At 42.8% G+C, this 576,716-nt stretch overlaps 9 protein-coding genes, 1 long non-coding RNA gene and 1 pseudogene across 25 annotated transcripts; 7 read left to right on the top strand and 4 right to left on the bottom strand.

The window, feature by feature from the left end:
* The first annotated feature begins 15,191 nt into the window (after positions 1-15,191).
* Positions 15,192-21,978, top strand: RNF7 (ring finger protein 7). 2 transcript variants are annotated; one of them, XM_045832558.1, is made up of 3 exons: positions 15,192-15,568; positions 19,376-19,423; positions 21,056-21,978. In XM_045832558.1, the coding sequence occupies exons 1-3, from the start codon at positions 15,401-15,403 to the stop codon at positions 21,110-21,112; spliced, it is 273 nt and encodes a 90-aa protein (XP_045688514.1). In that variant the 5' UTR covers positions 15,192-15,400; the 3' UTR covers positions 21,113-21,978. The 2 variants fall into 2 exon arrangements, with proteins under 2 accessions (XP_045688514.1, XP_045688513.1); XM_045832557.1 differs by having other exon boundaries at positions 15,246-15,575.
* Positions 21,979-38,386: 16,408 nt separating this feature from the next.
* GRK7 (G protein-coupled receptor kinase 7) lies at positions 38,387-67,745 on the top strand. Its single transcript, XM_045832018.1, is given in 13 exon segments — positions 38,387-38,446; positions 38,652-38,958; positions 38,961-39,161; positions 39,164-39,233; positions 39,235-39,559; positions 40,875-40,923; positions 40,926-41,311; positions 60,699-60,867; positions 60,870-60,969; positions 66,073-66,246; positions 67,514-67,660; positions 67,662-67,707; positions 67,710-67,745. Coding segments are annotated over 13 exon segments (2,070 nt in total).
* Positions 44,296-49,068, bottom strand: LOC123814475. Its single transcript, XR_006784921.1, has 2 exons — positions 48,799-49,068; positions 44,296-45,141 (listed from the first exon to the last, which is right to left on the bottom strand). It is a non-coding gene; the product is annotated as an uncharacterized LOC123814475 (long non-coding RNA).
* Positions 50,259-51,310, top strand: LOC123814491 (secretoglobin family 1C member 2-like). The gene is made up of 2 exons (XM_045832338.1): positions 50,259-50,435; positions 51,029-51,310. Exons 1-2 carry the CDS (start codon positions 50,259-50,261, stop codon positions 51,308-51,310), a joined length of 459 nt encoding a protein of 152 aa, XP_045688294.1.
* A 40,924-nt stretch (positions 67,746-108,669) lies between the features above and the next one.
* Positions 108,670-152,882, top strand: ATP1B3 (ATPase Na+/K+ transporting subunit beta 3). Its single transcript, XM_045832520.1, has 7 exons — positions 108,670-109,062; positions 131,604-131,732; positions 136,473-136,580; positions 140,000-140,184; positions 142,429-142,482; positions 149,838-149,921; positions 152,218-152,882. The coding sequence occupies exons 1-7, from the start codon at positions 108,954-108,956 to the stop codon at positions 152,386-152,388; spliced, it is 840 nt and encodes a 279-aa protein (XP_045688476.1). The 5' UTR covers positions 108,670-108,953; the 3' UTR covers positions 152,389-152,882.
* Positions 152,883-173,489: 20,607 nt separating this feature from the next.
* TFDP2 (transcription factor Dp-2) lies at positions 173,490-336,772 on the bottom strand. Of its 13 annotated transcripts, none has more exons than XM_045832103.1 (14): positions 336,463-336,772; positions 304,030-304,105; positions 291,601-291,703; positions 281,404-281,470; positions 213,010-213,113; positions 209,102-209,223; positions 207,650-207,697; positions 194,900-195,062; positions 191,096-191,239; positions 188,138-188,206; positions 182,156-182,307; positions 178,572-178,738; positions 173,912-174,017; positions 173,490-173,690 (listed from the first exon to the last, which is right to left on the bottom strand). In XM_045832103.1, exons 3-14 carry the CDS (start codon positions 291,613-291,615, stop codon positions 173,507-173,509), a joined length of 1,341 nt encoding a protein of 446 aa, XP_045688059.1. In that variant the 5' UTR covers positions 291,616-291,703; positions 304,030-304,105; positions 336,463-336,772; the 3' UTR covers positions 173,490-173,506. The 13 variants fall into 13 exon arrangements, with proteins under 13 accessions (XP_045688059.1, XP_045688057.1, XP_045688058.1 ...); XM_045832101.1 differs by having other exon boundaries at positions 191,096-191,242; XM_045832102.1 differs by lacking the exon at positions 304,030-304,105 and having other exon boundaries at positions 191,096-191,242.
* On the top strand, positions 302,097-303,288 carry LOC123814321 (annotated as a pseudogene).
* A 24,927-nt stretch (positions 336,773-361,699) lies between the features above and the next one.
* On the bottom strand, positions 361,700-382,566 carry CHCHD4 (coiled-coil-helix-coiled-coil-helix domain containing 4). 2 transcript variants are annotated; one of them, XM_045832312.1, is made up of 3 exons: positions 382,364-382,566; positions 366,274-366,372; positions 361,700-362,830 (listed from the first exon to the last, which is right to left on the bottom strand). In XM_045832312.1, the coding sequence occupies exons 1-3, from the start codon at positions 382,383-382,385 to the stop codon at positions 362,529-362,531; spliced, it is 423 nt and encodes a 140-aa protein (XP_045688268.1). In that variant the 5' UTR covers positions 382,386-382,566; the 3' UTR covers positions 361,700-362,528. The 2 variants fall into 2 exon arrangements, with proteins under 2 accessions (XP_045688268.1, XP_045688267.1); XM_045832311.1 differs by having other exon boundaries at positions 382,355-382,566.
* Positions 382,567-382,732: 166 nt separating this feature from the next.
* TMEM43 (transmembrane protein 43) lies at positions 382,733-399,575 on the top strand. Its single transcript, XM_045832424.1, has 12 exons — positions 382,733-382,958; positions 385,222-385,371; positions 386,256-386,390; positions 387,036-387,130; positions 388,074-388,123; positions 388,403-388,472; positions 389,297-389,367; positions 390,405-390,526; positions 390,818-390,892; positions 391,469-391,570; positions 394,849-394,966; positions 397,364-399,575. The coding sequence occupies exons 1-12, from the start codon at positions 382,947-382,949 to the stop codon at positions 397,564-397,566; spliced, it is 1,203 nt and encodes a 400-aa protein (XP_045688380.1). The 5' UTR covers positions 382,733-382,946; the 3' UTR covers positions 397,567-399,575.
* A 997-nt stretch (positions 399,576-400,572) lies between these two features.
* Positions 400,573-442,779, bottom strand: XPC (XPC complex subunit, DNA damage recognition and repair factor). 2 transcript variants are annotated; one of them, XM_045832334.1, is made up of 16 exons: positions 442,587-442,778; positions 435,957-436,152; positions 433,963-434,081; positions 430,295-430,418; positions 429,147-429,231; positions 427,363-427,520; positions 426,746-426,866; positions 418,319-418,408; positions 414,385-415,278; positions 412,533-412,693; positions 409,453-409,534; positions 404,118-404,252; positions 403,868-404,037; positions 403,225-403,318; positions 402,565-402,654; positions 400,573-401,568 (listed from the first exon to the last, which is right to left on the bottom strand). In XM_045832334.1, the coding sequence occupies exons 1-16, from the start codon at positions 442,687-442,689 to the stop codon at positions 401,359-401,361; spliced, it is 2,832 nt and encodes a 943-aa protein (XP_045688290.1). In that variant the 5' UTR covers positions 442,690-442,778; the 3' UTR covers positions 400,573-401,358. The 2 variants fall into 2 exon arrangements, with proteins under 2 accessions (XP_045688290.1, XP_045688291.1); XM_045832335.1 differs by lacking the exons at positions 400,573-401,568; positions 402,565-402,654 and adding an exon at positions 402,718-403,110 and having other exon boundaries at positions 442,587-442,779.
* Positions 442,780-442,864: 85 nt separating this feature from the next.
* On the top strand, positions 442,865-464,696 carry LSM3 (LSM3 homolog, U6 small nuclear RNA and mRNA degradation associated). The gene is made up of 4 exons (XM_045832336.1): positions 442,865-442,996; positions 445,116-445,226; positions 452,091-452,186; positions 464,288-464,696. Exons 1-4 carry the CDS (start codon positions 442,976-442,978, stop codon positions 464,366-464,368), a joined length of 309 nt encoding a protein of 102 aa, XP_045688292.1. The 5' UTR covers positions 442,865-442,975; the 3' UTR covers positions 464,369-464,696.
* The last annotated feature ends 112,020 nt before the right edge of the window (positions 464,697-576,716 follow it).

The following is a 576,716-nucleotide window of genomic DNA, read 5'->3' on the forward strand; positions in this document are numbered from 1 at the left end:
TATGGCCCAGATTATGACCTTGGTACCTGTTCCATGTGCTTTTGAGAAGAATGTATATTCTGCTGTTATTGGATGGAATATTGCATAAATGTTAATTAGGTTAAGTTTATTGGCAGTATTGTTCAAATCTTCTATAGTTTTACAAACTGTCTGTTTACTTGCTCTGTGAATTATTGATAGAGGGGTAATTATGACTTTGTTTACATCTCCTTGCAGTTTAATTAGTTTTGCTTCATGTATTTTGAAGTTATTAGATGCATAAACATTTAAAATTTGACTCACGTCATCATTATGACATCCCTGGTAACATTTATCTTATCTCTGGTAATATTCCATCCTCTGAAATCTATTTTAACTAATATTACTATAGCCACTTCTGCTTCCTGTTGATTAATATTAGCATGATATATCTGTCCCTGTCCTTTCACTTTTAACCTAGCTATGTTTAAAAAAAATTTTTTTTACTTACTTTTGGACAGAAGGGAGGGGAGGGAGAAAGAGAAGGAGAGAAACATCAATGTGTGGTTGCCTCCTGCATGCCCCACACCGGGGAACCCAGCTCGAAACCCAGGGGCGCCCCAAGTGGGAATTGAACTGACGAGACCCTTTAGTTCACAGGCCAGTGCTCAATCCACTGAGCCACACCAACCAGGGCTATGTTTTTATATTCAAATTGTGTTTATTGTAGACAGCATATAGTTGAGACCCTTTTTATACATTTTGACAATTTCTGTCTTTTAATTGTTGTTTAGACTATTATATCTAATAGAATTATCAGTAGAATTGGATTTTTAATCTACCATCATGCCGTTTGCATTTTTTTAGATCTTTTTGCTCTTTTATTTATTTTTTAAATATATTTTATTGATTATGCTATTACAGTTGTCCCATTTTCTTCCCTTCACTCTCCTCTGTCCTGCACACCCCCTCCCACACACATCCCCCCCCCCCCATAGTTCATGTCCATGGGTTGTACATATAAGTTCTTTGGCTTCTACATTTCCTATACTATTCTTACCCTCCCCCTGACTATTTTCTACCCACCATCTATGCTATTTATTCTCTGTACCTTTTCCCCCTCTCTCCCCCCTCCCACTCCCCTGTTGATAACTCTCCATGTGATCTCCATGTCTGTGGTTCTATTCCTATTCTAGTTGTTTGTTTAGTTTGCTTTTGTTTTTGTTTTAGGTGTGGTTGTTAGTAACTGTGAGTTTGCTGTCATTTTACTGTACATGTTTTTTATCTTCTTTTTCTTAGATAAATCCCTTTAACATTTCATATAATAAGGGTTTGGTGGTGATGAACTCCTTTAACTTGACCTTATCTGAGAAGAACTTTATCTGCCCTTCCATTCTAAATGAATGGAAGCTTTGCTGGATAGAGCAATCTGGGATGTAGGTCCTTGCCTTTCATGACTTGGAATACTTCTTTCCATCTCCTTCTTGCCTGTAAGGTCTCTTTTGAGAAATCAGCTAACAGTCTGATTGGAACTCTTTTGTAGGTAATTGTCTCCTTTTCTCTTGCTGCTTCTAGGATTCTCTCCTTCATTTTAATCTTGGCTAATGTAATTATGATGTGCCTTGATGTGTTCCTCCTTGGGTCCAACTTTTTTGAGACTCTCTGAGCTTTCTGGACTTCCTGGAAGTCTATTTCCTTTGCCAGATTGGGGAAGTTCTCCTTTATTATTTGTTCAAATGAGTTTTCCACTTTTTTCCTCCTTCTTCTCCTTCTGGTACCCCTATAATTCAGATGTTGGAACATTTAAAGGTGTCCTGGAGGTTTCTAAGCCGCTCCTCATTTTTTGAATTCTTATTTCTTCATTCTTTTCTGGTTGGTTGTTTCTTCCTTCTGGTCCACTCCATTGACTTGAGTCCCAGTTTCCTTTCCATCACTATTGATTCCCTGTACATTTTCCTTTATTTCACTTAACATAGCCTTCATTTTTTCATCTAATTTGCGATCAAATTCAAGAAGTTCTGTGAGTATCCTGATCACTAGTGTTTTGAACTGTGCATCTGATAGGTTGGCTGGAGAGTCTTTGTTGCTTAGTTGTATTATTTCTGGAGCTTTGATCTGTTCTTTCATTTGGACCATTTTTTTGGTCTTGATGCACATGTCACATAGTAAGGAGCGGAACCTTAGGTGTTCACGGGCAGGGTAACCCACATCGCTTCATTATGATGCTGTATGTGGGGGTGGGGTCCGAGAGGGAACAATGGCACTTGCTCCACTCTGCTGGCTTTCAATCACTTCCCCCACTTCCCACAAGCAAATTGGGCCCTTCTGGTGCTGATTCCTGGGTGGGTTGGTTTGTGCACATTCTAGGACCCTGTGGGTCTCTCCAGTGAACTGTCCCATGAGGCTGGGAGTTTCTCCCACTGCTGCCGCAACTCCTCCACAGGTGTTTTCAGTCGGAGGTTTGAGGCTTTGTTTCTCCACGCTAGGGCCCTGGGTTGTGAGGTCTGTGCTGTCTGTCTTGCTCCCTAGTTGTTCCTCCCGGTTTATCTGCACAAGAATGTGGGACCACCCGCTCCACCAGTTGCCGCTGCAGTCTTGCCGGCCAGCTGCAGCCTTGTACACCCCACTCCATAATCTGGCGCTGAGTCTGCCAGCCACTGCCTTGTGCACCCCAGTTCTCCACTGCCACTTTGCCTCGAATCCTCTTCGAGTGCCTGTCTCTGCCCCTCCTACCAGCCTGGATAGTGTGTCCTTTAACTCCTTGGTTGTCGGACTTCCATACAGTTTGATTTTCTGTCAGTTCTGGTTGTTTTTGTTTTTAAATTGTTATTGTCCTTCTTTTGGTTGTGTGATGAGGCACAGTGTGTCTACCTATGCCTCCATCTTGGCCGGAAGTCCCCATTTGCTTTCTGTGTGTCTTACTTGTTCTTTGTCCCCTTTTAACTAATATTCTGCCTTTTTTAAATTAATTGAGCAATATTTATAATTCCATTTGATCTCTTTTACTAGTTCATTAGCTATACTTTTGTCTTTTTTAGTGGTTGCTATATTATTTAGACTTCTCATTTTAACTTATACAATCTACCTTCAAATAATATACTACTTGACTTATAGTAGAAGAATCTTACAGCAGGACACTTCCTTTTCTTCCCATCCTTTGTTCTGTTATTGCCATTTATTTTGACTTTTACAAATGTTATAGATCCCAAAATACATTATTACCATGATGATATTTGTTTTAAGCAGTTAACTATTTTTAAAATAAGAAGGAAATCTCTTATAGTTATTCACATATTTACCATATCTAATGGTCTTTATTTCTCTCAATACATCCAAATTTTCAACTAGTATCACTTTCCTTCCCTCTGAATGACTTACTTTATACACTTCTTATACTCTTAATCTGCTGGTGATGAATTCTGTAAGATCTTATATGTTTAAAAAGTCGTTTTTTACCCTCATTTATATATTTTTTTATAATTTTTAAATGTATTTATTTATTTTTAGACAGAGGGGAAGGGAAGGAGAAAGAGAAGGAGCGAAACATCAATGTTTGGTTGCCTCTCACATGCCACCTACTGGGGACCTGGCCTGCAACCCAGGTATGTGCCCTGACTGGGAATTGAGCTAGCAACTCTTTGGTTTGCAGGCTGGTACTCAATCCACTAAGCCACACAAGCCAGGGCTTTAACCTTCATTTTTAAAGATTATTTTTTTCTGGATATATTATAGAATTTTTGGTTGACAGATAATACATTCACTGTCTTCTGTTTGCATTGTTTCTGAAGAGAAGTCTGCTGTCACTTTTATCTTTGTTCTTTTGGATACAATTTGTCTTTTTTCTCTGGACGTCTCTAAGACTTTCTCTTTACTACTCTAGTGACCTAATCAACTTGAACTCATAAAGACAGCTTAGTGTGAGTTTAACATCCATGCTCTTTGTATAATTCACCTATTCTGGGCATTTTCAGCTTTAACCCACCTATTGGTGGTTGATGACTTCCTGATGTGACTTGTGTAGTAAGCTGCATGCTCACCTCAAGGACAGTCCCCTTCCCTATTTCCACCTTCTGCACCTCTCTGTAGGGCTGACAGGCTGGTGCCCTGAAAGTAGAAGCACCATCTTCATAATCCCACCACTCCGTGGCAAGCCCGTGTTGGGCCAGTGGTAGACCAACTTGAAGGATTATAAAACAGGCTCCAGGAGCACTTCAGGGAACAGATTTATGGCTTCTCCCTTTTTATCATTGAGGGTCCTGAATATCCACAAAAGAAGAGCTCAGTGGATGAATGTGGAGGTGAGGGACTTGTCTGAGGGCTTGCTAGCAAATATCTCCAGGGAACTGCTTAATTGAATATGTATTTGAAGTGGCATACACATACACATTTATAATGGGGTAAGATTCGGTGATAGAGATTATGGGGCACTAACCACCTGTTTATCCATTGACCCTATCCAACCTTGGTACCACATGGGTCTATCCTCACCTTCAGATTACCTAGTCTAGGGACAAGGCATGTCATTGTGTCTTTGGTTGGGATAAGGTCTTATCTAGCTCTGCTGCTTAAGTCTACCCCTAAAGCTGGTATCAGTGGCTTCTAAGAGCTTAAACCAGAGAACTGCTGGCTACCCTTCCCATGAGCTAGGCCCCCCTCTAGTCAGGATTTACCTAGCAATGGTCTCTTTGACTGACAGAACAGTACAGTTACTTAAGGCTGACCCCTGATCAGATTTGGCTTTCTGCTCTGCCACACTAAACATGACAGCAGAACTGGCTACTGGATTTGTGGGGACCCAGTGCAAATGGGAACTCACGGGCCCTTGTTCAAGTATTAAGAATTTCTAGGAGATAATAACAGAGCACTAAACCAAATGGGGAGCCCTTCTGAGCATAGGGCTTTGTGCAACTCACCGCTGGCTCCAGGTGACAGGGCATGTAAATGCCACTAGTAATGTGCGCCAGTGCTGGGGATTCTTTTCCCATGTGTTTTTTTAGTTCTGGCACTAAACACTTAAATCTTTTTGTTCTCTTTTTGAAAGTGTAAGAATTGAGAACTACTGGAGATTAAAATATAGGGTCTGGCACAAATAACACCCCTTTTTTATTACAAAATCATAAGCATGTAACTCTGTAATATAACAGTATCACACTCAAGCATACCATATGACATTTTAGGTGAAATGTTCAAATTAAAACTATAAATTATTACACCTATATTATTACACTACCAACCAGACTCAAACAGGCCTTACTTCTACCAGCCCCTGTATATCTTTGGTACATTTGCATCACATGTCATGGTTACTTTCAAGTGGACTGCCTGAGTTCACATTCCTGCTCCACGACTTATTGACAGTATCTTAGGCAAGTTAAATAACGTCTCTGCATTTGTTTCTTCATTTGTAAAAATGGGAATAAGAATAGTATCTAACTGGAGAGATCATTTTAGGGTTAAATGAGATTGTGTCCGTAACATGCTAAATATAGTGCCTAGAGTACCAGCTAGCACCTTTATACAAATTGGAAAAAGAGCCCCTCTGGGCTGATGAATTAAAAGAGGCACCACTTCTGGCCAACGAATCAGAGGACGTTATCCCCTCCAGGTCTATGTTTCAGGGCCCAGGTCTTGGCAAACAGAGCTTGGCTGGATTTCAGCCCCCCTCACACCCTTGGAAGGCCCCCTCTGTGCCAGGCACAAAGGTGTAACCATGTGGGTGGCCATGATCACATCTGATGCATAGTGAATGCTCCATAAAACTGTATCTTACACAAGGCTGTGTACAGTAGTGGTGAAAGCCACAGCCTCTGAAATCAGACCTAGATGCAGAATTGTATAGTTGTAACGTTTGTCTTCAACACTCCCCATCCTCATTCTGTGCACCTCTGCTTCCTCCTTAAAGCAAGCCTTTTCTCACCCATCTTATGTGAAGGAATTGGACACAATCAGACTATTCAGAAAGCCAAAGTTGGTCAAGTCCTGATTAGACAGACTGTTTCCTTGGGAGCAAGACCTTCAGGAGGGAGAGTCTGGCAGGATCGTTTAGCCCTGGCCTTGAATTTTGGCTGCTGAATCAGTAGAAAGTGTGTACAGGGAGCAAGAACATGGCCTTGTATTCACTACTGACCCTAACTGAAATTTCATATCCTCAGCACACGGTAAGATCTCAGAATTGTTTTATTCATGGTTACTTTAAAGAGCAGAGGCCATGGGTTAAGTTCCTTTGAATCCCTGTAATGCCAGGCACATAACATGCATTTAGTAAATATCCACTCAATATAATAGCATTGTTGGTATTGCATTTTGCAAGATGCTCTCTTAGGAACTGCTGAATTCTGTTTTTACCAAAACCTTATGAAATAGGCAGAATAGCCCTTTTCAGGCCAATTTTATAGATAAGGAAGGTGAGACCCTAAAGGGCGCGTGACCTGCTCACGATCACATGGTTGACGAGAGGTAGAAGGTGATAAGGAAGCCAGGCTTTCCCCCAGATTCTGTGTCCACTGGTGACACCAGAGATTCTCAGAGACAAGTGGGCTCCATAATCCTCAATGAAATTAGAAAAATAAAGATAGGTAGAGTGTTCATTTTTCATAGAGTTAAACTTACTTGATTTGAAGTTATCCTTTATTTCAAGATGGTGGCCTTCCTAATTTTGCATAAAAATATTTGTTCTTAAGCCCTGGCTGGCGTAGCTCAGTGGATTGAGCTCGGGCTGGGAACCAAAGTGTCCCAGGTTCGATTCCCAGCCAGGGTACATTCCTGGGTTGCAGGCCATAACCCCCAGCAACCGCACATTGATGTTTCTCTCTCTCTCTATCTCCCTCCCTTCCCTCTCTAAAAATAAATAAAATCTTAAAAAAAAGAAACTAAATTTAAAAAAAAAAAAAAATTTGTTCTTTTACAGTGTTGCTAGGTGAGAGTTGGTATATATTTGACATACTAAAACTTGCCAAACTGATCTTTGTCAATCCCTAAGTGGTTTTTTTTACATAGTTTACTGCTGTGTAAAATCTGAAAAACTGGGAAGCCTTAACAATATACTATACCATATCTTTTGAATAAATAAATAAATAAATGGAAGATTTAAGGCAACTAAAAATCCTTACCCTGCCAGCTTATGTAGAGCAGACATCCAAAGACTAGAGATTAAATTGAAAAAAAAAACCAAAACTGGATTCAGAATGTCTCCAGTTTCAAACTCAGTCAGTGCATCGTGGTTGGAAGGGGGGTGTGGAGGGTGGAGAGGAAGTAAAAAGAAAGATCATACCCTAAAATAACTGGATTGAGTTTCTCTGAGTAACCACACTTAGAACAACGCCATTTTGTTTTGTCGTTTTCTTTGGTCAGCCTGATCAAATACTGTGCCCACTTAAGGGAAATTGGCCTTGGAAACAATTCCCTGGGAGAAATGGCTGCTGCTAACACCCTTGAAGCCTTGAGAGACAGAATAACAGGTAGAGTGTTTTCAGTTTGTGTGCCCCCACCTGTCCACATCCACTCATTCCTAAATGCTGTGCTATTCACATCAGCTGGGTGACCTACAGTTCAGTTCAGTTCTGACATTATCTGCCTGGAGAGATCATCAGATCCCACACGGTAAGGGCTCAGTACCACAAGACTGTCCTCCACTTCAGATGCCAACTGCAAGTCCAGGTTGTCACCTGTGCTTTTGACTAATCGGCTGTAAATCAGGGGTTCCCATGAACCCCTTCTTGGGTTTGATTACTTTGGTAGAGCCCCTCACAGGACTCAGGAAACCAGTTTACTCACTAAATTATCACTTTATTACAAAAGACATTAGAGGATACAAATCTACAGCCACATAAAGAGATATCTAGGGTGAGATTCCAAACAAAGGAGACTCTCTCCTCATGGAGTCTGGGCCTACATGGTGGCAGGTAGAAGCATTCAGGTTCCCCAACCTGGAAGCTCTCTGAACCCTTTCCTTTTGGGTCCTTATGGAGGCTTCATTGCATAGACACGATTGCTTAAATCATTGGCCATTGGTGACTGATTTGGCCTCTATTGGGGGGTGGCACTGAAAGTTCCAACCCTCTATCCATGGTTGGTTCCTTTGGCAACCAGCACCCATCCTTAGGGGATTTCTAAAAGTCACCTCATTAATATAAACTTGTTATGAATAACAAGACACCAATTCACCTCTATGGTTCTGAAGCAGTTTTTAGGGACTGGGGACAAGGGACCAAATATTGTAACAAAACATGCTCCCATTTTTCATATTACTTAGGAAATTCCAAGGGTTTGGGGAGCTGTGAACTTCTACCTGTGACTAAGACCAAATAAATATGAGAAATATATTTTGGCCATCTGAATGACCAAATATATATTTCTTATAAATCATGATACCACAGGTCTTTATAGGAAATCAGTGGGAACTCTTGGTTTCAAGTGATACAAAATCAACTCAAACTTATTGATGTACAAAAAGAAATTTGTTGACTCATGTTACTAAAAGTCCAGGGGTAGTTCTAGCTATAGGTTCAGGTGGATTCAGGACTTCAAATAATGCTGCCTACCTCCCTCTCCTGGAAGATCTTTATCTGTGTTGATGTTATTTGTGGGCAAGTTCTTCCCACACAATGACAAGTAGGGCAGCATTAGTCGGAAAGTTTACATTCTGCTAGTTTAATCTCAAGAAAGAGTGTTTCTCCTGATTTCACTGGACCATCATGAGTCACATGCACACCTATTAACCAATCACTGTGCCAGGGAGAAGAAATACACTAAGTGGCTAGCTCTGAATTGTGTTCTCCCCTCTGAAGGGCAGGAGACTGCAAACCCAAGAGAAACTCAAGATTCTGTTCTAGAAAGAAGCTAAAATGGAAGCTGGGCAAACAAAAGCAAGAGAGATCCACTAAAGATAAAGGGCTGATGAAAGCCAGGATCAGAATTTTGCTTTCAGATGATTAATCTATAAGTAGAGTCTAGGGAGGATTTTATTGGGGAAATCTGAGGTTAGGAGGACCACTTAGAAGGCTACCACAACCATCCAGGTAAAATATAACTGGAAAAAAGAAAAGAGAGAAGTGTAAGAAGTTACTGCAGAAAAAAATTAATTGTCATGGTTTACTCACATCCAGAAGATTTAGGGAAAGGGCATTAAGTGTGAGGAAAGTTTTCCAGTTAATATAAGAATATTTCTGAAACTTAAGACCCAGTCCATCAAATGGAGTTGTGGAATATCCTACCCATTTACAATTATGTTCTTCCCCATCCCAGGTAAACCCCTGCTCTTAAAAATTACAGTCGCTCCTCAGATCTCTTCAGACACCTTCAGATCTATTGAGAAAATGGCAAAAAATCTAATACGACCGGTAAAAAGAAGAAAAAGGTACATTCTTGGATGCTTGCACCCGCTAGTCATAACCACCAGGGGGCGCTGTATAGAGCCTGCGCGCTCAGGGTAGACTGCGCCATCACAGTAGCTTTTGCCCTTCATAATATCATGATAGTTTTGGTCCTAGGTAATCGTCCCCTAAACCATCATTTTGTTCTAATGGATGATGACTGCACCAAGGGACAAGTAGTGAGAAAATAACAGTCCCCTCAGGTATTAGTACAAACTCTGCCTCGCCCACGGCCCCCCATCTCCTGGTTCCTATTAGCTCATAGCCGATCTGAAATGGTGAATTTACCTAAACTCTTTATGAAGCACGTGTTACCTCTTAGGTGGTAATGATTTACATATGCTTACTGTCTGTTGCATAGAGTTGAAATTCTTTTTTGTTTTTAAATTTATGATTTCCTGTTCATTATTTTACAGGTTAAAAAGTGAATATGGATGCCATATTTTCTTACAGATGCTATTTCCATGGCCAATCAGACATGCCTATAAAGACATGTTTGTTCTGTGATAATATTCTTCAGTGTAACCAAGCCCCTTTCAAGTTCTAAAATTTGTCAAAACTATTTTATGAAAGTTCAAAGTAGTTTTAATCCTATCATGATAATCACTTTCTAAAATGTGGATTTCACAAGTACGCCTTAGTAAAAATAGGTGGGATTCTTCTCTGGGACTTCTTCTCTTGTGCATGTGAAATTTATAAGTGGAAGAAAGTCATGATTTTTATCTAAGAAAGAATCATCTTTCCTAAGTATATCTATAGTTAGGAACAACAGGAATGTTTGGAAATAATAACCACATTCTAAAAGACGTGCCCCCTCCCAAATGGGGGTCTTACACAAATAAGGAAAATTCTAATGACTTTACCCCCAGTTAAGACCTCAGCTCCATGAGAAAGGGGAGAGGTGTGGTTGATCAGTGTATGGAAGGTAAATTCAATTAACTGGATTTTACCTGCCATGGTAATATGGTGCAGGGATAAAAAACAGGGACCTGGGAATTAGATGAATCAGAATTCTCCATGGACACCTGCTGCTTTTGACATGTGACCCTGGGCAGGTCAGTTAGCCTCTCTGTGCCTCAGTTTCCCCTTATATAAGACAGATAAGAGTAACGCCTTTCTCATTTGATAACCATTGAATGAAATGGTATATGTCAAACATTTTAAGATAATACCTGTTTCATAATACATGCTCAAAAATAAATATTACTGGATGTTATTATTATTGATGTTAAAATTGAGTGACTACTGTTCTTTCACTTTACACAGTTACACAAGAAAAAGAAAAAAAGACTTAAGATCTCTTTATTTTGAAGTTTAAAAAAATGTCATTTTTCTATGTACAAATGTAACAAGTGCTGGCAAGTTCATGGAACCAAACTAACTGTGGAAGTGGGAAGGGGTATAATACATTATGTCCACCTTTGAGGATCTCAGCATTTAGCTAGGAAGACCCTCATACATTAAAAGTAAACAAAATACAACATAAGAGCTGAAATATGACAAATCTTCTGTGTTGGGAACTGCCCTGCCTGGTATCAGAAGCTGTAACCCCTGCCAAGGCTAAGGCTGAGGGAACGACCCTGGAACCATAAGCCACCAAGGAGACAGGCTTATCTCCCTGGCAGGAGCACCGTTTTTGCTCCTTTTACTTCATCCTGCCTGGCCCCCAATGCTTGATCGGTCAGCCAATGATGGGTAAGATTCCCCAAGGGGGGAATGATCTAAGACAGGCAAGATCATGTGGGAGGCCCCCAAGGAAGGACTTTGGGGGCTACAGCAAAAGGGGGTGATGGACCCTCACCCCTTGGCTTTGACAAAGCCTGAGTCCTCATTGTCTGTGAGAAAATCTCCTAATCTCTTGGCTGCCTTACTTCCCTTCTTCCACCTAAGCCTGAAACAATGACAGGGGTTGGTGCAGCCCTGTGCTGGAAAGGGTAGGTTCCCCGGGTGATCAGGCCTAAGAAAGAATATGTAAAATCCTGTGAAAACTGCTTTGTTTAGAATGCTCTCAATTGAATGATAAGGGTCCAAGGAAGAAGTAAGTTTGTTCTTAAAGTTTTACAGCTCTCTGACCCTGATTCAAAATAGGCCCTCAGAGTTCCTTGTTACCTATTGGTTTGATCCTTACTTCCTGGCAATGATTAATGAGCTTTACCTGAATTCTTATGCAAATGAACCCAATAAAAGCCTGCTTGGGCTGGAGAATGAGCGTGCTCTCCCCTAGGGAGGGTGGCCATGGCGCTCCCCACTAGAGAGAGTGGCTGGTCCGTTTCCCCACAGGACCTGGTTGTCTCTGTGTATGTTTTTCTCGTGTTTTGACGAGCCATCTGCAGCGTTCCGTGGTCACTGCCGGTCGGTGATCACGACACTTCTGAACTTATATATACAATGTGTGAGGATGTCTGAGAAATTATTTCTGCTTAAAAAAAAGAAGCTTTTTTGAAATTTGCCACTAACATCCACAGTCGAGAGTGTAAAGTCTATATTCTTCTTTAAATGTCTTTTGGCAATATCTATCAAAATGAAAACTATACATCTTTTGACCGGGGAATTCTACTTCTGAAATTCACTTTACAGATATACTCATACATGTGCAAAGAAATATGTATAGAGATGTTTGCTATAGCACTGTTCTCAGGGAAATAAATCACAGGAAAAGTATGCAGTGGAATACTACACAGCCATTAAAAAGAATAATGTGGGTATGTAAGTTTATATGGAAAGATGTCCTAGTAGTACTATTAAACAAAAGAGCGGGCTAGAAAATAGTATATATGAAAAATTCATCTGAAATACTAAACAATGTGATATGAACCAGTAATTCCAACTCTTGGTATATATCCAAAAGAATTGAAAGCAGGGTCATGAGATATTTGTACACCCATGTTCATAACAGCAATATGCAAATGGTGGAAACAACCCAAATGGCCATCTACAAGTGAACCAATAAGCAAATTGTTAACTATTCATACAATAGAATAGTATTCAGTCTTAAAAAGGAGGGAGATTGACACATGCTACAAAATGGATAAACCTTGAGAATGTTAAGTGAAATAAGCAATCACAAAAAGAAAAATACTCTATGATTCCACTTACATGTGATAACTAGAGTAGTCACACTTGGAAACAGAACGTAGAATGGTGGTGGTCAAGAGAAGGAGGGGGAAATGGAGAGTTGTTTAGTGGTGCAGAGTTTCAGTTTTGGAAGATAAAAAAAGTTCTGGAGATTGGTTGCATAATAATGTCAATGTATCACTGAACTCTATACTTAAAAATAGTTAGGATGGTAAAATTTATGTTATATGTATTTTACCATAATTAAAAAATTTTTAAATAAGCTAATATTTTATGCCTCAGCTTGTATGTATATAGGAATTTCTGGACAGTCTATTAATAGTACTTGCTTTTTTTTCCATTGCATGCTTGTTTTATTTTAATGTTTTTATCATTTTTGAGTTGTCGATGAAAAAACTTAAAACTATTTGATAAACATGAGCAATAGCACTTTGTGGTTGCTATGTGACCTGGTACCAAAAGAATGGAAGAAACACAATTTTGTTATGATTTCCTGGTAGGACATAAATAAATGGTGGCAAAGAGTGGTCAGTGAGGACGCAAAGATAAGTGAGTTTTCCTAAGTGCAGAGGGCAATCCAGCCAGAGCAGGTAGGGGAAGTTCTGTCCAATTTTAGAAATGTTAAAATGTGAAGAAGGAAAAAAAGTTTAGGTTGTGTTTAGATGACTGAGCAAACCAATCTGACAAGGGTCTCAGGGAGAAGTGCTTGGGGATGACACTTAAAAAGTATATTGGGGCTATGTTATGTCAGGGACCAACTGGGACCTTCAGATTTTGTTCTAATGATAATTCACAGCTGTGGGACATTTTAAGCTGGACAGTGCCAGGTGGAAAAGAGGATATAGGAAAATTAAACAGCACTTTAGACTGAATACCAGTTGGACTGGGGAGGGGAGACAGGGAGGAAGTCAGGAACCAATAGTCCAGGGACAGGGTGATGAGGTTCAGGCTTGGCATGGACATGTACCGTTTCTTGTCCTTAACTATCCTCTTATCCTTTATTCTTTCATCTGAGTTTTGCTACTTTTCTCTTTCAAGCTGCCCAACTCTGACCAACTGAATGCATTCTACCCTCATCTGGTTCCAGCCTTCTTTTTTTGTAATTGGCTATCTAGTACTTATAGTCATCTCTAGTGAGATGTGTGGTTACTTACTGTGAACAGACCATGTGCTGTGTAGGGTTCATCTGAGTTTGTCTATGGGGATTTTTGCCTGGCTCATAAAGTTAATGTGGTCAGACTCATGTCTCCTGCCACTTCCACTGCTCTGCTCCAGCTGACAGCTCAGAGAGGTTTGCTTTCTTCACTCATTTCCTGGCCTCCAGGGCCTTGCAGTCTGCCCACCCCCCCACGCCCCCCCTTTCAAACCCTACTTCTTCCGTGAGGCTTTCCCTCACTGCATCAGTCCTCCGGAACATTTCTGTCCCTCAAAGCACTTAACAGGCCACTTAACACACAGCACTCATTAGCATCTACTCAAATGTGACCCTGTGTCCATATTTATATTTGTATGTATTTATGCATCCGGGTCTCCTCTGCCAGACTCCTTGAGCTTGGTCAGCCCCACCCAGTCACGATGGTGGGAGGCCCAGTATGAGGTGGGAGGCTCTGAATCTCGATGCTGACACAGCAAGCGTCCACCCCCAGATGGTGGTGGTCATCACACAACTCCTTGAGTTCTCTGGGCCTCTGCCTTCTTACCTTTTAAATGGAGATGCTGTCTGCTTTGCTTGGGAAATATAATTGTATGACCGTCAGCAAGCAATACACAAACCCTGGCTTCAAAACGCACTATCATAGTAGCAGTGTGCTCTGTCAGTTACTTCCCTGGAACTCCCTTCCCCTACATACAAAAGGAGGAGGTTAAACTAGATTTGAGCTTTCAAGGAGTGGTCCCCAGGGTTCCTGAGATCCTTTCAGAGGGCAGAACCTTTTGCGTAACAGTATACAGTTATTTCTCCCTTTTCACTCTGTACAATGTACAGTGTTTCCCTGAAGCTATGTATGTGATATCATTGCTGTAATGATCATTTGTAAAGGGTTTACTACTGTAATTTTTAAATGAATTAGTACATGTAAAAATGTTCCCTGTTTTAATTTCTTAAAAAGCAAATATAGATCCTCCACAAACAAAAGTTCTTTGAGGTCCTAATTTTTTTTGAGAGAGACATTGATTTTTTTGTTGTTATTCCACTTATTGATGCATTCATTGGCTGACTTTTGTATGTGCCTTGGCCAGGGATTGAACCCACAACCTTAGTGTATGCAGCCCAAGCTCTAACCAACTGAGATACCTGGCAAAGGCTGAAGTCCTGATAATTTTCTTATGTTTATCTTTTTATCCTCACCAGAAGACATGCTTATCGGTTTTAGAGAGGGAGGGAGAACGGCGAGAGAAACACGAGTTACCTCCTGTACCGCCCCACTAGGGACTGAACCGCGCAACATTTCCGTTTACCCAAGATGCCCAACTGAGCCACAGCAGCCAGGGCCTCATAATTTTTAAGTGTAAAGGAGTTCTGAGAACAAAATATTTGAGAATGGCTGAACCACAAGGTCCCTGCTCTTACGGAGTTTACATTTGGAACGCACATCGAATAGATATATTAACAAGGTAGTTCTGAGAGGAGTAAGCTTCATGAAGGCATAAAGCAGGACACGTGGGTACTGCATAAAAAGTGCCAGCAATCACGACAGTAACACTCAACTGCGCGGCGGCCTACATCAATCGGTCAGCGGCCTCTGAAGCTCTCAGCCTTCTAGGTTGCCCTAGCTCCACAAGTGGGTGGGGGTGGGCAGGACGGCGCCGCCGGGCGCTAACGTAAGGTGACATCACGATTCCGCGCCAGCCAATCGCGAGCGGCCCCTGTGGAAGGCAGTGCCGTGGCCGGCGGCCTGCAGGCGGCGCTGTGGCCTGCCAGGCGGTCCCGCGGAGCCGCCATAGCCGCCAGCTTTTCCCGTAGCCAACGTCTCCGTCGCCGGCCCCGCGCCGTCGCTATGGCCGACGTCGAAGACGGCGAGGAACCTTGCGCCCTGTCCTCTCACTCTGGGAGCGTAGGCTCCAAGTCGGGAGGCGACAAAATGTTCTCTCTCAAGAAGTGGAACGCGGTGGCCATGTGGAGCTGGGACGTGGAGTGCGATACGTGCGCCATCTGCAGGGTCCAGGTGATGGGTAAGCGCTGCACGCGAGGCCCCGGCCGCGGTACGGCCTCCGCTGAGCGGGCTCCGGGCTGGGGGACGCGTGGAGACTTGTAGAGACCCCTGCCCACAGGTTTGGGGGCGGGGTCGTTCTGCCTCGGAGCGAGGGAGCGGGAGGATGGGGGACAAGCCGATGCGGTGGCCGCCGCCGGGGGCCGTGGGGTCCCAGTGCGGGGGGCTGGATTCTAACCAGAGAAACAGGCGGTACACTAGAGGAATTAAGATAATTTCAGGTGGCAGTGGGTGCAACTGAAGAATATACAACTGTGGTTTGATGGGAGCTGGGAGGAACCACTTAGGTTAGTGTGGCCGGCTCCCGGCCCCATCCCTAAACGCAGATAGCAAAGAGGTCGGGGTAAAGGCCGTGGTTCAGCAGAGCGTTTTATTGGTTCTGGTCGCACACCAAAGTGATGCTGTAGTCATCTTCCACAAAAACGATACCCTCAGTCTGCTCTTAAAAGCTGCAGGGAAGGGAAGTGTGCCCGGCCATTGCATTTGCCAATTAGCTCCTGCTATCGTGCTGCTGGCTTTTAAGTCTCCGTGATTCAAAACAAATCAGGCGGCACTCACTCGGCTCGAGGGGGCACATGGTTCAAGAATACTGAAGTTTTGCGAGAATTCAATAAGGTGAGCCCTTTGCTTAGAAAAACAAAGTTTAGTCCTCTTCCTGGCCCCTGCCTGTCATAAGATGTCATTTCCTGGAAAAGAGACTGCCCGGCTCTGAGTCAGGCCTTTGGGGAGAACCCGCTTTTACAAAAAAGTCTTACTCCTTTCTACGATATTTTGAATAAAAATAGGGGCCAAGTGAAACCTTTTAGAACATCTTAATCCTGTTTTGTTTCATATGGTTTCTGTTTTAAGACCTCAGACCACCTTGGAAAACCTGTTTAAATGCGAGTTATATTTTTAAATAGGGCATTTAAAACTACTGTGAGAGCTTTTTACATGTTTCTTGAGGACAGATGAATAAAACTGAGATTTCTATAACTTGAAAACGTAGTGTCTTGCCCTGAAAAATGAGAGAATTGAAGAAAACTTCCAGAGACTCGCTCTCTCTTCTTGAGGGATGAAACTTGAAGTTTGCCAGAATCAAGAGGTTTCTCAGACTACACCTCTTTAGTATGCCCTCCTGTTTTTTTATTCTTAAGGACTTGTTTCAGAGAGGACTTACAACAATGGGGTTCACATACTTTTTATTTTTTACTTTGCAAACAACTTGATTTCAGACATGATCCACTTATTTTGCGTATTAGATTTTTAAAGTACCTAGTTTGTTGGCCTGCAATACAGTCCCCTCATCACATACGCTGCCCCTTACTTAGGTTCTAGAATCGTATTTTCCAGTTTGGGTGGCATTTTTAACGTATACAGGTGACTTCATTTTTTCTTCTTTAGCAAAACAGGCTTTGCTAAAAATTTTGTCCCCCAAATTTACATTAGTTTAAAAAGAAGAATGTTCATGAAAAGGGATTTTATTTTTCTCCCCAGAAAGAAAATTTAAACTAGTAAGGAGAAATGTAGAATTTAAAGTAATGGTTGAAATCTTGCAACAAATAAACTTTACTTGGGATATTTAAAGTAAGTCAAAGTATGGGCTATAAATGGCTACCATTCACATTGACTTTCTAATTATAGTAAAGTATTCTGCTACTGTGGATTAATGTTGCAGGTTTACAACAGCTATACTTTCAGTTCTGGAAAGTGTTCTGGACCAGACCTTTGTATTTTGTTTATGAGGTGTTAAAATCCACTTAGTGGTCAGGTGACAGCAGAAGGAAGTTTGTTTTTCAGACTTTCCCCATCCTTAACCGTAGCATCATTCTAAAAGGTGTTAAGTGTTATTGTTCTCCTTAGAAATGTGCTGTTTCAGATATTAGGAATGCCATCAAAAGAAACTTTTTCCTTGCATCAAACTTTGGGGATTTTTATCTACTTAGGTCAGTTTTTTATAATCTAAATCAAGGTTATAAGCATAATTCAGAGATTTCTAGATTCTACAAAAAGAGCCCTCATAATACCATTCCCTTAATATTTGGAATTCATCTCATACTAACTGATTTATTATGACTTACTTACTTCTTGATCCAAGATTTGCCTGTCAACCTGTTCTGATGTGATTAATGCTCTTGGTTTCCACTCTCCTCTCTTCTTTCTGAAAGGAGCAAGCGCTGCTGAGGCAGAGAAATAGTTTGGCTTGTACTGCCAGGTTCTAAAGAGCCAGAGTAACCCTTCATGGCTCTGTGTTGACTTGGACATTTAACACCACCTTTTAGGGCCTACTTTTCCTAGTACATAAAAACCGTACTCAGGACCACAAACACGTGATTCTGTGATTGTGCAGAACCAGAGGCTTATTATCTTCAGTTACATCATGACCTTTATGGTACTAAGTTGTTTCCCTGTGTCTCCCCACTCACTGTGCAGACCAGGGACCCAGACTCGGTGTCCCCAGTGCACAGCTCCTTCCACAGAGGAGATGCTCAGTAATTGTGGAATTGCAGGAAGTCTTAGAAGGCAGTGGTTGTTTTTAGTCCACACTGAAGAGGCCAGGGTAGTGTGTTTTGTTTGTTTGTTTGTTTGTTTGTTTGTTTGTTTGTTTGTTTTTTAGGTAAAAACATACAGAGAGAAGCAAATGCCTGCACATAATCCAGTGTAAGAGAGAAGCAGGCTTCAGCTCCAACATGTGTCTATTTTTACAGAATTATTTGTCTCCAGTTTATGTTAAAAACTTTTTTTCTGTTGGTTTGCACTTCCTCTTACCCAACTTTGACCGCTCTTCCAGCTAGTGAATGAATCCATTTCATTAGTCCCTGAAATAATCCATATTACTCTTTCATCAAGCAACCTAGTATACTTTAGGTTCCCATTTCTAGTATTTACTCCCAAGTAATTTATTAAAATCTTTTGCCATTGTTAGGTAAATGCTTTGGGCTCAGATTTATTTAGTAAAGGGAGCATTTTCTTGGAAGGAGAAAAAACCTAGTTTTTATAAAGTATTTTTAATTAATATTAATTTTTATATAGATTATACAGTCACATAATTCAAAAGTTTAAGACAATATACAATGAAAATTCCTTCCCGTTCAATCACCTCCCAGGTAAACTTTATTATTAGTATCTTGGATATCCTTCTAGAGTTTCTTTATGTATAAGCAAATACCAATATATATGCATGGCTTATTTAATTTTTAAATTTTATTTATTCAGTACAGCTTACATTCAACATTTATTTGTACTAGTTTCAGATGTACAGCTGCATAGTGGTTAGATAATCACATGCTTTACAAAGGGTTCCCTCCTATATTTCCAGTACCTACCTGGCATCATATATAGTTATTATAATATTGACTCTTCCCTATGTTGTACTTTATATCCCTGTGTGCATAGCTTATTTAAAAGGATAATTGAAAATGAACTACCCCTCATTTTGAGCTATGTGAGCATACCCAGTGAGCTTATAACAACTTCTGATATAGTGGAGTAAGTGTGGCATATATTTCTCTAGTGCTTGCATCCACTGTCAGGACATCTTTTCATCAGAGCTTGTAAAAATGGAGGGTCAGTAACCCTTGTAAAATTGCTCCTGGTCGTAAGTAAATAGAGTGCCTTTGACTTTATTCTTCTTTGAACAGTTATGTTCAGATGGGAAATTAATACTATGAGTCTTTTGTCTCCATCTCTAACCCTTTGGGCTTTTATTTGACTTTGAAGTGTCTGGGTTTTAAAATTGTTTTCTGAGCATCAGACTGAGAGTTGCTGTTTGTTTACTTTCAGATGCCTGTCTTAGATGTCAAGCTGAAAACAAACAAGAGGACTGTGTTGGTATGTTGTAATTCAGTTCTCTTGCTTTTTCAACTGAAGGCCTTCTCTCAGTGGGGATGTTTGAATTTGCTATTAAGATTGACTTTATCAATACACAAAAATAAACTGTAAAGCATCAATCTATTATTGATACAAAATGTGTTGATTCTCAAAAGGCCTTAATGGAATTAATCTGCAAGGTTTTTTTATTGCCTGTAATGAAGAAGAATTGGCTATATTAGTATTTCAGACATGGGCATAGTAAACATTTTGATACTCAAAAAAATGAGTAATTCTCTTCTATTAAAATTATGTAAGAGGAATTTGCCAAAATATTATGTAAATTTTGAATATGTTATAAGTCAGTTTTGGTATGGTTTCATTCTAATAAAGCATTTCAGTTTTCAGTACTCTTATGATATAATGTTTAACCTTTCAACTAACATAGGAAAAATGGTCTCTCTTGGGAATGTAGTGTATATAGAAATGTATTACATTTTCCTTATAGCCTAGGACTAAGAATTTGTCTTAGGCAAAATGTTTTAAGCAGTTCAGAGGTTTGTATATCCTAGTTCAAGCCATCACTTCCAGATTGCTATACAAAAGTGTTTTAAAACTTTCCCTGCAATGAAAGGCTAATTTTGTGGAGGGGTTGGGTGGAGGTAAGCAAAGGCAGAAAAAGCGGGACAACTATAAGAGTATGAACAATGAAAGACAACAGAAAGAAAAGAAAGGCTAACTTCGTGCCAGTGTGGTTTACATGTAGCTTCTTCTTGATGTGTGCTGTTTGATCAAATTCTCTTTATTCCTCCTAAAACATTAGAATGATTTCCCCTTGCTTTCTAGCCCCTACAGCCTGTTTTCATAAGAAGTTTTTTTTTTCTTTTCTATTCCTACGTCTTTTGTTCTGTTATCATATAGCTAAGCTGGTCAAGAAAGGGATAAATGAAGTTCACATTTGAGTTTGTAGTCCAGATTGTGGGTGATTTCCCTCCGTTTAAAAATTTTCTTTCATGTTGTTTGTTTAAAAAATATTAACATGGGAATTGTGAGGTGTAGGCCAGCTTTCTTTGATTACAAAGAGACCTTTCTTTCCAGACAGCCACTTTGAAAATTTCATTCTGTTTGTCACATAAGGAATTGCACAGCTTGTTGATGATTTAACACAGCTGAGCACCACTTCTAGGAAACAACTCAGTAGATGTACAGTGGATAATATTTAGAAGCATGTCATCTATATATAATAGTCTTCCACAAATTGAAAACATTTAAAACTCATCTTGGTAGATAAAAATTGGGAGGACATTTTTTAGGTCAGTGCATGCATGACTGAGAGTGTCTGGCACGGAAGGAAGGCTCAAGTCCTTTAATCTCCTGATTTCGGGAAGGCAGCGTATGGAGCTGTGTAGGAACTGGGGGCCACCACTTCATCCAGATTCTAGAATAGTAATGGAAAGTCCCCTAAGCACAAACTTTACATGTGTAAGTTTTTATTTCTTTATAGGTAGAAAAAATTATTTTTGACCAGTATACCATCTTTATTTGAGATTATGAGCCATGATTATTATTTATAATATAAAGTAAGGTATGTGTTTGAGCTCAGTAACTTAAATTGCAATGAGTAATGTCAAGTCATTTTATTTTTCCTTTTAGTGGTCTGGGGAGAATGTAATCATTCCTTCCACAACTGCTGCATGTCCCTGTGGGTGAAACAGAACAATCGCTGCCCTCTCTGCCAGCAAGACTGGGTAGTCCAACGAATCGGCAAATGAGAGTGGTGGAATGCCTTCCTAGTGCAGTGGTCCAGAGCCCTGGGGGGTCCCCTTATCAAGTGCCCTGCAAAGGCGAGGACACTCCAGGAACTGGTTCTTCCAACAGAAGGCGATGGATCTTTGGTCTCTGAGGACTCATCAGAGGCATGGGTTAGCATTTTGTCCGTTTTATTTTCAGAAATTCTCTACAATTAAGAAGATAATTTATTAAAAATGGTCTTTCCTGTCTCTGTGGTATGTGTCACACTGCTTCGAAGTGCTATAAAGAAGGAGAGAACTACAAATTGAATGATCTTTGTAATTTACTTATTGATATCCAGGGGGTGTGGAAGCGGTTCCCTTCAGAAGAGAACTTTTTGCATGCTTGTGGTTGATCAGTTAAAGACAATGTTACAGCAACAAATAAAGTACAGTTTAAAACCCAACTTTTATCCTTAATTTGTTCCTGATATTTATTTTAGGCAGGGAAGGGAATGGTTCATGAAATATTTATTTGATATGACAATTCTAAGTTTGGGCCAGTGAGCAGGGTAAATAAAGCTTAATCTATGGCCATAGTGAGTTTTGATTGTCTTTTAGGTTATTGGACTCATAAAAAAAAAAACCTAGATCTGCACACTCCACTGTTCACTTATTCAGTGGTAAAGGGCAGAAGTATTCTCAAGTTTTAGATTATGATGTAATTTAACAGTATTTTAGGTGGTCTGTTAATGAGCGGAAAATGTTTACCACTATAGCATTGGATCAAAAAAAGTTTATTTTATTATGCAGTGTTTTAATAAATGGTTTATTCTGTTTACTTCATTTGAATTGTCGTCATTGCGGTTTTATGTACAGCCTTAAACTTGATGTTAATAAACTGATATGTCAAATGAATGCTCCTGTTTCATTTGAAAAAAATATTTAAATGCTCTTTCATTTGGTAATAAGAACATTTTAAGTTTATTACCAGGAAACATGTTAAGTGTGAAAAAATACTTAAATCCTAATCCGACTCATTCAGCTTTAGTGGAGGTTATCTTGTAACAATTTATGGACCACAAGATCATTTTGAATTTTTCCATAAAAAAGCTGGTGCTAAGAATTAAAAATACTAAAAATCTTTACATCTTAACCATTCACTTCTGCAGTTTCAGAGTTGACCAATCTGAATCTTGAATAGGGACACATAAGAGACTGTTAAAAAAAAAGTAGAATTCTGTATATATTCATATTGGCTACTATTAATCAAATTTCTCTATAAGTTTTCCTTTTTTAATGTATTTTTTCACAACTTCCAACTGAAAAAATTTATTACATAGATATGAATACAAATATATGTGACTATTTGAATGTGCTTGTCATAGGCAATGAACTATATTAGCAGCTTTTTGGCCTTTTTACAAGGTTGTATCTATAAAAAGTGAATCAGATATTTGGCATTCAAGTGAAGAGAGAAAACATTAAAAATGTTATTTTAGTCATTGTGACAGTATGTAAATGAAATATGGAGGATGGTGGTAATACATTGCTTTTCCTCAGCAAAACTGCCGGGCCACCACCTAACAAAGCTCTCTTTCTGTTGCACGTCAGCATCTCAGGTTAGAGGAGGAGGGACAGGGACAAAGTAGCTCTATTCCCCCCACCCTGGAATGAGAACCCATCTGCACAGCCGTCCGAAAGTTTCAGCCCGAAGAACAACTGTGACATTAGGAGTTCCGACGCAAAAGTTAAGCATTGAACGGGTTTTTCTTAACATTTGGTGAAACTGTTGAATTTTATTTTACTAGTGTATTGGGAGCACATTTGTCATCTTGAACTATTTAGTTTTCCATCTGTGCAAGTTACTGTGTATTACGGCTGGCACCTGAGTAAGTTGACCCCATGGAACCAATTACTTCCTTTTCCTAAAAAATGTCCCCTTTACTATTCTGAAGTGAAATTACTGTCTCCACACATAATTAAAATGTATATAATAATTGAATTGTAATGTAGAATAGGAATGAGAGGAGGGTGATTTGTAATCATTTGCATTTCAGTATGTGAGTGCTTGGGTGTAATTACATCTGAAGACTGCGGATGTGGATCTGGATGTGTGATCACTGCCTGCAGACTGTTGTAACTCAGAAACGCGACAGTTCCATTGATGCTAAAACTTTTTTTCCCAGAAATGGTGGATCATGCATAGTAAAGTTCTGGACAAAACATTGTATAATCTTGATTTACATGTTAGTTACACGTTTGGAAACTAATGAATTTCAGAACTACACAGAAAAGTACTTTGTGCTCTGGCCGTTGTGGTTCAGTTGGAGCATCATCCTGTAAACTGAAAGGTCATGGGTTCAATTTTCAGTTAGGGCACGTGCCTAGGTTACAGGTTTGGGGCCCAGTCAGGGCACATATGAGAGGCCATCAACTGATGTTTCTCTCCCTCCCTGTCTCTGAAATCAATAAGCATGTCCTTGGTTGGGGATTAAAAAAAAATACTTCATGTTCATGCTATATAAAAAGAAATTAGGTCCTAGGTTTAGATAGTCATAAACTGATTTTTCTGCTACCTGAAAAGTCAAAAGTCACATGGGGCCCTGACTGGTGTGGCTCAGTGGGTTGGATGTCATCCTGCAAACCGAAAGGTAGCCAGTTGGGTTCCTGGCCAGGGCACACACCTGGGTTGCAGGTGGCAATGATGTTTCTCTCGCACATAGCTGTTTCCCTCCCTCTCCCTTCCCCTCTAACAAATAAAATTAACTATTCTTAAAAAGTCCAGGATGCTGAATTATGTTTCATCGTGTGAGATTGTTCTATATGTTTTAAGACATTGAACTTCCCTGGCCCCCATCCGCCAACTTGCCAGTGGTGCCATCAGTCTTCGTGCCACTCGAAGGCACATTTCCAAAACATCCCCTTTAGAATATTGGCTTCTTCGGCAGTACCAATGTAAGTGCTTGTATGGACAATTAACACACATTCTTTGTGCCACAGTCTCTAAGAAGTATCCTAACATGACATGCACAAAATAAATCCTATAAAAGGTATGAAGGGTGCAGATTTTTGAGTAGCTGTTACCCTGAAAAGAATAGTTCAGGCCCTGGCTGGTGGAGCTCAGTGGACTGAGCACCAGCCTGCGAACCAAAGTGTCACTGGTTCAATTCTCAGTCCGGGTACATGACTGGGTTGCAGGCCAGGTCCCCGGTAAGGCGCACATGAGAGGCAACCACATGTTGATGTTTCTCTCCCTTTCATCCTTCCTTCCCCTCTCTCTAAAAGTAAATAAATAAAATCTTAAAAAAGAATAGTTCAAAGAACCCAATCCTGCTGATCTATGCACTCCTCCACAGGTGAGCAGCACTTTAGTTAGTATTTAATACCTAGAACGTATGGGCTCAGTGGATGTTCTCTTGGCAGTCTCCTGGCCTGAAGGGTAAGCTCAAAATTGCTTCATTTAACTGAAGCTAATGTAGAAGTCATTAGGATCAGAAAAAAAAAATTGAAGTGTTGCTTTAGAAGTTTAACAGACATCTGATAAGAAAAAGAACTATTTTAAAAATGCTTTATTGCTTTTTTAAATTATTGCCAACGGCTGACTTCAGGAAATGTTCTGACAAGAAAGTTAGAAAAACTTTATGTTTACTTTAGTAAGCCTTTGTTTAAAAAATATTTAAAGGAAAAATATGACTAGTTTGGATGTAAGCAGAATTGGAATTAAAGTACAAATAATTTAAAATTTTAAGCTGTTTTATATTGAGCATTTGAATGATACAATCAAATGCATAAGAAATACTGGCAGGGAAGTTCCTCTGTTGCCATCTTTACATCATTCCATTCCTGTCAGGGTTTACTCCATGAAATGCGTTTTACAGGAATAGTGTCCTCTGCGCTTTGATACTCAGTGTCTGGTACTAAGGAGCCAGGATACCTGGACTCGAATCCTAGCGCCACCATTTGTTTGTGTGACCTTGAGCAGCTATTTCATCTCTCCACACCTGAGTTCCCTCATGTCCAATATAAATAATAAAGTCTGCCTTAGGAGGTCGTTTTGAGGATTGAAGACCAAATGAATTACTAATACACATGTAAAACTGCGAACAGTTTCCAGTGTATGGTTAAGTGCCACTGTTGTTATTTTATTCATTTTTGGAAGCTCCTTCAATAGAAGTGACACTTTACAAATAAGGTGTTTTTAATTATGGGCTAAAGCACTCCTAACTGTTCTTATGAATTTTGTAAGACAAAGTTCACTGTAAACATGTTAGATTGCTTGTCTCGTTGTGAGCTTCTCTGAAGGATGGTAATGTGGCTTTAATGACTTGCCTGTGAAATTTTTTTCTAATCATTTGCTCAACATAATTTTCAGATTTTCTATGAAGAAAAAAATTTGTAGACACTGAACTCTCATTTTAACTTTAGGTATTCCATCTTAATCTTAGTCAAAACATTTCATTGGATTTTACAGATTTGAATATAGAGGTGCATTTCTCAGCACTTAATTTTGGTGATATCTATATGGTTTGGAAAATATTAAAGTTTTTTTACAGCCCTCAATTTTTATCTTCATAACCTTTCAGAGCAGGAGATAGCTTTGCTGCTTTCTCTTGTCCGTGTGCTTGGTAAAACCAAGTCAGTGATTAGAATGGAACCTGCTTTCCTTATGCTGGCTGCAAGCAAGCCCTCCCTCGGGGAGGGTGGCTGTGGCATTACACAGCAGATAAGGTGGCGCTTTGGGAGTCTTTGGGAGTCGCTCAGCCCAGCTGGGAATCTTGACTCCACATTTACAACCTGTGTGATCTCATACCAGATCCTTAACTTCTTGGTGCCCATTTCCTCAACTAAAATGGAAATAACACTAGTATCTACCTCATAGAGTTACTATGAAAACTTCATGAGTTAATACATGTTAACTGCCTAGAAGAGTGCCTGAAACATAGTAAGCACTCGATAAATGTTAGCCATTATTTACAGATCACTACCGGAACAGCTAATCTCTGCCTTAATTAGGGAATGGCCTTCAAAAAGTGTATCGTTTGCAGTGGTGCTTCTTGTGAGAATCACGATGTTTTGGGGCGCCCACAACTAGTGGAGAACTGTCAATATGGGTTTTTAGGAGAGTGGTTTTAACCAACCCCCTCCCCCGGCTTTTTTAACGACCCCAACACATCTCACATGGGAAAAATACATTCCCACCAGCAACAATGAGTACCCTCACAGGGGTTCCCAAAAAGTGTGTGTATAAACTGGGCAGGCAGGAGAGTCAAGAAAAGCTGCTTAGATGAAAATCACAGTTAAAAACTATTGGAACTGCTTCAGCACAGATGAAGTGTTCTGTGGCATTTGTGTTCTATCCTAGCATCTGAAGAGCTACCTACTTTGCAAACTTATTAAAGTTACTAAAGTTACAATTAAAGTTTAAGTTATTGGAGCTTATTTTTAAAAATGCAACAAAATTATTTGTACCAAAATTTTAGTATAATAGGATAATCACAATTCTTACCAGACCACCCAGGGTGTGTCTTTATAAATAAAAGAAATGTGTAGCGTCAAACAAGCTTTGTGTGGCTGGTGTAATATAATCGTCATCAAACCCTTTTGGGGTGACTTTTAGGCTTTCATTGTTAATTAACTTTTGCTGTGCTAACTTCTGCTCTGCTTTTTCTAGTTTTATACAAATTATAACAATACAATTTATTATTTATTGCTTGCCTACTCTATATAAGGCATTGCCATAATACTAGAAAAATTTGAATACTAACACATTTTTGATCTGCAGAGAGTGCAGGCTGTGCTGGAGAATGTTAGATTTATGACAGAATGGCAAAATATAGTGTAGTGAGTTTTATAAAAGACACAGCGCTCTGGGCAGTAGGAGGACAGACCACTCTCCCGCAGCATATATAACAAATGACAACAGGACCATTTCTCATGTACATTATGAAAACCCACTTCTATTTTACTTACTGATATTTGGTGTGTATGTGCTCCATAGCATTTCTGGGGCAAGGAAGCCTTGAAATAGGCTATCCACATTGCTCCCACTCCTCGCCTGCCTACCTGGCTGTCAGTTCTGTCTCCATTCCATGTAACCTCATACCTGCCTGGTTTGTAGTCTTCTACATAAGACAAGGGGAGAAGGACTGCCCACCGGCAAAGAGATCCTCTTAAGGGAAAAAATAACATTTAAAATCATTTCTTTCTTGAAGGGTATGGATCTATACTATCCAATAGAGTCGTCACTAGCACTATATGGCTATTTACACTTTAATTTAATTAATTAAAATAGAATTTAAATTTCTGTCCCTTAGACATAGCAGCAACCTTTCAAAGCTCAGTGGTCACAGGTGGAGAGCGGCTTCCGTGTTGGCTATCACAGAATAGGATGTTTCTGTTATAAAAGGGAGTTCCGTGGGACAGTGTTGTTATTATCAATCGTCCCTTTCTAAGGCTTATTCTGTCAGAATTTAGGCATCATGGGAGCCACAGCCACATCAAATAACAGTGAACAATTGTTAATAGTTGAGAAGTTGCTGCTACACGTGCTTTCTTTTCATAAATGCCTAGAATCGGAAAGGATCATCTTATCCCTGAAATGACATCTTTGTGTTTGTATTTCTTAATATGCTGGCTTGTGATGCAAAAAAATTTAAATGGACCTTTAGCACAGGTCCTTTATGACACAAATTTGGTTGGTCCTTGTCTCAAAAATATGACATGAAAAATACCATGTTATATAGTCTGTCAGTCTACTTTTTGATGTTTTCCCCAATGCTAATTTTATACAGAGGTAACAGAGGACTTGTTCTTTATGTTTTGAAACTGAACTGACAAGCATATGGAGCCTTTCAGTAATGAAATGATTGCATCTATAATTGTCCTGAGGAATTTCAACTGTTTGGAAAGATCTAAATCTGAAACTCTTACCTATCTTATTTTGGCCATTGTTACCTCAACATCTGTACAACATTCAGCTTCCATATTCAAGAATACAGTTAGTCAACAGAGTTCTGCCCGAAGTGGCTATATTCTCAACAGGAGCTTAATTGAAGAGCTGGATGTTGGGCAGCAGGATTGCAAAGATATTTCACAAAAGGAGACATACAAACAAACAGCGTATGAAAGGGTGCCTAATAGTCCTCGTCAGAAATGCAAGTTCAAGCCACAGTGAACTACATCTACACATCCCCTAGACTAGCTCAAGTTAGAAAGCCTGGTAACACAAGTCTTGGAGAAGATGTGGAGGACCTGGAATTCTCACAGATTTCTGGTGGGAAGGAAACATGGGCCAGCCACTCTGGCAAACAGTAGGGCAGTGCTATAAAAGGTTAGATATACATCTACCCTATGGCCCAGAAATTCCAGGTATTTGCCTAAGGGAAATGAAAACACATGTCCACAAAAAGACACAGATGAATATTCAAAGCTGCTTTTTTCATATTTATAATACATCCAAACTGGAAACACCCCTAATGTCCATCAACAGAAGAATAGTGATATATTAATAGAATGTAATGCTACCCAGCAGTTAAAATATAAAAAGGAACAAACTACTGATAACTGCTATAACATGGATGAGTCTCAAAACATTATGCTGAACAAAAGAGTCCAGGAATAAAAGAGGACTTAACAATAAGATTTGGTTTATGTAAAGCTCAATAACAGGCAAAACAAATGGATAAAAATCGGAAGAACGATCCCCTCTCGGTGGGAATGTAGAGAGGCAATGGTTTCTGCGCCCTGGCCGGGGCACAGAGAGCTTTCTCGGAGACGCGGAAGTTCCACACGCTGACGCTGGGATAGCGACGGGAGCGCGCACATTTGTCAAAGCTTGTCCAGCTGTGCTCTTCCGATCTGTACAGTGTATTTTATGTAAATCTGAATTTTTTAAAAAAAGAGATGGATATTATTATGTAAGACCACAGCCAACACCACTTATACTTGCTAGTAAGTGGGAAACACAATAAAATGCATTAATGGTTTATTGACAGTTGTTCCATTTCTCTCACAGTTCAGCTTCTCAAGAAAGCACTCAAATCAAAATAATTGTGTTTCTCGTGGTGTTCTGGTCCCCTGTGGAGGTAATCTGAGAAAGCTCCTTTGGAGTTCATTAGAAGTGCTACATTTTCAAGAAGTTTACCGAAATGTAGAAGAAATAAGTAATGGAAGAGGTGACTTTTTTAAAGGGAAAATGTTATTCATTCCAACTCTCTTCTAGAACGTTTTTCAGGATTTTAAATGTACAAAAGTCTTGGAGCTGCCCTCCAATTTTAAGCAAAATTTTAGTGCCACCTGAAATTCCTCCCTGAACTCTGAACTCTGACAACACTAATTCATAACTTCTCCAACAGCAAGTCTAAATCTTAAGGATCAAAGAGGTGAACTTGGTTGGGTCCATATGCTTTTAAAAGTCCTTCACAGCACTAAGTCTATAGTGCTGGATTTCTGTTGGGCAGATGGCCCAGAACTGAGGTCTTGTGCGTACACACAGACACCCTAATAAACTTAGGAGTGCTGAAGTCCTCCCAACTCCACAGCCCTGCCGATAGATCCTCACATGGTTGTAAAGTAAAAGGAGTCCCCACCCACAGCCCTCAATCCCATCATCGAACCACAAAAATGCCCCAGATCCTCCCAGCTCAGTTCGGGCCAAGCCTCTGCCACCACTACCCACACGGACCCGGTGGGAGGGTCCCACATGCTTGGCATAAGACCTCCCACAACTCAGTGGTCCAGGAGGTCCAGGGGGAGCTCCAGCACCCTATGTGCCCACTATAGGCCAGCACCCCTCCCTGCCCCAGCACTCACCGTCTGCCCACCATCTGCTGGAGACCACTGGCCTAACCCTGCCTCTGTCTCTAGCTAGGTCAGACCACACGAGAATGGCAGGCTTCCCAGGTCACCTTGCTTTCTCTTCAGTCTAATCCCAGCTCGTTCTTTACATCTTTTACTCCCCCATCTCCTCCTCCTCCCCAACTTCGGAAACTCTTCCTCTGATGTTGACACCAACAGTATCTCTTCCATCCTCCCATTCTTTGTAAGTTCCCTTCCCTTTCTTCTCCTAACATCTGGTTCTCCCCTAGAACACTGACTGCTTTTTCTCCAACTCCTCTTCACCCCCAGACCACTGCGCCTGGCAATGGGCAAGACATTTTCATTTCTCTTCGTTCCTGTCCCCCTCTAGAAACACCCACCTCCAACTCTCATCATCAGACCACCACTCGCTACTGCCTTGTTGTGGCCCCACAGTCGCAACCATTCGCCCTGTGAAGATGCTGGCTCTGCACTCTGTCACCGCTCTTTGGGTAATTCTTGGTGATTTCGAAATTCACATGGGTCTTGGCTGGGTAGGTCAGTTGGTTAGAACATCATCACAATTCGCCAAGGTTGTGGGTTCAGTCTCCAGTCAGAGTACTTACCAGAGTCAACCAACACAAATAAATGGAAAAATGATTTTGTTTGTGTGTGTATGTGTGTCACACACAAATCAATAAATACGTTTTTAAAAAATTTAAGTATTCACATGGATGATGCTTTTAATATTCTCAGTCCCCTGGCCTCTTCTCCTCCAGTGACCATGTGCTCTGCCCCCTGCCTTGGCCACTCACTCCAGTGGTCACACCCACGAGCAAAACTCCTCAAAAGAGTAGCTTACATTGGCTGCCTTCAGTTTTCTCCTTTCATTCTCTGTGGAACTGACTCTAACCAGGTTTCATTACACCACTCCACTGAAATCGCTCTTATCAAATTCCCTAATGACCTCCAAATTGCTAAAAAAAAATTGAGTTCCAATATTTTATTGAAATAGTATGTGTCACCACTGTTGACCAAGAACACATTAACTTTGTCTCTCCCCTCCTGCCCCCTAGAACACAGCACAACACAGCAGTGATCTCCAATTTCTGTGATCATGATAACCAGCAGAAATATTTCAAGATCAACTTTGCAACTAAAAACTAGGCCTTGGAAAAACTCAGAATTAAAAGAAACATAAAGCTCTCAAACAGCATTCTGTTGTCCTCCTGAAGAATAAATGTCAGGGTGCCACTCATCTGACAATACTAGATCTTGGGTGTTTTTGTCCTTTGTGCATAGTATACCACCTCATTTAAGTACTCACTTTTATAAATAAAATCAGCGTTGTTCATCCTATTTAATGTCTCTTTTCAGCTACACACACAAACACAAAAAAAACCCCAGTGAATGAAACTATCAACACCAGTCAGCACTCTTGACTTGCAGGCAGCATCCCCCACAGCTAAGTACTCTCTTCCTTGACCCCCTGTCCTCACTTGGCCACCAGGAGATCATCCTCTGCCAGCTTTCCCTCTTCTCCTCTGCCCTTCTCACCTCTCCGACCTGGAGGGCTCAGTGCTGAGATGTCTTCTCTTACCCCCAGAGTGTCACATCCTGCCCCCAGGCTTTAAATGCCACTTATATACTGGGTGACTCCCAGTGGGTATTTCCAGCCCAGGCCCCTCCCCAGGCTCCAGCCCCACAGATCCAGCAGGCTACCTAAGAGCTGCATTCGGACGTCTCACCAGCAGTTCAAGTTGAACAGGCACAAGACTGAATTTTTGTTGATTCCCACAACCTGTTCTTCCAGAAGACTTCCAACTGAGATATGGGAAATTCATCCTTCCAGTGATTCAGGCCCCAAAACCTGGAGTCAGTCTTGTCTTTTTCTTTCTGTCATACCCAACGTTCAACTCATGAACAAACCCTCTTACCCCCTCCACTGACCTAGGCTCCAGACTGAGTTTTCTAGTTTCGCCCTAGCCCCCTTCCATCTACGGTCCTATTAAAATGCCTGCCCACAAACCAAAGTGTCGCAGGTTCGATTCCCAGTCAGGGTACATGCCTGGGTTGCAGGCCATGATCCCCAGCAACCGCACATTGATGTTTCTCTCTCTCTCTCTCTATCTCCCTCCCTTCCCTCTCTAAAAATAAATAAATAAAATCTTAAAATGCCTGCCCAATTGTAGGGGTCCTCAGCTAGGAACTTCCCATGGCACCCTAGCTCTCCCCGCTGAGCTCAGCCCTCTACTGGCAGGTGGGAATGTAGTCCCATGAGTCAGACCAGCAAAGAGATGCACGATCAAGCATAGTATTATGGGAAATAATACATCATTATTTTAGGTTGTGTAGTTTTGGGGTGGCTTACAATACCACAATTTAATATATATTTTACTTATTTTGTTTATTGACAGTCTCATCCACTAAAAGGCTAAATGATCATCTCCCTAAAGACAAGGATTTTTGCCTGTCTTATTTATTGTTACACACCCAGTGCCTAGAACAATGCCTGACATAATAGGCTCTCTCTCTGTCTCTCTCACTTGCTTTTTCTTCTTTGTGGGATGAATGAATAAACTGAAAAGATGATTGAAAGTCATGCCAAAAGAATTGTGTGGATTTTAGCATTTAATTCCAGCTTTACTAATTCCCTTTTATACATCAAGTTCATTACTTGCAATGCAATATCACGTGCGAGGTGTTTAAGTCTCACCAACTGAATCTGGTTTTCTGTAGCGTAACACAAGTCAGAGTCCAGCCTTCTGTCATGTTCCCTGCTGTGTGCAGAAATAAGGCTTTCATCACATTTGCTGTCACCAAATGGCCCTAATGTTACCACTGCTTATTAAACTTGATGGTGTTTATATACTTTAAAATATTCTTTAACATAACCCCCTTCACCCCACCAGTGCACATTTACTGATCTAATGCTGAACTTGTTTACTTTCCCTTATAATTCCCTTATTCTTCCAAATCTCAATTATTTTTATTCTTCACTGAATATGAAAAAAGGAAAATTTTTAGAAGCAGTCTTTCCAAATTTATAGCAAGCACTTAATACTTCTCCATTCCAAAATGGTCTTTTCTGTTCTACTAAAAATAATTTGGATTTTTATCCCCTTATATCTTTTCTTTCTTTTTATTTATTTTTTTATCCTCACTCAAGGGCATTTTATTTTCATTGCATTTTAGAGAGAGAGGAAGAGAAAGAGGAACATTAATGTAAGAGAGAAACATCAATTGGTTGCCTCCCACATGAGCCTGGACCAGGAATTACATCTGCCCTGTCCTGACTGGTAATCTAACTGGCAACGTTTTAGCTACGGGATAATGCTCCAACCAACTGAGCCACACCAACCAGGGCATCCTCTTCTTTCATTCTTCATTATAACCACAAGAACTTTTATAACTAATTCCAAGATTTTTCCCACACATCAAAATATATGCTTTGTGAGCTTTATTTTGCTTTGTTGTTGCCGTTGTTAGCATTGTATTTCTTGGTCTTCTCTAATAATGTTTTAGTCTTCTTCAACAAATCTCTTACTTCCCAGAAAGCTATTTAATGGATTTTAAAATTCTCATTGTGTGAACACATGCAATTAGTTTTCTTTTGTATGTCTGCCATAATTCCTCTCCAAACCGAGCCTCTGGTCAGGAAGTATTTTGTATTTTCCTCAAATATGCCAGTTACTTAATTTTCTCTTTCACCTATTGTGGCTCCTTGTTCAAGAAGCATATCTGAGTGTGTGGTCATCATTAAAACAATTAGAGTCTTGCTTAGAGAGGAGGATGTTTGTGTTATGCCAGATTATGGATCTTAAGTTTCAATATTTGTGAATTTAATTTATGATAAAAACAAGAAACATTTAATAGATCTGCAGATTCTTTTATCCCTATTAAAACATTTCTAACTCCTATGTTATGTAGCCTCCAAGTAAAATTTTTCACTGTCTATTTTTGGTATGGCTTTTGAGGGAGGTCAGGATTTCTGTTGGCAAAGGATTTTTCCTTTTGATCCACAATAATTGTTTCATTATCAATCAAAACAGAGCTGAACTAGATGCGCAGTGTTATAACTGTGACACCACACCAGCTTTATAGTTAGAACATTTGTCATTGTGATAGCAAATAAAGCATAAGAATAATTTTGAAACACAATCCCAGCTTCTTCAAATCCAGACTGGACTCTTCTGACCCACAGGGGCAGTTCCCATGGAAAAGCCTATGGCCGAAGAGTGGGACCCCAAGTTCCTAGTCCAACCCTGGCACTTTTTTTTTCTGGTGTCCATTTTCTTCTTATATAGTAAGAGCGAGGACAGTAGACACTAAAGTTACTTGCATTATATTGAACTCTAAGTCTATGACTGCTGGATAATGTTTGACGTTAAGAAGAAAATGCTTTGCAGTCTAATGTTACTGGATTTGTTTTTAAAAAGATCACCCCATCTCTGTGGAAGTTGAGTTTGAGCTAAGGAAAGACTAAAGAGAGACCATGAACACATGCTTGTGATAATTAAAAATATGCTGGCTATCATTGCTGTAGCATGTCTCTCCCATTTTCGATCTGAAACAGAAAATCCGTAAGTTTCTGGAAAATAGTGTCTTTCCCAATAATCAGGAAAGTTCTTTTCATGAAGAGATTTTAAAGACAAAAAAGAAATGCTAGAGAAGTCACAGCTCCTTTTCCAGCGCTCCCACTGGATTTTGGTGCCTACCTCTACAATGGCCCTCAGCCACGTAGTGTCGCAGTTATGACGCTGGGTGGAGTGGCCGAACAGAAACCCGGGCACCCGGGCCCTGCCCCTCGTAATGACTGGAGAGCTGCCCCTTCACCCTAAAACCCTCAGCCCGCGCTTTGAACTCCTGCCGGCTTCTCAGGAATCTTACGCACGAATTCTCACATTGTAACCTTGCCCTCTACACTAGATCCTTCCATGAGCTTTTCACCTGCCACCACTAATTCCTTCCCCCTCCCGCAGCTCCCCTCGGCTAATCTCTCCTTCTCTTCACAGCCAGGCTTCTTCTGCTGCAATGCGCACTTTTTCATCTTCCCTCCTCAACCCACTCCAGCCAGGCCCACACCCCTTGACGCTGCCAAAACTATTGTCCTCCAGGACTCGGTGATTTCCGTCTCACCCGGTCGGTCATCATTTCTTCATCCTCGTCTCCACCTCAGCAGGACTCAGTGTGGCTGGCCACTCTCTCCGTGGCCTTTGTGGCGCCCAGTTCCAGGCTTTGCCTGACTTCTCCGGCTTTTCCATTTCAGACCCCTGTGCAGGATCCTCCTCCTCTCTCTGACTGCCAAATGCTCAAGTTCCTCATGTTCTTTGTGTTTTAAATGCTGAATGACATCTGAGCGAGCATTTTAAACTTTAAAGACACACATGGCATAAATAATGCTTTAAACCACATGATGCAAAATGTCATGGAAGACCTGGGTAAAGAGCATTTTTTCCCTCTAGGTTACAAAATTAGTCATAAAAGATATGAAAATATTTTTGGTGTTTTTCCTATCATAAAAGTTGATTCTTTTAAAATAAAACATCTGCTCTTTTCACATGACAGAGTTTAATCTTTTGGAGGGACAGAATATTATCAATCATTTGGTTGCAATAGTTTGTTGTCAGAAATCTCTCATGTTGAGTAATCTGTCGTCCAACTGCACCAGACCCCACAGCTTCCCGAGCTCATGTGAATCTCTGAGTTGGCTGCTGTATGCTAGGTGGACACTGGACAGAGGAACCCAACTTCTTCCACATTGCTTAAGGCTCTCTTGCCCCCAATCTGCATTCAGAAAAGCATAATTTTGAACGAGGTTTTGGTGACCGATAGTTATCATTTAAAAGCTAATACTTTTATATCACTTCTTTGTGCCAGGCACTACTTGGCATTGACTTCCCTCAAGAACTTACTCAAGAATCAACAGTTATTATTTCTGTTTCAGTTAGTGAGGTTGGGCCTCAGAGAAGGTGAGTAACTTGCTGAAGAGCACACAGCTAGGACTTGCTAGAGACAGGATTCAGCTTTTCCAAGCAGTGTTGGAGTTAGTTCTTGTAGCCATTGGGCCACATCTCCAGTGCAAGATTTCTGGTACTTTTCCCCATTGGTTCAGGGAATCCCGAGTGTGCCCAGCTCTTGTCTGTGCTTCTAAGATAAGAATTCAGTATTGCTTTTTAATTACATTTACAATTACTGTTTCTTTAAGTTAGGATCTGAACCCTAATTGTTACCAATCACATAAAGTGTTCCATTTTAAATAGATCTCATTTTTTTTCAGATCTCATTTTAAATAGATCTCATGGGTAAAATTTAGAAAATGATGATACTCTGCTTACAATTTCTAGAAGGCAACAAATAATCATTTTATAACATCTAAATTTTGTGTTCAAATATTATCTAAATTGTGTTTTCATCAGTCAGGTAATTTTTAATTACTATGAGAATATTCTTAAGATTGTATTTATTTATTTTTAGAGAGAGAGAGAGAGAGAAAGAGAGGGAAACATCAATGTGTGATTGATTCTCATGTGCCCCCTACTGGGGATATGGCCTACAACCCGGGCATGTTCCCTGACTGGGAATCAAACTGGCAACCCTTTGACTTGCTGTCGAGCATTCAATCCACTGAGCCACACCAGCCAGGGTGAGAGTGTTTTTTCCCCCCATGGTCTGTGCTATAACTAATTAGAAAACAAACAAAAGTAAGAAAAAGTTCTTCTATAAATAATAAAGCTACGAAAAGAAGGGTTAAGTGTGTGCTGTTTAATAAAGTGCACTGGCCACATGTGGCTGCTGAGCACCTGAGATGTAGCTGGTTGGAACTGAGATGTGTGGTAAGGGCAAAATGCAGAGCAGATTCTGAAAACTTAGAACACACACAAAAAAGGCTGTGAAATATCCCTTTAGCAACATTTATATCAATTACATGTTGAAATTATAGTATTTTGCATATATTGGGTAAAATAAAATATATTATTAAAGGTAATTTCACTTATTTCTATTCACCTTTTCATGTGGCTACTAGAAAGTTTTGAATTCCATATGTGGTGTTCGATGTATCTATTGAACAGGAATATGATAAAAGAAAATATTCATGTGAGTGGAATCAAGCAGTTCATAGCACAAATATTCATCAGTGGAAAGGATACTTTTTTTCAATGACAAGGTTAAATATCTATGTGATGACAATTCTACCATTTTCTCAAAGTTCTGCTCTGTTGGACTACCACTGAATTCACAAGAACCGTCAGGCCCTGGCTGGATGGCTGGGTTGCTTGGAGCGTCATCTGAAAATGTTGCGGGTTCGATCCCCAGTCAAGTCGCACATGTAGGCAAGTGATTGGCGTTTCTCTCTCACATTGATGTTTCTCTCTCTCTCTCTCTCTCTCTCTCTCTCTCTCTCTCTCTCTCTCTCTCTCTTTCTCTCTCTCTCTCCCTTCCTCTCTAAAATCAATAAACATATCCTCGGGTGATGATTAAAAAACAGAACGCTGGGAGAAGGCATTTCCTCCTCAGGAGAATTCTCAGGCTGATTTTTTTTTTTACTGCTTGGAAATATGGACCTGGGATGACATGTCAAGAACAAAAAAAGGAGCACATTTCTTGTGTGGGTCTCAGAGCACCTGGCATGGTTCCGAGCAGTGGTCACTGTGCAGAGCACTCATCCCTACCATTGGGGTGATGGTCTCTAGCACAGCAGTGCAAAGCCAAAGGGCACCCACGAGTTCATTACATAATTCTTGGTAGCTGAGGCCAAGTGTGTATCTGCTCTGGGGGACAGTCCACAGGCTGTGCCACGCAGACCGAGGCGGTCACCACGATGTTTTGACAGAGCTTGTGCTAGAGGTTGTTTGTTTGGAAAAAGACTGACCAGCTTTTCCCCCCCTCTTCCTTCTCCTCTCTCTCTGTCTCTCTCTCTCCTCTTTTAAACACTCTGGCATAATACTGAATGACTTTGTTTTCAAGCTGTCTTAGCCTTTCTTTGTGAAGAAAAGGCCTGAGTATACTTTCCCTGTGGGACACAAGTGTTATTTTTGGAGCAGAGGTTCTTAGCCTGATCTCTGTCTAAACCAGTTTCTGTTCTCTGTGAGGTCGTGATCTGGGGTGGCTCTGAGTGGTCTTGGTGGAGATGAGCTTCCCGGCTCCAGGAGGGATCGTGGGCAAAGATGTCGGGGGGCCACCCTGAAACTTCGCTGCTCTGGGTCTCAACACAAGGTTTCTCCACATTCAAATTGTGCCCTGGGAACAGTCTCGACCACATGTGTGGAACGGTGTGCTTTTTCTTCTGGGTCACTTCATGGGACACTTGGGGATAAGGTGAGGCCCCCTTTCTAACCTGGCACTTTAGGTCACAGACTCCTAAGAACTAAGAAAGCCGCGGCTGGGCAATCTCTGCAGAGCACTCAGAGTGTGGGGCGGGGCTGCGGAAGAGCCACAGCCCACTCTGATGGCCATGACTTGGGTCCCCAAGCACCTCCTGGGACAGGTCTCCGAGTTCAGAGCATCCTTTTCGGTAAGGTGCTCGGCCCCAGGCTGCTAGGAGCCAGGAAAAAAACCTCTCCAACTTCTCCCAGTTCTTCTTCCTGACCTGTCACAGCTGGGGGTGTGCAGAGCTTGAGCCTGCTAGGAAACATGTAAAATGAGAACAGTTTAAAACTACTCTCAGCGGCACAAAGCACACTACCTTGTTCCGATGCCCTTCCTTTGGGAATTGGTAGCTGTGTGTTCAGGGAGCAGGTAGCTGTGTGTGTGGAGAAAGGCCGGGTGATGACGGGAAGCCTCTGCAGGTGTTTCAGGCTGCTGCTGCCTTGGGAACAGGAGGTGACCTGTCTTTCCCTGACCAGCTAAACACAGCTAACAAAGCTTCTTCTGAGAGAAACCTCTTTCTGCGCCCTGCCGGCCCCCCTGCCCAGTCCCAGCTGCAGGCTAGAGGTCTTTCTGTAAATCCCCTGGGAGTTACTGAACCTTGGAGCAGAAACCAGCCATCTGGCACCCCAGCCACCATGGACATGGGGGGCCTGGACACCAGATCACCAACATGGCCTACCAGCAGGTCCGGAAGACCTCAGAGTGCCACAGCATGGAGCGGCAGCGGCGCCACAGGAGCCTGATGCTGCCCAGGCAGCAAAGCGGTGCCCAGCTGCGCCAGGCGCTGCCCCTGGACTTCAACAGCCTGTGTGCGCAGCAGCTCATTGGTCACCACCTCTTCCAGGACTTCCTGGCCACGGTGTCCCATCCCAAGAGGCCTCAGCCTTCCTTGAGCAGGTACAGAGATGGTAGCTGGCGAGGAGTGTCTCCCTAGGGCAGCATGCTGCAGGTGCCAGTGGGCACTGGTGGTGCTGCCCCTCCCCTTGGACACCCACACTGCTTCCTTAGCCCAACTCTGGCCACCAGGTGCCAAGCAGCCACCAATGAGGAAGAGCAAGCGGCCCTGGTGACATTGGCCAAGGCTGAGGCCGTGTCCTTGCAGGACCAGCCCTCCTGGGATTTCCTGACCAGCCCGCTCTATGGTAAGTTTCCACAGTGGAAAGGCTTTGAGATGCAGCTGGTGACAAACAAGTTCTTCACCAAGTTTGGGGTGCTAGGAAAAGGTGGTTTTGGGGGCATCTTGGAACAGCCAGGTGAGGTATTGAAGGATACAGCATAAAAGGGTTTTGGAGGGTTTTTTTTGGCTTTTTCTTTTTTAATTCTAGGGAACTTCCTCAAAACTAATTTCAGTGCCACCTGTGGAGAATTCCCAGCTTGCTCTCACCTCTTCTTTCTCACGACCATGTGAAATAAAAGGAGAACAGCACAGGAAAGACAGACAAAATGTGGAACTGGCCAAGAATCTTTATCTTGGGGTCCAACCAGGAACCACTGAAATGCCCTGGACATTTTAGAGAATGGTAGTGATGCATGATGGGGGAGCCCCCTTTCCGCTTAAAGGTGGTAATAGAGGCAATTTGAGGAAAGCTGCAGGCACCCAAGATCGCCCTTGTCTAAGGTAAAGCTGGGAATTCACTTTGCACCACTGCTGTGCTCTGCTCTTTCTTTTTTTAAGTAGAAAAAAGGTCTTGAGGTAAAATTCACATAACATTACCATTAACCATTAACCATTTTTGAGGTAAAATCCCATAACATAAAATTAAACATTAACCATTCTAAAGTGTGCAATTCAAAAGCATTTAGTTCATTACAATGTTGTATAACCTTCACCTCTATCTAGTTACAAGATAATTCTGTCACCCTGTACCCATTAACAGGTACTCGCCATCCCCCTCCTCCTTGGCCCTGGCAACCGCCGGCCGGAGTTCTCTCTCCATGGACTCGCCTAGTCTGATGTTTCCTGTAAGCGGAGCCACATGACACGTGACCTTTTGTGTCTGGCTTCTTTCACTGGGCATAATTTTTGGAGGTTTGTTCGTGTTGTAGCATGCATCGTTCCTTTTTTAGGGCTGAATGATATGCTATTGTATGGGTGTACTACATTTCATGTACTTATTCCCCTGTGGTGGACACTTGGGTTGTTTCTACCTCCTGGCTACCGTGAACAGTACCACTGTGAGCCTCCATGCACAAGTGTGTATTTGGGTACTGATTTTCATTTCTCTCTCATGTATGTCTAGGGGTGGGATTGCTGGGTCATGTGTTTAACTTTTTGAAGAACCACCGAACTCTTTCTCATTGTGCATTCCTGCCGGCAATGCACAAGGGTTCCAATGTCTTCCTATCCTCACCAACACTTGTTATTTTCCCTTTTTTTCAGTATAGGCCACCTGGTGGGAGTGAAGTGGTACCTCACTGTGGTCCCAACTCTTTCTAGATGAATTTCTCAGAAGCCTGCCGTCTTCACTTTGGCTGATGTCCACCCCTCCACCTGCCGTCTCACCCTCCCCACCTCCTCTCTCCAGTACTTTCCACTTCCACCTCTTCCTCTCCCTTTCTTTCTCTCCTTTAAGGTATGTGCTGGCCAGCTGAAAAACACTGGCAAGATGTATGCCTGTAAGAAACTGACAAGAAGAGGCTGAAGAAGAAAAATGGTGAGGAAATGGCTCTCTCAGAAAAGGAAATCTTGGAGAGGATCAGCAGCCCTTTCACTATCTCTCCAGCCTATGCCTTTGGGAGCAAGTCCCATCTCTTCCAGGTCATGAGCCTGACGAATGGAGAAGACCTCAAGTTCCACATCTACAGCACAGGCACGTGAGTCCTGGCCATGAGCAGGGTGGCCTTCTACTCGGCCCAGGTAACCTGTGGGCTGCTGCACCTGCACTCTCTCAGCATTGTCCACCGAGACCTGAAGTCTGAGAACGTGCTTCTGAATGACATTGGCAGTTCCTGGCTGTCTGACCTGGGGCTGGCCATGCAGATCCAGGAGGGCAAGCCCATCACCCAGAAGGTAAGTGGCTCTCCACTTGCCCTAGGTTGGGGCACAGGGTCAGAGCAGAGAGGAGAGGACTGATCTAGTCCCAGGGCAAACAGACTTGAACTCAGTTCTCCTCGTTTCCATTTTCTTAAAGCCCTTATGTTGTCATCTTGCCTTAAGCGGAGTGAGGTAAGAGGATTAGCTTAACTGCTTATTTGGGGGGCTACTTAGCTCTCCTCTCAATTGGAAGTCAAGGGGAGCCTTTTTAGTGACTTGGAGGTGGTCCCTGCTGAATCAACAGTCAGGGCCTAGGTTTGTTCCACCGATGACCACTGCCTGGTGCCATGTCCCTGAGTCAATAGAGCCTTGGTTTCCTTTCTGCAAAATTAGGGGGCTGAACCCTAAAATCCCAGGATCCTTGCAGGTCAACTTTGACAGAGTAAGACAAAGAAAAAGAAGAAACCTGTAACTCTGAGCAATGTTAAATTAAATATGTCCTTGCCTGTTGAGTGTGGAATGGGGAATGTTTCACATTGGATGAAGGTGAAATTTGAAATGAAAATATGTATAAGAGAGCAAAGGTCACTGATGTTTATTTTAATCAATTTCATTCAAAGTGGCTTACAGAGAATTCCTTGTTTGAAAAGGGAGTTAATATAATTAAGCAATTTTATTAAGTCAGCAATACAAAATCTCTGGAATTCTGACAGGCCTTTACCACTGAGGTTCTGTGCATAAAGGTGCAAGATTCCCTAGGAAGACAGGGCCCAAGACACAGTCTTAAATATTCACTTAAAACTTTGTTTCTCCTGGCTGGCGTAGCTCAGTGGATTGAGCACAGGCTGCGAACCAAAGCATCGCAGGTTCGATTCCCAGTCAGGGCACATTCCTGGGTTGCAGGCCACAGCCCCCAGCAACTGCACATTGATGTTTCTCTCTCTCTTTCTCCCTACCTTCCCTCTCTAAAAATAAATAAATAAAATATTTTTAAAAATACCATTGAAATCTATAATTCATATAGAATATCATTTTTTAAAAAAATCTTTGTTTCTGCATAGCTTCCAGTTTACAAGGCAGAGAGAACAGTCAGGCAAGGAAGTAAAGAGAACCATGGCCAGTTTGGGAACTGCAGGTGATTGTACGTGGCTGTAAGGTGAGGGGCTGTGACAAGACATGTCGGGCTCAGATCCTGCAAAGTTGTTGGAACGTTTTCTTGTGGGGAACAGAGAGCCGCTGAAAGGTTTTAAGAAGGGAAATGACATGAGTCTATTTGCATGTTTAAAAGACCAATTCGAGCCTTTGCAGGTGTGGCTCAGTTGCTTGGAGCATAGTTCCGTACACCAAGGGGTTGGGTGTTCAATTCCAGGTCAGGGCACATACCTAGGTTGTCAGTTTAATTCCTGGTCAGGGTGCTTATGGGAGACAACCAATCAATGTTTCTGTTTTCTCTCTCTCCCCACTTCCTCTTTCTCTAAAATCAATAAACATATCAGGGCACAGAAGCAAATTAGGATCCTAATGTCATGGCCCAGGAAGGGTTGATGGGGGCCTGCTTAAGCCAGTAGGACTGAAGAAGTGAGAGTAAATCAGAGCTATTGGAAAGAGACCGGGCGGGACCTCAAGGACAGTGGCAGTGAGGGTCTCTAGTTCCAGTGACCAGAAGTGAGAGGCACAGAAGCTGCCAGGTTCAATTGTGATGGTATTGCACATGAGTCTCCTCTGTGACAGGCAGGTGGAGGTGTTCTGGACATTGAGACCTGCAGGTCTGGTGCTGTGGAGAAAGGTCTGGGCTCCACATAGGGACCTGACATTATCGTAGCTCAGGTAGCAGCAGGCACCACTGGCAGCCTCTGCCACAGGAGCCAGAGGAGAAGAGGACTTCCGGAAAGAGAGTGGTCAACACTGCTGAACGGGGTCCCAACACAGTCTGTGGGATTTGGCACTTAGGAAGCCACAGAGCACTTTTCAAGGTCTAGACTCAGACTGTGGAGGTTGGACTGACCTGGAAGAAGAGTGCAACACTAAGGAAGGAGGCTGGTCACTAGAGAGGGAACACAGAGGGGAGGATGGGCTTTCCAGCAGGGAGAGTGGAGCAGATATAGATGCTGAGGCAAGAATAAGGAGAGAACTTGGTGGTTCTGTGAGAAGGGAAGAGAGTGCATGATGGAGGAGAAACCAAGAAAGAAGCAGAATGGAATGGAGGCTTTCAGTAATGCTGTCTCCTAAGGGGGTGGGGAGGAGGCAGAGCGTTTGCCTTGGGACCTTGCTATGGACATGGAAATGGGAATGTCATGAACCCATGTCCGTCTATGCAAGAAAAAACTGATGTGCATTACTCCAGGGGTTTTAATTTGTATTGTCAATTATGCACAGTAGAAATGTTACTTCTGAGTGTCCCAAGTTCATGGACTGTGCTAAGGTAATATATCTCCACCTTGCTGGAGATTTAGGAGATACATAGTTTTGTCTCTCTCTCTCTCTGCTAGAAATTTTTTCTCAGTCTTCCTCCAGCTCTGATCTTGGGCCAAGAGAATGTCAAAAGCCAGTTACTTTAGTGACTCCTGTGTCCCGCTCCAGATCCTTTGGAACCTGCAGGAAACCTTCTGTGCCTCCTTGATATTATCCACTATAAAGGATGCACTTGGTAGAGAAGTTCACTGCCTTGAGACTGCTGGCCCTTTGCCTTTCCTGAATCCTTCTCTGTCCCGTGAGACCAAACTTCAGGGTTTAGACTGCTTCCCCCATCTAAGAAGTTTTAGTCCCAGTCCTCAGGCCTGCCCCCACAGCCTAGGGGACCATCAAGAGGGATGGGGTAAAAGAGAGAGCAAGATTGGAAGCCATCAAAAGACAGAAGAAAAGGAAAGCCTCCCTCCTTCACCCGTTGCCCCTCTGCATAGCGAAGGAAAACCTCTCCATTTCCTATGTACTGCAGCTCCCGCCCCTGTAACTGGGCCCCCAAGTGAAACTGAAGATGTTACACTTCACAGAAGAAATGAAAAATGACACACCTGCAGGGCTTCTGTAGCCACTAGCATCGCTTTAATGCCACAATACTGTATGGAGAATTAGGGTGAGCGTTACGACGAAGGTGTGAAGGAAAATCTCCCTGATTATACAGGTTGGATTCTGCATTGGCTCCGTGCAGTTCTCCCGGAAACGTTCAGTCATGGTGGCGTCGGAGTCTCTGCTAGATTCTCCTCTTTCAGCTCCTCGTTTAGTCTTGTGTGAGCTAGGGCTGCTTTCTGCTACATGTAACAGAATACCAGATTCTCAACCATCCAGGGCCAAGGTCTTGGTAAAAATCTCCTGGCCCTTTCCTCCTTGTCACAAGATGGCTTTTGAAACTCCAGCTATCTAGTCCACATTGCAGGATGGAAGAAAGGGGGAGAAAGAAGCAATGTCAACAGACTTCTGCTTACATTCCATTGGCCAGACCCACGCCACATGCTCACCTCCAGCTGCAAGGGAGCCTGAAAAATAGAGCTTTTCATTTTCCAGCCTCTGTTGCAGAAGATGCAGAAGGAGAGGAGGAGAGAGGTTAGGTGGTGGATGAGCTGATGGCATCTGTTACACCAACCCCCAAGGGGAAAAATATTGATAGGATCTAGGAAATGTCATTCAGCTATTTACTCACACAGGGCTTAAAACTAAAGAATACCTAGTATGCCCTGGCTGGTGTGGCTCAGCTGGTTGGAGTGCTGTCCTGCAACTGAAAACTCACTGTTTCAATTCCTGGTTATGGCACATGCCCAGGTTGCAGGCTTGATCCCCACATACAGGGGGCAGCTGATCGGTGTTTCTCTCTCAGATGGATTCTCTCCCTCTCTTCCTTCTCCTCTCTCTCAAATGAGAACAAAATAAACCTTTAAAAAAAAAGAATAACTGTTACAGTGCTGTGGTAAGCAGAATTGTAAAATTACCTCTGTGACACTTGCCCTTGTATAATTTCCTCCTCTTGAGTATGGGCAGGACCTGTGAATTAATATATCACTCCCATGATTGTATTACATTATAAGGCAAAGTGGGTTTTGAAGATGTGATTAAGGTTACTAATCAGTTGACTTTGAGTGATTCAAAAGAGAAATTATTCAGGTGGCCTCACCTAATCACATGAGTCCTTTAAACATGAGCATGGAGGTCAGAGACAGCAGAAATCAGAAACGTAAAGAAAGACAGGGCTTCAACACACCATTGCTGACTTTGAAGATGGAGAGAACCATGTGGCAATGAGCTGAGAGCTGCTCTGGCTGACAGAGAAACAAGAGAAACTGCCAGGGTCCAGCCTCGGCGGGGTCTCAGGGTCCCCGAAGGATGCACGGCTCAGGCGGAGAGACTGAAGCGAGACACCCAGTGGGGTGCCGGAGGACAGCCAGGCTTTCTGGGCCCACCTGACTCACCGAGAAAAATCAATCTTTATTTTTATAGGGGAGGTTATACAACATTCAATGCATAGTGTGATTATTAAAACAGAAATGGTTACCATAGAAATCATTTCAAAAAACACAGAAGGTTTTACAGATCAATCATGTTAAACAAAGAAATAACTGAAAAGTACAGAGGTCCCACAGATCAACCATATTAAACAAAGGTTATTTTGACCAAGAGGGTCATTAATCAGATAGCCAATGAAGCTATATGGACATAAACTTTCAGGTGCCAATTATAACTAGGTGTGTATTAAGATTTTAAGGATTGGTCTAAATTAAAAGGGTACAAGGGGTGATTTATAGGTTATATAGAAATTAGCTGTTATCCATTGCGGTTAGATTTGTCTCAGTTAGGTAACTGTTTTTTGCCTAGGTTTTCTGATTTATACATCTTGGGGGAGGGCATGTTTTGTGTTCGTTTCCATGTATTGAGATTATTATTTTCAACTAGAATTCCTTGCTTCTTTACACTCCTGTCTAGGGTATGGGAGGGGTAGTGGCTCTAATAAATTTTAAGCTTTAAAGTGGTGACTCCTTAAGAAACATTCCTAGCAACAGCTTCCTTCAGTGTTCTGGCAGTTGGTCTGCCCATAGTTTAATTTTGTCCTTAACTTCCCAGGTGGGGGACGCAGGCAGCACTAGGGTTGCTAGGGGTCTCTATTCTGTGGTCAGCAAGTCATTTAGTGCAGAATCAGAGGCATCATGCAGATTTTTTGTTATAACACACAGGTATCCAAAAATCCCACCGCCTATTGAATTGCTAGCAGGGACAAGCATGCAGGAGGAGATAGACAGGAGATCTGGCCATAGTCGCCTCTGCTGTGCAGACGCGTCTTATCTGACCTGACTGTGTCAAAGGTCAGCTGTTGGTCGGCTCCCGACAAGAAACAGGGACCCAAGTCCTAAGCGACAATGAGCTGAATTGTGCCATAACCATGTGAACTTGGAAGAGGATCCTGAGCACCAGATGAGAATGCAGCCCATCAGACATCCTGGCTTTGGCCTTGTGAGATCCTGACCAAAGAACCCCACCATGCTATGCCTAAACTTCATAGAACTGTGAGCTAATAAATGGGTATTGTTTTAAATTGCTAAGTCTGTGGTCATTTGTGTCACAACAATAGAAAACTCATACAGACCATTAATAAAGGAAGATCATTTTTTTCCCAGGGGAAAAAAATTCTGACTGCATAAAAATTAATGAAGAAGATAGCAATGTGCTGAACATTGTTAAAGGGACAGAGTTTTCCTTCCCAGCAGGGCTCCGAAGACCCTACCATCAGAACTTAGGACACAGAATTTGAAACTCTGGACGTTATTCTTCCAAGAGGGTAACTCTTCCCCAGGTAGAAGCGGGCCTCCCTGCAGGGGCACAGGTCTTCTCAGGCGACTGTGGGGACACGCACTGAAGCACTTTGGACAATGTTCTGTAAGCAAGGGGAGCCATGGAAGGTTTTTAGCAGGAAAGCAGAAGAGCAGAGTGATTCTTTAGGAAGATGACTGCGATGCTGCGTAAGATAAATTGAAGGAGAAAGAGTCTGGGGCTCGAGAGAAAGGGGGGTCCACACAGAGTCGCTGTAATGATCCGCACACAAGGTCAGGAGGGTTGAGAGAGCTCCCTGGGCTGTTACTAGCCTTGGGTCTGACACTCTGAGCCTCCTGGCTTCTCACTAGCTTCATCAACATCCGTGTCTGTACTTCCTTCTCCTAAAACATGGCTGCTCTCGGTGGAGGGGACAAGGAAGTACCAGACCCACCCCTGGAATGTGGTGACTGAAGGAGGCATTTCAGGGGAGGAAAGGCACAGGGCGACTCTGCAGGAGTCTGGAAAGACTGACACGAGAGGAGAGGCAGGGATGCCTAAGAGCACTGGCCTAGGTCCCAGCAGTGTCATTGATTCACTGTGTCTGCCATCTCAGGCAGGGCCTGGGACATGTTAAATCTCTATGAGTCCATGAGATAGTCTTTGGACTATTTGGAGGAAAAGACTTGTAAACACAAAAGATAAATATATGGACGTTACTATGATTAACTGGACTCTCAGTCATTATGGGACAAAAAAAGTTACTTAAGAAAATGAAATCAATGGTTTAGATAACTAAGAAGCCCAGAGGCTTGGCCTGCTCCCCAGGTGTCTGAGCAGTGTCCCTGGATATCGCGCTCTCTGTTTCCCAGCTCCAATCTCCTCGGTGTCGACCGCACTCTCAGGCAGGCCCTCCTCACGTACAGGCCCCCAGCGGCTCCACACCCATCCTGCCAACTGGGCAACGCTGTGGAAAGAAAGCACTTCCTCACAAACAGTTCCTTCACAATTCCCAGGGAAGACTCTCAGTGCATGGCTCATGTCATGTGCTCAACCACAGCCGAGTCCACTGGCCAGGGTGACAGCACTGCTGTTCCCAGGGAGGTTTGTGCCCTCTAAATCTTGTGAACTCATAGCACAGGAATGCGTTCTCCAAGGGAAAATCAGGATGGAAGAGAATGGGAAATGAACATCAGTAAGGCAAAAACAATGAATGCCTCTAATAACTGCTGTTACCTCAATGTTTAAAAAGTTCAAAAGTGCCCTGGCTGGCGTAGCTCAGTGGATTGAGCACGGGCTGCGAACCAGGCTTTGCAGGTTCAATTCCCAGTCAGGGCACATGCTGAGGTTGTAGGCCATGGCCCCCAGCAACCGCACATTGATGTTTCTCTCTCTCTCTCTCTCTCTCTCTCTCTCTCTCTCCCCTTCCCTCCCCTCTCTAAAAATAAATAAATAAAAATCTTTAAAAAAAAGTTCAAAAGCTTTCTGGCCTCTCAATCAAGGAGTAATGGGATCTAGATCCTTTATTTTTTTTAACCTTTTAAAAAATTTTAATCATTGTTCAAATACAGTTTTCTCCTTTTTACTCCCAATCCAGTCCCCCCCTCCCACCCTCCCCACTTCCCTCCCGGGATCTAGATCCTTTATAAAAGCTTGTATAAGGTAGGGACTAGTTTTAGCTCCATTTTACAGATGGAGAAATTGAGACTCAGAGAGGTTAAGCTACCTACCCAAAGTCACATCACTAGGATGCGATAGGGACCAATTATGTCAGATTCAAGAGCACTTACTGTTTTGACTCCACCTTGTTCAGTTTCCACACAGCACAGACGTGGCCTATGGTTTTTAACACTGTAAAGGGCTCTCCCCTGAGGAAAACTCAGACAGAATAAGAGCATTAGCGTATCTTCCTCAGTCTGGTCCGATGCAGACACCAACCACAATCCTAGCTGAACCACTGGCAGAGTTAAGTCTTCAGAAGACGAGCACCCCCACCTTCACAAGGAGCAGTGCGACTAAGTCTCAGCGCTAAGCTCCCAGACATAGGCACAATATCATCAAACGCGGTCCCAGCCACTGCCTAAATGCACTTGTAATACGTGTGATAAGCGCCCCTGCCTGTTCCCAGCTGACATCCACATGCACACAATAAAACAAATTCATATCACTTATCAGGGACTCAGGAAAATACAACAGGGAAATTGGGCTGTGAGGCTCTGCTGGGACTGTTCAGACCCACTCAGCTTCCGTGTGGATAACAGTGACCTTCAGCTTCTGTGGAACGTGAGTCCTGAGGACTGAGAACAGGAACGGGAACAAAGTTAGAATAACGTCCCGAAAGCTGGCTCGTGTGGGTTCCTCGTCCTGCCTTGAAGCCTCTGGCCAGCTCCCCATATCCAGAAGGATAGTGGGTGACAGAGGTCAGGCATTATTATATTTATTTTGAAGCCTCTATTATACTGAACACAATCTCAGAGATGTACTGAGTAAGTGATTTTTAAAAGATTGCTAAATGGGTCTCATCGGAAGTTAACACCTACACACATCACAACGGTCCTGACCCTGCTCTCAAATGCTTTTTTTAATTTTGGAATTTACTTCTGAGTGACAGTTTGAGAGCCGCACAGGAGAGGCAGGTGCTGGTCCCTTGTTGTCACACACGGGTCTCCACCCGAATCACAACCACCGTCATCATTTAGTTCCTGGTAGCTGTTGACCACTACAAAAACCTCAGGTCCTTTCTCAAAGTGTTTACCACTATTAAGGGCATTCAAAAATCTTCACAGCAGTCTTAGAATTATTTTTTTAACATTCCTTCATTGAAAAGACATTCATTCATTCACTCAATCAATCATTCAACATATATTTATTGAGCATTTCCCAGGACTGTGTTAAACATGAGGGCTAAAAATGAACATGATTTTCTGCCTACATGGAGCTTAGAGTTCAGTGAGGGAGACAGAATGCAATAATCATGCAAATGAATGTAAAATTAAATTATGATGAATGCTGGGAAGATGTGATGCCCAGGGCTCTCCGAGGAGGACTTGATTGAATGTGTGAGGATCAGAGTTATCCACAGGGAAATGCAACTTACTTGAAATTGGAAAGTAGAGAGGAATTCACCCCCCAAAGCAGTTGGTGTGGTGGCTTAGGCTAGGTTCCCTGAAAAGCAATGGACTTTGAGACATATTTACACATGGGAGATTTATTAGGGTGCAGTTCCATGAGATGCGTGCATGAGGAAGGCATGATTGAACAAAGAGAGAAGCTGACCCACAATGAGGCAGCCCTTCAGCAAGCTCTGCAATTGGGATGGCTCTCAGACTTGTCCCAAATCAAGGTGGGGTCCAGGCTTTTGTATCCCTCCGAGAGCCAGTCAGTGACCTTGGCCAGCTGCCACAATGAGGGAAACTTGCGCAAGGCAGTTAGTTCCCTGCTGCAGAGGGCAGTTCCCAGGGTGTGGCGCAGCTGTGAGCCATCAGCAGTCAATGGACCCAGCCAGGGATGGTTACATAAATTTCGGGGCTCGTGGGGAAATGAAAATGTGGGGCTCCTTATTCAGACACTAGGAAAAAGCTTTCTCCTCTCTTGCATGTTCAATCTTTCAACCAGTCATGGTTATTGTTGTTGTTGTTGTTTAATTGCTATTTAATGTCACATTCTCTCAGGCTTGGAGATACATGAGGCATGAGTGGCGACCCTCGTGGACACCCAGGGCCCCATCCCACAACTGGACCTGAGGGAACAGTCGGCCGACATCAGGCCTGCCTGCAGCCGGGTTCAGGCCCCCACTGGAGGCAGAGGGTAGCAACAGTTACTGAGCAGAGCTTGGGGTGCAGATAGCCAAGAACCCATCGCTGGGAGGCAGGAAGGTGACAGGCAGTAGGATTGTACATGTGTAAGCCGAGGCCCAAGACCTGGATGCATACTCCATTGTCTCACTAGATTTAACTTACAAAATACAAATTCAAAAATTTGTCAAGACAGCTTTCAAAACCTCTGCTCTCTGCCACACAGGGGAGCAGCACTGTCCTGCTGGTAGACCACACCTTGCTCTGCACTTGCAGGCTGGCCACAGGGGAGGACAACAGTGAGTTTTTCATGGACTTCCTACAAACACTACTGGTGGGGTCCCCAGAGGAGCTGCATGAGGAGCCCCTGAGCAAGCACAATGTCAATGCAGAGGCCAAGGTGGCTCTGACTGAGCTCAAGTCCTGCAGAGATGTCCTACAACCCGTGCTCAAGGTGGAGCTGGTTAAGCTGCTGGTCCAAGTGCTGGGCAGGCAGGATGGTGCCTAGCAGACCCCAGACATGGCTCCAGGAGGCCACAGGACCAGCTACAAAAGCAGCCATGGTCACCCCACCCCACTACCACGTGCCCATGTGTGAATTTATCCTGACATTGTTCAATCAATAAAGCCTCTTATGGTCGAACATCATTAAACCACAGCACAGGGCTTCTTCGGAGCACAGGGCCCTGTTCTACTGCACTAGCTGGCCCTGGTCCCAGCAGCTGCAGAGTGGCAGCCAAGAGCCTAAAGAGGGAACCTGGACAGAGCATGTCAGGCAATGGGAATACCCTGTGCAAAGTACCCTTTGCTTTGGAGGAAATGAAAGGAAGACAATGAAAGACACAAAACAAGAAGAAATGTGGTTCAAATGAAGCTGAAAAGGTATAGTAGGGACCACACCAAACCTGGCGTTATGGGCCACATAAAGCACTGGTTTTTGAGTAAGAGCACTGGAAAGCCTTTGGAAGGATTTAACCAAAGGGGCAACATGCTCAGAATTGTTTTGAAAAAATTAGTCCATCAGAAGTGAAAGCAGATCAGGGGGATTCAGGTGGGCTGTGGTCATTTGTCATCCAGGTGAGAGATAATGGCAGCTCAGCCCACAGAGCGGGTGGTAGAGCCAGAGTGTGTGGATAAATTGGGAAGGGACTTCAGAATGAACAGGCCTCAGTGATGGCTAGGATATGGGGTAAGAGAAAGAGGGGTGTCCAGGATGATTTATTGGGTGAGACTTCGTTGCAGGTACAGACTTCGCTGGACCCTGAGTACAACAGGGAACTAAGCAAACACAGGCCGGCCTCCACAAAGCCCCAGGACAGGGAAGAGACCCACAAGAAAAGGGCAGTGACAATGCAGTGTGGCCAGGGCTGTCCCAGTTGGGTGCGTAGGAGGGCACTGAGCCTGACGTGCGGACGTGGGTCAGGAAGGGCTTCCAGGAGGAAATGGCAACCACTTACAAGGCAAACAGAAGCTAGGCAGGCAAAGGGATCAGCATAGGTCAGTGGTCCTCAACTGAGGGCAATTTGGGCGCCCAGGGGACATGTGGCAACGTCTGGAGACAATTTTGATTGTCATGACCGGAGAGTTGCTACTGGCAACTAGTGGGTGGGGGCCAGGGGTGCTGCCAGTGTCTTACAAAGCCCAGCACAGCACCGCTGCTGGAAGGGTGATCTGGCCCCGTGTCCACGGTGCCGCAGCTGGAACCCTGGCCAAGGTAAAGTCATGAAGCGGGAGTGTGAGAGTGTGGGTTCAGTCACAGAACAGAGTGGCTCTGTAGCTGTCTAGAGTGTAGAGCCACAGGGTGTGAGGGGTGACAGTGGGCACAGTTAGAGATGCCAGACCCTGGGAGGCTGGAGGAGTCAGACAAGGGCATTTGAACTCCATGCCAAGCGTGTCGGGAGCCACTAAGGCTTTCAGGTTTGGAAGCGACAAATCAGGCTTGGAAGGACAGAGGGAGGCAAAGCAGAGGGTCTGGCAAGTGGGTGGGTCAGCACATTGCCTGATCTGTGGAGGTGAGGAGACAGCCAGGAGGTGTGCAGGTGCCCCTGGAGGGCGCTGTCGTGCAACATGATGCAGTCCAGGGACTGAAAGGTTGCTGCATCATCTAACTTGATGGAGATGCGTATTGGAACCTCAGAGCATCCATTCAGGTCAAGTGCAGCTGATGAAATATAGTCCGCAGGATCACGAGGTGGAAGGAATGTGAGTGTGCCAGTGAGTCTGCCGCTTACTATGGCTGCTGTGTACAGATGCACAGGCTGACCCCTCATGGGGGTCACCTGACCACAGGGACAGTGCAGGCTGATGGCCAGCCCATGGTCCACATGCCATGACATATAAAGTGCCTTCTTCTGAATGCCACATTGGCCGACCACAGCCATGCACGTGACCCCAGGTAAGTCATGCCTCTTCTCCGAGCTCAGATAAGACAGCCTGCTTCTCGGGCTTGATGAGAAGATTGAGAAACAAAGTAGGTAAATGCCTAGCAGAGGGCCAGCCACTTGGCAGGCAATCAGGAAATGACTGTTCTGATTATTCGACAAGCAGCCAAGTGCTCCTTCTGTCACAATCCCCACTGTTGCATTGTTTCCGCCTCACCTGACAGGCACTGCAGCTGCTCAGGGGACCTTTGTGGCCGTGTTCTGTTCTCCGGGAGGCACAGGGAGCCCGCAGGAGCCCAGGCTGCACCTGGGTAGGCAGTGGGCAAGGGTGCAGCTCACCTCCAGGCTGAGCCGAGCCGGCACACGCTGTTGTCTTGCTTGCTCATGGCCACATGGAACTTCACTTGTGGTTTTATTTTGAGCATCTTGAAGGCACCATGGAAAATATGCTTTAGGCCACTGCTGGAGGGGTTCACGGAACATGAAACCACCAAAGAACACACTCCAGTGGAAACATCACAACTACTGTATTGATCTCTGAATATGCGCCAGGCCCATCTTTCAGTCCAGTGGAGTCTCAGAGGCTTCTGGGTTTTTCTTCTTGAACAGCTGCCCCGCCCCAGACAACCGAAACCCAGGCTTGACAACCATCACCTACTGAGGCCTGTTATGCATCAGGCTTTTGGAAAGCACTCCCATGTGCCTCATCACTTTCATCTTCATCACAGTCCTATGAGGTAAGGACTGGGAGACTCAGACTGAGTAACCAGCCCCAGGTGACCTGCTAATACTTGGTAAAGCTGGGATCTGAACTACAGCAGACTGACACCAGGCTTTACAGCTCACAAAGCATTATTGCAGGGACCCCTCTTTTGGGTCCCCTGTGGGTCCCCATGTGAGTCCTCCCAGGGATGTCAGAAAGAGCAGGCAGCCACCTCTGGTGAGGCTCCTGCTCCCCAGCCAGAAAGTGGCAGTCAGTCAGAGACCCGCAGGCAGGCAAGGAGCAAAACGGGGGACCTGGTGAGCAGGCCAGCACTCTGGAGGTTGCAGCCTGGGACCAAGCACGGGGCGGGGCCTCGGAACTAAGTCCCCTGGGGTCTAGGCCGCATTCCTCTGAGGTCTGCAAAGGCCACCGCTTAAAGGCACAGAGGAGCAGCTGGGAAAGAGAACAAAGAGGCCAGGCCCCCCTCAGAGGAAGGAAGGAGCGAGCCCCAGGAAACAGCTGATAGCGCTAAGCTCAGCTTGTTTTTTTTCCTCTGCTCAACAGTTCTCCTGCCACGGCAAACAAAAGATGTACATTCTGATTCCCTCTTCTGTTTGGATTGTGCTGTCGAGTGGATCTGGTTTGTGATGAGTGAGGGGGGAGAGACATCCACGGGTGGTTTCTTGCTCCACTGGCCAGTTTGTTGGGCCTATGCCACGGGCTACAGACGCCTGGAAACACAGAGAGCTCCCTTCCTTCTCTGTGTTTCTCCCCACCTGGTCATCAAACCCAGCCTGGTCTGGCCACACCAGGGGGATGACACTGGTATTTCTTCTAATGATGGAATTTAAGGTTGCCAACTTTTCGGATTCAGTGGAAGCTGGAGATTTACTCCTGACCTTGACCTTGAAGAACATTCATGTGCATGCAGGTGCACACACATGCTTTTTTATGGATGTGTAAAACTATTAAGATGTGAACTGTGCCCTCTCAGACCCACTGAAAGGCCCTTCCCTGTTCTCATCATATCTGAGGTCACAGTCACTGCTGGGACTGCCCTGAATGCAGAATCCACCCAGCCTGGGCCCTGCCACTCCACCCCTGTGGTGCGGGAGAATGGGTGTGACAGCAGCTACAGGTCAGTGGAAACCAGCACCCAACAGCAAGAGCAATGTGGAGTGTGTCTGCACAGGTCCCAGCAGACTGGCTCTGATCCTGAATCCCCCCTTAGGGTGTCCACCTTCCTCAAAGCCTGGGCATCTGTGGTGACAGGTGGCCCTGATGGAACTAAACAATCCACATGCAATGACTGTGGTAGATGGACTTTTTGCTGCACCCAGCATGGGAGGGGGGCAGTAAGGAAGAGGGCAGCTGCTGGGACCCAGACCCTGTGAAGTCTGATGCTTGAGGCCCTGCAATGCTGGGTACGCTTTGTTTCGCCTGACCAGGTGCTGACTGTGTGAGTTTGCCAAAGAGCACTATAAAACCAAAAGCAAAACAAAATGAAGCAAAAGAAAAAAATACAAACCACACACAAAAGCCTCCACTAACAGTTCTGTTGCTGCTGACACGTGGGTGATTGCTCCAGCCCTGGCAATGGCAGTCTGGTCACAAGAACTGAAAGCAACTGTTTCGATGGCACAGAGATCGACGTGCGGGGGCCCTTTGTAATTGCAGGAGTTAAACTGAGCCAGAGAGGTCAGCCTGGTTGGCCCCTGCCCCCTGCTGCTCGGTCCATTCTCTCCTCCCACCCCACTCTGAGGAGGGAGTTCGCATGCAGAAGATAAATGGCATAAAGGCCAGGCCATTAATTTTTTCAGCTGGAGGCTGCAATGGAATTTGGGTGCTTAGACTCTGGCGTGCGCCTCTAATTCCATTATTCTCCTCTGTGAAATGCCTCCACTCTTCAAGGAGGTGGTGCCCTTCAAAATTCCACCATGACATTTTCTGTCTTTGGGGCCAAGAGGTAAATTTAGCCCTGAAAATTATTTGGAATGTATCTCAGGCTACTCGGCTGTCTCATGCTTTTTCCACTACCCCAGCAGGCTATAGTGCTATAAAGATGGAGGCTGATTCTTCATTCACTTCCTCGGTGAGGGAGCAAGCATTGTGTTCCCAGGGTACCGCCCACCCTCGCCTCCCAGCAACCTTTAGTATGGAGCAGCCCAGCCAGCCTCTGATAGGCAGAGACACAAGGAAAGAATGGAGAATTTGTTGGAAAAAGGGGAAGGAAAGCAGCTTAAGCAAGAATGGACCAAGGTGTGCACTTAGTACATGGCAAATGGGGAGAAAAAAGGAGGGGACTCTAAAGGGAGCAAATGAATCCTGATGGGGACATGGAGGGTGAGAAAAAGCCATTTCCACTGCTTCTGTAGAGGCAGTGCAATGCAGTGGGTCAAAGTGCAGGCCGGGGTGTGAGTCTGAGGTGGGTGACCTTGAACAAGATTTAACCTCTCCATGGTTCAGTTTTCTACCTTGCAAAATGGAGGATAAAATGGTCTCCACCTCATAAGATAATCATGAAGCTTAAACAAGAAATTCATGTAAATCACTTGAGAAAATACTTAGCATGTAATAAGCACTCAGTAAGGATTATCCGTTGTTATTTCCAACTGTTCTCCCAGCGTGTCTCACAGTCCTTTTTTCAGGACAAGGCAAGTTCTCTGCTTTCACCTTGCAGCTTCTGCTAAGCAGCTGATGCTTATCCAGTGTCCTGATTAGTGATTTTAGTCTTTGAAGTCACCTCTGAAATTTGCTCATGGGAAGCATGACACACGCGGAGCAAGCTCACAGTAGATGTTGTTGAGCAGAACTCATCGATTGCCCGAATCCGAAGTGTCTGAATTGCAGGTGGATATTGTTTCCAGTCTTTCTTTGAGCCCCTCCCAGCCCAGCAGAAGAGATTGAACCAGAGAGAGGACGGGTAGCAGCGTATACACCAACTGAGCGTTGAGGCCAGTGAAATACCACATACAGGGAAACAGCCTCTTCCCCACCTCGGCTCCCAGCACGAGGGTAAGCAGGCTGTCACCTCTCCACCTCTCGGGAGGGGTACTGGAGGATCTCCATAAGGAAACTGTAGTCTAACAAAAAAGGTCGATGGAGATTTCCAGGTGAGGTCCCCATTAAAATGGCCTGGCAGGGTCACCCTATGGTGAAGCCCACCCACTGACCAGCTAGCTCTCAACTTTTTAGTAGTGCACTCCTAAGTGCGAACAAATAAATAATCAAAGCTCACTTGTCATTTCAAAAACTCTCTAAAATGAATGACAATGAAAACAGAAGAAAACAGAAGAAACTTGTAGAAAATAGAAACAATGCAGAAAGTAGGAAAGACCATTTGTCAAACTTAACACCCTTTGAGATTTAAGAGAAGATATTGCATCCATGAAACAAGAACATATGCTCTAAAATAAGGAACTTTCAGAGAAAAACAACAAAGTTATATGGAAATTGAAAAAAAGATATGTTTGCAGAACAACACGCATAAATCTCAAAAACATTATCTAAAAAAAAAAGAAGTCAGACACAAAATTGTACCTAACATTCAATTCCATTCCTACAAAATCCAAGAACGGACAAAATTCGTCTTCGGAGACAGAAACGCGAAGCCTGCTGCGCGGGCCCGCAGGAAGAGAGCCGGCTGGAGAGGGGCCCGGGGTGGGGCGGGGGGCGTGGGGGGGGGGGGCCGTTCGTGGATGAAAATGGGCTGGATCTTGTTTCTGTGACGTTTGTAGGGCATACTCAATTGTCCAAGTTTGTTTCACTGAATACGACCTGTGCACATTAATTTATGTTAATTACATGTTAATAAAACATATCACACCTGCAGAAATAAATAGGTCAGTAGAAAAATTCAGCCTCTAGACCTAGCTATTACTGTGCAGGAAACACAGAGAAAAAAGAAGCAAGTTAAATGTACCACAGAGATGTAGTCAGCGAAACTCGACTGTGGCGGACTCGACAGTTTGGACAGTTTTTTCTGTTAAAAACTTGCAGGGGGCCGTAACAGACACAGGAAGGACATATCTTCACAGAGATTTAAGAGACATATCAATCAATCACATCGTATGAACCATATTTGAATGCATATTTAAACAAACTTTAGAGAGCAAATTTATAGGACAATTGGGGAAAGTGTTAACATGTCCAGATATGTGATAATATTAAAAATTTGTTATTTTTAAGTGAGATAATGGTATTTGGTTTTTGTGTTAGGTTTTTGGATTTTTTAAAGCGACCTTATCTCCCAGAGGTTCACAGTGAAATACAAATGAGACAAGGTCCAGGACATCCCGGGACCGTGGGAGTGGGCAGGGGTACAGAAGCAGCGTGTGTCACGTGTAATTTGGGTGACCGTGTATTCCAGTTTGCCTGGGACAGTCCCAGTTTACCTCTGCTGTCCGTCCCCCTGCTGATCCATTAGCCCATCATATCTTTTATGTATTTCCACACAAGCTCCTTCTCCTTTTCCCCAACCCTCAGCACCTTCACCTTGCTCACATCACGTGACCATCTTAGGTGCAAAGAACGCTGGGAGGCGGAGTACTGAGCCTTCTGGCCTCCGTAATAGCAGGATGTAAGGGAAAAGGGAGCCTGGGAATGGCCCTTTGCTGCCTTGGCTTACAAACGTTTGCTAGATTCGTCCACATCTCCCCTCCCACAGATCTGTGCATCCCACAGATCTTACATTCCAGAAATGCCAACTTTCGTAAACTTCCCTGAACACCTCACATTTTTCCTGGCTTCTTCTCTTGCATATGCCCTTTAGCGACACATTGTTCCCTCATGATTCGGCTCAGGTGTCACTCTTCAGTGAAGTACCTACACACACACACACACACACACACACACACATAACACCTTCGTGTTTCTTTACGTTCATTCCCATTATGGCATTTACCTAACTGATAAATTGAATTTGCCTTTTGCCCCGTCTGTCTCTGCCAGCCTGTTAGTTCTCCAGGGCAGGATCCAAGCCTTATAGGTCTTGGTATCCCTAGAACCCACCGCAGGGCATGGCTCCATAGTGAATGGAAGACATCTAGTTACCACCTTCACTGCTGTGGATTTGACAAACGTTTTTGCTGGGCATGCACCCAGTGAGGCGGTAAGTACCTGGGTACAAGGATGAGTGAAGGATAGCCTGGGTCTCAGAGTAGCCTGCAATAATACCCTTTAGTCTGGGCAAATGCAAAACTAGACAAGACTCCAGGATGTAAACTGGGGCTGTCCTAGGCAAACTGGAATACACTGGAATAAACTGAAATACTGTCGCCTAAATTACACATGACATATGCCACTCCCGTGAAAACAGCCATGCCATGCCATCGCATAGCCTGTCACACCCGTCACTTCCGGCATTTTCTTGCACAAGCCAAATGCTCCTCATTAGTGCTTGGGTCATTTAACTTTTTTCCTTGTTATCCATGTAAAAATTATTAGAAATTTAATGTTCCTAACTCACATAAAATACACATAAGCAATTGGGAAAAATCACATAAAGAATAGCTAAAACACTTTCCAACCTTTTTCATGTACTGAAAATGCATGTCCACAGTCAGCATGTGAAGCCTACCACGTACATGCACTTCTTCATATCAGCTCTAGACTTTGGCCTGTTGCCTTTATCGACAGGCACTGCGGGTGCTGCCAGCTCGTGATTATTGTGAACGATGGAGCTCAGAACACCCTGAAACAGGTCCCTTTTTTCTTCTGAGTCATTTCTTTCGGGTCCATACTCCACAGCTAAGGAATCTGGTTAAAGGGCAGGAACTGCTGGTGTGTCTGATTTTCTATTGCTCTAAATCTTACTGATCTCCAGGAAGTGTGGTCACTTTACAGATTACATTTTTCTTCTCACAACTCTGTCAATAATTTATATCATTGTTTTAATGTACTAATGTAAACTTGTTGTCATTTTAAGCTGTTCCTGGTTTGCATTTTTAATTTTTATTTACTGATTTGAGACAGAGAGAGAAAAATCAATTTGTTATTCACTTATGTGCCCTGACCAGGGATCAAACCTGCAACCTTAACATATCAGAGCAATGCTTTAACCAACTTAGTTACCCATTCAGCGCTCTTTATTTGAATATTTAATTGCTGTAGAAGTTACACATTATACTTTAATATACTTCAACTAAATGCAACTTAGTTTTGGGGAAAATGTAATATAATGTAAACATATACTCAATCATTACAAGTATGTTGTAGGTATTCATTAAAAATTTGTTGAATAAATGAATGGATTAAAATCACACACAGTTACAAAAGAAGACGAATACTGCATGATTCCAGTCATATAAGGTCCCTAGAGTAGTCCAATTCATAGAGACAGAAAGTAGCATGGTGGTTGCCAGGGACTAGGGAATTATTGTTTAGTGGGTACTAGAGTTTCAGTTTTGCAAGATGAAAAAAGTCCTGGAGATTCATTGCACAGTGGTATGAGTGTACTTAATTCTCTTGAACTGTACATTTAAAAATGATTAAGAATGGGTTTTGAGCCCTGGGTGGTGTAGCTCAGTGGATTGAGTGCTAGCCTGTGGACCAAAGGGTTGCCGGTTCAATTCCCAATCAAGGCACATGACTGAGTTTCGAGACAGGTCCCCAGTGGGGCCCGCACAAGAAGCAACCACACATTGATGTTTCTCTCCCACTCTTTCTCCTTCCCTCCCTCTCTCTAAAAATAAATAAGTAAAATCTTTTAAAAAAATAATGGGTTTTGGATAGACAATCAGCAACATCTCTTATACTCACTTTAGTGGGTTTTTTTTGTTTGTTTTGCTTTGTTTTTTGCTTAGGTGTTACAGGCTGGAACCAATTGTTACATGGCTCCTGAAATCCTAATGAGAAAAGTGAGTTACTCCTCTCCTGTGTACTGGTTTGCAATGAGATGCAGTATTTATGAAAATGTTGTTGGAAGAACACCATTCAAAAATTATAAGGAAAAAGTCAGCAAAGAGGATTTAAAGCAAAGAACTCTGAAGAAGTCAGATTCCAACATGGTAACTTCACAGAAGAAGCAAAAGATATTTGCAGACTCTGCTTGGCTAAGAAACCAGAGCAATGCTTAAGAAGCAGGTAAACTGCCATAAAATAGAGATGATTACTGATGTCCAGCATTGTCCACAAGGATTTGGAGAACATTTTGCATTAATGACCAAGGCTCAGGGTCAAGTAGTCGCATTATTGTCCTATTATATTTGCATATTACATGGTTAAGTATTTCTGATACTTTCAAACACTAGGAGCACTTGATATGGAACAACCTCCAAGATACATCTGAAAGTGGAAAAGTGAGATGCAAAACAGCAAACATAAAAAGGAAGAAAAAGTATATAATTTAAATAGTTGCATAGGCTGTTTTGAGCAGCATATACAAGGAATGCATAGGATTGATTGCCTCTAATAAAGGGAAATTGGGGGCTGGTGACAGGAAAGCAAACGAGGATTTTCACTATAGAATCCTGTCATCTTTTGAATTTTGAACCACGTGGATAAACTATCTATTCAAAAATTAAAGCTCAGTGGTTTGGGGTAGGTATGAGAGAAAACTGATTTATGTTTCCCTCTAATATCCATATTTCTCTCCCTCTCTGTCTCCCTCCCTTCTCCTCTCCCTGAAAATAAATAAATAAAATCCAAAAAAATGAAAGCTTAAAATAAAACAAAAGCACCAGCATTGATAGCCAAAGCTCTGGAAAATTCTTCCCCTATTAAACGTCTCTCTAAAATACCATCAACCAGTCAATAAACATTTAGTGAATACATATGATGTTTCCAGCTAAATTAATACAGTCAAAATTAGTTTTCAGGAACATCAAGTTTTATTGCTTACAATGGAATAATTAGACCAAGATATTTTAGAAGAAAAAATAAGTAATAAAACCTGCCCTATGAAAAGGCCCTTGGCAGAGAGTGACTGTTATGTAAGGAGGTGAAAACCAAAGGCTCAGAGCCACAGACAAGAATCACATCCTAGCTCTGCTACGGTTCTGCTATGTCCTAGTCCTCTTACCTCAAGCAATTGAATTGCTTTCTCCAAGTGTCAATATCCTCATATATAAAATAGGGGGTAGCGGTGGTAATAATGGTTAATCTCAGCGTTGATCTGACTAGGTCACAGTACTCTGATATTTGATCAAGCATTATTCCAGATGTTTCTGTGCAGGTATTTTTTAAGGATGACATTAACACATAAATCAGTAGGCTTTCAGTAAAGCAGATTATTCTTCATAATGTGGATGGGACTCATCTAATCAGTTGAAGGCCTTAATTTAAAAAAGAAAAAGAAGAAAGAAAGAAAAGACTGACATCTTTTGGAGAAGAGAGAATTCTCCCAGAAAACCACCTTTGGACTTGAACTGCAACTCTTCCCTGGGTCTCCAGCCTGAGAGCCTCACCTTAAAGAATTTGGACCTGATAAGCCTCCACAATTGCATGAGCCAATTTCTTAAAATAAACCCCTCTCTCTCTCTCTGTCTCTCTCATAGATACACACTACTATCAGGGAGGGGGGAAATGGATTTTCTCTGCCCTCTTAGTTCAAAATAAAGGTCTGCACATTAAACTGGCAAAGGCAGATTTTAACCCATGTACATTACAGGAGTTCACAGAAAAATGTGACTAGGAGGTGGTGAGAATTGGAGGCTTCATAGGGGAAGAGGAGGGTGGAAGGACATTTACAGGCAAACAAATGACTTCTTAGTGCTGAGGGAGGGTGGGAAGGGCACTATAGAAGAACAGTGTCTTTTGGGAACAATACATGGGCCCTTAGCCGAATAGACAGGAGATGCCATAGTTTTGTGACAATGCCTGTTTAGGTATGGTGCTGATTTCTGTCACTGGTGATTCGAGTTGCTCTTTTCTGGTTCCAGAACTCCCGAGATTCCTGGGGAGAGGATTTGTGAGTTGTGTCCTTTTGGGAGGCTCTGCTTTTATGCAGATAAGCACCTGTTGACTCTCAGATGCCCTCAGCTCAAAGTAACTTTTATGCCACGTGGTGCATCTGGCCCCCTTCAACATCCCGTCGGGCTGTTCCTCTGGAGAACCCTGGCTAATGCAGTGGGATATTAGATATAATGTATGTAAAGTTAGATACAAGGTATGTTAAGAATTGTTCTATGAATGATAGCAGTTATATGTTTCCCCTGCTCTCTGAAAGTAAGCTGAATGAAGTAAAGCAAGGAGGAAAATACCATTAGTTTATATGGAAGAATTTTTTAGCATTCCCAGAACCCCCGAAATAACCAAACAAATTGTACCAAATGCACTCAGGTCCAGTTTTATGCTAACATAACACCCCTACGAGCTCTCTACACTTTTCTGATGGACACATCTTGCTAACAGATGCACAAAATAAATGGAGACAAAGAAGAGATGCTCACAGACACAGTTCAAAGCTCTGGCAGCTTGATGCTGAGGAGCTGAGTGCAGGTCCTGGGGAAGGAGCTTGGGGGGCCACTTGCTGTTTGGGGTGCACCTGCCTCTATAACAGCTGCTACAAAACAAACACTGAACCCTATCCTGTCTTTTCGCATTTTTCATAAAAGCAAAAATCCCTTTCTGATTTCCTTTGGTTAGCAAAAACATGTACTAATATAGTGTAGATCTTTCATGAAAATGATGTGGTATAAGCCCTGGCTGGCGTAGCTCAGTGGGTTAAGCACGGGCTGGGAACCAAAGTGTCCCAGGTTCTATTCCCAGCCAGGGTACATGCCTGGGTTGCAGGCCATAACCCCCAGCAACCGCACATTGAAGTTTCTCTGTCTCTCTATCTCCCTCCCTTCCCTCTCTAAAAATAAATAAATAAAATTAAAAAAAAAAAAGAAAATGACGTGGTATAATGCAAACTGTTGAAAAGCAGGAGATACACGTATTACTGATTTGTCCTAAGGGAGTTTTCAGATAAATATTTTGACCAAACTATGAGCTTGAACATCTTAAATTGTTTGGATTGAATCTTCAAAGTCTAAAAATGTATGCAAATATGGAAGTTACAACCGTACAGTTATGTGACTGGCACCTGACATTACACCAGAACTGAGGCAGCCACATTACTCTGCATCTCCCAAGCAGTTGCCAGTGGAGACTCTAGAACAATGTGGCCTTCGCTCAAAATGCATAATATGGAGCCAAGTTTTTCCATTTTTGACCTATTTTTAAGCAGTGAAACAAATTCATTTGTAATAACTTTTAAAACATGGCAGATAACTAAACTAACAAGTATTTTGAAATTAGATGGAATTTTTCATTTATGTGACATAAAATGTGAAGCTGACTTCACAGTATAGATTCCACCATTGCTGTACTGGTACAGTCAAAGTAGACCACGTTGTAACAAGCAAGCCCCAAAGTCTACATAGCTGAAACCTGAGGGATTATTTCTCATTCACACTGTGGGTCCAGCGGCTCCCCAGGTGTCTCCCTTCTGATCAGTGACACAGAGATCCCGGCTGCCTTTGTCTCGTAGTATCATGGGAACTGGTGGCCTCCAGTTGCTGTGGCAAGAGAACCCAGGGAGCTTCGTCCTGCCTCAGCTGGGATCACACATCATTTCTGATGGCCAGAACATTCCTGGGGCCCTACCTAAGGGCAAGGGGCTGGCTAGTGTGGTCTCCCAAGTCCCCTGGAAGGAGAGAACTGGATGTGATGACCCCTGACCCTCTCTGCCATCCTGGATCTTGAGTGTGGGAAGCAACAGAAGCCACCAACAGTGGCCAAGGCAGCAGGGGGAAGGGAACAGTCCCTTCTATTTTATTTTCATTGGTTTTAAATTTATTTTTCAATTATAGGTGACGTACAGTAGTATATTAGTTTCAGGTGTACAACATGGTGATTAGACATTTATGTCACTTACAAAGTGACCCTCTGATAAGGCAGGTAGCCACCTGACACACGCACAGGTGAGCAAGCTCTCCAGGTGACTCCCCGGGGGAAGCACCGCCCACTGGGTGGGTGTGATTGAAAAATCTATCTCAGTACTTTATAAGCATACTTAGGGCCCATAAAGTGAGACGTTGACAACCTCTTTCAGGAAAACACTCCCTGAAGCACTGGATCACTGCCTGAAGCTGTTCTGTGAAGAAAAGCCTTTTTATAAAGCATATGTGTTGTGACTGTTTGGAGTACAACTGTTTATGACATCTGAGAAGAGGCCTATAGAAACCAGCTTGTTCAGGGAAAGGGAAAACCTTCCAATGTTTGTGTTTTAAATCTTCATAGTTTTTAAAAATTCATTCAAATAAGATAGCATCTGCCTAAATTTGTGGGTGTGGGTGTCCTTCAAAGCAGAGCCAGGGCCCAGACAGCACGTGACCCAGTAGAGAGGCCAAGTGCCCCTCCCCAGGGCACCAACGAGCATTTAAAGTAGATTGAAGTAGAACCTAATGAACAAAATAGAATCTAATGAACTAACAAGCAAAATAGAAACAGACTCATAGACACAGAGGACAGACTGACAGTTGTCAGAGGGGAGGGGGTTGCAGGGCTGGGTGAAAAAAGTGAAGGTATTAAGGGAGAAAAAAAAATCATAGATGCAGACAACAGTGTGGTGATTACCAGAGGGAAGGGGGTGGAGCAGGTAGAAGAAGGTAAAGGGGGATAAATGGTGATGGAAGGAGACTTGGCTTGGGATGGTGAACACACAGTACAATATAGAGATGATGTGTTATAGAATTATACACCTGAAATCTATATAATTTTATTAAACAGTGTCACCCCAATAACTTCAATTAAAAAGTAAAAATAAAACAAATTGAAAATCCCTCTCCATCTTTTGATATCACTAAATAAGATCTCCTCCTTCGCCTTTATGGGTCTGTGAGTTAATTTTGCAGAGAAGCTGAAAGCTTTTCTGAGCATCTCCTAAGGCCTCCAAATAGGGTCAGCTCTGGTGTTTTCCAATAAAAATAAAAGAACCGCTTCGGTATCCTGCAGGTTTTATTCTGACCAGTCAATGCAGCCGAACAAGAGCAAATACTGATGCATGTGTCTGACCGAGCTGCTTCTCCAACAGTTTCAGGCTCATACCCACGGTTCTTGGCAGACCAGACCGCACAGAGTGGTCCTCCTGCATGGGCAGCCTGTATCGCATCTTCACTGAACTGCATTGTAATCTCCATGTGGGGTTTAGTAACACAAGAGCCTCTGTTAATGCTCAGAAATACATTCTACTCCCACCAGCAAGAGAAGTCTTCCTGCAGCTGCCAGTTGGGCGATGACGAAAGATGCTGCCTCCATCAACAGCCTCTCCTATTTGTGCAAGAGGGGATGGGCCGACAGAGCGCTGCACAAAGCGGCCAGGGCAGGATTTGGGAGTAAAATCACCTTCATGCTATTTCTTACTGCGGAGCTGAGGTGAGAGTCACTAGCACAAAAGAGCAAGGTAATCAGCTTTGTGGTGGCCTGGACAGAGCTAAAGGAACAGAGCTTAGAAAGCCTCTTCTTCTGTTGCTAGCATCAGCGACCACAGACATTGATTGGAAAAGGGCATTGTTAATGTAAACTTCCCAGGCTGAGACAAACCAAGAAAGAGGCCAACAATTATATCACTACATCGAGTTTATTAAGGGAGCTTACATGTGAGGCATGCCTTGGGTGGTGGCAAGGTGCCACAGACATCCTCTGCACCACGTGGCGGGCAATAAGGGGTTGTATAGTACAGGGCAGGATGGATGGAGGACGGGGGCGACCCATCCAAGTTAGGGGAAAATGCCTTACATGCTTGCCTGAGTCTGGGCAAAGGTCTGTTCAAGCAACCGGCATGCCTGGGGGCCAGGGTGGGGAGTCCATCAGATTATTTCCGAGAGGATTTCAGGACGCAGTCTCTGTTCCAGCCAGGATCCAGCGGTCAGGCCACGAAATAGTCTCTCCTCCATAGATGTAAGGCATGGGCCCTGCCTGCTGGCGGCTTCTAGTTAAGGATGTTGAGGAACGGAAAGAAAGCCCTGAAAACGTCCAGCAATCCCCTGTCTTGTGTGACTAGTTTCAGAAGGGCTGCACTCAATCATCCTGACCAACAAGCCCAGGCCATCTGGGTTTATTCCAGTTAAAGCTGCTCAGACTGAGTTTAGGCCGCCCTCGTGACTCCTGGGCCAGTGCGACCATCAAGGAGGCACAAGCACCTTCCTCAGGGCACCGGGAACTCATTCCACCCATTCCTACTCTTCTGTTCTCTCTGATACACACAGGCCTCGATTTCATTCCTGGTCCACTTGGATGGAATACTAACTCTGCCCCTGTTCTGCCACGCATAAAGTCTATCTGCCTGAAACCCACTCCCCAACCTATCTGATACCTTAAAAATGGTGAATATTGCTGTGTAAATCATAGCTCAATAAACCTTCTTAACAAATATATCCTTGAAGCTTCTGTTTATCTCAGTAACCCTCCCTCCAGGGTCTGACTCCCCACACAGACCCTGGCTGATAGGCTCTAAGAGAGAACAAGCCTGCATCTTCTTTTCTTTTAGGTGATGGAGACTTGGTGGCCTTCGGAAGAAAAGAGAAACCTCGGAGTGTCTCGGGATGCAGCTCCCATCCCTGCCTTTTCAGTCAGCCGACAGTGGGAAAAGTCCCAGGAGGCCTGGATGACTTTTCTGGATGGGGCTTGGCTGGAATCACAGAACAACAACCCAGGGAGGTGTCAATGACATTGAAGATTTCTGTGAGGTTTGGGGAGTTGAATTTGATGATGAAGGTAAGAAGTTCTTCCAAAGATCTGCAGCAGGTGCTGTCCCCATAGCTCGGCAGGAAGAGATTATAGAAATGGGACTTTGAAGAATGAAATGGCCCCAACAGGCCTGCAGGTTGTGGGGAGGTAACTCATCCAAGTCTGGTGTGTGTTTGTTATTATAAGCTGTTCTCTCTACCAGACGGGCAGCGGGAGTCTCAGCTGACCTAGCCCTCCGATGTCCCTGTTAACCTAAAAATTAAAAAAAAAAAAAAAAAAAGGCCTTTCAAAGTGAGAGGCAACAAGCATTTATTCAGATCCACAAGAGAATAGCTATTTGGGAAGCACTGATTCCAGCAGAAAACCAAGCAGTGTCCCAATTAGGAGACAGAGGCAAGGGGCGTTCAGGAGAGAGGGAAGGGGAACAGTTATGTCCATAGAAGGAAGGCATTTCTACTGGTGCAGATGACACAACATGGTGATGTTAATTCTAAGTCATGTTTTTAATTTCCAGTCCAGTAGTCATAATAAGGGCTTTCTTGTTATCTTCGCAAACAGTTTTTTGGGACGTTATGTTGCCCTAGGCCCAGTCCGAAGGTTATTTTGCCCAGTTTTAACCTTCCAAGATTTGAGACACAAGGCGTGCATGGCCGTTGCTCTGGGATGGCAGCTCGGCTCCAGTGTGAAGTGGCTCCCTTTACACTGTTGCTGACGCCCTAACACACAAAGCCTGTTGGGAAGAGGACCCGTCAAGTGGGAGGGACATCTGAACCATAAAGCAATTCAAAGGACAGGCAGGCTCACCACTTTCCTCTCTCTCTCTTTTCTCCTGTCTTCCTGCCTTCCTTCCTCCCTCTTTCCCTCCCTTCCTTCCTCCCTCCCTCCCTTTCTTTTTTCATAAAGATGAGTAAAGTCTCAGTTTTCACTGAGGGCTGGAAAGGGAACACTCAGGTTTATTTTGATAAACTAAAAGCATGAGCCTTCTACTCTCATGTCCCTGAAAATTACACAAAGTCCTAGGAACAGAGAAGGGAACTTTGTGGTGTGCACAGAAAATGAGCATTTGCAATTCTTGGTAAATAATCATTTTAGTTTTTCTTTGTTTATATCCTTCCTTCCCTTTATCTTTCAGTATTTCTCCTGCTTCTGTACTTATAAAAAGGCGTTGGTACTGGAAATAAGTGTGCCTGATATTCTCCTCATAAAAAAAAGAGTGGATTGTAGCCCTGGCTGGCATAGCTCAGTAGATTGAGCTCAGGCTGTGAACCAAAGTGTCGCAAGTTCGATTCCCAGTCAGGGTACATGCCAGGGTTGCAGGCCATGACCCCCAGCAACCGCACATTGATGTTTCTCTCTCTCTCTCTTTCTCCCTCCATTCCCTCTCTAAAAATAAATAAATAAAATCTTTAAAAAAAAAGAGTGGATTGTAATAGTAGGCAATATTTCAGATTACAAAATAATTTTTAATTTATGGAAAGTCTTTTTATATTTTTGAAATGTTTTACCATTTTAATGTTGAAGTATTTTAAATGAAAATATATATGATGTCTGTGAATTATTCCGTAAATTAAGTCCTTTAAGTAACACCTACAAATTGTTTACACTTATAAGTCCATATGCTATTGGTTCCTAAACTCTGCTGAATTTTGGAATCACCCAGGGATCTTTTAAAAATACTAATGTTTTTTAAAAAAATACCTAGGTTGTGGGTTAGATCCCCTGTCAGGCATGTACAGGAGGCAAACAATCAATTCTTCTCTCATCTGTCATCTCTATCTCTCCCTCTCTCTCATACACACACACACACACACACACACACACACACAAATCAATAAAACCAAATCCTCAGGTGAGGATTAAAAAGATAAAATGAGCTTATGAGGGGGGACCTCCCCAAAATGGAATTTACTTCTCAAAAATAATGTATTTATTCTTACATGTTTAAACTTCAGTCACCTTCAAAGTACTCTCCATTTGATGCAATTCACCAATCAAGATTTTTTTCCCACTGCTCAAAAGTTTTTAAACTCATGTATTTTGAAGCCTCTTAGTGCTTCTGCCATTTTTTGTTTCCACATCAGCAAAACATTTCTCTTTAAGGGAAAAGTTTTTTCCCTTAAAAAAAGTTTTTTTCATCTAGAGAAACAAAACTAGGTCGCTTGGGGCAAAATCAAGTAAATAGGGAGGATGAGGCATGGGGGTCATGCCGTTTTTGGTCAAAAACTGGTTTACACTCAGAGAGGGGTGGGCAAGTGCACTTGTAAATCATCCATCATGAAAAAGGCAAATGTGTTGAGTCTCCAAAAAAAAAAAAATCACTGAAGCCAAATGCAGCCTCTTACAACACCGCCAGCTGGTACACTGATAGAGATAGGTTCCTAGAACACTCACCTAGGAGGGGAATTCTGTCCTACAAGGGTTCTGCCCTCCAGAAAATAATTCCATTTTGGGGGGATCCCCTCTCATATGTTTTTATAGAAAAGTTTCATAAACATAATAAAACATCAGAGGAAATGAAGATATCTATGAGTGAAATATTTAGACAAAGAAGAACCAGGGACATGTCACTTTTTAAAAAAGACTTCATTATTTGTTTGTTTATTTATTTATTTGAGAGGGGGGAAGGGAAAGAGAAACAGAGGGAGGGAAGCATCGATGTGCTGGAGACACATGGATTGCTTGCCTCTCACACGCCGCCAACTGGGGACCTGGCCGGCAGCCCAGGCCTGTGCCCTGACTGGGAATCAAACCAGGCACCTTTTAGTTCAGAGGCTGACACTCAGTCCACTGACCCACACCAGCCAGGGTGGGACAAGTCATTTTTATTCTTCCAGATAGTCAGGGATGATTTGAAATCCCTGTTTGTTTCCTAAAGGAGGAGATGGACTTGATACATTGCTGAAAAGGACTTAGAAGTGCCCTGCAAAGCAGAAGGTAGGGATACTGTTTTCAGAAGAAACAATGATGAATCATCCATTTTAAGATGGCGAATCACAAAGAGTTAAAAAATATTCTCAATTGTTTCTCTTGAATATCATCAGATTTAAGATGTTTCTCACTTAGGTGACCAGGCATGAATGTGAAATAACTCAATGATTTAAACTTTGCTTCTTAGTAATTGCATGTTTTGAAATCATAAGAGCCTGCCAGATCAGTTTCTGAAGATTATATTATATGTATCATTAGAGCAATTTAATAATAAGACCTATTTTTGTAAAGTGTTTGAACAGTAAAACATGATCAAAACTACTTAAAATGTGTAACCCTTGCTTCTTAAATGGTTGGTCTTGGCAGGAATAAGCCAAAGGAAGAAAAGCAATGCAAGGGAAAAAAACGATAGAGAAAATTTTTTTGGCCTGGAAGACTTACCAGATAAGCCTTTTGATTATCAAAAAATGTTAACACTTACTTAATTTTCTTGGGTCATCTAGGATAAATAATAACAGTTATTTAGGTTCAGTTATTCTTTCAATAAATATTGCCTGCCGTGTGCCGGGCTCCAGTTCAGTTTGGGGAGCTATGCTGGGCTTTGCCTCTGTAGGACTTCCAGATTGGAAAGTGCTTTTGTTCTCTCTCTGTCTCAGTAAAACTTTATACCTCTCTGGGTAGGGATGAAATTTGTTCTTTCCATTTTCTTCCAAATTTTCTGCACCAAACACATATTTCTTTTAACAATCAGGGGGGAAAGCATACTGATTAAAGCAAGGCAGGACCCATTGCTATTGGACCTGGGTGTGTGGGGCATGCCTGGGCTGGCTGCAGCAATAACTAGCCTCCAAGGGCCCCCCTCCTGGCCCAAACACGGCAGCTCAGGTCCTGGAGTCAGGCCAGGACCCCTGCTGTGAGCCAGCAGCATCTCTGGGGTAGGGCTGACAGTGGGTGCCTGCGGCTGGGTGAGATCAGTGGTTTCACAATCCAGACCATGAACTGGGGCTGGTTGGTGAAGTTTTCACCAAATCTCAGAGAAGTGAAAGAAAGAACAATGCAGCAAGTGTTTCATGTGCTGTTCACTTCAAAATATTTTTTCTGAATTAGTTAAAATGTCATCTTATGAAGTCACTGAATCTGGAAATCTCTGACTTGGATGACCTTGAATGGCATTCCAACTGTAGGGAAAATGATGCATCATCTAGAGGAGGATCTGCAAACGTTTTCTGGAAAAGGCCAGATAGCAAACATTTTAGACTCTGCAGATGGCAACTGTTTCTCTGCCTTTGCAGTGGGAAAGCTGCCATAGATGATGTATAAGGACTGAATATGGCTGTGTGCCAATAAAGCTTTATTTACAAAAATAGGCAGTGGGCCTGGATGCGGCCCACAAGAAGTAATTCACTGTTCCCAGTCATAAATAAAGTCTTATTATGAAACCCTGCCCCTCTCATCTGCACTGCCATCTGTCACATACATTCCTGTCACGCCCACGATTTCTGCATGTGGCAGGAGAAGCTGTCGGGGAAGGAGAGGCAGAGAGGAGAAAGGCAGGAGCCAGAAGAACCGAGGACAGCCTCGGAAGTTCACCTGCTAGGGGTGCCGGGGACACTGGGCCTTTGAGGCCATCAGTGCGAACTGGCATTCCAGGGGCACAGTGGAGGTGAGCACCATTTTGGAGTCCTGGTCAAACAACTCTCCTCCACGGTTTGCCACGGCGCAAATGCAGCATGTCCACTTAAATCGGTGGGGTTGTTTTACAACTGATTTGAGAGAGAGAAAGAGAGAAACTTCAATTCATTGTTCCACTTATTTATGCATTCACTTGTTGATTCTTGTATGTGCCCTGGCCGGGGATCGAACTCACATCCTTAGCGTATCGGGTTGATGATCTAACCAATTGAGCTACCCAGCCAGGGCCACTTAAGCTTAAATTGCAGAAAACAACAAACTAATTTTTTTCTAGTATAAGAATGTTCTAAAAGTTGCATAGGACATATTTATCCTTTAAAAAATCACCTGTTGTCTATGAGTACAGATAATCAATTTCAGAATAGTCTGTAGTCAGGATTAAAGAAGACGCAGGAACACTCCTAGCTCCATGCCTACAGAATGTGCCGTCAGAGCCGCAGCTGGGCTGCCCAAACCTGCCAGACCTGCGCTCCAGTACAGCTTCTGGGAATCTCTCCGGCAAGTCTGCACGCGGGCTCTCTCTCACCCAGGGAGCTGGCCCGGCAGTGGTGCCAGCCCCACCACCCCTGCTACCAATAATAACCACTCAATAAATGCTTCCAGTTTTGGAGTGCCTACTGTGCTCAATATGTGTGTTGGGTGCTGTGCGTAGCACTCTTCGTGTATTACACCGGATGCTCACAATCACCCTGTGAAGTGGGCAGTATAACCTGCACTGTACCGATGAAGAAAGGACAGCTCCAGGGATGAATTGACATATCAAGTACACAGTACATGCTGAGTAACCCCAGGCCTACCTGACAACTCATTTTTTTTTACCCTCACCTGATGACTTTTTTTTTTATTGCTTTTACAGAAAGAGAGAAAGGGAGAGAAACTTTGATGGGAGAAAGAAGCATCAACTGGTTGCCTCTGGTACATGCCCAGACTGGGGACCATGTGTGTCCGGACTAGGGGTCGCACATGCCGGTACCCAGACCAGGGATCAAACCCACAGCCTAGGCATGTGCCCTGACTGGAAATCAAACCACAACCATTTGGTTATAGGATGACGCTCTGACCAACTGAGCCACACCTGTGGGGTGTACCTGACAACTCTTGGCTACGAAGTTACTAGTTTCCCAGGGTTACTGGTTTCCCTCCCTACTCCCTGAAATGTCTCTACAGGCCTCAGAACAGTTAGTGGACCGAGCCCAAGGAAAACATAATTAAAATACATGTATATTTTGTAGGCCCTTAATGGACTAGCAGGCCCGGACTAGAGAGAGGTGAGTGAAGCACCTAGGGCAGAATTTTGATGACGAAATCCCTCTCAGGTAACTGCAGAGTCAAAACTTGCACAAAACAAAGCAAGTGCCTCCTTCCACTTTGTGCCCTGAGGCTTCCACGCCTCACACTAGTTCTGCTCCACAGACTAGACAGCTCAGGTGTAGCTACTCAGGAAAATCCTTTTGAAACAGCACTTCTTTATTTCTTTGCATCTTCAAAAACAACCATCTACATTCATTCATTCAACAAATATTAATTCAGGTCTACCACGTGCTGGACCTCTTAGGAGCTGGGAAGACAGCCCAAGACAGACCGCACCCACTCGGAAGGTTTGCGGAGCCCTCTGGCTAGCTATCTCTATTAACCGATATGGCTCAAAACATGTTCCTTCTTCTCTTGTCACGTTTCAGTTGGTGCCAAGGACCAATAAACACAATGCCCAGGGTTCTTTAAGAACTGAAAGTCAGTTTCCCCTCTTCCTTTCCTCTTTAAAAGAATTTCTCCCAGGTTTATGCTTTAAAATCCTTGTTCTGGAAAAGCCGTGAAATAGACCTTGTACACTCCTAGTTACATCTCCCTTAAAGTGGAAAGTTACAGGCAGGCTCAATGTCACATCCAGACTGGATCGTGTGTTGTTTTAACAAATGCCTGTGGAATGAAGGCACGAAGGCCACGCTGGCACATGTCAGAACTGGTAACGGGCAGACAATGGTGAAATAGCAGCTCCACAAACAAGCATTTGGATGCCCTCATCTGCCCTCGCTTCCCAGGAGTGGGAGCCCTCCAGCACTCGCCTCTGCTCGAGGAGTTGGGGCCCTTAACACAGCACTGCCGATGGATGCTGCAGTGCAGAGGTTTGCCCGCACACGCGGAGTTCTCGAGATCCTTGTCACTTTGCAGGTCTCTGTCAGAAACATTTCCTGTCATAGCTCAGGGTTCGGTCAACTCTAAGCCACTTAGTCTGTGGACTCTCTGGTCTCCTTGCCTGTCCCTCCCACTGTCCATTTTGGATTATGTTGTCACCCATTGTGTGTAGGGATGCAGAAAGGAAGAGAAATAAATCCATCTATTTGGTTTGGAAACAGGAATCTCAGAGGAAAGCCAAACCCCTTCCCTGAAATCTGGATTCTCTGAGAACTTCAGTGACACTCTCTCTGTGCTCACCTTCTCTCATCCCCCTTTTTTTTCATAGACATAGGTCACTCAGCTAATGAGCCCCAGATGCTACATTAAGTTGAGCATTTTAAAGTATTTTTTATTTTTTAATTACAGTTTACATTCAATATCATTCTGTATCAGCTTCAAATGAACAACATAGTGTTTAGAAAATCATTGTACTTTACAGAGTAGACCCCCAATGTTTCAAGAACTCACCTGGCCCCATACCTAGTCATTCTGATATTATTGACTAGTCATTCCAATATTATAGTATTTATTCCCTATGCTGTATTTTACATCTCTGTGACTGTTTTGCAATTATCAGTTTGTCCTTGTTAATCCCTTCACCTTTTTACCCAGCCCTCCAACCCCTTCCCCTGACAACTGTCAGTGTGTGTTGAGAATATTCCTATAACACTTGAGACACCAAAGAAGTGGGTGCCTATATTAACCCTTTCCCCTCCCTGGCACAGTGACCACCTGGCCAGTACAAGTGACCATAAGCCAGCACCACCACACCTGGGGAGAAGGAGGGACAGTGGGGAAGACCAAGAGAAAAATGCGGTTCCAGGTCAAACTTTACTTCCAATCGGACACTGTACCAAAGACCAACTCAGAGGAAATGTGTGTGTGGAAGGTATCCTGTGGAAAACAGCTCCAGAGGGAATGTGTTTGCCTAGCTCTTCCCTAGCCAAACACTAGGGAGATGGAGACTGTTGACATAATTGTGTCATGATGACGTGCCTGCACTTGGCCCCGTGGTGTGCCGGAGCCAGCTCTGCTCACCTCTCCTCTACTCCATGTTCAGGGGGCAACCTCACCCTGGTAGCTGGAATTAGGCCATAGTGGGTATATTTACATCACCAAAATCAGCAAATCCTACACATCAGGGTTTGTTTTTCTGGAGAGCAGGTGGTTAAGTATTTCTCAGCACTTCATTCACTTATCCCTGAAATACACTATGGCTGGTGAGTTGTGACTCTGCCGGGATCCTGCAGGGTCTGCCCCCAGCTTTGGTTCCTTTTGCAGGGGGTGGGCAAGGCTGCAGGAGAGAAACAGCCAAAGAGTCACAAGCCACTGCCCCTGGCAGACACTCACCAGGCAGAAAAGCTGAAAGAGCCAGGGAAAGCTGGAGGGGAGGCTGCCAACATCTAAAAGATGAGAGTAGGAGAACTCAAACGCCAGGGGCAAGCTCCAGAACCAGAACAAAAGGAGAGGAACACAAAGAGAGGAACTGGGCTGAGTGATCTGTAAGTGCACTACAGAAATTTTACAGTGTAAAATTTACATAATGTTCCAGAGCTTGAATCATCCTTCCACAGCAGGGGTTCTTTAAAAATGTGATTTGAGGGGCATGGGGAAGGTAGGAGGGGGTAAAGGAGTGATAAATGGTGATGAAGGAGAGGACTTGGGGTGGTAAACACAATGCAATACACAGATGATGTATTATAGAATTGTACCCCTGAAAGCTATATCATTTTATTAACCAATGTCACCCCAATTAAATAAATTTTTAAAAAGTGATTTGACAAAGGCCATTTCATGTTAATGGATCTGCCACCTCTTTCCTTTGCACTAACTTAAAGCAAACGTCAGTCATTCATTTGCAAAAACACAAAACACAGAGAGAAAGTTGAAAGTGTCCCCCACAGGCTCCAGAGAAAGATCTCCTTCTGATGAGAGTCTTGTCCTTCAGGCACCGACACCAACACCACCTGGGGCACCTGCCACACACCTAGGCCATAGATCCCCAAAGCTGCAAAAACGAGTGGCTGCACTGCTGGACCTCAGTGACAAGACATTGGAATTCCCTCCTGCCCCATCATTCCCCCATTATAAAAATTTTGAGATTGGGAAATCAGGTATTGGGGTGTGTTGTAGGCTGAATACTGGCCCCCCAAAATAGCCATGCCCTAATTCCTGTCAATGTTACCTTATATGGCAAAAGGACTTTGCAGATGCAATTAATTTGAGGATTTTGAGATAGGGAGGTTAACCTGCACTAAGAATCACAACCATCCTTTGAAGAGGAATTCAGGAGGAGTCGTCAGGAAAAGGCTGTGGGATGCAGGGAAGTAGATGTCATTGGGGGAGTTACCCAATGGAGACAGGGGGAGAGGCCACAAGTCAAGGAAAGGAGGAAGTCACTAGAAACTGAGAACGACAAGAACAAGGATTCTCCTGGGTCCTAGAGAAGAAACCAGCCCAGTGGGCATGCTACCTTCAGCACAATGAAATTGACTGTGGATTGCTGGCCTCCAGAGCTGTGTTAAAAAGAAACAACAGACCCAAAGTGGAGTCACTTTTCATAAGCCCCACCGAGACTTAATACCTAACCTAAGCGCAGTTTCAACATCTCCCAAGAATGGAATTTTAAACCAGTCTGAAATTTCCTTGTCAGCACTCATGAGGTGATTGATCTGCCTGACAAGACCCCTTGCCCTCCCCTAAGGAAAGATATCTTTGCCTGAAACCATCTTGCCCACCAACTTTCCACCTTCCATTTCTTACAGTTCCTCAGAGTGCTCTTCTAGTTGCTAGAAAAGAAGTCTCTCAATTTGTGAATCATTTAATAAAGCCAATTAGACTTTCAAACTTACTTGGTTGAACTTTGTTCTTTAATAGCTGTAGGAGATTAAATTTGTGTGAAGTAGGTCATTAAATAATTTGTTTAAGTAGCCATAGGAAACTAACACAAGATACCCCATATTTTTTTTTCTGGCCTTAGGAAAGTTAAGGAAACACAGAGGTGAAATTATTCTGAGAAGGAATAACTATGAATTTCACTAATGAGAAAACTATGTCTCCTGTTCCTTGACCCTGACCTTGACCCTTCCCCAGGCTTTCTACTCTTCAGGCTTTTAGGGAAGGGAGGACTTGAGAAGGAGAAAAGGGTTTTATGGTAGCCTACTCAACAGCCGTCTCCCCTTCTTCCTTGCACACAGATGCCAAATATTGCTCATGGAAGCCGCATGCCCCTGCCTAGGGGATAAGTCACCTCTGGTCTAAGCCCAGAATCCCCTTTGCCAATAATTGGTCTAGGTATGGTCATGTGACATCACCCTGGCCAATGAGAAGTAAATAGATGCGTTCTGGGATCCTTTTTAGATGCATTTTTTTGGCCTACATAAGAGAGAACCACATGAAGTAAAGTTTTTTTGCCCCCTCCTAGTTTTAATGTTTAAGTTATGTTAGAAGAAGACAATGATGCCTTCCTTCCCTTGAGACCCCAGGGACAAGCTTGGAGACAAGAGCAAACACCTGAGGAGGAAAGTGGGGAGATCGAAGGGCTGGGTTGTTGATGACATCACTAAACTGTCAAATTTACCCAGTGACCCTCCTCCCCTCAGACTTCTTAAGAAGGTAAGAGCTCATTTTAAGGCTTAAATTTTCCCTGATAGTTGAGTTTCTGGTTACTTGCTCCCAAACACATTTAAAGAATAAAAGGGTAAAGAAAAGGAGGAAAACAGAAAGCCAGAGGGATATATGTTAAGCCCTTTACAGAAGTGGACTGTTGGGTCTACAGCTGCCCGAGAGCCCCCAAAGTTAGTCCCCAAAGTACTGGATGACTGCCTGCTGGGGCGAGGGGCACCCACACATGAGTTAGATCCCTGCCCAAGCCTGTGGTGTTGGTACCATTGTGTCCCCATTTTATGTTAAGGAGGCACTAAGAAGTGAAGTCACCAGACAAAGGACACACAGGTTAAGTCAGGAAAACAATGTCTAAGACCCAAATTTAACCATAGGTTGTCAGCACATTTCTTCCTCTTAATGGTGGAAGGGAAATTTAATCTGTAGTTCCTTCCAGGCCAGGCTGGTCCACACCCAGTTTTTCAGCAGCACGTGTGTGACTGGAATCTCGCCCCTGCTGTTCTATATTTCTCTTTAATCTACTTATAGTTGGTTGTCCAAACTTGGCTCTTCAGTAGCCCTGGAAACGGCAGAAACCCACCAATTGTACATTGTGAATGCTGACTAATCAACAGCTCTTCCTGGGGTCTTCCTGTCAGAAGAAAAAAAGTCCTGGCTGCACCTAGGCTATTATTTGCTTAACACAATGAAAGCACTCACAATAGCAGCGAGGAAAGATTTAGTGGGCCTGGAAATCATGTAACCTACTAATCATGTCCAGGTCTTTTTGGAACAAACCAAGGCAGAATTTTAAAAGCGTTTGCCTCCTTGTGTCCTCCAAGGTCACAAAACATAACAAATCATACTGCCTGGGCAGGGGCAACCATGACTCAGTGGTAGGGCCGGCAACAGCTCCCTGTCCGCAGGAAGGGAACCTGCTTATAGTAAAACAGGCAGTGGACTCGCTTATAATAAGAGTCCTTCATTTCAACTTTCCCCCCTGCCAGCCCTAACCTACACTTAAAATCCGGAAGGAGAACATGCTCGTTAAAGGACAAGACAACCGCCAGCTGATTGCAATCTTATAATAATACAATTTTTTATGCCAGAAAGGAGCACCCCAGCACATGAATCATCCATCCACTACTCTTTGCTTTTGCTCAGCTCATGTTCTTAGTTCTTTCCACCCACTGCCAACCTTTTTCCCCCTGCTGGAGAACAAACCTCACTTTGAGTTAATCCCCTGTCCCTGATGCCAAATCCTGCCAGTAGTACAACCCACGTGAGGTGAGGTAAGGTATGTCTTACTGTCCTTAGCAGAAAGGAGCTGCGGTTTACAGGGTCTGTGGTGTCTGGGGTTGGGAGCTAGGGGGCAGACAGCCTGAGCACCCTTGACTTTCTCCAGGACAACAGCAGAGCCAGCTGCACAGCTTACTTGCCACAGGGTAGCTGCCAATTCACTCACTTGGGTTGGAAGCTCAGAAGACAATTTAAGAAGGGATGGTGCTTTGACCGGTGTGGCTCAGTGGATTGGGCATCATCCTGCAAAGTGAAAGGTCATTGGTTCGATTCCTGGTCAGGGCACACGCCTGAGTTGTGGTTTAGGGTGCCTATGAGAGGCAACCAATTGATGTTTCTCCCCGTCTCTTTCTCACTCCCTTGCCATCTCTCTAAAGGTGAATAAATAAGATCTTATTTTTAAAAAGGGGATCTTATGAAAGAAGAATAGAGGGTTATCCTGGACAAAGCAGCTAAATTGTATGTTCTGGTGTGCTGTCCTGGCAGATCTTAATGGCTGTGAATTAAACGTTATTTTTGTGTCAGTGTGTATAATGTCAGTCGTCAGCAACCCACCCTCGAGAGAGCCGTGCCTGTCGACGCCAGCACCTGGGTTCTTCTGTCAGGCAAGGCCCTCGGGCTGAGTCACCCCCGGGCTCTCCTCTTCCCTCTTTTCTCTCTGTCTTCACTGTCATCTCTTCACTGTCATCGCTGTGTCCGTTTCAGCCCTGCCCATTTCCTCTCGCCGAGTTCTTGAACCTGGGTCAGCCATTGTTGTACTTTTCGAAATTTTCAAAACTTTACACAACTAAATAACATTCAGAAACACCCCTCAGGTGCCATTTGAACCTCATCTGTATTCTATATGTTGTAATGAATTCAAAATAGGTGTTGAAAGTTTGACTTTAAGAAGTGCAGAGATTCTAGGTTGAATTTCGAAATAAATAAATTATCAGAATCTCTACTTATAAATGGTTGTTGATAAATTAACCAGGCTGAAAGGTAATAAAATCAGATCTGCCTGGGTTCAAATCCCACCTCTATAGTAGCTGTATGACCTTGGCCAGATTACCTAAGGTCTCCCCATCTGTGAAATGGAGGTGAGTGAAACAGCATATCCCACAAGATTGTTGTGATGATCAACCATACTTTTATAATGATTATTGATTTAATAGTAATTTATGAAAGTATCTGACACATAGTAAGCACAGAAAAAGTATTGGCTATTGATAGTTTCAGAGGAGCACAAGAGGCCAGGAGGGTGTGAATGATTTTACTAATGAAAGTCAGTTCTCTGTCTGTGAAGTTTTCCCAGAAGGTGGGCTCATTCTTGCCCCCTTAAATTTGTAATTGCCACCAGCAGATCCTGGACATCCTAGAGTTTGTGTTAATAATTCCATACGTATTAATAATAAACTCTAATTATCAAAGTTTAGCCTAACATTCATATATACACACAGCCACACACGCACGCACGCACTAGGTTTAATTGGATGTAGTAAGCATCTTCCAGGTTAGCATTCGTAGGAATTTCCCTTTATTCTCCTGTGTCCCAACCTTGGGTGTGGTCTTATCAGGACAAAAAGTAAGGTCATGATTTCCTCTTTTACCCACAGATGGAAGACAAGTTTTCCATTTTCCTTGGGGGACGCACACACAATGTTACATTTATATAATGCTGAACAATTTATAAAGAACTTTCAGCCCTGGCTGCTGTGGCTCAGTGGATTGAGTGCTGGCTTATGAACCAAGGGGTCACTGGTTCAATTCCCAGTCTAGGGCACATGCCTGGGTTGTGGGCCAAGTCCCCAGTAGAGGGTGTGTGAGAGGCAACCACACATTGATGTTTCTCTTCCTCTCTTCTCCTTCCCTACCACTCTCTAAAAATAAATAAATAAAATCCTTTTTTAAAAAATAAAAACTTTCAAACACACTCTCCCTTCATCCTTGGAATACTACTTTGAAGTAAGTGGGGCAGCTATTTTTACCTTCATTCCATGCACGTGGGCCCTGACACTTAGGGAAATTCAGTGGCTTAATTGTTCACCCATCATCCTCCTGTGATTCTATGGATTTTCACACCTCCCAGGCTGCTCTGTGCTCACTCTCCTGCTTAGCATGCCTCTCCTCTTTCTGGAGGGTCATCTCAAATCCCACCCAGACCCTGTAAGTGCCCCCTCCCCTGAGCTCCCACAATACTTCCAGGACAGGAGGCCGGGGTGGGGTGCCGTGGGCTCAGAGAAACACCCAGTTTGACTCCCTAGTCCTGCTAGCCGCGTGGCCTCAGGCAAGTCCCAACCCGATCCAGGCTCTGTGTCTTCTTGAGTAAAATGAAGAAAATATTTGTACCATTTGTTAAGTACATGTGTCAGGCACTTTGCAAGTCAACTCATTTGTTCCTCCTCACAGCCCTAGGAGGAGGGGTTGTTCTGCTCAGTGATATAGGTCTCCCAGGCTCAGACAGGTTTTGAGCCCAGGCTATCTGCCTCTAACTAATTTATTTCTAACCGATTATCCTCCACCCTTGAACTGGAATGATTCTTTGGCGATTTCCGCTGTCCTGTGTGTTTGAAAGAGCTACACACAGAAGTAGGTAAGCAGCTTTATGACTCAGTAGTTGGCTTGCTCTCCTCTCTCTGCCCTGTCATTTGGTCTTAACTGCCCTCCTCCAGAGCCTTACAGGTGCTGGCTCAGACGGCCCTCGATCACAGGTACACAGCACAGGTACAGCATGTTTGTGTTGACCAGCCAACGGTACTTTCCTCCAGAAAATGCTGACCCTTAATCTTCCTAAAAACACACAGAAATAATTTTTAAACTGTGAAAAACAATACACATGCCAAAAAATGCATACAACATAAAAATTCAAGCTCGCCCTGACCTTTGTGGCTCAGTTGGTTGGGTGTTGTAATGCAAAGCAAAAGGTTGCTGGTTCAGTTCCCAGTCAGGGCACGCGCCTACATTGTGGGCCAGGTCCCCAGACTGGGCGCATGGGAAAGGCAACCAATTGATGTTTCTCTCTCACATCGATGTTTCTTTCTCACATCAATATTTTTCTCCCTCTCTTTCTCCCTCCTGTCCCCTCTCTCTAAAAATAAATAAATAAGATATTTTTTTAAATGTAAGCTTAAGGAATTGTTATAAAGTAAAAAGCCACACAACTACCTCCCAGGTCAAGAAATAGTTCATCACCAGCACCCAGAAGCCCCCTCATGCTTCTTCCCAGTCATGACCTCCACCTTGTCTTCTAGCAGAGGTAACCACTACCCTAAATTTTATGGAAATCAGTGTCCTACTTTTCTTTATAGTGTACCTCCCAATAGGCATCCCTAAATACTATAATTATATTGTGCCTATTATTGACTTTTATATCAATGGATTCATACAACACTTATTCTTCCATATCAGGCTTCTTGTACCCGACGTCATGTTTGTGAGAGCCATCCATGTTCTATATGAGTGCAGTGTGTTCTTTTTTGCTGTTGTATAGTATTCCATACTATGACAAAGCCACAATTCACATATCCATTCTCTTGTGGATAGATATAGGGATTCTTCCGGTTTGGGACTATGAGAAAAAACAGTGTTTTGAAGACCCTGACTCCATGAATCTCCTGCACGAATCCACAGGTATATTCTGTCTCTCTACTGCCCAGAAACAATGTTTTCTCCCCGACACACACCACCCCGCCCCTCCCACTTAGTCTACTGTTTAGCTTGGAAATATCAAAACATCACAGTGCAAGCTGGGAACCAAAAGCTAATTAAGAAACAGGAGATCAAAGACTTTCTGAAGACCTCCCTTCCTTTCTGCTTCAGATCTGACTTCTGATAACAATAGCAACAATAACAACAAAAAGACATAAAAGCATGAAAAGAATTCTTATTCATTTCCTGCATGTCTTGGAAACAAATAAGGGAGAAAGTGCTCAACTTGTTGGTGTGACTGGTGAGCCTGGACCCAGGTTCTTAAAAACCTCATCAGGGTGGGGATTCTGTCACCAGAAAAGGGACGGGGACCAGAGCGGACCTGCCTGGTGTTGTAGGGTATGGGCTCTTGACTCTGTGTGGGGACGAGTTTACAACAGAATCCGGGTGATTTTGAGAGGGGAGGGGCTTAGGGTGGGAGAAGCGACAGGGGAGAACCTAGGCGGGCTGCTTTGGCTCACTGGGAGGTCAGAGAAAAGGTGGCCAGGGGGACGGGTTCGGGGAGCACATCCAGGACAAGCTGCCGCTGCCTGTTTCTCCCCTGGTTGCAAGTCTCCTGAGGACCCTTAGAGTTCAGGGGCAAGTCCACAGAGAAATAAAAGGTTTGGCTGTGCTCCAGAAAGAGCCCAGCTGGGTCTTTTGTCCTGAGGCTTTTCTCTCTCTTTTGTGGGTGGAAACTTGGGGGACATCTCAGGGGAAGGTTTTTAGCAGAATATTCGTCAGCTTTCCAGGTGTGTTATCAAAGTATTTGTTGATGTATCAAAACAAGCACATAGAAGGACCAGGTCATTTTCTGGTCAGCTTTGCCTCTATCTTGGATTTGTTTGGTTCTAATTGTTTGGGGGAGGGGGCGGTTTGTTTGTTTTTTGTTTTGTTTTGTTTTTTTATTCCCTTCATCTGTCCTCGGGTTTGGCTGGCACAGATGGCACTAATTGGGTCCCTGTCACCTGTCTTCCTGACCAAGATGATTTAAACTATTTCCTCTCTGGTTATGGAGGAGAGGTGTAAACCATTTGCTCTCAAGTGTCCTTGGGTAGGGAAGACGACACTTTGTGATTTACTAGCTGGCTGTAAATCGGTCGAATTGTTTAGCCCTATTTATCTAACCAGCTGTCTTGGTTTCCCTTTTCCCACTTGTGAAAAAGATTCCTAACATCTAACTATCCTGCTTTGGTTCCACTTCTGCACAAGGAGAGGGGAGAGCTCGGGGCTTCTGCTCCGAGCGGCGCCCAGGCCATGACCAGTTTTCAGATCATTTGCAGGAAGGACCAGGAGGCTAGCAGCAAAGGAGCCATTCCAGCTGCAGGCCATGTGAGAAGCTGGCCGGGCTGGCTGGACCGTGGGCGCTCTCCATCTACCTGACTGAGAAACAGTGGGCCTGGGTGAGCTGGAGGAGAGCCTCCTGCCCTACTTACGCTGACAGGCACCTCAGTGGGGAGGGTTTACATGACCTAATGGGCTTCTCACTGAGGAGATGAAATGTGGAGGTCTCAAAGTAGTGTACAGACGGCAGGGCTGGAGTGGAGCGAGACCACGAGGCTGGAACCATGGATTTCCCTGCTCAGCTCAGTTTCTTGGGTCTAGCTGCCAAGGTTTATTTTAAATTTCCATTGTTTCCATACGCTGGACTTAAATTGTTTCAACACTATACTGCTGGCAAGAACATAATTGGTACCATCTTTCTAGAGGGCTATTTGGTAATAAGAATCAGAAACCTGGAAACTATGTTTTTCTTTTGACCCAGCAACTCAACTTCCAGGACACCCTCCTGTAACAGGGTGCAGCCAAGAGGGGGGACCCCAAACAGGGATTTGGAATGGGGCCCAGAACTCAAGGTGTTCAGGAAATATTAGGATGTCCTCACCCTGCCCCTCCAGTCCCCCCCTAGGTGTGGGTTGGGGGAAGGGACAAATGGAGCAGGACCATTGAGAGCTGTTTTGTATAGCAACAGCTTTGCAGCTACCCTCTGGCATGGTCATTTAACATATCTATAGCCTTTAACTGGTTGCATAGATTTGTTGAATAGCTGTGGCCATGCTCTGAGCCAGGGGGATGGAAGTAACTTCCCCACTAAGACATAACTGGGGGCAGGTCCCCTGAGTTACAGCGCCTGCGCCTGCCTGGGATCTTGGAGAAGATTGGCTCCATGACCATGCCTGCCCAGACTCAGGATGGCAGCCCAGTAAAGCTGGAAGGATATGAGTGCTGGCAGGTGTAACTGATTGTAGGAGGAGTCAGAAATGGGGCTGCAGAGGAAGATTAGCAGGGGGATTTAAACCCAGATGCAGCAGCCATTTGGAGGGAGAATCACGCGGCTTTGGCAGAGTGGAGACTCCCACAGCCATTGTGCAGAGAGGACCACGCAGCTGTGGCAACAGAAAGGAGAGCCACTCGGCTTTGTCAGGGTGGGGACCCCCGCACCTTTAGAAGGGGGAACCACCACCCGGCTTTAGCAGAGGTCCTGGCGACACAGCTGATGGTGCCGGGAACTGAGGGAGGCCTACCAGCTGAGACAAATTACTGGGAAGAACTGGGGGATGCCTGAGCCTCGGACTTCTATTTCCTTTCCTGAGATACGGTACCCCAGACTAGGCAAAGGGGGGAAGGAAAGACTGTGTGTGTTTGTAGGTGTTTTAAGGGACTTTAGGATTTTGATGAAGACATTAGGTCACTACTTTAAGTTTGTACAGCATTAAGTAAATATTTCCTTTCCTTTTCACGGATTTCTGGCATTGAGAGATGTCTTTCCTCTGGCGGTGGACATAATGAACCTGGGGGTTCCTTTCGGTAATAGTATATCATCCCAGGCCCCCCTTGTTGTTCTGTAACACTCCTAAGGGGATAATCAGACAACAAACAAAAGAATACTCATCACAGTGTTGTTCACAATATGGAAAAGCTGGGGTCAAGTTGCAATGAAGAACCAGTTAAATAAGTTTCTGTACATTCTTGCAGGAATGTTATCAAAGAGTGCTTCACAGCATGGAATGATGCTTACTCATATTATAAAATAATAATTGACAGCATCATCCCCAAAGGGGGAAAAAACTGAAAGGATGTATATCTTCATAGAAAAGTATAAATGGATTCATATGTAATTACCAAATTCTTATATACTATGTGTAATATTTTCAAGTGTTTGTTTTTATTGTAAAGGGAAACACTCTCATTGAAAAAATCCAGAAGTTGTTATTCAAGGCCTGTCCTGGGTGGTAATCACTGTCGACAGTTGGATCTCTTTCCTTCAAAATCGATTTCCATTTTCAAGAGCTTTTACAATTTACCATCTATTTTTATTTACTCCGGTTTACAGCTGAAGAAACAGGCCCCAAATGGTTAAATCCAGAACACCATTACTATTTTCTGGAATACAAAATGGACATCACCATAAAGAGTAATCTCCTTGGCTGGTCCAGGCCTCTCTGAAGTGTCAGTTCTTGGGCTCTTGGGAGATTAGATTTAGAAGAGATTTCTTTTTGAGATGATGGCCTCCAACTGTTATGGGACTAAAGAGGTTTGTTTGCCTTTATGCATCAAAGCACAATAAGACATGAACAGGAGTCTGCAGCAAAGAAAGGAAGGGTTGATTTTGGGGGAGTGGTCCATGCCTGCAGACAGGCTAGCTAAGGCTCAAAGACCTGGCCCCTAGTGACCTCCAGGGAATGGGTTGTACAGGGGAAAATCATCAGTCATGGTGACTAAGGGAGGCAGGGTCACAGCCAGGGTCACGGTCTCTACTGATGGGCGGTGCTGGGGTAGGAGGTAGTAAACCAGAGCATCTGGCCCTGACGTCAGCCAGTGTGGCTTCTTCATGTGGTTTTTCTGCTTTTCTGAGTCTGAAACACAACTGAGGCCAAATGTTATCTCTATTTTGACCAAAACTCTGAAACTCTGTCTCTGGGTCAACAGACCCAAGGCTTTGTTCCTATTATTTGATGCTGCTCAGAACCTCATTTTCCTGAGGGTTTAACGATTAAGGGAGCGTCTTGCAAGGGAGCAGGGGTAGGTGAGTCAGGGGGCTGGATGAGGCCAGTTTGAATCAGAAGGAAGGAAAGGGGAAAAGGTCATATTAAAGAAATGAAGTTTCTGTGGGCCCCTCAAGGTACAGAAATATCCCTGGGCCATTTGGAGAGGGGACCCCCTCCAGCCACTTCTTGTGCATGCCCAACCACAGGGTCTCTGCTTGCCAAAGGAGCCCCCTCACTTTGTAGAGCTGAAACCTGCCCACCTACAACCTGAATTCCCAGGCCCTAGTTTTTCTTCTGAGTTCACATCCTATTGTTGAATCCTGGCAAAGCCAGCAGCACTAGGGGCAGCATTTTAAGGAGGGGATACAATTCACGATGAAGGAAGATGTTGCTAGGCCAGAGGCTGGACCAAGGGTCAGATTTGAGAGCCAGCTTCCAGGCCCCAGGGGAAGGGAGGGAGTTAGGTGGGGGACAGTTCAGAATTCGCCTGTGTGTAGGGGACAAATGAAGGTTAAATAACATGAATACCTCCTGTATGCCTGGGAGAGACCCAGGAAAGCTGGGTAAGTTAGCTGAAGCCACCACCTTAAATACCATCTGCAGCTGAAGACAGCAGGAGCCGTTGGGGCAGAGGTGCCAGTTATGGGAGGCCACTGGGAAAAGCACAGCAAACAAGGTTAAGGTTGCTAAGCAGGTTTGCACGCTGTCTTCTGCGTTGATAAGTTTCTAGAGAAAAGGTCCATCCCTTTACAGAGGGACATTTCCCTTAAAAATGTAAGGATCTTATTCCAAGGGCAACTTCTAGTTGGTGTTCAGAGCTTCTCCTACATCTACTCTTTCTTAAAATTCACCAGCCTGACATAACACTCATGCCAAGGAGACATACTTTGGGGTGACAAATCCTGATCCCCTCCAGCTCCTAGGCTACAAACCTGTACAGCACGTTACTGTAGTGAACACTGTAGCCCACTGTAACACAATGGTGTTTGTGTAACCAGCTATGCTGTGACGGCTACCATGTCACTAGGTGTTAGGAGCTTTTCGGCTCCTTCATAATCTTACAGTGCCACTGTCCTACATGCAGCCCTTCAGTGACCAAACTGTTGTCATGCAGCCCATGACCACATAGAGTCCAGGCTCCAACAGGAAGGAAGCAGAAACTGCCCAGCCTCTTCAAAACTAGGCCTGGAATTAGCATAGGCTTACTTCCGCCATCCTCTGTTGGTCCAAGCAGCAACAAGTGAGCCCAGTTAAAGGGGACTCAGACTCCACTCTCAGTGGGAGGAACAGAGTGTCTTAAACTCTGTGGGCCATCTTAAACCTGCCACTCACAGGGAGATATGTTAATGGTTATGTAGTCACACAACGGGACACAACCCCGCAATAAGAACAGTGAGCTACCCCTACTCGCAGTGAGTGACTCCCCCAGACCTAAGGCGAAGTGAAATGTCAGATACAAATAATACATTCTGCAGTATTCCACTTACTCGAAGTTTTATTTGCATAACCAATCTAGGGTAAGAGGTCAGAATGGTGGGTACCCTTAAGGGCGTACTTACTTGGATGGGGGATGGGGAGCCTCCGAGAGTGCTGGAAATGTTCTATATCCTGCTCTGGGTGGCAACAACACAGATACATACCTGTGAAAAGATTCACCAAGCAGCACCCTTACGGTAGTGTTTTAATGTATATGAAGTATACATACTTTTAAAAATCTAGAGGAAGATGCAGGAAAGAGGAGGCAGTCACTGGGAGGCTGGGGAACGGGGGTCGGAACCCAGTGCGCAGGTTGGTTGGGCTGGGAGCGCAAGGGCATGGAACTGCTCTTGTGATCTTCTCAGTGGAAGCAGGTAGCAGGTCAGATGCTGATGAAGAGGAGAGGAAGGAGAAGGGGAGGACTGATGAAAAGGAACAGTGGGAAAGAACAGTCCAGAGCGGAAATGTAGGAGGATTTGCTGCAGTGTGCAGTGCTAAACGCCCCACTGAGTTATGTAGTCAGTAATTTAAAGTGAGGCACGAGAGCGCGGCTCCCACTGCCCTGAATGCAGGCAGGGAGGTGGACTTCACTCCAGAGCCGAGTCTAGCTCGGAAAGGACAGTGGAAGGAGGCAGGCAGGAGGGAGCTGAAGAGGTATGTGAGGGAGTAAGAAGCAGAGGATGAGGTCCATGGTGAGGAGGAAAGCTGACAAAGTGTGAGAGCCACAGCATTAGAGGAAGGGAGCTGAAAATACAGCCAGTGAGGAGAGGAGGAAGATTGAGTAGGAGGTTGCAGGCGAGACAGAGCTATTGGTAACATCGTCAGAACATGGAGTGGGTGGCTAAGGCTGTGTATCGGTCAGGCTAACTGCTGAACAAACAACGCCTAAATCTTAGTGATTAGCACGCGAGGTGTACCACGTGCTCACACTACAGCCCCATGCTTGTCCATGGGGTGGGGGTGAGAGTCTGCTCCCCACAGACACTCAGGGTCCTGATGTCTCTTGAGGGACAAAAAGGCTTTTATTTGCAAGTCCACCAACAAGGAGACAGGAGGCAACACTCAGATCAGTCTTCCCCATCCAGGGTTCAGGGCAGGGTTTTTTAGTTGTTGTTGTTGTTGTTTTTTAAGATTTTATTTATTCATTTTTAGAGAGGGAAAGGGAGTGAGAAAGAGAGGGAGAGAAACATCAATGTGTGGTTGCCTCTCGCAAACCCCCCACCGGGGAACCCAGCCGGCAGCACAGACGTGTGCTGCGACCCCTTAGTTTGCAGGTCAGCACTCAGTCCACTGAGCCCCACCAGCCAAGGCCAGGATAGAGTTTTAAGGAATAGCAGTTAAGGGTTCACAAGTGTTGCTCTTGATGGGTGTATCCAAGGTTTAAACTTTGGTCCCAGGTCTTCCTAGAAGCAGCACAGGACCAGTTTGAGCTGGCTTTGCGGTTCCACTGGGCTCTCTCCACAGCAGCTCGGACTCCAGGGCCACACAGGCCAATACTGAGTGCTTGAAATGTGATTTGTGCCTAACAAACTGAAGTTAAATTTTTATTTATTCTTAATTAATTTAAAATCTTCAATGACTGGAACGAGTTTGGTATGTGCATCTGCTTTATGAAATTACACACAGGATACATATTTTTGTTGAAAACTTACCATCTGAATTGCTATGTGCTAGAAATGTAAATGACATACCAAATTTTAAAGACTTCAGGTGAAAAAATGCCCTGGCCAGTGTAGCTCAGTTGTTTGGGGCATGGCCCCGCACAATGAAAGGCTGCGGGTTTGATGCCTGGTTGGGGTGCATTGGGGAGGCAGCAGATCCATGTTTCTCTCATCGATGTTTCTCTCTCTCTCTCTCTCTCTCTTCCGTTCTCTTCTCCCTTCCTCTCTCTAAAAGCAATGAAAAAAATGTCCTTGGGTAAGGATTAAAAAAAACTAAAAAAAAAAGACAATGTGAAAAAAGAATCTATAATACCCCCTTAATCATTTTTATACTGATTACATGTTGAAATAATATTGTTGATATATTGGGTTAAAGAAAATATATTATTAAAATTAATCTCACCCGTCTCTCTTTGTGTTGTTTGAAGCCGCTATTAGAAAATGTCCAAGTACACGTGGCCCAAATTATCAAACCATTTCCGCTGGACAGCGCCATTCTAGGGCCCGGGCCCGCGGCTGCATCCTGTGCTCTCTCTCGCTGACAGATAATGAGAGAGCGAGCACAGGGCTGCACCGGCGGCTGCCATGTTCCCTTGGGTAGAACTCAGTCCTAATGTCACCCTCACTACAAAGGACAGGAACACAGTCTGCCCAGGAAGGCGAGCAAACAGATCTCGTGAGCAACAAGCTGGCCCCTGGTGCAGGTGAGTTGGAAGGGCAAGATCACTGGAGGGAGGCATTCTGAGGTGCGGTGGGCAAGGTGTTGGCAAGATTGTCCCTATGAATTTGAAATGACCATGAATTTGGAAAGAGTAACAGGAAACGCAAACCTTCAAGATCTTTAGGGTTTATAGTTGACTCAACAAAAACGAACATTTTGTAAATAGAGCCTGATAACACCTGCTTCAAAGCTAAGAGCTTCGGAGGAGAGAGGAATAACGATCTTGAAGCAGCAATCAAGAGAAGTGGGGACCCCTCCCCACCCCCAGGCCCAGTGCTCTACGGCATGTAGGGGACAGGAAAAAAGCCCCTCCTGAGAGGTTCACGGTGTGACCTTAACAATTTAGTTAACCATTCGGTTCGAAGTTTCCTTATTTTAAAAGAGAGATAATAATAATACTTACCTTATTAGTGTTGTTGTTATTAAAGAGAAAAAAAATCACTGGCCCAAAATGGCATCACTCATGCTAAAAGCCTGTGCTACCAAACCTAGGCAGATCAATGTCTGATCTAATTGCAGTTTCTACCTCTCCCAGAAATGTAATATTAATCACCCAGTCTGCAATTTTCTGGAGAAGCACCAGTAAGGTAATCTGTCGTGTTTGTGGGCCTGCTTCTTCTCCCCCCACCCCATGAAGAGAAGAGGCAATCTGTTGCATTTTAAAAAATCCTTGCTGTTCTCTTCCTCCCAAAAGAAGTTGTCTAGGTCTAAAAATAATCCTCTTTTCTTCTGTTAACAGCTCCCTTGCTCCACCCTTCTTCCTATAAAAGCCTTCCATTTTGGTAAAACACTTGGAGCATCCATCTGATTGGATCCTGCCTGACTCACGATGTGCTTAGGAAAGCCAATTTAGATCTTCAAATTTCCTCAGCTGAATTTTCTTTTTTTTTTTAACACGGTAAGCATTATGCAGAAATGACTACATAAAATGATTTCCTAGCATTGTACTACAGCTGCCCGAGGTTCTCCCATGTTTATATCTTCTTCCTTTGTGTGCTCTCTTTCCTGGTTGTGGGTGTGAGCCCACATCTGGCCTTGCCCTCAGATAAATGACAGCAATCTCTCGGTTCTCCCCTGTTCTGGAACATGCTTCACTAGCAAAAAATCACCAGTTCCCTCTAAATTTATGTTGCCATTTGGCAGAAAGGGTCAGCTTTGTTGTGAGATTCATTTAACACTGCACTATAGTATGAGAAAGGAGCCCGCCTTCTATAAATACTCTTTTATGATATTATATTCTTCTATGAATAGAATGAAAGTCTCATTTGCAAGAGGAAAAAGCTTTGTGTGTGAAGAAGGAAGTCCTGGGAAGAAGGTGTGGTTACTTTTCAGATTACAGCTGAAATTACACAGACTTTTTTCCTGTTGCTTAATAAGGACTTGAATAGAAACGGCAAAATGAGGAGAGTGTTGGGCGGTCCTCCCAAGGTCCCATTTTTTTTCACACCATTTCCACAGCAGTGTCCCGAGAATCAACAGCTTCCATTAATGTTGTCATCAGAAGATACCTAAGTAGAACCTCCTGGACATAATAATTAAATTAGTGTGACTGCTTTCCAGAGGGGATATCCCACATGTCACTTTTCAAATCTCACACCAGAAACTAAAGAGCTCTTTAGACCTGCTGCTGAAATGTCACTGCTAGGGGACAGCTGCTGGTCCAAGTTCAGCCTAGGAATGGAAGTGAGTTATTTTTCTGTTTCCACGTGACTCTGTAAGCATGGCAAGACCCAGCCTACCAGTTAGAAAGCTTTACCTTGTGCATTAATTTTTAAAAACCTCCTATCACTGACTTGGTCTGGGAGAGAGGGAATCTAACCCTTTGGGATGGTTTTGCCTGGGTTCGCCCCCCAGTCTGGCCTGCCTAGACACTGCTGAGCAGTGGGCGCCTCTGCCCAGCCTGCTGCATGCACCCCCACTGCTCCACACTAGGAAACTTGCCACACAGGCAAGTCCCAACGTCAAAAATCTGAACTGAATTCAAACATTCTAAGCATTTGCAGAACAAGGAACATTTTTTACTTGTTAATTTTTCAAAAGTTTCATGGCTACATGGTGCTTCACAGCACCTCCCCGTAAGTTCTTATCAAACCCCTGTGAGGAAGGTGTTCTTGTCCTTATTTTACAGGTGAGGGAGTTGAATCTCAAAGCGACTGGGTGTTTCCTAAGGTCACACAGTAATATGAGGGAACAGGGGCTGGGTCAAACTGCTCCTCTGATGTCAAGGTCCGTCCTCTGCCACAATGCCTACCCTCCCTGGTGATCAAAAACTAAACTAAACCAAAATGAAAGTGAGTACTACTTCTTTATCTAAGTAATTCTGTCGCAATCACTGGGACCAGCAATTCAGCATACATGGCACCCACGTCCTCTCCCAGGCAGCAGCCACAGCCACCATGGCTCCCGAGTCCTCCCAGAGATATTCCCAAATGTGTGAAATCTTTGGCTTTGCATGTCTAGTGCAAATGGAAAAAAAACTGCACACACTGCTCTGAACCTGGATTTTTCACTTAGTATTTTCTCAATGCTTCCTTTATATTAGCTATTAGAACTTACAATGGTGGCGGGGGAGGGGTATAGATTTCTGTGCCTGACCATTAAACACCTAAATGCAAGAACCTGGCCATCCTTTCCTCCTGCTTATGCTGAAACCTCATAGTCGTTCCCTATCACTTATAAAATCCCATTTAAATTTTTAGCCAGGAATTCAAGGGCCTACACAGCCCATTCCTAACCCACCATTCAACGTTTAGTTCCCTGGCAATCCTGTGTGAATCAGCCTGTTCTCTCCACTGGTGCTCTCTGCCCTCTTCCCAGACTTCAGGGCCCCCGTCCAATCCCATCTCTTCAGAGGAACACCCCCTGACCTCCACAGCTAGAAGGCATTCCTCCCTCTCAGGAATCTCAGCAGTAGTGATAGTCTGATAGCAGACACTGAGTGCCCCATCATCTTAGCTTAACCATCAATATTTGTTAACAAGCGGATTGGTAATCACTGGATGGATGAAGCTAGTTCTTTACTTCACCAACACAGTGTATGTCCTCTGGAGGGGATATGATTGATTGAAGACTGATTTTCCCTCCGGTGCTGGCTGTTTGCATTCCAGAGATCAACCTACCACTCCTAGCTCAGGAGCAGAAGCTGGTGAACAACTTGGCCATTTGGGTACATGTGATAAATAACGGTGATTCTTGGTGCCAGCCGGGTCTTGCTTTCGGAAGCTAATGGTGCCCATGGCCTTCCATTCTCAGGGCTGTTGTTCAAAGGGACAGAGCAGATCTGTCTTGTTCACAGTGACGCACTGCGCGCCTCTCTCGGGAAAATGGAGACATGCAGTTCTCATCCTGGGTATCTGTCTGATGGTTTCTCTTTGCTTTCCCTTATTTTTATTCATTTATCACGCAGTTATTTATTCATTTTTAAGTGTCCCAAATTGCCATGTTAAAGCCTCTAATTTAGATCCTTTTCAGTGTCTTGGCCTTTTAATTCTTTACCATCTAGCTATTTGGTGGGGCTTTTTGGAAGATTAATTTTGTATTTCATCTGCCTGCTTTAGTTATGTTCAATAGAAGAGTTTTTCTGAACTATTTAGTTCATCGACTTAAAATTAAAGTCATGGTATTTTTCCCTTTAAATGTCAATGAGCAGGGTGTTGCAGCTATTATGTCACTGTCTTAAATCTTAAATGTGGTGCTACTTTAAATCTTTCAAATTATTGCAATATTAAATACGGCATTAAAATAACTATAGATAAAAATGTCTCCAGAGACTGCCAAAATGTCCCTGGGGGAGCAAACTCACTCCTGGTTGACAGCTGCCGTTCTGTGGACTCACTGAGTCCAGGACTCGGGTTTCTTTGCTTCCATTTCCCTCTATGAAGGATTCTACCTGAATCAATAATTTCACTGGGGATCACATGGGAAACAATGTGAACAATGAAAACAGAAATGTAATAGTTGATTGAAACACATCGAATCTCAGAAAATCCAGACGTCCACAATGACCAGAGAAATCCAGGGAAAACTCATTGGTCACCATTGGAACCAATTCTTTCCTTTGAAAGCTGATGAAGGGAAAGAACTCCTTCCCTGCCTTTCTAGTTGCAGCTCCTTTGCAGAAACCAAATTGTTCCAGGTGAGGATGGGAAGCCCTACTTTACAGAAGGAGTCATTTTCCCTAATGTAATTACCACTTCAGACAAGGAGTGTCGATTGATGTTAAAACCTCTGTGGATGAAGTGCTGATTGCTCACATGACACCCGAGTGACAGCACTTGGGTTACTTTCTGGTCACAATAGATGAAAATGAAGCCATGTGATGAGGGGATCAGGCTGTTCCCACCTTCACCTAGTGGCCATCTATTCCATTAACATTGGATTGGTGAGATAACCAGCTACTCCATGTCTTCGCGTGTGACACAGCCTGAAGCTCACATCATCAGGTATCTCGTAGTCTAGCCACAAACGTTTAACTCGACTCCAACCAAAGGTCTGCATCTAACTTATTTATGTGAAATATATAGGAGCCACAGGGACAAACTGAACAACAACAGGGAGAGTCAAACAACCCTAAGAGGTGGTACATCCTTCAGGACAAATGGCCTGAACTCCTCAATAAATCATCATAATTAGAAAAGAAACTGTTCTAGGTCAAAAGTCTAAAATCAAAACAAATAAATGGGATGTGTGGTTCTGGATTGGTTTGTGGTTTGTACAAACCAGCTATAAAGGACATTTGGGGGCCAAATGAAGAAATTTGAATATGTAGTATGTATTAGATAATATTAAGAAATCATCATGCGTTTCGTTAGATGTAAAATGTCTTTTGGGGCTGTATGGGAGGGCATTCTTACTCTTTAGAAGTGCATACTGAAGTATTTAAGGAGGCATTAGGAGTTTCAAACAACGAAGATTTTTTTTCTGATTCATACTTTATCATCATCCCAGATCAGCTGTCACTGTCCTCGCCATCTTCAGTCTGGTCTGCTGGCTGAAGGGGCTGTCCTGTCTAGGACATTGTTGCGGGAGGAAAATAAAGACAATAGAACCACACTGTGACTTTTAAAATGTGGATATCATTCCCACTCACATTACAGTGGCTGAAGCAAGTCGCACGACCACATGTAGCATCAATGGGGGTGAGGACACATAATTCTCCCACAGGGTGGGGCAGGAGAATTATTTAGAAATCAGTGACAATGAGAACAAAGCATCTTAAACTCTGAGTCATAACAAAATTGTTTCTCAGGGAGCAAATTATAATGTTAAATCCAGATGTTTAAAAACAAGAAATGTTGAAAATAAATGAACTTAGCTTTCAACTCTAGAAACTAGACAAGAAGTAAACAAGCCAAACAATTTAGAAGGGTGGACTTAATAAAGATGAAGTAGATAATACAAAATAGAGAAACAAAAACAAGAGACTTAAATTCTGTTTTGACAAGATCAAAATGTAATAAGCCTTTGGCAAATATGGTACAGAAAAGAAAGAAAAAGAAAAACACAATAACATTTGAAGTGAAAACGAGATAAGGAGATTTAAAAAAAATTAAAGCTATGTATAACTTTATTCCAATGAGTTTAAAAATCCAGATCATGGGGAGTGACTATTTAGAAAAAAATATAAATACCAAAATTGACTCAAGAAATAGAAAGCTTGAACTTACCAATAACAACATAAGAAATAGGTAGTCAAAGATCTACCCTCAAAAAAGAAAACAAGTTCTCGTGGACCTTAAGGTTGAATACTACCAAGTCCTCAAGGAGATAAATCCCATATAATATGAAGGGTCCACAGCTTAGTAAAGGGTGGACTGCTTACCAATAGCGGATTATCACTTTTCAGCTAAAGATACCGTATGAGCACGTTCTGGGCAATGAGATGAAAGAAGAGGGAGAGAGGCATATGTGTTTTGGGAAAAGGTTTTCTTCTCCAATAAAAAGAGAGAAAGGTGTGAGGAGACTCTGCTCCTCCCTCCCAGTTTGGGGACAGGTCCCTGCAGATCTGCTGCAGTCATCTGGTGACCAGAGGGAACATACAGTTGCCCCATTGAAAATGAGCTGGGAAGAATTTGGATGCTATATGGTGCTGTTGAGTGCTGAACCAACTCTGGGACCTCCTATGTGAGAAAAATATATTCTTGTATAAAGCACTTTTCTTTGATTTTTGTTGTTGTTGTTACTAGAAGCTGAGAACACCCTAACAAAATACGTGCGCTCTATCATACTTTTACAGCATAAATACCCCAGGTGACCTCAATGGTTACAGAGCCCAGAAAGAGCTCAAGAGCTTTGTAGTCATTTTGCATGTGTTGATCTTGCATAATCCTGATACCAAAACTAGATACCTTCATAAACCATTTGTAAAGAAAATTTTTCTTTTGAATCCTGCAGCTGGGCTAATGAACTGTTTCAATGGCAAAACAGAGACAGAAACTCCTGTCTTGAACAAAAGATACTTCAAACAAATTCTTATCTGCAAAGTTGAAGCACATTTCATTTTTTTCTACCAAGATAACTTAGAGACAAAACAGAATATATCAATAGTCTTTTCCTCTTGTTTTAAAAAAGCAAGATAATTATGACAATTGTTATGACTATGACTCTTAATTCTTCAGCTTTTAATCTCTTCTAAAACCTAAAATGGGATTCTTGGCCAGATGGCTGTTACAGCAAGTTCACATTTTATTGAAACATTTTCACTGGTTATTGTCCTTACCACATTGGTAGTTAAGCTTCGTCCTGCTTGTTTATGAGGTGTTAGGTAATTATCCAGTTTACTTAGCTTGTGTACCTGTCAGCTGATGCAATTCAATGCTAGCAAGTGAATAAGTTGTTTTCAATGAGAGTCAATTCAATAAATTTAATAGCTCAGGTGGGAAATGTTCTGTGTATTAAAAATAAAAAGTTAAAGCTAAGTGAAATACATATATGCCACAAATGAAAATACTAACACTCTTACACCTGTAGCAGGTAAATGACTCCATGCCAAGGAGGGGTGAATGGATGCATAGGACTCTGACATAGGAATTTAGGACTCAAGGTCAGACAAATGTTATATATAGTTAATGGAGGGAAGAGAGGGCAATAAACAACCTCAATGAGGAACTGGGAGGGAAACACAATCACTAGGAACTCTGGAACAGAGCAAAGGTCAGCTGGGAACGTGAAGATAGGCAGACACTTGATTACAAGGAACCCGAAGCCAAGGTGAAGACAGTAGCAGGAAAGAGAAAGACCAACTCTATCCTGAGCCAGGCAGCTTCTGACCAGGGCTCTGGAGGCCTCCTGCCCACAGGCATTGTCAGGAGAGCCGGAGGCAGCACTGAGCCTGTAGGTGGGAGGCAGGGGTAGTTAGAAGCCAAGCAAAAGGTTCAAGACAAGTTCAATACACCAGACAAATGAACTGCTGCCTCAGACTCTCAACTGCCATCAAGGAAGGCTGGCAGACTAGACCACTGTGGGTAGAAGGCCCATTTATCTCCTGGGTCTAAAAGCAGTTGATTCTGGAAAACACTATGAAGACAGTAAGTACTGTGTTTAGCATGTGTAACCCTCCTTTCGATCCCCAAGTTAACTTGGGGAAATCAAAGCACATTCACTTTAGAAGGCTGGCTCATCTGAAAAGTCCAAAGTGCCTGTAAGGTATTGCCTAACTAAGCTCTCCTTACAAGGACTTGCAAAGAAACACTTCCTCCATCTTCCAAAGTAACTGAGGATCAGCTCTATTTGTAAATCTGGGGGACACAAATGGCAGTTAATCTCTGCTGGCCTTAGCCTCTTTGAGAGAATCTGCCCCTGAGGGTGGCAGGCGGTGAGTGGAAGTGCCAGCTCAGAGCCAGACTCTTGGAAGAAGAGCAAGGGGTCAAGATGGGGACTAAAGCACAGGTCTGAGTTTCCTCCTGGCTAACATGCATCGGTCTTAGAAATAAGACTCTACCTTTCTACCGTCCTGCCTTTTTCTCCCTCAACAACACCCAAAAGATTTCCACTAGACATAACGAGTCAAATCTTGGTGAGAATCAAATGGCATCTCACTCTACCATTTTGCCAAGTTGGGTCCTAAGGCCTGCTGTTGTCTTTCTTTACTTTCCAATTTAAAAAAAAATTATTTATCCTCAACCAGGGACATTTTTTCATTGCTTTTAGAGACAGAGGAAGGGAGAGAGAGAGAGGAACATTGATTGGCTGCCTTCTCATACCCAACCAGACCAGGGATAAAACCTGAAACCTGGGTATGTGCCCTGACCGGGAATCAAACCTGCAACCTTTTGTTCTATGGAACGATGTTCCAACCAACTGAACCACACCAGCTAAAGTTACTTTTCAAATTTGTCTTCCCTTTTCCATTTCCTCTTGCACCTTCCAATTTTACTTGAGGAGTGTCTACCCTCAAACAAGTTCCAGAGTCTACACTAGGAGGATCGGAGCATCCTGTTGAACGCCAAAACGTTATTCCCTCTAGAAAAGAAAATATCAGTGGATCCTCATGGCCCACAGATTTGGCAAGCCAGGAAGAGAGAGAGAGAGGGAGAGAAAGGAGAACAAGCGCTGTACTTAGCACCAGCCCACGGTACAATCACCAGGGCCTCCCTCTCGTCATGATATCCCAGATGTGAAACAACTCACTCAGTTACTTCAGAATGCTTTGTAAACAGGGCGCGCACCATCAGAGCACGGTTGAAAGTGTTTCAGTTGTGCTTGTCTCTCATTTTCTGTAGGTGTTTTCCCAAAGGCTGCTTTCTCAAAGGGAGCCTGGGGAGATGCTTAATCAGCGGTTATTACTCTTGCTGCTTCCTGCTCAGTCAGTGGAAACATCCAAAAGACATGAACAATTCCTGTTCCCTCATATATTATATAACCTTCATGCTACAGAGGTTAAGTGTTTGGACTTAACTCCACCCAGGACTTGGGTGGCATTTAGGAACCTAAGTCCAACCACTAAATCTATAACTTCTCCTCCCTGCAATTTATGTAAGGGGTAACCTCTCCCAATAAGTGTGCTTATCTTTCCTTGGCCATTCAGAAAAGCAAGAAGATGTTTTCAAATGTTTGTCAAATCATAATACTGTAAATATTTTTTTAAAAGATTTTATTTATTTATTTTTAGAGAGAAGGGAGAACCAGAGGGGGAGAAACATTGATGTGAGAAAGAAACATCAATTGGCTGCTTTTCCTTTGCACCCTGACCTGGGCCTGAACCTGCAATCCTGGCACATGGCCTGACCAGGAGTCGAACCAGTGACCTTCCGCCTTGTGGGACAATGCCCAACCAACTGAGCCACACCTATCAGGGTTCATTATAAATCTTATGTCCAGAAGTGAATCATTTGTATATCTTGGCGATCGTGTAGGCCAAGGGTTCTGAACCAGGGTTAGTGAATGGGCCTGGAGGGAGTTGGATTTGAACCTGGAAGTATGTAGGCTCAGAAGTTTCTCAAAACAAATCCTATGGTAGTGGAACCAATAAATGGAAAGCAAGAATCCAGGATTTATTTACTTTTTATGGACCCTGAGTGAAACTTTTTCTGAAGGTTGACCTCTGAACTTTAAGCTATGTTCTCCTGTAAATTCTCTTTATTAAATCAATTTGAGTTTTTTTTCTGTTTCTTGCTACAGGAAGATCTTTAGGTAACATAAGCTTATATGACTTTTAGGAAATTGAAACACAATATATAGTTACAGAGATTTCTGAAATATCAAACCAATATTTAACCAAAAGAACTTTTTCTTCATAACATCCCCAATAAGGCAGAGTTGTATAGTTGTACACAATATGTTGGAGATAATGAATTTGTGCAAAAGTAATTAAGCTGCAATCATACAGTGAGTCAGTTGCGACACAGTTATTTCAAGGAACTTCAGTTCCCACGCCCCTGGAGACATTGTCAAGTCTCTTAGGAAATTATGTTGAGATATTGCCTAAAGTGACACTTAAATTTTCCCCCATGTTCCTCTTAGATTGTGACAGATAGTTCCCACTTAAAAGAACACAGTCACTTTTCTGACACAGTTACCACTAAAAACAAAACATCAAACTGAAAGGAAAAAAGATTTTCTAAATAAATAATGTCAGTTATTCATTAATACTAACAGATAATGCAATCCTGGCAACTGGAACATTGGATCTGAGTTCTGAGTTGCTCCAACTTTGCCCCAGGAGCTGTTGCAAACGTACCAGAAACCCACAGCTTATTTGAATAGAAGGAAATGAGTCCTAAACACTATTTGTGAGATACCTTTGTTCAAATAAAGATGGAATATGAAAAGATAGGACCCACTATTCTTTTTAGACCAGTTTCTTTTTTCATAGAAGGATGCCTTACACGTCAGGATGTGGAAAGTATTTTGTTTACTATCATTGTTCCTGACCTCTGAGGGGCAACATTTTTTTATTTATAGAATTTCTGGCGAATCAATTTAAGCTTACAAATCCCATTTTAAACTAATTTATGGGTTGTTTTCTTCTTTCTTTTTTCAACACTGATTACTTTAATGGTGAATTTCTGAGTCAAGAAAAACTGTACTCTACATCAAAGAAAGAATGCCGCACCAGCAGCTGAGCACTCTATAGGCACTGCATGTATCGCATTCACTTTCTGTGTATACTGAACTTCTCAGGCTTTCTGGGCCTCTATGCACAGAGGGGCTTAGACCTGCTGCTCTCCATTCTCCCTCCCCTAGAGATATAGAAGTCTATGAACAATGTGATTATCTTACTATAATATCAAGGACTACCATTTGAAACTATGTGTTTTCCATGTCTATAGATTTTAGTTCATGTAACAATCAGAAATAAATTGTCAGGTTTAGAATGACACTACTCATGAAGGATTCTTGATTAAGAAATCAAATACCACTTCTGGCCAAGATGGAGGCATAGGTAGACACACTGTGCCTCCTTGCACAACCAAAATAAAGACAACAAAAATTTAGAAACAAAAAAATAACCAGTACTGACAGAAAATTGAACTGTATGGAAGTCCAACAACCAAGGAGTTAAAGAAGAAACATTCATCCAGACCAGTAGGAGGGGTGGAGTTGGACCCCGGCCGCAGCAACGCAGCAGCAGGGGGACCCAGCAAGGTGGCAGATTGTGGTGGGGCACAGTGCTCAAGGCTGCTGGTGGACCGAGCAGCCCCACATTCCTGTGCATATAAACCAGGTGAAACTGGGGGACGAGACAGACCATGCAACCCAGGGTCTCAGCGCGGGGAAATGAAGCCTCAAAACACCAATTGAAAACACTGGTGGGAGTTGAGGTGCTGGGAGAAACTCCCAGACTCACAGGAGTTCATTGGAGAGACCCACAGGGTCCTAGAATGTACACAAGCCCACCCACACAGGAATCAGCACCAGAAGGGCCCAGTTTGCTTGGGGGAAGAAGCAGCGGAAGTGACTGAAATCTGTCAGAGAGTGGAGCAAGCACCATTGTTCCCTCTCGGACCCACCCCCACATACATCACACTGAAGCAACTGGGTTGACCTGCCCTGGTGAATACCTAAGGCTCCACCCCTCACTACAAAACAGGTGCATCCAAATCAAAAAAATGGCCCAAACGAAAGAACCAATCAAAGCGCCAGAACAAATACAACTAAACGATGAAGAGATAGTCAATACTTTTAAACGATCAAGAGATAGCCAACCTATCAGATGCACAGTTCAAAGCACTGGTGATCAGGATACTCACAGAATTGGTTGAATTTGGTCGCAAATTAGATGAACAAATGAAGGTCACACTAAGTGAAATAAAGGAAAATGTATAGGGAACCAATAGTGATGGAAAGAAAACTGGGACTCAAATCAATGGAATGGACCAGAAGGAAGAAAGAAACAACCAAATAGAAAAGAATGAAGACATAAGAATTCAAAAAAATGAGGAGAAGCTTAGGAACCTCTGGGACATCTTTAAACATTCCAACATCCGAATTATAGCGGTACCAGAAGAGGAAGAGGAAAAGCAACAAGTAGAAAACTTATTTGAACAAATAATAAAGGAGAACTTCCCCAATCTGGCAAAGGAAATAGACTTCCAGGAAGTCCAGGAAGCTCAGAGAGTCCCAAAGAAGTTGGACCCAAGGAGGGACACACCAAGGCACATCATAATTACATTACCCAAGAATAAAATGAAAGAGAGAATCCTAGAAGCAGCAAGAGATAAGGAGACAGGTACCTACAAAGGAGTTCCCATAAGACTGTCAGCTGATTTCTCAAAAGAGACCTTACAGGCAAGAAGGGACTGGAAAGAAGTATTCCAAGTCATGAAAGGCAAGGACCTACATCCAAGATTGCTCTATCCAGCAAAGCTTTCATTTAGAATGGAAGGGCAGATAAAGTGCTTCTCAGATAAGGTCAAGTTAAAGGAGTTCATCATCACCAAGCCCTTATTTTATGAAATGTTAAAGGGACTTATCTAAGAAAAGGAAGATAAAAAACATGAATATAAATGAATATAAAAAACTAATGAATATAAAACTAATATAAAAAATGAATATAAAAAACTAAATGGTATAGGAAAGGCCTTAACTGTGGGGCTTTTTTTTGTTTCATTGCACATTTTTGTTAAAGGATTAGTACAGTAAAATGACAGCAAACTCACAATAATTAACAACCACACCTAAAACAAAAAGAAAAACTAAGCAAACAACTAGAACAGGAACAGAACCACAGAAATGGAGATCACCTGGAGGGTTAGTGACAGGGGAATGGGAGGAAGAGAGAGGGGAAAAGTTACAGAGAATAAGTAGCATAGATGGTAGGTAGAAAACAGACAAGGGGAGGGTAAGAATAGTATGGGAAATGTAGAAGCTAAAGAACTTGTAAGTATGACATATGAACATGAACTAAGAGGGGGAATATGGATGGGAGAGGGTGTGCAGGGTAGAGGGGAATGAAGGGGGGGGAATGGGACAACTGTAATAGCATAATCAATAAAATATATTTTTAAAAAAGAAATCAAATACCTCAAATTTATTGGGAGCATATGAGTTTTATTTCTTTAAAAAAAGGCCTAAAACAAACTTTTGAGATTCAGATACTATCAAGATTTGCTGTAAAATAATGACTGTGTGGGACATGATTTTAAGTTCTCTGCCCTTGTACAAGGAAATTCTTTTTGGTCCCTCTTTAGTTAGTGTTCATCATGAAAGGTTAGAAAAATTATAGTGCGGATTACTTCAGTGTATCACATGTCCAAGGGGCCTGATTATTTAATGGATGGCTTTGTGTGACATCCTTTTAGTTTCACATTTGAATTAAATTAGCAAGTTGCTTTGTTAGAGACATGTTGAACAAAAGTAAACCAAGACTCACTGGAGACTCATGGCTCAGCCCTTTCTATGACTGAAAATAGTTTTGTAGGGAAAGGGGGTGCGGTGGGGGAGGTAGAAGAAGGTAAAGGGGGGATAAATGGTGCTAAAAACAGGCTTGACTTTGGGTGATGAACACACAATACAATATACAGATGATGTATTATAGAATTGGACACATGAAACCTATATGATTTTATTAATCAATATCACCCCAATGAATTCAATAAATAAAAAGAAGTTTTCTGTTTTTGACAGAGCTCTGTGAAGTTTAAAACATTTTTTAGTTAAATTAAATATAAAAATGAATATAAAAAACTAAATGGTATAAGAAAGGCCTTAACTGTGGGGCTTTTTTGTTTCATTGCACATTTTTTAGTGAAAAAAGCATGTATTATATAAAACCATATGAAATTGTTATCTTCATTTATTTTCACCTAATACTTTATAACTAATTTATTTAAATGCTCTTACCCTGTTACTGAAGAATTTAAGTCTTCCTTTAAAAAGGGAAAAAAGAAGTCTGCAGTTAGGGTTTGTGGGTGTCAGAGTTTATGATAGAAGGAGCTAGTTATATACTGTACTTTTTGGACTATAAGATGCTCCCCCCCAAATTTGGGGGGCTGGGGGTGTGTCTTATAGTCCAAATGTAGCTCACCTAGCTCACTGTGGGGGGGCGCGTGGAGCGGGGTCAAAGGTTATTAAATATTTTACCACATTTTTTGCTTCAAACTTTTTTCCTATTTTCCTCCTCTAAAATCTAGGTGCATCTTATGATCCCGTGCATCTTATAGTCCTAAAAATATGGTACTAAAATTTTTTCCCCAACCATTTTAAACTACCAAAGTAGTACAACACATACATAGTTTTAAGAGAGTCAAAAAATACAAAATGGCCCTGGCTGGTGTGACTCAGTGGACTGAGTGCCGACCTGGGAACTAAAGCGTCGCTGGTTCCATTCTCAGTCAGGGCACACGCCTGGGTTGCAGGCCAGGTCCCCAGTATGGGGTAAGTGAGAGAACCACACCTTGATGTCTCTTTCCTCTTCCTCCCTCCCTTCCCTTCTCCAAAAATAAACAAATAAATAAAATCTAAAAAAAAGTTATAACAACAAAACCTCTACCATTTACAGAGCCCTTTCCTCTGCCAGATACTGTGCTCATGTTTTTCAAAACACCGGTTCATTTTACTTAAGATGATCAATAATGCCCTTTAATCTGCAAGGAATATAGAGATGCTGTTTGTTAAAGGATTAGTAAATAAAAACAGTTTTTAAATCAATATGTGGAAAAGTACATTTTTTGTGGAGAAGAGTATGTATTCACAACTGTGTTTCTCAGATGCAATAAAATGCCAACACAATTACAGCTGCTCATGTGGGAAAGGACTATTTCTAAGGACATCTTAAATCTATTCTCTGAGGGACAAATAATAGACTTTCAATGACTCAGTACCATAGTTATAAGACATCAGTTACAATAGCAAGTTACAAAGATGCTGCTATGAAGTACTGAAATATATTTTTTCTGTATACATGATTCTAAACTTCAGAAACAAACTAAGAGTTTTAGCAAATTAAGAGTCAAAAATATCTTGTTTATGTCTATAGAAAATAGAAAATGCATTCTGTTGACTGGAGAGTATACTCAATCAACAGCCAACAACTGTTTCTCTCATTCGGCCTTGTTCAGCTTTGTGAAATTTCCCGAGCTCTGCCATCATTCACTGCAGAGGTAGTGAAGGAGATAGGCATTTGAATCCATGTGCTGTCTGATAGTTTTTGAACATGGGCCAATTACTTAATTTCGTTAAACCTTAGTTCCCTCATTTACAAAAGTAGGGTAACAACACCTCCTTCCTTAGGGTATTTGGGAGACTAAGAAAGAAATGATAGTAAGCAAGCAGTACAGGCCTGGGACTGCAGTATGTATGAATGGTTGTTGTTATCATTAGGGTGGATTCATAGATGTCCTCTACAGGCAGTGTGGCTGGACTTAGCAAGTAAGCATACAGGACATCCAGTTAAATCTGAATTTCAGATGGGCAAGAATAATTTTTTTTAGTCTAAGTATGTCCCAAATATTTCATGGAATATACTTTTACTAAAAAATCATATTAAATTTCCACATCTATCTGGCAAAATAATTTCTCTTATTGGAGGAGGCCTCTCACAGGTAACGGCTGAAAGAGAACATGCAGAGGACAGAGAGCAACAAAGGATTTTGCTTCCTTAACAATGCGAGGTGTATCCCTGGGGGCTCCAATCACCAACCTGTTAACAACCTAACAAGATGACCAATCGTGCCACAGAGACCACAATAATTTTTTTTAAGGGAACCTTAGGATACCAGCCAGTGTGGCTCAGTTGGTTGGACATCACTCTGCAAACCAAACCAAATCAAAAGGCCACTGGTTCAATTCGCAATCAGGTCACATGCCTAGGCTGCCAATTCAGTCCCTGGTCGGGGCGTGTGCAGAAAGCAGCCAGTTAATGTTTCTTTCTCACATTGCTGTCTCTCCCTCTTCTCCCTCCCTTCCCCTCTCTCTAGAATAAAAATAAAAAATAATTTCTCTAAAGGGAGCCTTAGGTACAGTCAAATAAACTTACTTGCAGAGAATAAAGCTATGATTAAATTTCATATTAAATCTGCTCAGACTTGGTAGTCCACTATCTCCTAATACACTCAGTATTTTCTCTTCCAGGAAAGTTTCCAATATGATATACCAGAAACAAATAGTTCTTGCATTTTGGAGTAGAATATAAAATTTTCTCCAAACTGAAACCTGTTGTATCCAGTTACCATATTAAATTTAGGCTTGGGTCTTAAAACTACTGTATTATATTTGTATTTAAATTCTTATTTAGAAAACCACAAAGCACTAAATATGAAAATCATATTAATCACCACTAAAAATATACGAACTACAAATCTCTGACAGCATTCAATGTCTCTGAAACACTATTTCATAATGTTCTTGCTTACCATATTTTCTTTGTGTGTGCCAAGTAATTTATTTCTCAGTGTGCTTGTTATTAGCACAGGCACACACACACACCCAAAATAAATAAAGCAGATAGATTTTATATTTTATTCCAAGCAGAACTTCTTCCCTCTTACCAAAACTAAAAAGCCCATTATCAAACCCATTATCAACTGTACCAGTACTTCAGCTTTCTTATAATTTGAAATAGGATTTTTAATGAGATAAAAATAGTTAACTACTTCCATCCCTAAAGTGTTTCAATCTTGCATGTAAACTAAAGAAAAGCATTGTAGTCTACTTGCATGGTGATTTTCTATTTCTAATCCTAATTCATGCCAGTTTTTACAAAATGCTTCTATAAATCTTTTCATGCCACTGGCTCAAAAAAGTAACTGGATTTTGATTATCCCCTGAGTCGTAATTATAAATTAAGTTTTCCTAAATGCAGGGGGGAATCACTTACAGTATTATATTCTCCCATCTCTTTTCCACTTGTGAGAGACCTAATTCCTAATTTCTTGCTTTGACAAGCAAAGTGAGCCAGAATTTCATTATCCATTTAGTTCTTTGCATTTGCAGGCTGTTTAAACTTCCAGATGGATTATAATGCATCATTTCAAACACGAAAATGTGTGCTATATTTCTTCATTCATAATTTTCTACTTGGTAATAAAACAGAGGCACTGCTCCATTTCTTTTTCCCCAAATCCGCACCTTCTGCCCAAACTCCTACTGCAATCTTTTCATCCTGTCCCAGCAGTCTCAGAGCACGGTACTCTTCGGCTCCATCTTGTGTAGGAAAGGTAGACTGCAGCCTCAGCTCGGACCGAGGGGAGCTTTCACTACATTGGAAAAGATGAGAAGCCGGAGAAGTTATTTAGGCATCAACCCTAAACGAACTGACTTCCTGTGGATTAAGAATCCACAGTGTCTGGGGAAAAGCAGAGGGCCTCTCGTTGAGAGAAACTTTAGGAAAGCATGTACTGTATATTGACTTCCTTGATCAATTCTGGGGAAATATTATCCTCCATTGAATTAAGAATGGCATATTTAGAATGAAATTCCCATTCAGCCCAGATTCCTGGTTAAATCCGTCAAAAGAGCCAAGAACGGACATTCTCTGAGCAGCACTATATGTATAATACACTGGCCTATACAGCAGACTATCTTTCAGTCACGTCATAGAGCCCAAAGGAGATCTCTTGGCGACGGTTTTGGAGGTAGCTCGAGAAAGGAAGTTTAAGCCCCCTCTTGGGCGAGGACATTTTAGGCAGAGTGGAGTCGTTTCCGAGTTTTGCTCCTCCGACGCCGCCGCAGGCAAGGAACGGAGAGGACCGCTGCCCGCATCATCTCTCCAGACTCCTCTTTCTGAGAAACCTGCAGGGGGGAGACGCCACCTTTTGCTTGTTATTATAAATTTGCTTCTTATTAAGCCTTCAGGATTTTTAAAGCTGCTCTGTGAAGTTTCTGCCTCCTTCGACCAGGGCGAAAGAAACCTCGAGCGATCACCGACCTGGGCAGGGAACTGCAAGGAGGGGAACAGCAGGGCGGGGAGGGGGCGGGCAGGGTTGTGGGCGGGGCGTCCTCGCAGCCTAAGGCCGCGCCAGGCCGCAGGCGGGAGGCGGTGGTGGTGGCTGTGGCGGCGCGGGTCCAGCGGCGCGGGGATTGGCTGCGGCGGGCGGAGACGTCAGGCTCCCGCGGCCTCAGCGGTAGCCCTGCTCCTCACGGAGCAGTCGGTTCGAGTGAGCGGGGCAACGAGGAGGTGTCCTGCGCAGTTCCACCTTCTGCCGCCGACTCCGGGCTGTGCCGCTTGAGCCGGGACGCACCTCCGCGCTCCTCGCCGCCTCCACCCCCGCGGCCGCCGCTCCCCTCGCCGTAGGCGCACACACCATGACGAAGAAAGACAAGAAGTCCTTCAACCAGAGCCTGGCCGAGTGGAAGCTCTTCATCTACAACCCGACCAAAGGAGAGTTCCTGGGACGCACCGCCAAGAGCTGGGGTAAGCAGACTGCTGTGGGGCGTGCGGGGCCGGCCGCGGTCCAGGGGGCGCCCGGCAAGGTTGGAGGGGAAAGAAAAAGCGGGAGGCGTCTCCCGGCGCGGGGCGGGGGGGGGCCAGGATCCGCCTCTGCCGCCGGCAGCGGTTTTCGACCCCGGCCTCCAGACTCTAATCCGAGCGGCGGGGGAGCGCGGCCCATTCATTTTTCTTGCGGCAGGAGGGCCGTCGCTGGCAGCGGAGGCAGCGGGCCCGCGGACAGCCCCCGCTTGGTAGCGCCGGTTTCTTCCTCCCAGCCCAGAGCGCACGTGCTGCCTGGGCCTCTCACCCCAAGCGGCCCCGGAAGCCGGGGACCTCCGCCCGGGGCTGAGCTCCGAATGTGCCGGGGACCGAGCTCCCGGGCCTCTTTGTACGGAGCGTGCCGGCGGGGAGAGGCCCTGGCGGAGGCGCTGGTGGCGCCGAGCGGTTCGGGGAAGCCAGACCCTGCCCCACACCCGGGGAGAGGAAATTTCCACTCCCGCTGCTATCTTGTGACTCGTCCATTCTGCCACCCCAACAGGTTAGAAGAGTGAGAGTGTTAAGTGTGTGGGTTGCATGAATGCCGTGGTGAGTTAATCCAAGTGCATCGTCCACGAAAATGCACTTGAATTTGGGCAGTGAAAAGACCCTGAAAACTTGGTTCCTCCCTAATTCCTTTTTAATTATAGAGGTTTTCTTTATTAGAAAAATTGCTTCTTTGGGGGAAAGTAAATCCTATCTAAATGGCACAATGTTTTTCTGTGCCTCCAAAACGTGTGATGGTTATGTTAGCAGTTATGGTGTTGTATATGTTAGCAGCTTTTCTCTGTATGAGTTCTTTGTTTTAAAAAAAAAATATTTAAGCCATTCACCGATGTAGTGCTGCTTTAGGGTGACTGTCTTTTTGGAAATATTAAGTAAACTAATTTTATTCTTTGTGGACCTTTTGAAAAATATTTTGTAAGTCGGTCTCGGTAGAACTTTCTTCTGAGAATAAATTTCTGGAGTTGAGAATTATTTAGTTGCATTTGTAAGAGAAGCATAAAGATAGAAAATTAGGCATACTTTAGAAAATAAACTTGCTGCTGACTGAAATCGGCTCCTCCAGAGTGATGGAAAGGTGGCTTTAGTCCTATCACAAGCTGAAAGGGGCCTTGGAGGTTTTTTAGACCAAACCCCAAGTTAGAAAAGAAAAGAAAAAAAGTATGTGGAGAAGTTGTGATTTTGCTTTGTGTAAAATTACATATTCCACAGAGCCAAGAAAAGAACCCAGTTCTCCTTTAATCCTGGTCCAGCGGTTGTATTATTTTACAGATGCCTTGCCTAACTGCATGGTAATCACTCACAATTTTTATTTAAATGGCTGTCTTTTGGGAACCCACTAGTGTAATGAGGAAATACATCTTGCGTCTGGAGATAAATGCGGGGGGGGGGCGGGGGGGAGTGGTGAACAATTATTGTTTCTCGAGTGTACTAACTTTTGCTGAAGGAATTTTTGAGCCTTCTAGGGGGATTAATTTCTGTAGGCTAACTTCCTTCCTCAGTGCATTTTCATTTCCAGTGATTAGTGTCTTCACTTAGTGTTAGAAGGAAATGACCTTTCTTACTGGAGATAATGCTCTCTATATCTAACCTTTGTATTATATGAGGTTGGGCTAGAGGTTTTATTTGCTGTGTGCATTTAAATTGATAACGTGCCCAAATCATCACAGAATGGGGCATCCTCTAAGGGCAGCAGTAGTAGTACAAGTAAAGCTGGGATTAGTTTGTTAGCAGGGTTAAGGCAAGACTTTTATCAAAATTGAAAATAAAGTATTACACTTAACAACAAATATTAAATTTCTGTTCATTGTAATAATAGTGCAGCATGGCATAAGTAGGTGAAAATTATCCATATTATCCAGTTATCCCAGTGTAAGGGCATCCCTCCAAGGACATGTGGAGGAGTGGAATGTGGAGGCTGAAATCTGAACTCAGCTCACCAGGCTGTGTGTACCTTAGACCATGGGGGTCTTCATGGAGAAAAGGGGTATCTTGTTCTAATTCTCGGAGAGGTGCTGTATGAGCTAGTTGATCTCATCATCCCAGAGATGCCCCTTATTAGTATTTAGGTATATATCTGAGCAGACTTGAGAAATGCCTGTAACATTTTTTTTCCTGCAAAAAGAGGTTATACAGTGTTATATAATCTTTTCAGTATATTGTGGCCATTTTCCATGTTAATAAGGGTCTCTATTACCATTTTTAATACCTGACTAGTGTTTCATTATATAGTTAGATGTACTGTGATTTTTTTTAACAAACAAGTTTATTAACATGTATATTTCACGTATGCATAGGACATACCCAGGGAAAAATCAGTGACTTTTGTTTTGTTTTGTTTTGTTTTGTTTTAACCGGTGCATTATTGTATGTACTGGTCCTTCCTCCTCCTGTTCCTTTCATTTTTGAAAATTTATTTACTTGAGATTTTTCTACTGGTAGAATTTCTAGGTCAAGTATAATATATATGTAACTTGTACATTTTGAAAACATATTAACCTTAAGAAAAAATCCTCATTTGTGCAAAAGGTTTTTTCTAGTTGCTTTTGAATTTAATGTAAGTGGTGATGGGGGTGGTTACATCTTTTTTGATCTTGGTAAAGTTGCTGGGTCTCCTGGTGTGTAGAGAAAGGCCTTTTCTATATACCCCAAGGATTTTATAAGGCATTCATCTAGGTTGTCCCTGATTTTATTTTTGTATTTGTCTTTTGGTCTAAGATTCCTCTCCAGATTCATTAGATATGTTAAAAGTACAAATATTTGAAACACAATTTCTCCATTTACATTTGGGGTACAGTGAAAGCACCACATGTTACACCATGTTGCCTTTTTAAAAACAGCTATAATAAAGATTTTGAGTAGCCACTTGAATATGAAATAGCTTACTCTTGGTTACAGCAGTTTAAAATGCATATAATCATTTCATTTTATTTTCACAACCTTCTAAAGCACACTGTGTAGGTGACCAAGTGTACCTAGAGCTGGTTTCTTTTTCTTTTCTTTTTTAAGATTTTATTTATTTAAATTTAGAGAGGGGGATGGAGAGAGAAAGGAGAGAAACATCAATGTGTGGTTGCCTCTCGTGCGCCCACCCACTGAGGATCTGGCCTGCTACCCAAGCATGTGCCCAGACTGGGAATCAAACCAAAGACTCCCTCGTTCTCAGGCCCGTACTCAGTCCACTGAGCGGTACCAGCCAGGACCCTAGAACTGCTTTCTTAAGCACAACAATCAAGGATGTATCAGGAATAAATAGTTGCCATTTGTGGAGAACACAGGACAAAGAAGATTTACTACTTTGTGACCAATGCTGCTATATTAAGCCTAAATGCATTAAATACAATTAAAATGAAAGTAGTGAAAGGTAGCCTAGAGATCATTCAGTGGTATTCAAACTGTAGGTAGTGGGCCATGTGTTGCAATTAACATTTTTTTAATAATAAAATAGTAAAAAATCAAAGTTTATTCTTCAGGAAAATGTTGTTTCATGAAATTTTTCTGTATTCTTTATATATAGATATACCAGTGTAATATGTATTTCTCACTGTGGCTCAGAGTCAGAAAAGCTTGAAAACCACTAACCTAGCCCTGTGAGAAAATTGAACCCACAGATCTGACTTATCAAAATTTACTCAGTGACAGAATCCTTGGGCTTTCAGACTCCCTCCGAGGCCAGAGGTTGTTAGGTTTTTTGTTTGTTTGTTTGTTTGTTTCATTTTAGAAAGAAAAAATTATGACAATACATGACCTCAACTAATGACATCTGCTTGTGGATTTCTTTGGAATTCATTGACTAAAAACTTGAGCTACTGATGTCCAGGCAGAGTCAGGATTCTAGACCAAAATTGTTAATACCTATTATTTTGTTCATGTGCCTTCTCTCATTTATAAGTCCATGAAGTGCCATTTTCTCTGTTACCTGCTCCCATTATGGGTCATGCCTCATTTACATTTGGGACGCAGTGAAAATACTGCATGTTACACCACATTGCCTTATTTAAAACAGCTATATATAAAGACTTTAATTATATACAAATGCTCTGCTTTGGATACAGACACCACCCCATCTTGGGTGTCTGTCTGTAGGGATCCCCAGAAGGCAAGTGTGTGTTTTTTCTCAGTATCATATAGTTTTGTAAGGTGGTGTTCTTTGTCCCGTGGAATGTGACACATTAAACTTAACAAATCCATGCACCATTGGGAAAGTAATAGAACTTGCCTTAGCCTGTGTGCAGACTGTGAGCGAAGGTCATTGGTGGATGTGGCAGGGGTAGCAGCAGAGGCACACTGAGCTATCACCGAGCAGGAGACGGCACTTTCTTTAGTGGCTGTGGGGGAGAGGGGTAGCTCTCTCCCAGTGTTGTGCTCCAGACACCACTGTGATTACCGTGACATGTGCCTATTCTTTTGGTTTTAGTTACTATCACTGTGTTAGGGCTCCCAAATCTGCATCTCTAGTCCATATGGCTTTTTTATATTTTTATAACCAGTTGCTTGTTAGAAACCTTAAGTTGAATATTTCATAGGCACCTCTTCATGTAAACCTCCATTGTCCTCAGGGGCTCCATTATCTCTCTGGCTCATTGCTCTCCTTTCATCTCTCTCTGCCATTCCATGCAGTTCTCTCCTACCCCTCTGGGCCTGTTTCCTAGCTTCTGAGCCTCTTTCCTTCACCTTGACATGGCAACTCAGGTGTCAGCTTTAATAACCTGATCTATGGTAAACATTTTTGAACCTCTCTTTTGCTTTAAGACTGGATCAAGTGCTCCTATGTATCCCATAATACCGGGCTTTATTATAGTACATATGACTTTATTCAGTATTGTTGTTTCCCATTGCTAGACTATAAGCTTGCTATTCACGTCTTACTCATCTTGATTCCCTAATACACAGGTGGCAAACACAAGGCCCACGGGCTGAATCCAGCCCTCCACCTTGTTTTATCCGGCCAGGCACCTTGTTTACCCGGTGGCAGCGCCAGGCTCTCGCTTAACTGTTAAGGAGTAGTTACATTTATACAGTCCTAAAATTACATTTAGCTCTTTGAAGGCAACCATGAGGCTGATGTTGCCCCTGGTGAAAATGAGTTTGACACCCCTGCCCTAATACCCAGCCTGTTGCCTGGCACTTAGTAAGAATGCAGTAGAAATCCATTGAATGGTTGAACACTATCATGAAAGGTTCCCATGTAATTAGTCCTTTTTAACATATTTGTAATGTCTTTGATACTATTGATGTATCATAGTATAACGTTTCCCCCAAGGTTTGAGCACTCCCCCCTCTGTTTGTTTTTTGGTTGGTTGGGTTTTGTTTGTTTGTTTTTTGTGTGTGTGTGTTGTTTTTTGTGGTGTTTGTTTTTTGTTTTGTTTGTTTTTTGCTGCAGCACTGATAGGTTTTCATAGAAGTTCAGTATTCTAAAGATGCTTCCACTTAACTTTCTTGTTGTAGACTCAGCTGAGTTTGTGACCTGGGTCGTGTGTCTGACTAGGGTAACAGAACCAGGGGTATTCAGGTCTCCCAGGTCCTGTCCTATTGCTCTTTTTAGGCTTTTTTTTTTTTTCTTTAAAGTTTACTTGCTCTCAAATTTAATGAGGGCTGAATTTGATAGTGTCACCCACTCCCTTACAAGGCAGACTCAGCTATTACTAATATTTCTGAAAAGAATTCTCTAACTTAGCATCCCACATATCTGTTGAAGCTTTGTTACTGAGTTAGTTGTGGAGTTGATTGACTCTTACTTTGCTGATGCTGTGGTAAGATACAACTTTGGAACTGATCCTCATCCAAAGCATGAGGTACCTTTCTTTGGCTAGTAACGCACAAAAACGGTGGCCCTAGCCCAACTCCATACTTCTCTAACTATTCCCTTCCTGGTTCCTTCCTGTCTGCTCTTCTCCTCTTTACCAAATGTATATTTTCCAGGTGCTGTGTTTGGCCTTGATTTTTCTTCATCATCTTCCCTTGCAGTTTCATAAAACAACTGCAAAGATCACTCACAGATTTTACTTTCTGATTGAACATCTCTCTCAGATTCCAGTTGCTTCATGCCTGTCCCATTAACCTGCGAGAGTGAGGCTTAGGTAACTGCGGCACCTTATATATCACCTAGTATGGAGTCTTTCCTCTTCCTCCACTAAAGTTATGAGTTGCTCCTATATTTGTAATTTTTTGAAAACAGTCTCACTATTCTTTTGTATCATGTGGGCTTGAAACATGGACAGATTAGGCCAGTTCTCTGTCCATGCATCTGACCTGCTTATCCTTCAAACCCTCCTTTTCCACCCTCCCACCCCCCAGTATTTTGTGAAAGCACACATTCAGGGAGCCTGGGATGTTCATTTTTCCCAGCTTCCTAATGCTTGCTACCTGTTTGAAATGTCTTAGCCCTTAACACCTCCACCAAACTCTGTCCCTTCTTTAACAAAATCTGGTCCTGCCTTTTCTTATCAATTCTCTGATTAAAAATCTTAAAGCATCAGATAAAAAGCTCTTGTAACTTTTTCAAGTAAACACAGACCATTGGCTTTCCAGCTTTTTCAATAGTGCTGTTGATTCCTTAACTCCTGGTCCATCCCCAGAAAGATCCCAGGAAGCAGTTAGAATCATTGTGACCTAAACCTGTGCAATCTCAGTGCTGTCAGATTATTTCTCAGGCTGCAGCTTTGATCATGCTACTCCCTATACCCCAAAACTGGGGATTTCCGCTGCTTTCAGAAGGTTGAAATAACTTCCAGACAGCTTGGCATTCCAAGCTTATTGGCTTAAAACTCAATTTTCAACCGTATAACCTGTCATTTCCCACCTTCCCAGACATCACATGTCAAAGCTCTATGGGGGTTTGTGAGGCTCTGGGTCTGGAATGCCATGTGCATTCCCTCTCCAATGCCCTTCATTCTATGTATCATGAATCTTCCCTATTCTCCAAGCTAGTGTGAGTGCCAGCTCTGCTGCCCAAAGCCTTTGCTGATGATGCCCAAGTGAAAATAATACTACATTTACCTCCTGTAGCACATAAAACTTTGCATCCTGGGTTGAAGTTTTGTGTGTGTGTGTGTGTGTGTGTGTGTGTGTGTGTGTGTGTAAAACTAACTAGATGTGCTCAGGGTAGGATTTACTTCTGCATTTCATATCCCCACAACAACTAGCACATAGTAAGTGCTTGCTTACTTTTTTTTTTATGGATGAACAGATTGTCATTTAATAAGTTTCAGCTTGAGATTTGCCTATTGCTTGGACTAAAGTTGAGAGTGTTGTGGGCCAGTTGGTATAGCTCCACATACAAGTCATCTTTGTATAGATACTTGTACAGAAAGGCGTAATTCCCCTTAGCTCACCGTGATTCTGTCCCACTAAACTTCTAATTCATTTTAAAGTTTTCAGTTAGGGCATCATAGTAAACACGAGCCTGTTGGCATAAATACGTACTTTTTACTTGATGAGTCTTAGAAGTACACAGATATCCCAAGAAAATGACCCAACTAGAACTCAAAATACAGACCTAATTTATAGTTCCACATCTCCATCTCAGCTTAGATAACTCATTTAAAATCCCTTGGTCTTAGTTGCATAAGAAAAGTTTCAAATATCACTTTGATATGAAAAACAAAGCCTAAATGAATGCTTTTAGAACAAGAGGTGGAAAACCTTTTCTTTAAAGGACCAGATAATACTTTAGGTTTTGCCAGCCATATGGTGTCTGTGGCATCCACTCTGCTCTTCTTTTGTAGCTTGAAAGTGGCCACAGACAATGTCTAAACTAATGGGCTTAGCTGTTTCTCAATATTTTATTTACAAAAACAGGCAGCAGCTGTGGTTTGCTGAACTATGCTTTAGAACTTAAGAGTTAGTGGTCTCGGCTGACCTAAGAAACCTGAACTGGTCTGAAATGGAATGTGGACTCATGGCTTGGTTCTTTTCATATAACAAAAATGACACCATTGTTTGAATCTTTAAAATACGGATATGAATAATAAGTAAGTCAGCTGTCATCCTCAGCTTCTTCCCTTGGTAACTACTGTTAATTAACTACAATACTTTTTTAACTGAATACTGGCTGTATTCACTTTGGATAACCGTCTGGCAGTTTCATACAAAAGTGAGTATACCTCTACCCCATGACCCAGCAGTTCTACTCCTAGGTGTCTACCAAAGAGAAAAGAAAACCTGTGTCCACAAACAGACTTATACAAGAATATTCATAGTAACTGCAAACTGGAAACAGCCCAAGGGCCCACCAGCAAACTGGTGTGTCCACACAATGGGTACTACTCAACAGTAAAAAGGAACTAACTGCAGGTACACAAAACCTAGATGAATCTCAGGCTTAGTGTAGAAAGAGCTTTACCAAGGCAAATACATGGTATATGATTTCATTTATATGAAATTCTAAAACAAGCAACACTTAATCTATGCTGGAAAAAAGCCCAGATTGGTGTTTGCCTCCAGGACGCTGGGCGTGGGGATTGACTGGAGGGCGGCGGGGGAGAACTTCTCTTGATAGGGCTTGAATCATTTGTCAGAAGCCAATTATTGGTACACTGGAGATTTGTGTCTTTCACTGAATATAATTTTTGTCTCTCAATTTTAGTTAATATGCATGCTGAAGTGTTTAGAGCCAAAATCTACTGACATCTGCAACTTAAAGTGCACAAACAAAGAGATAAATACAATAAGAGTTTTACCTGGGGAATCTAGGTGGGTGTATGCACCCATACATTACTTAATTTCACTCAACTTTTCTGTGTATTTTCTTAATATTGCTAACTGAATCTTAGAGAAAAAAGAAGACACAAATACGTTTGTTTCTCTTGATTGCCTTCCACTAATCATGGAGTCTTTTCTGCAGATAATGATTATTTATCAGTTTTCCTACCAGTCCTTTTTCAGTGCATTTATATATGTATATGTGTGTATGTATGTATAGAATATAGGAATAAGTAATTTTCTTTTCCACTTTTACATGAGTAATAGGAAAAATGTATATTCTAGAATTTGGTTTGTTTTTTCCACTTAATATGCCTTGGCTATGTTCCCATGTCAGTAAAAAATAGATTTATCTTATTCCTTTGAGTCATTGCATAATGTTCCATAGTGTAGAGCTATGTATCCAAAATACATGTTTTGTTTTGGTTTTTTTTCATAATGAATATTTAGGTTGTTTCCAGATTTTCTTAAAAACTGCTTCAGTGAAACCATTTATTTAAGGTAAATACTGAGGAATGGAATCAGCAGTTTGTAGTATATGCTTATTTTTATTAATAGGTTGTCCTCTAAAAAAAACTGTACCAATTTCTACTCCCTCCAGCAGTGGCTAAAAGAACCTGTTTCCCATCAACTTTCTGAGCATTGGCCACATTGGACATTATCACTCTTTAAACATTTTTGCCAGTTTGATGGGATGCTCGTATCTGAGTATAATTTGCAATTTCTCTAAAAACTGCAACTTAGCATATTTCTCTGCTTACTCAGTTTCCATTTCTTTTCAGCCTCTCACTTATCTTTTTGTTCTTTCGCCCCTTCTTTCATTTTTTAAATTGTACTTGTTTTAAATTAATGTTACCACAAATAACAATTTTTTTATGAGCTGTTCCTAATCACTTCCCCCAAAAGATACCGAATAATCACTTCTCACTGATTTGAATTGCCAACTTTGTTACATGTAAAACCTCATTTTATATGGATTTCTTCCTGGATATTATGTTTTGTTCACCTGTATCTCCAGTCCTATGTCACTATCACACTAGTATGTAAGCCCTATATAAGTGCTTGAAATAAATGTGAGAAACTTGTGTGCTGTCTACTTTTGGTATCTTGATAGTGCTAGCTTCATAAATACCATTTAGGTAACTTGTGGAACATACAGAAAGATAGTTTATGTATGGAAAAAGAATCTATTCCTTGAAAATTGAGAGAGGCAACTAAGCCATTTAGTTGGTATCTCTTAGATTAGAGCTCTTTATTTTTTGTTTTTTATTTGCTTTTTCTTTTTTATTTATTGATTTGGGGGGGAGAAGGGAGAAAAAGAGAAACATTGATTTGTTGTTCTACCTATTGATGCATTCATTGGTTGACTCTTATGTGTGCCCTGACCAGGGATGGAACCTGCAACCTTGGCACATTGGGATGATGCTCCAACCACCTGAGCTACCCAGCCAGGGCATCTGTTTATTTTTTTGTAAAAGCTTCTAATTTGAAAATGTTTATTTTCATTGAAATCCTATTTCATCTATTTTCAAATTTATTAGTTGAAAACTGGCTTTATTGATCAAATTAAGTGATGTTTTTGCAATTTGTTTCTATTTGTGCTTTTATATTAAATCACTTCTCTTGAATTTATTTTATTCTTGAATTAAAAACCTGATTTTTATGTTAATCTCAGTTGCTTTTTGGTGAATGCATGTAAGGCTGTGGATTTTCCTTTGTGTTCTGCATTATTGTGTTCTGCATAAACTACATTATTGTTTTGAATTTTGAATATTTCAGATTTTTAGTCCAAGGATTATTTAAAAGTTTGTTTTTCTAAATTTTTGTTTTAATTTGTAATACGTTTACTTTGACTTTAGAGAATGTGGCCTTGGGGGGGGGTTTGTTTGTTGTTTTTGTATTTAGTTTTTTGTTTTTCTTAATTTAAGTCATGGTCAGTTTGGGAACATTGTTCCAAGTTCATAAAGAGTGTATTTTCTCATGACTGCAACATTCTACATATGTTAGATCACTGGTGGTTATGTTTTAAAAATACTGTCCTGTTGACATTGTTTACTTGATCTGTGGATTTCTGTAAGAAATATGGTAAAATTCCTACTCATGGTTGCGATGAATTTGTAGTTCTACTTTTGTTTTATGTATTTTAAGCCACTTAGCATCATGAAAGTTTATGGCTATTATGCTATATCTTGCTTTTCATTTACATTTTAATTGAATTTATTGGAACGACTACGGTTCACAAAACCATACAGGTTTCAAGTATACAACTCAACAAAACATCCTCTTGTACACTTTGTGGTGTGTCCATCACCCAGAGCAAAGTCTCTTTCTGTCCCCATTTATCCCCCCTTTGCCCACTCCCACCTCCCCTCAGTCCCACCTCCCCTCACCCCCTTTCCCTCTGGTTATCACCACACTATTGTCTGTGTCTGTGAGAGAGAGAGAGATATATATATATATATATATATCTACATCTGTATAGATATCTATATCTACCTATAGATCTGTAGGTATATGGTATGTGTATCTACACACACACACACACACACACACATACACATTGCTTAATCCCTTCATCATCTTTCATCCAGCCCCTGAAACACCCTGCCTTCTGACAGCAGTCAGTCTGTTCCAGGTATCCATGCCTCTGTTTCTTTAGTTTATTTTTGTTAGATTCTGCATATAAATGAGATCATATGGTATTTGTCTTTCTCTGACTGGCTTATTTTACTTCACTGTTGCAGAAGGTAAGATTTTCTTCTTTTTAATGGCAGAATAGTATTCCAGTGTATAAATGTACCACAGCTTTTTTATCCAGTCATCTACTGATGGGCACTAGGGCTGTTTTCAGATTTTGGCTATTGTAAATAATACTGCAGTGAACATAGGGGTGTATGTATTCTTTCAAATTAGTGTTTCAGGTTTCTTCAGATACATTCCCAGAAATGGGATTGCTGGATCCAGAGGCAGTGCCATTCTTAACTTTTTGCGGAAATTCCACACTGTTTTCCATAATGCTTTTCGGCCTGAATTCTGCTTTGCTTACAGTAAACAGTACCACATCTACATTTGTTTTTGAGACTTACTTTATTTTCAACCATTACATGTGTTCATTTTAGGTTTTCTTTTATAAATAGCATTTAGTAGATTTTTTAAACTCACTTTGAGAAGTTTTAAAATTACTTAACAACTACTAAATTATTCCTGTTATAATATTTGAGGATTTTAGTTTGTTTTACAATTTAAACAATTTAAAATTTTAACTTTTTAGGAGATCATTGGCTGACTCCTGAAAGTGGGAGGATGCAGGGGTTGCAAAGGGGCACAGGAGTCTTCGGGGGTAGCAGAAGTGTTCTGTATCCGTATCCGTAGGGCGGTGGTGGTGGCACAGGTCGTACAGCAGTCCACACTGGTTGGAATTGTGCAGTTGAAACCAGTGAAAGTGACTGTATGAAAGTCATTCCTCAGATCTGATAAGGAAAGAAATTCCAATTCCTTCCTTCTCTATTCAGAGGTATTCACTATTTGTGAATTTGTTTTGTAATTTCTGACCCATTTAAAAACACTCCATACATTTATACAAATCTGTAACTCGGAGTGTTTTAAATTTAAGCAAGTGATATGTATCATTTTGAGGTTACTGTTTTCTGCTTAGAGTTTTTGAGATCTGTTTGATTCATTTTTAACTACTGCTTATAGGTTTCCATTATGTATTTTATTTTATTTCTTCCTGGCTTTGTTTGAGGACACTTTGGTTGTTAGCAGTTTTTTGCTATTGCTCTTCCATTGTTTCTTTTTTGTATTACGTGACCAGTTCTTCCGGGTAGGATTTGAGGTTGGTAATTCTGAGTCCTTGTATGTCTGGAAGTGGGTTTTGTGTTGTTGTTGTTGTTTTGTTTTGTTTTTCTTTTTTTTTGCCTTGGTCGATTAATATTGTAGTTTATAATCATTTTTTCTCAGTTTGGAATATACTGTTTTATTTTTGCCTAATGAATTCTGCTATATCATATTTCTCTGCCTTAGGTGACCTATTTTATCTTTTTGAAGCTTTATGAAATTTTCTCTTTAATTTTTCGTGTTGTGAAATTTCTAGTTTGTGTCTAGGTACAGGATGTTTTTCAGTGTTTTTAAATCTGTGCTGATCTAGATACAGAATTTGATATTTCTTTGAGCATCCCCCCCTCCCCCTTTCCCGGTGGAACTATTAGATCTGTTGGTGTTGTGGTTCTGTCCCCACATCTCTACAATTCTCAGACACACTCCCTCTCTGTCTTTCTGCCCAGTGTTGTAGAATGCCTGCATATTCATCGGTTTCCTCTTGCCCCTTTGTAATCCATCTCCTTCTGTCTTCCCAGTCCCCAGACAAAAATAGATCTGCTTTTTGACACTTTGGTTTGTGCTTTCTCAAATTTTAAATACAAGGAGTCATGTAGTGTGTACTCTTGGGGGAGAGTGGACTAACTTATTTTATCCAACATAACTATTTTGAGTAGTTCATGTATGGATATAGCAGAATTTATTCATGTGTTGGTATGCATTTGGGTTGTTTGCAGTTTTTAGTGATTACAGATAAATCACCTGTGAGTATTCATATATTTTTCCTCTGTGAACATGTGCTTTCATTTTTCTTGGTCAAATATTTAGGAATGTATTGGCTGGGTCCCTAACATAGGTACATGTTGCTCACTTTTTGAAAAGTTGTCAAAGTGTTTTACAAAATGGTGTTGTGTTGTGTTTTGGTGTGTTCCCACCAGGAATGTGTGGGTCTCAGTTGCTCCACTCCTGGGCCATCGCTTGGTGTTGACAGTCTGACATTTCTAGCATGCTGGTGTGTCATGGTGGCTCACGGTTTTCATTTGCCCTTCCTTGATGATTAATGATATTGAGCACCTTTTCGTGAGCTTGTTTTCCCACCTTTACATACGAGTGAAGTTTGCGTTCAAACTTTTTGCCCATTAAAAAAGTGTGTTGCTTTAAGAGTTGTTCATATATTCTAGACGCTTGTAAGTTTTTTGTTGGTTACATGTTTTGCAAAATTTTCTCCCAGTCTTGGGTTTGCCTTTCTATTTCCTTAAGTATCTGGATTTTTAAAATTTGACTTACCTCTAATTCAGCTTATCTACTATTTTTTTTATTTTAATAATCAAAATATGAAGACTGATTTCTTTAAAAAATCATTTTTCACCTTTTACTCTCCTATAATTATAATTTTAATTACACTTCTCTCTCTCCCTTGCTGCATTTGCTGTATTATAACCCATTTTGTTAAGGTGTGACTTTGTAAAGTTTATAACTTTGGATTAGTCTTTTCTCAAATATTTTGTGATTATTGGATCTGTGCCCCTCCCCTTTGTGTTTAGACTTCTTTGTCACAACCTTGGGGGTGGAGGTAGCACATGTAGTAGCCGAGAGCTGGTCTAGGTGTGGAGACTCTACTCCTTTAGGTTTTTTACCAGCCCATGTATGACACTGGCCACTTTTTCAGCCCAAGCCTCATGCTCCCAGTTTCCACTGCATAGTAGATGCTGCTGCTGCTCTTCCTAGTTTCTTGGCACCAGGGGGCGTGCATGTTTGGGGGGCAGGAGCACAGTTTACTCACCTGGCTGCTCCTGCTGCAGAATCATCTGGTCATGTGGTTTTTGATCCAGAGCTTCCTCCTGTTCTCTTCCACTATAGTGTCATCATGTTGGTGTCTCAGTTATTAATTTTTCAAAAAATCATACTTATATAATTGCTTTCCTTTTATCTTTTAAAATTTCTTTTATTTAAAAATTTTAAATTACAGTTTACATTTGATAGTATTTTGTGTTTGGTGTACAGCTCCTGTTCTCCATCTTTGGTGAGCCAACTCACTTGTTTCTGGGCAGTCTTGTCCGATGAAATCCCTTCCTTCCTTTCCCTGCTAGAGACAGTTCATTCTTCCTGTGATTTTCCCCCTAACACTTAATATCTGTAGTTCCTGGTTTATGTGTCTGCCACTTACGATAATTTTATTCTATGTAAATTTCTGTCACCTTGAGTAACTCAGAATGGTTGAAATATTTTTCAGAGAATGAGAGTTTTGATTACATAAGGTAACAACTTGAGGCTTCGGGGCAGAGCAGGCCAAGTAAGGTACCACATGGAGAGGCACTGGCCTGGGTGTATCTCTTACTGGCAGGTTAATCCTAGGCAGGTTATTTAATCTTGTTTAACCTTTTTATAACACCATAATTTTAATAAGTATATGAAATTTGATTGCATGTATAGATACATATATCTTTATTGTAAAAATAGTACATACTCATTAGTTTAAGAAAATTAAGAGCTAGAACTATAAAATTCTTTTAAAAAAACAGATACAGGTTTTCATGACTGGATTAGGCAGTGGTGTTCTTTTGTTTTTATTTTTTAAGATTTTATTTGTTTTTAGAGAGAGGGAGAGAAACATCAATGTGAGAGAGAAATTGCAATCAGTTGCCTCTTGTATATGCCTTGACTGGGACTGAACATGCGACCTAGGCAGCCTGACTAGGAATCAAACCATGACCTTTAGCTTTGTGGGGTGATGCCCAGCTAACTGAGCCACACAGGACAGGGCTGGGCAGTGGTGTTTTTGCTATGACACCAAGCAACCAAAAGCACAAGCAACCAAAGAATGAATAGATAAATTGGACTTAATCGAGATTACATACTTTTTTTTTAAAGATTTCATTTATTTTTAGAGAGGGAGAAAGAGGAGGAGAGAAACATCCATGCATTGTTGCCTCTCACATGTCCCCAAGTGGGACCCTGGCCTCCAACCCAGGTATGTGCCCTGACTAGGAATCGGACCAGCAACCCTTTGGTTCGCAGGCGGGCACTCAGTCCACTGAGCCACACCAGCCAGGGTGAGATTAAGAACTTTTCTGCTTTAAAGGACACTATGATGAAAGTGAAAAGACAACCCACAGAAAGGGAGAAAATAATTGTACATTGTATGGCTGATACGAGGCTTGCATCTATAATATGGAAAGAACTCTTAGAACTCAGTTAAGTTTAAAAAAACAACCCAAAATAAAAATCGGCCAAAGATCTGAATAGATAATTATTCAAAGAAGATACAAATAGCCAATAAGATTGTGAAAAGATACTCAGTTTCATTTGCCATTAGGGAAATGCAGATGACACCCACTAGGATAGCTGTATAAAAAGGCAGTAAGAAATGTTGACGAGGCTGTGGAGAAGTTGGAGCACTGCTGGTGGGAGTGTAGATGGTACAACTGCTTTGGAAAACAGTCTGGCATGCACTCAAAAAGGCTAAATGTAGAGTTATCATATGACCTAGCAATTCCACTCATAGGTCAATAAAATGTGAATTATACCTCAATAAAAAGTTATTTTTAAAAATTGAAATATGCTAGATTTTAAACTTATCCATATAATTGACGTCTAAAAAATATGGTTTATTGATTAAGCTATTGCAGTTGCCCCACTTGTTCCCTCTTGCTCCCCTCCTCTCAGTACCCTCATTCCCTCCAGCAATCACCCCCCTTTAGTTCATGTCCAGGGTCATGCATGTAAGTTCTTTGGCTACTCCATTTCCTATACTGTGCTTAATATCTCCCTGTCTATATGTACCTACTGATTTGTACTTCTTAATCCCCGCATCTTTTATCCCCTTCTCTCCCTTCGAACTCCCAGCTGATAACCCTCCAAATGATCTCCATATCTATTATTCTGTTCCTGTTCTTCTTGTTTGCTTAGTTTGTTTTTTAGATTGTTTTTGATATTTGTGAATTTGTTGCTTTTTAATGTTCATAATTTCGATCTTCTTTTTCTTGTATTTAACATTTCCTATAATAATAGCTTGGTGATGATGAACTCCTTTAACTTTACTTTGTCTGGGAAACATTTCATTTGTCCTTACAACTCTAAATGACAGCTTTGCTGGATAGAGTAATCTAGGTCGTAGGTCCTTGCTTTTCATCACTTTAAATACTTTTTCTAGTTCCTTCTAGCTTACAAGGTTTCTTTTGAGAAGTCAGCTGACAGTCATATGGAAACTCCTTTGTAGGTAACTGTTTTTCTCTTGCAGCTTTTAAGGTTCCCGATTTATCTTTACTTAACCTTTGGCATTTTAATTATGATGTGTTTTAGTGTGGTCCTATTTACGTCCAACTTGTTTGGGACTCTCTGCGAGTCCTGGACTTACAGGCCTATTTCCTTCACCAAATAAGGGATGTTTTCTTTCATTATTTTTTCAAATAAATTTTCAGTTTCTTGCTCCTCCTCTTCTCTTTCTGGCACCCTTATGATTCAAATGTTGGTACGTTTGGAGATTTCCTAGAGGCTCCTTATTCTATCCTCATTTTTTGACTTCTTTTTTCTTCTTGCTGTTCTGATTTAATGCTTTTTTCTTCCTTATGTTCTAAATCTTTGATATGATTCTCAGCTTCACCCACTCCTCTGTTGTTTCCTGTAGATTTTTATTTCACTTAATGCAACCTTCATTTCTTCCTGGGTCAAATGAGTTCTTTGAGCATCCTGATAACCAGTGTTTTTAACTCTGCATCTTATAGTTGCTTATTTCCATTTTGTTTAGTTCTTTTTCTGAGTTTTGTTCTGTTCTTTCATTTGGGCCATAGTTCTTTGTCTCCTCAATTTGGCAGCCTCCCTGTCCTTGTGTCGGTATATTAGGTAGAGCTGCTTTGACTGCCTGTCTTAGTAGTGTGGCTTATTGTAGAAAAGGCATTTATAAATTGTGTGGAGCAGAGCCTTAGGTAATTGCCAGGGTGGGGCAACCTGTTTTACTTCTTTGTGGCTCTGTGTGGGGAGGGCTTAGAGAGGAGACAGGGCCACTGCCTGCCTCTGAAGAGATTTGCCCAGGAGGAAGCTGCCTTCCAGCACTTGTCCTGTGGCCAGTCACTTCACTTTCTCCCTGTGTGCCACTGGTGCCCTTCCAGCTGTTGACCTGGTGCTGAATCCCAGAGGACGTGGGTCTGAGTAAAGTCCTGAGACCTTTGCAGACCCTTTAAGAGGAGTCTTCTGAGAGTCCTGCAGTTTCTTCTGCTGCCCCAATCCCCATGGGTTTACAGCCAGAAATTCTGGGAACTTATTTTCCTGGCTCTGGACCCCTGGTCTGGGCGGTCTGGTGTCAGGCTGGGGTTGTTGGCTTCCAAGGTGTCCTTCCCAACTTTTATCTGCCACGCACAAGTGTGTAACCGCCAACTCTGCCATTTCTCTGCATCGCTTAACACCACTTCCGGTCTCCATGCCTCTCTATATCTCCACCCCTCCTGCCCATCTGGATGAATGTGACTTCTGTTAAATCCTTGGTTGTCAGACTTCCATACAGCTTGATTTTCTGACTAATCTGGGTGATACTTGTTTTTGTGACCTAGTTATAATTTTTGCTATAGTTGTGTGAGGAGGCGAAGCATGCCTCCATCTTGTCTGGAAGTCCATAATTGATTTTTTAAAAATTGTATTTGTCTCTACTTTAAATTTTTTTAAACTGTGAGGAAAACACTAACTTGTTTACCAAGGGGACATAGAAAAAGAAAACTTTTTTCCGGTCAGCAGAAAAAGTTGTCTGAGGAGAGGCACAGTCTTTCTGGGATGTAGGCCCCCTCAGGTAGCGAGGAAGTTTGCAGTAGGAAGTCAGGTCACAGGATCTCAGTGCATTGAGTGGATATGTATGTGCAGGCTTTGATGAAGCCTAATGACCCCCCAGGTTATGTGTACTGGTGTTGTATAATAGTTTGTCTGGTCTTTGTCTCAGGGTCCTAGCACACAGGGGTGCCAGGGTGACAGGAGTGCCTTTACTATGTTAACAGAATGACACATAGTGGGGCTTCCAGATAGGTTCCATGGGAGCTGGTACCCGGAAGGACCAATTGTGTGATTTGGAGCTAGCCCTGACCTCCAGGGAGGATAGCAGAGGGAGCTGCAGATTGGTTTCAATCACGTGACCAATGATTTAGTCATTTCCACCTAATGAAATCCCAATAACAGCTCTGGATATTGAAGCTTGGTGGAGCTTCAAGGTTGGGGAGCACATGGATATGATGATTGGCCTTCATTCTAGGAGGAGAGGGCGTAGAAACTGCATTCCCTCCCAGACCTCACCCTTTGTGTACCCTTGATAATGAAACTGTAATCCTAAGAATAGTCCTTTCCTGAGTTCCCTGTCATCTGGTGAAGAACCGGACCTGGGGTGGGTAGTGGGAACCTCCCAGGTTGGTAGCCAGTTGCTTACAAGTTTGGGTGGCATCTGAAGTAAGGGCATTCCTGGGAGGCCCGGCCTGAATTAGTAGGGTCTGTGCTCCTCCAGGTGGCTGGTGCCAAAACGGAATTGTCAGACACCTAGTTGCTATTGAAAGGGGGTGACTGGACACAACCACCCATTTTCCTTTCCCATGGGTGACATAGGCTAAACCTTGGCCAGACTTCTTGCTGCCTAAGAGTCCACCTGAATCAAACCTCGTTTGCTAAAACATTTTTGAAAGTAAAATGCAGTTGAATGGATTAGGCTTTAAACCTTAAGTTTAGCCTTAAAGCCTAGTTGCAGCATCATTCCAAAAAATGTTTCTACTTTGTTGGCCTTTTTCCCCCTGAATGTTTTTTCTTTTTATGTCATCAAATCCCTGGGCTTTTATTTCCATTTCTGTAAATTAAATTAATTAAATAATATTATTACTCCTCCCCCCACGCCCCCCAGATGGGACAGAGTGGTCAGGCCAGGATTTGAGCCTGGCTGGCATAGCCGGTGCATGTCGTCACCGTACTATGTAGCCCCCAGCTGCATCTACCCTCGTCAGAACAGGAGCAGAGAGAGGAAAAGGATTTGAAAACAGGGCTTCTCAAGGAACAGAAAGGAAGAAGGAGGAGAAGGTCAATTCCTGTTTGAGGGAGAGGCAGAAGTTTTTAGTCGTTCAGCGTCTTATGTGCCTTAGAGCCAAGAGCGCAAATGTAGCGGTGGGATTGATTTGCTGCCATACTGTTAGGACAACAGTGTAATTACAGCATGAAACTTTTTGGTGCGTATTTTGAGTAAACATCTTTGGTTATGATTCTGTTGACTTTAGACTATTTAAGAAACTGATGTTTCTTCATAATTTTAGTCCATTTTTCTTTAGTTGGTTAATGAGGTAAGGAAATTCTTAAAGGGATTTTAAGCTAAGGAACATCAGTAATATAAGCACGATTTAAGCTTCATTTGTTGTTTCCTGCTCACAGTAACTAGCACTGGGGCAGCATGGCACACTGAGCAGTTCCGTCCACCTGCCCGTTTACTGACCGAGGATGCCTGCAGCTTGAGCTCTGACATCGTGTTAGGCCCATCAGGAAATGGCATCTGAGTCTCTAACTGCAAGTTTCCCCTGTTAGAGCAGCAATTTACAATTTCTGTTCTTATTTTCTGTTGGGTTTTTTTTTTTGTCTTAGTAGGGGAAAGGAGGTTAAGTGTTGCTGTTGTTTCATGTATGACATTTATAAGTGAGATTAATTTTAATTTTTGAATGTTAGGTTTGGGGCTCTTGGCAAAACAATAAAAAAAATTAAGTAGGGAAAACTCGCTGCAGTCCTGGAAATGACTTACTTGCTTGTTTGTACACTCCCTACATTCAAATTGACTTAATGCACTAGTGCACAGCATCAGATTTGGGACATAGCTATTAATTTGTGTATGTTTTGTGACCCTAACTCTTCATAGGGAGTTTGAACACTTTTCATTCTGTAATGGTTCTTTAGAAACCACACTTGGATACCGCTTGTTCATGTCTACTGTATGTTTATTTGCTTTCTAACCTTGTGTATGGAAGTTTAAAATGAAGTTTTTAGAATGGTATGATAAAAGTGTTTGAGATGACTTAAAAACAATGCCAGGTAATTTAACCCTTAGCACTTTTGTTTCGAACTTCTGTTTAATACCTACTGCACTGGTTGATAAACTACTCTGGCCTCACTCTGCCTGTTTTTGGGTGAGGTTTTATTGGAACCAAGCCCACACTCACTACATTTATGTACAGTGTTGGTCCACTGTGGTCTACTGTGTGGAGGATTTTATCCGTAGATCCTGCAGACATCCAGATCTGAAAGAGTCATTTCTCCCCTGTATGTCACTAAACTAGCCTTTGAGCTTCACATGTGTTTCTTTTCCCTCTCTAGTTAACTGATCGCTTCACTGAGATTTATCTTCCCTTTTTTCCCTGCAACAGGATCGCTGTGTGGGTAGGGAAGTGATGCTGTCTGAAGGTGACATGCTCTCCTTTCCTCCTCCTGTCCTCTCGCTCCCTATTTTGGCCTCCTGGTAATTGGGGCGGGGTGGGGACGGGGGCATGTTAGCTTAAATTAAAATGAAATCGCCTTAACTATTTTTCCCCCTTACTTGAAAAAGTGGGGAAAGGCAGACAGTTTCCTGGGCTGCAATTAAGAAATAAGATTACCTAGCTTTTCCCCAAATCTCTTTTGAGGTCATGAGGTCTTTTGAGAATCCGGAACGTAGCAGAGCTGCTCCTGGCAGGGTGCGGAGGGTGATGTATTTTGAAATACATCATTATGGAAAACTTCTGGGGAGTAGGGGTGAGGAGTCCGCAGATTCCAGGTTAGGAACCCCTGCTCAAGCCCCTCTGCCAGGAGTCCATTGAGGAAACAAAAAAATGGGCTTTAAGGCTGGGATATAAAGCCGATGTTAATTCAACTCTGAGGAATTACGTGTTCTTCACTTACTGTTATACCTGAGGATTTGTTTAATACTCATTGATCAATTTGTAAACATGTAACTATAAATGTGTGATTTTAATATTCTGTGTAATTTTGATGGTGACCACTAGAACTTCAGATATACACATTTGAGAAAAATAACTACTTTTAGATGTTCTCAAGGAGAAAAGGTCACTGGCTTAGGCTAGCTCAATCAGTGTTTTCAGATTGAAGCGAGAAAGATTAAGCCCCTGATGTTGAGACTTGCATCTGCCAGCTTTTGCTTTGTGCTTCGCAGTCGAGTTGTGAAGGCCCATTGGTTGGGGTGCTTGTTTCCGGTCTTGACCTCTCTCCACTTTTGAATGAGCCTCCCACCCGACCAGTGTTTTCTGAACTTGATTCATTGAATGCCATCTTTAGGATTTGCCTTTCTGTACATTTCCTGGCTATTCTTTAAATCAACTCACTTTTTTATTTTTAGACAGGGGGAAGGGAGGGAGAAAGGGAGGGAGAGAATCATCAATGTGTGGTTGCCTCTTGCATGCCCCTTACTGGGGACCTGGCCTGCAACCCAGGCATGCGCCCTGACTGGGAATCAAACGGGCAACTCAGTGCACTGAGCAAACTCATTTGAGCCCTGGCCAACTCATTTTTTAACACTTAAATTTATTCATATAATTACTGTGTAAAATACGGGATTGGCGTACTCATTCTTTTCTATTTGCCACTTAAAGGAACATGTACAGATTGGGTTAGTCCCACTTAAAATAATCTTTTATTTTTCTAGAGAGCATCAAGTCCCATTTGGGAAATACTCCCCCATGTGTTGGAATTTTAAAGCTCTGACCTTGAACCAGAACGTGCTCTGTAGAAGCTATTTGTACCTGGAAGTGTTAGAGGAGAGGAGGGCTCAAGGATGGGTGGGTGCTCCCTTGCTGGAATACCCCTTGCTTGGGCAAATTCGTATTCTGAATATGGAGATATGTGGCTGTGTGCATGGCAGAGCTTGGCATACTGGCCTTGCAGTGGTTGGTTTTTGTTTTGTTTTTTTAATCTGGACACACATGCACACAAAGTATGTTTATATCTCTAAATTTCATAAGTTTTACTTTCTTTTACAGGTTTGATCTTGCTCTTCTACCTAGTCTTTTATGGGTTCCTGGCTACACTCTTCACGTTCACAATGTGGGTTATGCTTCAGACGCTGAACGATGAGGTTCCAAAATATCGTGACCAGATTTCTAGTCCAGGTAATTAACTTGCCGTTGTCGTGGTTTTTATAGCTTCATCACAAATGTTTGACGGAGCAGATAAAAGATTGTTAAACCTTGATGGTAGATAATGTAAGAGTTTGATTTTGTTAATTGTTTAATATTTACATACTGATATAAAGACCTTTAATATTTACATACTGATACAAAGACCTTTAATATTTACATAGTGGGCTGATAAATCTTGTGTCCTTTGCCAGGAGTAAGCAGAAATGAATATTGAGAATTATACCAAAGCCAAATTTGACCAATGCATTTATAGGTATGAATGGCTTTTATGAATATATGTAGCTGTTTCACTTTGTCTTGAGTTACTTTACTTACTTACAAAGTATATATTTTGGCTGTAGCTCAGGTTAGAGCCTTGGTCTTATAAAATACATAATTTTTTTAATTGCTTAGTATGGAAGTGGTAAGAAATATTAAATAATGTTACATTAATAGAGAATAAAATGAGTGCACTTTTAATGTATTTCTGCTTTATTAAAAATCTTAGGAGGGGATCAGGATACTAGAGAATATACTTTAGCACAGAAAAAAATCTTAGCTGGAACATTGTTTAAATCATATTGTCTTCCTTCTGGTTCTTTTTATTTATTTATTTAGAATCTCTCTTTTTTTTTTTTGGATGATTGATTTTAGAGAGAACAAAAGGGGTCGGGGGGAGAAACATTGATCCATTTATTTATGCATTAATTGATTGATGCTCTAACCAACTGAGCTACCTGGCCAGGTCTGAAATAGTCTTTGAATGCCAGCTCTGCCTTCATTGTTGGGCATGGCTCTTGTCTTCAAGATGCCAGCTATTTTTATAGAAGTAAGATGATAATATGCCAGAACCCTAGTATATATTGCCCAAAATGTGAACAGCTTCTAGAGACAATAGAATGGAAGGTTCTACGTGGAGGAGTGGGATCTGGGTAGCAGGCAGGACAGGGAAGGTGGGAATCTAGCAGGAGATTTCTGTCTAGAGCAGTGGTTCTCATCCATCATCAATTCGCCCTCTGGAGCCCATTCAGAAATGTCTAGAGACGTTTTTGGTTGTCACAGTGGAGCGGTGCTACTGTGAACAGAGGCCAGGCTTGTTCCTAAATAAACATCCACAGTGCACAGGACAACCCGCCACAACAAAGAACTACCAAGTTCAAAATGTCAGTAGTGCCAAGACAGGAACCTCGATCTAGATCCTTGCTCATTGCATGGACTTGTGAGCCACAGCAGCAGCCAAACTGGACTAAATTTCCTCACCTGCTTTTTCTTAGAACAGCGTGTTCTCATGGCTTTTCCTTTGTTTACAGCTAATACCCATCTAAACGTCATGAATAACTCCTAACTCTCTCAGTTTATTTGAATATCAGACTAGCTCCATGCTAATTTTCCTGCATCTCTCATTGTAGCTATTTTCTTTCAACTTAGACTAATTTTAAGATAATAATTACCTGGCTGGCGTAGCTCAGAGGATTGAGCGTGGGCTGCGAACCAAAGCATCGCAGGTTCGGTTCCCAGTCAGGGTACATGCCTGGGCTGCAGGCCATGACCCCCAGCAACCGCACATTGATGTTTCTCTCTCTCTCTCTCTTTCTCCCTCCATTCACTCTCTATAAATAAAATCTTTTTTTTTTTTAAGATAATTAATTTTCTTACTACATCAGTTGAGTTAATTACTGTTGAACATAATCTGATCTATTCTAGAAATATTAAACTCTGTTTAATTGCATGAATAATATAAGCAGTAAAATATGTTTAACATATTTAAGTACAGTTTTAAACTGAGTCCCTTAAAATTATTTGCTAAATGTATTGTGGTTCCTAATGTATCATTAGTTTAAGTAAATGAGTGAATATGCACACATTCATATGTATGTATAATATTAAATAAATATACATTAGTTTGTTAAACATTTTTTTCTCTTCATAAATGGATTATGGGCAATTTTTGTTTTTCTTTGACTTGTATTTTTTTTTAATATTTTTCATCAGTTTGGCTGTTTTTGTTTTTGTTTTTTAAGGTTTTATTTTATTTTATTTTTAGAGAGGGAAGGGAGGGAGACAGAGAGAAACATCAATGTGCGGTTGCTGGGGGTCATGGCCTGCAACCCAGGCATGTACCCTTGCTGGGAGTCGAACCTGGGACGCTTTGGTTCCCAGCCTGCGCTCAATCCACTGAGCTATGCCAGCCAGGGCAACTTGTGTTTTCTAAGTTGTTTTTGTTTTTTTTAAACAAAAACCATCATTGCAATATATTCGTGCCCAGTAAAATAATTGCTAACTTCGAGCTGGTATATGTATGTATCTCACAAAAACATACTGCCTATCCACACCCCTAGAGATACACACACACTCATTCCCCAGCGGTTGAAGCTGGAAAGAGGTAAGTTATTGTAGTCGTCACATGCTGAGGATGGTCTTGGTTTGGGGTAAGCTAAGAATGGTGGCTCCCTGCACTGTCCTGCTGTGGTCCATTCATTTTATGTGAGAATTCAAATGGGCTGTTAGATCACAGGAGCCAGGGCTTTGGGAGCATCGCTGTGCAGCCTCAGAAGACTGGTGTCAGAAATTGTTTTAACATTCGTACAAAATTTTGTAAATTATTTTTAAAATTCTCCTAGAAATTAATCACATAAAAGAATGCAGTTTCTAAATATAACAAATATCTTCATGTTTTTCTCTAAAATTAATTTAGAAATCTGCATGTTTTATATTGGATTTTTCTTAAAAAATAGGTGTTTATACAGGTACATGCAAGCTGCTTTGACTCTGTTTTGTTGGGGGGGCGGGTTTTGCTTGCAGTATAATACAGCTTGTTCCTGCTATAAAACCTAAAGAAAAGCAAACTGTCACACATATACAGATTTTCCTTTCCGATATCAGATGGTCAGAGGTTTTATTTTGCTGTCGACCTAAGAAGTATCCATACCTGTAGAGAATTTTGATAAGAGTTTGTTTGGGTCAAACTGATGGCATTGCTGGGAAGCAAGATCTCAAATGCACCCCAGAATGACAGTTTGCAGTTGAAGGGGGGAGTGTAAAGAAAACTGCCAGAAGGGGAGAGAAAGCTAGGCTCTGGGGATTAGATTACAGGATAGTTAAAATTATGGATGGGATCATTTGCTCTTCTTGGGGGTAGCTGCCCTCTGGAGGGGTCTGAAAAAGAGGCATGGGAAAGGTTTGTTAAGTGGACACACAGAAACAATGGTCAGGGCTTGCTTAAAGGGAAGATAACCTTTTACTAGAGAAATTACCGGCCTGAGATGGGACTACCGACCGTGACCTGCCCAGTTAGGAATTTATGATTAGATCATTCTGTGAGGTTCCTTTTGGTCACATTTACTAGCGCCCATTTTTCTCTCTACACTACATTAAATAGTTTTATTAAAAAAATAAGTTACTGCTGATTTTACAGTAATTTTTTCTGTGGGTGGAGTAGTGAGGAAAAAGAGGCATTCTGGGATCATACAGATTCAGGTGGTCTGCTGTGTTGTGGTGGTGGGTGAGTGTGGAGGGGCTCACGGGCTCATTGGTGCCCCGTACAGAGTGAGGTTGCCCTGCCATTTAGGAACATTGTTTCATCGTATTTGGGTTGTAGTCGGTCTAGTTTAACTCAAAAGCTGTACAGTTCAACCCAGGCAAGTATTTGTGGTTTAAAAGAAACTGGGTCTGGTTTAAGAAGAAATAGATGTCCATAGGCAGCAATTCTAATGAAAACTACAACAGCACTTTTTATTTGTATATTTTTCAGATTCAAAGCAAGGGGGAATGTTTAGAAGCTAGTGAAAATTTTAGGATTGTTTTTAAGCCTTTTTGCAAAGCTGAATTAATAATCTATATCTAATGCTTTTTAATGAGGAAAGCTTATATTAAAGTTGGAAGACTGAGTGTGTTTCTTACAGATAAATATGTTTTCTGTTAATAAACTCAAAGAACATGTACTATTACATACATGAGTATGGGCTCCTGCTATGAAATTGTTGGTGGTTATACTCCAGATTCAGTATGAAAGAACCATATTTTTTTAAAGATTTTATTCATTTGTAGAGAGAGGGGAAGGGAGGGAGAAGAAGGGGAGAAACATTGATCAGCTGCCTCTCGAGTGCCCCCAACTGGGGACCTGGCCTGCAGCCCAGGCTTGTGCCCTGTCTGGGAATCAAACCTTTTGGTCCGTAGGCTGCTGCTCGACCCACTGAGCCACACCAGCCATGGTGAGAACCACATTTTATAGAGCAGTGTTTATCATTGAAGGAAGGGAGATTTCACCAAGAGTTATAACTCTCTAGGCCTCATTCACTGAGTCAGGTGAGCTTTCTTCGTGAATGTTTCCATACAGCTATTTGAATGACAAGAGAGCTGTTTGATTTGCTAAAATTTTTCTCCACACATTAATGGCACATTGACAAAACCAAAAATACCTGATAGAAAATGAATATAGAAAATGCAAAGTAAAACTTGCCTCTTTTGAGGAACAGAGCAATTACAAATAACTGTAGCCAACAGATTTAGGGGAGTTTCTGATTGGCCTGAATGATTTTGAGGATTTGAGATTCTTTCACTGTAGATGTCGACCTCCATAGTCAGAAGTGGGAAGTTCTGAGTAATTGCAACCTGCCTGTGAACACAAATGTCCATGTAACTTACTGAGATCCGTTTTTTAGGGGTAGGAGGAAAGAGAGAAGGGAATTTACTATAGTTGATTTCCCCCTTTCTCCTTTTATCTCATTACAGGACTTATGGTCTTTCCAAAACCGGTGTCAGCGTTGGAGTATTCGTTCAGTATGTCTGATCCACAGTCCTACGAAGGGTATATTGAAGACCTTAAGAAATTTCTAAAGCGTAAGTGTCTTTTCTTAGAGTAAGATAAAAGATTTTAGTTATTGTGGAAACTAGTACCAAATTATGATTACATTGAGAACATTATTCTTAGAGTTTATTTTACCTGTTTTTTTTCTATCAGACATGATCAACTAAGAGGACTTGCAAGTAGATCTTAGGATTAGTTGTGATATTCTAACTTACAGAGCGAAGGGGTCTAAGCCTGTGGGCAGTTACTTTGAATTTTTTTATCCTGTAAGAAGTACATGAGTAAGTTCATTGAGACATAACATGTATATCTGCATTAAAATGGAAAGTATTTGAGGAATAAAGTAAAACTGTATTATATAAAATAATGCCCCTGAGTGCTTGGATCTTTTGCATACAGCATTGTGCTTGTGTGGGGGACAGAGATTTCATTTAAAAAATCTCTGTATCAGTTTTGAGGTGTTTGGAGTTACCTACCAGTTGTAAAGCTTTCTAGTAGCCACGCTGGCCCAGTTTTTTCTTGCATTTTGCTTGGCTTAACCCCATGGTATTAACATGAATAACCATCAAATGCCCTGGCCTCTTGGTTCTTGATCGTCTTGCCTTTGCCTCGGCCACACGCCCCTACAGCCATTCTTTAGAACGTGTAGGACTCCGTTGCCAAAATCCTGGGTTAAGGCTTTCCCACCACAACATTCTGTCCTTGCAGTTTGCTTGTCTGACTTTCCACCACTAGTCTTCTGCCTCATTTGGCCTTTCAATTCACTGGCCCTCTTATCCTAGTCCCTCACACCCAGTCTTCCTTCTTATCAAAATTCCATGGTTTTTTTATTTCTTTTTTACTCTTGCCAGTACTCTAAAATCACTTGCTTCTGTGTATTTGTCATACATTGCATTGGATGGAGCCATAAAATTTGTGCATGAAGCTCTTCCTTAGAACCTGCCCCTGAGCAGCCAGGTGCTGCTGAAGAAAGATTTTCAACAGGACTAATTAGCATTGGACTACTTGATCATCTCCCTTAACCTGCTCCATTACCCAACATGACTGTGGAGTTGCTCTGGATAATTATTTCCAACCTCTGCTCAAACCTCTACTCCCCTACCTTTTCCTTTAGAACCCACTTTCTTCATGCATGGTCATGTGCCACATACTGATGATTTGGTTAACGACTACATTTCCCACGGTGATCCCATGAGATTATAGTGGAGCTGGAAAATTCCTGTTGCCTAGCAACAGAGTACCTACCCATCGTAATACTGTGGCACAGCACATTACTCCAATACCATTGTGTCACAATTGCCAACAGTATTCAGTACAGCAGCATGTTGTACAGGTTTGTACCCTAGGAAGAATAGGGAAACAGAATTTGTTACCCCAAAATGCCTGTGGCATAGGGATCATTTTGGGCTGGTTAATTTGAAGACACAGCAGCCTTGGGAGCAGCTCTGAAAACCGAGAAGTTACCCCTGTTAAAGACCTTTGCATTTGCCAGGATAATCTCCATGTGTAAGGGGATGGACCTTCTCTCTGGAAACTCTTTATTAAGAAGATAAAGAATTGCATGCAGAAGATAGCATGCAAACCTGCTTAGCAACCTTACCTTTGTTTGCTGTGCTTTCCCAGGTGGCCTCCCATAACTGGCACCCCCACCCCAGTGCCTGCCTTTGTCTTCAGCTGCAGATGGTCTTTAAGGTGGCAGCTTTGGGCCATTTTGGCAAGTTACCCTGTTTTCCTCGGTTTCTCCCGTGTGTACAGGAGGTACACATGTTATTAAACTCTTGTTTTTCTCCTGTTAATCTTTTATTTGTGGGGATGTCTCAGCCAAAAATCCAAAAGGACAGGAAAAATGCCTTTTCCTCTCCTACAGAGTCATGGACTGTGCCGTCTAGGTGTGTGTAAGTGAACTCTGTGGTGTTCACACAAGGAGGAGCTCACCTAAGGATGCATTTCTCAGAGGAGACCCCCATCACTCAGTGGCACATGGCTATCACCTTTGCTTCTGCTTCAAGAGAAAATTGAAACCCAGATGGGAATTCCCCCCGTTTCCCCGCTGCTGGTACAGCCAGCCAACAGTCACGCCCATTGTGTCTGTGGCGCACTTCCTGCCTGAGGAGGGGGGCTGCGCTACCAGGCGGGCTTTGACCCCTGCCCCGTTCCTGGAAACACTGTAGTGTTTGCCATCTTTTCCTAAGTGTGTGGGTCCTCCTTATTGGATCTCTCCCATCAGCATGCAAAAACCCTTGGTTCTTTCCCATTTTAAATCACAATCCTGTTTTGATCCCACATCTTCTGTTAGCTGCCCTCCTAAGTCTCTTTCCCTTCATAGTTAAAGATACATGTATTTGTTGTGACATAGAGTCCATGATTTAAAAATCAAATAGTAAAGAAAGGTTTGTAATGAAAACACTTCCTTGCCCTACTGCTTCTTAGCTGTAGTCCTATTTATTCAGCAAATATGTGTTTTGAGTGCCTTCTCTGTGTTAAACACTCTTCTGGGTTCCATCAATACACACGAGAAAAATCACCATGTGCTCTTCCTGCCCCATGGTGCATCAGAAGGTAATCGGTGTTGTGGAGGAGAACAAGGCAGTGAAGGGGGTTGGGGAGAGCTGGGAAGATTGCGGTTTTAAAGGGTGGGCCAGAAAGGCCTCCTGTCACTTTGCTGCAACTTCATGAGGTTTTTTAGGATGAACACGGGTTCTCCAGTTCACTTAGGTCATACCAAGAGTTCTCTGTAAGACACTGTTGCACTAGATATGAACTGCATAGTAATGAGTATCTTCCGGTACGCTGAGCTCAGTGAGACGGGCCAGGTCAGGCTTGTTCACTGTTGTACCATGCCTGCCTAACACTGTGCCAGTACAGGGCAAGCATCGGCCAGCCATTGATAGTTCTCCCTCTTCTTTCCTCCCCTTCTCCAAGTTGTAACCTTTTTACTCTTTTACCACTTTGAGTCAATATAGTTACCTCCATGTCCGCTAAAAACATCTTCCTCTAAGCTAACATCAGCTGTTAGCTCTGTTTCAAGTCCCCTTAGTATAGACTACCCAGCACTGTGTGTCTTCAGACCCTTCAGTTATGATTTTCTACGTAACACCTGTCCTCCCCAAGCACTGTAAGCTGCAGAAGGGTGGCAGTAGTGCCTTTTTATGTCCTCGCCATTGTGTCTTGGGCCAGGAGCATAGAAGGCATTCGGCTGACACCATAGCTGGCTTGGACCACCTGATGGCCAGAAAAGAGATCTGTAATCCAGCTTGGATTGTTGTGGAAATGCATAATTTTAGATCACTAGATAAAGGAACAGACTTAACATTCTTTCCCTAAAATTATCTAATAATTAGCATTGCTGTTTTTGTTTTTGAAGAATGTTGCCCAAAGGAAGATATATTCCTGGTTGTTTTTAAGATCTCTCTTCAGCTGATCTGTGCATGCATATATGTTTCCTTTTTAGCATACGCTTTGGAAGCACAGAACAATCTCATGGACTGTACTGGTGGAACACTCTTTGAACAGAAGGGTCCGGTTTATAAAGCATGTCAGTTTCCTGTTACCTTACTTGAAGAATGCAGTGGGGTCAATGACCCTTCCTTTGGCTACTCCAGTGGACACCCTTGTGTTCTTGTGAAAATGAACAGAGTATGTACATGTTTTGCCACTGTTGCTGCTTTTTCCTAATACCCTCTGTTAAGCTGGCAAGTATTTTTAAAATGTTATCTCATTTAGGGTAACTTGTGTAACAGGCTAACAGTGGTATTGATTGACCTCTAGAAAAATTCACACAGGAAACAAACAAGATTGGTTCACAAATTAGTCATGGTTTAGGGAGTACAAACATCTTCCATGTTTTCCCTTTCGGAGGCAGCGACACGCATTTAGGCGTAGATTAGCGCCTCTCGGGGTGGGTCACGCCCAAAGCATGATTTTGTGAACGTGCAGTGCTCATCTTTGAGTCCTGTGTGGTAAAGTGATTCAAATTCCCATGGGGAGTATATGAAATTTAGTAGGAAAGCATATTTTTATAATATATGTATATAAAATTAAGTGGTAAAAATACAAATAAAGTTGCACTATAGTGAGCTCAGTTACAGCCAGTTAGTCCCATCTTGCTATATCGTACAGAAGAGATGCCTGAATTGGATAGCCGTTCATAGATTCAGAAGCTGATGTTGTCTCCCTGTGTAAGTGATAATAACTTGCCTTCCTGGTGCAAAGGAAGCTGTTCCCCTTCTATAGTGAACTGGTCCCTAACCCCTGTGCATTGCTGCTCTATGAACGTTGCACTGCAGAGCCAAGTTCTGATGCAGTCATCCTGCTGAGGCCTGCAAGGTCTCCCCTTGAAAAGCCAGGGCATCCCTGGGCATTTACTCAGGGTAAGGGCAGTTTCTTAAACAGGTGGGGATTGTGAGTTCAGATGTCACTAAAGTCATCGTCCCATAAACAAATGGCTCCCATTCCCAGTAGGAATACAGCTTCAGTCATCTGAAGTTGGCACTGCTGAATAAGGAGTTCCTTGTAGGGAGGGCCAGCCAGACCCCAAAATGCCCACACTGCTGCCCTTCCAGCTCCTCCTTCCTTCCTCCCCTGGTGGACAAGGACCATTTCCTGTCTGTCCCACAGCCCTCTAGAAATCATTCTGAAACACTGCCTGACACAGAGTAGGCACCAATAAATGATTGAGGGCTTTTTCAGCAAGACTTTATTAAGAATTAAGGTTAACAGAGCAAGCTAAAAGTAATGTGAAACTGGAAAATCTAGCTTGTAAAATGAATTAAATTTTCCCCTTTAACAGGGATGCCTTTTATAATCCCAACCTCCTGGGAATGTCTTCAGGGCAATTAGATAGCTGGAAAACCTATTCCTCATCTAAAGCCAAGAGAAATTTCAGTTCCTTCTCCCATGGGCCCAGCCTTCTGAGTTTATTTTCTTTTAATATGACCTCTTTGAATGATGAGGGTCTGAGATTATAGTTGCCGATAGGGGTGGGCTTCGCAGAGCCTAACAGGCAGACAACGTCAGACGCACAGGGGTCAGTGGTGCGATGTGCACACCAACTGCAGTTTGTTCCAAAGTCATTATGGGGGCTAGGATAGCTGTTGCTGCTTATATTATTGTCTAGGTTACTCTGATACCTGTCTTTTGAGAGGAATATTTACAGTTACAGGCATTCACATGTAAAATGCATATAAATTCAAAATGCCAAAAGTCTCACAAAATAGATGGATTAATATGTTATTTAGGCAAGACTTAGCTACAAACATGAAAGTAGACTCATTCTATAGAACTCAGTGGTGCTGTGAGAATCTTCTTAAAATGGGATTCTTCAACTTCTTTTTTAAATTTATTTTAGAGAGAAAAACATCTATTTGTTTTTCCACTTATTTATGCATTCAGTGGTTGCTTCTTGTAGATGCCCTGACCAGGGATCGAACCCACAACCTTGGTATATAGGGACAATGCTTATTCAATGGAGCTACCTGGCCAGGGCATGACCTAATATTTTCATGAAGAACAGTTAATTAATTATATTATGCCTCTGCAATCCTGCAGTAATTGTTTGCTTTAATTATTTGGTCATAAAATAATGGAATTAAAAGGTTTCTGTTTAAGGGTAGCAGGTGCAGTACTGTGCTTTGGTCAGTTCTTTGGTAACTAATTTATTTCCTAGATTGGCCTAGTACAGTAATAAGATAGTTGGTAAGATATTATATTGAAAAGTCCATTCTAATTCTTTAAAATAATTAGCATAAAAGGCACAGGTAACAGGGTTTTAATACACAGAGTTACTGTTTGTCTCAACCCTTGCCCTCCTGGTCCCCAGCAACAAAAGGTCTGATGTATACATTTGTGATGTTTCAATCAATCAGTATTTTTTTTCCTTAGATAATTGGATTAAAGCCTCAAGGAAACCCAAGGATAGAATGCTCTGTTTCTAAGGTTAGTATTAAAAAAAAAAAACAACAACTTTTGTTAATGCTTTAGTGTACTTAATACTTTAAAAGTCTAATGAATAGTAGTCATTTATTTTTTCCTTCCCTGGCACATTTTTAAAGTACTCTGTAGCAGCGGTCCCCAACCTCTTTGGCACCAGGACCAGTTTCATGGAAGACAATTTTTCCGGAGGGGGAGTGGGGAGGAGGGCCTGGGGAGTAGAGCAGGCGGAGCTCAGGCAGGAAGCTCACTCGTTCCTAACAGGCCACTTGACCAGCACTGCTCCATGTCCCCAGGGTTGGGGACCCCTGCTCTATAAGGACATTCTTAGAGGAATAAAATTTCACCAGACTTTGTGGGTAGCCCTTCTCTCTTTGCTCATAATAATTTAAAAAGACTTCTTTACCGTGTGTATTTGATTTCACACACACTGCCTTTATAGCTCCACATACTGTATTTTATTTTCTAAGATTCACTTTTTTCCCTGGCTTAATAACACTGAAATTGTGGTTGGCCTACAATTAATGATGTCTTATCATAAGATTTTTTTTGTCTTAATAGTACGTAGTGTATATCAGTGCAATCTGAGATTTAATGAAACACAGTAGGTTTTCCTCAAGGTAGAAACATTGTTTTTCTTTATTTCTCTCGAGTGTGCTGTTCAGCCTTCATCTCATAGTTTCTTTTGTTTTCTCTCCATGCTGCAAGTGCAGCTGAGTATGTCAACCATGGGTAAGAGCTCTGAGGAGAAACTTTTAAGCTCTAAATTTAATTCTGTCATTGCGCAAAATATTAACTTTCCAACTTCAATTGTACGTCAGAAGTATTTTAGTTGAAAGGTTATGCTGAAATCATTTCTGATGTTGTTTGTGGAAGAGAAAAAAAGTACTGTGTTTTAACCATGAATGGATTTCTTGTTTGGGCAGACACTTGCTCAGTGGTTTCCTAATTCAATCATGCATCAGAATCACTTGGAGAGCTTACTGATTCCCAATCCTGAAGTTTCTGACTCCATTGGTCTGGGGTGAAGGTCAGAATCTGCATTTTTACCTGAAGCATCCAGGTGATGGTGATACTTCTGGCCTGGGGCCCACACTCTGTGACCCCAGCTTTAGAGCATCCCAGATGAGTCCAGCACAGTGTCAGGGAGTTTTTGGTTCCTCATCTGGGTTGAGGTGTACCTACAGACGTGACCATAGATAGGCCACTTTATCTCTTTGTGCCATATTCAGCTCAGCAGGAAACTTGGATAAGAAGCCAGAATCTCACTTAAAACCAGATGCTATATGGAAGCCAAGCTTCTCTTGATAAACAAGTCCTTCTAAAAACCTAGTGAGCATATATGTTATCTCATGAGACAAAGGAAAGCATTCCAACTCTAAGCTACATTTAGAAGCAGTGTTGTATAACTCCCTAGGAACCTCCTTGCTTGCAAGTCTTCCCAGTAGAAAGCCCCTGAAGCTTGGGTTGTAGCCACGCACGAGTGCTAATTTCACGACGGTGTACCTGTCCCATGTACAGGAGCTTCTGCTGTTGCACGTTAGCAGACTACATTGATAAGCTCGGAGGGTGGGTCTCGAGAGCCAACGCCACCTGAAGGGAAAACACACACGCCTTGAGGCCATGGGGACAAAAGCTGAAAACAGCCCCTCCCTGAGGTTTCAGTTTTATAAACCTTTGGCCAGTGTAAAAACCTCCACATAACTCATCCCTTAGGGTTTTAAATGGATTTTTCTCCTTGTTTATTTGTTCTGTATCCTTTGCGTTTAGAATAATTGGGGGAAATGTTAATGAAAAATCATGGTCTAATTACTCAGATTTCAGACTGTTTTTGTTCTGTGTAAAGTGTATAAACTAGTCACAACAGATGGGGTCCATTTAGTTTTGGGATGTTTTTGTTTTTAGGAAAAGCACACAGAATTAGAAGAAGGGCTTATAAAACTGCATTTCATCCCAGGCTGGTCACGAAGGAGTGACCCTGTGGGGTCCCTCGGTGTTAGTGCCCCTCCCTGTAGAGCAGACAGGACATTCCCTGCACAGGCACTGGTGACAGGGCCTGCTCTGAACGGGCAGCCTTTAACATGTCCCTGTCATTCGGGAGTTTTTTTGGTGTTTTATTTTCTTACAAAAGTGAATCGTGTTCATTTGAGAAAATTTAGAAAACGCAGAAGAAAAAAAAGATAATGCTACCCAGAAATGATCACTGCTTCAAACATTTGGTGTGTATTCTTTAAATAGTTTATGGGTGGTGATTGTACAAAAGAAACAAAATACATTAATTTTAAAACTTTATTTTGTTTTCAGGAGACCTGGGTGGCAATTAATAAACTTTTGTACTTAGTCCCTTGTAGTTTCCTGTGTGGTCCTGTTACAGAGCAAACAAGGGGGGCCTGGGACGATATACTATTGAAAAAAAAGCCCCCAGGTCCGTCATATCTGCCGTCAGAGGAAAGACGTCTCTCAATGCCAGAGATTTGTGAAAAGGAAAGGAAATGTTTATTTAATGCTATACAAACTTAAAGTAGTGACTAATGTCTTTATCAAGAATCCTAAAGTCCCTTTTAAAACACCCACAAACAGACACAGTCCTTCCTTCCTTCCCCCTTTGCCCAGTCCTGAGTACCGTATCTCAGGAAAGGAAATAGAAGTCCATGGCTCAGGCAGTCCTCTGGTTATTCCCAGTTAGTACTCCATCTCAACTGGGAGACCTCCCTGGGTTCCCGGCACCCTCAGCTGAGTCACCAGGATCTCTGCTAAAACCACGTGGTGGTTCCCCCTTCTAAAGCTATGGGGGTCCCCACTCTGGCAAAGGCACGTGGTCCTCTCTCCCAGGGCCATGGGAGTCCCCATTCAGCCAAAACCGCATGCTTCTCCCCCTGCGCAGTGGCTGCAAGGGGCGAGGGTCACCATTCTGCCAAAGCCGCATGGTGATTCTCTCTCTCAGAGCTGCGGGAGTCTCCACTCTGTCAAGGCCATGTGGTTCTCCCTCCCCAATAGCTGTGATCTTCTCTGCACTTCCACAGCCTCATGGTTCTCTCTCTCAGGGCTGCTGCATCTCGGTTTAAATCCCCGCGCCCGTCTTCCTCTGCAGCCCCATTTCCAACTCCTCCCACACTCACATGCTAGGACTCATATCCTTCCAGCTTTACTGGACTGCCATCATGAGTCTGGGCAGGTGTGGCCCCATGTCCTGGAGCCTATCATCTCCAAGCTCCCATGCAGGTGCTGTTAACTCAGGGGACCTGCCCCCCAGTCACGTCTTGGTGGGGTAGTTACTTCCATTCCCCTGGCCCAAAGCATGGCCACAACTATTTAACATATCTAAGCGACCAGCCAAAGGCTATAGATATGTTAAATGACCACACCAGAGGTTAGTTGCAAGACTGTTGCTATGCAGAACAGCTCTCAATGGCCCTGCTCCATTTGTCCCTTCCCCCAGCCCACACCTGGGGAGTGGGAGTGAGGACATCCAAAAATCTGGACACCTTGAGTTCTGGACCCCATTTTAAGTGCCCATTTGGGGTCCCCCCTCTAGGCTGCACCCTGTAACAGTCCCATTGCATGTACCTAGGAAACTGTGACACACATGCTTTACCCTGAAGTAGCTCATTATTATTCAGACATGCATTTCAGTATTTCACAATTTCTGAATGCTTGTTTTCACAGAAGGTATAAAATACAAGTTTAAGTAAAAGCCTGCCAACATTGGGGTTCAGGTAGAAACCAAGAGAACAGTTCAGAGTCTGTTGCACCTGGGTAACCTCGAGCCTGGGACCTTTCCCGAGAGCCTCAGCCCGACCTGTAACTGACCCTGCCCTCCTATGGGTGGTCGGGCCTCAGTGAATGAGGTAGATATCAGTGAAGTGTGGTATCTGGCTGGAAATTCACACTGAAATAAAGTAACCCAAAGGAAACCTTTTACATTTGGGGGAACATCTCTGTTTCTGTGAATTTAAGCTCATATTAAAGAAAAGTAGTTTGTACAAAAGCAGTGCAGAAAATCCCTTGTATTAAAGTGGTTATTTTTTGTCTGATATAAAATGTGGGGTTTTTTTTTTTGTTTTTTAATAAGTACAGTGCTAGGGTGGTGTTGGAAGAGAGGTGTAAAATGGCCTGCACAACGGTCATTCTCTCAGCCCCGTTACCCCCTGCGCTGTCCCCATGGCAGTGGGCTGGTCGTGAGCACTGGCCCTAGCCGTGGTCTCCTCACTCTGTCCCCCGTCCTGGCTTCCCTGCCACCCTGGCTCCGTGTGCTGCGTGACTGTTAGCGAAATAAGCTATGGTGTTCCGTGTGTGCTTTCAAAAATAGAAGTTAGTATATTCAGTTCAGGAACTCGCTTTGGTAATGTTTTATTTTACTTAGTAAACTTGCTACCGATTTTTAATCATTGTCTATATGTTACCTAGTATGTGTTTAAATTATAGTCATTAAAATTAGACCTATTTGGAATGTTACAAGAGAATTTTTATAAATTGCTTATTAAGAATACTAGAAATAGCTAACAAATAGCAGGATTATATGGTAATTAGATTTGTGTATGTATCATGTTTGTCTGTTTTTAGAAAGACTGGGCATATAATTCCAACAGACTCGTAATACTTTTGATTTACATGTGCTCATAAACTTATTTAAGTGAACTGTGGTATTTAAATTGATTAAGAATGGTTTTTTTTGCTTGGAGTACCTTAAATTTTCCCTGATAGTTTTTGTCCGTGTCACGACACTTCCTCCTCCGGTTGCAGTAGTCATGGCTGTTCCTCCCCTGAGACTCAGGCCCGCTGCCCCGCCAGGTGGTGGTCACCATTGCCTTCCAGTCTAGAAACAGTATTTTATGCATTGGGGGTACATTGGTCCTAAATCCACTGATGTGTCTCTTTCTTTTTATTTTTTAAGTATATTTTATTGATTATGCTATTATAGTCATCCCATTTCTTTCTCCCTTTATTACCCTCCACGCTGCACCCCCTCCCACCCACATTCCCCCTGCTTGGATCATGTCCACGGGTCATACACATAAGTTCATTGGCTTCTCCATTTCCCATACTGTTCTTAACCTCCCCCTGTCTATTTTCTGCCTACCATTTATGCTACTTATTCCCTGTAACTTTTCCCTCACTCTCCCCTCCCCGCTGATAACCCTCTCTATGATCTCCATTTCTGTGATTCTGTTCCTGTTGTAGTTGTTTGCTTAGTTTATTTTTATTTTTTAGGTTGATTTTTTTTTTGTTGTCATTGTTCAGTTGTTGATAGTTGTGAGTTTGTTACCATTTTACTGTTCATATTTTTTATCATCTTTTTCTTAGGTAAGTCCCTTTAACATTTTATATACTAAGGCTTGATGATGAACTCCTTGAACTTGACCTTATCTGGGAAGCACTTTATCTACCCTTCCGTTCTAAATGATAGCTTTGCCGGATAGAGCAATCTTGGATGTAGGCCCTTGCCTTTCATGATTTTGAATACTTCTTTCCATCCCCTTCTTGCCTACAAGGTCTCTTTTGAGAAATCAGCTGAGAGTCATATGGGCACTCCTTTGTAGGTAACTGTCTCCTTTTGTCTTGCAGTTTTTAAGATTCTCTCCTTCTCTTTAATCTTGGGTAATGTAATTATGATGTGTTTCGGTGTGTTTCTTCTTGGATCCAACTTCTTTGGAACTCTCTGAGCATCCTGGACTTACACATCTAGTTCTTTTGCCAGATTGGGGAAGTTTTCCTTCATTGTTTTTTCAAATAAGTTTTCAATTTCTTGCTCTTTTTTTCTTTTTTCCTTCTGGCACCCCTATGATTCAGATGTTGTAGCGTTTAAAGTTGCCTGGAGGTTCCTAAGCCTCTTCTCATTATTTTGAATTCTTGTTTCTTCATTCTGTTCTGGTTGAATGTTTATTTCTTCCTTCTCCAAATCGTTGATTTGAGTCCTAGTTTCCTTCCCTTCACTGTTGGTTCCCTGTATATTTTTATTTATTTTTTAGTATTTATTTCTTTTTCTTTTAGAGACAGGAGAAGGGAAAGATAAAGACAAGGAGAGACATCAGTGTGTGGTTGCCTCTTGTGCACCACCTATTGGTGTCCTGGCCCGCAACCCAGGCATGTGCCCTGACTGGGAATTGAACCTCAAACCCTTTGGTTCACGGGCTGGCACTCAATCCACTGAGCCACACCAGCCAGGGCCTGTATACTTTCTTGATTTCACTTTACATAGTCTTCACTTCTTCCTCTATTTGCGACCATACTCAACCATTTCTTTGAGTATCCCGATTACCAGTGTGTTCAACTCTGCATCTGATAGATTGGCCATCTCTTCATTGTCTAGTTCTGCTTTTGGAGCTTTGATCTGTTCTTTCATTTGGACCGTATTTCTTTGTCTCCATGCACCTGTTACATAGTAAGGGGCGGAGCCTTAGGCATTCGTCAGAGAGGGTCAACTCACACGGTTGTGTTGTGGCACTGTCTGTGGGGGAGGTGTCAGAGGGAACAGTGCCCCTTGCTCAGCTATTAGCTGGCTTTCAGTCACTTCCTCTGCTACCAACAAGCAAATTGGGCCCTTCTGGTGCTGATTCCCAGGTGAGTGATTTTGTGTATGTTCTAGGACCCCGTGGGTCTCTCCAAAGAACTCTCCTGTGAGGCTGGGAGTTGCTCCTGCTGCTGTAACCCCCACAGGTTTTTGCAGCCACAGGTTTTGAGGCTTTATTTCCCCACATTCTTAACCCTGGGTTGCGAGGTCTGTCTCACACCAGACTTGCTCCTCCCAGTTTATCTGCATGCAAGTGTGGCACCACCGGCCACCACCTTGCCTGCCCAGTCCTCCAGCCACCCCGTTGCCACTCCTCCCCTCCACCCCAGCTACCATCTTTGCCCCTTCTACCAGTCTGAATGAATGTTTCTTTAACTCCTTGGTTGCCAGACTTCCATACAGTTTGATTTTCTGGTAGTTCTGGTTATTTTCTGTTTTTAAATTTTTGATTTTGTGAGGAGGCAAAGTATATCTACCTACACCTCCCTCTTGGCTGGAAGTCTCCATTCTGCTGCCAGATAGCCAAAGAACTGGCACATGGTGGTTGGAAGACAAGTAAGATTATACAGACAGTGCATGAGCTGGCCTGGCTGGAAGTTAGAGGGTGCTATCATGGAAAAGCCTGTGTGTATCAGGAAATGCGAGAAGAGTGAGAATAGTTTGTTTCAAGAAGTTCAAATCAAGATGAGCAAGTCTCTTCTCAAAAACATACCTGTAATTAGTGCAGTTGGAACAGCATTGTGGTTTCCCCATACTGTTCATAATTGGCACTCTGTAATGTAAAATACATTTTTAAATTTGCTTTTTTGTGACCTAAAAAGTTTTGTTTTGTTTTGGCTTTCAACTCTAGGGTGAAAACACAACTCTATTGCTTCATCCTGCCCTAGGAAATCTAGACTTAAAATATTTTCCATATTATGGGAAGAAACTGCATGTAAGTATTTAGAAGTTCTTAAGTGATTGGGACTCTGGGGAAATGGGCTTATCTGTATTAAAGTGCCGCTTGTCTGGGATCTGTGGATGTAACTTGTGGAACTTGTGTGTCGTGTGTTCTGGTCTTTAAACACACATTGTGATGACAAATCGAGATTCCAGACCTCCCATTCAAATTGAAAAGTCCAGGCAGGAAACACCAATGTCTCTGTCGTTATTTAGGATGTGATTGTTTCAGGAATATAGAGAGGTAGTCAAAAAATAAAGCTCATTACCCAGAGATGATTTACTTATAAAACTTTTTATTTTACAATAATGTCAAACGTAAACTGGCTAGAGTAGTAGAAAGAATTTCCATAGACCCTTTATGCAGATACCCCAGATGTTAATACTTTATCTTGCTTGTTTTAACAGTCTCCATTTATATATAATTTTTTCCCTGAACCACTTGGTACTAAGTTATAAATTCAGTGTTTCTTTACTAAATGCTTAAGTGTTTTTCCCTAGAAATAAGGACATTACCTCATATAACCTTAATACAGTTGTCAGAGGAATTGAACATGAAGAGAGTACTATGGTCCAGTCAGTAGGCCTTGTTGAGATGCACCTGTTGTCCCACTGGCGTTCTTTCTGGGAAAAGGAAAAGTGTGTTCTGACCCCGGGCTGTCGCGCTGTCGGCATCTTCAGTCGCCTGTGACCGGGACAGTGCCTCCGTCTGGTTTGTGCCCTGGTGCTCGGGCATAGGCCTTTCTTTGTCTTTTTCGGGCAGCTGGAGTTTGTCTGATGTTTTCGTGAATAAATGCAGGCCGCACATTTTGGCAGATGTGCCTCAGAAGGAGTGTTGTGTCCTCCCAGAACAGATGATCAGGAGGGACATGGTGCTGACGAGTCCCTCTGATGGTGATGGTGACCTTGACCACTTGGTTAAGGGCGTGTCAGCCAGGTTCCTGTAAAGTCACTCTTTTTTCCCCCTTTGAAATAAATAAATATCATCTAGGGAGAATACTTTGAGAGTCTATAAAATTCCGTTTCTCCCACAGCCTTAGCATTTGTTGATTCTTGAGTGTATCAGTCAATAGTAGAACTGTTCCCGAGTGTTTTCTAGTTACCGTTCTCCTTTTTCCACTTACTAGTTGGCATTCTGCTCTAAGGAAGGACTTTTTCTTCTCTACCACTTTTTATTTATGTATATCAGTATATTCTCATGGATTCTTATTTTATTCTGGGGGTTATAATCATTTACTGTGGTGCTAAAATTGTCTCAGACTTGGCTGGTGGGAGACATTCAGGCGGCTTCTCCGTCCTTCTGACACGCTCCTGTGAGTCTGAGCGCTTCCTTCCTTTCTGGCACCGCAGGGTATTCCGGGCCCGTCTTGTACTTGGCCTGTGCCAGCCCTGGAGTCAGCCCCTAGTTCCTTCTGGTGGACAGCTGTATTTAGAAATCACACCTACAGTGCAGCAACTGAGTGTGTTTGTACCAGGTTTCACAGCAATGATAAGTAGGGGACGTAGGGGAGACCTAAGTAACATCATCAGTAAGGTACCTTACGCATGTTTATCAAACGTAATAATATAGTACATGCCCTCGAGCACACCTGGAACAGTCACAGATATTTATCATTTAAAAAAACAAAACCATTCTAGCCCTTACCAGCATGGCTCAGTTGCTTGAGCATTGTCCTGCAGAGAAAGATCTCAGTTCGATTCCCCGTCAGGGCACATGCCTGGTTCGCAGGCCCCATTCCCTAGCTGAGGGCGTTCGAGGGGCAGCGGATGGATGTTTCTCTCACACATTGATGCTTCTCTGGCTTTGTCCTTTCATTTCCCTCGCTCTAAAGATAAATAAATAAAATCTTTAAAAAAATACATCCTAAACCTTCATAAAGTGGAAATATATTGTAACTGATACTTTGATCACAATGCAGTACTTGTTAATATAATTATTAAAATAAATTTCCAAAGAGGGAGGGAGTTGAAACCTTTTAGTAAGCAACTTTGAAAGGGGAAATTCAAGCCAGGACGGTAGAACACCTGGAAAGGACTGATACCGAAGCGCAGCACAGCCACAGCCCACAGGGTGCAGTGAGAGCGGGAAGGAGGGAAGCCCGTGGCCGTGCTTGCGCTGGGGAGGATACGCGGACCTCTGGTTTCAAGTGAGAAAGGTAGAGAATGGAAAGTAATAGATCTACTTAGCAGATTAAAATTTTGTTCTCATATTTTACAAAGTAAGCCAACTATTGTTGAAGTGTAGATGAAGTTACTTTGAATGGTTAATGTCTTTTCCGTTTATTTACCAGGTGGGCTATTTACAGCCATTAGTTGCTGTCCAGCTCGGCCTTGGTGCTAGCAGTACCCCAAAAGAAGCAACAGTCGAGTGCAAGATTGTTGACTCACCCAACCTGAAAAACCACGACGACCGTGACAAGTTTTTAGGACGAGTTGCGTTCAAAATCATAATGCATGCGTAGTAGGAGTTAGAACGCGTCCACAGAGTAAATGTTGTGTTGTCTGTCTTCATTTTCTATCAGCTGGACCTGACATTCTAGAATTACGAGACCACCTGAGAGAGGGGTGGGGTGGTACATGACACTGGGGTAACGTTGTAATGTGCTTCCAGATCATAGTGTTCGATGTCCTCTGAAGTAACTGCCTGTTGCCTCTGCTGCCTTTGGGAACCATTGTACAGTCTCCCGACGGAGACTGTGAACACCCGATTCTGAACACGGGGTCTTGTCTTATTTTTATGTGGTTTAATTGCCAAGTGTCTGAAGCTTAATGTGCTGTGCCATGTAAATATTTTATAGATTTAACACTGGTTAACTGTCATATTTTGATGCCAGCAGAGTTTTAGGGGTGAAATGGTACCTGACCAACACGAAGTGACTTTACAGCTGCAAGAAATGTGTGTGGAGAAGTTCTGGGTATGAAGAGGAAAAGAAAATAAAAGTGGATTTGAAAAGTTGTCTTGGGTTTTGTGTAATCATTTTAAGAACACAGACTTTTTGTTTTATAACATGTAAAAACAAAAAGAAGTAGCGAAAGGATTATTAGTGTAGGACTAAATCACTTATAAAAAGTATTTCAGCCCTGGCTGGTGTGGCTCAATGGATTGAGTGCCAGCCTGCAAACCAAAAGGTTGCCAGTTCAGTTCCCAGTCGGGGGCACATGCCTGGGTTGTGGGTGAGGTCCTCAGTTGGGGATGTGTGAGAGGCAACCACACATTGATGTTTCTCTCCCCATCTTTCTCCCTCCCTCCCCCCTCTCTAAAAACAAATAGAAATCTTTTTTAAAAAAAGTATTTCAGACCATAGATCAGGGATGTCAAGCTCCTTTTCACCGGGGGCCACATCAGCCTCCTGGTTGCCTTCAAAGGGCCAAAATAATTTTAGGGCTGTATAAATGTAACTACTCCTTAATCGTTAAGGAGCTGAAATTACATTTGGTTCTTTGAAGGCAGCCACAAGGCTGATGTGGCCCCCGGTGAAAATGAGCTTGACACCCCTGCCACAGATAAAACAGCATTTTTAGGTTATCCAGTATAAATATGCACCTAATTTTTTAATACAGTTTTAAGTTGTATAATAGTTTGTAAAATACCTTGTTACTGCTTATATTTGGCAAACTGTGGAGTCTAATAAAAAATATAAATTGTGAAATATAAGACATAGCAAACTCCCACCCAAACAGCATTTTATTTTAGCATTATTTGATGAGTGTCATGAAATATTTCCTCCTCCTCAGGAGTTTGTTACAATTCATTGTCGTAATGTGAGGTGTTTTCTCTCTTGAAAGAGGTGTGCTTACTGTATGGCTTCCAAGTTTTTTATTTGTAAGCCTATTTTTTATTTTCTCCTTAAAAAGGAGAGGCTGGTATTTTTTGAGGTTTTCTTTGTTTTGGTGCAACTTTGGAGGGGTGGGACCCGCCCGGGACCCGCCCACCCCTACTGGCTCAGGAATGGCTGTCTGGAGAACCTCAAGTACTCTGGGGGCCTCAGCCGGCCACACGGGCCTCGGCATCCCCGCGGCAGCAACCACACTTCTGTAGTGGGCATTCATCCCCTCCCGGAGATCTGCTTATTGCTCTCACTGAGGTCTTGGTGCTGGCAGATTTTCATTGTAGAAGTCTTTGCAACTAAAGAAAACGATTCTTGGGAGTGGTTACTAAGGCAAGCCTTCTCTGGGCTTGGATTTTCCCCTCTATCCTGTCTCCCGAGGCTGAAGCAAGGGTGGGAAATGCTGTGGCTCCAGAGTGCCGCGGTGGGCTTGGCCAGGACATCGCTGCAGTGGGCCCAGTGGGAATGGGTCAGACCCCCCACCGCTGTCAGCTTGGGCTTATGTGAAATTCTTATTATTAAGTACACAATTAAACTTATGTTGTGTGCTTTGAGGTATAATATAGATAGGTTGTGTTTTTTTAAATCAGCTTAGATGAAAGCAAGCTTGTTCTCAGACCATGAAGCAAGAATTGAGATATCCAGAGTGGGTTTTGGAGAGAGGAAGGGGAATACACGCCAGTCACTAAGTCATTCGCACCTCGGTGATTCGGAGGTCTGGGCGTGGCTCCACCTGGCTTCTGTCGGACTTTTGCTGGCCAGTCCCACTTTTCCTGCCTGTTACAATGTGTGTCCTTTCCTGCCACATCTCAGGTTTTCCTCAAAGCCTCACTGGGTGTCACACACGCAGCTCTGATTCCCTGTGAGAGATTCTGTGTGTCCAACAACCTCCTCAATGCTGCCTGGTCCTGAACCGCACACAGTTCGACTAACCAGGGGCCACAGGACAGGAAGCTCTGCCTCTGGGAGTGAGTCTAGCACTAGTTTGATCGGTGGGTGGGGAATCAACTGTCAGTCAGCTTGCCGGTACATCACATTCAACAAGGATGTCATATTTCTCGCTCAAGGGAACCTGTGGCTTAGTTTCCGCAGACTTCCATCCAAGCCAGGTTACACTTGGAATTCTTCTCCACAGTGAACTCCCTTTCATTTTGGCCACTGACGGCTGGTAGGTGACGAGTTATGAGTTACAGTGCAGTACAGTCTGTCCCACTTGGGACCGGCCGGCCTTCAGCCTCCCGTGTTAGAGAGTGTGTGCAGTTCGTCCTGCGACTTAAGCTCTGTTGTCCTTTCTTGGTGATTTTCCCCATGTGGTGAGATGAGAAAGGCTGGGTTTCCCTCGTCACAAAATCCAAGTGTAAAATGTCCTTGAAGGTGCAGCCTGCAGAGAGGACTTCCCAGATTCTATGTAGAGTCTGCTGGAAGAGAAGTTCCAAGGAAATCTGCTCATGATCATTCGGGGGCAGAAGGAGGCAGAGTTGGCTCCAAATCCTGATTTACGGTTGATGCTTAAAATGCTTACGCAGTTCTCTTTTAATGGTAAATTGAGGGTAATGCCACCCCTGAGGGCTGCAAGGATTGAGTGGGAAAGTTCACACCCGGTGCCAACAAGTAGTAGTTCGCCTTAGCTGCCAAGGACTCGCCCAGCCTCGTGAGGGTGCAGACTGCAGGGCGTGTGCTTCCTGGTGACTGGAAGTGGCGTGTGTAGGGCAGCTTTGCTGCTGTGTGGGAGCAATTGTTTTCCCCTCACAGGACGGGGGCTGGCAAAAGGAGCCAAAGTCTTTGCTGTCTGTCCACAGCCTTGTGCTGCAGGTTCATACGAAAGGGGATGTCACGAATATGTGAATTTGAAGCAGTCCACGTGGAATTGTTTTTATTTCATTCGGTTTCCACTTTAGTGAAGTTGTCAAGTTGGAGCTTAAAGAAAACTGAACAGTTTGCTAAACTGATTTTAGTTTTCCCGATCCCACCAAGGCCACACTGGCGGAGCTGTGTTCTGAGCAGAGTGTCCTCAGGTGCTGCTCACTAAGATTGCCCTCCAGGGTGGCCAGTGCTTCCAGCAGGGAGTCTGGCTGCAGGGAGGCTGCACGTGTGCTGTCAGTTGTGAAGGTGGGTGTCAGGCGTGACTAGAATGCAGTGCGTCTGCTTTTTGAGCAAACCAGTTTTCTCATATCCCAGTGACGGTCCTTCAAATAAGCCCCTTCAGACCAGTTACGCTACCACATTTCTAACCTTCAGGCCTTTCCGTGGAGCACTTTTGGGCTTACCTTCACAAGCCTGGAGTGTAGTCTGGCCATCGTCAGAAAAGCTTGGATCTGTCCATGGAGGATGGGCTTTTTAGAAACAATCAAAAGTCACTGGGGAGTCAAGACCTGTGGGGGGGGCTGTATTTCAGCACGAAAAACAGCGTAAGAGACTGTCTCTTAAGTCAGCCTTTCGGATCATTCATGTGACCCGGGCATGACTCTGAAGAGCCTTCACGGGAACAAATTGACAGCTGACCTACTAAACTTGTGGTTGCCCTGACCAGTGTGGCTCGGTTGGGTGTCATCCTGTGAAGCAAAAGGTCGCTGGTTTGATTCCTGGTCAGGGTATAGACATGGATTGTGGATTCAGCCCCTGGTCAAGGTACGTGTGAGAAGCAAACCAATCAATGTTTCCCTCCCTCCCCATCCTCTTCAAAAAAAATTTAAAAGCCTATCTCTCAAATTCATACTAGGAAAGAGCACTTGGGGGTACTGTCCTGAGGGGATGAATCCTGATTTGGCTCCGTTGCCTCTGGTGTGATGCCGTGGCAAGAGGGACTTTGAAGATAAAGCTTAAGGTTAGTTACTAATCAGCTAGCCTTTAAATGGATTATGCTGGATTAGCAGAGGGCCTGATGCAATCCCAGAGCCTGAAGCAGAAGGCAGATCTGAGGCAGGAGGAGGACTGGATGCGCTGTTGCTATCTGGATGGTGAAGGGGGCCGTGCACCGTGCAGAACACCTGAGAAGGAAATGAGTTCTGGAAACGGAATCTGCCCCCAGGGCTCCAGAGGAGAGCCCAGTGGAGCCACACTGGGCCCGGACTGCTGACCACAGAAACGGGAAAGTAGGGTACCATCTGAAGCCACTGTTTTGTGGTCATTTCTTACGGCAACGAATAGAAAACTAACATGGATATTTTCTCAGTGATGATTATATCCTGCAACCCAGTACTTCTCAAACCTAGCGTGCCTGTGACTCTTGAGGGGATCCTATTTAAACTGCATGTGGCGATCCAAAGATGGCTGGGTTGGGGCCTGAGGTTCTGCATTCCTAACAAGCTCCCAGGGGGCTGCTGGGACGGCAGCTGCTGCTGCTCTGAGGACCGCATGGGAACACAAGGCTCTGTTTCATTGCAGGCAGTGCTGTGCCTGGACTTCAGAGCCAAGACAAAGGCTGGAGGGAGTGGGGACTGGCAGGAGGAAGGCCTGGGATAGATACCATGCAGCTGTGAAATAACCTTCAAAGGCTGAGGAGAAGCGGCCCCCTCTATTGGGGGGCCCCTCGCCTGCAGCTGCCTAAGTCACCCCACACAGCAAGCCCATATGGTGTTCTCATGGGTTTTGCTCTTTCCTGGGGCCCTGTGGGGGGACGAGGGCCTGCAGCCACAGGTCCAGCTTCCTGAGGAAGCAATGCTGCAGGCCTGGCCATTAACAAGGTCCTTACTAGCACCCCTTTTGTCCCCAGCTAGATGAAACGTAAGCAGCTGGTGGCCTCCAGGCTGGAGGTGAAGGAAACACACCTCGTCCATGAAGGAAACACTACTCAAAGCTGCTCTCAGTTCTTGGAAGGAATAGACTCATCTATTTACATTTTTTATTTTATTTGTAATGTTCGTCAAGCACCCTGAGTGTGCCAGGCCCTGGGCCAGGAGCTTGGGCTGCACTGGAGCACAACCGAGCCCTGCCCTCACAGAGCTACAGCCCCGCAGCTGCCTGCGCAGCAAGTCCAAACCCACTTCTGGTCGAGGACCCTGGGCGCACAGTCCTCTCTGCTCTTCCTGGAGGGCAATGGCCACTGGGAGCTAGGTGCTGGGCGGCAGGAGGTCCTGGTGCTCTCCAGTGCCCGCCTTTGGCCCCAGGTGCAGTGGGCAGGCTCCTAGGTCTGTGGAGCTGCTTTCTGAGGAGACAAGTTATAACTGGTCGAAAATTCTTTTGAGGCCCAAGCCACCCAGAGGGATGGCAGTGGCATGCCAGCAAGCACACCTTCAGGATGCTGGCTCTGACTGTACAAATAGGCTGAAACAATAAAGGACTGGAGAAGATCCCATCAGATCCTTAACAAGTAACTGCAAAGCACAAGAAGGTTAGTTAGCCTGGATAGCAAGCAGAAGTCAAAAATCCATGTTAAAAACAATCCATATTAGTTAGAAGAGAATAAAACTGTGATGTTGATTAGGTGTATTTATAAAGGTTTAAAAATAGCGCAAGGACCCTGGCTGGGTGGCTTAGTGGGTTGGAGCATTGTCGCACACAGCGACGTGTTGCTCATTCGATTCCTGGTGGGAGGCACGGCCTGAGTTGCAGGTTCGCTCCCGGGTCAGGATGCGCACAGGAGGTAACCAGTCAACATTTCTCTCTCACACTGGTCTCTCTTTCTCTCTCACATTGGTCTCTCGCTCTCTGTCCCTCTCTCTAAAATCAATAACAAAATAGCCTCAGGTGAGGATTAATGAAAGAAAAGAAAACTCCCCATGTGGTACTTGGTCCTCTAGACCCCGCGAAGAAGCAGGTAATTTAAAGAGGGTCTGTCCCCGCAGCCATCTGAGGGACTTTGCTAATGAGGCATCTGGAGTCTGGTGGTTGCACGTCGCAGACCCCAAACGTCAGCCCGGTTCGGGGATCCCCGGACCTCTGGGGCTGCTTTACTAGAGGAACCCCAACTAGTAGAAGAGACTGCAGGTGCAAATAGCAGCCACTGGCCCACTTTCTCTGGAAGAATGGGTTTTCATGGATGTCTTTCCACGACGCTTTCTGGTGAGGGAGGCCCAGGACGGCGCAGAAGATGGCAGTCCATTCTCTGAGCTGTCACAGGGAGCAGACGACTCGGCCTCAGACGACGGCCTGTCGCCCTTCTACCCTCCCTCCACGTGCTATGTTGCCCTCTTCTGTGTGACTCCTGCGTCCACTGGGCCCGCTGGCACTGCTAGACTCTGACTGTCCCAGCCGCCTGCCAGGAGTGGCTGTTTTGCCCCAGAGACACAAGGCTCAAAGTGTCTAGGTGGTAGCCCTCTGTGGGTCGGTGCTACTGTCTTCAGTCCAGACGTGATCATTCTCGCTGTTTTGTGACACTGACCTATGGAGTCTGTGAAGCTGTGACTGCCAGCCCCTCAACGGCAGACACCGCACCCTCATGGCCTTTGGTCCCCCCACTCAGATGGTACCTGCACATCCCCTCCAGTCCTGATTTCTTATGTTTGCTCTAGTTCTTTAGGGGTTTCCCTTAGAATTTAAAAAAAATCAGTCCTGTGTTTTTACTAAAGACAGCTAGAAGGACACTACCCCGGCAGCTGTGGGTGAGGTACTAGCCGGAGAGGTGGGCTGGGCTCAGGCCCTGGGGATTCCAGGGCAGGCTGATGGCTGGGCAGGGGCCAGGGAGACCAGGGCATGGTGGCAGCTGAGCAGGGGCCTGTGGGGACGCTCTCAGGCCCTGGGACAACTGTCTGGTTCTGCTGGGAGGACTGGCTAGTCCGGGCCGGTCTGGAATCTCCCTGAGGCCACCCTGCCTCGTCTGCCTACATCGTCCACTGGTCCCGGTCCTGTCCATTCATTGCCTTCCGTGTCCGCCTCCTTGACCTCTCCATCTTCAGGTGACTCACTGTCCTCACTCATCTCATCCATGTCCTCCTCTGAGTCCTCTTCACGCTCTCCCTCGTCGTCGTCATCATCCTCCTCTGAACCCAAAGAGCTGCCCACCCTCCCACATCGACTACCAACTCTGTGCCAAATGACGACCCATTTGACCTGGACTTGTTTGTGTAGAACTTGAGCCATACACTTATCAGATGTGAAGACTGCCTTCCAGAGGCTTGGATCAACTGATTTATGTGAGAGCACACTCTGGAGCGAGACTGCTTGGTTTTAAATCCTTTGTCTGCCCCTTGCTCAAGCTGTGTGTCCTTGAACGATAACAACCTCTCTGTTTCCAAGTTTCTGTTTGTTAAATAGTTTGTTAATAGGAACAAGTGCTTAGAATAGTAGTGCCTGGCAATTATGTTTTAGCGGCTTATCGTCATTGTTTGAAAAGGAGCAGTTACTTGGGAACAGTTTCTCTCTCTCCTCCCTCCTGCACTTCACACTCCAGCCACAGGCATCCCGTGCTCCCAGGCGCCTCTTCTGTGCCCTCACTTCTGCCGTCAGCTTTGCAGCTTAGGGGACTCGCTCAGCTTTGTGGCCGTTCCCTGGAGTAGTAGAGTGGCGTCTCACTCCATCAGAGGTCTCAAACATTACTGCCTTTGAACTTAAGGATGGGGTGGGGGTGAGCGTTCCAGAACTCAGGCTCGGATGCCTTGTGTTGGCTTCTCTGGCATTTAAGGCCTGTTCCCCCCGGGAAACAGAGATGGGGAGGGGAGAGCTGTGGCTGGAATCGGGATCCTCTCTCTGCAAGTGACGTGGTGGTTTTATGACGGTGGGGAGGTCACTGTCCTGCACTGCGGGCGTCTCCGCAGAGGAGCCATTGCAGAGCATTTCACATGGGAAGCAGCCGCAAGGATTCCGGACTTCTTGGTGGTGTCGTTCTCAGTCATCTGGCTTTGACTGTAAAAAAAGCTCTTTCCCCAGGTTCCCTGGCTCCCCCAGGCATGTGTCCTGTTAGCAGCTGCCCTCACTCGAGCATGGAGATGTCCAGCAGCTGCTGGTCAGAACGAGCGCATTCATGGCAGCTGGGGACACACAGAGCCCCCTGGTGCTGGGCTGGGGGCCCGTGCGTGCAACAGCTTTCCCAGGTCGGAAACACAGACCATATTGCTTTGGGACCTGCCAAAGACATGCAGCCCTTATGTGTGTCCATGGTCTCTTCCTGGCTTATGGAAAAGAAACTAGTAAGCTTCCTGGGGGCGCGGCGGGGGGCAGAGAGAAAGGGTACAGTTGGCAGGGGCCTGGCCTGACTGGAAGCTCAGTGGGCTGCTGGGCAAGTGCCCAGAGCGGGAGTGACCGAGTGCAAGCTCCCCCCTCCTAAGAGGCAGGTGTCTTCTGCTTGAATCAGCTTATTTTCCACTGCCACCCACTCACTCCTGAAGCCAGGCAAATGCCACACCTTTGCCACTTCTCACCCTTCCCCATCTTGTCCTCTCTTGACTCAGTCCAGCAGAAACAAGAACACACAGTAGCAAAGGACAGTTTTTCAGACTTGCCCAGGGTTTGGCCAGGTTGTCCGTGCTGATGGTGAGAGAACTATTTGATTAGCTAAACTAGCCAGAAGGTCAACGTACTTTGAAAGAGGATGTAGTTCACTCATTCATTCATTTGTTCGTTCGTTCAATAAAGACCAAGAACCTAGCACTGTATATCAGCTGCTATACCAGACCCTGAATTTACAAAGACAAAAGGAAGTCCATGTATAACAAACAAGTTCCTACTTGTAAGTAATAAAAAAGATCCTCACTGGTCTCCCCCTGACTGGCAGTGGAGTGTGCGAGTTCCCGAGTCGGGCGGGAGCTGGCTGGTGGCGCCCACGCCCACAAGCTGCAGCGACTTTCCTCTTTCAAGGGAGTGTTCCACCATGGCAGCCCTTCCAGTGCCCTCAACCGCCCACTGTGTCTGCGCAGCAGCTTGAGCTCAAGCTCGCTCACACACACAGGATCTCGCAGGAGGGAGGGAGATGGGGAAAGGTGTGCATGGTGCACTCACTCCCTTTCTTTCCCCACTGAGAGTGATGTCTGTCTCCAGTTACAGATTTGTCAAGAAAGTGAACAGACTGTCAACTGTAGACTGTGTTCTAATACTGCTGATTCAGCACAACAAAACCCTACAAAAAATTGGGATTTTGATGTAAGATGATGCATAGGAAATATTTTATGGGATTTAGAATGTATATGTGGTCTGTTGGGGAAAAGTCCAGCTGTTACCAGGAGACACCTGGTTCTTTGTTTTTTCTTTTATTAGGATTTTATTTATTTATTTTTAGAGGGGAAGGGAGGGAGAAAGAGAGGGAGAGAAATGTCAATGTGTGGTTGCTTATTGCAGGCCCCCCACTGGGAGTCCCCACAACCCAGACATGTGCCCTGTCTGGGAATCGAACCGGTGACCCCTTGCTTCACAGGCCCATGCTCAATCCACTGAGCTACACCAGCCAGGGTGAGACCTGGTTCTTTTTGCCAATGCTGTAAAGAATTGCAGATCAGCAAACCTATTAGCATGCAAGCAGGGTTTATTGGTGGTCCCTTCTCATAGAAGAGAATGGGCTTAGATAAAGTGGGGGTGGGGGGCTGAAAGGCATAGGTTCAGGGTGAAGCAGGGTAACGGTGGTGAAAGCAAGGGTGGCCACAGGCCAGGGTGGCAAGCGCAGGGGTGGTGAGGGTGCGGGTGGCAAGCACATGTGTGGCCTGAGACCAGGCAGCCAGAGAGCCAAGAATGCTAAGCCCCCAAGCCCGCCAGGTCCTGAGTAGTTTGTTCTAAGGACTTACACAGTTGGTGGGGTCAAGGGTAAGGAGTTTACATATTGACTGACAGGTAAATGTGGTGCCAGCTTTGGGGGCCCCTGAATACCCAAAAGTTTTAATGAGCTTCTTCCTTTGGGCACTATGGGCCCTTTTTGGCTTTTTAGGCCTTGGGATGAAAGCACAGTTTCAAAGGCTTTCTTTCCCAGATAGTGGAAACAATATATAGAATTTCAAGAGCTTCCCTCCTTCCTGCCTTTATTTCCCTTGTGGCTGCTTATTCTACTCTAATACAACCATTGTTAATTTAATGAGAACAGTTTCAACAACATGGATGTAACCTGGCCGCCAAGGAGAATGGACTGGGATGCGCGTGTGTAAACAATGACAACTTCACTGTACTAGTCAGTGGGGGCAGTGGGGGCCTGTAAGTGAGTGTGTGTGCTGTGGCCCTAGCATTCAAAATGAGTGAGTAGAGCAAAGAATCTGCATGAAATTTTGTGTTGAGCTTAAATATTCATCTGCAGAAACTATTCAGATGATTCAGAAGGCTGCAGCTATGGGCAACTAGTGACTGGCAGCTTCATCAGAACAATGCACCTGCTCATGCATCACGTCTGGTGCAGAGTTTTTTGGCAAAACTTCGAATCACCCAGGTGACTCAGCCCCCATACAGCCCAGATTTGGTGCCCTGTGACTTTTGGCTTTTTCCGAAACTAAAATCACCTTTGAAAGGGAAGAGATTTCAGACTGTTGATGAGATTCAGGAAAATAAAATGGGGCAGCTGATGGTGAGCGGGAGAACTGTGTGAGGTCCCAAGGTGCCTACTTTGAAGGGGACTGAGGCATCATTGTCCTATGTACAATGTTTCTTGTATCCCATATCTTCTTCAATAAATGTCTCTATTTTTCATAGTACAAGGCTGGATACCTTCTGGACAGACCTCATATATATAATGAATTCCTCAAATGGCAGTTCATCCAAGGTTATCCAATGAATAGAAATCATTCCTTTATAGCCAGCAGGGCTTTAACTGAATCAGGGACTCCTAGTGCATTAATTGGTATTTGTTGAGTCTTGCAAACAAAAATTGAAATAAAACACAACAACAACAACACAAAAGAGATTGTGTTCTATTGACCAACCGCTACAGCTGATGCTCAAGTTTCGCCCCTCCCTCAGCACCTGGAGGAAGACAGGCCAGCGGCTGGCTGGCAGCCCTTGGCCCTGGGACACTATATAGGTGTTGAAACTTTCACCTGTGTGCTTTCTCTGCCCACGGGATTTCTCCCAACCTTTTCTCCCATCCGCTCTGTGTCAGTCCTTTGTCAGGATGACTGGGAGTGGCCCCAGCCTGCCCGAGCAGGCACCAGCCGCCTGGACCAGCCCCACCCCTGCGATTGCTCACGCTCTGGTCCTCCAGGCTCTGAGCCACCTCTCGGAGGGGATGCAGCGAGGAAGTGTGTGGGGGGGGCGGGGCGGGTAACCAGAGGAACTCCGTTTCCTCAGCAACCCGATTTCCCTGGTCAGACCTTGTGTATCTGCATAATCTACGCAGAGGCGCGCTTCCCTGTGCAGCCCCAATGGCAGATAGGAACTGCCCTTGAGATGCTGACCCAAGCCTAGTCGTCTCAGAACCGTGTTTGGGAAACTGCCTCGGGAAGCCCCGGAGCCGCTGCGGCCCCGCATCTGTGCAGACAGACCCTCCTCCAGCGGGCTGTCTCCAGGGCTCTCGGGGAGGGCTGAGGCCACAGCCCTGGGACTGTGGGAGCTGCCTGCCCGCCTTCCCGGCCGGCTGCCCGGGTCTGAGCCAACGCCATCGTGAGCTAGCAGGTCCCCCTCACTCGCCCTGGCTGGTGTGTTTGAGGAGAGGAGGAGAATGGAGCCGTGACAAGCGCCTGTGCCAGGCTGTCTGCTGGTCTGCGTCATTTCACGGGCCTTTCTCTGACCTCCAAGAGGGTCCAATGTGCTCGTGTTGGCTTTAGTTCTTAAAAATAGTTTCCTGAAGTATTTACGGCAATAGAAATCTGTCATTTGTGTTTCCATCTTTAACTGTTCACTGAATTGATTGATTTTAGAGAGAGGAAGGGGGGAGAGGGAGAGAGATGTCGGCTTGTCGTTGCACTTATTTACACACTCAGTGGCTGCTTCTCGCCTGCGCTCCGACCAGGGACTGAACCCGCAGCCTTGGTGCATCAGGACGACACTCCACCCCAATGAGCCGTCCAGCCAGGGCCCATGAACTGGATTTTGACACAACTTGAGGAAACTGTCCACTTTTTTAGGTGATTGTCCGATGGGCTAGAGCCCTCTCCTGGCAGAAAGGCCTTATCTCTGCTGACAGTACCTCGATGCTTCAGCAAAACAGCGTGCGAGAGTGCCTTCCATTGTTTTCGGCTTCAAGACCCACTAACCCGTGTTCACCAGGGGGTTTTAAAAGTGTACCTGTTCATTTGTTAGCAGAACCTGAAAATGAGTCCTATGCAGATGGACCTTTCAGGACCACCATTTTCAGGCTTTAGCACACATTCTTCTCACAAATTCTAATTGAGCTTGGTCTCTGGGGGCCACGGCCAAGTGCAAGGACATGGAAGAGGAAAACAAATTCCCGAGCGTGGTACAGTAGATGTCAGAGCACTTCGGGCCCCATGAGCGAGGTAGAGGTTAAACAAACACGCAGGAAGTGGTTGGATAGCAGGCGCTGTGCCCAGCGCCAGAAATGTCAGGAAGTGATTTGTGAAAGTGATAACGTGGTTACGACAGATTCTACTTTGCATTAACCGGGATTGGTTTTCCTACCTGGATGCAGGCCCTCCCCTACCACACCGCAGTTTGCACTCGGAGAAGATTAATTCAAAGCAAGTTCCAGTAAGAAGCTGGAAAGCCCTCCCAGGAGGAAGGTCGAGCTCCCAGGCATTTGGCCACAGTCCACAGTGAGAACAGACAGAACGAGAACTCGGGGAGGGGGGAGGTGTCTTCAGGTGGGAGGAGCCAGCACCCCGATGAAGACACAGACGTGGAAGTTCATCTGTCAGAAGAAACGGGCAAGAAAACAGCTTCTGGAAGTGGGAACTCAAATTTGGTTGTCAGTTGGGTCCTGTCCCCTGAGGCTTCCTTGGTTGAGGCTGTCTTCTCTCGGGTGCTTTGTCACCTCTGCTGAGCTCGGCTCCAGAATCTGGGTGTTCCAGTGAATGGCTGTTGGGCTCCGGAGACAACTTCCCCGGTCAGCACAGTGTCCAGTGGCTGCGCTGATGGCTTCCAGCGACACTCCCAGCTGTCCCTCACGCCATCTCCCACCTGGTCTCAACGGCAAAAGCACTTTCTAATGACCAAATGACCCAGTGTTGTTCCCGTGTCCTTGGACACATTCACCAAATGGCACTGTGGGACAGGAGGAGCAGGGAGGACATGACACCAGCTCGGGGGCACCCCTGGGATGAGGGAGTGGGCGCGGGCTCCCCCCTGCCATGCTGGACACCCCCGCAGCACCACCGTCATGTATTTTATCTGTAGAACTTGTGAGAGTCTTCTGTGAAGATGCTGCCTTTACTGACACTGAGGTTCAAGGGATGCTTTCTGAGTCATGTCCTAGTGTATCTTCAAGACCTGAGCCCATTGGACAGTTCCCAAATTGCTCCAAATCCTCCGTACCTTCTTACAGCCCTCAGGTCCACTATGCACCCAGCTCAGCTTGTTGGAGGAACACGGGAGATCGTGTTTTCAGGGGCTTCCTCCTGTCCCCGAGGCTGGCAGAGGCTGCGGGTCGGGGTGCTGTGGCAGCGCCGTGGTCCCTGGGGCAGGAAGGTGCTGCCTGAGGCAGCGTGCCGCCCTGCCGGGCCCTCAGGTGCAGATTTGGTGCACAACTCATGTTCAGGCCGGTGGTTCTTGGATTGTAAAGACGTCATTCTTTATGTTACTTTCTAAACTGACCTGGAAAAGTTATAAAGTCATAGGCTTCTAACTCAGAAAACTGTTTCCCATTTAAAATTAAATTTAGTGGGGGTAAATTGGTTAATAACATTCTATAAATGTCAGCTGGGCTTCTTTTTTTTTTAAAGATTTTTTATTTTTTCACTTTTAGAGAGGGAAGGAAGAGAGAGAGAGAGAGAGAGAGAGAAACATCAATGTGCAGATGCTGGGGGTTATGTCCTGCAACCCAAGCATGTACTCTGGCTGGGAATCGAACCTGTGACACTTTGGTTCACAGCCCGCGCTCAATCCACTGAGCTACACCAGCTGGGGCTTCAGCTGGGCTTCTTTATACTACACCTGCATCCTCCTCCTGTGTGCTCACCACGAAGTCTGGCCTCCTCCCCTCACTCCCGTGCGACCCTCTCCGGCCCCCTCTGCTAACCAGCATTCTGTTCTATCTGTGAGGTTGTGGTTTTAGAACCCACATCCAAGAGAAACCATATGGTTCTTGTCCTCTTCTGCCTGACTTATTTCACTTAGCACAATACTCTCAAGATCCATCCATGTTGTCACAACTGGTCTTTTTCTGGCCGAGTGGTATTCTGTCACATATATGAACATCATCATTACCCAACTGTCCGCTAAAGGACACGCAGGCAGGCTGCCTGCCATCCTGGCTGTTGTGAATAATGCTGCAGTGTACAGAGGGGTGCACAGTCGTTGTGAATGAGTGTGGCAAGCCTTGTACATAGCTGAACTACTTCCATCACAGGTGGAACAGGGATGTCCTTGTATTGGTGGTTGCTCCTGGGGGCACCACCTGTTGAGTGCGGGGGCAGCAGGGTGGGGTGGAGGAGGAAGCTGAACCGCAATGCTGTTGCCAGGGGAACTGGCCTACTCCAGGAGGCGCTCTGAAGTTGGGGTGGCCCTTCAGAGACCCCAAACTGGGGCAAAGAGGCTGGGCTTTGTTCCCTCTCCCTGGCTGCAGTTCCTGGGGGAGGGACTCAGCTGGGGGGGGCGGGGCATCTCGGCCCTAAAGTGGGGCAGTACACCACAATGTCTGCTGACCCCTGATCCGCCCACTAATCACGAGGCCAACATCATTTTAAATTATTTATTTTTTATAGTACATCTCATTCAAATCATACAACAGTTTGATACTTTTTTCCCTCAAGCACAACTGCTAACTCATTTCTGATGCTTTTTTTTTCTTTCCTTCTTTTACTCTTCGCAGGTGGACAAAGGTTCTCACACTTTAATGGACACAAGCATCACTGAGAGTTTATTAAAAGTGTAGCTCCCCAGGCCCCGCTCCAGAGCTCAAGAACCTGGGGCGAGGCGTGGGGACACACAATCTCCCCCGCCCCACCAGCGCTGCCGCGGGGGTCCCCGAGCCTTTGTCAGAGGGACTCTGTTCTGGACCCGGCGGCCATCTACTGGGAGCAACTGCAGAACATCCAGGAGTAACTACGTGTACAGAAATAGCTCTTCTATAAAATTTCCATATAAAAATAACAGTATTTACTTACAAAGTTTGAGATACTACAAAAGAACATATCGTATTAGGTTAGTACTCCAGGCTCATGAAGTCCACATTAGGCAGGTCAGATGCTGTGTTTGCATTTCACTTTCCCTTACTTTGCTGTTTTATGCTCACAGCCTGCGGCGCCGTATGTCTGCTTCGTGCAGAAAAAAAGCCGAACTGCGTTTCCTGGGAAGAAAACCTAACAGCACATGACCAGAGTAAAGTATCTCCCCATGAAAAGGTGAACCGACAGGTGCTTTGAGCTCACAGCCTTTTGCTTTTTCATCTAAAAGTCAAGTACGATGGTGGCGAACAAAATACCTCGAGGGACTTAGGCCTGACCTGTGTCCTCAGGATGCGGGCCTGCACGCCGCCAGTCAGTTGGCCAGTGGGTAGTCCCGCCTCCCAGCACAGTGTAGGGCTGGCCCCGCCCTGTCCCACTGCGAGCTGGCCAGCGGGCTGGCTGCAAGGCTCAGATGTGCTTTAGCAGAAAGGTCCTCAGAGACCTTTTGGTGTGAACACAAATCTGACTTCAGCCACGAACAAGCACAGTCAGGCCGTTTGCCGCTAGACCGTGACGGGCATGGGAAGATGACATGTGTCATGGACAAAATGATGGGTTGCAAACCCAGACATCATCTGGGGAAGTTTCCTTGTCGCACTGGGACAGACAGCAACAGAAACAAGCTAATTCGGTGGAGAAGGGTAGCTGGTCACTCTACCTCAAGACTCCTCCCAATGAGCAGGGTGCTCGACAGTCTTGAGCCCATGGAGGAGTTTCTGCCCGGATGCGACTCTGTAAACCCGGGGTCTGCTGAGTTGAGAGAGGCCTGAAGCGGGCACCGCAGCCTCATGAGCCTAGTCCCACTTCCGCTCCTGGTTGCTTGGCACGTGGTGTGTCGGGGCCGATGCTAATCCCAAGCCATCTAGACAGAAGGACTGTGGGGAGGGCCTGGTTTCCAGGAGGACAGTGGTCCCCTGCAGGAGGAAGGAATCCTGGGTTGTGGTGCCCTGACCCACAGAGGCTGAGGGATATTGGACCAGTGATGGCATGGAGTAGGGTGGAGACGTCCTCTCCCCTTCTGAGGCCCTCAGAGGAGGAGGGGTAAGTCCTGCCTGTTTCAGCTACAACTTCGAATGCAGCTGATACGCAGGGAGGCCCCAAGTCTGATCTGCTGGATAGCAGGGGTGGAGGGAACATTGAATTCCACACGCCTTTTGGAAGGCAAAGGCCATGTAATAATGAAACAAGAATTTACCTCACCTGAGAGAACCACAGCACGAGACAGAATCAGTGAGTCTGCCTGCTCCTGCACCAACAACGTGGTGGACAGACCGACATATGCTGCCAGTTAAACTTCCCCACTTGCTGGGAGTTCCCAGGGCACAACTGGAGGGTCAGTTTTGTGCCCCCCACTTTTCCTCCTTAGCATTGTGTGTGTGGGAAAACTGGGTCCCAGAAGTTACCTACGCAGAATATTTAGATGATCTTGGTTGTGTGAAGGGGCTAATTCCTGAGAAGTATTATAATGTATGTGAGTATTTAGCCCAATTTTTTTAAAGGTAAAATTTGAAGCAAACATCAAGACTTTTTTCCTAAGTAGAGTGTTTGGCATGAGTGAGAGTTCAACTAACAGAACATTGTATACACTTTGTATGAATGTGCATCGGAGTGCAGAGAGGCACAGTTCCGAGGGTCCAACGGCTTGGGCACAGCCCCCGTCCCCCACACACACAGTGGGCCCTTGGGGCCTTCAACACAACCGTGCGGTTGTGCATCGGTGTTTGGGGACCACTGCTGTGGGTGCATGAGGATGGGGAACCTACTAGGGAAAGCGGTCCTTATGCAGCCTTTGGTTCCACTGATGCCCAAACACAGGCAGAATGGAAGGTGACCTTTTCTGTGTCTCATGTAACAAGTAGATCCTTATGTATCCAGGAACTTGTCCAACTACAAGAAAGCACCTAGAAAAGTGGTTAGTTTTCCACCTTTCGATCGGAAGGTCATGAAGCTGATAATGAGAACTTCGTGGGTTGGTTAGAATCTTCTCTTGGTTTATGGATACTGTGGGTAGCTGAGTTTGGTTTTCTTTTAAATACTAACAATTCTTTCACACACGCCAAACTGTGTGTGCTTACAACCGGAACAGTGGGGCCTTTACAGTTAAGCAGAGGTGCCAGGTGCTTGTTATTGGACAGTGTCGCAGAGAGAAGGTAGGGACATGTCTTCTGATGGTCTGGTGCAGGACGGGGTGTCCCTTTCTCCAGGACTTCCCTGCCCCGCCCCAGCCACTGCCCTGTGTTTCCACAGCACTAACCAGCTGCTTTTCTGTTGTGTCCACTCAACATTTAGGATGAGGCTTTATGTTCACTGCTGTGGCAGCACAGCCCTAATGTCCACCCCACAGGTTTTCCTGGGCATGGACACACTTCTTTTGTATGCTGCTAGAGAGGTATTTAAAGAGCCCTTGAGGTGAATCACTGAGGAAGTGGAATAGGGCGCTCCCTCCCTGTGGCCCAGGCAGAGGCAGTGGTGGCAGTTCTCAGCCCTGGCTAACCCTGCCCCCCTGGCCACCCCCCTGCACTGTGTTCTGACCGCCCCAGGCGCCCGAGTCACAACGATGCTCCTGCAACTCTGCTGTCCCCATGACCCAAGTAGCCAGGCGTTGTCCTCCCCTGTGAAACACCTCCATCTGAATGACCCCATGGGGGTGGGAGCGGCAGCTAACTTGTGTTTGAGGACTGGCCCTGACATTATTTTTCGAGTATGGCAGAGCATGGTTGCCACTGTGATCCTCACTGCGGAGGGAAGTTAGCCTCTTTCATCCTGTGAAAGGGCAGAAAGGATATCGCCTTTTCTCTGCACTCCTACACAGGATTGAATGGGAGGAGACAAAACATCCGGTCACCACTTGTCAAGTTTCCCAGGGCCAGCGGGCATCAACAGGGGTGAGGAATCACACTGGCCGCTCCTTCCCCCACTGCCCCACCATGGCCCCCAGGACCGTAGGGCAGAGTTTATGCCAGCACCTCCTGGAGGTGCTTTCACCGCCTTGCCCTCCGTGCTGAGTACGGGGATGAGGAGGTTCACAGCGGGAAGGGCGAGAAAGAAGCCAGGGCAGGCAGGTGCCTGGGCACTTCCAGCACCGCCCCACCCACACAGGGACTAACAGCCTGAACTTATGGGCTGAAGGGTAGTATGCAGTGGCAAGGGGAACATAAGCTGACCAAGGGGGAAAGGCCTCTCAAACTGCCCCCAAATCCACATGTGACCTGCGTCCCCTGGGAGGGTGTCCACGTGTATGCACACCTGACCCAAGGGGTGCTCCTATAAAGGCACCTGGATGGTGTAATCACCATTTCCTCATGTTTTTCCACTTGGACTTCCACACGAAATGGTGTCTGAATGCTGAACTTTAGACCCAGGTAGTCTTTCAGGGGAGATGTAGAATAACCAGGTTTATCTTTCTAAACATCTCGGCCCAGTTTTCTGCTCAGGAAAGGCTTTTTGAACCAGTGGCATGTGCTGATGACCACGGGGACTCCGTCAGAAGTCCGAGGCATCAACCCAACACCTCGCCGAGGGCAGAGGCCACTTCCGGCCCAACCCCATACCTAGGGCTCAGATGGCCAGTGGCGGGGCACCGGCAATAATGAGTCTGGTTGCTTTTTCTTTTAAACCTATATTTTATCAATTTAACACTATAGCAGCAGTAGCAGGAGAGGAGAGGAGAAAGAGAGCAGTTTCCCAAACACTCTAGCAAGGAGTTCGCTGTTTGGTGGGGCACAGGTTAGGACTGATGCACCTGTCATGGACGTTGATGGACACTGTAGCACAGGACTTTGAAGACTAAAAGGCTAGCTGTGGTGGCTCTTGGCCTCTCCAGGTACCTCTGCAAGTACAGAGATGAGAAAGGCAGGGCTTAGTAAAAGAGGAGGCAGCCTTTTACAGGATGGCTGAGAAGGAAGCTGGGTTTGACCTGCCCGCAGATGGCGACCTTCCAGCCAGTGGTTCCCAGAGGCCCACGCGGACCTGCTGCGGCCTTTGCAGTCATGGGCTCCACCGCCTGGCCTGAGACTGAGGCAGAGACATTATTCTCCAAACCCCGCCTCTCTCTCTGCCCCCTCGAACACTGCGCAGTAGCTTATTTCTGACGGAATGAGTTTAGTCTCAAAGAAACTTAAGTCAAAGTTGTATATTTTTGTGTATTCGTTTCTATGGCTTACGCAAACCTGGAGGTCAGGCGGCCCATCACCTCCGGGTCGCGAAGAGCACAGGGGCAGAGCTGTGGGAAGGCAGCGCGAGGCATCTGCACACCCGTGGGGGCTAGAGAAGGGCTGATTTGGGCTGAGCTCGGTGCTGGGCCCTCCGGTGCTAGATGCATCAACTAGGGGCAAATACAAATGGCTCCAGGCAAAGATGTAGAGTCATTTTCCCTTCTTATTCACTCCTTTTCAAGGCCTCAGTGTGAAGTTATGTTGGTTTGGCCACCATGGCAGATGTCTCCACACTGCCCAGTTCAGAGGAGCGGTCGCTGTGAACACACCAGTGCAGTGTCCCCGGTGGAGTCTTTGGCTGTGAAACAACACACCAGCTACTGCACTGCTGTGACAGCTGTCTGGAGAGCTCAATGCTGATTGGTGGTTTCTGTGAAACCCTATATCAGGTCAGTCCAGAACACAGTTCACCCAGGCATAAACTCAGTAAGGTCATTTTGATGAGTAAAAATGTATAAAAGGTGACACGTATAGGAAAACATTGCTACTCATGTTCTGGAAATAGATTTTTCTTTTAAAAGTAATGACATTTGGTTCATTTTCAGCAACTGCACACTGGGTGAAATCACACAGTTACTGCAGGGAACTGTAAGCAGGCAATTCAGTCAAAGGAATTTGTTTCTTTGTTTTAAATGAAAACGCTGTATGAAATGCATAGCTTTGATTCAAACTATAGATATAATTTCCTTCTTGGTAAAACTCCAGATTTAGAATGCTGGCAAAAGGCAGTGCTGGCAAAGTATTTAATGCACGTGGAAATGCTATTCTATTTTGGCTTCCAGAAGTAGCCCTAAAAAATTCTATGCACCAATGCATTGGCTAATAATGATCATTTCAGTTTCACTATAAATTATTCTAAGTGTCACTTAAGTACTTAAGAATTAGCGCTCGCTCCTCTCTAGAAGCCGTCTAAGGCAGCCGATGCGAGAAGCACCTCAACTAGACTTTCCCCTAGTTCAGCAGTTCCACCTGCGCGCGCCCAGGCCACAGGGTCGCCACCCGCACCGCCACCGCACAGCTCAGCCCTGCGGGAGCTTTCCGCACTCACTGTGCCTTGTAAGGGGAAGGAGGAGGGTCGCGTAGGACTGGGGGACGGGCAGAACCCACCTCGTGGGAGATAAATGGGCTTCATTCATGCTGCCCAGTTCTCCCGGGACTGTCCCCGCGGCCACCCCGGAAAGCTCGCGGTGTCGGAGAGGTGGCCGACCGCAGGGTCGTGCGCGGTGGTCGCTCACACTGTGGTAACTGTCACCTCGGTCGGGTCAGCCTGCGCGTGAGTCGCTGGTCGTGTTTCCCTAGTTGTCACCAGACGCAGTGCAGACAGAGGCAAGGGCTGAAGCAATCATCTCAAAACAAGAGCTCGCACTACAAACACACATGAGCATCAAACATTGAAACGTGGGTTTTGTCCTGTCTTTATTCCGGGGAGGAGGAGTCGTCCTCCTCTTCTTCCTCGTCGTCATCGTTGAACGAGCAGGGCGTCTCGCCTCGGGACTCGGAGCAGTGGGAGGCTGCACTGCTGGACTGGTGGCTGTTGGGGGCGAGGAGCTGCCCGGTTGCTAAGGCCACTTCCGCATCCAAGCACAAGCCCTGGTTTACACTAGCGAACAATTAAAAACACACAGCTCGTTAATGTGGTGAGCGTTTTCTGTGAAGCTCAGGAGCGAAGCATGGGAAAGGTGGCGCCACCGGGGAGCTCTGCCACCGTCTGCGCAGGCGCAGGCAGGCAGCGCCCCGCCGGCCCCACCGGCCCCACCGGCCCCGCCCTGGGAGCGGGCCGGGCTCCGCGGCTGGCCTTTCTCACCCTGGGAAAGTACATACCTTGACTGGGACAAGGGGGCCCCAGTGGTCGGATCTAAATTCGAAACTGACTGGGTCGAGTTCAACAATAGTCCCTGATTTAACCAAGAAGGTCCTGTGGAGATATCTACAGGAAAAAACAAAGACAGAAGATGTGGGCTCTGCAAGTTCTGTGGCTGATGGTGCTACGGTGTGAAGAACGCCGACCGGTGAGGGCAGAAGCCAGCTCTAAAGGAGAGTTAGACAAGCTTCCTGCCCTGGGAAAAACCCGGAGTTTTTTAGCTTGGAAAAAAGGAATTTCTAAAACATCAGAGCAGGGGAAAACAAACAAACAAACAAACAAACAAACAAACAAACAAACAAACAAACAAAAGCAACAATTCCCGGGGAGGCAGACTACAGCAAGAAGGAATTCAACTGCAAACCCCCTTTCTATTTTCCTAAATGAGGCCTCCAGGGGGCAGCTCACTGAGGGCGCGATCACTGCACTACCCGGGACGCCTGCTGTCCTCACCTCAAGGACTCACGACACCGGCTGTGCTGACAGCCAGAACCTGGGCCGGGTGAAGAGAGTAAAGTCGGAAATATCGCAGGTATGAAAGACACATTTTTGGACAACCCCCACTGCACCACCTTTTCCAGTACCCCCTGGGGAACTCAGTGCTATTAGTCATCAAAGATCTCTTCTGTCTCCTCGTATCTTTTGCTTCTAACTCAGACAAGCCCTTATTTTTAAAGGTTATAAACAGTCATGCTTCTAATGAGGGTGAGACAGGCATTACTGGTTCAGTTGGCATGACATATTTTGGGTATATCTTTTCAACTTACTTTCTATGATACACTATATTTCTATTTCTCCTTGATCCATTATTATTGTAATTTTACTTGTTTAATACTTATCTCCTTATCTAGAATGTGGGCTCAGAGAAGGCAGTGATGGGAACATATAAGATCTAAATGTTGCCGAATGAATGAGTACAGTTTCTTTCCATAGTGAGTTTACAAAGTAGGAGTCCATATATTTGCATGCATCTATCTATCTATCTATCTATCATCTAAATACATTCCTAAAAAGAAACCCTCTGAACTATATTATCAGATCAAACATATACTCAGAAAACATGATTTGTGAAAATGAGCTTTTATTATAATTAATCAAAATAGTTTTTTTAGCCCTGGCTGGTGTAGGTCAGTGGACTGAGCGCAGGCCTGTGAACCAAAGTGTTGATGGTTCGATTCCCAGTCAGGGCCACATGCCTGGGTTGCAGGCCAGGTCCCCAGTAAGGGGCACACAAGAGGCAACCACACATTGATGTTTCTCTCCTTCTCCTCTCTAAAAATAAATAAATAAATAAAATCTTTTTTTTTTTAAAGTTTTTTAAGCCCTAGCTGGTGTGGCTCAGTGGATTGGGTGCCAGCTTGAGAACCAAGGGGTCACCGTTTCAATTCCTAGTCAGGGCACATGCCTGGGTTGTGAGCCAGATCCCCAGTGGGCGTGGGGGACACAAGAGGCAACCATATGTTGATGTTTCTCTCCCTCTCTTTCTCCCTGCCTTCCTCTCTCTCTAGAAATAAGTAAAAAAAAAATCTTTAAAACAAAAATTCACACACCGAGTGATGCTTGGGGTGAAATGAAAGTAACACTAAAACATAACCAATAAAAAAATAGCTTTGTTAATTTTTTAAAAACAATTTTGCTTATTTTTAGAGAGAGGGAGAAACAAAGGGAGAGAACCACCATTAACTGCTTCTCATATGTGTTCCAACCAGGGACTGAACCCACAACTCAGGCATGTGCCCTGACCAGGATTAAACCAGTGACCTTTAGCTTTGTGGGATGATGACCAACTGAGCCACATTGGTTAGGGCAATCAAAATAGTTTTATAATCACTGTGCAAAAAATATAAAACTGTGTGTTGGGACTGGAAACTGCTATTCAGACCCTGTCGGACCAAGTGAGAGGCATCCTGTGCAGGAAAAAAGTAATCTAAATGTCTCCATTGGTTTAGAATGGCCTTGTGGACCTTTTTCTTCACAGGCTAATGAAGGCAGCTATAAAAAAAAACAACAACAAAACTTCAATTCTAAGAACATCCGACTTTAAAAAACATTGAATAACAAATCTGTACACAATAAAATTAAAGCCAGAATCCTGTGCTGAATATTAATGAGCACATATGGACACTCTGTCAAAGCATTGCTATTTACTTGTTTGTGAGCAGAACACATTAAATTATCTTTTTAGAATGGCTTTAGAAAGCCCAAGTTCTTTCACATTATCACAGAAACCACCATGGTTCTCTCCATCGTATTCAAGAGCCCCTCTGTCCCTCTGCACACTAAAGGCACACATTTCTGCTTTTGAACTACCCAGAAAATCTGTACCCCAGGCTGCCAGTGAGGTAATGACCACGGAGCTGAGCCTGCCTCATGGCCCCGAGCTTTTCCAAGGAGAACAGGCTGAAATGAAGTCGCAGTGATTTATGGAGCAGGCCCTTTCCTCAGGCCCTGCTGGACTGCCCGTGGGACTGGACTGTTAACAAACTAGCAGGTCCTGCTCGGGGTGGGGGAGGGCAGGGGGGACAGGCAGGTGGGGAATGGGGTGGGACATGGGCTGAGGGGCAAGAGGAGGATGATGCCAATTTAAGAACTAAATTCAACAGAAACCATATCTCATTCAACAGACACTTGTATTGGGGCCAAAGTGCCATAAAACAAAACAAAATAAAACTACTTCTTTGTTTATATGTGATTTAACATACCTTAGAACTTATTAAATGCCTTTAAAAAGTGATGTGAAATTCTAGGGGCTGATACTTATAATGCAGGAAACTGCCCAAAGGAAAGGCAGAAGCACTATTTCTACACCCAAAATCTATGTGCAGAATATCCCATAATGTTAGTAACTTTGGATACTCATAGAGATTTCTGAATTAGTGAAGAAAAAAAAAATCTGAATTACAGAACATGTGAAACATAGTGTTTTCAAGTATACTCAGTATACACTTATAACTCATGACAAAAAGATAAAGAACCCCCAACTTAAAGATGAGCAAAGGATATGAATAGACATTCTCCAAGGAAGACATACAGATGGTCAAAAAGCACATGAAAAGCCACTCAAACCATCAGTCCCTAGGGAAATACAATCAAAACCACACTGAAATACTACATCTACTAGGATGGCTACAATAAAAGATGGAAGATAACAAGTGTTTACAAGGATGGGGAATAATGGAGACCCTCACACACTGCTGGTAGGATTGTAAAGTGGTAAAACCCCTTTGGAAAATAGTCTGGCAGCTCCTCAGAATGTTAAATGTAAAGTTACCATATGATCCACCAGTTCCATTTCTAGGTATATGCCCAACAGAACGGAAAACTTATGTTCACACAAAAACCTGTACGAGAATATTCAGAGTAGCATCACACATAATAGCCAAAAAATAGAGGCAGGCTGAACGTCCTCCCGGTAACGGGCAAGCAGACTGCAGTGTGGCTGTGTGACGGCAGTGGAAAAGGGGCGATGCTCGGACGAACCTTGGACACACTGTGCAAGACAGGAGCGAGCAGTCAGTCACGGAAGCCGCGTACTATGGGCATCCATTTACCTGAACTGTCCACATGGACAGACCCACAGCGACAGAAAGGACGTCAGTGGCTGCCAGAAGGTGGGAGGAAGTCGGGGGACAGGGAGTCATTGCTAAAGAATACAAGATTTCTTTTGGGGGCCATAAGAATGTTTTAGAGTTGGTGGTGATAATGGCACGGCTGTGTGAATATATTAAGAGCCACCGAATTATACTTAAACACAGTCTATTTTATGGTGTGTTAATTAAATTTCAATTAATAAAATTACAATGCCACTTCAACATCCACCTGACTGGGGAAATAGGACACACCCACCACTGCACTCTGCAGAGGTGCACCCTGCAGGTGAGAGTAAACACACAGAACTCCGGGCATCGTCGGTGCAGCTGGCGCCGCACCTGCCTAGGACCCCGCAATGTCACTCTTCACTCCGCACAGTACAGCTCGGAGGTGACTGGAGGGATGTTCAAAGTAGCCGTGCTCTTTAATATTAAGGAATAGGAAACAAAACTAAAGGCTTATCACTGGTACAATGAACAAAGAAATTGTGAAATTTTCACATAATGGAATTCTATGCAGCAGTAAAAATGTATGAATCACAGCCACATTAAATTGCATGGGTGAATCTTAAGAAGTGAGTAAAAAAAATCAAATCACCAAAAAACATATCACTATGATTCCACTTAAGTCAAGGTCAGGGGCCGGCAAAACTAAATACATGATTCCAGCTTACTCTGTATGTTAAATAAAAGCAGGTGACGACACTCAGGGAACCCAGGAGAGCGGCTGCCCTTAAAGAAGCGGGAAAGATTCAGGACCGGGGTGGGAGGACAGTGCACCCAAACTCATTTTCTGTGAGAACTGGAGAAGGTTTTAGCATGTTGCAGGGGTGTCCAACCCGCAGCCCAGGATGGCTGTGAATGCGTCCCAACACAACATTGTAAGTTTACTTAAAAGGTTATGAGATTTCTTTGTGATTACGTGCCACAATGTATTTAATGTGTGACCCAGAGACGTCAAAGGGTTGGACCCCCTGCGGAGGGTCTGACATCGATCAGGGACAGCACATGCAAGCGTCGGGCAACATACCTGTGATGTAGCCTTCTAAAGCCTTCGGCACCAGCGACTTTGCCAGCTTCAGGTCCTCCAGGGAGCACTTGCCTGACTCTAGGCCGAAGGACATCCCCATCCGCTTCAGAACTTCAATGTCGTCGTGGATCTCAAAGGTGTTGTCGAAATTGAAAAGGTACTCAAACCTGCACGGGGAAACAAAGTTGGCGTGGGGTCTCCCGTGGTGCCGGGGGCTAAAGGGTTTTACATCCTGCGTGTTGCATGGAAGAATGCGGCGTTCGGCTATGGTACTAGAAATTGTCATTTACAGCAACAAGGGTTATTCTGCTGGACTCAGGAGACAACATCTCAAATGTGCCACTTTCCTAATTAAAACAACTTTCCTGTGACAGGCAAAAGGAGTCCATACTACCTTAGCCCTCATTAAGCCGTCACAAACTGGAGAAAGGAACTCTGATCTAAATCCAATACTTCTCAAAGCTGTCTACAACTTTGTCACAACAAATAAAATATTAAGAAGGCCTTCCAGTTTTATATAACCCTCCTATGAGTTGGCCTACTAGGATCAAGGAAAAAACATTTTGGATGCTCACTTCATTATTCTCATGAGTCAGGTGTTAGCTACAGCTAAAAAGCTGTTAAGCAATGAATGGAAAACTTTTCACCAACTAGCCAATCCCCAAATCCTGTCTTGAGGGACTAAGGAGTGAAACGTCTTTAAAAAAAGGGTCACGTGTGATACACAGCGTATTTCCAAATGTTCTTGAAAAATACCCAATCAGGATGCCCAGCTGCTCCACACAAGCTTTCAGTAAGGAGGGGATGGAGAGAGAAACAGTCCCTGCTGACTTCCAGGCCAGGCTCTGGGGCTCTGCCACCCACGGGCCCCAGACTGGCAGGGACAGAGTGAAGGTGAATATTCTGGGACAGTGGGGGTTTTACAGTGTCATGAAATTCTATTTTTTTTATTTTTCTTTTTTTAAAAGATTTTATTTATTTATTTTTAGAGAGGGAAGGTAGGAAGAAAGAGAAGCATCAATGTACGGTTGCTGAGGGCTGTGGCCTGCAACCCAGGCATGTGCCCTGACTGGGAATTGAACCTGCGATGCTTTGGTTCGCAGTCCGAGCTCAATCCACTGAGCTACGCCAGCCAGGGCTATGAAATTCTATTTAAAAAAAAATTTTTTTTTAAATTTATTTTTAGAGATGGGGGGAAGGGAGGGAGAAAGAGAGAGAGAAAAATCAACGTAAGAAATGCTGATCAGCTCCTCTCGCATGTGCCCCGCCAGGAGACCGAACCCACAAGGCGTGTGCCCCAACTGGGAACTGAACCAGTGACCCTTTGCCCGGTGGGACGATGCCCACACTGAGCCACAATGGTCAGGGCATGAAATTCTATTAAAATCGTGTCAGGCTAAAACTTTTTCTGCTGGATCTTAGATAAAGGCAGAAATGATAACGTGAAGTAAAAAGCCATGTTAAATAATTAAGTCTGTACAACTGAATAAAGTACATTAACACATTTTCAGGATAAAAACAAACAAGTAGCAAATATCTGAAGTGGGTGCCTTCTGCAAAGATGGTTTCAATCACACATTAAAAGCAGATGGTTCTGGCCTGGTTGCTTAGAGCATCATCCTGATACGCCAAGGGTGCAGGTTTGATCCCTGGTCAGGGCACATACAAGAAGTCAACCCATAAATGCATAAATGAGTGGAAAAACATATCAATGTCTTACTCTCTCTTTAAAAAATATCAATAAATTAAAAAAAAAGGGGAGGGTTTTGTAAATTGAATCCTCATAGTGGGAAAGCTGCCTGGCTGATTAATGGGAAAAGATCGCAAAGTAACTGAAAGATGAGACTTGAGGACCTGCCTTGAACAACAAGCTCCTACAAGCTTCTCAGAGTCTCCTGCCCCCCACACAGGCAGGAAAGAGCGTGAGTCAGTCACCCTGGAGGACGGGAACTTGGAGACTTGACTAGATTCCAGCACAAGGGGCAAAGAGAATCTGCAAAGCCCAGAGGCAAACGGCTCCCAGACTTTCTGCGACCCTTTTTAGACGTAGAAACTAACCAAAGAAGAGAATTTAATAGTTCCCCACAAAACAAGAGACTAGCTAGAGAAAGCACCTAGATCTCTAATAGGCATTTTTCACCTGGAAAATATGTTAACCATTCTCTAGAATTCTCAGTTTTAATGTTAGTTCTTTCAGACAAAGGCTTCTGTAAAGAATTTGCAAGTGTGTGAGTAACAACACAGACATCTACCATTTACTGACCGCAGGGCTGGACCTTTGGGAATACATCTATAACTTTTGTAAACCAGCAGCTTAAATACTGTAATTCGTATTTTTATAAAGAAGAGAATGAGGTCTTTGAGAGATTAAGAAACTATACAGCTAGAGGAAACTATACAGATCTTCTGACTTCATAGCCTATGACAGTCTCCATTATTTCTGTCTAATTCCACAATTAAGACTATTGTGTCTATAGTCTTAATTACCAAATACTTTTGAAATCCCTGCTCACTGTTTCTCTTCTTTTTCTCTTGGTGACTTCTCATGTAAGTGGCCCAGCACCTCTGCCTGCAATCCAGGTACGGGAGGCAGCACTGCCAGGGAAAAGACTGGGAGAAACCCGGGGGAGTGAGGCCCAAGGGTGACGCCGAGGCTCTAAGGAGCCTCAAGTTCTGGCCCCTGGAACAGGCCTGGGCTTGGCCTCGGGTACTTGTGTAATCATTGAGCCCCCCTTCGCTTGCAAATGTATCCCAAAGTGGCTGATAACTTGTACACTGGCCCTTTATAAAAGCACTTAACATTTATAAAGTGCTTGCTTGAACCCAACTTTACAGGATTAAATCTCATTTAATCCTCACCGCAAGGCTAGGAATCGAAGGAGGCCCTGGCATCGTGCCCGCTTGTTCTTCAGAAAACAGAGCAGCTTTGCAGCAGCTGAGCGGGGCACCATGATGCACGTCCGGGCCGGCCTCTCCTTCTGCACCCTCACCCCCCAGCTGTCTCACGACCCTGTGCACAGCCTGCAGACCAACAGTATGAGCTATTTTCATGAAGGATAAAATAAATTACACATTCATTCTGTTTTGAAAACTGCTACTTTTCACTTGCTGTGATGAGTATTATCATCAACCTTAGTTCAAATGCAAAAATATGTTGGTGGGATTATAAACTGGTACAGCTACTACTACAGTACAGAGGTTCCTTAAAAAATTGAAAATAGAACTACCATATGACCCAGGAATTCCACTTCTGGGAATATATGCAAAGGAAACAAAATTACTCTTTTGGAAAGATTTGTGCACCCCTATGCTCCCAGCAGCGTTATCTACAATAGCCAAGGCTGTGAAAATAACCTAAGTGTCCATCGGTGGATGAATGGATAAAGGAAATGAGGTATGTACACAGTGAAATGTTCAGCCATAAAAAGAGAAGGAAACTCTGCCGTCTGTGACACCATGCATGGACCTTTAGGGCGTTATGCTAAGTGAGGTAAGTCAGAGAAAATACGGAATGACCTCGGCTAGACGTGGCATCTCAAAAAACTGAACTCGGCCAGCCTGCCACCTTCCCCGCTCTCACTCACTTGTCACTGGAGATGCTGCAGTCTATGACTGTCTTCCTGCTCGTGTTGATGATGATAAATGGCAGCTGAATGGTGGAGTTCAGAGCTGGAGGGCCCTGGTTCTGCTGTTCATTTTGTCGATTCCTCTGCACCAGGTTTTTGAAAGCGATTTGCTGTAACGACCGATGAAAAGCATACACAGTCATTTAATGTGGATAAGTGACTTGGAATTAAAATATAGTTTAATTAGAAAGTTTAAAAGGGCTTCCACCTATAAGTGAATTAAACAATTAAGGAAAATGATTAGAATGGTCCAACTCAATAAATATATGTGTCAAGGAAGAATACACATTTAAACGGTGTCTAACATCATCCTTATGTGAATAGTGGGGCCCATGCTCCCGTCGCCCATGGAAACAAGACCGTACAACTCCGAGAGCCCAGTGGCTCCTGCGGATCTTCTCAGAGTGATGTGGGGAAGCGACACCAAGTGAGCTCACGTTTCCATTTAGCTAACACAGACTCCCGAGGGTTCAAGGGTTAAATGCATTTTTTTTTCTTCCTAAATCCTCACCCAAGGATACTTTTTCATTGCCTTTAGAGACAGACAGATAGATAGATTGAAAGAAACACCAATGTGAGAGAAAAACATCGATCGGTTGCCTCCCATACACACCCTACCAGGGCTCCAATCAACTGAGCTGGACGGGTAAATCCATCTTTCAGGTCATCTCCAGCCCAGTGACATGCAATCTTCATAAAGCCACAGAGCCCTGTCTTCAGATGGAATCTCATGAGACATCTACTTCGTGAGATACATGAGAGCAGCGTCGTTCTGCTGGCAGCAGTGGCGCCAGGCGTCCTGAGCCCAGCCAGCGGTGCCCTCCTTCACCCCTTAGGACCCTTCACGGCTTCTAAGGGTCCTCAGGGCACAGGGGAATCTGGTCCAAACCTCTCCCCACCTGATATCTCCCAGATGAGGAAACTGAGGCTTGGCAGTGATGACAAAATCTATCAGGGCCTGAATCTTTACAGTGAACCTTGCTGCTACTTTATTATTATTTTTAATCTTCACCACAGGATATGTTTATTGATTTTAGAGAAAGAGGGTGAGACAGAGACATTGATGTGAGAGAACATCAATTGGTTACCTCCCATATGTCCCCTGGCTGGAAATTGAACCCAGGACCTTCTGAGGCATGGGACAATGTTCCAACAACTGAGCCACCTAGCCAGGTAACCCCCTCCCCTCAAGGCAAATGTGTCAGGGTTCCACAGCTAGAGAGACCTCACACAGTGCAAGTTTTTCATCAGCTCACAAGACAGACAGTGGATTAAAGGGCCACTCATTTCCTTTCACCAGCGGGTCCCCCCACACCCCACCCAACCCCAGTGCCGATGAATTTAGGCTATTTTCTGTGTTTTGGCAATCTTATCCTAGGATTGTTTATTTTAGGTTCTGGGTCTTAACTAAAATTTGATTAGGATTATTATTAACTTAAAATGGCTGGGTACTAGAGCTCTCTATAAAGTGAACATTTACTCTCTTAAAATGCATAAAACAGAAGGGACACCAGCTTATTGTAGCCTTAACAGTGTGTCCAAAATCACTATCAAAAAACGATCACTAGTAGTACCATTATCAAATATTACTTAGGTCATACTGTTATCTTCTGCTGGTAAAGAACAAGCTAGTTTATACATACATACATACATTGCTTAATTCATTTAATACTGAGGGAAAACATGCTGAAACTGTAAAAGTATTTAAACAGATGAAAAGAATCATCTGTTTAAATACTTCTGCCCAGCTTCTCTTCCCTTCCAGCAGAAAAAGTGTCCTGGGAGATACTCCCATACTTTGCCCAGCCTTGTGGCCATGGTGCCACGTGAGGACCTGGGTGCAGGGGGTAGGGATGGAAATGAGCAGTGACAGCTCAGAGTTCTTACACATTTAGGGTCCACTGTTTGATATTATGCACAACAAACAGCATCGGTGATTTTTCAGGACAAGGGGAGCAGTAAAAACATACATTGAATAGAATGTTATTTTGACAGTAAAAACAAGCATCCCCTCCCATTTGTTTTGGACTGATTTCCTTATTTGCTGTCCTTTAATTTTCCTTCGGCTTTTTGTTATTTTCCAGGCTCATTAACATCTGTTTCAACGGCTTCAGCTTAGCTGATTAGCCGCTCCAGACCAGGCTTAAGAGCTGGAAGAGGTGATCACACAGATGTAAGCAGGGAGCCTGGCTTGTCTGCAGGTGCTACCCACTCACGCCATTCTTCTCTCATATTACAAAGAGCAAAAAGGAGGTGGTGGCATGTATGTGAACCTTACCTCTGCCATGTGATGTCAGTGAATTGTGGCATTATTAAAAAAAACTAAGCTAGCTTAGCGTGGCAAATTTAGTGTTCGTGGGCAACTTGCTTAATTTGCTTTATTTATTTCTTTATTCTTAGAGAGAGGGGAAAGGAGGGAGAAAGAGAGGGAAGAAAACATTGATGTGCCAGAGAAACACTGATCGCTTGCCTCCCACATGTCCCAACCAGGGACCCGGCCCGCAACCCAGGCATGTGCCCTGACCAGGAATTGAACTGGTGACCTTTCAGTTTGTGGGACGATGACCAACCCACTGAGCCACGCCAGCAAGGGCTATTTTATTTACTTTCTATGACAGCTTCATCACTGTTATTCAATGAAGGAAAGAAAAACAAACCACTGGGAGGAAAGAAGTTATAGGTCTACCTTCTTTTGCTCTTCTGAGCAAAAGTAGTTGTTTTCAGTTATATTTTGGATTTTGTTTCAATAGAGAGACTTGTTTTTATAAATGTTGACAGCTAGGTTGCCCAGGGTTGAAATCCTCCATAAATATTTGGTTTGAGAGACCACAGAGGAACAGAAATTTAGCACTGAAAAAATACATATATGAGAGTGATCCTACAAGCACCGTTCTTTCTGATAAACAAATAATTACAAGTATACTGAGAAATGGATTTAAAAAATAGCATGCTAAGCCCTGGCTGAGTGTCTCAGTTGGTTAGAGCATTGTCCCAATACACCAAGATTGCAGGTTTGATCCCTGATCAGGGCACATGTAAGAATCAACCAATGAACACATAAATAAGTGACACGTCATAATTAAAGTGCCAAAGGTTAAAGATAAAGAGAGAATCTTAAAAGCAGAAAGAAAAAAGCAGTTAGTTACCTACAGGAGAGTGCCCATAATACTGTCAACTGATTTCTCAAAAGAAACCTTGCAAGCTAGAAGGGACTGGCAAGAAGTATTCAAAACAATGAAAAGCAGGGTTCTATATACAAGATATCACTTGCAATCAAAGGGCAGATAAAGAGCTTCTCAGATAAGAAAAAAACTAAAGGAGTTAACCATCAACAAACCATTATTATATGATATGTTAAAGGGACTTAAGAAGATAAAAATATGAATAATAAAATGGCAATAAATACATATATATCAATAATTGAATCTCAAAAACAAACTAAGCAAACAAGAAGAACAGAGACAGAATCATGGACACAGAGAGCGTTTTGATGGTTGCCAGATGCTGGGGAGTCTGGGGGAATAGGTGATGAAGTGAGGGGATTAACTACAAATAGGTAGTCCTGGCCAGTGTGGCTCAATGGATTGAGTGCCAGCCTGTGAACCAAAGGGCTGCCAGTTCAACTCCCAGTCAGGGTACATGCCTGGGTTGCAGGTCTGGTTGCTGGTGGGAGGCGCACAAGAGACAACCACACATTGATGTTTCTCTCCCTCTCTTTCTCCCTCCCTTTCCCTCTGTCTAAAAAATAAATAAAATCTTTATATAAATAAAGGAACACAAATAGGTAGTTACAGAATAGCCATGGGGATATAAAGTATAGTATAAAAAATGGAGTAGCCAAAGAACTTGCATGCATGACCCACAGACATGAACAATGGAGTAGGGATGGCCTCAAGGAGTAGGGGGTGCTGGGTGGAGGGGGTAAAGGGGGAAAAATCAGGACAACTGTAATAGCATAATCAATAAAATACAATTAAAAAAGAAAAATACATAAATAAGCAGAACAACACATCGATGTTTCTCTTTCCCCCTTCTTCTTTCCCTTAAAAAGAAAAACAATAAAATAAAATAAAATAAAATAAAATAAAATAAAATAAAATGCCCAAAACCAAGCCCCAAAATGTCCACGACCCCATGCGGAACTCTGAGGAAGGCTCCACAGGGTCTCGGAACCACGCGTTCACAGGGAACACCGCAGCTGACTGCGCCAGGACCAGGACAAGAGAGCGGCAGCTTGGGGGAGACGGAGACAGTGCAGGGGCCACAGCACGTGGGCCTGGCGGGCCAGCTCTGCAAGAATGCAGGACCCCACAAGGAGGAGCCGTCTGATAGGAGCGAATGGTCAGCTTTCAAGGTCTTTTTTAAAGCTGCAGAACACTCTTCAAACAAAATCTTATCCGGCCATCCAATAGGAAAAATGCACAAAATGCCTCCTCCAGTGCTAGCTCCTCAGGGAGGTTCCGGGGTCCTTCAGTGTGAAAAGCAGATACAGAACACAGAAAAGAAGGAGAAACGTCCTAGGTGGGGGAACACTCTTGCTGGGCCTCCCTCTGTTTGCAAATTCTACCAGTGGCTGCTCCTCTGCCCTGGCCCTGCTTCCCTCTTGGATCAGACACAGATCTCTGCAAGGGTAAACAGCCTGCTCTTGCCTCTCTGATTTACACATGAATGGGAAAGAAAAACAGAAAGCGTAATATAAGCATCTAGAAAGTGAAAAACAAAAATCTGGAATATTTAAGAATACTTAACATATTCTGTTCATTAGACAAGGTGAATATTTTAGGAAAAAACATGCTATAATATTTGGTAACTTTCTGCTATCTTTATTTCTGATAAGTGGATCACACCAAAACTTCCCTGTATACCAAAAGGTTGCAGGTTTGATCCCTGGTCAGGGCCCATATCTAGGTTGTGGGTTCGATCCCTGATGGTCAGGGTACATATGGAGGCAGCCAATTGATGTTTCCGTCTTTCTCTCTCTCTCTCTCCCCCCTCCCTTCCCCTCTCTCTCAAATCAATAAGCGTATCCTCAGCTGCGGGTTAAATCCTACAGTTACTCAAATCAAAGCTGATTTTATGATTGGTTGAAAGCTTTTCAAAACAAAGACAATTTGCTGATAAAAGCAAATACATAAAGACTCTGACTCATTTTACAAAGTTTTTTGATTGTACTGAAAATAGCTCCCCCATGGAGCTCACAGTAATTCTGTACACCCACTACAGTCACCAAAAGTGGGAAACAGTCCTTTCACCCTGTGATTTTACCTCATGGAATTTTACACAAAGGCTCTATTATACTTTTTAAAATCATTCCAATTCTAGGCAGTTATCCAAAAAAGTATTAATATAGGGATCCTTATTATACCATACAATGTAATTTTCATTTAAACAGAAATGGATTTGAAGGTTTGGTATGTTTACAAAGCTGAGTCATTGCATATTATGCTGTCACTTACGGACAATAAGTATTACAAGTGGATTTGATTATCTTACTCAACGTGCCTACAGTTTAACTAGCTTTACCTCTTGGTATTCCAAATTAGCGTGCGTGCACACACACACACACACACACACACACACACACACACACAGAGTTTCTGGTCGGAGTAACGATAAATGTCGAAAGTACACTGCTGTGTAACAGGAGTCTCACACAGGGCAGGCGAGTGATGGGGGCCCTGAGGATGGTGGGCGGGAACCAGCTAAAGGCAGAGCACGCAGGCAGCAAGGGCTCGGCGGGGTATAGGCTGCCCTGCTGTGGTTCCACCGGGCACTGCCTCAAAGGCCCCCAAAGCAGAAAATGCTGACTCTAAAAGAGTAAGTGGAGGAGCAGAATAGAGACTTCTCTCCTTTTCTTTATTTCTCCTTCCTTCCTTCCTTTTGTGTCTTGTATTTTCTTTATTTTATTTTATTATTGGGAAAACATCCTGGCATCTTTACCTGCAGGAGAAGTTCTTGCAGCTGGGCCCGCTTCTGCTTTATCCGTTCTATCCGCCTCTGCTTCTCTATCTTTAAAACACAGGTTACAAAATAACATGAACATATGTAGAGTATAAAGTACAGCTCATTTCCAGGTCCCAATTCTGAGATAATTAAGAATTTTCTTTAGAGAAATGCAACCCATTTTGACTACCAACATCAATAAAGCCAAACTACACCTCTTTGGGTGGGTGGGGGGAAGGCTTTGGGTAAATGAGCGGGCAAGCAGCAGAACTGCACCAACTGTTGTCATTAGTGAAATCCATCCGCTTAATGAATACGTGATATTCAGTGCTCATGGCTACTTATTACTTAACTTGTAACAGAGTGAGAGCTACACTTGGGAACACTTACTCTACCAGCCAGCACTCAACTCAGCACTTTACACACATTATCTAACTCATCTTCACAAAGCCTGCAGGAGCGGGAGCCCTGAGGTTACCCACTTTTGCAGGTAAGGAACTGGAGGCACAGAGGGTTAAGGAATTGCCCAAGGGCACGTGGCTTAGTGCTTGTCAAGAACCTAAGCCGTCTGGTTCCAGAGACCCTGATATTAATTGCTTTGGTCTATTACACTCCCACCTCCCAGAATGAGGTAAGGCCACATTTAAGTTCTCAGCCTGACTGACTTATTTTTACTTTAAATCTTATTTATTTAAACATTTAATTTATTTGATTCTCTTTTTCCCTGTTAGAAACCACTTGGCCGATTGCCAGGTCAAAGAATACACGTAGTATTTTGGGGCTTCTGAAACAAGAGTCCTCTCTAAAAAAAAGTTACTAATTTATGTTCTCTTCAGTATGGGTATTTCCCAATAACCCAGTCAGCACGAGACTCTCTTTGCAGATGGCGCACTGGCCCTTCTAATGCTCCCCTACTTGCCCTGATCATGCAGAAGTTAACTTTTAACCCTGCACTACCTGCTCTCATTTCTGCTTCACATGTGTAAATATCCCTTTCCCGATCAAACAAATTATGCTAGATTTCTCTCTCCTTTTCTTTCCTTCTTTCCTTTTCTTCTTTTATTTATTTTATTATTGAAGTAAAAATGGTGTATTTTAACTGACTTAAATAAGCACGGCTGCTAATACAGCTAGCTTACATATCCCATACACAATTCCTCCTCGTAGTAAGAAACATGCTGACGGCACAAACTCCCCAGCTTCAAAGGACTCATTTTCCTCACTCTTACAACTACCTAGAAAACAAATACTTGGGTCTGAATTTCCTTGTGGATGAATTCCTACCTCAATGTGGGCAAAAGTCAATGATGCCAGAAAAGACATGTTTCTTGTCTACCCCAAGATAATATTTCTTGTTTGCTGCCCGTGCACTGTGGTCTGTACCAGGCGTTCCCTCTCACTACCCCTCTAAGCGCTGCCACACGCAACCCTAAACCACTTTAGACTGACCGAAGAATCTGTGTGGCTCTCCACATTTAGGGGCTGAAGCTGTGACAGGCCAGGCCCCCCTGCCCCACCGCTCCGTCCCACATCCAAGTGTTCTGCCCTGTCGGGGCACACCGCCCCGCCCACGCTGCCCTGCCTCCACGCAGGGGTCTCCAGCCCATCCCCTCACCCACCCCCCTCATCCTCCTGCCAGTTCGACTTCGACCCACTAGGACAGTGACCCTTCAGAGCACATCCTATCCACCCTCCGCTTTGAAGTCTTCAGTAGCTTCTCCCAGTTTATAGGACCAGGTCCCAGCTGCTTCTGTCCCCTACCCCCTTTCTTTCTTGCCTATATATACTCCGGCCACCCCCGGTGGTGGACAGGCTTTCTTCTGCCGGCCGCAGCCCAGGCACAGCCCCAGCCCTGAAGGTCCTCTGTACACCCCAGACCCCTACTCCTCCCTCCTGACGGAGCTCTGGGGCTTTGGTTCTCGGTAAAGTCCTCCCTCATCTATCTCCCTTTCCAGAAAATCTGCACATACTTCTTTCATAGTAGTAATCACATTTTTGGCAACTCCTTTTACACTTCTCTCAATCAGAATGAAAGCTCCTTGGAATCAGAAATTTTGTCTCGCATAATCTTTGGTTAAGCACATAACAAATGCTAATAGATTTCTGTTATCTTATCAGCTTAATATTACTGGTAATTAAAATGATTCTCAAATTCCACTTTATTGGAGGAGAAAAGTAAGACATTTCTACTGCAGCAAATAAATATAATCATCCTATAACTTATGATGAATGTCTGGTTTCGCCCTTCAGCCACAAGTATACTGGTATCAGACAACAAGAAAAACATGAGATCCACCACATCTGTCTCCGTAAGCTATCTTTTAACCCCAGTTTATCCAGTTCCAGGCAGGATGGTAAAGTTACGTCCAATTTGGAAAGAGTCTGTCAGGATGCATGTTCATTCAAGGAAGATTTTCTGTAACGATGCAAGCTAACAGAATAAAAAATGCTTCTGCACACGTCATGTCCACATTCATGTAACTGCTACACATTCTGTCCATTCTGACAAAGATACGAGTGAAATACCACTCTGCTGCCACTGATTCCAGAGGCCAATGTAAACGTTTAAACACGAGAAATAGCTGAATCCATTTTTGGGGGCCCACACAGCAAACATTACATCAAATAAGATATTATTTCTATTATACAAGTTACCAAAAATTTATGAGTGCTCAGAATTCAATTAGAATAAAGATCTTCTCTAAGAAACAGTAAAAATCAAGTCATTTAGTGTCTATGTCTCTCAGCGGCACCAGGACATCAGCCGGACTACATATCTCTAAAGTTCCTTCCAGTTCTAAAACTCTACATAGAACAGTGTATTTCTAAAAAATGACATAGTATACATAAACAATTAGAAATATTTTCTTGTTATGTAACTACATATCTAAATTAAAATGCCTCTGATGTAAAATAAAGCAAACTGTTTTGTATGAATGGATTTTCCTTGCTTACCTCCAGGTTTTGACACTCCTGAGCAGAATTGGTAGGCAGGCCAATCCACTTGATTTCTTTTTTTTCCTTTGAAATGATGTTCATTGCCATTAGCACATTTAAAGCATCATAAACTCTTCGCCTAATGTTCTTCTGGTCATAAGCCTGCTAAAAAATATTTTTATTTAGTGATAAAAGGGTTAAGATATAGTAACAAGATATTAAAATATTTAATAAATATTATTATTATATCTTCAAAGTGCTGAAGAATTCTATACCCAGTGAAACTATCCTTCATAAGTAAAGATGAACTAAAGATACTTTCAAACAACCTAAAACATAAAATAATCTAAAAAATAAAGATTATGTTACCAACAAATCTCAATTTAAAAAATACTAAAGGGCCTTCTGCCCTGGCTGGTTTGGCTTGGTGGATTGAGTGCCTGCCTGTGAACCACAGGGTCACTGGTTCGATTCCCAGTCAGGGCACATGCCTGGGTTTTGGGCCAGGTCTCCAGTAGGGGGTGCTCAAGAGGCAACCACTCATTGATGTTCCTTTTCCTCTCTTTCTCTCTCCCTTGCCCTCCCTCTAAAAATAAACAAAATTCTTTAAAAAAATACTAAAGGGCCTTCTTGAGGGAAAAGAAAGATGATCTGAGATGGAGCTTGGAAATGTAGGATGAAATGAAGACCACCTCAAAAGGTAACTATGTGGGGAAATCTCAATTAATACTCTCTATAAAACAAGAATGTCTTGTAGAGTCTTGAATACATATGGAACTAATATACATGACAATTATAAATATATATATATCAGAAAGGGGCAATGGAGTTAAAGTGGGCTTAGACCTTGCATTGTCTGGGAGGATATTAGACTCTGAAAAGTCAAGGATGCCTGTGTCAAGCTCCAGGTAAACAGTGCATCTCACAATGTGGTCCATGGACTAGGACTGATCTGCAAATCGTCAGTAGCTTATAATGAAAATAGGGAATTTGCACCAAAACGTCACCATGTAGATCACTAAAGCACACTGTTGAGTTCAGGTGACTTCTTTTTTTGGGCGGGGTGGAGGGGTAGGTAGCAAGACTTTCTCGATGAAGGAAACTGTGTTAACTTACATTGTGTAAGACGCCCTTTATTTTACTGAGGATGGATAGTTCCTAAGAACAAAACCCAATCAATCAAGTGCTAATAAATGATAATAAAGGATGGTGCAGAACAGTGGATCTGTTTAAAGGCAGAACTAAATGAGAATACAGTCGATCCTCGGACTTTTGGCTAAGATCAAGTGTAGAAATGATAATATAATAGCAAGTATCAGGAGGAGGCAACAAAGTATGTCGGCTGATTTCCCCTCTTGCATATTGGAAAGGATATGGATTCGAAGCAAATGAACTATTCAAAATAGATGAGCTAAGTAATAATAAAGCTTTTGGCATAGTGTATATTTTTTCATCATAAAAACAACTATAATAATATTCTTTTAACAACTACCACTTACATATGCAATCTGAATCCTGTGGTGAGGGGAATGAAGGGAGATGGGAGTAAATATAAGCTTATTAACTTCTTTTTCCCTCCATAATCAACAGATACTGGTTTATGGGTGATAACTCAAGAAACAAAAATATTGAAGTTACTTAAAGTTATAAAGATAATCAATGAGAGAACTAAAGACTATAAACCTTCCAAATTGTCAGAAAAATAACAGCAGTGAATAACCAGGAAAAAACGCAATTCTTACTTATACCCAGGGGTGGGGATGGGGCCATTTAATACATAAGTTAGATTATGAAAAGTGGTTAGAAGTAATGCCTTAGTGTAGTGACACTGAGTGAAAATTAGGTGGAGGGGAAAGAGAAGCCATATGGACCCCTAGCAAAGAGCGCTCTGGGCAAAGGAAGCAGCAAGAGCAATGGTGGACAAGGACCCTATCTGGCATATTCACAACACGCGCAGTAACTGGGGGAGCGCACAGTAGGAGAAGAGATCAGAGCAGTAATACTTGGCCAGGCTGCATAGGGTCTTGCAGATCATTTTGAGAACTATGGCTTTGACTCAGAATCGGAATGCCATAGAGTCTTTTTTCCAAATCAAAGAAAAAAAATCACCATATAATGCCCACAAGTAACATCTCAAAGCAGTGGAAAAAAATAGTTCATAGGTAATAAAAGTAAAAAAATATAACAACAAACAAAAGCCCTATCACCTGGAACTGCAAGAACTCTTTCTAATGTAATTCTTAGGTTGAAGAACATCACATCAGAATCAGTGGGATCCAAAGCAGTACAGAAGAGGAAAAGCCACAGCCACAAAGGCTTTCATCACTGAACAAAAATAAGAAAAGTAAATAATGTATAATCATCACCTGCAGTGTAGAGAAATATCAAAAGTAACTATAAGAAGGAGAATATTAAATAAAGATAAAAACAAATTAACTGCAAAATAGGTCAGTACAAACAAATCCAGATGAGATAGAGGATTTTCTAAAAACCATAAAATACTAAGTGAAGGGAAACAGAAATACTAAACAAACAAGCCACCAAAGAAGGAACAGAAATACCTATCTAACTTCACCCCCACCCAATCACCAGGCCCGGGCGGAGGCACAGGTGATTCCCATAAAATTTCAGGGACCAGAAAGAGACATCCAATACTATGAAACCTGTGACGGAATAAAGAGAAAGATAAAAAGAAAGCCTCTAAATTCATATTGTAAAGCTAGCATAACACTACTAATCACATTACAAAGATGGTAAAAACAAAACAAAAATACAAAACAAAACCCCCTAGTCTCATTCATGACTATCAGTGTAAAAATCCCAATTTTTTGGGAAACTATCCAGACTTTGATAAATACAACAACAATTTCAAATTTTTTTAAATTGAGAAAAAAGAAATATTCATTTTTTAAGTTTTTTAAATCTAAAAATAAAAGCTTTATTATAACTGAAGTTGAAATACTATGAGTATTTCCCACTAAGATTAAGACTTAAAAACTCAATATGACTAGAGTTACTATTACTTAATATTGTTGTGGAGTATACATAGTATCATTACATTTAAATATAATGTAAACTGATCTATAATGATAAAGAGGAAGAAGAATCGTTATGGAATGATGACAATAATCTGTATCCTGATTACCGTGGTTGTTCCAGAGGTGCACACAACTGTCAAAACTCATCAAATTTGCCCCAGCTGGTGTGGCTCAGTGGATTGAGTGCGGGCCTTTGAGCCAAAGGGTCACCGATTGGATTCCCAGTTGGGGCACATGCCTGGGTTGCAGGCCAGGTCCCCATGGGGGATGCACGAGAGGCAACCGTACACCAATGTTTCTCTCCCTCTCTCCTTCCCTTCCCCTCTCTCTAGGAATAAATAAATAAAACCTTTAAAAAAACTCATCAAATTTTAGTTGAAATAATGCATCTTATTGCATGTAAAATATTCCACAATAAATAAGGGGGAAAATAATACTTTAATTGCACCCTCAAGACATGTATGTTTCCCTCCCTGTATGTAATTTTATCTCCATTGGAAAAAATGGGTGATTTATATGTGGTTAAGAAAATCTCCAAGATATATGCACTGACCAGCATGGCTCAGCAGGTTGGGAGTCAAACCACAAACTGAAAGGTCTGTGGTTTGATTCCCCGTCAGGGCACATGCCTGGGTTGTGGGCCAGGCCCCCAGTTGGGGGCGGTGCAAGAGGCGACCACACATTGATGTTTCTCTCCCTCTCCCTCCCTCCCTTACCCTCTCTCTAAAAGCAAATAAATAAAACCTTTAAAAAAAAGTCAATGTCAAGTGCATGATCTACCTACCGAATCAGCTGACAAATGGTTGTTTGAATTGGTGAACTCTGATACCAGCTCATCAGCCACTTCATTATAGGATGTTGTACCTTTCCGCTGAACTTTCTCGCACACTTTCATTGAAAAATGTCTCAAGCCTTTTCCATTTTTATCTCCTTTTTTGCTTCGTTTACTAAAAGAGAAAAAAAATTATACTCCATTTTAATTACTTAGAAACTTCCTTTACAAAACTATAAAATAATGAGTGAGAAGATAGTCATTTGATTTAGTTTAAGTGGTAAGCTTTAATTGGAGATGAGGAAATATTCCAAACTTAATTTTTACCTTAAAAGGCTAATAGAATATGAGGTCAGACTGCTATTCTTATGCACATCATCTATTTATTCAGCAAATATTACTGACCAGGTACTTACTGTTGGGTGCCAGGCACTGTTCTACACAGTAGGAATAAACCCTTGAGAAGAAGAGATAAAAACTCTGCCCTGGAAGTTTATATACAGGTCAATACTTACCTGTTTGTATACTTATATTATAGTTCTTTTTCACCTAAAATTAAAAGTGCCACTATTTCTAGTTTCATTTATCTACTCATTTTTCAAACAGAGGTTATTGGTATTAATAATAGATCTAAGCCTTCAGTTATTTCAAATTTGGTTAATGCCTAGGTCTAAACTTCGATAACATAATCATTAAAATTTGCAGGGGTTCAGTTTAGCTCTACTAATCTGACTGCCAGCTATATGCCAAGAACTATATTAGTGATTAGCAGTACAAAAATGGTAATCGAGGCAAAATCCTCTCCCTCAATGAGCCGTGGGCAAGGGTGAGGGGTGGGGAGAGAAGAGACAGAACAGGCCAATGACGATGAACAACCCAACATAACAAGGTCAGTGTCAAGTCTGAGTCACTCACAATGTTCTGTGGGACCTGGGGAGAGGGGCATGTAGCCTAACCTGCAGGAGGAAGACTTGCTGGAGTAAGAGTCCGAGTGCAAACAACCAACAAATTGAAAAGGCAACCTATGTAATATTTGCAACCCCCTTACTTTATCTGATAATGGGTTAATGTCCAAAGTATCCAAGAAACTCCCACAACTCAATAGAAAAACCACCACCAAATAACCCAATTAAATAGCAAAGGACAGCAATAGACATTTTTCCAAAGAACCTTACAAAGAGCCAACAACCATATGAAAAGATGCTCAATGTTACAAATCATCAGGGAAATGCAAATCAAAACCAGGTATTACCTCCCACCTGTTAGGTACTATATACATATTCATAAATGATACCAAGTGTTGGTGACAGTGTGGAGAAATGAGAACCTCTGTACACTGTGGGAGTGTAAAATGGTACAGCTGCTATGGAAAACTGTACAGAGGTTCCCCCCAATATTTAGAATAGAACTGCCCTGTGATCCAGCCACCCCACGTCTGGGTATCAGTCCCAATGACCTGAAATCAGGATCTGAAACAGGGATCGGCACCCTGTGTTCATATAGCATTACTCACAATAGCCACTGCAGGGGAACAACCCGAATGCCTGTAGGTGGGTACATGAAGAAAGTGTGGTGTAAATATGTGCACACAATGGAATATTATTTAGCCTCAACAAAGAATGAATTCTTGCTGTATGCTACAACAAAGAGAAACCTGGAGGACATTGTGCTAAGGAAAGAAGCCCTACACGAAAGGACAAATAATGCATGATCCCACTTACAGGAGGCACCTAAAATGGTCAAACTCGTTGAGGCAGAGAGCAGAATGGGGTGCTTGCCAGGGGCTGGAGGGAAAGGGAGATGGCTGTTCGACAGGCCTGAAGTCTTAGGTGAGCAAGGTGAGTAAGCCCCAGGGGTCTGCTGCCGCACGACCCGGTGTCTGCAGCTAACAGTCCTGTGAGCTTACAAATCTGTTGTGGGTAATTTTCACGTTAATGTTCTTACCAGAACGACAAAACAAGATAATTAGTCAAGTGCAGGAAGTCAGGAAGGGAACCTAGGCAGGACAGGCAGCAGCAGTAAACACACAGAAGAGAGAAAGGGTGACAAATGCAGAGAGAGATGGATGGAAACACACAGCACGGTGTCACCAGACTACGAAGTGCGAGGCAAAAGGTGAGGCTTCTAGAAAGGCAGAGAAGGGGCCTGGCCCCTAACAACATGCAAAGGAACTGGACGTCATCATATTCCATAGTGTAAGTATATTCACTTATAAATTTTTACGTGTCCTACTGTGTCATATACATTAAGAAACAGACACTAAACAAACTTTTCAAAAGAATGAGATAGGACGATATCTACTTTCTTTGGCCCGCATTCTCACACCATCTGTGGACACATGGCTGCCACGGAATGCTGTGGGACTGCGGAGTGGCAGTAAGTCAGGGAGCAGCATGGCATAATTTTCAGCTAGGCTGCAAAGCAGAAGATGGATTTATTGGGGAGTGAAAGTAGAGACGTGAAGACCAGCTGAGAGGCTACAGCAATGGCCCAGGGAAGAAATGATGAGTCCTGAAATTGGGGCGTCAGTGGGGTCGACTAAGAAGAGACAGGTTTACAAAACTTTTAAAGATAAAGATCAGTAGAACTGAGTGATTGACTGAGGTGGATGGTAAGGAAGTGGGACATAGGAGAATGACCCTTAGAAAAAGGGGTCAATTACTGAGATCAAGGAGATTAGAACAAGTTCATGAGTTCCACTCTAAACCTCCTCATCTGCACTGTCCAATACCCTAAGCATAGCCCACATGTAGCTGTCAATCACTTGAAATGTGGGGAGTCTGTAAACGTAAAATACACACTGAATTTCAAAAACCTGAATGAGAAATGTGTGTAAAACATCTAATGAACAATTTTTGTATTAATTAAATGTTGAAATATTTATTTTTATTAAATCATTTTTTAAAATTTATTGATGTGGGGGCGGAGGGAGAGAGAAACATCAGTTTGTTGCTTCTTTGTTTATGCATTCATTGGTTGATTCTTGTATGTGCCTTGACCAGGGATCAAACCCACAACCTTGGTGTATGGAGATGATACTCCAACCAACTTAACTACCTGGCCAGGACAAATGTTGAAATATTTTAGCTAGAATGGATCAAATAAAAGATATAAAAATTACATTCATGTTTCTTTTAACTTTTTAAATTGGCTATTAGAAATTTAAATTGGCCATGAGAAAATTGAAATTCACAGGCGGTGTGCATTACATTTCTATCAGGCAGCAATGATGTTGAGATGGACATACCCATAGAGGCTCCTAATATACCAGATACCATATCCAATAGAAAACTGACTGACTAAGTCTACCGTCTCTGGGAGAGATCACTCACAACTTATCCGCACGTGCACCCACGCCAACCGCCTTCCTATCGGCCTCAGAGGATTAGGTATCCTTCTTCCTTTTCAAATCCGAAGTCCCTTTACTAAGAAAACAGCTATATTGAAATATGATTCACATACCATAAACTTCACCTTTTTAAAATACACAGTTCAGTGGTTTTAAGAGTTATGTAACCATCACCACAATCTAATTTCTTCCCCTTAAAAAGAAACCCTGTTCCCACTGGCAGTCATTCCTCATTACCTGCGCCCCTGGCTCCGCACAACCACTACTTTCCCTGTTCCTATGGATTTGCCTATTCTTTCCAGTCAAATTCTCCAACTGAAATTTTCACTCCAGTGCTTCTATTTCTGTATTCTTTCCTCTCTTCAAGCTGTTCCATTCAGGGCCTTTGGTTTGGGGTTTCTTTTTAAAAATTTTATTTATTTATTTTTTAGAGAGGGAAGGGAAGGAGAAAGAGAGAGAGAGAGAGAGAGAGAGAGAGAGAGAGAGAGAGAGAGAAACATCAATGTGCGGTTGCTGGGGACTATGGCCTGCAACCCAGGCATGTGCCCTGATTGGGAATCGAACCTGCGACACTTTGGTTCACAGCCCGCGCTCAATCCACTGAGCTATGCCAGCCAGGGCTTGGGGTTTCTTTTTAAATATACACCTTTATCATGGGACCTGAATCTGATCAGGACTCCAGTTCCACCTCCTCGTTTAAAGGGAATGCGGAGAACAGAAGAACGTGCTGCACTACACCACACGGACACAATAAGCAGAGGGCCTCTCTTCAGGACACACAATGTGGTTTCTTCAATTAATGAATTGTAAAGGGAAAAGAGGAGGGAGGGGGAACATAGAGGAAGAGGTAGAGAAGAAACATTTCATAGACTGTAGAAAACACATCAACTTACTATTTAGATTATGATTCAAACAGGCTGTACACACACACACACACACCAGTTAATGGGGGAGTCAAGGAAGATAGCAAGATGGGAGCACAGTTTTCAAACTTTCCAAATCCCCAGATGAAAACAGAGAGAGCAACTAGACGGTGAAATGCAAACCCCATGACAACATTTACAACAAAACTAAATCACACAGTATCCTCAACAAACCTTAGAATTCAATACTGACAACCAAAGGCCTACACAGTAGTCTTGGGGTGAGCAGAATAAGCTGTCCTCAGTGGGGCTGCATTAGACAGAAATGAGAACTGGTAATCCCAAAACAGCCAATAAGGATTTATTAGAAAGCACTGTAGGCCAATTTAAGAGCAGCAGATGAATGAAAGAGTTTCACGCTCTTCAATACCAGGTGAGTGCAAGAAACCCAGAATAAGAGCTAAATAGGTTATGCGCTGGCAGGTGTGGCTCAGAGGACTGAGTGCCAGCCTGCAAACCAAAAGATCGTAGGTTCAATCCCCAGTCAGGGTACATGCCTAAGTTTTGGCCCAGGGCCCCAGTAGGGGGTGCTCAAGACGTGGCCACACATTGATGTTTCCCTCCACTATCCTCTCTCTAAAAATAAATAAAATGTTTTTAAAAAGGTATCTCTTTAGACATAAGCACTGAGATATTTATGATGAAAATGATAGGATTCTGGGCTTTGCTTTAAAATAAATAATATACAAGTGGGTATATATAAATAAGATATTCCATAAACTGATTATTGTTGAAATTCAGAGATGGGGACATAGGAGGTTTATAAATGAGCCATCTACTTTCATATTTAAAATTCTCTAAAATAAAGAGTTAACTAAAAAAAGAAAAGAAACAATAGTTCAAGCATACCTTTGATTGTTTACTCAGGTTTAATCCTTAGCCTCCCAGTTCCCTACACTCAGCCCAGCCTTCTCAGGAAGGGGTCCCCACACATGACACCACTGTACTGGCACAAAGGAGAACTCAACCTGTGTGATACATAACTCTGCAACCTACTGTCACTCTTATCCACAAGGGCTGAGTGACAACCAGCCATCTAATCTAATCACCAAGCCAGCACACCAGACTCCCCCAATGTTCTTCTTATTCCCTTTCTACCTAATTAATCTAATTCTATCAAATCTAATCAATTTAACCTCTTCTGTCTGTTCACACTGCCCTACTTCAGGCCCTTACACCTCTCTCACACTGCAATGAGGACCTTACAGCTGGCTCCCCTTGTGCTGTCGAGAGGCATTCCAATCCCTCCTCCACGGCCATTACAGGGATCTTTCTAATAAATCTGATCACGTCCCTATTTGGTTTAAAATTGCTGCTGCTGCTGGTAAATAGTAAATGCTTCTTGAATGCTAGGTAAGTGCCAATGTTTAAAGTAATTTCCTTTTGGGAAAGAACCTGCTAATTCCCATTCACTATAGATTTCCACTCGAGGCCCATTCTACGCTGGCGCACCCTAAGTTTGGTGCACCGAGATACAAACAGCTCGTCACACATGAGTCCCATCATTAACACAAGTCAGGTGGCAAAAGTAAATAAGAAGTGCTAAAAATAGGAGCACAGGAGTTATTTGGAAGCAAATACGTTGTGTATGGGGTTTTATATTTATGCTAAAAACTGGATAATGGCTTAAAGTAAATAAAATTCTTGACTACCAGTGTTTATATACTTCAATCCAGGGGAAAACAGGCTGTTGTTTTTCATGTAATTCTAGTCTTTTTAGAAAAAACAGCAATAAAATAGTCACAGGGTAGTTTCGGGTGACTGCTTGGCTAATTTATCCTCCACAGTCACACATGGATGATATTTAAAGAGAATAGTAAACACAGTCCCTAAATAAGAAAAACTAGACTTTAAATACTGAAGAACACATTCCTGAAACATAAATACAAGACTACATGTATAAGAGTTTTACAACATGAGTTCAGTGCATGAATTGATAACATTTTCCAAAAAAGATGTGCAAATGGTCAACAAGCACATAAAAATGCTCAACATTGCTACCATTAGGGAAATGCAAATCAAAACCACAAGGACACACTGTTCACGCCCATTAGGATGGCTACATCAAAAACAAAAATGAAAACAGGAAGTGTTGTGAGGATGTGGAGGGACTGGAATCCTGTGCACTGCTGGTGAGAATGTAAAAAGGGTATAGAAAACATTATGGTGGTTCCTCAAAAATTCCAACACAGAATTACCATAGGGTCCAGCAAGTCCACTTTTGGGTCTACACCTAAAAGAACCGAAAGTAGGGACTCCTAGAGATCCCTGTGTGTCCACGTCATAGCAGCAATATTCACAACAGCCAAAAGGGGAAAACAATCCAAACATCCACCAACAGATGAACAGGTAAAATGTGGTACATGCAGTACATATATAATGCAATGTTACTCAGTCTTAAAAAAGAATGAAATTCTGAAACAAACTACAATATGAATGAACCCTGAAGGACTGTAAGTGGAATGAGACAGGCAGGAAAGGGTAAGTGCTATATGACTCCTCTGCCTGGAACAGTCAACATCAAAGACACAGGAAGCAAAACGGTTCCCGGACCTGAGGGAAGCGGGGGTGACTGCTTAATGGTCCACAGAGTTTCCGGATGGGATGGCCAGAGAGTTCTGCAGGTGGAGCATTGTGATAGTTGTACAGTAACTTATTCTCTCAGTGGTTCTTCTGGCTTTGAACTTATTTATGTTTGTTGTCTTTCATGCTTAAATGCGGATGGTTTTATGGCTTCATTGGCCAGTATGCCTCTATAAAATAAGGTGCTGTGGCTTTAGCATTTCATCACTAATTATGGCTAAAACATCAAACTCAATATAAAAGGGGTCATGTTTCTAAACAAAAAAAAAGTCTGTATTTCATTCTTTAAATCACTTCCACTGTCACATCTGGTTTATTATGACTGCTGCCACACCCAGAAGAAAAGGTGTGCCTTTTCTTGACAAAAATAGTTCAGGAATGCTTGTGTAACTATCAAAAAATAAGAGTTTAAAATAAAAAATTTACTTTTCTAATTTAGCTAATAATTTTAAATAAACTTAATACCAGACTTGTTTAAAAAATTAAAATGGTTGTGAAAATGTTATGAAAATAAATGCCAAAAATGTCTACATTTTCATACATCTATATGCTTTTGGGTTACATTAGACAAATTAACCATAAAATATCACAAGTTATGAAAATTAACTCAAAAGGCACTGAAGAAATGCAAGAGCAAAAACTGCAAAACTCTCAGAAAACAAATACAGGCATATGTCTTTGTGATCTTGGATTTGGCCATTTTTCTTTAGTATGACACCAAAAGTATAAGTAATACAAGAAGAAAACCAGATAACTTAAACACACCCAAAATTAAAACCCTTTGTGCTTCCAAGGACACCATCAAGTAGGTGAAAAGCCAACCCACAAAACAGAAGTTTTTTACAAAGCATGTATCTGGTAAGTGTCCTGTATCTATGGTACATTAGAAAAAAAACAACAAAACTCTGACAACTCAATGACAAAACAACAACCCAAGGGATCTGAACAGATACTGGTCAAAGAAGACGTACAATGGCCAATGAGCACATGAAAAATTGCTCAATACCAGCGGCCATTAGCAAAACGGAAATCCAAACTCTGATGAAATACGCTGACGTAACAGAGACAGAGAAGGGGCGGCAGATGCAGAGAGGTTGGAACCGTTTGCTGGTGAGCACACAGAACGGTACCACTGCTCTGGAAAACAGTCTGGCAGTTAGTCAAAAGGCCAAAGAATTGCCACATGACCCAGCAATTCCATTTCATACAAGAGAAATAAAAACTTTATCCATATAAAAACTTGTTCACAAATGTTTATAGTAGCATCATTCATAGCAGCCAAAAAGTAGAAACAACCCAAATGTCCAAATAGACAAAATGTGGTGTATCCACACAGTGAACCATTATTCAGGAATAAAAGGAATGAAGTTCTAATTTATGCCACAACAAGGATGAACCTTGAAATCAAGCTAAATGGCCAGTCACCACAAACTCCAGCAAGGCAGGGGGCCTGTTTCCTTGAGATTAACTGTCCAAGTTTCAGCCTGAGGAACTGTCTTCGGTCTAATTTCTTTGTGTAGAGATGAGATGGGAGGTACAAGGAGACTTGGAGGGTTGGGGAGGTTTAGTGGGCCCAGGTCCTCTTTGGGTATTTTTCACTTCAACCGCCCTCATGATTTCCTCTGCCAAGTCATCCTTGCTTTTTATACTTGTCAACTCTAAGCCTGAGCCTCTCCATGTCAGTGCGCGGGAGAATGGCTTCCACCTCCAATTCTGACTTCTAAGCCTATTTTGGGATGTGGATTTCTCTACTTTCACCTGTCTTTCATTATAATCACACTAGTTTTCATCTTCCAGTTGGAAAAAATCTATTATCTCCACCACTTTCTATAGCACTTTGAGATGTATTATTTCTACAGGAAAATGTCAATAGGATTTTCGGGGTGGAGGAGTAAATGCAGTGTTCAGCTCATCGTCTCTAACTGAAATCTTCTTATCTAAATCTCAAACAGGTAGTTTCCACACTTTTGTAGAACCTGAGCTCTTCGAGACCCCAAGATCCCCTCCTTCTAAAAGACACCAAATTTGGCTGCAGGATGTAAATACTGTGACCATAAATCAAACAAACAAACAAACAAACAAAAAAACAGCAGGAAGCATTCTCTACCAAATGAGACGGAACTGAGAAATTGAAAAATAAGAAATAAAACAAATAATATAGTACAGTTTGAAAAGCATATTATATTTTCATAATAATTTAAGTAGTCAAAAGAATTGTGCCCAAAGAATAAAAGAAAAAGCCCTTAACTAGAATTTACAACCACTATCTTTTCATATTTTCCTAATAATTTATTTTTATTTACAAAAGTAATATAAAACTAAAATTTGTAGTATAAAACAGTATACCCCAGGTATAAGTTGTAATAAATGTATTCCATTTTAATAAATTATATAATATATAATAAACACCTTATTTACTTCTCATTAAAATGGAGTTGACCAGAATGTTTAAATCAGCAAGATAATTCAGTAATTTGATAAAGTAATTTAGGAAAAACCCTCACTTTCCTGTAAACATGCACCATTGCATATGTGACTAGAAGGTGGCGGGGAGGACTTGAGATGGAAAATACACGTTTGTTCCTTAAGGATCTTTACTTTCTCCCGCCTAGGGTATGTCACCAGGACTAAGGCCATTTCCATGCTGGTGAACTACTTATCTATGAATGATATCCCCATTTATATAACTAATGAGCTTCTTGAACATATGTCTAAAACAAAACTCAATCCCTCCCCAAACCTACTAACAACAATAAATGTAAATGGCATCAACACTCACCCAGCTATTCGTGCAAAAAGAAAAAAAAAAAAAAAAAGAACCGTCCTTTATTGGTGACTTTCCTTCACTAAATCTGTTAATAAACCCTGTTGGTTCTCCCTCCAACATTAATTCTACCAGCCACTGCCCTCTCCCTACAATAATAGCCTTCTAGATTTCCCTGCTTCTGTTATCTCCTTAGGATCTATTTCAGTGGCCAGTGCAAATTAGATCAGGTCACTTCTCTTGTTAAAACGGTCCCTAAAAATAACCACCAAACTCCTTACTGTGACCGACAGGGCCTTTCCCCATCTGACCACTGCCTACCTCCCCACCCGCAGCTCCCGCCACTCTGCCTTTCTTACTGTCTCCAAGCCCCTGTGCTTCCCCAGGTACATCGACCTGGTTCCTCATTTAGTTCTGCACTTGCCACTCCCTTTGCATGGAACCCCTGGCTCCCTCACATGAGGCTATTTACAGGCCCAACTGTTTTGTATCAAATGTTTCCTCCTTAGAGAGGCTTGCTCTAAGGCAGCCCCCATGCCGCCAGTGCTGCACCAACCACCCTTTTATTTTTTCCACACCACCCACCCCAGTCTACAGCAATCTTGTTTAGTGCCCACCCCTGTATCAACTTTTTAAGGGCATACTTTTCTCTCTTATTTATTATTCTCTCCAATGCCTAGCACACAGCAACACTGAACAGATCTTCAAAATATGCGTTGAATGAACAAACTTCATAGACGTCATTAAGCAGTATGGATATTAACTATACAGGTTTTGATTATTATTAGCTTATAGTTTAACTTACATTAGTATATCATAGATAAACAAAATTTTACAAGAATTCCAACAGAAAAAAGATATTAAGGACCAGTGGAAGCCCCAAAGTGAAAGCAGACCTATTTGGAAGAGATGCATTTAGAAGACACCACCAGATTCTGTCCACAGGTAAAAGGAGAAAGTGAGCGAACATCGCTCAGGATCAAAGCCCCATGCAAGACCAGAAAGGGAATGTTCACAGCTCTCTCTGCCACAAACTCTGAGCAGAAGCGCAGGGGCTCAGACTATAGGGGAAAACTGATGAGAACCTCTCGAGGGATACTGCACCCACCAAACGAGTTCTTCAGAAACCGACCTGCTTTTGCAAAGGCCCTTCACCAAGGCACAGCTGAGCAAAGCATGCCTCAAGCTGTACTGTCAAGTGATAAGAGGGGGACAAAAAGCTCATATATACTACATATACTGATGTATAAATCCCTGAGGAAAACTGATACAAACATTTACATATCACACTAAAATCTGCATATGAGACACTGAAGAAATAAAGATTAGTCTGTGGTTGAGGGCTGGCTTTTTTTAACCTGAACACTTGGGAGAGGGGAAACAAAGCCTTTTCCCTTTAGTACTATAGAAAGATACAATAAATTTGAAGGAAAATAAACATTTATAAGGACAACAATAAAAACTACATATAGTGATTTTTGTGGTTTGATTGGGGAGATGAACTCATTACAGAAAAATTATATTAAAAAACAAAAAGAGAATAATAAAAACCACTAGCAAAAAAAAAAAGCCACTGAATCAGATGCAGAAAGACAAAGTTGAATTAATGGTTATACCAACAAATTTAAAATAGCACTTTTAATGTGAGCTTTGGAGACCTTTTTCTTATGAAGGAGAAAGTAAAGAGAATCTTAGTTTTATACTGTTTGCAGTACACAGGTGCCAACAACCACAACTAATGAATAGTTCTATTTGAAGGCCTTACGCATTGCTAAATGCATCTGTAGAACTTACACTCCTACCCTTTCCTGGGGTAAATATGAAGACTGGTATGAGATGGAAAGTATAATTTCCATTAGAGAGAAAAGAAAATTTTGTCATATATTTCTATACGATACAGCAGTTCCTCAGAAATGATTCTGTGTTCGAAACAGTTAAGAACCAAGAAGCAAGCAGCAAAGGCCACCAAGGAACTAAAGCAGAGCCACACCAATAGAAGATACACACTTTTAAAACACACAGCCCAAGGTGCTTGCTCAGAGTCCATTTGCTTTTCTTTGAGGCTGGATTCTAACACAATCAGTCACGGAGTTTCTCAGTGCCCAGCAAGTCAGAGACAGTGGACTAGAAAATGTGAAAGACACAAAACTCTTATATCGAGAGCAGATGACCTAACAGGAGAAAGGAGACTGAAATACCACTGAAGAAAGGAATTACAAAAATCTTAGAATAAAAAATAAAATTTAAAATCATAACCGGCAAGGTTTTATTTAAAACCATAATAATCTCACAGAATTCAACTGCCTCTAAGACCAGGCATCTTATTTTAACAGTGAAACATTCATATTGTACCTAGTACAGTGACTTGCATAGAATACTGAACTTAAGTTCAATAATGACCAGAAAGTACCCTGGCTAGTGTGGCTCAGTGGACTGAGTGCTGGCCTGAGAGCCAAAGTGCTGCTGGTTCCATTCTCAGGCAGGGCTCATGCCTGGGTTGCAGGCCAGGTCCCCCAGTAGCGGGTACTCAAGAGGCAACAACACACTGATGTTTCTCTCCCTCTCTTCCCCCCTCTCTAAAAAATTAAATAAATAAATAAATAAATAAATAAAATATTAAAAAAAAAAAAAAAGACCAGAAAGTGGCCATTTTCAATCCTGGAGTTTCACACTTGGTAGGTAGGCATTTATAATTTCTCCACAGACCACAGGTGAGTCTAATGCACACAGAGAATAGAGAATCACTGTCCTACCAGTCTAAGGAAAGGTTACATTATACTCAATGTATTAGTTAAGAAAGAAGTAAGAATTTACAACGATCTTTAAATGTGTTTGGTAAAACTTGTTTGTAAAAAGTTGGGGCACGCTGAAGTAAGGGGGAGCATTCACTTTGGTAGACCACTTCGTCTCCCAAAGGAGGAAGGAAGCAAAATGACATATTACCAATAGCCAATTATCACAGGATAATGTCTTCTGAAACCACACAAATAAAATAAATAATGGGGCATGAAATACCGATACTCAACAAAGTCAAAGTTATGTGAATAAAAACATCTCACTAACTCAAACTAACGTTGAGTCTGGACACTAAACCCCTCTGTGCAGGAGCATGTCCAAAACAAAATACTCACACTCATACTCACCTTTCTGAAAAATCAGAGTCTATAAATTCTCTAGCCCGTTTTCTATCACTAAAAAGAAAAAAAAAGCATAAAAAGAACACATATAACCACTACTTTATTTCATGGATAACTTATTATAATCTGTCTAATTCTACAATAAATATAACCAAACACAAAAACTAACTAATCATTAAAGATATAGAAATAAAATAAAAGCTTAAATTTTATCAAAGGACCAAGAAATCACATGATAATCTAGTTTCAAATGAGTTCAATGAATCTTTAAGGAAGAAAACATTGCAGTTTTACAAAGGATAAGGCACAGAAAAGCTTTACTTACTCTGGAACAACTGACTATAAAATCACTGACTAAAACACCACCCCCAGTGTAAAGCTCAGCGGGGCCCCAGAAACATTCAAACCCTGGTCCTCTCCAAAGCGGGCCAACCCCACTGGCACACGCACGGCCTTCATGCCGTGCCCTCTCAGGTCTGTGCAGAAATCCAGTGACTCTCACACCCACACGAGAGTGCTCAGAAAGACTGGACCAAGGCCATGGAAGCACAGGTGATTCTGTTATTCCTCTCATCTGATAATGGAAAAGTATGAACACACAAAAACTCTTCTGCTTCTGTATGCGTGCGTGTGTGTAGGTATATGAACATGTATATGGCTTAAAATATTTTGCCAGGGTTATTTCATTAATTCATTCAATATTCTTGAAGCAAGGAGATTTTTACGCAACTGAGATTTATTGTCTGGTGGCTAGAACTCACAGTTCTAAGTCAAAGATAGAACTACTAGTGCAGTATTTGAATAACAATCTAAATCACTTCTTAAGTGACAATGAAGTTTTGAGTCATTAATTTTTACTATGTCTTTCTCTTTTATGGAAACAAGAGATGTTAAAATAAGTAGTGGAAAAAGGTTGGGTAAGGGTGTGTTACAGGCAAAGACGAAACATGTGAAGGTTTGATACCACTGAGGAACACAGAAGAAATACTGACTTCACTGCCCAGTGTTTCGTAACGACCAAGGGGAAACTCAATGAAAGTTACATATACTTGGTCTCTTTTCTCTAGTTCCTTTTCTAGTTTTTAAGGAAGTAATTCATAGAAGAAATTCTGAATATAGCCAACACTTAACATCTTTTCTTATGTTTGTTAAAACAGTATAAAATACAGTTTTGACATCTTCAAAGCAGCTAAGTAAGTTCTCTTTCAGGGCTGAAAAAAGGTCAGAATATTCAGGCACAAGTTATTATACTCTTTTCTCTCTTTTAAAATGGTTGCTCCATAAATGGTTCATATCTCAGATATAAGGGAAATAAAATACGTAATTTTAAAGGAAACACATTCATCTTTAAAAACTAGACTAATATAAAACAAGAAGAGAAGGCAGGGTGGTGAGGAAAAACGTTAGAGCTTCTTCTAAAAAAGTTTTAAAAATGGTATCTTGTGCTGGCACTCTTACCTCGGGACCCAGCCCGTGGCTTCTGCTATGTGCGTCTGCGTGACCATGGCCGGTGCAGGGGTGTACGGGCTCCCGATCAGAACACTTCCGGAACTGGTTAGTCTCTGGGGTGTGCTTATAATCTGGACATTGGGACAAAGAAAATAATATTCTTAGTTATCAAGGAAAGCGTGTAGGCACAAAATAATGTTGACTGCTAACCTACATACAAGGAGGCAACTCTATTGCCTAAAAAGCACTTAATATTAATGATCTAAAATATGAGCAACAGCTCTGACTCCTTTGTTTGAATCAAAGCACAGCACCTGAGCACTGACATGAGTCCTCAGCGCAGGCTTCAGCACGTGAAGAGCAATCTGGACAGACTACGCTGGCAACCGACAACGTTTTAAAAACCAGAAAAATGAAAAGCTTTCTTTGAAACTACAGAACCTAATTCCAGTCAAGCTTGATGTATTAGAACTGAGGTAGAGTAATCAGATCTTCATAATCCAAAATATATGCAAAGACATGATACATTTTGGATTATTGTACAGATGCAGTTTTATCTTTTTTTCAAGAACATTTATTTCCTCGTGTCATTAAATTTTCTTCAAAGACATATTATGTTCCATTATGTAAACTTACTATTTATTAGATATTATTCAACTATATACTATAGATATTCCAATTATTCAACATTATACACAATGCTGTGATAAACCTTTTTGTACAACGATCTTGGCCTTAATTTCTATTTCCTAAGGAAAGACTCCAGGAAAGGAATGAATGGAACTAAGGACATGAACTTCAAAAAGTTCCTTGGTATGTCTTACCAAATTGCTTTCCAGGTCTCCTAATCTTCATTGGTAAGTAGAACATGCCCCCCAAATGTTTATAATAATTAATACAAAAACAATTTGGTGTTGTAGGAAAATCTTTAAAGGTGTTTTCATTAAAAAAAGAAAAAATAAGGGCATGCATGCTCCAGGGAACAGGTGTACTAATGAAACAAGACTGTCCCCATATGGATAATGGCTGAAATGGTTGAAGAAGTTGCTGGGCAGAGGACTCTATTTTGCATACTTTGGAAAGTTTTCATAATAGTATGGTTTTGTTTGTGTTCCAATTAAGAGAGAAAAGCATCAACATGGACATATAATTTTTTTTTATTTTTCATCTTATTTTTTAAAAGATTTTATTTATTTATTTTTAAAGTGGGGAAGAAGAGAGGGAGAAAGGAGAGAAACATCAAAGTGTGGTTGCCTCTCATGCACCCCCTACTGGGCACCTGGCCCACAACCCAGGCACATGGCCTGACTGGGAATCAAACCAGCAACTCTTTGGTTTGCAGGCTGGCACTCAATCCACTGAGTCACATCAGCCAGAGCCATAGTAAGTTCTTAATAAATGTTTCCTGAATGAGTAAATTGGAGATGATAGACTTGAATTGGAAAGACAAGTTGGAAGCTCATGTGAGATGGAATGAGTTTTTAAACTAGGACAGACAGTGAGTCTTAAGAAACAAACCAAAGGAAAGTCAACTGAACTGATCAAGCACTGAATATAGGAAGCCTATGTAGGTGATGAGTCAGACATGCTTATAAAACTGAACCTTAATTTTGAAATCCCAAATTAAAACGAGTGATAATTCAAGGTAACTACTTCTAATATTCAGTTGATCTGATAAGGAAAATGAACACTTAAAAGTTTACCACTGCCCCCCCCCCCAAAAACAAAACAAAGGCAACCTTAATGTAAATATAATTGTGGTTTCTTTGACAATAGGTTACAGTTAGGCAATGAAAATCATGCCATCAATGGAACCTCATTCTAGAGATTTTCTGCCCCCAGTCAATATGTCTTATGCACTACTGCCATCTACAGGAAGAAAAGGCCAAGGCAGCATCTGTATTCTGAAAGGAAGAAAAATCTAGACAATTATGAAGTGTTGTTACATTAAAGGATTTCATAAAATTCTAGTTTTCAATATCAGAAATGTACAGTTTTAATCATATTAAAATAAAGATAATCATAAGAATATACACTCATGTATATACTCCTAATAGTAAATATTTCCAATATATATACAATATACATGCACATGTATATACTCACATACACATACAGATGCCTTTCAGAAAAGGGTAAGTTTCTTAAACTAAAACAGTTACTGCTAGTTTCTATAAACACAAAAAACAAGTTTTTCTCTGGGGCTTTTGAAATTTCTATCTACCATTAAGATTTGGCTTGCAAAAAGACATGAAATTTAAATTTGCTATAAAAGGAAATGAGGGAGGTTTTATTCAAGAATTCCTAACTAAACAAATTTGTTTTTAATCACGAGAAATTGAAGGCAAAGGGACAATGTTCAAAAGACACAAGCAAGAGGAGAAGAAAGAAATGGCTGTAATTGGGGATCTACATCAATCAGGAGAATCAAAACAGAAACGCTGACTCTGGCCCAAGACTAAGAAAGTAGAAAACACCTGAGAATTCAGGAGTCCCATCGAGGCCCCGGGGCCGGCCTGGCTGACATTTTTTTGCTGATTCTGAGGTCAGCAGTAATCAGGTAAGTGTTCTACCTAATTCTTCATCATCGTCAGAACTGAAGTGTGTAAAGACTTCTACATACATCAAATCGAAAATGGAGAGATAAATCACATGTTTCCAAAAGAGAAATTTGAACTTCATAGCATCAATAAAATACCAACAGAAAACAGTATTTCAAAACAGAGGAGTACTGTAAGGGCCAAACTCATAATAGTTCAGTTATGTTTGTTTAATTTTGGTGTTCACAGAATCACAGACTGTTCAAAAAACAGACTTTAAATTCAAGTGCCCTATCTCGCTTGTTCCTACTGTAATGGCTGATGAGCAGCAAAATGCTAGCAAAAGCTGGAAAATACACCCGAACCACCTTGAAGTGGAAACACTTACCTAAGCTTCAGTTTCTGTGAGGTTGGGAGCGAGGTTACATTCTTCACATAGTTATAGTAAATTGTGCGAGACCTTTGGCTGGGATTCTGTAGATAACTAACAGTCCTCAAGCAATCAGGAAAAATGTCAAGCCTGGAATGCCTTAAAATCTCAGACTTTCTGGAGCCATTAGGTATGTTAAAAGATGTTTTTGTGTAAATACTTTTGTGTTTAACAGAGTCCTCGGTACTGTACCTGACAGGAAAATTTTATCCTTACTGCTCTTTTGATGAGTACGTGCAAGCACTGACAACGAAGAGCTGCTGTTCAAGTGTTTATGAAGTTTTGCTGATGGTGGTGAAGCCATTGAGATTAGGCAGTTTTTAGAGTAGTGACATGCAACTCAGCTGATAGGCTTTCTAAAGTGCTATCCACTTCAAGCTCTAACAAAATTAATGAAATACTATCAGAGAAATAGTTAACTATTTCCCATTTTCATCCATTATTTCTACTGTTAAAGATTAAAATGAATTGGCATGCTGTTTCTCCCCAAATGTCCTTAAGTCAAAGATATCAGACTAATAGCTCCAGATGTAGATTAACTAAGGGTCATGCTGAATTTATGTGAGAGTGCACAGTTTAGGGCGGAAAAGATCCTAAGTCAAAAAGAGGGGAAGAGAATAAAAAAAGTAACAGATTTCAAATCAATTTTAACCAAACAAGAAACAAAAAAAGCCTCACAGAGCAAAAACCTTACCACACATCCAGAATCCACAGTCAAATGCGTAAAAATTAAACATAATTTCACACCTTCTTTTTCTCAAGAAAAAGGACACACGCCTTTTTCTTAAGACTTAATCAGTTATATTCAGATAAAAACAAAACTTAAAAAAACGGATTGAGATAAGAAATTAACAGGAAATTCAATCAACTACCTTTAGTGCAATTGTCCTTTATATTAGTCTTACCTAAGCAAAGTTTCAAATTCTAAGACTTGATGATTTTCTTACCATTTGGGGTCCAACATTCACATTTATTGGTCCTAAGGTTTTTGGTAAAATCTTGGTTGGTGAGTTGGTGCTGGAAACTGGGTATGCAACAAATGAAATGTTACCTGAAACGGCATCAAAACGCTGGGTTAATGCTCTGCGATATCAAGGCCACCTTCTAACCCTGGGGTCCTGATCCTAGCTTGGTTTCAGTAGTTTATAATTATCTTACAAGTAAATTATAAACAAGAAGCCTTGCTGAAAAGCCACAACAATGACTCCTTTGTTGCAGTGAACACAATTAGTTCAGCTGAATGGGAAGTCTGTAAAATAAAATAGTTTAGTCTATCTGTTAATTAACCACTGGATATGTAGCTGAGGTACATCAGTTTTTTAGAGAAAAAAATATTTAGAGAATACATAATTCGAAGTACAGTTTAAATCAGAGTTGAGAAATCTAGTTAGACCTTTATTAGACATCACAGAACAAAAAATGCATGAAGTAAAATGTGTTAGAATTTCTTTATAGTATAAATACAAAATATTTACACCGAAAGCTAACATTTTTTCAAAATACTGAGTTGGTAGTTTTTTGAGGCTTTATTACAACAGAGAAGAAAATAGGACTCTAACTGGGTTAATAATGTTGGAAATTGTGAGATCTATACAGTGTGTTCAAGTGATTTTGACACTTTAAATTTTAAATTAAGCTATCAGAGCACCCTCCCCCACCAAAAAAAGTCAACCAATAAATAATCTTCGGAACTACCACATTAACTGCTCCAGAAAAACTTCAGTTTGTTGATGTTTCTCTTGGAAGGTAACTGTAATCTGATACAACAAAGGAGATCACCCAGGAAGCATGTGAAGGAGCCACGTTGAAACTCTGGCGGGGAACACAGGGTTTAAGAGCAAGACTACAAAAACACCTCCTTCTCCATCTCCTCCCTCAGACGTCCCCCGTCCTGAGTTCCCAGAGCCTGCCCACACTCTCACCTCCTATTTCTCAGCAGACACCCACATCTCCCTCGGTCAGGGTATCTGACCATCAGGCTAAGTTACAGCTCTTCTGCCTCGACCTGTGAACTTATCGACATGCACCCGCATATTTGTACTTATTTCTGAGTGGAAATTCTCATACAAATGCTTTCCTTCACGTCTGCTCTACATCTCCTGACTCCTCAAGGATCTCAGCCATGGATTCCGTACTCTGTTCCCTGAGTTTTCAAAGACACCATGGCTCCTCCCCTTCAGTTTCCCTCTCTGTCCATTTGTTGTATGTTGTTTCCCCTCAACATCCACATTTTAAAATCGTCTGGGTCTTACCCTCAGGGCTGGTCATACAACTGATGCAGTCAACTTGGGCACCCGACTGTTAAAAAGTTCTCCAAATGCTTCCAGGGTAGAGCCAGGGCTAGGCACCACTGCCCTCACTGGATATCCTACTTCAAATGGCTTTCCTACCCCTTCCGCACATCGATAACAAACCAGTCTTTCAACTGGTGAGACGCTTCTGGCCACTCCCCTTACGCTTAAGGCCTTCAAAGACCCCACGACACTTCCTAAACACCGTTCAGACTCCTGGACATGACACAAGGCTCCTGCCTGGAGATCTCACCCCTGCTCCCTCCCCAGATGCATCTTCAGCTGTGCCCCCACACGCACCCCACAATCCAGTCAAAATGCTGCAGTTCCAGACCATAAAGGCCCCGTTCAACTAGGCTTTGGTGTATGCCGTTCCTTCTGCTGAGACAACTCCTACCTCCTAACTTCAAAATGGGGCTTCACACCATCTTCTGAGTTATTACTACGGGCCAGAGTCTGCTCTAGAGGCTTCCCACATACACATTATCTCACTAAGGCTCAGGACAACAGTGTGAACTATTATCACTGACCTCAATGTCCACGTGAAGAAACTGAGGTGGAGTGAGGCTAAAGACTGGCACTGGTCTCACCGCTGGTGAGGGCCGAGGCTCCAGTTCGGTTGGCTGCCTGTGCTCTGTGGGCTGCCCCCTCCCCGAAAGCTGTGCCCAGCCTCTAAGGTCCAGGTCTCAGGCACCCTTCTTCTGGCTTCTCACAAAGCCTATTATCATTTACCTGCAGTCTTACGATAGGTGGTCCACGTCTCTGGCTTTGCATCCCAGCACCTGGTTTGGTCCCGGGTACATAATTGGTGCATGAAACCATAAAAACTGATTAGCATAGACCTTTTCTAATCTGAATGCCAGACTTCCTGTAATGCAGCTGACATTGTAGCTTTTTTTATTTTTAACAGGTACCATGACTTACACTAAGTGTGAAGTCAATTTAAATACCAGATCCTTATTTTTTGTTTATTATTTTTAAAATATGACTGAACAACCAGTATTATGAAATAAAGTTTCCTGACTCTGTAACTGTGCAACTGATTTTTTAAAATAACCTACCTTATTAACTGTTAAAGAGTACGGTTATTATCAAAACTCCCTAACTATGGTTTATCCACTAGTTTAAGAATCCACCAAACTGGAGAATAACAATCCATGATTCTAGGGGAGAATCGGCTCTGTGACTGACAGACAGAAGCCATGAACTCAGCCCCAGGAAGGAGAATACACCACAGATCCATGTGAGGACGAACATGGCCCTGGAAGTGTGGCTCTCAGACGGATTTTAAAAATGACCTTAATCCTGCCGCATGTTTAAGATGAGATCGTCTCTGATGCACTGTGGTAGAAGCTAAAGCTAAAACCTTGCAAAAAATCATAAAACAAAAAAAGATAATTAAGGTTTGAAAATAGGTTGACTCTAATTTTAAACCTAACAATAAAAAAATTAAGAATATAGAAAATTGGAATATTATTATTAAATATTATTAAAGCCAGTCCTGTCAGGACACTTAATACCAAAAGAATTTAGAGGGAACCTAATAAATTTGTCAAATTGATTCTAAAGTGCATGTGGAAGAGTAAAGGCAGAGAACAGCCGGGGAATGTGGGGGAAAAATAAAAGGAATAAGGGAGAAAAAGGGAACTTCAGCTTACCAGATTTCACAACTACTGCATAGCTACAGTGACTGAGATAATGTGATACTGGCTAAGAAGCAGATAAATAATTCTCATCTTGCACAAAAATACATTCCAGAAAGATAAAATATTTAAGTATGAAAAGTAAAACCTAAAAGTATTAGGAGAAATGAAACCATTTTTAAAAATAATGCAGGGATGAGGAAGGCCCTTCCAAGCATGTTACGGAATTTAGAAACTTAAAAGTGAAAACAGATGGGCAGATTTGACTACCTAAAAACAAGCACTGGTATTTTCTAGACAAAAGACCCAATAATTTAAGAGACAAATCTCAGAGTTGGTAAATAAATCCACAACACACCTAGGTCATTAGATTACTGTCCTTTAAACTTTCATTTATTTAACTTCCCACTTATAAATCAATAACAATAAGACAACACCTCAGTATAAAAATAAGCTGATTACATGAATGTAAAAGTCCAATGATCATATGAAAGAAATGCTTGATTTTTTTAAAAGATCTTTATTTATTTATTTTTAGGGAAGGGAGGGAGAAAGAGGGGGACAGAAACATCAACGTGTGGTTGTCTCTGCTGGTCCCCCATTGGGGACCTGGCCTGCAACCCAGGCATGTGCCCTGACTGGGAACCAAACTGGTGACCCTTTGGTTCACAGGCCAGCACTCAATCCACTGAGTCACACCAGCAGGGAAAAATGCTTGACTTTAATAATAAAAACAATTAACACCTAAAAAAGCACAACTTCTCTCACCTACCAGGTTGATAAATAATAAGTTTGATCATGCCCTGAGTTGGTAAAGATGTGGCAAAATTGGTACATATAAAAAATATTTACTTGTCACCTAGGACGGCACCTATGACATTACATGCATGTCAAATACTAACGCTGAGCATCGCGGACATTCAATGCAGGCGGCACCATCCCCTGCACTCAAGGGGCTCACACACTCGGTAGGCAGAGGGCGTGCGTATTGGAGAGCCTTTCTGTGGGGTGGGCGGTCTAACAGTGCAGTTAGAGGAATGACGGAACTGTGTGTCAGAGTACACAATTTAAAGTAAGTGCTTTAAGAACAATTATACACATTTTAAAGCCTCTTTCTACCTCAACAAGTACCCTTTCAACTGCCCACCATTGCCTACGTAGAAGTTGATCCCTGGCCTCTGTCTGCCACATTACAATGACAAAGGGGCGTACCCTCTGCTGGATATGCATGCTAATCAACTAAGCAGATAGAACAATTACAAATGGCCGAGAATTGCAGCACTGTGGATAAAAGCAAAAACCTGGAAACAATTTAAATGTTTAAACATCTTTTAGTATATGTATATAATGGAATATTATACAGTCCCCCCCCCAAAAAAATACATTATGTACTGCCAGGGAAAAATGTTCTTATTAGAAGAGAATATAGCCCCTGGCAAGTGTGACTCAGTGGACTGAGTGCCGGCCTGTGACCTGAAGGGTCACAGTCAGTTTGATTCCCAGTCAGGGCACATGCCTGGATTGTGGGCCAGATCTCCAGTGGGGGGTGCATGAGATTCAACCAAACAATGTTCCTCTCCCTCTCTTTCCTTCTCTCTAAAACTAAACAAATAAAATCTTAAAAAAAAAAAAGAATTAGTATGATTCCATTTATCTTAAAAACTATGTATACTCATAAGTTTACACATGTGTAAAAAGTCTGGCAAGATAAACAGCAAATAATTTAATAGAGGTTAGCTCTGGTGAGTGTGGTGGAGGGATGTTTTACTTTGTTTTAATACTTTTTTATTATTGAAAAAAAAACCATTATGTAAACGTGCATGCACTTGTTTTCTCATTTAAAAAGCTATTGCCATTCTAAAGAAAAAAAGAGAAGGAAGTGAGACAATTGGCTACAGTTGCTGAAACAAGATGAAGGTCTATAAATGAGGTATCTGTATTTTTTTAATCAGTAAAAAGAAAATCTGTTTTAGAAGCAATTAAAGGGACTCCACTGGGGTTTCAATAATTGTAATATTCAGAAATAAAAGCCACATATGTCTTTAGACAGTTTATTTTCATTGAATAAACTAAGTTCAGCAGCAGAAATACAAGGTTTTGACTCAAAAGGACATATTTAAATAGGTTACGAACATCTAGTCTCATGAAATTTCAGCCAGGTTATGAAAGTAAACCAAACCAAGTCTAAACAATTTTTCTTAAGTACACGGCCTTCGTTCCTACCTTCTTGGAACGGGGGCCCAATACTGTACAGAAGCCAAGTCCTGGCACTTGATGCATTTACTAAAAACAAAACTTGAAAGATCTGCCTGGATCTTGGTTCCTGAAATTCCCTGAATTAACTAAATGAGATCACTCACCTGGGGAAGTGGCTAGGGAGAAAAAGGTAAAACTTTATGCCAAATTTTGGCACAGGCACAAAATTTTGGCTCAAATCTTATTTCAATTTCTTGAGTAAATGAAATCTTTCTGTTTTCCATTAGAATTGTCTAGACACTAAAGATTTCTTTCACCCATAATTCTTCCAGTTCCAGTTAATCACCTTCAACATGCGCAATTAAAGTGAAAAACAAAATTCAAATAACTGTGGCTTATCTACATGATGCCATTGTAAAATTATTTTTCACAGCACCAATTTTCTGGAAAAAAAAATTTGTTTTTTGCCAGAATTAGCTTTTGGAAAAACCTTCTTAACCCAAGCCTGTATCACATCCTCCTCGAAGAACCAAATTACTAAACTCGCTGCAGGAAAGAATAGGCCCATTTTACAGGTTCATAAATAAGTCAAAGCAGAAGTAGCGGCACATCCCGTCTGCATGGGGCCCAGCCTCACAGGACAAGCTCACCCACGGCCCTAAATAAAAGTTTTAAGCTGACCGAGATTGTGGAAAGGTGTGTGATTGTCAAATGTAATTCTACCTGATACATATAAATTAAACCTTAATTAAAAAAGAAATGATGGGGAAAAGTGACCAACACAATTTTACATTTATTAGTAAGAGGCTAATTGCAGATGATACAGCCTTCTTGCTTTTCCTCTGCTGTTACCTCAATTGGAGCTGTTTTGTTTTTTTTTAAAGATTTTATTTATTTATTTTTAGAGAGGGAAGGGAGGGAGGGGGAGAGAGAGAGAGAAAGAGAGGGAAAGAAACATCAATGTGCGGTTGCTGGGGGTTCTGGCCTGCAACCCAGGAATGTACCCTGGCTGGGAATTGAACCTGGGACACTTTGGTTCCCAGCCCACACTCAATCCACTGAGCTATGCCAGCCAGGGTGTTTTTTAAATTTTTATTTTTAAAATAGGTAGTTCATGTATTTGTCTAGATGACACACCTCAAGCTGCTGTCTCTGTCAAGTCTCCTGAGTCGCCACCGTCCTTCCCTCCCTGCTAACCCATTCTCACCAGCACAAAACAGGCATTACTTCTTCTGTCTGAGAAACAAACAATGCACCGCTCTCTGGCTCCCATGCACGCTACAGCAAAAGTCACAAAACTGCCAACATTTGCTATGTCCACTTCTCCATCGTTCTTTTTAACCCACTCCCACCAAAATAGCTCCTGTCAAGATCATGTTCATGTTGTTAAGTCCAACAGTCAACTCTCATCTTCAACCTCCTTTAACCTACCAGCCCCCTTTGACGCACACAGAGAATCACACCTTCCTTTGAGACACTCTTCCCTTGGCCTCCAGACTACCACTCTCTATCGGCTCTCCTAACTCCCGGGCTCCCCCTCTCTAAAGACATTCGGAAGGCCCTTGGCTTGGTCCTCCAACTCTTCTCTGTCAACCCCTTACTAGGTGACCCGACGGCTCTCACATGTATTTCTCCAGATTACACCTCTGTCTTGAACATCAAATTCACATATCCAGCTGTCATTTCTTGTACCTCTGTTTTGATGCTCAGTAAGTTTCTCAAACTTAACACCCAAAATCTGACTCCTGGTGGCTCTCCATCCCACCCAGAAGCCTCCATCTCCCATCTCTCTCTCTCTCTCTCTGCCTTAGCAAATGCCAACTCCAGGCCCTGGTCAGGGGGGGCTCAATTGGTTGGAGCATTGTCCTGATGCCCCAAGGTTTCATTCAGGTTTGATGGCTGCTCAGGGAGCATTCAAGAATCTACCAATGAGAGAGTGTAACTAAGTGGAACAACAAATTGATAATCTCTCTCTCTATATATAATCAGTCAATAAAAAATAAAAATAAATGTCAACTCTATTCTTCAACTGTTCAGACAAAAAAAAATCACTTGACTCCTCCCTTTGTTTATATCCTACATTCAATCCAATAATAAATCCGGTTGGCTCTAGTTTTAATATATCCTGAATACAATCACATGTCACCCACTGCTATCACTCTGGTCCAAGTCACCATCTCTTGCTTGAATTACTTATTCATCAACCTGCTTCTGCATTGCCAACCCCCCTTCCAGTCCCATGCTGTCCCATCCAGTAGTGACTAGACACATGTGGCTGTTAAGCACTTGAAATGTGGCCTGTAAGACTTAGAACCTGAATTTTACATTTATTTCATTTTAATTAATTTAAGTTAAAAAAAAACAAAGCAATATAAAATGTTTTCCTTTAAATACAGCTGTACTGTTTTGGCAATACTACACTTCACTTTCATTGTTGAAAACTCAGCATTCAAAGTGACACATGCGCTAAGTGTGAAGCACTCACCAGATTTTGAAGGCTAAGCATCCCAAACATGCAGTGTCTCTTTGACTTGTTTATATTGATTACATGTTGAATGACAACATTTCGGATATATTGGGTTAAATGAAATCTGTCACTGACATTAAATTTACTTGTTTCTTTTTACCTTTTTGTATGTGGCTACTAGAAATTCTACGTTGCGTAACTGGCTCACATTGTACCAGCGAGGAGCGCTGTTCCGTCCCCACACAGCACTGAGAGTAATCCTGCTACGTGGGGCGCACATGTTCAAAACCCCAGCTGGCTTTGCACCTGTCAGCATGAATCCTCACGCCACTTTCAAGAGCTCTTTGTCACCTGTACACTCGTTTCTGACCTCATCATCTGTCTGTCTCCCCCTACTTCATTCCACTGTAATCACAGACTTCTTTGCTGTTCCTCAAAATACACTAAGTGAATTTATGGCTCATGGCCTCTGTCCTTAGTTTCCTGGGCCTGTAACTCTCCCCTACCCCCTGCCCAGGTATTTATCTGTGCCTCATTCCCCAGCTTCCTTCAAGTCTCTGCTCAGTCATCACTGTGTCAGAGATGCCTGAGCAGCCTGTATCAGCACTTCCTAACTTACTATGATTTTTTCACTACATTACAGGCACACCTCAGAGATATTGAGAGTTCCATTCCACATCACCCCAAAAGAGCAAGTACTGCAGTAAAGTGAGTTATGATCTTTTTGCTGGTGGAGGGTCTTACCTTCAATTTGTTAAAAAAAAAAAAAAAGAGTATCTGTGAAGCACAAGAAAGCTAAACACAATAAAACGAGGTATGCCTGTACTTATCTCTCACGGACAAGCAGCATATTTGTATTTACCAGTTTACGCAATCAGTAGCTGTCCACAGCCCACCCACTCTCAGAATGTGAAGCTCTGCAAGGACAGGGGCTCTGCTGTCTCATTCACTGCTCTATCTCCAACACCTAGCACAATACTGGAAACATAGCAGGGTTCCACAAATATCTGTTGAGTGAATGAATGAAATGATGGAAGCCAATATATAAATTCAGGGACAAGAGCATACAGTGAAAACTAAGTATCTTCCCAGCACCAACTACCACTTAACCATTCCCTTCCCTAGTGATAACCACTGGTGCTAGTTCCTTTACAGCCTTCCAGAAACATTCTAGTCATACATAGACATATATGCATAAATACCTTTTTCCTCTTACATATATGGTCAAGTACTGTATCGGTTTGCATGTTGCTTTTCCCCCCACTTAATAATAGGTATTTATCTTAGATGGCTTCCATACCTGTGTCTGTAGTTTGCCTGAGTATTTACTTTGTTAGTTATATATTATTTCTATTTATGGCTATAACATTATTTAAGTCCCCCAGGAATGGATTAAGTATTACAACCATCTTTAAAAGTAAAATCTTTTACTACTAAAAATAATACTGCAATGAGTGTATACACACACACACACACACACACACACACACACCCCCCTTTACACACACTGGCCGCACTGACTCGCCCTCCATCACAGAGTATGGGAGTGCTCATGCCCACATCTCCTTAGCGACTCAGCGTGTCATCAGATTTTACTCCTGTGAAAAGTAGGGTCTGATTTGGCTGTTTCGGTTTTATTATGAATAAAGCTGACTTGTTTTGTTTAAAAGTCACCAAAATGTTCCTTCCTGAGAGTTATGTCCATCTTTCTATTGGCTGTGGGTAATTTTTTTTATTGGTAGATAATGCTGAAGGAGTAAGTATACTCTTTGTTATACCCGCTGCAAATATTTTTACCAATTTCATATTTGTCTTTTGCTTTTATATGATTTTATGTGCACATTTACAAAACACAGTCAACTTTATAGTTTTCCTCTTATGACTTTTACATCATACAGAAGAGGGTTTGTGAGTGTATTTAAACATAAAAATAAAGGAAGTCAGATTTACTTCCAAGTTTATCTTTGCTCTCCACCCTAGAAGTGCGCATCATACATGGACATGCTGTGCACATTTTACTTATCTTCCAGGCTTGGTATTTCCAGCTGGATATGCTGCTCTTTGAAAATAATTATCATTAATTATATGCTAAGATGGTATAAAATATCCCCCATGTTTTCTTCTGATTCTTTAATGCCTTCATTTTAAATTTTGCCCCCTTGATCCTACTGAAATTATTTGATGTGAGAAGTGCAAAATCCGATTTCCTTTCCCAGATGGCTACTTTCATGAATAATGCACTCCCCCTCCCCCTTTCTGATACAAAATGCTATCTTGATCGCTTTACTTATTTGGATTAACTTATTGCCTTTCTATTCTGCTCCACTGATCTGCTACTCATGTGACAATGTCACATGCTTTATTTCATTAGTGATTAACATGTCCACCAGAAAATAAGTTGTCAGAAAGTGTCAAACACTTCTTCCCAGACTATCCTTTTAACTGCTTGTTGATACCTGTTGTAAAGGACTACCAGTTCATTTCAAATATATTACCAATGAGATCAAGTCACAGGTTGGTTCTGGAATAGGCCAATTCATTTTGCAATGAGAAAAGATTCCATACTTTTTAACCAGCCATTTGGAAAACAGTGTATGTCATGGGAGACAGTGGTCGAGAGAAATGGTATAGATGGCTCAGGGGATAGCTTATCACCTTTATTTAAAAAAAAAAATAACTCAGGCCCAACGGATCGACAGCACTATCTTCATAAATGAAACACATATTAATACCTTATAGTTAATATGAAAAGAAAGCATATCCAACTGGAAATATAAAAACTGTAAGTACAATAGCCTATTCCTATACATTGTGTAGGTCAGGATTAAAGGTAAATAAACCTTGAAAGTTACTCTGACTTCCCTCATTTTTAAAAAAGATTTCATTCATTTATTTATGTTGGGAGAGATGGAAAAGGAGGGAAAGAGGGAGAAACACCAATGTGAGAGAGAAATATTGATCAGCTGCCTCTTGTACACGCCCCAACCTGAGACCAAACCCACAACTTAGGCATGTGCCCTGACCAGAAACTGAATCACCGACCTCTCGCTTTGTGGGATTACGCCAACCAACTGAGCCACACCAGTCAGGACTGACTCCATTTTCATATTTAAACATACTCAAATTTTTAAGTTTTTATTCCATTTATAGCTAGTGACCAGTATAGCTATAATGTGCATTACTTATCTGCATATTATAACCCTGTTATGTTACATTTCATTGCATTTATGCTCAATCATGTTCACCAAACTTCCTAACAGTAAATCCAAAGGCTGTTACCATTATTAAACTTTTAACTTGGGCGACCACAATACCACTACCAATGGAAGGGGTAAGAAACAGGCTGAAAGTTCATAGTATCTCCAAAGTACTTGCACAACAGTTAAAGTGGCCTCCAGAATCTCCCCCTGTGCATTTGGTTCCAACACAGAGATCCAACATCCTCTACTGCACAGGTAAGGACAGATCTGAAATGCACCTTCCTGCAGACCACAGGCACGGAAGCAAAAGCCCCGATGTTTCTCCCACTGTCAGAACACAGGACTCCAAGGATCCCCTGCAAAGGGACCACCTAACCAAAATCTTCCCAGGAACCAAAGAAAAGATCCTTGAAATGGCCCTAACAAGAAATAGCTCTACAGCCCTAAGGGCATACTCCTAAATAGGTCAATAAATCTCTTCTGTCAGTCTTTCCTGCATACTTTCCCTGGAGGATTAAATTTGTTCCCTTGGCTCTGATAAGCATTTTTCCTTGGAGGACATCTTTTAAAACGATCAGGAAACTCCTTTATCTGGTATCCAGAACCATAAATGCCCTGAATTCTTCAATTTGAAAGGAGAAAAAAAAATTCTTTCTCCATCTTCCCACATGTCAGGACTTAAACAATATCTCTTCATTTCTTAAATGAACTCCTTAATTCTAGCTGTGGTATCTGGACCATTACAATTGTTTTCATTTAGTTAGTTCATCGAAGCTCAAAGCTAAAAGATCTTAGAATTCACTTAATTCATTCTCATGAGGTTTCTTTAGTAGAACATCTCTCCTTTTCACTATTTTTTCAATATCTGTCCAAAAACATTAGCCTCATCTACAAAGTGATCCTGCTGCTTTTTCACTGGCTTCTCTATCTTTAGTTAAAACCTGTCATTTTGTCCTTTTTCTATTATCTTGCTTAGTCAAGGAAACCTTTTAATTCTTAATTTCCTCATTTTTCTTCCACCTGCTTAATTAGAATTCCCCATTTTAGGACAATACACCTTCTGATTAATAACTAAGTAGGTTTACCACATGGCCTCAAATAACGTGGTTCTCCCAATCCTTCACAGCATTCTTCCCAAGGGTACCTGGTTAGAAAACGCAAAGGATGTGAGAGGAGTGGGAGAGCATAGTGTTGCTCTTATTCAAAATACACATTCTTGAATGCCACTTGGCACCTAAAAATTTTGCGATAAGTAGGAATGCAAATTATTTTTAGTTTTTAAAAAGATTTTATGTATTTATTTTTAGAGAGAGGCAAAGGGAGGGAAGGGAGCGGGAAAGACAGGGAGAGAAACATCAACCCATTGCCTCTTGCATGCCCCCAACCAGGGACCGGGCCTGCAACCCAGGGATGTGCCCTGACCGGGAATCGAACCTGTGACCTCTCAGTTTGTGGGACGACCCACTGAGCCACATCAGTCAGGGCTGGGAAAGCGTATTGTCAACAAGTGCCTCAAGTGATTTTTATGATCAGATGAGACTGGGAAAGACTGCTGCAAGTTTTTCTCTTTGTTCAAGGGAAGGAAGTAATGAAGTATGATGTAACTAGATTCTACTATACTTATTTCTATTTTCATTTTAAGAAGAGAAAGGGCTTCAATCTCTTTTTGGTAAATGTTACATCTTTTCAATGTTTAACTATTTTCAACCACTACTTCCAGTCCCGTCACCGCAGCCAGCTCACCCACCAGATGGCACACAGACACTGTCTGCGTGCCCAGTGAAAGGGAGTGAGCTGAAAGCTCACTTTATCTTGAACCAGCAGCCGCCGTATTGGCTGGAGAAGATCAAGGCGGCTGGGTACAACCACAAGGACCAGAATTTACGAGCATTAGAATACCCAAGGGCTCTTAATTGGAAATCATTCTCATGAAGAAGCTCACAACCACTCTGAAATGGTACCCTGCCCCAGACACTGTTAACAAAGAAATCGTTTTAAATTTACAGTCAAGAGGTATTGTTCTAATCCTTATAAAAGATGCCAAAGACTACAGACAGATCTAGAATTTAATAGTTCCATTCTTAAAATACATTTAAAACTTAGACACGAACTCAGAAAGACTTAAGACCCATGATTTAAAGTTTCAAAGCAGTTCTATTCCTTAGAAAATAAAAGAAAAGGGATCACTGTATTCCACAATACTACACTGAGCAGCTCATTCAAAATTGCGACGTTATCAATATTCTTATTTCAACATGTTCCACTAGAGGAGAGAGGGGGAGGGAGGGAGAAAGAGAGGGAGAGAAACATTAATGTGTGGTTGCTTCTCATGTGCCCCTTGTTGGGGACCTGGCCTGCAACCCAGGCATGTGCCCTGACTGGGAATTGAACCGGCAACCCTTTGGTTCGCAGGCCAGGGCTCAATCCACTGAGCCACACCAGCCAGGACTGGAGAGCTATTATTGAAGCTACATTTAAATCATATTGTGAAGAGCAAGAAATCTTAAAGTTAGACATCAGTATCAACAAAATCTTTTGTATTAAAATTTTATCCATTAAAAGATTTTGCAAACCTTTATAAATTCAACTGGGTATACCTGGCACATAGTAAGTGCTCAGTTAACAGTCTATTGTTCTGTCAGAGAAATTTGCCAAGAGAGTCGCCAAACTTTGCAACACAAGTGAGCTGAGTGCCAAAAAGAAAGCCCCCCTGCTGATGATGTCTAGCTTCAGAGTCAAGATCCAAAAAGTTCATTTGAAAATTGGTTCCTTGAAACTTGGTAGAAAGAAGTAATTCTATTACATGATAGGTTCCTGGACCTGTTAGCACAATAGTATTAATATACTTAAAAGCAGTGGTACCCTGGTACTCGTTAATTCGTCCTGGAACTCATGACGAGTGCCGAAAAATGGAGCATTTTCTCTCGCAGGTCGGCTCCGTGACTCATACAAGTCCTAGCAAGCATGATGAGTCCTGAGCAAGCGCAGAGTGCTGAAATATTTTTTTCTCATCAAAATGTGACAGGACAGGGTTTGGCGAGTTCTGAAGCTGATGAGAACTGAGGTATGACTGTATATATACTTAGAGCACAATACACATACTATTTTACCTGCTCCTAAATAATAAGTTTTCTTTAAAAAAAAAATATAGGCATCAGACAAATCTTCCGACTTCCACCCCAGAGACCGCTCCAAACTGCACACACATCTGCAAGCAGAGAGAACATCCCGACCGGTCCCTCTCTGGGGGTTCTGACGGGCAGAACAATGACTAGAGTTCAGGCTCGGATTTCCCAAACCTCAGCTTTGTGCTGAAGAGTTCATACATAAGGCAAGAACCACAGGTACCTCACCCCAGAAATCTTCTTTCAGTATATATTGCTCTTAGTTGGAAGGGTCAACAGTCTCAATTATTTCCGCACTGTTGCGGCCGACTCTTGTTTTCTTTGTGAAGTAACTGATGCCACATCCCCAATCGTGAGTGACACGCACTTTTGATAAGTGCAGCCCATGATGCCACCACAGCCACATGTCCCATTGGGGGCCACAATACTGTCTAGGGCTGTCTGTTCTATCAGTTACATATTTCTTGGTCAAAATTGTAAATGTTCTTCCTTTAGTCGAATCTATAATTTGTAAATCCACTGTAAACCCCATGTAAGTTATTTTACTTATCTGAAAGAGGAAGAAAACCCTCAACTGCTACATAATGTTATTCCTTTAAAAAGCCAAAGGTAATTAGATTAATTTTAGAATCTTATTTTAATCTTAATTAAAACAATGATTTGAAAAGCTTCAGAATCTTTAAATTCTGGTATTATTATTTAAAGCAAAGAAAATCTTCAGGGTAGCCCACAGATCCTAGTTAAAAGCAAGAGAAATTTTTAATAATCTCTTTGAAAGTTCACAGCTTTTATAGTCTTTACCTTAGACCAATTAAACACTTAGAAAACCATTTACTATTTTCTCCATAGACAAATTTTGAAATATGACTCAAATAATTTTTTGGCTATTACATATTATTATTAATTTTACAGTGTAGGGTATGCCAAATTTTTAATTAGTGCCTAATATGTGAAAGATCTGCCACCCTGGTTTTACAGTTAACTTTTAAGAAATTGCATAAAGTTTTGTAATGTGTATTAAATGTACACTTTCCAAGAGCACAGAACTCCTCTTCGTGTTACTAGAAAAGGGAAGGTTTTTATTCATTATGAATCCCACAGATTCAAAGTTGTTGGGTTTTTTTTTAGATTTTGACTGCTCCCAGGGCATGCACATGGCTTCCAAGCTCTTCCTTCCCACTCTCTGAGCAGATACACAGCCCCCTTTCCCTTCTCTCCAGCAGCAACCAAATCCAGACTATATTTCTTTTTAGAGGCACCCTGGAACACATCATTTCAAATAAGCTCAACATATTTCTCCCACATTTCTTATTCAAAGATCTGAAGTAAGTCTCAAGCTCCTCACTGAAGATAAAATGAACTAACACTATGTGCACAGGATACTGCGATTTCATTCTGAGCCGTAGCGCCCGTTGTGCAATTACAAACTGTTGCAACCTCAGTATTCCTCACATGTTTATGTGGCTTAGCTTCCCCTAATATTCTGTATAATTTGATGACCACTTCTATGCACTAAAATTAACTTTCTCACATTTCCATGAATTACAGACAATGTTTTAAGATTTTTTTAAAAAGCCTATTTAAAAGGTATGTTACTCAGAATATGTTTACCTATACTGATTTTCAACTCCTGAATATAAAAGAATAAATTTAAATGATTAGGTTTTATTTATTCACTGATTAAGTCAGATTTATGACCTCCCCTCCCCATTTCAGCTACTGTGAATTTTGAATGAAACAGCCTCAATTGTAACAGAAGAAACATCTGTTGCTTTTTTCCTTCACCAGGGCTTTCCTAGCTGAAAGAAAAGCTCTCTGATTGACCTCTCCCTCTCCCACCCGCCCTCCCCACCCACACTAAGTTGCTTAAAACTTGCAAGTAAATGTATTCTTTAGCATTTTACTGTATCTACTTCAAATGTCATAGTTTATTTAGAAACAATGACTTCTTTATTAAAGTTCAAAGAATGAGTAAGTGTTACATACATCAAAAAACAAGGGATGTGACTGGTAAATATTGTAACTAAAACTTCAAGAGTATTCTTGGAATGATCAACTCAAGTTGTCACACATTCCTGGCTCGCTCACCATTATTTAGGTTAGATTTTCTTCGCTGATTCACATAGGATCTTGCATGCTGTATTTTCTTTGCCAATCCAACACTAACATAATGGCAGTCACTACCCCAAGAGGCAGACACCAAATGGTGCCACCCACACTCGCACACTGTGCCTCATAATAAACCATAAAGCAGTGGAATGCACCGGCCCCTTTATGAGCAAACAATGCCCGGGCTTCATTAGAATACAGCTGACATTTTCAAAGCACAAATACTTTTTAAGAAAAATGTACTAGGAAAAAAAAGGAAAAAGGAATGAAACAGCTATAAGCTGAATTTTTTTTAAGTGTCAGGTTTATTCCCAGGATCCCGAAGGAACATATTTCTCTGTGGACAATTTAAAAGTTTTCATGAATGCGAAAAAAAATGTACAGTTGAGAGCAAAGCTTATTTTATTAACTACTGGAAAGAAATGAAAGTAAATACTATCATTTGGATTGCATTTACAAGTAATAACTATGAAGTAAGTACCTTTAAAATTATGCATTTCCTCAACTGCTTCTTTAGTTCCTGAATGAAGAAAACTGAGCTCCGGAATTATTTTCACATTTTAATTGATTTATATAAGTAACTGAGTGATAAACTAAGCTTACTCTACCCCTCCCCCCCACCCACCCCAACCCCCATACTCTGTAGTTTTCCTGTCTGCAACAAGCAAGGACGTCTTGAATTCAACGTGCCTCTGGCTATTTATCAATTTGATATTGCTGCTGTTGAAAGAATATAAAATAAGCGCTGTAAAAACTCACCCAGCAGTAAGAAACAAAATGATCTCTCTTACCTGGTCTAAAGAAGCATGCCTCTCACTGCAGTACCAACAACACTCCACAGTCTTTGTTACCATTCACTGGAAACTTGAGACTGTGTCAGACATAAGTAATCGAGCTCAGAAAGCTCAATTTAAAATACTTCTCAGTAAAACTAAAAAGGTGCTCAAGAAAACTGGTGAGTTAATTGTCTTTCAGAAGACATATGAATACCATCTAATGCAACGACATTTCAAAAGAAACTGAAAGTGCAGGTCTTGACAGACAAAGGGACCTTTTTATGTAAAATCTTGCTTTTTAAAAGTAAAGGTTGCTTAAAATATGCCTGAAATAAAAGTGGTGAAACGCTATAATGCCTAACCCCATTTTTCTAAAGAGCACTTGAATTTTAACTAGCTAAAAAATAAGATTAAACTTACTCATGAAACCTGCATAATTCGAATTATACATGTCAGGGTATTTGCTGGCTCCAAAGCAGTCACAAAGCAGATCTTAATGCATCTTGAAAGCAGAGCAAAAGCACCATGAGTTTCAGAGGGGGGAAAAAAAAGGAGGAGAAACTCTTGAAAAACTGCTCAGGGCTTTTCAACCTGTAATAACTGTCCAGCTCTCCGGGGAGGAAGAAAAAGTCCTGGTCCTGCCCCCTGAGATAGGAGGCTATGCTTCAATGCCAAAATGAGTGACAGGCCCATTTCTGATATCAACAAAGAGCAGCTTAGTTGTGCTCGATTTTTTTTTCCACTTTCCCACACAGTTCGAAGTTCTAATATTTTCAGGTTGGTACCTTTATACCTAGGGTTAAGTACCTTTCTCCATTTGCCCAAGAGAGAGCCCAATTATGTTGTCCTAGTTTTTTTAGTGATTAATTAAAACTACGTACATAACCATTTTATTCAGTTTTTCCTAGGCAGGAAGTCGAATAAAAGATGACTTCCTCAGTTGCTTTCCAAATCTATCTATCCTTTGCAATACTGGATCACCAGAGGACTTAATAAGGTTTTCCTGCACACTGATATTTGGGCACAAGAATAAACAAAAAGTAGTAACATAAAAATAAGGTAACTGAGATTAGAAGATTTTCAACTAGTTAAACGTAAAAGTATTTACTGAAGTATATGTCTGTGATTATACAAATTCACAATAATGAACCCTTCAACCAACAACATATATTTACTGAATGCCTATTATGAGCCACACACTGTTTGGGGTTCTGGGGATAGAACAGTGAACACAACAGACAAAAGTGAAACAAAAATCTCTGTCTTCAGTGAGTTTATTAGTTTATATCTCAATTCCCTGTACAACCCTCCTAGATGACTAAGGTACCTTTGCTTATTTTATTAGTTACCACCTAATCTGAACTATGCCCCTCTGAAAGTACACTTTCACATCAGCTCCAGGAGCGTCAGCCTCTCTTCAGGGTTGTGTCTCCAGTGTCTAAAACAGTGCCTGCTAGATACTCAGATAAACATTTATTGAATGAAATAGATCAAAGAGACCTTTTCTTAATCAAACTCTGCAAACAGCCTAGGTACCATGTTACACTTACATGCCTACAGAGATGTGTCAAAAATGATAAAGGTGCAAATTAAATTGCGCTTTAAATATATAGTCACTTAAAACTGAAAACACAGCCCTGGTTCATGTGGCTCAGTGGACTGAGTGCTGGCCTGCAAACCAAAAGGTCACCCGTTCAATTCCCAGTCAGGGCACATGCCTGGGCCGAGGGCCAGGTCCCCAGGTGAGGGTGTATGAGAGGCAACCTGTCGATGCATCTCTCTCACACTGGTGTTTGTCTCTCTGTTTCGCTCTCCCTTCTTCCCCTGTCTCTAAAAGTAAATATGTAAATAAATAAAATGTTTTTTAAACATTGAAAATACAACCTATATGGTCTTGTATCTTTTCAGATTCTAAAATCTGTTTTCACTATCAGATGCGGAATTCATTAAAATATTTGAGTAAAGCAATCAGGTAAATTCTATACACAAAGATTTTATGGAACATCAGATTTCAGAGGGGTTTTGAATAAAAAAGAAGAAACTTAGAAATTACACAGCATCCAATCAGTTTTGTGTATTAAAATCTTACATGTTTGCATCCATTTATATATCCTATTGAAAATAATGTTAAACTCTCTATTCTGCTTCTGATCATCCGGATTGCCTTCCCCAAACCACCTAGAGAAAACAAGCACATACCTCTGACCTATCAGATCAGCCAGAAGTGCTCACCATGTTCAACCCAGGGCCAGGGGATTCAGAGACTAGATATGGTAACACCTACTCTGTCGCAGTCTTAAAAAAGAAGGATATTAAACTTCCCAGTGCTCAGGTACACTCACCGCACTTCTGAATAGCAGAGCACTCCCAACCCACCCCACCCCACCCTGATTCCTCAGAGCTGGACAATGATTAAAAGTTCAACTATAATATTCATGCATTTAGTATAGGTTCTAACAATAAATCCAACAGCAACCCAAGGTCAGGAAAACATGTGATGGCTGAGGTCAGGTGTAGATAAAAATAAGGTGGGGCCACCCTGATCAGTGTGGCTCAGTTGGTTGGGCTTTGTCCCACAAAGCAAAAGGTTGCTGGTTCGATTCCTGGTCAGGGCACATGCCTAGGTTGTGGGTTCGTCCCTTTTTGGGGCATGTATGAGAGTCCCTCTCTTTCTCTCTCCCTTTCCCTCTCTCTAAAAGTAAATAAATGAAATCTTGAAAAAAAAAAGGTAGGGCCAAAGTAGGATTCCATTTTTCCCACAAGAGCAATTCCTTTATTCCTTAGCAATTCTTCTATTCCTTCTATTCATTTTTTCCTCTAACAAGAGCTTGCTGAGCACCAGGCACTGAGCTAGACAGCAAACTGGCCTGCCCTCTACTGTCCACTCCACAGACCTGGTGATAAGCCTATCTTCAGTCTTCTAGATACCTCCTCCTCCCTGTTTGCGTTCCTTGGCAGTGCCCTTTCCCCAGTGCCAATTCTCCCCTCACACCGCCCTTCAAATCTACCACGAGCCCTGCTCAGCAGGCAGCGAGCAGACCACTGCCCCTGTGTTCCTCTACTCTCTCCCCCAAATGTGCAGGGCAACTGCGGGGAAATTCACAAGCCTTCCCACTGGCATCAAAGAATGCATCTTATGTGGGTCCTCTCAAATAATTTCTCTTTAATCTTACATAGAAAGTCCACATAAGCAAAATATTATTTACAGCTATTGATTATCTAGGAAACACCAAAGCGGGGCCAGGCGTTCTCTCCTCTAGACTTATACGCTCATTTATTTGAACTAAAGTTGGCTATGTTTCTTGGTAACCTGACCAAATATTTACTACAGTTTACAAATAAATCCATTGATATTCTCTATAGGCAGAAATGACACTATAATAACACGATAATAGTTTTTATTTGTCCCATTTCTGCTAAATGTATCTACCAGATCCATATTATGAGGGAATGGAAATTAGCTATGTTGGTTTCCTAAACATGTTCACATTTTCTAGTAAAACACCTAGTCATGTTTCCAGTTTTTTTCTAAAACACACACCACTTCCCTGATTTAAAACAAAACAAAAGAGCCCTGGCCAGATAGCTCAGTTGGTTAGAGTGTTGTCTTGATATGCCAAGGTTGCCTGTTCGATCCCTGGTCAGGGCACATACAAGGTTCAACCAATGAATGCATAAAGAAGTGGAACGATATCTCTCTCTCTCTTTCTCTCTCTCTCTCTCTCTCTCTCTCTCCCCCTCTCCCCCCGGCCAAATCAATAAATGAAAACGAAAAAAAAAAAGACAAAAGAAATTCCAATGAAGAAATTCCAATGACCTTCTAGAGCTTCAGTACAGCCTTAACCACATGTATTTAAATTAATTAAAGTTCCGGGGGGGTGGGGGCAGGGGTAGGATTGAAAGTGGAAGGAGGAGGGTGTATAGGGCAGGGGAGAGTAATGGGGAGAAAATGGGGACAACTGTAATTGAACAACAATAAAAAATTTAAAAAATAAATTGATTTAAGTTAAATATAATAAAAATTTCAATTTCCCAATTGTACTAGAATCATGTTAGAGCGTAAACAGCCACATGTGGCTGGCAGCTACTATACTGGACATTGTAGATACAAAACATTTGGAGAAAGCACACACATTGGAGTCAGAATGCTTGATCCAAATTCAGGTATTGATTTAGTTATAAAGGATAGAAACTCAATCAAACTAGTTTGACTTTCAAGGAAATTAGTTGGCTCAACTAGATCACAGACTGCAAGAAAGGGTTAGGAAACCATAAAAAAGAACCAGTCAGAAATGAAGAATAAATAAATGGAAGCATATACCGTGTTCATGGACTGGAAGAATTAACATCATTAAAATGTGTATACTATCCAAAGCAATCTATAGATTCAACACAATCCCTATGAAAATACCAATGGCATACTTCACAGATCTAGGACAAATATTCCAAAAATATACACAGTACCAAAAAAGACCCCGAATAGCCTCAGTAATTGAGGAAGAAGAACAAAGTAGGCGGGATCACCATACCTGACATCAAACTACACTACAAGACCACAGTAATCAAAACAGTCTGGCACTGGCATAGAACAGACACATAGGTCAATGGAACAGAATAGAGAGCCTAGGAAAAAACCCAAGTATCTATAGTCAATTAATGTTCAACAAAGTGGACATGAGCATACAATGAAATAAAAATAGTCTCTTCAGTGGATGGTGTTGGGAGAACTGGACTGGTACATGTAAAAAAATGAAACTAGACCACCAACTTATACCATACACCAGAATAAACTCAAAATGGATAAAGGACTTAAAAATAAGTCAAGATACCATAAAAGTCCTAGTGGAAAACATATGCAGTCAAATTTCAGATATCCCACATAGCAATATTTTTGCGGATATATCTCCTAGGGCAAGGGAAATAAAGGAAAAAATTAAAAAAGGACTACATCAAATTAAACGGTTTCTGCACAGATAAAGAAACCATCATCATAATGAAAAGGGATCCAACCTTATGGGAGAACATATTTGCCAATGATACGATGAACGAGGGGTTATTTCCAAAATATATAAAGAACTCATACGACTCAACACCAGGAAGACAAACAATCCAATTAAAAAATGGGCAAGGCCCTGGATGGTGTGGCTTAGTGGACTGACCGTGAGACTGCAAACTAAAGGGTCACCAGTTTGATTCCCAGTCAGGGCACATGGCTGGATTGCAAGCCAGGTTCCCAGTAGGGGCTACATGACAGGCAACCACACACTGATGTTTCACTCACTTTCTTTCTCCCTCCCTTCCCCTCTCTCTAAAAATATATAAATAAAATATTTTTTAAAAAAGGGGCAAAGCACCTGAATAGACACTTCTCCAAAGAGGACATACAGAGGACCCATAGGCATAGGAAAAGATGCTCAACATTACTAGCCACCAGAGAGATGCAAATTAAAACCATGAGATATCACCTCACACCTGTCAGAACGGCCATCATTAATAAATCAACAAGTGCTGGCGAGGGTGTGGAGAAAAGGGAACCCTGGTGCACCATTGGTAGGAATGCAGACTGGTAAAACCACTGTGGAAAACAGCATGGAATTTCCTAAAACAAAAACAAAAACAAAAACAAAAACAAAAATGGAACTGCCTTATGACTCAGTGATTCCACTGCTGGGAATATACCCTAAGAATCCTGAAACACCAAATCAAAAGAAATTATGCACCCCTATGTTTATAGCAGCACTATTTATAATAGCTAAGTGTTAGAAACAGCCCAAGTGCCCATCAGTAGCTGAGTGGATTAAAACACTGTGGTACATCTGCACAATGGAATACTACGCAACAGAGAGAAAGAATGGATTCCTACCTTTTGCAACAGCATGGATGGAACTGGAGACTCTTATGCTAAGTGAAATAAGCCAGTCAAAAGACAAATACCATACGAACTCATTTATAACTGGAATCTAATGAACAAAATAAACTAATGAGAAAATAGAACCAAAAACATGGAAACATGGAACAGACTGATAGCTGTAGGGGGGGAGGAGGGTGGAATATACACACAACGGAATATGATTCAGCCTTAAAAAGGAAGTAGATTCTGGCATATACTACAGTGTGGATAAACCAGGAGAACATTATTCTGAGTGAAGTAAGCCAGTCAAAAAAGAGAAATACAGCCCTGGCTGGTGTGGCTCAGTGGACTGAGTGCCTGCCTGTGAACTGGGGTCGCTGGTTTGATTCCCAGTCAGGGCACATGCCTGGGTTGCGGGCTGGGTCCCTGGTGGGGGATGCATGAGAGGGAACCACACATTGATATTTCACTCCCCCTCTTTAAAAAACAAAAACAAACAAACAAAAAGACAAATACAGTATGATTCCCGTTACATGAGATACCTAGCAGTCAATATCATATAGGCAGGTTCTAGGGGTAGGGGCAAGTGGGGTGTAGAGTTTCAGTTCCACAACACGCAAAGAGTTCTGGGAATGTAGAGCATGGTGGTTGCATAACACGATGAATGTATTCCGTACCACTGAACTGGAATGCTTTAAAACAGCAAAGATGAGAAATTTTGTTATGTGTATTTTACCACAGTACAAAAATTTCAAAAGTCCTGACCAGGTAGCTCAGTTGGTTGGAGCGTCACCCCATACACCAGAAGGTTGCAGGTCCAATCCCCAGCTGGGGCACATATGGGAGGCAATTGATCCATATATCTCTCTCACTTTGATGTTTAACTTTCTCTCCCATACCCCACCCCCTGACTAAAAATCAATAAACATATCCTCGGGTGAGGATTTTTTTAAAGATTTTATTTATTTATTTTTAGAGAGGGAAGGGAGGGAGAAAGAGAGAGAGAGAGAAACATCAATGTGCGGTTGCTGGGGGTCATGGCCTGCAACCCAGACATGTACCCTGACTGGGACTCGAACCTGCGATACTTTGGTTTGCAGTCCACGCTCAATCCACTGAGCTATGCCAGCCAGGGCTGGGTGAGGATTTTTTTAAAATTGAAAAACTAAAAACTCATGCAGTAGTGAATGCAGAAGGTGTACAGTATGCAAAATCTCTGGGCCTTCTATTCAATTCTGCTGTGAACCTAAAACTACACTAAAAAAAGCTGTAAAAATAAAGCCACATACAGCAATAGTCCAAAATGTCTTCCCCTCTTCTTTACCTCTTCAAAGCCTACCCACTCCTCAGCATCCAGAAGTAGCTCCACCTCCAATAGAAGAGTTGCTCTTCCCTCTGTCTCTATGGTCTAACTTAACCACCCTCCTCTACATTCCTACATAAAATACATTAAAATATCAAGACCAATATAGACAAGATACATTAAATGTGTTAAAGAATACACTTGTTACGATCTAAACTACAAAACTTCTAGTTAAGTTACATGATAAATTTGATTTTAGAGAGGGAGGAAGGAAAGGAGAGAGAAAGAGACACATCGATTTCGTTGCCCCACTTATCCATGCATTCACTGGTTGCTTCTTGTGTGTGCCCCGACTGGGATGGAACCTGCAACCTTGGCTCTAACCCAACTGAGCTACTCGACCACAGTCTACATGGTTATTTTTTTTCTTTATTTTATTGTTGACACTCTTACAGATGTCCCCATTTCTCCTTCTTTGCACACCTCCACCCAGCCCCTGGCCACCTTCCCTCTGGCCATCACCACACTGCAGTCTGTGATAAATTCTTGATGAGCTATTATTGTCAAAGCTGCAAAGTTAACTATGTCGCCCAATCTGCACATATTTAGTAATGTTGACAATGTGCCAGACATTAGAAGGCGACCTAAAAATACACTGGTGAAGGAAAAGATATAATCCCTAGCCTCAGGAAGTGACAGTCTAATGGAGGAAACACTATACGCAAGTAAACACAAAAATATCTATTGTGTTCACTAGAAAGAAACCAGGAGGCATCAGAAAGCTGGGAAGGGGTGTTACATGTACTCTATTTTAGACAAGATGGTCCAGGAAGATCTCTCTCCGGGGAGTGATTTTAACCTGCAACCTGGAAGATGAGGAGGTGCCAGCCATAAAGTGGGGAAGAGAGCATTTCAGGCAGAAAAACAGAACTGCGAAAAGGCTCACATAATACCCATAACTAAAATAAAGCAAATACATTGAAACTGAGGACAACAAATAAAATACACATAATGGAATGGTTATGGAAAAAAAGTAAGTAATTTTGGTTATGTACACAAAATAGTAGAAGAAACCCACTTCTGTTTCCTTATCTGGGGCTACAGCAAAGCACACAGGGAAAGAACCAGCAGCATGGATGCCATTCTGAGCAGAAGCCTAAAATGGAACACAAGGATTATCAGACCTCAATAAATATTTGTTGAACACAGTCATGAACGTGTGTTGTATTTTATTTCCCTATAATGAGTATTTACACAGTCTCTATGTTTTGCCATTATAAATAATTACATAATTAACATTTCTACACTTAAATCTCTCATTCTTTTCTAATCACAACATGCCAAAGGGGTTTCTACTGGGTCAGAGAATATAAACTATCTTTTGCTAAAATCTTCCCACAGATCCTTTTTAATTAGGATAAATCCACAGAAGAGAAAATGCTGAGTCAGAGTATGCATATTTTCAAGACTTTTGATATGTATGAGTAAATTATCCTCCAGAAAGGTTGTATCACTCTGTGAGGTCCCATACTCTCTCCTACCACCCTAAAGTGGATAATAACAAAAAATAAATAAATAAATAAATAGATCCCTCTGCTAAATGTGACCGGCAAACATGAACTTTTGTCATTTAAATTTGCATTTTGATTACTGGAGAAATTGGACACATATTCACATTTTTGTTATCCATTTGCATTTCTTCTTTTGTGAATATCCCATTCTGCTACCCCATTTTTTCTTGCAATGACAATATTCAATTTATTTATTTGTATTATATGTAGTTATCATGTTTTAAGCCCCCTCTGGTCTGTGACAATTTCTCAGATGCCTGGTTTTTTGATGTCTGCCACAGCTTTGAGAAGTCCTGGTCAGGTATTTTGTAGAACGCCACATTACCTGGATTTGTCTGATCTTTCTTCTCATTGCTAGACTAGGATTTTATGGGTCATGAGAGGAAGACCTCATCACATCATATCAAGGGTACAAGCTATCAATCTGATTTACGATTGAGAAAATCAACCTTAAGGATTACCTGGCCAAGGCGGTGTTTTTTCTAGGTTTCTCCGCTGTGAAGTTACTCCTCCACAGCCACCCAGTGTTTCCATGAGCTCCTCTTTGGAAGTGCCATGCTACACTCAGCCCACACCTTCAAGGGGGGTTGGAGGATGAAGCTTTCTGCCCCTGGGGGGTCTTATCTACATAAATTATTTGGAATTCTCTATGGGAGCTGTCTCTTTCCCCCACATATTTACTCAGTCTTATTTAGATAAATATGTACTGATGTATTTTTATTTTATACTTTAGGTTAAAACCTAATGTTTCATCATCTACTTATTTGCTCAGATCACTTCATTTGGCCACTGGGAGCTTTTTCGGGTTGGCTCCTGCAAGGCTTTGGCACTTTCCACCATTTTGTTTTTTTTACTAATAATATTTTCTTATTTTTTGGTACTACAAGACACTCCAGGTTAGCTTGCATATTTGCTGCCCCAAAACTAGATTAGCTATTTTTCCAAGAAGCCTTGGATCCCTTTGTTGGAGAATAGTATTGGAAACCAAAATCTGGGTGGTGGGAGACATTAATAGTTTTTAAAAACTCTAGTAAGATTTGATTGAAATGGTGTTACATAATTTTTATTTGCTTTGGAAAGAACTGTCAATTTTTAAATACTTACATTTCTCTTCCAGGAATATGAAATGATTTTCATTTCCTGAGTTGTGTTTTATCTTTCTTAGTACACAATAAAACAATTGCTTTTTCTGAATATCTTAGTGATAATAATGTAAATGTCATTTGATATTTCCTCCATCTGCTAATGCAAATCTTCCAGACCTCACAAAGTCTCCCAACAGCCTGCAAGGATTTCTGTCAGCCTATAGAGCAGTGACCCTTAGCCTTGGCTGAAAGTAGAGTCAACTGCAAAGCTTAAAGCTCTCACGTCGCCTTGGCTGCATAGCTCCATTGGTTTGAGCATCATCCCCACATGCCAAGGTTGCAGACTCGATCCCCAGTCAAGACACATATAAGAATCAACTAATGAACACATAAATAAATGGAACAACAAATTGATGTCTCTCTCTCTCAAATCAATCAATAAATTTTTTTAAAAAAATCTCATGTCCAAGTCACATTTCAAACCAACTCCACTGGAATCTGTGAGGGTGGGATGAGGCATCAAAAGGTCTCAGGTCGTTACAGTGTGTATCTAAGCTCAAGAAACAAGGCCTTAGGTTTTACATCCCCCAATAAAGGCCCCCATTAGGTACTGCTAAGTACTGTTGCCTACTAGGCACAGGTTACCTCCTTTTTCCTCTGCAGAAGCACTGGGTGCCCGTGAAATGCCAAAGCTTCAAGTTTTGCCTTTTTTGAAATAAGGGAGAATGTTTTGCTTCCTTATATTACTCTACAAGAGATACACAGAGACAGTACTGCTTGTCACATAAGAGCCTGATTTTCATAGCATTATATTTTAAAGTATAATTGCTTTGTTCGTTTCCTAAAAACTTATACTCATCCAATTCTTGCAGGATTCACACATCATTAAGAAAATTCTTAAAATGTTAGCAAACTGAATCCAGCAATAGGTTAAAAAGGATAATACATTATGAGCAAGTGGTATCTAGCCAAAGAATGCTGGTTGGCATAGATAATCCAAAAGAATCTATAAAAAGATCTATAAAAAGAAATAAATTTTCGTAAACATTAGTTTTTAATGTTTTAATTTTAATGAGTTTAACATGGTAGGAGAGTTCAATACATACATTACACAAAAAACACCGAAAAAGAGTAAACTTTACTGCAGGTAAACTATACCTCAATAAATCTGACATTAAAAAACAAAATAACAGAAAACTAAATAAATAGTGGTGCCAGTGGACCCCTGTGTCTTGTTCCTGTTTTAAATGTGAATGTTTGCTTCTAATAAAAAAGAATTAAATATGGTACTGGCTAATAACAATAACTGGCTTTTAAAAATATATTTAAAAGAATCTTTTAATTACTAGTTTGTAAGATCTTTTTTCAAAAAAATTTAAATATAGCATGAAAATTATTTGATACAAAAATACTGTTCTTGCTAAGGGTAGGAGCTCCTTCTTTCTTTCTGCTGCATGGAATTCCATTGTGTAAATGTACCATAGTTGTTTTTTTTTTTTAAAGCAGATAGATTTTTTTAAAAGATTTTAAATGTGAGGTTGCTAGGGGTCATGGCCTGCAACCCAGGCATGTGCCCTGACTGGGAATCAAACTTGCGATGCTTTGGTTGGCAGCCCGCTCTCAATCCACTGAGCTACACCAGCCAGGGCCATACCATAGTTTTTTGATCCATTTATTTACTGATGGGCACTTAGGTTGCTTCTAACACTTGGCTGTTGTAAATTGTGCTGCTACGAACATTGGGATGCATAGGTTCTTCTGAATTGGTGTTTTAGGGTTCTTAGGATATAATCCTAGCAGTGGAATTGCTGGGTCAAAAGGCAGATCCATTTTTAGTTTTCTGAGAAAATTCCATACTGATTTCCATAGTGGTTATACCAGTCTGCAACAGCATGGATGGAGCTGGAAAGCATTATGCTAAGCGAAATAAGCCAGGTGGTGAAAGACAAATACCATACGATCTCACCTTTAACAGGAACCTAAACAACAAAATAAACAAACAAGCAAAATATAACCAAAGACACTGAAATAGAGAACAGGCTGACAACGACCAGAGCAGAGAGGGGAGGGAATTTCAGGGGAGAAGGGGAAGGGTTTACAGGAACAAGTATAAAGGACACATGGACAAAAAGTAGAGGAGGGGGTGGAAATGGGAGGGAGGTGGGGAGCACTGGGGGGTGGGCTGGGATGGGAGTAAAAGACAGAAAACTGTACTTGAACAACAATTAAAATTAAAAAATGTTAAAATAATATGGTTCTTTGCTCTACCTGGGTAAACATATTATTGGTCATTTCTTAATATTAAGTCAACCATCTTTACTTTCTTTAGACAAATTCTACTTGGTTCAAGGTATATATTGGGTTGGCCAAAAAAGTCTGTATGGTTTTTTCACAAAATAAAAGACATAGTTTTCATTTTCACCAATAACTTCATTGATTTGGATATTGTGAGTATGTCAGCTATCTCCTATAGGGTAGAATGTTGATTGTTCTCAATTAATGTCTCAATTTGATTGGTATCAACTTCAATTGCTCTACCTGAATGTGGAGCATCATTCAGTGAGAAATCTCCAGCACAAAACTTTGCAAAACCACTTTTGACATGTTCAATCAGTCACAGTACCTTCTCCACACACAGCACAAATCTTTTTTGCATTTCAGTTGCGTTTTTGCCTTTCTTGAAGTAACAAAGTATAATAAGCTGAAAATGTTGCATATTTTCTTCCATCTTCAATATTTAAATGGCTACGCAAAAATTCATCAATTTTGATGTTTTTTTAAATGCATGCTGATATGACAGCTGTCACTATACAATCTAACAAAATTGCTTTAGTGAAGTTAAAGTCAACTAAATGCTACTAGAGCCATCTTAAGGAAAAAACCAAATGAACTTTTGGGCCAACCCAATAGTTCTCTCACTATGTTGATTTTATTTGCTAATACTTAGGTTTCTGCTTCTATAGTATGTGACTGGTTTATAACTTTCTGTACTGTTAATTTTTATTACCTAGTTAAATCAGCTTTGTTCCATGTGCTGGGAAACTTTCAGTTTTATACTCTGCATATTTAATTGCCTGGATTATCTATTCATAGAAACAGGAAAAAGCTTATTCATAAAACTCTTGGGAGTAGAGATCCTTTTAAAGTGATTTTTCAGACAATTTCTACTTCTTCCAACATATTAGACTTTTTGAGTTTTGTACTTTTAAAAAAAATCTTTGAGAATATGCTTTTTAAAAAACTTATTTTAGAGAGAGAGGAAGGAGGTGGGAGAGAGAAACATCAATTGTTTGCCTCCTGAATGTGCCCTGACTAGATATCGAACCCACAACCAAGGTATGTGCCTTGACCCAGAATTGAACCTGCAACCTTTTGGTATTAAGGGATGACACTACAACCAAGTGAGAAACCTGGCCACGGTGAGTTTTCTACTTTAAAAAAAAATCAATCTTAGTAATATAATATCCCCCTAAATAATTTATTTCAGCAGTATTTTCAAACTCCTTAACTGTTACATGATAATCTGATTATTTTTAAATTTCTATATCAAAAAATTATCCAATATTCTTTTAATGTTCCTAATATTTCCAACATTTTGCTAAATGACTTCCTAGAGTTTGTTTATTATGATCAATCTGCCAGCTTTTCCAATTCTACCTTATTTCTATCTTCTGATTTTACTCAATTTTTAAATTTTTATATTGTTCCTCTAACTTCTGTCTAACTTTGGGAGGCAAATTGTTTATTTCCATTTTAAAATAATAAAAGCATATACACAACTTTGCATACCCCCCCCACACACATAAATAATAATTTCTTGTTATTTATAAGTAATTGCATGTTAGGGTTCTGCTTCGACGTAAGAGCTATTTGGGGAAAAAGTGATAGGTGGGCTTCTAGCATTAATTTCAAACTTTGCTGCAATGTGACCAGATACAAGGATCTATTAAACTACTGCTTCACTGACAATACTGGCATTCTTCTGTTTTCTAGTATGGTTACCTGCCTGAGAGAGACGTTCTCTGCAAGGCACTGAGTGTTGGAGCTGAAGTAATGTGAGAAGTTCACCTGGAGGGTGGCAAAGATGGGGAGTTGGCTGTATGTGTGAGATGAACCGCATAAGGAAACATATAAAGAATAACGGGAGCCAGAAGGACTTTTTTTAGAAGACCATTTAGCTTTACAAGAAACTACCAAACTGTCTTCCAAAGTGCCTGCATCATTCTGCATTCCCACCAACAGTGACTGAGTCTGTTGCTCTGCATTAGAGTCAGCAATTTGCTATTGTCAGTCTTAGCTTCTAGCCATTCTAGAATGTGTGAGGGCTATTTTATTGTTGCTCTGATTTGCAATTCCCTAATGACCGATTATATTGAGTTATCTTTCATATGCTTGTTTGCCTTCTGTATATAATCTTTGGTGAAGTGTCTGTTCAGGTCTTTTGCCCACTTCTTGAGTTCTTTTTATATTTTGGATGCATATTTACATACTATTTAAATTTTACCCAAAGAGACTTCTGGCTTTTGCCCTTAGCTCCTGGGAGTTATCTCTAAATCCTATGAATGTTGTGCCTGATAAAAGTGTCTTTATTTAACTGGAGGCATTGGGCCAAGCAAAGAGTAATAATGTGATTTAGGGTGGAGGCTTTGAGTCACCCCAACAATGAGATTTAGGGGAGGGGGCATTTGAGTCACGTGGAATCAGCTCGACCTCCAAGGGTCTTAAATCAGCCACAGGAGTACCTGGTCAGGCTTACATGATTGAACCCTGCAAAGACTCTGGACACCAAAGCTCGTGTAAGCTTCTCCGGCTAGCAACACCCTGTGCATGTGGTCGAACATCAGTATTGGGAAAGTAAAGCTGAACCTAACTCCACGGGGAAAGGACAACCAGAAGCTCCACAGTGAGCATGTTTCTGGGCTCAGGCCTATGTGCCTTTTCACTTGACTTATTTAAATCAGTATCCTTCAACAGCAGTAAACCATAACTGTGAGTACGACAGCTTTCAATGAATTCTGTCAGTCCTTCTACAGAATTATCAAACCTAAAGGTGGTTTTGGAGACCCTTGAACTGGCAACTGGTGTGCAAAGCGAGGGCAGCTGTTTGTGCACTGCTCTCTAACTGAGCAATTGGACAACTTCGAGAAGTCCTTTATCAGGTGTGTTTTGCCGCTGTATCTAAAGAGTCATTGCCAAAGCCAAGGTCACCTAGATTTTCTATTTTTTTTTCTAGATGTTTTATCTTTTTGATTTACATTTATGTCTGTGGTCTATTTTGGTGTATAAGGGCTGTGTCTAGGTTCATTATTTTGTATGTGAACTTCAATGGTTCCTTCCAGCCTCATTTGTTGAAAAGACTCCTTTCTCCATTGAATTCCCATTTTTCCTTTGTCAAAGATCAGCTGACTATGTTTATGTAGGTCTACTTCTGAGCTACTCTGCTACACTATTTATCCACTCCTTCCTGAATACAGTAGTCCCCCTTATCGGGGGGATACATTCTAAGACCCCCAGTAGATGACTAAAACTGAAGATAGTACAGAATCTTACATATACTATGTTTTTTCCTATTCACACATACCTAAGGTTTAATTTATAAATTAAGCACAGTAAGAGGTTAACAATAACCAATGATAAAATAGAAAATATATATATACTATAATAAAAGTTATGTGAATGTGTTTTCTCTCTCAAAATACCTCACTGTACTGTACACACCCTTCCTCTTGTGATGGGAAATGACACGTCGCCTGTGTGATGAGTGATGTGAGGACAATGATGCAGGCACTGTGACAGCGTTCAACTACTCCAAGGGCTATTTGAACACAAGCACTGAGATAGATACCTCAACAGTCGATCTGTTCATTGAGACAGTGACTAACCGGTGGGTAGCAGACACAGCATGAATATGCTCAACAAAAGCATGATTCATGTTCTAGGTGGGATGGTGTGAGATTTCATTAGAAAAAGCATGCAATTTAAAGCTTATGATTGTTTATTTCTGAAATTTTCCATTTAATATTTGTGGACCGCAGCTGACCGTGGGTAAGTGAAGCCAAACCCGTGGACAGGGGTTCTGCACTGTACTGTCTTGATTACTGTAGCTTTACAGCAGCCTCAAAATCAATTAGTGTGTGTCTTGGGTGTTGGTTTTCCACCCATCCTGAGTCTCTGTCTTTTACATTTCTATGTTAAAATATTCATCTTTATTCTAATTACCGATAAGGTAGTCTTACACTCTGTCACTGTATTTCTTGCTGCTCTTTAATATTACTTCCTTCACTTTCTGCATTTTGCTAATAACACCGTAGGCATTTTCCTTTTCCTAAGACCACTCACTATAAATATTGTTCCACTGTTTTTGCTCTTTATTAGTGGACAGAAAATCTGTAATTAGTTTTATTTATAGCATTTTTGTATCGCTTTCCTTTTCATCCCTTTCTGGGATGCTTATATCTTTTAATTTTCAAAAATTTCAACCTGACATATCCAGTATTCTCCATATATCTGTGAAATTCTTTAAACTGTAAACATTGGTCTTTCTTAACTTCAAGGATGTTGTCTTCTATCTTGCCTTTCCTTATTGCTTCTCTTCTATTTATTATTCTCCTTTATTCAAGAATACTATTTATCTATATACTCTTTATGCTCTGTACCTATCATTTTCATTTTTTGGATCTTTTTCCACTGTTGTATTTTGAAGACCTTCAATTTCTTTTGTACATCGATGACTGGATTTTCAACACTGATTATCTCTACTGTGGATTTTTTAAAATTGTATTTATTTAAAAAAATTTAAATTGGTTTGAGAGAGAGAGAGAGAGAGAGAGAGAGAGAGAGAAGGGGAGGAGAGAGAAACACCAAATTGTTGTTGCACTTATTTATGCGTTCATTGGTTGATTCTTCTATGCACCCTGAGCAGGGATTGAACCTGTAACCTTGGCATATCAGGGTGAGGCTCTAACCAACTGAGCTAGCCAGCCGGGGTATTATCGTGGATTTTAATAGTACCTGGAATTTTATTATGTTTGTGGGTTTTGAGGAGTCTTGAAGAAATTTTAAAATACAGTAAAGTATAAGTAACGATTCAAGATTCTTTGTAATCACCCTTATTTCCCCTAAGTTCAGGGCCCTAGAGTCACTCGATCCAGGGTCAGATCCCAGACCCACCTCTCACTAGTTGTATAATTTTGGGGAAGTGATCTAACCAATTTACTTCCTTTCTTGGGAATAATCACTTGATTAAATTCAATTAACTAATTCATGAAGGGTTTAATATAGTACCTGGTACTCAGTAAATGTTCAGCTATTATTACAATAATCTTTGCCACTACCTCAGTTGGTTCCCTTCTATAGCAATCTATTGTCTTTTAAACACCATTTAGTTTCACTAAGTAACCTCAAGAAGAAAGCAAACACCATCTAATATTACCTTGTTTCCTTTCTCAATTTTTTCCAAGTATGATTTTCCTCTGTGTCTTTAGTATGAGGTTTTCTTCTTTTACTTTGCAGCATTTTTAATATGCCAATGAGGGCTTTAAAAAAATACTAGCCATTATTAGAAAATTGAAAAAAGTGTCCAGGTTTGGTGTTCGCTAAGAAAAAAATCAGGTAAATTCTAGGTGACCTCTCCCCTCTACAGTACCCATGGGTAATATTTAACTTTAACTCTCAGTTCTTAAGTTGGGGAAAGGATAGAATCACAGACCTCTCAGTCAAATTTCTGGTGTGGAGCAGTCATATATATCATGGTTCTCATCTATTTAGGAGATTAAGGATCTCGCTGGGACCCCATTAAGATTATAAACTCTCTGTCCAGAGCATAGAATTTTGCTTACCAATTCAGTCTGTTGTAACTTGAAGTCAATTCGTGGATTCCAGGTTAAGAAGCCCCTGATTAACTATGGCTCTGAGGAACTAAAAAAGACTCCTGCTCCTCTTGTCTCATTACATGATTGGTTATTTAATCCCAGACACTTTGAAACAGAATCTAGTTTTTCCTAGTCAAAAGTAGGACCAAACCAAGAGTTGTTTAAGCTGGTGATTGGTATGAGAAAGTTCATTAGAATGTTCTCTTTTCTAAGTATATGAAATTTTCCATAACAAAAAGCTTAATTTGTGTTTCTTTGAAGTAGGGCCTGAAAATGTATACCATTTCCCCAAATTTTCTTCTCTCTGCTCCTTCCTACTGCTATTCCCTTCACATCTGGAAATGCACCATAACCAGCCCACTCCTGCCCCTGGCTTTACAGAACTGTGGTCACCGAGGGGAGCAGGGAGGTAATGATAAGAGAGATGGGAGGGAGAAAAAGAGCCCTGGACAGTGCAGATAGCAGTTGCAACACCACAGTGGGTAGCTGCCAAGTTTCTGGTTGGCCAAGACCCAGCTTCCTTAAATTGTAGGGATGCAGCATAGATGCGCAGAACATCTACTTTTCTCCTGCCTGCCCCTGTTCTTCAGTCTCGAAAATTTGTCTTTACTTCTACTCACAGAAAATCTTCCTGAGGCTTGGCATATTTTAATTTATAGTTCTAGTTTTCCATTCCATTTGTAAATCTGCTTCTCTGTGTCATACTTTCGTCTGTTCAACAACGGAATAACAGGAGGTATTAAGTTGGGTCCCACTAGCTGGCTGCAAGCTCACCCCAGGCTTCCCAGAGTTGAATTATTGAGGCTAAAATTAAAGGTCCTAAATAAACTGGCACATGTTCAACCTATGGGAAGTTGAAGAAATAACTTCTGATCGGAGGCTCAGGAGGCTGACCTCCGATCTGAAAGACAGGGTTTGAAACATCTCTGCCATTTGGGAAAGTTAATTGCATTGAGCCTCAGTTTTCTTGTTTCTAACATGGGATTATTAACAATACTTCTCTTGCAAGGAGTTTGTGAGGATTATATGATATAAGAAACATAACAAGCTTAGTACAGTTCCTGGCAAACAGCACTCAAAACACAACAGAATTTTTATAAGTAAGTGGAAACTCTTTCAGAGGTTAATCCCTTGAAAATGCTGAGATAAAACAAGGTAGCAACTAAGGTTAGAGGTGCTTCAGAAAAAGAATCAAAACAAATAAAACAAACAAACAAATATAAAACATTATAAGTAAGTTACCAATCAATATCTCTCAAAACTCCTAAACAAAATTTTAGCAAACTGAATCCAAGAATACATTAAAAGGATAATATATCATGCCTAAGTGAGGTTTACCCAGGAATATGATGTTAGTTTAATGTCAGAAAAATCAATCAATATAATTCATTGTGTATAAACAGAATAAAAATGGAAAACTTCACTATCATCTTGATCAATACAGATGAGGTATTTGGCCAAATGCAAAAACCACTCACGATAATAACTTTCAGCACATAAAGAATAGATGGGAGCCTCCTCAATGTGCTAAAGGGCATCTACAGCTAAAAATTATACATAATGGTAAAAAAATGAATGCTTCCCTCCTAAGAATAGGAACAAGACAATGATGTCCACTTCTACTACTTCAGCATTGAACAGGAGTCTAAGCCAATGCAATAAGTCAAGAAAAAAGACAAAAAGGCATACAAATAAGAAAGGAATAAGTAAAACAGCTAAATGTTGGTCTGTGTGAAAAATCCTATGAAACCTATAAAAATTTACTAGTAGTGAGTTTATTAGCAGGGATACAGGAAACAAGGTCAATATACAAAAATCAACTGTGTTTTTATATTACAGCAATTCAAAATCAGAGATTGAATAAAAGATCATTTGTAATAACATCAATAATATGAAAAACTCAGGGACAAATTTAACAAAATATGTGCAAGCTCTGTACAATGAAAACCACAACATTTTGCTGAGACAAGCTACAGAAGATTTAAAGGACAGATAAACCATGTTTGTAAACAGTAAGACTCAATACTGCTAAGATGTCAACACTTCCCAAATTTCTCTACAGATTCAATGCAATCCCAGTGAAAATATCAACAGGCAGCTGTAGAAATTTACAAACTGATTCTAAAATTTATATGAAAACACAAAAGACCTGGTGTAGCTAAACCAACTTTGAAAAAGAACGAAGTTGGAGAACTGGCACTATTTGATTTCAAGACTTAATATACAGCTAGAACAGAGTATTTCACCCTTGGTACTACTGACATTTCAGACTGGCTATTTCTTTGTTACGGGAAATTTTCTTGGGCACAATAGAATGTTTAGCAGCAGCTCTGGCCTCCACCTTACCAGAGGCAAATCCCCAAGAGTTGTGATAATCAGTGTGTCTCCAGGCACTGCTAAATGTCCCCTGGGGGGCATTACTGCCCATCACTGAGGATGACTGAGCTACATTAAGTAGTGTGTAACTGACGTGAACACAGACACTTAGCTCAGTGGAACAGAATAGAATCTAGAAATAGACCTTCAACTATAAATCAACTGGTATTTGCCAAGGGCATAAAGCAATTCTATGGGAAAGGGTACCATTTTCAATAGATGATACTGCAATGATTGGTTATTCATATACACCAAACCCCTTACCTCATTCAATACACAAAAATTAATTCAAAAGTTTTTACAGACAAATTTAAGAGCAAAAACTATAATACTCTGAGAAAAAAATATGAGAGAAAATCTTAGTAATCCTGGCTTAGGCAAAGCTTCTTATATGGATATAAAGAATGGACCTTACGGGCAAATGGACTTCCAATCAAGATGGGGGCACAGGTAAACACAGCTTGCCTTCTCGCACAACCACATCAAAATTAAACTATAAAACAATCATCAGAAATCAAGTTGAACAAAAGTCTGACAACTACAGAGTTAAAGAAAACACATCCATCCAGACTGGTAGGAGAGGCAGAGACACAGAACAGGCTAGTCCCACATACATGTGTGGTGGATACAACATCAGGAGGGATATCTTGGGAGCGAGGAGTCCCAGACTTACATCAGGCACCCCAGACCAGGGTTCCAGTGCCAAGGAAGGTAAGCCCCTAAAACTTCTGGCTGCAAAACCCAGCAGGGAATGAGTTGGTGGAAGAAACTTCTAGAGTCCCAAGCAGTTCTCCTTAAAGAATTCACACATGTCCCTGGCTGGTTTGGCTCAGTGGACTGAGTGACAGCCTGTGAATTGAAAGGTCACTGGTTCGATTCCCAGTCAAGACACACACCTGGGTTGTAGGCCAGGTCCCAGATTGGAGGTGTGAGAGAGGCACCGAGGGATATATGTCTTACACACTACTGTTTCTTTCCCTTTCTTTCTCCCTCCTTCCCCTCTCTCTAAAAGTAAATAAATAAAATCTTAAAAAAAAACAAAACTCACACATGGACTTACTCAGACCTACTCCCTCTGACTCCAGCACCAGGGTAGCAGCTTGAGAGGCTCCAGTGGCAAACATGGAGGAACTGAAGTATCTGGCATCGAGGTGGGAGCTGGGGGACAGCCTTCTCCCAGACAGAAAGGTGGGCAGGGCCAATGTCCCTTTTCTGAACCTTCCTCCCACTTAATCAATCTGACTAACACTGCCCCACCCTGAAGATCCCCAGACTGTCACACCCAATTTATAGCCCACCCGACTTAAGGCCCACCCAAGCTGTTAACAATGACTTTTCCATAAGAATGGCAGCTTCCTAAATCCTATCAAATAAGCAAGAGCAGGCCACAGGAGCCCCCAGCCACCACCCTCTTACAAAGTGGCCCCAGGAACGGCATTAGCTGCAGCCAGCCTAGACTCACAGCTTGGCTCTGCATGGGAACCTCCAAACCCAGCACAAGTAACAGCCATCTCAGATTGCTTTAAAGTTCAGGCGGGATGGCTCTAGAGAGAATACAGGTAGGGGCTGACCTTGGTCTGCACCACCAGGGAAACACCAGGGCCAGAGCACCCAGTGGACTGCTACAGGCCACATCAGAGCACCACATCTTGCCCCTGGTCAGCTGATCCTCCACAGTGGTCAGGGGTCATAGCCAGACCCTGCAGCTAACTGGCCTGGGTAAATCCTTCCCATTGACCTGCCAATAGCAACCAAGTGTTAACTACAAGAGGAGGATATACTCAGCCCACATGAAGGGTGCACCTTGAGTACCCAAACTGGGTGATAGGGGAGACTGTGCCACTGGACCCTAACAGGACACCTACTACTTTAGCCCACGCTCCCAAGACAGGGAGTCATAGCAGCTCTACCTAGTACATAGAAACAAACTCAGGGAGGCTGCCAAAATGAGCAAAGAAACTTGGCACAAATGAAAGAACAAGTCAAAACTCCAGAAAAAGAACTAAACAAAATGGAGATAAGCAATCTATCAGATGCAGAGTTCAAAACACCAGTTATAAGGATGTTCAAGGTCCTCACTGAGTATTTCAACAACATAAAAAAGTCCTAGGCAGTGATAAAGGTTACACTAGTGAAATAAAGAATGATTTACAGGGTATCAACAGTGGAGTGGATGAAGCTGGGAATCAAATCAATGATTTGGAACACAAGGAAGAAAAAAAATCCAATCTGAACAGCAAGAAGAAGACATGATAAAAAAAGAAAAACAAAAAGGAGGACAGGGTAAGGAGCTTCTGGGATAACTTCATGATCATGGTATTTCCCCTGCCAGGTGAGTATGCCAGGTGGCATATTGGTGCCAGAAGGAGAAGAGGAAGAGTAAGGAATTGCAAACTTATTTGAAAAAATAATGAGAAAAACTTCCCTAATTTGGCAAGAGAAATAGATACAAGTCCAGGAAGCACAAAGTCCCAAACAAGATGAATACAAAGAGGACCACACCAAGACACATCATAATGAAAATGTCAAAGGTTAAAGATAAAGAGGGAATCTTAAAAGCAGCAAGAGAAATGCAGACAGTTACCTACAGGGGAACTTCCCATAATGCTGTCAGCTGATTTCTCAAAAGAAACCTTGCAGGCTAGAAGGGACTGGCAAGAAGTATTCAAAGTGATGAAAAGCAAGGACCTACAACCTAGATTACTCTATCCAGAAAAGCTATCATTTGGAATTGAAGGACAACTAAAGTACTTTCTGTACAAGGTAAAGCTAAAGGAGTTTGTCATCACCAAGCCATTATGATATGAAATGTTAAAGGGACTTATTTAAGAAAAAGAAGGTCACAACTGTGAACATTAAAATGGTAGTAAATTCACACCTATCAACAACTGAATCTAAAATATAACATGAACAAACAAGCAGAACAGAAACAGAATTACAGACACGGAGATTATTAGGGTAGTTACTGACGGGGAGGCGGAAGGGGGAAAATAGGGGAAAAGGTGCATGGATTAAGAAGCACAAACTGGTAGGTACAAAATAGACAGGGGGATGTTAAGAACACTACAGGAAATGGAGAAGCTGAAGAACTTATATGCATGACCCATGAACATGAACTAATGGGTGGCATTGTCAGGGAATGGGGGTTTCTGGGTAGAGGAGGGCAAAGGGGGGAAAATTGGTACAACTGTAAAAACATAATCAATAAAATATATTTAAAAACGAGATTCTACAGGCTAGAAGGGATTGGTAAGAAATATTTAAAGTAATGAAAAGCAGGGACCTACAGCCAAGATTTCTCTACCCAGCAAAGATATCATTTAGAATCACAGGGCAGATAAGGAGCTTCCCAGACAAGAAAAAAACCTAAAGGAGTTCGTCATCACCAAACTATTATTATATGAAATGTTAAAGGGACTTATTTAAGAAAAGAAGATAAAAACTACAAACAATAGCCCTGGCTGGTATGGCTCAGTGGATTGAGCGCTGGCCTGCGAACCAAAGTGTTGCTGGTTCGATTCCAGTCAGGGCACATGCCTGGGTTGTGGGCCAGGTCCCCAGGAGAGGGCACGTAAGAGACAACCACACATTGATGTTTCTCTCTTTCTCTCCCTCCCTTCCCCTCTCTAAAAATAAATAAACAAATAAATAAATTTTTTAAAAGTATAAACAATAAAATGGCAGTAAATACATATCTATCAACAACTGAATCTAAAAACACACTAAGCAAACAAGAAAAACAGAGACAGAGTCAAGGATATGGAGAGCATTTTGATGGTTGCCAGATAGAAGGGGCATGTGGGGGATGGGTGAGGAAGTGAGGGGATTAAAAAGCACAAATAGGTGGTTACAGAATAGCCAGGGGATGTAAAGTACAGCACAGGAAATGGAGTAGCCAAAGAATTTATATGCATGACCCATGGACATGAACAATGGTGTGGGGACTGCCTGAGGGAGTGGGGGTGCTGGGTAAAGGCAGGCAAAGGGGAAAAATTGGGACAACTATAATAGCATAATCAATAAACTATAATTTTAAAAATTAAAAAATAAAAAATCTAAAAAAATTTAAAAAATAAAAGGTACCAATGACCCAAACTGGTAAAAAAAAACAGTGCAAACTATCTTTTTTAATTGATAAATTGCTCATTAAAATATAAAATATCTGTCATTCCAAATTTACTATTAATAAAATAAAAACACAAACTATAGGCTGAGAGAAAATATTTGTAAAATATATATTTAATAAAGGACTTGTATCCAGAATAAGACAATAACCTAATAAGACAAACAACCCAATTAAAAAATGGGCAACAATTTAAACAATTAATTCATCAAAGATATGCTGATGGAAGTATGCACATCATTATTTAGTCATTAGGGAAATGCAAATTCAAACCACAACAAAGATACCACGTAAACCCATCTGAGTAGCTAAAATCAGAAAAGACTGACCATACCAATTGCTGGCAAGCACAGAGGGCAGCTAGCACTCTTATACATTGCTGATGGAAATACCAATTTGCACACTTTGGGAAACCTGTTTGACAATTTCTTATAAAGTTAAACAAATACTCATCATATGACCCAACAACTCCACTCCTAGGTACCTTAGAAAAATGAAAGCTTATGTCAACACATAAGTTTGTATTGAATACTCATAGCAGCTTTATTCATAATAGCCTATGACAGGAAACAACACAAATGTTCATCAGCTCATGAATGGGTAAACAAATTGTGGTATATCCATACAATGGAATACTAGGCAATAATAAATAGGACTACTGCCCTGGCCAGGACGTTCAGTTGGTTGGAGCATTGTCCGGATACACAAAGGTTGCAGGTTTGATCCCAGTCAGGGCACATACAGGAATCAACCAGTGAGTGCATGCATAAGTGGAGCAACAAATCAATATTTCTCTCTCTCTCTCTCAAATCAATAAATAAAAATTTTTAAAAAACTACTAATACATGTAACACTATCAATAAATCTGTTATAACTCAACTTGATTTTTCAGAAGAAACACAGACTGAGAAAGTGACATCTTGTGAGCCTTTTTATCTTTTGGGTTTTAAACAGGAAATATCAGAAAGGTTACCACAGGGATAACTGGTCTGTGGCAGAAAATAAATAATTCAAACATCCATTTTTGATCCTTCCTGGTAGTTTCCTCCTATCTTTGGGAATAGTTTTCAACAAGTTCTGTCAGGGGTGTCCAACCTTTTGGCATCTCTGGGCCACAATGGAAGAAGAGTTGTCTTAGACCACACATTAAATCCACAAACTCTAACAAAAACTGATGAGCAAAACAAAGGTCTGTGCATAATTTTTGTGATATCCACCACCACAGATAAGTGAAAAGTCCTCTCATGCGGCCCACGGGTTGGACACCCCTGCAAAGGAATAATTAGCTATTTTAGACTGATATAAACAGGTTAGTTTTACTCTACTAATATGTTGTTGCCATAGTAATCCATCTCGGTAAGAGAGAAATCACCAGTTCAGATGTCTGGTGTATGTGCTTGGCTGAGAATCTACGGTTGGCAGAGTTACGAATGCCTGCGAATCAAAAGCCAGAATTGCTCCGAGAATGACAGGGCCAAGAAGCTTCGTGAGGGATTTGCTGTGTGCCTACCATGTGCCAAAAACAGGCGCTGTGCTAGGCAAGGTCATAGTTTTTATCATTTCATCTTCACAAGGGCCCTTATGAGGTAGCTGTTTTCGAGATGAGATTATTTTCCTGTTTTTGAGGTGAGAAAACTGACATTTAGAACCTTGGCTAAACAACTGGTCCAAGCAGTCGCCATTATTGTGTGACAAGGCTGAGATTCAAAGTCAGAGCTATTTAACGCCACATCTTGACGGCTACTCAAAACTTATTACCACTATAGAAAAAGCCCAGTTTCCAATGATTATAGCCAGCACAGCTCCTGGAAAATAATAGGCATAGTAATTTTTGGTTTTCTTTCTTGGCAGACAGGAAGGAGGCAGCTACTATCTGAGGTAGGCGGAAACAGGTATTACCTCCAGCTATCAGAAGGGGAAACTGACACTTATCTAAAAAGTGATAAGGCAAGTTTTTAAATCGTGGAATTCCTAGCCATTTACCCACCTACACTAGCATTCCTCTGACATTCATCATGATCAGGAAGATGGAGGAGAAAAGATGGAGGTAGAGGAAAAGGACATGCAGTTGTAAGACCAAGTGTTTTCCTTCTCTGAGTAGACCGCACACATCCACTGAGTATAAATAAATATGCTTGGCACTGCAGATCTAACAGTGAATAAAATAAACAAGACACCGTTCCTACCCACAGGGAAGTTACACTCTAGGGGGAAAATCCTGACAACTAACTAGACAGTGAAAACGCAGTGCGGCGGTGCGGAAACGGGAGCACAGGGCGTCCCGTTAAGTTTACATTTCAAGTAAACAATGAGTTCTTTTTTAGTATAAGTATGTGCCAGATATGGTCTTATATCTTCAATTTCTGTATCTGGCAACCTTAGGTAGGGATGATATTTAGAAAAGCATCTCAGGGGAAATGACACCTAATATGAAAACTGAATGAGTGCTTGTCCCCGACAAACGTGGCAAGGATTTGAATCTGAAACCTCTTGACAGTAGCCAGTAAGGAGCTGAGGGCTCTTGAAAACAGACCTCCAGCCACAGTCCAGCCCCAGGTGATACGGTGCTGGACGGCAGCTCGATTACAATAAACAAGAGCCCCTGAGGCTGAATTACGTAGCTAAGCCACTCCTGACCCACAGAAACTGTGAGATAATAAATGTTTGTTGTCTGAAGCGGTTGGGAATTTTTAATGCACTACCAGATAAGTAATACTCTGCCCAGTAGAGGAGTTCTGTAACCCGGAAGAGTGGGCCTACGCTATTACCCCATCATGCTCGTTAATTGCTAGCGGCCACGGATAGTGTGGGCGGCCTAAGCAAGAATGAGGTGGTGGATCCAGAGGGGCCACAGCTGCACCCGTCAGTCAGTTATGCCTCTCACCCGCAGGAGATCTGAATGGTGTATTTCCATGGTTGCTGCAGGACAACGAAAAGTTTATTAACAACATTCTTCTCTGAAATACAATAATTAAAGTAAGATCTTTTTAGAAGAAACTAAAAAAATTATCTTTGTTCAGCTTAATCATTAGAGAGAATTGTGTGAAAATAAAAATATGAGCAAATTAATAGAGAGAATTAGCAGAGCTACAAAAAGCCCAAATCGTGGATTAGCTGTGGTTCTCAGCCCAAGTTCATGAGTGCTAAGAATTTCTCTGCCAACCAAGAAAACAAGTGTTCCTGGGTTGTTTTGCCTCTCCCATTCAGAAACAAATTTCTGAAACTTAAGGATAATGTGCAACTGAAGAGCTATGAACTATGGTTAATCAACTAATCCAGAATTTCTAAGAGAACATAAATTCTGTAAATTATTTCAGTCCAAGAGCTTAAGTTTAAGCAAAAGTAACTGCATTTGAATTATTCAATATGATCAGAGAAAGACATTTCTCTCCCTTTGCCAAAATAAAAGATGAGTTGGAAGGGAGTGGGTAATAACTATAAACCCAATATGGTGGCAGGGAGATGCTAGAAGTTTTCTTTGACCACAACCCCCAGACTCAGCCCCTTGACTGTACAATAGTTTTCTATCCAAACCATCTCAGGGGTCATGCTATTATGTCATATTTTCCCCCAAGCCAGTTCATTACCAGCTGAGCTTAGTGTGTGTTTATCTTTGTGTTCAGATATGTCCGAATTCATTTTTCTCCTTATTGCCTGTAGAACAGTCACGATGACAAGATCCTCAATTCAAATTTCATAGAAACTGAGATGAAGACATTCCTTTAAAGGGCTGACATCACTAGGATAGTATAATTCACTGATGTAAGTGAAGTCTGATCTAGCCCAAGTTTTCTAGACAATTTTATGTAAACTAATATTTTAAAGTATTTCATTTTTAAAATATGCAACTTGTTTAAAAATCACCATGGTATACTGATGCTAGGTATTCAAAGAGAAACACAGTGATCAAAACAAAATCTAGAATACCTTTGAATTGAGGTACCTGTTACTACAGAATAAAGCAACAGTTATGCAGCTATTTTTCTACAGAATGAGGTAGGGGTTTTATATGTTTGCTTTGATCAATTATATAAAATTGACACACATATTAAACAAAGCCCTGAAGTTTCAGGCCTACGCTCTGTGCATTTTCTCTGCAGCCGTGCTAATACATATCATTAAAATTTTCCACTGACTGTATTCAAGGTTTCTTAACAATTGCATTGTTCATAGTCTAAAGATCTGGAACCAAAAACTAAGGAAAGATTTAAAAACCATCCAGCAAAATAATCAACAATTTCTAGAGGATTAACTTTCTTTTCTAGCTAAACAATACACTGTAAAATTTTGTGATCCAGAGCGGAAGAGAGCTGAGAAGAAAAACGTTCAACACGAAACCCTCTGAAATCATCCTGGGTGCGCAGCCACGGCTCAGACAGTTCCACTGCTCCACGCCGCTCTGCCTCCGCTTTCCTTCCTCCTATTTTATTTCATTAAATAAACTTCTTTCATTCTCCCTCTCCTAAAGCACCACTGTTTTTATAGTTTTCTTTGTTCATAGTAACCTGTATGTATTGCAGAATTTGTGTCACTGATACATGTTCATTAAAGAAAGATAATAACTTGTTTTTTATGTTAATGGAAATTCAAATAGTTAAATTCTTCAAAAATTAGAACTACAAAATAATCACTAAAATGCATAATATTTCCAGTGATTTCACAATTTTACCTTTCTCCTTTTTTTGTCTTTATGGAGTAATCTTGAAAGAAAGTTCCATTTTGAAAAATGTTGCTAATAACAACTCTCTTATTCATCTCAAATACCCTTTTTTATTTTTATTTTTTTACAGATTCTATTTATTATTTATTTTTAGAGAGGGAAGAGAGGGAGAAAGAGAGAGAGAGAGAAACATCAATGTGCGGTTGCTGGGGGTCATGGCCTGCAACCCAGGCATGTACCCTGACTGGGAATCGAACCTGTGACACTTTGGTTCACAGCCTGCACTCAGTCCACTGAGCTACGCCAGCCAGGGTTTCAAATACCCTTTTTTTAAATGAAAGATCCAAAATTGACGACTGGGGGACAAATAAACTTGACAGCAGAATTTTGTCATTGTTTCACCCCTCCCACAAACAGACACTCAGACCTTATGAGTCAGGTCCGTGCTGGGTGTAAGTCCTACCTTGTCTCAAGAGCCTGTCATTATGAAAGAACCTTAAAATAGCAACAAGGCGAATAAAATTATATACATAAAATGTAAATATATTATGTGTATATACATGCATGTATGTATAAACATATATATATATATATCACTGAGCTTCTCTGCAGAGAGTTGTTAATTGCTCTGTGCTTTCCCCCTTGTTCTGAAGACTCACACAGTAAAAAGAAGAGGATATATTCTGAGAAATACCTGTGTGGAGTGAGGAATCAGGTTATTAGTGGATAAAATAGAAAGAAAAAACCAGGATGTTAAGAACATTTCAAAGTTATCAAAGCTCTAAAAGTAATGCAAATATCTGTGTAGTGCTTTGTAAATATTTTGAGTAGCAACCTCCCTGATTACAACAGCCAAGAGAGTCTATCAACTTGCTTGTTTTTGCCGAAATATTTAAACTCGTCTACTGAAGGGTTTTCATATGAGAACATATCTTCAATTTTATGACTGAAGGCAACAGGAAAATGAAATTCAATTACAAAGACAGACTTGACAGACTCACACCCAATCTCATTATACAAGTGGGGGGGGGCCCAAAAAACACAATGGTATAAAAATTGTGTATTTATTGTTACATGTTTAAACTTCAGTCATCTTCAAAGTACTCTCTCCATTTGATGCAATACACCTATTCAGACATTTTCTCCACAGCTCAAAAAAGTTTTTGAACTCGTGGGTTTTGATGCCTTTTAGTGCTTCTACTGTTTTTTGTTTTACTTCTTCCACATCAGCAAAACATTTCCCTTTGAGGAGTTTTTTCATCCAGGGAAACAATAAAAGTCACTAGGGGCAAGATCCGGTGAATGGGGAGAGTGAGGCACTGGAGTCCTGTCGTTTTTGGTCAAAAACTGGTGAACACTCATCGTGGTGTGGGCAGGTGCCCTCGTATATCGTCCATCATGAAACAGGCAAACGTGCTGAAACAGTCTTCAAAAAAAAAAAAAAAAAAAATCACTGAAGCCTCTCACAGCCTCTCACAATGAGGCCAGCCAGCACAGATACAGATGGGTTCCTAGAACACTCACGTAAGTGGGGGAAGCCTGTACTACAAGGGGCTTGCCCTCCAGAAGATAATTCTGGTTTTTTGGGGGGTCGCCCTTTTACGTCATATTATAGGACATTATGTTAACACTTGAGTCTTACTTCAATTATTAAATGTATGCTATTTTTAAGATCCATAGATCCATAACCATGACCTTGGTTCAAATTATAGTATCATTCAATACATAAAATACTAGTGAAATACTTCTTGTAATTTAGCTCCCTGGAATGAAGCTAAAATAAGGGGATATCTGATATAAAACTGCAAGCAAAACAATGATTTATCATAATTTACAACCAAAAATATGGAAAAGATTTCTCACTTCACAAATCATCAGGATAACACAAATTAAAGCCACAATTACCATTACACACTCACCAGGCTGAGTGTGAGAAAAAGGATGAAAATACCAAGTATTGGCAAAGATATGAGCAACAAGGAATTTTCATTGCTGGTAGATAAGGTTATTTGGAAGTATCTATTAAAGCAGAGCATACTTATACTCTAACCAAATAATTCCAGTCCCAGGTATAAGCCCTATAGAAATGCACGAATATGCTCACCAAAGAACACAGACTGGAGTGTTCATTATATTACTAATTATAACACTACAAAACTGAAAACAACACAAATGCCCAATAACATTACAGTAACTAACAACTTATTGGCATATTATGTAGCAAGGAGAAAAGATCAACTACAACTACATACAATTCAAGTAAATCTGACAAACATAACATTGACAAAGAAAAGCTAGTGACAAAAGAGTCCTGGCTGGAGTGGCTCAGTGGATTGAGAACTGGACTGTGAAGCAAAGGGTCACCAGTTTGATTACCAGTCAGGGCACATGCCTGGGTTGTGGGCCAGGCCCCTAGTAGGAGACATGGGAGAGGCAATCACACATTGATGTTTCTCTCCCTCTTTTTCTCCCTCCCTTCTCCTCTGTCTAAAAATAAATAAAACCTTTAAAAAAGAAAAGAAAAAAAAAAAGAAAGTCTATTCACAAAAGAATAAGTACTCCTGTATGATCCTATATATGAAGAACAAAAACAGATAAAAATAATTTTTGCTTTTGGAAGTCAAGATAGCAGTTACCCTTGAAAGGGTGCACAAGGCAAACTTCTGGGGTGCTGGTAATACTTTGCTTCTAGACATGAGTGCTGGTTTGTGAACCTTTGCTGAGCTGTACACTGTTATGTGCACTTTCCTCTATTTCAACTAAAACTTGAAATCTACATATATATAAATATATGGCATGGACACTCATTATAAAAGTGAAACCCCATTATAAATACATTACAAAATACAGAAAAGAAAATAGTGTACCAGTCACACATAACCTCATCTTCTACAGATACCTGTAACTTGACATACTTCCTAATTTTTTCTATAATAAATTTCACACAGTTAAGAACACATCATACAACTTTACCTAAATTTGAGCGGTTAAATGATATTAAAACATCCCTAAATAAAATAATTATTGTGTATTAAGCATTTTCTATATTTGAAATGTCTCCTTTCATGAGCAAAATTTGAGTACAAAATTAGCTCTCACATAAACACAATTTACTTTAAAATCACCTGGCAGTACACTTCTGTGCAGAAGCTACTTTTTTGCTATTTATAAATCATGCTACAATAAATATCTCTGTCTTTGTCTTTATTAATGATACATCAAAATTTAGTTCCTTAGGAGAGATGCCTAGTTTTTCAAATTACAGGAGCCAATGTTTTTGCATTAAAATCAATAAAAGATAAACTATAGCTATAAATGAAGACAATGGTTTGAAAAAGCAACAAAAAGGATAAAGAAAATTTTATTTAAAATGGGGTCAGGAAGCCATGAAGGGTGAGCTCTCACATTTTGCCACCCAGACCCCAAATAGGAGGGCACCCCACACTGGAAGGAAGAATTTCTCCGTGTCCAACCAAAGACCTCCACCTCCCCCAGTCCTTACCAGAACCTCTTCAGCTGGCTGCCCGTCAGGGTTGGGCTCCGGGTTACAGCCCAGCCAATGAGAAACTGCTGCATTCAGACAAGGAAAAGCTGTAAACACCCTGATCTTCCATAGGGCCCCTCCTGAAGTCCTCTCTTTCCCCTCTAGAAAGTTAAGTTCTTTTGTCCTCTCCTCTGTCCTTTGGACTTGCTTGTGGTTAGCCATCATTTGCTTTTCCTGAACTGCAATTCCTCTAACTATTCTGAATAAATCCATTTTGCTGGTAAAATAAGTGGTTCTCTTTTTTAAAATTTATTTTTAAGGTCAACAACATGCTAAGTTTTATGCATAAAGCTTTACAAGTGAGGGTTAAGTGAGAAAATATAATCTCTATGAGGTAGGTGTTATTATCTCCATAACACAAATGTGAACATCAGACAAAGAGACCTTTAGTAACATAAATTTTCTGTTACAAATTGTAGACCTAGTAAATAGCAAAGCTAAATTTGAACCCGTGCTTCTATGGTTCCTAAACCTATGCCTTTTCAAATATATCAAACTTATTTTACAACATGAAGCAAACCACAATGTATTTTCATTAGTGTGAATAAAAAAACTCCTAAAGAACTATAGTTAGTAAAATTTTAGCAACTTTTAATAGTTTTCTATTTAGTAATTTTTAAAGACAGTTTTTAAAAACTGTTTTAGCTACCATTTTAATTTTTATTTACTATGTATTTTATAAAGAGGAGAGCTCTGGCTGGTGCGGCTCAGTCGATTGAAAGCCAGTCTGTGAACCAAAGGGTCGCCAGTTCGATTCCCAGTCAGGGCACATGCCTCAGTTACAGGCCAGGTCCCCAGTACAGGGCACAGAAAAGGCAACCACACACTGATGTTTCTCTCCCTCCCTTCCCCTCTCTCTAAAAATAAATAAATAAAATCCTTTTAAAAAAGAAGAGGAGAAACCACATTAAATACGAGAATGGACAATTTAATCTCTCCTGAATAATAAACAGCTGTGATTTAAATTGCTACATTTGATTTTAAAAGCATTGTTTTGGCAATAAAGCTGTTAAACAGCTTTATGGCATGTTTTTAGACATTTTGCTTACGGATTTGGCAACTTATGCAAATTTTATGTTGCTCATGACGTGACAAATTTAAATAAAGAAATTTAAAAAGATAACATTTAAGAGGTTGATTTTAGAACTAAATTTCAAAAGACAAACAAAATTATCTTCTCTGGTGCTGTGGGTTTGAAACTAACCAGTACCAATAGTTACCAAGAGTTAAGAAGAGATGGGCCACATGGGTATAGAACATAAAAACAGACAATTAGATAAATTCCATTTCAAAATACTAAGCAAATAAATTACATAAAAACAGACTTGTAATCTCAACAGTATTCTGCTTTGCCAACTGAGTCCCAAGCTGATTCACCGAAAATGAGTTTTGAAATAACACGGAAACAAGATTGCAGGTCTCCTTCTCTCCACAAAGAACTGTTATCCGGGTATCGACCTTTCCCAAGAAGAAGTAACTGGTTCTCTCAACAGCTGTTGAAATAGGTATCATCATGTCATACTCTTTGTAATAAAGTAATTTAGATGAATGAGAATAGAGAATAACAATGTATATTAAAAATGGGAGGGAAGCCATCTCATTGTGGCTCTAGGTAAAACATACTGCATTGTCAAAACTATTTATAAATCTACAACACGCAATCAAAATGTACAGCCAAGTTACATCATTCTGCCTAACCACAGTATAAGTTGTGAAAGCAGTTAACAGGAAGGCAAGACATGTGGTAACTACGGCCCATTTTAAAACACGTTAATTTTTCCTTTATTTTTGGTTTTAAATCAGGAATTCCTTAAATTTTATTTCTATACAGTAATTGTTATTTAATTCCAGTATTTAATTATTTAATGTGGTAAACTAAACACTGTTATCTACATAAAGCATCTTGTAGATGAACAGATAAACACAGGAGAGAAAGAGGATCCGATGGCACAGGTTCTTCAGGAAAAGCAAGCAAGCTACTGGAATGAACAGGTCAATGACACTGTTTGTAGAAGGGGGTAGCTGTCTATGTTCAAGTCACTAAGCTATTTTTAAATAACCTGAAACCAAACCGAGGTCCAAAAGGCAAAGCCAAAACCATTCACTATGTTTATTTAAATACAATCTCTCACTAAGCCTAGCACAGTAAGAGAGGCCAAACTCACCCTAAGATGACCTCAGATTTAGAAAGATGCCAAAAAAAATGTTATACCTACTATTCAAAGTAATATAAAATAAAACAAAAGCCTACTAGATATTTTAGGACAAATCTGTAAAGCAAAATCCAGGGCAGGAGAATGACTATGGGCTAACGTTACCAACCTTTTTAATTAAATGTACAACTCTAAATTTATAAGCCACTGTATTTTTAAGATTGTGAACACTGAAATAATCTCTAACACCAACTCCCTACTCTTTCACTTTTTCAGCTTCTTTTAAACTTTTTCTCAGCAAGCATGCCAAGTTATCACATAATAATGCAGAAATGTCCTATGGGAGCCATTTCAGCGACACTTTCGGTAGAACTCTGAATTCCTTCTGTCCCTACCACCTTGTCCACAGAACACTTCCTGTCAGGATATCCGTCATTCCCAAGTTGAGGTACAGAGTCAATGCAATCTCCATCAAAATCCCATCAAATTATTTTGTGGATGTCCACAAAGGGATTTTAAAATTTTACGGAAAGGGAAAAAACTCAGAATAGCCAAAGCAATCCTGAAGAAAAGTTGGAGGACTGATATGGCCCAACTTCAAGACTCACTACAAATCCACAGTGTGGTAGCAGCAAAAGCAAGGGAAAACAGGTTGATGGAATGGAGAGCCCAGAGACAGACCTACACAAATATATGCAACTCGACTTTACAAAGGAGCAAAGGCAACTCAACAGAGAAAGGAAAGTATTTCCAACAAACGATGGCTGGAACAAATCGACATCCACATGCAGAAATCAGCCAGTAAATCAGTCTGGACACAGACCTTACACCTGTCATAAAATTAACTCAGAATGGATCACAGACCTGCCCTGGCCAGTGTGGCTTAGTCGGCTGGAGCATCTTTCTACAAACAAAAGGTTGACGTTTTGATTACCAGTCAGGCACATGCCTAGGTTACGGGTTCGGTCTCAGTTGGGGTACATGCGGAAGGCAACTGACTGATGTTTCTCTCACATTGAAATTTCTCTCTTTCTCCCTTCCTTTCTCTCTGGAATCAATAGATACATCCTTGAGTGAGGATTAAAAAAAACATGGATCACAGAACTAAATGCAAACTGCAAAACTCCTAGAAGAAAAATAGAAAATCTAAGTGACCTTAGGTTTGCCTTTTTCGATACAACACTAAAAGCATTACCCATGAAAGAAAAAACTGGTAGTTGAACTTCATTAAAGCTAAAAACTTCTCTGTGAAAGATACTGTTTCTCTACCACCAGATAATGAACGCCAATAGTCTTTGTGTACCTTAAAAAATATTATTTGTTCTTGTTATGTCTATATATGTGACATTATCCCTAACTTCTTTGTTAAAATTTTATTTTTCCATTACAGTTGACATTCAATTATATATTAGTCTCAAATATGCAGCACAGTGGTTAAACATTTAACATTTATGTAATTTGTGAAGTGATGCCCCAGTAACTCTAGTACCCACCTGGCACCACACAGTTATCATGACACTACTGACCGTAATTCCCCACGCTGTACTTTACATCCCTGTGACTATTTTGTAACTACCTGTTTGTACTTCTTAATCCCTTCACCTTTTTTCATCCAGCCCCTCAATCCTTTTCCCATTTGGAAACCACCCATTTTCTTCTCTATGAGTCTGCTTCTGTTTTGTTTATTTTGTTCTTTAGATCACACATGGAAGTGAAATCATATGGTATGTGTATTCTTCACTTGTTTTTAAAGAGTTATATACTCAGCATATGCTGAACTTTTATTAACTTAATGTGTCTTTATGCACTCCATACTTGTGCATACCCAATTTTACATCTGCATAGTGCTCCATTACATGTATTGAACACTATCTAACCAGATCATACCAATGGATTTATAGTTTCAAATATTTTGCTATTACAGACGATACTGGAAAGATTAGGCTTTATCTCCCAAATTTATAAGCACATCAATAAAATACATCCCTACAGTTGGGATTGCTGCATCATAGGAAATGTGAACGCTAAATCAATGAACACGGTGACATGGCTCGCCAGGACGGCCAGCTGTGCCATGCCCGCCAGCAGGACAAGAGAGCACACACGTTACGCTGCACCCTTCAGAGTGTTTTACTGAACGCCTCCACACTTGCTAGTCTTACCAAGTGCAAAACGGCAAGGTACGTGTTTATGAATGAGGTAGAGCACCTTTTCATCTGTGTAAGAACTATCAGTATTTCTTCTACTGTGAACTGTTTATTCATAAGTTTTGCCCATTTTCTAAAATTGGATTGTTGGTTTGATGATCCCTTTTATCACCAAGCTGCTCCTGTGTGCCTTGGATGCCTTGAGGTTTTTAGCATGTTTTATTTGATATCAATACTGTTTTGCTCTCAGTTCACTTTGGCAATTTCTTACTTTCAATCTGTCTTAGACTTAAAAATTCTGAATGTATTTTTAGTTCCAAAACAACGTTTTCTGGGTTGCAACTGTATCCTCTTGACAAGAGTTTTTGTTCCTTTTTTCCCCCCTCACAGCTTTCTCTCATCTTCCCCATCAGTTCTCCCTCCACGGGAGGAACAACTGATTATTCAATGATACGCCCTCTTTGGAGTTGCTGAATTCATTTTAATAGGTTGTAATTTTCATAGCTGGAGGCTACTGAAATCTCTTGGATAATGCGGAACTGGCAGTCAGTATAACATATGCATATTTTACATCTGAAGTGCAAGCAATGAATGAGTTGGCAAAGCGGAACTGCGTGGATGGGGATATAAGGGAAGAAGTGGAAGCTGCACAGCAGACCTCCTGTACGCGCAAGGACACCAGCAAATTCATCCCGAAAGGCAACCCTTCCAACAGCTGCTGACCAGGCAGCTTCCCAGAGGACTGCACACAGCTTGCAGGCAGGCACGGCCTCTTTTCACCTGCGAGAGATACCCGAAGCACAGCCCGCCCAACAGCACGTGCTTCTCGGACAACTGAGGAACCCTGGTCTTCACCAAGGGTCCTGCTGAACTTTCCACACCACACATAATAAAGCCCTCAGTTATAGCATTTTTTTATCTTACATTTTTCTTAATAAAGCACAATTACATGATTTATGACAAGGATATGTAAATAGTCAACTGCTTCTAAATTCTCCACTATTCCCTTGGTTATGATTGAATAATCATCTCCAGGATTTTCTTCTCTTAATTAAAGGAAGAAAACTTTTAAACCTCCAACTCTTAAGATATATGTCCTAAGACAAAAAGCTCAGAAACCTTTACTGAATACCTTAATACTTTGTTTTCAAAGGCACTGAAGATAAGTTCCTTCTTTACACGCTTCTCAAAGGCTAGACAGATACACATTTTGATTGAAAGTCTGGGAATGTTATGGCCGAACAAGCCTCTGCAGTTCAGCATTTACTGAGCATGTGTTAGACATCCAGCTAGAGTTAGAGGACAAAAACATGAAAAAGGACCCTGCCTTCAAGGAGCTCACAGTCTACTAAAATAAAGGGATGACCATATAAAGAAATACAATATAATGTGATCAGGACAATAACAGTAGGTACAGGGTCCAAAGGTTAACACGAAGATGGCACCATAACAAAGAGGTACAGTGGAACTCATGGTCAGCTGGATCTTAATGAGTAAATCGAAATTTGCCCAGTGGTCAAAGGAATTGTAGATAGAAAGAAATATCTATCAACAAAGTTCCAAATATGGGAAGGACAATATGGGATAAATACTTTGAAATACCTGTCTTAGAGAAACAATGATGAATAAAACAAAGTCTCTGACTTCATGGAGGCAGGAGGGGACCAATAAGCAAACAGTACTTACAGTACAGTGTGACACATTCCACAACAGAAGTAAGTAGAGATACCAGAGGCTTACAGGTTGAGCAGAAATAAGACCTAAACATAGATGCAAGAAATGAACAGAAATTGGGCAGGCGAAAATGTGCATATCAGGGTTGGAGTGGAGGATGGTGTCTGGGAGGCATGACATTCCAGGCAGGAAGAAGAGCACAGAGAGAGAGGCAGAGAGAGAGGGAGGGAGAGAGAGAGGAAATGTGGCTCGGCTCAGCATGCCAGAGGCACAGCGTCTGAGAGGCTAAAGTGAAAGCAAGAACAACATGAAGAATCTTTTAAACTGGAGTTTGGACTTTATCTTAAGAGCAATAAGGAACTGCTAAATGTGGTGTTTTTTTGTGTTTTTTTTAACATGAAAAGACTTATTCAGATTTGTGTTTGAGAAAAAGGTATGTAGCTATAATATGGTAAATAAAATAGAAAGAAATAAATTTGGAAGTACATGAAACAGCTGCCGTGATCCAGACAATGGTTTTCTAGTAGTCTGATCTAAGACAGTAATGGAAACAGGGAAAATGGTGGGGAGGGTTGAGAGATTTAAGCGGTGGGAGAAAGAAGCCTTTTCACTGACTTGATTGGAAGTAGAGGGAAAGAAAAAGGAATCAAAGATGGCAGATGCCTCAGCTTCTGGTTTGAGCAAAGGGTGGATGGTACTGCTATTGGGTATAGTAAGGAAACGGGGAGAGCATATTTTGAGAGGGTAAAATAATCACCTTAATTCTGATCAGACTGAGTCTGAGATGCATGTAGGTTATTCAAATGAAGATGTCCAATAAGCGGTTGGATAGGCAAAAACTCAAGACAAAAGGTTTGGACCACAGATAGAAATTTGAGAATTATCCACATATGAAGTAAACAATAACTAAATTAATATGAATAGATGAAACTGGGGAGAATGTACAAGGTGAGAAGAAAATCTAAGACAAAAACTCCACGAAATACTAACATTTAGAAGACAAACAGCTAGGAGAGTCAAGTGAGAGGGAACAGCCAAAAAAAGGAAGATGAAAATATTAGCAAGAAAAAGAGTAATGATGCTTACTATGTGCTAGGTGTTATACTAAGTGATTTATAAACACTAAGCCATTTAATCCTTACACATTCTTATTATAGACAGAAAGAAGGACAAACATTCTTTCAATAAGGTTCCTAGTTTGAGACAGACACTATGGGACAGATACTTTGAAATACCTGTCCTAGAGACAGAATGATGAATAAGACAGTCTCTGACTTCTATATATATTATAAGTGAGTAGCTTATTATTGGCATCATTATAGATGTGGACATTTTGGATTAGAGAGATAAACTCACTCAGTTTCACCCATTTGGTTGGGTATAAGAAATGCAAACCAAGATTACACCCTACCCCTCCACAGCCCTTTTTCTTAACAGCCGAGTTGCTCTGCTTTAAGACTTAAAAAGTGTGGTATCACAGACACAAAGAAAAACAGTAATTCAAAAAGACATCATCCCAGTAGCAATGAGCTCATGTAGCACCAAGATCTTGGTTTCCAATAACTTTCTCCATTAAAAGGAATCAGGACTTTTTGGGAAACAGTGGAGAGGGCATGAAATACACAGAATGAACCTGGAGCATTTCGTAGTGATAAAAAGAAAGAAAATGCTTAAACAACCCCACTGCAAGGGGGATATGTCAAAGGGTACACAGAAAACCAAAGCTCCCAATGGCCATAGTTGTAACAGTTTAAGCAACAACAACAACAACAACAATAATGTAATATTGAACTTTAACTCAGAGCATAAACTGAATATCTACAAGTCCACACTGATATAGATTGAATGAATGAATGCAGACAAGGCAAATCTAGGACGCAGAAGAATTCAAGGAGGTAGATGGAACTCTCCACTCCTCAAATGCAGGCCCCACATAACAACTTCCTTCCAAAGACTATGGTATGGATGGGGGTAGGGGTGGGGAGGATAAGGAGTCACTTTACCACAGAGAAGCAGGACAAACTCTACCTCAGCTGAGTGATCAAGGTTCATCTCAATAATGGTAAGTCATGTTGACAGTGTGCAGCCTTGATGGACTGTGATACAAATGACACTTTTTAAAAAAAAATATTTATTTTTAGACAGAGGGGAAGGGATGGAGAAAGAGAGGGAGAGAAACATCAATGTGTGGTTGCCTCTTGCATGCCCCCAACTGGGGACCTGACTTGCAACCTAGGCATGTACCCTAGACTGGGAATCGAACCAACAATCCTTTGGTTTGCTGGGCTGCGCTCAATCCACTGAGCCACACCAGCCAGGGCAAAATGGCACTTTTTATCTGTGGTCTTTCTCTCAAAAACCTTAAGCCCAATCTAACCATGAGATAAACATCAGAAAAATCCCAACTGGAGGGGTATTCTACAAAATCCCTGACCATTATGCCTCAAAACTGTCAAATTATCAAAACCAGAGTAAGTCTGAGGCAGTGTCACAGCCAAAGGGAGACTAAGGGTGCATGCTCATGAAATGTGATGTCGCATCCTGCATAAGATCCTGCGACAGAGAAGGACATTAGCTACAAACTAAGGAACTCTAAATAAGAACTGACTTCTGTTGATTATAATGTATCAATATTGGCTCACTTATTATAAAAACTGTGCTAGACTAATATAGAATGTTAATAGTAGGAGAAATTAAGTGAGGGGTTTATGAAAACTCTTTACTATCTTTGTAATTTTTCTGTAAAGCTAAAATTATTCTACAATTTAAAAAAAAATTTATTTTTGGAGAGAGGAAGAGGGAGAGAGAAAGAGAGGGAGAGAAACATCAATGTGTGGTTGCCTCTCGTGTGCCCTGCACTGGGGACCTGGCCTGCAACACAGGCATGTGTTCTGACTGGGAATCAAACCGGCAACCCTTTGGTTCACAGGCCAGCACTCAATCCGCTGAGCCACAGCAGCCAGGGCAATTATTCTAAAATTTAAAGTTTTTTTTTTTTAAAGGGCACATTAACAGTGTCAAAAGCTGATGAAAGACGAAGACCAAGAGCAGTTTCAGTGGGTCAATGCAGTCAAAAGCCAGATTACACCGGGCAGCGGATGGAATGCAAGTTAGAATGAGAGGGCGAGTGCACAGCTCCTTCCAAGAAGTCTGATAATGCAGGATGAGAACAGATCAGAGCTGGAAGTAGAGACTGAGGTGAAGAAAGGGGGTTTGATTTTTGTTTTGTTTTAAATCAAGGTATCATTCACATACCCAAATATTCACCTTTTACAGTATACAATTCAGTAGTTTCCAGTATATTCACAAAGTATAACCACACCACTATTTCTAGAATATTCTGATTACCTCAAAAAGAAATGGTAAAGTTAAAGAAGACCTAAATAAATAGATTATGTTCATGAATAGGAAGACTTAGCATTGTTAAATGTCAATTAAACTTAAGTGATCTACAGACTCAATGAAATCTCCATCAAAATTCTGTTTCATTTTCACAGAAATGGAAAAGCTGATCCTCAAATTCATGTGGATTTGCAAGGAGTCCTGTTTAGTCCTGTTTAGGCCAAAAGATCTTGAAAAAGAAGAATAAAGTTGGAGAACTCAGGGTTCTCAACTTTGAAACTTACCACCAAAGTAGTATTGAAAGCATTGTGGCGCTAAAATATAGACATATAGACCAACGGGATAGAATAAAAATCCCAGAATTAACCCCACATATGTGGACAACTGATTTTTGACCAGGGTGCCAAAACCATTCAATGGGAAAAGAACAGTCTTTCAACAAATAGTGATGAGAAAACTGGACATCCATATGCCTTCCAATTTACCTCACAAAAATTAACTCAAAAAGTATCAAAGACCTAAACTGAAGACTTAAAACTATAAAATCCTTAGGAGAAAATCTAGATGAAAATCTTCATGACACTGAACTTGGTAACTGTTTAATAGATGTGATACCAAAAGCACAATGACAAAAAAGTTTAATTGGACTTCATCAAAATAAAAAACTTCTGCACATCAAAGGACACTATCAAGAAAGTGAAAAGACAACCAGCTAAATGGGAGAAAATATTTGCGAATCACTTATCTCACAAGGAATTAGTATCTAGAATATGTAAAAAGTTCATAAAACTCAATTCCTAAAAACCAACAATCCAACTGAAAAATGAGCAAAGGACTTGAATAGACATTTCTTCAAAAAAGATATGCAAATGGCCAATGAGCACATGGAAAGATGCTCAACATTACTAGTCATTAGGGAAATGCAAATCAAAACCACAATGAGATATCATTTCACACCTAATGGCTATAATTAAAAAAAAAAAACAAAACAGACCAGGAACTCAGATGGCTCTATGTATAACATCAATTTTCACAGTAGCATTATTACAATAGCCAAAAGGTAAAAATAACTCAACTATTCATCAGTGGATGAATGGACAACCCTAATTGGTATATAAATAGAATGGTAGAATGGAATATTATTTAATCAGAAAAAAAGAATGGAACTTTGTTGTATGTTATAATATTGATAGACCTTGAAAACATTATGCTTAGTGAAACAAGATAGGCACAAAATGATAAATATTGTATGATTCCACTAACATGAGGTACCTAGAGTAGGCAGTCAGGAGGTACTGGGGGCTGAGCAGAGGGAAGAAATTGTTGCTGGGCACGAAGTTTTTGTTGGTGACGATGCAAAGCATCGAGTATAAAGAGTAGTGAAGGCTATATTACACAACACTGTGAATGCATTAATGCTCTTTGATTGAATACAATGGATAACCACTTACAATTGGTTAAAATGATAAACATGTATATTTTACTATGATAAAAGAAATGGTAGCTATTGGCAGTCACTCCGTATTGTGTGTCCCCACTGCCAGCCCCATCCTCAGCAACCACTCACTGTTCTGGACATTCCATATAAAAGGAATCAGACAATATTTGGCCTTCTGTGCCTGGCTTCTTTTACTCTGCATGCTTTCAAGGTTCATCCACGTTATAGCATGTATCAGTACTTCATTCCTTTTTATTGCTGACTAATATTCCATTGCATAGACAGACCAAATCTTGCTTACCCATTCTTCCAGTGATGGACATTTGGGTTGTTTCCAGTTTTTGGCTAGAAACATTTATGTACAAGTTTTGGGGTGGACATGTTTTCATTTCTCTTGGGTAGTCCTGGGAGTGGAATTGCTGGGTCATATGGCAGCTCTGTGTTTAACTGTGAGAAAAAGCCATAATGTTTACCAATGCAGCTGAAACATTTACATTTCCACTAGCAATATATGAAGGTTCTGAATCTTCATATCCTCTCCAATACTTGTTATCATCTGTCGTTTTTTTCTAGCAAGCCTAATGGGTGAAGTGGTATCTCATTAAGGTTTTGATTTGCATTTCCATTACTACCAATAATGTTGACATCTTTTCATGGGCATATCAATCATTTGTATATATTCTTTGGAGAAATGTCTATTTAAATTCTTTGAGCTCTGGCTGGCGTAGCTCTGTGGATTGAGCGCGGGCTGGGAACCAAAGTGTCCCAGGTTCGATTCCCAGCCAGGGTACATTCCTGGGTTGCAGGCCACAGCCCCCAGCAACCGCACACTGATGTTTCTCTCTCTCTCTCTCCCTCCCTCCCTCCCTTCCCTCTCTAAAAATAAATAAATAAAATCTTTAAAAAAAAATTCTTTGCCTTATTTTAAAGTGGGCATTTATCTTTTTCCTTTTCACTTTCTTGACAGTGTGTGTTATAAACTGAATGTTTGTGTCCCCCCAAAATTCTTAAGTTGCAGCCCCAACCCCCAATGCAACGGTACCTGAAGAGGGGCCTTCAGCAGTAACCAGGGTTAGATGAGGCTATGAGGGTGGGGCCTCACGATGGGATGCATGCCCTTGTAAGAACTAGAGAGCTTGCTGTCACACTCTCTCCTTTATGTGAGGACACGGCCGGAAGACTTCCCGTGCCCCAAGTCTTCCTAGACTTCCCAGCCCCAAGAAGAGTGAGAAATAAAGTTCTGTTGTTTAAGCCACCCAGCCTGTGGCGTTTTGTTATGGCGGCTCAAACTGACTTACACAGTGTTCTCTGAAGCACCAAAGTAGTTCATTTTGATAAAGCCCAATTTATTTCTGCTTTTATTACTATACCTTTGGTACCTTATCTAAGAAATTATCAAAGATTTATGGCTATGCTTTATTCTAAGAGTTCCATAGTTTTAGTTCTTGCATTTTGGTCTTTGACCCAATTTGAGCTAATTTCTCTATAGCGAGAGATGGGGATCCAGCCTGCTGTTGTTCATGTGGATGCCCAGTTGTCCCAGCACCAGTTGTTAAAAAGACTATTCTGCTCCCAGTAAATTGTCCTGGCACCCTTGCCAAAAACCAATTTCCCATGAAGATGTGAGGGTTTATTTCTAGACTTTCAATACTATTCCATCGATCTTTCTCTTTTTCCTTATGGCGGTATCACACAGTCTTTATAACAATAGCTTTATAATAACTTTTGAAAACAGGAAGTATGTCCTCCAACTTTTTTCTCCTTTTTCAAGATTGTTTTGGTTATTCTGGGACACTATCATACTATTAGTGAACTTTTACACTTTGTTTTCTCACTTTGCCTTAAATTTTAAACAGTTCCCCTCTATTATTATAAGCTATATCCAAATATTTTAATAGCTATATGATACTGCATTGAGTTGAAATACTATAAATTACTTATCCATTCCCTCACTGTGAGACAGATGCCTTTATTTGTTACTGATAAGTGGTACAACAATAAATAAATATATATGTATATATAGTTTAAAGATTTTATTTATGCATTTTTAGAGAGGGGAGGGGAGGAAGAGAGGGAGACAGACAACAATGTGTGGTTGCCTCTTGTGCACCCCTAACTGGGGACCTGCTCCACAACCCAAGCATGTGCCCTGACTGGGAATTGAACCAGTGACCCTTTGGTTTGGGGGCCAGCACTCAATCCACCGAGTCATACCAGCCAGGGTACAATAAATATATTTTTAATTACTTTCTAGTTCTGCTCCTGTTATAACCATCTAGCTCCTATTGAACCAGCTGTTTAGAAGATAAAAACTCTAAATTCTGGATATAAAACTAAAAAATAACTATCTCAAAGCAAGAGAGGGACCAACAGAGTCACACTTGTTTAGTCAGAAGAGTTTCCCATTTTCCATGGCTTTTAGCTAGAGGGAAAGCAGCAGTCTGTGCTGTGCAGGGTGCTAAAACTCCCACAGAAAAAACCCACAACCTCACTGGCTTAAAGAACCAGATAACAGAGTTTGGGATAAACATAACTACAGAAAAGGGGAGAAACTGGGAGGAGAGGCCCAGACAGAGGAAACTCCCAATTCTGTATATAAATTCTGTCTAAATCGTTGACTTCTGAAGCACTCATGAATGGGGCAGCAAGTATCACAGCTAAGCATCACCCGCGGTGCCATTCCACCACCGGGAAAACAGAGTATGCAGTCAGAGTCCAGTGAAGCTAAGTGCCCACTAAAACAAAAAGAACAACACTATTGGGAGAATACAAACAAACCCAGAGTCTTTACAACACATTCACAATTTACTGGATATGAAGTCTGTCTGGAAAAAGTCCAGCCATTGTTAATATAATAAGAACGGTTTGTGGTACATCAATGTACCCTGGCAGCCAAGGAGAGTGGACTGGAATGTGCATGTGTGCATAATGATGACTTCACTGTATTAGTCAGTGGGGACGGTAGATACCTCTGAGTGAGCATGTGGACTGTGTGGCTGTTGCATTCAAAATGACTGAGCAAGTAGAGCAATGAATCCACATCAAATTTTGCATTAAACTTGAAAATTCCTGAGGAAACTATTCAGATGATTCAGAAGGCTGCAGTTATGGCCAACTGGTGATTGACAGCTTCATCGTGACAACACACCTGCTCACATGCCACGTCTCATACAGAGATTTTAGGCAAAACGTCAAATCACCCAGGTAACTCAGCTCCCCTACAGCCCAGATTTGGTACCCTGCGACTTCTGGCTTTTTCCAAAACTAAAATCACCTTCAAAAGGGAAGAGATTTCAGACCATTGATGAGATTCAGGAAAACACGATGAGGCAGCTGATGGCGACTGGGAGAACTGTGTGAGGTTCCAAGGTGCCTACTTTGAAGGGGACTGAGGCATCATGGTCCTATGTACAGTGTTTCTTGCATCTTATATCTTTTTCAATAAATGTCTCTATTTTTCATATTACATGGCTGGATACTTTCTGAACAGACCTTGTATATCTGAATTACTTGACATATGAAAAATAGATGACCTATTCTCAAGGTGAAAGGCAATCAATGAATTTGACCCTGTAATGACTCAGATGTTGGAACTAACAGAGAAGAATTTTAAAGCAGCTATTATAACTGTATTTTAAGAATGTAAAGTAAAATAGTTTCATAATGAACAAAAAGACAGAAATTCTCAGTAAAACAAAATAAAAATTCTAGAACTGAATATTTCAGTATCTGAAATTAAAAATTCATTGGATAGAATTAACAGCAGAATGATGACAACAGAAAAAAGTAAGTCAACTAAAGTGTAGATTAACAGAAAATTTCCAGTGTGAAGAACACAGAGAAAAAAAGTTGGGAGAAAAAAAATGAACAAAACCTGAGGACTCACAGAGCAAGTCCAAAAGATGTAACATACACACAACTGAAGTTACAAAGGGAGAATCTCTTGTAGAAAAAAAATTTGCACATTTAATAGCCAAAACTTTCTTAAATTTGGTGAAAGATGTAACTTCAGAAGTTCAGTGAGCCCCAAGCAGAATAAACACAAAGAAAACCACACCGATGCACATCACAGTCCAATGCTGAAAACCAAAAACATATATATATATATGGTTAATCTTTTTATATTTAAGATGATTTCCCTAAGGCAGGCTCTTAAAAGCTTGATTCCATGGCCAAAAGAAGTCAATATTTTTGAATCTCCTCATAGATACGGCAAACTTCCCAAAAGAAACACCAGTGTGGCTGAAGTATAATGGGTACAAAGACAAGCACCCACAAGCAGAAATAAGGATGAAATCACGTGTAGGGACATAACGCAGGATTTTGTAGGTAAGGAGTTTGGGATTTTATCTTAATTTAAATAGCAAGCTGTTAGAAAGGTTTTAAGCAAGGGAATGACCTAGTAACTGTACTGAGTATATTAAGAAAATAAATTAAGAGAAACAAAAACTTAGCTGACTAAAAATATTAATTGTTTTGTCCAGTATCCCAGCTATATAATGATATGGATGTCTATGTACATGTTTATATATGTGTAAATATATACACACCATATATAAAACCAACCAAAAAAGACTTAAATATCCAGCAATAAGAAAATGGGAAATCATTAATGAATTATGATTCATAAAAACACAATGAAATAGTATGAAACTCTAAAAATGCTATTTATGAAGACCATCAATATAAGCATTTTTCTGTACTTGGTCAAAAATCAGGAGAAAATTATATGTATATTAGCTTTGTAACTATAAAGCATAAGTATATCAGTAATGGATAACAAATAATAAAGAAAAACAAAAAGTTATGTTAGATGATAACAATTTTTTACTAATTTTCAAATTTTTCTATAATATTGTTATATCATCATTTCAATTAAGTAAAATACTCTTCTACACTTTTCTACATTTTATTCCAATACAATTCTCACCTTAGGCCTGTAATAAATATTAACTGAATTTCAACAATTTAAAAAATTATTAAAAGAAGACACTTTTCTAAATCCTGTAGGTTTACTTAACCTGGAGTTCTTTTTGCTGCCACCAGCCAACAGCTCAAGGAAGAGGAACACCTTTGTTTTTAAACAAATAGCTGTTTCTAAACCTGATTTCTTTAGTTTTTGCCTCATAATAGATTGTCCCCATCTTCTCCATTTGTTCTATCAAGTTAAACAAACTGAGGAGGTTTTACCTGTAACTAAGCTTACCTGGTGTTATTAACATACATTCATGGCTGATCTTCATGACTGTCTTTCTTCCCTTTGGATGCCTCACGTACCATCAAAGACGATCTGCCTCACCTCATCCCTCACTCTCTTCCTCTGTCGTCTATCTTTCGAAGTCCTTTTCCTGTGCCACCCTTCCCTTTCATGACTCAGTATCCTCCTTATTTTCAAGATCACTGCACTACTCCATTATCTCTGTCCAACTAGTCAGTAGCAGAGTTTTCCACATCTAGGGAGCTCACGGTTCCCAGCTCCGTCTCCAGAACTGAGTAGTACAATTCATTAGAGCAGAGATTTCCCACTCTGTGTTGTGAAGAGGCTATGGGTTACTAAGATACCGATCCCCTCAGCCTTGGGGCAGCTGGAGCTCCTGGCTAGCTTACCCCTGACCTTAAGCCACCTCATTTGGTTAGCCCTAGTGCATCCTATAAATGTTATTAACGTTCTATTTGTTAACAAATGTTAACAAATGTTCTATAAATGTTCTATTTATGCCACAATGTGAAAAAAAAATTAAGAAGCATATAAAGCACTTCAGCAGACATTTCTCCAAAGAAGATGCACAAATGGCCAATAAACACATGAAAAGATGCTCAACATCACTAATCATTAGGGAAATGCAAATCAAAACCACACTGAGATACCACCTGACTCCCATTAAGAGGATCACTGTTAAAAAGAAAGTAACAAGTGTTGGCCAGGATGTGGAGAAATTGGAGGACCTAAGCACTGTTGGTGGGAATGTAAAATGGTGCAGCTGCTGTGGAAATGGGAATGGCAATTCCTCAAAATAGTAAAAACAATTGCCAGCAATTCCACTTCTAAGTATATACCCAAAAGAATAAAAAGCAGGCTCTTGAATTTTTAAAAACAGGGTCTTGAGGAGACACATATTTTAAAATATTATTTTATTCCTCAATTACTGTTGACAGCACTCTATTAGTTTCAGGTGTACAACACAGTAAGTAGGCATTTATATAACCCACGAACCAATCACCCTGGTTTAAGTGTGGTACCGGTCTGACACCACACGAAGCTATTGCAACACTGTTGCTACATTCCCTGTGCTGTAAGGAGGAGACAGCTGTAGTTCCATCTTCACAACAGCATTATTCACAAGAACTACAACAAAAAAGCAGCCCATGTGTCCACCAATGGATGAATGGGTAAGCAGAATGTGGTATAGTAGTCCCCCCTTACCCAAGGGGGATATGTTCCAAGTCCCCGATGAATGCCTGAACCCTGTGTGTACTAGTGCACAGTACTGAACCCTTTGTGCAACTAAGTTTTTTCCTATAGATATTGTACACACCCTTTCACTTAAAGGAAATATTTTGTGGCTTTTCTTTGGCACACCCGGATTGCCATCATCACTACTCTTGTGCTTTGTGCCATTATTAAATAAAATAAGGGTTACATGAACACAAGAACGGCCACACCGACAGCTGATCCAATAATCCGGGTGGCTACTAAGTGACTGAAGGGCGGGGAGCACCTACAGCGCGGACACTCTGGACAAGGGATGATTCACGTCTGCATGGGGCAGCATGAAATTTCATCATCTTACTCAGAACAGCACACAATTAAAAACTTACGAAGTGTTTGTTTCTAGAATTTTCCATTTAATATTTTCAGACTGGTTGACCATGGGTAACAAAACACGCTGTGGATAAGGTGTAGACTATTATACGGGGTGGACAAACGTAGGTTTACAGTTGTGAGTACAAAAAAAGAGTTTACCCTTGCATTATTATTTCTTGATTATTGTATCACTTTCCATATGAACAACTGTAAACCTGCATTTGCCCACCACAGTATATATGTACAATGGAATAGTATTCAGCCTTGAAAAGGAAGGAAATTCTGACACATGCTACCACATGGGTGAACCTTGAGGTCGTACGCTAAGTGAAATAAGTCAGTCACAAAAAGACACGTACTGTATGATTCTGCTTATACGAGCTACTTAGAATAGTCAAAATCACAAAGGCAGAAAGTGGAATGGCGGTTTGCAGGGGCTGACGAGAGGGGAAATGTGGAGTTGTGTCTTGGGAAGAGTTTAGTTGTGCAAGACGAAGCATTATGGAGATAAATGGTGGTGATGGTTGCACAGCACGAGTGTCCTCACACCACCAGCCATCTATGGAGTAATAGTTAAAGTCGGAAATTTTATGGTACGTGTACTTTACCACAGTAAAACATTTGGGAAAAAACTGAGAAGTATCAATGCTTGACATACTGAATATCTCTTTAATTGCTTCAAAATTGATATTTAAACTCAATAATTGTACAGATCATCAAATTAAACCATACATTTTTATACTGAAATACAGATTTCTCTAGCCTTCTCTCCAGAGTATAGAGCTCACCTGAGACATAAACACTTTGAGGAAGCTGATGTTTCTCTCACAGCTCTTTGTCTTGTAATGGCATATATTTTGCGCCTACCAGTTTAAATGGAAAATTTCAAATATATACAAAGGAAGAGAGATAGAAATAACGAAATCGCATATGGCTATCACCCAGCTTAAACAATGAATCAACTCATAGACAACTTGTTTTATCCACAATTCTACCCACTTTACTCTTCTTCCCCCAGTGTGTTATTCTGAAGCCAATCTCAGACATCATATCATTTCAATCATAAATATTTCAGTATGTTATCTCTATATACCAAAAGATACTGTGGAAAGATACATATCAAATATATGACCAGCCTCCTGCATAAGTTCCTGTACCGGTGGGTCAGTGTCTGATATAAGGAATCTTCCTAAAGACTCTTCCAGTAAGCCATACATTAGACACAGGAATTATAATACATTCAGTCATTCTATTGTAGTTCCTTACAAGTTAAACCACTAAGGAGGGCTCTCAAACAAGAAAATCGAGAAGAAAAGGAGTTAACTAGTTAGTTTTCATTGTAATAGGCTCACTGATCGAGTATGGTCTTAGAGACTTCTTAGGAAAGAGATGGAGAAAAGTCACACACTCTCTCCTCCTCTCAGAGGTGACTAATTTTCATCTGATACAAGTTATTTGGTGTATGATAACAACGCGGTAACAGTATATATGTATTATTATACAGAAAATAATGCATGTACCTTCATGTTTTATAAAACAAATGCAGTACAACTGGCTCAATGCAGAAAATTTTTTATTCAACTGTCCTTACCTTTTGTTGGACTGAGATTCTGATCTATAAATCCTCTTAATTCTGTATTTGTGGAACTCAAACCAACCTGAATAAAATAGTTTTAAAAGTTAAAAAGAAGATCTAAAGTATTACATGATCACTTAACAAGCTATTTTATACCTTCCACCAGAGGTCCACATCAAATGTTCATATAGCCACATAAAAATGAATTAATTAACAACTATAGGAGAAGGATTTAAAAGAAAATGTTGCCATATTACTTGGCATGGGGAAAATATGAATGGTTCAGATAAAGTGAAATTAATAACATGGTACTTTATGAGCAGAACTTAGGTCTACAAAATTTACTGACTTTTTTAAAAACAAGTACTGCACCAGCCATGACGTCACCCAAGTTTCTCACCCTCATCGCTGCCCTTAATCTTTCTGTTCAAAACTGCTGCCTATAATGCTTTCAACATTGTGACCTGGAATGGGTCAGACAAAGACCATTCCGAGTGGGACTTGTTTCATGACAAGCTGGAAGACTTTTGTGACTTGGACCTGCAGCAGTGCGGCATGGCCCGTGAACACAGCTGCCCCAGCGGGGTGTGGCAGGCCGTGCAACTGCAGGTGCTGTAGGAACAGTTTTTACCCAGGGCCTGTCTTCTCAATCCCTCACCTTTCCCCAAGGAATATGCTGCTTTCTCTGTTTAAAACAGTTACCAAAAATAACCGCAACACAACGCAGAGGTGAAGTTCACTGGCTCGAGGCCAGTGTTTAGGTTCCAACTCTGGCTCAGCGAGCCTGCCATGCGTGTGGCTGTGGTCAAGTCCCACAAGCTCTGTCTACTTCTGTCTCCTCATCTGTAAATTGGAGGGTGCCAGGGTACTTACCAATGCAGGTGGTTAGAAAGAGTAAGAAAGATAATTCATGCAAAGCATACAGCGCCGTGCTTGCCACAGAGTGCTCAATGCAAGTTAACATTCATTGTTAGTATGGTACTTGAGGAAGTATGTTTATGGACTCACCTTCAGACAATTTACCTCACTTAATGTGCTACCTACTGGACTATTTGGAATCAAAAGTGAATACAGTAGTATCATCAAACACAGTTTTTCAATTTATTATAGAGTCTAGGGTGGGGAAGTCTATTTTGGAAAACTTGATAAAGAGCAAGCATCCAATAAATGGTTCTACTATTACTATCGTATTATTGTTTTAATCCTTGTAGATTTGTAATCCTCAAACACTGATGCTAATTTGGTGCCTTAAATATCCTTTCAAAGTGCTATCACACAGACAGGATTTCAAAGCACACAAAGCTTTATCACTTTATATATGCACACTTGCCTTATGCTTTTAAACTACCTACTACTTTAACATTATATATCCTACCATAAGCACTCATTTGATACCTTAGCTATTCATTCCCTTATTTGGTAATTAAATGCTCTACCAATAGCTGTTTTTCTGGTTTTTGTTTTTTTTAAGAGATATTATCAGAAATATTTTTAAATATCATTCATATCATGGAAAAGTAATTCTGATGCACATCTATTGCTGGCATCTAATATTAAATTTTTATGACAGAAGCTGAGATGAAGACATCTAAAATACAGGGATTTTTGCCCTGGCCAGGTGGCTCAGATGGTTGGAGCATTGTTCCATACTCATACATCAAAAAGGCTGCAGGTTCGATTCCCATTCAGGGCACATACCTAGGTTGTGGGTTCAGTCCCCGGTCAGGGTATGTACAGGAGGCAATCAATTGATGTTTCTCCCTCACACTGATGTTTCTTTCTCTCTCTGTCTTTCTTCCCCTCTCCCACCACCTCTCGCTAAAATGAATAAACATATCCCGGGGCGGGGGGGGGGGAGGATCAAATAAATAAATAAAACATAGCTGTTCAGTTCTATGTAGACTATGGTATAGATACTTAATTCTGTCTAGCTTCTCACAAGTATTCTGTTAGAAGTAAAACCTCTGCAACAAAATTTGCAAATTACCACTACATGGATCTCCAGAAATGCTCATGAGTGCTAATGGTAAGTGTTTAATTTGCAAATGCCAAGAGTTTATTGTGGCATCATTAACATGCCTCTACTTTTTAAACTCTTCTGCTATAAAAAGAAGAGAAAGACAAAACATCTGTTGGTGTTCTACTGTAAAAAGAAGGCTAAGACAGCCTCTAATCTATCCCATGCTTAATACACTGGGACTATTTAGTACATGTGTTACAATAACCCCAAAAGCATCACTTTATACCTTTTTGTTATTATACAAAGACAACGGCAAAAACCTCAACTAAAACCACACATTCACAGCCGAGAGTTCACAGTTATTGGGTTACTGTTATGTTCAAACACCTGCTCTTAATGTCCAACTTCTGCAGAGTGAAGCAGCAAACGAATTTAGACATTTTTTTAGCAGCTGCACACCTGCACCTTAATAATCAACAAATTATACTCTACAAAGATGGAAGTCAACTGTGAGTCAATATTGTCTGCTAATTTTGGTCTCACAGATGAAGGGAAGGTGTTTGTATTTACAGTTTATATAAATACTGCCAAAATTTATTTAATTAAAACTTCAAAATGTACTAATTTCTGCCTTCATAAACACTCTACAATTTAAGGACTCAAAGAAAAATTAGATTGTTTGAGAGTAGAAAAAGTTGCTAGGAAAGGCTTTTAAAAGCATTAGTTATTCTTTCCTTATTTAAAAAGGATCTTTCTATAATGTTTCACAGAGCAAGAGAAAAAAATGAACTAATTTTATGTAAAATTTTTCATCTAATGAGGTCCTGAGAAAAGGTTTCTATCTGGACATTCAAACACTGTGTTGCATACTGTAAGCAGTCGTAACTGCCTATTGAGTAAAAAATATCCAAGCCCAATTTTTAAGGCTCAAACCATATTCCCCAATAATGGCATTGTATTTCACTAATACATAACATTTCAGATAAACTAAAAGGAAACAGAATCCAGAGCTCTATCATTCACAAGCGAGGTGGTCTTGGAACAGTAGCTGCAAAATACGGATAGCACACGTGTACAAAAAACTCAGAGAGCTCCTGGAAATTACTCAAGTACTCAATACTCAAGTGTGGACTGTCATTCAATGGCAGTGGCTTTTGATACTTTAACACTGACCAGACAATTTATAAAAGAGAAATGCTAATGACTTATAAACATACAGACTACAGTTTGACCTAATTAGCAATATAATCAGAGAAATGTAGTAAGTCACATACCACTTTTTGCTGATTAGATTGGCAAAGAATAAAAAGGAATAAATGAAAATGGGATTCTGATATACCACTGGTGAATATATAAACTGGTGTGATCTTTCTGAAATGCAATTTAGCAACATGAACCAAAATCCCCCAAGAAAGCACATACCCTTAGAGCCAGTAATTTCATAAGACTATGTATGACTCATGGAAATAATCCTAAAAGTAAACAAACATTTAAAAAATTTTAAGAAAAAAATGGAAATAATTTAATGGCTACTATTAGGAAACCAGTGTAATGTCTATATAACAGACAACACAAAACAGCCATTTAAACGATGTTGCAGAGATATCAAGACAAGACATTAATCATAGAGATTAAGCCAAATAGTAGGTTACAAAAGTGTGACCTCATTTTTATTAAAAAATACATAACATACATACACTTGGTTTATATATATATACACCTGTATATAATATATCAGGCAAAATTTTGCTCATAATCTCTAGGCTAGTTTCTTTATCTGTATTTTCTAATTTTTCTGTAGTAAGTATTATGACTTATATACTTTTAAAAGGATTCTTGACAGGGCAAAAGAAAAACCACCTCAAATCAACTTTTTAATTTTTTTATTGTATACTGAGTGTGCTTAAGGTAGACACCTGCACTTTGGGTCTTGAGGAGTACCACTGGATACTAGAAACTATTGGATAACAATTTTATCCCAGATACAAGGAATATATGGCCTTCTTGGCCGAGCTTCCTTTTATAATGTGACCCATCCTGCACCCCATGTGGTTCGGGTAGGACTGCTCATCTCATCTCAGAGCCTCAGCTGTGCCCGGCAGCAGAAGTGGACCCTGACCCAGAGCGAGCCATTTGTGGTACCCCACTTCCTCCTTCACGCTGGCTTGTCTAAGCATGTGGCCAAGTAGGGTCAGCCAAAGCTTCTGTGTGGAATTTGAAATATAAATGCTAACAAGGAAAACTTCCTTCTCTTCCTCTGGGATAAACATGCTAAGGCCAATGTAGCCTGTTATGCCACCACAGAGAGCCCAGAGATGGAAAAAGAGAAACAGAGCCCTGACACCAGCATGTGACCCCCTGAATCCAGGTGTGTCTGAAGTCAGAGTACTCCCGACTTTTCAGTTATGTGAGCCAATACGTGCTACTTTTTGCCATAAGCTATTTTGAATAGGCTTTCTATTGCTTGCAACCGTAAGAAACTAAGTATGGCATAGACAAGGCAAAAGCAAGTCCACAAAAAACAGCTCTCATAAAAGAAATGCAAAATGGGAAACAAAAAAAGATGTAAAGAACAATATATGCATATGTTTAAGGATAACTCCTTAAGAGCAGGCCATCTCTTCCACATCAAAGAATCACTTTTCAGTGATATGTGACACAATCAATCAATCCCTCCTTTGTGAAACACCTTCCTCACTCTGTGTCGGAATCAAGGTAACACTTCCTCTCACTTTTCCAGCCATCCCTTCAGTCTCCTCAGTCCTCAGGTATTCTCTGCCTGTGCATGTACTACATAATCTCATATAGTGCCTCCGATTTAAAGTGATTTAATAGGAAAAGACTCAAAAATTTCTATATCCAGCACTGAGCTTCCCCAAGCTCCAGTCATTTGCTGAACTGCCCAGCCAATATCTCTGTTGGGATGTTTTCAGGTCCCTCAAATTTAATATATCCAAAACAATTTTGGAGTTTGCCACAAAATCCTGCACTACCCCAAGAGGTCCTCTTTGCCGAGTTACGCAAGCCAAATACTGTGAAGTCTTCCTTACCTTCTCCCCATCCCTGTATCCTAGTAAGTTCTGATGGCTGTCCCTTTAAACACATCCTAGATGCAGCCACTTCTCCCCATCTGCAACAGATCATTACATCATCCCAGTCAAATCACCACACTCTGTTGTCTGAGCTATTGAGACACTTCCCAAATGAGTCCCTGCTTCTACTACGCCCCTCTTCAGTCTATTCACTCAGTAGCCAGAATAACCTTTTAAACTTTTAAGTCAGGTCACACAACTATCCTCAGAACCCCCAACAGCTCCTCACTGACATTTAAAATCATATCCTTCACCTAGTCTTCAAGGCTCCACACGATCTGGCTCCTATCACTCTCCCTTGCTTACTCTGTTCCACCTATAAACTGACCATCTTCCTGCTCCATGAACAGCCACACTGTCACCTGCCTCTATGTGGAGTGCTCTTTCCCCAGATAAGTACATGGCTGGCTCCTTCTTGGATGGAGACTTAAGAGCACTGCTCTGTCTAAATGACATTTCCTCTTAAAAAGGACTCTTCTGGACACCAAGATGAAAGGGTGCCCCCTCATCCTCACCACTCTCTCTCCTTTTACCCTCTTTTTCTTCATAACATTTATCATTACCTGAGATTATATATTTCTCATCTTTTTAAATTATATTTTATTGATTATGCTATTACAGTTGTCCCAACTTTTCCCCCTTAGCCCCCCTCCACTGAGCACCCTCCACTCCCTCAGGTAGTCCCCACACCATGTTCATGTCCATGGGTCATGCGTATATGTTCTTTGGCTGCTCCATTCCCTATACTGCACTTTACATCCCCATGGCTATTCTGTGACTACCTGATTGCACTTCTTAATCTCCTCACCTCTTCACCCATTCCCCCACAACCCCCTTCCATCTGGCAACCATCAAAATGTTCTCCGTGTCCATGATCCTGTCTCTGTTCTTGTTCCCTTGTTTTTTTAGATTCAATTGTTGATATATATGTATTTACTGCCATTTTATCATTCATAGTTTTGATCTTCTTTTTCTTAAATAAATCCCTTTAACATTTTATTTAATAATGCTTTGGTGATGATGAACTCCTTTAGTTTTTTCTTGTCTGGGAAGCTCTTTACTTGCCCTTCCATTATAAATGGTATCTTTGCTGGGTAGTGCAATCTTGGATATAGGTAGGGACCTATAGGGATAGGGATATTTGCATCACTTTGAATATTTCCTGACAATCCCTTCTGGCCTGAAAAGTTTCTTTTGAGAAATCAGCTGACAGTCTTATGGGAACTCTCCTGTAGATAACTACCTGCTTTTCTCTTGCTACTTTTAAGATTCTCTCTTTAGCCCTGGCTGGTATAGCTCAGTGGATTGAACATAGGCCTATGAAGCAAAGGGTCACTGGTTCGGTTCCCAGTCAGGGCACATGCCTGGGTTGCAGGCCAGGTCCCTAGTAGGGGACACATGACAGGCAACCACACATTGATATTTCTCTCCTTCTATTTCTCCCTCCCTTCCCTTCTCTGTAAAAATAAATAAATAAAATCTTAAAAAAAAAGATTTTATCTTTATCCTTGGGCATTTTAATTATGATGTGTCTTGGAGTGGGCATCTTTGCATCCATCTTGTTTGGGACTCTCAGTGCTTCCTCGACTTGCATGTCTAATTCCTTCTCCAATTTAGGGAAGTGTTCTTTCATTATTTTTTTTCAAATAGATTTCCAGTTTCTTGCTCTTTCTCTTCTCCTGGTGCCCCTATGATACGAATGTTGGAATGCTTGACATTGTGCCAGAAGCTGCTGACACTATCCTTTTTTTTTTCCCCCAGATTCTTTTTTCTTCTTGTTGTTCTGATTGGCTGTTTTTTGCTTCCTTATGTTCCATATCATTGATTTGATTCTCGGCTTCACCCAATCTACTGTTGTTTCCCTAAATTGTTCTTTATTTCAATTAGTGTGTATCTTTCGTTTCTGACTGGATCTTTTTTATGCTGTTGAGGTCTTCACTAAGTTCTCTGAGCATCCTTATAACCAGTGTTTTGAACTCTGCATTTGGTAGATTACTTATCTCCATTTGTTTAGTTTTTTTTTTCTGGCATTTTGTTCTGTTCTTTCATTTAGGTCATGTTTCTTTGTCTCCTCATTTTGGCTGCCTCCCTGTGTTTGTTTCTATGTATTAGGTAGAGGTGCTATGACTCTCTCTTGGTAGCATGGTCTAATGTAGTAGGTGTCCTGCAGGGTCCAGTGGCACAGCCTCCCCTATCACCCAAACTGGGTACTTGAGGTGTACCCTCTGTGTAAGCTGAGTACCCCCTCCTCTTGTAGTTGAGCCTTGGTTGCTATTGGCAGGTCAATGGGAGGCCAGTCAGCTGCAAGGACTGGCTGTGACCACTGACCACCAACCTCTACCCTCTGTGGAGGATCAACTGTGCAGGGGCAGGGTGGTGGTGCTCCAATGTGGCTTATCACTGTCCACTGGGTGTGCAGGCTCTGGGTTTCCCTGGTGGTGCAGCTAAGATGAGCCCCCATCTGTGTTTTGCCTGGGGTCACCCTTCCTGAGCTATAGAGCAATCTGAGATGGCTGCTACTTGTGCTTGGCTTGGAGATCCCCAGGGGAAGCCAAATTGTGAATCTGTGCTGGCTGCTGCTAGTGCCAGGCTTGGGGCCGCTTTGTAAGAGGTATGTGGGCTGGGGGCTCACTAAGGCCAGCTATTGCTTGTTTGAAGGGATTTAGGAAGCTGTGAAGCATGAGCCAACTCCAGTCATTCAGATGGAAAATCCACTTTTAACAGCTGTAAATTGGGTGGGAGGGAGTCTCATGGGCAGGGCAAACCGTTTCAGCCAGGTTGATGGAGTCTCAGATAGGGCGCCTGCCTGCTGGCTCTGTGGCTTGTGCCCGCCTTTCTCTGGGAGAAAGCTGTCCCCCAGCTCTCATCTTGATACCAGACACTTCAGTTTCTCCCTGTATACCACTGGTGCCTTTCAAGCTGTTACCCCAGTGCTGGAGCTCAGTGGGAGTAAATCTGAGTAAGTTCATTTGTGGCTTCTCTAAGGGGAACTGCTTGGGACTCTAGCATTTTGTTCCATTGTCTCAATCCCTGCTGGTAGTTGCAGCCAGAAATTGTGGGGACTTTTCTTCCTGGCACTGGAACCCTGGCTGGGGGGCCTGGTGTGGGACTGGGACTCTTCGCTCCTGAGATATCCCTCCTGAATTTTTATCCACCACACGTGGGTAAAACATGTTGGTCATTGTTTTCTTCCAAAGATATACACAACATAAATGTGGTATAATTAGCACTGGTAATTTCAGATGCTTCATGTCACTTTCAGGAAACAACTTTTAACCAGCAAACTGTGCACATGGCTAGGAAGATTGTATTTGATTCAAGGTACATTTTAAGCCAAAATTTACTTTTGCTATTTAAGTGCTAACCATTTTGTTGCTCAGGATAAGTTTCACATCCTCCTTCTTTCTAAAGGAGAGAAAATCAAGGTAATATCCTGTAAGAAAATTCCCAATACGAAGACTAAAATTTCTTGTCTTTTCCCCAAATGACACTTTAATAAATATACGTAAGAGTCCTAGATGACAGTGAACTATTCTTGGTAATTTATTCCAGCAAAATTAACTAAATGTTAATGAAGCAAAATATCTGGCTTAGAGCCAGTAGTGCATGCTAAAAGCAAAATTAATAATAGCAAAACAGCCCTGGCTGGTGTGGCTCAGTGGACTAAGTGCCAGTCTGTGAACCAAAGGGTTGCAGGTTTGATTCCCAGTCAGGGCACATGCCTGGGTTGCGGGCCAGGACCCCAGGTGGGGACGTGTGACAACCAACCACACATTAATGTTTCTCTCCCTCTCTTTCTCCCTTTCTTCCTCTCTCTAAAAATAAATAAATATATATTTTTTAAAAAATAGCAAAACAGAGATAAGTATAAGAGTTTATTTCTTACTGCTATTCTTTAGATGTTTAATGGTAGTATTTAGAACTATTTGTCTGGCTCATAAGGAGAACTTTTTACTCAATATCATGTTTGCCTCTCCTGATGACAACTAACTAAATCACTAGTGGATCTCAGACTTGAACACGGCCAAATCCTTCCCAAGGAGCCTGAAACTGGAGCTGAGAATCTGTCAGGCTGCCTCTGCCCCTCCCTTCACACTCCACTCTCTCTGAACAGGCTGGTTCTATAACACGGTGACTGAGATGCTGACCGGAGAACTGAGGAAGATTTGCAGAGAGACAGAGTAATGAGGCAGATGCACAGAGAAAAGCAGGAATGATTAATGGAAACGAAACACTGCCTCAATTCCTGGTAGAGTTCAAGTTCCTGGAGACATCCTTGTATTTTTATAATAAATTCTCTTTTTGTTTAAGGTAGTCTAAGGTAGTTTCTGTAACCTGCAATCAAGATTCCAACATAATAATCCTGGCATAATCCCTCACCATTAACTGGAAACAAATCCATTGATAGAGTGACAATAAGGATGTAACTTCAAAGAAAGTGGATCCAGAAATGACAGTTTTGAACAACAACAACAAAAAATGAGCAACTTCTTCAAAACATCTAAGGTCTAATGTAATGTCAAGAATCAATGTCATGGGGGAGAGCAAGGTCTGAATGACTTCTGAGTATATGCATTCCCTGAGTGAAAAAAAAATTGAACCGGCCCTGGCTGGTGTAGCTCAGTGGATTGAGCGCGGGCTGCGAACCAAAGTGTCGCAGGTTCGATTCCCAGCCAGGGTACATGCCTGGGTTGCAGGCCATAACCCCCAGCAACTGCACATTGATGTTTCTCTCCCTCTCTCTCTATCTCCCTCCCTTCCCTCTCTAAAAATAAATAAATAAAATCTTTAAAAAAAATTTTAAAAAAATTGAACCAAAGAAAACAGTAAGGGCAAGAAACTCTCCAGCACGTACCAAAACAAATTTATTACAGTACCCAACAAAGGAGCAGTGGGGGCAGGGGGACTGTCTGGAGATAGCAACGGTGCAGCTGTTGAGGAGGAGCCATTTAGCAGCAATTTTTAAGAATGCTCCCGTGCCCATTAGCGTACTGCATTCAATAGGATTGGAGTTCACTGTCTCACTCTTTGCATGAACAAAGATAATTTTGAACTAATACCAGTAAACTGAATTTGATTAATCTGAGTGGTGAATAAAAGACCTGAGGGAAAAAGTACAACTCACTTTAAAAACACATTAAAAAATTTACAAATACTTACATTTTTTGCCGTCATGTCAAATTGTATTCGATTTAAAATTCTCTAAAGCCATTAAAAAAAGAAAATAAAATGTTTCATCTTCAATAATTCTTTAAAATACATCCTGTTAAAAAAGAAGAAAAGAAGGAATAATGTAATAATAATAATAATAATAATAATAATAATAATAGGCAACATTTATGTCATATATGCTATGTGACATGCATTGTTCCTTAAGTGAATTATCTAAGTTAGCCCTCACAACAAAACTACAAGATATGTACCATTTTCATCCTCATTTCCCAGATAAAAATTGGGGTTTAGTGAGGCTAAATACTTTGACTAAATCAACTCAGCTAACAAGTGACAGAGCCTGGGCTTTGAAATATTATATTATGCTGCTTCAGATAACCCACTGAAGGAGACATCAGGGCTTCTTGGAAAAACAGCCAGTTCCAGGGCTGGGGCGGGAAATGTGCGAGATAAACCTAGAACCTATTACTGTACCTAAAGTAAGGAAGGGCTCAAGAAATGATGGATTTGTATCAAATGTATACAGGAAGCAGCTTAAAGGGCCTACAACTGGATAGTAAACACCAAAGTATATATATTTTTTAAATATTTTATTTATTTTTAGAGAGAAGGGAGGGGAGGAAGAAAGAAAGGGAGAGAAACATCAGTGTGTGATGACCTCTCACGTGGCCCACACTAGGGACCTGGCCTGCAACCCAGGCATGAGCCCTGAATGGGAATCAAACTGGCGACCCTTTGGTTTACAGCCCATGCGCAATCCACTGAGCTATACCAGCCAGAGCCCAAAGTACATATTGATAGTAACAAATATAACAAACTATAAACCCCCGAATGAAATAATATTCCAGGAGACCATACTGATATGAACAAATAATGAGGAAGAAGGGAAAGATCTTCTTGTAATACAATGCCAACTAATACAGAGTAGGACAAAAGTAGGCTTACAGTTATTTGTATGGAAAATATAATAATTAATAAATAATACTAGAAGAAACTGTGTTTTGTGTACTCAAAACTGTAAACCTACCTTTTTGCCACTCCCTGTATAAAGGAATGATGTAGAGAACTTCCAATTTATGGTTTCTATAAAGGTTTAGGCTAGAATCATCAATAGATACTAAAACTAGTGGATGAGAATTGGTGAGAAAAATTATATTTATATACTTTTAAAACATCTCCTCACAAAATACATATCAAATAGAATTTTACAGTGAGGAAATCTGAGATGCATCATTTGAGCCAAAGTGATCGGAGCCACCAAATGATCGCAGACAATGGGACAAACCAACATCTGCATCTCCTCAAGTGCATGGAGGTGGATAAAATGCCATTTCTGAGGTTTTCTGCCCAAAATGCATAATATAATTATTTTTAAAAATCAGAGAATTGAGAAACAGTCCGTAAAATAATTTAGACTTCTCTAACATGTTGGTGTTATTAGAGATGAAAGAAGCCTGAAAAACATCCCAAATTTTAAAGGAATAAAGGCACATGAAAATTAAATCCAACCCATGCTCCTAGACTGGCCTCTAGACCAGAAAAGTAACTGCTGTAAAGAACACTATTGGGGTTCTTTACCCCAATTGGACAAATCAAAATATGGTCCACGGACTGTAAAATAGTATTGTTTTAATATTGTACTTCCAGCTGTTGATCACAGTTAGGTAGGACAAATATCTCAAGGTCTGGGCTGTTCTTATTAAAAGTTATTCTTGCTAAATGTCTAGATGGTAAAGTGCAGCCCAGTATTCTGCAGATGCAGCGGTGAACAGGATGAGCTTGACAGGAACTCAACTGGGTAAAGTAGTCAACAGCAAAGAAATCAACATGGATGAGTGTTGGCTAAGCCTCTTTGGGGAGACAGCTTTGGATGTGAACCCCATCTCTTCTTGCTGCAAGTAAGTAAAACCTTGCTACAACCATGTCTCATTCTTGAATAGAACACCCCAAGTGGCAAACCCCTTGAGTTCAGTGACAGTATTACAGGTTTTTTTTAAGTGAGTGTCCTGTCCTTAGAAAAATATACCAATATATTAGGAATGAAAGGGTGTGTGATAGCAGCAACTTACTTTCAAATGATGAAAAAATATTCTTATATACACACACACACACAGAATGATGAAGCATATATGGTGAAATGCTGACAACTGGTAAATCTGGGAAAAGGGTATTCAAGAGTTCATTGCCCTATTTTTACAACTTTTCTCTTATTTTAAAATTATTTCAAAATTAAAACATTAATAAGACACTTGAAGATTTTTGCTTTGCGACTGTAACTGCAGACTGGTTCACAATGTCTATTATGACCTCATAGGAAAATCAAGTCCCTACAGTGGAACTGTTTCACATTCGTCAGTTGTTTGATATCTCCCCTGCAGTGTTGTAAGTGAAATACATAATAAAGCACTCATTCCTGAGATCCCATTCACCAAATCACATGACATGTTACAAGGAGAAATTTAAGGCTAAAATAGAAGTACTTCATTTTGAAGATTACTATTTTAACCAAATGTGATATAACAGATCTACACAGAACTCTATACCTGAGGTCATATTTACAAAATTTGTCCACATTGAAAATCACAAATGCTGTGTGTAGTAACAAATTCCAAAGAAGCAATATTATCCAGTTTGTGGTCTCTAACCACAATCAATTAAATTAGGAATCAGCCATTTTTTAAAAAGTTAAAATCAGATATTTAGAAAATAAAAATACATTATCACTCAAACAACCCACAAATTAAAGGAAATTCGAAATATTTAGAACTGAACAACAATGAAAATAAGAAAACCTATAAAGTGCAGCTAAAATGCTTAGAAGTACATTTATATTTCTTTTCATCCATTAAGCAACCAACTTAAGTTTAAAAAGATCAGTGGGAACTCAAAAGAAGAAGAAAACAAGAACTGATGAAATAGGAAAAAATCAAAACAACAACTGGTTCTAAGTGCCTTGCTTGAAGTGCCCTATGTAATAAATAAAGCTGCAGTGCTGGCAGAGTGGAAGGGCATGGTTTCTTTTCTAAACTTAGGCTCATTCTCAGCTCTGAAACTTACTAGCTGGTGTGACCCTGACCAAGTGACCGAAGCTCCATGAGCTTCAGTGTCCTCATCTGGAAAAGAGGCATACTGAGTTTTTTAGGGTTACGTTAGGAGAAAGTTTGATACAGTCGAAGTGAAAATCATCAAATCCACTAGTTAATGTGCCAAATGCCCTGCAGCTTATAAACACTAACTACTACTAACCACACAAAAAAATCAATTTTAAATATTTTCAAGATTACCTTATGAATGACTGAAATGTATTTATAACAACAATGATAAGGTCTTTTCCATCCAAAGAACCTGGGACAATAAGGTCTTTTCAATCCAAAATACCTGTTATATTTCAGAAACTTGCTACATCTACCTAGAGCAGATATTGTTGCCTACCCAAAATCATTTCCTCTTCTTCCTTAGGAGAAGTTGGAGGTAGAATGTGTCCAACTAAAATTACTACATTCTCAGTCTCCCTCTTAGACAGGCTGACCATGTGATGTAATTCCAGTTAATGAAATATAAGCAGACATTGATGGGGGGAGCTACCAAATTTGTCTACTCTTTTTGCCCCTTTTCCCATTTCTTCATGTCCAGAGTATGGGTGTGATGGCAACAGAAGCCTGTCTCCATGCATCTGCCTCATTAATATATTTTGTATTCCATCTTGTTTTATATTTCCTAAGGACTGTGTTATTGAGTGGCATGTGCTACTCTCAAACAAAACAAATGAACAGTGTTACTATTTCAGCACACTGTGACAATAGGCTACCAATAACAATGCTGTGTAGCCATATGAAGGAGCCTGATGAAAGAAAATTTTGTTTAGTATTTCCTTTGTATCTTCTCGCTAGAGCTAGCACAAATTGGAACCTCTAAATGTCACCTAAATGAAAAACGTTTGAAAGAGCAAAAGTGCATGAGTTTCTTGAGCAAATTTACTTTAATGTCTCTGTGTCTCAATGTCTTCATCTGCAAAACAGTAATAGTATGTCTACTTAACTAAATGAGTCAAGGCATGAAAAATGATTAAGATACTGCCTAGCACAAGGTTAGCACTCAACCAATGTTAGGGTAAAAAAGCAGTTCGCTATCTCATGACAAATTAAGGTTTCTTACTCACAAATAAATAATACAGAATTCATACATAGTGTAAGTGAAAAATACCACACCATAAATCCAATTTAAAACAGCAAAAATGGTTTTAATTGTTAAGAAAAACTTCTAAAATTAACAGGATTCAGTTGTAAGTTCATTCATTCATTTATTTATTCATCCAGCAAACACTGAATGCCCGCTATGCATAAGGCACTAATGCAGGTTTGGGAAATATCCCAGTGAATGAGAGAAACAGCAAAAACCTTCAAATGTAATTTAAACTCACAGTAGGATAAATATTACAAAAGGAAATAGGATTGTGACCGAGATATGTTTCATTCAATTAAAAATGAAGAAGGATGCTGTACCAGGTTTGAATGAGGGTTTATGACCCTTTAATTTAAAAATATACATTTCTAAGTATTTTTAAAGCTTTTCTCTTTCTTTTACATTGTCTTTAAGCTAAAAATTATTTTAAATATATGACTTAAATCAAGTGTCTAGAAAATAAATAAACATGGCACCAAGTGTTTCAAGAAATTGCCATTCTGAAAGATAAGCCGGTCATGTGTGCCAACGCATTATGTTTTACCCAGAGTCAACAATTGTGCACTTCTTCCTGTCACCAAGTTTTCTGTTGGTTAAAAAAATAAATCGGTTTTCTCCTTCCACCTTCATGAACACATTATGTCAAGCTCAAAGAGTCAATCTCTGTGACCTCACCATCTGCCATGATCTCTTGTCAGTTTCAGACAATGTAACTCCCACAGATGGTCTCAAAATGTGAACCCTTTTCCTTTCCAATCACAAGTCAGCAGCTCTGGCCACAAAGGCTTTTAAAGTGGTACAACTGTAATCCAAATACAAAGAAGGAAAAAGCAAGTATAATTATAAATAAATTTGTAGAATTAACGTCATCGAATCAGAGTGTGTAGACTTTCTAATGCTGCTGAAAAAATGCTACTAAAATTAAATTTCAGCAAAGGCAGTATATTTTTTTGTTTTTATTTTTAAATTACATTTTAGTGATTATGCTATTACAGTTTGTCCCAATTTTTCCTCCTTTGCCTTCCTCCACCAAGCACCCCCCCATAGATAATCCCCACACCATGTTCATGTTCATGGGTCATGCGTATATGCTCTTTGGCTACTCCATTCCCTACACTGTACTTTACATCCCCGTGGCTATTCTGTGACTACCTGTTTGACCTTCTTAATCCCCTCACCTCTTCATCCATTCTCCCCCATCCCCCTTCCATCTGGCAACCATCAAAACAGTCTCCGTGTACATGATTCTGTCCCTGTTTTTCTTGTTTGCTTAGTTTTTTAAAGAATCTATTGTTGATATGTATTTATTGCCATTTTATCGTTCATAGTTTTTATCTTTTTCTTAAATAAGTCCCTTTAACATTTCATTTAATAATAGTTTGGTGGTGACGAACTCCTTTAGTTTTTTCTTGTCTGGGGAGCTCTTTACCTGCCCTTCGATTATAAATAATGTCTTTGCCGAGTGGAGCAATCTTGGTTGTAGGTCCCTGTTTTGCATCACTTCAAATATTTCTTTCCAATCCCTTCTAGCCTGCAAAGTTTCTTTTGAGAAATCAGCTGACAGTCTTATTGGAACTCCCCTGTAGGTAACTTAACTGCTTTTCTCTTGCTGCTTTTAAGATCCTATCTTTATCTTTAACCTTTGGCATTTTAATTATGATGTGTCTTGGAGTGCGCATCTTTGCATCCATCTTGTTTGGGACTCTCAGTGCTTCCTCAACTTGCATGTCTAATTGCTTCACCGATTTAGGGAAGTGTTCTTTCATTATTTTTTTCAAGTAGATTCCCAGTTTCTTGCTCTTTCTCTTCTCCTGGTGCCCCTATGATGCAAATGTTGGAATGCTTGAAGTTGTGCCAGAAGCTGCTGACACTATCCTTGTTTTTTTGGATTCTTTTTTCTTCTTGTTGTTCTGATTGGCTGTTTTTTGCTTCCTTATGTTCCAAATCGTTCATTTGATTCTTGGCTTCATCCACTCTACTGTTGCTTCCCTGTAAATTGTTCTTTATTTCACTTAGTGAATCCTTCATTTCTGACTAGATGTTTTTTATGCTGTTGAGGTCCTCACTAAATTTCTTGAGCATCCTTATAACCAGTGTTTTGAACTTTGCATCTGATTGCTTATCTCCATTTCATTTAGCTTTTTTTTTCTGGAGTTTTGTTCTGTCCTTTCATTAGGGCCATGTTTCTTTGTCTCTTCACTTTGGCAGCTCCCCTGTGTTTATTTCTATTGTATTAGGTAGAGCTGCTTTGACTCCATGTCTTGGTAGAGTGGTCTAAGGTAGTAGGTGTCCTGCAGGGTCCAGTGGCACAGCCTCCCCTACCACCCAAGCTGCGTACTTGAGGTGCAACCCTTTGTGTGAGCTGAGTACACCCTCCTGCTGTTTGCTGTTGTCAGGTCAATGGGAGGGATTTACCTAGGCCAGTCAACTGCAAGGACTGGCTGTGACCACTGAACACCAATCTCCACCCTCTGTGGCGGATCTGCTCTGTGGCAGCAGGGTGGTGGTTTTCTATTGTAGTATCTAGCTATCCACTGGGTGTGCAGGGTCTGGGGCTTCCTGGGTGGTGTAGGCCAAGGTCAGCCCCTACCTGTGTTCTGCCCCCGGGCCACCCTACATGAATTATAAAGCAATCTGAGATGGCTGCTACTTGTGCTCAGCTTGGAGATTCCCAGGCAAAGCCAAACTATGGATCTAGGCTGACTGCCGCTAGTGCTGGGCCTGGGGCCACTGAGCAAGAGGTTCAGGGGCTGAGGGTTTACTGAGGCCAGCTGTTACTTATTTGATAAGATTTAGAAAGTTGTGAAGCATGAGCCCAGACCAGCCATTCATATGGAAAAGTCACTGCTAACAGTTTGGGTGGGTATGTAAGTTGGGTGGTATGGAGTCTCAGGGAGGAACCTTCATGGCAGGGCAAACAGTGTTACCTAGATTGATGGAGTCTCAGATATGGCACCCACCTGCTGGCCCTGTGGCTCTGTGGGGATTAGGGCTCAGAAAAGGGACATTGGCCTCTGCCTACCTTTCTGTCTGGGAGAAGGCTGTCCCCCAGCTCCCACCTTGATGCCAGACATTTAAGTTCCTCCCTGTATGCTACTGGTGCCTTTCAAGCTGCTACCCCAGTGCTGGACCTCAGAGGGATTGAATGTGAGTAAGTTCATGCGTGGGTTCTCCAAGGGGAACTTCTTGGGACTCTAGAAGTTTCTCCACTCACTCTACTTTTGTTGTGTTTCTCAGCCAGAAGTTATGGGGACTTATCTTCCTGGCACTGGATCCTTGGGCTGGGGGTGCCTGGGGTGGGACTAGGACTCCTCGCTCCCAAGACATCCCCCCTTAATTATCATCCACTACACATGGTTGTGGGACCAGCCCATTCCACATCTCCCCTCTCCTATCACTCTGGATAGATGTGATTTCTTTAATTCTGAAGTTGTCAGACTGCCATCCAACTCGACTTCTGATGGTTCTGAGTGATGGTTGTTGTATATTTTAGTTGTAATTTTGATGTGGTTGTGTGAGGAGGTGAGCTGTGTTTACCTATGCTGCCATCTTGACCAGAAGTCCAAAGGCTTATTTATATGGGAGACATTATTAACTTTAAATACATGTTTCAAAGTTTGGGAAACATACCTACTTAGGCACTTTCCTATGTGTTTCATGTGTATGATCTCACATAATTTCTACCAGAAATCTGATAGACTGCTTATCTCCATTTCATTTAGCTCCTTTCCTGGAGTTTTGATCTGTCCTTTCATTAAGGCCACGTTTCTTTGTTTCTTCAGTTTGGCAGCCTCCCTGTGTTTGTTTCTATGTATTAGGTTCCTTCCTGTATGCTATACTATTCATGTTTTATAGATGAGAATCTGAACTTTACAGGTGAAGTAATCTGCCCAATTAACCAACTGTGTAAATGGCAATGACAGACTATCAACCTAGGAACTAGAAGACATGCCCTTATGTATTGTACTAAGTTCCAAATATATCTGAGTTCAGATATAATAACTATATCCTCAAAGTATAAGAAAACATGTAATTATTACAATAAACCATATAAAAGAATAACATTATACCAAAAGAAGTCTTCAGAATTTCATATAAAACAACTCATATAGCACTGGATCAGATTTTAACTTTTTAAATTTATTTTAAATTTTTAATTTCACTTAAAAACTTTTTCTGAAAGCTTTTTAAAAAATTAGTTTCTGTATTAAATTGAAATTTTCTTTATTGTTGAGTAGGTAGGAAACTTCTTCACTTTTCCCCACACCTTCACAGGAGCCCTTTACATCTTTATACTGCAATTTACTGAATGGCAGTATGTTCATTCCCCTTTACAGCTGCCTAATGCTCTGTTATATGACTACACCACCATTCAACCAGTTTCTTCCGGTCAGAATGTGGGTTTCCAATCTTTTGCTATTATAAACAATGCTTCAGTGACTACCGTTATACATATGTAAGTGTACACGTGAAATTGTTTCATCTAATGATATATGCATTTTTAGAAATACTGCTACATTGCCCCCTACAGCTGCTGAGGAAATTAGCACTCCAACCAGTCACACATAAAAGTAACTATTTCTGCACAGCCGCCCCAGTGCAGTAGGCTTCTTAAGTGTCTTTATTCCATAGGTTTTTAAAATGGCATTTGCCTGCAACTTTATCATGTGCTTTTTCAGAGTGTTACTTGTGTACTTTTTCATTTGAACTTTGCAATGCGCACCTCCCATTCTTTGGGGGGGGCGAGTGGGGGAACAAAAACAAAACTCCTGCCAGTGATTTTCTTGGATCATACCAATCCTCCCTAAATTAATTTAATTTATAAGTTTCACATCTTCAAAATATTGAGTCTTCTTATCTAAGAACAAAGTATACATTTTCATTTATTCAAATTTACTTCTAAGTCCTTCAGGGGTATTTAAAATTTTGTCCTTATATAGGTGTTATGGGTTGAATTGTGTCCCACAAAAAGGTATGTTCAAGCCCTAAACCTGTGAATGCGACCTTATTGGGAAATAGGGTCTTTGCAGATATAATCAAGTTAAGGTGAGGCCATTCCGAAACCAGGGTGTGCCCTAACCCAGTAGTAGGACTGGTGTTCTTACTGGAAGAGAAAAGATAAACACAAAGACACCAGGAGAGCCGGCCACAAGACGACAGATGAAGGCAGGGATTGGACTGTGCTGCGGCAAATACAGGAAATGCCTGGGGTCATTAGAAGCTGAAAGAGGCAAGAAAGGATCCTCCCCTAAAGACCTTGATGCTGGACTAGAAACTGCTGGACCAACCGGCCGCAGCCTCCCAGAAAAAGTGCTCCTAGGGGGAATCAGGCACAGAGACAGACAACAGACCATACCTCTGGGAGACTAAGCAATAAATGGAAAGACAGAAAAGGGAAAGTAAAGATCCGAGGAAACAAAGTAAAAACAAGCCCTACCAATCCTTTACCCCACTCCCTCACCCCTCACTGTCAATACCACCAGTTCATAGAAGGAACTGAACAGAAGAGGGAGGAGTGACAGAACTCTCAAACTAGGAACTCTGCCCACCAGCTGAACAGATGCAACAACAACAAAAGCAGACCACGTGCATTCAGAAGTACCGCACAAAGACAAAAACACACACACGAAAGCTTTCCTGTTGATAGTTTTCTTCCCCAAAACCAACCATGAAGTTGGAAAGAACTGTTAACACACACCTCTAACTGAATTAAATATTCTCAGACAATAATTTGCAGATATGGGAAAAAAACACCCTGGGTCAGAAATATCAAAACTAAGAACCAAAGTGGACAGAAAAAGAAATTAAACAAAACTGAGCTACAGAAAGAAATAAAAGGCAAAATCACACGTGAAATATACACTAAATTATAAGGCACACAGGGACAAGAGACTTCAATAAAAACTTAAAGGAGGGGAAGCCACAACTGTGGCCTGAGGAGCCACTCTCGGGGGGATCCCTGCTCTAGGGGGATCAAAAGCGAATTCCTACAAACCAAGACACGAGGCCTCTCGGTGGGACACTGCCAGATCTCGTGGAGAGCACGTGCAGCCTTCGCTCAGCCCTAACTTCGTAGAGGCGGTTAGGCTTTTCGTTGCAAGCCAGGTAGACTCCCCAGGGACACAGCGGAGAGGTGCTCCGGGGCAGCTCCCGGGCATCCTTTGAGGCCGCCCATGCCCTCCTGTTTCACTGCGGTCTTCTGCACATGGTGTGCAGCAGGCTGCTTCACGCCCGGTGGGGAGGACCAGATAAAGCGCTCGGTGCTCAGAGCGGAGGGTGGAGCACGGGGCGCACAAGGCGGGATGGGAGAAGTACACAGGCTCTTCCTGCAGGTGCGTGCAGCACAGTGTCTGGTGAGCAACCTCTGGACCCAGTGTGGAGAACATAGGGCCGCAAGAAGGCCACAGATGAGCAGAATCTGTTGGACGCCAGGCCCAGAGCCTGGTCTTACACGGATGTCCGTGACAGGATGGGGCTGGCTGGATTTCTGTGTCCCTACCTGACTCGGAGTTGTCATCCACTGAGCTGGCTGTGGAGAGCAACCATTACTGTCATGCCCAGAAGGGTCCTGGCAGTCACTGCAACCCCAAGAAACCCCAAGAGACAGCAGGCATGTCACCAGCTCTCTCTGGCTGCTGCCATCTGCCTGGTGTTCATGTCTGGGGAAATCATTGGTGGGTACCTAGCACGGAGCTGGGCAATCATGCAGCCCATCTACTCACTGGCTTTGCCAGCATGCTCATCAGCCTCTTCTCTTTCTGGATGTCCCCCTGGCCAGCCACCAAGACCATGAACTTAAGCTGACAGCAAGCTGAGATCCTGGGAACCCTGCTCTCTGTGCTGTCCATCTGTGTTGTGACTGGGGTACTGGTGTACCAGGCAGTGGAGCGGCTGATCTCTGGGGACTGAGGAGAGGACCATGCTGATGACTGCGGGCTGCGCTATGGCCGTGAACATCATAAGGGGGTTGGCTCTTCAGCAGTCTGGCCACTGGCATAGCCCTGACACCAGCCAACAGCAGGAGAACCCCAGTGTCCGAGCTGCCTTTATTCACATGACAGGAGGCTTGCTGCAGAGCCTGGGCATCCTGGCGGTGGCCTATATTTTACACTTCAAGCCCGAGTACAAGTACACAGACCCCATCTGCACCTTCCTCTTCTCCATCCTGGTCCTGGGGATAGCCTCGACCATCCTGAGAGACGACCCTGGTGCTGATGGAAGGGACATCCCCAAAGGCGTGGACTTCACAACTGTTCAGGGCTTTTTGCTGTGGGAGGAGGGGATGGAAGCCTTGCACAGCCTGCATATCTGGGCGCTGACTGTGGCCCAGTCTGTGCTGTCTGTCCACAACACCATCACTCAGATGCCCAGGCTGTGCTGATAGCCAGCACCCGCCTACAGGGAAAGTTCCACTTCCACACCATGACCGTCCAGACCGAGGACTACTCTGAGGACAGGAAGGACTGTCAGGCATGCCAGGAATTCTCACACTGACTGCCTGGCCAGGTGCCAACTGCAGCATGGACAGGACCGAGTGTCCCCCAGGCCCAGGCATTACCTTGGCTGCATTATAAACCAGATCCTTCTCTGGACCTTAGCTCCATGGTCAGTGTGGAGGAGCCTTGCCCACACCAGAAACCAGGCTCTTCCCCTTCCTCCCCCATTTGACTATGGCCAGCCCCAGGATGGGGACTCAGCCAGTACAAAGCCAGTATGACCCGACTCCTCCTGCTCCTGTGTCCGTTCCTGGTGGGGCTGGGTTTGGGCCTGACCCTCAGCCAATGCTCGTACTGCCAGCCTCAGGGAAAGGTGGTGAGACATGGTAAGGGGGGCTGAAGGGCCTACTTACCTCATTTCCCTCTTTCAATCTGTCTGGCCTTTGCCTTAAGAATCTGTAAAGAACCCTGGGGGCAGAGGCCCCTCCCTCTGCCTCTAACAATGATTTGAATTAAGGAGGCCATGGAGTTTGGGGAGTTGTGAGACAGGCTAGTGAGCCACAAGAAGTAGAATAGGGAAACTGAAACAGTTAAAAGGCTAAGCCATTTACAACCATCTAGTAAATCACAAAATCCTATGTTCCCTAGTGTATCAGTTTGAGATCCTCCCCTAAGCCCTCCCCTAAACTCCCAGTCCTTAAAACCCTCAAGATGGCTCTGGCTGGTGTGGCTCAGTTGGTTGGAATGTAGTACCATTCACCAAAAGGTTGGGGGTTTGATTCCAGGTCAGGGCACATACCTAGGCTGCAGGTTTGATCCAATTGATATTTCTCTCTCACATGGATGGTCCTCTCTTTCTCCCCTTTCTTCGCTCTCTAAAATCAATAAACACATTTTTAAAAGTTAAAAAACAAACAAACACCTTCAATATCCTAAAAGCAGAAAAACAATAAAGAGAATGAAAATGAAATAAAGAATCTATATGTTGAAAACGCCTACCAGCTACTTAGGAAAATTGACCCAGAATGATAAACTGTGATGTATATCCGAGGAGGGTATTTATGAAGGAAAAAAAAAAAAACCCAGGGCATTCCAGCAGAAAGATAAAATATTTCACAAAGGCAAAGGAATTACACAGTGTCAGATGCCTCAAAAATAACACATAAGCACGACAAAGGTAGAACAGAATTTTCAAGAAACTTTAGAAAATGTAAACCAAGGATATTATACCCTGCCAAGCTGTACCTCAAGTTTTAAGGACATCAAAAAAGAGTTTTGATATCAGTATTGGTGATGATTTTTTGGATTTGACACACCAAAAGGAAAGACAACAAGAGCAAAAATAAACAAGTGAGACTCCATCAAACTAAAAAGCTTCTGCACATGTCCCAATGCACCAAGGCTGTGGGTTCAATCCCCAGTCAGGGCACATACAAGAATCAACAACGAATGCATACATAAGTGGAGCAACAAATTGATATCTCTCTTCCTTCCTCCATACTTTCCTCCCTCCCCTTCCTCTCTAAAATCAATGAATAAAAAAAATTAAAAAGTGTTTTCAGAGAAAAGGAAGCCATAAATAACACAAAAAGGCAACCTACTGAATGGGGAAAATATTTACTATTCATATATCTGATAAGGGGTTAATATCCAAAACATATTTTTAAAAACACATAGAACTGAACAGCAAAAACTCCACAAACAATCCTATTAAAAATAGGGAAATGGAACAGACATTTTTCCAAAGAAAGCATATGAATGTACAACGGGTATGTGAAAAAAGGTGCTCAACATCAATAATCACCGGGGAAATGAAAATCGAAACCAAATGAGATATCATCTCACACCTGTCAGAATGGCTGTCATCAAAAAGATAAGAGCGAACAAGCGTTAGTGAGGATGTGGAGAAAAGGGAACTCTTGTGCACTGTTCGAGAGAATGTCAACTGGTGCGGCCACTGCAGAAAACAGTCTGGAGTCTTCTCAAAACCTTAAATATAGAGCTGCCATGCAATCCAGCATTTCCACTTCTGGGAACAGATCTGAAAGAAACAAACTCACTATATCGAAGAAGAGAGCTGCGCCCCCATGGTCACTGTAGCATGTACGATAACCAAGACATGGAGAAACAACCTAAGTGTATTGAAGATGATTGGATGAAGAAGATGTCATATATATATTTACATAAATATGAAAAACCACAGGCCCAAAATGGTGTCACTCGTGCTAAAAAGCCCATGACACCAAACCAAGATTTAATCAACCTGATCTAATAGTCTAATAGCAGTTTCAACCTTTCACAGAAATGTAATCTTTTTTCCCCTTTTTATTTATCGGGGTGACACTTGTTAACAAAAGTAGTTTTCAGGTGCCATTCTGCAACACCTCATCCCCAGAAATATAACCTTAGTCAACCAGTCTGGAATTTCCTGGTCACACCAGTAATCTATCACAAAGGCCCTCTCTGACCCCACAGAAAGGAGAGGCAGTCTGCTATGAATTGCCTCTTCCCATTCTCTTCTCCCCAACAAAGATGTCCAGGCCCCAAACTAATCCTTTCTTTTGCTAATAGCTTCCTTGTCCCACCCTTCTCCCTATAAAAACCTGCCCTTTGATCAACTCCTCAGAGCACCCTTCTAGTTGCTAGATAGGATGCTGGCCAATTCATGAATCACGAATAAAGCCAGTTTGATCTTCATGTTTACTTGGTTGAATTTTGTTGTTTTTTTTTAAACACATACATATTTAAAAACATATGCACAAAATGGAATATTATCCAGCCATAAAAAGGAAATTCTGCTTTTTCCAGTGACATGGTGGTCCTTGAGGGCATTATGCTCAATGAAATAAATCAGAGAAAGACAAACACTACATGATCTCACTTACGTATGGAATCTGAAAAAACTGAACCAAGAAACAGCAGATTGGTGGTTGCCAGAAGTGGGGGGAGGGAATTGCGTGGAAGTGGTCCAAAGGTACCAATTTCCAAAAATGAGGTATAGTGTGGGGATGTAATGTGTGCATCATGGTGACTGCAGTTAGTATTTTATACTTTATATATTACATATATTAAAGCTGCTAAGGGAGTTAAAGGTTTTTAAATATGTCAGGTGATGGATGTTTAGCTAATTGTGGTCATCATTTCATAATATACACATGTATAAAACCAGGATATTGTATACCTTAAATTCACGCAATGTCATATATCAATTTTATCAATAAAACTAAAAAGTAAAACACCCACTTTGAATATGGCAAAACTCAAGGGAACACTATGGATGTGTGCCCTTTCTCAGGACTCATTTACAGGATGAGCTTCATCCAACCAAAGTATGCCTGGGACAGTTCTGCAAGGGGACTGACAGCATTGCGTATGTTGCATTGTAGAGGTAAAACTCAAACAAGACTGGGGTCATGGAGGGAAGAATAATATGTAAACATTACATGTTCTCACAAAGTAGACAGAATACAACTAAAAATTGGAAGGAGAGAAAAGGAGGAAAGTAGAGTAAGAACACTGATTGTTATACAGATGGGAGTCAAAGGATACCATTTTTTAAAAAATCTACTTATTTATTTTTAGAGATGGGGAAGGGAGGGAGAAAGAGAGGGAGAGCAACATCTATGTGAGAGAGGAACATCAATCACTTGCCTTTCCTACTTGACCCGCCTGGGGACCAAACCCAAAACGGAGGGGTGTGGGAGTTCCCGGAGAGGGAATCAGACCAGTAACCTTTCGCTTTGTGGGACAACGCTCCACCAACTGAGCTACATTGCTCAGGCAGAATACCATTTAAAACTGATCAAATGTTAAGTAAGAAAAACGGTACCATTAGAATAAAGATATAAACCTTCCCAAATATCAAAAGAGATGCTTAAAAGAGCCAAGAAAACATATAGAGAAACAGTAACTGTAACATAATACACACCATAATGACAAATAGTATGTCTCACTATAAGTACATAATATACTGTATTTATGTCACATAGGGGTTGATTGACTTGATAGACGGTACTTACACAACTGGTTATCCATCTGAAAAAAATACACAGAACATACCAACTGTCTTAAATGCATTCCTTGGAAAAAGAGAGGGAATAGCGTGCAGGAAGTTTCCTAGGGAATGCTACTAGGAGACACACCTGTGAGTGGGTGTGGGAGGCAGAATTGGGAACGGAGAGAAACTGGCCCAATGAGGTCACAACTGAGGCCTCAGCTGACAATACATGGAGCTCCAGCACTGGGATGCTCTTCAGAGTTGTACAAAAAAATGGAGGCTAGTTGGGTAGATTTTATATCCCTGCAGCACTCAGCTCTCACAGCACTCCTCTGGGAGGGAGCACAACCTTGGGCAGAACAGTGTCTTGGGCGAAGAACAAGTCCCAGTAAGGGATGCAGCTACCAGCTGTCAGCATGAGTGGGTGGAGAATGCATGTTCAGTTCTGAAGGGAAGGTCTGGGCAGAGTACCAGAGTACCCACTACAACTAGAGCAATAACAATTAAGTAATTGATTTTGGCCACTTTGCTGTACATCTGAAAATGGTGTGGAAGGGTAGGAAACTGTGGTTTAAAAGTAAAACTAAATTAAATTTTAAAAAATAGAGTAACATCCACAATGTGGATAAACCTTAAAAATGTAATACTAGGTTAAAAATATTTATATACACACATGATTATGTTTACATAAAGTTATAGCATGAAAAATAATATATATATTTCTTAAAGACATACAATTAAAAGTAAAAATATAAGAAGCACATGGGAGCCCTGGCTGGTGCGGCTCAGTGGACTCAGCACCAGCCTGTAAAACGAAAAGTTGCCGGTTTGATTCCCTGTCAGGGCACAGGCCTGGGTCATGGGCTGGGTGCCCAGTTAGGGGCGTGCTAGAGGCAACTGCCTGATGTTTCCTTCCCTCTCTTTCTCCTTTCCCTCATTCTGAAAATAAAGTTTTAAAAAGTTGTTTTAAAAAAGAAGCATATGGGAATAATAGATACCAAATTTCTCTTCTCCATGTCAGAGAAGGAAAGCATTTAAGCTGGGGAAGGGAGAAGGCTTCAGCTACATGTTGGACTGTATAAGCAGAGTTATAGGTTACATATACTTATTATTTGTGTATCTCAGCTATAATAAACATTCAAGTAAAAAAAAAAAGAAAAGAAAAACAAATCCAAGACCCATCTGTTAAAACAAGCTGATAAACTACTAGCAAACTTAATAAGGAAAAAAAATGAAGAAAGCACAAACACACAGCATATGAAAAGATAAAAGGAAAAAAATATCGCAGAACCAAAAGAAACCAAAAATCATAAAAGCTACTTTGTTCAGCTTGCGGCAAATAAATTAAGAACTGGAGAAAATGGATAATTTTCCAGAAGAATATGTTACCCAAACTCTTCCAGTAGAAACAGAAAGTCGAAGCTGACAAGTTACTTCAGAACAAATAAAGCTGTCAAAGGGCGGCCCATGTTAACAGCAACTGGGGCCATATGCCCTCTCAGGTAAGTTCTACCAAAAAGCAAAAAAAAATTTTCATTATGTAATAGTTCATTTTTAAAAATAATTATTAATTTTAACTACTAATGTTTTTTAATCAAATGCTAAAACACACTTTTAAAGGACTTGACAAGACTTTAAATGTATCCATTATAAAATACAGTCTTGCTAAATTCTTGTTATAAATGTTTAATGAAAGAGAAAACAGCAATGTTGTTTTCCTCCACGGCTTCCTAATTGTACCCCGGGCTCTTCATTTTGGCATGCAGTCATTAGTTAGGGGCACAGATGGCTCATCTGTCTTTACGAGACAGGGCAGAGGCATGGCGAATGGGGGAAAGATGTGTCATATCTCAGAGTTTGTAAAAGTTCTCCTACTTACATCAATTTTCTTAGGAAAACAGGAAGCAAGGTCACTTGTAAGTAAGAACTAAGGAGAAGATGTCAGAAGTTCAGAGAGAGAGAAGATTTGCAATGGTACTGAGGGGTGTGAGAAAGTTAAGGGACCCAGCAAAGTTGAAATAAGCTGGGAGGCATATAGAGTAACACCAGCACTGACACCGAGTACTGATTAGACTCAGCGGGGAGCACGGCCTTATCAGGAGTGGTGTCTGTGTGTGGGAGGAGGCAAAGAGATAAAGAAGACCCAAGCAGAAAAGAGCCACAGTAAAAGGGTACCAGATCCTAAAAACATGCACTTAGTATAAAAGGAAGGGAATACTCAATAAATCAGATGAAAGAGCTAAATGGTTTTCTCTTAAAAGGACTGAATTTTATTTTTCAATCTGGTAGAACTAGTTTACTTTTTATATGCATGAATAGCCTTGATAAAAATAAAATCTGAGAATAGTATTTAAAAAATTAAAAAGGAGTAGGGTAAGGGAGAAAAGAAAGTGTGTACCAATTTGTATATACACATGTAGATATGTTATATGTTTAGCTGTTTGAATAAATAATGTGCTGGTTTAAAAACAGAAAATTATGAATATTTAATGAGATTATACTAATATTTTATGAAGAATGCATATAGAATTTTACCAAATGCCCTTTCAGCATCTATAGATATACTTTTCACTAAGTATTTATTAAAGAAACTGTCCTATTAAAGAAAAAAGCAAGAACATCTATTATTATCACTCAGCATTATTACTTAATATTGTTCTGCAAATACCAGCCAATGTAACTAAACAAAAAATAATAACATAAGTATATAAATTGGAACTGAAGAGGTAAAACTGTCATTGTTTACAAATGATTCTGACTGTTTACAGAGAAGCCTCAAGAGACTCACCTGGAAAGCTCTTTCAGACAAGGAGGGAGTTGAGTGATATGGCTGATAAAACTCATACTCAAGAAATTAGTAGCTTTCTTATGTATTAAAACTGTCATCTAATAACAACTAGTTAGAAGAAATCATGGAAAAATTACCCTATTTACAGAAGCAATGACAATAAAAGAAAACTAGGAAGAAACTCAGTGAAAAATATATAGTGGTAAAAAAATTGAAAAAAAAAGTCAAGTTCTTGAACAAAATACAAAATTCTAACAATATCAACTGCCCCCAAATTATTCTACATATGATGTGTCACAAAATTAATAATATCTTTTCCTTCTAATTAGATCAATTGATTTGAGAGTTAATATGGAATGTGAGACCTAAAACCATAAAACTCTGAGAAGAAAACATAGGCAGGGAGTTGCGTGAGAACAAGTGTGGCAATGATGTTTTGGATATGACTCCAAAAGTTCAGGCAGCTAAAGGAAAAAAACAGACAAAGGGGCTGTGTGAAAATTTGACTTTTGTGCATGAAGACACTGCACACAGAGTACAAGACACAGAATGGAAGAAAATATTTTAAATGATATATCTGATAAGGGATCAAAATTCAAAACATTTAGAGAACTCTTAAAATTCAACAACAAAATTCCAACAAGCACTCCAATTCAAATATGGGTAAAGAATTTGATAAACATTTCTCCAAAGAAAATTGTAAAGGGCCAATAAGCACATGAAAAGATGTTCAACATCATAAAACTGGGAAAATGCAAATCAAAGCCACAGTGAGACACCACCTCCCACCCATCAGGATGGCTACTGTGAAAAAAATCCCAGAAACTGGATGTGGAGAAACTGCAACCTTTGTGCAGTGTTGGTGGGAACGTAAAACGATACAGCTACTATGGAAAACAGTACGGCGGTTCCTCAACAAGTTAAAAGTTAAAAATACAATTACCATATAATCCAGCAATTACACCCCTGGGTACATACTCAAAGGAAGTAAAGCCAGGGTCTCGGAGAGATCCTTGCCCACCCATGTTCACGGCAGCATTGTTCGCAATGGCTAACACATGAAAGCAGCCCAAGTGCCCATAGACTGATGAATGGATAAACACAATGTTTGTATATACACATCACGGAATAGTATTCAGCCTTAAAATGAATTAAATTCAGACACGTGCAACAACATGGGTGAACCTTGGGGACAGTATGCTAAGTGTTATAAGCCAGCCACAATAAGGGCAAATACTGTGTGATTCTACCTATATGAGGTGCTTAGGGTGGACCCAAGCACAGAGACAGAAAGGACAGCAGAATGGTAGTTGCCAGGGACTGGGGGACAGGGAACGGGAGTGGGGTTACTCTTCAGTGGGGAGAGGCTTGGTCCCACAGGATGAGAAGTCCTACGGGACAGCAGGGGCAGCGGCAGTTGCACAACATTATGAGGATACTTAATACCACTGAATTTTACACTTAAAAAGTGACTGAAGTGATCAATTTTATGTGTAATTATTGCAATATAAAATTTTTCTTTAATGGGCAGAAAATAAAGTAGGGGAAGAGCAAGAAAACAAAGTTTATTTGGAAAAATAAGCAAGAATAGCCACACAAATTCTGGAAACATAAAGTAAGGATTAGCTCCACCCAATTATTTAAATAAGTTATAAATAAAGTTATGATAATTGAAGCATTATACATGCTATGTGAAAAAGGCATACAGCTTGATGAACTAAAAAAACAAGCCCAAGAACAGCCCCAAGTCCATAACAAAATTTAATAAGTATCAAAGTTCAATCACTGGGGTATAATTGGTTTAGGTGGGTTATTCCAATAATTGGCACTGAGCATTAAGTAACCATCTGAAAAAAAATTAATTGGAGCCATATTTTACTCCTCATTCAAAATAAACTTCAGGTGGATCAAATAATTCAATGCAATTTTTTAGGTTCCTGGAAGAAAACATGGGAATTAGACTTTTTAATCTTTGTTTGTGGAAAACTTTTCTAAATCCAAACCCAGAAGCCATCAATGGGAAAACACTGATATGAGTACAAATTGGTGCATATACACACATATGTACTCTTTCTTTCATTTAAAGAGAGTACCTCAACACAAATCATAAAAATCAACTAGAAAAAAAAGTATTTGAAACTCACATTCTCCGATAAAATTTCAGTTAACAGTTTTTCAAAAGCCAGAAGATGGCGATATTACTTTATGACAGTCTCTCTGGTACCAGTGTCCAAGCCTCATCCTTTGTCAGCAGGAACCTATTCTTCCTCTTCTTTGTGTCTCTTGTGCCCTTCTCCATTCCCTCCTATCTTTACCTCTCCTACTTCTCACCCGTGATATAAACCTGAAATAAACATTAGTGGAAAGGGAAGAGAGAAGAAATCCCGAATTTATAACAATACTATTCTAAATGGATATAATTAAAAAGTGTAAGATTCTCTTTGTTAAATATGAACACTGGTTTATATCCATCCTCTCCTGAAATGACACTAAAATGATGCTAAAGGGCTAAAAAAGAATAAACTCATCAAAATCCACATGTATATATAAAGAAAGGAGACAACAGCTGATGAGGGAGACAAATATAATACTTTTTGAAGCCAGACAGAGGATTGCCGAGTGGTAGCTGCCTTGGTAAAACAACAAGCCAATGCCACGCACGTGAGGGTAGGTACAGGTATAAAACCAGTCAAGTGGCAAGTACAACAGAAAGGCTCAAGAATCTGAAGGTGTGAGTCAGGGTTGGTCTGAAAGTAGGAACAGTGGCTATATGTTTGTAAGGAACAGTTTTCACCCAGAAGCCTTACCATGTATCCAAGAAACTGCCCCTTGTGTACACCAGGAGAGACAAGTGTTTTACTTTCCTAACACACTAAGCCTGATGGGATGTGTGAACCAGGTACACATGGGGGTTGTCTGTCACACCACACCACACCACAGAGAGATTAAATAAAGATTTACATGCTGAGCAGTGGACCCCCACCTGTTTCTCAAATCAGCTTCCAGAACACAGGTCAATCAAACAGGGCTAGGACATTCCTCTGTGGGAAATCTGACCCAAGAGAAAAGACCTACAACCACTCAATCACCTTGAGTTAAGATTTGCAGTTAAAGAAACAAACTCACAGATAGAGAACAAACTGATGGTTGCCAGATGGGACGTGGGTTGGGGAACTCCGTGAAAAGGTAAAGATATTAACAAGCATCAATTGGCAGACACAAAACAGTCTTGGGGATGTAAAGTGCAGCCCAGGGAACAGTCAATATGTTGTAACCACTATGTATGGTGTCAGCAGGGTACGGAATTTATCAGGAGGAATCATTTCCTAAGTTATATAAACATCTAACCACTATGCTGTACGCCTGAAACTAATCATATTGAATGTCAAATCTAATTGAAAATTTTTTAATTAAAAAAAAGATGTAGTTAACAACTCCCCACGGACAAAATTTTTACTCAGCTTTTTACTGCCTTACTCTTTAATCTGAACAGATGGCCCAAGTTTACGGAACAATTGAGGAAAGCCTCAATCATGAAATGAAGAGATCAAACTTACAAAACAGGAGCAGACCAAACTAATAAACAAAATAGAAGGAAGAGAAGAAAGAAAAAAAGGAAGAGGGAGAGAGAACAAGAATGCAAAGGAAAAGTAGGAAATCACCCACAGAGTAGAACAAAAAGTTTTTGAAAATTTAAAAAAAATTGTAACACCAATCTAGAAGGTCCAACTAAAAAGGAATTCCAGAAGAGGAAGAGTTGAAAAAAAAAAAGGGGAAGGAAATTATACCAAAAAATGACATTTTTTGTTTTTGGCAACATAGTGAACTAAATGTGTAAACTTTATCTTAACAAAACATCTACGAATGTTGAATAAATTAAAATAAATACTCTCTCAAATGCTAAACTCACAAGAAAACAAAACTTCCTGCTGCCATGGAGGAATTTGTCAATAACAACAAAAATATAACCAAAACTCTTGGCTTTTAATGGCTTTAAAGTGACAAGAGACAAGGCCTTGGGAACCGCATTAGGTCATAAAGAACTGGAATTGAGGCTCCCACCTCCTTTTACACATTCTTAGTGAAAAAATGAACTAAAGGTGTGTGTGGGGTTGGAGGGAGAGGAATCAACCACCATCAAAGAAAAGACAAGAAAATGTCTCTATTTAGCTCTGGACTCTGCAAGTTAGAGTGGGGAAAAAGGATCTTCTGAAAATCCTCAGATTCAGCCCTGCCTCATGTGGATCACTGGATTGAGTTGCTGGCCTTTGAACTGAAAGGTTATTGGTTCAATTCCTGGTCAGGGCCCCTGCCTGTGTTGCAGGCCAGGTCCCCAGCTGGAGGCATGTGAGAAGCAACTGGCCGATGAATCTCTCGGACATTGCTGTTTCTCTCCCTCTTTCTTTCTCCCTCATTTCCCCTCTAAAATAAATAAATAAATCTTTAAAAAATATATCTTCAGTTCAGATATCACAATGATCTCCAATAAAGAATAAAGCAAACAAAAAACCCTCACCCAGACACAGTAAAACACTAGAAATAAAGAGATCTTAAGAGCAGAGAATAACACCAAAGATACAAGGAATAAATAAAAAAGAGTAGACAAATAGGACTTCAAATTCAATGTCATTAAGTTTCCTCTTGTGTTTTCTTCTTTGCTCTTAAAATTTAGGGCCTCGATTCACTGAGTTAATTCTTATATATGGTATAAAGTAAGGTCCAACTTCATTCTTTTTCATGTGGATATCCATCTAGTTTCCCCAACATCATTTGCTGAAAAGACTGTCCTTTCCCTTGGCACCCTTGTCAGAAATCATTTGCCCACATATGCAAGGGTTTATTATATTACATTATATCCCACTGGGCTATTATATTCCACTGATTTATATGTCTGTCCTTATGCGATACCACACTGTTTGATTAACGTAGCTTTGTAATAAGGGCTGAAATTGGGAAGTGTGAGTCCTCTAGCTTTGTTCTCCCTCAACATTGTTTTGGCTGCTCGGGGTCCCCTGAGATGCTATACGGATTTTAGGATGAATTATTCTATTTCTGCAACAACAAAAAATCGTTGGGATTTTGATAAGGATTTCACTGAATCTGTATATTTCTTTGTGTAACATCAACATGTTAACAATATTGGTGATTCCAGTCCATGAACGCAAACTGTACATTTATTTATGTCTCCTTTAATTTCTTTCAGCAATGTTTTGTAGTTTCCAGTGTACAAGTATTGCCTCCTTAGTGAAGGTTATTCCTAAGTATTTTATTCTTTTTCATAATATCCTAAATGGAATTTTCTTAATTTCCTTTTCAGATTATTCACTGCTAGTGAATTGAAATGCAACTGATTTTTGTGCTTTTTTATCCTGCAACTTTGCTAAATTTGTTTATTAGTTCTAAAAGATTTGTGGCCCTGGCTGGTGTGGCTCAGTTGGTTGGAGTGTTGGGGCACCATCCTGTAAACTGAAAGGTTGCAGGTTTGATTCTGGCAGGGCACGTGCCGAGGCTGGGGATTCAGTCCCCAGTCAGGGCACCTACAAGAGGTGACTGATGTTTCTCTCTCAAATGGAGATGGAGAGTTCTCTCTCTCTCCCTCTCTCCCATTCCCTTCTCCTCTCTCTAAAATTGGTGGGCATGTTCTTGGGTGAGGATAAAAAATAATAATAAAATAAAATAAATGAAAGAGTTATGTGTGTAGAGTTTTTAAGATTTTTACATATTAGACATGTCTGTAAACAGAGATAATTTTGGTTCTTTCCAATTTATATGCCTTTTATTTATTTTTCTTGCCTAATTGCTCTAGCTAAGGTTTCTGGTACTGTGTTAAATAGAAGTGATGGATGTGGACATCCTGTATTGTTCCTGAATTTAGAATAAAAGCTTTCAGTTTTTCACCACTGAATATAATGGTGAAAATAATGGGCTTTTCATACATGGCCTCTATTATGTTGAGGTAGTTTCCTTCTACTCCTAGTTTGCTGAGTGTTTTTATCATGATAGGGCATTGAATTTTGTCAAAGGCTTTTCTGCATCAACTGAAAATATGGACTTTTTAATAAGTGGTGCTGGGTAGTCATTTTGAAAAAGATAAAATCAGATCCATATCTCACACCACACAAAAATAATAAATTCCAAGTGATCAGAGATCTAAATGTAAAAAAATGAAACCAGGCAGCCATCAGCCTAACCAAGTGATGAACATGAGTATCACCAATGATAAAATGTAACAATGCAATGAACCCCTGGACACAATGCCCTGTGAAAACACAAAGACACAACGTTCTTTTTTTGTGTGATATTTTTACTAAAAAGCCATAACCGCAGTCCAATCAGCGACAACAATGGAAAAATCCAAACAGAGGGACATTCTGAAAAACATTTGGTCAGCATTCTTCAGAAGCGTCAAGGTCACACAGCAAAGAAAAACTGAAGGCTATCAGAGACTAGAGAGGGCTAAGGAGGGATAACAATTAAATGCGATGTGGGAAACTGAATACAATGCTGGAACAGAAAAATGTCGTTAGTGAATAAATTGGTGACATTCCAATAAGGTCTGGAGCTCAGCCAATAACATGGTACCAATGTTAATTTCTTGTTCTCCATAATCACACTATAGTTATGTAAAATGTTAACATTAGGGAAAATGGGCTGGGGAATATAATTAAACTCTGTACAACTTTTACAAATTTCCTAAAAATCTAAGAAAAAGTCTAAAATTAGTTCAAAATAGGAAGTTAAAAAAAGAAATGAAGCAATTATTGTATCATTAACCAACAATTATATCATTAAGTATCTCAAAGTAGATACTGCTAAAGGTGGTTTTGCCAATTCATGCTGTTAGAAGTCAAACAGTTCCCTTGGGGAAAAGGGGGTCACCTTGAGAGTCACGGGTCTTTCATGGATCTAGTAATGGTCTGTTTCTGGATCTAGGTGCTGGTTACACAGATGTTATTTAGCGAGTAAAAATTAAGTGCAATTTTTAAACGAATCATTTTTCAATTAAAAACAGTTTTTAAAACATGGTTTTACCTCTGGAAAGTGGACTGAAAATATCAGGGAGACTTTTACTCTAGAAAATTCTGAAATTGGTAATAGTTGAATATTAACACAAGAAGTCAGAAAGGCAAATGGGACCTTAAGCCCAAAAGAATCCGGGAAAACACGCTGGCCTCCTTTATTTCCTCACCCTTAGCACCTGGTCTTTTTACTCCTTTTCAGGAAGTATGGGATTTGTGCAAGATGACCAAGGGTTAAGACTGAGAGTACGGAGTGTCTTAATTGGGAGTATCAGACACAGTAAGGTTCACATACATTAAGCACAAGAAAATGTAAATTGTCAGAGCTTACAATATTGAACATAAAATTTTAGCAAAGACTGGTTACTTAGGACACATGTGGACTATGCAAAATTCATCAAAGCTGCTTAGTCGCAACAGGAAAAATTGATAGTGGGCTGAGAATTACTCTATCCTTGAGGTAGTTAAGATGATAAAAATGAGAAAAAGTTTTATATAAATTAGTAAGTTAAATTAAGATAATAGTCCTCTGTTTTCACTCAAGGCCAATCTGAGTTGAATTGTTTTTTTCCAAGGTGAAATACTGGAGCAAACTTTACACAAAAGGGAAGTATTAAATAAGTCAGAAACTTTTGCTACTGAGATAGACAGCCAGTTGAGCTCTGTCGAGCAGTTTGCTGGAATGCTTCAATACACTGGTGTATCCATAGTTAAAGGTGAAGAGAAAAAAATCCTTTTGTGCTATATTTTCTCTTTGATAATAACATGTACCATCATTCTTATTTTCAAATACTTATCTTCTTGTTGCATATTCAACTTAGCAGACACAGCCACACCCCTGTTGATAACAACATCATCAACCACAGCATCTTTGATTGAAATACATGGTGCTCCTACTCTGTGACTAACAATAAATGCCACTATTATTTACTATTATACATATATATATATATTTTTTATCTTTTTGAGAGAGAGAAAGACATAGATTTGTTGTTCCGTTTATCCATTCACTGGTTGATTCTTGCATGTGCCCTGTCTAGGGATTGAACCCACAACCTTGGTGTATCAGGGCAACATTTTAACCATCTGAACTACCAGCCAGGGCTGTTATTATATGTTTATCCTTCTTGTTTTTTTGTGTTTTTTTTGGAACACTTTTAGCCTTTTTCTCTTCTTTTATCACAACTTTAAGATTTGACATCATTTCATTATATTTTCTTTTAGCTTACATATATATATATATTTCATTTTTGAACAAGTCAAAAGGACAGATAAGCATATAACATACACCTTACAATAAAATTATAATACATGTGACAAACAAGTTAGGTTAACATCTTGAGTATGTACTTGTTTCTGTTCACAGTAAACTAGTCAGTGCACAATGGATTCACACAGTGAGCTCATAGTCAGGATTTAACTGAAACACAGCTGAACTTAAAATACCACACACATTACACAGAAATTATCTATTTTTGAAGTTATAGTAAACATTACCCTTAGTGAAAGGAGGATCAATCAAAATCTGAGGTTAATTTTCAAATCCCTCACATAGTGCAGTGAATTCACAACACTCCAGATGAAACAAAAACTACACTAGGAAGACCTAACTAAGAAGACACTCTGAAGATTTTGGGGTTCTTTCATGAACGCTGGAGGCCCAAGACATCACTTCCCGTCACACAGACTCCTGCTAGAGCTCCAGCTCTACCACCGCTGTCTTTCACAGTGAAAGCAACTCGTGTCCAGAACTTCAACATGAAAAGCCATAAATCCTGCCTTACATGCTTTGGGGAGGATTACGCGATACCCTTATCACATGGCAGGTGTTTGATGAAGGAAGCCATTAGAAATCCATAATGAATGTGAAATACTCAGATTATGGATCTTTATCTTGTTACTTAATCCTGGCAAATGTTTTTGGGGGGTGTTTTGTTTTTCCATTTTGTGGGTTACAGAGAACAGCTTAGTAAACAGATTTTTACTTTTTTTCAGTGAGCTGCTTATATAAAAGAATCTCTTTATTTTCTTTACTTACTACTATCTATCTCATCTTGGAATTTCTGTTATGGGAAAGAAGGGTTTTGTATGTAGTGACCCCTTTCTAAAAAGTATTTTCTTTAGCATTAGTTTCACATGTTTTAGATTAGTGTTTCAGTATCTTGAAATTTATTCTTCTTTTATGTAAAGAGAGGAAATTCAACTGTCTTTAACTCTTTATCCAGAATGTAACTTCAGCTTAGAAAACTAATAACTCAGAAGAGATCTTTTTCACAGCTGTAGTATGTGAAAGTCCAAATCATCCCAAGAATATTATCAAATAAATCTGATACAAAAACAATAAAATAATTTGATTTGGGAAGAGGGAATACTATTTTCAGTTCTTTCAGAGAGAACTCATTAGTTAAAACATTTAGGCGCTTTTACATTGTAATTAACTAGTTTACTAATTAAGGTAACAAGCTTTTGCTCAAACTTGCCAAGGTCATTGAAGAAGTTTTTACTACTAACAGACCAAAAATCATTCTGATATGAATTAGAAAATAATCCAACATCTGCTAACACCTAAATCAGTATCAGTACCCCCTGATGGAAATGTGTATTGTAGCATTTTCTAGGTTTAAAATAACTCACTGATAGTACTAGAGTATTACAGTATTGCGTTTTTCTTTGGTGATGTTTTCACATTACTTGTTTCCACAGGAATCCTCCTCAGGGCTGCCTTCCACAGCTCCAGTTTTGAGCTGAGGCTTCACAGAAGCACAGCACCTCTATACAAACCATGAATTTCTTATATTTTAAATCTAAACAGCTGCATCTACTCCAGTTGTCTTAAAGCTTCACTAAATATTTCACTTTAAAAAGAAAAAAAGACAAAGACCTCTGATTAATGAATAGCATTTTGGTTACCTTTACTGAAGTGAGATGATTCTCTTTGCCTTTTGTTTCTCCATTTTTACAATTATAAAATAAGCTTAATAAGTTACCTTAATTGTCTGACATATTATCTGTCCAAAGTTTTTATTATGACAGCACAAATGTTTTGAGAGATTGACAAGGCTCATGCTTCTTTTTCCATGTAATAATCAAGAAATTCATATTGTAATTGATTTTTAAATTTTTTTATGTATTGATTTTTAAACAAAGGGAGGAAGGGAGAGAGTGAGAGAAAGAGAGAAATATCGATCTATTGTTCCACTTACTTATGCATACATTTGGTTGATTCTTGTATGTGCCCTGACCGGAGATCGAACGTGCAACCATGGTTGGTTGAGACCACACTCTAACCAACTGAGCTACCTGGCCAGAGATGTAATTGATCTGTATTAGATAAGAATTTAAGCTGTTCTTATCCATCTCTTTCTCAAGCAAAATAATTCTCTTATGAAAGTCTGTATTTGAAAACTACCCATTTTAAAGCTTTTCAAGTAAGCTTTTCAAGATCAAAAATAGTTAAGTACTCATGGAAAACTTTCTAAAATAATTTTTCTGACCACTATTGTTAATTTCCACAAATTATTTCCTTTCAAGATCTATGTTTAGTGATTATTTTTACAATGACTGTGATATAGTATGTCTTGGAGAGCATGAACTTCATGGAAAAATTGTAGGTGGAATGTTAACATCAGCAGGTATTCTACTGCTTTTCATTTATGATGGAATTTTTCATACGGATTTTCATTCATTCTTAGAATGCTTGTGCAGGCAATGTATTCTGTTATCTTCAAATACTCATTTGTTCAACTTAAAAATACATAATCACTATACTCAAAAATTTTTCCTACTTGTAAATACTTTAGAACTAAAAATGTATCAATTAGTGCAGAATTGTTTATCTGACAGGTTTTCTAAACTTTATTAACCTAAAAATCATTTTACTGACTGACATTTGTAGTTGTGTATGTTCACACCATCATCACCACCATCTCTCTCTCACCCTCACCTTCTGAGAGCACTGAACAAACCCTTCCCTTTTACATGTAGTTTTAAAGCACCCCACAATTTCAAAGATGCTATGAATGAAAACTTTAACAGATTGTTTTTTCAGTTAAGTTTATTTATCTCATGCAAGAAATACAGAGAATTTTTAATGCACGTAACTTTTACATAATTTTAATGTAATTTAAATAAAATTTTACCGTGGAGTACATTGGTTTTTTGATTGTCCACTCTCATGTGGAATGGACTGTAAAAGAGAAGCTAGTGCTTAGAGTTTTGATTAAACATTTTATTTTAGCAGTTTTGAAATACATATTATTTTTCCACATTTATAGGTTGGTTATTTTACAAGTTGATTTTACTTAAATAAAACTGAATTAGTCACTTTAACACATTCTTCAACAACAACATATTTGTTGTAAAAGGAATCTGTTTAATAAATTTTATGCTTTTGAATAATTTATTTAAAAACAAAGATTTTTAGCTTCTCCAAACTACCTTCCCCTATTTTTTCCCTGCACTTAGAATTCTTTACGTGCTGAGGCTATGTCGTACCCCTCTATCAACTCTGACACACTGCTTGTAACACAGGGAGCCCTCCATGCCTGTCTGCTGACTCACACAAAGACCAGCTGGTGCAGAGTCACCATCTCGCCATGCTTACTATCTGGCTGATAGTTCACAACCTCCCTTAAAAACAAGGAAGGTAAAGGGGGCAGGAGGACTTGAATTTAAAAGGATGATAAACAGAAAACAGAATAAGGGAGTTTGAAAGTACTCAAAATAAAAATATAATTAGCTCATTACAGATTATTCCAGTGGGGAGGAAAGACATTAAGAGATACATGCATTTTAAAAACAAAGATGACTGTAGCCCTGGCTGGTGTGGCTCAGTGGACTGAGCGCTTGACTGCCAAGCAAAAGGTCACTGGTTGGATTCCCAGTGAGGGCACACGCCTGGGTTCTGAGCAGGTCCCCAGTAGGGGGCGTGTGAAAGACAACCACACATTGATGTTTCGCTCCCTCTCTGTCTCCCTCCCTTCCCCTCTGTCCACAAATAAAATAAATAAAATTAAAAACAACAGCAAAAAAAGAATTATCACCCTGGCTAGTGTGGCTCAGTAGATTAAGCACCAGCCTGTGAACTGAAATGTCATGAACCGAAATGTTGCTGGTTGAATTCCCAGCCAGGGTACATGCTTGGGTTGCAGGCCAGGTTCCCAATTGGGGATGTACAAGACAAAACTGATCAACATGTCTCTCACACATCAATGTTTCTCTCTCTCTTTCTCCCTCCCTTCTCTTATCTCTAAAAATAAATAAAATATTTTTTTAAAAAGAATTATCTTAAAAAAATAAAAACAAAGATGACTCTGGCTGCAATGCTTAAGATCCGGAGACAGAAAAAGACTGAAAGAAGGACTGGACTTCTGGCCAAGATGGAGGCATAGGTAGACACACTGTGCCTCCTCGCACAACCAAGACAGAGACAACAACAATTTAGAAACAGAATACCAACCAGAACTGACAGAAAATTGAACTGTATGGAAGTCAGACAACCATGAAGTTAAAATAGACATGTTTATCCAGAGCAGTAGGAGGGGCGGAGTCAGGCAGCTGGGCGTGGGGTGCGGTGTGGGGAGCTGAGAGCATTGGGACCAGGAGTGTAAGGCATCCGGGGCACACAAGACCGCAGCAGGTGGACCCTGAGCACACAAGCGGCAGCTGGCAGACCCCGGCCAAGAGGTGGCAACCGGCAGACCCAGAGAGGCGGCAATTGTGAAGCAAGGCACTGCACACAACCTAGGATCCCAGTGCTGGGAAATAGAGCCTTGGGGCACTGATTGAAAACACCTGTGGGGGTTGAGGTGCGGCGAGAGACTCCCAGCCTCACAGGAGAGGTCCTTGGAAAGTCCCATTGTGTGCACAAGCCCACCCACATGGGAATTGGCAACAGAGGGGCCCAGTTTGCTTGGGGGAAGCAGCAGGAGGGACTGAGGTTCGACGGAGAGTGGGGCAAGCACCATTGTTCCCTCTCGGACCCCACACCCAAATACAGCGTCACAACCCAGCCACTGGGGTGCCCGGCCCTGGTGAACACCTAAGGCTCCGCCCCTCATATGTAACGGGCTCAACCAGACCAAAGGGGGAGACTAAAAAAAGATGGCGCAAACAGAATTGAGAGCCGCTCAACCACTTTTTTAAGCGACCGAGAGACAGCCAACCTATCAGATGCACAGTTCAAAGCACTGGTGATCAGATGTTCACAGAATTGGTTGAATTTGGTCGCAAATTAGATGAACAAATGAAGGCTAAAATAAGTGAAATGAAGAAAAATGTACAGGGAACCAATAGTGATGGAATGAAAGCTGGGTCTCACATCAATGGAGTGGACCAGAAGGAAGAAAAAAACATACAATTAGAAAAGAATGAAGAAATAAGAATTCAAAAATATGAGGAGAGGCTTAAGAACCTCCAGGACATCTTTACACGTTCCAACATCTGAATTATAGGGGTACCAGAAGGAGAAGAGGAAGAGCAACAAGTGGAAAAATTATTTGAATAATAAAGGAGAACTTCCCTATTCTGGCAAAGGAAAGAAATTTCCAGGAAGTCCAGGAAGCTCAGGGAGTCCCAAAGAAGTTGGACTCAAGGAGGAACACACCAAAGCACATCATAATTACATTACCCAAGAGTAAAATGAAGGAGAGAATCCTAGAAGCAGCAAGAGATAAGGAGACAGTAACCTACAAAGGAGTTCCCATCAGACTGTCAGCTGATTTCTCAAGAGACCTTGAAGGCAAGAAGGGGCTGGAAAGAAGTATTCCAAGTCATGAAAGGCGAGGACCTACATCCTAGATTGCTCTATCCAGCAAAGCTTTCATTCAGAATGGAAGGGCAGATAAAGTGCTTCTCAGATAAGGTCAAGTTAAAGGAGTTCATCATCACCAGGCCCTTATTTTATGAAATGTTAAAGGGACATATCTAAGAAAAAGAAGATAAAAACATGTACAGTAAAATGACAGCAAACTCACAATTATTAACAACCACACCTAAAACAAAAACAAAAAGAATCTAAGCAAACAACTAGAACAAGAACAGAACCACAGAAATGGAGATCACATGGAGGGTTAGCAACAGGGGAGTGGGAGGAGGAGACAGGGGAGAAAGGTACAGAGAGTAAGTAGCATAGGTGATAGGTAGAAAATAGACAGGTGGAGGGCAAGAATAGTATGAGAAATGTCAAAGCTAAAGAATTTATGACACATGAACATGAACTAAACGGGGGAGAGGGTGTGCAGGGTGGAGGGAAATGAAGGGGGGGTAATGGGACAATTGTAATAGCATAATCAATAAACTATATTAAAAAAAAAAAGAAGGACTGGAGGCCCAGACTGCTGTTAATGGTAACAACAGTAGGAATGGAGAAAAATGGATGTGGATTACCTCTTTGCTTCAAGAATCTCTACCAAGCAAAGTTCTCTTCAGATTGGATAGGTGAAACAAACATTGGTATCCTGCCCCAAAATGGACATTCGATAAGTTTAATCAGTGAATTAATGGACACCAATGCTCACTATGGATGAGAAAATTTAAGAGAATCCCTAACTCCTTTAAGAAAATCTTCAGCAAGTTACAGAGCTGTAGATGAAACTTCTATGCAGCTGCTTGCAACTATTCAGAAACTACAGAGAATAAGAGAAGTTGCTAGAAGACTGAAACAGGAAAATATAGTACTGTTTTTCAAAAAACGAGAAAAGGGATCCTCCCAACATATGATCAGTAAAGTTAAATGTAACTCTAGACAAGATTCTAAAATCAGAGCCCTGGCTGGCGTAGCTCAGTGGATTGAGCATGGGCTTCGAACCAAAGCATCGTAAGTTCGATTCCCAGCCAGGGCACATGCCTGGGTTGCAGGCCACGGCCCCCAGCAACTGCAGATTGATGTTTCTCTCTCTCTCTTTCTTTCTCTCTCTCCCCCCTCCCTTCCCTCTCTAAAACTAAATAAATAAAATCTTTAAAAAAAGATTCTAAAATCATTACTGAGAAAAGTTTGTGAGCACAGAAAAAAAGTAATAGCAAACATATGCTCCTGGAAACCAGTGCAGTTTCATGAAAGACAAGTAATGACAGATTAATGCACTTTTCCTGATAATTTTTGAAATGATAGGATTTTAAAATTGAACTATAGAAAAGTGTCTGATTTTTAGTAAGGCACTAAAGTTTTGTTAAAGTTCCTTATATATTCCTTGTGAAAACTTAGAAATATTTGACGGATAATAATAAATTAGCTGTGCTTCTAATTGGCTGAAAACTTGAACCAAAGAATTTTTTTTATTATATTTTATTAATTATGCTATTATAATTGTCCCAATCTTTCCCCCTTTGTCCTCCTCCACCCAGCCCTACACACTCCCTCAGGCAATCCCCACACCACTGTCCATCTCCATGGGTCATGTATACATGTTCTTTGGTTACTTTATTTCCTGTACTGTATTATACATCCCCATCACTGTTCTGTAACTACCAACTTGTACTTCTTTATCCCTTCACCTTACTCACCTAATTACCCCTCCCCCTCCCATCTGGCAACCATCAAAATGTTCTCTGTATCTATGATTTTGTTTTTCTTCTGCTTGTTTTCTTTTTTCTTTTGATGATTTTATTTAGTTATTTTTACAGAGAGACAAAGGGAGGAGAAAGAGAGGGAGAGAAACATCAATGTGTGGTTGCCTCTCACATACCCCTCATTGGGGACCTGGCCCAAAATCCAGGCATGTGCCCAGACCGGGAATCAAACTGGCAACCTTTCAGTTTGCAGGCCAGCGCTCAATCCACTGAGCTACACCAGCCAGTGCTATTTTGTTTTCCTAAATTTGGTTGATAGATACATATTTATTGCCATTTTATTATTCATATTTTATCTTCTTCTTCTTAAAGAAAATGCTTAAACAGTTCATATAATACTGGTTTGGTGTTAATGAACTCCATTGGGTTTTTCTTATCTGAGAATCTCACGTTTTAAAAAAGATTTTATTTATTTTTAGAGAGAGGGGAAGGGAAGAAGAAAGAGAGGGAGAAAGATTGATTGGTTGCCTCATGCCTCCAACCTAGCCTGCAACCCAGGCATGTGCCCTGGGAATCAAACCTGTGACTTTCCGGTTCACAGTCTGGAGCTCAATTCACTGAGCCACATCAGCCAGGATTTACCTGGAAAGCTCTTTATCAGGCTAAATAACAGCTCTGCTGGGTAATCTTGGCTGTAGATTCTTGCTTTTCACCACTGAATATTTCTTGCCAATCCCTTCTAGCCTGCAAAGTTTCTTTTGAGAAATCAGCTGACAGTCTTATGGGAACTCCCTTAGTAACTGCTTTTCTTTGCTGCTTTTAATCTTTGTCTTTAACCTTTAGACTTTTAATTATGATACCGTATGTCTTGGTGTAGACCTCTTTGAGTTCACCTTGTTTGGGACCTTTTGTACTTCCTGGACTTGTAGCCATTCCTGGAAATAGACATTTCCTTCACCAAGTTAGAGAAGAAAACCATTTTTTCAAATAGCAAACCATTCCCTTGCTCTCTCTTTTCCTTCCAGCACCCCCATGATGTGAATTTGGTACAGTCGAAGTTGTCTCAGAGGCTCCTCACACTATCCACATTTTTTGGATATTTTTTTCTTTTTGCTGGTCTGATTGGTTGGTTGTTTTTTTGATTCCTTATATTCCAAATCAACGATTTGATTCTTAGCTTTATCCACTCTACAGTTGATTCCTTATAAATTGTTCCTTATTTTAATTAGTGTATTCTTTGCTTCTCACTGGATCCTTTTTATGCTGTTGAGGTGATAAATTCCTTAAGCAACCTTTTCTTAAAAACATATTTTATTGATTATGCCAGGAGTGTCAAACTCATTTTCACTGGGGGCTACATAGCCTCATGGTTGCCTTCAAAGGGCTGAATGTAATTTTAGGACTGTATAAATGTAACTACTACTTAACTAGGGGCGAGAAGCTCAGCACTGCCACTGGGCAGAAACAAGGTGCAGGGCTGGAAAAAACAAGGTGGAGGGCCGGATTCAGCTCTTGGGCCTTGTGTTCGCCACTTGTGTCCTATAGTATTCTTAACGTCCCCTTGTCTATTTTCTACCTACCATTTCTGCTACTTATTCCCTCCTCTTTTCCTCTCCCTTCCCCCACTGATAACCCTCCTTGTGATCTCCATTTCTGTGATTCTGTTACTGTTCTAGTTGTTTTTCTAATTTTTTTTTTTAGGTTCAGTTGTTAATAGTTGAGTTTGTTTTCACTTTACTGTTCATACTTTTGGTCTTCTTTTTTTAGATAAGTCCCTTTAACATTTCATATAATAAGGACTTGGTGACAATGAACTCCTTTAACTTGACTTATCTGGGAAGTACTTTATCTGCCCTATTCTAAATGATAGTTTTGCTGGATAGAATAATCTCAGGTGTAGGTCCTTGTCTTTCATAGCTTTGAATACTTTTTGCCTGCAAGGTCTCTTCTGAGAAATCAATTGATAGTCCAATGGGAACTCCTTTGTAGGTAATTGTCTCCTTTTCTCTTACTGCTTTTAAGATTCTTTCCCTATCTTTAATCTTGCATAATGTCATTATGATGTGCCTCGGTGTGTGCTTCCTTGGGTCCAACTTCTTTAGAGGGACTCTCTGAGCTTCCTGAACTTCCTGAATGTCTATTTCCTTTGCCAGATTGGGGAAGTTCTCCATTATTTTTTCAAGTAGGTTTTCAATTTCTTGCTCTTCCTCTTCTCCTTCTGGTACCCCTATGATTCAGATGTTGGAACATTTGAAGTTGTCCCAGAGGTTCCTTAGCCTCTCCTCAGTTTTTGAATTCCTGTTTCTTCATTCTGTTCTGGTTGAATGTTGATTTCTTCCATCTGGTCCATCTGGTTCATTAACACCAAACCATTGATGTGAGTCCCAGTTTCTTACCTGTCACTCTTGGTTCCCTGTATATTTCCCTTTATTTCACTTTTCATAGACTTCATTTTTTTTCTCTATTTTGCGACCATACTCAATCAATTCTGTGAGCATCCTGATTACCAGTATTTTGAACTGTGCATCTGATAGGCTGGCTATCTCTTCATTGCTTAGTTATAGTTTTTCTGGAGTTTTGGTCTGTTCTTTCATTTGGGCCTTTTTTTTTTTTTTTTGGTCTCCACCGCCTGTTACGTAGTAAGGGGCGGAGCCTTAGTTATTTGCCAGGGTGGGGCAACTGATCCCTGCATTGTGGAGCTATATGTGGAGAAGCAGTCAGAGAGGTAATGATGCTGCTTGCTCTGCTCTCCGCTGGCTTTCAGTCACTCCCACCACTACCCCCAAGCAAACTGGGCCCTTCCGGTGCTGATTCCCAGGTGGGTGGTTTTGTGTACGTTCTAGGACCCTGTGGGTCTCTCCAATGAACTCTCCTATGAGGCTGGGAGTTTTTCCCACTGCTGCCTCAACCCCCACAGGTGTTTTCAGTCAAGCTTTGAGGCTTTATTTCCCCACACTGAGACCCTGGGTTGTGTGATGTGTCTCCCTCCCCAGTTGTTCCTCCCGGCCTATGTACACTCAAATGTGCGACTGCCTGCTCTTCCAGCCACCACCTTGCCCGCCCCGTCCTCTAGCCGCCACCTTGCCACGAGTCCTCTCTGCCGCACTGCCCATCTCCACCCATCCTACCAGTCTGGATGAATGTTTCTTCTTTAACTCCTTGGTTGTCGGACTTCCCTACAGTTCAATTTTCTGTCAGTTCTGGTTACTTTTTGTTTTTAAATTTGTTATTGTCATTCTTCTTTTGGTTGTTCGAGGAGGCACAGTGTGTCTATCTATGCCTCCATCTTGTCTGAAAGTCTCCTTGAGCATCCTTATAAACTGTTTTGAACTCTGCATCTAGTAACATGCTTGTCTACATTTTGTTTAGTTCTTTTTCTGGAGTTTTGTTTAGTTATGTCATCTGGGCTGTGTTTCTTTGTGTCCTCATTTTGGCAGCCTCCCTGTGTTTGATGTATCAGGTAGAGCTGCTGTGCCTCCATGCTTGTTAGAGTGGCCTGATGTAATAGGTGTCCTGTGGGGTCCAGTGGCACAGCCTCCCCTATCACCCAAGCTAGGTTCTTGTGGTGCACCCCTTTGTGTGAACTACGTTCACTCCCCTGTTGTGTTTGTGCCTTGATTGCTTGTTGGCCCGTCCAAGGTCAGCTACCAGATGTGTTCTGCCTGGGGTCACACAGCATTAGCTACAAAGTGATCGGTAGATGGCTGCTAATTGTGCTGGGCTTGGAGGTGCCCAGGTGAGGTCATGCTGTACCATGCTATGTCCAAACTTTTGGCACCTTTGGGCCACATTGGAAGAAGAACAGTTGTCATGGGCCACACATTAAATACACAAACACTAAGGAAAATTGATGAGTAAAAATAAAAGGTTTTAAGTAAATTTATGATTTTGTATTGGGTCGCATTCATGGCCATCTTGGGCCACAGGTTGGACACCCCTGAAAGTAAACCAAGGCTGGCTATTGCTAGTGCCAGGCCTGGGATGACTTAGTGAGAGGTACAGGGCTCACTGAAGTCAGATCTGCTTGAGAGAATTTAGGAAAATCTGAAGCATGGGCTAAGACAGGTCATTCATTTGGGAAAGCAACTAGAAACAGCTTGGGTGAACCTGAAAGTTGGGTGGGGCAGAGCCTCACCAGGGAATCACCAGGGTGGGGCAAAGAGTGTGAGTCCAGTTCATAGAGTCTCAGACTTGGCGCCCCCCCCCCCCCCGTAGGCTCTGTGGCTTTGTGCAGGGAGGGCTCAGAAAGGAAACAATGGCCTCTACCAGCATTTCTGTCTGGGGGAAAGCTGCCTCCCAACTCTCACCCTGATGCCAGACAATTCAGTTATTCTATGCATATCTGGTGCCTTTCAAGGTGCTACCCCCATAATGAAGCTCAGAGGGACTGAGTCTGTGTAAGTTTTTCATGGGCCCTTTAAGAGAGGAACTGCTGGGGAATCCAGCAGTTTCTGTCTTTCATGGTCTCAATCCTCGCTGGATTTTACAGCTAGAAGTTATGGTGACTTCTCTTCCTGAGACTGGAACTGTGGGCTGGGGGTCCTGGTATGGGGCTGGGACCCTTCACTCCTGAGATATCCCCCCAATTTTTATCTGCCACACATGGATGTGGGACCAGCATATTCTGTGTCTGCACCACTCCCACCAGTCTCAATGTAGCTTCTTCTTGAATTTTGTAGTTGTAGGACTTCCATTCAGCTTGATTTCTGATGGTTCCGAATGATGGCTGTTCTATAGTTTAATCACAATTCTGATGTGGTTGTGTGAGGAGGCAAGCCATGTTTACTCACTACCTTCAAGTGCTTTTTTTTTAATTACAGATTTTATGTATTTGTTTTTAGAGAGATAGAAAGGAAGGGAGGAAGAGGATGAGAGAAACATCGATGTGTGAGAGATAAATCAATCAGTTGCCTTCTGCACAGCCCCAACTGGGGACCTGGCCCGCAACCCAAGCATGTGTCCTGACTAGGAATCGAACCAGTGACCTTTTGGTTTGCAGACCAGTACTGAGACACACCAGGCAGAGTGAGTTGTTTTTTGTTGTTGTTGTTTTTGTTTTTTATCCATGTTAAAAGAGGTCTCTAGCTCTTAATCCTGCCTAGTTAACATTTTGATAGATTTGCATGAAGACAATGTCAGCATTATCAAACTTGTAGTTTATTAAATCTATGGACAAATAAATAAGCCTATTTATTGAATGACCAAATCAGGATTTTGTTTTTAAGTTGAGAAAAAGGGTTTCTATGGCAAGTTACCTCAGAAGGTGATCTGACCACAAATTCCAAAATGGGCAGGTCTTGGTAAGTAGTCACCTCTCAGGCATGTAACCTTTTTAGTAAAAAGTTTATCTCTGACTTAAGCAAGACCTGTTCCTTGCTTCTGTGCCTGGAGGTTAATACATTTTTGAAATGCCTGTTTTCATATCCTTCGAAGAACCACCCTCAAGAAAGCACATAATCTTTTTAACTATCTTGTAATCTAATCCTCACCATGCTTTCTGCCACCCTCATGGAATCTTCCCTTCCTTCCCTCCTTAGTTCCAAAATCATAAAAGAAGCTGCAAATGGCCACTCTGGGAAGTCTTTTCCTATGTCTTGAGATCTTGCTTCTAGACTTATCCTCTGTTTGGCTCAAATAAATTATTATAAAAATTCTCTACAGATTTGGACAGTTTTACCTCAACAAAGTCAACAGATCAGAACCAATCTGATATAATAAAATTTAATACAGATAAATGTAAAGTCCTACCAAAAAAACTCTATTAAAGAATTGGTAAAGCATGAGTTAAAAATTGAAAGAGCATGGACAAAACAACACAAGAATTTTAGCTGATTATAAAATTGATAATAAAAGGTAACACACATAGCACTTAAATGTCAGGGACTATTCTAAATGCTTTACATGAAAGTGCTCATTTATTCTTTTAACAACCATGTGAGACAGGTGTTATTAAAAACCCCATTTTGCAGATGAGAAATCTGAGGCCCAAAATGGGTACTTAATTTATTCAAGGTCACCCAGCTAATAAACTAGAGTCAGAATTTAAAACCAAGTAGGATAGTCCCATAGTTCTCCTCAACTAGGACATTATTATGAGTTAATAGTGTGATGTAGTTGCAAAGAAGTATTGACGTAAAAACATCCAAACATGTAGAGAATTTTCATGAGCTCATTTGAGCCAAACTGACAACATATGCCGGGGGAGAAGATCTCAGATGATCCAGAGAGTAACAATTTTGAGGCTTCTTTTATGCATTTGAACTTAAGGAGGGAATGTAAGGAAGATTACATGCTGGTGGGAGAAAGCAAGGCAGGGATAGGATTATAGGACAGGTAAGATTATATGCTCTCTTGAGGATTCATATCCCCTTCTAGGAGCATTATTTCTGGCATTTCAAAGGTGTGTTGACCTAGATGCACAACAACAATGGACAGAACTGGCAAAAAATTTTTCACTAAAGAAGTTACAGGTCTGGGGCATGACTACCCACCATGACCTGCCCAGTTAGGAGTCAAAGGTCAGATCACTCTGTGAGGTTACCTTCCACAGACCCCCTTTTAGTTCATACTAGCAAGTCTACTCAATCTTTATTTTAAAAGTTTTTTAAAATATTTACCCAAGATATGTTTATAGATTTTATTTTATTTTAGTTTTTTAGGATTTCATTTATTTTTAGAGAAAGAAACACCAATGTGTAAGATACATTGATTGGTTGCCTCTTGCACGCCCCCAGCTGGGGACCTGGCCCACAACCCAGGCATATGCCCTGACTGGGAATCGAACTGGTGACCTTTCAGTTCACAGGCCAGCACTCAATCCACTGAACTACACTCATCAAGGCTGTTTATTGATTTGAGAGAGAGAGGAAGTGGGGGAAAGAGAGAGAGAGGAATATCGATCAGTTGCCTCCCACAGGTGCCCTAACCAGGGATCAAAACCAGAACCTAGGTACATGCCCTGAAACCGCAACCTAACTATGTGCCCTGACCAGGGATCAAACCTGCAACCATTTGGGGTATGGGATGATGCTCCAACCAGCTGAGCCACCAGGCTAGGGAGAGTCTGCTCTTAATCTGAAAGTGCATGCTTTAAAATTTTCTCTATAGGTTAGTACCTAATTTTGGGAACCACACTTAATCAAAACAAAATTATTGGAAGTTAAAGACTGAGAAGGTTATGCCTAGAGAAGAAAACAATCAGTAGAATATAAGTATCTTCAAATATCTGAAAGCACACATACAGAGGAGAGTACTAGAACAAATGAAAATATAACTTGTAGTTTGGTAAAAGGAATAATTTTAGTCTATATGCCGCCAAAGCAAGCTAAAAGACATAATTTTATAAAGATCAGAATTGTCCAAAAATCTTCACCTTAGGAAGCATGAGACTATTAATCTTCTCTCCAGAAAAAAATATGCAGACACATATAATTTTGCATTAAATTTGCACGGGTGCAAAGTCTACTTTTAAATCTACTCATGCTCCACCTCTAGAGTCAAGTACCCCAGAGTAAAATGGAAAGGTAAAGGATAAAAAGACAAGGATATTCAATAATCCTTAGCAATTCACTCGCAAGTTCGCACACATCCACTTGAACGTGTACTATGTGCTGCTTTCTCAGTGGTGCCCTGTGAGAAACTGCGTCTGGGGAGCAGCAGGGAGCAGCGGGGAGCAGCGGTCTGCCCCAGGCTTGCCCCTGATCCTGTCACCCCTAGGACCCCAAGTCCTGGCCTGTTCTTTTTCTCTACCTAAATAAAACTTGCTCCCAACTCTCAAAATAATATTGTAATAATAATCTTTAAAATTTCATGCACCTTAAAATTCTGTGATCTAAAAATATTCTCAACTCTATGCTTTCTAGTTTCTTCTGAGATTCATGATGATACATATTGCAGGAACAGTTTAAATATGACAAAGTCAAAAAAAGTCAAGTTTGCCAAGCGACAATATAAACTACGAGTAAATTCAAAATACTAGGGCTTATTATTCAACCTTTAAAAGAAATGTTTACATTTAAAGATAAAAAATGCTAATATACTATTCAATATCTAATATTTAATGTCCAAATTAGAAATTTCCCTCCTCCGTTTTTAAAACTTCATCTTAAATTCTCCCTTTCCACCTGTCGTTCCTGGTTAACTGTTAAGAAAGACAGACCAAGAAACAATGGGCTAGAAGTCAGAATACTTAGGTTCTAATTTACTACCTTTGAATTTAATTTTGGCTTAGTCCATTGCCTCATCACATTCTAAAAATTTTCATATATCTAAAAGGACTTTAAAATGGTGAGGTACTATGTAAATATAAATAACCCATGTAATTATCAACAGCAAGAAAACAAAGTCAGTCTTTTCTATAAAGTTAAAAAAAAAGCAAATAAATATTCACATTTCAATTCCTAATTATAAAAAGCAATCTTTGACTCCTTAGGGCATATTTTAATGTATAATTTTTATCTACAAATACTTTCCACATTAAGAATAAACATATCTGGTGCCCTGACTGGTGCCTGTGGCTCAGTGGATGAGTGCTAGCCTGTGAACCAAAGGGTCACTGGTTGGTTGGACTTCCAGTCAGGGCACATGCCCAGGTTGCAGGCCAGGTCCCTAGTAGGGGGTGTATGAGAGGCAACCACCCACTGATGTTTCTTTCCTTCTCCCTCCCTTCCCCTCTCTCTAAAAATAAATTTTAAAAATCTTTATAAAAAAAGATTGCTTTGCATGGTTTCAGCATTTATAAAAAAATAATAAACATATCTGTACAGTCAAGCTCAAGTTATATTGAGAGGACATAGCTCAGACAGCTAAGAATTTTGGCTACAAAGGAAAAACTTGAAGGTGCCAGTAAACTACAGTTACACGAAAGGAAAGTTACATTACCACAAAATGGTCATAAAGTATTATCATTGCTTGAAAAATCCATTTCCTCTCTTAAACCACTAGAAATAAAGAGAACTAAAAAGTTAAGAGTTGAATAATTATTGTGCCTTTATTAACAAACATAAATGCCACACTGCTGAAACTGCAACTGTCCTGCCAGAACAGCACTGCAGATGCCGTGCGTGCCCTTACACCAGACTCAAGATCCAGGCACAAGATGTTCCAACAAATCACATGCATCGGGAGCCAGAGCACAAGCCTGAGAGAATCCAGGTTCTACACATTTGATTTTTCCCTTTGGTGCTACTTCAAAGTGGACACTGCTATTAAAAGTTTATTCTAGTCATAGGATAGTGATAAACATTTAGCTAAATTATAGGCTAACCAATGAAATGGAAAAGCAACATGCACTATCAGACCAACTAAATTATTTTATTTTATTTTTTTATTGATTATGCTATTACAGCTGTCCCAAACTTTCCTCCTTTGCTTCCCTCCGCCCAGCAACCCCCACTCCCTAGGCAATACCTTCACCATTGTTCATGTACATGGGTCATGAGTAAAAGTTCTCTGACTACTCCGTTTCCTATACTGTACTTTACATCCCCATGGCTATTCTATAACTACCTATTTGTACTTCTTAACCCTCTCAATTCTTCACCCATTCCCCCACAACCCTTCCCATCTGGCAACCTTCAAAAAGTTCTCCATATCTATGATTCTATCTCTGTTCTTCTTGTTTGCTTGATACATATATATTCATATTGTTGATAGATATGTATTTATTGCCATTTTACTGTTCATATTTTTATCTTTTTTTTTTTAAGTAAGTCCCTTTAACATTTTGTATAATAATGGTTTGGTGATGGTGAATTCCTTTCAGCTGAATTATTTTATATTTAATTTTGAACAGACAGTTCATGATTACACCATGTAGAGAACAGATGAATAACTTCAGCTATATTTATCAAGTGAAGATGATTTCAAGACATTCAGAGAAAAGTGGTCCATGAAATACTAGACTGTAGAAGTCAAATGAAAAAAAAAACCCAACACTATAGTTTAGGGGAGAAGGGGAAAGGAAGAGAATGAGCTATTGACTAAAAAGAGAGCAAATATGTAGGATTGGGACTCTGAGCCCTCTGAGATAGAATGAGGAAGAGAAAAGTATTCAAATGCTTAAAGAGAGCTTCAGCAGCAAATATGGAAAGGGATGAGCCTGTTAACTGTTTCAAGAGAAAAGACAAACAATACAAGGAACTTTCCTTAACCAGCATTCACGGTAGTCAATGAAAAAAATGCCGAACTGATGCATGGCAGTTAAATATGCTGTGAGCTTTGCTCCACATGCTTCCCACAGATTTGTCCATTACTCCTCATAACAGCCCGAATGGGCAGATACTACTATTTTACAGATGCAGAAACTGAGACCACACACAATGCAAGGTAACACAGGCTGGCTGAGCGCTCATCCACTTAGCTAAACTGTCTCTCTGCGAGAGCTTACAAAAACCTTTGTATTTTCTGTGGAGAGGGGACAGGCTCTCTGGAATTTCTCACAGGAGTCTAGGCCCAAAAAAGTGAGCCTAGACTTAGAGCAAAGTTCCTTTATGGAGGTTATGAGATTCTTCCAAGAGCACAAAGCTTTGTAACTCTGAAAAACATCTAGCAGAGACAGATGGAGATGTGTGGATCTTGAAAGGAAGAAAAGACAGAAAACAAGACTTAGAAGCCATCCTTCCCCCATGAAGAGACAGGGAGAGTTGAAAGCAGCTAGCCTTTCCTCTTCTGCACGAGGTTGACTCAGGGACGTTGCCTCCCCGCAAAGTGCAGTGTGTGTGTGTTGGGGGGGGGGGGGGAATGCTTTCCTCTACACAATCAAGGGTTACTTGGCCAGGTCTGGAAGGATGCGTGGCTATAAACAGATATGACTCGGGGTGACAAGGGCCCCCTCCCCCCCAGGCGCAGGGAGGGAAATTTGCCTAGGAGGGTCTAAAGGCCCTCAGCACCAGTGCCCGCGCCCTCTCCCCCAGACCTTACCCCCACAAGGCTGCAGAAGACCAGGTGGGCAGGCAGCGCTGTTCTTCCGAGCCTGGGGCACCCGTGCTTGGCGGTGGCCCGGTCCGGGCGGACTCACTCGCGGGGCAGGGGTCGGAGATTCGCGGCCTGTCCAGTCAAGGCCCTGGAGTTCGAGGCCCCAGGACACCGACTGTGTGTGCGCCCTCGACGCTGCCCAAAGAGGAAGGGTCGGGGCCCGGCCGGCGCTGAGCAGTGGCAGCCGCCCCAGGCGAAATCGCAAGCGGCTCCGTCCGCCCGCACCCGGCCCAGCCACTGTCCCGCTTCCCGGGCGCGAGCTTTGGCGGTGGAGCAGCACAATGAGAACCGATTGGCCCGAGAATGAATAACGTAAGGCGCTTCGCCCCCGCGGATTGGCCGAGTAGGCAGTGCGTGCAAGGAGTAAACAAACCCCGCCTCCAGGCTTTCCAAAGAGAGGAGGGGGCCCCAGAGGTGAAGGGGCGGGGCCGTGAGGTGAAGGGATATTGTGCTGCACCCTGGGTTTGTTCAGCGGAGATTCCCAAGGAGTGCCCGGCAATGCCCCTGCCACCTGGCCTCCCAGCCGCCTGCAAGGCGGGCTGCAGGCCCGAGGCCTAAAATTTATAGACCAGTCCTTTGCATTCTCCCTTCCCCCAGGCTTGACTTTTCCATCCTCCCCCATCGCTAAGCCCCGAGACAGGAAAACCCCATCTCTTTTGAAAGAGGGTAACTAGGCGGTTACCTCTTGGTCCCCAGGCCTTTGATGCGCCTCCCCCTGGGAGCAGCTAGAAACGGAACGGAAACAAGTGGCTGTGAGACCACGTGTGGGGCATCCTGTGATTATTCAAAAAATGGATTAGAACTCACTGGGGATGTGGGTTCTTAGACAGGCAAGTAAGATCCAAACCAGGCCAAGTTACCATGTCACGTGGAAGCTGAACCAAAAATCGCGACACGTAACCCCAATACCTGTCTGTTAGTTCAATATTAAAATGCGTGTCTACTAATTCTGTGCCTCTGAAAAATCTTGTGTAAGCTTACATTCTAGTGGAGTGGAAAAGACAATATGCAAAAGAAATATGTAAAATAGAAACTATGATACGTCCTGATAGGAAAAAAATGTAAGCAGAAAGGGTGTTTGAGGGATGGCTTCTGTTAAATAGGGTGCCCAGAGAAGGCGCAGAAAAGGTACCATTTAAGTAAATACCTAAAGGGGATGAGGGAGTCTTAGAAAGCACCTTTGGACCTTTCTCTGGGGTGGGGTGGAGAGACAATTCCTGCATCATTGTATGTAAATAGTTCCTAGGAGTTCAAGAATGCCAGATGCAGCACTTTCCCACTGATTCTAAAATGATTGATTACCTTACATTGTCCAGTCACAAATCAATAGGATTTATTTAGTTTCCACAGAAATTTTGTTAAGGTTTTATGGTAACAACTACTGTTCATGCACTCGAGGGACAAAGATACATAAGTGGGCAAGACAGACAAAACCTCCACCCTCAAGGAACTCAATCTAGCAAGGGAGATGGATTGTAAACCACCTGAGTACAAGTGTAAGCAACCATAATAGAAGTAGGCACGGCACTTGAGCCAATAAGGGTAGTGGGGTAAGGGGTGTTATTAAGGAGCTATAACTTTCTCAGAATCTCTTTGTCTATAAAGAAAATTCAGTACTAAATATTGGAGTAAGGCTACGGCTATCAGGGATTAACTGACCTCTCACAAGTTTCTAAGGTGAAAGTCTGAAGATAATATTCAGTTGAACCATATGAAATTGCTAATACTTGGCAATTTTCATTCCACTCAGCTTATTCTCTTAGAGTTAACATGAGGATTTTGCTATGTAATGCATGTAATAAGTGTTCAATAAATGATGGCAATTATTATAACTTGATACTTCTTTTGAAAAAATGATTTAAAAGCCAATGTTTTATAATACCGTCCAACACTATGCACCAAGTAAAATGGGCAGTGAAAGTTCCAAATTTTTATTTTAATCTAGCTGTGTTTGATTTAGATGTTTTCCAGTTTGATCTAGCTGTGAATTTCCATGACCTAATCAGAGCATGCTGCAAAAGACACTAAATGTTAGTTTCACAGCAGGCCAAGAATTTTAGAATAAGAAACAGCTTGGTTTTGAAGTAAAAAACTGAAACTACTCCAGAACAGAATAAATTGTCAAGTTGCTTCAGGGAGGAAAATTTATGTAAATCAATTTTTCATTCCCACTCACAGTTCCAATTTAGCAATTTGCACAATAGTCAGCTTTCTCTCTTCCTTCTTATTTCCCCATTAAGGGATCTTATTTCCTTTGAATAGAAAAAGAAAGCTCCCACCATCTCCAGTGCCAGAGAGTAGATGTTTGAAACACGACAGAACACTTATTGATTCAGCAAACACTTATTGTATGCCAAGAACAGTGCAAGGCATTGGAAATACAAACATAAACGTCCAAAGAACTCTGTTCTTGGGTGGTGTTCTTTGTGCTTGGAACAATCTGCCAGTTCACCCACACCTCACTGACATGTGCTTTTACATGAGCTTAAACAACACTTTCTCCAGAAACGCATCCTCTGACTCTCCATCACCAGCTCTTTTCCCATTAAATCGTGTTTGCCTTTCTAACATTCATCGAGCTTGTAGTTATTCATTTGGTATCTGTATCCTGTGAGACTGCAAGCTCCTTGAGATCCAGAGCCAGGTCATCCTGTTCACTGTCCTCAGTGCTTATGAGAAGTTCTGTAAGTTTTTACTGAATGGATGAGAATGCCACAGCCCAGCACAGCTGGAGAGAGGAGAAAGTCTCTGCTTGTAACTGTGCAGGCCTACAAAGAGAGGGCCATGAAGATCTGTTGTAGTTAAACCCGAGGGATTGCCACGTGCTGCTGCTCTGCTGGGCCCAAATGCTGCTCTCTGTAGGTGAAGCTGTTGGATTCCTGCACCTGTCAAACTTTAATGTGCACAGCAGTTACTTAGAGATCTTATTCAAGTTCAGACTCATTTCCAACAAGCTTCCAACTGGTGCTGGTGCTGCTTGTCCACAGTCTGAGTAACAAGGTCCTTACTAGCACCTTTACTTAATGGCACACTTTGAATTTTTTTTTTTTACTTTTTAAATTAAATTCATTGGGGTGACATTGATTAATAAAATTATGTAGGTTTCAAGTGTAAAATTCTACAATACATCATTGGTGTGTTGCATTGTGTGTTTACCACCCAAAGTCAAACCTCTTTCCGTCACCATTTGTTTGACCCCCTTTACCCTTTACTGCCCCCACCCCCTTTCCCTCTGCTGAGCACCACGCTGTCATCTGTGTCTATGAGTTCTTCTATGTGTGTTTGTTTTGTTTGTTCGTTTGTTGCTTTTAGTTTTATATGTCATGTATGAATGAAATCATATGGTTAGTGGCATTTTTTATCATACAAACAAAACAATCTGTAGTTATCCAAACAATTATATATGTGACTTTAAAAAAAAAGCCTGCAGTTTTCACACCTAATTCATCCAGAAAAAAAAAGCCTCCAGTTTTCACACCTAATTCATCCAGTGACTGAAGAAAGAAATAATACTTAAAAAGAAAACTAAGCCCTGGCTGGCATAGCTCAGTGGATTGAGTGCGGGCTGCGAACCAAAGTGTCACAGGTTCGATTCCCAGCCAGGGTACATCCCTGGGTTGCAGGCCATAACCCCCAGTAACCGCACATTGATGTTTCTCTCTCTCTCTATCTCCCTCCCTTCCCTCTCTAAAAATAAACAAATAAAATCTTAAAAAAAAAAAGAAAACTGTGTATAATCAAGGCCTGGTCTTCCAGAGACAGTCCTGCTGTGTGCAGTTGAGTCACATCAGTAGGGCAAAGAAGAATCAACGCTTGGGACCTTCCTCAGCAAGGGACCCTCCTTCTCCTCAGTTCATCGTGGGAATGACTTTGTCAGGGTTGTGAAAGGGGTTCACAGTCACCCTTAATAAAAGCAACCTCTTTTTAATGTCAAATCTAAAACCCTTTCTATGATAAAATATTTTATTTATCCTAAGAACATAAAGGAAATGTATATGGAATGAGTAATGAATAAACATTCAAGTACCAGCTTAAGAAATAGAATCCTAATGCCGCTGGGGCTCTGGGTGTTCTTCCCAACATGCCTCTCTGCCTTTCCCTCCCCAGACAACCATGTCTTAAATTATAATTTCCTTGGATTTCTTTATAACTTTAACACACACGTATGTAACTTCAAGCAATATATTGCTTAGTTTTGCATGTTTTTTTAAGATTTTTATTTATTCATTTATTTTTAGAGAGGGAAGGGAGGGAGAAAGAGAGAGAGAGAGAAACACCAATGTGTGGTTGCTGGGGGCTGTGGCCTGCAACCCAAACATGTGCCCTGACTGGGAATCAAACCTGCGATGCTTTGGTTCGCAGCCTGTGCTCAATCCACTGAGCTACGCCCGCCAGGCCTAGTTTTGCATGTTTTTATACTACATACATTTGGGTTCAAACTTTATTATTCACCTGCAAATTAGTTTTTTATTTTTTTTTCATTGCTTGTTTTTAAAGAGAGAGGAAAGGAGAGAGGGGTTAGAAAGAGGGAGAAAGAAGGGGAGAGAAACATCAATGTAGGGGAGAAACATTGATTGGTTGCCTTTCATAGGCACCCCAACTGGGGAACAAACCTGCAACCTAGGCATGTGCCCTGAATCAAACCCGAGGAATCAAACCCGCGACCTTTAGGTTTGCAGGATGATGTCCAACCAACTGAGCAACACTGGCCAGGGCTGCAAATTATTTTTTCACTCAACGTATTATTTGAAAGTATCATCTATCTTGATGGATATGGTTCATTTATTGTCACTGATGTAAAAATAGCAAAATCCACATAGTCCATTCTCTTATTGGTAAAGTTTGAGTTTTGTTTGTTAGGAATATTCTTGTATACCTCTCCTTTGTACATGTGAAAGTTTCTATAGGATCTTAGTCATGTACGATGATGGGAATCAAAATATTTAACAGCTGGTAATTACACAATCTTTGCTTGTTCTCCTTCCCCGCTGCGACTGAGGCAACTTCTTACATGCAGGTAGTTCACTTGGGAGAGTGATTTCAATGAACAAGAGTAGGTGCTAGACAGAGTGAAGCATGCAGGCGGGAAAGCTAAACCAAAAACATGTTGCTGAAATGATCGCTGCTGAAGACTGCTGAGGCTTCCTGGTGCAGGAGACACTCTGAGGAGCTGCAAAGAGCACACCTCAGTATCAGCCACTCAAGCAATAGAAGAGGCTGCGTTTACACACTGGTTCCCCTTCCCATTGTCTTAAAGTCACACCACAGGTATCAACTCTGTAGCACTTCCAGGCCTGAACAAGGGTGAAAATGACAGAGTGGGTTCCAATGAGTATTCCAAGCGGGAGGCAGAGAAATTCCAGCTCAGAAAACAGGAGCCATTGAAAGGGAAGCTGCTGTCAGGTGTCACCTGAGCTTCTGATTACTGCAACAACTGGAATAAAGAGGTGGGCCAAGAGGATGTAAAGTGGGGCGAGAGGTGACCAATTCTGATATAAATAATTGAATAATAAATGGAGGAGAAGAGAGAGTCAGCTTTTCCTTGCAGTAGAATTCCAGGGAATAAATGTGAAGAAAGAATAGAAATAAAAAATCGCCATCATTAGGCAAATAATACTGGAATGATTGCTGCAGGCAAGAAGCATCCTTGGATGCGAAAACTAGTGAGTAAAAGTGTGATGGAAAACAAGGTATTTATATGGCCTAAAAATGTCTCTTCATTATTAACCAGAAAGTAGAAAATAGTGACCTTAAGGTGGAATAACCAGCAGACACCACCTGAATCAAAGGCTCGACATTAACATCATCAACATGAAGACATACTGGTGCGTCTTTCCAACAGGCACGGAGAAGACCACAGCATCACTTCTTTGGTTTTCTCACAAAAATTCAGAACCTTAACCTAATCACATGAAGATGTCAGGCCAACCCACATGGAGGGACATTCTATCAGAGAACTGCCAGTATTCTTTTAAAGTGCCAGTGTCATAAAAGGAAGACTGAGGGATGGCCACAGATTGGAGAAGACTAAGGAGATGTGAAAATTAAAAGCAATTTGGGATTCTGATTGACACCTAGACCGGGAAAAGGCCACTAGTTGGAAAACTAACAAAATTTATATAAGGTCTATAGATTAGTTAACACTGTTGTATCAATGTGGATTTCCTAGTTTCAGTAATTATATTGTGGTGGTGTAAGAGATCAATCAGGAGAAGCTGGATGAAGGGGAATTTCTGAGTACTATTTTTATAATTTTTCTGTAGGTCTAAAATTATTTCAAAATAAAAAATGTAAAAACGAACTACAGGGGAATCTTATTAAAACACAGATTCTGCCCTGGCTGGTGTGGCTTAGTGGATTGAGTGCGGGCCTGTGCACCAAAAGGCTGCTGGTTTGATTCCCAGTCAGGGCACGTGCCTGGTTTGTGGGCCAGGCCCCCAGATGGGCTGGTGCCAGAGGCAACTGATCGATGTTTCTCTCATACACTGATGTTTCTTCCCCTCTCTTTCTCCCTTCCTTCCCTCACTATAAAAATAAATAAAATTAAAAACAACAACAACAACACAAGTTCTGATTCAGAAGCTCTGGAATAAGGCCTGAAATACTGCTTTTTTGAAAAGCAGTCCGATGGCAGTGAGGCTACTGGTCCCAATAGCATATTTGAGTAGGAAGACTCTTTTTCCTCCCCTTGTAGTGAGGTGAAATTGACATACAATAAAGTAAGCAGGCTTAAAGTGAAAAAATTGATGAGTTTTGACATATGCATATATCCATGAAATCATCGCCACAATCAAGATAACAAATTTATTGAGAGACAACTCCACATGGCTCTCTCATTTCTGTTTGTCTTGAAAGCAGAGGCTCTGAGGCCTTTCTCATAAAATAGAGATAGTGTCTTCTTCCAGAGTAGAAGGCAGTTTTGTTTACTGTCCAACATAATAAAAACAATGTCCTCTGTAGCAAACATTGGGCAGGTTAACTTGCAGTCCACTACAAAAGACTCAGGTTTCCTAAGCTTGAGATTTCTTAGCTGTACTGCAGACTTACTGTGTGCATAGCATCAACCTGGACTGCTCTGAGTAGGAGTTGAGAGGCAAGGGGAACCAAGGCAAGTGTGAAGATCCTAATGTTCGCTGTGCCATGAGTAACTGCGTCCTTCATCTCTGGTCCAGGAGTGTCATATCTTCTGCCAGGGCTCATGGAACTGTGGAAGGCTAACTTGTTAGTTTCCAAGAAGAGCAAACTTTCAGACTTCTGTCAGTTTTTTACAGTGTTTAGTGATGAAGCTGGGATGCTAAGAGAGATAGGACAAGGACTGGCTGGATGAAATGAGAATTCCCTAGGATTCAATAGCTAATATTCTTGCTCACGTGGTGGTGGGGGGAGGAAGGGAACCTAGCAAATGTAATGTATGTACCTTGAAATCTCCACCTTTAATCTCTAAAGATATTTTTAATTTCTTTTTATTTATTTAGAAATAAATAAAAGATTTATTTATTTTTAGAGAGAGGGGAAGGGAGGGAGAAAGAGAGAGAAATATTAATGTGTGGTTGACTCTTGTGCACCCCTCACTGGGGACCCGCCTGCAACCCCAGCATGTGCCCTAGCTGGGAATCGAATCAGCAGCCCTTTAGTTTGCAGGCTGGCACTCAATTCACTGAGCCACACCAGCCAGGGCAAAATCTCCACCTCTTAATAGGTTCTGTTTATTTTTCTAAATAGTGAAAAATCCAGTATTACTCCATATTATCCCCACTTCCTTTTTCCTACAATTGCTTTTACATAAGCCAGATTCTTTACAATATTGCTATTAGATAGGTAAGTTTCAGGAAAGTCAGCTCCACAGTATCTCCATCATGCCTCCCTCTTCCTTGTCCTTCTCGCTAGACTAATATACTTTCAACTAATATAAAAACCAAAACCATCTCTCTCGTCTAGTAACTTGATATTTATGGTCCCTCAAATTCCCTACTATGGAGTGATACCATGAGCTTAGAGACAGCAATAGGCTCCCCTACGGTCAGGGAATAGAATCCCAGGGTCTGACTGGAGCTTCTACTACATGGAGGGCACTGTGTCTGTGCAAGCCCAAAGCAATGAGCAGAAACACATCAGACAAAAATGGCTTTATACACAATATGTATAGTTCAATCATTCACTGTTTCTTTGTAGTTTCCCAAACAAGTTTATATGATAATTTTCAGAAGGGATTTTTAACAGCTGCAGGCTAATTCCATCATAGTCATATTTGAAAGTATCTTTCCCACAGTTATTATAAATCTAAATATTTTAAAAGATGGTATATTTTTGTGACAAATTATATCATCTTTTTCCCCACTACAAGGAGCAAGCCTTTCTTTGCTGTCCCCTCTTCTGCATGTTAAGTTGTTACTGTTCCCTGTGAACACTGGCAGGGACTAAGTGCCTGATCATGGGAAAGTGGTGACCTGAACTTCTCGTCATGAAATGGGTATGATGAGATCCACTGAACCACAAAACTGCGTGTCAAAGAAATACAAGTTGATTCGGCATGTACGAATTTGGGCCCATGCCATTCTGAAAGACATAAGTAAACTTCCTGGGCTGGGAGCTCAGACAATCGTGGTTCTTTCTCATATCTTACCTGTTTTACTTGCTGTTCCTCAGTTCACACCAAGAGTCTCATGGGGAGTTCCCTATGCTCGGCGAACAGTAAAGGGAAAAGCCCAGGGCCTGATTTATAAGTGGATTTTCATGGTTTGCCAGCATTACACTATGATTCTGTTGTATGATTTGTCATCGTAATCCTGCAGCAGTCTGTCAGCCACAGACAACTCTAAGACAGTTCGGTTTCCTGGCACAGCATGCTCCTATTGCAGAGAACTTGCTTGCTCTGAGTCCTCTTCCAAACTGGCAGCCTTGCGGATTACTTGGTAAATAGGTCAGCGCTGCCAGCACTGCATGTCCCCCAGTGAAATATGTTGCCTCCAAAGCCTCAAGAGGCCCACCCGGATTATGTCTCTTTCTTTGCTGCAGATAAAATGAAATGCAGCAACTGATCTCTCAGGACTATCCCACATGCTCCAGAATTTGAGACCCTTAGATGCCCCAACCATTTTTGACAATGTCACTGAACTTTTACAGGATCTATATGCCACACTTAATTGTCTTTTTAAATTATATTTTATTGATTATGCTATTACAGTTGTCCCAATTTTTTCCCCTTTGCTCCCCTTCACGCAGCACCCCGATTGCCTCAGGCAATTCCCTCAACATTGTTCATATCCATGGTTCATGCATAGGTTCCTTGGCTGCTCCCTTTCCTATACTGTACTTTACATCCCCATGGCTATTCTGTAACTACCTATCTGTACTTCTTAATCCCTCACCTCTTCACCCAGTCTACCCCAACCCCCTCCCATCTGGCAACCATTAAAACTTTCTCCGCATCCATAATTCTGTTTCTGTTCTTGTTTGCTTAGTTTGTTTTTTAGATTTTATAGTTGATAAATATGTATTTTTTTTTGTCATTTTACTGTTCATAGTTTTGATCTTCTTTTTCTTAAATAAGTCCTTTTAACATTTCATATAATAATAGTTTGCTGAGGATGAGCTCCTTTAATTTTTTCTTGTCTGGGAAGTTCTTTATCTGCCCTTTTATTCTGAATGATAGCTTTGCTGGGTAGAGCAATCTTGCCTGTAGGTCCCTGCTTTTCATGACTTTGAATATTTCTCGCCAGTCCCTTTCAGCCTACAAAGTTTCTTTTGCAAAATCAGCTGACAACCTTATGGCAATTCCCCTGCAGGTAACTAATTTCTTTTCTTTTGCTGCTTTTAAGATTCACTTTTTATCTTTAACCTTTGGCATTTTAATTATGATGTGTCTTAGAGTGAGCCTCTTTGCATCCATCTTGTTTGGTACTCTCTGTGCTTCCTGGACTTGCATGTCTATTTCTTCACTAAATTAGGGAAGTTTTTTTTTCATTATTTTTTCTATTAGATTTCCAACTTCTTGCTCTTTCTCTTCTCCTTCTGGCACACCTATAATGCCAATATTGGACCTCTTAAACTTGTCTCAGAGGCTGCTTATACTCCTTGTTTTGGGGGGGATTCTTTTTTCTTCTTGTTGTTCCAAGTCATTGTTTTTTGGTTCCTTATGTTCCATATCATTGATTTGATTCATGCCTTCATCCATTGTTCTGTTGTTCTCCTGTAAATTGTTCTTTATTTCAATTAGTGAATCCTTCATTTTTGACTAGATCTATTTTATGCTATTGAAGTCCTCACTAAGTTTCTGAAGCATCCTTATAACCAGTGTTTTGAGCTCTGCATCCAATAGATTGTTTATCTCCATTTCACTTAGCTCTTTTTCTGGAGTTTTGATCTGTCCTTTCATTTGGGCCCTGTTTCTTTGTCTCTTCACTTTGGTAGACTTCCTCTGTTTGTTGCTATGTATTAGGTAGAGCTGATTAAATTCCCTATCTTGGTAGTGTGGCCTAATGTAGGTGTTCTGTAGTGTCCAGGGGCAAAACTTCACCTATATCACCTAAACTGGGTACTCAAGGTGTGCCCTTTGTGTGGGGTGAGTACACCTTCCTCTTGTAGTTGAGCCTTGGTTGCTGTTGGCAGGTCAATGGGAGGGATTTACTCAGGCCAGTCAGCTGCAAACATTGGCTTTGACCACTTTAACCACCAGTCTCTGCCCTCTGTGGAGGATCAGCTGTACTGGAGCATGGTGAGAGTGCTCCAGTGTGGTCTGTAGCTGTCCACTGGGTGCGAAGGCTCTGGGGTTTCCTGTGTGGTGCAGACCAAGGTCAGCCTCCACCTGTGTTTTGCCTGGGTCACCCTGCCTGAGCTATAAAGCAATCTGAAATGGCTGCTACTTGTGATGAGCTTGGAGATTCCTAGGCGAAGCCAAACTGTGAATCTAGGTTGGCTGCTGCTAGTGCCAGGCCCGGGTCTCACTGTAGCCAGCTGTTGCTTGTTTGATAGGATTTAGGAAGTTGTGAAGCATGAGCCAAGACCAATCATATGGAAAAGCAGCTGGGTGGGCAGAGTCTCTGGGGATCTACAAGGTGGGTCAAACAGTGTTAACCAGGTTGATGGATGCCACCACCAGCTTACCAGCTCTTTTTTCGGGGGGGGGGGTGGAATTTAAAACAGGGCCAATGGGCTCTGCTCGCCTTGGTGCCAGACACTTCAGTTTCTCCCTGTATGCCACTGGTGCCTTTCAAGCTGCTACCCCAGTGCTGGAGCTCAGAGGGAATAAATCTGAGTAGGTGAGTCCATGTATGGGTTCTTTCAGAGAAGCTGCTTGGGGCTCCAGAAGTTTCTTCCATCACCTCAATCCCTTCTGGTTTTTGGAGCCAGAAGTTGTGGGGACTTATCTTCCTGACACTGGAATCCTGGGCTGATGGCCTGGTGTGGACTGGGACTCCTCGATCGAGAGCTATCCCTCCCAAATTTTTATCCACCACATGTGGGTATGGGAACAGCCCCTCCCACATCTGTGCCCCTCCTACCAATCTGGATGGATGTTGTTTCTTTACTTCTGTAGTTGTCAGACTTTCATTCAACTAAATTTCTGATGGTTCTGAGTAATGGTTGTTCTCTATTTTAGTTGTAATTTTGATGTGGTTGTGCAGAGGCAAACCATGTCTACCTGTGCTGCCATCTTGACTGGAAGTCAATTGTCTCAATAAGACAGCTAGAGTGCTTCTAATATCTGCTCACCAGATCCCATTAGCTAGGTGTCAGGAACCAACGTAATGATCTGGGGTATACAAAGGTGATCAAGTTCACCCAGACTTTATTACAACAGAAGGGAGGAGAGTGGATATAGCATAAGGCCAGATGGTAAAGGTAATCATCAACCCTGCCATCTAAATGCAAACTTACAAAAAAATTTATTATCAATTGGAATAAAGCATCTGCTTGGATCAAACACCCTCATACTGCACTCTACAGCTGCCTCAGGTCCACTGGTGGTCACCTGCACATAAGACCCTGGTGCCTGGAATCGTAGTTACAAATTTCATCACCACATGATTCTACTTACAATAACCTTTTGTCATTCTTTATTGCCCACTGTCGAGCATTCCCTAAGCAGCAGCATGGTGGATCGCAGGGTCGCCGGGGTCACTCCTGCAGCTGAGAGGTTGGCTTCCCATACCCCCACAGTCAGCTTTCCATAAGGATGCAACAAGCCCAAGTGGATTTAGGCCAGATCACATCCCCGCACCTGGTGCCACAGTATGACACGGAACTGGAGGGACTGGGTGGCAAACTGCACAGCTGGTGATGGTTTGATCTGCCATTAAAGAGCCAGCTCTAAACTATAGCCACGAAGTTTTACAGACTTACATGCAGGCTAAGAAGCTGCCTCTAACTAAATACATTTTTCTTTTTGTTGAAAAAAGTCCTTTAAAATTTATTTTTAAATTTCTAACAAGCTCTATAAGGAGTAAGATTTCATATTATTTGTATATTTGCAAATATTCTTGTTTTTTTTTTGTCCCTAGTAGTTTAATTATATAGGTTCTATTGGGACTACCACATACTCTGCATTTTGAAGGTATTGCTCAATTTATTTCCTGTCATCTGTTTTGCTGATGAGAGATCCAGTGACAATTTTACTGTAACAAAATGAGACACATTCACTTTAGAAAAGTTGTCTCTTTCCCTGGTAGATAGCTATATAGTGTTTTTTTCTTTATCTCTGATTTATCTGTAGCTTCTCCACTGTGTACGGCTTCTACCTGAGGACAAAATCTTTCAGCAATTGTCTCTGTATATTTCTCCCCATTATTTATTCTCTAATTTCTTTTAGGTCCATATTAGACTTATTTTGAAATTGCCCACTATATTTTCAATATCTAATAGTTCTCTAAAAATATCTGTGTATGTGACTATGCTGCATTCCTCTTTTAAAGATTTTATTTATTTATTTTTAGAGATGGGAAGGGAGGGAGAAAGAGAGGGAGAGAAAGTTCTATGTGCAGTTGTCTCTAGTGCACCCCCTACTGGGGATCTGGCCCACAACCCAGGCATGTGCCCTGACTGGGAGTCGAACTGATGACCCTTTGGTTCACAGGCCAGTGCTCAATCCACTAAGCCACACCAGCCAGGGCTAACTATGCTGCATTTTGGTAAAGTACTGTCTTCAAACTGATTTCCTTCAATTGTAAACAGTTTAAACTTTTTGAAAAACTTACTGCCATTAATTTATTATAAAGGATATTTTATCATTATAAGTGATAACGAGGAACAGCCAGATAAAGAGGTGCATAGGGCAAAGTCTGAAGGCGTCCCAACCACAGAAGCTACAGTTCCCACAGAGCTGGGTAGAGCCACCCTCCTAGCTCATCCAGTCTGGAAACTCCCCACACTCCACTGTTGGGAGATTTTATGAAGATTCCAGTATGTAGGCACACTTGATTAAATCATTGGCCATTGGTGATGTGACCAGTTTAAACTTGATCCCCAAATTTTGAGTTTTTCTTTTCAATTATCTTTTCATATTTCTAAGTGTTCCATTTAAAAAATATCTAGGTGTATTTGATTTATTTCTGTCTGTTTTTGTTCTTTACTAAAAGAAAATATCTTGTAAAAAAAATCCTAGCTTTGTTGAGGTATAATTGATACACCATAAACTGTACATGTTAGACATCTATATACACCCATGAAACCATCACAATTAAAAATGAACAGCCCTGGCTGGTGTGGCTGAGTACATTGAGTACTGGCCTGCAAACCAAAAGGTTGCCAGTTTGATTCCCGGTCAGGCACATGCCTGGGTTTTGGGCCAGGTCCCCACTTTGGTGTGTGTGAGAGGCAAATGATTGATGTATCTCTCGTACATTGTTGTTTCTCTCCCTCTCTTTCTCCCTCCCTTCCCTTTCTCTAAAAATAAATAAAGAAAATCTAAAAAAAAAAAAGGAACATATCAACACCTCCAAAAGTCTCCCAAATCCTCTTCCCTGCTGATCTAACTCAGCGTCCAGGCAATCGCTGATTTGCTCTTTGTCATTGTTTACACTCCATACGATCTTTATAGAAATGGCATCAGCCCTGGCTGGCATAGCTCAGTGGATTGAGCGCGGGCTGCGAACCAAAGCATCGAAGGTTCAATTCCCAGTCAGGGCACATGCCTGGGTTGCAGGCCAGGTCCCCAGTGGGGGCCACATGAGAAGCAACCACACATTGATGTTACTCTCTCTCTTCTTTTCCCTCCCTTCTCCTCTCTAAAAATAAATAAATAAAATCTTTAAAAAAAAAGAAATGGCATCACATAGAATCTACTTGTTTTCTGGCTTCTTCAACTCAGGCAATATTCGTAGATGTCCTGCGTGTCAATATTTCATCCCTTTTCATTGCCGAGTTCTCTGTTGTGTGGATATACCCTCATTTGTTTGTCTATTTGTCCGTTCATGGATTTTTAGTGGTTTCCAGGTTTTTTTGGTTATTACAAATAAAGCTACTATGAAAAGTTATGTACAAGTTTTTATAGGGACATATTCTTTTATTTCTTTTGGGTAAATAGGTAGGCATGAAATGCCTGGGTTCCATGGTAGGTATACATTTAACTTTCTAAAAAATTATGTAATTATTTTCCAAAATGTTTGTACCATTTTGAATATGCACTATTTATACTTGATTCCTTTCTCTCTGTAATTCTCTTTTTTAAATTAAGGTAATATTCACATAACACACAACTGTTTCCAAGTGCACAACTTGGTGATATTTAGTGAATTTACAATGTTGTGCGAACACCACCTCTGTCTCCAGCGTCAAAACTTTTTGTCTCCCCAAAACATCATGTACCTATTACGTAATCACTCCCATCACCCCTGGAAGTCTTGAATTTGCTTTCTACTTTTTGTATCTGCCTTTTCTAGACATTTCATGTAAAAGAAATCACACAACACATGACCTTTTTGGGTCTGGCTTCTTTCACTGAGCATGTTTTTGAAGTCTGTCCCTGTCATACAGTATCAGTACTTCATTCCTTTTTATGACTAAATAATATTTCATTATATATATATATCAGTTTGTTTATCTGTTTATCCATTGACCGGCATTTGAATTGTTTCCAACTTTGGCTACTGTGAGGAGTGCAGCCATGAACATTCATGAATAAGTAACTACCTGTTTTCAGTTTGGGGGGTATATACCTAAGAGTGGAATTGTGGGGTAATATGCCAACTGCCTGTTTACTTTTTTTTTTTTGTAGAGTTTTTTTATCCAGAAAAAAATCCAACAAAGTTTTCCAACCCCACACTGGAGGGCTATGGGTAGGAGAGGTGCCTGTCCATCCAGGCCTGTCCCCAGCCCATGTGGTTTTGGTGGCAATAAGGGGTGTGGGTGATGGTCCCCCCAATAAAAATGGTGTATGTGTGTATGTTTGGGAAGGAGAGGGTTGCAAACCAGTTGCGGGGATGGTAGTAGGAAGGATCAGAATTGGGTCAGAATTCTGCGGCCTTCCCAATTCTGATGCTGAAACAAGCATCAGAATTGGGAAGGCCGCAGAGGGGAAGCATTTTATCATGTGTCTCGTTGACCATACCACCATGGGCACCTTTGCCCATCAGTGTGACTAGCGTCTTGGCATTCACAGTGACAGCGATGTTAAAGGTGCAGGCCTCGGCTGTGCTCTTGGCGCAAAGATCCGTGATAAATTCCCCATCCTGTAGCAGTAAGTCTGGGATCACAGAACATTTCTGGCCCCCAAGGGTCAGATCATTCACAAAAGAGCTTTGACCAGTCTTTGCCAACCAGGCACCAGCCTCAGCTGGCGTGAAGCTGAGGAAGGTTTTCCTGGGGACCGAGGCCCAGCTAGAGGATAAGGCCTTATAGCCGACGATGGCCATGTCCTGACAGGCCAGGTCCCCCAGGGGGTGTCCGTGAAGGCATTCCAGCTGGCCAGGCTGTGTGGCTGGGTTGGGCACCGGCTGGGCTCCGAGGCCTCCGGCTGGGGGGCGGGACACGCGCTGCCTTCCAGACTGCGGCTCCGCTAACCGTACATGTTTAATTTTTTGAAAAACCTCTGCGGAATTTTCTATATGTTTACTCACACTTTCCTTTAAAAAACATCATAGCTATCCCAGTAGGGGTGAAGTAATATTTCATTGTGGTTTTGACATGCGTTTCCTTACTGTCCACTTGATGTTGAACACCTTTTCATTTTGGCCGTTTGCATATCTCCTCTGGAGACCATTCAAGACCTTTGTCCATTTTTAATTTGAGTTGTCATTTTTTTTTTTTTTTTCACAAGGGCCGTGTTGTAAGAGTTCTTCAGGTATTCTAGATACTAGACTGTTGTCAGGTATATGATTTGGAAATATTTTCTCACATTCTGTAGATTGTTACTTGTGTTTTTGGTGTCAAGTCTAAGAATCCATTGCCAAGTTTCTTGCTTTTATGTATGTTACTCCTTTCTTTATTTACTTGACCTATTTTTTAAAAGGTTTTACTTATTTTATTTTCAGAGAGAGGGGAAGGGAGGGAGAAAGAGAGGGACAGAAACATCAAATGGTTGCCTGTCACACACCCCCAACTGGGGACCAGCCCCCCACTGGTCCGTGCCCTGACCCGGAATTGAACCAATGACCTCTCTGTTCACCAGCTGACGCTCAGTCCACTGAGCCACCTCAGCCAGGGCTCTACTTGACCTATTTAACTAAAGGATTTTGAATTGTATTTCACCTGATGATTGCCTAGTTTCAAGGCTGGCAATGGAAGTTTTCGTAGTTGTCTCTCCTCCACCTCTCAGTTTCGTTGTGTTCACTTAAACACTTGGGTCTCCATGTTAGCACTCGGTCTCCCGTGTACACCAGTGATCTCCGATATAGAAAGAAATGAGGGGTCTTACAATTGTAGTCCAAGAGCCACAGAGAGCAGCAATTTGGTTGAGATTTTTTTATACCACTTAAAAACATATTAAATTCTAACTGTAGCCACTATTTGTTAAAAATTAAAAATAAAACTACCATATGACTCAGCAATTCCACTCCTGGGTGTTTATCTGATGAAGCCTGAAATGCTAATTTGAAAAGACATAAGCACCCCTTTGTTCATTGCAGCATTATTTACAATAGCCAAGAATACAGAAGCAACCTAAGTGTCCACTGATAGGTGAGTGGATAAAAGTGTGATACATATACACAACAGAGCTCACTCAGCCATAAGAAGAATGAAATCTTGTCATTTAAACAACATGGATGACCCTAAAGGATGTTATGCTAAGTGAAATAAGTCAGACAGAGAAAGACAAATACTATACGATTCACTTATATGTGGAATCTGAAACACAAAATAAATAAAACAAACAAAACAGAAACAAACTTATAGATACAGAGAACTAACTGATGATTTCCACATGGGAGGGGCACTGGGGAAAAAGGTGAAAGGATTAAGAAGTAACAAAGAAAGCCCCAGTTATAAAATTAGTCAAGGGGGTATAAAGTACATCATAGGGAACATAGTCAATAATATTGTAATAACTCTGAATGGTGTCAGATGGGTGATAGACTTATGGGGAAGATTACAGAGGTTGTACACCTGAAACTAATGTAATATTGTGTGTCAATTGTAATTGTAAAATAAAAAATCATTTTATGCCCTTGCTGGTGTGGCTCAGTGGATTGGGTGCCAGCCTGAGAACCAAGGGGTCACCAGTTCAATTCCTAGTCAGGGCACATGCCTGGGTTGTGGGCTGGGTCCCCAGTAGGGGGCACACAAAAGGCTATCACACATCAATGTTTCTCTCCCTCTATTTCTCCCTCCCTTACCCCTCTCTAAAAATAAATAAATAAAATCTTTAAAAAAATAAAAAATTATTTTAAAGACTAGCAAGGAAAAAAAAGGAAGACCAACCCATGGACTAAAAGATATAACCACCAAATAGAGTGTGTGTGTGGAGTCTTATCTACATAATTTAAGTCAATCATTTAAAAATCAGGCAGTCAGGGAATTTTGAACATGATAGGTAATTTATGATATTAAGGAAATATTGTTGACTTTTTGAGGTACCATAATAAGATGGTAGGGAAGTGATTTGTCTGTATGTATTTTTATTTTATTTGGGTATACTGGACATATAAGTTTCAGGTGTAGAACATAATGATTCAGTATCTGTATATATTGTGACCTGATCACCACGATACAGTCTAGTTAACATCTGTCACCACACAAGCTTACCACATTTTTTTCCTTATGATGAGAACTTTTAAGATTTACTCTTAGCAACATTACAATTCAACTGTACAATACAGTATTATTAACTATAGTCACCTTGTTGTACATTAGTTTCCATGCTTTATTTATTCTATAACTGGAAGCTAGTACCTTTTAATCTCCTCACCCATTTTGCCTGTCCCTACCCCTTTGGCAACCGCCAATCAGTTCTCTGTATCCTGAGCTCCTTTTTGGCTTTTTATTTTTAGAGTCCATATAGAAATGATACCATGTGGTATTTGTTTTTGTCTGAACTTGTATGACTTAGCATAATGCTCTCAAGATTCAATTACGTTGTTACAAATGGCAAGATTTCCTTCTTTTTGTGGCTGGATAATATTCCACTGAGTGTACACGGCCTGTCTTGAAAAAGTCCAGCCATTGTTAACACAACGAGAATGGGGTGCACAACATCCATGTAACCTGGCAGCCAAGGAGAGCGCATATGTGTGAACAATGCAGACTTCACTGTACTAGTCAGTGAGGGTCGTAGACACTATTGAGTGAGCATGTGTACTGTGTGGCCATCACCTTCAAAATGACTGAGATAGTAGAGCAACAAATCTGCATCAAATTTTGTGTTAAGCTTGAACATTCCTCTCTTGAAACTATTCAGATGACTCAGAAGACCACAGCTATGGGCAACTGGTGATTGGCAGCTTCATCGTGACAATGCACCTGCTCGTACATCACATCTCATGTAGAGATTTTTGGCAAAATGTCATCAAATCTCCCAGGTAACTCAGCCCTCTACAGCCAAGATTTGATGCCCTGTAACTTCTGGCTTTTCCCAAAACTAAAATCACCTTTGAAAGGGAAGAAATTTCAGATCATCGATGAGATTTAGGAAAATATGACAAGACAGCTGGTGGTGACTGGGAGAACTGTGTGAGGTCCCAAGGTATCTACTTTGAAAGGTACTGAAGTGTCATTGTCCTATGTACAATGTTTTTTGTATCTTCTTTAATAAAAGTCTCTATTTTTCATATTACATGTCTGAATACCTTCTGAACAGGCCTCATACATACCACATTTTCTTTATCCATTCACCCATTGATGGGCAGATGCATTGTTTACATATTTTGGCTATTGTAAACAATGTTGTGTTGAATGTGGGGGTGCATATATATCTTTTTGAGTTAGTGTTTTGTTTTCTTAGGATAAATACCCAAAAGTGGAATTGCTGGATCATAGGGTACTTCCCTTTTCTTCACATCCTCACCAACACTTGTTAATTCTCGCTTCTTGTTTTTTTTTTTTTAAATAACAGGTGTGAGGCGATATCTAACATTCTAAGGTGACATCGTGTTGCAGTTTTGATCTGCAGCACTCACTGGATTGAGAGAACTCGCACTCCAAACTACCACACCAAAGACAGAAGACAAAGGCTCTTTCAATTGATGTTTCAATTTGTAAACATTTAGATATTATTTCCTGCCCTCAAAACATCCTTTCAGACCCCATGAGAAGGGAAAGGGGATGTGACTACAAGTAGAGAGATATTTCCTTCACCAAAACTGCCCATGGAAAGCTTGTGCACCGTTGATGGAATCAGTCTGGGAGGAACTGGCAAAAGAATAAAAGGCTGACTGACACAGAAGTATTGCTTGGCGAGCATTTCCAACCTCTGCCTCATTCCCCATCTCTTGGTGATGGGGAAAGAGGAGAGAGGAATACAGTGTTTTACCAAACTGGCAAAATAAGCGTATAGCATCCTCTCACTGTTTCCTAGGTTCCAGGCTCTGCAACATTATATAAGCTCCGCCTGAAGTAACAAATAGTTGAGGGTCAAATATCACAGTCCATGAAACAACTTGGAAATACTCGCACACTGAAAAGGATCAGGTTGTAGAGAACAGGGGGCCCAGGGAAACCTTTGCCAGAAGAGAATATTGCACTAAATGTACAGTGAAGCTTGCTTTTTTGTGTGAGGAGACTGAGGATTAGAGGGATGGAGGGACTTGCTCAGTCACACGGTAAGTAGGTCAGAATCAGGTCTGTCTGTGTCCAGGGGTATGTTCTTCACCACCACGGGAGCTTGCCCATCGCGATTCATTTATGGAACCACTATGTATCTCTGTTTTCCTTGAATAGTCCTTTTCACAGCCTTGCCTGTTACACTTGTTAATATTGCCCATTTTGACTCTCAAAAGCCAATCAGTTTAGACAGTACTTTGGTCATTCTGTATGGACCACAGGGTCAGAGCTGCCCAGGAAGCCTGTTAAAGGGCAGGCGCCTGAGCTCCACCCCAGATCCGGATGCTGTCTGAGGGTTGGCCCAAGAACTCACTGTCAGGTATTTTTAAATTGTGTTGTGAAATCTCCCGGTGAGTGTTGAGCCCTCCTAAATGGATAAATCATTCATCTATGCTGTTCTGACTTCCTCAGAGGCCCACCCCGGTCCCGAGGAAGTATTGGTACCCCCACCAGATCAGAGAGATGCCCCCAGACAAGTAATCTCCCTGAAGCCTTGCAGAATCTGAGTGGTCTCATGCCAGCCCACCTGCCAGGACAAACCTCCTCCAGAGCCCTCTCCTCCCCACATTTTACCTCCTACCTCTCCCCAAAGGTGGTGATCTCTAATTAGTTCTGACTTTGTCCTAACACCCACCACGCTAATTCAGACAACCTAGGAGCAAAAGAAGGTGCTATGGTTCTCAACTGGGGTTACCCAACTTGTAAAATAGCAGTGTAGGAAATCCACCTACTGGGCACATCCGCCCTGCAGCAGCCTCAGCAAATGAATGTCCCATCTTTGCTTATTAAAGGCCAGCAACAGGGATCCGCCTCCTTAAAAAGTTATGTCATTGGTAGGAAGTTCTCGGAGACACTGTCTCAAAGGGAGCCCCAAATGTAATTTCTTTCTAGGAGGTGAGGGAGAGAGGGAGAGAGATGTAAGAGAGGAACATTGATTGGTTGCCTTCTTATAAGCACCCCAACCGGGGGTTGAACCTGCAACTTGGGTGTGTGTCCTGACTGGGAACAGGACCCCAACCTTTAGGTGTACAGGCGGATGCTCCAACCGAGCCACACCGGTCAGGGCCACATCATCCCTTAATAACACCTTTCCATAGTGTTGACATGCTTTCCACCTGGGCTGCTTCTGTGCCCACATCTTACCTTTTCGTGGTGCTAGCATTGTCATTATTGCCTTCTAAAGGGGGAGAGGAGTGTGTTAATTGGTGCCATTTTATACTGTCATTTTGATATAAATTTGTTTTCAATTTTGTATTAAAACGGGCTTATCATTCCCACTCTGTGAAGTCACATGTGAAATGACACCGTGGAATGCAATCAGCAAATTCTGAAACAAAACTAAAGGACAAAGGATATGATCCCTCCCACCCCCCACAAATTGCAAGAGAGAAATTTTCATCAAGACAGCAGAGCAGGCAAACGCTGTGCTCACCTTCCTCCAGTGCATCAAAATTTACTAGACTGCAGAACCACCCCATTTGGAAACAGCCTGAAGTCTACCTAAACAGAAGCCCCATATAATTAAGGATATTCAGAAGAAGCCACATTGATACTGGCAGGAGGTCTGCAGATGCTAAAGGGGCAGGTGCCATACTCACAGTGTAGCAGTTAAGAAAGAGTGGTGGTGGGGTATCTGGGCTGCAGTGCCCCCCACCCGGGAGGGAGGGGTCCCAGGGCCAGGAAGAAAATCCCTGGAACTTCTGGCTGTGGAAGCCAGCAGGGAGTTTGGCTGGGTGGGAGGGCTGCTTGCTGGAGTTCCAGGTGTTCCCCTTGAGGGGCCAGTGCAGGGATTTCCTCACTGGCAGACTCACTTGCTCAGCGCTGCAGTGTTGGGGCAGGAGCTTGCAAATCACCAGGGACATCGGGGAGGAACTGCATTCTCTGGCTTCAGAGTGAGGGCTGGAGGCGCAGCATCCTCCCAGACAGAAGTGTGGGCAGAAGCCACTGTTTTTTTCACCGGCTCTCCCCCACCCAGCTTGCACACCTATCAATAATTCCTTTAAATGTAAATGGTTTAAGTGCTCCAATCAAAAGACCAGTCTCTATCAATACACAAGTGAATAGAGAAAAGATAGTACATGTATACAATGGAATATTACTCAGTCATAAAAAAGAAAGAATGCAATTTTGCCATTGTGACAACATGGAAGGACCTGGAGGGTATTAAGTTAAGTGACATAAGCAGAGAAAGACAAGTACCATATAATTTCACTTATACATGGAACCTAAAATTCCCAACAAATGAACAAACAAAACAGAAAGAAATTCATAGATACAGAAAGCATTTTGATGGTTGCCAGATGGGAGTGAAGTTGGGAGGGAAAAGGGGGGGAATTAAGATGTACAACCTGGCAGCTATAGAAAGTCACGTGCATGTAAAACACAGCCTAGGGCATATAGTCAATAATACTGTAATACTGATGTGTGGGTCAGATGGGCACCAGTCTGAACGGGGTGATCACTCTGAAAGTTGTGTGTCTCATCACTGTGTTGTACACTTGAAACAAGTAATAGCGTCAACTGTAATCTTCAAAATTATTAAAAGATAAATCAGCCCTGGCTGGTGTGGCTCAATGGATTGAGTGCCGGCCCGCGAACCAAAGGGTCGCAGGTTCGATTCCCAGTCAGGGCATATGCCTGGGTTGCAGGCCAGGTCCCCAGCAGAGGATGTGCAAGAGGCAACAACACACTGATGTTTCTCTCCCCCTCTTTCTCCATCCCTTCCCCTCACTCTAAAAAAATAAATAAAATCTTAAAATAAAAATAAATCAAAACATTTTTAAGTAAAAAAAAAGAGAGAATTATTCAACCCCCCAATTCTAATGCATAACCTTCACCTACTCTCCATTGCTTATGTAGGGGCACTTTCTTATCACCAAGTTGTTGTTCCAGTGAAAAGAGAAAAATGATGGAAACTTTTGTTTAACCAAGCAGGCTTGGGCAAAGTCGGCCGGAGAGTCTCTGTTTTAAGAGGGACCGCTGCTAGAGGAAAGTAGTTCACCTTGAGAATCCAGCGCCGTCGTGTGACGCCCGCCCGCACCTGCTGTCTGGTACATGCTGACCTCACGCAGACGGTTACCTGGATGACTCACTTTTCCTTGGCCCTAGGACTTGGAACTGCATAAATTCCTAAATGCGTCAGAGGAACGGGATCCACGGCATGTTCCCGAATTAGTAGCACCTTGGTTGTGATCAGAATTTCAACTGAGAAATGTTGGTTGAATGTGTAAGGCCCTTTAGGAGGCTAAACAAAGCCACGGGGACCTCCACAGGGCTGTCCTCGCTCCCAAACTCGGGCAGCTCCAGGTTTGGTTTTTACCAAGTTTGGTCTATAGACACCACGGTTCTCTGCCTCCCTCACACTGCAGAACCCCAGTCCCTCACATCTAAGCGTCCTTTCCTGCTTTGATGTGCCGTCACCTTGCTTTCTGGTGCGGCAGCAGCCTCCTCGTTCTTGTGCCCAGTGCCCCTTCTCTTGAGTGAGTGTTGGGAACTGCCCTGCCTGGTTTCAGAAGCTGTAAACCCCCACGGCTAAGGCTGAGTGAGAGACCTTAGGACCATAACCCACTAAGGAGACAAAGCTTATCTTTCTGGCAGGAGCACCTCCTCTGCTCCCTTTTACTTCACTCTGCTTCGCCCCAGGTGGATGACCGGTTAGACAAGGACGGGTAAGATTCCTCAAGGGAGGGATGACCTAAGACAGGCATGGTCATGAAAGGGCCCTCAGGGAAGGACTTGGGGGGCTATAGAAAAAGGGGGTGATGAACCCTCGCCCTTCGGCTTTAACATAGCTTGAGTCCTCATTCTGTCTGTGAGAAGTCTCCTAATCTCTTGGCTGCCTTACTTCCCCTGCCTGACTTAAGCCTGAAACAATGCCAGAGGGCGGTTTAGCCCTGTGCTGGAAAGGGCGGGTTTCCTAGGGCAATCAGGCCTAAGAAGGAATGCATAAAATCCTGTGAAACCTGCCTTGCTAATACCCTCAATTTAAACGATAAGGGTCCGAGCAAGAAGTGAGTTCATTCCCCAAAGTTTTATGGCCCTTCAGCTATCTGACCCTGACTCAAAATAGGCCCTCAGAGTTGTTTGAATGTTATCTATTGTTTGATCCTTACTGCTTGACAATGATGAATGAGGACCTTCCTTGAGGTAATGCTCCCAGACAAGCAGTAAAAGCCTGTCCAGGCAGGGGTCAGGGCGCTCTCTCACTCAGAGAGTAGCCATGCCGTCCCTTTTTCTCCAAGGACTTCTGCAGTCCGTGTGAATTCGTTCCTCGCATCCACAACACCGAGGACACCGCCGGTCGGAGTCCACTTCAAGTGAGGACTGTGACTCGCTGCTAATAGACTGGTAAATGGGGAGAATGTCATTTGAGACTAATTTACAAAAGGCTCTGGCTTCCATCTTGCTCTCTGATGGAAGCCACCGCCATGCTGGGGGCTGACCTAGGGAGAGGCCCACGTGCCAAGGAACTGAGGGAGGACTTAGTTCAACAGCCAGTGAGGAACTGAGGCCTTTAATCCAACAAACCACAAGGAACTGAAACCACCCGAGTGGTTTTGGAAAGCCCGCCAGCATCGTGTTCACAGTGTAGAGGCTGAGCCACAGGGCCCAGGCAGACCAGGCTTGGAATCCTGACTGACAGGAACTGTGAGACAACAGGCGCCTGTTTCAAGCTGCTGTGTGTGAAGGTAACTTTTTACACAGCAATAGAGGACCAGTACACCTGGGACAAACGAGGCATCACTACATCACCGCCTGAGCACTGTCTAGCAGTTCCCCTGGGCAAGTATCTCAACCTGCAAGGGCTTCAGCTCCTTCCCTTCACGTGGGGAGAGCCTTCCCCACCTCACGGGTTACGATGTCTGTCTGAAGGCACCTGCTCAACAGGCACCCAACAACAGCTTGACGTGGATGCAACATAGAAAATGTGATCCAATTTCCTTACACAAAACATTTTTAATTAGTAAAATGAAAGGACACCTTCAAACTCAGGTAAAAACCATGTTTTTCTTTTAATTGACTACTTAATTCACATTTCCTTCTCGGCTGCTACTTTGGTAAGAAGTAGGTCCCACCTCTCAAGAACTCTGCATCTGGACAGGCTGAGACAGAGCCAGTGTGAACACCAAGCCCCAAACCAGGGCCTTTGGAAGAAGAACAGCAAAACCCAGCTTTTCCTTTGGGAAAGGGACTATGAATCGGAGGGTCCAAAGCTCCACTTTCTAAACAGAAAAACCTGGAGCTCAATGTAAAAATGGAAACCGAAATGTATCAGCAACGAAGCATAGTACCCTCCTCGTATACTCAAGGTGAAGGTGGTTTCTGAGAAATAAGTATCTGATTACCTGGCTTCTTGTGTTAGGAATGGCCCCCTTCCAGCATTTTTACAGGAAGATGTTTCTATTTCTATTTCATTTCCAAACAGGTATAAAATCTACTAAAAGGAAGGAAATGAATCAGAATAAATCAGCTCACTCATAAAAGACACTCCTAGGTAATGATTTTTGGTTGCTGAGAATATTCAGCACATTATTCCAAAGTGGCAAAATCTGAGGTTATTTGAAGAAGAGATTTCAAAAGAGGCAGCTACATTCACCGATAAAATCATGTAAGACACACATACATATAAACCCTATTTTTTCAGTGTATATGTCAAAGGGCCAAGACCCCTGATCATCAAAATAAGTTACTTTTGTATTACAGTGCACAGAACAATAGAGAAAAAGATGCTTTCTTGGAGAGTGACCGAAAGGCATTTTGCTGAAGGTCCATATCACTCTGAGGGGGAAGGCTCGGAGCCCGGTGCAGCAGCTCAGCCTTCATTAGCTCGAGCCTTCCTTTTCTTTGGTTGCGGTGACCTCGGTAGGCGCGGTCTCTTCCGAATGTTCTCCTGGCTTCTTCTTCTCTTCTTCCTCCTCCTCGTCTTGGGGATAGAGGTCAGGGTACTTCTGCATGCATTCCTGCATGGCCCGGAACTGGTTCACACAGTCTGACCCCTTGACGTCCTCCGTGCTGTAGTGGAAGCAGGAAAAGGCCGACTTGAATTGTTCCCCACAGGGGCCACTGGCCATGCCCCCAAGGCAGGGGCAGTTCCAATTAATGTCTCCATTGGGCAGGATCAATCCTGGAATAGGAAGATGGACGAGGAAAACATGAGAGGAGCTGTCTAATGCTGAAAGAAAAGCAAAACGAAGTCTAGCTTTCACGGGCCACCTGAGAGGTGAACAGTATGAAATGTTGCCCGGCAGGCACCTGCCTGTGGACCTACCCCTTAGACTGGGCTCGGATGCCTGGAACAGCCAGCATTCCTGGCTCGGCTAGAGAGAAGCCCCCACGGGTGACTGTCTCCACGAGCAACACTGGTCTATATTCTAAGCTGCCACCCAGTGCTCTGTGTCCTAAGGACTATAGGCTGGAATCCATTTAGTCCAAAGTAGAAGCCATCACTTGGATGGTTAATGAGAACCTTTTTAAAGTCCAAACACCTGAAGAAGCTGAGGTATTGCCCTGGCCGGTGTGGCTCCGTTGGTTAGAGCACTGTCTCACACACCAAAATAGTGGTGGTTCGATTCCCAGTCAGGGCACATACCTAGGGTGCAGGTTCCATTCCTGGTCGGGGGCGTGTATGGAAGGCAACCAATCGATGTTTCTCTCTCTCTCCCCCTTCTTTTCTCTTTCTTCTATCTTTCTCTCTAAAATCATTAAATATATATAAAAAAAAAGAAGAAGCTGAGGTATCCATCTCCTCCTTCCAACCTCTGCTGCCTGCCTGCTCCTCAAGCCCCTCGAGCTCCGCGGCTGCTCTCAGAAGCCACACAGTGTGAAGACTGGTGGGAGCGAGGGGGCTGATCCTTCTGTGCTGCTGAGGAAGATGTCCAAGACATGTTTACAAGGAAAAGGCAATGGCATATGGAGTGGTGTGGTTCCATTCTTATAAAAACAAAACATTTGGAAGGAGACTAACCAGGAATGCATCAACCCAAGTGCTACACTGTACATATGTGTTAGGGAGGGGCTAGGCTTTCAGGTGGATTTTCACTTCAATGTTCTATAGGCCCCCACCTTCCGAATTTTACACTTTTTCTTATCTTTGAACTTTGTCCACATCCACATAGTATTTCCCGGTTTTCTAAAATGCTTTTAAGATAATGGCTCATGTTCAGCTTTGTGGCAGACGTGGACAGAAATATGATTCACATAGAATTCTCTTACACACGTCGACCACAGAGACTGAGCGCACTCTCTAAGAAAGACTCTTAAGTGCCTAGTGAAATTACACGTGATTTTTCACCCCCAGGAAATATGTACGTCTGGCATTCTGAGCTAGCGTCCAAAGTCCTCGGCCTGGGCTGAACCCTGTCCCCTCACTCCAGCCTAGGAAGCTTCAGGGATCGACAAATCCGCTGGTGCGGTCACTCACTGGTGAGACGGGCAGGCAGTTCCCCACTGGTGCCGCTGACAACTGCAATGCACCTTCTCGTGCATCCTTGTGTGTGGTAAATCATGTAATCCTTTCAGCTGCCTTCTGCAGTGGGTATTGCTAATCCCAGTTTACAAATGAGGTTTTGGGGTTCAGTGGGGTCCAGGTTGGGACTATAGCCAGGACCCTCAGCATTCCCAGAGCCCATCTGCTCCACATCTCACCACCTCTCCCAACTTCACAACCCATCTCAGTGCTGGAAGCATTTGCAAATGCTGCCCCCTGGAGGCCCAACACTGCTAATACACCTGCACAAACAGTTTCCAAAAGAATTAACATTGTAATGCTAACATTTAAAACTAATAGTTCAGATCTGCAGGAGTCCTTGTATCACTATCTATCAGAGGAAGGTGAGTGAGAAAGTGGCAGTTCCTCACAGAGAACACTATGAAGCCAGCTTGCACTTGAGGGGCACAATGTAAAACACAACGATGGTGGCTTCAAACAATTAAGCTCAGATGCAGAATGTCTTAAAACTAATAATTTTGCAATTGAGCGTTCAGAACCTAGGTCCCAGAGTTCTGTTTAATATGCTTCTTCACTATAATCACTCACAAGAAGGGGCTGCAAAGGCAAATGCCCATAAGGTCCAAGCAGATACACTGTACGTGACAGAAGCAGGTAGGAGAAAAATCAAGAGGAATGATAACTACTGGCAGGAAATGGAGGGAAGGCACAGCCTCAAGGCAAACACACTCAGTTTTTACAAAAATAGGACAGGGCAGACAAAACGAGGGACGATTTGTCCGGCAGGCCTCAGTCTCAACCCATTAAAGAAACGTGCTTAGCTAATATGGACTTAAAGGCAGGTAAAGGACTAGAATTTCCATGTGATTTACTTTTCTTTTAAGAGTGTTGATTACAGATCACTCCTGTAGCCGTCCTTCTGAGGAATCCAACACTTTGTACAACGTCTGCACTTCCCGCTGTCCTCCGAAGAGTGCTACACATGCCTTTTGAGCTTTATTTTAATCCCTATGAGCAGTAGACAGTGTCCTACTTAAGAATATACACTTTAGCCCTGGCTGGTGTGACTCAGTGGATTGAGCACTGGCCTGTGAACCAGGTCACTGGTTTGATTCCCAACAGGGCACACGCCTGGCTTGTGCACCAGGTCTCCAGCTTGCAAGAGGCAGTTGATCAAATGTATCTCTTGCACATCAATGTTTCCCTTCCTTCCCATCTAAAATAATAAAATCTTAAAAAAAAAAAAAGAATATACACTTTAGTTATCATTTGAAGAATTTCAACCAGGGGCCCATATTCTACAGGCAGATCCTACAAGGTGTTTCAACCACATTAATCACCAGTGAGCACCAGAAGGCTTGTAAGTTATTATCATGGATGTCAGAAAAGTCTTTAGATTACTGGTGAAGGCAGTACTGTTTATGACATATGGACTATTTATGAACACTGCATACATGTGGCCACCTTGCACAGGCCGGGCACGTCCTAGTGAATCCAACAGTCCAAAGCCTTTGTAGTGGTGCCTTAGGTCCAGGTGACTGTTAACTGAGTTGTTGTGAGTTCTGACTAGGTTAGCTGAATCCTGCTGCTAGAAGACTCCCTCTATCTCAAGTGAGTGCTTTTCCTGCAAGGTGCCTGCTGGAGAACTACAAGGAGAAAGCACCTCACAGAACAAGGCATGTGGCTCTTGGGTACCTGCTTACTGATAGTCTGCAGATGTGGCAGAATTATGTCCCGTAACTTGACTGAACTGAGGATCCCTGTTACCTTATCTGGAACTGCTCAGATCCACTGACAACCTCCTTCATCACTGGGAAGCACCTGACCAGCAGCTTAAGCCAATGCAAAAATTCAGAAGAAAAAGAGGCAGAAGACTTCAGTAAGGAGAACCTCTTAGGTTCTAGCCACATGGCCAGGGAAGTGTATCAGAATGAGGGCCTCAAAACAGCCTCTTACACCTCTGAGGGAGACAAACTCACTGTCCTGAAAGATGGTCCATGGCTGAGATGCATAACTGAAAACCCAGCCTTGTCAAGGACCAAATGGGGAAAAAAATGTGAACGTTGAACTTTTCCCCCAGTTCATGTCTGTGGGTCCCTGGGAGGCCCCATGTCACTCACCATGCTCCTCGTAAGGATCATTGGGATCATCAGCCACCAGCTCGGCACTGCTTGGAGTTTCATGGTCTTCTTTGGTCACAAATATGATTCGATCCTTCCCTAGTGTTTAGAGGGCAGAGGAAGATACCTTTCACTTAAAAGCAGTGAATCAGCCCTAAAGCCAAAATGGTAAGAGGAACCAGGTTTGAAGACTGTCCCCAGTGAAATCCCAAATTAAGGTGACCATCAAACTGCCCTCTCTGGGCTGAATCCCTGACTCTGCGTGATGCACGGTTTAGCAGCCACTTTCACTGAGCGCCTGTGGCTGGAACGAAAACTCCACCGAGGTCTTAGGTGAGTAGGATGACAGCACACTCTGCCCACCATATGTATCCTCCACATGGGAGATGAGATTCCCAGCTCTACCAAATGCAGCTGCTTTTAGTCCCCAGATTTGCTGACATTCCACTGGTGCAATGAGTCTGTCTTCCTTCCATCAAGAAAGGAGCAGTCCTTTTCAGAGACCTCAGGGGGCGGGTGTGATCTTCAAGCTTACTCTCTGCTGTGCTCCAGACAGCCAGTGCGTTTCAGAGAGGATTCCATATGTGTGGTGCCCTGGGTTTTGTGGCTGCCACCCAGGGTACACCCCTTGATTGCCTGGCTCTGGTGGCTGAGGATGCTTATATTCTGGTGTCCCACAAGGCTGTGGCAAGCAAAGAGATGGCTCCTGGGAGGCAGCCATCCCCACGGAACTGCACCGACAGTGGACTAAGGTAATCATCTCCCACCCGAGAGTCTTTCTGTTAAGGAGGTCTTTACTCGTTTAGATTTTGGCGTGAGGGGCAGACTTCAGGTCGGGCAGACATCTAGTGGCTTATGGGACTGCTCTCCAAAAATGTAGGCTGTGAAGGCCAAATTGGTGTTCTTCCTCTGCCATACTCCAGCTTTCTGGTGTCACCTAGAAAAGAGCTTATACATTTGTCTGCAGTGACTGTCACCCAAGGGACACCTCCAGATTGCCTGGTTTTGGTGGCCAGTGGGATATAGGCTTGTAGTCCCAAAAGACTGTAGAGATTTGTAAACTTTTAAAAGTTGATGCCTGAGCCCTGGTTGGTGTGGCTCAGTGGATTGAGTGCGAGCTTGTGAACCAAAGGGTCACCGGTTTGATTCCCAGTCAGGACACATGCCTGGGTTGTGAGCCAGGTCCCCAGTAGGGGGCACACAAGAGGCAAACACACAATGATGTTGCCCTCTCTCCCTTTCTTTCTCTCTTCCCCTCTCTAAAATGAATAAATAAAACCTTTAAAAACAGAAAGTTGATGCCTAAAGTATCTATCTTTCAGCAAACCTGAATTTAGGTGCTGAGACTTTCCCTTTTCAGACGTGGCCAGTTCTGGCACATCCTCCACTACTGGGAGCTATTGCAAATACAACAGGCTGCTTGGCCAAGTCCAAAGACTGACATGCAAGGGCTGGGGCAGGGGTGAACGACAAGTTTCACCTCCCACATTAGCCCACTTCTTCAAGGCTTAGGTTGTTTCATCTAATGCATAGAAACCTACACAGAGAGTCAAGCAGTGTAAAGAAACAAAGAAACATGTTTCAAAAACGAACAAAAAAACCCAGATAAAACTCAGGAAAAAACAAAGAACAAAACCAAAATAAACTTCCCTAACCTGGGGAAGGAAGTAGATATCCAGATCCAGGATGTCCAGAGAGGTCCAAATAAGGGGAACCCAAAGATACCCACACCAAGTCAAATTATAGTTAAAATGTCACAAATTAAAGATTAGGAGACAATATAAAAAGTAGTAAGAGAAAAACTTGTTAAATACAAGGGAAGACAATCAGATTTTTTCACAAACTGTGTAGGTTGGGAGTGGAATGATACATTCAAAGTACTAAAAGAAAAATAACTTCTGACCACAAATACTATAACCAGCAAAGTTTTCATTCAGAAATAAACGAGAGCCCTGATTAGTGTGGCTCAGTGCGTTGGGCATCATCCTGCAAACCGAGGGGTCCCTAGTTCGATTCCTGGTCAGGGCACATGCCTGGGTTGTGGGCCAGGTCCCAGGTTGGGGGTGTGCAGGAGGCAGCTGATTGATGTTTCTCTTGCATATCGATGTTTCTCTCCCTCTCTTTCTCTCTTCCCCTCTCTCAGAAGTTAAGTGAATAAAATCTTAAAAAAAAATAAATAAAGGAGAGAAAAAGAGTTTTCCAGACAAGCAAAAGCTACAGGAGTTCATCACCACTAAACTGACCTTATGAAAAATGTTAAATGGACTTCTTTAAGTTGAGGGGAAAAAGGGTGCAAATTAATAACAAGAACATATATGAAAGGATAAATTTCACTGGGAAGGGAAATATATAGCAAAGGTAGTGGATTAAACACTTACAGAAGCAAGTAGATAGTTTAAAGATAAAAGTAAAAAAACTACAATTACAATAATTAGTTACAGGATACACAAAATAAAAACATGTAAAATGTGACATTAAAAACAAAATGTAGGGGAGAGAGAATAATAATGTTGAGCTTTACAATGATATCAAACTTTGTAAGTTGTTATCAAATTAAAAATAGCTTTATATACAATATATGTAAGTTGTTACATGTATGCCTCATGGTTACTGTGAAGCAAAAACCTGCTGCAAATACACAAAAGATAAAGGGAAAGGAATATAAGCAAATTGCTAAAGAAAGTCATCAAACCATGAGAGCAAGAGAAGAAAGAGATAAACTACAAAACTGTCAGAAAACAATTAACAAAATGCAGTAAGCACAAACCTACCAATAATTATTTATGCACCTAACATAGGAGCACCTAAATATAAAAAGCAAGTATTACGAGACCTAAAGGGAAAAATAGCAATCCAGTAACAGCAGGTGACTTTAATACCCCACTTACATCAATAAACAAATTATCCACACAGAAATCAATTAAGGAAACATTGGCCTCAGATGGACCAATATCAGATGGACTTAAAAGACACTTACAGAACATCCTATCCAGAACAACAGAATACACATTCTTCTCAAGTGCATATGGAACAGTTTCCAAGATAGATCATATGTTAGGCCATAAATCAAGTCTTAATAAATTTAAGGAGTTCTGGCTAAGATGGAGGTGTAGGTAGATACACTTTGCCTTCTTGCAAAACCAAAAGAAGGAAACAACCAATCTAAAAACAAAAAACAACAAGAACTGCCAGAAAATTCAAGTGTAGGAAAGTCCAACAACCAAGGAGTTTAAGAAGGAATATCCATCCAGAAGGATAGGAGGGGCAGAGATGGGCAGCGGGGGTGGAGAGGACACAAGGTTTCAGTGGTGGCTGGCGGACCGGGTGGGTGAGGCGGCACCTGCAGACTGGATGGTCCCACATTCGTGTGCAGATAAACTGGGAGGAACACCTGGGGAGTGAGACAGACCATGCAACCCAGGGTTCCAGCACTGGCAAGATAAGGCCTCAGAACATCTGACTGTAAAAAATCTGTGGAGGTTGTGGTGGTGGGAGAAACTGCCAGTCTCTTGAAAATGGGATAAGAGCTGTGCAATTAGCATTGTTCCCTTTCTGACCCCTCCCCCACAAACAGTGTCACAACCCAGGATTGTGAGTTGCCCTGCCCTGGTAAATACCTAAGGCTGTGCCCCTTACAACGTAACAGGCATGCCGAGACCAACAAATATGGCCCAAATGAAAGAACATATCAAAACTCCAGAAAAAGGACTAAGCGACAAGGAGATGGCCAACCTATCAGATGTACAGTTCGAAACTCTGGTAATCAGGATGTTCCCAGAAATGATTGAGTATGGACGCCAAATAAAGGAAGAAGTGAAGGCTATACAAAGTAAAATAAAGAAAAATATGCGGGGAACAATCAGTGAAAGGAAGGAAACTGGGATTCAAATAAACAATTTGGAACAAAAGGAAGAAATAAACATTCCACCAGAACAGAATGAAGAAACAAGAATTCAAAAAAATGAGGAGAGGTTTAGGAAACTCTGGGACAACTTTAAACATTCCAATATCCGAATCAGAAGGAGTGCCAGAAGGAGAAGAGGAAGAGCAAGAAACTGAAAATTTGAAAAAATAATAAAAAAAACCTTCCCCAATCTGGTAAAGGCAATAGACATACAAGTCCAGGAAGCTCAGAGTCCCAAACAAGTTGGACCCAAAGGGGAACATGCCAAGGCACATCATAATTAAATTACTCAATATTAAAGATAAGGAGAGAATCTTAAAAGCAGCAAGAGAATAGGAGACAGTTACCTACAAAGGAGTTCCCATAAGACTATGAGCTGATTTCTCAAAAGAAACCTTACAGGTAAGAAGGGAATGGAAGGAAGTATTCAAAGTTGTAAAAAGCAAGAACCTACAATCTAGATTACTCTATCTAGCAAAGCTATCATTTAGAATGGAAGGGCAGATAAAGTGCTTCCCACATAAGGTCAAGTTAAAGGAGTTCACCATCACTAAGCCCTTATATGAAATGTTAAAGAGACTTAATCTAAGAAAAAGAAGATCAAAACTATAAACAGTAAACTCAACAAATACAACTATCAACAACTGAACCTAAAAAAGACAAAAACAAAAACAAACTAAACAAACAACTAGAACAGGAACAGAATCACAGAAATGAAGATCACATGGAGGGTTATCAGTGGGGAGGGGGAGGGAGGAGAATGGGGGGAAAGGTAAAGGGAATAAGAAGCATAACCAAATAGGTACAAAATAGACAGGTGGAGGTTAAGAATGGTATAGGAAATGGAGGAGCCAAAGACCCTGCATGTACAACCTATGGACATGAACTAAGTGGGGGGAATGCTGGAGGGAATGAGGGTACTGGGCAGAGGGGAATAAAGGGGAGAAAAAGAGGAATGGGACAAATGTAATAGCGTAATCAATAAAATATACTTGAAAAAAGCCTTAATAAATTTAGGAGAATTAAAATCATATCAAGCACCTTTTCTGACTACAACAGTATGAAATCAGAAATTAATGACACAATGAAAATGAAAAATTCAAAAACATGTAGAGATTAAGCAATATGCTATTGAACAACAAATGATTCAAAGAAATCAAAAGAGAAATAAAAAAACACCTTGAGAAACAAAAATGGAAATTTAAATATCAAAATTTAGGGGATGCAGCAAAAGCAGTTCTAAGAAAAGTTCACAGCAGTAAATGCCTACCTACCTCAAGAAACTAAAAAAGTCTCAATAAATAAGCTAACTTTACACCTCAAGGAACTAGTGAAAGAATGAAACCCAAAGATAGTAGAAGAAAGGAAATAACAAAGACTGGAGCAGAAGTAAATTAAATAGAGACTATAAAGGCAATACAAAAGAGCAATGAAACTAAGAACTGGTTCTTTCAAAAAACCGAGTTGATGAACATTTAGTTAGAATCACCCAGAAAAAAAGAGAGGACACAAATACAATCAGAAATGAAAGAGGGGATGTTATATGCCTGATATGATGGAAATACAAAGGATCATAAGACATTACTATAAACAAGTATACACCAACAAATTGGATGACCTGTAAGACATGAATAATTCCTGGAAACTTACAACCTACCAAGACTAAATCATGATGAAAGAGAAAATCTGAACTAACCAATTACTATATTAACATCATTAATTGAATCAGTTATCAAAACCCTACGAAAAAACAAAAGTCCAGGACCAGACAGCTTCACTGGTAAATTCTACAAAACATTCAAAGAAGAAAAATTTGAAGAGGAGGGAACTCTTCCAAACTTACTTTATGAGGCCAGCATTACCCTGATACCAAAACCAGACAAGGATGCCATGAGAAAAGAAAATTACAGGCAGCATCCCTGATGAACATAGATGTAAAAATCCTCAGCAAAATATTAGTAAACCAAATTCAACAATGTATTAAAAGGGCCATATACCATGATCAAATGAAATGCATTCCAGGGGTGGGAGGGTGGGCCAACACCTGCAAATCAGTCAGTGTGATTCACCACATTAACACACAAGGATAAAAATCACGTGATCATCTTGATTGATGCAGAAAAAGCAACTGACAAAATTCAACACCCATTTATGCTACTTCCGGCCAAGATGGAGGAATAGGTAAACACACTGTGCCTCCTCGCACAACCAAGATAGAGACAACAACAATTTAGAAATAGAATAACAACCAAAACTGACAGAAAACTGATCTGAATGGAAGTTGGACAACCCAAGATAATAGACGCGATCATCCAGACCGGTAGGAGGGGCGCAGTCGGGCAGTCGGGCGCCGGAGGGGTGGAGTCGAGAAGCCGGGAGCGGGTTGCGGCACGGAGAGCAGAATGTATTGGGACTGGGCGCGTGAGGCATCCGGGGTGTTCAGGCAGTGGGTGGACCCTGAGCGTGCAAGTGGCAGCTGGCAGACCCTGGCCAAGGGGTGTCAACCGGCAGACCCAGAGAGGCGGCGATTGTGAAGCAAGGCACTACATGCAACCCAGGATCCCAGTGCTGGGAAATAGAGCCTTGGGGCGCTGATTGAAAACACCTGTGGGGGTTCAGGCACAGGGAGAGACTCCCAGCCTCATAGGAGAGGTCCTTGGAGGGTCCCACAGGGTGCACAAGCCCACCCACATGGGAACTGGCAACAGAGGGGCCCAGTTTCCTCGGGGGAAGCAGCGGAAGGGACTGAGGCCCCATGGAGAGCGAAGCAAGCGCCATTGTTCCCTCTCAGACCCTGCCCCCACATACAGCGTCACAAACCAGCGACTGGGGAGCCCGGCCCTGGGGAACACTTAAAGCTCCACCCCTCATACATAACAGGCGCGACCAGACCAAAGGAAAGAAAAAAGATGGCTCAAACAGAATTGAAAGCACCAGAGCCAGTACTTTCAAGCGACCAAGAGATAGCCAACCTATCAGATGCACAGTTCAAAACACTGGTGATCATGATGCTCACAGAATTGGTTGAATTTGGTCGCAAATTAGATGAACAAATGAAGGCTACACTAAGTGAAATAAAGGAAAATGTACAGGGAACCAATAGTGATGGGAAGGAAATTGGGACTCAAATCAATGGAGTGGAACAGAAGGAAGAAAAAAAAACAAACAACCAGAAAAGAATGAAGAAACAAGAATTCAAAAAAAGTGAGGAGAGGCTCAGGAACCTCCAGGACATCTTTAAACGTTCCAGCATCCAAATTATAGGGATACCAGAAGGAGTAGAGGAAGAGTAACAAGTGGAAAAGTTATTTGAACAAATAATAAAGGAGAACTTCCCCATTCTGGCAAAGGAAATAGATTTCCAGGAAGTCCAGGAAGCTCAGAGTCCCAAAGAAGTTGGACTCAAGGAGGAATACACTAAGGCACATCATAATTACATTAGCCAAGATTAAAGATAAGGAGAGAATCCTAGAAGCAGCAAGAGACAAGGAGACAGTAACCTACAAAGGAGTTCCCATCAGACTATCAGCTGATTTCTCAAAACAAACCTTACAGGCAAGAAGGGGCTGGAAAGAAGTATTCCAAGTCATGAAAGGCAAGGACCTACATCCCAGATTGCTCTATCCAGCAAAGTTTTCATTTAGAATGGAAGGGCAGATAAAGTGCTTTTCAGATAAGGTCAAGTTAAAGGAGTTCATCATCACCAAGCCCTTATTATATGAAATGTTAAAGGGACTTATCTAGGAAAAAGAAGATAAAAAACAAGTACAGTAAAATGACAGCAAACTCACAATTATTAACAACCACACCTAAAACAAAAACAAAAACTAGGCAAACAACTAGAACAGGAACAGAACCACAAAAATGGAGATCACATGGAGGGTTATCAACAGGGGAATGGGAGGAGAGAGGGCGAAAAGGTACAGAGAATAAGTAGCATAGATGGTAGGTAGTAAATAGACAGGGGAGGGTAAGAATAGTATGGGAAATGGAGAAGCTAAAGAACTTATAAGTATGACACATTGACATGAACTAGAGGGGGGAAATGTGAGTGGGAGAGGGTGTGCAGGGTGGAGGGGAATGAAGGTGGGGAAATGGGATAACTGAAATACCATAATCGATAAAATATATTAAAAAAAAAGAATACCGATACAATGGGGAAAGAACAACCTCTTCAACCAATGCTGTTGGGGGGACTGGACAGTCACATGCAAAAGAATGAAACTGGACCACTGCCTTATAGCACACACAAAATTAAGCCAAAATGAATTAAGGACTTGAACATAAGATCCGAAATTACAAAACTCTAAAAGAAAACAGGCAGTAAGTTCCTTAACTAGGTCTTGGCAATGATTTTTAAAGTTGGACACCACAAGCAAAAGCAACAAAAGCAAATGTAAACACGTGGGACTACATCAAACTAAAAAGCTTCTGCCTGGAAAAAGAAAACATCAACAAAATGAAAGGCAAGGTGCAGAATGGTAGAAAATATTTGCAAATCATGTATCTGACAAGGGGCTAATATGCAAAATATGTCAATGTGATATACCAATAGCATAAAAAAGTCTGATAAAAAAATGGGGAGATCTAAATATACATTTTTCCAAAGAAGATGTACAGATGGCCAACTAGTATATGAAAAGATATTCTACATCATTAATCATTAGGGAAATGCAATCAAAACCACAATGAGATATCACCTCACACCTGGCAGAATGGCTATTGCTAAAGAGACTAGAAATAACAGGTGTCAATGAGGATATCAATATAAGGGACCCTAGTGCACTGTTGGTGGGAATACAAACTGGTACAGCCACTACTGAAAACAGTACAGTGATGCCCTGGCTGGTGTGGCTCAGTTGTTTGGAGCACCGTCCTGTAAACTGAAGGTCAAGGGTTCGATTCTCGGTCAGGGCATGTACGAGAGGCAACCAATTAATGTTTCTGTCTCACATTGATGTTTCACTCCCTCTCTCTCTCCTTTCCCCTCTCTCTAAAATCAATAAGCATGTCCTCTGGTGAGGATTAAAAAAAAAAACAGCATGGAGGTTTCTCAAAAAATTAAAATAGAACTATCCTATGATCTGGCAATTCCACTTCTGGGTCATTTATTCATGGAAAACAAAAACACTACTTGAAAAGATATATGCTATGTTTGTTGTACTATTTACAATAGCAACGGTATGGAAATAACTTAAGTATCTATTGTTGATGAATGTATAAAGAAATTGTAGTGTATATACAATGGAATATTATTCACCCATAAAAATGAAAGCTTGCCATTTGCAACAACATGGATGGGCCTTGAGGGCATATGCTAACTGAGGTAAGATGGAGAAAGACAAATGTTGTATGATCTCTCTTGTATGTGGAATCTGAAACAAAACAAAAGCTTATGGATATAGAGAATAGATTTGTTGTTGCCGGGGGAGATGGGGGTGAAAGAAGTGAAGCGTTTTTTTATGTTTGTTTTAATTGAATTTAATTAAAAAAAAAAAAAAAGATGACTTCTAGCTCCCCAGGGATTGACCCACAGGGTTCAAAAGGCACACGAAGCCTGAGCAGGAATGAGCACTGTGCGAGGGGAGAAGTGCATGGCGGTGTGAGTGCGGCCAGCAGCCCACTGCAGCTGCTCAGCTGGTGCAGCCACTTCCGTGTGTCCAAGAAGCTATCCTGTGGGAAAACATCCCAGGCACCTGCCTCTGGAAGGCAGGTGGTCTGACAGTGCCCCAGGTCAAGACTCCCTCTAGGCATCTTGGGCTCCTAATTGTGGCTGGGAGAGAAGAGAGATCAAGATGGTGGGGAACGCTATAGAAGTTCCCCAGAGTCTATGAGGGCTGTGGGCAATTTCCCAACAAGTGGGCCTAGGGGAGGAGGGGTATTTCACCAAAGTGCTGGTGTCATTAACTTCTGCAGCTTTTTATTTTTAGAATAATAGGCCGGGCATCAGGGTCAGGACTGCTGTCCTCCAAAGACCAGCATCAGGAAGGCAGCACAGCCAGGGCAAGCGCCCACAGCCCCATGTACCTGGCTGCCACAGGGTCCAGGGCCTCCAGGAAAGCAAGGTGGTGGGCGCCAGATGCATTTTATATGAGGAGGTTCTCCTCATAGGAGGCAGGGAAAATGGAATCAGCACTGAATGAACCAGGAAGGGTGTATTCCACAGCTCGCTACATCTAACCTTACAGTGACCCTCTAAAGTCTTATCACCCTCATTTTACACAGCATAAAGAGCAAGGCCCAGAACAGTGACTCAAAATCGGCCCACTGGAAATGCAAGTGGGCACCTCATCCACTGGATTCCCTCCTGGGTTCTTCCCTACACCCTCGCTTCCTAAACTTTGGGGCCATCAGCTCACTGCACAGCAGGTATGTGTGCGATATTCCCACTGTGGGTGGGAGCACCTTGTCCTCGACAACATACATGCTGCAGGGTCGTCAGTGTCCCCTGCAGTCCCTGAAGGGCTTGCCCTCTCTGGGTCCTGTGTGTCAGCTAGCTCCTGCCATCTGGTCATTGCTCTCACAGGAGACAGCAGGAGACCCACTTTTAAGTGGTGAGCCTGAGGTTCTGGAAAGAGGGCGGCTCACACAGGGCTGGAATTTGAACCCAGCTCGGGGACTGCACAGGCCATCTACAGAGATCCTCCCCACACCCCCACATTGCCCCCACCACACACACACACACACAAATAATAATGACAGCTTGACGCAGAGTACCTAGCATGACTAGGACACTATTGTGTGCTTTGGGCAGGAATAAGTGGTCTGTGTAATACATACTGACCCAATCCCTGATCAAGCAGCTTAGAATGAAGTCAATGAAATGTTTGCTGAGTGCATCAACAGAAGGTTTCTTCTAAGCTACTGGTACCTACCTCATGAAGGGAAAGACACATTCTACAGCCCTACTAACCACCCTCTCTGACCCAGGAGATCTGGGATGATGGGGCTCTCATCTAGAAGGGGCCAGGAGATGCCTGGTATTTAAGGCTTCTCCAGGCACCATCCAAATGTGCCCTTCAACAGGGCCTTAGTCAGTGGCCTGGAGTGAATGAGCTGCTGCGGGAGCAGAGGCCAGGTCTGCAGAAGTGTGGCTGAGAGCTGCTACTGTTTTCTCTTATTATTTCATACCCCCCCCCCCACCCTTTGTGTTTAAGATAGCTCAGTCACAGGTATGGCTAATGGAAACCAAGGGAAAAATGCTGGGCCCATGCTTGGGCTGCCTTATTGAAGGAAGCAGCTTGGGGAAAGCATGGGGGTGACAGCAAAAACCAGAATGATGCCTCTAGTGAAAAGGACAGTCAAGGGGCAGAGAGAAGTCACTTTGGTGCTTCATGCCCTTTCCACACTGGGCGATGGTAATGACAGGTGCCCGTCAGCATGCACAGGGACCAGACCTCCAGCGCATCTGAGGTTTCCATGCCCAGAGCTGGTCTCTGCCCCCAGGAAGCACATTTTACCTCAGGGAAGACTGCTTTCCCCACATGGCCTGGGCAAGGATTTGGGCCAGGCAGCCAGGGCACGTCCGAGTAACCAGTGACCTTGGTGATCCTGGTCAGTTTCAGAGGACTCGAAAGCAATCTGCAAAAATGCTGCATGCTAAGCAGAGTAAGCCGACAGGGAAGTTCTCAGCTCAGCTCTGACAGTTGAGTTTACCAAAATCCCAGTTAGGCCAGACCAGTGATGAGGCCCAAAGGCCTGGCCTCACTCCAAAATTAAATCAAGCTCTCCGGCATGTTCACACTGCTCACTGGCTTCACAGGTAGCTGTGATACACAGCCAGGTGTGGGAATCACAAGCCTGGCACAATCCCACTGAGAATGCTCCAGGTCCCTCCCAGAGCTGAGTCTTCTCAAGTACCTTCCTGGACATCCCTCTTAGAGAGGTTATACTTGATGGACAATGTGATATTGTGATTTATAATAAGAAATATACATATTCCCACACCTTTGCTTCCTGAAATATTTAAAAGTGAAGAGAAGGCCCTGACTGCTATGGCTCTGTTGGTTGGGTAATGTTCCCCAAAGCAAAAGGCCGCCGATTCGATTCCTGGTCAGGGCACGTGCCTAGGTTGCAGGTTCAGTCCCTGGTTGGGGGTGTGTATGAGAGGCAACCGATTGATGTTTCTTTCTCACATTGATGTCTTTCTCTCTTTCTCCCTCCTTTCCCCTTTCTCAAATAAAAAAATTTTTTAAACATAAAAAAAAAGTGAATAGAGCCCTGGCTGGCGTAGCTCAGTGGATTGAGCGTGGGCTGTGAACCAAAGTGTCGCAGGTTCAATTCCCAGTCAGGGTACAGGCCAGGGTTGCAGGCCATGACCCCCAGCAACTGCACATTGATGTTTCTCTCTCTCTCTCCCTCCCTTCCCTCTCTAAAAATAAATAAATTAAATCTTAAAAAAAAAGTGACTAGAAAGACAATGCTCATCTACTCTTAAAAGACCTAACTGTGAAGGAAAGAACTAGTCCTAAGAACGCCAGCTAGTGGGGTAATCAGGCACCTTCTTCAGGTCTCAGAAAAATAGGTCCCCCACCAGCTCAGCCTGCCTACCATGGTAAACAAAGAAAGTAAAACAAATTTCTGCTCTGACCTGAAATCCTGCTCAAACAGCTCCAATGACAAGGATAAAATGGCCAAGAAGAGACAACCAGAGGCTAAAGATCTCAATCAAGTTATAGAAGGGGGAAGGCCGACAGAAGAGTGCCCTCTGACATAACGAATGGAGAATGCTGAGCCCAAAGCACTCAAGGAGGGGAACGTCAACTAGAAGATCTGTCCCAACCCAGGACCCTGCTAAGAGTGGGCATCCAAGGCCCCAGAGGCCTCTGGGAAAGACTCTGGAGTGGGGCTGAGGACAGAGGAGGATACCAGGACACCCCCAATTCTGAAGTTTTATTCTCTGTACAGCCATCCTCTTCTCCCACACCGTCACCCTCAAATCAGGTTGGCTCCAGCTTCAAATACGTCTAGAAGGATCTGCATCCCTCACAGGACCCTATCTTCCACTATTTGCTCCCACCGTTCTAGCACCTTCTTCCATCTACTTGAACATGCCGAGCACATGCCTCCCTTCGGGCCTTTGCATAGGCTGCTCTCTCCGCCAGCAGCACTCTCCCTCAGGTGCCTCCACACCACCTGCTCAGGTGCCTCCTTCCTGGACTACTCGGCATCTCCCTCACCCTGCTTTATTTTTCTCCAAAGCACTTCTTACCTAACATATTATGTATTTATTTACCGCTCATCTCCCTCACTGAAATGTCAGCTCCTTAGGGACAAGGGTTTGCCTTTTTCATTCATTGCAGTATCCCCAGAGCCCGGAACAGTGCCCAGAACATAGTGGGTAATCAATATCTATTGGACAAGTGAGTGGAGAAACTCAACTCTGGATTGGGACATACAGCAGAAGGGCAGGAAGATGGAATGATGATCACCATTAAGCATGTTAGAGAATGCTATTGGATGGGTGGTCTCATTTTTTTCCCCAGAAAGGGGAACATGAACGTGCATGGGGTCATTACCCCTCAGAATCTCTGAGCTCATACAACCCAGGAGTGTCCACCATGCCACGAGGGCAGACTTTGTCGCCTATGCTCACTAATAATATGCGTGGTGGATGGCATGTCAGAGGTGCTCAATAAATGTTTGTTGACTGAATAGGAGAGAGCAGGCTCAGCATCGGAAAAGGAGGAAACTAAAGGCACAACAATGAAACGCTGACACAGGAAAGTGTGGGTAGCCCAACACCAGGGAGCAAGGCTGAGCCCTGCTGTGGAATGCCTTGAATGCCGAGTTAAGGCCTTTAGCCTGAGGCTGGGTGGTGGGTGGACCCCTGAGCTAAATTTGCACAGGCAAACATTCAAGCAGAACAGAGTTCAGGTATGTGTGTGAGTTCAGTTGACAAAGATTTGAGTGTACATTAGACCAGGCTTTAGGCTAGATCCTGGGTATATGGCTCATCTAGTTCTCTTAGTTCAGCGGGAGAAGACAGACAAGAAATATGATGACAAAAATAAACCAGGTGGCCTTGGTCGGGTAGCTCAGTTGGTTACAGCATCATCCTGATACCCCAAGGCTGTGGGTTTGATCTCCAGTCAGGGCTCATACAAGAAGCAACCAATGTGAAGGAACAATAGAATTAGGAATGAGGCAAAGCATGTATCATGATTTTTAAAATTTTACTAAGATTTCTATCTTAAACTTGAAAATGTTTGAAATACTTTTATCTCCCAAGTCCAATGAACACCATATTCTGATAACTACAAATAGCAAGTTAAAAAAACAGAAGCAACAAATGAATGCATAAACAAGTGGAACAACAGATTTGATATTTCTCTTGCTTTCTCTCAAATCAATAAAACTTAAAAAAAAAATAAACAAGGCAATGCCAGAAAATTTAGGATATGAAAGACATCAAAGGAGAGGAAGACCTCTCTGAGGTGACATGTGAGCTGAACCTTCACGGATGAGGGGCCAGCAGTGGGCAAAGCTGAAGGATGCACCAGGCAAAGGGAAGAGCCGAAAGTCCAGTGTGGCTGAGCAACGACAGACTGGTTAGAGATCAGGCTGGAGCCAGATCCAGCAGGAGCTGGGTTATTATATAAGCCCTTCCTTACATGACAAGGGGTTTGTGATAATTTTTCTAAGTCCCATGAGAAACATAAAAAAAAAGTGGGTAGAAAAACAAAAAGTTGGGAACTTAGGGGACAGAAGGTATGGATAAGATGAAAACTAGGGAAGGTCTGAAAGTGAGCGCTTTCAATCTCATCCTTAAACTGAGAAAGATCTTTGAACCAGGAAAAGATAAAGATCCATGCTTTGGTGGAAGACAGGGCCTGCCTCTCCTTCCCAGAGAACTTGCGGCACCTAGAAATCCCCGAGGGCAAGGAGGGAGTCTTATTTATCTGCACAGCCTCATTATACCCCAAAGGCTCAAATTTACTTGCTAAATGACAAAGTAAATTAGAGACTCAGAGAAAGAAAATTAAAAACAAGAGACTGACAAAATGGAGAGGGCAGAAGACTTTTGTCCACAGCACAATTAAGTATTAATCAACATAAACAGTACTCATTAGCAACTAATTAAGTATGGTGGATTTATGACCCAGGAAAGAAAGAGGAAATCTTGAAATCAAGGTTGGGTGGAGGAAAAAGCTTAGCATTTTAGACTAAGTTGTTTCCCTAACTTGATGTATGACCTTGGGTTGGTCATCTTCTCTGGGCTTCAGATTGCCCTGAATTAAATTCAGGGAGCTGGGCTATTCAGCCAAGAATTTCTCAGGTAGCTTCTCAGGGGTCCACTATCCCTGTTACCTGGAACACAGAAAGTTCTTCAAGAATATCTGCTGAATGAATTAAGACCAACTACTTTTAACTTCTCATTTTACAAGTTTGGAAACTGAGTCCTGGAAACTTCTGAACTAACCGAGCCCAACTTTGTGTGTGTCTGTGGGGTGGGGGGGCGGGGGTGGGGTCTTCCCAAAGAGGACTGCTCCCTGGAATCCACTGGGCGCCAGACTGGATAGTGCAGTTCTGGAACCAGACTGCTAAGGCTCAAACCCCAGCTCCACGACTTACCCGATCGCGTGGCTTTAGCCAAGTCACTCTGGGTCTTAAGCGGGGCCTGACTTACAAAGGTCTCTATGAGATCAATGATAAGCCCTGTAAAGCTCCTTGAAGAGTGCCTCATAGAGGTAGCTGGGACTCAATAAATGTTCTTTTTGTTGGTATTTGTACCGCTCTAGCACAACACCTAACCCGAGTGGCAACCTTTCAGGAGTTACAAGGCGCGTGCAAATCGTAACACGTGGTGTGTGGGAAGAGCGACGGTAATAATTAGTGTCAATAAATTCCAAATTGCGAGCTAGAGGAAACGTGCTCAGCACTTCCCTTACCGGCTCCGGTCTAGTTCATAAACTCTACCATGAGCTGGTCCCTCTGAGGTTCGGGTTCGCGCCTCACCATGACCTTAGACCAGCCTCATCTCTCTCAGTCTCAGTTTTCTCATCTGCAAAACGGGGGTGGCAACCCGCCGCCTAGCCGGTTCCAAAGGTCCCAGAGAAGGTACCCCGGGCTGCCTCGGTTTGCCCACACTTGCAGTGGGGCCCCTGACTGCCGGAGCCTGCGGGGCAGCAGAGACCCCAGAGAGGCCCGTGTAGGCCGGTCTCCATGGCAGCTCACCTTCCCTACCTTCTTGCCGGCAGTAGGACATGACCGCAGCCCAGGGCTCACACTTCACTGTGGTAGCGGTGGCAGCGGCGGCTCCACGCCGTGACCTCTCCTCTGGCAGGGCGGAAGGCTCCGAGGCGCGCGCGAACCCGCCCCCTCCAGGCCTGTCCGCCGCGCGCCTGCCTCAGCGCCTTCCCACTTCCAGCCTAGGGACCCCCTCAGCAAAGAACTACATTTCCCAACGGGCTGCGCTCCGCCCAGCCGCTCATTAGCCGCTCGTAGTCTTCAGGAAGACTACGCTTCCCAGAAAGTCTTGCAATGCGCAGGCGCATCAGTTACATACACCGGATTTTTTTTTGCAATTTATTGGAGAAAGCACCTAACCATGTACTACATTTTCCAGAAGACCTTGCGGCACGGTTGAGCTGAGCAGCTGGAGACCACGGGGGAGTTAACGTCGCCGCACAACGCCTGTGGTTTTGGGCAACGCGCGGTTTTCGCAACTCGGACAGTCTAGAGGGCCCTGCTCTCCGCACTCTGGCCGTAAACTCCTTTCGTCCCTAAGTAGAGCAAGACGGGCCGGGCCGGCCAGCGGGGTCTCACCATGGCCGCGAATGTGAGTGTCTCCTGGTCTGGCGGGCCACACCCAGGCTTCCCCAAATCTCGGGCCCTCCTTTTCCCCTCGGAGCTTCCTAGGTCTATTTTGCTGGTCAGACCCACGTCGGTGCGGCTGCCCCCCGCCCCCCCCCCCCGCTTCCCTCTGCATGCTGTGTCTATGCCTTCTAGCAGCTAATCTGTTAATTTGTTTTAGCCTGTCCAGACTCCTTTTGTCCGTATTCCTTGGTCCACCTGTTCCTCGGGTCGCTAATTTGTGGAGAGGGAGACTCAGGAGGTGTTGCTCCGGACATGGGATCTACTTGTGCTCGGCACCTCTCAGCAGCCCTTCCGTTCATTCCCAGTTACCGCCTAGGCCCTTGGAGTTTTAAAATTTGAGGAGCTGGACATAACCTCAGAGAGGGGCCCAGTCCGCGGGAGTTGGGGGAAGCCGATACCGCCCAGGTGGAGCTGTCCAGCCTGGGACAGACAGGGCTTTCCGGGCAGTCAGTGAACTCCCCGCCCTAGGTGTGTATGTAAGGGGCTCAGGTTTGTTTGGGAGCAGAAGAGTTAGGATGTCTGTAAGCATTTACCTACTACTGGACTTCTTGTCCTCCTAGCGTGGTTTCGGTTAGAGAGATCCTGACTGAAGGTGATTTCTTTCAAAAGGCTGCTGGCTTCTTGTCCCTGAAGCTAGCCTTTCTCAGGAATCTTTCAACTTAAGCCCAACATTCATTTAGCAAACCGAGTAGTCCTTTTCACCAGGGTGCTGTATATGGGAGAAGCCAGTGACTCACCACTCCCCTCCTGTATGAAAGTGCTTCTGGAGCCAGCTGGGGAGCCCTGCCAGCTCCAGACACTCCCTCCCTCCCTCCCTCCCGCTTTGGTGGAGTGCCCTACCCACTCTCTCCTGTCTTGTTAAACCCTCTTTCCAGGCCCCTTCTCTGTTCTGAGGGTCCCCTCTGCCTCCCACACCCTTCAAAAGTCAGAGTTTGTGTCACCCACAGCCCTAGTGCACTCTGCCCCAGGTTAGAGTTGTGTTGGAGGGCTGAAAGCCTTGACTGCTGCACCTAGAAAAAAGCCTCAGAGGTGGTCCATGAGACCCAGGATCTGCCAGGGGAGAGGGTAGTCAGGAGAGACTGGCTTGCTCCCAAAGGTGAACTCCTGTCTGCCCTCCACACCACCACCCTGTTTTACAGATGGGGTATTTCCCTAGCAGAAGAAGGCACTTGCCCAGGTCTTGCAGCCAGGTTGGCAGGTTACGTCGTCGTGGGAGTCAGGCAGACCTGGGGGCAAATCCACTTCCTCTTTGTAGTTGTATGGCTCTAATCTCTAGAGGGATGGGAAGTTTAAGGGAAATTGTGCTCTCAATAGTACCTGATGTGTAGTGGGTACTTAATACATGAAAAACATCTTCACACTCTAACATGGATGGTCCATCTGGTGGGCAGAGACCATCTTAGGATGTTGGGACCTGATTTTGCCAAGGAATGCAATTGAATCTGGGTATCCTCTGTTGCCAAGTCTTTGTTGATTCATCTAGTAGCTGGGTGTGTGTTTAGGGGAGGAGCCGCCCAGCCCTGGTGGTAGGGGAGCAGGGAGGTGACAGAATTCTTAATCAGTGTAATCACTGTCTTGTCACAGGCACAGCTTACTGTCTTCATTTTATAAGTGAGTAAACAGGATCAGGGAGGTAGAGCAACTAACTACCCAGGGTTTCACAGCAAGTGATTTTCAGGCCTATGGGTTGACCTCTGTTCCCACCTCTTACTACTTTTGAGCCCAGAGTGCTGGGACTGGGAGGGTATGTGTCACTGAGGACACATAAAGGTATTCAACACACATTATGTAGCCAACATCAAGATGGCCTTGAAGGGAAGGAAGAAAGGTTCAGGAGGGTGCCCCTCCGGCTGGGGGAGGTGTAAGGGTGGGTAGTGGGGAACGGGCAGAGGGAGTCTCCGTCATCCTGTTTATTGGGTGGGAATTTGGTTCAGAATGTGGACTGGGTGTGTCCTGCTACTACCCATTGTACTGATACAGCTGTTAACTCTGGGAGGTGGAGAGGGGTGTGTTGGCAGGAAAGGGGAACCGAAAGTTCTGGGTGATGGACATGTTCTGTGCTTTGGTCAGGATGCTGGTCAGGCGGGATCTACATTTGTCACAATCCATCAAACTGCACACTTAACATCTGTGTGTTTTTACCACATATAATTAAAACGAAAACAATATAAATAGTGAAATTTAATTTATTTAAAGAAACTAATTTTCTTTTTTTTTTCCTTCAGTATTCTAATACAAGTAACAGAAGAGAACATGTCAAAATTACGACTGACCCCCAGCCAGGCTTCCTACAGCGGCTGAGCGAGACCTCGGGTGGAATGGTTGTGGGGCTCATGACCTTCCTGCTTGCCTTCTACTTAATTTTTACCAATGAGGTAAAATGTTTAGGGTCCCACTGTGCAGAATGAGGGTCCCTGTAGCGCCAGGGAGCAAAGGCTATTGAATCCAGAGGCTGGATTGAATAATAAGGGCATAGATTTTACAAAAGAGAGGGGGATATGCTGAATTAATCAGAAATCTTTCTGTTGTGACTCCTCCCCCGCCCCCCACATACACATATAACTATGTGAAATAATGGGAAGTGAGTGGATAGGTTAACACACCTGAAATTCTGGGGGTAACACCAACTTCAGGTATAGTTGGATCCACGCATTCATGTTGGGTCACCAGAAATCTCCATTTTTCCATCTCTTGCCTGTGTTTCTCTGTTGTGGGTTTTCCTTTGGCAGACTCTTTTTGTTGGTTAAGGAATTTCAGGATCATATCCAATCAGCTTAGCAACCACAGAGAACAAAGGAACCATCTCCTTCTAAATGAATTTAACAACAATTGCAGGGAGATCTGAGTCCTGGTTTGGGTCTCAGTCCTCTCAACCAGTCCCCGTGGCCACTGAACACATGTACTGATTGGCTAGGCCTGGGTCATATGCTTTGGACCAAAGTACTGATTGGCCCATATAAATCACATGGACTGAGAGTAGGGGAGGGGAGGAGAAGACAGAGGAAAATTGGGGAGGGGATACCGGGCAGACAAAACATCAGCCAGTCCAGTGTGGAGGCAGTGGGGTGGTGGGGGGAGGTTTGCCTGGGAAAGCAGGAATCTTGGGTTCCAGTCATAACTCTGCCACTTGCTAGACTTCAGTTTTCCAACCGTAAAATGGGAAGAGTGGTCTCAGTGCTCTCTGAGGCCCATTCTGCCCTGAGACACTGTGTCAGGCTGTACCTGACTTACTGAAATCCTCACTGCCCTTTGCTCACAGGGCCGCGCATTGAAGACGGCAACCTCCCTGGCGGAAGGGCTCTCACTCGTGGTGTCCCCCGACAGCATCCACACTGTGGCTCCTGAGAACGAGGGGAAGCTGGTGCACATCATTGGGGCCCTGCGGACATCCAAGGTGTGTTTGGCGATGGTCGCTGACCCGCTGGAGGCTCGAAGCACATCACTAGATTTTGTTTGGTTGAGAATTTTGAAAACATGGACCTAGGAGATGGACACACAGGGCTGTGATTACCGTCTCCACCACTCAGAAGTTGTGTGGACCTGTAACTCGTAAATCTCAAGTCTTCATGGGGAGAATAATTGTAACAAATTAGGGGGCCAGTTTTGAAGATTTGGTGGGATTAAGTAGCTGAAATCCTGGCCTCATGCCTGGCATGTGGTGTGAGCTTTACAAATAGGTGCATTAATGATTATGATTAGCATGTGGTCTAGTTCAAGGGTACAAAGGTACTCTGGTTATTCAACCTTTCCTGTCTGAGCACTAAATGTGGCACTGAGCACCAATGCCACCGTGCCACTGGGCCTTGCAGCTTGAGCCTGCCCTGGGAGGCACATGTCACAGGCATTGGGTATTCAGAACTTGGGATAAGCAGCTTCTCCTGATTCTCCCACATGAAGTAGCCGTAGCATTCTCCATCCTGCCCCTATCCTCTGTACCTGTTTCTTTTCTAGTCCAGCTTCCCCTGAGTTGGGCATTCTGTGCTGGTGTGAGTCTTGTTCTTTATTTATTTGGTTTTGGTTTGTTTGATTCTTTTTGAAGCTCTTGTCTGACCCAAACTATGGGGTCCACATTCCAGCTGTGAAGCTGCGGCGGCAAGTGGAGATGTACCAGTGGGTGGAAACCGAGGATTCCAGGTGAGGTGCCAGAGAGTGGCAGTCAGCTGGGGGTAGAGGGGGTGCAGATGTTAGGATAAAACACAGGTGGCTTTTGTTTTGACATTTCTGAAATTTCAAGTATGAAATCTTACTGTCAGAGAAATGTCTAGTTTATCCTGAAGTTATTAGTGAATGATCTTTTGTTTGAAGGGGGCAGAAATCCAATGCACAGTGGCCCAAAGAAGGGAGGACTGATTAGCTCCCTTATCTGGAAAGTTCCACAGATGCCTGAGTTTAGATATTACTGGTTCCAGGCCACTATTTTTTCCCGTGTGTTAATTCCATCTCTTCTCCCATAAGGGGACAGAAGTGGCCTCCAGGTTTACATTCTGTCAGTTCTAACAAGTCTTAGGGGAGGCTCTTTATTTTTATTTTTTAATATTTTATTGATTATGCTATTACAGCTGTCCTAATACCTCCCCCTGCATCCCCCTCTACCCTGCATACCCTCTTAGGAGAGGCTCTTATTGGCCAGGGTGGGGTCACTGGAGCTAGGGGTGGGGTCAGCCCCACCTGAGATACATGGACTATGAGTTGAGGGGTGGGGAGGTGGCCCGGGAGCCAGGGCAGCTCAGCCTGGAGGAGGGCAGTTGCAGAGGGGCTCCCATGGGGCTGTCCTGGGGCAGAGGGCACAGCCAGATCTGTGAGCCCAGGGTGTGGGCTGCTGTCCTTTGTGCAAGCAGGTGGAGGCAGATTTCAGCTCCAGAGGAGAAAGCACTTTCTCCAATCAGGGCCTTCGAGGGCTGGAGCTGGCTGTCTGCTAGGGAGTGAGCACCGTGTCTCTGGGCTGGTATAGATAAGGCCTGAGCCATTTGGACCATTTGATGGGGCAGCCCCAGGTTGCTGCCAGCTGGAGACGCTTTGAGATGGGAATGCCTCAGGAGTGATGGGCTGACTCTGGGCTGCTGTGCTTTCCCTGCAGGGAGTATACTGAGGACGGCCAGGTGAAGACAGAGAGGAGGTACTCCTACAGTGAGTATGGGCCCCCATCCTCAAGGGCCACGCCCCAGGCCTGTGGGTAGATGGTGGGCACATCCTTGCAGTGGAGAAGGGCACAGGACCAGGTATTGGGGTCCCTGGGTGCTGGTCTGCAGAGCCCTGCTCTCCCATCCATCCAGCGAGGCTCCAGGAGCTGCCCCTTCAGCCATGGAGCGGTCATGGGCTTGGATAAGAGGATGAGGGGCTGGTAGGCCTTAGACATGTGACCACTCATGCCATGGTTGCTGAGTTTGTTCCCTTTTCCCACAACAGACCCTGAATGGAGGTCAGAAATCGTCAACAGCAGAAACTTCGACCGAGAGATTGGCCACAAAAACCCCAGGTGAGGGCTGGGCCCCAGGCCCATGTGCAGCCTCAGCTTCCTCATCTGCGTAATGGGATTGAGCTACTCCTGCTTTATGAGTTGATTAGAGTGTTGGATGTGTGGGCCACACTGTGGCCTGTGATGACCACACTCCCCCTGGCACAAGTCTGGACGCGGGGTGGATAGCTCCTATGTCGGGTGCCGGGAACACAGAGGCAAGACCCATGCTACCCTCAAACAAGTCACGAATATAAGGCTTGGACCAAGTGCCTGCAGGGGTGTGCGTGTACAGCACCAGGGAAGCATCTGGCAGCAGTTTGCCGTGGGGGCAGGAGGACAATCAAGAAGGGCTTTCAGCAGGCAGTGGCATTTGATCTGGGCCTTTGTAAGAATCGGGCAGAGGGAGGTTCACTCAGGGACATGGGGCTGGAGCAGGCCTAATGCTGGAGCATGCCTGGAGGGTGGGGTGTGTGTGCCCGAGGGCCTTGAATGTACACAGGGGGCTTGAGTACTACCTGAGGCCAGGAAGGGTCAGGGAGGTGGGAGGTTCATGGAAGGCCCATCTGATGCCTGAGGGTGGGGTGGACAGGCTGGTAGGGGTCTGGGCAGGAGAGTATGAAGCTCTGGGGACAGTAGACAGAATGAGGGTGCACCATCCAGGGAAGAGGGACTCCAGCACCCAGGGTAAGGAGTTGCTGTAAAGACAAGACGTCTGCAGTGCCTGGGCTGGTCTGGACTTGCAGCATCCCCCTGGGCAGGGACCCAGCCGAGCACAACCCAGAGGAACCCACACAGCTCCCACCTGGGGCCCTGCCTCACTGATAGCTCCCTCTCGTCCACAGTGCGATGGCAGTGGAGTCGTTCACAGCAACTGCCCCCTTTGTCCAGATTGGCAGGTTTTTCCTCTCCACAGGTAAGTCTCTGGCCCCTTCAGGTGAGCCATTGCCAACCCAGAGGCTTTGTGCTTCCATTTGGCCACCTCCCAGGAGCTGGTGCCTCTCGTACTCAGCCCTTATGTGGGTACAGGGGCCCCGCTGCCCTGGGTGTGGGATCAGCCAGCAGCTTTCCAAGGATCATGTTTTGGGCTGGGACCAGAGGGAAGGCAAATCTTTAGGAGGCAGGGACTCATGTAGAACACCCCCACCCTAGGCAGATTCCTCTGACACCTGGATTATTCCAGAGAATGACTGCCAGTCACTGTTGGGGTGCTGGTCCCTGTCTGACCAGACAAAATCAAGGGCCTTTCCTCCAGCACCCCTTGAGCCAGCTGTAGAGACAAGGCTTCCCCTGGGGCTCCACTGCTGAGCCCCGTATGGCATCTAGCCTGAGCCAGGTAGTAGGTGGTTCATTTTAACCCCCACCCCCCAAGTTATTTCAAAGTCAAGGGACAATGCAGTATCACCAGCCACAGGACCTCCTAGGGCTCTGTCCCTGAACTTGACCCAGGAAGGTGGGAGAGAAGACACTGAGGGCCCCAACAGCCAACGTGAGGGAGTAGAGGCCGGCAATTCAGAGCTTGGCCTGTCTGCCATCTGCTCTGTGGCTCAGCCAGTGCCTGCTGTGCCAGCCAGCCCTGGCCTCAAGTGGTCTCCATGCAGCTGAGAGCCAGGCTTGCACACAGATAAGTGGACCCAAGGTAGAATGGGTACAGGGCTGAGACCATTCCCAGAGCCGTGGTCTCCATTCCCCGACTGGATGGAGACGGGACAGGGAAGGCTTCCTGGAGGAGGTGGAGACTGCAGTGGGGCTGGCACAGGAGCAGCCGAGGAAATGGAGCTGTAGAAGGTCACTCTGCGTGTGGCTGTGTGTATGAAGGCCCTGAGGGGGTTGAACCAGGAGGGGCGCGGTTCCACAGGAGGGTGCAGTGGGAAGGATGCCAGGTTGAGGGGTTTGCAGGTCAGGGGTGTCTAAGACTGCACACCTTGTCTCTGACCACCCTGTTCCTCTTAGGCCTCATTGACAAAGTCGACAACTTCAAGCCACTGAGCCTGTCCAAGCTGGAGGACCCGCATGTGGACATCATTCGCCGGGGAGACTATTTCTACCATAGTGAAAACCCCAAGTATCCCGAGGTGCCGAGGGGCTTGGGCAGTTTGGAGAGCAGTCAGGCCCCTCAGAGCACCATTCCCCAGCATACACAGCGGTCAAATTCTGGCTTAAGACTCTGATTCGGTTCAGTGGAGCCCACAACTGCACTTGGCCAAGTGAAATCGGAGGGAGGGGGCATTTTAGGTGATGGAACCACCCGGGCAGAGCTGTGGAGGTGGGAAGAGGGGTAGGCGTAGGGGGGTCAACAGTGCCATGGACCCAGGCACAGGCTGGCTGCTCCTGGCCTCACCCGCCCGCTTCTCTTCCACCCCCAGGTCGGAGACCTGCGAGTTTCCTTTTCCTATGCGGGGCTGAGCAGCGACGACCCTGACCTGGGCCCGGCTCATGTGGTATGTAGCCTCCGCGGCGGCGCAGACCAAGGCAGGGCTTCCTACTCTTCCTGGGCACGGACACAGGGGACGGTGTTGTGAACGTTGCTTTGGACCCTCCCTCTGGGAGCAGTGTTCACGTGCTCGTACTCACCCAGTTAGGCGTGGCCTTGAGTAGTTTGAGAGGTGTGTCCCCTGAAGCCATCCATGGGTATCAGTTGACCCCACGTTAAGAACTGTAGTTCTGGGGGACCTCATAATGATGCGTGAACTCTCATGAGTTCTCCCATTCACAGGTAGCTCCTCCACTAGCCCCCAGTTTTTGCTCTACACGCTTGCTGTCGCATTCCCGACCCTGTTGAGTACATTCTACCCCGGCCAGACCCTGCTCCTGCCCAGGGCCCTTCGTGGGGCTGCAAATGGAGCGACTTTGGGAGCTCCAGGAGCTGCAGCACCCCAGGCCGATGTGTGGAGTGAGAGGCTCAGGGATGGCTTGGGTCTCTCACTTGCTTCCCTGTCAGACACACAGTGTTGAGGGGTGCTGGGACTGGGCGGGCTGGTCACCCCCTCAGCTCTAATGCTGAATTCCCTGACCAGGTCACTGTGATTGCCCGGCAGCGGGGTGACCAGCTAGTCCCATATTCTACCAAGTCTGGGGACACCTTGCTTCTCCTGCACCATGGGGACTTCTCACCAGAGGTGAGTTGCCAACTTCTGTGATGGAGGGACTGGTGTCTCCCTCCCTGGCACTTCCCTCCTGTGGTTATTTAATATGTACTTACTACTAGTGGTCATAGCCAGTGTTAGGAGGCAAGGAGAAGAAAAAGGAGTAAGTATCTCCCTGTGTGCCAGGCTGTGCTGGGCGCAACAGTGGGCAAAAGGCTTCCTTCCGGTCTAGTGGGGGAGAGACACTCAGCAGTAAAACAGGTAAGGGCATTTGCACTGGCTGTCGTGAAGAAGAGACAGATGATCTGGGATAAATAGGCATGACCATAGGAAATCTGCTCTGGCAGTGGGAAGGCCTCTCTGAGTAACGTTTCTGCTGAGTGCCAAGTGAAGAGAAGGGGCCAGTGCTGGAACTAGTCCAGGCAAGTCAGAGTTCGTCTTGTTGGGGCATCAGGAGTGTCCTTGTGGCCACTGCCCAGAGAGGGGTCGGGGAAGCAAGGCTGCTGAGCAGGCAGGGGCCCCTCAGCATTTGGGGGGCAGTAAAGGGATTTGAGCAGAGTCCCAGGACCAGGTGAGGGTGGGCACCCCTGTTCCCATCTGTAGAAGGAAGAGGGAGGGTCACACGTCACCTGAGTTGCAAGGAGAAGGGGTACAAAGATGTACCAATTAGCTCCATTGCATGCCTAAAATTAGCTACTTTCTCCAGGCAGGAAACCCTTTACAGAAACACACAACTTTTACGCTGTTGGTGAACACAGTGTACCACTTGTGGTACATTCTGTGCTCGCTTTCAATAGGATTGCTGGGCTTTGCATCCAGAAGGGTTTGAATGGGTAAGGGCAGCAGACAGGTGTCAGGGTTTAGCTGGGACCCTTTTGACCCTATTCTCAGGCCCCAAGCAGTCATCCCTCTCACTTTAGCCCCCAGCCCTGGCGTGCTGCTTGGGCCCAGCCCTCTCTAGGCAGGACCAGAGTGTGGTTGGGCTGTAGCCCAGGAGCCTGCTTGCCAACCTCAGGGTGGGGCTGCCACCTCCCAGCCTGGCAGGGCATGAGTCACCCTTCCCTCCAGCAGCTCTCAGGGCCACCTGGGGCATTTCTAAAATTAGGAGGCCCTGTCCAGGCCCTTCCCTCTTTCCCAGAGCTCCAGCTCCATCCCCAGGCTTCCATCCTCCTGCAGGTAGAGGCCTGAGACTCAGAGCTGTCCCCCTGGAAAGGCATGGCGGTGCTCATGGCTTAGGTCCCTGCCCCGGAGGGGAGGCTGTGACAGAGCAGATGGGCAGAGCCTCCTGGTCGCCCTGCGCCTCGAGCCCAGGCTCCGGGGTCTCTGCCGAGTGAGGAGGGGAGGCTTGGGGCCACGGAGGCAGCCCCGGGCCCTGTGAAACCCCAACCCTGTGAGCCGGGAGGTCCAGATTTCAGTCCTGGGGACAGGAGAGTGCCCTGTGGACAAGCAGGGGCACTGGAGACAGCCCCCGCTCAAGCCCTGCTCTGCCTTCTGCTGGCTGTGGAACCTCAAGCGAGTTATTATCCTCTCATCCTGACCCCCTCTGTAAATTGGAGATTTAAAGAGAGATGATTATTGCCATTATCCCTACCTTATGTGGTTGTTGTGAAGATTATCCACTCTGCGAGTTTTTACCGAGCACCAGGGACCTAGGGACAGAACAGACGTGATCCCTGCCCTCAGGCTTGTAGCTTGGTTAACTGCTTGGGGTGAGACCCCAGGTGTGTTACTTATCCCCTCGGAGCCTCAGTTTCCTCATCTGTACAGTGAAGTAAGTTGCCTACCTCATCAAGTCGTTTCGAGGATTGAATACTACTTGTAAAGCACCTAGGACAGTGACTGATAAATAGTAAGCAGTGAATGTTAGCTCTCATGCTGTTACCACAGATGACGGTAAGGTAGGCTCTCTGAAGAAATGTCCTTTAAGCCCACACTGGCAGAATGTGCAGGAGCTGGCCAGGCGTGGCTGCAGGCAGGTGTGTTGTCAGCACAGCGGACACATGCGCAAAGTTCCCGAGGCAGGAGGACGCTCGACTTGGTCTCCGACAGGCAGCCATGGGGCTGGGCACAGGGCTTGGCAGGCTGCTGTGTGGAGAAGGTGGTGGCAATGGCAGCAGCAGGGAGGCCAGTGGGGAGGAGGCTGCCTCAGAGGTCCCAGTGAGGGGGTGACAGTAGTGAGAGAGGGTTTGAGGAAATGGGGACCAGGGTTGACAGGACTTGCCAATGGCCTGGATGGGAGGTGGTGAGGGGAGGAACAAGCCAAATTTGCCACCCAGATTTGAGCTTGTGCAGGTGGGTGGGTGCTACCATCTGCCGAGATGGAGATGGCATGGAGGAACAGGTTGGGGTGGAAGCTCCAGTGTCAGTCAGTGTTGGATGTGCCAGGACATGAAGTGGAGATGTCACACAGGCGGAGGGTGGGGCACCGGGGGGAGGACCAGGGAGGTGCCATGGCAGCAGCCTGAGAGGCACTGATGTATGGGTGGATTTCCTGGCAAGAGAGTGTAGACTGAGGCAGCTGGAGAATTTCAACATTTAGGGGGCAATAAGAGGGAAGGAGTGGCCCCGGAGACTAAGAAGGAGTAGTCTGAGAAGTAGGAGGGAAAACAGGAGAGGGTCATCCCACGTGCCACGAGCAGCTTCCCAGATTGAGTCGGGTACCATACTCGAAGCGGTTTCCGTAGCGCCTGGCAGACACAGTCAGACGTCCCTGCAGTCATGGATGTTGGTCAATGACCCCAGAAAGGTACTGCTGTAGTGTCAGGGAGAGTCAAGTTCCTTCCGGATGTTCTGCTAAAGACTTTTTTTTTAATCTTCACCTGAGGACATTTTTTCATTGCTTTTAAGAGTGAAAGGGGCGGGGAAAGAAAGAGAGAGAGAGAGAGAGAGATATCGATTGGTTTGCCTTCTCATACATGCCTTGACCCAGGATCAAACCCACAACCAGGGTATGTGCCCTGACTGGGAATTGAACCCATGACTTTTTGGTCTATGGGACGACATTCCAACCAACAGATCCACACCAGCCAGGACAAGATGTTGGGCTAAGGGCTCTTGAAGGAGGTGGGCTGCAATCTGAGGAGGGCCCATGTCTTCCACGATCTGTGTGCACACCCTGCCCTCCTGTGCTAGGCTGGGGGGTACATACACCCGGGTGGGAGCTGTGCCCTTATCTTCCTCTGGTCTGTTCAGAAATGCCCAGTGTCTGCTGCAGTGGCGTGGCCTCTAGCCACCTGGCCTGCCAGCTGGGTAGGCCAGTGACCCCCTCAGACAGGAAGTGTAACACCATATTTTCCTGCCTTGTCCTGCAGGAGGTGTTTCTGAGAGAACAGAAGAGCAATTCCATGAAGACATGGGGCCTGCGGGCTGCCGGCTGGATGGCCATGTTCACGGGGCTCAGCCTTATGACGCGGATCCTCTACACCCTGGGTAGGCGCGAAGGGACGGGCGGGGAGCCTCACCCGCTCTCTGTGAGTGCCCTGGGTGTCTTCCAGGCTTTTCACACCGTCCTCTGTCAGCCTTTCTCCCCGATGGTGTGCGCTCTGCGGCCCCAACTGGGCCTCTGGTCCATCTCAGTCCCCACTCCGTAGCCTTGAGTTGGATGAGCAAAGGCAGGCAGGCAGGAGAGACAAGATGTTTTCAGGGGTGAGGGCTGAGTGGATGCCGATCCTGTGAGGCTGGCCTCGCCCTGGAGTCTGGGGGTCTGGCTCTGCTTTGTCCACTCCCTTGCTCATTCCTGCCTCCCTTCATCCCACGGCTGAGTAGCCACGGTGAGGAGGCTGGCCAGCCTTTGCAGTGGCCGGGCCTGAAATCTGACGTCAGAGCTCTGAACCCTTGGGCCATCCTCCGTCCTGTCTCAGCTTCAGTTATCTCACCTGATTTGTAGTTTTATGAAACGTTTGGCAAATAGGAATCACTAAAAATTGTTATACTTCATTCCCCACCTGAAAAACTGGGCTAGATTTGGGCTAGCCAGCAATTCTGGGGCACAAGGGAGAGTTTGCTGGGCTGTTCCCCTGGCCCGAGGCTGGCACCAGTGAGCCCTGTAGTTGCCCAAGCGCCCTGGGCTGGTTCAGGACTGAGTGTCCAGGCTGATTGAGTAAGGGCTGGGTCAGACTGTTGCAACGGGAGGTTGGGGCTTCAGAGGACTTTCCATTTGAGCCTTTACCCCACTGTGTCTCTGCCCAGTCAGGTGATCCTGTCAGCCTTCTCTGGGCCCCAACAAACCTCTCTCCCACTTACCCATGCCAGCTGGGGAGAGGTCTGGCCGCACATATCCCAGACTCTCAGAGCGGGGAGGGCCACCCACCTCATTTTATGGATGGGAGAACTGAGGTGCAGGGAAGGGAAGGACACTTCCTCGAGGTTTTCTTTGGGTAGCTGAACCGTGCTCAGGAAGGCCAGCTACATCTTGGGCACCGTTTGGGAGATCTGACTTTGAACAGAAGCCTCCATCCTTTTCCTCTGCGCTGAGCCCATCTCGGTTGTGTGATCTGGACAGGCTGTCTCCCCTCTTGGAGACTCATGTCCGCATTGTTAAGATGAGGAGGTTGGAGTCTATCTCAGATGGCCCTTCTCTGAACCTCTGACTACCTGAGATCCTCTGATTCTCCCCTGTCTGGAATGCTGACATTCCAGACTCAGAACAGACTACAGAGCATGGGGAGCCCCGAAGTGCAGGTTGAGTGACTCAGAACCTGCAATGAAAGCACCCATTCACTCAGTAAGAACTAACCGTGTGCCTGGTGCGTGCCAGGCATTGCTCTGAGCCCTGCAGACCACACAGTGAGCAGGACGGACAAGGCCCCTGTCCTTCCAAGGCTCAGAGCAATGGCTTGGAGCTCAGGCCTTGGGCTTTGACAGTCCTGAGTTTAAATTCTGGCTCTTGTGCTTTCTAGCTGTAGGACTTTGGGTGAGTTGAGCTCCCTGGGCCTTGGTGACCTTGTGGGTAAAATGAGATGAAGAATAGCATTGGCCTTACAGAATGGGCCTGAGGGTTTAATGAGATGGTGCACACAGTGTCTGACACCTGGTCACCCCTCAAAAACAAACTGCTCAGTATGAGGGCTAAGTGGGGTGCTTGCTCCCTGAGTAGACAAAGGTGAGCTATGACATGGCCTCTAGGGCGCTGGAGCCACAGCAGGGCACCTGGGCTTGCTTTGCAAACCCAATGGCACCAGCCCACTGGGGCCTCCTGAGCACCGAGTGAAGATTTCCCCAGCAGACAGCAGTCACGGGGTGCCATCCTGGAGGAGAGACAGGTCAGAGACAGCAGTGGATCCACCTGGATCCTAGACTTCCTCATGTGGGGCCAGTGGCCTGAGAGATCCTTGTGGGGGTGGTGCAGCTGAGGCTAATTTGTTTCCCTCGTCCCTGCACAGAGCTGGCACGTAGGTAATCGGTAAGGACCTGCTGCTTGGATGAACGAACACCTCCAGGAATGGCCGAGGCACCTGAATAGGCATCCGTAGAATGGTCTGTCCCATCTCCTGTGTTGTGTACAGCAAATGGCATTTGCCACTGCTGTAGTCGAATGTTTTTATATTGGCCTCAGGCTGGTTTCGCCGTACAGTTTAATGTTTCCCAAGCACTTACAGATGCCTTCTCCCTGGGGCGGTGCACAGCCACACAGCTCAGGAGTGAGCGCTCCTGGCCTTTTGGATCTCCCAGCCCTCACTGGCAGGGTGTTTTTGCCGCCCACCACCTTCTCTCCGTCCTCACCTGGCAGCAAGGGCCCACCCTTGTCTAGAGAGGGGGACCATTTGGTGACTTGAGACGTAGAGCGTGGTGTTCTCGGAAATCTCACTGCCTTTTTCTTTCCCACAGTGGACTGGTTTCCTGTCTTCCGCGACCTGGTCAACATTGGCCTGAAGGCCTTTGCCTTCTGCATGGCCACCTCACTGACCCTGCTGACCGTAGCTGCCGGCTGGCTCTTTTACCGGCCCCTGTGGGCCCTCTTCCTTGGCTGCCTGGCCCTGGTGCCCATCATCGTTGCTCGGACACGGGTGCCAGCCAAAAAGCTCGAGTGAAACAGGACCTGGCACCCACCCAACATCCATGTGAGCTTCAGGATCTGGCATGCCCCCCACTTCCCTGACCCTGCTGCACACCAGCACACGAGTGCACATTGGGTTTGGATTCTGCACCTGCTCTGCTCTGCAAGGAGCCAGCCTTGGCGGTGTGCCCTCATGTCGGGTTGGTGTCCATCTGCTAACGTCTCTTCACCCCCTTTCTTGCCAGTAAACAGCTTCGATGGGCAGAAGGCAGCTCCTCTCTGGCAGCATGACAAGTGTTCTCCTACTTGTTTCCTCCCCTTCTCTGGGGACTGTGTGTGTGGCTGGTTCTCGTGCTTCATTTAGCTGATGTCTGCAGATGTCAAGGCGACACAGACCTGCTGCCTTACCCCTTACTGCCCCTACCCCGGAGATGAGTGCCGGGGCTCCGCCACAGCCGCCAGCTGCACCCTGGATGCTGCAGGGCCGCCTGTGTCATCAGCTGTCTCCAGTCAGTGCCTGACTGCCGGGAGACTAAGCCCATGTCCTCCAAAGCCATGGAGTGTGTGAGCAGAACTTGATTCGGTTTTTCAAACAGAAAACCCACTGGAGATGTGGAAAAACTTGGACATTTGTCGGCTTTATACTCTTTTCATGGTTTGGCAGAATCTTTTTAGTGTACGGGATCTCCAAAGGCCCTGAGTTTTCGTGGCTTCACTTAGTGTGTGCTTCAGGGTCGCTTCGTCTACCCTAAGAGGGAGTCATTTGAAATAAGATTTGAAAAGCAAAACAGAAAACCTGAATGATGAACATTTCAGACTGTTATAGAAAAAGACACCCTTTAACCTGTTAGCTGAAGTTAATTCAGATCACAGAAGTGTTAAATGGGGGTGTGACTTATCTGGCTTAAATACGAGAAAACGTTACCACTGTCAGTGTTCTGGGTCACTGGGAAGCTTTAAGACGCTTTTGAAACAAGTGTTAGCAAAAGGCTTTTTCCCTCTGGGAGTTGGGGAATCTCTACAGAATAAAGCGTTTCCTTTCATCCTCTGGCATCAGACACTATACTTATGTACTTGAAGATAGTTTTGAGTTTTTAGTCAACCATCAAAGGAAAAGGCTGGGAAAAACGGTGAGGAAAGGTTGGAAGCTTCTTTATCCTACCTTCCTTCCTAGTGACCCCCAGTCAAAATCAAGACTTAGCGGCCTCAGGCTTGCTGTGGATTTGAATGCGCTTGTCTGGCCTTGTTCCCTTCATCGTGAGAGCGTGAGAGTACTTCCGACAGGAGCAGCCAGGCCTCCAGGGGCTGCTTCTGGGGTTTGTTTTATCTGTCTTATCCACCATGTTGCTCTTCCAAAGCAAAACTTACCCACACTCAATTCACGTATTTCCTAAGTTTCCCAATTACTCTCATATCCTTTGGAAGATTATATTGTAACCTTGATGTCCTGAAAAATTCTTTGTATTATCTTTTATCTTTTCACTATTTGGAAATTGTTCTGCCTTGCTGGGAGTGGTTGCTTTAGCAAGTACTTGGTAGTTGAATAGGGGTCAGAACTTCTGGAAATAGCAACCTAATACTTTCTCCTGTTGTCCTGGTGTATCTGGGCCACAAACTGAGATGCTTCGTGGCAAAGACAGCAGGGCCCAGAGATGATTTGTGTGTTTACAGACCGAAATAGCATCACTGCTGTTCACCACGGCCTGTTCACTGCATCTCTGAGTCCTCACAGGCTGCGTTTGGAAACCAGATGATGGCCGCACACAAAGCCATGGGGTTTGGTCTTCGTGATTCTTCCCAGCACAGGCTCCAAGTTACTGCCAATTTCAAGTGTTCTTCAGGAGCAAAATAATGTTAATATTTGATGCCTTTGAAAAATCGTGAAATTTGTATTCCCTTTGTATTTTTGATAGGAAATCAAAATAAATTTCTAAATGTCTTTTATTGGACCTTGTCATTATCCCTTTTGGTTTTGTATTCTTTCTGAAATTTCTATTGTAAAGAATTCAGCCATAAAATTTAGTAAAAACTGTATGAATTTAACTCAGTTGTAAGTTGTTTTTAGTGGTTAAAGTAGATTAAAAAAAAAAGGCAACTCGGTATTTCTAGCATTTAGAAGTCTTAAATACCAAAGTCTACTGTGTTTTGGATGGAGTTAAAGTGAATGACTCACACTTCACCCATTCTCAGAATGTGCTACAAGAAAGGCGTGGGATAGAACCACCGTCCAGTGTGGCGCACACGGCATCCTTGGCTTTGGGTTGGCGCAGACCTGAATTCCAACCCCAAGCCCCCCACCCATGGGCTGTGTGATGTTGGGAGCATCAATGCTCTCTGAGCCTGCTTCCACACCTGTAAAATGAGGACAGTGCCATCCTACTCATACCAGTCTACTGTGAGGACTAACTGGGAGAAAACCCATGAAACGCCAAACACACATGACACATTTTCATTCCTTTTGCCTCCTGTTCTGCAGCAGTGAACGGCTGCTAATCGTCCACTCAAACTAGCAATTTGAAGTTTTTTTTTTTTTTTTGCTACAAGATTTGAAGCAGGTGGTAACTTTCTAAAACCTATTCTTTTATTTCTCAAAACCCAATGTTTTATTTGACTTCAATAATGCCCCCTAGGAGCTGACATCTGCCTGAAAAACAAGTTATTTCTGCAGACAGGGTGATGCTCGACTGAACTCCCAGGAAACAAGTCGCTTATTTCTAGAAGAAGGGCTCCAGTGCAGGAAGAGTGAGGGCTGCAGTTTCCGTGGCAACCCGTTTGTTTCTCAACAAGAGCATCCAGCCAGGCTTCTGTGTATGAGTCACACCCCAAGTGTTTTGTTTGTTTCCCTGGGATAAAACTGATTCATAATGGCTCCTGTCGATGATGAAATAGTATTTCCTTGCTTAAACATAGAAGAAAAAAAAACTCTGTGTATAGTAAGTTCCCAGCCTACGTGAAAACTAATGTCTCAATGTGTGTACAAATCACTATCATTGTGTTTTCTTAGCTGACATAAAATCTGAAAGAAAATGTACAGCTGAGCCTTTTTAGATAAATGCTTTATTTTTTCTCAAAATGTTATTTCTCCTGAATATCCATAGTGCATAGAGCTTTATGAAATTGATCCAGTAATGAACAGATTCTGTTTTAACAATGATCCACTTTTACTAGTACTTCTTTAATTCTGAGAGGTTTGCCTTTTTGATCTTCCTGATTTTGGTTCTGAATTCTAGTCTTCTGTCATCATGAAATGTAGCTTTGAAAAGTAGGTCCCAACAATGCCACAATCTGAGATGACCTGTGCTCGCCATACTATAAGGGACAGCATTCAGCAATATTAGTACACCTGACCAAGGGAAAATGAGTGGCCTGGCCTGCAGAGAGAGGGTCCGAAGTCTGCAAGACAGGCAAGAGCACAAACGTCTGACAGATGAAGATCTGCCTGGAAAAAAGGACTGGTGCATTCCTCATGGGCCATGGTCTGAAAAATTTCCCAGTTGTTTCTAAAGAAAACTCATTTCCAAAAATGGGAAGAACCAAGTCTAGGTGCAGGAGGGTCTCTCCAGGGTAGTGTTCTGTAGCTCAAGGCATAGGGTACGGGAGCAAAAAGCTTCGAAGGCCCACCCTATCAAGTGGTTATGACGAAGTCTAGGCTCAGACCAGACCTGCAGCCCCACCTCAATCTGACCCTCTGTCTCTCAGATCCTTGTCTGCCCCACCCGATGCCTGTTTGCCTTCTCAGCGGAGATGCTGCCAGCTCTGGGCCTGGGCATCCCCTGCAGCACATGTGGGGCCCGCGGGGCAGAGCCTATCACGAGGCTGCCACTCATCATAGCCTCTCAAATGGGAACAGGTGGGAAGCTGCCGCCTTTTCCCTTCTGGTTTTCTTAGGGCACTTTGCCTTCTGCTCTTCCTTAGCCTCTCGGTTTTGGGGCCAGGAAGCAGCCAGGATCCTGGCCGTTTCTGCCTGAGAGCTGGTTCCTTCCTCTTCATCAGAAGAGAGTCCACCTTCTGCTGCAGGGGGAACTGCTGCCTCACTCTGAAGAGGTGAGGACAGTGGAGGGAAAACACAGGCCACAGGTCAGTGACTCAGCAGATATGAGGAAGCACCTACCTGAGACATTAACTCTCCCAGCAATGGCCTGCCTGGAGGTGTGTGGCTCTGGAAAAACAAGGACACTGCGTGGGGCTGGAGGAGATCCAAGGCCTGTCCTCTCGTGTCTTCCTTAGACTGGGGACTCACTCACCCAAGCAGGTATTGGTAACTTACAAACTGAGGGAATGCCAAGATGTCTAGGCAGGAAACTACCCTCCAGGAGTGTACAATCAAATCGAGGAGATCACTGTGCCCAGTGCTTTGAGGAGGCATTCCCTGGGCCGGCTGGGGCAGGGAGCTGAATGCAGAGGGTGAAAGGAACAGTCAGGCATGAAGCCAGGTGAAGGGGTCAATGAAGGAATTTGGGGAAGGAGCACGACAAGCATATTTTTTAAAAGCAAACAGGCACCATGTGGCATTGGAGAGGCGTGGTCACAGCTGCTTCCGGAACACATTTCTGCTGTCTCTGACCCCGTACCGATCACTCTGTGTGTGAGGCCTACGTGAAAAAATTCACGCCTGTGTCCACAGGCTGGCCTGCCAAATGGCAGGTGCTGTGAGAGTATTTCTGGTGTCAGGGATGATCGCAGGCACTGGGAACACCACAAGGCTAAGAATGGTGGGTCAAACACAGAAATACAGGAACCCATCTCTTCCTGTAGGGTTAGCGCCACATCAGGCACTCACTCACTCGTGGCAGACAGAGGCAGAAAAGCGGGTGTTGGGGCAGGGCCAGGGGCCAGAAGCGGCAGCTGAGGCTGACTCCAGGGACACCTCTGCCAACAAGTAAGGACACAGGGCCTGGGAGGGACAGGTCTGTGGCATTCAAAAATAAAGCTGATGGACCTACGGCGATGTCCAGGCAGAACGTGGGCCAGGATTGCTGAGTCGCCCCCTCCCCACCCCAGGCTGTCCTCTTTACAAAGGACGCACACTGACCTTGTCCCCATAGCGCAGCTTCAGCCTCTCCCTGATGAGCAGCCCTTTAACCAGCAGCTTCCAGTTCCCTACAGCCCGCTTCTCCCTTTTCTGCAGCAGAAACAGGTTAGGCATAAAATGTCCAGTACTGCCATTTTCAGGAAAAATATCAATATGGAACCTGTGTACATATGTATCTATATAAAGTATTTTAGGTTAAAAGAAAATTTAACTATACCAAGTCTGTTTTAAAATTTGAGTGACTTATAAGAGGCATGAAAGGCATCAAAGACAAAAGCCTCTTTGTAATTGTTTCCGACTCTAAAACTTCTAGGGGAAGAGGTTCTCCACACCTGGACCACAGGCAGTTCCTTTTAACAGAGGCAGGTGTCAGCAGTGGGGCAGCTGTCCCTGTAGCTGGGATCCAGACAGCTGACAAGCAATAGATGTAGGCAGACAGTGGGTTCTGAGGTGTAGGCAGGGCCATCTTATCCAGTGCTGGTGCCCTGTGGTGCCTTCCATGCAGTCAGGGAGCCAGAGCGAGCTTCGGAGTACATGGACTCTCTCCTTTTATAGCAGTTCCAAGTGAGGCACCTGTCTCCCCTGAGTGCCCACTTCCCCCAGCCACTCTGCTTCCCCACCTCAAGCCCCACCCAGGCCAGCCCTGGCCAGGCTGCTCACCTCCTTCTCCTTCTTTTCGATGAGTGCCTGCTCATTTTCCCAGGCGGCCAGGAGCACATCTTTGTATTCCTCGCAGACTACATACCCGTCAGTTCTGTGGGGAGGCAACATGGGTGGTCTTCTTCGAGCCTGATTCCTGCTCTGGCCTCTCTTCCTCCCATTGTGGAGGACAGTGGGCCGCACCTAAGCTCTGAAGGATTCCCTGTGTCAGCTGGTCCACAGTCCTGGACACAGCTGCTCACAGACACTGCTCATGCAGAAGGCAGGCCCGTGGACGCTGGCACTGCCTACGAACTGGGATGAGCCCCTCCCCACCCCCACCCCATGCAGGCAAAGGTCACTAACCAAGAATAATGCTGACCCTACTAGGTCACCTGTGACCACCCCCAGAAAACAGTGTTTTAGTCTAACATGATTAGATGCTGGCTTCACTGGTTTTTCTGCCTCTGAATGGAAGCCAGAGTAAAGGTGTCAAAAGTGTAAAAGGTAAAGTGTTAAGGTTCATTTTCCAAGTTCAGAGTAAAACCTGGAAAATGAGACACACTGGGCCTCAACTCCCACCAACCCCACATCAATTTCCCGCCCCCTTCACGGTCACCTCCCCGCCCCTCCTTCCAGCCTCCATGGAAGATGCTTCACGCACATGGGATGGGAGTAGCCCCTATGGAAATCGAAGCCAGTGATGGCCTGAGCACAGTCGATGCCCAGCTTACGAGCCACACGGTGCAGGTTGGGCAGATTCAGTTGGACACAGCCAACGGGCATCATGCTGGGCAGGAAGAGGTACACGTTCCCAAATTCATTCCGGGGGACCTGCAGAGGGTAGCATGCCAGGTCTGGCCAGCTGCAGAATAAAGCTGCCTGGTCCTGCCCCCACCGAGCGCTGCCCTTACCTTTCCACCCACGGCCACGGGTGGCTGGTACTCCTCTGTCTGCCACCTGCCGAACAGGCCCAGGTCATTTTGGTCCTGCAGCTGGGGCTCAGCAAGGCGGGCTCTCCGGGCCCGGTTGGAATAGCCTTTCACCATCTACACCAGAGGGAACAGCCAGTTTACAACAGAGGCTACCACGTCCTGAGTGCTGACTATACAGTATGGCAGGCACTGTGCTCAGTGCTCTGCACCTGTTACAAAACAAACAGCAGACAAACCCAAGATGGGGGCGCATTCTATTCCCTTTATGAATACTAGAGCTACTACCCCCAGCTAGTGCCCCGCTGTAGCTGATATCAACAGAGTGCTCCCTGTCCCAGGCTCGGTTTTCAGTCTTCTCCACATTTAGTATTTTGAGATTGCGGCTGACTGCAGGTAAATGAAAGAGCAGAAAGCAAAACAACAGACAAGGAGAGATTACGGTTCTTTGTTCTAAACTTTCATCACTGAAAGGGAAACTGACACTCGAAAATGATGTGACTTAAGATCTCATGGCCAGGTGAGCGATAGGGCCAGGGTTCCATTCCAGAAAACTAATTGTGCCATGTACCCTGGCAGTTTGAAATGCCGAGCACACCCCTACATCTGTCTGACGGCCAATGCCAAAATTCTCCCTGGGGAGTGAAGGGCAAAAGGGATGGAGGACTGGCGAGGAGGAGGTGGTGGAACCTCTACGTGGAGGCATGGCACAGGCGTGGGCTACGGACTGGCTCCTGGGCCTAAGCTGCCTCTGGCACAGGTGTTGGCAAACCCTTTCTGTAAAGGGTCACAGGGTCACATACAGCATATTCTTTATTTCTCTCTTTCTAAAATCCATTAAAAAATGGAAAAAGCATTCTGAGACTAAGGGCCCCATGAAAACAAGACCCAGGCTGGATGTGACCTGTGAGCTGTACACTTCTGGCCGCTGTTCTAGGGACCATTCCTGCCACGGTCTCTGGGCACACCACCTGTCACCACTGTGCGGCTCAGTCCCTTTCTAAGGGAGCCATCCATCCAGTGCTGTTCAGGAAAGACCCAATGTGCACCTACTACAGACCACACAATGACACCAGTCACAGGGGCAGTCTTTGTTTTTAAGGAGCGCCAAGAGAGACAAGATTACAAGTCAGAGTGAAGAGTAAAGGGCCCATCCCTTTACTCTTCAGAGGAGGATGTTCACCACCCTGAGAAGGGGGGTTAAGACTGACTGTTCAAGTGAAATGGGCTGTGGAGCGAGTGAGGTGTTTGGTGCTGTGCATATCAGGACAGCGGAAGCTCTGGCGCTCAGGAGGAAACGCGGGCAATGGAGCACCGCAGGTCCCGTGACACACGCAAGATGTGGGACTCTGGGTGGGGTGAGGTGGGCTACCCGGGAGGTGTCACATGCACTCTGTGTTTCAGAAAGATCCCATGATGGCCATACTGGATATGAACTGAAGGGCTGCAGGTGGCTGTAATCCAAACAAGAGAAGAAAAGCAGGAGTTGGGAGCTGTGACAGCAGGTTTCAGAACGAGAGGAAGACTTGAGATTGGGGTTTATACCATAACTGTGCTAACATGATAGCCATCAGACATCTGAGATGTGCCTAACAGCAAATGAGATGCACTCAAAGTAAAATACTAGATTTCAAAGCCTTAATAGAAGGAAAAATATGTAAAACATCTTAACATTCCAAAATATTACATGCTGAAATGACAATATTTCAAATATATTTGAAAAATGTTTAAATTATATTTTATTGATTATGCTATTATAGTTGTCCTGATTTTTCCTCCTCTGCCCCCCTCCACCCAGCACCCTCTACTCCCTGAGGAAATACGCTCACTATTGTTCATGTCCATGGGTCACATGTGTATGTTCTTTGGCTACTCCCTTTCCTGTGCTGCACTTTACATCCCCATGGCTCTTCTGTGACTACCTGATTGTACTTCTTAATCTCCTCACCTCTTTACCCATTCCCCCACAGCCCTCTCCCATCTGGCAACCATCAAAACACTCTCTGTATCCATGATTCTGTCTCTGTTCGTGTTTGCTTAGTTTGTGTTTTAGATTCAACTGCTGAGAGACATGTATTTATTGCCATTTTATTGTTCACAGTTTTGATCTTCCTCTTTTTCTTAAGTCCCTTTAACATTTCACATAATAATGGTTTGGTGATGATAAACTCCTTTAGTTTTTTGTCTAGGAAGCTCTTTATCTACCCTTCTATTCTAAATGATAGCTTTGCTAGGTAGAGCAATCTTGGCTGTAGGTCCTGGTTTGCATTATTTCTTGCCAATCCCTTCTAGCCTGAAAAGCTTCTTTTGAGAAATCAGCTGACAGTCTTATGGGAACTCCCCTGTAGGTAACTGCTTTTTCTCTTGCTGCTTTTAAGATCCTCTCTTTAACCTTCGGCATTTTAATTATGTGTCTTGGAGTGGGCCTCTTTGCATCCATCATAATTAGGACTCTCTGTGCTTCCTGAACTTACATGCCTACTTCCTTCACCAAATTAGGAAAATTCTTTCACTAGATTTTGAAGTTTTTTTCAAATAGATTTCCAATTTCTTGCTCTTTCTCTTCTCTTCCTGGCACCCCTCTAATGTAAATGTTGTACCTCTTAAAGTTATCCCAAAGGCTGCTTATACTATCCTCCTGTTTTTTGGATTCTTTTTTATTCTGGTTCTGATTCATTGTTTTTTGGTTCCTTATGTTTCAAATCATTGACTTGATTCTCAGCTTCATCCACTCTATAGTCGTTTCCCTGTAAATTGTTATTTTAATTAGTGAATCCTTTGTTTCTCACTGGATCTTTTTTATGCTGCTGAGGTCCTCACTAAGTTCCTTGAGCATCCTTATAACCAATGTTTTGAACTCTACATCTCATAGTTGCTTACCTCCATTTCATTTAGCTCTTTTTCTGGAGTTTTGAGCTGTCCTTTCATTTTGGTCATGTTTCTTTGTCTCCACATTTTGGCAGCCTCCCTGTGTTTGTTTCTATGTATTAGGTAGATCTGCTGTGACTGTGTCTTGGTAGTGTGGCCTAATGTAATAGGTGTCCTGTAGAGTCCAAGGACACAGCCTTCCCTATCACCCAGGCTGGGTACTCGAGGTGTGCCCTTTGTGTGGGCCGAGTACTCCCCCATCTTGTAGTTGAGCTTTGGTTGCTGCTGGCAGGTTAATGGGAGGGATTTGCCCAGGCCAGTCAGCTGTAAGGGCTATCTGTGACCATTGACCACCAAACTCTGCCCTCCATGGAGGGTCAGCTGTGTAGGGGCAGGGTGGTCGTGGTCTGATGTGGTCTGCAGCTGTCCCCTGGGTACACTGGCCCTGGGGTTTCTCATGTGGTGCAGACCAAGGTCAGCCTCCACCTGTGTTTTGCCTGGGGCACCCTGCCTTAGTTATAAAGCAATCTGAGATGGCTGCTACTTGTGCTTGGCTTGGAAATTCCCAGGGGAAGCCAAGCTGTGAATCTAGGCTGGCTGCTGCTAGTGCGGGGCCTGGGGCTCACTGAGGACAGCTGTTGCTTGTTTGATAGGATTTAGGAAGTTGTGAAGCATGAGCCAAGACCAACCATTCATATGGACAAGCAGTCTGGGTGGGGCAGAGTCTCTAGGGATCTACAAGGTGGGTCAAACAGTGTTAGCCAGGTTGATGGAGTCTCAGATATGGCACCAGTTTACTAACTCTGTGGGGTGTTTAGGAAAGGGACACTGGCCTCTGTTTGCCTCGATGCCACACACTTCAGTTTCTCCCTGTATGCCCCTGGTGCCTTTCAAGCTGCTACCCTGATAATAGAGCTCAGACGGCATGAGTCTGAGCAGGTGAGTACACATGTCTGGGTTCTTGAAGAGGTACTGCTTGAGGCTTCAGAAATTTCTTCCACTCACTCAGTCCCCACTGATTTTTGTAGCCATAAGTCTTGGGGACTTATATTCTTGGCACTGGAACCTGGGCCTGGTGTGAGGCTGGGACTCCTCACTCCCGAGACATCCCTCCTGAATTTTTATCCACCACACGTGGGCATGGGATCAGCCCATTCTGCATCTGCGCCCCTCCTGCCAGTCTGGATGGGTGTGGTTTCTTTAATTCTGCAGTTGTCAGACTTCTACTAGATTTCTGACAGTTCTGAGTGAGGTTGTTCAATATTTTAGTTGTAATTTTGATCTATTTGAAAATATGTAAGCATATTAAAATTCTGTTTCTATTTTTAAGATTTTAATGTGGCTAGTAAAAAATTTAAATTTGTATTTCAATCGGACAGTGCCACTCCGGGATGAAGAGACTGGTTATTGATGAGGAGGATAGAAGAAAGGAGAAGGTCTGTGGGAAACCCCAGCGGTCCTCCAGGTCCAAGCAGGCAGCACAAAGCGCCCACGCCTGCTTCTGGCGTGATCCGCGCCCAATGCCTGCAGCCCCTGCCCACCCAACTGAGGCCTCTCTACTCCCCGTCCCGGAGCCTTACCACCCAAAGGACTCCTTTTGGGGTCTGATAAAAAAGAACAAATGTGTCTCTGTGACCGGCCACTGTCCTCCCCTGGTTAAACAGGGCTGGGTGTCCCGGGATAAGCTGTTGTGGTACTGTACTGAATCATGTCCTGTGGGCAGCTGACCTGACTTAGCGCAGCGGTACAGTGGGAGAGAACTAACACTGGAGCAGAGGCAGGGCCTGGGACTGTGTATTCCTATCCTGGCCCCAACCCCCTCACAGTAAGAGTCCCTCTGCAGCCTGCAGGGGGAGAGGTAAAAGTCACAGCAGTGCAGACACAGATCCTTACCACTGAGCACTGGGTGTTGCCAGTCCCCTAACTGTGAGACCTTGGACAAGTGATTTCCACTTTCTGAGTTCCCGTGTTCTCATATGTAAAATAGGCATCATAATGCTAACTCTATGGCTGTTGAGACTCGGTAGAGAATGTATACGTGCAAAATGCATGGTAAGTTACCAAGTGGAATGATGTCAATGACTGGTGACTGTGTCCACAAAGAGCAGGGCTGCGGCCTCTTAAAACAACTCAGTGACACAGCTCCTACCTACACAGCGCTTAAGTACACACCAGGAATCTGAGGGTTGCTTTTTGACTGATTTCTGGCATGCTCTGGAATACCCATTTCTTACAAATTCCTTATTAAAGTAAGACATTTATATGCATTCCTTCTCCTTTAATCCTTCTCAAGCTAGACAAGGCAGACCTGGATTCCTATCCTGGGCACATATTCAGCAATCCTTAGTCCCCTCTCCTCTTCCCTGAGCTGTTCGACTAGGCCTTGGTCCCGAGCCTCCCCACTGCCCTCAGGGTGCCCCTTCCGCCCCCTACCCCCAGCTCTAGTTACCTTGTAGGGCACTTCTCCAAGCCTCACCACTCTTCCTTGTTTCAGCCATGTGTCCCTGGAGTGCAGGACATGCACACAATCCCTACCAAAGCCAACAGAGGGAGACAAAGGACAAACTCAGTTCACACCCTGCCTAATGGAGCACAGTATGGGGAGGAATCCCAAGCACCCGGGTGCTCATATGACCTCCCAGAAGGAAGAGCACAGCCTGGGATATTCTTCTGAGGCTCTGCCTCACACCCTGGAGCAGGCTCTGCTCCTCAGGGAACCAGGGGACCTGCCTCAGACAGACAGTTAACTTGGGACTTCCTGTCTTTGCAGGTGTGAGTACACTTAGAAACCCTGACCTAAATGGAGTTACTGTGTCTGTCTTGGGCTTCATGCCATACTCTCACCCCCAACCCCCTCACAGTAAGAGTCCCTCTGCAGCCTGCAGGGGGAGAGGTAAAAGTCACAGCAGTGCAGACACAGATCCTTACCACTGAGCAAGTGTCTGCCCAGGTGTGGTCTGCTGCTAAATACCGTGGAGTGTCCAGAGAAGGAGTGTGAACCCAAAAGACTATACACAAATTATAATTACATTAGTAAATTATCATGGAACTAAGGTTCATGTCCATGGAACGGTCAAGTAATTCCTGGCACCCTGTGATTATTGGGAAAGATTCTCTAGCTTCACTGTCCTTCCACAGCTAAGAGATATGCCCCAGCCTTGCAATTCTACTTGCACGCCCATCTCTTCTTTAGGTTGTAGCCCTGAACTCTCTCTGCCCAGAGAGCAGGGCTCCATGGAGCACGGGCACTAAATTTCCTGCTAGTGCAGAAATCAGGCCCTTCACCTACCTGCTAGTCTGAGGCTGATGTTCAGCATAATACCACAGCCCTGAGTGAACCACCTCTGTGCCACCTCCTAGTGGGGTGACCATGGACAAGTCACTTTCCCTTCTGAAGCCTCAGAACCCTCCTCTACACTCAGGGATAATGAGCTCTGTCCTGCTGCCTCACAAGGTTGCTGGGAGGACCAGACTCTTTCCAGGTGCTAGAGCAGCACTTCTCTGCCCACAGCCTCACTGTCCAAGCTGAGCACCCTAGCCACGCTCTCACTGCAGACTGCACACCTGATCACCCAAACCAGTAATTACATCATGGGCATCAGGGAGGAGTGGACATCTCCCAGGAAAGCAGCAGGCAAGTGGACATACACCTCTCATAGTAAATCTCCACCTCTAATCACTTCATACCCATTAGGATGGCTATTACCAGAAAAAGAGAAAGCAAGTGTTGGTTACAGATATGGAGAAACGGAAACCCTTGTGCTCTGCTGGTAGAATTATAAAGTGGGCAGCAGTACATCAGTTCTACAAAACGTAAAATGCAGAATTACCTATGATCCAGCAATTCCACTTCTGGGGCATATACCCCAAAGAACTGGAAGCAGGGTCTCCAAGAGATAATATACTCCTGTGTTCATAGCAGCGTTACTCGCGATGGCCAAAAAGAAAAGGCAGTACCAGTGTCCACCCATGGACGCTAATCACATAATGACAAACACTGTGTGGGTGCACTTACATGAGGTCTCTAGAGCAGCCAAATTCACAGAGACAGAGAGAGGGATGGTGGTTGCCAGGGGGTGGGGGGAGGGAATTTTGGAGAGTTAGTGATTAATGGGCACAGAGTTTCACTTGGGAAGATGAAGTTCTGGAGATGGGTGGTGGCGATGGTTGCCCAACAGTGCCAGTGTACTTAATGCCACCGAACTGTACACATAAAATAGTTAAATGGTAAATTTTGTTACACGTTTTACTACATTCAAAAATGTTCACTTCTAATGCTTCCCCCTGTGACTGACCTGATTCCTGTGAACCACCCTGGCATTCTCTTCCCACCAGACTTCCTGGCTCCCACCCACCTGAGGAAGCCTGTGCCTTTTCCTCTATCAAGGCGGCCTGGGCTCTGGAGGTTTTGACTGTGGGCCACTGAGGCCCCTGACCGGCGTGATGCTTTCTGATGTGGACCAGAAAGCGCCCACAGAGACCCTGGACAGGGCACCTAGCCTGAGTCCTGCAGGACTGACATATAGAAAGTAGTCCCGGGTCACAGGACTCAAACCATCTATTCATGGGGACTTTCCTCTATTTGCTTTTTTTCCTCCTTCTTTTCCCATTTTTTAAGAACATCTATTTTTTCATCTTGTATTCCAATGTTTTTAAAAAAGATCAGTTTTGTTTCTACTGCTATTTAAAAAATTTTCATTTTATTTTTAGAGAGAAAGGAAGGGATGGGGAAAGAGAGAAATATCAATGTGTAGTTGCCTCTCATGTGTCCCCCAGTGGGGACCTGGCCTGCAACCCAGGAACATGGCCTCACTGGGAATCGAACCAGCGACCCTTTGGTTCGCAGGTTAACACTCAATCTACTGAGCCACACCAGCCAGAGTTCTACTGCTATTTCTTAAAAGTTCTGCTTCTACTTTTATTTTTTCCTCACCTTCAATTTATATTACGAATTTTTCAGTTTTAATTTTATACATATTTTATATTCATTTTCTACTTTTACTTCCTTCACTCCTTCTTTGGTAATTACTTTTTACTTTGGGTAAAATATACACAACATAAAATGTATCATCATAATTATTTTTAAGCTCGGTGGCACTGGGGACACTCACTTTGTTGTGTGACCATCCCCACCATCCATCTCCAGAACTTTCTCATTTTCCCAAACAGAAGCTATACATACATTAAAATATCAAATAACTTTAACGTTCATCAAATCCTTTCTTCTTTCCTTTTGTATGTTTTTAGCTTGTATTTGAGGGGTGTGCTTACATTGTCCTATGTAAACCTTGTTTGTCCACTTTTTATACTTCCCCTACAACACCCCCGCCCCACTTATCTTTTAATCCTTGTTGTTTTAATTTCCAAGCTTTACTCTCCTCTACACATCACCCCGCACAACAGCACACATACACACAACAAAGCTCATTCCATATGACAAATGGGATGAATGCCATTATCAGCCCTTTGCCCCAGAAGGCGGCTGATAGTCCCAGGCCATCACGAAGCCCGCCAGGCCACTGCACGCACCTGGAGTAGACAGCTTCCCCACGACAATATCCAATGATCGAGGCTGTCTCAGGATAGATGGCCTCGTATTTCAGGAGATGCCTCCTCAGGGCATATAGAGGGTGGTTCTTATATGTGCCAATGACACAGGGCAAAGGCTGGTCCAGGTGCTTTGCCTGAAACTGGAAAGGCCAGAGAGACAATGTTGAGCATGTGTTTTATAAGAGGAAGTGAGGTTTGAAGTGGGCAATCCTCAGACCAACTTGTTCAGAGAAGAGACAGCAGAGCAGAGGTTTCTTAAGCACCCAAAACTGTAACACTGTCCCGGCTGGTGTGGTTCAGTGGACTGAGTGTTGGCCTGCAAACCAAAGGGTTTGATTCTCAGTCAGGGCACATGCCTGGGTTGTGGGCCAGGCCCCCAGTAGTAGGGTGCGAGAGGCAACCACACACTTTCTGTCTTTTTCTCCCTTCCTTCCTCTTTCTCTAAAAAATTAATGCCCACCCCCCAAAAAAAACAAACCCAAAACCAACCCCAACCAAACAAAAAAAACACCCCTGTAACACTGTCTTTGTAGCTCTGGTGTTAAGTAGGTTTTAGATAAATCAAAGCTAAGAAAAATCAAGTATTTCTGTGGCTCACAGCAACTTTGCAAACTCATCTAACCTATTCCTTAGCCAGCCTTAGCAGATGAATTTCCACCCTTTTAAGGAGCTTCACAGAAAAAAAAACAGTTTTCTTCAGGAAAGAGGCCTTATCTCAAAGTGACATCACTATTCTGCAATGTGGGTTTCCCTGACAACTCTCACAGGACAGCAAAATGATGTTCACACTCTGTGACTGTTTTGAGTTTCCTCTGATACATATTCTCTTAGCACTTCTTTGAGGAATCTGATCTTCCAGTGGACAATTCCACGGCTGTAATTCACATCCTACTCACCAAGGTCTCCTACCCTGCCCCTTAGCAGCTCTTGAAAACCCTCCAATGCATCAGTGAGGACCTGCAATGTGGCACAGCCAGGAGTAGGCCAGACCCTCCCTGGGGTTGGCTCCCAGGACAAAGACTTTATTTAATTAGGCTGGTCACAATGCCATCTGCACAAGTCCCATTTCTTCGGCCATTTTTCAGTAACACGAACTGGGAACAGCCCCAGAGGAAACTCTCAGTGCAGGCTGAACCGCACTGTTACAGAAAATGCTAAATAAACCCACGCTCCACCCATTCTGAGGGACTGGGCATAATTCTTTGGCAAATCTGGGCATATTCCCATGTGGAGATGCTAAGCACCACCAACACCACAACTGCCGTGCACAAGCAGCCCAGGCCCTCCTCCTGAAACCAAGTGACAACACTGTTCTGTTTCAGCTTAGGAGCCAGCTTCCCAGTGGGCCCCCTCCATAGACGGAAGGTACGCCTCATTCTCAGTCCCTCCCTTCCCAGGAGATGAGTGTTCTACATCCGGGGAGGGCTGTCTGTGTATGTGCTTGTGTGAGTGCACACAGCCAGAAAAGAGGACGGGGGAGGGGAATGATCATATTAATGAGTTCTTTCTTCTTTCACTCAGCATGACTTACATGACTTCATAAATATTTTAAAGCTCTAAATTTATAACTGGGCGATAACCAGAAGTATACAATCTTAAAAAAACCAGACAGATCTGGGTTTAAATACCAAGTCAGTTAATGTCTTGGATCCTAAATTCTTAACTGGTAAAATTAAGGCAATAATAATCCCAGCTTTACAGTGTTAATAATAACTAATGAGATAAACACTAAAAATACCAAACACAGGCTGGGCATACATACAGTGCTCAAATATGGAAATAATTTTAACAATTCAATGGGTCTTTGAGCCCATGGCAGCCGAGGCCTTACCTCCAAGTCTTCTTTCTTTTCCCTTTCCACCAGTGGGCTCTGGTAGGGTCTCAAGGTTTCAGCCCACCACTTGGCATCAACTCGGCACTTGCGGGTCACTGTCATCCAGACTGGGTCATACCTCTGGGTGACATCCCGGACCCAGCCATCATTGTCAATGCCCACAACGTAGGTCATGGGCTTGGTGGCATACTTGTGACATGTCAGAGCCTGGCCTACCACACCATGCACACAGTCCACACACACCCACTTTTCCTCCTGCTCACAGAACACCTCTAGCCACTGGTCCACACCAGCTGCTTTTCCTCTTTCTGTCCCCTCACCATCGCTGGACATTTTCTTGCTTCTCTTACTCTTAGTGCTCGAAGAGTTTGTAGATGCTGCTGGAAAGCCAGGGTGCTTATGTTGGCTTCCATGTTGGGTCCTGGATTTACTTTTTGATCCTGCCTTTGTCCCTTGGGAGGCTGGAGCCCTCCTCTGCTTTGAAGGACCAGGCTCAGAATCCTCATCAGATGGATGATGAGTTTCCCCACTGGAGAGCTCAAAGTCAGAGGCACTGCTGGCCTTGTTACTCCCACTCTCCTCCTCTTTATAAGACACCCTGGAGGCCACCCGCAGCTTCCGGCCACGAACGTGTCTCTGGGTCTCCTCCTCCTGCTCTTCCGCCTGGTCCTCCTCTTCCCCACCGGAGGAGGACTCTCTCCGATTCTTCCTGATGGCAGCTGCCATGCTCCTCTTCCCTTTGGCACTTGGACTGCTAGTGTCCTTAGAAGAAGTGTTCTTTTTTCTGGTTCCTCTGCTGTTCTTCGGTTTGGTCTGGTTTTCTGAAACTAGGCTGGACGTTTCTGAGGAGCCTCCAGGACCCTCTGTGGATCTCTCTTTAGGTTTCTTTCCCTTAAACAGAACAGAAATTTTGCTTTTTCTTTTTTGCTAATGATAGGCTAGAGACCCTGTAACCTAACAGGCCTGAGTCACTGGCTAGAGAACCAGTGGACACAAGCTGTCCCCAGCTCAGACAGAGATCAACTGGCTATCCTTCTGGGTCACAGGAAAATATCTGCTAAAATCTACAGCACCTTTAATAAGGTCACAATATAAGTCTCTTTACTCTCAAGTGTGGCACGAGGAAAAGCACAGGATGTGGAAACAGACAAACCTGGGTTTAAAGTTGTTTCTCTGGCCAAGATGGAGGTGTAGGTAGACACACTATGCCTCCCTGCACAACCAAAATAAGGTCAGCAACAATTTAGAAACAAGATAACAACCAGATCTGACAGAAAATTTAACTGTATGGAAGTTGGACAACCAAGGAGTTAAAATATACACATTCACCCAGGCCGGTAGGAGGGGCGGAGTCAGGAGGGGCAGTTGGGCAGCCGGGCAGAGAGGGGTCATGGCACAAAAAGTGGTGGCACTGGGTGCGTAAGGCATCCCGGGCGCAAGACGGAAGTGGGCCAGGGGGCTGGCAGACCCAGTGAGGCAGCGACTGTAAAGTGAGGCACTGCACACAAGGCGCCTGGCTGTCTGGGCCACATTCGCGTGCAGATAAACCAGGCGAAATTGGGCAGTGAGACAGACTGCGCAACCCAGGGTCCCAGCACTGGGAAATAGAACCTCGGGACATTGATTGAAAACACCTGTGGGGGTTGATGTGCCAGGAGAGACTCACAGCATCACAGGAGAGTTTGCTGGAGAGACCCATGGGGTCCTAGAATGTACACAAGCCCATCCACACGGGAATCAGCACCAGAAAGGCCCCAGTTAGCTTGGGGGAAGCAGCGGAAGGGACTGAAATCCAATGGAGAGAGGAGCAAACGCCATAGTTTCCTCTCAGACCCCACACCACATACAACATCACACCACAGCGACTGGGTTGCCCTGCCCTGGAGAATACCTAAGACTCCGCCCCTCAGTACATAACAGGCAAGACCAGACCCCCCCGCCCCCTGCAAAAAAGGCTCAAACGGAAGTACAAATCAAAGCGCCAAAGCCAATACTTTTAAGTGACTAAGAGATAGCCAACCTATCAGATGCACAGTTCAAAGCACTGATGATCAGGATGCTCACAGAATTGAATTTGGTCGCAAATTAGATGAAAAAATGAAGGCTACGATAAGAGAAATGAAGGAAAATGCACAGGGAACCAATAGTGATGGAAAGGAAACTGGGACTCAAATCAATCGAGTGGACCAGAAGGAAGAAACAACCAATCAGAAAAGAATAAAGAAACAAGAATTCAAAAAAATGAGGAGAGGCTTAGAAACCTCCAGGACATCATTAAACATTCCAACATCCAAATTATAGGGGTACCAGAAGGAGAAGAGGAAGAGGAACAAATGGAAAAATTATTTGAACAAATAATAAAGGAGAACTTCCCCAATCTGGCAAAGGAAATAGACTTCCAGGAAGTCTAGGAAGCTCAGAGAGTCCCAAAGAAGTTGGACCAAAGGAGGAACACACCAAGGCACATCATAATTATATTTAGCCAAGATAAAAATGAAAGAGAATCCTAGAAACAGCAAGAGATAAGGAGACAGTAACCTACAAAGGAGTTCCCATCAGACTGTCAGCTGATTTCTCAAAAGAGACCTTGCAGGCAAGAAGGGGCTGAAAGGAAGTATTCCAAGTCATGAAAGGCAAGGACTTACATCCAAGATTATTCTATCCAGCAAAGCTATCATTTAGAATGGAAGGGCAGATAAAGTTCTTCTCAGATAAGGTCAAATTAAAGGAGATCATCATCACCAAGCCCTTATTTTATGAAATGTTAAAGGGACTTATCTAAGAAAAAGAAGATAAAAAATATGTATAGTAAAATGACAGCAAACTTACAGTTATTAACAACCACACCTGAAACAAAAACAAAAACAAACTAAGCAATCAACTAGAACAGGAACAGAACCACAGAAATGGAGATCACATGGGAGGTTAGCAACAGGGGAGTGGGGGAGGAGAAGAGAGGGGGAAAAGGTACAGAGAATAAGTAGCATAGATGGTAGGTAGAAAATAGACAGGGGGAGGGTAAGAAGAGTATGGGAAATGTGGAAGCCACAGAACTTACAAGTTTGACACATGGACATGAACTAAGGGGGTGAATGTGTGTGGGAGGGGGTGTGCAGGGTGGAGGGGAGTGAAGGGGGAAAATGGGATAATTGTAATAGCATAATCAATAAAATATATTAAAAAATAAATAAAGTTGTTTCTCATGTTACATGAATTAGGTAAATTATGTCACCTCTGAGCCTCAACTTCCTCAGCAACAATACTATTCACCTTGCACTTAATGCATTTTGCAAACAAATATCGATGGACTTTAATAAATTATGGTATTAATATAGAAATTATTAAAATCAATTTTTGGACCATCAAATTTCAGACAATGCCAACACCCCAGTAAGTACAGTGTTCAGCCTCCTTCTTTGAAGACTACAGAATTCAGTGCGGGCTGGGAACCAAAGTGTCCCAGGTTCGATTCCCAGCCAGGGTACACTCCTGGGTTGCAGGCCATAACCCCCAGCAACCGCACATTGATGTTTCTCCCTCTCCCTCTCCCTTCCCTCCCTAAAAATAAAATAAATAAATAAAATCTTAAAAAAAAAGACTACAGAATTCAAAGCCCTTCATCTATCATCGGCCACACTGCTGGTGAGGACAGGCACCATCCCACTGTTTTCCAGGACAGAAACTACAGCACTGAGGAGCCAAGACCTCCTACAGGCCCTTTTGCACATGCAGAGATCAGGCTGCTAGAATATCCACTCATGTGTCCAATCTGCCAACACAGGGTATGTGCAAGGCAGGTGCAAAGGAACCCATGCTCTATTTTATACTGACCTTTAAAAACAGTCTAATGAACAATTTTTTTAAAAGTCTGATAACTTCTCACTTCTCCCTGACCAACTACCCTTTTCTCTGGAAGCCCCAAGAACCTCACCTTGGCTGCTGATAACTTCAGAGGAATTGGCTGGAGAGATAATACCAGTCGGGTTGGAAGCTGTAGGGCCCGGAGAATCAGTAACAGTATCTATAGTGAAAAAGAATTACATATTTATTCCCAGAGAAGGATTAAGGGTTTAATTAAATGTTGCTTATTGTGGTGCTTATTTATAACAGGGAAAAGTTAGAATCAACCAAGCTGTCTAAAAATAGGAGTCTGGAACCCTTGACACTATTAAAAATGATGCAGAAGAGATCTAGCTTTGTAGAAAAATGGGAAAATGTTCACCATCTATTGAAGAAAAAGAAAAGTTTGTTTTTAAAGTGCAATGTTAATTTTTTAAGAAAAAAATTGTATAAACATATATGTGTATTTGTAAAAGGACCCATATATTGGGTTATGGCTGTTTATATGTGGTGTTTTTTCTGCTAACTTTCTGTACTCAACATATGTTATGTCTGTGATTAAAATAATAAAATACCACTTTGGGAAAAAAAATATAAAACACCATTACCATCAGATGACCAAAGTTTACTTCTTATATTACATTTTCCCCACAATGAATCTTTCAACTAGAGGCTATGTTTCCTTTTTTTTTTTTTAAGATCTTTTTCATATATACTTTATTATTTTTAAAAAAAGATTTTATGTATTTACTTTTAGAAAGAAAGGAAGGGAGGGAGAAAGAGAGGGAAACATCAATGTGTGGTTGCCTCTCACGTGCCCTCCCACTGGGGACCTGCCCAGAACCCAGGCATGTGCCCTGACTGGGAATCAAACTGGTGACCCTTTGGTTTGCAGGCTGGTGTTCAATCTACTGAGCCACACCAGCCAGAGATAGAGGATGCATTTCTAAACGTTCTGCTAACTTCTAAGGATGGGAGGTTCCTCCAGGGAATTAACCTCCAACACAGCAACAGTGATAAAACACCTGAACAAGATCTTCCTACACAGACCTCAGGCTCCCAACATTTCTCAGGCCTACTGAGAAAGCCAAAGGTGAAAAGGAAAAATAAGAAGGCAGGTTTTCTATGAAAAGCCACATTATATTGAAAAAAATAATTGCCCTGACTGGCATGGCTCGGTGGGTTGGGTGCTGTCCTGAAAAGCAAAAGGTCACTGGTTCGATCCTTGGTCTGGGCACACGCCTGGGTTGCAGGCCAGGTCACTGTTGGGGTGTGCGAGAGGCAACGGATCAGTGCTTCCCTCCCTTCCCTTCTCTCTAAAAATAAATAAATAGGATCTTAAAAAAAAAAAAAGAAAAAATTACTTTTGCCTTGCTTTTTCTGGAGGTAAGAATGGAGAAAACATCAAAGAAACCCAAACTGAGAGACAAGCTACAACACTCCTAAGCAGCACTCTTCAAGCCATCAAGGTAAGGGGGGACAAGGGAAGACTGAGAAACTGACAGAGTGGATGAGACTAAGGAGACGTGATGATTAAATGCCATGCAACACCTTGGGTTAGACCTTGGGACAGAAAGAGGGCATTAGTGAAAAACCTTGAAAAATCCAAATAATAGCTACAGTTCAGTTGACAACATACAATCAATTAGTTGGTATAATTATTATTGTACCAATAATAGTTTGTGTACAGCATGGCATAGAAGCACATATGTAAAAGTCTGGATAACTGAGTACTCACCTAGATTTAACTAAGTATTCACTGGAGCATTCAACTAGCTGAGTGACTTCTCTAAACCTAGATTTCTTCATTTGTAATAACCCCTGCCGTGTCTTCCTCACAGGATTACAAATAAGATCATGTATAAGATACCACTCTAGAAGGAATCCAGCGCTACACAAATATGCATGGTCATCACCTTTAATAAGTAATCTGTCAGTGTACATTGGTGCCAAGAGAAAAAAAATTAAGATGCAAAGGCATTCAATTCCTATACAGAAAATAAGATAAATGGATGAAATGGACAAATCCTAAAGATACTGAAATGACCAAAAATAACTCAAGAAAAAACAGAAAATCTGAATATACCTTTAACAAGAAATTGGGACAGAAATAAAAAAAGCTCCCCATCAAAAAAAGTCTAGGACCAGGAGAGTTCTACCAAATATTTAAAGAAGAATTAACAAGAATCCTTCTCAAACTCCTCCAAAAAATAGAAGAGGGAACACTTCCTAACTCATTCTGTGAGGCCAGCATTACCCTGACATGAAAGCCAGATATCACAAGAAAACTACAGACCAATATCTTTTATGAATACAGATGCTAAAATCCTCAACAAAATACTTAGCAAACCAAATCTAGTAACACATTAAAAATTGGATTTCCAGCCAAGATGGAGGTGTAGGTAGACACACTGTGCCTCCTCACACAACCAAAAGAAGGACAACAATTTAAAAACAAAAACAACCGGAACTGACAGAAAATTGAACTGCATGGAAGTCCAACAACCAAGGAGTTAAAGAAGAAACATTCATCTAGACCAGTAGGAGGGGCGGAGACGGGCAGCCAGGCAAGGGGACTCTAGGCAAGGTGGTGGCTGGAGGGCCAAGGAGGGCAACGCTGCAGCTGGAGGACCTGGCAAAGCAGCGGCTGGTGGAGTGGGTGGTCCCACATTCATGTGCAGATAAACTGGGAGGAAGAACTGGGGAGCAAAACAGACCGAAGCAACCCAAAAGTTCAGTGCAGAGAAATAAAGCCTCAAACCGCTGATGGAAAACACCTGGGGGGGTTGAGGCGGCAGTGGGAGAGACTCCCAGCCTCACAGGCGAGTTCATTGGAGAGACCCACAGGGTCCTAGAACATACACAAGCCAACCCACTGGGGAATCAGCACCAGAAGGGCCCAATCTGCTTGTGGGTAGTGACTGAAAACTGGCAGAGAGCACAGCAAGTGCCATTGTTCCCTCTAGGACCCCTTCCCCACATACAGTGATGTGGGTTGCCCTGCCCTGGTGAACACCTAAGGCTCCTCCTATTATTGCTGAGACAAAAAAAAAATGGCCCAAATGAAAGAACAGATCAAAGTACCATAAAAAATACAACTAAGCAATGAAGAGATAGTCAAACTATCAAATGCACAGTTCAAAACACTGGTAGCAGTATGCTCACAGAATTAGTTGAATATGGTGGCAAATTAGATGAAAAAATGAAGGCGAGGCTAAGTGAAATAAAGGATAATGTACAGGGAACCAACCGTGACAGGAAGGAAACTGGGACTCAAATCAATGGAATGGACCAGAAGGAAGAAAGAAACAACCAATCAGAAAAGAATGATGAAACAAGAATTCAAAAAAATGAGGAGAGGCTTAGGAACCTCCAGGACATCTCTAAACATTCCAACATCCAAATCATAGGGGTATCAGAAGGAGAAGAACAAGAGCAAGAAATTGAAAACTTATTTGAACAAATAATGAAGGAGAACTTCCCCAATCTGGCAAAGGAAATAGACTTCCAGGAAGTCCAGGAAGCTCAGAGTCCCAAAGAAGTTGGACCCAAGGAGGAACACACTGAGGCACACACCAAGGCACATCATAATTATATTAGCCAAGATTAAAGATAAGGAGAAAATCTTAAAAGCAGCAAGAAAAAAGTAGACAGTTACCTACAAAAGACTTCCCATAAGGTTATCAGCTGATTTCTCAAAAGAGACCTTACAGGCCAGAAGGGGCTGGAAAGAAGTATTCCAAGTCATGAAAGGCAAGGACCTATATCCAAGACTGCTCTAACCAGCAAAGCTTTCATTTAGAATGGAAGGACAGTTAAAGTGCTTCTCAGATAAGGTCAAGTTAAAGGAGTTCATCATCACCAAGTCCTGATTATATGAAATGTTAAAGGGACTTATCTAAGAAAAAGAAGATTAAAACTATGAACCGTAAAATGACAACAAACTCAGTTATTAACAACCACACCTAAAACAAGAACAAAAACAAACTAAGCAAACTAGAACAGGAACAGAATCACAGAAATGGAAATCAGATGGAAGGTTATCAGCAGGGGAGGGCAGAGAGGAAGAGTGGGGGGAGAAGGAACAGAGAATAAGTAGCATAGATGGTAGGTAGAAAACAGGCAGGGGAAGATTAAAATTAGTGTAGGAAATGTAGAAGCCAAAGAACTTACATGTATGACCCATGGACATGAACTAAAGGGGGGAATGTGGGTGGGAGGGAGGGTGAAGGGTGGAGGGGAATAAAGGGGGGGAGGGGAATGGGACAACTATAATAGCATAATCAATAAAATATATTTTAAAAATTTATTGATGTTTGCATGTTGACCTAGTAGTACACCATGACCTTGATGAACTTACGTATTTCTAAGAGAAGTACAAAAGAAGTACATAAGAAGAACTTACGTAGTTCTAAGAGATTTTCGGGGTTTTTTTCTGTAGATGTCTTGAGATTTTCTATGTATACAACAATGTCATCTGAAAGTAGAGGCAGTTTTTCTTTCTTTCTTTCTGATTAACATGTCTTTTATTTCTTTTTCTTGGCTTATGATACTGCTTAAAAATTCCAGGACTATTTGGAATAAGAGCAATTACAGCAGATATCTTTGTCTTATTTCTGATCTTAGGAAGAAATTATTTAGTATTTCACTATTAAATATAATCTTAGTTGTAGGTTCTTATTAGGTACTCTTCATTAAGTTAAGTTAGTTATCCTCCAACCCTCAATTACAACATACATGTTTTTTCTTTCATGAATGGGTATTGGGTTTTATCAAATGCTTGTTTTATTTCAATTAATATGGTCATACAATTATTTTTCTTTAGTCTATTGATATAGTGGATTATATCAAGTAAATTTGAATGTTGACATATATGGAATAAAGTCTACCTGTATTTAATTTCCTTTTTTAAATATGCCATTTTATATCCAGTTTTGTTCTGATTCAAAAGGTTTCAAAAATATACGGTTGTATTCTGTTTTGAGTATTTCTTATTCAATAAAATTATACTGGTATTCTGTGTTTTATAATTTAGTGTGCTCTTTAGATTTAATATATATTTTAGAATAAGTATTTGGTTTACATTGCAAAAAAAATTATACACCATAAAAATGGGATTTAGTCTCAGGAATGCAAGGATGGTTTAACATAAGAAAATCAATCAATGCAAAGCACTATATTGATGGAATAAAGAAAAAAACCACAATCATCTCAAATGGCGCAGAAAAAGCACTTGACAGAATCCAACACAGTTGCATGATAAAAACACTCAAAAAACAAGAAATAGGGGGAAACTTCAACACAACAAAGAAAACTGATTAAAAACCCACAGCTAGCAAGATATTCAGCAGTAAAGAATGAAAGCTTTCTCCATCCCCAAGACTGGAAACAAGACAAGGATGCCTGCGTTTACCAATGCTATTCTAAACTGAACTGGAAGTTGCAGCCAGAGGAATTGGAGAAGAAAAAGAAACAAAAGGCATCCAAGCTGTAAAAGAAGTAAAATTATCTCTATTTATAGATAGCAAGATCTTATACATAGAAAATATGAAAGAATGTACAAGAATGCTACTGGAGCTAACAAGTAAATTTAGCAAAGTTTTAAGGTATGAGATCAACATAAAAAATCAGATGCATTTCTGTTCACCTGCAATGAACAATCTAAAAAGGAAATGAAGAAAACAGTATTATTTATGATAGAATAAAAAATACCTAGGAAAAATTTAACTGAAGTGATAGACAAATACACTGAAAACACCAACATACAGCATAAAGAAATGAGACACAAAGTAAATGGAAAGGTATCCATGTTAGTGACCTGGAGGACGTTAACACTGTCTTGCCAGCAACGCTACCCAAATCAATCAACAGATTCAATGTAATCCCTATCAAAATCCCAATGGCCTTTTTTTTTAATAATAGAAATGAAAAAGTAGTTCATCAAATTCATGTGAAATTGCACGGGGCCCTGAATAGCCAAAACAACATTGTAAATAAAGAATGAAGTTTCACTCATACTTCCTAATTTCAAAACTTACTACAAAGCTATAGTACTGGCATAAGGAGAGACATGTAGACCAGTGGAATAAAATTGAGAAGCCAGAAGTTAATCTATACATCTATGGCCAGTGGATTTTGGACAAGAGTGCCAAGACCATTCAATCCCCATTGAAAAATTTCTTGTTTCAAAAAGTAGAAAAAATAATTCAACAAACAGTTGAAAGAGTCTAGTCCTTCAACAAATAGTGCTGGGACAACTAGATACCCACATGCAAAAAGAATAAAGTTGAACACCTACCTCACATCACATACAAACATTAACTGAAAATGGATAAAAGACCTATATCTAAGAGCTAGAACTGTAAAACTCTTAGAAGAAAATATAGAAGGAAATCTTTATGACCTTGGATTTGACAAAGGAGTACTAGATATGACACCAAAAGTATAAGGAACAAATGAAAAATTTTGACTTTGTCAAAATTAAAACTTTTCTACATCAAAGGACTTTATCAAGAAAGTAAAAAGACAACCTATAATGCGAGAAAATATTTGCAAAGCATGTATCTGATTGGTGTCTGGTACCCAAAATATATAAAGAACTCTTACAACTCAACAACAAAAAGACAAAACTCAATTAAAATATAGGTAAAAGACTTGAATAGACGTTTCTCCAAAGAAGATATATAAATGGCCAATACACACATGAAAATACGCTATCATTAGTTATCAGGGAAATGCAAATCAAAATCACAATGAGATACTACTTCATATCGATTAGGATGACTAGAATAAAAACGTGCAGCCTTGGCTGGTGTGGCTCAGTGGATTGAGTGCCGGCCTGAGAACCAAAGGGTCAGTGGTTTGATTCCCAGTCAGGGCACATGCCTGGGTTGCAGGACAGGTCCCCAGTTGGGGTGCACTAGAGACAACCACACATTGATGTTTCTCTCACTCTCTTCCTCCCTCTCTCTCCCTGTCTAAAAATAAATAAATAAATCTTTAAAAAAAACATGGAAAATTACAAGTGTTGGTGAGAATTTGTAGAAATTGGAACCCTTGGATATTGCTAGTGGAATAGTGCAGCTGCTGTGGAAATACATGGCAGTCAAGTTTAACCTCCAATTACCCTATGGCCCAGGAAATCCACTCCTAGGTATATACCCAAAAGAACTAAACACAAGCACTCAAATAAATACATGTACACATGTATATGGCAGTACTCTTCACAACAGCCAAAAGGTGGAAACAATCTAAATGTCTACCAGTTAATGAATAGTTAAATAAAATGTGGTTCTTTCCATACAAAGAAATATTATTCAGCCATATAAAGGAATGAAGTACTTATACAATCTGCAAACATAGATGAACCTTGAAAATATGCTAAGTGATAGAAGGCAGAAACAAAACATCACATGTACAATTTCTTTTATATGAAATGTCCAGAATATGTAAACCATTAGACAATGCATATTGGTGGTTCACACGTGCCTGAGGGGGTGGAAGAGGCAGAATAATGAGTAACTGTGTAATGGGTACAGGATTTCCTTTCAGGGTAGCAAAAATGTTTTGGAAATAGAGGTGGTTGTTGTACAAAACTCTAAATGCACTAAATGTCACTGAATTGTTTACTTAAAAAAAAACCTGTATGCTTTTGCTTAAAAAAAAACAAACCACAAATGAAAATAAATGTATATAAACACAAATGCACAGGAACAAATCTTGGAGAACAGTACATGGGTATTAATGTTTCTCTCTAGATGGTGGTATTACAGCATAATTACTGGCCAGACTTTATCAAACCAAATTAGAAGGAGTGAGGTAAAGATGCCAGTCATTTAGCTGCTGAAGATACAAAAAGTATGGCCTCTTTCCCTAAACAAACAGGGAATCTGGGGTTCAGGCACAAATGTGTCTATTCACAGGAATCTTCCAGGGACAGATTCCTGGAATGTATCTTCCATATATCTATCTCTATTTTGTTTCATTCAGAGCCTTACCTGAGGTTATTCTCAGGCATTTGAAAAAGCCTGTCTACATAATAAGAGCTCTTCACCAGGACTGCTTTTGGTAGACACAAAATTGCATTGGCTGCCTGACAATGCTGTCACTCAAACTAGAAGACATGGAAACACTTCCTTAAGGATTTCAGCAGCCAATATGAAACATTTCCTTAGACCTTCTGAACACAATTTCTGAACAGTTAATGGAAACAATCCTAGGGCGCCTGACCAAAAATCCAGTGCTTTAACACTTCAGGCCACCAAGTAACAGAAAGGAAAGAGTGTAGGCCTTCGACTCACACACTGGTCCCAACCCTAATTCCAATGCTTGCCAAGTCAATGAACCTAAGGAAGTTCCTTACCTTAGCCTCTTTGAGCTTCAGTACCTATTCTTTATTTTATGAGGACCGAGTAAGGACAAACATGTAAAACACCTGGAACAACATTGGGCACACGACTTCCACTGTCATTTGCTAACAGGTCTAATAAAAATAGTGCTGCCACGAAGAATCACTCACGTGGACCAATTCCTCATCATCTCGTGCAGAGTAAATCGCAAATCTCCTTTCCAGCGTAGTCTGTAGGTTGTCTTGCTCACTGATTGAAAGCTCAGTGTTAACTGTAAATGTTCCAATGAACCTGGAGAGAAGCCAGGAATTCCTTCATGTGAGAGGCCAGAGCAAAGAGGAACTCTGTTCTCTATACCAAGAAAATCAGAAGGGGAAGTCTGGAAAGGGAACTGTGAGTCCCCTGCCTTTATTCTACTCTTCCCACCCTGTTTGGCTAACTCCTGCTCATCACTGAAGACCCAATTTAGACTCTACCTTCCCAGGAGCTTCCCAGACCCTGCAGCTGAGATAAGTGTCCCAGCTCCATGTGCCCACAGTCCCCAGCATACCTCTTCCAGAGCACTGGTCACTACTCTAATTAACTGGGTGTATTTGTCACTTTGACCAACCTAGGAGCTCTTCCAGGACAGAGATCATGCCTGACATTTCTCTACGCTCAATGCCATGCCCACTGTCTGGCTTACAGGATCACCTCAGGGGATATCTGTGGAAATGACTTGCACCCAGCCTCTGAGAGAGACACAAATCCTACACCAAGGCAGTGCCACACAGGTCAGAGGCCATACCATTTCACCAGGTTTGACAGGTAGCAGATATCCATGTCTTGAGGAGGCACTCTGGTGAAGTGGGTTGGGATGATGGAGAGGCTAATAGCCTGCAGATCAGGCTGGTTGCAGATGCTATTTCGATAGAAGCCATTTGCCAGCAGGCACAGAAGGTGAACCTGGGAAGAAAGACAAAAAGGAAGACATGGAAGAAAGGCTAAAAATCAGGTGGATTTTTGCTGCCAAATTAAAAGACATTTTGTGGACAGGAAATATTTGTTGTCATTTCTACATACAAAAAAAGTAAAAATACTAACATTGGCCATTTCCCAAGATTTTTGTCTCCCCCCCTCTTCTATCTAGAGATTCATTCCCTCAAAGAATCCCGAATCTCAAAGCTCAAAATACAAACTTCTTTTCTTCCAAGAGGCCTTGTGTTTTAGAGATATATACCAAAGGGACTATGGATGAAATGCTGCAATGTCTGGGGTTTGCTCAGGAGTGTCAGGGAGTAGTGGAAAGTGAGTAGTGGAAAAGAATAGTAAGACTGCTCACAGGCTAGTAACTGTCAAAGCCAGGGGAGAGCACAGGCTCACTGCACAGCTGCCGGCACCTCTGTGTGTGCTTGAACCCACCCTGCTCTGCTCTGATCCCGCACCAGTCTCACATCTGACCTCTACGCCCACCCTTCCTCAACCTACTGAAATCATCCTGTGACTGTCGTCTCCTTCTTTCACACATAGATTTGCATCATTTTCACTTCAAAATTGGTCTTCCTTCCCACTCATAGCCTTCCTATTTCAATCAATGGCATTGCCCTTCGCCCCTCACTTAAGCTTCAAATCTTGGTCTCTTTCTTTCTTCTCCAGTATCAAGAGGTGCGAGAATCACAGCTATCTCATTTACTCCCCAAGGCTGCTGTGAGGTGGGCATCATGCCAGTTCCCGTCTCATCTCCTCTCTGTTCTTGCTATGTGCACATTTCACCTCTAGGTTTCTGTGGCTGCTGTGGAGTGTCTCCTCCATCCATCCTACCACCACCTTCTCTGCTGCCCACTGCCAACTAGAAGAAAAACCAAAGTCCTCCCTGGCCACACTCTTGTCTGGCCTCCAACACACACATCCTCCAAGATGTGGGCAAACTAGTTGCTCACCCCCCATCCCCTCTGGAACTTGGCGAGAGTGATCCTCCTAGACTCCGTCCTCTCCCATCTCAACATGCTGTCCTCTCTCCTAAATAAAGCCTCCCTCAGCTATCTGCATCCACACTAATCTCTTTCTTTCTTCCAAGTCTTGCGTTTCTCTGTTTTGAGGTCTTTTTTGTTCCATCTTGTGAGATCAGAAACCCTTTAATAGAAGGAAATAAACTTTATACAAGTCTCTCTCCCCATAATGCCAAGAACCTTGCTAGGTCCATAATACATGTTTAATAACTACGATGAAGTCAAAAGCCAGCGACTTCAGCTGAGATCAGAATTAGTGTTATTAAATAGCTGAAAGAAGAGATGGACTATGTCTGTTATTTAGCCCCTGCTCCATGCCAGGTACTGCGCTGTGCACCTTACACGTGTCATTTGCTTAATCCTCATAACCACCCTCTGGGAAAGACACTACGGCTACCCCCTACTTCAAGGATGAGGGAACTAAGACTCAGAGAGAATAAGAAACTTGCCAAGGTCACATAGTGAGTAGGAGATTCAGAAATAAGACCTAGGTTTCACTGACTGGGAACCCAAGTTCTTCCCGCCACAGCATCCTGCCCTGACACAGAGGAATGCTGTCTTTTCCCGTCATTCCTGCCCTCACCTTGTGTGTGTTCTCGTGGACTTCCTTACTGAAACGCTTCATCAGCCTCCGAAGACTTGTCTCAAACTCCATTTGTATTTTTTCACTGCAATGTACATTGAAAAATCCGAGAATGACTGGGGAATTGGAACCTGACTCCATCCCCCAGTTAATTCCTTTTATTTATAATGGCACATGAATTGTTCTCCTTTTTTTCCTACACAAGGCTGTGATACTTGAGTAAATTTTTAAAAAGCTACCCTTTTTCTGCATACCTTTCTGCTCCTTCTCACTTGCAAATTTTAGCTCAGGACTAAATTAATTATTATTAAATTTATTTAGCTCTGCCCATACTGCCCTCCTCTAAACCTGCCCCAAATCATAATTCATGAACATGAGTCAAAACTCACCCCCTCCAGGAAGTCTTCTCTGACTGCCTGACCTTCCAACCACCCAATCCCTCCTTAGCAAACACCACCTTTATATTCAGTTAATGTATACTCATTTGTATTATGCTATTCTGGTGTAAAATCTCTTTCATGTCTGTGTCCCACTCACCTTTAAGAAAATTCGATGCTTCTTGAATGACTTCTATTTTCTTCCCTATGCATGGCTAATAATGTGCCCATCAAACAGTGGAACCCTTTAACCAATAAACTACCAGGTATTATGCTCCATGTTCCCAAGCCACCAGAAGATACAGAGGTACTGGGGACACTGGGGTAAAATGGGGGCTCCCTACCACAGAGGGCACTGTTTCAAGTCTTGCAGAGTGATGTGGTGAGGAAAGCATGACTTCCTGAGTCAGCCTGACAGGGACTTAGAGCTTGGCTCATCCACTTACTGGTGAATGACTCCTGAAATTATATTTAACCTCTCTGGGCCTCTGGCTCCTTCACATACTGCTCTAAAGACTGAGTAAGATAAGGACAACCTTGGCACAGAGAAGTGGTTCAATACAGAGGCATTTTCCCTCCCCATCTCCTGCCCCAGCCAGAACATGAAGGTTTCTCATTCAAGTCATAAAGGTGAGCCCAGGGTTCTCCCAACCGAGGTTCCCACCTTGGTACTCAGCCCTGACCTCCTAGTGTCTCTCAGAAGTTTTCATTAAGTAACAGTTGTTGCCAATGATAAGTGACAGCAAACTAAAAGCAAGTGCCCAATCTTACCTTCTTTCTCTTGCTTTCGCCTGCTCCGGTGTTTCAATCTCTATCTCCACTGGCTTCATAGGCAGGACAGACTGAGAGAAGGCTGCATTTTCTCCCACACCACCTGGTACAGGCTCACTAAGTTCTATCAACAGTAATTTAAAAAGTCAACAACAACAACAACAACAACAACAATAATGATGATAATGGCTACTGTAATGAACAAAATGGAGGTTCTGATGGGAAGGAGGAAGTGAGAAATAGATGCAAGGTGGACAACTGGAGAAAATAAGTACTCCTTCTATACTTTGACTACCTAAAAAACAAGAATAAAAACAACCCCCGCTGCTAGGCATTGTGCTAAGAGTTTTACATTTATTTGTTTCATTTAACCCAGAGAAAAGTAGTCCTGAGAGTACAGAAGGAGGAAACAAAGTCACAAAGATACTGAGTTGAATTAGATACAGGCCCCTGCTACCTAGGAGCTGATGCTTGTGTGTTTTAGTACATACTTACTCTTTTCATTAAAAAAAAAGGCAAGTGAGAACAATTCCTATCTTTTCATTACTATATAACAGTACAATTTACTTTGTATGAAGTAATGATTTAGGTGTCTTTCAGTCTTAGTTGTAAACTTGTAATGACAAGGAATGCATCTTTTTCATCTCTTTATCCCCTTCACTGCTCATCAGCACTAGCTGAAATAAACTGAATTTGCTGAAATGGATCTGTGCACTTTGGTAGCAAAGGGCTCTTATAAAGAAGCTTTGGGCTCAGAAGCAGTAACACATGTTTTGCAATGAACACACCTAATGATAAGATTTTGGTTTCTATATACCAGTCCTCACTAAAATGAACCAGGGCTTCTTGAAATGAACCAAGAGAAACAAGGTTGATTCAAGGTCTGGAACAAGGAAAAGTACAAAGTGAGCCCAGAACACCTTGTTGTGCCAGAAAACATACATGTTCTCAAAAACTAGTAAGGCCATGTCATAAAGGCATGGTAGGGAAGCTACCTTAACGAGGCTTTCACTAGCTGAACTTGGGACAACCTGAAGCTTAAAAAGATAATTGGTAATATATATAATTTGTAAAAAAAAAAACAAACAACTTTAATAATACAACTCCTTTACAGATCACTCAGGTATTAAATGTATATAAAATGATAGAATCCAATAATTATCATTTTGCAATCCTCAATATAATAATTTTTGATCTAGTCATGATCATTAATGCATTCTAAAATGGCTAAGTAAAAATTATTGGGGAACAAGATAATTGCTGAGAATCAGAGCATTACCCCAGAGATAGTTAATAGAAAGGGAGAATGGCTCAATGTCACTAGCCATCAGAGAGATGCAAATTAAAACCACAAGGAGATACCACTTCACACTGGTTAGAATGGCCATCATTAATAAATCAACAAACAAGAGTTGGTGGGAATGTGGAGAAAAGGGAACCCTGGTGCACCACCGGAGAACGCAGGCTGGTGTGGCTACTGTGGAAAACAGTATGAAATTTCCTCAAAAAATTAAAAGTGGAACAGCCTTTTGACCCAGTGATTCCATTGCTGGTAACATCCCCTAAGAATCCCAAAACACTAATTCAAAAGAACTTATTCATCCATATGTTCATTGCAGTGCTATTTACAATAGCCAAGTGCTGGAAACAGCCCAAGTGCCCATCAGTAGATGAGTGGATTAAAGAACTATGGTACATTTACACAATGGAATACTATACAGGAAAAAGAAATAAGAAAGAATTCCTACCTTTTGTGACAGCATGGATGGAACTGAAGACCATTATGCTAAGTGAAATAAGCCAGGCAGTGAAAGACAAATACCATATAATCTCACTTACAAGAGGAATCTAATGAACAAAATAAACTAACGAGCAAAACAGAACCAGAGACCTGGAAACATGGAATGAACTGACAGCAGCCAGAGGGGAGGCGGGTGGGAGGGAGGCAACGGTGGAAAGAATGGAAGGGACTAGTCAAAGAACAAGTATGCATGTATGGATGACACACAGATGTGGACAACAGTGTAGGGAGGAGAACAGAGATAGCGTCATGGACACAGAGCGCGTTTTGATGGTTGCCAGATGGGAGGGGGGAGTGTGGGAATGGGTGAAGAGGTGAGGGGATTAAGAAGTACAAATAGATACAGAATAGCCACGGGGATGTAAGGTACACTATATAGGTAACAGAGGAGCCAAAGAACCTACACACATGACCTATGGATGTGAACAATGGCGTGGAGAATGCCTGAGGGAGTGGGGGTGCTGGTTGGAGGGGGACAGAGTGGGGAAAAATTGGGACAACTGTAACAGCATAATCAACAAAATATAATTTAAAAAAGTTTAATCTGAGCTCTGGCTGGCGTAGCTCAGTGGATTGAGCCCGGGCTGTGAACCAAAGTGTCGCAGGTTCAATTCCCAGTCAGGGCACATGCTTGGGTTGCAGGCCATGACCCCTAGCAACCGCACATTGATGTTTCTCTCTCTCTTTTTCCCTCCCCTCCCTCTCTAAAAATAAATAAATAAAATATTTTTAAAAAGTTTAACCTAAATTCAATCAAGACTCTGGATTTAATTCACAATTTATAAGAAATACACTGAAACAAGTGTGACATCACCATTAGACGTCTAATGATTCATCAGACAAAACCAGAGCCTGAGATACTCTACATAACAAGAGGCTAGAACTCTTCAGTCAAAAAGGCAGTGTTATGGAAAACTAAAGGACACTAATGGAGGGCGGGGGTACTGTTCTAGAATGAAAGAAACTAAAGAGACAACCAATTCAAGGCTTACACCTTGAACAGATCCTAGATTAGAACAAAAGGGGGAAAATGGCTGTAAAGAGTATTTTTATAACAGCCAGGGATTTATTTTTCTTTTTCTTAGGAGTGACAATGGTATTTTACAGTGTAGCGGAATGTCTTATTCTTAGGAAATGCACGGTGTGGTATTTATTGAGAAATGAAGTGTCAAAATGTCTGTGACTTACTCTCAAATGCTTCCACAACACATACTTACTTAAAGATGGCAAAATGTTAGTGAATCTAGATGAAGAGTATATATACTATATTTTCAACTTTCTTGTAGTTTGAATATTTTTCAAACAGACAGCTGGGAAAAGGTCATGCCTGGCAACAGGATTCAGGGATGATAATGTCAGCTGGTTATGTGAGTACGTGATGCACTAGGCCTGTTACATCTGCAACTCCCCCACCCCTCCCACAAGCCCAGAGTCTAGCCTGCTCATAGTAAGCATTCAGTGTTCATTGAATGCTAACCATGAAGAAAACCAGCTCAGACAGGTGGAGTTACTTCCTCGCACAGCTATATGAGGGGAAAAGCTGGGCTCTGACCCCAGGTCTAACTCTTTAAAAATCCATGTGTGTGGATTTTTTTTAAGCCTCTGCTCTTTGTAGAGCAATATTGCCTCTTTACTTCATAATCCACTCCATTAACAGCCAGCAAAGGAAGAGAATATTCAATCTGCTCTAGTAACCTAGTGTTGAATTTTTCCTTATATCAAAAGCAAGTCCCTACTACAACCTTATCTTTGGCCTTAAAAAGTTTCTAAAGAAAACAACAGGATAGCAATCAGTGACATGACTCCAAACAGAATCAAACAGAAAACTAGGATCGGATGATTCCGAAAGCAAAGAAAGATACTTCACCTTCGACCTCTTCCCAGTCATCTTCACTTTCCTCCTCGTCGTCTCCTTCATGGCTGTCTTTGTCCACGGCCGCCTCTCTCTGTGGATGGTGCCCCTTCCTGCAGGCACTTGTAAAGTCCCTGTATGAAGACCACAGGAAGGAAGATGAAGAAGGTGCAAACATCCTGGTATTACACTTAAACTACATGGAATTTTAAGGACTTCTATTTATTGAAAATCTGTTGCAACTATATCTCTATGCAACTATTTAAAGATCACTTGTGAGCTCAGAGCCTCATTTGCTCCATCAGCATGAGCCTCAAATTCTCATCAAGATGTGCTCAGGTCAGTCTGAGACAGACGTGCTGGCGAAACAGAAAGAACCCTGTAACCCTACAGCCTAGAGCTGTGTGAAGGAAAACTTAGCTGTGTCTGGAAATGGGATAGGAAAAGCTACAAGAAAACACAATATAACATGAATTCCAGAAGTAAAAGCTGTGATGTGTGTGTATACACAGTCGGATGCCAGAAAGAAGAAATGGTAATTCGCACTTGCTGATCCTGCTACGGGCCAACTCAGAAGGTCCCCCAGCCCCAGGAAATATGACATAAGGAGACTGAAGTAGAAGTGTAATTTACAGAAAAGTGGGGATGTGACTATACATAGGTATATCATAAATAACAACACAAACCAGGATACCTAGCTAGGTAAGTAGATAAGTAGTTAGTTGTACATCAGTTCAAGACTAAATGGTTGCTAGTGTGCAATACAGGTTTTCCTCATCTTATGATGGGGTTACTTCCCAATAAAACCATTTTAGGTTGAATATATTAAGTCTGGCCCTGACTGGTATGACTCAGTAGGTTGGACATTGTCCTACAAACCGAAAGGTCCCCAGTTCCATTCTCCACCAGGGAACACACCCAGCTGTAGACCAGGTGCCTGGCTGGGGGCATGCGAGAGGCAACCAATCAATATTTCTCCTGTGCATTGATGTAGTCTCCCTCTTTCTCCTTACCTTCCCCCCTCTCTAAAACTAAATAAATAAGCCCTGGCTGGCGAAGCTCAGTGGATTGAGCGTGGGCTGGGAACCAAAGTGTCCCAGGTTTGATTCCCAGCCAGGGTTCATTCCTGGGTTGCAGGCCATAACCCCCAGCAACCGCACATTGATGTTTCTCTCTCTCTCTCTCTCTCTCTCTCTCTCTCTCTCTCTCTCTCTCTCTCCCTCCCTTCCCTCTCTAAAAATAAATAAAAAAAAACACTAAATAAATAATTTCCAAAAAAAGAAAATATCTTATGTCTGTAGATGGCTTCTAATCTTCATCTTCAAGGTGAAAGAAAGCATTTCAGGTAGGAGGAGTATATGAGCACAGCTCAGAGATGGGAAAGTATGATCATGGGTCTAATGATGGTAGAAGTCCCGCTGGGTGGTAGAGTGTGCTTGAGAAGAGTGGTATGAGAGAAAGCTGGAATGGCAGGTAAATATGTTTTATATGTAGTATCTTTGAGTAACAGAAGAACACAGGACCAGGAGTCAAAGACCTGGGTCTCACCTGGTTTTTCCCACTACCTGTGTAACCACAAATAAATCACTTTCTGCAAGCTGTCGCTGTCCTCATCTGAAAAGTTTGGGAGGTAAAAATCTATAATCACTAAGATTCTTTCTAGCTGTTACTAGCAGTCTGAACTCTATCTAGAAGAGTTTAAAGATCCAGTCTTCCCCTGGCTGGTATAGCTCAGTGGATTGAGCGTGGGCTGCGAACTAAAGTGTCGCGGGTTCAATTCCCAGCCAGGGTACATGCCTGGGTTGCAGGCCATAACCCCCAGCAACCATACACTGATGTTTCTCTCTCTCTCTCTATCTCCCCCCTTTCCTCTCTAAAAAAAAAATAAATAAAATCTTCAAAAAAAAAAAAAAAAAAGATCCAGTCTTGTCCATGGATCCTAGTGACGAGCACAAAGTGTAGGTTTTATTAATCACACTTTCCTGATGGCAACAATCAAGACCTCTTACCTGAAATCTTCCCCATCACTGAAGTCTTCCTCCTTTACAGCCTTGAGGTTTTCAGACTTCACAGTCACCTTGGCCACTTTCTTTTTTGCTGGAGCATCTGCTGGGCCCCCAGGACCACCACGGCCCCTCTTCCTCTTTCCCTGTGAGGCTTTTGAGAGCAGACTCTCCTTGGGGGGTTTTTCATCTTCAAAAACATCTAGATGACCACACGGGACAGGTAAGGGACAGTAAGAACAGGTAAGGGACAATAGGAAAGGTGGATGCAGAGTGGTTTCACGGGCAGGGTCATGAAAACTCCTGTTCTGTAACCTCCCTCCAAACTGAATCTTCATTACCAGCTCACCATGCCATGTCTGGTCAACAACCAGCTTTCAGCCTCTTCCCAACTTCAGTCCATCCTACGCTGTGCTCCCAGCAAAAACCTGATGATCTTCCTTCATCAGCATTTTATTCTACTCCTTCTAAGACCACAGAGAGGCTCCCATATGACTCAAATAAAACCTAACTTCCAAATCTTAAATTTCTGTGAATATCCAACAAGAAAAATATACCAATCCATCAACTAACCCCTTGCTTATTTACTACCTGCCAAGACTATTAATTTTAGGGATAATCTTCTCCTATTAAGTGAAATGTTCTGAGCTCACAAATACAACCAAGTTTTACCACAATCTTATTTCTACAAATAAGTATTTCCACTGTCTTTCAAAATCAAACTCTGGCCCAGTCTTGGTGTGGCTCAATAGGTTGGAGTGTTGTCCCGTACCTGAAATGTTGTGGGGCCAGTTCAATACCTGGTCAGGGTAGGTGCCTAGGTTGCAGGTTTGAGCCCCAGTCCAGGCGTGCAAGGGAGTCAACCAATTGATGCTTCTTTCTAGCACTGATGTTTCTCTCTCTCCCTTCCTCACTCTCTAAAAAAAGCAATGAAAAAACTGTCCTCTGGTGAGGATTTAAAAAAAAAAATCATACTCTGCTCAGAACAAATACTTTTTAAAAACATTTCCAATCTAACCCAAATGGCACCTGGTACACTAACCATCTCAGCAAGCTTAGGGTCGGAATAAGATAGTAGTGATCACCTCTACTTTCTTAAAATAATTATTTTTTTTTGCTGAAGAGAAATATAAAAATGCATAAGATGTTGGTTTTAGTTAAATTAGGGTATCTAAACTATGGTCTGTTTATTAATATATTAATTTTTAATGAGCAAATAATTTCTAAATAACTTGGCAGAAAAGGACCTTTTCTATTTTGCAAATCTATTCATACAAAAAAAATCTTGAATCTGAAATAAATTTCCTTTGCCTTTTCCTGACTCTGCTTCAATTAATTTTGGAAAACAAAAATACTTTACCTAAATTGAGGTTCCAAGGGAGCTGCATGAGCTAACCTATGATAGTAAATCAATTCATTCCTTTCATTTATGGTTTGTCCTGCTGACTTTCTTGGGTTATTTATATTCCCCAAGAACATACTTTTGCATGGGAAAAAGACTCTCCATTTTGAGCTAAATATTGGGTTGGCCAAAAAGTTTGCTAAGTTTGTTCCGTATGATGGCTCTAGTAGTGCTTAGCTGTCTTTAACTTCATTCAAAACAATTTTGTTAAACTGCATTGTAACAGCTGTCATATCAGCATGCACTTAAAAAACTTTTCAAAATTGGTGAATTTTTCTATAGCCATTTATTGAAGATGGAAGAAAATATACATTTTCAGCATATTATGCTTTATTATTTCAAGAAAGGTAAAAACACAACTGAAATGCAAAAAAATATTTGTGCAGTGTACGGAGAAGGTGCTGTGACTGACCGAACATGTCAAAACTGGTTTGCAAAACTTCTTGTTACTACTGACATTTCGGTCAAATAATTCTTTGCTGTGGAGCTGTCGTATGCATTGGAAGATGTTTAGCAGCACCTCTGGCCTCTACTCACTAGATGCCAATAGCAGGAGATAGCTGACATACTCAAAATACCCAAATCAATCAAGTTATTGGTGAAAATGAAAAATGTGCTTAAGGAAAAAAACAAATGGACTTTTGGGCAAACCCGATAAAATCATAACTTCATTTTAATAAGTTTTACATTACAGGGGCATTTGTTTCAATGCTAGATAAAAATCACTGACTCAGTTGTTTCTTTCAAATGTTTCATAGAAGGAATTTATGTACTCCCATGTTTTCAACATTTCAGTGAAAATACAAAATATTTCAAAATTAGTTATGCAGAATCTAAAAACAGATTTCCTAGTCCAAGGCCAGAAGCTGCTTAAAAGTTTATGGCTCGACAGTTTCAGTAGGGTACCCTTAAAATCAGGACTTCTGTCTCTTACAATGGTCTTTAGCCCTCTGGTAATAAGCAAACATACAAAGTACTTCATTTTTACTGATGTAAAATGCAGGTGGGAAGATTCTTCAGAGGCATTCTTCCTTCCTCACCAAACTTATCTGGTTGGTTAAAAGGTGCTGTGTATTTTTGTGCTTTGAAGAGAGAGGTAGAAGAGTCAAAAGTGGGGAAAAAGAGACAAAAAACTGAATCAAAAAAAGTTCATAATACCATTATTCATAGTATCTCAGTATTTTAAAAATCCATATGTCTAACCATGAGATAATCATTAATTCCAGTACAGTCACACAATGAAATACAATTTGGTTATCTGTTAAGACAAAGGAATATGACCTAGGACAAAATGTTAAGTATGCAAAGATGTTTTTATATTATGGATTCTACTATACAGAACAACACAAACCAGAAGTAAATATATTGGGTTGGCTAGAGAGTTTGTTTTTTTTCCCATAAGATGGCTCTAGTAGTGTTTGTCTTTAACTTCATTCGAAACAATTTTGTTAGATTGTATTGTGACAGCTGTCATATCAGCATGAACTTAAAAAAAACTTACCAAAATTGGTGAATTTTTGAGTACCCATTTATTGAAGATGGAAAAAATACACAATGTTTTCAGCATATTATGCTTTATTATTTCAAGCAAGGTAAAAACACAACTGAAACACAAAAAAAGATTTGTGCAGTGTATGGAAAAGGTGCTGTGACTGACATGTCAAAAGTGGTTTGCGAAGTTTTGTGCTGAAGATTTCTTGCTGAATGATGCTCCATGATTTTGTAGACCATTTGAAGTTGATAGCGATCAAATCCAGACATTAATTGAGAGCAATCAGTGTTATACCACTTGGGAGATAGCCAACATACTCAAAATATCCAAATCAATGAAGTTATTGGTGAAAATGAAAAATATGTCTTTTATTTTATGGGAAAAACATATGGACTTTTTGGCCAACCCAATACCATTATTTAGTGGTGGTTATTTCTGCATGGTAGAAATAAAGATGATTTTTTCCTCTATTATTTTTTTTAAGATCTTATTTATTTTTAGACACGGGGAGGAAGAAAGAGGGAGAGAAACATCGTGTGGTTGCCTCTCGAGCGCCCCCTACTAGGGACCTGGCCTGCAACCCAGGCATGTGCGCCACACTGGGAATCGAACCTGCAACCTTTGATTCACAGGCCAGCACTCAACCACTGAGCCACACCAGCCAGGGCTCTCTATTCTTTGCAGGGTTTTTCGGTCCCAGAGATTCTAGAGGCTATTTTCTAGGACTCTCCATGATCTAGGGCTATCTAATATGGATAAACCAGGCCCCTTGAACTCAATGTGGTTATTTTAGCAAGGCAGGAATTACCACTGTGGTTTGCTTGGCCATCTATGGAGATTTAAGAAAAACACCTGCTTAAACCTGTCAGCTGCCTCTCATAGCACTTGGTATAAAATACAAATTCCTTAGCTTGCTCTCCGAACTAAGGGTTATGCCCACCTCCCTCACCTCAATCCCTGCTCCTTATCCCCTTACTCACTGATCCAGCCAAGCGGCCAAGCTCATTCCTTCCTAAAAGTCTTTATTTATATTTGTTTGTTTGCATAATTCTTTTTAAATTGAATTTATTGGGGAGACATTGGTTATTAAAATTACATAGGTTTCAGGTGTACAATTCTATAATACATCATCTGTATATTGTATTGTGTGTTTCACCATCCCAAGTCTTAATTCTTTGCAACCTAAGAATCTTTAAATGTTCTCTCTGCTTGGATCTCTTTTCCCCCAAAGCTTCCTATGAATGGCTCCTCCAGGACATTCAATAACTGGCTCAAAAATGTCACCTCCTCACAGAAGCCTTCATGACCACTGATTCTGACTTAGCTGCTTCTTCCCCAACCTCATGTCAGTTTTACGACAATAACCTGTTTTGCTTTTTTCATAGCTCTTATCACCATGGAAATTTATTTTTAACTTCTTACTGTCTGTCCTACCTACCTCCCCCACAAAGATTACAAGCTGCCTGAGATGCAAGAACTTTGCCTGTCTTGTTCATTACTATAATTTCATTGCATGCACTGAGGTGCTGTTAAAACCTACACTGTTGAGCTATTAGAAGTAACAGTCCAAAACACAACCACAGCAAACTCCAATCCCAGCAAAGATTCTAGCTCTTCAGATCCTAGAAGCTGCTTTGGGAAACTACTGCTAGCTCCTTTGGCTAGCAGAGGTTTTTTTTTGTTTGTTTGTTTTTAAATTAATCTTCACCCAAGGACATTTTTTTCATTGCTTTTAGAGAGAGAGCAAGGAAGAGAGGGAGAGAGAAACATTAATTCGAGAGAGAAGCATTGATTGACTACCATATGCACTCAGACTGGGGACAGAACCCATAACCTAGGTATGTGCCCTACCAGGAATTGAACCCACAACCTTCCAGTTCCAGGACAATGCTCCAACAGAGCCACATCGGCCAGGGCTGGCTAGCAGAGTACGAGTTAAGCTTGGATACATCCTTACCTACATTTAAACTGAACTAATATGAGCTAGCCCAACTGACTACCTAACGTGGACCATGCCAAGAACTGTATATACTATCTCACTGAAAAATCACAACCACTTTGCAAGACAGTATTATGTTTCACAGACAGGGTTCAGAAAGGTTAAATTATTTGTCTAGAATAATTTTTCCAAGTGCGTATAATGACTGAATGTGGAGCTATACCAAGCTGGTACCCAGATAAAGTGTATAGCTGAAAGAAACGCTACCCAAGCAGGTAGCAGTTCTGCCAGATTAAGATTTTTAATTTTTGAATTGTCGCATATTCAGAATACATTCCTTTTAGAATTCTTACTAGCATACCACCCCCACTCTCATAGCCTCTTGCTAAATTACCCACCTTAAAGTCACAGATCAACTCCTTCAGAGAGCATTTCCCAATACTATCTTCAGTCACACCTGACTACTCCTTTGGAAGCCACAAAGCCCTGTATCTTCTCCCATGATATCACACTCTGCCTTGGGTATTTTTGTAAATGTCAACACTATTATACTTTAAGCTCCTCCAAGAAATCTCAATCGTCCATGTCACCTAGTTTGTGTATACCACACAGCTGGTACTCTGAAAATATTCAAATGTTGCACCCCTGTTGGTTATCTAGTCTAATCCATTACCTAGTTATTTCATGAATCTCTCCACAGCATGCATTTTGCAATTATTAACAATATTTATTGAGCACTTAGTATATGTGGGGTGAGACAATAGCAAAAATAAGATGCTTTTTTAAGCTTAAATTCTAGTAACATGGGCAATCAAAAAGGAAGCAAATAAATCAACAAGATTATTGAGGTAGCAACAGCCAAATCATGCAGGGACTTGCAGGCTATGATGAGGAATTTGGATTTTATGTCAAGAGCAATGGGAAATCACAGAAAGTTTGAAGTAGGAGCATGTTATGATCTGATTTTTTTTTTTTTTAAGATCATCACTTGGGTTGCTGGGTGAACTATTTATTGCAGGAGGAGGAATGGGAATAGGGAGACCAGTGAAGGGGCAACTGTGGTCGTTCAACTAACAAAGTGATGGCTTGGGCAGGGGCCGGGGTCATGGAAATAAATAGAAGTGGAGAAATGAGATATAGCTCTGAGATTGAAGTGATAGGACTTGCTGATGGACTGGATGTTTGCGTTTAAGGAAAAGGAGGTGTTTACTTTAACTAGTGGGTGATGGGATCATTTATTGAGGTGGGGAAGAGGCAAGTTGAAAGGGGAACACCAAGAGTTTTGCTTTGCCCAAGACAAACATAAGAATAAGAAGCCTATCTTATATCCACGTAAAGTCAGGTTGGATCCAAATCTGAAAGTATGGGGTGAGCTTTAGCTGACGATATTATTCTGGGAGTGAGCACAATAACAGCACTGATTGTCCTGGTCCACTGTCTTCTGGGGACACAAACAGCTGCAAATCCCTTTTCTATTCAGCCCTTTGCATCTACCAGGAGGTTGGGCTTTATGTTGTGGGTAACAAAGACCAGAAAAGAGAATAGCAGGGGAAGTTCGTGGTTAGTAACCGCTCAGAGAGCTTCATTCCTTGCCTGAGGACAGAGGCAGAGCGACGTCAGGGAGGAGCCGGAAGCAGCACAAACACCTGCCTCCGGTAACGTCCGCTCCTTAGCAAAGATGCGCGCGGCGCAGCCTCTGCCCCACATCTCCACGGGGTCGAACTCCCCACTCCCCGAACCCAAGGCCTGCTGCCGGATCTCCTTCAGCGTCTCCTCCTAAGCCCAGCTTGGCTTCGCTCTCACCTGCCTCCTTTTCTTCACGCTGGACAGTGCTCCTACCCTTGGCCTTTTGGCTGCGTGGTTCGTGCCCCCTCGACTCCTTGCAGACGGCCCGCTTCCGGGCCATGTTGCCCGGGCAAAACTACTTTTTCGAGTGACGCAGGAGGCTGCGGGAAGCCGCTTGTGGTCCGGCTACGCCCCCAGGTGGGAAGATGCCTGACCACGCCCCTGTCTTTTATATACTAAGCCACGCCCCAAGACGAAGTTCCGCCTCTAATAAGCAATGCAAACTGCTGGAAGCAAGAGGAGGCAAAACAGACTTTTACTTCCGGTGCATGGCGTTCTCGCGTTTCCGAGCTTGGAGAGGCTCGAGTGATAACGCGAGAGTCGGGAAAGGGCGCAGGGTTTGAAACATGGCGGACGACGTGGACCAGGTGAGTGCTTCTTGAGTTGCTCGTGGAATAGCGGCATCCTCACGCCCAGCTGGCCCTGTTCGGTTTTGCATATTAGGGCTGCTTTCTTCAAGTTTATAGAAGGTAGTCTATCTTGCCGCTTGTCTCTGGGTTGTTACGGCTTTGAATTTTGCCTCAGGCCCTGAAGTCTTTTTAGAAGTCCGCCTGAAAACTAGTTTCTCCGCCCGCTCTTTCCCTTCTCTGAGTTTCACCTTTATCTACAGAATGGGAATTCTCCATGCGTGCCTCACAGAACTGTCGGGATTCTACTAGCGTGATAATAAAGTTACGGAGTTTTGTCATTACTGAGCGCTACAATTATTACTCCTTCAACAGATACTTCTTGAACATCAGCTTTGTATGGTTAGATACGGCTCTAAACACCAGGGACCCCGACATTGACCCCACTTGGATCTTGTACTGTGGAGGACAGATAAAAAGTAAACGCAAATATGTGCGATATGTAGAAACTGAGATGTGGTATGAAGGCAACAAACAAGGAACTGGTTTACAGGAGAACTGATAGTCCTACAGGCTTTCTCCCTACCCTTCCTCCTTCCCAACATACTCTTCCTCAGATTGTTGATCGTTGTGCATCAGGCCACAACTTCTACTGAAATCTCACCTCATCAAAGAGGACTTTTTTGGCCTCCTACATAAAATAGCACTCTCCCCAGTCTGTTTTTTTTTTTTTAATTTCATGACATGTTATTCGTTCATATTAAGTGCAAGCTTCATGTAATGTCTGTCTCCTGCTCCTGCCTCCCAGAATGTGCATTTCTTAAGAACAGGAGTTTTGTGCACTGTTCTGTCCTTGGGATTTAGAACAGGGCTGGAAACACTCAGCACATTTATTGAGTGAATGAATTGGGTGATCAATGAGGCCTCTTTGCAAAGGAATATTTAAAGCTACAGGTTGAAAAGGGTAGAGAGTGGGCACCCCCGACAAGCTAAAGGAGCAGTAGTCCTCTGCCATGTGTATATTCTTATAGTATTATAATTATTTATATACCTCCCTGGACTAGCATGAGCCTTGAGGGCAGGGAGTAACTTCTGTATCGTTGTAACCTAGTTGGTCCTTAACAAACACCGGTTGAACTAGGGATGGGGACCAGTTGAGTCCAGTGTTTTTTTTTTTTCCTTCTCTCACCTAGCCTTTTAAGGCTGTAGAGCCTGTAATGTTCAGTCACCTTCCTCCATTGGCTTCCTGTACTCACTGAAGAAGCTCTCTCTGAATAATTTTATCAACTCTCCTGCCTTCAACCATCCATCCCAACCACATGGATGACCCCAAGTCATCCTGGCCCTGATCTGACACCTGTTTCCAAATATTCTTTAATATAAACAGTAACAATCATTTATACATACTCTTTGCCAGATACTATTTTAAATACATTAAATATGTTAGCTAATTTAATCCTAAGAATCATGAAGGGAAGATTGTGGCTTCTTCATTTTATAGCCAAGAAAACTCAGAACTAGAGATGGCATAATTTTTAATCTTGATTCATAAATGTCAGAGTCAGGAGTTGCCCTCATGTTGCCTGACTCCCAAACCAGTGCTTTCGGCCAGTATTCTATACAGCCTGATTAATATATTTTTCTTATTGGCCATTTGGCACCCTAAAGTCAGCCTGCCCTGTACTGAACTCATAATCTTCCCCCAAACCTCCATCTCTGCTTAGCAATCAGGCTAGTGTATACTAATCATTAAGTGAATATTTTTCAAATTACTAAATGATATTTGAGATAAGGCTAACATCCCTGACAGTGACTCCCTATACCCTGAAATTGGGTCAGGAAGTTTGGATTTTCAGGGAACAAAGTACAGTCATTATGTTGCTGTATAACTCCTTCTTGTGTGTGTGTTTCAGCTCTCATTTGTATAGATAGCATTTACTTTGTGCTAGGTACTCTTCATGTGTCATTTAAGCCTTATAACAAGCAGTATGAGGTGTGTACTATTGTAATCCACATTTTACAAACTATGAGACTCCTACATGGAGGTGTTAGGTTATTTGCCCAGGCACACAGCATAGCATTGATTTGAGCACTACATTCTCTCTAGTAATTATATTACTAAGCCTGTTTTTTTTATCAGCAACAAACTACCAACACCGTAGAAGAGCCCCTGGATCTTATCAGGCTCAGCCTGGATGAGCGAATTTATGTGAAAATGAGAAATGACAGAGAACTTCGAGGTAGATTACATGTAAGTAAATTTATTAAATTACCTTGAAATCAGATGATTTTCTTGTCATCTCCCCCTACTCTCATGCCCTTCAAATGTAGAAAATGTCCACTGTGGAAGAGCATTTTGAATGTAGAAGATAGCAAAGTGGAAGGTCACCTGTATTTCTGTAAGTCAAAACTTATTTATTCATATTTTTAACATTTTTTTCCTAACAAATTTGAGTCTATTCTTTAATTTTTTTACTTCTATTTGCAAATAACGTGTCTCCATTCTTTTATTTAAATGTTCTTTAAATTACTGACATATACATAGATCTGTGTTTTCTTGTGGAAAAAAATTAAACAGCGCAGAAGTATGTAGAGTAAAAGGTGAAATCCCATTTCTTCTGCTGGTAACCACTATTAAAAACTGGGTCTCTGGTTTTTCAGACCTTTTCTGTATATTCACGTGTATATATTTATATTTATGTCCATATGTATATGTTTGCACTATATACACCATCTCTAAAAGAATGGGATCTTGCTATAAATATTTTTGAGCACCTTTCTATTTCACTTAATCTTCCTTGGAAGTTATTGATCATGAACGCATTTAAATCCTTACTTTTTTCAATGCTTACATGGAGTTTTTTAATTTAATTTAAGTCATTTGTTTATATTTCAGTTACAGTTGACTTACAGTATTAGTTTGAGATGTATGCCATATGTAGTTATTAGAATATTATTGACTATATTGCCATACTTTAATCCCCATGACTATTCTGTAACAACCAATTTGTACTTCTTAATCTTGTCACCTTTTCCATTCATCCCCCATATTACAACTGTCAAAATATTCTCTATATAAGTCTGTTTCTGTTCTGCTTCTTTATTTTGTTCTTTTATATTCATTTGTTGATAGATAAGTATTTATTGTTCATATTTTTTATCATTTTTTCTTCTTAAAGAAGACAGACATTTTATATACTGGTTTGGTAGTGATGAACTCCTTTAATTTTCATCTGGGAAGCTATTTATCTATATGATAGTTTTGCTGGGTAGAGTAATCTTGGTTATAGGTCCTTGCTTTTCATCATTTTGAATACTTCTGACCTGCAAAGTTTTTGTTGAGAAATCAGCTGACAGTTTTATGGGGGCTCCCTTATAGATAACTAACTGCTTTTCTGTTGCTGCTTATAAGATTCTCTCTTCATCTTTAACTTTCGTGTTTTAATTATGCTGTGTTTTGGTGTGGGCCTCTTTAGGTTCGTCTTGTTTGGGACTCTTTGCACTTCTGGACTTGGATGGCTATTTCCTTCACCAGGTTAGGGAAGTTTTATTGTCATTTTTTCAAATAGGTTTTCAACTTCTTTCTCTCTTCTTCAGGCATGCCATTGATGTCAGTGTTGGTATGCATGAAATTGTCCAAGAGACTCCTTACACTATCTTCATTTTGGGTGGTTCTTTCTTTTCCTTTTTGCTCTTTTGTTTGGGTGTTTTTGCTTCCTTATATAGCAAATCACTGATTTGATTCTCAGCTTCATCTACTCTACTGTTGATTTCCTGTAAATTATTCTTCATTTCAGGTAGTATAACCTTCATTTCTGACTGATTCTTTTTCATGGTTTCCATCTCCTTTGTATGCTATCAAAGTATTGAGTTCAGCTACTCTTCCCCTAAGTTCATTGAGCATCCATATAACCAGTATTTTGAACTCTGCATTTAGTAGATTGCTTGTCTCTGTTTCATTTAGTTCTTTTTCTGGAGTTTGTTCTGTTCTTTCACTTGGACACGTTTCATTGCCTCCTCACTTTGGAAGCCTCGGTGTGTTTATTTCTGTGTATTAGGTAGAGCTGCTGTGTCTCCAGGGCTTGGTAGAGTGGCCTAATGTAGTAGGTGTCTGTAGGGTCCAGTGACACAGCCCTCCCTGATCACTGAAACTGGGCACGCCAGTTGTGTTCCCCCAACCCCATGTGAGCTGTGTACCCCTTCCTGTTGTAGTTGAACCTTGATCTGTGTTGGCACATCAATGGGATTTACTCCCCAGGTGGATTATCTGCGAGGACTGGCTGGAGGGGTCCGCCCAACAGAGCAGGACTTACTTTAGCAGGGCTCTGATGCCTGCTGAATTTACCCTGTGAATGTATCACTGTGGTGATACACCACAGTGGTGTTCAGCATGGTCTGCAGCTGCCCACAGGGAGTGCTGGCTCTGGCACCTCCTGGGAGGTTCAGGTGAAGGTCCGTAACCACTTGTGTTCTGCCTGGGGCCATGCGGCTTGAGCTACATAGTGATCTGCAGCTGACTGCTGCTTGTGCTGGGCTTGTAGGTGCCCAGGAGAGGCCAAGCTGCAGACCATTGTCAGCTGCTGCTAGTGCCAAGCCTGGGGCCACTTAGTGAGAGGTACAGGGCAGCTGAGGCCAGATGTCACTTGTTTGAGAGATTTTAGTAAAGTCTAAAGCATGAGCCAAGACAGGCCATTTGTATGGAAAAGGCACTGGAAACAGCTTGGGTGGGCCCCCAAGTTTTGTGGGGTGAGGCCTCAGGGAATGAACAGGGTGGGGTAAACAGTGTTAGCCAGGTTGATGTAGTCTCAGATAAGGCACCAGCCTGCTGGCTTTGGGGGGAATGCTCATCAAATGAACAATGGCCTCTACCAGCACTTTTGTCTGGTAGAAAACTGCCCTCCCCAACTCTCACTCTGATGCCAGATACTTCACTTCTTCCCCATATGTTCTTGGTGCCTTTCAATCCGCTGTACCAGTGCTGGAGCTCAGAAAAAAAGAGTGAGTCAGGTAACTCTGTCTGTGGGCCCTTTCAGAAGAATTGCCCAGGACTCCAGAAGCCTTCGTCTCTCACTCAGTCTCACTTTCTGCTGGTTTTTACAGCTAGAAGTTAGGGGAACTTTTCTTCCCAGCACTAGAATCCTGGGCCTGGGGATCTGGTGTGGGTCTGGAACCCCTTGCTCCTCTCCTTGGGGGGACATCTGCAACCAACGTATCCCTTCTGTTTTTTTGCTGCCAAACATGGATGTGGGAACACCCCCTTCAGCATCTCTGACCCTCCAACCAGTCTCCATGTGGCTTCTTTAATTTACTAGTGGTAGGACTTCTGTTTAGCCAGATTTTGGGTAGATCTGAATGATGGTTGTTCAGTAGTTTAATTGTAATTTTGATGTGGCGGGAGGATGCGAGTGCCATGTTTACTTGTGCTGTCATCTTGACTGGGAGCTACATGGAATTCTTTATATGGCAGTAGTGATATTTAGATTGTTTTCCATTTTTTGCTACTATAAATAATGCTGCAATATGCATTTTTGTACATTTTTTGTGTATCTGCATTTATATTTATAGGATTGGTGCCTTGAAGTGGACCCATTTATTCAGGGAGAGAAACTAAAGGTTTTGCTTCTTGTTGGTAAATGTGTTACTTTTCAGATTGCATTGTTTTTATTACTGCCATTCTACCCAAAAGTGATTAAAAATAGCTAAAATTTATTGAGCATTAATTATTCCAAATGTTTTGGTATCTAATACATATCCCATTTAATCTTTGTAACAACCCTATGAGGGCAGATACTAAATATCCCTGTTTTATAGTTGGAGAAACTCAGGCTCAAAAAGGTGAAGTTACTTGCATGAGGTGACACAGTCAGTAAATGGAGGGCCAGGTTATGAACCTAGGCAGTCTGGCTTCAGCCTCACTCTTAAGTACTATGATTCTACCTCCCATAAAACCTAAAAGTAAAGAACCTGCTATTCTTGGAAAAGAAGTAAGGACCTAGGGAGACGTTAGTCTTAATATACAGATAGCCTTAGGGGAAGAGGAATCCCAGGAAATGAAATAGTAGCAACTTTGCCAAGAAAGACAGAACTGAGTTTAATCACCTGTGCCAGTCAGTTGCACATGGAGAGATACTCTGGGATAAACATACTGCCTTAACTCTTTGAAGCTTCTTTTTTTTTTAATACTTTTGATTTTTATTGTTTAAGTATAGTTTTCTGACTTTCCCCCCACCCCTCCCCACTCCACCACCCTCTCCTGTTTCCACCCCCCTTGTTATTGTCCATGTGTCCTTTATAGTTGTTCCTTCTTTGAAGCTTCTTTAGTTCCCTATGTAGAAATTATATTGCCTCTATACTAAACAGCCCCAAACATTTTGTTTGTTTTTCTGGCCCTAATCTATAGATTTTTGCTCTTGGTGTGCTCTGCCTAGCAGTTCCCCATGTGGTGGATTGAATACTTTTATTTTGATGTGAGCTAGTAAACCATGTAACACTTTGTTAAAAGTAAGCAAAGTTAGTGGGTTCTGAATAAGGCCCCCTGGAGGTTCACCTTCTAGTAAAATGCGGGAGCTTTGGAGTTCAGATCAAGGACATCCCTGAACATTGTATTGCAGCATTTATTGGTTAAGCCCACAAGTGCCATACACAGTTAGTTCTGGCTAGGTTATAAATGGGTGGAGTGTTGCTTTACTTACACTACCTTATGGTGTTTAGTTTAGGACAGGGAGGATTGAATAATGGTGTCCTATGCCTTTAGGAGACTATAATACCATCATCTTAGCAATTAAACAAAGAATTTTATTTCCACACTGTTAGAGATGGAATTGAAAGAAGCCTAGCCCTGGCCAGTGTGGCTCAGTTGGTTGGGGCATCGTCCTATAGACCAGAAAGTCATGGGTTCATTTCCTGGTCGTGGTGCATATAAGAAGGCAACCATCATATTTCTCTCTCTCATATTGATATTTCTTTCTCTGTATCTCTCTCTTTCTCTCCCTCCCTCCCTTCCTTCCTCTCTAAAAGCAATGAAAAAAAGTCCTAGAATGAGGATTAAAAAAAAAGTCTGGTGAATTTGTTATTTTTATAATTAATTATTATAAATGATGGAAGTGCCTTGGATAAAAAGTAGGGTGAACACTTTAAAAATAATTTCAAATTATTTTAACTAATTTTTGGCCATTTAAACAGTTTTGTATTTTTATCAGGTCAATTCCGTTATTATTGGAAATGATTTCTGATGAAACAGTATATTTATTCACCAAGATTATTACTATTTTTAAGTATATGTTATTAATTATGCTATTACAGTTGTCCCAATTGTTTTCTCCCTTTTCTCCCCCCTCTGCCCTGTACCCCCCCACCCTGGCAGCATTCCCCCCACACCTTAGTTCATGTCCATGGATTGTATATATAAGTTCTTTGGCTTCTCTATTTCCTATACTATGCTTAACATCCCCCTGTCTATTTTATGCCTACCAATTATGCTTCTTATTTCCTGTACCTTAACCCCCCCCCCATTCTCCCCCTCCTCCTCCCCATTGATAACCCTCCGTGGGAACTCCATTTCTGTGATTCTGTTCCTGTTCTAGTTTGCTTAGTTTTCGTTTTTGTTTTTTAGGTTCAGTTATAGATAGTCATGAGTTTGTTGTCATTTTACTCTTCATAGTTTTTTATCTTATTTTATTTCTTAGATAATTCCCTTTAACATTTCATATAATAAAGGCTTGGTGATGAACTCTTTTAAATTGACCTTATCTGGGAAGCACTTTATCTGCCCTTCCATTCTAAATGATAGCTTTGCTGATACAGTAGTCTTGGATGTAGGTCCTTGCCTTTCGTGACTTAGAATACTTCTTTCCAGCCCCTTCTTGCCTGTAAGGTTTCTTTTGAGAAATCAGCTGATAATCTTATGAGCACTTCTTTGTAGGTAACTTGTCTCCTTTTCTTGTGCTGCTTTTGAGATTCTCACCTTATCTTTAATCTTGGGTAATTTAATTATGATGTGCCTTGGTGTATGCTTCCTTAGGTCCAATTTCTTTGGGACTCTCTTGAGCTTCCTGGACTTCCTGGAAGTCTGTTTCCTTTACCAGATTGGGGAAGTTTTCCTTCATTATTTGTTCAAATAAGTTTTCCATTTCTTGCTCTTATTCTTCTCCTTCTGGCACCTCTATGATTTGAATGTTGGAATGTTTAAAGATGTCCTGGAGGTTTTGAAGCCTCTCCTCATTTTTTTGAATTCTTGTTTCTTCATTCTGTTGTGGTTGGATGTTTATTTCTTTCTTTTGTTCCAAATCGTTGCTTTGAGTGCTGGTTTTCTTCCCTTCACTGTTGGCTCCTTACATATTTTGCTTTATTTCACTTTGTGTAGTCTTCATTTGTTTCTTCATTTTTTGACTGAGCTCAATCGGTTCTGTGAGCATCCTGATTACCAGTGTTTTGAATTCTGCATCAGATAGGTTGGCTTATCTCCTTGTCGCTTCGCCTTTTTTCTGGAGTTTTTATCTGTTCTTTCATTTGGGCCATATTTCTTTGTCCCGGCACACCAATCTGGATGAATGTTTCTTTAACTCCTTGGTTGCCGGAGTTTCATGCAGTTTGCCTTTCTGGCAGTTCTGGTTGTTAATTGTTTTTAAATTGGTTGTTATCCTGCTTTTGGTTGTGCAAGAAAGTGAAGCATTTCTACCTATGCCTCCATCTTGGCTGGAACCCAAGATTATTTTTTATTTGCAAGTAAAAGTTTATGGTATAAGTTTTTTTTATTGTTGTTGTTCAAGTACTGTTGTCTCCATTTCCCCCAGCCCCACCCTCGATCCTACCTCTCTTTGGCTTTGTCCATGTGTCCCCTGTACATGCTTCTTGATGGCCCTTCCCCCTTTTCCCCCATTACCCTCTTCCCTCTCCTCTGGTTACTGTCAGTTTGTTATTTGTTCCAATGTCTCTGGTTATATTTTGCCTGCTTGTTCGTTTTGATTAGGTTCCACTTATAGGTGAGATCATATGGCATTTGTCTTGTGGTATAAGTACTATGTGTTACTTGTAATAGAGCCATTTGCATATTGTAAGCCCCATTCTTTGTTTCTTAATTTTGTAAATTTTTTGGTTCTTTACCCTCCCATTTTAGGCTTATGATCAACATTTAAATATGATACTGGGAGATGTGGAAGAAACTGTGACTACTATAGAAATTGATGAAGAAACATATGAAGAGATATATAAAGTAAGTCATGCGATTCTACTTACTGTTTTTAAAATGCCAATTGTTCTTAACATCCAACAGCTTAACGTTTATGGAAAGCCTGTCATGTTTTGACACCTACTTATGGACTCAGTGGAGTGTAGCAATTAAAAGCAAAGTCTTTGGGATCAGACAGACCTGGTTTTTAGCTCTGGCTTGGCCACTTACCTGGGGTATGCTGGGCAAGGAATTAACTTTGCAGACTTAATTTCCCCATTGGTGAGCAGGAATACTACCACTTAACCTCCTATGATTGTCAGGATTCAATAAGATACGACAGTGTAAAATGCCTGTGTGTGCTAATATATAACAATAATACCGACAGTGTTCTTTTGTTTGATGTGGATTTGATGTATCAATACTTAATAGAAACTAAAACTGAGAAATTTTAAAATATTTATTAATGCATTAAAAATAATAAACCTATCATGTTAACATAAGTAGCATTCTTATGAACAATAACTTTTCTAAAACAATTTTTAGTGAAAAGTGTCTGTTTCACATTTTTGCAAATCTATTGTGTGGCTTAATTACATCTAGTTTCTCACATTTTTTCTTCTGCATTTAATGTGTTGTGATATGTTATAATTGAAGAAAATTCAACCTCACAGATAGATAGTTGGGGGTATTTTTTGTGGATACTTGCCTTTGGTGCTATCCTCAAACTCAAGAGTGGTGGTTTCTTAAAGGTTAGTTGCAGTGTGGAATGTGAAACCATGTTATTGAACTTTTTGTACTTTTGTTATATGCAAATTCATTGGTCTACTTTGCACCTTGAATGGATCTTTTACACCTGTGTGATTTTATAACATCAAGCACTGGTCATTTGGAACATATTAGTTCACTGAGTTACGCAGATCTTCCAAATATTGGCACATTTTATTCTTCAAATATAAAAAATCATGTTTGTTGTTAAGTCTTTTAAGTATTGGGAAGGCAGTCTTGGGTCCTTCTAGAGCATAGTGGTTTAAACCTGGATTCAAATCTTGACTCCCTTGCTTGCCAGCTGTGTAGTTATACCAAATTACCCACTTGTCTGTGACTGAGTTCCTCCTCTGTAAAGTGGGGGTGGTAGTAGGACCCACTTAATACAGCCTTCAGATTAGCAGCAGATATATAGTAAGTGTTCAAATGTTTGCCTTTGTTGGTTTTGTAGTTCTGCTTTATCATGGCTTTCCACCTTCCACCACTCCTGACTCCTTTGCTAGTTTTCTTTCTCTCTCTCTTTGAACATGGGCTTGCTTTTTTTATTTGCACTTTTTCCCCTCAAAGATATAATTTAGTAGCTTGTATTTTATAAGCCATGAGTCTATAACAGTAGTCAGTACAGCATAAAAGTGTGGGCTCTTAATAGATCAGGGTTGAAATCCTGGCTGCTAGTGATGAGTTATGTGAACTTGGACAAGTTATAGAAACTTCCTGAGCCTTGGGGACCTCCTCTGTAAAATGCCAGTACCTGGGCATGCCTCCCAGGATTATAATAGGATGCACTGAGTTTGGTGCATGGAGAGCTGGCAGCAGGTTGTGATAGGTGGCCAATATAAATGTGGATAAACCTGTCTTCAGTCTCTTTCCTTTTCTGAGCTTTGCTCTTACTTCCAACATTCTTATTGAAAATTCTCTTCTGTGGATGTTATCTCAACTCTAGTATATCTAAAACTAAACTGGTGTCCTTTACCTTCAAAAATTCCCTGCTTCTGTTTATGATTTGCTCATTTATTTAGACCATGAATTTCTGAATCTCCCTTTCACTCCCACTGGTCAGTAACTACTTCATTTGATTCCTTGTTCATGTTGATATGTGTCATCACTTTGTTTTCTATCACCATGACCCTAGCTCAGGCACTTTTCTTTGTGTGCACCTCCGTTCTAGCCTGTACCTGACTGACTGCCACGGTAATTGTCCTCGAACACTGCTTTTATTCATCACAATCATGCTTAGAGACTTATTTAAGGCATTCTACGGCCTATAGAGCAAAGTGTAAGTTCAGGTTAGGTTAAGGCCCTCCATAGTGTGATTGTAACTTTCCATTCTCCATTCTGATGACTGTAGCTAAGTTGACTGCCTTCAGAGTGTGCCCTCTACCGTTCTACGTCTGTCTTTTCCCATAATATTTTACCTAGCTGGACTGTCTTGTCTCTTCCCACAAAGCCTGTTTCAAGAACCAGCTCATCCCTACCTCTTTTGTGATGCTTTCTCTGACCATCTTGATCTTCTTTCTTCCTCTGGTCATTTCTTCCTTTGGTTGTATCTTCTAACCCATGGCACTTTGAGCTGACACAGATCTTACTCACTTTTTCCTTTCTATATTCTTTTCGTCTTGTGAACTATTTGATGGCAGAGACCAGGACATTCATTCTGTTCCCCACAGTGCCTTGTCTCTAGGCAGTGAGTGTGTGGTCAGGCTGGTGGAGGAGTACGGAGCCGGGAGGGAGTGGAGGTAATGAAGTGCAGTCTGAGAGAGTCACGGTGTGTACTATCAATGAAGTTTTAAATTAACTGGGAAGTGGAAATAGTATGAGCAGATGAAAAAGTTACATTTTAAGAATTCATTTTAATCCAGTTTCAACTTGTGGTATATAACTTGCTAACTACTTTTATCAGGCTGTTAACATTTTACCTTTTTATTAATTTTATTTGAGGATGTCTGTCTTTTTTTTCCAAGATTTGACAGCGTTATGGTTTGTAACAGTAAGTCAGCCTCTTTCCATAATCGCTTCCTCAACTGAAAAACAAGGGGACTGACAATGAGCTCTTAGTTCTTTTTTTTTTTTAAACAGGCATTTTTTTTAAGATTTTATTTATTTATTTTTTAGAGAGGGAAGGGAGGGGGAGAGAGAGAGAGAGAAAAATCAGTGCGTGGTTGCTGGGGGTCATGGCCTGCAACCCAGGCATGTACCCTGACTGGGAATCGAACCTGCGACACTTTGGTTCACAGCCCAGGCTCAATCCACTGAGCTACGCCAGCCAGGGCGAGCTCTTAGTTCTTCGATATGTAAAAATCTCTAGTTCTGAGTTCTCTACTAAATAATGTTAGGGGAAAACACTTGCACAAATTGAACTTGGAGGGAATACTTTGCGAGAACAAAAAAAAGATAGAGAAAATATTTACTTATTCAGGAAGAGAATAAAGAGGGGTGGGTGAAGGAAATTAATGTCTTGAATAACTGCTGTGTGCCAAAGCCTTGTGTGTTTTATCACATTTGATCTCCCAGTAACACTGAGGTCAGTGATATTCCCATTTTCTGGCTGAAGAAACTAAGTTCAACTAGGAAAAAATATGGTAGGGATTTCAAACCTATGTCTAACTGGCTTCAAAGCCTGCAGGGCTCTTTGTATTAGGAGCTGGAGCTTTTAGAGTCATTGATGGAATTGGTGGACAGTGACATCTTGACGTTGGTAGGCTAGGACTTAAGTTCTTGCTGAGCTAACATGGGTAGATTGAATACAAGAGATTATCACATAAATCTCTAGGATCTGGCAGGCATGCTTGGTCCCTGCCACTCGGAGCTTTAAAATCTAATTCGTAAAGTGCCTAGCACACAGAAAAATTTCAGGTGCCTTGAACATGAACAATTAGGCAAAATATCTAGGGGAGTATGCACTAGATAGGAGAAAGTATTCTACTCATTCTAATAGTAGACAAAGGGAAGTGTGTGAGGTTGGAGGACTAACCTTTGCTGAATGCCTGCTGTGTGTCAGGCACTGTGCTATCCATTCTATATGCACCATATTTAATTCTAACAGCCCAGCGAACTCGGCCTGGGTTAAACCTAATCTGCATTGCTGTCTCTGTGAAATTGTATCGTATTTCCCAAACTTATATAACCATAGTACTTGTCTTAAGAATACATACTGCTGCATAACAAGTTACCCCAAAACTTAGTGGCTTAAAAGCACACATTTATTAGCTCACAGTTTCTGTGGGTCAGGTGTCTAGGCACAGCTTAACTGGGTCATTTGCTTCAGGGTCTCTCATGAGCTGCACAAAGGCTGGGGTCTCATTGAAGGCTCTGCTGGGGAGGATCTGCTTCCAAGCTAACTTTTCCTGGTTGTTGGCAGGATTCAGCTCCATGAAGTTGTTGGACTGAGAGCCTCAGTTCTTTGCCATTTTGGCCTCTACCACCACCTGGTAGCTTGCGTTATCAAACCCAGCAGAAGAGTTGGCTTGAAAGATGGAAGTTACTATCTATCATGATGGTGACACCTCATAGCTTTTGCAGTATTCCATTGGTTAGAAGCAAGGCACAAGTTTCAGCCACACTCAAAGGGAGGTGATTACCGAAGGGCATAAACACCAGGAGGCAGGGATCACTGGGGGCAATCACAGAAGCTGCTTACCTTGGAAAATGCTGCTGTGTTCATTTTTGTTCCCTGGATCTCCAGAAAACTATAATTGAATCAATGGAGAATCATTATGGAAGAAATGAATTCACATGAAGGTAAGGGACAGAACCTTTTTGTTTTATTTTGGATTTTTATTTATTTCAGAGAGGGGAAGGGAGGGAGAAGAGAGGGAGAGAAACATCAGTGTGTGGTTGCCTCTTGCGTACCCCCTACTGGAGACCTGGCCCACAACCCAGGCATGAGCCCTGACTGGGAATCAAACAGGCGACCCTCGGTTCACAGGCTGGCACTCCATCCACTGAACCATACCAGCCAGGACAAGAGGGAAGGAACTTTTTTCATTCAGAAATATTATCACTTGAGTAAGGGTTTGAATGAACTAGATCAGTTGTTTTGGGGAGCACAGACTCTTTCACTAAACCTAGTGTCCTAGAACTAGATGCACCTGCTACAACTTTGAAGGAAACCAGAAGGAAGTGCTGCTACATAATAGCAGAAAGCAGACCTGTGATATTTGTTTTTCCCAGGGTGATTCTTGAACCATGAGTATTGGCATCACCACTTGATCGGGTTAGAAATGCATATTCATGGGCCAAATCCTGACCTACTGAGTGAGAATCTCTAGGCATGGATCCCAGGGAAAGAGTTTTAACAAGCTGTTAAACAGGTGGTTCTAAGGCACCTTAAAATTGGAGAACCTCTGCCCCAAGAAAGTATTAACTAGAGAAGAGTTAGATAAATTCAGGGATGAGAGATAAATATATTAGAATTTAGTATACTATACAAGTATTACTTGAATTTAGTATTAGGGTGTTCAATACCAAAGAAGCTTGAAAAACACAGGTTTTTTTTTTACATTTTAGAAGTGTTATGAAAACACAGCTATCAGTAGTATTTTTTGCCTGGCTGAGACAAGACCCCACATCCTGCTCTCTGCTAAGACATGATTCCCAGTCTAGAGACAAAACTGTAAGACCTCTCAAGCCAAAAAGCATTATGAAATCCCTTGCAGGTAAAGGGTAGGTGGTCATGTTGGCAGGTTTTGGTGGTAGGGCCTCTGAGACAAAAATAGGAACTTCCTCTTGTAAGACATCTGGGGCAAATAAAAGCTCAAACTGTTACCAAATGTAACAGTCACTTTTATCTTTGTTTAGAGCAGAGAAGATTTCATCGGTAGAACTTTTCCATGTTAGGTGATATATTAACAAGATCCCTGAATAGCTACTGTGGGAAGTTGTTTTCCGGTTAAAATACTAAACTCCTTTTATGTTGAAACACCTCACATAGTCTGTCTCTGTTGGTCTCAATGGAAATAAATTGAGAGTTTTTAATCCCTTGCACTTAAAAAAGTATTTTTTTTCCTGAGCGCAAAAATAATGCATATTCACCGAGACTTTAGAAAAGACAAAAACAATATAAGAAAAATAAAAACTACCCATCCCGCCAACCAGAAATATCCACTGAAAATATTTTCTTATATTTTGTTTCAGTCCTTGTTGCTTTTTTTTTTTAAATTAACATGGAGATCATAATGTAGCAATTCTAAGATGCACTTTCTTTTTCTTACATTTTAGCATTTCTAAAATGCATTTGTATCTCACAGATGAGATGTGGGAAGAAATTGTGTCATAGTTTAATTGGAAGCATTTTTCCTTTTTTAGTTGAACTGAAGTTTACAAATGATGTCTTCAATGTGATGAAATATAGAATATATAATTTTAACAATTTTTAGAATTCTCAGCTGAGGGTATGTTTTTATTGGTTTTAGAGAGAGAGGAAAGTGGATAGGGACAGAGAGAAAGAAAAACATCAATTGGTTGCTTTCTGTATACACCCTTACTGGGGATCAAACCCACAACTTAGGTATGTGCCCTGACCATGAATCAAACCCTCAGCCTTTTTGGTTGCGGGATGACCTTCCAACCAACCAAACCACCCAGGCAGAATGTGCAATTTACATTCTGCTTTTTTGATGTAACATTAACTTAAAAATTTCACCGTGAAAATAGACTCCCCATAAACATTTTCATACTTTTGTCTTGAATCCTGCTTGTGACAGAAAATAATCCTTCTCAACTGTGGTGTCTCTTTACAGAGAGAGGAGCAGTGCTGCTCACTTTAGATCTGTGGTGAGCTGACACGGATCTACCTCTCTCGTCCCTATTCCAGTCAGCTTGCAGTGGGTTCCTCCTGAAGCTGAAGGTGTTGTGTGTCTGTGGGCAGAGTGTATGCAACAGATTCTCTGAGCCGGCACTGACCTCCGTTAAGGTTCATTAGTGCGCCTTTGAGAGTCATTCCACTGTGCGCACTGCTGAGTGCACACAGTCTCTTCGGCTCCCAGAGATGTAGCTGCAGAAGAGAAGCAAAGTTTGTTTAGTTAATGAGACTTTTTTTTGCATTGCTGTGTTTATTAGATATAATATTAAAAATGATATGTTTGGATGAATGAAAATACTTTTCTCATTTCGACTGTTAAAGAAAAAACCATTCCTTCTCTAGAAAGTATAGTATGTCATTTTCCATACAGAAGGTCTATTTTCTTGTACAAACAATAGTACCTTGCAGGATTTTTAGATATATATGTGATAATTTCTCCTTGTAGTATGTAAATATATATTAACTATAGATACAGAGAAAGGAAAGACAGTGATATTATGGGGAATACCTATGATCAGTTTTGCAGCAACGTGGAAAACAATCACTACACTCTTGGTATTTCTCTCCTAGATAGGAAATCAGACTAAATGCTTCCTCAGTTGGACCCATTTTATGTTTTTCTCTCTGTCTTTCCTCTGTTGAAATCACAAATGAATATATCAACATAACCAAAACAGGGACACCCACAGACCATATAGGTGTTTTTCCATACTTGATCATTGACTTCTGAATAACTAACTTGAGTACTGACTTGTTCATGGGAAGGTTGGTTGCAGTCAATCTCACTTTTTGCTCTCAGCCCTGCATAATTAGGGTCTCCGTTTTGTAAACTGCTAAAGGTCTGTCTGTATTACTGGGCCCCAGCCTACTTTTCAACTGGCTATCACGTTTACCACCTTCCTTTAGCAAACGCCTCGTGCTTTGACTCCCTGGTTTCTCCTGGGGATGTTGTTGCCCTTTTGGAACTGAGCCACCTCGCTCCCTCTGCTTGCAGCATCCTCCCTCATCTTGCAGACCTTCGCCTGTAGGCCTCTAGACAGCATCCAATACTTCCCTCAGACTTTTCCCCAGACAGCCACTGTCCAGCAGAACTGTCCAACAGTGGAAGTGCTCTAACTCTCCAGTGCTCGATACAGTGGCCAAGCCATATGTGGCTGTTTAGCACTTGAAATGTAGGCTGGCTTGACTAAGGAGCTGGATATTGAATTTTAATTTTATTTCAACCACCTGTCCAAATTTCATATTAGACAGAGCAACTCTAAGCCAACTCCCCATATGGAAGGAACTTTTCTCTCTTTACAAACTTTCCCATTCAGAAGTAATTCTTCATGATCCCATCATATATATCATATATACACATATGTGTGTGTATATACACACACACATCTATATCTCACTAATACTTAACACATACCATATTTTGTTTCTTACCCACTTCAGATTGCTTTCAGTTTAACTTTTTGAGTAGATAATAGAGTCACACAGTTTAAAAGTCACTAAACATGAAAAGTAATGTAATAAACAAGTTTTCTACCCCATCCTCTATTTTCTTTCTACCTTCATTCCCAGAGGAGTAATCATTATTACTGGTTTCTTGAGAATTCTCCTCAGTGTCTCAGTGTCTTTATGCTAATGCTAATGGATTATTCTCCCCGCCTCTGTTTTTAAATAGCATGCTATTTCACATATTGCTCTGTCAACTTAATATATCTCAGAGCCTTTTCCATTTTCATATGTAGCTTCTTCATACTTTTGGTTTTAGCTTTACAGTGCTCCACTGTATAGATGTGCCGTAAGTTATTTAACTATTTTGCTGTTGATGAACAAGGTAGACATTTTTAGTCTTTTGCTAACACACTATCCTGCCATGAATAATTTTATCTTTTTCTTAGTAATTCTTGTAGGATAAATTCATGCTTTCTCTACTTTCACTTCTAGGATGGGGATTCTAGGAGGACAGGTTCATGTTTTATTCATCTCTGCGTCTAGTGTCTGTCATCCTACCTGATACATGATGGGAAGAAAGAACACACACAGCCACTCACCCCCAATCCTATAGATGACAGGTGGCAAGGCTTGGGTCTGCAGTCCTTGGCAATGAAATAAACTCTTTTCTGTTTGAAACTAGTTGATTCAATCTGAGACTAAACTTAAAGTTTACTTGTGTAGTCTACACATAAATGTATATGTATGTATATTAAATTCTGGGTGAAATTCACTATTACTACAAAATCCACTACATTTTTTTTCTGATTCTGATTGTATAGGATTCTTTTCTTACCTAAAGAATGTAAGTTTACACACTGAACCCCTTTTTTTCTCAGAAATTATTTGTCTTTAGCCTGGTCTTCTTTTTTTTTTTTTTAATATTTTATTTATTTACTTTTTAGAGAGGGAAGGGAGGGAGAGAGAGAGAGAGAGAAACATCAATGTGCGGTTGCTGGGGGTTATGGCCTGCAACCCAGGAATGTACCCTGGCTGGGAATCGAACCTGGGACCCTTTGGTTCCCAGCCCGCGCTCAATCCACTGAGCTACGTCAGCCAGGGCTTAGCCTGGTCTTCTGATGGATGCTATGAACAGATAGCTCAGGGTGGGTAACTCACCTCAGGATGTTGGAAGATGACCCTTACAAGCCCTGGCTGCACAGCTCGGTTGGATAGAGTGTCGTCCAGATATACCAAGGTCGTGAATTTGATCCCGGTCAGGACGCATGCAAGAATCAACCAGTGAATGGAACAGCAAATTGATGTTTGTCTTTCTCTCTTCCTCCTTCTCTCTCCCTAAAATCAATCAATAGAAAATTTTTGAAAGAAAAGAAAGTTTACCTTTACAGACAAGTTGGCTACACCATGGTAACAAATACCCCCAACATGTAATAGCTTAGCACAATTCAAGTTTGTTTGTTTGTTTGTTTGTTTTCCCCAAGTTTGTTTATTTATTTTTTTTAACTTTTTTTATTGTTGTTCAAGTACAGTTGTCTCCATTCCAAGTTTGTTTCTTGATCACATAATTGTTCCAGACAGGTGTCCTCCACGTAGTCATTCAGGAACCCGGCTCCTCCCATCTGGTAGCTCTACCATCCTCTCTTTGTCGTCATTCACCTCCAGCCTCTGGTAGCAAGAAGAAGTGGAGGAATGTTCATGGGCAGTTTTATGAACCTGGCCTTGAAGTGCCGCATTTATCTTCTCACGTTCTTTAGGCTAGAACTCAGTGATAAGATCGTACCCAACTGCAAGGAAGCCTGGGAAATATACTTTAATTGTGTATCCAAGAAGGAAAAAAAAAAGAATTTTTATGAAGAGCTAGTAATTACTGCCATAGTCTGCTCTCTTGACAACTAAATATCTGTATACCATAGGATTTTTTAAAAATTATCTCCATGGGAAAATGATCCTTCCCAGTTCTCTTTCCCTAGGAACATGATGTAAGTGGAAGGCCAGCTGTTTTACTAGGAAACATTGCTTATGGTGAGAGTGGTTGCTGGTTGGAAAACCACAGAGTGCTGTTAGCCTGTAGCTTTGAGCTTCCCTGAGTGTGACGTGATTCTTGTAATGTACATGCCCCTCTCTAGTGACTGTGAAGCTACATTTGTGGGACTATTATGCGATACTGCTTCCCATGTGGAGCTTAGGACAGTTAAGCCAGGGTGGCTCCATTTGGGGAGCTAGCAAAGAGTCCTTGAAGTGTTTTAATAGCTCCCACGAGTATGCTGCCTGGCTGGCACACTGCCTTCCTACCTTCCTACCCGAGGTTCCTGGGAACCTGCACACACCAGTATTAGCGTGGCTATATTGAGTTTTGTGACTGATTGTCTAGTTTCTGTGAAGACCAACAAGAGTGAGTATTTCAGAACCCTACTTCCTACACACAGAACATACTCACCTCTACCCCCAAAAGAGGTAAGCAGGACATCCTGTTCAGAGTCTGGGATCTCCACATGATTGGCAGTTTTCTGTCAGATCTACATGTGGGCACTTGTGGTACAGATTGCTGTAAGCTAGAAAGGATGAATTAATTGCCATTGCCCATCCCACATCCACTGAAGCAAAGCAGGGACAGGCTATCCACCATAAAAACTCTTTTGGTAAAGAAAAGAATGGGAACATATAGCAGTTACCTGTCCTTAGCTTTGAGAATCCCCTGGGGAGATGTGCCTCTTCCTTGTCCCAGTAGTACAAGAGATCCATTTGTTACGTGAAGTGTGTTTCATGCGATATTTGGTACATACTTACACTAAAGCAATTCTTTTTCTTTATCTAGAATTGAAATTTAATTGGGTGACCTGTATTTTTATTTGCTAAATCTTGCAACCCAAATTGGGTGGTGCAGAGCTTCAAAGGCTTTATTTTAATCCAGGCTGTGGTTTCTTTGGCAATGCAGTTTCTTTAAAAATTAGGACTTGCATGATTACGATCTGGTTACTTCCAATTAATTCTGTGGGCCAGGTTCCCCAATCAGTGTTCTTTCTGGACCTAGGTTTTAGATGCCTTTATTTAATACTTTATTTAATACTGTCTCACCTGTATTCCTGCCCCTCAAAAATTAACGTTCACTACCTGGAGGCCATTTGCCAGAGTGAGTTGGGGTAGGAAAGCAGTACCCTTAATCTGATCTTTGCCTCAAGGCTGTTTGTTTTAAAGGGAGTTTTACCGGGCTTTGTTCCTCAAAGCTTTTTCCTGCTTATGTCTACAGTTTGGGGTCTAAAAACAGTTGGCTTTTCTAACCCTTTGAATTCTATGTCTTGTAATCTCCGCTTGAACACCAGCTGGTTCTTTTCCTGAATCTGTCTGTTTCTTATACTCCTTGCTGAGTGTGTCAGGCTAACAGCAGCACCTACTGATGGCTGACGTTTTTAATCTCTTCTCCTAGAACCTATAGGTTGGGGATGTCTTGGGGCTACTTTCCAAGTCATTGCAGTTTTACCATGTGTTTGCCAAGGCGTAAGAGGATTTCAAACATTCCATGTCTGTTTTATTACTGCCTGAGGCTTGACACCTAGGCTAACATCCCAAGGTATCCATTTCGTGTGTATGAGTGTGGTAGCAACATCTAATGGCTCAGCACAATAAGGGTCCTGAGTGGAGTTTTAGGTCAGCATAATGGCTTTCTTCCAGATGTTTGCCCCAGGGGCCCAGGCCTCCTCTGTCACAGGGTTCTGCCATCCCATGGGTTTGCCAGCAGCGGAAGACCATAGAGGGAAATTTGTGGGGGTTTATGGATCAGTCAGTCACTTCTGTTTCCTTCTCACTGGTTTAAAACCCAGTCTCATAGCTGTATTTGGTTGCAAGGGAGCATGAGAAATACAATCTAGTTGTGTGCCAGGAAAAGAATGGATTTTGGTGGATAGCTCCAGTCGCCACCCCATTATTGCTCTGGGAAAAGCACACAGTTAATAGATTGTTTTTTTTTTGTGCTACAAAGGTAAGTGATCAGGTTTTTTAATCAGTTTATTTGTGTTATGATGAATCTGTATTTTTTGTTTTTGGATTTCTCTTGTAAAAAAAACAAACAAACCCAAACAAACAATACTACTAAATATTTGTGTGAATGTGTTCTGTTCTTTTTTTCTTCTTCCAGTCAACAAAACGGAATATCCCGATGCTCTTTGTCCGCGGAGATGGCGTTGTGCTGGTTGCGCCTCCGTTGAGAGTTGGCTGAAACAAAGAATTTATCCTACGTGGAAATTAGGAGACTTTGTATGATTGCATCTTTAAATGTAGAAGATACTCAAAAGAGAAACCTTCGTAAATTTTGATGTTGAGAAATGACCAAGAATTCTTCTGCTCCTAAAATGAGTTGGTTTGCACATAACCTACACATTCTTAAGCTAAATGGCATTTTTATTTTTCTCTAACCCTTCCAACAAATGTGATCACCAAGATGCAGCCCCTCTTTTTGGGGAGTTGATTTGCTCCATTGATTTTTTTCAGACAATTTCTGATATTTTTAAATTTAAATTAAATTTGATGCTTTCTTTTTTTTTTAATGCAGTCTCTTGTGAATTCTTTAAGCACATGTCTTACATTCACTGGACCTGTACACTCACAGTATGTACCTGCTGTGTGCAGTGCACCAGGTTAAATGCTGTCGGTATACTTCTTCCCCCCTGAGTTTTCTGGGGAGGCAGTTGTTTAAACCAGTAATTGCAGGACAATGAGATTAGTGCCCATATAACGATGCATGTGTAGGATGCTGTGAGAGCACAGCGAAGAGTACCCAGCTTAGAAAGGGGTTTGAGGTGGGCAGGAAATGTGTCATTGTAAACACTGACATTACAGTGAGATGTGAAGCACGATTTCTGTCTGGCCTGATTTATTTCGAAAGTTAAGCCTTAGTGGTTATATGCCTGTGTGGTTCAGGTTGGTCATATCTATTAAACCTACACATATTTTATGATGTGAAGGAACCATTTTTCCATTCTTAGATTACAAGCCATTAATGATGAGAGGGTGAAAACAACTTATCTCAGTGGCACAATAAAACAAAGTGGCTAAAAGCAAAGCTACTTTTATTCTCGCTTCAGTCAGTCAGCACTTAATGCTCAAAAGTCCATCTCTAAGTTTTGATTAAGACAGAGCTTGGAACCTGGCATCCTTCATTAAGAAGGTAGTACCATTTTTGAAGTACAGAAAATTTGACATATGGATGGTTTGTCTGTAAATATGCTGAATGTATGTTTGTTAATCCATTGTCAGTCACAGTATGCTAACATGCACAATATTTTAAGCCATGCGCAAGAAAGATGCTTTTGTTGACATTGTGTAGGAAGGTTTTGTTTTCATTATTTATTGTACCTGTCCCTGCAAGTTAGTGGAAGAGGGAAAAACAAGTGTGGGAGAGCTGGCAGGGTTTTATCTAACGAGGGTAGACAGGAGAGAACCTCCCTTCACTTCTGCTAGCCCCATACATTGTCCTTAGCCTTTAGTGGCCTCAGAAGGTCACCTGTTTATAGCAACCTGTTCACTCTTGATAAAATGAGACTTGTTCCGGTGGTAGGTAGCAAGTGGCCAATCCTTTGGATCACTTTCTGAGTAGGACTCTTATCTAAATGATGATACACAATAATAATCACCATCATTTGTTGAACAAAATGCACCAAGTGAACACAGTTTGTATACATATTCCTATTTCAACCTTGTGGCAACTCGTCCCTACAGAAATGTTACAAGAAACTGAAGCTCTTTGAGCCTGCCTGTGGTCACACAGCTAGTGCAAGGACAGTAGGACATGAGTCTGTCTGTCCCTTACCTGTGTGAGTGTATGCTGCAGGCTTGCTGTGGAGACTCTGGCTGTGGGTCATGTGGCTCCGGTGTCTGCCGCGGCTGTGGCCTGACTCCTCATCTCGCCCTCTTGCTCTGCCACACCTTCCTGTTCTCTCTCTAGCACTGCATTTGTTTTCAGTGGATTTGATAGGCATGCTTAGTCCGTGGACAATTGTTCTACTGTAATTTTGGTTATCTTTTTTCCTTTTCTCCTAGAGTTGATAAATTACATGAGAACTTTTGTCTGTGAAGACTTGTTTACACACATTGCTTAAAACCATGAATCTTAAAATTTAACAGTACCTTCATGTGCGTATAAAATTTAACTGCAACATAAAAACATCCACTTACCTGTTGGCTGCTAAGGTGCAGGAAGAGGGGCAATGAAAGATTAACTGCAGGAAAACCATCTGTGTGTTACCAGATAGAGGTTTTGTGAGCCCTTTTGGAACTCAGGCTACCTGCCTGGAGGGTTGGAGCTGGGACTGGTTTAACTCAAGCAGCCCCTGCCTCAGTCGTCCACATCAAGCCTTCCTGCGCAGGCCTGTAGGGGTCCTGCCTTCAGGGGGTGAGCAGTCAGAGGGTCCCTGGGAGCCATGCTTCAGACTTCGAGGCTGCACAATACTGAGCTCTGGGCAGCTGGATAGTCCCTGGTTGTTGGCGCTAGCGACTGGTGGGATCTACAACATGGTGTCACATAGCACAAGTGGGTCCTTCTGATCACCTTCCTGAGAGAGATTGTTATGGGTTGTCATTGCCTCTCACAAAGAAGGACGGACAGGCAATATGTAGGACCACACATTAATTTTTGAGATGAAATGTGCCCAAATTCAAATCCAAGTAATTGGAGCATCCCAAATTAGACTAATCATTAGCTACAAATAGACAATTTTCAAATAGTGATTTTTAAAAGTCTTCCCAAACTAGAAGTACTTTTTTTTTCTGCACACTAAGAAACTGGCTTTGTACTCCTTTTATTACATACAATGTTTACCTATATTGTCCACGTTGCTGTCAGCCTACAGTCAGAAGGGGAGGGGTGTCTACTGTGTGAGCATTTGCCAGCTATGAGCAACGCTTCCTTGCTGTGGACCAGGAAAGTGACTGAAAACTCCAGTCATCCTGGCAGGATCAAGAGGCTCGATGGATGTTTCTGTCACCAGCTCTGCTGAGCTATGTGGGTTTCACTCTTGGGCAAACCCTACCTGGTGGCAGATTTTACAACCTACCTGCCTGTCCTGCCTGCAATAGTCTCATTGTCCTCAGTTCCTGTGCCAGTGGGGGAGGGTCTTCACCAAAGGGAACCCGAGGAAGTGATGGATGGGAGCTGGAGACAAAAATTCCGACTGTGTAAGGCTTTGTCGCTGCCTTTAATTTACAGAAAAATAAACCCCTTTGGTATAATAAGTTTCTTGGAACACACCTCATAGTGAAGACACTGTGATTTAAAGCCATTGCTCCAGAATCCGGAATCCGGTAGGAGGCTCTGGGTTGCCCTGAGGGGGAATCAGTGTGGATCGAGCTCAGATCTGTTTGATGACTAGGCCTGAAGGTAGCTGGAGCCCTCTGAGGGTGGGGTGGGGGTCAAGTTGGGTGCCTGCAACCCAGGAGGGTGTCAGGCTGAGAATAGGTATTGGGGCCCAGGGGCCTCTGAGGAGGGTAGGACGCCTGCATGATGTGAGTGGAAAACCCTGAACCCCACCAGAGGAGTTGCTGCTCGTGAGCAGGGCCGGCATTCACAGCCTTTGGGAAGGGGCCTGCCCAGGAGTTTGTCCTCAGAAAATGCTGAATGAGCAAACCGGCAACAACACTGGATGTGAGAAGCACATGACACTTTTTTTCCTTCAGCTTCACTGAGGTATAATTGACAAAATTGTAAGATATTTAAAGTGTACATTGTGGTGATTTGATGTACATTGTGAAAGGACTCCCACCATTGAGTTACTGCACCAGTCAACTCCTGCTTATCCTTTTTTGTGCGTGAGAGCATTCACGTCCTCTCGGCAATGGCAGCTGTGTGATTGATAGTGTTGTCCACTACAGTCACCTCGTTTTACATCAGATCCACAGAACTTCCTCATCTCGTACTTGAAGATTCATACCCTCTTACCAGCCTCTTCCTATCCTACCCCACCCTCCCTTTGCTACTCTTTGTAAGAATTTGACTTTTTAAAAAAAAAAAAGTTTCAGATTCCACGTGTAAGTGATATACAGTATTTGTCTCTGTCTGACTTATTTCAGTTAGCACAGTGCCCTCAGGGTCCATCTATGTTGTTGCAAATGGCAGGACGTCCTTCTTTCCCATGGCTGAATAATACTCTGTTGTATGTATTAGTGACTTACTTACCCATTCGGGGCAAAGTTACTGTCAAAGGTGAACCTTGCACGTTGTTTCCCAGTATGCGCTAGTAATGTGCTCCCACAACTGGACAATGCTTCCCACTTTTTTTGCCTTTCTGGCTGTCTTGACCCCTTACCATATACCTGAGAATAGCAGTATATGTCAAATGTTCAGAACTAGTTATAAATTTACATGGAAAATTAACACCAAGAAATGAGGAAGCCAAGGCCAAGTGTTTTAAATTTCCTTTAAATTCATTGCTCGATGTTAATGCCTGGAGCATGTAGATTCTTATTTTCTTGTCTGCTTCTAGAAACTTCCTGGGTGTGGAAGCACCTTGCCCCACCGCAGTTTCTGATACTGATTAGTCCAGAGCAACGTTTTTCTTGGTGCTCATCCTACCCGCCTACAGTGCTATGGGGATCTGGGCTCTGAGTATTGACAGGACCCCCAGAGTCAGTTGCCCTTGGGTTGGAAACCAACCACTAGATTCTGGAAATGTGGTCGGATAAACCTGGCTTCAAATCCCAGCTGTGCCACGTGTCGGCTGGGAAAATTACTTATGCGCTAATGTCACCAAACAAAAGTGGGGTTCAGCTGTCCACCGCCATCCACAGGCAAATGCCAAAGACAAAGGTTGGTGGGGAAGGAAAAGAGGTCTTTATTAAAAGGTTGTACAAATTGGGAGGACTGGGAACTCCCTGGCTCCAGGCCAATATCTTCTCCAAAACACAGATAAAGCCCAGCCATCCTCAGAACCAGAAACTGTCCAGAATTCCCACTCCATCCTTGTCTATCCTTTGGAGTCCGAGGCTGCCAAGGGGACAGCTTTCCAGCTTCAGGCTCCCTCCTGGGGTCCATGTGTGGGGCCAGCACTGCCATTGCCATGTGGCTTCCAGGGCCTGCTGGTCCCCCAAAGTACTGGCCTGCAGGTCTATGCCGGTGGGTCCCAGAAGAAGAAGAGCAAGTTTCTCCTTCCCCTGTTTAAATCCCCCAGTCTGGGCTCTCAGGAAGGGTCCAGAGCCCCCCAGCCAATCCTGTCCTTTTTTCAGGCTAGGCTGACAGGACTGTACCTCCCCTTACTACCATGTTGACATTTAAGGTACACATGCTGCTGTGTGCCCTGGTCCCACCCATGCCCAGGGACTGGAAGGTGGGTAGGAGGGCTTTTCCCTTAACCAGATGTTTCACTGGCCTCATGCATGCTTCCTGCAAGGCTTCCTCCTGCCGTGTCTCTGAATGGGGGTGCGAGATCTGTTGTCGCATGCTGCACTGGGATGGTGCTGGCACAAGGCACTAGAAGGTGGCACAGCTTCAGGGCCGTTCCCTCCCTCGGTGCCTATCCCCCTGTTCCATGGTCTGGCCAGGCAGCCTATCATTACTACTAAGGTTCTGTAAGGAAGCCTAGGACAGTGCCTGACAGTTACTGACACACCGAGAACACTAGGTTCAGAAGTCACAGAAGTGGAGGCAGTATTGGGAGGCCAGTTAACTTTGCTAAGGTCATTCATCGTGTTATAGCTATATGCACACTTTTTCTCACCAGGTAGTTTTCAGGAGGATCATAAAATAATTTAATTCAGTCAATTAAAAATCATCATCAGATGTCTACTAAATGTAGGCTCTGTCAATAGACTAAACAAAGCAAACTGGTCACCCAATGCTAAGCACCGCGAAGGACCTGGAGGGTAAGCTGACAGGGTGTAACAGCAGCTGGGGACAGGACACAACACCAGAGGAGCTCAGCAGAAGTTTTGTCTAAAGAGGGAACTTGAGAGCAGACATCTAAACAGCAGAAGGGAGCCAGCCCCCTGGGGATTTGACAAAACAGCTTTAGGTTTCTGCAGCTGGAGCCTGTGCAGAGGCTCTGAGGCAAGAACAGTTCGGCTTGGTTAAGGGGCAGCAGGGAGGCCAACGGGCTAAAGGGGAATGAGAGCAGAGAGAGGTCACATCAGGGGGATTTCAGAGATCCTTGGGTGATGCAGCACCTTCCTCGAACACATGCGGGAGAAAAGACCAAGAGAGTGAGTCTTACCCAAGGCCACGAGCAAGTTCAAGCCACTCCAGTCCAAAAATTTAGATTGGAGCCATTGTGTGACTCAACTCTAACTTGCTGCTCACGCCACAGTTCCCAGAGCTATGTCATGTGAGATTGTGCTGCTGCAGACCCTTTCACCCATTAACATTTCCTTCCCCTTTCAAAGGAAGGGTCTCCTTGTGAGTACTGGCTGCTGTTTGGGTCCTACACCAGCTGGTACTCCCTGGAGAGGATGGCTGTACTCTCCTCCCCTCATTTGGGTCTCATGAAAAGAGCACAGAATTGGACATTAAACATCCGAGATTCGGCTCTTTCCCCCATGGCTTGGGAATTTTGTCAAGCCCCTCACCCTTTCTGGGCCTCAATTCTTCACTTAAAGGGAAATATGGGGAAGAGTTTTACTAATCCAAGCTTCGGAGAGATCACACCTGAACATGTATATTCTAATGATCAACACTAGGTGGTGCTGTGCTCTTTGCTTTTCAACTTCAGCGTTGGGTTGGCTCTCACCCTACACTAATGTTAGCTGGCAAAGTCTGTGTCATTTATTTTCTTAAATCCAAACAGTTTGTGAAACTCCAACCCAACAATATCTATTGCTGCCAGGAGGACAGAAGGAAAGAAAACAATGTTGTTCAGGCCTCAGGGAGCAAGCTGTAAGGTAAAATGCCCTCCTAATTATGCACGCATGCTGTTGAACTAAAGTGGGATTGTCAACAAGGCCACATTCCAGAGGAGATGGCTTTTGTCAGCCCTCTGTCTGGAGCATGTGAGTGACAGCCAGTGAGGGAGAGTTTTTATCAGGGTTTGAGACCAGATTCCACCATTCTGTTGAGCAGATTTTGCCTGCTTGTGACCTCACTGTCTGCATCTGCACAATGTCCTTCCAGTTTAAACATTATGTGCTGGGGGGAAAGGCCTGAGATCATTCCGTTACTGATTAAAAGAGCCTAAACTTGGAGTTCTTGAAAAACTCTTGGTGATAGCTTGTGAAGGCCAGTGATTGTATGTGCTACGTAAAGACCACAGACTCGGCCCTGGCTGGGCAGCTGTTGGCTAGAGCAGCATCCCAATATGCCATGGTTACAGGCTCGATCCCTGGTCAGGGCACAAACAAGAATCAACCCATGAATGCATAAGTGGAACAACAATCGATCTCTCTCTCTAAAATCAACATGTCAGTTGATAAATAAAGAATACAGCCTTGGAGTCAAGAAGCCTCACATTTGTATCCCAGCACCAGGACTTATTAGTTGAGTAACAGTCTCGCTGATCCTCAGTTTCCTCCTCCATAAAATGGGGGTAGTGGTAGTGCCCATCTCCTGAAGGAGGGCTGAGGATTAAATGATGTCTTAAAGCAGTGGTCCCCAACCCTTTTGGCACCAGGGACTGGTTTTGTGGAGGCAGGACCGGGAGTGTAGAAGGGACAGAGACGGAGCTCTCGCCTGGTTCCTAACAGGCTGTGGACTGGTAGGTACCAGGGGTTGGGGGCCCCTGTCCTAAAGGATCTAGCTTTAGAAGGAGCTCTGTTATCTTTGTTTCCCTTAATTAAACCAGCAGTTCCACATACTGGCTTCTGTGGTTGGTCCATAGTATGAAAGGCCACTCATAAATACTCATCTGTCTTAATGATAAGGATCAAAGCTGTTCTTTATGAGTTCACAGTTTCTGCCTTGCTGAGTCGACTACAACGTTAAAAAGAAAATAATCTTGTTGTTCTCTTTTTGCACTGTTTTTCCTTTATGACTTTTCAAGTCTGAGGACTCCTAGAAACTGGGTCAAATAAAAGCTTCTCATGCATGATAAGGGTTTGGAAATCAGGTGAGGGGGCCCGGGGGCTACCTCTTTGCAGAGTCTCAACGCTTCCTCTCCTTGGTTCGTGGTAAAGTTTTTTCCTCGGTTCAACTTTAGGGTACAGGAGTAATGAGTGGAACCAGCTCAGCGAACAAGGTCACTCAACAACATCACGAGATGATGACATCACTGTCAGCTTCTGCCCAGGAAAAACCCAGGGCTCAAATAACTGAGAGAAAGGGCAGGTCATCTTCACGGCATGCTGACAGATGGTGGCAGGCAGCCGTCAAATGTCAGGCCTGGGAGTGTCGCTGAAAATTACCCAGGTGACGCACCTGCCTCTGCTCAGTTTGCCCTGGGCAGCCTTGTCGCCTTTGCAGATTCAGAGCAATAGGATGTTACCAATGAGGGTTGTTTTTTTTTTCCCCCATTTCCTAGAAGAAAGGTTACCAACTGCCAGAATCAAAATAGAATGTGAATCGTGTCACAGGAATCCTGTCCAATGCAAGCACACCCATATTGTGCAATGGCCTTTAGGGGACAGAGCCGATAAGCAAAATCTCAAAGTTAGTATCGCTTTGTTGGAATCGACATTGCAGAAGGCCTCTCGCTGGCCTCTGTCTCCAGGCTAGTATGTTTCCGCAGTGTCATATGTCAAGTGAATCATGTTTTTAGTATCCTGGAGGGACACTGTTACTTAGGTGAACCTGATGCAAAAATACTCACGTGAAGTATCCTTTTGTTAAAGTGAGTGGTTGTCCCCAGCTTTATTCATTTCCCAGGTTCATGGTTTTATACATTGTTTCTCATTGTTAGCATAAATTCTTCATTGTTTTTTTCAAACTGTAAAAGAAAGTTTATTTAGAAAGTTACAGAGGTTGTGGAAGTGAGACAGCTGGGCTGAGTAGGTTCCGGAGACAGGTTACAGAAGCAGAAGGGCCCTTGGAGCTCAGGAGGGAGAAAGGCAAAGGCCCCTCCCCTGGGGGCAGGGCCGGAAGGCACAGGCCCTGCTCTTGAGAGGGAGAGCGAGCACGCCCTTTATTATTCTAACGACACAATGTGGTTTCCGTATAGTGGTAAAACACCCATAGTTACATTCCTGAGGAACAAATAAAATCTAACAAATTAAAGAATTTAGTGCTTTGCAGATTTGCTGTTCATATATAATGAATATCATCTTTTTAAAAAAAAACTGTGGTAAAAAATATAACGTAGAAGTTACCATCTTAACCACTTCTAAGTGTATAGTTCAGCAGTGTTGAGCATATTCAATTGCTGTGCATTATGTGTTGTGTTCTTCTAGCAGAGCACTACCAGCTGTCTTCATCAGTAATTTGAGAGTTCTCTATCCACCAGTGCCTTCTCCCAGGACATTATTAGTATGACTAAACTTACTTTTCAAGGATTTCAAGTGTTGGAAAGTAATTCTAAACAAAACCCATACTTAAAATATGGGGAGCACTTAGTGAAGGCTGTGAAGTTATTTCATCTTTCATTCATCACAATTCAAACTCACTGGGTAGAAAAACCCAGGGACCATCAGAAGAAAAAGCTGGCCTTGAGACTGCTGGATGAGAGTCATGGTTAAGGCCTTCAGGTCACGCCATCTTTGCTTAAAGCCTCTAGTGGTTTCCCGTCTCACCGGAGTGAGTAACCTCTGCACGCCTGCCCCGTCTCTTCCCTCCCGCCCCATCCCTGCCTGCTTCTCTGACCTCGCTTCCTTCTGCCCCACTGCACTGGCCTCCTTGCTGGCCCTGGAAAATGTCAAGCTCGTTCCCTCTTAAATACCTTTGTATTTTACTCCTACCTCTTCCTAGAACAATCTTCTCAACTCGTGTTGAGCAATAGAATCATTATGGGGCACATAACATTCTCAATGTTCGGGATACATTTCATACCAATTAAGTCAAAATCTCTGGGGCCTTAGAGATCAGTCAGTATTTAAACAAACAAACAAACAAACAAACAAAACAAAAAAACCTCCCCAAGAATTCTAATTGGTAGCCATGTTTGCAAACCAATGTCCTAGAACAGCAAGAGGGGAATCACCTGGGAACTTGTTAGAAAGGCACATTCTCAGTCCCCACTCACTGAGTCAGAAACGTTGAGAGAAAACCCTGGAATATGTGTTGTATCTGAGCACACTCTCCAGGTAATTCCAGGGCATGCCTAAGTTTGAGAACCATTGTTCTGTGTTCTTGGATCTCAAGATGTGGCTTGAGGACCAGCAGTCAGCATGGAAGCTCATTAGAAAAGCGGAGTCTGTGACATCATCCCTGAAGGTAAATCCGACCAACTGAACCCAAATGTGCACTTTAATAATCCCCCCAGTGACTCATGTGCCCGTAAAGTTTGAGAAGCTTTGTGGCTGCATCCCCTAAGAGAGCCTAGAAGCAAGAGTATATTGGTAGCAGGACCCCGCCTAGCACCTAGATCTTGCATTCTAACTATCTTCTAATGCTAAAAGGATTCCAGCTCTTTGGAGAAAAGACTGACACCAGGGCTAGTGTAGGGAAAGTGTGAGAGAAGCCTGGAACAGCTGGTGCCAGAAAGCAAGAAAACGTTGGAAGAATGAAGGCGGTGTGTCAGAAGGACACCGGGGCAGTTTAAAGGGGCTCTCACTGGCTAAACCCCAGGCAAATCTGATAGTAATGGATTATAACCTTTCTGAGTACAGTAAAAACCAATGAGTTCATATAAAGAAATAAATGATTGTATAATAAGTGAAAAAAGGAAAAACTGTCAGTAAAATGCCAACTAGTAAATATAGGAGGAAAGATGGAGTAAGCAAGTCATGCATGGATGCTAAAACTAATGGGTGAAAGTTTGAGAGACCAAATATTTGTATTCTAACAGCACCTCCCTACAAAGGACGGACAGTCACAGAAGGGAAATAGCAACTTTGTTGTGGAGAGACCTGGCAGAGCCCGCCCTCGACCCACAGGCCGTGTGGGGCCAGGCCAACCCAGGCGCCTTCTGTGGTGCACGGGAAGGATGCGAGCTTACTTCTGGGGCTTTCCCGCCTGAAGGGCACTGCCTGGATCTCCTTCTCAGGGAGCATCAGGAAACCCAAACAGAGGAAGGTCCCATGAAACCTCAAGGTCAAGGAAGACGAAGAGCGGCTGAGGGATTGTTCTGGATTAAAGGAGACTGAAGAGACGTGAGGACTAAACATGGTCCTGGGCCTGGGCCTGGAAAAATGTATGTAATTGTAACAGGTTACTGTCGGAACAATTTTTGAAATATGGACTAGTTGCGTAAGAAAATGTTATTATTTTAGGGAATACACGCTGAACTGTAGGGTAACGGGGCAGTACGTTTGCATTGTGTGTACTCAGATGGCCCTGAGAAAGGTGTGTATGTATGAGTATGTGTGTGAGACATGTGTGTTATAATCTTCCCCCAGCCCCGCCCCCCCGTCTCAGTTCTCTCATCGCAGGACAAAGGGCTCTACAGTCTAACACCTGGACCCCTTCCCAGCCCTGACACTGCCAGAAAGAGTCGGGCAGTGAAAGAGCTACTGCATAACGAGCATCAGAAATGTCCAGAGCTTTGATTTGTGATCTCTCGTCATCTAACCTTCACAATGATCCTGCAGCACTGGTGATGGTACCTTATTTCCTGCATTCGTTTAGCAGATATGTACTGAGTGCCTGTCCTACTAGGCACTGAAGAAAACACTAATTAACACAACAGACATCGTCCTGGCCCCCACGGAGCTCGCTAGGTTGGCAAGAGCTGAGAAAATCAAGACTCAGTGAGGGTGCTCAGTTTGTTGAAGTCCTACAGCAAGTGCGTGGCAGAGCCGGGGAGCTGACAATTCCAGTCCCAGGCCCATGCTCTGCCGCTGCCGGAGGCAAACTGCCTCAAAGGAGGGAAACTGCCGTGAGTCGGTCATTCCTCGGGTGGCTCCCTCAGAGCTGTGACACCACACGGGTCCTGCGACCTTGAACAGATCCTCGCTGTGCCCCTTTCCTCCTGAGAAACATGATGTTCTACGTCTCAGCCATTTTTGATTACATTTTGATTATTCCATGGCCTCTTGGTCCTATTTACTTCAGATAAGCAAGAAGCTGTTCTGCTTCACTGGGCAGAGGTCAAGTTCATTTTAGTCTGAGAAATAATCTAAGTTGGAGATGTGATCATATAATCTTGTCAGAGAAGTAACTGAAAAAGCAATAACTGAGAAACAAAATAAAAACCCACTTTAAGAAATGTTTAATGTAGAGATTGAGCATGAAGAATTAAAACAATGTAAGGGAGTGGGAAAATGTCCTAAAAGGATGTTTAATTTTTCTTCAGCTCATTGATCCTTTCCCTCCTTGAAAACCTTCTTTGCCAATTAATCACTCAACTTTTTACCAGGCCCTGTTTCCCTGTTTACAAGTTTGAACCTCAAGAATCTGTCTGTAAGGACCACAGTTAATCCCTGGTTAGCAAGACAAACATTTATCTTAGAGGATCAATTACGATGCTGGGAGGTCTTAGATTCCTGGGATTTAGTGCATGTCTTTGCTCTTGGTTTGTTGGGCGACCTTCATTTTTCTGTGCCTCGGTTTCTGAAGCTACACAGGGAAAACAATCTCCCCCCTTGAGTCGTGTCCTGAAATTGCTGTGGGATCCCTGTTGGAAAGTAGAAGAGGGTATTTGGCCAAGGATATGATTTATGTATGCCCATAATGCTTCTCCTCCTTCTGGAAACTAGCTAATTATGTTTAGAATTGTAAATGTATTCTCGTGGGCATCTACAGTAGATTCCTGATGGGAATGTCTAGTGGGTGGGTGAATGAAAGACACACATCAACAGTTTTGTTATTCCAGAGAAAAATGTCATATCTCCATTTTTCTTTGTGGGCACAAAGTTCAGAGTTAGGGAGAGGGGTGGACAAAAGAATGGTATTGTTTTTTGTAATCGATGATTCACAGATGGCTCGCCCACAAGAGAAGCTTTTTTGTTGCAGTTAAGTGATATTTTTCAAGTGAGCCAGGCGACTGGGTGGGTGATGAAATGATCTATCTTTGCGTTTAGTGAGTTTCCCACTATTGGAGGTAAGTAAGAATAGGCTGAATGAACCCTCAGCAGAGGGTGGGGTAGGGGAAGTTCAAGCACCAGAAGAGAGCTTCAATAAGTATTATTCACTCTCCTTGAAGGGTGAGTAGGGTATCGTGTATTTGAGGACATACCTTTCAACAGGGAGAGTTGCATGGACCGTGGACTCTGCAGCCTAAATTTGGGGCAGCCACTGAAATCCCTCTGGATGTGGCTTTCAGCCACAGAAGCCCCCCATTGAGAAGGCAGTAGGAACCCCAGTATCAAAGACCCAGAGAGGATGAGCACAGCTTAACAGGACACTTATTTTAGAGTGAATGGCAACCACAGTAACAAAGGCTGCCAATTATCTGTCATCTGCTGTGTGCAGGTATGATGCATGGTTCGCCTCACTGACCTCTGTAGTTCTTGAAGATAGGTGCTATACACCTGTTTCACAGGTGAAGAAACTGAGGCTTCTAGAGAGCCTCAGTTTTCTAAGTGATTCTCCTTGCAAAATGGTGGAGCCAGTATTCAAACACAGGTCTGTCCGACTAGACATCCTTGTTCTTTCCATTGTCAATAGTCTTATCGAAAGGTGGGGGTCATTAACCTCATATTTGTAGATAGAAAAACTGTGCTCAGAAAGTGTAGGTAACATTGGGCCAACTGGGGTTTGATTAACCCCGAATTTCTGCCAGGTATCCTGTCGGAGGAACAGTGGTACCCTGTGCAATGCCAAAGCTAGTGGACTGTCCACAGGGTCGTCGATCAAATCCTGTTGGTCTACAGAGGAGAGCCTGACACAGAGGTGGGATGTGAACAGCTCAAGGACACGAGGCAAGACAGTGGCAGGCAGGGCAAAGAGCCCCTGCCCCCGGAGTCCCAGGTGTGCTGAGCGAATTGCTTTCAGGTAGAGTGAGACTAGACCTGTGTTGACTGCCTCCTGGATGCCTTTGGGCCTGGCAGGGATCCCCTGCCTCGAGGCTGGGATGGAGGTCTGTGACCTTGGGGGAAATCCGGAAGACCAGGGCAGTGGGAGCTGAACTTCTTACAGGACAGCTGGCTCCCTGGGTGAGAACGTGGACTAGCAGGCAGGGCTCTGGGGTCGAGGAGTCAGCAGCCCAGCCGATGCCCATGCTTGTGAACCTGGGGATGGCAGGGGATCCGGTGAGGGGCAGGGAACAAAGACAGGCTTCATTTGGAGAGGTACGCCGCTGTTCTCTGATGCCACTGCTCATCCCACACCTTCTTTAGAGGCTCTGGCTATAGCATGAAGCCTTCCAGAATCCATCTGAAGTCCCTCCTCCCCTCTGGCTGCAGGAGCCGTACTCCTGCCTGTTTCTAAAAGCCACTTAGACACCAGCCCCTTTGCCTGACACTCTCTGTGCAAAATCTGATACTAACTTTCCCAACAATCCTGTGACCATGAGCTAATGTCCCAGGGGTTAGGCAACCTGCCCACGCTCATGCAGCTGATAAGTAATGGAGCCAGGATGGTAGCTCTGTTAGGACAGGGGTTTCTGACTCTTTTGTTCATTGCCATGAACAGCGGACACACGGCAGCCGCCCAACACACAGGCATCGAGTAAATGTCTGACCGCAATGCCACGCCCGTTGTCCTATAGTACCCGGCCTCTTGAAAACCCTCGTGACGGGAAAATTCAGTTTTGATGAACTTAGGGTATCACTTCAGTCAAGAATGAATCCATGAAACTCTTTTCTGTGGGTTTTTTTTATACTCATCAAAAGGTGACAATAAACTACCCTGAATAGAATGTGAATTGCATTGTGTACACTTTTACAACTAGTAATGGGGGCTGCTGTGGAATTTCTTCCTGGGCATGTTCAGTGAGATGCTCATTAGTTTTTGTTTTTGTTTTTGTTTTTGCTTTTGTGCAGACAATGTGCTCACCAACAGGTATTTGTTTTTGTTCTCTCCAAAAGTTCAAAGCCATTTTGATTTTACGACTCAGAGTCTCTAAGTCACTTTCCTCACGCCATGAGTTTTTGACTTTATATTCACCCAGACCCTGGTGGTCCACAGAAGGCAATCTGTGTGTCCTCGAATCTCCAGAAAGGGAATTCATAGCAAGATAAGCTTACCACATAGCTCCCTCTGTTGTCCAGGATGGTCCAAGTTCATTGACTGTTCTGTTTATTGGATTATTGCCGTTCATCCCCACACATGAACCCTCCTTTTCAACAACTGGAACTCTAGAAATTACAGCTGAACTCCACCTAAACTTTACTGATAGTAATTTCTTTTTCATGATTCAGGTGGGATTAGTTTAGCATCTCCTGAGCTCTAAGTCAAAATAATGAATTTTGAACTAAAACTTCTCAGAGCTGAAAGGCTTCTACAGATCCTCTAATCTAACTTTTCCCAAAGTCTGTTTCACTGAGCAACTCCCCCGGACACTGTACTCAGAAAGGTTTCTCTTGTCAAGTAAGTTTGGAAACTGCTGTGTGCTCTATCTCCCGTCCAGGAGTCGTGATGCACAAGAGCTGACTGAGATTTCCGAGAACTCCTGAAGTACACAGACTTTTAACTCCAAGTTTTGAAAAAATTCTTACTGGAAAACACTTTGGGAAATGCCTCACTAGTCAGACACCCCACCCACACCTACCAGTTTTACGGATGTGGAAAGAGAGGTTGAGAGAAGGGGAAAGAGTGACCTGATGCACATAGCTAATGGCAGAGCTAGGCCTGGAACCGCACATTTCTTAACTCCTAGCCAAGTAATAAAGTGTGGATGGACCAGCCTTTATTGTACGAAATAAGCTCGGTCTGAAGCTCGTTGTACTGAAAAAGATAACTATCAAACAAGATAACTTGGAGTCCATCCCAGGTGACTTCTCTCCACTCGGGAGTACGGGATCCTGACATGGACACTTTGCCTCCTGTCCAGCTGTAGATGACTTTTGTTAGAGTAGATTTGGAGTGGGTGGGGGATGGGGAAGGACCAGTGATCGGGGTAAGAAGGCCATCGCGCCATCAGCTTTGTTGGAGTGACTGATGATTGTTGTTAATTACAATCATAGTCACTTGCTGAACGGGGACAAGGTGCTTCAGCAGAACAGTGAGCCCAGGAGCCACACACCCTGGGTTTGAATCCTGGCCCCATTGCAGATGGGTTGTGTGATCTTGGACAACATATTTTATCTCTCAGGGCCCCAGTTTCCCACTGTGAAAAGGGAATAAAATTAACAGCCATGTCTTCCTGGCACTGCACTCTAAGACAATTTTATGTTACGACTTCTCCATAGTGAGCACTGGGTAACAAACACAGTTGTTCCTGTCTTAGAAGGAGGAGTTTTCCAAGGGATGCACAGAGGCTCGCTTGGCATCTGTCTCACAAACCCTGGGGGGTTTGAGCAGGTATCCCGGGAGGTGCCTGGAGGTCAGTATAGAGCAGTAAGTGGGGAAGGGGGTAGTAATTTGGGCAAAGATAAGTGAAGAGGGGCTTAATCCACACAGGAGATAAAAATCATATTTTTAAATGATAATTGAGGCAAAGGGCAGTTATGAAAGACAAATAGATTATATTAATTGCCCCCCAATAAAAAGTACCCTGAAATTCCAACTATCTTAGTTGGGGGGTCAGGGGAAAGCAGGGAGAGCTGGCTGCATCCAAGAGTTTGAGTGATCATCACCAGGAATCTGTCTTGACGTTGGCACTGTTCTAAGCCAGGTGCTCCCTCTTGGTGGCAAGACAGCCACAGCAGGGCCAGGTAGACACTCCACAGCTTAGCCATCCTACCTCTTTCCTAAAATTTCGACTGAAGTCCCAGGCTTCATTATGATTGGCCTGGCCCAGGTCCTGTGCCCCTTCGATAGGCCAGGCCTAAGTCAGTTGCTTCCTCCTGGAATGAAACAGATGCTGGATCCACAAACAAGATCTGGCGTGGCTGTGGAGAGAGGAGCGCACCTGCACCGTTGGTGGGACTGCAGACCAGGGCAGCCACTGTGGAAAGCAGCATGGAGTTTCCTCAAAAATTAAAAATGGAACTGCCTTATGACCCAGGGGTTCCATTTCTGGGAATTTACCCGAAGAAACCCAAAACACTAATTTGAAAGAATATATGCACCCATATGTTCATTGCAGCATTGTTTGTAATAGTTAAGATTTGGAATCAGCCCAAGTGCCCATCAGTAGATGAGTGGATAAAAAAGCTGTGGTGCATTTGTACTGGAATACTACTTGGCCATAAAAAAGAAGGAAATCTTACCCTTTACGACAGTACGGATGGACCTGGAGAGCACTATGCTAGGTAAACTAAGCCAATCAGAGAAAGAAAGCACTATGTGATTTCACTTATATGTGGCAGTAATGAACAAAATGAACTAACAAGCTAAATAGAAACAGACTCATAGCTGGAGAACAGTCTGACATCTGTTGGGGGGTTTTGGAGGACTGGGTGGTGGGATAGAGGGACTGAAAAAAAAAAGAGAAAAAACTCATTGACATGGATAACAGCAAGGGAAGGTAGGAAAGGGTAAAGAGGAGATAAATGGTGATGGAAAGAGACTTGGGTTGGGGGGAGTGTTGTGGAATTGTGCACCTGAAACACATATAATTTTGTTAACCAGTGTCACCCCAATAAATGCAATAAAAAGAAAAAAATAAGCCCTGACTGGTGTGGCTCAGTAGGTTGAGTGTCATCTCCCAAAGTGAAATGTCGCCCGTTTGATTCCAGTCAGGGCACAAGCCTGGGTTGCAGGCCCCATCCCCGGTTGGGGGCATGAGAGAGGCAACCGAATGATGTTTCTCTCCCTCTCTTTCTCCTTCTCTTCCCCTCTCTCTAAAATAAATAAATAAGTAAATATATGAAATATTTTTTAAAAAAGGAAGAAAGAAAGAAACAGAGGCTGGGACCCTGCCTCCTGCCTGTTTCTTTCAGTTTTCTGACCCTTGCTTTGTCCTCAGCTGACCCACTGCTCCCCCGGCTTCACAACCACACCTCATTCTGGTCCCAGGTAGGACATGGCCACATCACCTGGGCTGGGGCGGCGTGGGGGTGGGGACGGGGAGAACTGTCTTCCTAATTGACTTGGGCTTTTCTGTTGGTGTTGCCTAAAAAGTAGATTCAGGAGATGCCAGCTCAGATAGAGGGGGCCTTGTGGTGTGTGATGCTAGGGTAGCAGAGGAATTTCCACCTCATGTACCAATCATGATGAAGAATGGCTGCGTCCAGACTTCGAGGGAAAGGAAGTCATGACTGATTAATGCTGTCTGCCAGGAGAACCACCGTGTATCTTCCGAGCCTAATTAAAGAAACAGCATGGATCATAGAGAGTGACAGCTCTGTTCACGGTCACCTCCCCCTCTCAGTCCCGTGATGGCAGTGCAGTGACGCAGCCTCACAGGCATGGTTTCCCCATTTACACAGTGAGGACATTTATCCCGAGGAGTTTCTAAAAGGTCCAGTGGAGACAGGATGTGTTGAGGTGCTGACCACATTACACCATAAATAGAGGCTCTGGTTTTTGACAGAGGTAGAAAGTCATATCATTTTTCCAGAAGTCTCCTCCCAAAAGTGTTAGCATTGCCCAGGACATCTTGGTTAGGACAATTTTTGTGGTTTTGAACTCCTCTTTTGAAAGATGCACAGTTGGTTTCTCACCCTCCATCCATCAAGCCATAACAGTTCATTGTATCCAGGCCCAGCTTCCAGCAGCCAGCATCTGCTTCGTGTTGCCTTCCCTGCCAGCGGTGCCTCTGCCAGCACCACCGTCTGAGAACTTAAAAAGGGTCTGGCCTATCCTCTTAAGATCCCACATTCTTTGTCTCACATCAAGGGACCCGCTTATTGGCACAGGATGAACAACCGTGGGCCCATGATCATAACACAATCAACCATGGGAGGCATCGCCAGAAGCTACTGTTGGTCTGTGAGAAGGGCCTCTTAGCAGCAAAGTTAAGAAAGATGTCAACGTGAGGATGATATCCTGCAAGACTGGGGTGCTACGTTTTTTAATGTAGTAGAGGTCACATAACATAAAACTCACCATTTTGGCCTTTGAAAAGTGACAGTTCAGTGGATTTTTGTACATTCATAATACTGTATAACTATCACCACTACCTAATTCCAGAACATTTCCATAGCTGCAGAAAGGAACCTCATACCCATTCGGCAGTCACTCTTCATCCCTCCCTCACCCTAGCTCCTGACAACTAATCGCTTTCTGTCTGTGTGATTTGCCTGTTCTGGATGTTTCATATCAGTAGAATAATACAGGATGTGCCTGGATTCTTCCACTTAGCACAGGGTTCACAAGGTTCATCAATGTTGAAGTATCAATTAATATTTCATTCCTTTTTATTGCCAAATGGTATGCCATGGTGTAGATGTACAACATTTTGTTTATCCATTCATCCATTTATAAATATTGGGCTGTTTCTACCTTTTGGCTTTTGCAAATAGTGCTGCTTTGAAATTCTTATGGAAGTTTTTGTTCAAACATCTGTTTTCAATTCTTTTGGGTATATACCTAAGAGTAGAATTGTTGGATCATATGGTAACACTATATTTAATTTTTAGAGGAATAGTCTCTCTTTCCTAGTAGCTGTACCATTTTACATTCCCACCTGCAATGTATAATGAGTTTCAATTTCTTGATGTCATTGCCAACACTTACTATTTTTCATTTTTAAAAAATCATAGCCATCATCCAATTGGGTGTGAAGTAGTATCTTAATGTGGTTTTGATTAGCATTTCTCTAATAACTAAGGATGATGAATATCTTTTCACATGCCTTGGCCATTTCTATATCTTCTTTGGAGAAATGTCTAATCAAGTTCTTTGCCTATTTTTTAATCAGGTTGTTTTATCATTGTTGAGTTGTAGATATTCCTTATATATTCCAGGTATAAATCCCTTATCAAATAAATTCTTCACAAATATTTTCTCCTGTGGGTTGCCTTTTCACCTTCTTGTTAGTATCTTTTGATACATAAAAGTTTTAATTTTGATCAAGTTAAAGTTATCTATTTTTCTTTTGCTGCTTGTGCTTTGTTGCCATATCTAAGAATTTATTGCCAAGTCAAGGTTATGAAAATTAACCCCTCTGTTTACTTAAAAATATTATACTTTTAGCTCTTATGTTTAGGTCTGGGACCCATTTTGAGTTAACTTTTAAATATAGTATGAGTTAAGAATCTAACTTTGTTCTTCTGCATGTGGTTACCTAGTTGTCCTAGTGTTGCTTGTAGAAAAGACTATTGTTTCCAAGGGGCCTTGGAACCCTTGTTGAAAATCAGTTGACCATTGATGTGTGGATTTATTTATAGACTCTCAATTCTATTCCATTGATCCTTAGGTCTATTCTTATGTCAGCAGTGTACTGTTTTCATTACTGTGGCACCATAGCAACTTTTGAAATTTGCAAGTGTGAGTGCTCCAGCTTTGTACTATTTTTTCAAGATTGTTTGGCTATTCAGGATCCCTTGCATAGGACTTTTGGGATCAACACAATCTTTTATGTAAAATAAGCAGTTGGAGTTTTGATTGAGATTACAATGAGCCTGTTGATCACTTTGGGAGGTATTGCCATTTGGGGTGACTTTTTTCATTTTTTTTTGACTAATTGCCCTGAATATAACTTTTTTTTAAAATTTATTTTTAGAGATAGTGTAAGGGAGGAAGAAAAAGAGGGAGAGAAATGTCAATTGGCATGTGCCCCAACCAAGGACCAAATCTTCAACCCAGGCATGTATACTGACCAGGAATTGAACCTGTGACCTTTTGCTTTGCAGGATGGCATCCAAGCAACTAAGCAACACCAATCAGGACCTGAATAGAACTTTTAATACAGTGTTGAATAGAAGTGATGAGGGTAGATATTCTTGAGCTGTTCATGATCTTAGAGAGAAAGCGTTCAGTCTTTCACATTAATAAGTATGATGTTAACTGTGGGTTTTCCAGATGCCCTTTATCACATTGAGGAATTTTTCTTCTATTTCTCATTTGTTAGGCACTTTTTTAAGAACAAAAGGGTTTGGGGTTTTGTCAAATGTTTTTTTCTGCATCAATTGAGATGATAACAGGGTTTTGTTTTTTTTTTGCTTTGTTCTATTAACATGGTGTATTACATCGATTAATTTATGTATGTTGAAGCATCCTTGCATTTCTGGGATAAATTCAGCTTGGTTGCAGTGCATAGTCCTGTTAATATGTTGCTAGGATCTATTTGCCAGTTTTTTGTTGAGGGTTTTTTGCATTTATATTCGTAGGGATATTGGTCTTTCGTTTTCTTAGATGTCTGTGAGAAGTGTTTCCTCTTCTAGTTTTTGGAGGAGTTGAGAAGTATTGGTTTTAATTTTTTGTTTAAATGTTTGGTAGAATTCATCAATGAAGTTATCTGGTCCTACACCTTCTTGTTGAAACTTTTGATTATTGATTTAATTTCTTTATTTCTGAAAAGTCTGTTAAGAGTTTCTGTTTCTTCTTGAGTCGGTTTTGGTAGTTTGTTTCTAGGAATTTGTCCATTTCATCTAGGTTATCTAATCTGTTGGCACGTAGCTTTTCATAGCGTTCTCTCATAATATCCTTTTAATTTCTGTAAGGCTTTTAGTAATGTCTTCACTTTATTTTTGCTTTTGGCAGTCTGGCTCCACAGTCCAAGCTTCTAACCATCATGGTATGTTGTCTCCACTATTCCTGCTCTTGGTCATTTGAGTCTCTTCTCTTTTTCCTTAGTTTAACTAAAGATTTGTCAGTAATTTTTAAAACTATTTCTTCAAAAAATGAACTTTTGATTTTACTGATGATCTCTATTGTTTTTCTAATCTTTATTTCATTTATCTTTGTTTTTATTCTTCATTATTTTTTCCCTTCTGCTTGCTTTGGTTTAGTTTCTATTCTTTTCTCTAGTTCCATGAGGTGAAAAGTTATATTATTTGAGACCTTTTTTCTTCTTTAATGTATCACTTATAGTTATGAATTTCCCTCTAAGCACAGCTTTTGCTGGATCCCATAGCCTTTGGTTCTTCTTTGAGTCATTGGTTGTTGAAGAGCATGTTGTTTGACCTCCAGACATTTGTGAATTTTTCAGTTTTCCTTCTGTTATTAATTTCTAACTTCATTCAATTGTGGTCAGAGAACATACATTGTATGATTTCAGTCTTTTAAATGTATTGATATTGAATGTCAACAATAATTGAAAAATAAATTTTAAAAATTTTATTAACATTTTGTTTTGTAGCCTAACCTATGGTCTTTCCTGAAGGATGTTATTTATCTTTTCTCTAGTTGTTCTATTCATTATTGAAAGTGAAGTGGTGAAATCCCCAAGAGTTATCATAGAACAGTTTATTACTTCTTTTATTTATGTCAATTTCTGCTTCATATATTTTGGTGTTCTGTTGTTAGGTACCAATGTATTTATAATTGTTATATTTTCTTGACAGACTCACTCTTTTATCATTACATAATGTCCTTATTTGTCTCTTATTACAATTTGTGTCTTAAAGTCTATCTTGTCAGAAATCAGTACAGTCACTCCAACTCTCTTTTGGCTACTGTTTATGTGGAACTTTTATCCCATCCTTTCACTTTCAATCTATCTGTATCTTTGGATCTAAAATGGGTCTACTGCAGATAGCATATAGTTTGATCATTTTTAAAAATCCATTCTGCCTATATCTGTCTTTTAATTATAGTGTTTAAAACATTTACATTTAATATAATAACTGATGAGGAAGGCCTTACTTCTGCTATTTTTCTACTTTTATATATGTCTTGTATCTTTTAATTTTTTTAAATCCTCACCTGAAGACATTTTTTTTTCATTGCTTTCAGAGAAAGCAAGTTTCAGAGAAACATCAGTGTGAGAGAGAAACATTGATTGGTTGTCTCTTGTAGGAGTTCTGCCAGGGAATGAACCTGCGACCTAGATCTGTGCCCTGACCGGGAATTGAACTTGTGATCTTTTGATTTACAGGATGATGCTCGAACCAGCTGAGCCACATGGACCATGGCCGTCTTATATCTCTAGTATTCCTTGTTTTCTCCATTACATTTCTGCCTTCTTTTGTGCTGGATATTTTTTAGTGTATGATTTTGATTCCCTTCTTTTTTCAGCTATGTGTTTTTTTGTTTATTGTCTTAGTCATTGCCTGGGAATCATATTAACATCCTGTTTTAAAACAATCTAGCTGAAGTTAATGCCAACTAATTTCAATATTATACCAAACATTGTTCCTATATAGCTCTGCCCCCCTCTTAATATCTTATATTGCTATTGTCACAAATTACATCTTTATACATTTTGTGCTCATCAATAGATTTATAGTCATTGTTTTATGTAGTTGTCCTTTAAATTATATAGGAAAAAAAAGAGAAGTTACAAACCATAACTGACTTAATACTGACTTTATATTCACCTTTATAATTACCTTTACTAGTGTTCCTTGTTCTTCACTTGGATTCAAGTTGCTGTTTAACGTTCTTTCTTTTCATCCTGGAACAGCTCCTTTAGCACTTCTTGTAGGATTGGCCTACTAGATATAAACTCTCTGTTTTTGTTTACCTGGGAAATTTTTAATTTCTCTTTCATTTTGAAGGATAGTTTTCCTGGATATAGAATACTTGGTTGACTGTTTTAGTCTTTCAGTACTTTGAATATGTCATCCCTCTACCTTCTGGCTTTCATGACTTTTCAAGAGAAATTAGCTGTTAATCTTATTGAGCGTTCCTTGTTACACGATAAGTCACCTCTCTCTTGCTGCTTTTAGGATTTTGTCTTTGGCTTTCAACAGTTTGATTTTAACGTGTCTAGTGAGGATCTTGAGGTTCATTGAGATTCTTGGATGTATGCATTCATATCTTTTATTAAATTTGCAAAATATTTGGCTCTTATTACTTGAAATATTCTTTCTGCTCCTTTTCTCATGCTTCTTCTGGAACTCCCATTATACATATGTTGGCATGCTTGATGCTGTGGCACAGCTCTGTTAGGTGCTGTTCATTTTTTTTTAATTATTTTTTTTTATGCTCCTCAAGCTGGGTGACTTCAATAGATCTATCTTAAAGTTTGCTGATTCTTTATTCTGCCTGTCCATATAAGCTGTTTATTCTCTCCAATGAATTTTTCATTTTAGTTCTACTTTTCAACTTCAGAATTCCTCTTGGTTCCTTTTATAATTTCTATCTCCTTATTATCTGTTAGTTGATATCATTCTCATGGTTTACTGTTTTAGCTCTTTAAGCATATTTTAAATATTTGATTTATAGCCTTTTTAAGTAAATCCACTGTCTTAGCTTCCTCAGGGCACATTTCTAGTACTTTATTTTTTCCTGTGTGTGGGCCATACTTTCTTGTTTCTTTGTGTGACATTTTATTCATTGTTGTTGAAAACTAGACACTATGAATATAATGCAGCAACTCTGGAAATCCTACCTCCCCCTTTTTTAGGGTTTATTGTTGCTGCTTGTTTTAGTTGTTGTTTGTGTGCTTGGTTCTCTTTTCCAAATTAATTTTGTAAAGTATATATTCTTTGTTGTATATAGCCACTGAAGTCTTTGTTCTGCTAACCTGGTGCTCAGCTAGTGATTTGACAGAGATTTTAGTGATCGTATATGACAAAGAATACATATAGATTTGTATTCTTTGCCTGGAATACCAACAGAATCTCCCAGTGTATGAAAATGGACTCTGTGTATGTGTTGGGCCATACCTTCAACACCCAGCCAGGTATTTCAGAACTATGCCTTAGTTTTCACCTCCTATTTGTGGAAAGTCTCTAGGTCAGCAAGAGGTGAGAGCTTAGAGCTTTCTCGGGTCTTTCCTTAGCATACACCAAGGCCTGGGCATGCAGGTTGGTCCTTCTACATTCCCAGCAATCTGTAGGAGCTTTTCAAAAACCTTAATATCCAAAGTATTTCAACCTCCAATCTTTCCTCCCAATTTTTCTCTCTTTTTGATTTTTCTATAGTTTGTACCAACTATTACCCCTTGCCTGAAGTGACAACAGCAATTTTAGTCTTACCAGTACACAGAAACCAGGGGCTCGGACCTCCCAGGGATGAAGGTCCAGTTTCCCCACCAGATTAGTAACCTTAATATGCAGGAGTGCTGGTCAAGGGTGAGATTTGTCAGGAATGAGTAGTGATATAAGGAGATGATGAACACTAATTATGGTATTCAAACCATTTGCAGGGAGGGGCTTGTAGCTTGTCCTACAAGTGCTCTTTCTTGCCTTCTTTGTAGAAAATGTAACTGGAAGTTTCCTAAAATAATCAGTATCTAAAGGGAGTGGACCTAATACAGGGCATCAGTACCCCACCCAAAGCTTCCCTGACTTCTATCTGCCAGCACCTGCATTTTTACCTAAGGGTTTTCTCTGGCTACTGGAGGCTGCTATAACCACAAGTATGGCAGCACAGAAGTACCAGAGCATTAATGCCTTATACCCAATATCAGCCCTCAATCTCTCCTCCCCTTGGGTAGTATATCACTGAAGATACCAAGATACCACTGTATTCTATCCTAGCTCACAGAATCCCTAGTAGAATTAAGCTCTAGTTACCCACAGTGGTAACTTATGTGATAGCACCTGATTTATTGCCTCCTCCCCTTTGGCATCTCAGTTCCCACTCTCCTGCAAGTGCTTCTTGGCATGAAATAAACTACTTGCATTCCAATCCTTGGCTCAAGATCTGCTTCTTGGGAGCCCAGGCTAACTAAGTAAGACACATGTGTCTGTCCTTTTCCCCTGAAGACCGCTTAGTGTCTTGCATCTGACTATTTTCTGCTCTCTGAAGCATACAAATAGTGGGTAATTACTTGGACATATTGTTTGCTCATTGATTGGCTGATCATTGTGCTTGGAAAGAAGAACAAAAACCCAAAGCTTCTTTAACACAGTCTATAGGACCCTGCAAAACCTGACCCCAGTCTCCCCTTAGGGCCCCGTGCCCCTCATACACTGGACCCAGCCCCACAGCCTTCTTCTTTTATAATATGCTGTGTCTTGTGGCATCTCAGAACCTTTGCACATGCTCTTCCACCTGCAAAGCTCTTCCTATTATTCATCATTTGGTGAATTATTACTCATCCTTCAGATGTTAGCTTTAAAGCCTTTTCTTCAAAAAGGCCTTCTCCAAGTCCCCTAACATAAAACATTCCCCTTAATGATTTTCTTTCTTTAAGAGGGCGCTTTTCCATCTTATGCTCATGGTAAATTATCTTGGTATATTTATTGGTGTGTTTATCTGATCAACATCTTTCAACTAAACCACACAGAAGATATTGAAATGGATCCTGAACTCCAACGCAGATGGATGGTAGTGGTGAGATCCCAATGCAGATGGATCTCAGGGATGTAGTGGTAGAGGAAGGGAGGGGCCTTGCCAGGAGCACACAGAGCTCTGTGGCCTGGCCTTCACTCCTGGTTATGGGGATGTGGGGGTGGGGAGGGGCAGCTTTTCCAGGAACTTTGAAAGCTGTCTTCCTTCTTGACCCTGTAATCTTCTGTAGCTAGTACCTCATTTCTCTGTTCCTCTTGATGACAAAAGGCTTCAAAAGAATTTTCCTCACTTCCTGTCTCCAAGTGCTCTCCTCTCAGTCTCAAAAATCAGGCTTTTTATACCCATTACTGAAACCATCCATCAAGGCCAACAGTGACTACAAAGTTGCTAAACCCCATGGTCAATGATCACTCCTCATCTTTCTTCACTAATGGGCAGCAGTGGATACTGCTGTTGACTCCCTTCCTCATGAAGCACATTCTTCCCCTTCCAGAACACCAGTCCTCTTCTCCAACCATACTGATCCCCTTGCTAATCCTGTCCTGTCTTGTGCAGGTTTTAAATGTCTCCCATAGGTTGACAACTCCCAAGTCAATATCACTAGCTTGTGTGTCCTCCATGGATTCCACATTCTATATTCAGCTGCCTTCTTGCTGTCTCTACTTGGGTAATTATAGATGTGTCAGACTCAAACTGTCCCAAACCAAACTCCCAAATCTCTCTTCACCGTGTCCTGCTCCTCCTGCTAACTTCTCCACCTCAGTAAATGACAGTTGTAACTGTCCACTACCTCAGGCCAAAAACCTTGGGGCCCTCCTTGCTACATCCAATCCATCAGCATTGTAAGAACTAGTCTCCCACTTCTGCCCTGACCTCTCTAAAGTTCTTCCTCAAACCTGAAGTCTGAGTGACCTTTAAAAAGCTGAGCCCAGTCATGTCAGTTCTTGGCTCCAAAAACTCCAGTGACTCTCATCTACTCAGAACAAATCCAAAGTCCCAACACCAGTGCACAAAGCTTGCGTATTCTGCCCCCATTTCTCTCCCCCATCTCCTGCACCTCTTATCTCCATTGGCTCCAGCACCACTGGCTTTTCTGATGTTCCTTAAATATGCCAAGCTTATTCCTGCCTCAGGGCCTTTGCATTGTTTCTTTCCTGCCTCTAGTACTCCCTACAGATGCCCCCAAGCCTAGCTCTTTTATTTCTTTAGGTTTCTTGTTCAAATGCCAGCTATGCTACAACCCTTCCTCAAGACTCTATTTCAACAGCAACCCCATGTCCTCAGAACTTTCCCTTAATCTGCTTTATTTTTTCAAAGCACCCATCACCATCTAACATTTTCTATATTCAATATTCTGTTTTCTCTATAGTCTACAAATCCTATACTTTACATTATATGTATATTTATACATATAAATAGACTAGAACGAGAGTTCCATGAGCTATATGTCTGCTTCACTTCTGTAGACCTGTGCCTGGAGCAGGGCCTGTTAAAGAGTGAATGAGGCTGTGCTCAATAAATATTTATAGATTCAATCAATGAGTAAGTGAACTTATATGTTTTCCCATGTGGATCTCAGGGATATGTTGAGGAACTCATCTAGTAATTAGAGTTATAAACTAGTATTCTTTTGTTTGTTTATCATTTGTTTCACCCTAGAAATATTTCATAGTTTTGTTACTCTAACTATGGAGATACATAAACATTCATATATTTAATATTGTTTTGTGGACAATTATGAAGTATGTGTATACCACAATTAATTCTAAGTGCATTTCTGACCCTTATGCTTTTAATTTTATTTATTAAGAACATTGTATTATCACAATGCTGAGTTCTAATATAATTTTTATGTGTATTATCATCTCAAAAATAAGTGATTTTTTTAAGAGTTGAACTTTAAACTGAATTTACAATAACCTTTACAATAATGTCAGGCATGTTATCTTTGGCAGAATGAACTTCAAAGAATTGGATTTAAAAACCAATGTTATTGTAACTAACCAATTTTCCATTTGAACCATCTAATACTATTGATATAAAACTATCATCATTTAATAGTTATCAACTTTCTTCTCCTAATGGAGAAAAACTGAAAACTAGAAATGAGTAAAATTATGTTTTAAAACACAGACATTTGATGTCAATGAAGTCATGCTTCAACTGGGATTCTAGAGAAACACCTCATCTCTGACTTCCTGCTGACCACTCTACACATTTTAAAGACAGAGAAGCAGGGCATTCACACCCTCAGAGACCCTGCCCCTCCTTCTCAAAGCCCAATTCTACTTGCAGAGGACAAAGGGGCCCTTTTTTTCCTCATAGACTTGAGTCTCTACACTGTCTCCCTGTCGGGTCTTGGGCAAGTCCCGACCCCTTGCTGGGTCTCATTTTCTCCTTCTGTGAAGCCACCAGGTCTTCCAGCCCTAGCACTCCACGGTTTGTTTCCACCTGGGAAGATGGCCGTGGTGCTGATGGGTGAGCTCACTGGGAAAACATGTCAGATAAGCAGGCCTTGCTATCTCAGCAACCTTCATCTTCACCTCCATTCCTTCACGTAAAACCCAATGCCAGACTTTCTGGGACAGCCTCCCTCATTTATAAAGTGTCCCCTAACATCTCAATGAGCCCGCACACTGTAAAGGCAACGATAATGAGCTATATCTGGCTCTCCCGGAACCCTGCCCATGTTCCACACAGGGCTATGGCTATCACTTATCTACTGAGCATGAATGACCAGAGGCAGAAAAAGCACAAGGAGCGGGTGCTGGTGAGAAGTGGAAGTGATTAATTTATGTCGCATGCTGCAGCGCTGGGGTCAGCAAGTGATAGGCAGAATATATGTTGACAGCTCCTTTGGAGTTCACACCACATCGTCAGCACTCTGCAGGAAACAGATGACTTCAGGGCAGCTCTCAAGCTTGTTGACAGCTCTAGCTTTCTGATAAGGTTGTCAGAAAATGAAAAGGACAGTCCTAGGAAGTCAAGAGTTTCTTGGCCTTGGAGGTGTTCTGGTAGAGGAGGGTAACTGATGGATGGGATGTTGTGGAAGAGGCTGTGAATGTGTTGAGTGGAGAGACTGTGTCTGCCCTGTTCTCCAAGATATATTGTTATAATCTAGCACAGTACCTCTCCTCCCTGCTCAGGGCTCTGGGCTGAGGCTTATTTATTGGGCATCAGTTAGGGCCATGGGAGACAGTGAAAAAAAAGGGGGAGGTGGCTGAGCAAGGTAGGCTAGGACCCAAGTGTTTGGAAAGAGTCAAATCAGAAAGAGGGAGCAATTCAGGCCAGAAAGATAAGAATTCACAATGGGGGAGATGAGATAAAGTGAGAACAAGCCAAGATCAAATAGGATCCAAGGGCAGAGATGCTAAGTGATCACTTTTATAAGCCTGACAGCCTGGTGCACTGGCCTGGCTTTAAAACTGCCCGGAAGTAGGGGGCTCATTGTGTCTTGCTGATAACACTGCACTGTGGAGCACCACTGACCACCTGTTCAAGAAAGCCCAAGCAGAAAAACAGATGCTTAGGGGTCATCACCTCCCCTCGCCACACACCTAAAATGAAGATACCTTTAACTCCCATGAAGAAAAAATAGATACTCTTCTAATTTTGATCACCTACCTTACACATCAGTTGGACGATAGGCACTATGTTTAGCCACTTTGATGTTATGCTTTGGGCCCATTTGAGGAGAAGCCATAAGTGGCAGCTTTCTAATCTTTCATCTCAATCTAGCCCAACCAATAAGCTGTATGAGACCCATGTGGGCTGTCCGTGGGGTTTTATCTTCGCTAAAGAACTTCCTCTAGTTGAATTGCAGCTGTGGAAAAAGTGGTATAAATTCTATGGCTGCACGAGAAGCCCACGGCTCTCCTACTACTCAGTCTGCTTTCTGAGTCTCTGGACAGCCACCCTCAATCTTTTCCACAATGATTTGCACGTAGTTTTCAGCCAGGCACACTGAAAGCCCTAGGTTCTATGCTCTTTCCCCCTACCCAAAAGCCTCATGCCCATTGGCCTTTGCCATCATATAAAGGCTGTGTTCTCTCTTTCTACCCAGAGTGTGTCACGGGAGAGAGCCTGACCTGGGTGGGGTGATTTGAGGAAACTGGATGACTTCCCAGTCTCTCATGAGTCAGGTGTTCATGGCCTCATTCTTTTGTTCAAAGTGAATTCCTGGAACATAACCCGTTTTCTGATATCAGTGCAAAAACACTTCCAATGCCAAGTGGTGTCCTTTGGGGTCATATCAACGGACCCTCTGGGCAGCCTGCTCTTTAGAAGGAGAGCTATGGGCTGGGAGAGGCAGGCAAGCATTTGTTTTCGCAGGCCATTTGGGGCAATGGTGAGGAGTTTGGATTTTGAGCAATGAAAAGTTATTAGAGAGTTTAAGCAATTGCAGGCCATGATCTGATATTCACTTATCAAAGATATACCTGTCAACAGCGTGGCTAATGGAATGGAGAGAATGAGAGGATGGAGGAAACTGGTGAGGAGTCTACTGAAATAGCCATTCACTCACTCATCCGTTTATTCTCCCACTATGTGCTGCACTCCAGCTCTACGGGCATAAGGCACTGGAGACAAGCTTCCCTACACTCCTGGAGTTTAAGGAGAGGAAGGACAATGGAAGAATAAACAAAGAGAATAAACAAAGATCAGCTCAGACTATGATAAGTGCTATGCAGAAAATAAAACAGGATGCTATGATAAAGAGAGACTGGGGAGGGGAGTGATGGTCCTTCAGAGGGTGGAAGGAATGGCCTTTCTGAGGGAAGTGACATTTGTGCTGAGACCTAAAAATGGGAACGAGTGAGTCATGTGAAATTTCGAAGTGGGATGGGGGCAGTGTTCTAGGCAGAGGAAATAGCAAGTGCAAAGGCCTTGAGGCAGGAATGAACTTGACAGTGACTGCGGGCTGGTGAGTGAAGACTCAAATCCCAAACAAGGGTGGAGAGGTCAGCAGGGATCAGCCAGGCCTTGGTGCCGCGGCTAGGCATTTGGGTTTTACTTTGTGTGGATGAGGACCGTGACGAGGTTTTGAACAGAGGCACTGATGAGAAATAAACTGGCCTGTCGGCCAAATTCAGCCTCCTGCCTGTTATTGGTAAATAAGGTTGAATTGGAACACAATCCTGCCAACCATTTACACACTGTCTGCGGCTGCTTCCATGCTACGACAGCAGAGCTGAATAGTCGTGACGGAGACCACCTGGCCCCCAAAGCCTAAACTGCTCTGGCCTTTACAAGGTAGTTTGCTGCCCCCTGGTCCAATTGATACTTTCAGAAGGTTAGTCTGGCACCGTGTGGGGTAGTGCCATGGAGTAGAGCTCGGAAGCTGTTGCAGGACACAGAGGAAGGCGAGGCCTTTTCTTCACATCAGTCTATGTGGGCTGCTGTTTTCTCCAGCATCAGAGCGAGGGAGGCCGGTGTTTGGCGGGTGGGCTCATCTCTCTGGGCACGCACTGCTGTAAAGACAGAGGCTGTGTCTGCGCAGGGGAAGTCGCCTGGTTTGCTGTGGCCAGTGGAGCACTCTGCTCTGCCTGGTGAACTTGGCAAGAGGAGCTCATCACTGCTTGTGAGGCCTCCACCCAAACCATAACTGCATGTCTTTTGTCTGCGGCACCTCCTCACCAATTGGGATCTTTGAGGCAGGGCAGGCGAAGCAGCTGGTTCCCATTACCTGCTTGTCCCATTTCAGCAGCCTGCGGTGACTGCCAAGCATGCCCACACCACTCCCAGCAGTCAGCGAGAGACACTGTGAGAAAGGAATCTCATTTCCAAATTTTAGGGCAGATTGCTTTGGTTTTGTTTCTTGAGAAAAACATTAAATAAGTAAAATAGTTAAGTATTGTGTTAAGAAACTAACCTCAAACATCTGGGTTCTTTGTACCATGGGAGCTTATTTTCATTCCTTTGGTTCTAACTGATAAATATTCACAGAATAATTGAGTTAGTACATTCTTTTGAGAAGGAAAACCACTTGTGTTATGTAAGGAAGAGATGATGAGGGCAGGGGCAGGAAGAGGAGACTCAGGCAGGAGAACAGCTGTTCCCGCGCAGCTCACCGTAGTTGACAAGGCAAAAGGAACTTCAGATCCATTCCAACAAATATTAATTGAACGCCTACTGTGTGCCAACCGCTGCTGGGTGTTGGGGGATCTAAGTTGAATAAAACCAGGTCCCTGCTGTCTGGGGCCTCACAGTCTGGTAACAAATATAACGGTGATGATACAGCCAGGTAACAAAAGTGAAGCACTGTGAAAGCTCTTTAATTCCCAATATGTTTCTCTGACATAGGTAGTGTTATTCCAATTTTAAATTGAGGCTTGAAGAGTAAATGCCAGGGTTGCGATTTGAAACCACATCCATTTGCCATCAGAGCCTTTTGCTGCCCCTCAGATTGGTAGGACTGGGCCTCCAGGAGGTAGGTGTCAACTCGGAAACAGAAGGGGCTACTTTGGAAGGTAACGAGCTGTTTGTCCAAGGCAGTGTGTAGGTAGACACATGTGGAGATGTGGCTGGATCCAGAGCCTTAAAAAGTCTTGTCAGGAATTAGTCCCTTTCCATGTCTTGGCTCCACTTTTCCCTGATTTGGCTTTTACATCCAGTGGGCCCTTCCCCACAGAGAGGCCAGGGTGCTCCCAGCAGCTCCAGACCAAATTCAGGGTCTTTTTTACGGTACCATTAGGGGAAAAGTGGGGTGTTGTGATGAAAGCACGAGGCTAGACAGCCAGGCTGCCTGTGTCCAAATCCTGGCCCTGCCAATCACCAGCCACATAAGCCTGCGCAGGCTCTCACCTTTCTCATCTGTGGGGCAGGGGCAATGAGGATAAAAAAATAGTCTGCCGCAAAGGTTTGTTGTAAGGATTATACAAGTGAGATATTAGCTCAAGCCATTTTTATAGGTCAAAAAATGGTTGCTATCAGCAATTTCATAGGTTCAACATAAAGTTCTTGACCCTGAGTGTTAGCTGTTGACATACTGCTATCTGTGGCTCTCCCTGCAGTCTTAGGGGAGGGGAGGTTGCTGTGTACCTGTGCTGCAGGCAAGAACGTAGAAGAGCAGGCAGCCGGCATCACGAGGTATGTGCTCTATGCCCGCCAGCAGGAAAACAATGTCAGACAGGCAGTCCTTCCGGGGGTCACACAGATGCAGAACTGGGCCTGAGACCTGGGCCTGACAGATTTTCTTCACTTGCACATTTCTGGCTAGCAGCAGGATTGTTGCTAGATGACATGATCCTTTGTTCTAATCAGAGTCTCTTATCTGAGGATCCAGGTGATAAATTTCTCTTAGAAGTCAGTGCCAGGAAAAAAAGAAAACAAACCTTTCCCTCTTAATGAACTGGTACATTTCCTTTTATCAGAGAAACTTACAAGGTCAGAGCATATACCTGGGCTGGGCGTCCAGAGAAAGAAGAATACTTTTTTAAAAAAGATTTTATTTATTTATTTTTAGAGAGAAGGGAAGGGAAGGAGAGGGAGAAAAACATCAATTGGCTGCCTCTCACACACCCGCAGCTGGGGGACCTGACCTGCAACCCAGGCATGTGCCCCGACTGGAAATCGAACAGGTGACCTTTTGGTTCACAGGCTGGCACTCAATCCACTGAGCCACATGAGCCAGAGCTGAGTTTTTATTATTACCTTTGTTGTACTTACCCTGTGGAACACTCATTATGTACTAAGACATCATGCTGAGTGCATCACATGAAAAATCTCCTGGTTACTCCAAGTGTGGTTTGTGGACCAGCGGAAATGGCATCACTTGAGAGATTGTCAGAAACTCGGGTCCCTAGCTCCTCCTGAGACCTGCTGGATCCAAATCTGCACTCTAACAAGATGTTCAGGTGACTTGTAGGCGTGTTTAATGATTGAGGCATGCTGCACAATGGCATTGAATTCCCCCTACATCCAATGAGGTACAGACGATTATCCTCATCCTGCAGATAAAGAGTCGCTTTAAGGAGGGGCAGCCAGCTGACTCAGGCCCCACAACTTGGATTCTGACTGGTTTCGGAGCCTGCACTCTTCCTACTACATAGCCCTTGGAGAGTAGGAGGAAAGGTTGTGAGCAAAGGCCTAGAAGTGGACGAGACTGAGAACCTTGGGGCAGCCAGTTTACCAACAGTGTTTCTTGGCCAACTTAAAGCTCTGGGCATCCTTCCCAGAGATTCAAGGAACTTAGACCTGGCAAAACTCCTAGGTGCCCAAGTTCAGGTGACAGTCTGCAGCCCTGGAATGAAACCCTAGTGTAGGGGTGAAGAGGACAGGCTTTGGGGTCAATTAAAAACCCACTGACTCAGCACCCCCAGGCCTATTGCTACAGCTTCGCTGATCATCAGTCTCCTCACTTATGCATGTAAATGTGGTCAAGGAGTCCACTGGGTCAAATCATTGGGAAGATAAAACAATTTCATGACATAAAATTCCTTTTTACAGTGCATGACAAGCTTAGCATGATAAATGTTTTTTTAAAATTTTATCATTTTATTTAGTTACACCTTTATTACTAAAATGATTGCATTTATACATAAAAAATGTTAACTAAAATGAATAAATGAATGAGTGAATAAATGAATACCCCCCCCACACACACACACGGAGCCCTCTCATTCGTAGCATGCAGGTTCCAAACTAGACACAAGTAACTTGAAACTGTCGTAACATGCTACGTGTTCCCCCATGAAATGGAAACTGAGCAGCCAATGTGTAGGTGAAAAATAGGACCCTGCTCTTGAGGCTGCGGGTGGTTGGACTCCTGCTCTTCTCAGGGCATTCTTGTATCATCTTTGCCTCGTTTGGCATTTGAATAATACCAGCTTTAAAAAATGAATTAGTGCCCTGGCTGGTGAGGCTCAGTGGACTGAGTGCTGGCCGGCAAGCCATGGGGTCACCAGTTCAATTCCCGGTCAGGGCCCTTGCCTGGGTTTCGGGCTGGGTCCCCAGTGTGGGGCACGTGGGAGGCAATCGTACATCGAAGTTTCTCTCCTTCCCTTTCTCCCTGCTTTCCCCTCTCTCTAAAATAAATAAATAAAATCTTAAAAACAAAAATGAATTGGTAAGTGCTTCCTCCTTGTGATGATCAGCTTTGTGTGTCAGCTTGGCTAGGTGCAGTCCCCAGTCATTTGATCAAACACTAGGGGCCGCTGTGAAGGTATTTTGTCGACATGACTAGTATTCATTGTCAGATCACTTTATGTAATTATCCTGGATAAATCTATGAGTACCTGCTTCAGCCAGGTGACAGGCCTAAAGCGTGCCTGTGGACGCTTTAGTCCGTGCCCAGGGGTCCTGACTGCCTGCCCGCCCTGTGGACTTTGAACTTGCCTGGACAGCAAGGTTTGTATACCCAATTTCTTGCACTGAATTAAATTATATATATACATCCCACTGGTTCTGTTTCTCTGCCTGAATCCTGACTGATTTGGGATTTGGTACCAGAAGTGGTTCCGGAGGAACAGAACCTTAAGAAGGAGTTTTCAGAATTGCTTCTGGATTTTCTGGATTGATTGTTTAATGTGATTAGATTTCAAGACACTCATGACTATTTTCAGTCATAAAGAGGATGGTGGTAGCCCACGGTATGATGTGGCAATAGAAATATGCACAGCACGGCCATCGGATAAGATAAGGAACAGTAGGTCTGGAATACAAGAGATCCACTAGGATGCCTCTTAGTACTACCGTTTCCTGTGATTAAGGGTAATGGAAAACCACAACAACTCAATTCAGACAGAACTACTAATGGCCCAGACCCTGCAGGAATGAAGGTTCAGTGACCCCACCAGATAGAGAACCATGACAGTTGAGGGCAAAGAAAATATGGTAGTAAAAATAGGTAATTTTAACAACCAGCTGATCAGTTGCAGAAATGAGGACTGCAGTAGTATTTGAGTATTTCTTCCTTGTTTTATTATGAATGTGTTTGTGCAGATGTATTAAGCAAATATTTTCTTTTCTCTCTTACCCCCTTTACCGTCAACATAAGATATATTAGTAATAGGTAACTTTATATCACAACATTTCAATTACAGGGTATCAAGGACTTTGCCTTCTCTCCTGAGGAAAGGGTCAGTGTGTTTTCTGTTGTATACAGAATAGTTATATCATATTAGGTGGACATATGACCTAGCTATTCTACTTTTGGAGATTGTGTATGGTTTAAAGAGATGTGTATGGGTGCCAAGTGGACAAGGGGTGGACTGTGACGGTCAGTTTTATCTGTCAGCTTGGCTAGGCTTTAATTATCCAAGTAAGCTCTCCGTGTTACTGTGAAGGTATTTTGTAGAGGGATTAACATTCAGAACCAGTTGACTTTAAGTAAAAGAGATTATCCCAGATTATCTGGGTGGCCCCAGTTCAATCATTTGCGAGGTCTTATGAACAGAACTAAGGTTTCCCTGAAATTTTCCTGAAATTTCACTTATGGACTACAGCTTCATGTTGTGGCCAAGAAGCTCAGCCTGCCCTCATTCACTGCCTGTGGTCTGGGTCTCGGAGCGCCTAGCCAGCCGCCACAGGAGGCCCATTCCTTGCACTAAATTCTTTTGTATATTTAAGATATATCTTACTATCAACAGAGATTAAATTTTAAAATATGTCTTACTGATTCTGTTTCACTGATTGAATCTTGACTGATAACATTCCTCTTCTATTTTCTGAAAGAGACTGTGTAGAATTGATGTTTGTTCTTCTTTGAATATGTGGTAGATTCTCCAGTGAAACACTGTAGACCTGGTCATTTCTCTTTTGAGAGTTTTTTTATATTATAAATTTGATTTTCTTAATAATTATAGTTTTATTAAGATCATCTATTTATATTGAGTGAGTTGTGTTTCTTGAGAAATAGTCCATTGTCTAATTTATGTGCGTGTAGATTGTTCATACAACCCCTTATTATTCTTTGATGTGTTCGGGGCATGTAGGAATATCTTCTGTTTCTTTCCTGATGTTGGTAATTTGTGTCTTTTTTCCCTACATCAGTATTGCTAGAGGTTTGGCAATTTTATTTATCTGTTCAAAGAGCCAGATCTTTGTTTCATTGATTTTCTCTATGACCTAATACCCACCAAATTTATGAACATATAAGTCACATATAACATTGTATTATTTTAGGTGTTCAGTGCAATGATTTGATACATGGACATACTGTGAACTGACTACAGTAAGTTTAGTTAAGTTACATCACCTGTCAGGTGATGTAAAAAAAATAATTTTTTTTTATTGTGATGAAAACTTTTCAGATCTCTCTTAGGAGCTTTCAAAGAAACAATACAGTGTTGTTAACAGTAGTCATTATGCTGTACATCACGTCCCCAGAGTTTACTAATCTTATAACCGGAAGTTGGTACCTTTCGACAGTCTTTACCCATTTCTCCTACCTCCCCACCCCCAGCTCTGTCAACCACCAGTGGGTTCTCTGTTTTGATGAGTTTGGAATTTTTTTATATTCCAAATATAGTGAGATCGCATGGTATTTTTCTTTGCCTAACTGGTTTTACTGAGCATATTGCCTTTAAAATCCATCCACATTGTCACAAATGGCAAGATTTCTTTCTTCTTTATGACTGAATAATATTCCATTCTGTGTGTATACCACATTTTCTTTATCCATTTATCCTTTGGAGACTTAGGTTGTTTCCATATCTCGACTAATATAAATAATGCCATAATGAATATAGGTGTGTATATATTTTTTAAAAAATATTTTATTGATTATGCTATTACAGCTGTCCAATTACCCCCCTTCATCCTCCTCCACCCTGCACACCCTCCCCCACCCACATTACCCCCTTCTGGTTCATGTCCATGTGTCATAAGTTCTTTAGCTTCTACATTTCCCATACTATTCTTGCCCTCCCCCTGTCTATTTTCTACCTACCATCTATGCTACTTATTCTCTGTACCTTTTCCCCCCTCCTCCTCCCTCTCCCCTGTTGATAACTCTCCATGTGATCTCCATTTCTATGGTTCAGTTCCTATTGTAGTTGTTTGCTTAGTTTGTTTTTGTTTTAGGTGTGGTTGTTAATAATTGTGAGTTTGCTGTCATTTTGCTATACATGTTTTTTATCTTCTTTTTCTTAGATAAGTCCCTTTAACATTTCATATAATAAGGGCTTGGTGATGATGAACTCCTTTAACTTGACCTTATCTGAGAAGAACTTTATCTGCCCTTTCATTCTAAATGAAAGCTTTGCTGGGTAGAGCAATCTTGGATGTAGGTCCTTGCCTTTCATGACTTGGAATACTTCTTTCCAGCCCCTTCTTGCCTGCAAGGTCTCTTTTGAGAAATCAGCTGACAGTCTTATGGGCACTCCTTTGTAGGTAACTGTTTCCTTTTCTCTTGCTGCTTCTAGGATTCTCTCCTTCTCTTTAATCTTGGCTAATGTAATTATGATGTGCCTTGGTGTGTTTCTTCTTGGGTCCAGCTTCTTTGGGACTCTCTGAGTTTCCTGGACTTCCTGGAAGTCTATTTCCTTTGCCAGAATGGGGAAGTTCTCCTTTATTATTTGTTCAAATAACTTTTCCACTTGTTGCTCTTCCTCTTCCCCTTCTGGTATCCCTATAATTTGGATGTTGGAATGTTTAAAGATGTCCCAGAGGTTCCTAAGCCTCTCCTCATTTTTTTGCATTCTTATTTCCTCATTCTTTTCTGTTTGGTTGTTTCTTTCTTCCTTCTGGTCCACTCCATTGATGTGAGACCCAGCTTTCATTCCATCACTATTGGTTCCCTGTGTATTTTTCCTCATTTCATTTATTGTAGCCTTCATTTTTTTCATCTAATTTGTGACCAAAATCAACCAATTCCATGAGCATCTTGATCACCAGTGTTTTGAACTGTGCATCTGATGGGTTGGCTATCTCTTAGTCACTTAAAAGGATGGGTTCTGGGGCTTTCATTTGTTCTTCTGGTTGAGCCATCTCTCTCTCTTTCTCTCTTTTTTTTTGTTCTGGTCATGCCTATTACGTATGAGGGGAGGACCCTTAGGTGTCCACCAGGGCAGGGCAACCCAGTTGCTGGGTTGTGACGCTGTATGTGGGGATGGGGTCCGAGAGGGAACAATGGCGCTTGCTCCTCTCTCTGCTGATATCAGTCACTCTCCCCACTTTCCACAAGCAAACTGGACCTGTCTGGTGCTGATTCCCGTGTGGGTGGGATTGTATACCTCGTGGGTCTTTCCAACAACCTCTCCTGTGAGGCTGGGAGTCTCTCCCTGTGCCTCAACCCCCACAGGTGTTTTCAATCAGTGTCCCAGGGCTCTATTTCCCAGTGCTGGGATTCTGGGTTGCCACCCCTTGGCCAGGGTTTGCCAGCTGCCATTTGGGCCCCCAGGGTCCACCCGTTGTGGTCTTATGTGCTTGGTCCCAACGCTCTTCGTGCTGTGTGACCCCTCTCCACCTGGCTTCCCAACTCCGCCCCTCCTACCGGTCTGGATGAATGTGTCTATTTTAACTCCTTGGTTGTCCGACTTCCATACAGTTAAATTTTCTGTCAGTTCTGGTTGTTATTCTGTTTCTAAATTGTTATTGTCCCTATCTTGGTTGTGTGAGGAGGCACAGTGTGTCTACCTATGCCTCCATCTTGGCCGGAAGTCTAGGTGTGTATATATTTCTTTGAGAGTGATTTTGTTTCCTTCAGATATATATTCAGAAGTAGAATTTCTGGATCATATGATAGTTCTGTTTTTAATTTTTGAGGAATTTCCCTATTGTTTCCCATGGCAGCTGCACCCATTCACACTCCGACTGACAGTACACAGGGTTCCTTTTCCCCACATCCTGGCCAACACTCGTTCTCTCCTGTCTTTTTGATGACAGCCATTCAACCACATATGAAGTGACATCTCACTGTGGTTTCGATTTGCATTTTCCTAGTTGTTAGTGATGCTGAGCACATTTGTATGTACCTCCTGGCCATTTGTATGTCTTCTTTGGGAAAATGTCTTTTTAGTTCTGCTGCCAATTCTTTTTTTAAAAAATATTTTTAAGATTTTATTTCATTTCATTTTTTAGAGAGGGAAGGGAGGGAGAAAGAGAGAGAGAGAGAAACATCAATGTGGGGTTGCTGGGGGTCATGGCCTGCAACCCAGGCATGTACCCTGACTGAGAATCGAACCTGCGACACTTTGGTTCACAGCCCGCGCTCAATCCACTGAGTTACACCAGGGAGGGCCCGCTGTCAATTCTTAAAATCATATTGTTTGTGGGTTTTTTCCTGCTGAGTTGTATGAGTTATTTATATAATTTGGGTATTAGCCCCTTATCAGATGTACAATTTACAAATATTCTCTCCCATTCCATAGGTTGCCTTTTCATTTTTTTATGGTCTCCTTTGCTGTGCAGAAGCTTTTTAGTTTGATGTAGTCCCTCTTGTCTATTTTGCTTTTGTTGCCTTTGCTTTTGGTGTCAGATTAAAAAATCGTCACCAAGACATATGTCAAAAAGCTTATTCTGCCTATGTTTTGTTCTCGGAGTTTTATGGTTTCAGGTTTTACGTTCCGTTCAAGTCTTTAGCCCCATTTGAGCTAATTTTGTGTATGGTGTAAGATAGTGGTCCAATTTTATTCTTTTGTGTGTGGGTATCCAGTTTTCCCAACACTATTTATTGAAGAGACTGTCCTTGCCCCATTGTATATTCTTTGCTTCTTTGTCATAAATTAATTGACTATAAAGTCATGGATTTATTTCTGGGCTCTCTATTCTATTCCATTGATGTATGTGTCTATTTTTTTATGACAATATCATACTGTTTTAATTACTAGAGCTTTGTGATATAGTTTGAAATCAGAAAGTATGATGTAAATTTTCTCAGTTTTTAACTTCATTAGTGTCTTCTATTTGTTAATTTATTCCTTCTGTTTCCTTTGAGTTTATTTTGCTTTTCTTTTTCTAAGTTTTGACATGAAAACTTAGGTTATTGATTTGAAATTTTGCTTTTTTATAACCTGTGCATTTAATGTTATAAATTTCCTACTCAACATTGTTAGCTGTTTTTCATAAATTTCAATATGTTGTATTTTTTCATGCAGTTCAATTCACTTTTGTTTCCCTTGAGACTTCCTCTTGAACTAAAAGGTTACTTAAAAGCATGCTTTTAGTTTCCAAGTGTGTTAGAGATTTTCATGTTATTTTTCTGTTATTGATTTCTAGTTTGATTCTACTGTGATTGGAGAACAAATTCTGTATGATTTAAATTCTTTTAAATTTGTTGAAATTATTTATAGCCCAGGGATAGTCTCTCTTGATGTATGTTCTATTGATACTTGAAAACAATGTGAACTCTGATTGACACTTGAAAACAATGTGAACTCTGCTGCCTGGCGGTGGGGTACTGGTTCTTTCACATCCTTGCTGATTTTCTGTTTAGCTGTCTTGGCAATTGTTAAAAGAGGTGTCTTGAAGTCTCCAACTATAATTATGGATTTGTCTAGTTTGCCTTTTCATTCTATTCATTTTTATTTTACGTATTTTGCAACTTTTCTTAAAATATATTTTATTGATTATGCTATTACAGTTGTCCCATATTTATTTATATATTTTATTTATTTATTTTTAGAGAGAAGGGAAGGAAGAGAGAAAGAGAGGGAGAGAAACATCAGTGCATGGTTGCCTCTCACATGCCCCCTTCTGGGGACCTGGCCCATAACCCAGACATGTGCCCTGACTGGGAATCAGAACCAGCAACTCTTTGCTTCACAGTCCAACGCTCAATCCACTGAGCTACACCAGCCAGGGCCAGTTGTCCCATTTTGTCTTTTCCCCTTTGTTCCCCTCTGCCCTATACCTCTCCTCACATCAGCATTCCACCGCCTTAGTTCATGTCCATGAATCGTACATATAAATTCTTTGGCTTCTAGATTTCCTATACTCTTAACCTCCCGCTGTCTATTTTGTACCTACCATTTATGCTTCTTATTCCCTGTACTGTTTCCCCCATTTTCTCCCCTTCCTCTCTCTGCTGATAACTCTCCATGTGATCTCCATTTCTGTGATTCTGTTCCTATTCTAGTTGTTTGCTTAGTTTGTTTTTGTTTTGTTTTCAGGTTCATTTGTTGATAGTTGTGAGTTTGTCATTTTACTGTTCATATTTTTGATCATCTTCTTTTTCTTAGATAAGTCCCTTTAACATTTCATATAATAAGGGTTTGGTGATGATGAACTCCTTTAGCTTGACCTTATCTGGGAAGCACTTTATCTGCCCTCCCATTCTAAATGAAAGCTTTTCTGGATAGAGTAACCTAGATTGTAGGTTCTTGCTTTTCACAACTTTGAATACATCTTTCCAGCTCATTCTTGCCTGTAAGGTTTCTTTTGAGTAATCATCTGATAGTCTTACGGGAACTCCTTTGCAGGTAACTGTCTCCTTTCTTCTTTCTGCTTTTAAAGTTCTCTCCTCATCTTCAATCTTGAGAAACTTAATGATGATGTGCCTTGGTGTGTTCCTCCTGAGTCCAACTTCTTTGAGACTCTGAGCTTCCTGGACTTCCTAGAAGTCTATTTCTTCTGCTAGATTAGGGAAGTTATCCTTCATTATTTGCTCAAATAAGTTTTCCATTTTTTGCTCTTCCTCTCCTTCTTCTGGTCCCCCTATGATTTGGATGTTGGAACATTTAAAGTTGTCCTAGAGATTTCTAAGTCTCTCCTCACTTTTTGAATTCTTGTTTCTTCATTCTGTTCTGGTTGAATGTTTATTTCTTCCTTCTGGTCCAAATCATTGATTTCAGTCCCAGTTTCCTTCCTGTCACTGTTGGTTCCCTGTACATTTTCCTTTATTTCACTTTTCATTGCCTTTAGTTCTGCCTCCATTATTCAACCATACTCAGCCATTTCTGTGAGCATCCTGATTACCAGTGTTTTGAATTCTGCATCTGGTAGGTTGGCTATCTCTTCATTGTTTAGTTCTATTTTTGGAGATTTGATCTGTTTTTTCATTTGGGCTGTATATTTTTTGTCTTGACTGCCTTTTATGTAGTAAGGGGTGGAGCCTTGGGTATTTGCCAGAGTGGGGCAACCCACATGACTGCTTTGTGGTACTGTGTGAGGGTGAGTGGTCAGAGAGGGAACAATTCTGCTTGCTTGGCTCTTGGCTGGCTTTCAGTCACTTCCCCTGCTACCCACAATCAAATTGGGCCATTCTGGTGCTGATTCCGGGGTGGGTGGGTTTGTGTATGTTCTAGGACCCTGTGGGTCTCTCCAATGAACTCTCCTGTGAGGCTAGAAGTTACTTCTGCCACCGCAACCCCCGCAGTTTTTGCAGTTAGAGGTTGTGAGGCTTTATTTCCCTGGGCTGGAACCCTGGGTTGTACAGTCTGTCTTGCTCCCCAGTTGGTCCTCCCAGTTCATCTGCACACAAACGTGGGATGGCCCAGTTCTCCAGCCTCGGCCTTGCTGGGATCCTCTCTGCCTTGGCTACCTGTCTCCACCCCTCCCATCAGTCTGGATGAACGTTTCTTCTTTAACTCTTTGGTTGTCGGACTTCCATACAGTTAGATTTTCTGGCAGTTCTGGTTATTTTTTTGTTTTTAAATTTGTTGTCCTTCTTTTGGTTGTGTGAGGAGGCAAAGTGTATCTACCCATGCCTCCATCTTGGCCAGAAGTCTCAATTTATATTTTGCAACATTAGTTTGGTACATCTGCATTTAGGATTGCTATGTCCTCTTGATGGGTTTATTCTTTAATCATTATATAACACCTCACTCTATCTCTGATTGTTTTTTTCCTTTCAATTCACTTTACTGGATAGTGATATAGATACTTCTGCTTTGTTTTAAGTAAGGTGTTTGCATGTTGCATCTTATTCCATCCTTTTGCTTTCAACCTGTCCATATTATTATATTTGAAATGACTTTCTTGTAGACAGCATAGAATTGGTTCATGTTTTTTTAATCTATTCTGCCAATCTCTGTCTGTTAGTTGGTATAGTTAAGCCCTAGGGTTTAATATAAAAATTAATTTAATGTAAATGTTGATATTACAGGGCTTAAGCCTGCCATTTTATTTTTTATTTTCTGTTTATTCTTTCCATTTTAAATTTCTTTGTTTTCTTTTTCTGCCTGCCACTTTTTAGAATTTCATTTTGGTTTACTAATATTTCTGATTGTATCTCTTTGTATAGATATTTTTAGTGATTGCTCTAAGTATTAAATTGTACATACATAACATCAGTCTGTTGATGCCGTCATTTTACCAGTCGAAGTATAGAAATGTTAGCACATTTTATGTTACTTTACACTCACTTGTTTAACCTGTAACCACTGTAAATGGTTCTTCTATAAGTATGTAGAACTATAGCAGCCATTGTGATAATTTTTGCTTCAACTATCAAACATAATTTAGGAAACAAGAGGAGAAAGAAAATCTATTTTATTTACCCATATGTTTGCTACTGTGTTCTTTCTTTTTTCCCTGATGTTCTGAAGTTCTTTTTAGAAATAATTTCCTTTCTGTTTAGAGAACTTCCTTTAGCCTTCTTTTAGGGTAGGTATACTGGTGATAAATCCTTTTAGTTTTACTTCATCTGAGAATGTCTTGGTTTTCCCTTCATTACTAACAAATATTTTTACTAAGTTATTTGATTCTGGGCTGAAAGTTCTTTTCTTTCAGTTCTTGAAAAATATTACACCACTTCTGTCTGGCCTCCATGGTTTCCTGAAAAATATTAGTTATCATTCAAATTCATTTTCTTCTTTAGGTAAGGACTAGTTTTTTCTGACTATTTTCAAGATGTTTTTATTTGTTTTTAGTTTTCATAAGTTCAGTTGCGATGTGCCTTTTGTGGATTTTTTGCATTTATCTATTCTCATGAAATACACTAAGCATCTTTCTTTTGCTAAACTTGGGAAGTTTTCAGTTATTATAGCCTTTTCTTCTTCTACCTTTATTAAGATATAATTAATATACAAAAAACTGCATATAATGAATTATATAATTTGGTGAGTTTGGACATATGTATACCATATGGACATGCTACCATCACCAAAATCAAGGTAATAAATGTATTAATTACTTCTGAAAATTCTCTCTCATTCCTTTTTGGCTGATTTGTTTGTCTACTTGTTTGTTTGTGGTAACAGCACTTAATATGAGACATGCCCTCGAAATTGAAAATGCAGAGTACTAGTGTTTTTCAGCCCCGCCATCTTTCTCTGCTCGTGGGACTCCGATGACCCACATGTTAGCTCTTTTGTCACAGTCCCACAGATCCCTGAGGCTCTGTCGTTTTTACCCCCCAGTCTCTTTTCCCTTGGTTGTTCAAACTGGGTAATTTGTATTGTCCTATCTTCCAGTTCACTGATTCTCTACTCTGTCCTCCCCATTCTCTTGTTGAGTCCATCTTCTGAGCTTTTATTTATTTTTTTGAGATTATTGTACTGTATTTAGAATTTAAAGTTCTAAAATTTCCATTTGGTTTGGCTTTATAGCCTTTATTTCTTTGCTGAGGCTTTCTGCTTATTTCATTTTCAAGTTTATTTACAATTGCTTTTTGGAGCACTTTTATTTTTATTTTTATTGTTTTTATCCTCACCTAAGCACATGCTTATTGATTTTAGAGACAGGAAGGAAGGGAGAGAAGGAGGGGGAGAGAAACATTGATGTGCCAGAGAAACTGTTCAGTTGCCTCTAGCACACACCACAAATGGGGACCAAACCTGTAATCTAGGCCTGTGTCCTGAGCTGGAATCTAACCCGTGACCTTTCAGTTTATGGGACAATGCACCAACCAACTGAGCCACACTGGCCAGGGCTTGAAGCATTTTTAATGATGGCTGTTTTAAGATGTTTGTCAGATAATTCCAATAGCTGTGTCATCTCAGTGTTTGCATCTACTGTTTTTTTTTTAATTTATTCAGTTTGAATTCATGCTGTTCACTTTTGTATTATTTAAATATTCTTTTAGCTGGCATTCTTTGATATCATTTCCATGGGAGAAGGTTTGGGGGAACTTCCACATTATTGACAGGAGGACGTAAAAATGTAAATTTCCCACACAGCCTCCCATTGACACCCAAATGGGGAGGTTCCACTACTGCTGGGAGAAGATAAAAGTCCTGACTCTTCACTAGACCTCCTCTGACACCACCAGAGTGGAGATGGGGAAGGGTACATTATTACTGTCAGCGAGAGGAGGGAGTCCAGGCTCCTTACCAAAGTGGGGCAGAGAGGCATTAATGGCCATCAGAGGTGAAAGCCTCACATTCCTACTTGGCCTTCTCTGACACTATGCCAGCAGGGGTGTTGGAATACTTTGTTATAACCTCATGTGTGTGAAAGTCTAGCTCCCACTTTTTCAAAATAGGTATATTTTATTCATTAGTTATTACATTTGTACCAATTTTTCCCCCTTTGCTCCCCTCCACCCAATACCTCCATTCCCTCCAGCAATCCCCCCTCTTAGTTCATGTCCATGAACCATGCAATAAGTTCTTTGGCTACTCTTATATGGTTCTTAACATTCCCCTGTGTATTTTGTACCTACAAACTTGTGTTTCTTAATCCCTGCACCTTTTCCCTCATTCTTCCCCTTCCCTCTCCCAGCTGATAACCCTCCAAACAACCTCTTTGTCTATGATTCTATTCTTGTTTTAGTTGTTTGCTTAGTTTGTTATTTGGATTCAATTATTGATAGTTGTGAATTTATTGCTAGCTTAATGTTCATTGCTTTGATTTACTTTTTCTTATAGAATTCCCTCTAGCATTTCATACAATAATGGGTTGGTGATGATGAACTTTTCTAACTTTATTTTGTCTGGGAAGCACTTTATCTGCCCTTTCATTCTAATTGATAGCTTTGCTGGATAGAGTAATCTAGTTTGTAGGTCTTTGCTTTTCACCACTTTGGACACTTCTTGGTAGTCTCTTCTAGCTTGTAAAGTTTCTTTTGAGAAATCAGCTGACAGTCTTAAGGCCAGTGCTTTGTAGGTAACTCTCTGCTTTCCTTTTGCTGCTTTTAAGATCCTCTCTTTATCTTTAACCTTTGGCATTTTAATTATGATGTGTCTTGGTGTGGTCCTCTTTGGGTCCATCTTGTTTGGGATTCTCTGTGCTTCCTGGACTTGTATGTTTATTTCCTTCACCAAATTAGGGAAGTTTTCTTTCATTATATTTTCAAGTAAGTTTTTAATTTCTTGCTCTTTATCTTCTCCTTCTGGCACCCCTATGATTTGGATGTTGGTATGTTTAAATATGCCCCAGAGGCTCCTAAGCCTATTGTTTTTTAAATTCTTTTTTCTTCCTGCTGTTCTGGTTGAATGCTTTTCCCTTCCTTGTATTCCAAATCGTTCATTTGATTCTCAGCTTTATCCCCTCTACTGTTGGTTCCTTGTAGATCTTTCTTTATTTCACTTAATGCGACCTTCATTATTGCCTGGGTCTTTTTTATGCTTTTGAAGTACCCAGTAAGTTTCTGGAGTATCCTGCTAACCAATGTTTTGAACTGTGCACCTGATAGTTTGCTTATCTCTATTTTGTTTAGCTCTTTTTCTGAAGTTTTGCTCTGTTCTTTCATTTGGTTTATATTTCTTTGTCTCTTCATTTTGGCAGCTTCCCTGTATTTGTTTCTTTGTATTAGGTAGAAGTGTTTTGACACCCTGTTTCAGTAGTATGGCATTTTGTAGAAAAGTACCTATTAAGTTGTAGAAAAGTGCACCTGTTACATAAGTTGTATAGGTAATCGGCAGGGTGGGACAACCCATATCACTACTCTGTGGCTCTGTGTGGGGAGGGCGTGGAGATGGGACAATGGTGCTGCCTGACTCTGGAGTTTTGCCTGGGAGGAGGCTGTCTCCCAGCACTTGCCCTGGTGACAGTCTACTTTTTCCCTGTGTGCCACTGGTGGCCTTCCCCTGTTTCCCTTGTGCTTAATCCTAGAGGGGGTGGGTCTGCTTGAGTCCTATGTCCATTGTAGGGCTTTTAAGAGGGATCTCTTGAAAATCCCACAGTCTCTTCTGCCATCTCAACCCTTATTGGTTTTTACAGCCAGAAGATATAAGGACTTGTCTTCCTGGCACTTGAACCCTGGGCTGGGTGGTCTGGTCTGGGTCTGGGCTCCTCTCTCTTGAGGTATCTCTCCTGATTTTTATCCAACACACGTGGATGTGGGACTGCCTCTTCCTGTCTCTGCACCTCTTCGCATCTCTGCCCTTCCTACCTGTCTGAATGAATGTGGCTTCTTTAAATCCCTCGTTGTCAGATTTTCACACAGCTCAATTTTCTGACAATTCTGGGTGATATTTGTTTTTGTAGTCTAGTTGTATTTTTTGCTACAGTTGTGTCTGGAGGTGAGACACATTTACCTATGCCTCCAACTTGACCAAAAGTCCCTTATTTCTCCTAGCTCCCTCTTATTCTTTCTTGTGTGGTTTCTGTGGTGTTTAACTGGCTAGGGCAGTTACTATCTAAAAGTTTTCTGTCTGAACTAAGTTGCCTTTCTCCTGATCATTTGGCTAGAGAGAGCAAGCTTTGTTGGGGCTTTTTTGTTTGCTCCAATTGGTATTTCCAAATCTCCAGGTTTTCTGTTCCAAGTCTCTTCCCAGGACATTTTGATTCCTGGCTAACTTGAAGGGCTGTGCTCACATTACACAAGGGTGCTGCAGCAGCACTGTGAAGCTTGGAGGGGCAGGCTGCAAGGGTGCTCTGTGCTCCGGGGTCTCCTGAACATGGAGAGAGACAGGAATTATGGCTTGCAGCCAGGAACATGCATGGATAATTGAAAAAATTAAAAAGAGTAATTTGTACCTTTGGGTATATTTTTGGTGTGTAAAGGAATGATTTTTTTCTTCATGTGTCTAACTTTCATTTTGTTGTTGTTGATGAAGAGTTCACAGACATTATAGGAAAAATGTAACGTTAAGAAAAAAGAAAAAGTTAAACTAAATTCTACCACCAAAGAAAAGGACTGTTAACTTTTTGTGCCCTCACAGTGTTTTATTTTGAATATGCTTACATACATGCATAAGTGTATATGCATCTATTTTTAAAATCAAATGGAATCACATTACATGAAGTTCTTTTAGTTTTATATTTTGAAATAATTTCAAGCTAAGAAAAAATTGCAAGAATCATACAAAGAACTTTCATATCTCCTTCAGTCAGACTAACCAATTGTCTGCATGTTGCCACATTTTTTATCCTTTTCCCTCTTTCTGTCTTTCTGTCTCTGAAAGAAACAGGCAGATATACTTATGCCTATGTTACATAGTACATATTGTGTATTTAATATATTACTTAGATTTTATATATCATGTTATATTACATATTGCTATATTTGATTTTGCTTTACTTAATTACTTGAGAGTAAATCACAGACATAATTCCCCCTTACCCTTAAACACTTCAGCATAATTTTCTAGAACAGGACATTTATTTGCATAACCACTGTACAATTAACATTGATACACTATTCTAATCTACAAATGTTCAAATATTGCCAATTGTCCCAATAATATTTTTAGCATTTTTTTCTGGTTCAGTATCCAATATAGTATCTTGCATTGTACTTCGTATTCATGTCTCTTTAGTTTTCTTCAATTTAGAACAATTTCTCAGCCTTTGTCTTTTTTTAGTGTAGTATTTTCGAGGAGTACAGGCCAGGTATTCTACAAAATGTCCCCTTGGTTGGGTTTGTCTGATGCTTTCTCCTGATTAGACTCAGATCATGGCTTATAACAGGAATACTGTTGAAGTGATGTGTCTTTTTCTGTGCATCTTATCAAGGCACTTGATATCAGTTTGTCCCATTATTGGTGATATTAACCTTTATCTCTTGGTCAAAATTGTGTCTTCCAGCTTCCTACACTGCAAAGTTACTGCTTTTTCCTTTGCAATTAGTGGATAATTTGTGGAACGATACTCTGAGACTATGTCAATGTCCTCTACCTCATCAACTTTTCACTAACAAATTTTAGCATCTATTGATGGTTCTTGCTGAATTAGTTACTGTGATGATTTCAAAAGGCTATTTTCTCATTTCAACCATCTATTCTACATTGTTAGTTGGCATTCTGTTAAGAAAGTGGTTTCTTTTTATGTACTTTTTTACTTAGAAATTTTAATGTCTATTGCCATATTGCAACATAATTCTGACATGAACTACCTAGAATTATTGCAGACATCACAGTTTAATGGTACAGCCCTCAACGCTTCTTCTGATTGCAGCCACACTTCAGGGGTCCCCAACTCAGCCACTGTTTTGACTACGCTGCAAATTTGGGGTTTCTCATAACCCCCTCAGGATTGATAATGACTTATACAACTCGGGAAAATACTATACTTATGATGACAGTTGTATTATAAAGAATATAGGTCAGAAAGAGCAAAATAAAGTGAGCATTTCCTCCTATAAGTTCTCAGCGGCATCTGCTCGGTGCCAGGTCCTGTCCTGAGTTGGGCAATGGAAGCGTAAGTCAGACATGGGTGGTGGGGCAGATCCACCACTCGCCACTGATGAGAGGAAGAAAAGACCACCCAGGCAGAGGGAATGGCGTTGCAAAGACACAGAGGCATGAACAACATGGTGCAGTCCTTCAGCATGATCGGAATATTGGCTGGAAGCAAGTGACAACATTGTGGACAATGAGGCTAGAGTGTTGGGCTGTGTGCCTGTTGGCACTTTGTTGTGTGGGCCATGGGGGAGCAGAGCCTGCAAAAGTAATTGAGCAGAGGAGTGTGAGGATCATAGGTATGTGACATAGTTAGATTTTCATAGTGAAGGATGGAATGCAGGGAGAGGAGGCTCAGAGACTGCTTTTTTTCTTTTCTCTTTTTTTTAAGGATAAGCAAGAAATGATAGAGGTACAAACAAAGGCAGGAGCCACAGAGAGTAGAGGTGGACAAGGCAAGGAGAAATGGTCCAAAAAAGATATTAAGGAGACCACCCTGAGATGTCCAAACTCCTCTTTCTGGCTCTGGCTCTGACCCTTTAGATGCCGTCTCATTGGCATCAGTCTTAGAGACCAATGAGTCTCCTCTTCCCATCTTGTCTTCTTGCTAATTTTTCCCAACAGGATAACCCAAAGAAATCCACACAAAGAGACATTGTGCCCTGGCTGGTGTGGCTCAGAGGGCTGGGTATCGTCCCACAAACTGAAAGGTCACCAGTTTGATTCCAGGTCAGAACACATGCCTGGGTTGCAGGCCAGGTCCCCAGTTCTGGGTGGGTGCTGATGTTTCCAATGTTTCTCTCCCTTTCTTTCTCTTTCTCTTCCCCTCTCTCTAAAAATAAATGAATGAATGGATGGATGAACGAATAAATAAGTAAATATTTTAAAAAGAGACATCATAATTAAACTTCTGAAAACTAAAGACCAAGAAAAATCTTGAAACTAGGTCAGATGCAGCATACCTAATTTACTGAGTTAATGATAACTCCACAAGTATGTGCAGAGCATCATACTCTTCATGAATGTGCTCTTTTCACCAGGCTTTGGTATCAAAGTTATCCTGGTTTCATAAAAGGAATTTGGAAGTGTTCCTTTTTGCTCTGTTCCCTGAGATGTTTTAAATAGCATTGGAGTTATTGTTTCTCTAAGGATTTGGTTGAGTTCATTTGTGGGCTTGGTGATTTCTTTTTTCTCCCCCTTTTCTTTTTTACATCTTTATGAAGAAACCATTACCACAATCAGTGTGGCAGACATTCCCATCACTCCCCAAAGTTTCCTCACGCCCCTTGGCACTCCATCCGTCTTCCACCCCATTCCTGGGTAAACCTGCTTTCTGCTATTATAAAGTAATTTGCAAGTTCTAGAATTTCTGTAAAGGGAATTAAACAGTATGTGCTCTTTCTTTGTGGGGCTTTGTTCATTTAACATAATTATTTTGAAATTCCCCCATGTTAGGTGTGTCAATAGTTCATTCATTTTTATTGCTGAGTAAAATTCCATGGTGTGAATACCCCACCCTTTGTACATTCACCAGTTGAGGGGCATTTGAGCAGTTTCCAGTTTGGGGATATCATAAATAAAGCTGCAATAAGCATTCATGTACATATAAGTCTTTGTGTGAACATATGTTTTTCTTTTTTCTTGGATAAATACTGAAGAGTGGAAAGATTGGGCTGTATGGTGGATATTTCACTTTTTCAGGAACTGCCAAACTGTTTTCCAAAATGTTGCATTTACGTTCCCACAGCAGTGCATGAGAGTTCCAGTTGCTCCATATCCTCGCCAACACTAGGGGTACAGCCTGTCCTGCGAGGGGTTTTTAAGTGGCTGCAATTTGACAACTTGCTCCATTTCTCCTTTTTTGTCTTAGGTTGTGTTGCCTAGATCACAGAGTTGAAGGCAAAGCTGAGGTTCTGATGTTTCACTGCAGGGAGGGGGCGGGCAATACAGATTGAGGGAAAATGAGAAGTGAGGCCAGGAAAGAGAGAAAGCAAACACAAGGTGGTATAGTGCTGAGCTGGTCACAGTTGCACGAGAAAGTGCAGTTGGTCGCTCAGCCATGCCACGTCTTAGAGCTGCAACACCTTGAAAGAGTGTATGGGAGAGGAAGGGAAAATATCCACTGGCAGTTCCCATTTCCTGTCTTTCAAATTTGCCCCATGGAGATCTTAATTCCCCTGAATGTGCTGCATGGCCCCTTGGAACAGCTGCTGGGGAAGCCAGATCTCACACCCTAGGGTGCAGTGTGGACACCCAAGAGCACAGTTCTTCATCAGAGTCTGGAAACTAGAGCTTCTGTGTGTTCAGGAGGGTGAGACCAGGCCACTGGGCAGTGTGGTTCCTGCAGTAAAGAGTGAAGGGAGGCCAAAAGCCAGACAGGACTCTGCGGAAGGTGGACCCCATAGTAGTTAGGAGATGAGCTGGCAGGGGGGCCAGGGCTCCCCTGAGCAAGCAAAAGAGGCCAGGGTGGTGGCACAGTTGGGGAAAGTGAGTAAACTTGGAGGGGTCTGTAGACTGAGTTGGGTACAGTCTACTGATTTGTGATGGTTTAAATCCATTAGGTCCTTTGCTCTTTGGCATGGGCCTGGAGCACAGGCAGGGATTTATGTCCCTGTGTTTCAGATGAAGAAAGTTAGGTCTTCCCCAATCGACATGCCCAGGATCGTACAGCACGTGGGTGACACACTTGGGTTTTTGGGCACTGGGCCCTGTGCTCTCTTCAGGTACTATGTGAATTCCAAATATTTTTTGATGTACTTTTGGGGGGCCATGTCTGATTTGGGGGTATCTTCTGGGAACAGCACATCTCGAATCTTGTGTTTGTTCTTTTTTCAGTCACTTTGGGGAAGTGAAGCAGCAGGAGGTCCAGATAATCAGGCTGCACAGGAAAGAGGTCAAAGACCTGGGGGCCTAGTCCCCTTGTGTGACCTTGGGCTAATAATCATTTTCCTTGGGCTTCTGTTCACTCGCTCAGCAAACATTTGGTAAAAGTGTAGGCACTGTGTGTCCAACATGATGCAAACTGTGGGGAACAGAAAAACGAGTAGAGCAGTCTCTGCCCTTGTGAAATTTCTAACCCCAACCCACATTACATGGAGAATCATTCATATATGCCTCATAGGGCTGTTGGAAGAATTAAATGAGTTAAGACTTGTAAAGCACTTTGAATAGTTCCTGCATATCACTGATGTTCAATAAATATGATGATGAAGACAACTGGCCTCATGGGAAACATGCTTTAGTAAGTTTTTCACGTGACTAAGTGAGGAGTGGGGAGTGGGCAGTACAACCTACGAGTCAAGAACACATGATAACTGGAGTCATAAACTCTGGTGCTTGAATCTCCAGTCTATCAATATTAGCTTCCTGAGCAAGATATTTATCTTCTCTGTGTCTTAGCCTCCTCATTTATAAAATGGGACTTTAATTTTGCTGTTTTCGGGATGCAATGAGTTAATGCCTGTGAGGTGGAGTGTTTGCAAAAATAACCCTAATTTTTTACCTTTTTCTGCATCTATGCTGCCTGTTTAGTGGTGGAGTTTCTTTCTTCCCTCACTTGAAAAGGGGATGGACTTGTAAATTGATTAGGCCACCTGAATATACCTTTTTACTTTAACTGAGTATACCTTTTCCCTTTGGGACCTCAACGTCACCATATGAAGAAGTCCAAGCTAACCCAAAAGATGAGGAAAGACCTAGGATCAGTCATCTCTCTCGATCCAGCAGTCACTTAGTGCCTGGAAGCAGAGCCAGCTTGCTGGCCTTCATTTAACCACAGACACATTAGAGAGACCAGTCAATACCAGAACTTCCCGAGCCTACATTACCAACCCACAAAATTGTTAGCTAGCTAAAGATGCCATCAAAAAACTGTTAGAACCAATAAATTAATTCAGTAAAGTTGCAGGATACAAAATCAGTACACTAAAATCTGTTGCATTGCTATACACTATCAGAAAAGAAATTAAGAAAACAATCCCATTTACAACTGTGTCAAAAAGAATAATATACCTAGAGGGACTTCTGGCCAAGATGGAGGCATAGGTAGACACACTGTCCCTCCTTGCACAACCAAAATAAGGTCAGGAACAAGTTAGAAATAAGATAACAACCAGATCTGACAGAAAATTGAACTGTATGGAAGTTGGACAACCAAGGAGTTAAAATATACACATTTACCCAGACTGGTAGGAGGGGCAGAGTTGGGCAGTCAGGCAGAGAGGGGTAACAGCACAAAAAGCGGTGGCATTGGACATGTAAGGCATCCTGAGTGCAAGATTGCAGGGGGCAGACCCTGGGCGCACAGGCAGCTGGCAGATCCAGCGAGGTGGCGACTGTGAAGTAAGGCACTACACATGAGGCACTTGGCTGTCCGGGCCACATTCACATGCAGATAAACTAGGCAAAACTGGGCAGTGAGACAGACTGTGCAACCCAGGGTCCCAGTGCTGGAAGATAAAACTTTGGGACACAGATTGAAAGCACCTGTAGGGGTTAAGGCACAGGGAGAGACTCCCAGCCTCACAAGAGAGTGCGCTGGAGAGACCCACAGGGTTCTAGAACGTACACAAGCCCACCCACCTGGGAATCAGCACCAAAAAGGCCCAGTTAGCTTGGGGGAAGCAGCAGAAGGGACTGAAATTGAACGGAGAGGAACAAGCACCATTATTTCCTCTCAGACCCCACCCCCACATACAGCATCACAACCCAGCAACTGGGTTGCCCCACCCTGCAGAGCACCTAAGGCTCCATCCCTCATAGTAATAGGAGTGACCAGACACCCTCCCCCCTCTAAAAAAATGGCTTAAACGGAAGTACAAATCAAAGTGCCAGAGCCAATACTTTTAAGCAACCAAGAGATAGCCAACCTATCACATGCACAGTTCAAAATACTGGTGATTAGGATGCTCACAGAATTGGTTGAATTTGGTCGCAAATTAGATGAAAAAATGAAGGCTATGATAAGAGAAATGAAGGAAAATACACAGGGAATCAATAGTGATGGAAAGGAAACTGGGACTCAGATCTGTAGAGTGGACCAGAAGGAAGAAAGAAACAACCAAACAGAAAAGAATGGAGAAATAAGAATTCCAGAAAATGAGGAGAAGCTTAGGAACCTCTGGGACATCTTTAAATGTTCCAACATCCAAATTATAGGGATACCAGAAGGGGAAGAGGAAGAGCAACAGGTGGAAAAGTTATTTGAACAAATAATAAAGGAGAACTTCCCCAATCTGGCAAAGGAAATAGACTTCCAGGAAGTCCAGGAAGCTCAGAGAGTCCCAAAGAAGCTGGACCCAAGGAGGAACATACCAAGGCACATCATAATTACATTAGCCAAGGTAAAAATGAAGGAGAGAATCCTAGAAGTAGAAAGGGATAAGGGGACAGTAACCTACAAAGGAGTTCCAATCAGAGTGTCGGCTGATTTCTCAAAAGAGACCTTGCAGGCAAGAAGAATCTGGAAGGAAGTATTCCAAGTCATGAAAGGCAAGGATCTACATCCAAGATTGCTCTATCCAGCAAAGCTATCATTCAGAATGGAAGGACAGATAAAGTGCTTCTCAGATAAGGTCAAGTTAAAGGAGTTCATCATCACCAAGCCCTTATTATATGAAATGTTAAAGGGACTTATCTAAGAAAAAGAAGATAGAAAACACGTACAGTAAAATGACAACAAACTCACAATTATTAACAACCACACCTAAAACAATAGCAAAAAGGAAACCTAAGCAAACAGCTGGAACAGGAACAGAACCACAGAAATGGAGAACACATAGAGGGTTAGCAACAGGGGAGTGGGAGGAGGAGAGAGGGGGAAAAGGTACAGAGAATAAGTAGCATAGATGTTAGGTAGAAAATAGACAGAGGGAGGACAAGAATAGTATGGGAAATGTCGAAGCTAAAGAACTTATGACACATGGACGTGAACTAGAGGGGGGTAATGTGGGTGGGGGAGGGTGTGCAGGGTGGAGGGGGATGGAGGGGGGTAATGGGACATCTGTAATAGCATAATCAATAAAATATATTAAAAAAGAAGAATATACCTAGGAATAAATTATTTTAACCCTCACCCAAGAATATGTTTATTGTTAGACAGATAGATTGATAGAGAGAGAGAAAGAGAAACATCGATATGAGAGAAAAACATCAATACATGCCATGATCAGGGATTGAACCCACAATCTAGGTGTGAGCTGATGATTAACAGGGAATTTAACCTGCAACATTTTAGTTATAAGATGATGCTCCAACCAACTGAGGCACCTGTCCAGGACCCTAGGAATAAATTTAACCAAGGAGGTGAAAACCCTGTATAATGAAAACTACATTAATGACAGCCCTAACCAGTGTGGCTCAGTTGGTTAGGTGCTGTCCCACAAAGCAAAAAGTTGCTGGTTTGATTCCCAGTCAGGTTACATGCCTGGGCTCTCCCTGGTTGGGATGCATATGAGAAAGCAACATAACCGAGTGGTATTTGTCTCACACATTGATGTTTCTCTCCTTCTCTTTCTCCTTCTCTTTTCCTCCCTCTAAAAATAAATAAATAAAATCTCTTTAAAAAACATTAATGACAGAAATTAAAGATACAAATAAATGGAAAGATATTCCATGCTTATAGATTAGAAGAATTAGTAATGTTAAAATGTTCATACTACCCAAAGCAATCTACAGATTCAATGGAATCCCTATCAAGATTCTAATAGCATTTTTCACAGAAATAGAACATGTATAGAACCATGAAAGACCCTGAACAGCCAAAGTAGTCTTGAGAAAGAAGAACAAAGTTGAAGGCACTCTGTAACTTCAAACTATATAACAGAGATAAAGTAATTAAAATAGTATGACATTGGCATAAAACCAGACACATGAATCAGTGGAACAGAAAAGAGTTCAGAAAGAAACCCAGGCATATATGGTTAATTAATTTACAACAAAGGAGTCAAGAATATACAATGGGGAAAGAACAGCCTCTTCAACCAATGCTGTTGGGGAAATTGGACAGCCTCATGCAAAAGAATGAAACTGACAGCATGGGTGGACCTAGAGAATATTACGCTAAGTGAAATAAGCCAGTCAGAGAAAGACAAATACCATATGACCTCACTCAGATGTGAAATCTAATGAACAAACTGAACCAACAAGGAAAATAAAAACAGACTTATAGACAGAGAGCAGGATGACAGCTGAGGGTGGGTGGGAGGAGGTTATGGAATGGAGGGATTGAGTAAAAAGGAAAAAAGACTAATGGACATGGACAACAGTGTGCTAATTGCTGGGGGGAGGAGGAAAAAAACAAAAAAATGAAACTGGACCATGGTCTTACAACATACACAAAATTAAGTAAAAATGAATTAAAGATCTGAACATAAGACCTGACACTATGAAAGTCTGAAAGGAAACAAAGTAAGCTCCTTGATGTATGTCTTGGCAGTGATTTGTTTTCATTTGATACCAAAAGAAAAGCAACAAAAGCAAATGTAAACACATGGGACTACATCAGACTAAAAAACTTCTGCCCAAAAAAGAAACCAACAACAAAATGAAAAGGCAACCTGCAGTATGGGAGAAAATATTTGCAGATTATATATCTGATAAGGGGTTAATATCTAAAATATATTAAAAACTCATAACAACTCATTAGCATAAAAATCTGATAAAAAATGGGCAGAAGATTTGAATACACATTTTTCCAAAGAAGATATACAGATAGTGATGGCCAGAGGGCTGTACACGAAAAGATGTTCTACAACGTTAATCATCAGGGAAATGCAAATCAGAACCACAGTGAGACATCACTTCACACCTGGTAGAGAGCATATTGGTGGATGCCAAAGGTGGGTGGTGGTTGGTGGGTAAAAAAAGGAAAAAAAAATGATTGTTGTTTTGAAGCCATTAATTTTAGGCAGTTTTATTACACAGCAAGAGCTAACCAACACAAAATGTAAAATACTTAGCACAGTGATCACAGCTTTATTAATGGAAGCCACAATGATGATGATGTCATAACAGTGTCTGTGTTTAGCCACTGTTGAGAATATAAGAAAAGTGGTTTTATAACCTCTGTCCTAAAGGAGTTTGTGGCAAGACATTATTCAAAAGAAAAGAAAGGCAACAAACGATTACTTCCAATGAACTCAAAGTCACTTATTTATTCTTCAATATTCTGGCTAATCAGGAAGACCTTAAACTTCTGCTAAGAAGATTTGATTTCCTGTCCACTGTAAAGGGCCATGGACAGGGCCTAAGCTGGGAGTGGTGGGATAAGAGCTATTTTAGAAATACCCTGCAGTTAGTAGGAAGGATGAGAGAGAGATGGCCTCAGGGAGAGAGAATGACAGTGTCAGCCTCCTCCTTAGACTTTTCAAAGCTTCCCATGTCCCTTCAAATAACTCCAGACTTCTCAGACTCTGCAGGGCCTGGTGTGACTTACCCTTCACCCTGTTGAATCACTCTCCCCTGTTCTTACTCCATTCCACCCACATTGGCTTCTCTTTGTTCCTTAGATGCACCCTGATTTGTCTTCCTTTGGTGCCTTTGCACATACTGTTGTGTTGCCTTCCCTCTTTTCCTGTGCCACTTGTGCTCATTCTTCAGATCTCTAACTCAAATGTTACTAAATCCTTAAACTAAGATCACCTTGATATACCCACTGGAAAACCCTGTGGCTTTCTTTTACGGCATTTAGCATGATTTAGACTAACATGTGTAATATATGAGTTATGATTGGATGGGAATCTCTCTTTCCCACCAAACTGTAAGCTCTGCTGGTCTGTCTTGTTCATTACTATGCCCCAGAGCCTGGCCCAATGGCTGGTGTGCACTGGGCATGAACAAAATAGTTGTAAAATGAATGAATTGAGTGAAATTCCCTTGAGTGAAAACCCTTTGGGGCAGACTATCCATGCTCAATCTGGAATCTCTCTGTCCTGGGTAGACAAATTGGTCTTATCCTAGAAGTGTTGCCCAGGACTCTGGCACCAGTTTTATGGCTGGAGGACACATTTAATCTGGTCAATAAATAATCCATCCCAAGAGTTCCAGTGGCTGTACAGAAGGTCCTTAAGGAGAGACCAGCACTGATGTGGAACATCCAGTTCCCCAACCTCAAGGACACTGAATTCTCCTGGAGGGTTTTAATCATCTGTTTGAACAAGGAATGCTTTTCCCAAGCCTTGCTTCATAAACGAGTCTGTGATCAGAGGCAAACAAACAGCCTCTGTGTGGACATCTGACATCTGGAAGGTTTCATGTGGGCAGCAGCAGGAAGACTCCAGGGATAAACACACAGAACTGAAAGCAACAAAAACCTTTGCAGCCTTACACTATTGCCACCAAATAGGACAGTCCCTGATATCTCTCCCCTCCATTTTTCAGAATCCCTCTGCTCACTTAGAGCTCCTGGCTCATATATCACTATTTGTGGGATTATGTGTCCATCTTTCCATCTCCCACTAGAACGTAAGTTCCATGTGGGCAAAGACAGGTCTTGCTTACCCATTGTTTTCCCATGTATATAGCTCAGTGCTTAGCACGAACCTGGTTTCATGAATGTTTGCTGACTGGATAAGCAAAGAAAGGGGGAGGGGGAAGGAGAGGGAAAAGAAAGGAGCATAAAGAGGTTACTGCATGTAGCCCCACTGAAGGAGTCACTTTGTTCTTTGCTGGATTTTTGGCACTCACTTCTATATCCCTTCAAGGACCACCCAAACTGTGCACTTGTCCTTGAATCTCCTTGATCTTCAGCTGTGCTTGCTTCTAGTGGAGACCTGCTTCCTTTGTGCTGACTTCCTTGTGAAACCCTAAATGTGTCCCCAAAGCTGTGTCGTTATTCCTTCTTTGTGAGGCAGCCTCACACCAAGGACTGGGAGCATCTGGAGAGCAGGAACCTACTGTCATCAGGCTCATCCTCCAATTGTCCACACCTGTCCCCAGCAGATGAGTTGATTCATTAGTTCATTTTTTCTACCAGGAAGTATTCAAGAGCATTTCAAGGTACTCACACATTTCAGTTGTGTTGGGGACAATGGCCCCCGCTTCTGGGCCTCCCATTATCCTGTTTGTGGAACTAGTGAGAAACCAGTGGGGGCACTGTCAGCCCCTGCCAGGGAGCTGTGCTGTTATGTAGGACAGAAGGGGTGATGAAATCAGGAAGCCCAGGACAGGAAGCGATGGAGGGTACCCTGTGTGCTGTCCAAAGCCTGTGGGTCCTAGCTGATCACCCAGTGAGCCCTGAGGCATTTGGAAAATGAAGCTCACTTAGACAAGAGGTATAGGGCTAAGACTGAGAATAAAGCAAAGGTGTGGGAGGACTTCTTGGGGCTGTGCCAATGAGACCTGTGGGTGAGCATGGTGTTTGTTGCACAATTTCCTAGTGGTCATTAAACTTAAGCCAAGTGACCAAAACCAAGATCCTCCTTCCTCTGCCTTTCTTCCAAGTAGCCTGAAGGCCCAGGGTCTCAGCTGAGTGGATTAACTACTAAATCATCACATGAGAAAACCAATTTAAGATTTAAGTGATGACACCAAGTCTGGATTGTGCTAGAAGTCCTCTCATCCATAGCCAAGACAGTTTCTTTTGAGGACTGCCCTGACCACATGTCAGCCATGCCTCTGTGTGGTTGTCCAGTATGGCTGGGCCCATGGCCCCTTCTAGGGACTGATGTTTGCCTGGCAGCTCAGGCCTGAGATCCAGGACTTTTTCATCTTTTTGTTCCCAGACAGTCTCATCTGGAGCCCTAGACCTTTAGGAATGTGTTTTGCCTGGGTGCTGGGGATGAAACTAATGAGGTCTGAGTTCTCATCCATTCCCTCTGGCTGGAATGTAGTTCTGAGTGTGGGTGTAGGAAATCTTGAGCATGGTTTTTGTTTGCGTCCTTGGTGACCCTCCAGCAAGAAAGGAGGCCAGGACGCAGTATCAACTCTGGTAGGAACTGCACGGGGGTCCCAGTAACAGGGAGGTGGGTCTTTGAAGAACTGGAGGAGGAAGCAGAGCTGGGTTTTCGTCCTCTCATCCTCACCTTTGTTTCATGCCATTGCATTAACAGCCTGTCTTGGGTGCAGTTAAAATCTTATTTTTGAGCAGGTTCTGGTCCCACCACTCACTCACTGTGTGACCTGGCACCACCTACTTGCCCCCTTTGTGCCTCAGATTCCTCACCTGGCTATGCCTCTTCCAACTTCATGGTTCAAATCTTCTCTGAGCTTCGAACCTGCCAGTCACTTGAGAGACATCACAATTTTCCTTGCTTCTCAAAAACAAAGGACAAGAACTAATATGCAGTCTCCCCTTCCTAACAATGTGACCATGGTTTGTCTATAGGGGTAATTAGCATGACGGTCCCTCCCAGGCTGCAGAAAAGAAGAAATGCAGTAACAAGCTTGAAAGGGATTTGCAAACTAAAATGGGCAATGCAGAGATATCTACACCAACACCTGTCCCAATCCTCTCCCAGGTACCACAGGCTATATATTGTGTCCACTGTTTGCCCGCTTCCCCCACAACACTGTGTTCTTCAGATGTGTCCTCCCTCAACAGCGCCAGTTGTAATGACGAATGCTTATATTCAGAGAATATTGGGTGCACCCGACCTTATGCTAACTAGGGTGTGTGCATATGTGTGTGTGTGTGTGTGTGATCACATCTCTGTGATCACTCACTCCCCATTTAAAGATGCAAAGACTGAAGCACAGAGTTTACCACCAGCTCTGCCTGTGGTTCTTATTCCTCCCCATGGCTCAGCTCTCAGCTGTGCCCTGTATTGTTGGTGTGTGTATGTACATGTGTGTGTTGGGTTGTCTATATTGTGTATATGTGTGTTTGCTGTGGGGGAGTGTGTTGGTGTGTGCATTTGTGTTTGAGTGTGTGTTCGGATTTGTGTGTTTGGTGTGCATGAGTTGATGTGTCTATGTGTGTGTGTATGTGTGTATTTGGGTATGTTGGTGTGTGTGTGTTTTGGCATGCTTGGTATATGGGTATATGTTAGTGTGTCTGTGTATATATGTATATGTGGTATTGGGGTATGTTGGTATATGTGTGTTGGCATGTGTTTGGTGTGTGGGTATCTGTTGGTGTGTCTGTGTGTGTTGGTGTGCCTGTGTGTTATGTGTGTTGATTTGTGTGTCTTGATTTGTGTGTCTGTGTGTGTCTATGTGTGGACTCAATGAGCTACTGTGTGTAAAGCCTTGGGCCTGGACCATAGTAAGTTCTCCATAAATGTAGGACATCTTATGTCTTTTTTTTTACCTTATTTTCATTATCAAGATGTGAAATTCAGTAAAGTACACAGCTGATAATTGTAGAGCTTGACCAATCTGCATGAGTACACGTACATGTAACCACCATCCAGTTCATGATATCGGGCTGACTCCCCAGCAGTTCCCCTCTAGCCTCAACTTCTCCACTCTTCTGATTCTTTTTAAAAAATATTATATTTATTTATTTACTTTAAGACAGAGGAAAGGAAGGAGAAAGAGAGGGAGAGAAACATCAATGTGTGGTTGCCTCTCACATGCCCCATGCTGGGGACCTGGTCTGCAACCCAGGCATATGCCCTGACTGGGAATCAAACTGGCGACTCTTTGATTTGCACTCAGTCCACTGAGCCACACCAGCCAGGGCTTCTTTCATTATTTTTTCACACAATTTTTCAATTTCTTGCTCTTCCTCTTCTCCTTCCTGCATCCCTATGATTTGGATATTGGTACATTTGGGGATGTCCCAGAGGCTTTTTATACCACCCTTGTTTTTTTGAATTTTTGTTTCTTCTTTCTGTTCTGGTTGAATGCTTATTTCTTCCTTATGTTCCAAATTGTTTATTTGAATCCCAGCTTCCTCCCCTTCACTGTTGGTTCCCTGTAGATTTTTTTTATTTCATTTAGTGTAACCTTCATTTCTTCCTTTATGTTGTTGCCATACTCAATGAGTTCTTTGAGCATCCTGATCACCAGTGTTTTGAACTCTGCATTTGATAGGTTGCTTATCTTGCTTTCATTTAATTCTTTTCATGGGTTTTGTTCTATTCTTTCATTTGGGCCCTAATTCTTTGTCACCTCAATTTGGCAGCCTCCCTGTGTTTGTTTCTGTGTTTTAGGTAGAGCTGCTTTGACTCCCTGTCTTAGTAGCGTGGCCTATTGTAGAAAAGGCACCTGTAAGTTGTGTGGAGCAGAGCCTTAGGTAATTGCCAGGGTGGAGCAACCCGATTCACTGTTTGTGTGTGTGTGTGTGTGGGGAGGAGTGCTCAGAGAGATGACAGTGCCACCGCCTGGCTTCTGGAGATTTTCCTGGCATTTGTTCTGTTTCTAGTCACTTCACCCACTCCCCATATGTGAGTGGCATCCTACCAGATGTTGCCCTGGTGCTAAATCCCAGAGTGAGTGGGTTTGCACACATTCTAAGACCATGTGGGCCCTTTAAGCAGAGTGTCCTGAAAATCCAACAGTTTCTTCCTCTGCCCCAGCCCCCAATGGTTTTCACAGCCACAAGTTATGGGGATTTATCTTCCCAGGATGGGAACTCTAGGTTGTGTGGTCTGGCCTGGGGTTGGGATCACTCACTCTCAACGTTTCCTTCCCAATTTTTATCCCTCGCATATGAATGTGGGACCACCCATTCCTGTTCCACCACCGCCACCACCTCTCTGTGCCACACCGCATCTCCTCACTTCTCTGCTGCCCATTTCCGAGTCTCCACCTCTCCTACCCATCTGGGTGAATGTGGCTCCTTTAAATCTTTGTTGTTGGACTCCCATACAATTTGATTTTCTGGTAGTTCTAGGTGTTATTTGTTTTGAGGTGTAGTTGTAATTCTCTCTGTGGCTGTGAGAGGAGGCAAAGCATGCCTACCTACACCCCCATCTTGACTAGAAGTTGATGTCCTCTTTTGTGAAAATGCCTGTGCAAGTCTTTTGCCCATCTTTAAAATTGGGATGTTTATCTTTTTCCAATTTATTTTTAAAAGTTCTTTATCTATTCTGGATACAAGTTTTTTTTCATAGATGTATTGCAAAATTTTGTCTCAACCTGTTTCATTTAGGTAATTTTTGCCTACCCCCAGGGTTCTTTTCTAGAAGATTTATCTTTTTACTTCAGTCTGTGATCTATCTCAAGTTAATGTTTGTGTGTGGTATGAAGTAGGTTCACTTTTTTCCCCATACGGATATCCTATGGAGCTAATACCATTTACCAAAAAGACCACCTTTCTCCACTCAATTGTAGTGCATCATTGTTGTAAATCAGGTGATTGAGTGTGTGTTGGTCTCCTTCTGGACTCTGTGTTCTGGTTTATTTGACTATTATTATGCTATGCTACACTGTCTTACTGCAGATTTATTTTTTAAAAAACTCCTGACACCTGATTTGTAAGTCCTCCAGCTTTGAATTTTTTTAAATGATCTTGCCTACAGGGTTGGGGAAAAGTAGGCTTCCAGTTGTTCATTTGGAAAATAAAACAATAATTAAGAAATAATATAAGAATAAACTGTGTTTCATGTACTCACAACTGGAAACCTATTTTTGACGCACCCTATATTTTAGGTCCTTTGAATGTTCATATAGATTTTAAAATCAGCATTCCAATTTCTCAAAAGTACCTGCTGGGATATTGATTGGGTCTGCATTAAATATACAAAATGATTTGGGGAGATTTACATCTCAATATTATCCAGTTGGCTAGTTATCCAATGAACATGCATTAGTTCTCAGTTTATTTAGGTCTTCTTTAATTTTTCTGCAGTGTTTTGTAATTTTTAGCATGTAGATCTTGCATCTCTTTCATAAGATTTATTCATAAGTACATGATGATTTTTGGTAAAATTTAACTGAAATTTACAATTTTCAGAGCAATCCAATGGGAAGATATTAACCCTTTTAAACATTTATGTACCCAGCATAGGAGCACCCAAATGTATAAAGCAAATCTTGATGGACATAAAGGGAAAGATCGATAGTAATAGAGTCTCAGTAGGGGAATTTAACACTCCATGACATCAGTGGGATAGATCTTCCAGTCAGAAAACCATCAAGCAAAGAGAGGCCTTAAATAACACATTAAACCAAATGGATTGAATTGATATCTTCAGAGCATTTCACCCCAAAGCAGCAGAAAATACATTCTTTTCAAGTGCACATGGAACATTTTCTAGAGTAGACCATGTGCTAGGAACACTAAACAAGTCTCAATAAGTTTAAGAAGACTGAAATCATATCAAGCTTCTTCTCTGACTATACTGGTATGAAACGAGAAATCAATAACAAGGAAATAACTGAAAAACATATAAAGACATGAAGGCTAAACAACATGTTACTAAAGAATGAATGTGTTCACATTGAAATCTAGGAAGAAATCTAATGAAAATGGGAACACAACAACCCAAATTCTGTGGGACAAAGCAAAAGAAGTCCTAAAAGGGAAATTCATAACATTACAGACCTACCTCAAGAAACAAGAAAAATCTCAAATAAATAATCTAACTTTACATTTAAAGGTACTAGAAAAAGATCAACAAACAAAGCTTAAAGTGAGGAAGAGAAATAATAAAGATCAGAGCAGAAATAAATAAAATTAAGTCTAATAAAACAATATAAATGATCAATGAAACAAAGAGTTGGTTTTTTGAAAAGAAGACAAGGTTGACAAGCTTTTAACCTGACTCATCGAAAGAAAAAGAGGGAGGACCCAAATAAATGGAATTGGAAGTGAAAGAGAACTAATAACTGACACCACAGAAATACAAAGGATTGTAAGACAATTTTACAAACAACTATATGCCAACAAATTGGACAATCTGGATGAAATGGATAATTTCCTAGAAACATACAATCTTCCCAAACTGAATCAGGAAGAATCAGAAAATCTGAATAGACTGATTGCAACTAATGAAATTAAAACAGTCATAAAAAATAAATCTCAACACACAAAAAGGATCTATGGCTTCACAGGTGAATTTTACCAAACATTAAAAAAAATGAACACTTATCCTTCTCAAGCTATCCCAAAAGCTTCAAGAGGGGAGAAGACTCCCAAGCTCATTTTATGAGGCCAGCATTATCCTAATTCCCAAACCAGATAAAGACATCACAGAGAAGAAAATTATGGGCCAATATTTCCAATGAACGGAGATGCTAAAATCATCAACACACTATTATCAAATCAGATCAAACAATACATTAAAAATATCACACACTACAATCAACTGGGATTTATTCTGGGGATGTAAGATTGGTATAATATCCACAAATCAATAAATGTGATTCATCACATAAACAAAATGAAGGACAAAAAGCATATGATCATATCAACAGATGCATAAAAAGCCTTTGATAAAATCCAGCATCCATTTATGATAAAAAGTCTCAGCAAAGTGGGGGCAGAGGGAACATACCTCAGTGCAATAAGGCCATATGTGACAAACCCACAGTCAACTCCGTACCCAATGGACAAAAACTACAACCAGTTTCTTTTAAGAAGAGAAGCAAGGCAGGGATGTCCATTTTCACTACTCTTATTCAACATAGTACTGGAAGTCCTAGCCACAGCAATCAGACAAGAAGAAGACAAAACAGGCACCCAAATTAGCAATGAAGAAGGAAAACTGTCACTATTAGAAGATAACATGATTCTTATGTAGAGAACCCTAAAAACTCCACCAAAAAACTATTAGAACTGATAAATGAATTCAATAAAGTAGTAAATAAATATCCAGAAATCAGTTGCATTTTTATACACCAATAATGAACTATCAGAAAGGGAAACTAAGAAAACAATCCCATATAAAATTACATTAAAAAATACCAAGGAATAAATTTAACCAAGGATGTAAAAGACCTGTACTCAAAAAATTATAGGACACTGAAGAAAGAAACTGATGAAGATAAAAATAAGTGAAGATAAAAATAAGCATATACCGTGTTCGTGGATAGGAAGAATTAACATCATTAAAATGTTTGTTGTACCCAAAGCACTCTATAGATTCAATTCTTATCAAGATACTAATGGAGTATTCTACAGAACTAGAATAAATATTCCAAAAATTTATATGGAACTATAAAAGACCATATAAAAGACCCTGAATAACAATAGCAATCTTGAGAAAGAACGAAGTTGGAGGAATCAGGCTACCTGATATCAAACTACACTACAAGGCCACAGTAATCAAAACAGCATGGTACTGGCATAAAAACAGACATATAGATCAATGGAACAGAATAGAGAAACCTATGCTTCTGTGGCCAATTAGTATTTGACAAATGAAGCAATAACATACAATAGGGTAAAGACAGTCTATTCAATAAATGGTGTTGGGATTGGACAAATACATGTAAAAAATGAAACTAGGCCACCTTCTTACACCATGCATAAGAATGAACTCAAAATGGATTAAAGACTTAAATGTAAGACTCAAAACTCCTAAGAGAAAATATAGGCAGTAAAATTTTGACCATTTCTCATAATAATTTTTTTTCTGATATGTTTCCTCAAACAGGGGAAACAAAAGAAAAAATAATCAAATGGGACTATAGGAAACTAAAAAGTTTTTGCACAGCAAAGGAAACCATCAACAAATGAAAAGACAACCCACTGAATGGAAGAACATATTTATTAATGATACATCTGAGAAGCGGTTAATATCCAAAATTTATAAAGAACTTACACAACTCGACACCAAAAAAGCAAATAATTCAATTTAAAAATGAGTGAAGGACCTGAACAGACACTTCTCCAAAGAGGGCATGCAGATGGCCAATAGACAAAAGAAAAGATGCTCGACATCACTAATCATCAGAAAAATGCAAATTAAAACCATAATGAGATATCACTTCACACATGTCAAATGGCTATCATCAATAAATTAACAAAAAAAGTGTTGGTAAGGATGTTGAGAAAAGGGCACTTTTGTGTACCTTTGGTGGGAATGCAGATACAGCCACTGTAGAAAGCGGTATGGATATACCTCAAAAAATTAAAAATGGAACTGCCTTATAACTGAGTGATTCCACTTCTGGGAATATATCAGAAGAAACCAGAAACACTAATTCAAAAGAATATATGCACCCCCATATTCACTGCAGTGTAATTTACAATAGCCAAGATTTGGAAGCAGCCCAGGTGCCCATTAGTAGATGAGTGTATAAAAAAAGCTGTGGTACATTTACACAATGGAATACCACTCAGCTGTAAAAAAGAAAGAAATCTTACCTTTTGCGACAGCATGGATGGACCTGAAAAGTATCATGCTAAGTGAAATAAGCCAGTCAAAGACAAATATCATATGATCCCACTTACAAGTAGAATCTAATGAACAAAATAAACTAACAAAATAAAAACAGACTCATAGATACAGAGAACAGACTGACAGCTATCAGAAGGTAGTGGTGTTAGGGGGCTGAGTGAAAAAAGCGAGGGGATTAAGCAAAAAAAGCACCCCAAACTCATAGCCAGACAACAGTATGGTGATTACCAGAGGGAAAGAGGGTGGGGAAAGATAGAAAAGGGTGAAGGGGTATAAGTGGTAACGGAAGGAGATTTGACTTTGGGAGGTAAACACACAATACAGTATACAAGTGCTGTATTATAGAACTCAACACTTGAAGCCTATATAATTTTCTTAACCAATGTTGCCCTAATAAATTCAATAATTTAAAAAAAATATTGCATTTATTTTTAGAGAGAGGGAAAAAGAAAGAGAAAGAGGAAGAAAAACATCAATGTGTGGTTGCCTTTTGTGTGCCCCCTCCTGGGGACCTGGCCCACAACCCAGGCATATGCTCGGGCTGGGAATTGAACCAGTGACCCTTTGGTTCACAGTCCAGCACTCAATCCATTGAGCCACATCAACCAGGGCTCAATAATGAAAAAAAAATAATAAAATAAAACTTTTATTTTCTAATCATTGATAGTATGTAGAAATTCAATTGATTTTTTAAAATATGTTTTATTGATTATGCCATTACAGTTGTCCCATTTTCCCTCATTTATTCCTCTCGACCCTGCACACCACCTCCCACCCACATTCCCCCACTTTAGTTCATGTCCATGTGTTATAAGTTCTTTAGCTTCTACATTTCTCATACTATTCTTACCCTTCCCCTGTGTATTTTCTACCTACAATCTATGCTACTTATTCTCTGTGCCTTTTCCCCCTCTCTCTCCCTCCCACTCCCCTGTTGCTAACTCTCCATGTGACCTCCATTTCTGTGATTCTGTTCCTGTTCTAGTTGTTTGCTTTGTTTGTTTTTGTTTTATGTCTGGTTGTTAGTAACTGAGTTTGTTGTCATTTTAGTGTTCATATTTTTTATCTTCTTTTTCTTAGATAAGTTCCTTTAACATTTCATATAAGGGCTTGGTGATAATGAACTCCTTTAACTTGACCTTATCTGGGAAGCACTTTATCTGCCCTTCCATTCTAAATGATAGCTTTGCTGGATAGAGCAATCTGGGATGTAGGTCCTTCCTTTCATGACTTGGAATACTTCTTTCCAGCTCCTTCTTGCCTGCTGGGTTTCTTTTGAGAAATAAGCTGACAGACTTATGGGAACACCTTTGTACTGTCTCCATTCCTCTTGCTGCTCTTAAGATTCTCTCCTCTTTAATCTTGGGTAATGTAATTATGATGTGCCTTGGTGTGTGCTTTCTTGGGTCCAACTTCTTTGGGACCCTCTGAGCTTCCTGGACTTTCTGGAAGCCTATTTTCTTAGCCAGATTGGGGAAGTTCTCCTTTATTATTTGTTCAAGTAAGTTTTCAATTTGTTGCTCTTCTTCTTCTCCTTCTGGCACCCCTATGATGCAGATGTTGGAATGTTTAAAGATATCCTGGAGGTTCCTACAGCCTCTTCTCATTTTTTTGAATTCTTGTTTTTTCATTCTGTTCTGGTTGAGTGTTTCTTTCTTCCTTGTGGTCCACACCATTGATTTAGGTCCCAGGTTCCTTCCCATCACTGTTGGTTCCCTGTACATTTTCTTTTATTTCATTTAGCATAGCCTTCGTTTTTCATCTAATTTGTGACCATATTCAACCAATTCTGTGAACATGCTGATTATCAGTGTTTTGAACTGTGCATCTGATAGGTTGGCTATCTCTTCATTGCTTAATTGTAACATTTCTGAGGCTTTGATCTCTTCTTCCATTTGGGCCATTTTTTTTTTTGTCTTGGCACACCTGTTATGTAGTAAGAGCCTTAGATATTTGCTAGGGTGGGGCAACCCATGTTGCTGCTTTGGGACACTGTATATGAAGAAGGGGTTTGAGAGGGAACAATGCCACTTGCTCCTCTCTCTGCTGGATTTCAGTCATTTCCCCTGCTACCCACAAGCAAATTGGGCCCTTCTGGTGCTGATTCCGGGGTGGGTGGGTTTGTGTATGTTCTAGGACCCTGTGGGTCTCTCCAACAAACTCTCCTGTGAGGCTGGGAGTTTTTCCTGCTGCCGCTTCAACCCTCACAGTTTTTTTTCCATCAGAGGTCTGAGGCTTTATTTCCCCATGCTGAAACTCTGGGTTTCGAGGTCTGTCTTGCTCCTCAGTTGTTCCTCCAGGTTTATTTGCATGCGAATGTGGAACCGCCCTATCCACCAGCTGCTGCCTTGCAAGGTCCACCAGCCACCACCTTGCTGCAGGTCCTCTCCACCCAGCTGCCCATCTCCACCCCTCCTACCAGTCTGGATGAATGATTCTTCTTTAACCCCTTGGTTGCTGGATTTCCATACAGTTCAATTTCCTGTCAGTTCTGGTTGTTTTTTGTTTTTAAATTTGTTGTCGTCCTTCTTTTGGTTGTGCAAGGAGGCACAGTCTGTCTGCCTATGCCTCCATCTTGGTTGGGAGTTCTCAATTGATTTTTGAATGTTGATTATATCCAGCAAACTTGCTAAGTTTATTTATTCATTCTCACAGTCTGTAGAATATTTGGGGCTTTTTCCATGTACAATATTATCATCTGAAATAATGACAGTTTGTATGTTTTCTTTCCAATTTTTATTTTTTTAATTTATAATTTTTGCGTTATTGAAATGACCAGGCCCAATGCTGAATAGAAAATGATAGTGGTGGACATACCTTTCTTATTTCTATCCTTAGGAGAAAAGCAGTTAGTATTTCATCAGTAATGTTGATGTTAGCTGTGTGTGGTGTGTATGTGGCAGATACCCTTTATCAGATTAAGGAAGTTCTCTTTGATATTCTTTTTTTTCCTGAGAGTTTTTATCATGAATGGGTATTGAATTTTAATAAATATTTTTCTGTACCTGTTGATTTTAGCTCATAGCTACAGATGTAGCTTTAAAAACCTGGGAATGGTTTGTGACTGGTCTCAGGCTGGAGGTTTCAGAGAGAGCTGTGCCCCGGTCAGGGCCAGATGACATGGCTGCAGGAGGACAGGAATGCTAAGTCCCTCTGAGGAGACAAGGCAGTGACACTTACGTGATCATCCATGGTAGGAGTCCTTGTCTGCACACTCTCTGCAAGGACTTGGAGTTTATTTTCTGAATGGAAATCAGTCCCTCCTACATATAACCCTGCTCCAGGCACGTGGGATCATGGTGGGACACAGGACACAGGTACTGACTCTCCCGGACCCTCCCTCTGGAGTCCCCATGTGTCATGTCATCATGCAGCTCTCAGGAGGAACCGGATTTGGCTAGAACCCACGGGCCTGTGTCTCTCTTCTCCACCATCACAACATCTCCCTGCCAGGCACCAGTGGCCCTTAGGAGTAGTTGGACCATGCAGAAACAGGGAAAGGACAGTGGAAAATACATCATATGATTCCACCCTCACCCATTTCATCCCCTGCCCAGTTGTCTTCTGGATTCTTGGCCTTCCCACTGTGGTCTGGGAAGACTTAGCGACTTTTCTTCCAGACCCCCAGGAAGCCAAGAACAGGAGCTGCCTCAGGCCATTTTTGTCCCTAAGTTTCTTTTCAGAGAATTTCTGGGTAGATGAGAGAGATTGTGGCTTGTGGGTAGTCAGGGAAGAGGGCCTATCGTTTCAGATTTCTGACTTGGCTCAAAAATTCAAATTCTCCAATTCCCACACTACATGTTTCAGTCTACTGGGAATAAAGGCTTTGCCTCCAAAGAATGGCCAGAACATTTGTTGCTTCTGCTGTCTCTGCTCGGCTTCCCTCACTGTTTTCCAAAGCAAGTCTCTGAACCAGCCAGGCTAGTGTGGATGTTAGGAATTTGGGGGTTACAAGTAACAGAAATGGATGACAAACTATTCCAACCCTCAAAAGAGGGGGGGTTTACTGGTTCACAGATCTGAAAACTCTAGGGGGAAAGGGCTTCAGGTGTGGCTGAATCCAGGTGTTCAAAAAAATGCCAATCAGAAATGTGACTTCACCTTTGGCTCCGACTTCTCCTGTAGGGGCTTTATTCTGAGGCAAAATCTTCCCTTGCAGTGGCAAAGAAGATCCAGGCATATACCCTCGAAGCTTGGTAACTCCACTGGAAAGAGAACACCCCTTTTCAAAAGATGAGGCAAAAATCCCAGGAAAGGCTCTCATTAGCCAGGCTCAATTCACACACCTGTATTGAGAATCAGGCCCCCTGAAAACACATGGTCTGAGAATGCAGGAAGAGTAGATCCTCAGGTAGAAAAAGGGTGTTGCAGCCAGAACTAAGGATGCTAGACAGGCAAAATCATCAGGTGCCACCTGCCCCAGCTGTCTCAGTCCACCTTCGTACCTTCGTTCAAATGTTTTCCTTTCTGGAACATTGTTTTCTGTCCCAGGTTTAAGTCTTCCTTTCTTTCAATCTGCACCTTCCCTGAAAGCCCTCTCCAGCTTTCCAGACCACTCAGACCTCCTTTTTTGAATTCACCCTGTGCTGGGTGTCCAACCTTTTGGTGTCTCTGGGCCACATTGGGAGAAGAGTTGTCTTGGGTCATACGTTAAATACACAAACACTAATGAAAACAAAAAAAATATCATAATGTTTTAAGTAAATGGACAGTTTTGTGTTGGGCCACATTCATAGCCATCCTGGGCCACATGTGGCCCCCAGGCCATGGGTTGGACACCCCTGATACATTTGATTTGATTTTTTATTAATGTAGCTGGATTGCTTTTTTCTGATCACATCAGTATAATACCTGTTCCTCAGGTAAATTAGAAAATACAAAGATGAAATCCCATTACCCACAGGGGCTACTTTGGGGAGGTGGCAGTGTGCGGAGGACTGAAGTCTGAATAGAAATTGGACCGGAGAGGAGCAGGGCCAGGACTGTTTCAGCGCAGGGAACCAGCACGTGCAAAGACTCATCGGGGCTGAGGAAGGGACAGAGGCTCAGGGAGCAGGCATGGGGGGAAACAGGGTCATGGTAGGAGAGGTGATGGGCAGAGGCTTGGGCACCATGGTGTGAGGAGATGGGCTTTCATTCTGTGTAAGACAGGAGGCCACTGGAGGATTGTAACAGGCAGTGTGATCCGGCAGCGTGCTTTGGGAAAGCTCTCTTGGCTGTGGAGCGGGGAAGGCAGAGTGGCAAGGCTGGAACTTGGGAAGCCACTACAGGCACCCAGTGGTGCTGGTTCTGTTTGAGGTGGTGGCCATGGAGAGGGAGAGAAGCAGGAGGGTGGTGTGGGGGTTAGCGTGGGGGAGAGGGTTTGAGTGATTTCTAGGCCTCGGGCTTGAGTAGCTGTAAGGATAGGGTGTATATACTGCCGTGGAGAAGACGGAGGGTAGCAGACATTCTCTTTAGATGGATGGGCAAAGTGGGTTTATGCTCATGTTTTACACAAGTTGCATGGAACTCACTCTTCCCCTCACCCCCACTCAACTGAGCATTTTTCCATATCAGTAATATATCTTTATGGCATCCTTAGCAATGCCTGCATAGTATTTCGTATGATTTACTATACTTTTTTAAAAATCAATATCCCACAGGTGGACACTTAAGTTGTTTTCATACTGCCCATTTAGTACTTGATTAGCCGCCGCTTTGCTTTGTATCCTAGTTGTTTGTCCCATTGTCTCATCTGCAACTTCCCAAGTCCAGGCATCGTGTCCTCGTTCTGCTTCTTCCCTCCGTGCCTTGCATTCTGGCCACTAGATGCCAGTGTTGCATAGCATCCCCCTGTGGTTCCAGCCCACTCTAGTCTCTGTGCTGGGAGCTTGTGGGAAGGGCACCCAACCTCCCAGCTCCAACCTCTAGCGGGAACCGGACAACAGGGCCTTCCTCAGAGACCCATGGTGAGTAGACCTCACTTCTTCAGTGCCAACTCCTACCCTTGAAACGGATGTTTCCATTGCTTCCCTGCAGGAATGAGGGGGCTGGCCCCTTGGGTTGTGGCCTCTGAAATGCATTCAAATTGCTGATGTTGCCTGAGATGGTTTGAGGGGGTGCCAGGACCTACATTACCAAAGCTTACTTGGTATGTTTTTAGAAAAATAGTGTTTATCCTTTAAATCCATGGTTTCACAGTTACTATTATTATTTAGAATGAGGCTAAGTTAATACTTTTAAAATTTAATTTAAAATTGTAACTATAAGAAAAACCATAGCATAGGTAGCACATAGATGAATCATTAACTTCATTGCAAATCATGGTCTTCCAATAAAGCAGGATCCACAGCCCCTGGGCCACAGACTGGTACCACACAGCAGGAGTTGAGCAGTGGGCCAGTGAGGAAGAAGCTTCATCTGTATTTATAGCCATTCTGCATCGCTCCCATTACTGCCTGGGCTCCGCCTCCTGTAATCAGTGGTGGCATTATTTTCTCACAGGAGCATGAACCCTACTGTGAACTGGGTTATGCGACCCTTATGAGAATCCAATGCCTGATGATCTGAGGAGGAGCTGAGATGGTGATGCTAGCAATGGGGAACTGCTGCAAATACAGATCATCATTAGCAGAGAGGTTTGATGGCACAGAAACCAAAATAAATCAACTGCTTGCAGACTCATATCAAAACCCTATCAGTGAGTGGCAAGTGACAATTAAGCTGCATCTGGTTCCAGTGGCGAGTTGATGCACTTCAGTCATACAGCTGCATCTCGCGGCAGGCTTTAAGTCAGACTGAAAATACCAAGAGTCCTACTTAAATTACGGGTTCGTTGCAACAGGTGATTCACATTCTCCAAGCCCGCTTTGTGTAGTATGTGGCTACCCAACAAAGCCATAAAACCTTCAAAACTGCTTCACCACATGGAAACCAAACACCCTGCATTAAAACACAAGCCTTTGGGATTTTTCAAAGGAAAAAAACCATGAAGAACAGAAGCAATTATTGAAGGCCACCACTTCATCAGATGTGTCTGAGCCGGGAGCATCATTCTCAGTGACTGACCGCATTGCTAAAGCTAAGAAGCCCTTTACTGTTGGTGAAGAGTTGATCCTGCCTGCTGCTGAGGACATTTGTCATGAACTTTTAGGAGAGGCTGCAGTTCTAAAGGTGGCATGTGTTCATCTTCTGGCTAGCACCATAACTAGACGAACTGATGAAATAGCAGAGAAAATTGAAGAACAATTGATAAAGAGGATCAATGAGTCACCGTGGCACGCAATCCAGGTTGATGAGTCTACTGATGTTGCCAACAAGGCAATAACACTTGTGTTTGAGCGATATACTTTTCAGGGGGACATGCATGAGGGTATGTTATGTGCACCCTTGTTGCCACAACACCACAGTAGCAGAACTACCCAAGTCTTTGAATGATTGCACATCAGGAAACTGAATTGATCATTTTGTGTCGGTATGTGTGTGGATGGAGCAGCTGCCATGACTGGACGGCTTTCTGGTTTCATTACTCGGGTCGAAGAGGTGGTGTCTGAATGTGAGTCTGTGTACTGTGTCATCCATAGGGATATGCTGGCTAGCCGAAAACTGTCACCTGAGCTTAACAATGTTTTGCAGGATGTGATTAAAATCAACCACATTTAAGTACATGCCCTTAACTCACGTCTGTTGGAGCAGCCCTGTGAGGAGGTGGACACAGAGCACACACGTCTCCTCTCATACACAGAAGTGAGATGGTTTTCTAAAGGGAGGTCCCTGGCCAGAGTGTTTGAGTTGCAAGAGCTGCTCCAGAGATCTCTTTTAGAAAGACAGTCACCACTGGCAGCATATTTCAGTGATGCAAAACTTGCTCACTTGTGTGACATAAGCAACCTGCTCAATGAACTCAATCTGTCACTTCAGGGGAGAATGACACCTGTGTTCAAGTCGGCAGATTAAGTGGCTGCTTTCAAAGCCAAGCTGGAATTGTGGGGGCGATGAGTGAGCACGGGGATGTCTGACATGTTTCAGACAGCAGCAGAGATTCTGGAAGAGAGGAGCCAGGGCCTTCCTTCTCCCAGCTGGTGCGGGATCACCTGCCTCAGCTTTCAGAGGAGTCTGTACATTGCTTCCCAACCACAAAGACCCTGGAACTGGGAAGGAATGGACCTGCGACCCATTTGTGAGTAAACTAGGTGCATTGACTTTGTCCGTGCCAGAAGAGGATCAACTGCTTGACATCACAAATGCCAGTGGCCTTAAAAGTATGTTTGAGACAACTTCAAATCTCCATATATTCTGGGTTGAAGTTGAGGTACAATATCCTGAGATTGCCACAAAAGCACTGAAAAGCCTGCTTTCATTCTCAACATTTTGTCTTTGTAAAGCAGGGTTTTCTGCAGGGACAGCACCAAAATGAGATCACAGAGTAGACTGGACATAAGCAACACACTTCGGGTGTCACTGTCTCCCATTACCCCCAAGTGGGACCATCTAGTTGCAGGAAAACAAGCTCAGGGCTCCCACTGATTCCGGATTATGGTGAGGTGTATGATTGTTTCATTATATATCAAATGTAATGATAATAGAAATAAAGTGCACAATAAATGTAATGCACTTGAATCTTCCTGAAACCATCCACCACCACCCATCCTGGTCTGTGGAAAAATTATCTTCCACGAAACCAGTGCCTGCGGCCAAGAAGGCTGGGGCCCTGCAATAATGGATCTGGATGAGAAAGGATGATGGGTTCATACAATCTTAGAATGACCAAATCTAAACATAGATTTGCATATAAATGTAGACCCCAGAGAACATCAGATCATAGACTCTTGGAGCCCCAGAAGCAGTCTTTGAACCATAACATCTTTAGTTAGATTTTCAAGAACATCATGGGAAGACAGTATTTAATAAAATAATCTGTAACTCCTAGAATCCATGGAAACCTGGGATCCTGGCATCTTGGAAGACTAGACTGAGGGGCCCCAAGACTCCTAGGACCCTAGTGTGACAGGTCTGCTTTCCACCCCTTCATCGGCAGAGGAGGAAACCACAGTCCAAGGAGAGAGACTGGGTGGCTTGCAGGAAGCCCTGCTGAGTGGTGGCCCTCGAGGCTTTATTTTTTTACACGCCAGCTTCTTTCTCGTCTTTCCCTGGCGACCTTAGGTTTCCCTCTACTGCATGATGCTCAGGGCTTCCACCTGTGCCCCTTCCCTCCAAAGCAACCTTGTACTAGTCCTTTCTCTTCTCTGCATCAACACTTACTCACCCTGTGTCCTTCCCAGGAGCTCCTTTTCTGTGCTGGCAAATCTGAGGGCTTAATTAATCCATACTGCCCCATATTAATGGGCAAGTGAGTAATTCATGTAAACATGTCCTCCTTTGTAAATAACACGTGCCTCCTACAGAATGTTGCAATCTACAGGGCGGTGCTGATGCTAGCATTTCAGGCAGTATGATCAGTATCTCGAGGGTCTGGCCTCTTGGGTATCCATTCAATCACCACGTATGCTGAACCTCAATTTTTGCTCTTCATTCCCACCTAGGGATGAGGAGATTGGATTTGGGACTGCAGAGGGTGGATGCCCAGGTTGGATGCTGTTTTGTCCTCCCTGATCTCAGTGTGCAGGCGTCCAACTGGCGATCAAACTGGAGATCGAGCTTCTAGGGTCCTGAGCATTTACAAATCCTTCCCATCTACCACGAGTCATGTGTGACCTCCTCTGGGAGTCTTCTAGGATTACCACCCTCCACCCCCACCCCCGTGGAGCTGAATATCTGCCAAGGGCCCCATACCAGTGCCCCTCGTCTGTCTCCCAGCGGTACTCTCCAGACTGGGTTCAGTAATAACCTCTGTGGAATAATTATTCCCCCAATGCCCTTATAATGTCTTAGATTTGGTACCCCAGACTTTGTCAGCCAACTCAAGTGTCCACAGAGGCCAGTTCAGAATGCTGGGACTGCAGAAAACTGGAAAATTTACCAGGGCGGTCACTCCTCCTCTCTGCCAGAGAGGCCATCTGGGAATGAGGGCCCAGTGTTGCCAAATCCCCTGTTGTTTTTTTCTCTGGAAGTCTGATTTTTTTAAGTAAAGGCTACTAATTTAAAATGCTGATAATTACTTTTACATAAAAACCTCCCCTTTTAGGCCAAGTAAGGCACATGGACAGGTTTGGCCCTCGAGCCAATACTTTGGGACCCCTGCTTCAGGTCCTTGTTGGGTGTGTCCTGGCTAGTACAGTCACAGATGACAGCGTCGTTGTGGGCAGCCCCGATGGCTACTTTGCCATTCATTTCTCTATCAGCTGCCTGTTAGAGCATCTTGAACTCTACACTATTAAAGGCTTGAGGCAGAAGTCAAGTGTGTCATTGTTAAAACATGACTCCCAGATCTTTGACACTCTTTCTGTCAAAATGCAGGACAGAACATAGACTCTTCTTCTGCTTCACCCACAGAGTAGAGCAGAAGTGACCCTGCCAGCCTCTGGGACACTGGCTCTGGGAAGCCAGCTGGTCCGCCCGAGGACACCCAAGCCGCTCGTGTGGAGGCCCTGCAGAGAACCAAGGCCCCACCCTCAGCCCCGGCTGAGCACCCCTCCACAGCCAGCACTGACTTGGCATCTGTGCTTCTCCTTGGGAAAGAATCTTCCAGGCTTCCCTGTCAAGCGACCCCAGCCGAGGCTGCATTGAACAGAGACCAACCTTCCCCTCGAAGCCCTGCCTGAACTGCAGATCAGTGAGCAAAATAAATAACTGACTATTGGAAAGCTGCTAAGTGTGGGTGTTGTTTGTTTCATAGCAATAAATAACTGGGGCATGGAGGAAACCGGGTTCAAGTCCTGCTTCCCTTGGTCACTGACTCTGGGATCTTGGGTCCTTTTCCTCCCTGAGCCTCAGTTTCTTCACTTAAGAAGGGTTTGGTCTGCCACCGAGCGACAGTGTGACTGTGGATGACGCAGTATCTGACGTGCAACTGTGGGACCGAGAAGTGGCATCACCGCCTTGGAAAGCAGTCAGACACCATGTAGGGAAGCCATGACATCAGACCCTGCACCCCATCATGGCACCCCTTGAGCAACGTTTGCATCAGGGACAGCTGAGCTGTGAGGGCAAGCAGCTAGAAACCGCCTACCCGTCCACTGACAGGAAAGGGCCTTAATGAACTGAGGTTTCTTTATAGACTGTCAGTGCGTGGATTAGAGCTCTGTGGAGTGATGTGGAGCAACCTCACTAACTGATGTTGAACCAAAAAGAAAACAAGTTGCCAGTGACTCATACAGTGAAGTCCCATTTATATAAAGTTTGAAAACAAGCAAAAACCAGTCAGAGATGCAGATGTATGTGTGAAAACAATATGGGAAGGGTACATTCCAGATGCAGGGAGCGATTACCCTTGGGAGGGAGCAGGGAGAGAAATGCAACCAGGGAGAGGTTGCTGGGGCTCCTTCTGTGTCTCTGATGTGATCCTTGAAGAAGGGGAGGAGGAGGAGCGGCAGCGGCATGTTAGAATGTACTAGTGCTGGGTGAGGAATCCACGGGCACTTGGTGCATTATTTTCTGTGCATTAAGTGTAATAATCCATGCAAAATGCTTAGCACATGCATGGAACTTGGTAAGTGGGCTAACGCAGTAAGGTATAATGAGAATGACTGTGATGCCTAAGGAACTCCTCCATCCCGTAAGCTTTGAATCCTGAAAGTGTCTTGGGTAAAACCACACACTGTTGTTGGGAAAATTCTTAGTGTGTCTCCCAAAATGAGTGCCTGGACCAAAAATAAAAAGGAGATGACAGGAAAGTGGAGAGTTTGACTGGAGAGAGAGAAATTTATCAAAAATGATAAAATAAGACCTCTATATTTTTTAATGATTCCACAATAAAATGAGCAGAATTCATAAACGAGAGATTGAGGTCAATGCCGGAGGCTCTTCCAGTTCTCTGAGCCACCTTCGGATGGTGCACCTGTGTCCCCACTCTGTCCAGCACATGGGGGCTCTGTATTACTTCTCCCTGTCCTAGAACTCAATAGCTAATACAGGATTCCCACCATGCTACAGAGAGAGAGAGAGAGAGAGAGAGAGACAGAGAGAGAGTGAGAGAGAGAGAGAGAAACTGTGTGTTTGTGTGTGCCCAGGGAGCCTCCCTTCCTTCTACCCAATTCAAGTTGTGGGGGCCCTTTTCCCTCCTCATGTTCCCTCCTGGGGCCATGCAAGAAGCCACTTGTGTGACAATGTTGACTCAGTGGTGTGAGGAGCCTGGATCCCTGCATGACCTTGGGTTTCAGATTTCTCATTTGCAAAGTGTGTGCAGTGGGACACCCATAATTCTCATTTCCTTCTGAGCTCTGGCAACCTTTTAATCCTAGTGCCCTGGACAGCCACCACCACCAATGAGATAATAGAAATAACAATTGCAGCCACCATGTGCTGAACACCTGAGAGGTGGTTATCTCATTGAACCCCCACAACAGACTTCCAACAGATGAGGTGCCCGAAGGTCAGAGAGGCCCTGTAGCTTGCCCCAGGAAGCAGAGCGGAGCTGTAGTGAAGCCGGGGCTTTCAGGGGTGGAGAGAGGAGGACTGCCTTTGCACTGGCCCCGGCCCACCCGTACTGCCAGCCAGCCAGCCAGCCAGCCAGCCAACCACAGTTCCTTCTACTCAGCCCTTGGGCTCTGGATCCCCACCAACGCCTGAATCCTTCCCTGGGATGGTTTGGCCAGGCAGGGCTTGCGTCTGATGGACTTAGGCTGGGAGCCAGGCCTGGAGAAACTGGGGACAGACAACGGATGCCCTGAGGTCCCACACATGCCAGACCCCTTGGCACCAGGGCTGTCCACAGTGCCTGGCCTCAGAAGGGGGCAGTGGGTAGAAGAGCATGCACCCTGGCTCAGAGTGCCACAGACATCTGAATGTAAGCTGTGGCCAGGGCTGTGTGCCTTCTCAAACCATTGCCCCTGCTTCAAAACATCAGCAACTGCCCACATCTGCTGCGTGTACACCACCAGCCAGTGCTGCTACGAGCATCTTATGCATATTAATTAACTTCATCCTCTCAGTGATTCTACCAGGTCTGTCCTATATTTGCCCCCATTAGACAGGTGAGCAAGCTGAGACATAGAGATGTTAGGTAACTTCTCCAGGTCACACAGCCAGGGAACTGTCAAGCCAGAACTTTCCATCTCAAAAGTTCTGGCCCAGAGTGTGCACCCTAAATAAAGCCCACAGCACAACCTGTCCTCACAGGGGCTGGGAGGCTGGGCTCTGACCACCTCATGATGCAGACAAAGAGGCTGAGGCTGGAGAGGTTGGGTTCAAGGCCCAAGGCTCACTGTTGGTCACGAGTGGCATCCGGACCTGAAGCCAAGCTGCTAAGCAGGTACAGGGGAAGAGCAGGAGGACCTAGAGGACTGTTCTGTCCTCCTGACAAGCCCTCCTGTACTGCGGTGCTCCCCACCCCTTGCTACTTGCCTTCCCCACCCCCTTGATGCAGAGTGGAGAAAGCCTGGAGGTGACAGTGAACCTGGGACTAGGTTGAGAAATCTGCTTCGGAAAACTATTGCCTCCAGGAGGGTCTTGCTTCGACCTCCCAGTTCTTGTCTTATTAGTGGCTTCAAGGCAGAATGGCCCAGAGGAGAGGGAACTCAAATCCTGGCCCCACCGCTCCCTGGTTGTGTGACCCTGGGCAAGTTGCTTTGCCTCTCAGAGCTCCAGTTTTCTCCTTCATGAAATAAAACTGACCTTTGGGGTCACTGGGACCCAGCAGCTGCCTTATGAGACTGTCAGGGAAATGTCTGCTGAGATGGGACTTTGCCTCATCTCAGCTGAGGCTGAATAGTTGAGAATAATGGGGGAAAACACCCCCACATTCTAAGAAGGGTGTTGAGACAACATTCTACAAAGTGGTCTATCCTCCACCTATAGGCTCGGACTGAAGAGGGGGCTTCGAAGAGGACGGTTGGAGGCTGTGGGTGGGAGGGGACAGGCCCTCATCCCATGCCAGGCCAAGCAACGCGGGCTGCAGGGTATCCAGGGACCCAGGAGTGGGCATGGGTGGAGATCCCTAGGAGAATGCGGCCAGTTCTGCCTGGAGTGTGAGGAGCACCGGGCTGGGGTCCAGAGGCTGCCAGGATGGGCAGAGTGGAAAGAGGTATTTTGTAGGCAGATGGGCTAGGAAGGGGCTGGGAACATGGCCAGGCTGGGCCTGTCCTCAGGGACTTGTCCAAAGAGAATTGCCTGTGGCGCAAGGTGACCCAGGTAGAAGTGGATTGTGTGGGGCATCCTGTAAGGGCAGGTGTCAAGGGGCCTCGGGAGTGCCCATACCGGCACGAGGGGACACAAGGCACCGCTGAGAGTGAGCACATATGTGGAGGCAGCTGCCACAGACAGGGCTGGATGCCAGGTGACAGCAACACCGCCTGGGGGCGGTGTTCTGCCCCCCTGTGCACTGCCCACCCAGGAGGGACCAGGACTGGCCTGTGGGGCTCACCGCTAGTCATCAGCTGGGTAGCAGTGCAATTTGGATACAAAATTTCAATGTTGATTTAATTTGGACCAGACTGGACTTCCTAATACCTAAAACAACACCTCTGATGACCCCCAGAAGTGACCACAAAGACTAGGAGGGCAGCTGGATTTGAAGGGTGGGGCAGCACCTTCCACAGACCTCACGTGCGAGGTGTGAGGACAGAGTGGAATTGCTTCGACTTGCCGCCACCCTCCGAGTGCCCCTTCTGCTCCTTGCTAGGCATCAGTAGGGTCTGCTGGGAACAGCAGGCTTCCCTGACCTGCGGAGGGGATGCTCTCAGGCTGGGTTCCCCCACTGACGTTCTTTCTATAGGACGCCATGCTTGAGAAATTCACAGCCCACGCATCCCCACAATGGCCTCTCATGAAGTCATGAGAATGAGGGCAACTTTATACCCATGAGATGGCTGGCCTGTCCCCCCACCCTCCACAGACATGGCCCCTGGCTGCACTCACTTTCTGGGTTTGGAAACGCAGGCTGGTGAGGTCCAGTCTCAGGTTACCACAGCTGGAGGCTAGACTACCTTCCCCGCTCTTGTTTGTTTTTAAGCGTGGGAAACACATGAATTTCCCACCTTAACCATTTTTAAGTGCACAGTTCAGTGGCAGTAAGTACATCTACACGGTTATGCAACCACCACCACCGTCACCTCCAGAATTCTTTTCCGTCTTCCCAAGGTGAAGCCAGGCCCATTAAACACAGCTCCCCACTCCCCTCCCCTTCCACCCCAGCAACCACCACTCTGCTTACTGGCTCTATGAGCTCGACTGCTCTAGTGACCTCATATAAGTGGAATCATGCAGTATGTGTCCTTCTATTTTTTTTTATTATTTTTTAATCCTCACCCAAGGATATATGTGTTGATTTTAGAGTTAAAGGAAGGGTGAGAGAGAGAGAAAACATCGATGTGAGAGAGTAGCATAGATCAGTTGCCTCCCAGTTGCTCCCTGACTAGGGATCGAACACATAACCTAGGCACGTGCCCTGACTGAGAATCGAACACACAAACTTTTGGTGTACAGGATGAAGCTCCAACCAAACGAGCCACCAGGCTAGGGCATGTGTCCTTTTATAACTGCCTTATTTCACTTACATAATTTTCTCAAGGTTCATGGGTCAGAATTTCCTGTCTTTTGGGGGCTGAATAGTATTCCAGTGTATGTACAGACCACATTGTGTTTATCCATCCATCACTAGGAGAAACTGGCAATGAACACATGGGTTGCTTCCACCTCTTGAATGATGCTGCTCTGAACACGGGTGCACAAACGTCCCTTCAAGACTCTGCTGTCAATTCTTCGGAGTGCACACCCGCAACTGGGATTGCTGGGTCATCTGGTAGTTCTATTTTTGATTTTTTGAGAGAAGTTTATCCTGTTTTCACAGCAGCCGCACCATTTTACATTCCCACCAACAGTGCCCAAGGGTTCCACTCTCTCCACCAACACTTAATATTTTTTTTAAATATTAGCCACCCTAATGGGTGTGGTTTGGGCAGGCATTTCCCTTATGATTCGTGACGTTGAGCAAATTTTCATATACTTCTTGGCCATTTGCACAGCTCCTTTGGAGAACTGTCTATTCAGTCCTCTGCCCAGTTTTTAATCTTATTTAGTTTTTCATTGTTGTTGAATTGTAGAAGTTTTTAATATATTTTGGATATTAAACCCTTGCCATATATGTGATTTGCAAATGATTTCTCCCATTCTGCAGGTTGCCTTCCTTTAGTTTTTAAAGTAAACTCTTTATTAAGGTGTAAGCTGCATACAGAAAAAGGCGTGGAATGCAAGGGCACAGCTTGGTGGGTTGTCACAAAGTGAACACACGGGTGTGATTGGAAGTCCTTCCCCTTCATCCCCCATCCAGGCCCTTCCCCGCCCCCCTTCCCCAGAAGTCACCAGGATCCAGACTCCCAACAACGTAGAATAATTTTGCCTATTTTAAAACTCTATATACACAGAATATCACAGTATGTACTCTTTTTAATTCCTGGTTTCTTTTGCTTGCCATTCTTAGAGATTCATCATTACATGTCACTGTAATTTGGTTTTATTTATTGCTATGTGATATTCCATAAGTGGGTCTTGTACAAATTACCCTTCACCTGTTGGTGGTTTCCTGGGCTTTCCCCCGGTGTTGAAGCTGCTGACATCCTGAAGCTATTGTTGATGAGGCATCCCCTGGTGGTGCCCAGTGGAAGCTCATGTTGGGCCCTGGGAGGGGGCACTGTTATGCTCCGCAGCTGAGATGAGGAAAGGGAGGGCGTGGAGAGAGACCAGACTCCCCTACAAGGCCAGAGCTGGGGCTCTGCCCATGACTGTCTGACCAGCCTGACCCAAGCCTCCTCTGCTCTAGCTCAGGTCTGCTCACACCCTCTCACAACTCCCCCACCTCCTGCGGCATGTTTGTCATCTGCCTGCCCTTCCCCAGCAGGATCCAAGAGACGGTCCAGTGCCTAGGTGTATTGCCTACCTGACTCCATCCCTGCATTCTCTCCACCGCCAGCCTGTGTGGCGGGCAGGGGTGTTCACGGCTGGGAGCCTTTCCCCTCCACACCCCTGGCCCTGGTCCAGCACGTGCTGTGGGGATTCTGGCCAAGGGATCCCAGGGGGAGACCCCGTAGCTCTGGCAGAAGGTCCTGCGTGTAACAGTGCTGCCAACTCCATGTGGGACGTTGGACAAATGACTGCACTTCTGTGCCTCGGTTTCCTTTTTTATGCAATGACATTGTTTAAAGAGTTACGTCAGCTGGTCCCTGAGACGTGCTTAGTTAAGTGGTTAGGTAAGTGTCCATTGTTGTGGTGGCTGTGACAATTACTCCTGCGTGTTATTGCTGTCAAGGAGACAAAGGGGACATTGTTTACTGGCCCTGCCCACGACTGGAGCTGGTGCCCTCCCTACCAGTCAACTGTTCTTTTGAGCTTCTAGCCTCCCTTGAGCTTGGTGAAGCATTGCTTCCCCCATGAAATCTTTGTGCCCTGGACACTGCCCCTCTCCTTTCTGGCCCTTTGAGGATCTTTGAGCCAAAGAGGTGGCTCTTCTTCTGTTCCCCTATGGTCAATTAAATTCAAAGTTTCAAAAGGTGATAGATGTCCACAATATAAAATGTAAAAGTCTCCAGAGGAAAACTGAAAACTCAGGGTTTTTCTCTTTCTCTCGTTGCTGGGCCCCTGCTGCCTGTCCCCTCCTATGGCTCCGATGTTACCAGTTCCTGGTGTACAGTCTCCAGAGATATTATGTCATGGACAGGAGTTACAGCTGCATTTATGTTTCACAGAAATGGGACTCTCTTCCCCTTGCTGCTGCTATTATTATTATTATTATTATTATTATTATTATTATTATATCATTTTTCACAACAAAAATCAAATTGAGGAACGCAGCCCCAAATCATTGCTACTTTAAAGCTTTTTATTTTGAAATCGCTTCAGGCTCACAGAAGTTGCAAAAATAGTACAGAGTTCCCGTGGCCCTTTCCCCCAGCTCCCTCCGGTTGCCCCCGGTGATAACATCTTACATAACCCAGTGCATTGTCAGAACAAGGAAACTGACTTAGGTACAAAATTATTAACTCAAAACCAAACCTTATTTGGATTTTACCAGTTTTTACATGCAATAATTGTTTTGTTTTGTTTTCCTGTGCACATTTCTTTTTTTATTTTTTTTTATTTTAATCATTGTTCAAGTACAGTTTTCTCCCTTTTACTCCCATTCGTGTGCACATTTCTATGAAATCTTATCACGTGGATGGATTTTGGAACCATCAAGATACAGAACTCTTCCAATCACCACAAAGAAACTCCTGCGTATTAATTTTTATAATCACACCCTTCCCAAGCCCTAGCCCCTAGCAACCACAGATTCATTCTCCATCACTTACCAGTATGTCGCTTTGACAGTGTTATATAAATGGAGTCATACAGCACGTAATCTTTTGAGATGGGCATTTTTAGCTCAGCATGATGCCCTTGAGATAAATTCAATGTGCTGTTTATCAATAATTCATTCCTTTTTATTGCTTCATAGTGTTCCATTTAATTGGACACACCACAGCTTGTTTATCCATTTGTCTGTCAGGGACAGTTGGGCTGGTTTCAGTTTGGGGTGACTACAAATCAAGCTGCTATGAATGTCCATAGACAGGTTGTGCACAAACCTGTCTTCATTTCTCTGGGGCACATACCCAGAGGTGCAGTCGCTCAGTTGTATGGTGAGTGTGTGCTTAGCTGGACGAGAGACTGCGTGACGTTTTCCAGAGTGGCCCCACAACGGTGTTGGAGAGTCCAGTCGCTCTGTCTTCTTGTCAGCCCTTGATTTTGTTCGTGTTTCTTTTTATTTTAACAATTTTAACAGGTTTGTACTGGTAATACTATTTTGTTAACTTTAGTTTGCATTTCCCTGGTGGCTGATGATGTTGAAATCTTTTCTTGTGCTTATTTGCCATTCATATGTCCTTTTTTGTGAATTATCTACTTAAATATTTCACCCACTTTCAAATGAATGTGTTTTGTTTTTATACTATTGAGTTTAGAGTGTTTTTTATATATTCTAGATACAAGTCCTTCTTGGGGGTTGCAAATACTACTTTTTCCCGGTCTGTGGCTTGGCTTTTCTGCCTATTAACAGAGTCTTTTGCACAGCAAACATTTTTAATTTTGATGAGGTACAGCTTACTCACTTGTTTTTTATGGATTGTGCCTTTGGTGTCATGTCTAGACACCTTGCCTCTTACTTAATGTAGCTTGTAGATAGTTCTATATCAGCATGTTCAGAACTTCCTTATTATGTTTTTGTGGCTGCAAGAATGCCAACTGACAAATAAAGCATAATTGATTTAACTGGTTCCCTGCTGGGGGACCTAGCTGTTTAAATTGTGCTTCTACAAACAACGCTGCAATAAATAACCGTGGGCGCACATTGCGCTCGCTCTGTGGCTTCAGCACACCTGTGGGTACGTTCCCAGAAGTGCGGTCACTGGCCGAAGGGTTCCAGCATTTGTAATATCCACCGTATCTGTCCTGGGGCCTCCCACTATGATGTCTGAGTGATTACTCTTCCTTCCACCTCCTAACACAGGATTTCAGCGGATTACTTTGATTTTTACCAACATGAGAAGTGATGAGTGATTTCTCCATGTGGTATGAGTTTAGCTTTCTCCTAAAGTGCTCACTGTGTTTTCTGTCCTGTGAATGAATGTTCAGCTCCTCACCTGTGCCTGCTTTCCTCCTAGGCTCGTGGCCTGACTGGCGAGAAGGAGCCCACCCTTCACTTTCTGAATGGGGTGGGCCGCGGGACCAGAGACGCCCTCCCAGGCCTGCGATCACTTGCTGATGGGGCCGACACCTGACCCGCTACTGTGACTCTTCCCCTGTGTTGGCTCAGTGTGCCCACCTGTGAAATGGGGATGAGCATAGCACCTACACGTAGGACTATTGAGAGAAATTCTTGAGTAGATATGCACAAAAGCACTTAGATCAGTGCCTGGCACCTGTGAGGGATATAGAAGTGAGAGCCCTGCAGTTAATAGTACTGTGCTGCTGCACGGACAAAGACCTACAGATGTGACACTGCATGAAAAGTGTGAGGAGCAGAAACTGCTGGGCATTTCTGGGGTAAAATGTGGGGAGTGGAGGGGAGAAGTTGGTGCTGAGAGGTGGGAGGGACCAGGTCAGGGAGCCCCTTGACCTTGAGTCCCCACAGGCCCACCCCGTGGCGTGGCCTGTAGCAGCAGAACCAGCTGCCAGGTAGGCCAGTGGCAAGAACATTGGGACTGTGAGCTCATTGCTAGGGCAGGAAAGCCAATGGACGTAGGAGCCCAGAGCCCAGGAACTTGCATGTGTGGGGTTGCCAGATCACCTTCCCAGTCTCGATGGGGTAGGTAGGGTCCAGCTGTCCCCCGGGAGTGGCCCCGGAAGTGCCACAGTCACTAACTGAGCATCTGCTGCGCACCCTGGTGCCCTCACCCCCCTGGTGCTCCACAGAGACCCCGTGGGGGTAGGTAATTATCCATATTGGTGGGGGAAGCAGAGGGTCAGAGAGGGAAAGCCACTTGCCCCAGTTCACACAGCAGGGTGGGTCTTGAACCCAGGACTCCTAGACTCTCCTCCAAGCCACTTGTCACCCCAGAGTAAGTTTAGGCCAAGCTTGCCCACTGCCACTGCACCACTGGAGACATCTTGAGAGACTTTCACTAAAAATATTTGCCTATTGGATTTTTTAAAACTATAGAACCAGTAATTGTTCTTGATAAAATATTAAAACAGTACCAAAGTATTAAAGTGGAAAATAAGCTTCCACCTCTCTGGCCCCCAGAGCAGACACTGTCGGCGCCTGGACCAGATGCCCTCAGTGGTGCTGGCCCTCCCCTGGCTTCTGCGGGCCTTGCTTCTAGCACCCACTCCTGCCACGTTCCCCAAAGGGTGGTCCTTGGGCTACTGGAGACATTTTGCCCATGACTGAGAGAGCCTAGAGTGACCTCCACCCTGGCACCAGGTGGCCTCTAGCCAGTGGATGGGTGGCCCAGGCAAGAGTCAGAGCAGACTTTGAGGTGTGCTTTACCCTGGACCCCCCTGCAGAATCAGCCTGAGGCTACTGTTTTGCCTGGTTACCCATGACCTGTTTCTGATCCTTCCTTGCCCTGCTTCTCCTGCTTCCCACCAACATCCCCCTGCCCCACCCTGCACTGCCCTGGCAAGTCACTCAGACACGAATCCTGGTCCCAGGTTGGCCTTTGTGAAAAACAACCACAGCAAGTTACAAAAATGGCCCCGCTTCGTTACCCCTTCCAAGATCCATGCCCTTGGCAGCCCCCATCCACCTAGATGCCGGGCTTGGCCAGGTGACTTACTTTGGCCAAAGGGACATTGGCAACTGAACTGCAAGACAGGCTTGGAAGCATTTTGCACCATCAAGCTTGCTTGCTCTTGTGCCTCTGTCATTGTCATGATGATGTGTCCAAGCTAGTGGGATAGAGGACGAGACAAATGGCACCAAGCTCAGCCAGTCTAGTTGTTCTAGCTGAGGCCATCCTACATCAGCCACTAGCCAGCCAGCCCCATACATCTGAGCGAGCCCATCCAAGATCAGCAGAGCAGACCAGACCTTGACCTAGAGCAGCCATTCCCAGGCTAGTGAGCAATCAGTGCTTATTATTGTATACTACTGGCAGTGTTAGGGTTGCTTGTTACACAGCATATTGTGGCAATAGGTAACTGATACAGCAACCTCACTCTGCTCCCTCAGGTATCTTTTTGTTACTGGTTTTTGCACATGTGAAAACATAACTTTGATACTGTCCTAGGTGCTGGTCAATCTTCCACTTGATGCCCTCTTAGCCATCCTCCCCTTGGCGCACATGGTCCCCTTTTATTCTTTTTAACATCCACATAATCGCCATCTCTTGGGCCATACCAGCTTATACCCAATCCTTTATTGTCGGGCATTTGAATCCTTACTGTATTTTCAGTATAATCAGTGCCTCTGCATTGAGATCCTTGCACATCCATCTCTGAGCAGGTATAGAAGGACTTCTGGGATTCTCACCATGAACTTGATCACATATCCTTATTTCAAGGTTTGATAGATACCACTTACTTCAAAAGGTCAGACTTTCAGAACTCCCCAGCTACCCTCCAATATTGAGTCTATCAAGGAAAAAAGGCAAAAAAAAACCCTTATGGTTTAGGGAAGAAGGAGGGTTTCTGAGTGGTTTGCAGCATCTATCTATCTATCCATCCACTCATTCATTCATCCAATAAATATTTATTGAGTATCTGCTATGTGCCTGATGCTATTCTGAGCCCTAGGGAAAGACAAAAATCCCTGCCTTAATTAAGCTTATATTTTATGAGAATTAATAGATCTCACACACACACACACACACAGGAAAACATTTAGGACATTAGAAGGTGATAATGCTGCAGAGAAAAATAGGCAGGGGAAAGGACAGAGACCATTGAGGTACAGGTAAAAGAAAGGTCTGTAATCTTTAAAAATATGGCAAGGGAAATACATTAGTTTGTTGTGGTTGCTGTAACCAAGTACCATAGACTGGGTTGTTTAAACAACAGAAATTTATTTTCCCACCGTTCTGGAGGCTAGAAGTCCGAGATCAAGGTGTTGTCAAAGTTGGCTTCTTCTGAGGCCTCTCTCTGCAGCTTGCAGATGGCCACCTTCTCCCTGTGTCCTCACACCTGCCTTCCCCCGTGTATGTCTGTGTTCTAATCTGCTTGTATGAGGGCACCAGTCATACTGGATTAGGGCCACCCTAGAGACCTCATTTTAAATTAATCACCTCGGTAAAGTTTCTATCTTTAGTTACAGTCACATTCTGGGATCCCAGGGATTAGGACTTCATCACAGATTTTTATTTTGGGGGAACACAATTCATCCCATAACAGGGAGGCATCAGTGAGCTTGAAGGTAAGGCCCACGGATACCTTTAGAAGCATTCCAGACATAAGCAAAGATTACGAGGTAAGAGCATGCCTGGTGGGTTTGAGAAACAGCAAGGAGATCAGAGCAGAATGAAGTGAGGTGGAGAGAGTCGAAGGTAGGGTCCAGGAGGTCCCAGGCAGCGACTGTGCCTGACCTCGTGGAGGCAGGCGGGAGCCACAGAAGGGCCCTGAGCAGAGGAGGGGTGTGCCCCATACCATGCTTTAACAGAGCCCCTCTGGCTGCCGTTGGGAGGGGGAACTGAATGGGGAGTGCTGTTGTCATGAGCACTGCTCACGTGTGTTTTCAGTTCTGCAGCAAAACACTGCTTTTCCCCAGCCCCATGAGAGCCAGGCATGGCACAGGATTGCTTTGGTTGACGGATCGGGAGCAGAGTCCTGTCATGGTTTCTGGGGAATGCTTACAAGCATACTCCAGGCCATGCTCTCTCTTTCCTCTGCCATGGTGACTGTCAGTGTGGCAGAGTCAAGTCCTAGACTGGCTGCTCCCAAAACCTGGGTCCTGGATCATAGTCAGAGGGACATGTAGCAGGAAAAAGAAACAAACTCATGTGGTGTACCTCTGGGATGTGAGGACTGTGTGTTACCGCAGCACACCCTAGCCTGCCCTGACTAGCAGAGAAAGGAGACACAATGGGGTTGCAGTGACGGAGACACTGATTTATCTATGTGGGCGGTGATGGGGCTCCGGGCGTGGTGCTTGCAGTGGGAATGGTAAAGACATGATTGGTCTCTGCGCATATTTTGAAGGTGGAGCCAATAGGATTTGCTACAGATTGAACGTGAATGAGTCCAAGATCTGTGTCCTGAGCAGCGGGGAAAAATGGAGGAGCCATCAGCTAAAGTAGCACCACCAAGGAGAGCCAGACTTGGAGAGGGCAGAAGGCCCTGCAGAGCTGGAGAGGTCCATTTAACTCAGTCCCTGGGGAGGTACTGAGGGGGTGGAGGGTGATGTGCTGAAACCACGAGCTGCCAGAGCCAACAGGGCACACCCTGGCTTTGTCTGTGGGGGCCTGGGATTCCCTCCCACCTCTGAACACCAGGCTTCTAAGGAACAGAAGTTGGTGTAAGCCACTGGAAAATCTTGGGTTTATGTGAGAGAAAATGAACTCAAACTGCTTTCCGCTGTAAAAAAAGAATGTATTGGGTCCTGTAACTGCGGGGGGGCAGGGGCGGAAATCCAAGGATAGTTTGGATTTCAAGTACAGCTGGCTTCAGGTGGTTAACGAAATGTCACCTGGCATCTGGCTCTCCATCTCTCAGTTCTTCTTTCCTAGGTAATGGCTATGCCTAAAGATTTCCCCTGAGGAGGCAAACCTAGCACCTGCAGCTTCGGGAACATCCCACCTTTGTGCAACCCACAGGGAAATTAATGGCCCTCTCCCTGAGAGCTCACCCAGGGCTCTGCCAGTGCCTATAACACCTGGGTGCAAACTAGAAAAAAAATAGGTAGATGCAATTCTACACCAGGCAAGGGGCTTGAGAAGAATAAAACCTGGACTCTGTCTCCCACGCACCTCACTTTAGTGCACTTGCCCAATGCACAACATGGATAAGTCTTTGTAGTGTCTCTAGACCCAGCAAATGACCTGGGGAGGCTCTCATTGGCCAGGCTTAGGTCAAATGCCCATCCCTGAACCAATCAATGTGGTTTAGAGGAGTGGTATACTGACTGGCTAGACCTGAGTCTCAGGACCCCTTGAAACTGGGAGTGAAGTTTGCCATTAAATCACAGTGGTCCAAAAGAGGGACTGAGTCCTGGGACGAAAATGGGGGTGCTGCAAATGAGCAGAAGTCAGAAAATGGGGTGCCAGGTGCTGGGAGGTCCAATGGAGCAGAACCAATGGAGGTCCCCTAGTCTTTGAGGAGATGGGGCCGGAGTTCTGGGCAGAGATGTTGCAGCAGCGCTGCCTTCCCGAGAAGTGGGGTGGCAAAGAAGCAGGAAAAGCTCAGAGAATGTTTGTTGACTGAAGCAGAGAGAATCAGCGCTTGCAGGAGCTGCCTGGAGCCCAGGCAAACAATCTCCGACTCCCGCACCTGAGCCCCCTGGTTCCCTCCCTCAATCCTCACCCCATCTCTTCCCACTCCTGACTCTGGTTTCCTGTATAATTGCTTTTTTCTCTCTGGATTCAGTGGGTCTCTCCTTCCAGCATCCCAGGCCCTTGCTTCCCGTGTGCCCACACCCCACCTCTGCCCAGCCTTAGCCACATGTAGGTGGGTTGAGCTGGGAGAAAAGCAGACAGAGGGAGAGCCTGTCTTCTAGGTCCTGAGAGCTGTGCTGGGTCAGGGTACCCAGAATAGGTCCACAGGGACCAGAAGGCCATGGGGAAGGGCGGCTCTGGGACAGGAGGGCCTTTTTCCCTGTCACGGCTGTTCTGAGTGGGCTGGCTGCCTGGGAGGGAATGTGGGGGTGTGGGAAGGTGCTGTAGATGTGATCTGGGGAAGTCAGAGCTTGATCTCTCTGCCGTGCATCCCCTAGGGCTCATTGGGCCTCTGGGAGGCTTGGGAATCTGCATTTAAGCCAGTGCCTCAGGGAATTCCCATGGGAACCACTGGCCTTCGAGCATCTGGGTGTTTGCCCAACTCAGGTTCCTGGCACAGGAAACTGTGCCCTAAACAAGGTTCAGTCAAAGTTACCCAAGAGCTCTTGGCCCTCCCCTTAAGGTGGGGCTCCTGGAGTTACACTGGGAAAGGAAGGCGGGGCTGCTCACCTGCCCCAGGCCCCTGTGCCTGGCTGTGCCGTGCCTGGCTGTGCTCTGCACTGCTGTCTGCCGTCAAGACACTGAGCTTTGTGCTCAGGCAGCTGTTGGCAGCCAGATGTGAACACTGGGTCTCAGAGGGCTGATGTCATTTGCCTGGGGCCTCACAGCTACTCAGTGGTGAAGCCAGGATTTGAACCCACATCTGCCAACCTCAAAGCCTCTGTGGCTGCAACCAAAGGAAACATGTGGCATTCGTTAGGCTCTCATCTGGCCCATAGTGGCTTGTTTTTGTGTCTTTTTATAACAAACAATGAAAAAAAACCCAATCACTGACATTTATGGAGTGTCAGTTGCTGAGAGCCAGGCCCTTCCACGGTGACATCATGTAATCCCCTCAATCGCCCTCAAAGGCCTGACCATTTTCATCCCTGTTTGCGGAGGAAACTAAACAAAGTGAGAGGGTAGACCTTTGTTTTCTTTGCCAGCTGAGCATTCTTCTCCCCTTTTTATGGAAGGACACCCCAATTTCCCTTTGTGGAACCTCCCCCCTCAGTCTGGCCAAGACTCCTCTGACTAAGGCGTAGGCACAGGACCCAGGCCTGGGCGCTGTCTCCCGGGACTCTGATGTTCGAGTCCTGAGGCACATCTTCACCTTGAAGACTCTGCCTGCTGGACTTGCTCCAGGCCCCTCCTCTGAGTACTGCTGATTCTGAGACTCTAAGAGTGACCGCCCATCCTTCCAATAAATAAGGCCCCGTGTCTTTGGGTGCAGTTAGCTGAGCCCACTTCTGTTGCCAGCAAGCTGGAGTTCTAGCCATCCAAGGGAGTTCCTAAAATTCACACAGAGCCTGTGGGACTCAAACCCAGACAGCCTGATGCCAGAGTCCAGCTTAGCCGCTGCCTGGGGCCTGTGGGCATTACCCAAAGTGGTTGTAAAATTTGCATTCTCTCCCACGATACAGCCGCACTGTTTTTGTAAACAGGTAACATCTTAAACTACTCAGAAGATGATTTTCATTGTCCTCAATCTTCAGGGCTTCACCAGCTCCATAGACCAGACCCTGGTACCCCAAGGGGTGTATATACACCCAGTTTGAGAAAGGTATTTGGCTCCTTGCCACAACCCCAGGCCTCTGCTCAGAAATCCCCTCCCCACACCCCGCTCACTGCTCTGGGGTCGCTGCAGGGCCTGGGCCCTGGGCCCCTCTTCAGGGACTGGGTAGATGGGGGTCCAGCATTACAGTGCTTTTTAGGACCCAGTAGATCAACTTGCCTAAGTCCTCCCCAACTTTGGGTGTTTTCACCCCACATTTCTGTCACATCCACATTCTTCCTGTGTGATCATTTTCTTAACATTTTGTGTTAAATTGCCACATGCCCATTCTTTTCTTGAAAAGACTTCATTCATATCACTGCTGGAAAGGGCACTGTGCATAAATAGAATACAGCAATGCCCAGAAAACCACATACGTCACAGTCCAACCAGACATTGCCATCTGCCCTGAGCACCAGGTCAGCCGGGTCTCTGCCAGGGAGTTCCACGGGGGTTAATTAGGTGTTGAAGATACCTGGCCCCACGCTGATCACTTCCTCTGTGAGCATGTTGATGTTATTTCAGGCCAGGTTGTGTGCACATGCTTCACATTTTGGGAAACACTGGTCCTCACTGTACAGTTGAAAACAGAGCGGGAAAGGGTCTTGTCCACAGCCACACAGCACACCAAGGAAGAGAGACTGGAACAAGGGTCATCCCACCCACATTCCAGCTCTCTCTGCAGCACTTAAAGCACTTCAGATGCTCCCAGGCAACTCCTGATCATCTGGAACCACATTTTTAATCCCCAGCAGCCACTCCCCCTCCATCTGTTAGGTCCGGGCCCTCCTCCTCACCCCCCACTGCACCCGAAGTGCCAGTTGGTGTGGGCTGTGCAAATGCAAACTCATTTAAATGTCAGCTGGAGCAACACCCAGCTAGAAAGGCAAACAGGTGACAAAAATAGATGTGACAATCACAGTATCCTAGACTGTCAGCAGGCGTTTCCAGTCCCTCTTAACCGTTCCTGGGGGTAAGCAGCCCTGGAAGAATCAAAATAACTATAGACTTCTGCCCAAGGAAAACTCATGCACACAAATAATTTTGCATGTCATTTTGGAGGGGCCACAGGGCCATCCCACCTCAACATCTCTAGTTTTTTAAACCTGTCTCCTGGACTGGGGTTCCGAGAAAGAGTTTGTTTGCAGAAAGCAACTTGATGCTAAGAATTTGCAAACAACTGGTCTTGGTGCTTTTCCCCAGCAGCTCCGAGGTAATGAGCGCTGAAGAAAAGCGCAAGTCCACCCCAGAAGCGGCGGTGCAAGGTCCACCATTCACAAACAGAAACCTCACCCCTGGCTTATCTCTTTGGGATGGTGAGCCTTGGGGTTTATCTGAAAGGCGGGGGCACTTCTGATGAGTCAGTAAACCTCTTTAACCACTTTGAAGCGGACCCAAGGTGAAGTGTGGGCAGGGGAGGCGACACCCGGTCTCCAGGCCTCCACAGCCGCGGCCCCTACCCACTGCCGGCACAGTCCCAGGACACCATCTGCACAGAACACAAAAGCAGCCACACCCTCTGGCTTATGCAACCCCAAAGGTCTGGCCAAGGTCCTGAGTGGCCTTAATGTGTGTGCCTTGCCCTTGCCATCTCCTTTCCCCTGGCTTCACACAAGGAGAGTGGATCCCGGGGATCAGGACCAGCCCATACCTGCTCTCCTTCTTGTTCTAGGACCTTGTAAGCATAAGGTCTTGGCAGGGCCCCATCTGAAATCTCCGTTCTCAGGGTGGCTCTGTTCTGTAGCCAGGATTTGGGGAAAGGTCTCCCACCCTGAAAGGAAGTGGTAGGGATAGAAGCTGAATGATAGGACTGGAGAGAGAGGCCCCTGGGACAGGAAGGATGGATGATGGATGAGCAGGGAACGAGAAATTGTTGAAAAGTAGCCTGCAGGGAGAGGAGCAGAAGGACTGCTGGAGTCTGGCTGTGGGACTAGCAATGTGAAGGTGCCGATAGAGGGTGTCACGGGGCTGGGAAGGAGCAGCGTCCCCCTGCCATGAAAGACAATTAGAAAGTTCAAGGCTCAGAGAGCTGACTCGGTGCAGGTGGGGCTGAGAAGCCAGCTCCTGTGTTCAGCTGGGCTGAGAGGCAGGCACGTGGTGCCTGCTGAGTCCCTGCCACAGCCACCTTGCCCTCCAGAGTTTTCTGCACTGCATGTGCTGTAGAATGCGCCCCAAGCACAGCACCTGAGGGGGACAAATGGTCCCTACTCAGTTGTCCCAGTTTCCTCATCTATGCAGTGGGGCAGTCACTTCCAGGGTTGCTGGGAGTCAGAGATGGATCGGGGGTGTGGAGGGTCTGGCCAGGGTCAGGGAGTGGCACACAGGCTTTCTCCCTGGGGCATCCTGCAGACCCAGTAGATAACCTCATGGAGGTTACACTCAGATGCCTGTGGCATTTGAAAATGAGGGTGCAGTGTGGGCTGGTGGTTGCACATTCAGTCCCCAGGCATCCCTTTCATCACTGAGAGGCAGAACAGTGTAGGGGCCGTGAGCACAGACTTCGGAGCCATGTCTGGATCCAAACCTTGGTTCTGCCACTTACCAACTGTGAACCTCTGGATCTCAATTTCCTCATCTACGAAGGGCGTAATAAGTGACAAGATATACCATTAGCAAATAGCATACCTGCTGTTTTCTTATCCCACATCAATGGCAGACATTGCTAATCAATCAAGATAACTGCTTTCTTCTTTGGCCCCATGGAAAACAACGTGAATTGATCAAGATATTCTTTCTCCCTGAGCCTCAGAAGCTTTCTGTGCATCCAGAGCTCCAGGCAGCCATTCCCAATAGATAAGATTTGGCATTTGAGAGGAAGTCATTTTGCCATCTTTGTTATAGTGCCTACAGAGCACAACACCTGGCAAAAAACTGATTGTGTATAAATGTCAGTTACCATTCAGTCTCTGCACAGCGCAGGAATCCTTATCCATTATCCCCCACTTCTGCTAACTCACCTCCAGTGACAGGGAGCTCACTACTTCCTCAAGCTGGCCATTCTGCTGCTGCACAGTTCTGATGATTAGGAAGTTCTCAAATCTCCCTCCCTGTATTTCCCTTATCCCTCAGTCTACAATTCTATGCAAAGTACTCCCTTCTCTCTTGGGTTAGCTGCCATTACGGACTGAAGTGATTTATTTTTAGGTGATAAATTTGAACCACTCAATGGGTAAAACCTTCTCTCAGCTTGCACGTATTTGATCCCAGACTAGCTAAGCAGCTTCGGCATTTGATGGATATGTTGGGGGGAGTATGTGAGCATGGATGTGTACGCACGGATGTGTCTGTGCTAGAATGTGTGGGCAAGGGACAGAGAGGAAAGAGAGAGTAAGAGTGTATTCTAAAGCCTTATAATACACCAGGCAATGTCACTCCTTATGTAAGCCTAATAGCATCTCTGAGGATTGGGGCTGCATTCAGAGCCCCGTCATTAGCTGATTAAGGCTGATTATTCCAAGGGGAGGGACAGTAGAGAGGGACATAAAGTTACATAACCCTCCATTTGTTTGGATTTAATCCACACTTCTAAATTTAGGAGCTGGAAGTCTGCAAAGATGAGACCCTGGCATTTGGAGGTGGCGCTGGCCACATGGGGGGGGCTGCTGAGCGCCAGAGCCCCATGGTGCCCACATTGGAGGTGAGGGTTCTCACAGGGGCACGGTTCAGGGGCCTCCTCTCACGGTGCCAGTGGGACTTATGCAGGCAGCCAGTGCTGCCCAGCACAGTTCACACCCCAGAGCAGGTGACTATGCAATGGCGGTGGGGACAGTGGTGGCACTGAGTGTGGACAGCACAGTGACGATGAGGTGAACTGGAACCTGGTGTCCTGATGGGCTGGGCAGTTCTAGGAAAACCTGGGCAGCCGTGGCTACTTCTGGGGCACAGCGTGTGTCTGTGTGTGGTCTGGTGTGGCCACTTCCAAATGGATCTCCATTCTGCCAGGACCCGCAGCTTTCTTCCTCTACCTGTTGGATGTAGGGGCATGGAAGATCACCACAGACATTGAGGTTGTGCTCTGTCCAAGGCTACCATAGTGAGGTGGCCAAGGGAACACCTCACAGCGAGGGTAGCACAGATTTGCATGTGTGAGGATCATTTTTTCAAGATGGTCTCATAGGAGGCTCTAACAGAATTGTTATTACAACACTTTCCTGGAAGCTGGAAGTCAAGTGTCTTGAGCAAAGGAGGTCTTTTCCTGATTTTCCCAAAGACGCTTTACGGGCTAGCAGCACCTTCCTCCAGCTTCCACAGGTGCCAGCTGCACCCAGCGCTGAGTGTCAGTCACAGTGGTCCTGTTCAGGGAGGAGCTGCTGAAAACTGAGGATAAAGAGCAGCTCCTGAGCTGTGACTAGTCTACGCAAGGTCTCAGAAACATTTCCCAGGCCACTGCAGGGAGGTGGTAACACTCGGTAATAGCACATGCGATAAAGTGCAGATAAAAAGCACTTCATTAACTGTAAAGAATCCACACCCATTTTAGGAAGTGCTATGAAGTTGTGTCACAGGAGAACAGGAGCCAGACTTGGCCTCCGCCACTTTCTAGCTCTGCAACCTGGGATGAATCACTTCACCTTTCCGGGCTTCCGCTGATCAGCTGTTGCATGGAAAGCAGGTGGCCCGCTACCATGCAAGAATCAAACGGGAAGATGGCTGCGAAAGGCCCTGCCGCAGAGCCTGGCTCAGGCCGGAGCAGGTGCTCTATAAATGCTTGGTTTCTCTCCCAACACTACTTTAACAAGTGTCCAGGCCATTGGAACACTAGAATGTGGGAATTTCTTTGAAATCCTATGTACTTAGGAAAAAATTCATGTCCAATATCCTGGCTAAAAATACCCTTTATGTCTGAGTCCCTGCCCACCAGTCTGAGCCTGTCCCGTACCACACTTCCCAAGCTCACTCCACTCCTTGCTGTTCCTGAACAATGGGCCAGGCCTGTGGCCACCGAGGGACCATTGCCCTTGCTGTTCCTCTCCCTGGAATGTGCTCCCCTCACCTTCCTATGCCTGGCTCCTTCTCACTGGTCAAGTCTTAGCACAAATGTTACTTCCTCATTGTAGTCTCTGGCACTTCCTACCACCTCACCCTATCTTAATTTTCTACATTGTCCTTCATTGCTTTCTTGTGTTTTATCTCTTTGCTCACTTGTGTACTTCTTATTTTCACCACCAAACCTAAGCTGCACAAGAGCAGAGATTTTTTGTCTTGCTTACCACTGTACCCCAAAGCCCAGGTGTCTAATAAATGTTTGTTGATGAATGAACAATGTTCATTAGGAGAATGAATGGCAAGGTCACCTCCTTCCAAGCTCACTGAGCCCCTCTGTCCACCTCTCCCTGCCTTGTCCCTTGCCCCTTCTTCCTGCCTCTTCCTGGGATGACTTCTCTCTGTCCGAATTTCTCTCCTCTTTTGTTAAATGACTTCCTAGCCTCTTTCCGGATTCTTTTGCTAGAGCGGAGAGCTTAAAACATCTTGCTCTTTCTGCTTGCAAGGTTAGTGGGATTTTCTCATCTTTCAGAATCTGCTTGTCATCTTGGGTCTTCTTCCCTTTGATGAGGGTGAGGGGAGAGGGCACAGGGAGCCAGTGTGGGAGACACGGGCGAGAGGAGGTGCAGGGAGTAAAGAGCCTGCTGCCTCCAGAGGGGCCGAAGTCCTCATCCCTGAGGCCCCGAGTGGAGGCTGAGTAACTACTTCTTTGAGATGTTCCCAGCTCCACCCTCTGGGGAGAGCCTCAGTCCCAGCTGCTGCTACAGACAAGTTTACTTCTCTTTTTATAACCAGGCTTTTACAAATCTGCTATGCAACTGCTTCAGTGAATTGGTTTGGCTTATGCCAACTGTTAAGTGGACTAAAGAATTTGAATGGCATTAACTTTACCGTTTACAAGTCTCTTGCAAGTCATGCAAGTCAGCAAATGTTTAATAAGTACCTACTATGTATCAGAAATGGTTCTAAGTTCTTTTCATATAATAATTTATTCACCAGGCAGGCAGTATTATTATCATTACCCCATTTTACAGATAAGGAAACTGTGACCCAGAGTTAAATTTTCTGCAGATCTCAGTGTCTTAGCCAATTTGGGCTGCTGTAACAAAATACCACGCTCTGAGTGGCTTATAAACAACTGGAACTTATTGCTCTCAGTTCTGGAGGCTTGAAGTTCAAGATCAGGGTACCGTCATGGTCATGTGAAGGTCATGTGAAGAGACTAGGGAGCTCTCTGGAGCCTCTTTTATAAGAGCACTTATCCTATTCATGACCTAATCACCTCCCAAAGGTCCTACCTCCTAATAACCATCATTTTTGGGGATGAGGATTCAACATATGAATTCGGGTGGGATGGTGGGGGACACACATTCAGACCATAGCACTCAGAAAACAAGGTCTTAGGATTTCTTCTGTGCACAGCCTCCTTCCTTATAGCCAGGCGGAGCCCAGCCTGTCCATCCATCATGTGTGCAAAATTCTCAAAAGCAATGTATTTGACCCGCAAGCAACTAAGAGGATCCAGTTTAGGGGAAGTTAAGTTGTGGACACATTCGGTTTCAGTTTACTGATATAAATGCATGTGGTTCCAAGTCAGCCACCTTGGTGTAGAAGACAGCTTCCCTATAGCTCACTGGGCCCACTCATTGGACTGTGATTCAGAGATGCTGCTTCAGAGTTCTTCTCACCGTATGAGTACACTTTATGTCACCCAGCACAGAAAGTGTGCAGATGGCAAAGGAAAGTCAGGCCTGAAACGTAAGGAGCCAGAAGCTAATCTGCAGAAAGTTCTTCCTACCTATCGGACACATGAAATTGTAAATGGGGGGTTTTGTTGCTGTCATCTACCCCTAGTCCAAACTGAGTTCTGTTCAGTGGGAGTAGACTGAATCATGCAGAATATACCATAAAAATACAACACATTTTCTTTCTTCTTTGGGGAAGATCATGTAAAACACAAGATCAGATTTCTGTGTTTGTAGGGCACAAACTTACACCTGTACTAAAAACATCAAAAATCTCCACAAGATCATATAGGAAAACTCAACAACAATGGTGCTGAAATGTGTGTGTTTATATAAAACATTTCCAAGTACATCTTGTGAAACTGAAACCTTCCTGAACCATCTGTAGTAGTAAAAGCTTTATTCAACAGGCCATGCTAAAGGGAAAACAATTATCTTTCAATTACCTATAAACAAAATGAGAGAATCATCATCATATGAAGGTGATCAGTGAAGTGTTGGAGGGAGGGATTATAAAGGAATGTCAGACAGTTGATTAATAAAAAAATACTGTGTTGTTTTTCTGCTTTATGATGTTTGTGGCATTTGTCAGCTTTCTGAAAGTTCTAATTTTCTATGACCACTTTTCTCATTCTAAATCTTACCTTTTGGACCTAATTTTCTATTCTTTTCCTTAAGGGACCCCAAAATTTTACAGGGGTGTCCAACCTGCGTTCTGCCGGCCACATGCAGCCCAGGATGGCTGGGAATGTGGCTCCACACAAAATTGTAAATTTACTTAAAACATTATGAGATTTTTTTGTGTGTGTGATTATGTGTCGCAGTGTATTTAATGTGTGGTTCAAGACAATTCTTCTTCCAGTGTGGCACAGAGATGCCAAAAGATTGGGCACCCCTGCTACAGGCTTTGGGCTCCACCTTTATAAATGTCTCTATGGCAGCTACCAGGATAGGGTGGCTCCCTCATGCAAATGCAAATTCATACAATCCTCGTGTTCTTTTTTTTCTGCCCTTTTAACACAAACTGTGCTTTACGGTCGTCACACTGGCAGCGGCAGATGTGCTAGCTGTGTAGCAAGATAAGGGGGGGGGGGCGGTGAGGATGGTGGCTGGACACCCAGGGAGCAGCAGAGGTGTGAGACTTTGAAGCTCAGAGGGCGAGAGGAAAAGCAGCTGGATTTGGGCTCCGTGCCAGAGAGAGAGCCAGCAGGAGCTGCTGACGACGCGGCGGGGAGCGAAGGAAAGGAAGACATCGAGGACGACTGCGGCTGCCATTCGGGTCTTCCTTAGGCGCCTGAGACTTGGGGAGCCAGAGTTCTGGGAAGGCTGCTGTGGGCGGAAGCGGGACAGGCCTCCCTCCAGCAGGCGGGACGGTATTAGCAGCAACCGTGCCCCGCACGGCCGACGCCCCGGAAGCCCCCGAGGCCGAGCGCCAGCGGCCTGCAGCAGCCTGCTCGGCCTTCCGCGCGCAGGCGGCCTGCCGCAGCCCGACACGTGCGGCTCTTCCCGTGGGCGCCCCACGTGCAGCCCCGCGTGCGCCGCAGCCTCTGCCGCCCTGGCCTGGGGCCCGCTGCTGGGGCTGCTGCCAGCTCCGAAGAGGAGCGGACGCCTGCAGATAGGGGCAGGGCGAGGTGGGGGGCGGTGTGAACCGGCTGCAGGAGTAGGGAGCGGGGTCCCTGTCCCCCCTCTGCCTCCCAGCCCGCTCTGTGACCTGTGCCAATGACTTCGCTTCCCCGAATCTCCCCTTCCCGTTGAGGCGTGTGAATGTGTCCTTCCTGGAGAAGCCTGTGCTGGCTTGTTGAGCTTTTCCAGGGCTGAGATGACAACAACAGTGATAATAAAACAGTAAAAACAACCATGACAAACATTTACTGAGGGCTCACCCTGTGCCAGAAACTCTTACTCATATAATCCCCCAGCAACCTCATGATGTCAGCCCTTTTATGGCCCCCGTTTTACAAATGAGGGAATTAAAGCAGAGGGAGATGCTCATATGATGGTTGTAATTACTGCTAATCACCATAAAATAATGGCTACCATCAACCATGGTGAGACTGGTGGGGCTGTGGCTTAAGGAGGGCTTCCTGCGTGCAAGCAACTGGCACACAGGATCATTCTAAATCCTGCATCTCTGTGGGGAGGGTTTTTATATCATCCCCATTTTGCAGGTGAAGACTGAGTCTTGGAAATAAAGTCACTTGCCCATAAAGACAGGTGGTCAGGGGGCAGAGTCAGGACTCAAACCTATGACTACCTGAACAAACTCTCAGCCACGATCTCGACCAGCCACTCCTGAGGGGGTCTTTTGCCTGCGACCCCCCATTTCCTCCCCTTGACCCTGTCCCTACGTTGGGTAGGGTGATAATAGTGTGCCCACAGGGTGCTCACTCCTGCTTCACGATTCATCGGGCAGTGTCTGCTGCACCCCAGGGCACTCGGCTGGGCCCAGTAGAAGCTGGATGGAAAGCTGGCCTTGGCACCCACTTACCATGCACTAGCCTGAGCCTGCTTCCTGCCCCTGGGCTCAGGTGACGGAGCCCAGAAAAGCCACTTCTGGTACGTTTTCTTCTCTTGTGGATTTTGGGCTGGCCAGCTTTCCAGAAGACACCTGTCTTTCTCTCCTGCTAGATGTCTGGTGATCTTGCCATCTCCCCTGGATCCACTGGCCCTGCCCCTGGTGAACTCTGGAGGCCTGGACTGAAAGGCTCCCAGGGAGGCCTGGTGCACTTCTGAGGGGTTGTCACCTTGCCCACTGGTCCAGAAGTCTCCCAGTCTTGGCCTCAGTGCCTCCCCAAACCCCTGCTTCATTCCCTTGCCCTGCAGACCCTGACCTTGAGAGCCTCTGGGGCTTGTCAGAAACCTGGATCATCAGAATCTGTTGGGGTAGATAGGGTGGGGGCCGGGAAAGGTCACACTCATCCGAGAGGTTGAGGCTGCTGTGTGCCACCAGGAAGGAGGGGGGTGGGCCTCCTGGCTTCCCCACTCCTGAAGAGGGCTGCGAGGCCCTGGAGTATAGCCCAGCCTTGTGTGCCTGATATCACCTATGTGGTTTTCTCTGACCCACCAAGCTGGGCTGCTGGGACTTGAATTGAAGATCAACCTCAGCTGAAGCCCTCAGCGGCTGCTGGCCTAGGGATTTACTGGCTGGAGTCCTCTGCATGTGGATGTCTTCCTCCCACCACACTGCCCCCCAAACACCCATCGCCTTGACCTTAGAGACCTTTTTCCTTGCTGAGGATATAAGGTGGTGGTGTCTTTTTCACATGTGAGGGGTTGTGCCACGAATCCCTGAATGTGGAGGAGGCTGTGTGGTTGATGAGAGAGCCTGGGCCAGCCAAAAAAGGTACCTGAATATTTACCTGCACCAGCCCTGTCCTCGGCACACAGCTGGCCAGGGGCAGAAACACATGGAACTCAAACTCAGGCCTTTGCTGCTGCCACAGTGCTCTCTCTGCACTGTCTGTCCCACACAGGGAAACATCTCTCAGGCCTTGGAGGCTCCCTCCTATATACTGTACATAGTGTCCTCTGTGGGTTTCCCTTGTTCTTTGGTTTTTCTTTCTTTCTTCTTTTTATAGCAGTATTAGGTTGATAGTGAAATTGAGAGGAAGGGTCGGAAATATCACACACATTCCCTGCCCCCACACATGCGTGGCCTCTCCCGCCAGTGCCGTGTACTTGTCACTTTACAGTCTCATACAAAGTAGTTTTACTGCCCTAAAAATCCCCTCTGCTCCACCTATTTTTTAAAAATTTATTTTATCATTGTTCAAGTATAGTTTTCTGTCTGTTACTCCCATCCCAGCCCACCCACCCATCCCTCCCCAACTCCCTCCCATTTCCACCCCCCCTAGTTTTTGTCCATGTATCCTTTATACTTGTTCCTGTAAACCCTTCCCATTCTCCCCTGACATTCCCCTGAAATTCCCTCCCCTCTCCCCTCTGGTTACGTCAGCCTGTTCTCTATTTCAGTGTCCTTGGCTATATTTTGCTTGTTTGTTTGTTTTGTTGTTTAGGTTCCTGTTAAAGGTGAGATCATATGGTATTTGTCTTTCACTGCCTGTCTTATTTTGCTTAGCATAATGCTTTCCAGCTCCATCCATGCTGTTGCAAAGGGTAGGAGCTCCTTCTTTCTTTCTGCTGCATAGAATTTCATTGTGTAAATGTACCATAATTTTTTTTATCCTATTTTTTAAACTTTACTACATTTTGAGAATGGAGATGTTCTTTACTGGGGTTTTTGCCAATTTAAAAATCATTCATAGAAGTCCCTTGTTAAGGTCCCCTCCCATTCCTAGGATAACCACTGCTAGGAGTGCTGGTATGCATCTCCTTCTCTTTGTTTTATCTCTTCGTTTCATGTCTTTGTAAACACACGCCACCCTGTGATTGTGGGGGTCAATCACATGAGAAGTCACGAGAGTGATAACAGGAGCTGGCATTGACTGAGTGCCTACTGTGTGCCTGACCTTTAATTCTCACAGTGCCTCTGTGAGGTAGTCGTGATTCGTACCTCTGCCTCACAGCTGGGAAGACTGAGTCTCAGAGATCCCAGGGATAGTAAGTGTTAGAGCTGGAATTTGAGCCCAAGTCTCTCTGACTTGGCTAAGACCTCTGCACTTGGAAAAGCAGAAAGCATGTTGGTGTGTGAGGAATTCCACCCTTGCATCATGACCCTGGGGATGGAGACTGAGACTGCATGGGAAGGGTCTGAGGAAACAGCTTGTCTGGTGGCTGGGCCCCCAAAGGTGGAGAGAGGCCTTAGCAGCCTCCAGTGTGGCTTCTTCTCTTGTCAGGCATGGTTCCTGGAGGACCCAGGAACCTGGGGAAGGGAATGATTGTCCCACCTCCCAAGTCCATGTCCACAGGACGTATCGGTAGAAAGGATACACCCACTCAGAGGAATGTGTCATGCACACTCACACACATACACCCTTGTCCTCACGACATCCAAAGCTCCCTCTGGTCTGTTATCCCAGCTGAGCCTTGCACTAGGGCCACCTCCTCTCGTTGCCTAGTCCGTGCTCTGCACAATTGCAAGGGGCACCCGCCACATGGACTGCGATGTGAATGGCACAGCCTAGAGTTGTCTAATACAGTGGCACTGGTCCCTGCTCACAGGGACCTGGGGGTGAGCCAGGGAGACTTGGCCCATTTTAGAGCTGGTGGAAACTGATGCTCAGAGACAGCCAGGGACTGACTTCCCCACGGGTCACGGAGTGAGTCAGTGGTTGGAACAAAATCTGTGTCATCTTTTACCTCCCTCCCCCCATCATTTCCAAAAGAATTTTTACTTCCTAAAACTTTGGTTTACTTTAAAGACAAATCATATTCAAGCTTCTATCTTTTTATTTACTCATTCATTCATTCATTCATTCATTTTTCAGAGCTTCAGATAATTTGTTTATGAGGCAAATTGTTTTACGGAATAGTCCTGGGCATGGATCTGCTCAAGGACAATGCCTAGGTGTCTTGCTGGCTGTGCATACTACGCCTCCATGTTGGCCGGAAGTCTCTTTCCATTTATTTTTGCAGAGGAGCCATTTTCACACAATACAAAATCTTAAGAGTACAAAAGAGCACAAGGAGAAAGTTGCTTACCCTCCAACCCCACCCCCCAGGCAGCCACTGCTGCTGTGTTGTGTACCCTTCCAGAGATAGTGTACCCTTTACACAAAAATGGGTGCATCTGATGCTAATCACATCTCATCACTTTCACTTTATACTCCCTGCAGTATATCCAAACACTTCAGGCTGTCTGATTCTTTGCTTTGCTGTGAATAGGATTCTATTGTGTGGAGGCCTTGGAAGTCACCGAGGTTCACTGCAGCTGCCTCTGATCTTTCACTAGAGCAAACAGCGAGTGCCAGATGGACTCCCTTGCACGTGTTTCATTTCACAAGTCTGGAAAAAGCACCTGGAGGGTACATTCTTTATTTTTTTTAATTGAAATATTTCATTTTTGAAACAATACTAAAGTATCATAAAAGGACATACAGAGTGAAGCAAAAAGTAGATTTATAGTTGTGATATAGGAAACAGTTTATTCTTGTATTATTATGTATTAATTATTGTATTATGTTCCATATGAACAGCTGTAAACCTACTTTTGCCGTACAATAAAGTAAAAGAGAAGGTCCAACCTGCCATCCGTATAGATTCCACTCTCTGGAAGTGATCACCATTTCATATTAAAAATTTTAAAGATTTTATTTATTTATTTTTAGAGAGAGGGGAAGGGAGGGAGAAAGAGAGAGAGTGAAATATCAATGTGTGGTTGCCTTTATATGCCCCCTACTGGGAACCTGACCTGCAACCCAGGCATGTACCCTGACTGGGAAATGAACCCTTGACCCTTTGTTTCTCAGGCTGGCAATCAATCTGCTGAGCCATGCCAGCCAGGGCCACTGTTCTATATTATTTCACAGTTTGCTTATGTGGCTCACTATATGTGGTTGATTGCAAAAATGGCCACAACACTTCATACCTCCCTGTTTCTGTGCCCGTCCTAATGTGATTATACAGTTTCTCCCATCAAGAGGAAGAGTCTATTTCTCCCTGCCCTGAATCTGGACTTGGTCATAGGCCTTGCTTTGTCAAGCAGAATGTGGCAAAAATGATGATATGCCAGTTCTGACCCTAGGCCTCAAGAGACCTTGCATGCTTCTGCTAGCTCTTTCAGAGCCTTACTGCCCACTGCGAATAAGCTGAGCTAGCCTGCTGGAGGATGAGAGGCATGTAGAGCAGGGCGGAGTCAGCCCAGTTGTCCCAGCCAAGGCCCCAGAGAGCAAAGAGCCCAGCCAGAACCAGCAAAGCTGCCCCCCTAGTCTCGAGCTGGTCATAGGTTCATGTAGGAGCTCAGCAGAGACCAGAGAGCTGCCCATGTGAACCCAGCCCAACTGTTGACCCTCAGAATCTCAGGCTCATTAGCTAAATAAGGAGTTTTTTCAAGCCACTGAGTATGGAAGGATCTTTTATGCAGCTTTGTCAAGGCCATAGGTCACTGATACAATGTATCCCTGAGATATTTCCCCAACAGACATCTGGGCCAACTGCATTCTTTCTTGTAGCTATGAAGTATTTCATTTGTGTGGAGGTACCATGATTAATTTTTCCAGTGACTTCTTGGTGGACTTTTGGGTTGTTTCTTTGTTTTTATGCCTCTGTTTCCTCATCTGTAAAATAGATCTGATAACCCTGCCTTGAAATTAATTGGTAAAAATTAGCATAGTTGAGCCCTGACCAGGTAGATAAGTTGGTTAGAATGTTGTTCCAATACACCAAGGTTGCGGGTTCAATCTCTGGTCAGGGCACATATAAGAGGCAACCGATGAATGTATAAATAAGTGGAACAACAAATTAATCACTCTCTCTCTCTCTCTCTCTCAAATTAAAAAAAATTAGCTTAGGTGACACTAAGCTTACACAATAGTGACTGACACTTAGAAAGTACCTGGCGTGTGTTTTTCACCTTCCTCTTTCCTGTGGCTCAGTTCCCACTCAGACAGGAGTGGCAAATAGGTTCATCTCAGTGCCAATTTGTCCAGGTAGCTGCTTCCTCGAGCTTGCACTGGGCGGGATCCTGAGGCCGTGTCTGGGTCAGAGGGAAACAGTGCCACGATTGGTCAGTGGGCCTGCCATGTGTGTGAGGTGGGAGTGGTGAGAGAGGGATGTGTGCGTTCCATCACACATGTCTCCATCTGAGCTGCAGTAGGTCTTGCTCCTATTCATTCAGAGGACTCTGAGAGGCCAAATGACCTTCAAGACCTAAGAGGAGGGCACTGGGAGGATTTGGACCCAACTTGCTGTGTGACCCTGGACGGCTGCCCCTTTCTTCCTGCACTTCGATTTCCCCATTGGTACAATGCTCAAGCTGGTGGCAGAGGTGGGACTCAATCCCAGGTCACCTGACTCTCCTACCACCCCTCCGCGCCTGGAGGCTGAACCCTCACAGGGAGATCTGGTCTGGAAGCATGGCTTGCCCATGCTGTGGGCCCGCAGGTCTCCTGAATGTCCCATCGATTCCCACGGAGGTTTCCCCAGGACGAGATAACCTAAGCAGCCACTTGCTGGGGATGTCTTTACTTTAAAGACGAACCAGGTTGAAAATCCTCGACAGCGCTGTGCCCTTCCCGTTTACATCCACCCTGAGGACACAGTCCTTTGCATTGGGGGAGGTCTTAGCTTTTTGTGCTAAGGGGCTCCTCTTTTATTGTTGTTTATCTTTTCTCAGGAAATGGTCCATGGATAGATTTTTTTTCTGTTTTATTGATTTTATTGGGAGTGACATTGATTAACAAAATTATGTAGGTTTCAGGTGTACAGTTCTATACAACATCACCTGTTTATTGTACTGTGTGTTCGCCAGCCCCAGCTGAGTCTCCTTCCATCCTGAGGGTCTCCTACTTCACACTCTCTGCCTTGAGCAATCCTGAGCATATTTGTATTTACCTATTACTTTTTCCAGAAAATCTGCAAGTAAAATTTAATTAAAATTAATAAAAAGATTAAAAAAGAATAGTAGAGTATATTCTATTATAGAATATAACAGTACTTAGAGTCTATGTAATAGAACATAGCAGAGCTAAAATAAATGACGTACTGCAAGACAAAAGGAGGTTGAGAAAGAAGATCTCTCTTCTGCACTCGCTCACACTGACTTCCCTGCCTGAATTACATGTGCCCTGATTCAGAGCTGGGTGGGCAGACTCTTCTCCTTCCCTTGCCCTCAGCAGACATGGCTAATCAATTACAGCACTCTTCCTCACTGAGCCTAAATACAACCTCATTATCCTTCTCGATAGCCACCCTCCATTCAGCAAAGTGAAAAACACTTTTCCATCTACAACTAAAAGTTACAGCCTTCCTGGGGATCAAATTGTCTGAAGGAGGAGGCTGAGGCTTGGGTGGTAGGATTTCCAGGAATAGTTTATGGTTAGGTTAGGATCTAGGACTAGGAGAGAGAGGCATGTTTAACTCTGAAAAGTCAGCGTTTCCAGACACACACACACACACACACACACAGCCACACACACTCTCATGCACATACACAAACACCCTCACACATCCTCCCCTCCCACATAAGTGTTCTTTGGCTTCAGTATTTCTTTTAAAAAATATTTATTTATTCTTCAGTATTTCCAACAGCTTCCTTGTCCCTGTTTGAAGCTAGACAGGACATGGCCAACACTAAACCATCACTCCAGATATGGATGGAGAATCTGAGGGACAGACTTCCCCATGCACCTTCTCGCAGGCACGTGATGCCGTCTAGAAATAGTTTCCCCCTCACTGAGCTTCAGTTTACCTCCTCTGATGAGGGAGGAAGAGAACAATCCCACTTCTTAAATTGCTGGGAACCTTAAATGAGATAATGCATGACAGGCTCTGAGCACAGTGCCTGATGCTGAGTAAGTGTTCACTTAAAAGGTGACTGCTATCATCATCGTCGTCGTGGTCGTCACCATCATCGTGACTCCCCCTAGGCTCAACCTCCCTTTCCTAGGGCCAGCTTCCCGGAGAAAGCAGTCCCGGGAGGTGGCCATGTGGAGAATGGTGGTGGGAGCCAAGCAGACAGCAGCTCCATGAACTCTGACCTGGACTTCTCAGTTCTAACCCTTTCCCCTCCACCACCCCATGCCAGCGTCCCCAGCAAAATCACAGCCCCTCCACCCCTCCCAGGCCTGACCGCTTCTGACCACAGTGGGGACCAAATACAAGGACCTAGGAGTCCTTGTTTACAGAGGTGAGAGAAGCAGGGCTAGTCCCTTGGGGCTTAGGGGAAGCCATGTATACCTGCTCAGTGTGTGCGCGGGAGAACATCAGTCAAATGTGTCTGTGGGGTAAATGTTGTAAGGTGGTCACCGAAGACTGCTCCTTATCACCTCCCACCTGCTCCACTCCATCTTTCATCTACTCATCATACTTGCACCGAACACCTGACCCAGCCCTCCCCGCCCCACTCAGCCTTCGGGGCTCGGCAGTCCCAGTCTGCACATGCGCAGTGAACGAATGCTGGTAAGAATTTCCCTGAGGCGGAAACGGATGACGTCTGTGCAAACATAAACCACAAAGTACAACCTCTCTGTGCACTTCTGTGTACTTTTGATGAGACGGATCCGGAGATAACTCCAGCACCTGGGAGAGCCCAAAGCCAAGGGGCGGAGACAGGACAGGTGCAAGCCATCTGCTTTCTGCA

Source organism: Phyllostomus hastatus, unplaced genomic scaffold (assembly GCF_019186645.2).
Source record: "Phyllostomus hastatus isolate PE091 unplaced genomic scaffold, TTU_PhHast_1.1 phas_contig_16, whole genome shotgun sequence".
Classification (NCBI taxonomy): Eukaryota; Metazoa; Chordata; class Mammalia; order Chiroptera; family Phyllostomidae; genus Phyllostomus; species Phyllostomus hastatus.

Bases quoted from the DNA above. Each gene is read 5' to 3' on its own strand.
- RNF7 (XM_045832557.1), top strand. From the start codon at position 15,401: ATGGCCGACGTCGAAGACGGCGAGGAACCTTGCGCCCTGTCCTCTCAC. The intron at 15,576-19,375 runs GTAAGCGCTGCA...GTTTACTTTCAG, and splicing joins CTGCAGGGTCCAGGTGATGG to ATGCCTGTCTTAGATGTCAA. The intron at 19,424-21,055 runs GTATGTTGTAAT...TTTTCCTTTTAG, and splicing joins CAAACAAGAGGACTGTGTTG to TGGTCTGGGGAGAATGTAAT.
- LOC123814491 (XM_045832338.1), top strand. From the start codon at position 50,259: ATGATTGAACAAAGAGAGAAGCTGACCCACAATGAGGCAGCCCTTCAG. The intron at 50,436-51,028 runs GTTAGTTCCCTG...TCTGCCACACAG, and splicing joins AGGGAAACTTGCGCAAGGCA to GGGAGCAGCACTGTCCTGCT.
- ATP1B3 (XM_045832520.1), top strand. From the start codon at position 108,954: ATGACGAAGAAAGACAAGAAGTCCTTCAACCAGAGCCTGGCCGAGTGG. The intron at 136,581-139,999 runs GTAAGTGTCTTT...TTTCCTTTTTAG, and splicing joins CCTTAAGAAATTTCTAAAGC to CATACGCTTTGGAAGCACAG. The intron at 142,483-149,837 runs GTTAGTATTAAA...TTTCAACTCTAG, and splicing joins TAGAATGCTCTGTTTCTAAG to GGTGAAAACACAACTCTATT.
- TFDP2 (XM_045832102.1), bottom strand. The intron at 209,224-213,009 runs GTAAGAAAATCA...CCCAATGTCCAG, and splicing joins TGAATGTTGGACCCCAAATG to ATTATAAGCACACCCCAGAG. The intron at 188,207-191,095 runs GTAAGCAAGGAA...TGTGTTTTAAAG, and splicing joins AGGAGTGTCAAAACCTGGAG to ATAGAGAAGCAGAGGCGGAT.
- CHCHD4 (XM_045832311.1), bottom strand. From the start codon at position 382,385: ATGTCCTACTGCCGGCAAGAAGGTAGGGAAG. The intron at 366,373-382,354 runs GTGAGCTGCCAT...TCTAAACACTAG, and splicing joins CCGGCAAGAAGGTAGGGAAG to GGAAGGATCGAATCATATTT. The intron at 362,831-366,273 runs GTGAGTGACATG...TTCCTATTCCAG, and splicing joins TGATCCTTACGAGGAGCATG to GATTGATCCTGCCCAATGGA.
- TMEM43 (XM_045832424.1), top strand. The intron at 390,527-390,817 runs GTGCCGAGGGGC...TTCCACCCCCAG, and splicing joins AAAACCCCAAGTATCCCGAG to GTCGGAGACCTGCGAGTTTC. The intron at 391,571-394,848 runs GTGAGTTGCCAA...CTTGTCCTGCAG, and splicing joins ATGGGGACTTCTCACCAGAG to GAGGTGTTTCTGAGAGAACA.
- XPC (XM_045832334.1), bottom strand. From the start codon at position 442,689: ATGGCCCGGAAGCGGGCCGTCTGCAAGGAGTCGAGGGGGCACGAACCA. The intron at 409,535-412,532 runs GTGCGTGCAGTG...TGGCTTTGGTAG, and splicing joins GGGGAAGCTGTCTACTCCAG to GGATTGTGTGCATGTCCTGC. The intron at 404,253-409,452 runs GTAACTAGAGCT...CCTCTGGTGTAG, and splicing joins TTGGAGAAGTGCCCTACAAG to ATGGTGAAAGGCTATTCCAA.
- LSM3 (XM_045832336.1), top strand. From the start codon at position 442,976: ATGGCGGACGACGTGGACCAG. The intron at 442,997-445,115 runs GTGAGTGCTTCT...TTTTTTTATCAG, and splicing joins TGGCGGACGACGTGGACCAG to CAACAAACTACCAACACCGT. The intron at 445,227-452,090 runs GTAAGTAAATTT...CTCCCATTTTAG, and splicing joins AACTTCGAGGTAGATTACAT to GCTTATGATCAACATTTAAA.